The sequence below is a fragment of the Plectropomus leopardus genome, chromosome 16, assembly GCF_026936395.1.
Source record: "Plectropomus leopardus strain MGB_pleo_1.0 chromosome 16, ASM2693639v1, whole genome shotgun sequence".
In the NCBI taxonomy this organism is placed as follows: domain Eukaryota; kingdom Metazoa; phylum Chordata; class Actinopteri; order Perciformes; family Serranidae; genus Plectropomus; species Plectropomus leopardus.
Genome location: NC_142191.1, coordinates 11,647,845 through 12,180,736, shown reverse-complemented (window position 1 = coordinate 12,180,736; position 532,892 = coordinate 11,647,845). Strand labels below are relative to the sequence as shown.

The 532,892-nt window shown below is 38.3% G+C and overlaps 25 protein-coding genes, 3 long non-coding RNA genes, 2 other non-coding genes and 1 pseudogene across 50 annotated transcripts; 15 read left to right on the top strand and 16 right to left on the bottom strand.

Annotated features, from left to right (window-relative positions):
* Positions 1-10,521: 10,521 nt before the first annotated feature.
* On the bottom strand, positions 10,522-27,145 carry prkg3 (protein kinase cGMP-dependent 3). Its single transcript, XM_042504119.2, has 22 exons — positions 26,821-27,145; positions 22,558-22,647; positions 20,865-20,927; positions 20,612-20,738; positions 20,160-20,326; positions 19,904-20,017; positions 19,161-19,266; positions 18,933-18,996; positions 18,585-18,662; positions 18,384-18,472; positions 16,284-16,349; positions 16,053-16,100; positions 15,901-15,942; positions 15,668-15,779; positions 15,094-15,230; positions 14,891-14,980; positions 14,141-14,282; positions 13,075-13,238; positions 12,637-12,753; positions 12,309-12,371; positions 11,986-12,061; positions 10,522-11,341 (listed from the first exon to the last, which is right to left on the bottom strand). The coding sequence occupies exons 2-22, from the start codon at positions 22,643-22,645 to the stop codon at positions 11,255-11,257; spliced, it is 2,040 nt and encodes a 679-aa protein (XP_042360053.1). The 5' UTR covers positions 22,646-22,647; positions 26,821-27,145; the 3' UTR covers positions 10,522-11,254.
* Positions 27,146-29,325: 2,180 nt separating this feature from the next.
* LOC121955810 (phospholipase ABHD3-like) lies at positions 29,326-38,003 on the bottom strand. 2 transcript variants are annotated; one of them, XM_042503895.2, is made up of 9 exons: positions 37,528-38,003; positions 35,800-35,960; positions 35,505-35,687; positions 35,022-35,067; positions 33,403-33,515; positions 33,058-33,231; positions 32,933-32,981; positions 32,659-32,824; positions 29,326-31,969 (listed from the first exon to the last, which is right to left on the bottom strand). In XM_042503895.2, exons 1-9 carry the CDS (start codon positions 37,645-37,647, stop codon positions 31,764-31,766), a joined length of 1,218 nt encoding a protein of 405 aa, XP_042359829.1. In that variant the 5' UTR covers positions 37,648-38,003; the 3' UTR covers positions 29,326-31,763. The 2 variants fall into 2 exon arrangements, with proteins under 2 accessions (XP_042359829.1, XP_042359830.1); XM_042503896.2 differs by having other exon boundaries at positions 37,832-38,003.
* Positions 38,004-39,446: 1,443 nt separating this feature from the next.
* Positions 39,447-43,575, bottom strand: ctsbb (cathepsin Bb). The gene is made up of 10 exons (XM_042503617.2): positions 43,451-43,575; positions 41,877-42,000; positions 41,647-41,732; positions 41,400-41,514; positions 41,156-41,271; positions 40,668-40,753; positions 40,433-40,576; positions 40,220-40,336; positions 39,744-39,872; positions 39,447-39,644 (listed from the first exon to the last, which is right to left on the bottom strand). Exons 2-10 carry the CDS (start codon positions 41,997-41,999, stop codon positions 39,568-39,570), a joined length of 993 nt encoding a protein of 330 aa, XP_042359551.2. The 5' UTR covers position 42,000; positions 43,451-43,575; the 3' UTR covers positions 39,447-39,567.
* Positions 43,576-43,874: 299 nt separating this feature from the next.
* Positions 43,875-53,305, bottom strand: fdft1 (farnesyl-diphosphate farnesyltransferase 1). Of its 2 annotated transcripts, XM_042504073.2 has the most exons (8): positions 53,096-53,305; positions 49,779-49,876; positions 48,489-48,672; positions 47,677-47,805; positions 46,934-47,125; positions 45,891-46,067; positions 45,573-45,725; positions 43,875-45,498 (listed from the first exon to the last, which is right to left on the bottom strand). In XM_042504073.2, the coding sequence occupies exons 1-8, from the start codon at positions 53,192-53,194 to the stop codon at positions 45,271-45,273; spliced, it is 1,260 nt and encodes a 419-aa protein (XP_042360007.1). In that variant the 5' UTR covers positions 53,195-53,305; the 3' UTR covers positions 43,875-45,270. The 2 variants fall into 2 exon arrangements, with proteins under 2 accessions (XP_042360007.1, XP_042360006.1); XM_042504072.2 differs by lacking the exon at positions 53,096-53,305 and having other exon boundaries at positions 49,779-50,916.
* Positions 53,306-57,871: 4,566 nt separating this feature from the next.
* On the top strand, positions 57,872-61,109 carry LOC121955752 (uncharacterized; annotated as a pseudogene). Its single transcript, XR_015779112.1, has 3 exons — positions 57,872-57,916; positions 58,205-58,339; positions 59,953-61,109. The product of XR_015779112.1 is annotated as an uncharacterized LOC121955752 (transcript).
* A 52-nt stretch (positions 61,110-61,161) lies between these two features.
* On the bottom strand, positions 61,162-72,983 carry gata4 (GATA binding protein 4). Of its 2 annotated transcripts, none has more exons than XM_042503824.2 (6): positions 72,249-72,983; positions 65,673-65,839; positions 65,387-65,512; positions 64,473-64,572; positions 64,241-64,377; positions 61,162-63,255 (listed from the first exon to the last, which is right to left on the bottom strand). In XM_042503824.2, the coding sequence occupies exons 1-6, from the start codon at positions 72,766-72,768 to the stop codon at positions 63,130-63,132; spliced, it is 1,176 nt and encodes a 391-aa protein (XP_042359758.1). In that variant the 5' UTR covers positions 72,769-72,983; the 3' UTR covers positions 61,162-63,129. The 2 variants fall into 2 exon arrangements, with proteins under 2 accessions (XP_042359758.1, XP_042359760.1); XM_042503826.2 differs by having other exon boundaries at positions 64,491-64,572; positions 72,249-72,982.
* Positions 72,984-95,022: 22,039 nt separating this feature from the next.
* On the bottom strand, positions 95,023-95,094 carry trnae-cuc (transfer RNA glutamic acid (anticodon CUC)). The gene has a single exon. It is a non-coding gene; the product is annotated as a tRNA-Glu (tRNA).
* Positions 95,095-95,243: 149 nt separating this feature from the next.
* Positions 95,244-117,493, top strand: ncoa7b (nuclear receptor coactivator 7b). Of its 2 annotated transcripts, none has more exons than XM_042503885.2 (17): positions 95,244-95,399; positions 96,355-96,515; positions 103,775-103,929; positions 107,948-108,018; positions 108,157-108,264; positions 108,359-108,460; positions 108,947-109,072; positions 109,194-109,378; positions 110,688-110,809; positions 111,243-111,830; positions 111,962-112,133; positions 112,523-112,670; positions 112,805-112,930; positions 113,591-113,743; positions 114,755-114,850; positions 114,936-115,009; positions 115,761-117,493. In XM_042503885.2, exons 2-17 carry the CDS (start codon positions 96,478-96,480, stop codon positions 115,894-115,896), a joined length of 2,400 nt encoding a protein of 799 aa, XP_042359819.2. In that variant the 5' UTR covers positions 95,244-95,399; positions 96,355-96,477; the 3' UTR covers positions 115,897-117,493. The 2 variants fall into 2 exon arrangements, with proteins under 2 accessions (XP_042359819.2, XP_042359818.2); XM_042503884.2 differs by having other exon boundaries at positions 110,655-110,809.
* Positions 117,494-119,895: 2,402 nt separating this feature from the next.
* Positions 119,896-123,528, top strand: LOC121955584 (adenosine 5'-monophosphoramidase HINT3-like). Its single transcript, XM_042503605.2, has 5 exons — positions 119,896-120,068; positions 120,572-120,689; positions 120,954-121,023; positions 122,088-122,214; positions 122,380-123,528. Exons 1-5 carry the CDS (start codon positions 119,967-119,969, stop codon positions 122,524-122,526), a joined length of 564 nt encoding a protein of 187 aa, XP_042359539.2. The 5' UTR covers positions 119,896-119,966; the 3' UTR covers positions 122,527-123,528.
* Positions 123,529-124,344: 816 nt separating this feature from the next.
* On the top strand, positions 124,345-127,586 carry LOC121955661 (adenosine 5'-monophosphoramidase HINT3-like). Its single transcript, XM_042503707.2, has 5 exons — positions 124,345-124,531; positions 124,634-124,751; positions 125,982-126,048; positions 126,214-126,340; positions 126,881-127,586. Exons 1-5 carry the CDS (start codon positions 124,445-124,447, stop codon positions 126,926-126,928), a joined length of 447 nt encoding a protein of 148 aa, XP_042359641.1. The 5' UTR covers positions 124,345-124,444; the 3' UTR covers positions 126,929-127,586.
* Positions 127,587-130,314: 2,728 nt separating this feature from the next.
* Positions 130,315-173,770, top strand: ppp1r13bb (protein phosphatase 1, regulatory subunit 13Bb). 4 transcript variants are annotated; one of them, XM_088089202.1, is made up of 19 exons: positions 130,315-130,725; positions 130,964-131,136; positions 142,346-142,493; positions 144,523-144,642; positions 146,034-146,104; positions 153,168-153,269; positions 156,195-156,369; positions 156,721-156,920; positions 157,064-157,228; positions 158,256-158,451; positions 159,256-159,384; positions 164,199-164,332; positions 165,035-165,488; positions 166,379-167,157; positions 167,998-168,135; positions 168,222-168,355; positions 168,444-168,610; positions 169,074-169,273; positions 169,830-173,770. In XM_088089202.1, exons 2-19 carry the CDS (start codon positions 131,128-131,130, stop codon positions 169,869-169,871), a joined length of 3,363 nt encoding a protein of 1,120 aa, XP_087945328.1. In that variant the 5' UTR covers positions 130,315-130,725; positions 130,964-131,127; the 3' UTR covers positions 169,872-173,770. The 4 variants fall into 4 exon arrangements, with proteins under 4 accessions (XP_087945328.1, XP_087945326.1, XP_087945325.1 ...); XM_088089200.1 differs by lacking the exons at positions 130,315-130,725; positions 130,964-131,136 and adding an exon at positions 136,084-136,321 and having other exon boundaries at positions 157,064-157,204; XM_088089199.1 differs by lacking the exons at positions 130,315-130,725; positions 130,964-131,136 and adding an exon at positions 136,084-136,321.
* A 1,694-nt stretch (positions 173,771-175,464) lies between these two features.
* daam1b (dishevelled associated activator of morphogenesis 1b) lies at positions 175,465-243,737 on the top strand. Of its 3 annotated transcripts, XM_042503327.2 has the most exons (27): positions 175,491-175,623; positions 196,205-196,371; positions 212,742-213,034; positions 217,798-217,887; positions 224,374-224,445; positions 225,876-225,970; positions 226,422-226,755; positions 226,866-226,976; positions 227,128-227,231; positions 228,392-228,458; positions 228,582-228,699; positions 230,814-230,952; positions 231,144-231,202; positions 231,304-231,491; positions 232,660-232,968; positions 233,074-233,181; positions 234,196-234,225; positions 234,613-234,710; positions 236,304-236,388; positions 237,000-237,106; positions 237,811-237,899; positions 238,967-239,135; positions 239,338-239,445; positions 239,532-239,592; positions 239,715-239,846; positions 241,590-241,760; positions 242,246-243,737. In XM_042503327.2, exons 3-27 carry the CDS (start codon positions 212,846-212,848, stop codon positions 242,456-242,458), a joined length of 3,246 nt encoding a protein of 1,081 aa, XP_042359261.1. In that variant the 5' UTR covers positions 175,491-175,623; positions 196,205-196,371; positions 212,742-212,845; the 3' UTR covers positions 242,459-243,737. The 3 variants fall into 3 exon arrangements, with proteins under 3 accessions (XP_042359259.1, XP_042359262.1, XP_042359261.1); XM_042503325.2 differs by lacking the exon at positions 196,205-196,371 and having other exon boundaries at positions 175,465-175,623; XM_042503328.2 differs by lacking the exons at positions 196,205-196,371; positions 234,196-234,225 and having other exon boundaries at positions 175,465-175,623.
* Positions 243,738-244,104: 367 nt separating this feature from the next.
* l3hypdh (trans-L-3-hydroxyproline dehydratase) lies at positions 244,105-248,740 on the bottom strand. 2 transcript variants are annotated; one of them, XM_042503337.2, is made up of 6 exons: positions 248,542-248,740; positions 245,952-246,431; positions 245,705-245,874; positions 245,141-245,263; positions 244,915-245,052; positions 244,105-244,521 (listed from the first exon to the last, which is right to left on the bottom strand). In XM_042503337.2, exons 1-6 carry the CDS (start codon positions 248,693-248,695, stop codon positions 244,396-244,398), a joined length of 1,191 nt encoding a protein of 396 aa, XP_042359271.2. In that variant the 5' UTR covers positions 248,696-248,740; the 3' UTR covers positions 244,105-244,395. The 2 variants fall into 2 exon arrangements, with proteins under 2 accessions (XP_042359271.2, XP_087945207.1); XM_088089081.1 differs by lacking the exon at positions 248,542-248,740 and adding an exon at positions 246,661-246,770.
* LOC121955397 (uncharacterized) lies at positions 246,974-273,971 on the top strand. Of its 2 annotated transcripts, XR_015779060.1 has the most exons (4): positions 246,974-247,668; positions 257,237-257,338; positions 265,046-265,558; positions 273,719-273,971. It is a non-coding gene; the product is annotated as an uncharacterized LOC121955397 (long non-coding RNA). The 2 variants fall into 2 exon arrangements; XR_015779061.1 differs by lacking the exon at positions 257,237-257,338.
* Positions 248,882-273,824, bottom strand: LOC121955394 (voltage-gated delayed rectifier potassium channel KCNH5-like). Its single transcript, XM_042503336.2, has 12 exons — positions 273,731-273,824; positions 271,768-271,891; positions 270,195-270,301; positions 269,486-269,614; positions 267,432-267,547; positions 266,727-267,119; positions 266,533-266,625; positions 265,104-265,533; positions 259,605-259,804; positions 257,697-257,949; positions 257,225-257,421; positions 248,882-253,589 (listed from the first exon to the last, which is right to left on the bottom strand). Exons 1-12 carry the CDS (start codon positions 273,801-273,803, stop codon positions 252,414-252,416), a joined length of 3,291 nt encoding a protein of 1,096 aa, XP_042359270.2. The 5' UTR covers positions 273,804-273,824; the 3' UTR covers positions 248,882-252,413.
* Positions 273,972-276,824: 2,853 nt separating the features above from the next.
* LOC121955641 (sphingosine-1-phosphate phosphatase 1-like) lies at positions 276,825-288,005 on the top strand. The gene is made up of 3 exons (XM_042503680.2): positions 276,825-277,855; positions 283,312-283,401; positions 284,810-288,005. Exons 1-3 carry the CDS (start codon positions 277,175-277,177, stop codon positions 285,359-285,361), a joined length of 1,323 nt encoding a protein of 440 aa, XP_042359614.1. The 5' UTR covers positions 276,825-277,174; the 3' UTR covers positions 285,362-288,005.
* Positions 288,006-290,864: 2,859 nt separating this feature from the next.
* abcd4 (ATP binding cassette subfamily D member 4) lies at positions 290,865-310,423 on the top strand. The gene is made up of 20 exons (XM_088089271.1): positions 290,865-290,936; positions 291,205-291,262; positions 292,643-292,761; positions 293,096-293,223; positions 296,415-296,554; positions 296,782-296,898; positions 298,673-298,798; positions 301,196-301,246; positions 301,514-301,608; positions 301,705-301,826; positions 305,339-305,430; positions 305,570-305,659; positions 306,059-306,264; positions 306,547-306,638; positions 306,787-306,823; positions 307,181-307,230; positions 307,381-307,433; positions 307,537-307,613; positions 307,735-307,850; positions 308,156-310,423. Exons 2-20 carry the CDS (start codon positions 291,222-291,224, stop codon positions 308,249-308,251), a joined length of 1,848 nt encoding a protein of 615 aa, XP_087945397.1. The 5' UTR covers positions 290,865-290,936; positions 291,205-291,221; the 3' UTR covers positions 308,252-310,423.
* On the bottom strand, positions 308,407-377,665 carry LOC121955150 (acetyl-coenzyme A synthetase 2-like, mitochondrial). Of its 2 annotated transcripts, XM_088089270.1 has the most exons (15): positions 377,379-377,665; positions 373,794-373,964; positions 352,028-352,124; positions 351,490-351,689; positions 350,532-350,707; positions 349,847-349,999; positions 348,492-348,639; positions 347,471-347,608; positions 346,053-346,145; positions 314,253-314,365; positions 313,767-313,893; positions 313,531-313,658; positions 309,188-309,251; positions 308,954-309,075; positions 308,407-308,867 (listed from the first exon to the last, which is right to left on the bottom strand). In XM_088089270.1, coding segments are annotated over exons 2-15 (1,734 nt in total). In that variant the 5' UTR covers positions 373,795-373,964; positions 377,379-377,665; the 3' UTR covers positions 308,407-308,693. The 2 variants fall into 2 exon arrangements, with proteins under 2 accessions (XP_087945396.1, XP_042358908.2); XM_042502974.2 differs by lacking the exons at positions 373,794-373,964; positions 377,379-377,665 and adding an exon at positions 352,435-353,318.
* LOC148186842 (uncharacterized) lies at positions 314,357-326,723 on the top strand. Its single transcript, XR_015779092.1, has 3 exons — positions 314,357-315,273; positions 315,375-315,485; positions 326,385-326,723. It is a non-coding gene; the product is annotated as an uncharacterized LOC148186842 (long non-coding RNA).
* Positions 354,639-363,109, bottom strand: LOC121955832 (visual system homeobox 2-like). Its single transcript, XM_088089600.1, has 5 exons — positions 362,415-363,109; positions 361,753-361,843; positions 360,659-360,782; positions 357,716-357,896; positions 354,639-355,830 (listed from the first exon to the last, which is right to left on the bottom strand). The coding sequence occupies exons 1-5, from the start codon at positions 362,836-362,838 to the stop codon at positions 355,490-355,492; spliced, it is 1,161 nt and encodes a 386-aa protein (XP_087945726.1). The 5' UTR covers positions 362,839-363,109; the 3' UTR covers positions 354,639-355,489.
* A 1,650-nt stretch (positions 377,666-379,315) lies between the features above and the next one.
* LOC148186841 (signal recognition particle RNA) lies at positions 379,316-379,614 on the top strand. Its single transcript, XR_015779321.1, has one exon.
* Positions 379,615-380,894: 1,280 nt separating this feature from the next.
* Positions 380,895-385,789, bottom strand: eif2b2 (eukaryotic translation initiation factor 2B, subunit 2 beta). Its single transcript, XM_042503634.2, has 8 exons — positions 385,518-385,789; positions 384,305-384,425; positions 383,287-383,438; positions 383,033-383,196; positions 382,851-382,946; positions 382,637-382,774; positions 381,219-381,285; positions 380,895-381,088 (listed from the first exon to the last, which is right to left on the bottom strand). Exons 1-8 carry the CDS (start codon positions 385,687-385,689, stop codon positions 380,931-380,933), a joined length of 1,068 nt encoding a protein of 355 aa, XP_042359568.1. The 5' UTR covers positions 385,690-385,789; the 3' UTR covers positions 380,895-380,930.
* Positions 385,790-387,624: 1,835 nt separating this feature from the next.
* On the bottom strand, positions 387,625-397,308 carry tmed10 (transmembrane p24 trafficking protein 10). The gene is made up of 5 exons (XM_042503996.2): positions 397,076-397,308; positions 394,184-394,304; positions 393,542-393,615; positions 389,872-389,998; positions 387,625-389,051 (listed from the first exon to the last, which is right to left on the bottom strand). The coding sequence occupies exons 1-5, from the start codon at positions 397,250-397,252 to the stop codon at positions 388,930-388,932; spliced, it is 621 nt and encodes a 206-aa protein (XP_042359930.1). The 5' UTR covers positions 397,253-397,308; the 3' UTR covers positions 387,625-388,929.
* An 8,746-nt stretch (positions 397,309-406,054) lies between these two features.
* fosab (Fos proto-oncogene, AP-1 transcription factor subunit b) lies at positions 406,055-408,441 on the bottom strand. Its single transcript, XM_042503763.2, has 4 exons — positions 408,169-408,441; positions 407,586-407,810; positions 407,373-407,480; positions 406,055-407,256 (listed from the first exon to the last, which is right to left on the bottom strand). Exons 1-4 carry the CDS (start codon positions 408,289-408,291, stop codon positions 406,579-406,581), a joined length of 1,134 nt encoding a protein of 377 aa, XP_042359697.2. The 5' UTR covers positions 408,292-408,441; the 3' UTR covers positions 406,055-406,578.
* A 6,222-nt stretch (positions 408,442-414,663) lies between these two features.
* LOC121955772 (protein c-Fos) lies at positions 414,664-419,170 on the top strand. Its single transcript, XM_042503849.2, has 4 exons — positions 414,664-415,531; positions 416,011-416,217; positions 416,788-416,895; positions 417,892-419,170. Exons 1-4 carry the CDS (start codon positions 415,403-415,405, stop codon positions 418,609-418,611), a joined length of 1,164 nt encoding a protein of 387 aa, XP_042359783.2. The 5' UTR covers positions 414,664-415,402; the 3' UTR covers positions 418,612-419,170.
* LOC148186840 (uncharacterized) lies at positions 416,095-455,740 on the bottom strand. Its single transcript, XR_015779170.1, has 4 exons — positions 454,587-455,740; positions 454,331-454,518; positions 428,774-428,860; positions 416,095-416,205 (listed from the first exon to the last, which is right to left on the bottom strand). It is a non-coding gene; the product is annotated as an uncharacterized LOC148186840 (long non-coding RNA).
* Positions 435,060-451,769, top strand: LOC121956014 (jun dimerization protein 2-like). Its single transcript, XM_042504120.2, has 5 exons — positions 435,060-435,204; positions 436,938-436,990; positions 448,640-448,857; positions 449,776-449,880; positions 450,642-451,769. Exons 3-5 carry the CDS (start codon positions 448,663-448,665, stop codon positions 450,831-450,833), a joined length of 492 nt encoding a protein of 163 aa, XP_042360054.1. The 5' UTR covers positions 435,060-435,204; positions 436,938-436,990; positions 448,640-448,662; the 3' UTR covers positions 450,834-451,769.
* On the top strand, positions 454,393-459,337 carry LOC121955158 (uncharacterized). 2 transcript variants are annotated; one of them, XM_042502993.2, is made up of 12 exons: positions 454,393-454,531; positions 454,620-454,795; positions 455,392-455,499; positions 455,807-455,900; positions 455,974-456,023; positions 456,144-456,225; positions 456,963-457,048; positions 457,137-457,331; positions 457,430-457,525; positions 457,917-458,045; positions 458,216-458,320; positions 458,489-459,337. In XM_042502993.2, exons 1-12 carry the CDS (start codon positions 454,393-454,395, stop codon positions 458,612-458,614), a joined length of 1,386 nt encoding a protein of 461 aa, XP_042358927.2. In that variant the 3' UTR covers positions 458,615-459,337. The 2 variants fall into 2 exon arrangements, with proteins under 2 accessions (XP_042358927.2, XP_087945661.1); XM_088089535.1 differs by lacking the exon at positions 457,430-457,525 and having other exon boundaries at positions 458,216-458,514.
* A 4,640-nt stretch (positions 459,338-463,977) lies between these two features.
* LOC121955220 (dihydrolipoyllysine-residue succinyltransferase component of 2-oxoglutarate dehydrogenase complex, mitochondrial-like) lies at positions 463,978-474,694 on the bottom strand. The gene is made up of 15 exons (XM_042503070.2): positions 474,596-474,694; positions 471,105-471,138; positions 470,773-470,815; positions 470,426-470,490; positions 470,262-470,336; positions 470,080-470,135; positions 469,072-469,180; positions 468,598-468,744; positions 468,401-468,474; positions 468,210-468,307; positions 467,854-467,984; positions 467,645-467,718; positions 467,462-467,545; positions 467,152-467,319; positions 463,978-466,337 (listed from the first exon to the last, which is right to left on the bottom strand). The coding sequence occupies exons 1-15, from the start codon at positions 474,656-474,658 to the stop codon at positions 466,203-466,205; spliced, it is 1,356 nt and encodes a 451-aa protein (XP_042359004.1). The 5' UTR covers positions 474,659-474,694; the 3' UTR covers positions 463,978-466,202.
* ylpm1 (YLP motif containing 1) lies at positions 474,675-511,161 on the bottom strand. 7 transcript variants are annotated; one of them, XM_088089528.1, is made up of 23 exons: positions 510,239-511,159; positions 507,727-507,948; positions 507,146-507,184; positions 506,247-506,435; positions 505,493-506,001; positions 502,701-505,277; positions 502,423-502,546; positions 501,212-501,353; positions 501,029-501,118; positions 500,769-500,943; positions 500,643-500,666; positions 500,358-500,545; positions 499,846-500,000; positions 499,689-499,751; positions 499,383-499,502; positions 498,287-498,463; positions 498,117-498,200; positions 497,931-498,014; positions 497,769-497,843; positions 489,372-489,423; positions 487,696-487,817; positions 487,301-487,479; positions 486,511-486,822 (listed from the first exon to the last, which is right to left on the bottom strand). In XM_088089528.1, the coding sequence occupies exons 1-22, from the start codon at positions 510,818-510,820 to the stop codon at positions 487,333-487,335; spliced, it is 5,940 nt and encodes a 1,979-aa protein (XP_087945654.1). In that variant the 5' UTR covers positions 510,821-511,159; the 3' UTR covers positions 486,511-486,822; positions 487,301-487,332. The 7 variants fall into 7 exon arrangements, 6 of the variants coding, with proteins under 6 accessions (XP_087945659.1, XP_087945654.1, XP_087945655.1 ...); XM_088089529.1 differs by having other exon boundaries at positions 499,846-499,997; XM_088089530.1 differs by lacking the exon at positions 500,643-500,666.
* Positions 477,136-484,364, top strand: LOC121955219 (prospero homeobox protein 2-like). The gene is made up of 4 exons (XM_042503069.2): positions 477,136-478,701; positions 479,492-479,593; positions 480,753-480,947; positions 483,727-484,364. The coding sequence occupies exons 1-4, from the start codon at positions 477,418-477,420 to the stop codon at positions 483,892-483,894; spliced, it is 1,749 nt and encodes a 582-aa protein (XP_042359003.2). The 5' UTR covers positions 477,136-477,417; the 3' UTR covers positions 483,895-484,364.
* Positions 511,162-532,892: the final 21,731 nt, after the last annotated feature.

The window sequence follows — 532,892 nt, the reverse complement described above, 5'->3', positions numbered from 1 at the left end:
TCTTATAGTATCCTAAAAAATTAGCTGAATTAGCATGAGGTGATTGCACTGCATGCAACACATTCACATCCCAACACATCATGTTGATGAACTTCGGCCTCTACATATTATGCTCTAGGAATACATCTGTGTCCGCTGTTTGTGTTCCAGGATGCCACTACCATGATGTCAACAAATGCATAAGGTGGGATGACATGGCACATGGTTATGTTTAAAGTTTGGGTAAATTGAATTCAGAGATTTGTTTCAAAACACATTCTAAATGTTGGAAACTGATTGTTGGAAAAGGGTTACAAAGACCCTTTACTATATAGTACTGAACTGTGGAGTTAGATGGTTCACTGTTTTTTCACCATTTTCCTGTTTTATGATTTTTTGGGTGGGCCTAAAACCATAGCTTGGTGATGCAATGGAGCTACACTCAGCATAACCCCGCCCCTGACAGTGTAGCAGTATAAAAACAAGAAGCATCATTAACATAGTCCCGCGATTTGGCGTGGACTTTCCTTCTGCAGAGAATACTGTGCATTTTTTTCATGATTTTGAGACCTTCTTTTACATACTTTATATACCTTTTTTGGTCATTCAAATTTGGTCAAGTGTTTAATAACACATCTTTCTGTGATGTGACAAGCTCAGAACACATTTTTATGATCACATTACCCAGACTTTAAACAACACAAGCTCATGGAAACCAGCACCAGACCAACACCAACAAATGCACATGCTGACACTTTATTAGGGGAAGGAGCCACATTTTAAGGTGTAGAAAAACATCACATTCAGATGGGAAGCAAACAGCAGACTCCAGCATTAAAGTCCGTTGTTTGATGCGTCTCTGACAAAGTGGCACTATTTTATGAGTTCAGAATGAGAAATGGCAGGTGAATACCAATTAAGGCCAACTTATACCACCTCTTTTGTTTTCTTTTGCCGGAGCCCAGGAGGAGCAGCAACTTCCCAAGTCTTAGCATTATCTTTCCATGCTACCAACAGAGACGCGGCACAAAAGTGCTGGGCTAATTAACAAGTGTTCATCAAGAATGTGTTACATAGAATACATCTTCTAAACTATAAACTGCTGTTTTGACATTTCCGTTGAAATGTCAAAACAAAAATTAAATTAAATTAAATTAAAATTAAATTAAACAGATGAGATACAATGTATGCCAACTACAGTTCTGGCTTAAGCTTCACACTCAATGCACACACGACAGTGGTATCAGTCTTCTCATCTTGGCAAGAAAGCAAAGAGGCATATTGATTTAAATGTTAAACTTTTCCCTTAAAATTAATAAAGTATCAAAATTAATAAAGTATATCACTGAAATAGTTTTTAAGAGGTTAGATTAGAGTTTTTTTTAATCCCAAAGAAATAGCTACAGTTCAAACAAAAACCCAATCAATTGATGCCTCAAGTTGTATTCAGCTCTACCTCTTCTTCTAAAGAATAAAAAGTAAAAGCTGTATTAAACATGCCCCTTGTGATGATTGACCTTTTCAATCGGATAATAACAAAACACAGTCTCAAAGTCATCTTGATAGCAAACACCAGCTCTTAAATCTGGAGCAGAATGATTTAAACTTTGACCTTTCCCTGAATATAACAGGTTTTTCCTGTAGTGTCCAGGGTGTTGTTGATAGGATATCCTCTCACGCAGAGAGGATGAATGACATCCTGACCTTTACTGCTTCAATACTCCCTGTGGAGCATGAATATATATAGTAAGAGAAGGTGTCCTTGATAAAAAGTCATGACAGCAACCCAATGATATGAATTTGAATATACCTTAAATATCACTTAGTATGTTGCTGATGTACGCTGTTAGATACATAAAAATTGACCTTTTTATGTATCTAACAGCGTACATCAGCTCCAGATGTAGTAAACAAGATAAAGTATTGCCAAAATCTATAATTATAGACTCTTGTCAGGACTTACTGTGAATTTCCAGTCTTACATGAGTATTTCGTTGTTTTCTCATCAAAATTTTGCAGATTTTTTATGAGAGGTTGAAACATCTCTGAGAGGCTGTGGAGCAAGAAGACCTTGCCCAAGACATTAAAGTTGACTTCACAAGCTCAGGTCTGGACAGATTTCTACTCCATTAGACACATTTGTGATTTGACAGCACAGATGTCAGGTTGCTTCTGTGCCCTTGAAATTAGTTGCTATTTCTTTGAAAAGAGTTGAAGGAATAGGTTGTCCCAGTTTTTCCTTCTATAAACAACTCACAAAAGTGCTTTTGAGACATTTTTTTTGTTTTCAGATATTTTGAAAGCTTCTCACCAGGGGTCATACTTGAGACTTGAGACCTCAAAATAAGGGAGGATTTTCGACAACATGCGGAATAAGTATAACAAGTCATTTTACTTATGAACAAGTAAGAACAAAAACAGAATAATTTGTCTCTCTCGGGTGAGCATACAGGGATCTGTGGTGTAAATAAATATGCACTCATTTAGTTTATTCATGTTCATTAAAATCTATCCATTCATTTCACTCAGTGGTCGTTTGCGCTGGCAAGGCATGGGATAGTAGCTCTCTTCCAGGGTCATGTGACGTGCATCGTGTAACCATATAGCTGTCCATGTGGAAACAGTAGACTTTAAGAGTTGAGGGCGTTGAGGGTCTCTAAATTGTGAGAAATAAGAGAGAAACTTGACACCAAGAGGACACGTTGGAGTGGACAGCGAAAAACGTGAGTCTTGCAGAAAAATTGGGAGGGTTGGCAAGTATGCCAGGTATCAGAGGCGAATTGCTTTCATTTTTTCAGTTTGAGGTCCAACAAATTTAGACTAAATTTAGCAGTTTCCAGGCTCAGCAGAGAGCTGTCAAAGCTAATGTGGAGGTCAGTGAGTCACAACAATTGTCACTGGTCATATTTTTTTAAAATCCATTTTGCCTTTCACATCAGCTAACCAAGTTGAACAGATGTCCTTTGAAAGGTGTAGTATTAATGCCTGAGTGCACCTGCAGGTTCGTCTCAGAATAGCTTTAATCTCTCTGTGCCTCTATTTCTGTCACTAGTCTGGATATTTCCTGCTGCATTCTCCTGATGGGTCACAGATGTATCATTTCTCAATTCATACAATGAGGAGAAAAATTTAAATACAATTCATTAAATATGAAAGGGACGACTTCATGATACATCGTACAGCACGAATTGGCCGACTCTATCTGGTACAACTTGGAACATAACTGAAAGGATTTTGACAGTACATCTGTGTATTTGTTAGCAAGTAAAGCATTGCTGTGTCTCAATTTGGAAACTTCAGTTACTATACTTTAATTTAGTACACAGCATACACTTTGTAGCTTAGCCACTTTTAAAAAAGTATGTATTTCTATAGGGTAATGATGTCTCAAATTGAACACGGCTGCTGTGCATTTATGTGCAAAGATGAACCCAACATTTGACTACTTTTTTTTAATGGTTCATTGCTCATTACTACATTTGCACAAAAAACGTCAGCTTTTTTCCTAAAGCAACCGCAACCACTTTCTCCACTGCCATTTTTACAGGTTTACATAAGTACATGACATCATTCGCAGGTCACTAATTTTCCCTATCTGGGAAACATATTTTAAAAAATGGAATTGGAAAGCTAAAATTTGATGTGATGCCATCCATGGATGATCTCTCACTGCTCACATCCCTCCTGTGTTTTACTGTGACAAAGCACTCAATCCTGTTTACAGACTCTCAACTTGTGTCAACTCATGTGTGAGATTTCCTTTGAGATTTCCGTCTCTCTGTTTTTTCCTAACTCACCTCATGTTTCTCTCCCGAGTGTTTGACCTGATGTGGCTGGGAGTACTATTATTTATCTGAAATCTTTTTCCCCACCTGTTGCAGTTGGCCTTAAATAGTTTTACTTTGCTGTGATGTCAGATTTTATATCCTGCTCAACTATTAGCAGTTCACAATCAGTTCACACTGGTAGTGTAGCATTTTTCCAGCTGAAAATAAGTTGTTAAACCCATCTTGATCACTCTCAGTTGTGAAACTGAAAGTTTTCCTTTCAAACAAATATATAGAAATTTAGAGAATAGAAAATAACTGCATGCTGGTATAGCTGCTTCGTTGCCTGTAATTTACAGCTCTTTGTGAAGCTGCTTGTGTATGCACAGTATAATGTTCCCGCAGCATAAATATTTTGTATGCAGGCCTTCAATCCTCAACATGCTTTGCTTTTGTGCCAGTAATCACTGGGCAACAGCAGTTATGAAACTCAGTCCTCAGACTTGAATTAATTTCAGTCTTGAATGAACCTCCACAGTTTTGCTTATGCATCTTTTGCATAAGTGGCTCATTAGGGCTCTCCAGACACAGTATGAGTTGCTCTGAATCAGTGTTTTTTGTGGATTGACTTTATCTCTGACAAAAGTCCCACTCCAGAAACTGGACTGATGTGTGATTGGAATTCAACTCTCATCTCTATGGAAATTTTCTTGGAAATGCACTGAATACATTGAATCTATGCACATATAAAACTCTTGGTGTGTTGTGCTATTGTATGTATAATGACAGCATTTTGCTTCTTTCCCAAGAGGTCAGTGGTTATTTCAAATTTCCCAAAAGGCGAAACCTTTTTGCACACCAATCAAAGTTGCAGGAGTTTGGTTGTGCTTGACTTCTCTGCGTACAAAGATGGATATAAAGCTGCTTCCACATTCACCCTCAGTGATTGGTTTCTCTTGTGCATGAATGCGTTTGAATCCCTCTGGAATGGCTGCACTTATAAGGGCTTACAATGTCTTATTTCTATTCTTAAGCACGAACAAACTGGTACAGGAGCTGCGGAGGTGTAAATTGCTTCGTCTGCGGTACTTACAATTAAATGTACTGTGAAGAAGAAAGTTCAGAAAAGAAAAGGATAGAATAGCTATTTCAATAATGTCAGGCTATAAAGGGCAGCTGGGCATTTCTGAAAATGTGTGTAGAGGTTTCCAGGAACAATACACAGTGTGATAATGAACAGGTCAGCTAATTAATGTAGTTAATTGTAGCTGGGCACACTGCTGTCATTGCCTGCTTGGGCATCAAAACGTAATGGAGCTGTTTTTTAAATTTTTATTTTATTAGTAACACCAGTGCTTTTTACTGGGATCTGTTCCATCTATTTTTGGAGAATATAACTAAAATATAAAGGTGAAATGACTTTTTTCCCTTCCTTTTTTTCTGTGTGTGAGTAACGTACTTTTACACAACAGTTTGTATGTGCTTTTTAAAGGGAGTGGCAGTGGTGTTGTTAGGCCCGAGCTTCTGAGGCTTCAGCCCTAAATGTTTTTTAAAAAGCCCTGAATCTAAGTACTGTATATAGGCTATATATATATTTTTCACAAACAAGAATTATAAAAAAGCCCCAGGTCTAATAAGCTGTCTTCTGATGTACTTGAATAAATATACTTAGTTACATTCCACCATTAGTATAAATTGATACATTTAACTATTTTTCCAACTCTAGTCAATAAATTTTGAATGACAGCACTTGTAAAGTAAACTGTTTTTACTCAATACTACAAGTAATGCTAACAACTAGCACAATTTATAATTCATCTTCAGAGTTAAAAATGCAGTTTTTAGGGGCAAATAAGGCACTGTAGTGCATCATTAAAAAAGGAAAAAAAACATCAAAATTGAGCTTGTTCATCTCAAAGAAAATTTCCTGGGTAAGGATCCCCCAGAAACACCCTTGAGGAGTGACATTTTTGTTGGTGATTTGTCTATTTTTTGGGTTTGGTGTGTGCCTTCAGGTTCATCCAACCCTTTTATATAGTCATGTTTCTCTATTTCCAATTTGAGCAGTATGTGGATTTATTTCTGCATTAAAATGGGGTCGTGTTTACTGCTCACAAGAAGAGTCAATATGAACACTTTGTAGTGGTATCCATAACCTCGCGTGAAGTCACCTACTATTCTCAAAAAGAGCTTAGGTTGAGCATGTTTACCACTGGGACTGGAACAACAATCTTGTGAAGAGAGAGAGAAAAGCTTTGGTTTGATGCACTGGAGGGCTGATGAGCTGATTCCTGGCAGGTGTGTGTAGAGCAGAGAGCAGGAGAGGTGATGAGTGGATTGAAGGCAGGTGTGCTTGTAGGCAGGGTCTAGGTGAGCAGCAAAGGGTAATGAGACACACACGCTTTCACGTAGAGAGGAAAACTGGGGACATGTAGAAACAAGAGGACACTGTGGCTGTGACAGTATGTGGTTCTGCTGCTTCAAGTGGCAAAAAATATGTTGTGTTGTTTCTCTTCTCAAGACTCGAGAAAAAATATATTTTAGTGCTTGTGTCCTCTAGAACGTGAATGCAGATCCAGGCTGTTGATTAAAGTGGTTATAAAAGCAAACCTATGCAACACGAACATGTCTGAAGCCTATATAAAGACACACACACAATATACTGTTGCAGTAACATGCATGTATAGGATACATAAGCTTGCATAATAAACATGCCAGCTCCCTGGCAGTGTCAAGTTAAAAAATCCGCATAAGGGAAACAAACAAGCACTATGATGCTGAGCTGAGTGCTGAGAAGGAAAATCTCAATACTCGACACTACTGCACCAGAGCAAAAAGAGATTTGAAAAGATTGTAGTAAACATGAGTGGGAGTTGGTGTAAAAGGTGTTATGAAGACTGGCACAGAAACACAAAGGTTGGTTATTATTGTTGTCTTCCTTACAAAACTGAAGCAAAAGACAGAAACAGTTGGAAATAAATCAATGCCACTCAGCAGGCTGGCTAATCATTTATAAGGAGTACGCTGCACAGAAACAGATGCCCGCTCAAACCTCTTGGACATTAGAGGCAGAGCAGTGAGCAAACAGCAGAGCGGCACACAGGTGCAACCAATAATTAATCAACATGGGTGTAAACACTGAGTCTAATTAACTCAAGACTGCTCAGCAGAGAAAGCTCAACCAGAGAGAACACCTAGTGACAAAACAAATAGGAAAAAGAAACAGAACGAAGCTCCGCAGTGACGCAAATGATCTGCCGCCCCTGGTGGTTTGAAGCAAAGCTCAGGCTGCGGAAGTCAATCCTCTCACACTGAGCACAGCGGAAACTTCCCACACTGAGTGAGAGAGACTTGAAGATATCCACAGAAGGGAGACACTATTGAACCCCTGAGTGAACTGTTGTTCTGTGAAAATGTTTTATTTTAATACACTCGAGTCGACACTTTCCCTGGTAGGTTGGTTTAATGAACAGGAGGCTTTTACACTGTAACAACAGATAAAAGCTAATATTATAAGTATGAGACAATAGTCTATGATGCAATTTGTGAAACATGCAATGCAACACATCATGATAATGTGAGATAAAATATCACCAGGAGCCCATATTTGGCTTTAGAAGTAAGAGGACACAGTAGGTGGGTTTCCATCCACTTTTTTGTTTGCACACTTTCAAAAGATTGCCCCAGGATTAAATCCTAAAACCCAGAAATGAGTAAGCATTTTAGCACTCCTGGTTCCCTAGTGTTTAGGTCAACGAGATTTTTGAATAAGTTTGTATTTAGATGACTGCAATAACATCTGTGGTTAACACAAGCTGAAGTGACTTTTATGTTCTAAAAGTATATGTCAGTAAATCCTCCACTCTTAATTTTATGGGTTCATTGTGTCTAAAAATAAGGTGGTTGTTAACAAGAGGTTAAATGAGATGTACAGACCATGCCGATAATTAAAATAATTATAAATATAGTTTTCTGGACATTGTTCCTTAGCTTTTTATTTTAAAAATATCTATATATGATATAATTATATATATTATGTTATATATATATTATATAATATTTGTGAAAGGTTTAAATATTTGTGAAAGGCGTTGGCACACAGCACAAGAAAAGTGATGTTGGGACAGGTTTTGAAGGGTTAAAAGACCAAATAAAAGATGGTCTACTTAAAAAGTATGGTCTATATCAACAAAGCCTGATATAACTTATTCCTCTGTGCCATAGAACTAAATTCTTGCACCAGATCTATTAAAAACCATCAATGAGCCACACAGTTACGCTGGCTGACATGTTTCTGCATTATAATGAATCTGGGCACTGTAGTTCAGCTAAAGACAGCCCCACATACACCATGAAAGTCCTGTAGATACTTACAAAATGCACCCACAGCTGAAAATATTCCCCAACAAATACACTTTTTACTCCTGCATGAGTGATCTTTGTTAAAAAACTACAGTGCCCAGATTGGACATAGCTTTGTTTATTTTGAAGTTAGAACCATATACTGTGTCTTGTTCTAAAGATTAAGGTCTTTGGTGGAAACAAACAGGCTTGGGGATAATTGTCATAGAGTAGAGAAGTCAGACAGAATTGTGAAAGAGACACACATTGTTTTTTATGTTTCCATGGGATTTGTTGCAGCCAGATATCTATTTGGGCTACACGGGCTTTATTCTTTGATCCTGTTTCCTCTTTTTCTATATCACATACACTGCAGGTAAGACAAGGCTGTCCTGAAACATATGTTGATCCTACATGCAGGTGAGCTGGAAACCACAATACACCACAGTGGAGGGATCATCATATACTATACTGTACATCCTCTGAGCCGCTGCTGTCATAGCTTCAAATCCTAAACTTCAAGGTGTTTTCTATTTTTCTGTGGGAGGGAAACATCTGGTAGTGTATCTTTCCCCTCTGGAAGATATGATATTTTTTGGGTTTTTTTTCTGATGTGGAAAAAAATTCTCAGTTGGAAATTCACAGGCAGGAAGGGAAAAAGGGACTTCTTCCTCCTGACTTAAAACATGCTTCCATGATGGGCAGCTGTGTCCATCAGGAGCCAAACTATCAGATGCGACCAGTGAGATTAAACTTGTAGATGTTGCACTCTGTCTCTGGTCATTTCCCTCTTTGATAACAACTTTTTTAAGCACAATATTTACAAATACATATTTTTCACTCATTCATTGCTTACTATATGCCATATGTGTGGGATTTAGGCTGAACAGCAAAACAAATAAGCACTTGATATGTGGTTGTGATAAAATTTGTATGTGATACGACACTGCACAAATGCCCATGATTTGTGCTGTTTACAATATTCCAATTAGATGGGGGGCATTTTAAGACCCCAAAATAGTAGAACGTTTAGAGGAGGAGTAAAAAAAAAAAAAGAAAGAAATTCTCTGAGAAACAGTGGCATATGTGGGTCTAAACCTCCATCTTCAGTCTGCAGGAGCACAGTCAACTCATGACAAATGTTAAAGAATTGTGTTACACATGCCTCGAGTCAAATGCAATAACATAGTGCTGTGACAACTTCGCCATGTTTTTAGCCATAACCCAGATTTCTAACAGTGTTTCACCAGACCACTGGAAACGGTTGTCCTGGCAGGGTAGAAAATAGTAGCGAAAGTGAGCAAGTAATGTTAGTGTGACAGCAATGCATCATGTGCAGAGTTGAAATAAAAAAGACAGTCCTGTGCACCCAACCACACAAAAAAATGTTATAGCCTACTAGACTCTTGCACATTTTCATCATCTTTCTGTGTAACATTAGAAATGTAAGTAACTAACTGGAAGACAAGGAAATTTGTAATGACGATCTGTTCACATCAGGCAAGTTGGTTAAGTTGTGTGTGGGGGGGTGTCCCTTTTTTGTTTTGTATGGATTACATCTAACATGAGTTTCAATTTTCTGACAATATCTGCTGCCTTCAGGTTTATCCAATCTTTAAATATAGTCACGTTTCTCTATTTTCAATTTGCGCAGAGTATGGATTTTTTTCTGCATTCAAATGGGGTCGTGTTTACTGCTCACAAGAAGAGTCAATATGAACACCTCGAAGTGGTATCCATAATCTCGCAAGTTTGTATTTTCTGGGAGCTCAGAGTTTCCGAGTTTGCTTTTACTGTGGACTGCGTAAATAATGAATGTAGCTACTGTGACGTCACCCACTGGTTTGTGGGCTGCTATTTTGAAGCCTTGAGTTCTGCAGTTTGTCTTCTTGGAGCAAAAAGTGACCACTTTTGGATGAGATGCCGGTGCTGCGGACGAGTGAGAGGTGGATCTGACTGGAAGCCGAGAACGTCATCAGCAGACAGGCTGTCACTCGAAGCACCCATCCTTAATTATGCCAAACTTTTGGCCTTATTAAAATGTACAGGGGAAGTTATTTAAAAATGCAGGTGTCAGGAATGTTAAAATGAGCAATAGAGACCAAGACCATTTTTTTGTACCAGGTTGTAAGCATGTTTAATTCTGCTGTAAAGTATTGTATTTTAACACAGGTATCTATAGGGATTGACTCTCTTTTGGAGCCAGCCTCAAGTGGCCATTTGATGAATCGCAGTTTTTGGCAATTCCATATTGGCTTTCTCTTACATCCTCAGAAGTTGCCGCTTTGTGTTCACAACTTCCCATATCTTAAACACAAGCTCACAAGTTCCATCTGAATGTAACACATCCCATCTTGCTCTTCATCTGTATTTTGTGCATTATAATAGTCACATGATTGCGCACATGCTATATGAGAAACACAGTGGACATAAGCATGTAAGAGCACTTTATTTACGTCTGTAGAAATTTTTCATCAGGATGTTCTATGATCTTTTTTAGACACAATCAAGGTGCGTGAAAATAATCACACATAAAAGGGGGCAGATGATTTAAAACCAAAGGGAAAACTGCACAATAAGGTGGCAGTTTATGATACAAAAAGTACATATTTAACTATAATAAAACATTTACCAGCTTTGCTAGAAGCAGTTCTAAAACTAACATCCAAAATACCAATAAACATTGGAGTAAAATACATGTTAGACATCAGCATCGATTTTATTGTCAGGCTTGGTTGAATCGGCTTTTTGTACAGATTCTACAACATGACTCAAACCTTTTTGTTCCTCAGCTAACAAGCACATGGACGGGTGTTTTATTCTAATCAGTGCAGAGTGTTATATGGATGATGTTAACACTTTTTCATCAGGCATCAAATCTGCTTGCACTGAATCTGGAAACAGAATGTCCTGACATCTTGTTTCAGCAGCTCCTCATAGTTTGGCTGTTTGCCACATGGATGGTCTCTCTATGGTAACAGAGAAGCTTTTGGAAGAGGTGATTTCCCTGCAATTCCACTCTAATTTTATAATCAGATTAGTTTGAAATGGGTTATGTTTTTACATGATGACGCTCCTACTACCATCATGTCTTGTTCCAAACTGAGGTCATTCTGATTTGGCTCCATGTTTGGGTGTTGCGGGCAGCTCTTTGCTCCTTTTTAACATCAGAAGTCACGATCCCAGCCAGAGAACTCCTCCTCGGCTTTAGTCTGATCTTGAGGGAAACGATCAAAGTTGATGTAGCAGGGGCCCTGAAAGAGGAAAAAACAACAGTTCATTGAAAATGGATGCATTTAATGCAATCATATGCAGTCCTGTCAAACTATGACTTATTAACAGCAGCCTGTTTCTTCAATATAAATAGAAACTTTAAAGTCAAAGGCCCTGAAAACCTGGTTCAAACTTTCACTATGAGTCATGGGGTCCTACACAAACACACATTATCTTTGACATTTCTGCCAAAGTTTGAGTAGTTTGGCTAAATATATTTCTGTAAACCATACTCACATAGTCCTAATAGAGCTCATTAGTTGAGATTCAAAGTGTTTTATTCCTAAAATTCTTAATAAATAATATCTAAGGATGTCTTTTTTTCCCTTAATGTAACTTTGATTGTTACACATTTTGCAAAGCACATTCACAGCCCAGATGGCAGAAAACATGTTGGCATTGTGCCTTTCTGATAACCACATGAATGCTACATTTGCAGGTCATTATGTAGTGAATTCGTTTAAACTTTACGTGTCAATATTTTTAAAAAAATAACTCCACAAAATCCTTTCGGAGGCGAACAAGCTGTGTTCTTTGGTTCTTGTTTCCTCAAACCAAACAAAAGGTGTTAGTCACTTTTCACATAATAGTAAAATAAAACAAAAAAAAACTTGGTTTGACTTGCCTTCCGTATGAGCCGGACTGTGGGGGCGTCAAGCTGACCCACACGCAGTTTGTGCCAGTTCATACTGCTGAACCACCTGAAGGGAAGAGAAGAGGAAGACTGCAGGTCAAACACACTAAGAAAGAAAACAACAAAAAATGAGTCATCTCAAATTGAAGACCTCAGTCAGCAGTGAAGAAACTTCAACTAAGGACAGTGAGATAAGATAATAAAAAACAGGCCAGCTGGTGATAAATTCCTCTGCCTTTTCACTCAAGAATTATGAAGTATTGCACATATTTTACTATTTAACACCCATACATACATAATGTTGCCATGGTTACCTGTGATGCCGGACATCTTTGATTCCGTTCTTGGTGTTTCCTAACCTCTGACCCGGCCGAGGTCTGCAAACAAAAACACAAGACATCGTTCAGACATTTACATCCATTTTAATTTTCATGAGATTCCACTTCACAATCATAAATATGTAAGTGCATAACATAATACAATGTATTACTTTGCAGATATGTTCTATAATCTATGCAATACACCGGGAGTAACTGTATCGTATACTCAAACCTCTTTGATCATCTCATATATATTGCGTTATCCAATTCTATCTCAAGAGAATGTTATTCATTTAGAACATGAAATGTATATTTGTCTCACCTGCACAGTTTGCTGATAATGGACTTGGCTGCCTCACTCATGTAGGGTGGATACTTGAGCACCCCGTCCAAAATCTTAGAATAAATCTTCTGTGGCTCTGAACTTGAAAAGGGAGGGCTGACAAGTTGCAAACAGAGAGGAGTGATGATGTTTTAACCTTCCAACATAAAAATGGCATAAAAATTGACCAGTCATTCACTGCTGGATGACTTGAACCTGTGACTGCGGACGCTGAACTCTGCAGATGTCTGTCATATTTCCCTGCTGCCATCTACTGGTTAACATTAAGACTTGACTTTCTTATGATTCATTCTCACTGCACCACATTTATGAGACTCTCCCGATACAGTTATTTTTCTTAAAAATGAAAAGCTTAGGCTATTGATTTATACGTAAACCATGAACACATTCACATCAGGTCAAGCGCTTTAGTGTTACCTTCCCACCAATAGCTCGTAGATCAGGACACCGAGGGACCAAAAGTCAACTGCAAAGTCGTGACCCTGGTTCTTGATGATCTCTGGGGCCATGTACTCAGGAGTACCCACAAAGGAGTAGGTTTTCTCTCCACGCACCAACTCCTTAGCAAAACCAAAGTCTACCTGCAGACAGACACACACACACAAACATGCACACAGGCACAACTTCATACCAGAGCCGAGGTGCAGCCTCTACATATGAAACACTAAAGAGTACAGAAATGGACACACAGTAGTGATAAGTGAAAATCAATTAGTAAATCTTCTTGAATGACTCTGTCTGTTATGTACCGGGTCGTCAGCCTATCGAACATCCAAGTGTTCATGAATCCCCAACTTTACACACTCGCTCTTACAAACGTAGTGCAACAACGGTGCCGAATGAACGAGCAAGAACCAATGAAATCAGACTCGAGTCAAGACCTCTGCAAGCTGAGGCCAATGGTGCTGATGCTACACAGGAGATTGTTGTATTTTGTAGTGTTTAAACAACAGGTTTATAAGAAAGAGCAAAGCAATAGATCAGGTGAGACATGAACTACAATACAGAACTAATTTTTAAAATTTTTCCGACAACACGTGAACGAGGAGCTACTCAGCAGGGAGCCACACAGCACGGCGTTATGTTTTCCCACTGTGTGAGAGGTAATTGTGACGTCTGCCACTTACCCCTCAAAGATTAACAGATCATTGGTCAGTGACATTATTGCAGCATCATATTGAGCTTAAATAGTTCACCTACATACAAGAGGGATGTTGAATCCATGCATGAAAATGAATATTTTATCTTAAATGTCACCTTTGTCTTCAATAATTCAAACTTATACATGATGACTGGTAATGCATTCAAGAGAAGTTTTGTGGAGCCGGCAGCACGAACTGTCGAATGCGTATGTGCTGTAACTGAATGTGACAGAGAAACTGACACCATTTGGTTTGGTATATTTATATATATCAATTTTGAGCACTAATACTGTGAAAAGAAGCAGTCTGTGCATCACTAACACGTACAGATACATACTCACCAGTTTGACGTAGCCCTTGACGTCCAGCATCAGGTTCTCAGGCTTCAGGTCTCTGTACATGATGTTCTTCTTATGCAGGTAGGCATAGGCCTCCACCACACAGGCAGTGCAGAACACAGCGATGGACTCGTCAAAACGTCCTCTGAAAATCACAGACACATGAAAGGTTCAAATTAAGTGGCCAGTGTATTGACATTATATCAATCTCGTGATATGAGACTAGATGTTGTCTTCAGTTTTGGACATAATAATATCAAGTGTTGTTCCTGGTTTTAATAAAAGGCTGCACAACAGTAAAGTAATATGTTTCCCTGAACTTAACAGTGTTCTAACTTGTTTATTACTTGTCTTTACCCATATTGTCATTATACGCACATCACTAATAAAATATTTTGTGAAAGCACCTATAGTCGACCCTACCATATCGTTACAATATGGATAACTAAGTATGTGGTCAACTTGCTTTAATTTGCTCTCTTACAAATGTATTACCTTCCATAATTTTCTGTCCCTAATGTTTTTATGTCTGGGCACTAATAAGTTTTGAAGAACTAAAGATCATTTAATGTTTGTCACTATAGATTCCTGAATAAGCTATCTCTCTGTATCAGATGCTGATGTGTGATTTGAAGTGTTGATCTCAAGGTGTAAAAAAATAAAATAAAATGTCTCATAACATCTCACCCCTAATTGTATACTCAAACAAACAATAATCTAAAAATTATTAGGAATCAGTCCACGATTCCTCACACTTCTTTGAGTTTGGTCCAGATCTCTCCTCCAACACAGAACTCCATGATCATGTAGATGTATCGTGTGTCTTTGAAAGCTGCATGAAGCCTACAGAGAGAAAATAGAAAAGCAAGATTAAAGACTAGCACCTTCAAATTCTCTTTACATCAGTGTGTCTGTGTGTGCGTGTGTGTGTGTGTGTGTGTGTTAGTCTCAGATACCTGACGATGAAGTCACACTGGATGGCTTTAAGGATCTTCTTCTCAAACAACATGTGCTCCTCCTGTCTCTTGGCAACAATGTGCTTCTTGCTGACTCGCTTCATGGCGTAATATTTCCCATGATTCACTGTGGTCATCTTAAAATGACAACAAAACAATAAATGTCACAGAATGTTGGTGCTCAAAGTCCTGGGTTTGTACACATATATCATGGTTATTTCTTTAATCACAAAACAATATGGGTTTTTGTGACAAACTGGATGTCAGTGTTGGGGGCAGAGATATTCTTTACTGGATGAGATAAACCCCAGACAGCCACATCTCAACTGGTAAAGAGGAAGTTTTGTTAAAACTTTAAAAGTAAAAGATACATTTTTATGATTTTTTTTCCTGAATATGGTATTAATACCTTTAAATGTCGACTTTAGGGACTGCATAACATCGACATTTATGCAGTCACTAAAACAGTGCCAACAATCCCAATATGGTTTTGCATACGAGAACTAATGCATTTTACATCCCAGCAAATACTAAAACAGTGCTCATACAAAGACAAAAACACAAATACACTCACCAGCTCAACACGACCAAACCCTCCGACTCCAAGCGTGACAGGATCCCCCTGAAAGCGACCCTCCTGATACAATACGGGAACCAGGTCCCTAAACCTCAGGGTGGAGCTGGGACTTAAAGGAGACAACAAACTTTTAACTAATGCTAATTTATTGAGAGGGAACCATTTAAGGGGTTCATGATGATTGTGCAACGTCTCACAGCCTGCATCAACTCTTTTTATCTTCAACTCACCTCGACTTTTCTGGTGCTTCTGCCTCCTGCAGCACTTTGGAGCTGCAAGTAAAAACCAAATGAATCAGGACAGTCTACACACATCACACTATTCTCACCAAGAAGATGGGAAAAATGTTTAATGATGTAACAAGGTGTTGTGCTGTACGTACTCGTCAAACAGCTCCAGGTGTTCTATGGGTATCGTCTCTTCAAACACCCTGAAGAAAAGACATTGTTGGACTAACTGTGTCAATCAGCAAAGTACAAAAAGGAAACACAAACAAGGCAACAGAGACAGAGGACAAATACACTGGAGGACTTTTTCAAGGATCTTTCTCTCCGAGAGAAAAAGTGTGACTGAACAGGAATATCTTTCTCAGAATTTATCGAGTCAGACTCACTCCTTGTCAATGGAGAAACAGGTAACAGGGCCGTCAGCACTGCAGGTGGCAGTTCTCAAGACTTCCCTGTAAGAGTAAAAAAAACTGTCAACCTGAGAAAACGGTATGTCATTACTATACATATACATTTGTCAACACCCAGTGTGAAAAACTTGAACTCCGTGTTTTATAAATGTTTTAAAAAACTTGTCATCTGCATCAGTGACATTTTACACTTCTTATTGGGTTACTGTCACCATCTAAATGAATTAACTGTGGAATATTAATGTGCAGGCTTTTCCTGCACATTAATATAATCAGCCCAGTCACCAGAAAAAATGTTGGCATTGTACGTTTCTGCAAGCCACGGATGTGTTGCATTTGAGCGTTTCACATGTATTATATCAGCGTTCCCAAAGTGATGTAGTATATGAGCTGAATTTGTTACTAGGGCACAGGGGTTCAGTAGTAATTAAATAGGAATTCAGCTATCGGATTGGATCAAATCTTAAAAATGGGTTGCTCAAAAGAAAAAAAAAAAGATAGATCAAACTAGATCAAACTTACAATTTCAACTCAAAATTTTTCGGGGAGGCAAAGCAAAATATTGCATCCTATTACTGACATAACTAAAACAGCATTGAATTATCTTAAGACCCTAGAGACCCCAAAGAAAAACATATTATTATGATATATTGTTTCATTGTATGAAGCACTTTGTGAAATAGTTTTGTTTGTATGAACAGTGCTATACAAATAAAGTGTTACTGATTGAATTAAAACTGTTTGTGTGTTTTTTGAGTAATCACTGCATCTTCAAGCGGCTTTAAAGCCACCTGACATGTTTTTCAACAACTGGTTCCTGAGTTTCCTGCCAGAATAAAGAAGCAGTCCCTCAATATTTGGTATTCCTCTGTTTTTCAGTTCATTTCAGCTGGATGTCACATTTCTCCTGAGTTGACTGGAGGATTATTCAGATCACCTGTTGCACAGTGTGTGATCACTGACTCCTAATTAGGAACTGAGAGCAGCTTGGTGCAATGACACCCTTTTTGAGGGCTTAAGAGAGGTGAGGAAACACACACTCAGGACATTCTGATCTCTCCTTAATCGAATGTAGATCTCATGTAGGCAGACACTGTCAGCCAGAAACTTTGCTCTCTACAGGCCCTTTGCGACTTCAGTTCTGTCTTTTGCTGTTTTAGGGGGGGGGGTTGTGTAGTTTAAATCTTCAGTGAGAGGAATATTAAAGAACCTCTTAACTTGAGGTCACCTGTAGTGGGGCTGTTCTTAGTGTTTTCATGCGAGAATTCTGCTTGCAAAACAATAACCCAACACCCACAGGATATATAGCAATTTTAGTTTTTTTTTTAGTTTTTTTCGACTGAATCCCAATATAACCCCTGACCTCCATGTATAAAGACATTTCGTAATTATTAAAAACAATTGTTCATCACTGAATTGACATTTGTTTATCATCGAAGAGGCATTTGTTTATCATTAAGGAGGTATTTTCCATTGTTTCAAGGGAATATATAATTTTTTTATGTGGTTAGGAACATTTATTCTGGTGATTGGATTTTGTATGTGGGTACAGAAAAGTAACTTTTTCAAAAGTAAGGAAGGATTACATGTTCATTTATTAATTGATATTTTTGCTGCACAAATCTGCAGCTCAACCAATAAAGCTGCTGTCCTATGCTCACAATTTAGAGGCAGAGAATAATTTCAATTCTATTTTTATTAAAAAATCAAAAGCCAATATTATCATTACATAATCATGCCAATGAGTCTGTTTGTTCTTGATGCTGTTTTGCAGACCCACAACAACCAGCTACCAGTTTTGCCATAAAAGATTTTAACAGTTAAACAACTTGGCTGATTTGCACATCAACAGCACAGAGTAATTAAGGAGAACTTTTGGGGTTCTGCTTCATTTATTGCAGTGATTTAATTTGGTTTGGTGACTGCAAAATATGTTCATATTTAAAAGATACTCGACAGGTTGTATAACCATAATGCCAGAATTGTCAGCAGCCAAAAAAACGTGCACAGTGCAGTAGATGTAGTACAAGACTCCAACAAAATACCCCGAGGTACGTGTTGTGTTGCCATGGTTACCGTATGAGGGCCTGTTCCCCGAAATGCTCCCCTTTTCCCATCCTTCGAATCTGCTTCTGATGCCCATTCACGTTCTTAGTCACCAGGACCTGAGGGGGAAACACACAGGAGCAGGAGGAGGAGAGAAGGAATGAGTGATTATGTGTATAGTACGCTGAAATATTTAAATATGCGCATAAAAATATGATACCATGAAAGTACCTCGCCTTTGAGGATGATGTAGAATGTGTTTCCTTCTGCTCCCTCTCGAACTATAACGTCTTTGTCCTGGTACTTCACCTGAAGAGGACAAGACAACAAGGGTTAGAACAAAAAGGGAATTTCTATATGAATTTTTGGAAAATAAAGCCAAAAATATTACACCAAAAGCTTTGAAATGCCTTTTCTCCACGCTACTTAGATTTTTTTAAAAATTCAGTGTTCAGGAATTCAAAGAAGCATCCTTGTATTTAAGGTCTATTTGTTTGCTCATCAAAACTGGATCTCTTGTCTGTTTTTACAAGTAACCGTCTCTTGTAAAACTTAAAGTTCACAGAGGAAAGTACACACCTCCTCCATTGAATCAATGATTTTGGACAACTGGACATCATTTAGGTCCTTTAGAGTACGAGACCTGTGACAGAATATAGAAAATACAGCAGCAGAGTTAGAAACAGTTGTTATTTGATCCATTAATCTGAAAAAGCGCTGATACAGCAGTGTGACATGAAAGGGAAACCACCAAATCAAACAGGATATTATTATATTGTCTACTCGCTGCAGATTTTATAAACTCACGTCTTCAGGAAGCCCATGAGTTGCTCTCGTTTCTTCTTGGACTTATTGGCTATGATTGTCCTGTAAGTCTGTCGCTCCATGCACCACAGACGCACTGCTGTCTTTGCTGCAATGTAAGTGAAAGTGATGAAAGTTAATGTCATGACTGTAAAATCTGGCTTCAGTATGAGCAGCCATAATGGACTGAAATCACACAAATACACTAATGGAAATCTCAGAACCAGGGCCGTGCCTGACCTCACTGATGCCCTTACCAAAAACTGAATTTGGGGCGTTTAAAGTATGAGTGTCTGTATGTGGCTCTTCATACAAGCGCTAGAGATATAATTTAATGGTAACACGTTTTTTGTTTTTTTTTTTAAAAAAAGCTATTTAAACCTAATCATCAGTATAAATGTTGGCATTGTACATTTTTTCAAACCACAGATATGTTACATGCGATTAAGTTTAGGCACAAAAACATTTGGCTAGGGTTAGGAAGACTCTCATTAAAATACTCAATTTTGGTGCCACAAATACAACTGAAAATGTCCCAGACTCTCAATAAGTTTTTTCTTGCTTTTGTCGCTACAAATTGACTGTAGTGGACATGACTATCATAGATTGTAATGGAAGAGGAAAGTGCTGTTTGGCTCTGGCTGGTCCAACAGGTGTTGTTTGGTGAGTACAAAAAGTACAAAAGTACAAAAATCAAGATCCAGGAGGTCTTAAATGTTCTTCCAGGAGTCATTACAGGGCCTGACCTTTGACTGTCGCTGTCCGTTTACAGTTGTACAGGATAGCCAGCTCCCCAAACACATCACCAGTGGTTATGCTGCGAAGGTTTCTGCCTGCCTGCGTGACAAGAAGCTCACCAGCTAAAAGGTGGAAGGAAAATAAAGTTTCTTTATAGAGAAATATGTAGAAATTCTGAGCAAGGGTATTTCATATGAAAACAAAAAGCCTTAGAACATACAAATAAACACACATACACACACACACACTCGGGCTTGTCCCCACCTGCTACTATGTACATGCTGTCCCCCTCAGAGCCTTCCTTAATGACTTCATCCCCCTGTTTGAAGCTAAACACAGCCAAGAGATCCACCATCATGGCTGTTTGCTCTTCATCGAGGCGGCTCAGGAAGTCATTCTTCTGGATGGCTTTGACGATCAGATTTGTCTCGCTGATGATCGGAGCAGATTTAAGTCACCATCAGCTGTGTTCATTGAAATCTCAGAGAGCTCTCACAAAATATGTGGACTCATATTACACTGTTTAGTTGTTTGCCGTGCGCAGGATAGGCAAATACATTGCATTTTCCATTTCCATACAGAAATACGGTATTCTTCATGAATTCAATTCAATTCGACATAAATTGGGATGGGTAATTGATATACAAATGCTCATTTTGTGGGTGTAGTGTTCCTTCATAGGGGATACACTGTTTTGAGCGGTACTGATTACCAACCTGGCAGTTTTCTTGACCCTCATGCGTTTAATCTCCAGGTTCTCTGGGATTGGCTCAGGGGCAATGACGGCTGCGCGGCTCTTCCGGACCTCTGGTTCACTCTCATTACCGCTCTGAGAGTGAAAGTCTGAGACAGACAAACAGGAGCAAAAAGGGAGGGTTAACTACTGTAAATGACCTCAGCTTAATGTTGAATCAAAGGTCAACTTGATCGTGTGTGTGTGTGTGTCGGGTGTCCATGATGGGCTCTTACCCAGATCATGATATTGACTGTGCAGCTCCTGCAAAAGTTTTTCTTTCTCCTGCAGTCGTTTTTCTATGAAGAGAAAAGCAGAGCAACAAATTCAGTGTAAAAAACATCGTAAGTATCATGTTGCAAGAGTGCATGAGCAAAATGTTTGTAACAAGCATTTTTTATGACGATCCCTAAAATTTGGTATTGCAAAAAAATGTAATCAAAATGTGCACTGAACAGGACGTTTTACGGTTGATAAATTTATCAGCACTCTCTGGTGTTGTGAAATATCCTTAAATATACTGCATGTTTGGCATGTTTGGGCTGTCTCATTAATTAAGAGCCCTTAAAAAAATGGATAGCTCAAATTTTATTTTATTTTTATTTTAAATGTGATTGGATGCGAGCAGCAGTATAATAACTGTGTACAACAGCAACGATTTCTACTTCTTGAGTATCACTCTGCATGTGAAGGGGGGAAAAGTTAGCCTAACAAACTCATCTAGGAACAGCACTCAGCTTTGAAGCCAATTTTCATAGTGGCCAAAAGTGGAACTACCAATGGCACCACTACGCTACGATGCCATTGGGCCAAAAAATACTTTTTCCATAGACTTACATTGTGAAAGAGATGTCTGGAAATCAGTGGATACATACTTTTGAGCATGAAAATAAACTTGCGAAATGGCTCATTTTACTATCGGGATTTGATCCATTTGGTCCAATAACATCAAGAAAGTCTGGAAGATCGACAAGATTAAAGCATTTTATCTCCAGTATCAGCGCGCTAAACCGGAAGTTGGCACTCAACCGGCTGAAGTTAGCCACTCAGCTGTTGTAAGTCTCTGGTGCACATGCTCCTTAGGCCCTATAATCCCGAAAGATCTGGGTAGTTTCATACCACTGAAATACAGCATTTTAGGCCTTCATGTGCCACTGAGCAGCTTTCACTGGAATTAATGGGGCTGTGCTTCAAATGCTGTATCATGAACAAACTAGTAAGCTAGTTATCAAACTGGAAACATGTAAAGTCAACTTTGAGCGGCGCGATCGCCTAACTATGGAGGACTGGATAAGGCAGTGCACATTTCTGAGGAAAAAATCAATTGTCTGCATTTGAATTCCTACAGCTGTAAACGGGCCTGCCATCCGCTTTCCTCCTGGCAAAATAGTCTACTAGTGAGGAGTGAGGCGGAGGGACAGCAGGGTGATTAAATAAGGACATTGCATACTGACTGCCTTGCACTATCTGCAGGCAGTCAGGAGAGCTTTTTTGTAGGAAGAATGCTTTATTTATGCTTTTAAAACTGTTTAAATGTGTGTCTAATTTTAATATCGCTAGTGTTAACCATTTAGAAAAGCAGTAGCTCACTCTAACTCTTGCTTTAATATACACCATATATGTGCATCATTATTGCAGATTTGTTGTATTGTACAAGCATGTGTTAAAGAGTAACTGTACTTGGTCGCGCAAGGCAAAATTTGCTTCACTTTCTACCTAAACACACCTTCATCCTGCTTACACTGCCAGTTATAGGTGACTTTATCCTGATTATAGTCTACTCAGTTTACTGTGCAGAAGTTATGTGGCGTTGCATCACAACTGGATGTTATCCCAACCCAGTTGGACTACACCCAGCTGTGATGTTGAGTGTGGTCTCATGTAAGGTTACTCTTTAATGTTATATAATTATGATTGTAGACTACTCACCCAGGTCTTTATTTTGCCTCTGCAGCTCCTGGTTGATCATACATTGCTTTTCCAGCTGCTGCTTCAGCTCCTCTATTTGCTTCTCCATGACTACAGAGAGAAAAAAAAACAATGCAAAAAAAAATAAAAATACCTGGCAGGAATTGATCAACTGCAGCACAATCAATGGTAGACAGGTAAATTTAAATTTTGCATCTGAACATAGATGTAAAATAGAGCAGCAAACATGCCGATATGTCATACAAGACCCCAGATATCACATTTCAAATGTATGTGGCAATACTGATGCCTTTTTCACAAAGCACTGAACTCCGCTGGGTGCACACAGCAAGAGCCACGCTGAATAATACAGCTTGATGGACAGTCAACAGGGTGCTCTCTGAATGCTGTCACACTCTGTCAGCTTGTGCTAAACATCCATAACTGTATCTGCGACTGACAACAGCACAGAGCCTGTCAAAATAACAATACAAACCCTTCATTATTAGCTCCCTTACTGCAGACTGTGTGCTTACAGGCATTTTATGTACTCTCTCTGCCTGTGCACTTCTACAATAATGTGTGACATTAATAAGCTCTGCTGTCTTATTAAAGTTTGAGAGCGGAGCAACAACTGTAAGCGCATGCAAACAAATTAAGTGACACAGATTCATTATGCCGTGAGAGAGGTTAACCACGCAACAGATCGAATATCTTTTTTTGTTATGCAGATGATCTGTTTACAAAAGCTGATAACAAAGCTCCCCGAGCATTTTCATTTTGCTGTTACTGGAAGGTGTTTATGCCCCTATTGACAGACCAAATATGCATTGCAAACACAAGTTTAACTGACCAATATCCTAAACACACTTACACTTCAGTAAAGCCAGAGGTGGACGAGCTGTTTGCCTCACTGCAACGTAGTACCTATAATATATTCAAGCATGCATGAGGTCAAACCAAACATGGCCTTATCATCTTGTTGTGGCGGTGACTTAAGTTCATGTGACTGCGGTGTCGTTCGTTTGTAACCTAACATTAGCATTTTACTCCTGGTGATTGCGTTAAAGGCGTTAAAAATCATATAAGTGGCAATTATTTGTGAAGATTGTCTTGATGAACAAAACATCCATTAGAGGTAGTATCCACAAAAGTGTTTTTTTTTCCCTGAGACTAGTGTATTTTTTATTTTCTTGTAATGAATGCTGTATATTCACGCTATGCTACAAAAACCAGCAGCATCTATTCTGCGCTAGGTGCTCTTTTGTGCTGCACGTTTGGCGTTCTTTATCTGGTCGCAGAGAGGTGAAAAAATGTTTACCTCGTCAGTGTCACTTTTTCACCAACTGCAGTTACGGGAGCTGAAAAATTAAAACCAACACAGAAGTGCAAAAAACTGTAGTTCTTTGAAAGGCCACTTGAGGCTAAGGTTGAAACAGGTTGATCCTGCCCCTCGCTCCTCCATCACTCCAAACTCTTGTACAAATATGGTCACTTCTTGCTCACAAAAAAAACAAAAACAAGATGGTGACAGCAGTAATGACAAACTCGAAGCTTCAAAACGAGAGTTCACAAACCAATCAGTAATGTCACAGTAGCTACATCCATTCTTTTTACAGGCTATGCTTTAAGCCAAAGTTGAAATCTTTTTAAACTCTTGGTAACCAGAAACATCAGGCTTCTAGCATTTGTACTATAGTGTAAATACTCCCACCTCAAATTGCAAAGCACATTTTAAAATACGCAACGTTTCAGTTGAGCAACCCCTCATGTCGCTACATAATTTAGCCCTGGAACTGTAATCATGGAAATAAATAACATTTTGCTAAAAAAAAAAAAGTGTCTGTAAATGCATGGAGTAGAATTTGGCCTATTTGTAAGTGCTAATCAATAAACAATCACTATTTTCAGTTATTGTTGCTAAATTACCTGCAGTTAATTAGCCACACATTCACTTTCCACTTTCCACAGCCTCACTGTGCTCATCACGTGACCCCCAGTTACGGCTGCCTCACCCTGAACATTGGACAGCTCTGAGATTAGACATGATGTTAAAGTGAATCATAAAGTCACTGAGCAACAAACTGTGAGAGGAAAATATAAAATGGCTCCTGTTCCACTATTAAAGACTGAAGGCGATACTGACAAGGAGTTGGTAAAGAACTTTGGGCCCTTAGAAACATCCTCACAGCAGCCAGATTGGATACTTTTCCCATTACACTAAAGATTCTCTATTAACAACAATGTGATAATCCAGTCACATTGTTGTTAATAACACAAGGCAGCTGCAGTGCTAATAGGCCTGTTTTACAGGAAGGACAAGGCTTGATGGTCATTAAAATTTTACAGGGAACATAATGGCAATAAAAAAAGAAAATGTAACTATGTGCTAGAAAGTCAAATTTGCCTTGAGGAGATATATTAACCTGTCACACACACACACACACACACACACACACACACACACACACACACACAGAGCTGTGGACAAACACGATTTGTTAGCTTTCTAGGAACTTTCAGCAATAATCACAACTGCGGTGGATTGTCATGATAACCTTTACTGCCTGCTGGTCAACATTTAATGAAGCAAAACCAGTCTCAGTTTAGCTTTTTAAGCCCCGGGGCAACTGAAAACACTGATCCCATGAAAAGCTGCATGCTGCTGTTTGTGTGTTGGCTGTTTTATTCATTTATTTACTGTGGTGAAGGAAATACTCAGATCCTTTACATGAAGAGAAAAGAAAATACCACTGTTTTAAATATACATGAATTTAAGACGTTTACTTGTAAACATCTCTTTTCTCTGGAAATTCAACAACAGTTTTCTTCTGAAACCAGAAAAGGGCTTTATATAACATTACTGTGCAGGGAAAATGAGGTCAACATCGAAATGGTTGATTGTAAACCCGAGGAAACATTTAACTTGTTAATGTAACAGCAAGCAGTCACATGAGAAAAGTAATAAAATGTAAAAAGTTACACTACTTGTCATTCAGATGTAATCTATTACATATAAAAAGTAACATTCTAGTGTAGCCAATTTTAGATACTTTGTTTACCATGGGGTGGATTAGAAGGACAGTATAACATTATATCATGTAGGCGTAGCATCATATATTATATAAAATTAGCTGAACTGTTGTGGAGTATTACGTAGCATAAGATGGAAATACTCAAGTGAACTACAAGTATGTCAGAATTTGGTAATGTACTCAGTGACATCCCACCACTATTTATTTGGTGATGCAATTGCTGCTAAATACTGAGATATTATGTTTTTTTCTGTAAGGCTAATAATAATGACAACAATAACGACAACAACGACAATAACGATGACAATGATGATTAGAATAAATGTATTTATACAGCACTTTTCTAAACAGATATAACAAAGTGCTTCAGAAGACAATAAAAAAATATAAATGAAGCAGAACAAAAACAATATCAGACACTACTAAACAGAACATATCAATAACATTAAAATATTAAAATAGCGTGGTAAAACAGGGTGTTAGAACATATGAATTCATAAATGTGTAATGTAAATATATACATGCATAAACCAAGCCCAAAGCCCCTACAGGAGAAATGATTCCAGACACACATACAAACATAATGCAAATATCAACACAGACAACCGTCAGCAACTAGTCACCACCCAGGTCAACCCTTGAAAGCCAATTCATAGAGGCTGGTTTTTAATTTTTTTTGGAGAAAGTCACAGACTCAGCTGAATGTAAGTGAGGAGGGAGATTTTTCCAAAGTCTGGGTGTAAGGACAGGTTGGTTAAGTTTGACGTATATAGATTTTAACGATCAGCCGACGACATTCACATAAGCAACGTTTTATGCAGTAAATGATTCTGAGAGAGAACGGGAAATTAGCAGACACAACAAAAAAGGGTAAGGTTGTATTTCTGTCTCGTTGGCAGCTGCACAGGAAGAACATGATGCTGGACTAATCACCATTATACTGATGCAGACTGTATACTCCTTACTGTCTCATTACTAATTCATGGCCAAATGTAACTACAGCTGAATGCTCATAAGATGCTCTGAAATAAAAAACCTGGAGAGAGCAGATGTCAAGCCTGGTGGTGTGTTTAAGATGGACTCTTTAACTGCATTTTACAGCATTCTTGAACATGCAGATCATCATGTTTCCACTTAACTGAACTGTGATGGCAAAAAAAGGTGTGTTTGACTGTTTATGAGCCTGTGAAGGTAAGAAACTGTATTTTAAAGATATTAAGACACAATGATATAATTTGTCAGCACTCACCTGCAGGCTATATGTGGATCAGGAGGGAAGATGAATATCTATCCAGCCTATAAAGGCCGCATGGACCATATAGGAGCCAAATAATCACCCGGAACTGACAAGATCCACTTTCAGCTGTAGAAAAGTAATCGCTTTGTCAATTTCTGCAGACCTGCTTGACTCCAGACACACCTGAGCACATACAAACATGCAGTCTGCAGCCTCTCTATCATTACTTCTTCTTCTTCTACTGCCGCTGCACACTTTCTCAGCTTACATTGCCATGTCTGCTCTCCAGCTTTTACTATTTTTACTTCTCTATGTCTCTCTCACTCTCTCTTTCTCACTCCCAATGTCTATCTGTCAATCTCAGCAGCTCTGGTGTTGAATCATTAACGATAACCTGAGGCTCCTCCCACCAGGTAGATGAATACAGGCAGCAGAAGGAGAGACAGCAAAAGTTGGGGTGTACAAATCATACTCAGCTGCTAAAATTCATTTCTTTGTGTCATTTTATTGCATTTTACTGTTGTCTCTCAAAATGTATTTGCATATAGTGATGGGTTTTGCTTAAAAAAGATAACTGCAGCATTGGTTTGTGATTTCAGTGACATTAAGCAGTGATTTATTATTTCCTGCTGACATAAAGGACAGATACCTGCATGTAGGCATGAGCAAACAGTGAGAAAGTCATTGTAAAAGACGGTAGAAGGGGAAGTGAATTAAGACACTTTCTTCCACCTTCCTGTAAACCAATAAAAAAACACCCTGATTTTCAGACACTCTTTACAATAATATAACAACCTTTCCACTGAGAGCCCAAAGTATCCAAGCTGAGGGCAACAAGGACAACTCTTAATTATCTGTCGGAGTTCAAAAGTGCCTACTTCATTAGGTTCCTGTTTTTCCACAGAGTAAATGCCACTGGATATTTTCCAGGCTGCAGCGTCATTAAATGAATCTAAATGAGGCTGAAGGGTTAGCATTGTGACAGAGGGCGTAGGCCTTTATTGTTCGCAGTTAATTATTGATACTCTGTCTGGTTAATGAACGACATTAACGACCCCGGGATCAGAGATAAAAAGGGTCGGATTGCAGCTGTGGAAGCTGAGGGGACGCAGTGACAGGCAGTGCATGTTATGACATTTTTCCATTAACATGGTGATAGGTGTTAATTTAAAAAAACAGCTGAGGCCGAGAGGATAAAACAAATACACCTGTCCGGAAAGGATCCACCTCCATCAGGAGTTATTACTTTGGTCAATTAGAGGCTGTATCTGCTGCCTTCCTCTTTTTGTTTCTTTCTTTGTACAGCAGCAACGATGTGTGCATCCTAAACACATGCACAATCAACATTCAGTACTGTCTCTGAGAATAAAACTGCTCTGCTTTAAATGGAAACCCCCTGACTACTTCTCCTTCCTTACTCACATTAATTAAGTCAAGGCCAGTGTTTACGTGTTGCTGTAGCTACTGATGAGAATGAGTTATCTTCAGTTTACATTTATTTTCTAGCATAGATTTATGAGATTACAAAGGGTACACATCCCCCTCAAAATTAGGAAAATCAGTAGAAAACAGTAGTAGATATAAAGTAGCAAAGGACTTTTGTTTTGACAAAATTAAAGACATCTATGCCATATGCAAAGACACAAATTGTTTCATAAATATAATTTAATTAAATATCATATATGTCAATTAATATAATTTAATATTCAATTTAATAATATAAATATATAATATGATTTTTTTTGATTATATATATTTAAATCAACATTATTATTTATTTAAATTGACTTTGTTGTTGTTGTTATTAGTATTATTATTAAATATGAATGGCTCACATGGAATCAGAGAGACAGTAAACGGCAACCAGGTATTTACTGAGTATTTTATGTTGTAGAACAAAACGTTAAATTCTCTTCAGCTTTTGTTAACCAGACATTATTTCAGTCTTCTAACCAAAAACCCATTCAAAAAAACATTGACTTCAAGATGAGGGAACCAGAGGTCCTGAAACGCTAACTCATATTCGCTAACTCATTCTTGGGGAACTCTATTGCTATTCAAAGTTAAAATATTTTAACTATTTGGCATCTTCCAGAGGGAGTTGACATCCGGATGTTATGTAGCTCCCAAACAAAAGGCAAAAACATGGGGATATGAGCAATTACTTGACTTGACATTACTAGGAAATTACATCAAATAAAAAAGTTTTTTTTAACATTTTTTATTCCATTCTTTGCAAACAATACCGTAGCACCATTGCAACATATTGTCATGCCTATTTCATTTTATCATCCTGCCCTCTGAGTGCCTTTTCATGCCATCCAGATGGTGTTTTCCATCTGCAGTCAACCATCCGCCTGATCCCATGTTGACGCAGCGTAAGTGTTTAGTACTCAAATTTTGTGGCAGAAGACCCCAACACCACTGTTTCCTATGTGTCCCCCATGTTGAAACCAAACCTACGCACTTGACTTTGGTAAACTCAGCATGTCAATAAATCACAAACCGGGATCAGAATTTGTATTATTGTCCTTCTTTAATTCAAGTGTAATTCAATGACCAAATACATAGTTCATAATGCCCAACATTCTTTCAAGTGAATATGCAACTGATATTGCAAACAAAGTGATTGTGGTCACAGCTCGTACAGACTGAAAAGAATGTTTCCTTAAAAAATACACAGCAATTAAAGGCAAGAAAAGAGCTGATGAGCAAATGGACGCAAGAAGATAGCAATTAGCAACAATGTTTTTAGAACCACAGGTTACATTTCAAAACATTTCCCCTTCAAGTAAAACAACTGTATCTTCATGTAAAAATGACATAAATCATAAACTGATAACACCTTTGTACTGGCATTATAGAATTGTGTGTTTGAATCTTCAGTGCACTATTGGTGATACACACAGGATAAAAACCTTCGACGTAGTCTTTACTGATTTTAAAAGTCAGTCTGTACATACTGTCCTGGTCCTTGTAAAACAAAAAAGTCAATGATTTAAGGTTAACTTTGGTATTTTTTGACATGAACTTTATTTTTCCATGGTTTTTGTTTATAAAGTACCAATAGAGACAACAATTTTTATAGAATCGGTACACTATTGAGCGAGAGCACTGCAGCCATGAAACATGCTGTACTGTAACCACTGTGGGCATATGTGCCCACCGTCAGTTGAAGTCCACTAAAAGTGCTTGTGCTCACCAGATGTCATTTAAATATACAGTAAGTTTATCTTTGTAAAATACACTTTGTTTTCCCAAAGTCAACAGAACCAAAATAAAACTCATGAGAAAACATTTCTGGTCGTCTTCACTTGGTTAAAATAAACCCTTATTTCACTCAGTTATATGTGAACATATACTACCTCTATACACGCGAAAATGGTTGTTTAAGTAAATGTCTGTTGGGTTTGGCGACAGCGATTTCAGGGGCTGTTTCTGGTTTAACAAGAAGGATGTTACTATTTAACCAAAAGCTCAATCTCTGTAGGGATCCTTTCCATAATGTTGCCCCTTATAATAGCAATATGAGCCTGTCAGTGGCAAAAACAAGCACTTTTAGTTGACGTACATTGACAGTGCACACATACCCCAAGTGGTTATACTGTAGCCTGTGTCACGGCTGGTGGCTGCAGCCTTCTCACAAAAACTGGATCACTTTCAAACATTGTTGTTCCCAATAGTCACTTAGATGCAAAAACATGGAAAAAAAGGGTCCAGGGTGAAAAATACTGAAGTTATCCTTTAAATTAAAAACAAATGACCTCCTTCAACTACAAACTACACATCAAATCATCATGATGTGGACTGAAAGCCACAATACAAACATGACAGACATTCTTCTATCGCTCATTCCTCAAACAATGTGTGCCAGTGACAAACAAAAGGCAGATTTATGACACACAAATTCAAAACCACTCGCTATTAAATTATTGAAAGCAGGTACAAATACCTTAATTACTTTTTACAGTGTCAGCTCATTTACATCTGATAAACCACATCATTTACATTGCAACCAAGCACACAGCAAAAGCATTTACAAGCATCTAATACTTTGTACATTTAACTGATTTTCAGGTTTTTTTTTGTTGTTTTGAAATCCAAAACTCTGATGATAAACCTCCGAAATTCCACAAGTCTTTTCTTCATGATTAATATGTTTACTCCTGCTGTGTGGATGTTTCAGGTTGAGACTGACAGTTCTAACAACTGAGCTATTAGAAAGATTACCTCAGAGTATGGTATGCATTGAGAAATTGTACGTAAAATATGCATGCAAGGCTAAAACGTGAAAACGTACAATCCATTTAAGGAATGTTGCACACTTCAGGAAAACAAGTGTTGCAAAACCAAAGCAGCTTATGAGGCAAAACAAACTGTACAATATGCATTTCTGTTCTAAATTTCACATTCACTTCTATTTAAATAAAATCTTCAGAATTAACCCAAGCACTCATTTTCTAAAAGGAATTATTGTGCAATTTGTTTTTTAACACACTATAGTGCTCCATGTAAAGCTGGGACGGCATGTGAGAGAAACTATGTGACTAAAAGCAATTTACAGCCTATCAACTTTTTTTGTAAAAATGAATGTATTATCTTTTTGTCTTGGTTCACTATTCTGCATTAGCTTGTCATCTAGCTGCAAGTTTTACTGAATATTTATCAGATGAGTTTGTTACTTTTTTCACTTCATTGATTGCTCATTAAAAGAGAACCTGAGACGATGAGGAGGTAGATTAGCATAGTTGCAATGAGGTCTTATGATTGTACAATACAGTTGGTCATTCTCTGTGCAAACATGGAGGACACCCAACATGTCTGTGGTAACGGCATGCAAAGCTGAGCAATGCATTTTTGTGGATTGCTGTTTTACTGCTGTGATGCCAGTGACTTCATACTCTTCTCAGCTAGTGGTCATTCTGTTTTTCAGTCAGACTCAAAGAACAAGGTGATCAGCTCGCCTGCTCTTCTTTAATGCCACAGGCTTTCATGATGTCCTCAGGGTGTTCAAAGACGGCTTGAACAAACTGACCGAACACGTGCTCCATGTAGCTCTCACCTCGGGGAAACAAACCCTGCAGAAAGGCGATGTGTCCACCGTGGGCCGTCAACAACAGAGCGACATTAGGCAGGCTCTGGACCGTGGTCAAGGGGAAAGCTGTGCAAGCAGAAAGATTTAAGGAGTTAGTCATGTGAAAAGAGAGATACAAAACATATTTTTAAGCAGGGAGACTGAAATATTAGCCCCAGCATAAAGGAAAGCAACTGAGAGCAGCTGCACCAAGTTGAAAACAAGTTGCCTTCACGAGTGTAAAAAATGCATTTATACCCATACACACACCACTTCACCCCCATTTACAGTCATTTTAATGCCAAACATTTGGCATTACAGGAGTGAAACACTTTTCAACTGGGGAAAGGATTTCAACACAGCATGGCTAGTGCAACTGGCAATCCAGAAAACGTAGCTAACCAGTATTGCTGCAGCAACTTCATATGTGTATTTGAAGGGGTTTTATGCACAAATCAGTACAGATTCCAACAGAATAATTCTCACATTTTTATGCAATTTGTGTCCGCCCGGATTTTAAAAAAAAAATCAAATCAAGTCAGAATGTCAGCCACATCAAATTTAAAACATGGCGCTGAAGTGCTCCACCAGTCTTGGGAAATATCTAAGTGTATGATAATAACACGATTTTTTTTTATTTATGAAAAAATGAAAGAAATGAATGTTACCTGATAAATCTAATGACAAAAATACATTGAAAAATCACCACAAGGGAAAATTCGCATCAAAGACTGTAAGCCTAACACAACATCGATCTTCTGCTGTTGTCTACTCACCGTGTTGTGGAGAGAAGGGGTCGTCAGCAGCGTTGAGACACAGGATGGGTACTGCTGTATTATGGAGTTTATTGTCTGGGCTGGCATCGTGGTAATAGTCCGTACAAGATTTATAACCAAACAGCAAAGAGGTGAAGCGTTCGTCAAACTCGCGGATCGTTTGCGCCTTGAAGACAAGGATAAAATAAAAATCATAAAGAAGACAAAAGGCCATCATACATAAAGTGACAGGAGAATCTAGGACAGAAAAGCAAATGTACATAGTGGTCCATACCTTCACAACATAGTCAATGTCCACCACTTTCTCCAGAACCTTCCTGTGTCTGTGAGAAACATTTTTTTAATGAGTAAACAACCCACACTCTGGAATTTATGCAAACTGTATGCAAACTATCTGACCTGGTGACAGCTTGACACAGGCCGTTGGTGAGGTATTTGTTGAAAAGCAGCCAGTTGAGCGGTTCTTCCATTGAAGCGGCAGACTTCAGTGCATTCCAGGGGACGGAGATGGTGAAACCCGCCACCATTCCTGACTCTGTGCGCTTACGGGCCAGGTAATTTAATAATAACATGCTGTACAGAGTGACAGAATAGAGAAAATATAGAAAAAGACAAAGTCAGTTTCACAAAAAGTTAGCAACTAAAGAGAAAGGAAACAAAGATCGGATCACTTTGACCATTAAATAACTTTTTGATAACAGAAATGCGAGCAGTTGGAAACCATAGCACCGTACACCAACTCACCCTCCCAAAGACACACCAGCACCAAACACAGGGGCATGTGGGTAAAGTCCTTTGACATGCTGCACCACACGCTCAAGATCTGAGGTATTGGCTGCACAGTAGGTGACAGGCGTCTGAAGCGAGCAGAGGGACAGAGGAGGAGCGTTACATGCTGTGTTCAAGTGCCGGATTTGGTGTTTGAGCTCCTGCTACGGCTGTGAAATCCAGTGAAAAGACCAAAACCAAGAGTGCTTCAGTTGGTCTCTCAAAACTTTTTAACTATCCTACAAGCCTGTGATCACCTTAGCCATGTGATGCTAACAGTTAGCCCTGTCACTGTGAGTATCCGTCTTTGTCCCAGGTGCAGGGCGACAGAGACAGAGACAGAGAGAGCAAGGCCAGGAGGAGCCGAGCGAATGAATATGCTGTGCTCAGCTCTACAATGAATGGAGATTTTATCCATTTTAAATCGTCAAATATACAGTATGTTGTATACAATATGTTGCAGTGATTGAATAAAATTGCAAGGTCATGCAGAAGACACAGAGATTGGCTGAATTTGTGGTAATTTTTGTGACGGCAACATCCTGGAGGCACTGTTAAGAATAGCTAAAGTTTTATATAATGAGGTAAATGTATGTCAAAGTAACCCCTATGAACACGAACCTCAGGCTTCAGACCATTCTGGATAATCTGTTCCCAATATTTGTTTTTTGTCTACTCTTGAGACAAGGTGACGTCAGCTCGGGACAGACTTCTTCACATGGTCATTTTCTCCTAGTGTTTACAAAACGTGGCCTACACTACTAAATGTAGCCACATGCTAACATCAGGGAAACATGAACTCAAGGTTGCCAGTGTTATTCATTTTCCAATCTTTTCTTTAATAATTCCTGCTGAAACATGTCCGGTTTTGACGATTTTTGGACTATGAGCTTTTATTGGTGAAAAAAAGTGCCAGTAGCCTCCGTTATAGTCATGTCCCGCAGGTAGCCCAGGTGCAGGGGATCTGTAAACGCTGACAGTTTAGAGCAGACTGAGCTTTTTCAGGAGGGAGGCTTGAGGAGACAGGGGTAACAGATGAGGATTTCAGACAGAGTGAACACAGGTATTCAGGCAGACAGTGTAAGGGAAATAAAGTATTTTTTGACCATCAAAACATGTTCTAGTAGAAACACAGTATGAACCTGAAATGAGCATATGTCTGCTTTAAACAACAGAAGTTTTGAGCAAAAGTTACTAAAACTATTGGACAGTGTCGTAGTGTGTTTGTTGAAGGACTATGTCCAACTGCGGATGAATACACATTTGGTGCTCTAGTATCTACAGCAGTAAAAAGGTGCATGTTTGACTAAAAATAAACTACAGTGCTTGTGCTAATCCTTTTGAAGGACCATGTCACCAAATACAACAGTGTGGCCCACTGATGTGTGTGTGTGTGTTTTGTTTTTTAGTTTTAAGACAACAATAGAGATCTATGGCACAGGCATATAAGCCATATACAATATTTTTTTCACGGGACAATAAGACAATGTGAAAATACTTCATATCTAGTCTTATTCTCAAATATTTTCTGGAAATAGTATCAGTGTTAAATTTGACACAACCATAGTTCATTAATAATTAATTATTGCACTCACCAGTAACTCTTCCCCTCCAAGCCCTCTGTTGTTGAAGACCACACATCTACAAAACAAAATGTATATAAAACAGCTGCAGCAGCTGCTGAACATTGCTTACTTTAATTTAAACTTATGATAATATAAAATAAGATAAGATAAGATAATCCTTTATTCGTCCCACAGTAGGGAAATTTGCATTCTTATTGCAGCAAGGTGTGACAAGATAAGCAAGCTAAAAGAACAAGGTGCAAAAGTAAAAAAAACAAGGTGCAAGAGTAAAGAACATAAACTGTAGATATTTCTGACTGTTGAGTTTGCTCCCTGTGTTTTTAACTGCTTGTTTAACTGTTTTTTTACTATTACTCGTTAAAAAATAAGCTCCGTTTTGACTAAACTTCTGAAAAGAAATGCACGAGGTGTTTTAATTTCACTTTTAATTTTGGAAAACAGACACAGAAAGTTATCATTCCATACAGGACACAGGTGAGGAGCATATCTGACCTGTAACCGCGGCGGGTGGACTGGCTAATGGCGTGGAGCACATAGGACTGCTTGCTGTTGCCAGTCAGGCCTGGGAGGATCAGTACTGTGGGGCGGGTGGAGGATTCTGGGTAGGTCGCACTGTCCTGATTGTCCACCCAGTCCAGAGAGATCTGACCACCATCAACAGTACGGATCAGCTCACTGAGAGATGAAGAGAGAATTACTTGAGTCAATAAACTTATTACTACACAAATATAAAGATACTGTGGAAAAGGAGTACAACAGAAAGAAGTAAACTGGAGGTTTATCCTACTTGCGATAAGTGACGTGCGGTCGGGACTTGAGGAAGGCACAGACCAGCGTTTGAAGCCGACCTCCCCAGCACCACGGAGTGGGACTGAAGCGCTCGGCCACCACAGGACAGTGCTTGTGGAGAAATGCACTAAAAGCCTCGCTAGAAACCAGGGCTGGTGTCTGAGGGGAAAAGAGGCAAAATGAAGGGGTAGAACAAAGGGGTCTTGAAATCAGTACTTGACACAGACAACAACATGTATGTAAAACAGGCTGCTTTAGGGGGCAGAGAGTAAGAGAGGTACAGAGCTCCAATGGCAGGGCGTGTTTGTGTGTTTACATGGTGTCGTAAACAACACAGTGTTACACAAAACCTAAAAAACATTTTCTACAATAGAAAACAATCTAAGTACAAACTGTATGAAAAAAACAATGATTATAGACACTGTTTTGCAATGGTAGTTTATAAAGACAGACCTCATGAGTATTATGTGGTTTTAAGCCAACATTCACTCATGAGTAGTCAACAGATAATAAAAGATAATTCAATAAATGTTCAAGTCATTCATCAAGTCACAAAGCCAAAAATGTGCAGGTAGCATTTAAATTACATATATCTGAGTTTTGGTCTGAGGTTATTTGATTGCATTACTTTTGGCTTTAGGAAATTGCTGTAGGCATTTTTCTGTTGTTCTTTTTTCACATTTTGTGGACTAACCAAAAAATGTGTTAACTGCAAAGGTAATCAGCTGATTAATTAATAATGAATATAACTGCTAACACTTTATTTCAACCTCCTTTTGACATCTTTAAGTGTTTATTCATGTATTTGTCAACAATTTAAACTCTCGAAAAAAATCCCTAACTTGCATGAACAAATGAATAAATGGTTTAAAGCTGTCAATAGATGTGTTCAAAGCTAATAAACACATATTATATATTGATTACAACTACATTCAAATAATAATGTTATCAAGCATTGAAGCATTAGTACTTTATTTACAAGTTATAAATGCTTAATATAACGGTCATAGTTAAAATGTCATTAAATCACCTTATGATTATGTTATAGTATGCTAAATACGATCTGTGAGTTTTTCATATGCTGGTTATAAATGCCAAACAGGGGTTATAATAAAGTGTTAGCAAATGACCACTGGTACAAAGTGAAGTCACCTTTAACACACTCAGTTTTATGCTGCCTGATCACCAAAAAAAGAAGAAAACGACAGAAATATAACAGAGAAGACAAAGATAAAATAAAATTTAAAAAATAATAATAATAAGATAACAAATGAAATAAGAAAAAAACTGAAATTAAGTAAAATTAAAATAAATTAATGAAGAACGAAATAAGTAAAATAAAATAGAAGATAAAGCTAAAACATAAACAAGAAAAAAAATACATAAAGTTAAAAAAGAATTGAATTAATTAAGAAAACATAACAGATTAAAAGAAAAAATATAACTAATAGGGTAAAAGAAGTAAAATGAAATGGTCAACTAATGATAAACAAAAATAATAACAATACAATAAAAAAAACATAAAACACAAAAGACTGTGGATATAACGTTATTGCAGTCATAGAGTATAATAAAAATAAAATAGCGTAGTAAAATATTGACTTAATTAATTAATGCAAAAATAATAACGGGTAAAAAAAAAGGGAAAAAAAGTAAAATACAACAAGATAACGTTTATATAACAGTGCAGTCATTATCACCGGTACCCTTTACCGCAGTGACTGACCTGACACTTGCGGCCCCACAGATAGTACAGTGCGGCCGTGAGGGAGCAGATGAACACCGTGTAAGGTCTGGAAACACACTCCCAATATGTTCTCCATAGCTCCAAATGTGATAAAAACATGACTAATGTCTATCTAGTAAGGCTAATTTAACTAACGATATGTAGACGTTAAATCACTCCTTAACCGGCACAAAGGGACAAACAAGAAAGACGTGTAACTTAACGTTAGCTACAGTAATACCGGACAACCTGCCTCCATCACCACCAGCTAACGTTACAGATGTTTTAACGGGAGCTCCTTTACCCGGAGACGTCCCATCACCTCTGACGGTAAAGGTAAAACGCCGGTGTCCCCCTGTAGGCTTTTATTCAGCGGCGTTTTCTCCAGGAGTCGCTGCTTCCTGGTTATCGGATCGTATGTTTAAAGAAACACCTCCAATGTCAAAGTCCGCCTCGTGTTAAGGTCCGCCTTCACCATGTAAGGACATTTACTGAAGGACTACAAACATGGACGTCAACTAAACACGCGTGCGCAGTTCTTCTTCTTCGTTTCCCCTGTCGGTTAGCAACGGACGTATTAGGCGCATTACCGCCACCCTCTGCTGAGATTGAACTTTAACCCTTTAAAACCTGACATCACTACCTTCAGACGCCTTTCACAAGTATTTAAACCTTTGAAACCTGAACACATTGGTGCGATTTATTTTAAAAACATGGGGAATGAGCAGCTTTTAAAGAAATGTTCCACAAATTGAAAGAAATTATTAGAAAATTATTTTTTTTAAAAAACTTGGAGAAAAAAATTCTAGGGAAAAAAACTATTTGTCATCATCATAATTACATATTTAAATTTACTTTACAGAATTAATTTAATTTTAAGCACCTTTCTCCAAGTCTCGTTTGCCTTTTTTGTTTGTTTGTTTTCCATCTTTTCTTTTCTTTTCTTTTCACTAATTTTCAGGTATTTGTAGAATATGATTCTTAGAAAAGCTAGGGGGATTTTTTTCAATGGTTAGTGGGATTGTTGTTTTTTTCGTATTACTTTTCAGCTACATTTTTCGTACTTGTTAATGTTTTCTTTCTTATTTTTGGGCCATTTCTGCTTTCACTGCTCATTGCCTTCTTCCCATGTTTTTGAAAGAAATCAAGCAAATTTGCTCAGTTTTCAAAGGGTTAAAACTTATGTTGGCTGTTACTTTGAAGTAATTTGATTAATAGAAAATTTATTTGGTAAAATTATGTGGTAAATGCACCAATGTGTCTCTTGGACCTATATTTTTAGCCTCTATCTTGTAGGATCACAAGTGTTTTCCCCCTTTTTACTCGTGTCCAATCACCCAGCTGAATGTTGTTGTCCTGATTAGTCCCCTGTGTATATATACCTATGCTCCCTGTTGTCTCCACTGTGTTTGCTGCTGTCTTCTTGTCCCTGAGCTCTTCCTGATGATACAGTTTTTTTTATTTGTACTTGTCTGTTTTGGTTACCTACTTGTTTTTTGCACATTTTCTTTAAATGCTCACTTTTCATTTGTACACCTGTCAGCCCTTTTTTGGTTCTGCATTTGGGTCTTCATCTGAACTCAGACGTGACATTAGGACTCATGTCCGGGGCACTTTATTGTGTTTCCTAGGAACAATAGCAGAATCAGAGCTCAAGCACCGTGCAGTGCCTAGTGCAGGCACATTACAGTGCTGCAATGTTGAAACACACAGGCCATTACACCAAACAACAACATCTCCATATGATAGGCAAAGCATCTAAACTGAAGTTTCAGACAGCCTCACTCATAAAGTTCCACTTTTACCTTTATGGATAATTTGCATTAATTACAGACAATTCAATTCACATGTGAATCTGCATTGTATACTTCATTGGGGCAAAAAAAACTTAAAATAAATATAATGATAGCACAAAGGAGTTATGGTTTCACAAGATGGAATTTATTGTCAGTTGATTACATGAAGTCTCTTACAAAATAGTGTCTTTTTAATCTTTTTTGATTGACTTTGAAGACTGTTTGCAGCCAGGACTCATTTGATCTAGTTGTGAGGGATTCCTGTAACCACCTCTGACTCAATGCCACACTCATCGTTTCCACGCTTGATCTTAAAGAAACCTGAAACGAGAAAACACAGTTTAAGGCCCAATACTTCTTGATCATATCACTCACCACATTTACGTGACATTGAAAAAGCGACCAAGAAACATGTCGTACCTTTATCTCCCCAGTCACTGTTCCAGGAGTTTGCAGCCAGCCAGTAGGGCGTCCCATTCTCTTCTCCCCAGCCGAGGATCTTAATGGCATGACCGCCCAGCATCTCTCCTGTCACATGCTGGTACACTCCTGCAAGAGAGAAAAAATGAGTGCAATAACACAGAGTCAGGACGGATGGTTTTCCACATTTTGTTATAGATTTTCCAGAGGGCAAACTATGCTCTAAGACAGTGGTGGACGAAGTATTCAGATTCTTTTACTGAAGTAAAAGTACTAATTACAACCTGTGAAAATAGTCTGTTACAAGTAAAAGTCCTGCATTGAAAATGTAAATTGTAAGGGGGAAAAATTAGGGAAAAAAACACCCAACAATCTCTAAATTATCAAAAAAAAAAAAAAAAAACCACTTTTTTTTTGCATGCATATACAATTTCAGAGTTGTGGCTTATGCGGCACCAAAGTCAACCCAGCCTCACCGGTCTTGTACAGCAGAAAATCTGCATATACAGAGAAAGCTGCTTCCACAGGCCCGTTCTTGTACAGCTCGGTCATGATCTGCTCCTGTTTGGATGGGACGCTGTATGTGCGTCTACCTGAAGAGGGACAAACAGGAAACTGTAAAAACAAGACGACGTATGACAGAGAAGCTCCTGTTGGAGGAGACTATAGGTCATTTTGGAGGTTTGTACCAAAGTGTTTGTCTTTCGGATAGGATGGTGAGTATCCATTGATGCACTGCTCCACACACTTTGGAGTCTCCTCTTCTCCCTGACACGGAGGACGAGTCCCATTCACGTGATGCTCACAGGGAGCGATGGTGTAGGGTCGGCAGCCTGTCAAACGCACCATCAGCTTCAGCTCAGACTTTTTCTACTTCCTTTTAATGCTTCCTAAAATCTCAGTCTGCACTCAGTATAAGCTTACCGACACTGGAGCCATACAGGCCTCCTGTCACGAGCCCTTTCTTTGCCCAGAACTCCCAAGCAGCGGAGGGATAACCACCAAAACAGCTGAAACCACAGGGCAAAATAATACCACAAATGTTGGTTTTCAATGCACTCTTAAAGGAATACTCCCCAAAATGATCATTTGTATATCAATTACTCTCCCCATGTCACATTGAGCTCGTGAAGAAAAAATCTGTTTTTCCCTAAGTGAAGAATCCAAAATCAAATGAATTTGTCTAAATGAAGAATCCAAAATCAAAGAAAAACTCTTGATGAATTGAAGCCATAGAGGTCCATGTTTACCAACAGCAAAACTATATCAGTTAACTATATCAAGAATTTTCTCAGTTTTGGATTCTTCATTTCTTCCCAAAGTCAGTAACTGAGTAACTGATGCACAGCTGGTCATTTGGCAAGTGAATTATTCCTTTAAAAATCCAGGAATACACTCATTTTGTTGCTCACCCCATGCCACATTCATCGCAGCAGGACAGCAGATCTTCAGCAGAGATCTCCAAAGAGATCTTACCTCCGCTGTGGATACATATCCTGTCAGATATGGCCTCAACTGCCCCAAAGGCCTGCGGGAAAGAATTAAATGGAGAACTAGTTTAAAAATATGTCTCTATAATGCACATGACTTATCTTTAAATGAGTTCCAGCTTGCTCTATCTACTCTGATTTATGTCCTTTTCTTGGTCCGTCTTACCCAGCAGGACCCACAGGATCCCTGGTCTCTGATCTGTTTGATTGTAGGACAGTTGGGCCACTGCTGGCGCGGGTCGAAGCTGTCTGGCAGCTTTATTCCTTCTGTATCGTGAACCCTGAATAGGAGAGGACAACGGTCACTGAGCACTGCAGATAAGATGAATCTGCTGATTGTCACCTGTTTGGGCATGTGACAGACTACACACACAAATCCATGCCCACACACTCTCATACTTAGTTAAACTTACACCTCTGGCAGTTTTGGTCCATTCAGTATGGTCCCACACAGTCCTTTCACATAGCTGATATCAATATTATGGAAGTTCTCCCCAGCCTGGAGCAAAAAAGTGGAGTTAAAATGGGAGATTACAGAAATGAACGCATTCATGACCACAATCTGAGGCAGCGGGATTGCTTATGTGGCCGTATGCTGCAGAGATTATCACAGGACATGCAGGAAATAGACAAATTTACTCACCGTCCAGGTGGTGTTGGCTTTTTTAATAAGGTTTATCATCTCTGAGGAGTCATGAGGGTTGTGAGGCCGAGCCCAGGTGACAGAGACCGTCACAAGCGCACAAATGAGAGCCAGGAAATGCATCCTGCAAAACAGATGACAATCAGACTTCAGCATAATCACCACAACTGCAATATGTTCATTATGTCTCACGAAGAGAGAGATTTGCTGTTTTATAAGACATCACAGCATGAACAACACAAGGAAATGGCAGTAAAATTTAGCTCACACTGGAGCTAAATGTTGCTTGATAAAATAAGGAAATTATTGAATATTTCTGTAATATACACATACACCAGTTCAAAGCAACAACAATAAAGTTGCAGGTTATATATTTATTCATTAGCAACTGCCTCTATATCTCAGACTTATGTATGACATGCAACATCTTCCAGTGCTGAATTTTGAAATCAGGTAGATTTGTGTAAAACTGCCCAGTCAGTTTGTATGGAAACTGATTTTTGCTAAAGCTATGTAAAGCCAAACTGGAACAGGCTTTTTTATTGCAATCTCTTGTTCATAGGTCTTCCAAACAAAACAATCCAAGGATTACAATTTATCCAGAGCTCAGCTGCACAGATTGTAACCAGGACAAAAACATCAGACTGCATGTCGTGTTCTCTGAAACTTTCATTGGTTTCCTGTTGTTTTCAGAATCCAATTCAAAAACCTTTTTTTGCTTTAAAAAGCATCTCCTGGTCTGGCTCCACAGTTAATCTCAGACCTGCTCTCAATTAAACAGACAAGCAGACCTCTCCTACCACAAAGTAGAAATGTCGCTCGTGCAGACGGCACTTTTAAAGTCTGGTGAGATGGCAAAAAAAGGTGTTAAAAAAAGGTGTTATGTGGTATTATGTGTATAAATGCACATTTGCACATTTTGTAATTTTGAATTTTGAAGCACTGAGCTGCTTTTGTATGTGGTGCTGTAGAAATAAACTTCAATTTGAATATTTTTCCAAGCAGTAAGTGATTATTGCTGATAAATCTGTTGCAAATGAGTCACAAAATCAAGTGACTAACAACTTTTATTAAGAAAACTATATAAAAGATTTGAGGTGTATTTTTTGGTGTAACAACATGAATCAAGACAAACTTGCACATTAACCTCTTTGAAAAAAATCAAATATCGTGATATTTTTGACCAAATACCTCAATATCGATATTGCAACAATATTGTGTGGCTGACTTTTGGTGCTTTCAGAAAATATTTTTTTGATGAGAACTTTGATGAATAATAATTAGTAATGTGGATATAATGACTAATAGGCCAAAGGCAAGTAATATAACAGTTAAATTTAGAAAATTACATCACTTTACTGTAATTCTTCTTTTAAAAACAGTAAAGGATATCTCACAGTATTACTATATCCAAAATCTAAGATGATATTTAGTCTCATTTCAAAATATTCATATTTCAAAACAATACTTATATATGAATATGTCATGAATATCAAGTACCATTTAAGATGGAAATTAAAATTATAATAGCAGTAAAGGAAAAACAATCACCTAAATCAAGTCTTAACTTTTACCTGTGCTGCAGTTGTTTCGATAGGCGTTCTTCTGAGCAATTCTTTTTCTCTCACTGAATAAAACACCAGCTGACTCGCTTCTTATTGTCCTTTTTACAAGCAGAAAGTTATGGAAGTCACATGTCTGTGTAATGAGTGCATCGTCAGGAATCATCTCATGTGACTAACAAAAAGTTCTTTCCAAAGGCTGACAGGTGATCTTGAATAAAATGATAATTTAAAACTTTTTTACTTTTTAAAAATCTTTCCATTTTATTATTTGAAAGATTTCTCTGTGTATTCACATTGCAGCCGTATTACTCACATAAACAAAGTGCAGCACATATGAGCCGTGAGATTGTGCTGTAAAATCTAAAAATCTGTAAAATCAACAGGCTGTAAACCAAAGCATGACCGGTTTTATTCGCAATCACCATCCAGACTGTTTAGATTATTTCACCTCTTTATTTGCTCAAATATGTACAAATCAAAATGTCACATTACATAGCAATGTTTGTAGCTCCCCTTTGGTTCTGTACAAGGTTACTATGTGCTAGCCTTTCTACTCACCAAAGCTGTGTTAAGGACACTTTAGCTAGCGGTCTCAATATGCAATTCTTTTATATCAAATGTACCAGAAATTACATTTGTTCTCCATCATTTATTTCAACAGTCCATGTCAAAGCTACCTTGGAATTGCACTGTTTTTTCTGCTATTTCAAAAAGACAGAGTTGAAACAGAAAGAACACAGACATTAAATTGAAATAAAGCTCGACTGTCCCCGTCACCTACGCTAACATACAGTGCATTTACTGCAAAGTGCACTGTTACAACAGTCATTTCATTTAAGTGTTTTTCTTGTAGAAACATAATTGGAATATTGAGCTAGCTTGGATTTGACATGAAAAATTCAAAGACTAGGATTTGACACAAAATTAATCAAAAACTTAAAGGAGTTTTGTAACTGTGTTCCCCAAAATCCTATAATGGGCAGTGTCATAAAGTGCACCCTTCAACAGTTCTGCACACTTAAACACACAATTAAACTCTTAGCTTGAGAACCAGATGAATCTGCAAGCTCATGTTTTCTTTGCTCTATCAGATGCATATGGTCCTTCTTCCGTTCACACAGATTTCCAGCCGCTGCAAGCCAATTGACCAGACTGGAACATATGGGTACTTAACGAAACATCAAGGCCACGACCCTTTTGGGGGGATAGAAAACCGAAGATCCTGCAGATGTCAATGCAATTTGACATGTGTGGATTATAATTTTAAAGTATTTGTTAGCATTTATTCCTTGATATAAAATGTATATTGTTTTGCAACCTTTGCCTGAACCACAGCATTTGTGGTACTTTAATAAATGAAGGTTGATCGATTTATGTCCCCTTAAGTGGATCAATGGCAGTTTCAGGCTACTAATTTCTGTCTTGAAATGTTCTTATTGGTAATAATCTGACTCAATTCAAAGGGTCAAAATGCCAAAAACAAACCAAATGACAACAAAAATTACAACAAACAACAAAACACCCTGAATTGTTTCAATGTGCCATTAATGCTGGTCAATCTAACCACACAACACAAGTGTGTGAATAACTTATCCAGATGCAGGATGGATGACTAGAAATCACAATCAAACAACCTAAAGAGACCAGCCTGCTACCAGAAACCCTCCATCGTCTAAATAAGTCCATGGTCCTGTGGCAGCAATAACAAAGAGGGCAAAATGTGAAGAAGTGCTTCAGATTTCTCCAGTTAGGGGAGATCTGGATGTCCAGAGTTGGCTAAAGAGGCTTTCTAAGTCTGTGAGCCCCGGGAAAGGTGAGGGGAAATGCGTTCACTGTCCCTGCATGTCTCCGGTGCCCTGTGCCTGCGCCGCAGTGGTACTGAGGTACTGCCAGCTGAGAGCGGCGAGCAGCATAGCAGCAGACAGGTACATGGGCGACAGGTGGTGGGTCCTGGAGGGGAGGCTGGACTGTGACAGAGTGGACTTCTCTCTGATTACAGCCAGGATGTGCAGTGTCTTGTCCCGCGACGGGTCCGTGAGGGAGACCTTCTGTAAAATCTGCACAGAGGGAGATTGTGTTAAAGTGTGCCAATGTGGTGGAGGTAGGGGAGTAAATACGAAAACACACCCACCTCCTGGCTGTACTGGGTGATGATGGTCTGCACAGCTCTCATGTTAGTGGCTTCCATCATGAGTGTGACTGCCTGTCCCTTTCTGATCTTCACCACTCCCTGGAACACCATGGGGTTGTTGTAACATGTCGATAGTGTAGCTATTGCCATCACCTGGTCAAAAGAGGATTAACATGGTCAAAATCTCTTCCATCCGTTATCTCAATCTGAACATTTCACTACAGCATCTAAAAACAGAACTACACATGTGCTGTTCAATTATCCCGTCATACAAATCAAATTGAATTATTGATACATCACTAATGAATCAGTGTGTACCTGCGGAATGGCACAGAAATTGAAGACGCTCTGGTTGCGCAGGCGGGACAGATAGGCGATAACATCCGGGACGTGTCGCAGAGCGTCAGTGACCAGCATGTTGAGACAGGAGAGAGCCGAGTCCAGCTTCTCAGGCTGAGCCAAGTCCTCAAGACGACCTGCAAACTGACTCCAAGCCTGCATGGGACCACAAGATATGTCATTTCTTAAATATTCAGCAGATCTCTCTGCAGCATGAGCGATACAGGTGGAGAGAAGTCATGTTGTCATGTCATTTTCTTTTACTCCCTCTGCTTCCTTTTTTTAATAGACACACATCTACATAAGACTGACATGTGGGACAGTGATGCTGCATTATTATTTATTTTATTTTTTACTTTTTACTTTTACTTTTAATCATTATTTACTATTTACATTTAAACATTATTATTTCTTGATACTTTGTATTTTATTTTCCCTTATTTGATGCTCTGTTGTTGTATTCTTTTTTGCTACTGTATTTCTGGAGCAATCTGGCACAAGAATTTCCTTCAGGATTAATAAAGTTCTATCTTATCAAAATATCAGCTGTAAAGAGGGCATCTAAAAATCTATATATTCTGCTGATAAAATGCAAGTTAATATTTAATTTTGAGTTCACTTTCCAGTGCACTCCTGCTGCTTCAACACACACATAATGAACAAAAAGGTGTACCAGAGGTGATAATAACAAACACTGCACAATGAAAGATGTAAATAAAAAAAACAGAAAAGCATTCAGAGGAATTTTCTTTAAAGCCATACTATGCTGGATTGTCAGTTGCTATTTGTAAATATGCTCACCAGCGAAATTGAATTTAAAAGCCAATCCAATATTCACTCTCGTTTGGCATTTCACCTCACTATAGTTGCATTTTTTTCTGTGCTACGTCTCGTGGATGCCTGCTGCTGCACAAACACCTTTTGTATCTTATATGACGCTGAATAACTGTGGATCACATTTATACGCACAGGTAAAACAAACACACTCATAACAGAACAAAAGTACACATTCCCAATCTTACCTCTTGTGGCCAGAAGGCACGTCCCTCTTGCGTGTCCTCCAGATAGTCTCGGATGATGTTGGTCTTCTGGAGGAACAGGCCCATGGAGTTGGCCAGTTCAGTGTCTCGCCCCACCTCAGGGTCCTCCAACTGGGACGCAGAGAACAGCTGAGACAGACCGATACCGACCAGCCCCGCCACGTAGTGACAATACTGCACAGAGGATAAAACAGGAAAACATGACCTTTTTATGGTCAGAGCATGACATGGGTGACGACATACTGGCTTATGACTGTACATACAGAGTTATATCCAAAGGTGCAAATTATTTTTAATAGAACATTGTCATTGACCTAGGTTTTAAAGTAAGTTTTAGGTAGTGTGTGGTAAGACTTGGTAAAAATGAAGCTACCAGACTGTATGAAGCTGCAGAGATACACATCAATATAACATTTTCCTCCCAGCCTAAGACAAAAAATGTATATCTTATTATTAGAGATCTGTTTGTGTTGTTTAAGTCATTTTTGCGTATTGCCATTTCAACACATGTTCTTGTTAGCATCTCTCAAGACGAGGATCCAGGGTTTGATCCCTCTGTTGTCCGCGGGCAACTTCTAGATCACTCTTTAGGCAATCTTGGCTAATCGGTTAACTGTGAAACCTGAAACTACATCACTTTTTAAGTATTATCTTGCTTCTTGTTACTTCTGCAACAGCTCTTACGTTTTCATTGCAATCTTAAATATAACAGTAACACAACTTACCAGGTCCCACTCCTTCATGGATCCCACTTTCTTTTCCAGGAATTCAGCCATTCCCACTCCCATACGGTGGCAGATATCTGAGATGACGTCTCTGTATTCCTGAGCGAGGTTTCTGAATTCCAGTGATATCTGGATGGCACATAAACATAGATATTACAGTTACTGATTTATAGCAGCCTTTAATCTGAGTGACAAAGAATCCACTTTAGATTTTTCTGTCGCATACCATCATAGTTGTTAAACAACCAACTTACAAACTAAACTCTGCAGTTAACATGATATTTTATTCTGTTATTATGTAAGAACTAGAAAAAGAATGCTGCTATCTTGTCAGTAAATCAGTAATTTAAGCATAGACACTGCATCTGTGAATTAAGCCTTGTGAATCTGATGTAACTGCCTATAAAAGTTAAGCCAAATACAAGTATAAAAAAAATGTTGTATCGTCTGAGCTGCATGTCAATATCCATGTGATGAAGAAAAATCTTCATATGAGTAATTGTGTTACATCTTTTAGTCTTGTGATCCAAAATGATACAAGGTACAATCCTGAGGCCGTTTTATAAAAAATATCTATTAAATAATAAAAACTTCTGATCAGTATGACCTGTATGAACATATAAAATAAATCCTGGTTAAAGTTCCACACATTTCCAGTGTAAGCCTCAACTACTTTTAGTCAAAATTCTGCACAATACAAGTACAGATGTGGATAAAAATAACTCATTTGGTTAAACAGATACCAATAATGGTATACTCGTCATCCCTAATGCCTACTGCCCCTCTGCGGTCCACCATGCAGTGCTACTGACCGTGGGGAAATCCGCCAGAACCTGTCGGTCTTTCTCCTGGCTCTCAGTGAAGCACCACTCATCCTGGTACAGGTATGTGTGGAAGTCATTCAGCATGGGAACCTTCTTATTCAGAGGGATGGTCATGTCGTCCTCCACTGTATCCAGCGCTCGCAGAACCAGGTAGAAAATACAAACTGCATGTCTGGATCAGAAAGACATGAGACAGCTTTAAAAACACATCTGAAAAATATTAAAATTGAGTGTTTTCACACACTGACTGAAAAGCTGTCGTGTTATTAATTCACAAGTCAAGATAATCATTTATTTCTCCCACAGTGGGGAAATCTGTACTGCTAAAGCAGGGAATGGGATAGAGCACATTAAGAAGCATCAGCAAGGCACTACAAATAATTTAACAGTAAAAAAGTAAAATATAATAAACAGAAAGACTGACAGAGTGTGGTAAAAATAGCAGGCCTGTCGAGCAGGTCATCACAGGTCAGGCTAGTCTATATGTAGAGGATTCCCTTTGACCTGGGATATATAAAGTGCGCACACACACACACAAAAGATGTGCTTTTACAAACTGTCATGTCTACTGACAACTTTGCCCTGAACAGTGATCATAACAGACATCTAGCAGAATCTGGCCACATTAACTTGTTACTGGTGTTTTAATGTTACTTCTGCTTTTAGATGCATATATTGTCATATATATTGTTGCAGAAGGGCTGCTAACTACAGTGGCAACTGTGAAAACATGAATGACCCTACCTAGAGCCAGTATTTGATTTGTCCTCTCTGGGCTACAGTAGAAACATGGCGGACTCTATGGACAAGAACCCACTCTCATTCTATGGTAACAAAAATACAAAAATTCTGATTTGGGGTGATTATACACTAAAGATAACATACTTATCATACTAGATTCCATTCCTGCCAATATAACATCATCTAAACCCTACACACTGGACCTTCAAGTCATGGATCTGCCATGAACTGCATTGCATTTTGGTTTGCCTGAGGTAGAATGTATTACAAGGAATCTTTACGAAAAATAATTTGTTTTGAGTTCTCTTACAAATGCACCAAAGAACATAATGTTTCCATGTGTGTCTAAACCGCTGATAGCAGTTGCAACGATATGGCCTGCATGATTTTGTTTGTTTTGCACGTACGTTTCACACACATAAAGTGCCAATGAGGAAAGGGGACGTGCTCCAGCCAACGCCCCTGGTTCTGCCCTTCAGGCAAGCAAACATGCCAGCAGACACACCCTTCCTCACCTGGAGCCAGCCTTTTACTCACCGTAACTCCCCGTCCAGCGCCTGGATCACAGCTGCAAAGCTCCTGCTGGTCTGGTTCAGGTACAGATAGCAGGTCCGCAGACTCTCACTCATGGCCTCCTGGCAGGAGAGACAGAAGAAGGTCGTGTGTCGGTAAAAGCCTGCGGGTCTGAAGGCGCTGGAGGGTCGGGCGGCCTCCTGCAGGCCCCGCTCCCCGAGCCTCCAGCCCGGGAGGAGGGACCGAGGAGCGGACCCGCTGCCCCGCGGCGCCACCGAGAGAGAGCGCTTGAACACGGACAGAGAGACCGGACACTTGCAGCATGCTCCGGCCATACGAATAACCTATGAGAAGCACCGAGCCTGCAGCTGTAAAACGACTCTGTCCATGTCGACGCCCCGGCTGCTGGGGAAGTTTGAAACATGTAAAGGACAAGTGAGCAGAGGGGTCGAGCGAGGTGAAAAACGCTCTGGAGGACGTCTGGGAGAGCTAAATCAAGCGCCCCACTGATCTGAACACAGCCTGACCTCAATACGTGAGCCAGCAGGGGTCTGTGCACAGCGTTTGTAGATCTGCTGTTATGATTACGCAGCTCCTCCCACCTCTACCCAAAACAACACGAGCTGTGTGTTTCACAATCTGCGTAGGCTACAGCGAGGAAATGTGGCTGCAAAACCTCCAAAACATGACAGCATGAGAGCAGAAAGTGACATAATGTTGCTTTACATGGAAAACACACAAGCGTTATACAGTAGGTCATACCTGTAACTGCGTCGTATGCAAGTTGCCCTGTGGTGATAAGCTCACACGCACAGAAAAAGTGCAAAAAGTTTTGCTTTGGGACCTTCATGAGGGAGGCACTCGTGAATCATTTTGGTTTCCAGTCATCTGTGATTGTATGCATAACAGAAACTGCAATCTTCTTACTTTCATCTTTTTTTCCAAAACAGTACTGAACACAAGGGCGTAGATTTAACTTTTGAGGTGATGGGGTTGCGGGTGTCAAACACTTCATTTGCTGGATTCTGGTGAATTTTAATGCACCAATTTATGGCAGAAATGTCTTTATCTATGTAAAGGAAAACACAAAATGCAAGTGATAATGCTGTGAGGCTTTTTGGCATTCTATATAGCAATTTGGCTACCTGTACTTAGAAATGAAAAGCCTATTAAACAAAACAACAACAACATCAGCACACTAAAAAAGCACAAAACCAAACTGATTCTGTTAAAAGATCAGTGGAATCATAACATGTGTTACACAATTGTTACACTGAGGTGTGAATTTACCATTTGAACACTAAAACTTTAAATTGAAAAGTTAAATGCGAGATTGGCTATGTTGAAACTGTCCATGCAATTAGAGCAACTCTTAACAATAATCTCATGAGACTTTCTTTTCATATTAGTTTTATGATTGTCACTAAAATGTTTCTTGCATGCTCATGGAGAGCCCCCACCAATCATGCACCTGATGAAATGAGATAAAAGATAGATAGGCTAGAACTATATTAATCAGAAGGGAAATAGCTGTGTAGCAGTTTCAATATGGCTTCAGAGTTGGAAGAATGCAGATACAAACAGTGCAATATACAAAAATAACATCAATGGATGCAAAATATAAAAACAACAAAAAATAGGTGAAAATAAGCCCAAATCCAAAATATACAATATGCCAAAGCCAGGTTAAATAACTGTGTATCAAACTTTCGCATACCCATGTTCATGATGAGGTCGCAAAAAAATGGTGCAACACCAGTTTATCAGCTGGTACGAAAACATCCATGGTTGGTAAGTGAATGCACCTCCCTGTATAACTGCCCTGTTTGTTTTTTGCATTGCTTTAAAGATCCTCCAACCTTTTCTCAAGGTCAAATAAGAAAGATTTTGCACCCAACACTTTATTGAAAAACTATTATGTAATAATATTATTCACAATGCACGGATATATATATATATATATATATATATATATATATATATATATATGGGTCATTTAATAATGCTGCCAACCAAATGAAAGGCCCGATAAGGACTCACTGGTGAAATCATGATGCAGTTTGCAGGCTGTCTGTATCCCTCTCTTACTCTCTTTTTGAGCTTTAATGTCGTCCTTCAGGGAGAAGTTCACTGAACTAGGGGTCGACAGATTATTGGGGCCAATATTTGGCATTTTGCAGATTATCTGTATCTGCATTTTATTTTAATGATCGGCAATAAAAAATAATGAATTAAAAAGTGCAAAGAACGTGTCAGCATGGGAGGAACTTTTACTTTGTAGAACCTCAGGGAGCTTTTTTTATTATTTAAATTTTCACTTGAATTTTTTTTTTTTAAGTTGGTGGGAACTTGCAGTATTAGATGTTGAAAGGTTCAGTTTTTATTAAACACTTGCTAAAGGCATTTAAACAGTGTTTTGTGTTGGAGTTTGTTATATTCAAAATTCTAAATATTACATATCGATTCCAATTATAGGTTATCAATTTACTAATAATCTGTATTGATATTGGCCCTGAAAAAAACAGTATCAGTCGACCCCTGCACTGAACAGATATTTATATTTGTTTTTTTCTTATGATTTAAAAAAAAGACAAAAAAAGATTGACTGCTGAACTTTTCGGTCAAGCTAAGTTGGAAATTAACCTATAGGAAGGAAAAACTGGATAGAGGGCAGAGGTGCGATGCTTTACTTGCCTTCAAGAGTCTAGTTAGAGCTTTAGTACCACAAAAATATAAATATTATGTCAAAATGTGTTGCTTTAATGAACTGACCTTAATTCTTTTTTGGTCTTTCTTGTGACTGTCTTTGTTGTAAACTATTGTAAATCTAGATTTTTGGGGGGATAAATGATAGTTTAACAACGCAATTCTCTCTCTGTATGTCTCTCTCTGTCTCTCTCGCTCTGGGGGTGACATTGGAGTAAAAACATTAGGATTAGCCGTCAAACATGCGCACAGCATCTCTCCCCGCTGCTGAGTCCTCCAAGCTCATTACGTAACGTAAATCCCAAATCAATGGTCATCTCCGCCTGTGTGCATCTCAGCCAACACAGGAGTAAGAGAGCTAATTAGTCCAACTAATTGACTCTGTTTCCATCAGCTCATGCGGGAGCAAAACTGAGCACCTTATATGTCAATCCATTACCGCAGGTTACTAGTTAAGAATAGGCCTAAGTGGGTTTCCGTGTTGCTGCAGAACAGCCGGTCTGAGTTGATGCTGTTCGGGGAACATTAACTGCTTGATCCGAGAGGCAAATCTGCAAATGCAACATGTATCCAGCATGCATGATGTTGCTGTTTTAGTTTATTCTCAGTATTTCTTAAAAAGAGGGTTTACTCACATAATCCAATTTTGGCATGACGGCTCTGCATCCGCCCATTTTGAACTTAAACAGGTTGAATATCTCCTCCGGGTGGCCCAGGGACTTCAGGATATCCATGTTGCTTCTTGTGTTTAGCTGTTACTCTCACAAACTGATGTGTAAACCTGCAGAAATGTTCCCCATCAATGCGACGCGTCGCTGAGATGCAGCAGCACCGAGAAGAGAATGCGTCTCTCAGTCGTGAGCGTCGCCAGATCCACTGACGCCTCTGATTGGTTGGCGAGTCATGGGCATAGTGTGCAGTGTCCAATGAGCGAGCAGAGCGTCTGGTGTGATGCCCCGCCTCAGCGGAATGTCAGTGCAGCGCGGCTTATGATTGGTCCGTCATTTATCCGAGAGGGAATCCTTACCTGCTCAGTGAAATTATGTAAGCCTGGGAGTGATACCTGTTGGTGGTGATCCCCAGTGTTGGGAAAGTTACTTTTGTAAATGTAATAAATTACAAATTACAGGTTACTCTGTAATAACTGATGCAACTATTGATATTTTTAAAAGCAAACTCAGGACCTGCCTTTTTAGTTTGACAAATAAACTTTATTTATTTATTGACTATTTATTTATTACATATTTTAGTTTGTTCTACAGTTTTATTGCTTTCTGTTTCATTTTATTATTTTCATCATATTTATTTATTATTTCTACTTTGTGCTGCTGTGCTTTCATTTACCTCTTATTAACTATTTAAGTATTTTACTTATTTATTATTTATTTATTTGTTTGTTTTATCTTTCTATTTATAGGTTTTATCCTGCCACTGATGTTTCTGCACTTATGGTAGTGTTTCCTCAGTTCTTGGTTTTAATGAGTGCTGCTTTATTACATTTGATTACTTTTTGATTACTTGTCTTACAGATGTTTAAAACAGGGCATTAAAGATGAAAAGACCGAAGAACCTAAGTGCATAATTGTTGCGCTCAGATTTGTCTCAACAGGTTTGCTGGCCCACGTTGTCCAAAAATATGCCAAAAGAAGGTTTTCCTGCCTGGCAAAAAAATGAAATGAATGTATTATTCAACTTATAAAGTTTCACTGAAAATATATTTATTTTCATTTGTAAGACCTTTGTAATCACCAACATTTTGATTAGTTACTATAATTTAATTACAGATTTTTTCCTCAATAACTGTAACGGATTGCAGTTACATTTATTTAGTTTTAATTACTGTAATTAGTTACTCCCAAACACTGGTGATCCCCATGGGTGGATAAACAGAGAGTGGGACCGTGGGCACAGATATCTAGAAGGCCCCACCACCTCTCCTACACAGTAGACACAGATTTCAAGGTGGTTTTGCCCCATTTTTGTATTGTTAAGCATCTTTCTTTGGTTATAATGCACTCTTTTGTGATTTGGACTGTCTTTAAAGTATTTTTCTTTGTGTCTTTTTTGGTCTTTTTATGTCTCTTTTGGGGTATTTTTGCCTGTTTTTGTGGTTATTTTATGTGTGGTGGCAGTTTCCTGCATTTCTTTGTGGTCTTTAGTGCAATTTGGTAATTTGAGTGACACTTAATGGACACATTCAGTAATCCATCCATGGTGATCACCAGTATGTTCACAAACTAACACAGTATGGACATTTCATTTCTTTTTTCTTTTTTTTTAGCTTTGTCTTTTTTTTAATTGGCCAATTAAAATTTGTATATGTTTTTGTATATTCTGGTATATTTTCATTCTTAATTTGCTTTTTTATCTGTCTGTTAGGCAATGTGTGCTTTTGTTTTTACATAGCCATACAAATAAAGGTTGAATAACACTGCACTGTTTTTGATCCCATGACAGAAATTTTTATTTTAATTCAGACTAAATTAAATTTAATTACCTCTCACAGCAGCAAAAGCACAATAATGCATTGTATAGATAACTTAATAAAAATGGAGTGCTAGGCTATATTATAACATCTTGGGACACAAAAATAAACAAAAATAAAAGTTGCTAAATAAGAAATACTAAACTACACTGTATAAATCATGTATTTTGAAAATATTTATAAATAAATACATATAATAATAATATATCATAATAATAATAATATGTCTTAAATAATATATTTAATAAAAGTGATAAATTAAAAAGATAAATTAAAGATTGTATATTACTGTAAAATAGTCACAAATAAGGGGAAGGATACTAGGATTTTATAATTAAAAGACAAGATGACAAAATGAGGCCGCAGTAGGTGTTCCAGCTCATACACAGCTATGTGAAATAAAGCCTGCTGAGTCTGAGTTCAGCTTAGCTGCTTCACTGCAGCCCATCAACAAGTCAGTGGAGGACATCCAAGATCCACCGTCCAAGCATGGAAAGCATACACAGACCACATAGCTCTCTCTCTCATGACTTTCTCTCTAACAGTTTCACACATAGATGCACACATTTGCAGATGGTGATAAAATACTTTAAATATTGACATATGTAAGTGTAGAATAATACAGCTTGTAGCTATCAGTACACACAAACACCTACATAGTAAGAGGGAACAATAGTGAGACAGTGCACATATGTATATAACCAAAGGCCAGTGATTAAGAACTGGCTGAAAATAGCCAAAAAATATTGGGTCATCTTAACAAACAAACTGATAAAATTGAATACACGCATCCTGGTGAGAACCTGGATGCTTTTCCAGATACTTGAAGACTCTTTCATAACAAATATAGAATGAAAACACACAGAAGCACACAATTCAGGGAGGCCTCACAGCACACTTTTGACTTGTCATTGTATGAGCAGCAACACAGGTGCAACTAATCACATTAATGATGGCTTGGTTGCATTAAAGTGTCCTAGTGAGGCATGACAGTGAGCCTGTTTAGACCTGGAATCAACATGCTTTCCAGTTACTGTGAAGAAAACAGTGAAGACACACCGCTGTTTGTGCCTATCATGCATCTCAGGTTGACCCCGTGTTCAGATTGCGTTACCCACACACAGTTATTATGGCCACACTTTTGCTAGCTGCTCAGTAGCATGCTCACTTGTCTCATTAGTTGTTGTGTCAGTGCAGCCGGAGATATCACCATCAACAGAATGCAACACGTCTTCTTCAGTGGGCAAAACAATGGACGGTAAAGCAACAGTTCATCCATTTCAACATAAAATGGGTAAGTCAAAGAGCGTGAGCACACAGTCTCCAAAACAACCACGATGTCCTGCACTGATGATGTAGTCCTTGTCAGGGATGCTCCCAATTACACAAAAAAATGTGTTCAAATGTGTCCCAGACCACCTCAGCAAATGGTTCGTGTGAGCATATGATATGATATGATATGATATGATATGATATGATATGATATGATATGAAAAAAAATGCATACATAGAAGGACAAACAATGATATGTTGTGTGTATATATATATAAATATATATATATATATATATAAATCATATGACCATCAGTTACAGCTGTAAGCAAGATTTAAAAGTCTGATGGCAGAACTGGCTTTGACCTGACTTGTTTGGCCAGATACTGGCATATAGGTTACAATCAGTGCACATATAGTGTACATATGTTATAAAAAAAGATTTGATTTTAATAGCCCACTCTGCATTGTAACATTTAATTTCTGAAACCAACCATGACTTTAACACACCCAGATTATCTAATCTGTCAGAAACCAGCGACTCAGTACCACCCAGATCTTGTCTAACGTGTTACTCCGCATGCTTCTGTGGTTTGTAGCAACAGTTTCCTCATAAGTGCTTGGAGTGCCTTTGTTTTATGGCGGCACCGCCTGTGCATGTTCAAGTCAATCAGAAACCACAAGAAAGCACAAAGGAGATTAGTGTCCTCGCTGTCTGCTATGTTGTAGTTGATGGTGTGCATGTACAAATATGCAAATGCAGAGATAGCCAATGGCGTAAGACCTCCATGGTCTTTTTGATGATGTCTGTATCATCAAAACAATAGATAATAGATTGCTTTCTTTTTACTCTAAATTATACCGTATGCTGTGTGCCTTTGTTTTTTTGTCCCTCAGGCAATGCTGGACAGACAGTATTTTAACTCCAGTTTTATACAACAAACACATCAATGAATGAGCTTTTAAATGATTCACAACTAAAGAATTGCTTCTTGCTTTCTTGTGTATTGCCACTTTTGCCATGTTAAACATGAACACACATTTTTTGGGATCATAGACCGACTGTTTCAGCCATGTGAACCGAGGACTAATTGTGCAATTATGATTTAATTTGTTTTGCTCAAGGGCACGCAGCTCTGAACTGCAGCCAACCTTTGGCACATGTGCCACTTTGAAGTTTTCATTAAACACCTGACAATTAAAAAGAACCACAAGCACCTTTTTTTTTTGTATACATTTTTCTACTACTTTTTTGGCATTGTAAAGCAAAACTTTAAGTCTTACCCTTCAGATGAAAAGTAAACTTTAATCAATATCCTCTGCAAACCTCTGTAAACTTGCCAAGCTGGAAAAAAAGGATAACTGAGGATGCCACAAGACGGTTGATGACACAAACATGCTTCACTGAAAGAGGCAATATATCAACATTGTGCAGGAAAAGTAATATCTATATGGCCGTGAGCATGAAAAGGAGGAGCCCAGTGCTGAAAGACACAAGCTATAAACCAGTCGTCAAAGTAAATATGTTGGGACTCTAACCGTTCGCTTGCGACACTTTGTTTGTCAGAGCTGTTTCTCTTGAATCAGAGGACAACTACGGCATTTTATACATGACTGACCCTACAAGAAAAATAACAGGACACATTTTGATTGAATGATTCCTGAAGTACGGCACAGGAGTCTGGAAGGAACTTCCAATGTAAGTAAACTCAAATCTCTCTATGACTTGAGAGGTAAAAGATTGTCGAACACGTATCTTGATATGTGTTTGACTTTTCTTTGACCTTTTTCTTTGCTGAAGTAGTTGAACCATTGCATAGGTTCTTAGATTCATTTATTCTTCCAGCAAGAACATTAACTAATGCTGTCTTAAGATATCCCACAAAGCTTAGTTGGTTCATTTTTAACAGCCACTTTTCTGTGCGAACACTGCTTCAAATCCTACATGTTAATCAGCTGGTTTTTTTTGTTTTTTTTTTAAATCCAGGTTGAGCCGTAAGCGACCTCTGTTTGATGGATATAAAAAGAAGCCTCAGCTTTGCAAAAAGAAATGTTTGGCCAGTCTGAAAACTCTGCTGGACAGATATGAGAGTGACAGAGACACAAAACATGCCAGACTAAGGTGTGTATGACTGAAGAAGAGATGCAGTATATTTACAGTTGATATGGGTCTTGAAATAATATGTTGCAACAGGAAAAGTCACAGGTTTATTTATGCACTCGGGTTGTTTTAGGACAGAGAGTGTTTCAGGTGTCACATTTTCACTTCCTGTTTGTATTAGTATTGCTGCAAAAGTGTCAGGGTAACATTTTATGTATTATATGCTTCATATGATATATATCAGTGTTTCACAAGTGTATTCTCACACATAACCATGCCTCTGAACTTTTTCTTACACATATTTCCAATATACTTTATATCCCACATTTATTGGCGATTTGTCCTCAAACAAAAGAAACGTTTAAATCAAGGATTGAAGTACCTCCAGAGCAAATCATACACAAGAAAATAAGTTTATGCATTTTATTTAGACCCTTATTCAGTTGAATGCAGTACAAAGACAAGGTATTTAGTGTTCAAACTGATTTTATTTATTTATTTATTTTTTGGTAAATATACTCTAATTCTGAAATTGATGTCTGCAACATGTTTAATAAAAGTTAGGACAGATGCATGTTTACCACTGTGTGAAATCACCTTTTCTTTTAGAAAGTGAGGAAACTGAGGACACTTATTGTTCAAGTTTTGAAAGTAAAATTATTTCCATTTCTTGCTTGATTTATGACTTTAGCTGCTTGTCATGTTTTGCATTTCGTAACACACCACACATTTTCAGTGGGAGACAGATCTGGGTTGCAAGCTGGCCGGTCTAGTACTCGTACATTTTTACTATGAAGCCAGGCTGTTGTAACACTTGCAGAATGCAGCGTGGTATTTCGTTCTTGAAATAAGCAAGGACGCTCCTGAAAAAGGATCTGTTGCTTCAAATTCTGTACATACCTTTCGGCATTAACAAATCTTCACAAATGTGCAAGACATGAATACACCCCATACCATCACAGATATGGTTTTAAACATAGAGTTAGTAACAATCTAGATGTTCCTTTCTGTCTTTAGCTTTGAGGACATGATGTCCAATATTTTCAAAAACAATTTGAATTGTGGACTTGTCAGACCACAGCACACGTTTCCACTTTGTGTTAAAAGTGTCTTAGATGAGCTCTGAGAAGAGAAGTCTGCAGCGTTTCTGGATGTTGTTGTTTTTTGCTTTTGCCTTGCATGGTCCAATTTTTTGCATTTTAACATATGTAGCAGTTGAACAAACAAAACATAAACTTTGAATTTTAAGGTGTTTTGGGTTACTGGTAGGATTAGCTGTAACCCCCATGTTTCCCGTCTTAATGCTAAGCTACGCTAACCAGATGCTGGGTGTAGATTCATGTTAAATGGACAGACATGTTGTGATAGACATGAAAGTGGATTCTTTTTTCTCATCTATCTCTGCAAGAAAGCAAATCAGTGTAAATGTCAAACTATTTGTTAAAAAAGTAATGTGACAACACAATTTTTATCATAGGACAATTTAGACTTATGCATAGAAGTGTCAAAAATAGGAATAAATATAGTTTTAGTTAATATTTACATTTTAGACACCCATTTTCCAGTGACTATGGTGTTTTCACATTACTCAACCAAACTTTTCTGCCTTACCATGAAATATCTTTGTGCTACAGGACGAGCTGTCGTCGCCCCTGCACACCTGTAGCCTGTGTGACCAAACACCTGAATGACACTGATGGTTTCTTTGAACGAATATCGTCCTGGGCTGACACACAATCCTCTGTGAATAAAGTATTGGAGCATCTCAAGTTCAGACAAGCCAATGATGACATTTTACTCAATGACTCAGTCAACAAGAAATTTTTGGAGTTTCACTGTTATGTTACCGAGGAAAGTGGCACAGAAGATAAGCAGCATTCGTGGGCCGTTATTGAGAAACAGGAGGAAATTGTCATGTATGGACCTTATTATCCTAATTACATCAGCAAGGTACACAGCGAGGACTTCATAGTTAAACAAACTCAGGAACTTCTGGAGTCAGAAGCTGCCGCAGAAGACTGGAGGGTGTATGTTTTTACCAGGAACAGCCCCTGTTTGGCGAGAAACACAGATCCATGTATGCTGAACCTTGTTCAAAAAGCTCAGCAGTGGTGGAGCATGTATGGAGTAAAGACTCATATTGGTTATGTGAAATGTTGGGGCTTCAAGGGAACTAAAGAAACTCTGTTTGGGGATATTAACTACAGCCAAGTGGAGTGTGTAGACCAAACTAAGGACTATGAGAGCTATGTGAAAGCGGCCATGAAGACTGATCCTAACCCTTTATGTAAAACTCTGTTCTCTGCTGTTAAAGGCCTCCTGAAGTCTGCAGGTTTTACTTTGATAAATGTTATGCAGGGTCAAGACTGGAAGAGTTACTTTAAAGGCATGCATAATGTTTTTGAAAGCAAGCCAGAAGAGGAGAAAAAAGTCTTCATGCAGGAGGCTAACACAATCATCGAAGCTGCACAAGTTCTGCTTTCAGAAAAAAACGGAAGTTTCGACGAGTATTTAGAAAGAGGACGTGCGTTTGCATTTGATTACATTTTTAACTCACAAGTACCAGATGCCATGCAGGATGAAATAAGACTAACATTTCATGAGTCTTGGAAGGATATGATAAAGGAGAAATATGCCAAATTCATCAGGGAGAAGCTGTCAGAATACTTCAATCAATATACCGTTCAGCTTTTTATCAAAGACATTGTAGCATTCACAAAAGAGTACTTACAAATTGGAAGGATACAGTTTTCAGCAGAGGCTCCTAGATTATGAGGAAGTACATGATTGGCATGCGTTTGAATGATTGACACGCAAGCGTAACATCACACATACTATTTGCATTATGTCAGATTGCTTTGACTTTATTAGTTTCCTCAGCAGAGCTACAGTTGCACACAGAGGACGGGCGTCAGGTAGTGTTAGTGCACACTGAAAAAGTCCACATGTCCACCTCTTGCTGTGTCTTTACTTAACAATATAACACAAATGGTGTATTATAATTATACTGGAGTGGAGTTTTTACATATATGCTCATATATTTGTTGGTAATTATCCCACATTTACACACGTTGTCCCCCCATGCTTGTCACAAGCAAATTAAAGCATTAAGTATCACTAACAAACTGTACATTCTTGATACAATACACATTTCATCATTTATCAAACAACCTTTAGGTGACAGATGATAGTTAGATGATTGTGTAGTTTGGGGTTGTGTCTTTAATAATAAATACTAGCAGGATGAAAGGCACTTTTTAAGTTTTCTTGTAGATGCACATCTGCACTTGTGTCAGCAGAGGGAGCAATGTGCCATTACTTCCATCTGCATTCATCAAATGCAACCTGCTTGCTGCATTAGCAGATTTTCATGTGTTTTTATGTACAGTGTATATATATGTACAGGTGTCAATACTAACATGCATTTTTTACACTTTAAATGAAAAAGCCAGCAGGGAGCTGTTTTATTGCACTGAATGGGAGATCATGTTTACTAAAGGTCATAGTTTCTCTGGTGTTGAGGAGTGATGGATGTCTTAAACGATTCAGTTTATGATAAAAGCTCCTGATTAGCTTGTCTTAGTCAGATTAGATATACTGTGAATTTCCAACTGGGCATTACGATCATAGGTATCATATATAAATGACTGTGATCAGTGAGTGTCAATATTTGGATATCTTTAAAGGGTCAGTTCACCCAAATGAAAAATCATATTCATATTCTTTTACATTTACCCCTACTGGTGATTTGCTTTCCAGATGGTTTTATCATCTAAAGAGACCGAGCCGCACTATTTAAACTAAGATAACTGGATGTTTGAGAAAAACTCAATAGCAAAGTGCTTTACCGCATACTCTGAATAATCCACAGACCTCGTCACCTTTTAACAGTTTGAATTATCCACCAACCTACACCTGTTGTCATTCCCAATTCATGAATTCATGATAAGTGTTGGTATTTGATAATGTGGGAATGAGATCAGGCTGGTACCTCTCTTCAAAATAAATCGATCGATCTAGGAGTGAGAACAGGTTAACCAAACATGCAAAATACTGAAATTTGTCATCTGTGGATTACTAAGTAATTGGCACATTGTTTGCTCTGTAAAGACACAAGGCTTTTGAGTGTTAGAAATATAATTTTCATTTACCTCTGTTGCACTGATATGTGATATCTGCCAGTAGATATCATCATGAGTGTGAAGATATATAGTTGCTGTTTTTCTTATTAATGTGAACTGACCTTTTAAGTACCCTTGCAACTCCTTAATGGTGTTACTTTTGACATTAAGATTTGCTGTTGGGATTCTTTACATGTTATGAGTGTCTATTTTATGGCAAATTGTCCAATAATGTGAAAATTAAGAAAATTATAACTACATTTTTTAAAAAATCAAAGACTTAAAGTCTGACTATTACTGTTATTTGTTACTGGTTCATGTTACAGTATTTGTCACTTAATGCATCTGCACTGGCATGACAGAAAAGATGAATGACAAAAGAAGTTTTTCCACTTGTTGCAGTTTTTCATATTGAGCATTACTGTGTGTGTCTAATCACAGTGCTGCACTTTAACAAACTCCATTCAGTCCTTGATTGCTGTGATTGAATGCACAGTTCTGTTTAAGGTCTCCATTTCTTTGGTGGCTCCCACATACATACAGTATGTGTCCCCTAGTGTTGCACTGAAGGCACTGTATGGTGTGTAGGCTGCAGGAACATCTGCATCCAGAGCAGCAGTCTGCTTTCTGTCTCTAAGGAGAGCTTAACTGCTATAGAAAGTTTCGTCTGAGATGTTGGTTGTAGGTCTTCTAGGCCAGGATTAGGTTGCTCCAAGGCTCAGCTTTGGAGCCAGATGACCCACTGTGGCCCCCAGGGGACATCTTGAGAGGAATGGCCCCACCTTGAGTTGCCATGTAGGCAGGCAGAGATGAAATCTAGAGGAATACAGAAGGTCATGATGAGAAGCCCAATGTGGGAATTTGTTATGTAATCTGTATGGTTGTTCATTTCATTTATGTTGACATCATTAAAATCTTATCTTGTCCTTTTATTTGCAACCCAATCACCAGGCAAAATGTCAGCATTGTATGTCTCTGCAACAACAGATACACTACATTTGCATGTTATTATGTAGCAGGTAGATTTAATGTTTCAACATAATGCTGTGGTTAATGTGTGGTAATATTTAGGCACTAAAACCAGTTGTTTATGGTTTGGAAAATATCATGTTCTGGCTTACAAAAACCCCGTTATTGGGCACAATCCCTGCAGGAAACACTGCAATATCTATAAAAAAAAAACAACCACTTTTTAAAGCACTATCCTTGCCAGAAAAACAGCAGTGGGTTACTAAAAAACAACCAGGTTTGTGGACAGTGGGGAAACAAGCCATGGGCCCCTTAAAAAATCTAAGTTTGATAAGCCATCCACCATCCCTTCCACATTAATATTTATGAAACATGTAAATATAATGTATACTTGGGTTGCAGAAACGTACAATGCCAACATTTTCCTCTGGTGGCTGGGCTAAGTATTTGGCATGTGAAAAAAATATCAATATTATAAGTACAACATAAGAATCCATAGTACAGAATATAATATGGATTAATATGGAATATAATAATCATATCTAAACATTAGTTTAACTGTTGTCTGCTTCTTCAGGTGATTCTAAGTGCTATATCGTATGCAAATGGACTTGCTTGAGTTTCTTGACGTTTCTGATCCAAGAGGCTTCCTCAGTTTTGTCAGACTGGTTAGGAGTCCCGGGCTTTAAACTTTTGGTGGGTAAGGACACTTAAAGGGGATACCATTTTCTGGGCTTTTTATACTGATTTTAATTCACCTGTTTTTTCATCACAACAAAAAACTCATTCTGAATGTAGAACTCTCTGAAAGTCGACTGAAAAGGCATCCAACCTGTGCATGTGCGCTGTGGTGTGTGTACAAGCTGTGAGTGTCCGGCTCTGTCTTTATCTGGCGAGGCTCCTCTGTGGTGGTGGAGGCCCGGGGAGTGCTGCTTGGTGTGACAGGAGTCCCCTCACTGCCAGGGGTCCCTGTGGAGCACCAGAACTGAAGTCATTACACATTCATGGACAGTATGTCACAGAGCCAAGTTAATAAGTCTTTGATAAGCTCCTGCTTAACTTACCAGTCTCACCAGACTCACCAGTTTGGGACTTGTTGAGGTTCTTAGGTTTACGTTTGCGGGTCTGGATGCCCTCTTTCTTCATTGCGAGGGGTCGTGGTACCTGTCAAGACACCAGGACAAAGTAATTGCACTTAGTCAACTAATAGCAGACTGACATATTATAAGTGTAACGTCCGTGGAGGCTTGTCAGAAAATGTTGTTAGCAAGGTGAGGTCAAGACTTGGGTGAAAAGGAAAAAACATATATATGTAGTTTTTCATATTTGTGTCATTGCCTGCCAATCTTTCTTCCCCTCTCCTTTTTCCGCAAAGTAGGTAGTCTCATCTTGGAATTTGTTTGGAGTAAGAAGACCCCTATAGGTTACGATGTCAGATTTTACAGAGGCCCAAGAAATTGGGGAGGAATGACATTACCGAATATTCTAGTTTTACTATTGAGCAACAAATACAAGAAACTTAAATTACTGGCTTCAATATAAGGATATTGAGGCTCTTTCAACATGGTTAGTTATTAAGGCCAGTTCAGCTCATCCAGTAGCACTGAAGGCCTTTCTGTATTTACTTCTTATTTTTTACCTACACAGCGAATGTGATTGTGACCTCCTGCCTTAAAATTTTGGGTTCAATTCATAAACAGTTCATTAACACAATAATAATTGTTTATTGAACAAATGACTATAACTGTTGCTTTGTGATTATGTGGAAAATCAATAAACAAAGTTTGAAATAAAACACAAGAAATGAAGTGTAGAATTATGAAGTTGCATAAAATGGCAATACTCAGTAAAGGACAAATATGTCAAAACTGCCCTTGAGTACTTATGCCAATTAACTTCCACTACTGAACATATGCAAAATTTCAGCAGTGTCAGATGCACTTGCTCTTCCTTCCCGTCTCCCTTCTTTCTCTCTCACCCCGTGGAGTTTCATGTAGAGGCCGCAGGCGTTGCAGACTGGCTCTCCCTCTGCGTTTCGTCGCCACAGGGTGGTGAGGGTGGTGTGACAGTTGGAGCAAGACAGGCCCACCCTCCTCGAGGCAGACTGCAGAATATAAAATACAATATGTCAAGAGAAAATGATTTGTTCATGTTTTAGTTACAAATAGACAAGTATATCTCCACTCTGCTGCAGGCTGAAGCCACTGTGACTGTGTGACTTCACTGTATGATTCAGAGTACAGAGATGCTCTACTTTCACCCACCAGCCGTCTTTGAGGTTTGATAAGAGGTCTGTTGATGCCGTTCATCTTGTGGTACAGTCCGCAGGCATTGCACAGGTAGTGGCCGGTACCATCCCGCCTCCAGAGGGGGGTTGACATCGCCCCACAGTTCACACACTCTCGCCCCTCAACAAAGTCATCAAACAGGTCTGATGGGGAAAAAAGAAATATGATAAGCTAAAACATTTGTTTTTCTTTTCCCAGAAGCCTCATCTGAATCAAACAGTACTTTGTTTCTGTAAAAACTGTTTTTTTAAGGAATACTTAAGCCGTAAAATGATAATATGTACATCAATAACTCACCCTGTTACAATGACTTTGCTTTTCTCACATGCCTCCAGTGAACAAAGAATAAAAACAAATCTTGAACTGAAGAAAAAGGGAACCGCATTTCGCAACAGCAAAACTATATCAAAACATCTGTTTACAAGCTCTCAACTCCTGCACTATAATCCAAGTCTCATTTATCCAGCTGTATTCTCCAACCTGGTTGCACTCACAGGGTCAAAGATGACGGGGCACCATGTAGCATCTGTGTGCAATGCACACAGCTTTCCACCAGCTCCAGTGTAAACTCTGTTCACAGTGGGCAGGAGGGGAGAGCAGTGTTGAGAGCAACGTTTGTTGCACTGAAAGCCAGGTGTATTTAAGCAATATGCTGCTGCCTGTCTGGCTGTGTTTCTCATCAAAGTTAGGTGGCTTTTGGAGACATTAGCAATGTATTTTTTTTGCCTATACCTAACCTCCCACTCCTGCTTGCCACCAACCCTCTCTGGCTCAAGATACAATCCAAAAGTCTGTCTTCTGCATTATTTTAGTAATGCAAGGGGCTTCTGCAAAACACAAATTAACAAATATATATATATATATATATATATATATATACTTGTCCATGCACAAGAGTGGTGCAACTGCTTTAGATATCACAATTTTAGCAAAATTGCTTTTGTTTGGGAAGCACTGAGCATATGAGTGGATAAATAAGAGTTGGAATATACTGCAGGAGTTGTGTGAGATTTTTTGATATGGTTTTGCTGTTGTTAAAGGTGGACACCTATGACTTCAATTCATCAATAACTGTCTCCATATTTGTATTGTTCAGTCACCGTGAAGGCACGTGAAGGTTGTTTTTTTCATGAATTCAGCGTAACATGGGTGAGAAACTGATAAATGAATGGTTAGTTTTGGGGTAAGAATAAATTCTTCAGCACTCAGACTCTGGTGGATTAACAAAAATATGTGTCCTGGACAAAGTGAAGCTACTGCAATTTGTTTGTTTTCTTGTCTTTGTTTTACCAATAGTGTTTTAAGCATAGCCATAGGTTTTGGTAATGGTACTTGTATAATAATAAAAATGATAACAATAACAATAAATTTAATAAATCAATTTTTCTTTTCTTTTAAACTTTTTTACTATTATTTTGCAGATTTTTAGGCCATGTCTTGTTAAGTTGCTTTTTTTTTTTTTTTTAAGAATTTAATTCAACTAGCTCAGGTTTCAAAGGGTTAAACCCTTGCTATGAAATGCAGTAGCATCTCTCCACCAGCAGGAGGCGCAATCTTACAGGACCTCACAACAGCAGCAGCCAGAAATCCCTCCTTATCTCTCAGCTCCCCCTGAGATGAGCATTTGGCTGGAAATAGAGTCAGAATAGAGCTCCATCATGTCCAAACAGAAACTCTCAGTGTGTCAATCACGTCTCTTTCTCCCTCTCCTTCAGTTAGCATCTCATAATCGTCACACTCTCATCTAACAGAGATCCACTCAGACATTCAGGTGAAGGAGGCATCAGTCTGTGATGTGATAGTGACAGCTTATAATAAGAGCTTTGTGAGTTTATGCTGACAATATATTGAGGAGATATGCAAAACACCAACATGTTAACTGTAAAAAAAAAAAAAAATCAGAACGTGGTGCTGTTTTAAACTTCATGCACCACTGTGCATAATTATTTTTCCTCAGATAGTATAAATCTGGCCTCCATCTGCTCCTCCCTCGCTGCAGAGCCCGACTGATACATTTTCAGGCCTCCTCCAAGGCTGAGAGCAAAACAGAGACAGCAGGGCGAGCTAACCTTGAGCCAGGCGGCCATTGTAGCCAACACAGCACACACAAGACAATACACAAAAGAAACACTACAGTGTCCACATCTATATATGTGGAGGTTTATTTTTTCCGCTGTGTAAATGTCAGCGTGTGTCTTTATCTGGAGACACCGACGCCTTAAGGGGACAAAGGTGAACAAGACTGTGACATTATGTGAGGACTGACTGTCTGTGCAAGGTTTAAATGTTTTTTTCATTTGTCACAGTGGTGGCAGTAAATGAGGGAATACAGAGGCAATTAGTGAAAGTAATGAAGTTGAATTACTCAGCTTTATCTGAGTACAATGTACAGTACGTTCATTTTCGTCAATAATTTTTCTGAGACATTGTACTTTAAATTCACAAAGTTTCAGGTGGGAATATTGGAGCTTTTTACTCAGTCTGATTGCTGTGGTCACTAATATGTATTTTTTTAAATAATGTATCTAGTTAATCAACAGATGTTACATGAAATAATGACACAAAAAAGTCTACAGTATATAATGATAATTGAGGGGTCTCTCATAGTAATGGAAAGTGACCTAATGCATTTATTCAAGTACTTTACTTGAAGTACTTTTTCTTAACTTGGGTATTTTCATTTTATGCAACATTACATTTACAAAAATATTAAGTCTTTAACTTCACTACATTTATTTAACAGAGTTTTCTGTTTAAAAATAACCATGATTCTAATGATATTAAATATATCAGTAACATGCACAAGCATGGGTGTATCATGAGATAATGGGCCCCTGGGTACGGGTAAGGACCCCACAAAAAGGCCTCTAGAGGCAAGACACATAGATCTTGTGCTGGTTTTGTTAATTTGTGACTCTTTATAGTTTCATCATTTTGCATTTTTTTTTGTCTCTTTGTGGTTGTGTTAATTTAGCCAGTGGGGCCCCCGACACTTGGGGCCCCTGGGCCTGTGCCCAGTATGTCGGTTCAGTCATTCATCTCTCTGCTCGCAGGAGCCTTTGATAAGTATTTATACTTTCGATACTATGGAATACATACTTTTATTGAAATAATATTTACAGTATGAGAGTTTTACTTATAATGGAGTATTTTTACAGCAGGGTAATGCTACTTGCACTTAATCTTATTGTTCTTTGGATATTGTATGTATTTTACACTCAGCGCTTTTTAGATTTTACTTTACAGTTTTTTTTCAAATTTGTATCCAGTCGAATGTGGAGTAAACTGGAAAAATATTGTGTATTAGTTGCAAACATGAAACAGTGTAAAGAGAGAATATTGAACTGTTTAGGTTATTAGTTGACTTTTTATTTTATATTCCAGGCAGAGGCACAAGCTCCTCATATGTGACAGAGACATGTTTAACTTTCACCAAGGTCCTTTTGTGGTACTATAGATATAATATCTTATAATCTAAAATAGTGATAATATTCCAGAAACATATAATGAAAAAATGGAATGGTGTAGTTGTTTACATAAAATATGTTTTAAAGATCAGTTCACGAAAGAATTACCCTTTCAGGGCAAAATGTGATAAACATCTGATTAGACTCTTGTTTTTCTCTTTTTTTTCTTTGTTTTCTTTTTTTTGCTAAAACAGCTGTAACACATATGTTTATAAGCCATTTATAATAACAAATTGTAAATGAGACACAGGCCTAAATTAAAAAAAAAAAAAAAGATCTGACATATTCCACAAATATTTGAACAAATCCAAGTTCCTTGGTAAAGCAATGCTGACAGTGATCATGAAAATAATTCTCACTGTGATTTATTTCTTCTTTTATTGACTGTAGAGAAAAGTCACTTCACAGCTGAGGGAGTTTCCCTTTTCTGCTTTTCACCAACAGAACAATAGATACTCTTAGAGCTCGACTGAATGCCATTTCATCAAACACTCAGATTTGATTTCATTTGATGTGATTGTAAAACAATGAGGTGAAGCCGCTCACTGAAACACCTGTAAAGAACAGCAGTGAGTAAACAGTCTACTGATTACAATCATGAAGAGGTCAGTGAGGATCAATGTTGTTATCTGTCACACTGTTGTGCAGCTCATCTGCTTCTTTCTTCATCAAACACTTAAAAGAGCCTTATAGATGGGAACATTTGGTCTTTTTATTTTAAGTTAGACAGAAGGAGTAACTGATATTTTTAAATGAGTAAATAATCAGCTGTTAAACTGCTATTAATTTGATAAAACTACCAATAATATACCTACTAAGTGATATGTCTAATGATCATCAGATTGTAAATTACATGATAATGAAATGGGATTGTAGTCATGAATTTATGAATGAATAGATGCCCATCAGCACCTTGCACAAAATGCAGATAATATGATAAAAAAAAAAAAACCCCAAGGGTCAAATAAATACAACTCTGAGTAGTACACAAGGTGCAAGTTGCAGTCATCAAAAATTTGACAACCTAAGCAAAATCGATATGTTGCAATATTTTGGTCCAGAGTGCAACCTGCAGCCTGCAGCTATAGGCCCGATTCACATCAAGCAGCATGGAGACTTAAAGCTGAAGTCAGCTGCTGAGGTTATATATACTCCTAACATTTATTATTATTATTATTATTATTATTATTATTATTATATTTATGGGAAACCTGAGTTCATCTACAGGCCACATAAACACAACTCATAAACCACAATACCCATAAACTGTTATAAATTCAGCTTCAGTTAAATATGAATTTCTTTCACTGCAATAATGTTGACTATGTTTCTATTCATAAAAATAAACAGACATGTTTACAATGTGTTAATTTGTTGACGGTTGATATCTATTAAAAACAGTCAATCTCAGTATTAAATGTAGAGTTGACATGATTAGTTGATTAATTGATCAAAAGAAAAAAATTACCAACTGTCTTTTTGAAAATCGATTAACTGTTTCAGACAATTTTCAAGCACAAATGTCAAACATTTGCTGTTTTTAGCTTATTAAAAGTTAGAATTTGCTGCTTATTTGTCATTTATGATCATAAATAAAGAGTCTTTTGACTGTTAGTTGGACAAAAGAAGTAAATTGAAGATGTCACGTTGTTCTCAGGGAAATTGTGTTAAGCATTGCATGGACTAAAGTATGAAATGATCAATTGTATTTTAAAAAATCAACAGTAAATTTACTGATAATGAAAAAAGTTGTTAGTAGCAGCCTTAATTAAACGTCATTAATTTCTATTAATACTCAGTCTGACCTCGTTTAATTTAACTGATAAAGTAAATCATCATACAATGTGGATTTAAAATCCTTCTCAGATTATTTTTTTTATCAATACAAAATAAACCATAACTTCAATCCAGGACTCTTTATCATTTATACGTATAAAAAGTCACTTGAATATACATGGAACTGTAAATGTGGATTTTAAAAAGTATTATAACTGAACGTGTGTTAACTACAAAAATAATGCAGCGATACAGTGAAGCAGGCAGCAAGTTCAAACGATATGCAGGATTACTGCTGGGACTAAAAGTAGCATAACATAAAAATGAATTGCTCTCCATTATTACATTAGCTGTCGTGAAAATACATTGCCGATATTGTGTAACTTAAAAAAAAACAAACGGACAGATTTTTGAAGGTGACATTCAGCCTTTAATCCTGCAGAAATCAGACTGTCTGCGGTCAATTTATGACCACATCACGGTAATGATTGATCTCACGTAGCAGCCTGTAAAATGCATTGATGTTTTTACTTTCTGCTTTACTCAAATATATAATTACTTAGGCTAAAATAAACCATGCATGTACACTGCTTTGAATTAAATTAAATCAGAGGGTTTCGCCCTGCAGAAATTGGATGAGCGGTGACTGACATTTATTTTCAGGTCTAAAAAGGATGAATAGATTCATAAATAAATAAATAAATGCACATTAAAAACAGTTTAAAGTTGTCCAATAATTCAAGAACGTCTAACTGATTCGTTTACTTATGATTTTTCTGTGTGAAATAAATAATAATATAATTGTTTTAATTTTCTAATTCAAATCAGAATAATCTGTATTTGGTGTGGTCTGTTAACTAAAATCGTTTTAATATAATGGGTTTTACTTAAAGATCATTTTATACGTGCAGACAAAACAGACAATATTTTTTCCTGTTCTGTAAAGAAAGAAAGAAAAAAACAGAGAAAGAAAGAATTGATTTTTCAATCAGGCCTTGCAACCTTTCACCTTGTCCATGTGTGTTTTCATAGCCATTAACTGGGCTATGCTCTTTATTAATCAATGACAAATATGAATAAATAAACGAGACACGCTTCTCTCTTTTCTCAACGATATCTGCACTTATTTTCCTTCTGGTGACTAAGAGGCTGCTAGTTTAACCTTCTCAACATTTCTGTCTGGATGATAAAATTCGAAAAAGTCAGAACACCTTTTATTGTGAAAAAGAAAACGAAAAAGTGCAGCATGACACATAGCCTACAAAATAACTACATTTAAAAAGATGTAGCCTAAATCATTTTTGCTTACCGTTTGGGTGCCGTGTTGTGCCATGAGGAGCGCTGGTTTGGAGACCGTGGAGGACCGGGCTGTCAAAGGGGGACGCCGGCCACGTTCCACCCACGTTCGGGCTCATGTAGGCCGGGTAGGGGCTGTGATAGGACCCGCTGAGGCTCCGGGCGCCGTAGTGCTCCCTCCCGTTGGCAGAGATGTTTAGCGGGCTGCTGTAAGAAGCTGCCGTGTCCCGGGCCGTGGCCACCCCGGAGGACAGAGGCGGGCTGGTGGAGAAGGCGAAGCGCGGAGACACCGGGGAGTGGTTGTACGAGGGCACCGAGTCGGCGCACGGCTGCGCCCAGGCAGAGTGGCTCGACACCGGGCTGCTCTGCTGCGACGCACCGGGCGTCTGGAGGTACGGCAGCGCCGGGATCATGGGAGTGACGACCCGGGTGGTGGGCACATAAACCGGAGAGGTGCCCGTCGAGGCGTTGTGGAGAAATCCGGCCTCATAGGAGGGGGGTCCGTGGTTGGTTGTCATTATGCCCTGATACATATCCTCTCCTTGAAGCTGGACATCCGTGTTGATAGAAGGGATAATGATAGTTTGGATGCACTTACGCACAGGTGTTTAAACGCAAAAACATGCAGTTTATCACAATCCGCGAAGCTTTAACTTCCTTATTAAAATCAGATCTGCTGTTAAGAAGTGGCAATCAGAAAAGGGGAATAAAGAGAGAGACATGAGAGAGGAGGAGGAGGAGTGAGAGACTCTGTGATCAAGATCCAGCTGTTATCATCTCTCTCTCTCTCTCTCTCTCTCTCTCTCTCTCTCTCTCTCTTTGCAAGCCAAAAAATGTAAAGGTATTTAAATACAGGGGCGGAGGTTTAGTTTGAAAGTGGGGGAGGGGGGGTCACAGGGGTCCATCGTCAGAAAATTTTAAGCATCAAACATTTAATTTCCTAATTTTTATGCATCGATATCTGCCTTTTCTGCCTCAAGTTATGGTGGAAATGTCTTTCAGAATAAATCTATTTAGCCTACTACTTTCATTTTTATTGGAGGAGACAAATAAACTACACATCTTTTAAATACTGAGGGAGACGTGCCTCCCATCATATTAATGAAACGTAATAATAAAAACAAGAAAGAAAGAAACTCCGATAACTAAATTATAAACATTTTTTCTAGTTATGACGTGTTTTGGCTTAACAAATGCTAACCAGAAATACAATGTCATTTATTTAAGCCTATTTATATTAGGTTATCTTATTATGTCCTTCCTGCTGAATTCGATAAAATAATTTATTTTGTTGTTATTGTTTTTTAAGTCGTTTTTTCGTCCTGTTCGTGTATTTTGGACTCCATTTTTAATACAAGACACTTACTTTTCATTTTAATTTGTGAATCGAAATAATGCATAAGGACATACGCAGTACCAACTCTCATTTTCATTTGTCAAAATATTTTTTTCGTTAGTCTCAAATGACTTAGGTCTGAATAACAATAGCTTTAAAGACGCTATTGACGCTATTTTTCAAGTTATACTATAACAAGGCCAGTAGTTAGGATCATATAAATGTGCATAATTTTTTTCTGCGCGTGAATATAAAAAGTTTTCTTGTGGTATTGTAGCTATATCAAAATAAACCCACTGGGAAAAAACAGCTTAGCCCATGATGACATTTTTGATGCAGGGTGCCGCTTTACATGCTCAAAATAAAACTGATCATTCTGGTTAGCATCAAGACATTTTTAGATTAATAAGTTAAAATGTGGTGAGCGTTATTATCGACACATAAATTAACTGAGCATCAAACTCATTAATCCATATCCGATCAAATAATTTTGGACGTTTAAGAGAAAAGTTGCAATAAAGAAATATGTAGGAGGGTCTAACAGTTCATTAATTAGTCTCATGACTTCTTGGTTTCCACACATGTGCTGAACTAGCACTTACATGTCTAATAACAATAACATTAAGGCCTACAGGGTTTTTTTTCTTCATGACAAAAATGAAAAATACTTCTGGACGCTTGACGCGCCTTCAGTCGGAAGTCTCCGGCGGTTGTTGTCCTCGTGGGGACAGATTTATACCTGTCATCAACACCAGTGAACATAAACACACGAGGCCATTTCATTGTGCGGCCACTTCCCATACGACAGGCTGCCAATACGGTCCAGTGTGTGTGTGTGTGTGTGTGTGTGCGTGTGTGTGGTGGAGGTTGCAGTTTTGTATTAATGCAAAGCCTTCATAGTGAAAGAAACTGTATGTGATCTTATTAGAAAGCTATCAGAAGACTCTCTGTGATCATTGCTCATCCAGCTGTGACAGAGAGAAACAAAGCAAACCAGCAATGTGTTCACAGGAAATGGGGATTGTTTTGAATATGTTACTGTTTTTATTTTATCTCACATATTAACACAGATTTAGTTTGACTTGACTGTTTTCTGCCACCAAACCTTGATTTTTACCATGCCAGCATGAAAATCACAGAAGTCAAATCACCTAAATTGAATGCAGCCATCATTAATTTAATTAATTACAATTATGGTTTTAGGCTATTAAAGGTTTAAATTTTCTGCAGTGGAAGGTGCCCACTGAAAACTAAATATAAGATATGCATAGTCAAATCAATGCATCTACTCACAACAGACTTCTGCATGGCGATAGTTTGCAGGTGCAGTATGGCACAAAAACCATCTCTAGATTGAAAAACAGCACCAGAGGAAAAATATGTAGATTTATGTTGATTTGGGGGTGAACTGTCCCTTTAATCAAGTTGCTTTAAGAAGAGCATTATTTGAAATGACAAATATCCTTAAAATGTTATTAGAACATTAGATTAAAATGTTTTATTTAAAACATTATTGTAACTTGTAGGTAACATCAGCCTGTGTGGGAACGTTCTGTGCCAGCTGGGATACTACAAAGATCGCAGAATGGTAGAGGCCATATCCGGGATTTTTTTGTTTAATTTTTGTACAGAGAGTGTAAGGGAAGACGCCATCATTCATCTTTACATACAGTCTGTGGTGCTGAATTATGATGTTGGGGTTGGTGAGGTTCCTCTGACTTTACGAGTCGGAAATCTAACTTCAGAGGTCGTTACAGTGAAAATGTTTGACAGGAAATTTGGACATTCTGACCTCCTGGTGCAAATAAAGTGCACCATAACTCCACAGTCTCAAACTTTTTTTTTTTCAAACTTGTAGTCCTTAGCAATAACTGATGCTGACTCAAGTGAAATCAGTTGAGGACATTTATCAGATTTCACACAGCTCAAAAGAAAACAACAAAAGGCATTATGCAATTTGTCACGCATGCAGCAGTAATCCCTGGAAAACTGTAAAATTTTGATGTGTAAAACTGATGAAGTTCCCCTCTAAATAGCCCAAACATTCACTATGTGTCATGAACCTTATACAAATTAATCATGTGCAGTATTCACTGCCCTCCACCCTGTCTTGTAGAAGTCAAGGCAAATAGAGCAATATTGTCTCAATGGAAATGGGGAACTGTCATCAATGTGTAACTGCAGGCTGATAACAGAACCACCAATTGGTGGCTAATAATATCAAGGCGTGGGCCCTCAGCCTGAGAGGGCTTAAAGTAGCAATGCAGTCAGAAATGATTCATGCGTTTATGGTTCCAGTTAACATATAGAATTTCAGTTTGTGTTTCTGTTAGCTTTGCATGTTGTACGAGAAGTTTGTCGGGCAAGATAAGTCACCGTTCGGCAGCAAGGCTGCTCCTATCAGCCCCTACAGTCTAATCAGACACAGTATACTGCAGGGTGAAGAGTTTACTAAAATAAACTAAAATCAGAGTTCATCCTCTTTTCTGTTATTGTACAGTACAGTGTGTGTTTTGATTTGTGTGTTTGCACATGCCAGGCTGTATCACTGACAGTGACAAAGGCCAGAGCCCGTGAAAACTCTGTGCGTTTGTGTGTGTGTGTCTGCGGGTGTGTTTGTGTGTTTATAACCGTCAGTCTGTGCAACTGTGTGTGTTTTCAGTGTGTATGAATGAGGAGGTGTTAGCTGAGGGACTAGATAGAGATGCTGGTATGTGTCGGACAGCAGCAGACTGTTGCTGAGGGAAGTGTATGTGTGTGAGTGTGTGTGTGTGTGTGTGTAAGTGTAGGTGTGTGCGTGTGTGTGTGTGTGTGTTTGCGTGTGCAAGGAAGACGGGTTGAGGGGCCAAAGTAAGTCACCGACCCCACACGATTGAATCTCTGCCCCAGCCAAGACGGGGACAGTTTTCCTGGTGCCTGGCTTGGACACACACACACACACACACACACACACACACACACACACACACACACACACACAGACACTAGTAGACTCCTGGCTCCAGGAAGAAGGCTTCAAATGGAGAAGCAGGAAAACCCAGCAGGCAGAATACCCTGTCAATACAGAGGCCAGGGAAACACACACACACACACACACACACACACACACACACACACACACACACATGTCTCTCAGTCATACTCCTCAGTCGTCTTCATTAGCATGCTGTTTTGCAAAGTAAGTCAAGAGTATTAATTCTTGTCTGTGTCTGTTCCTGCAGACGTCACCATGTTTGTTTTATCTGAGCAGACTGATCGTCATGGATCCGCTCATGTGATACTGATGATGATGAAACCGTGCTGATCAATGCTAACTCATTGTCTGCCAAATGGGCCCATAAAGACCTCTGATCATTTCTGACGACTCCTCAGTTCTCTCGTTTGACAGTTATTTGACTTTCCTGAATGATTGGCTTTTGAGCCAGACATTTAGCAAAAGTTTGCTGTAACAGAGTGAAAAAAATTGAATTTCCCCACAGGTATCAATAAAGTTTATCTTTCTCTTCTGAGCAAAGTAGCATGTGGACCAAAAAAAGGATTATTCCATCAACTTTGGGCTTTTTAAAAATATATATAGTTTGTGTTATCAGTTTTGAATGGGGGTGTCCCCTGAGCATGGCCTCTCGTTGCTTCTCGAAATGGTTTTGTTTCTATTGCTATTTTGGTTCGTTGCTGTGCTTTTTTTGACTGCTATCTGCAAACCAAGTTGGTCCACAGGGACATTGAAGCTCTGCTTTTAACTCTTGCCACAAAACAGCAGCACATTTTATGTCATATGGTGTCCTGTGAGAAGCACTAGCTTGTTATGCATTGGTTTACTTGTAGTGTTTAAGCTTAAGTGATAGTTTTGTGGTTAAAGGGACAGTTCACCCCAAATTCAAAAATACATACATATTTTTCCTCTTACTTCTGGTGCCAGTCAGCAATCTAGATAGTTATGGTGGGAGTAGACGAGGGTTGGAGATATCAGCAAAGCACCCAAAAAATTGAAAAACTCAACAGCAATGTGTCTTTGAAGAAATCATCTCCCAGTTATTCAAGATAATCCTCACACCTTATTGTGAGCAGGCAGCCAGGAAGTGCATCGGGCCCTGAAGTCAATTTCACGTAAGCCATTCTGTCAGGAATTAATGCTCTCGGCCTCCGTAAGTCTCTTGTACGGTTGTTCTGTGGGCCCCACATGCAGAGAATCAGGGTCCCTTCATACCATATAAATCAAGTTTTTTGGCCTCATGCACCACTGAGCAACCTTTATTGGAATAAACAGGGCCCCCCTCCGACGCTATACCCTGTTCACTTAATACATCTATTATTGTGGCCAGTTTCATGTAAAACCTATTTGCTTTCTACCCGCCACCGATATCACTGCACAGAAGGAAGCATGCATCTACTTATGGATGGGTTCATAACAGTGCAAGATGTAAAGTAGTATGTCGTTTTGGAAAGAGACATTGCTGTTGAGTTATTAAAATGTATTTTTTGGCACTTTGAGAACCACAAACCAAGTGTATAGTTCCATTAAATTTTAGTGAAAGCAGACATCTCTACAGACGATATCTACAACACTTGAAAACTCACACCAAAACAATCTAGACTAATAAACAGCAGTACAGGTACGAGTTAAAATATGTATTTTTGACTTTGGGCTGAACTGTCCCTCTGGTTGGTTTTTATACAAAAAGTACACTATTCTACTATTCCTGTGTGTGTGTGTGTGTGTGTGTGTGTGTGTGTGTGTGTGTGTGTCTGCGTTTAAGTGTGAGTGTGTGGATTTGTGTGTTATTCCAAGGTATCTGTATGTTATTCTTGTGGATTAAGTGTATTTGACCAGGTAAGGTCAAGGAGTCATACAAGGGGAGACACAAGTCTGTTCAGCAAGACACCTGGGCTTCAGCAGCACAGATCATCTCTCCCATTCTCAATAACACACACACACATTCACACACACACACACACACACACACACACACACACACACACAACATTAATGAGGACTGTGTGTGTTTGTTTGTTTTTGAATAAATTATTAACTCCTCGGTTGCAGGTTCTCATATGTGACGAGCTCAAGTGCTGAATTGGACTCTTGGTTCACACTATTTGAAGAGCAGCGCAAACACATCGCACAACACTCAATTACAGGTGATAAGAATTCAATTACCAAAACCTCTTTTGTTCTGATGGTCCCCATTATTTGTAAAGCTACTTAACCATCTCGCTCACACAAACGTTTGAATATTTCTCTGACGCTTGTATGCTAATATTTGAAATTCCACTCCTGGGTGTTGCTAACTCAAATGCCAGCTATAAAATTGAAAAAAAATCTCAAGTGAGTTCTATAAGTGACTCATTATAATCTGGCGAGCTATGTGCAGATGTGCAAAACCCACTTCTGACCAATCATGTAAGTTGGATATCTGACTGACAGCTTCATACTGGGGTGCCCCATGATACCCAGAATGTGTGTGCATGTTTGTGTGTGAGCTGTAACAAGTGTATTTTTAGCAGTGAAGACTCAGGGATCCCAGGACCTCTCCCTGCGATAAGCAGTGGCCAAAGTCCGCAGGCTAGTGAAGGCCTGAAGAGCAAATAGGGAACACACACACTCACACACACACATAAATGCATAGACAGTGTTTAATATGCTGATGCATGGGGCTTAGTTGCAGTGATGTGGCGGGTGGAGAAAAACCTATTTGTTTGTACGTGGAGGGGCAAGTTAAGGGTAAGAGTCAGATTAGGTAAAGGTGAGGTGACATCATCAAAACAATGGATTCTGGTGTCTTTGATAGGTTCATGCAGAGTTCATCCTGAGAGGGATGAAAGAGGAATCAGTGTGGATTAAAGGGCGTAAGAAGACGCAAAGGCCCATTGACACTACCTGTTCAAGGCAGAAATATCACAATGTTATGTTGCATCGCCATTCTGTATATAATACCCCTTTTTCACTGAAATGAGTGTAAACCTGCTAAAAATGGGCTATGGACTCATTACCAGTAAACCAGAGCTGTGTACACGGCTCTGCAGCAGACAAGCATGCCTTTCTGTGTGTGTGGGGGGGTTGTTTTTGAGCACCACACTCAACGTTGCTGATGGGCCAGCAAGCAGATAAACAGTGGACAGCAGCATGGAAAGAGGTGTGTGAAAATATATATATTTTATCTCTTGTATTTACTCTCAAAGAACAGTGGCCGAACATGACCACAACTTGGAAAAATAATGACATTCAGGAGCTCTTTACCCTCTGAGCAGAAAACAGGATAAGCTGCCATATAACAAAAGCGGTAAATGATTGTTCTTGTCATGATATTTCATTGTTATTGTTTACAAAAGCCTGCCGACACATATGTTATATGTCATATGACAGGCCAATGCTGTTGTGCTAAACGTCACACCTGTCACACCTCTTTTGGTTCTGCAATGTCAGTATGCTGTCTAAAATTAGACACTGGAGTGGAACAAAGGAGGCATAAAAAAGCACTTAGCAGCGGCCCACTCAACTCAACCACTAAAAATATCGGAAACGGCTTGCATTTAAAACTTTAAGTTGAGATAAATACACTTGCAGACACTTTTTGAGCTTTAAATTCTATGTCATATTAACATAAAATTACTAGTTTGCTGAATGTTTTTGTGTTTATCAAATACAAAAAAAATGCACGAACAACAGTTATATATTATAATCATAAAGTCAAATTAACATATAATTTTACAGTGGTCAAGTAAAACTGAATTCACTCACATTACTCAAAAACTTCTTGGAAACTCACATTCAAAACTTTCTGGTGTAAAGCACGATCTCTGTGTAAAAAGGGCTAGTGCGAATAAGACAATGTAAAAAAATGCGGAGTGAGACGGATTCGGAACAAATGTGAGAACTTTTCATCAGTGTCAAAAACTTTCTTCTGCTGTCAGTCAAAGGCAGGCTCCTCCCGCTCTCAAAACACTGTCAGAGAAAAAAAAAACACCATGAGGAAGCCAGAGGAGAAAAGGTGCCTCAATTCAGGGACGGTCGCAGTGCACATGCCTGATAACAGCAGGAATATTTCAGTTTGGACAAGGAGAGGAGGGGTGGTGGAGGAGAGAAGTTTAACAAATTGTTTGAAAAAAGAAGTGGAGAGAAAAAGAGGGAATGTCAGAGAGGAGGAGAAGCCACCAGACAGATGGAGCAGTGGAAAACAAAAGAGGCTCCACACTCGGCTCTGTCTTATCTGTCTGAGGGTCTTATCCACCACTGGCTCTGTTAGTGTAACCCCATTCCCTCCCTCCCTCCCTGCCGGCCGCTCTCCTTCCACCTCATCCCTCCATCTCCATCTCCATCCACCCCCCCTTCCTCCCCCTCTACTGCAGACTTGCTGTGGACCCCGTTATCAGGCCAGGGCTGACGTCAGGGGGCCCGCTGGTGCTGGGGGGCCGGAGACGGAGGCTGATAGCGTGGCAGAGGCTGCCTCCACACAGGCTGTGGGAACTACGGACCCAGCCCACTTCGACCCAGTGGCCCTGCACGTCCACCACGAAAACACACAGAGGTGAGGATACACGGTTAATTCATGAAAGCACAAACACTTTTTGTGAATTGCAGCAGGGTTTCTATAATTAAAAGCTCACACATTGTGGGTATTTTTTAAGGTGAGAACAGTACTTTAATGTGTTTTTGAATAATTAAATTTAAAAATTCTGTATGTGACATTCAGAGCAGTAATATAGCAGCAAACCATTATTTGCAATGTAAAGTTAAAGGTGAGTAATGATGCCCTCAGACTCCCAGGGCTTCAAAATTGTGTCCCTAACTTCATTATAGTGATGCTGGAAGCAACGTTTAATGCCTGTGTGACACGCACCAGGGTTTCCACTTACTCCAATGTTAACCCGTTCATGACTTTATTATAAGCTCAGGGCATAGTTTAAAATGTGAAAGTCTGCTTAGGGTGGGGCCAGCAAATGCCAGACTTTGACCCAGGACAGCATTGTTCAAAACCAACAAACAACAACATCACTTGTGGCATTTGTGCCACTCAAAGCTGGATGTTATTTAGCGACAAATAGTTTTGCTGCCTAAACCTAATCACTGACCCCTTCTTAACATTGACCATAGACAGAATATAAAGATGGCTAACATGACACTTCCCCCAAAGTGTGAGATTTTTACTCTCTATCACCCCCTTGGTGTCTGTCTGCAGTATAGAGGTCATAAAGCTCGCCCCTCCATGTTAGTGAATGGAACATCGGCTAAACTAAAAGTACACGCCATATAAATTTTTGCTACAAAGATAGTTCTCATCACCCTAATGTTTGATCAAGTGTTTGTTTTTATGATAAGTTGTTAATGAATTATTAAATTATCCAAGATGGGGATTTTCCACCATGACTGACAGTTGTGACAGCCAATCCGTGTGCTCGCATTCGATGGAGCTGCTCGGGATTCGCCGAACGGGTTTCTGATGGTGATGGTTTTGGCGGGACAACCCCCACCATGCTTATCCTCTTCCTGCTCTCAATAACATCACCAATGCAAGATGGCTGCAGCCGCATCTCGGATATTTTAGCCTCACTAAAGCATCGTGGGGTTAAGTTGGGGCACGCCATCCATCTTTATATACAGACTATGATCTCTCCTGTGGCAGAAAGGCTCCCCCGGTATTATTGCTTTTGCCCGAGCAGCAAAATATGATGAGTAAAATATCATGAGCAGGTTGTGATCACTTTGCTGTGTGTGTTTGAGCTTCTCTGTGGTTTGTTGCGCTGCTTTGTACTGTGCTTACACCGCAGTTACTGCTGATATTGAGACACAGTTGCCGTGGTAGCATGGTGCCCACACTTTGGTTCCCCCTGGTTACCGGTACTATATTGTATTGTTTAGTGTGGTCTCTTAAATTTAGGAAGAAATTACAAAAATCATAAATGATGATGAAAAGATGATTGAATCATAACCTGTATGTACCCATCTATAAAAAGGGAAACAAATTCTTATCTGAATGCATACAAAAGTGCATGCTTGTGTACATGTACAAGTATTTTCACATCTTGCTATTATAAGCATCTTCCACTTTCGTAAACTCAGCAGTCTCTTTGACCCTAAAATAAACACAACTATCTCATCCACAGCAGATATAAATTATGCACTTAATGAGCCATTTCTTATCAAAATTCCCAACTGCTCGACATCTCAAAAGGCCGATCTTCTCATCCACTTTTAAAAAATAGTCTTTTTGAATCAAATATGTCCCAAGGTAGCAATATTCTGTACTTTGTTATCTCCCATCATGTTTGTTGCAATATCTCAGCAGTGACTGACTTAAACGGAACAAAAGGTCAGGGAATTACTTTACGTTATAAATTACACGTTTTTAACTTCACTCCTAACAAATCAATTCCCCGGGCACCTTCAGGCTGATAAAACTGTTTGTGACAGATATTATGTCATTTAGGTTGAAGATAAAGCTGAGGTTACTTTCTTTTTGACACTCGTCAGCCCATGTATCTCCATAAAAGACAGCTGCAGTTGACAGATTATGATGTCAGGGTTGGTATTAGTCCACGAGACGTGAATTCACAGGAGGAAAAATCAGGGAATTAATTGCTTGAGACGAGGTTAAGGAGGCACTTAGCCCTGAGTGGTGGAATGGCTATTGTCATGCCAAAAAAAATCATGTGTGAAAGGTGTGTGTGTGTGTGTGTGTGTGTGTGTGTGTGTGTGCTGGTATGGGTCAGCAGGTGCAAGTTTGATCTGAGGGGAGTGAGTGGAGCATAGAGGCCTGCAGCAGATGAGTTTGGCAAGTTTCACATCATTAGTTGCAGGTGCAGCACTCCCAGCATGTGCAAACACACATACTCTCTCACAAACACAACTCATGTCATCTAAACCTTGTTAATTGTCATCCCTTAACATCTGTATACCCACCAAAAACCACCCAACTCAGCTCTGTACTGCTGTTCAACCCTGGTTTGACTCATTTACAGTAATGGGAGTGAATTGAAGCATCAATCTGCCAGTAACAGAGAAATATATTTCCACATCTTCCTACGTGTGTCTCAGATGTTTTCGGAGATGGATCTGTCGGATGGGGAGTGGAGACACACTTATCAGTGTGTTGTCCTCGATAAGGCCGAAGAGATTTGTAACGGTTGCAGTGTGTATGTGTGTGTCTGGTGCTCTCTCACTTACTCTGACCTCTCCTCGGCCGAGCAAGTAGGAGGAAGAAAAGAGTGGCCTTGACAGAGCGAGAGGAGGGGTGAGATGTAAAATAAGAATTGGCGAAAGAAGGAGACCGTTGTTTCTGAGTTGCTTATTTCTTCTCCTCTGCCTCTCGCTGTCATTTTCTCTCAGTCTCTTTGTCAGAGACACACTCCCTAAATTTTACCAGTGTCCTTGGGTGTTAATAATATGAGAAGAGAAAACAAAATGTGAACTCAAGGTGCACTCTAAAATGTTTTAATGCATGAGAAAGGGAAAATGCAACTTCATACAGTTGCAGATTTGATCAAATAAGATTAGATTTCATTTGATTGTCAGAAATAATTCCTAAATTTGTCTTGTGTTCCAGGATGTCAACTGTTTGACATAAATACAAAAATACAAATAACGCTTGACCAAACAACAAAATTATACAACTAACGCTTTAAATCATCACAGACATTAAGAAACATGAATACAGTGCAACATATTACTTATAACCTATTACATTCAGTGTTCAACTCAGGAACACTGAAGCTACTGAGAAGCCATATTCTGATTTAACCCTTTGATGCCTGGAGGGACATCACTTTTCTTGTGCAGCTTTCAGATGCCTTTCACAAGTATTTACGCCTTCAAACCCATAACAAACTGAAGCCATTTCTTTTTTTAATTTCTTTTTTTTTTCATGGGTGAAAAGGCAATGAGCAACTTGGTAAGAAATTATGTAGATTAAGAAAATTATTTTTAAACATTGAGGGAAAATGTCTGAGGGAAAAAAGAAAAAAGCTAGAGAAAAAGTCATTCAAGTGATTTTTCAAGTCATTTTCTTGTTTTTTAACTTTCTTTCTTTCTTTCATTTTTGAAATAATTTTCAGGTAATTTTCTTGTACTTTTTTTTTTTACTTATTTCTTGCTAATTTTGGGGTCGTTTTTTCCTTCATTGCTCATTGCCTTCTTCCCATGTTTTTGAAAGAAATCAGGCCAATTTGTTATATTATGTAACTATATTTCCAAGTTTGACATAAAATACATGTGTCTTATCAGAATTTCATAATATGCCAGTTCATATGCAGGTTTTGGCTCAGTTGTGTAACCCAGACACATTCCCCCCCACCCCCACCCCCCCCTCTGAAAACCTGGGATGTTAGACAAGTCACATGATCAACAGGAAGTAGCATCATTAGAGTTTCCTGGAGGCCATAGGAAGAGTAAGTTCTGTCACTTTATGTTATGTATTTCTGATCATATTTTATATCAATAGATGTCATAGGTTGTCTATAGTTTTATATGATCTCCACTCTATCTTTAAAACTAAGCCTGTCAATGTTATAGCTGCTTTTATTTGTTAGTCAGCTCCTCCTCGCCTTTACCATGGTCAGCTTCACCTGTCATATCTGATGCTTCTTCACACTTTATGACCAGAAATTTGCCCCTTTGCTCCTTTTTTTGTTTTGTCCATACATAATGTTTGTTTGTTTTAAATGGCGTTAATTGCCGGCTGACATTCCTGTCTTTAAGATGCTGTACCAGGCTGAGTTTAAAGTTTTAGAATCATGATATCGGTTTCATCAGAAACTACAAGACCTGAGGAATCCAGTGATACCAGCCATGCCATGCTTCTCAGTAAGGAGGCTAAATAAAGCTCCAAAGGTAGGCTAAATTTTGGCGATGAAAAAAAAAATTAAAAAATGGCACAGCTATTTCACAGGGGTCCCTTGACCTCTGACCTCAAGATACCTGAGTGAGAATGGGCTCTGTGGGTACCCATGAGCCTCCCCTTCACAGACATGTCCACTTTATGTTAGTCCCATCACTTTTTTGCAGTCATTTGATTCCTAATCAAGACAATCTGTTTGACTTTCTTTACCTTTTCAATATGGACTTCAAAACTGTTTTGCAATGCATAATAATAAATCTGAAAACAAGTGATAAAAAAGTGATTAATCATGATTAACTATTGAAAATCTGCGATTCATTGAGATTCAGAAAATAGTTTGACAGCCCAATAAATAGATTTACAGATATATATATATATATAGATAAATCTAATAGATAGATATCCACATAGTATAACAAAATATATCGAAGTTATGAGTGTAATGTAATGAATTAAGTAAACTCAGTTCAGTTTTTCATGAAACTGAAAGAAACAGACATCAATACAGACAATAAATTTCACGTCTTGCTCTCAGTGGCAGTTTCCATATTAAAGCTCAAGGAGGGGTACATTTGGACATATTTGCTTAACTGACAGATCTCTCAATCATTTTTTTTTTGTTTTTTATTGTTCCAAGTCAGATTCACCCAGACTCCACTCTGTATCCCAAATGTGCATTTTTCATCCAAAGACAAGCAACATAGCAGAAAACATTAAACCACGTTACAGATTCTACGTCTTTGTTCTTTATACTATAGTCAAAGGTTTTTTTGTACATAGCCTGCCAGATACTCTCTCTCTCTGTGTGTGTGTGTGTGTGTGTGTGTGTGTGTGTGTGTGTGTGTGTGTGTATGTGTGTGTGTGTGTGCGTGTGTGCATTTGTATGTGTGAGTATGCGTACTTATCGGGAAGCATGTGTTTGAACAGATGATTGATTCATAAAGTAAAAATATAGTGCTTTATTTTTTTGTATTTCATTATCAAGTCATCAATCACAGACAGTAAGCGTCATGTGATCCGCCTCAAACCAACAGCGAATAATCTCCTCCGCCCTCTCAGTGGTCTGCCACACTGCCTGTCTCGATGCCCCCTCTCTGCCCTCTGGGTGACACGATAAGCGCAGGCCTCATTAGTCTTTTTAATTGGTTTAGAACAACTTCAGTGAGCCAGTTTGTGGTCCGGCTGCATGCCAGGCTAAAGTAAACCGACCCGATGAAAACACTGAACAGGCCGATTAACAGATCACAGAGTGCCGTCTGCCAAAGGGGGAATTCATAGTATATAGTTTTCTGCTGAAAGAATTGAAACCATCCATTTCTAAACACATCTACTCCCCTCACTTGACAGTTTGTTGGCCTTGTCTTGTGCCCAGGAGACTTTGACTGCTCTCCATGGTGCCAAATCATTGAAAACATTTGTTCATCAGCTGTTCAAAGAGAATTTTTCTTCCCAATGTGAGTGCAAAACAGATCAACTTCTAAGACTGACCTTTAGCCCCCAGCGGCGTTTGCTTTGTCTCCATGTTCTTTGCTCAAGATATATGGTAGGATGTATTCTTTAATGAATGAAACAGTGTGTAAAAAATTAGGGGGATTTAGTGTGTAGCAATAAAGATTGCAGATTGCAACCAGCTGAAACTCCTAGTTGGGATTCCTTCAGTGTTCATTGTTCAGGAGGTTTTTACCAGGAGCAAAAATTACTTGCACAGGACTCTTCCTCTCCAAACACACCAAGTGATTAACATGTTTTAAAAAATGAATTAAACAGTTTAGTGCACAGTTTAGTACAGTTTCACTGTATATATATCAGTGTTTCTTTGACACTTCAGCATTTTGGAGACGGGCCGCTAGCCAACACATGCTAATATGTGTTTACCGCAGAGGTCCTTTCCTCCTTAAAACTAATGGACACAGTAATATAACCTTTCGAAAACTGAGCAAATTGGCTTACTTCCTTTCAAACAAATGGGAGGCAATAAGCAAGGAAGGAAGAAAGTATTCAAAAAAAGCAGGAAATTAGTAAAAAAAAAAAAAAAAAAAAGGTCCAAGAAAATTACTGGGAAAAAAAGTGCTTTATAAATAATAATAATTTTATAACATCATTTACAATATTTAATTTTGATGATTGAAAATACAGTCGCCCCCACCTCTTTTTTTCCCATAGACATTTACCCTAGCTTTTTAAAAATCATTAAATTAAAAATCATGTTTTAAATCTACTAATTTCTTGCAATTTGTGAAACACTTCATACCATGTTGCTCATTTCCTTTAATCCCATGTTCCTGTTAGAAACTGCACGAGTTTGCTCAGGGTTCAAAGGTTTAAATACTTTATTGGCTTTTATTGGTAATATTTGAATTTTTTTTAAATCTGTCTTTTCTGGCACTCTGCATGTGTGAATTGGTGAGCGTGTGTGTGTGTGTGTGTGTGTGTGTGTGTGTGTGTGTGTGTGTGTGTGCGTGCGCGTGTGCACGCGCACGCACCGTGGCGTCTATAGCTTGCAGGGAATCCATCAAAGCTTATCATTATAAGTAAACATGACAGAGTGGACAAAATGTCTTCTGCGCCGCCAGACCTGCTATCTAACCACAAGCCATATCTGTGATGATGGACTGATGTGGCGCTGGCTTGAACTAACCAGAGTCTGAGTGTGAGAGTGGGAGTCTACACACGAGCACACACACACGAGAACACACACATCAAAAGGCGTACACACGCAAACACTCAGTAAGCACACACTCAAGTTGCCTTTAACATGGCCCTTATATCTTTAGCCCTCTGGAGCACTACCTATACAGTACATGAAAAGTTGACTTATCACACAATCATAAATGAGCAGGCACACTCATAATTCATATAGGGATTTATAGCTGTTATTTATTGGCCAGTGTTTGCTGGGGTTCATAGTTATACCTATGAGTTGAGCTGCTTTTTCTTCTTATAAAGAGATGGTTATTGTACAGGACAAACCTCTTTTTATGGCAGATGAGATCAGAGGAGAGTTAAGGAGTACTGAGGGAGATTTATTAGTAATGTTAGCTAATACTTCATGATCTGTACTCATTATCTTGGCTTCCAAAAGTGTTAGGGCATTGACCTGTTAGCATGGTATGTCAAGTCAGGTTATAAAAAGTCAGAAAATGAAGATATGTCTTTACAATGTTAGATTTTCTTAGCTTTTTTTGTGAGGTTTCTCATGTGCGTTGAGGTCAGTCTGTGTGTTCCTATACTTGTTACAACACTACTGATAAGCAGGGTAAACAACCTTGCACTGTTTGCTCCCCTACCATGGCCATGTGATCAAAAACACTTATGTGTGTGTTTGAGAGGGTGATATATGTCCATCTTTCCTTCAGGTTTCCTATACCATATAATCCTTCCTCGAGGTGTGGCTCCTGCACCGTCTGGACATTTAGCTTCAAGAACAAAAACCCCAACTTTGATAACCTTTCCCCCCCACCGTTCAGTTCCTGGGTCAAAGGTCATGGCTGCAGTGCCTCAGCTGACTTGGCAGATTGACAGTGGGTGTAGTGGCACTGGATGGTATACAGTATGGAGCCATGTCTCCATCACTTTCATTCCCCTCACTTTGTTGGCTGACTGGTGCAAGTGGCCAGTGTGTGTGTGTGTGTGTGTGTGTGTGTGTGTGTGTGTGTGTGTGTGTGTGTGTGTGTGTGTGTGTACACATGTAGGGGGTCATTAACCTCATAGTAACCCTGACGGTGGTCTTTCACTCTCTCTGCACTTTCTAGACCACCAAAGAAGTGATTAATGTGTTTTCATCACACATTTTTTTCAATAGGAGTTCTAATGCTGCATAGTTTGAGTCAGTTTCTTATCGAGAGCTGGATGAAAGTGTCATGATCATGTCTGTATGATAAATGTAAAGCTAATAACAGTTACAATCAGCTGCCAGTTAGTTTAGCTTATGCTTCATGCTATGCTACTTAACTTGGGAAAAAAAACTATCTCTGACTTGTAAGAGTGCAACGGAGCGGACGTTCAAGTCGGGATTCCAAAATCGGAAAGTCGGGCAATATGCACCAGGTGAGGCGTCTTGCCATGCGGTATTTAGGTATTATTATACATCTATGCATAGACTTTGTCGCCACCTCACTTCCTCCTCTGCTCACGTAACAATTACTACGGCCAATTGAGGACGTCACCGTACATTAAAAGTAAGTGTGGGTCATATTCATAAATCCCCACGGTTGACCTATATGGCCGATTCTCAGTGACAGTGGCCTGGCTAGGATCTGGCTCCACTCTGTTATTTGGTCATTTAGCTTTTAGCATGAGCATTTTGTAATCTGATGGGGGCTTTATTGTGTTGTTTTTGTGAAATGTAATTTTAAAAACTGAATCAGAATCAGCTTTACTTGCCAAGTACGCTCACACAAACAAGGAATTTGACTTCAGGTAGCTTTGCTCTTAATGTACAGGAAATTAAATATTACATGTAAAAGGAAAATAAAATAATAAAACAGATAAAAACAGAAAAAATATATAGTTTAAATTTACATATGTACAACATTCATTAACAGCATTTTAATCAAGTTTAATGTCAGCTGTGTCAACCACAACCCACCCTTCACCCTAAATGGTTAATATATAATGATAATAATCATCATCATCATCATCATCATCATCATCATAATTATCATTATCATCATAACTTTATTTCTACAGCACTTATCTCAACAAAGTTACAAAGTGCTTCTCAAAGTGCATAAGAATAAAACAAAGATATACGCAGTTACAATAAATAAAACAATATTAAGAGCTAAGATTAAAGTGTGCACTGGGCTAAAACAGAGCAAAAGGAAATAAAACACAAAATATCCATATCACAAATGTCTAAATCAGTCAATAAAATGAAAAGGTTCCCTGTAAAAAAATTTGTTTTAGGAAATGATTGAAAAACGGGCAATGTGTTAGCGAGTGTAATCTCCTAGACTTGAGGATCTCAGATTACGACCAGGAACATAAGGAGTCACAAGTCCAGTTATATAGCTTAGCTGCTAAATGTTGAGCTGTGAAAGTTATTAAAATGAATCTTAAAATCAACTCTAAAATAAACAGGCAACTGCAGGAGGGAGGTGAGAATTGGGGTTATATGTGACCTACAAAAGCAACCTGACATTAGCTTTTCAGTTGATTAGTTTAACCTGGCCGTTGCTGAGTAAAAATAGTTCCAGATAATCTCTACATTTACACAATTAATAGTTTGTGTTGTGCAACACTTTTTAATTTAGCAATAAAACAAAAAAAGAGAAACACACCATAAAAAGCCAAAAAGAAAAAAGATCAGAAAATTAAGTAGAAAATAGGAATGCACATTTCAAAAAATCTACTTTTCTAACTCTTTCTGTGACTTTCCTTGTGTAAACCTCAATGCAAAAGCTTGTAAATCAGTCACAGTTGCTGGCTGGTTAGATTTGTAAGTGGGACTCTAAATCCTGATGGGAAATAACTCTCTCTCTCTCAAAGGTTTCTCGTCCTAATTGGTTTATTGCACAACAATCTGTCAGCTTTCTAACGTCTTAGTATAAACACGCAGATAAAAACGCTGTCTGATGGAAGATTTTCTTAAATATAGCCACATTTTTTTCACAGGTTTGGCTCATTATAAAGAATTACGACTCCCATAATTCCTATCAATTATCATTTGTGTGACATATCCTTTTCCAGTGTTTAGGTTTTGCAGCTTCTTGCTGCCACAGTGTACTTGAAGTTATCAGTGGTTGTAGTCTAAGCTAGAAGTGTATGACGTCTGGGTAAAATGATTTTAAATCTCTCCAAGGCCTGTGCTGGGTCAGACCTCTGTGACCACAACAGTTTAAAAAGATGTAAGCAAGATATCAAATTATATATGTATTGTATTATATATGTATTTAAAATTACATTACAGAATTATTATAATTTTAAAGCAGTTCAGGTCATTTCAATACTCTTTTTTTTAAAACTTTTCCTTGTTTTGCTTTGTTTATTTGTTTGGTTTGGGGTTTTTTTTGTTTTGCTTTTGGTGTTTTGGGTTTTGTTTTGGGTTTTTTTTGCTGATATTCAGGTAATTTTCTTGTTGTCCATGTTGTCCATATCTATAAGTTTTCAGAAAACTAGACAAATACCAAATAAACACAGAGTACAGGCAGAAGCCTCCATCCGTCTCTGTAACTTTGAGCATAAATGAGTCCTAAGTCCCTTCTTTATGTCGTCTTTGCATTGATGCAAATTTATGCATCATGCCACTCCAGTGTGTGATTATAAACAGCATGCCATCATCGTGGAACCAAAAGAGGCTTAATGGGAGTGACGTTTAATAAAACAGCGTTGGTGTCTGTTGTGACAAATCTTATACTCATCAGCAGTGCTTTATTAACATAACAATGGCATTAATGGCAATAACTATTATTTACTGTCTTTTATATGGTGGCTGATCTCATCCTCTGCTCGGAGAGTAAAGAGTCCCCGAATCTCATTGTTTTCATGTATTGTCAACATGTACGGCCACTGTTCTTTTTCGAGTAGCTGCTAACTGCTATTAGCTGCTTCTTAAATCTCCCATGGTTGGTCTCATGCAGCCCGTACGCATTGTCAAATATTGCTTTGTCAGTGATATGGGTGTAAGATACTGATGGCAAAATCTGCTGTTCGCAGCGGTATGATATGCCACCGGGCAGCATCAGTTTGTAACAGGGTCAGACTGAACCTTTTGAAGTGTTATGACACATCATAAGTTGGTTGGGCGGCACCTGTCACAGTCATATAACATGCAGCCGGTAACGATGTAATATAAGTAGTTGGAAGATTGTTATAGAGTGGATGGAGGGGTGGTGGACAGGTCCAACAAACCTGAACTTTCACCCAGGAGCCCTGTGTTTGCTTCTCGTGTGAATGTAGAGCCAAATCATGATGTGTTTTCCTAAACCAAACCCGAGCTTATTTGCGTAAACCTAATCATGTACTTTTGCTGACGTTGGCCGCAGCATTTCAGGACATTGATAACAGACACAAGAGGTAACCTTAGCCGTTATATGTAAATACAAAAGTCTACTGACAATTTGGCGATATTTGATGACTTGGGATTATCATGAGTCCTGCCTTTGATCACATCGTACTGGATGTCGTTTTTCTACAGACCTTGTTTTGGTGCTGTTACTGCCTCCTGAGGCAACATAACAGTGCAATATTTCCACCTTGGATGGGCAGTGTAAAATAGACCATAGTATCTCTCATTCTCAGTGGCACACATGTCCTAAAAATGTGTTTTATTTTTTCTTTTGTTCCTTTTTCCTTTCTTATTTTCTGCTCATGCTCTGCAACATAAATTCCAGTGTGTGTGCGTGTGTGTGTGTGTATGAATACTCCTGTGTAGTATGAATATTGACCCAAAAAACAGACATTGTAATGCTACCAGCTGTTTGAGGGCCTTGACGAGACAGTACCATAAAAATTCTATTATCAGCAGCTGAAATGAAACTACCTGCATGCTGTTCAGATCTTATATGACAGTGAGACTAAAGACGCTGTAGGTTTGATGGACTTAGACTCTTATTATTGGCCTGTCTGAAGTCACATCTTGAAAACATAACTCAGTAAAGAGTCAAAAGTTTACCAGAGCTCATCCTTGGCTTTTTTTAAGCTTAAAATTCTGCAAAACTGTCTGTCTGAATCTAGTTTTCGTTTTTTTTGTCTTTTACTTTCAGGAAGGAAATGCAGAAAATCAATGATAACTTTGCAATATAAAACTTCAAGAAAAATATTAGAAGAAGAACATTTAAAAGAAAGTGGACACTTGGGAGGCGGCTGTCCTGCTGTTTTGTCACTTTAAGGTTTTGATGGTCTTGACGGGGGACGATGATACCCAGAGCCCCGGGGTCCCTGCCAACACAAACCCTGCTCCCAACCAAACAGTCCCCCACAATCCTTTGCTCTGAGCAGGGCAGGGAGAGGAGGGGGTGGATGAGAGTCTGACCAGGACAGAGGAGGGACACACCGGCGCCATGGCGATCCCTAAGACAACTTATCTCCTCTCTCACAATGATAGCGCCTGTCAAAATAACTGCCAAGATACATAGCCAGCCAGGAAATGGTTAACTCCTGCCTTGTCCAATCAGAGGGCCCGCAGTCTCAGTCTTTCCCCACCTTTGAGGGCTCTCTGGGACCCAAGCGCCACAAACACTCATTATCTCTGTCTCATTGCACCCAAACAGGTTCAGTTCAGCTGAGCTTTATTGGAAGGAGTGACAGGAAACTGAATCTTTGACTTGAAGTTCAAAATGAAGAAATTATACAAAACAAATGTTGAAGTGACTAAATAATCTGTCGCTCACCACAGTCTTCTCCGGGTGAATACTGCAGAGAATATCATACCCTTACTCATACAACAGAGACTATGTTGAATGTTGCTCTTTTTTTAAACTTGTCAGGACAGATAAAATAAGTCATGTATCTTATGGTAGAGTGTTGTATAGCCCCCGATGCATTATGCCCTCCTTGACATCTTCAAACCCCTGCCTCTAGTAGCATTTGTTGCAAACTGTTGCCACCAAGTGGTGTAAATGATAAATATTTCTGGGGATGGTCAGAAGGTGGAAATGCTAAGTGGACTCGGTATTGGTTCTCACTTGGGTTCCCAGCATAGGGGTCAGGATCGTTCAACACGTCACGTGATAATTCTGAGGGGTCTTGAGATGTAATAATAATAATAATGATAATAATAATAATAATAATGGTAATGGTAATAACAATGCATTTATTATTATTATTATTATTATCATCATCATTCTTTTTACTTTTAAATAAAGTAATTTAAAATAAAAAAAATAAAATAAAAGTAATTTTAAATAAATTTTAAAGTGACAAACATTAAAGACAGCAACTTGTTTTAGATGTGAATAAAGAAATCGGTATAATAGGATTACATTACTTTTGTAATGCTTTGGGTAATTAAGGCTTTCTAAACAAGCCACGATTTAGGATGTTATTTAGTTTAAAATAAATAAATTGTTTTGGGTTTTTAAATGTGTGTGTGTGAGTTTGTGTGTGTGTGTGTGTGTGTGTGTGTGTGTGTGTGTGTGTGTGTGTGAGAGAGAGAGAGAGAGAGAAAGAGAGATAAAATAGACACAAGTATGAACGAACTCTGGGTTTTACCAAATTAGTTATATGATAAAGTAGTAAGATTTGCATAAATCGTTTCTGGTAATTTTTTATACATATTCTAGGTTTTATATTATTTTAAGATATGTCTAGATATGTCTTAAGATATGTCGATATCTAGATCTTTATCTAGATATTTTGTAAGTGGTATATGAGGGCATTTTTTTCAGAAATCTTATTTAGGCTTATAAATTTAAAGTTTAGCTAAAATAATGAGCGAATTAATTATATAGCCTACTTTTCAGTCTTGAGGAAATTCATATTTTTGAATATTCTTTGGGTGAGAATTGAGAACTCTTGATATTCTTAAATTCTTTGAGTGAAATTATCAAAATGTCTTTGAAAAAAATGATCCAACTGAAAATTAATCAATCCAGAACATTGTCACAATAGTGTTGCAGTGGGTGCATATGTCACTCATAGCATGAATTTAAACACTGGAGTAAAAATAGGAAAAGATGTTCCCTGACCGGGAATCGAACCCGGGCCGCGGCGGTGAGAGCGCCGAATCCTAACCACTAGACCACCAGGGATGGTTATCACACAGTTGAAACGCAGTGATTTTATTAGTACTTAGTGTACTGTTGTATGTGTATTATTGTGTTATTTTTAGTTATGGTTCGGTATAATCTTGACTGGCGTTCATGTGTTCCAACTATCTAACCTTTACTAACCTAGCATGGCGTTACCGTCATTTAAAAACATTGCTTTAGCTTGCTAATAGTTAAGACAAGCTAGCGGTGAGCTCATGTTTTTACAGTGCACATGACAGCAGAGGGCGTAGTGAAGGGAGGCTTCATTTTGATATTAACATTAGCCGTTGGAGGATGCACGCAAGGTATGTGGGCTGTTTTAGCTACCTCTCTTGATGTCAGATTTAGCATTTAAACGCCTCGTTGTACATCAGGGTTTGGCGTCAGCCTTGGCCCAGATTACATGAACAGAAACAGCTTGTTTTACGATAACAGGCTGACGTTAGCGTCTTTAAAATATCCTTACCATATCCACCAGGTTGCTATTGTCCTGTAAACAAAGTAGCTAGCTAGCACTGTTAGCATCAGCTGTTAAAACAAGAAAGACAGACCCTTGTTTACTTTGTCTGTGTTTGTTTTAGCTGACGGTGGTATATGTTGTTGTAGCATTAGCACACAAGTGGATATCTGTCTTTTGTCACTGCTGCACTTTAAGAAGAGGCTTAAATCTGATCAATGGTAGAGGATTTCCCATTGAGCAAGCTGCTACAGACTGAACAAATGTAGCTAGGTGGGGTAACGTTGCTTCAAATTTCGCCTTTCCCCTGCTGTTAGCCGTTTACCTGTTATATAACCCTTTCAGACAACACATGGGTGAACTGAAGTTGCCTAATTTGTGTTTTTTTAGGGTGGGTGACATGCGTGTAATCAGTTGCTTTCGCTTAATCCTGTTGGTGCAGCTACTGTAGCTTTTAGTGTAGCCATGCACGTTTACATCAACTGGATTCCCAAAACTGGTGATAATAATAGACATACTGTTGTGATTAAGCATAATTACATAACTAAACGCATGTTTACTGTGGCAACATTAACTAGTAGCAGATGTGTATTTCCTCTAGCGCAGAGAGAGAGAGAGAGTGGTGCATTTTTCCATCCTGTTGGTCAGCCGCTGCCAGCTGAGTGGCCTGACATGCTTATTATAGGATGCTTTCATCGCCCTCCACTCAGGCTGATGATGTTATTGGGCTTTTTGCATTGTGTTGTTGAGTGAGGAGGCACCCTGTGAGCCCTGCTAATCCCCTCCGCTTATTCCCCCTGCAGGACAAGGAAGAAGTGTGAGAGCAGCACAGTGTGAGAGGTGATCTTCCCCAAGTCTGCTGGCTTGGTGGGTGTGTAAGGGTGAATGTTTGTATGGACTGCATGCAGATTTAAGACCCTGGCCTGATGGAAAAGAGAGACAGGAAGCCGGGATATTTTGCCAGGTAAGAGACTCTGTGTTTGTTTGTTTTGAATTACTGTCATTTGCATTTATTTAAGGAATTTTTCATGCAGTAAAACTGATGAATTCCAACATATGATAATTATAAAGGGTTTCTGTGGATCCTTAATAAATCTTCAAAGGCATTGAGTTCATTAATCTAAAAATAAGGCCTTAATTGGTATTAAAATGTATTAAATCAGTCTCTCAGAAGTCTAAAAAAATGCAAAAACATGGGAAGTAGGATTGTATGTTTCACTTTTTTTTCAAAGGTTGCATTGTAAAATCAATTTTAAAACAATTAACTGAATCTTCTTAAACATCATGATGGGAATTAAAGTAGTGATATCCTACATACAGAGTAAGAAACACAAAATCGGTAAAAGAAACTCATCAATAAATTTCCAAAATCTTATCAGATCACACCTTTTCACTGGACCAAAGTGTATTGTTTTATTTTACAAAAAACATATGTGCATTAATTATAATAATAAAAAACTTTATTTCATACAAGGGATTCAGCTGAAAGTGCTTCACAAAAAATGCAACACAAAAGCAAAAAGATGGCAGGATTAGACAATCAGAAGACAGTCCATGATAACAACAAAAACAAATAAAATATAAAAGCGAAGGTGAAAAATACAGAGACCAGTAAGAGTAATAATTACAAGATTTTTTTTTTTTTTTCAAAGCCAGACTAAATAATTAAGCTGTCATTTAAAAATGTTCATCAAGCCCACAACTCTTATAGCTTTTGGTATTATTCCATAATTTTGGAGCATAGTTAACAAAAGCTGGGCTGCCTTTTTCTTGTGTGTGTAATTGTGTGTATTTAAAAACCCAGCAGGTGAAGATCTGGGAGCTCGTGAGGGATTTAAGAATGACAGAGTCTGCCATGTCGGCCGCTCCCAAACCATGAACTAAGTGAAACTTAAAATCTGTTCTATAAGATACTCGGAGCCAGTTGAGTGTAGCTGAAACTGGGCTAAAATACTCCCTCTTCCCTGTTTTGGTGAAAAGTCCAGCAGCACAATTCTGGATAAGATGAAGTTTCTCAGTTGACTGCTTCAGAAGGCTAGTAAAAGGAGAATAGCCATAATCTAATATATTTCTGGTGCTTACGACAAATTGCTTTCATCTTAAGGTGGTACAGATCTTGAGATCATCTCAGAAAGACATTTTTCCATGACATTACTGTACACAAATATACTGCATACATTTAGGCCTCAAGAGTCCTTCTGGTGCCAGCAGACACATAGAGACAGAATAGTAATCATAAAAATCACTTTAGTCTCTTTATGTCTCATTTAAAATTTCACAGAAAATCATTCATCTGCACTTAGATCCTATAAAAACATTAAATTCTGTGCTCATGCATGCATGACAATAGCAAAAAACAAAGCTTTTTCAACCCCAGTTTTTCATGATGTATGTAATTTTGTTGATTTTGTGTGGCGGGGCGAGTGGCTGTCACGCATCCATATTCTGATGAAGTTTACACAGCTTGTGTGATGATGCAATTTGTAAGGAAAATTTGCGTTTTGCGTGACAATTCAGCTGTTTCCCCCAAATCATTCACCTACAAAATATATTTGTAGCGCTGGGGAAGAATGAGATTTAAAAAAAAAAAAGAAGAAGAAAAGAAAGAAAATTATATAACCAAAGTCACCCCTCAGCCAGCCCCTATTCTGGCAAATAATCAACAGTCCCATAGGAGAAAAATGTCAATATGGAGAAACAGAATGACAAAATTTGGCATCACAGTTTAAATAATTGTGCAGATTTATTATTGACAAAGGTAACTTATCAGCTGCACAGAAATCATGTCATATTATGTTTTCAGTTATTAATATTGTTTTATTTGTTGTTATGGTTTTAGTCTGTTTGTTCTTTTATGTGAAATTCTTTATGCTGCTGTCTTGGTCAGGACTCCCTTCAAAGAGAGATTTTAAATCCCAGCTAAACTACTCTTGGTTAAAATAAAAGTTAAATAAAAAAGAAATATATAAAGATATGGTGAGTCATTAAACCCAATGTTTGTCCATGTAAATGTCCCAGAGCAGTTACAGTGTCGGGTTTCTCCCAAAATGCACTTTGCAAAATATTAGAATGCGAGCTAAAATGATTGTCGAGCTACCAGACGTCCCATTACCAATAAGTTTCAAGTTTCTTTACCCAAGCATCTGATATAATATATATCTGATGACAGGAAGTGGCTCTGCTGGTATTTGTTTCTGTCTGTGTCTCTCAGCCAGCTATCACATGTTGAAGGGTAAAGTCCAAAATGTTTCTATAAACAGGTTCTACTCAGTGCATCGCTTGTTGAAAGTGACGTTGTAGGTTTTCCATTATGCTGCACAGTTGATTGTACCTTGACAATCAGTTGTAAAGGTGCATTAACTAATTATTTATTCTCACCTTTTCTGAATCGTGGATCGGCACTGTTAAGTCACCTGTCTCTGAGCTATAATCCAAGTCATGCGTCAGAGTATCTTGACCCTCGGGGATGATGACGACTGTAAAATTGGATTTAAGCGCCATTGTGAAACACGATAGCAGGAAGTGTGTGGAAAGCGGCTTCTCACAGCCACAGTGCATAGACTGACAAGGAATCGACAGGTTATGAGCAAAGATCAGGCCTTTCCTTCTGACATCTACAGACACGAGACAAGCACATGATTGATTCATTAATGTTCTTGTAATGTGTTCATTTTAGAGAGCTGAGTGAATAATGGTGTTCTCCTGTGTAATCGGGCTTGAATGTGTCTAAAAATCCTTAAAGCGTAAGTTTGGTAGTTTTCAACCCTGGACCCTATTTTTACATGTTTTTGTGGCAAAGTGACTTATGGGAACAATTTTTAAAATTGGTCCAGTATTAAACGAGAACTCAAGCAGCATGAAACAGGCTGCAATGTAATCACTATGGGCATATTCGCACCGTCAATTTATGTCCGCTAAAAGTGCTTGTTTTTGCCACTGACAGGATCAGATTGTTTTTAAGTGTCTGACAACATACAAAAGGTATCCCTACAGAGATAGAACTTGTTGTTTGAGTAAAATCCTTTATATTTAAGCAGAAAAAGCCCTAAAATCACTCTCGCCAAACACTGTTTTGATAAACAGTAGTTTTATCATTGTAAAACACACTTCATTTAAAATCAATAGATGCAAAATAGAATTCACAAAAAAACATCATTGTTCATCTTTTTTACTGTTTCAATGATCGCCAACTCTGGTTTGGTTAAAATAAACCCTGAATTCACAAAGTTAGATGTGAAAATATGCTGGCTCTTTACACATTCCAAAATCACTGTTTATTTAAATGGAGTTTGGTGAAATTGGCAATTGTGATTTCAGGGCTACTTCTGGGATTATTTCTGGAACAAAGAGATCCATCTCTATAGGGATCCTAACCATAAATTGTCAAACACTTAGAATAATAATCTGAGCCCGTCAGTGGCAAAAACAAGCACTTTTAGTGGACTTTCAGTGATGGTGCACGCAGCCTCTTTCATCACTGCTGGCTGCAGCCCTCTCGCTCAGTACTCAGCCAATTTCAAAAATTATTTTTGTTTCCATTCGTCACATAGAAACAAAAACATGGAAAATATAGTCAGACTATAAAAAACAGAATTTACTCATTAATCCGCACATCTGAAACCAGTTCTCGTTAACATAACATAAACATAATATGCTTGTCTTCTTTATGCCTCAAATCAACATAATCTTGCTCATATGTAAACTAAATCAAAAGTGTCCCCAAAACTGGATAAATAAGTTGATTTATGGAAAAGCAGAAGTCGTCTGGTGAGTGTGCTGTTAATATCAGAGCTATTGAGTGTGGGCTTGACAGAAATGATGTGAGATAATGCAGTGCAGCCTAATGGGCGTTATTCTTTCTTATGTCTCAAGTTACTTGTTCTGGCTCTGCCAACAGCGTGGTACATGCACGCAGCTTGTCTTCCTTTTTGTTGACTTGATTGGCTTGTGTTGAAAATATTCCATTATTATTTTGTAATGGCAGCACATTTCAGTCGTGCACTAATTATTCGGTATGTGGTGCATTAGATCTCAGTGGGATTGCAGGCTTTGAGCTGAGTCAGAGCTGGTGTTTTCCTGGAAGGGCAGAGTGGGTACCTGTGGGAGGGAGCAGCCAAACAACAGTGGAAAGGTCCAGTATGAAAACATCAGACTCATGCAGACCTCTGCAGCACTACTGTAAAGACCAATAAGCAAATTGTGGGAGGAAAGTGGAAAGTATTGGGAGTGAGGAAAAAACTGTTCTTATCTCGAAAAACAGCCACTACTATAACATGTGCCTCTCACGCTAGTTGCACCATATGCTGCCTCGCTTCCTGACTATTTGTGTAGCCCCACAACACATCAGTCTAGATTAATTAGAAACACAAAACAAAATAACCGCATGCAAGTATTCATTCCCTCAATGTGACATGTGATAATATGGCTTATAACACCGTATCTCTGGAAATCACAAAACAAATTAGATTTAAATCATATATATAAATAATAAGTCAGGCTTTATTAGTATAGCACTTTTGATATATATGAACTGTAACACAGTTAGTGCTTCATACAAAAAAAACAAAATCCCACACACCCACAAACACAAGCATGTGAATAAAAACACACAAAAAATGAAAATAAAAATGAATAAATAAATAAGTAAAACACTCAAACTGTCGACCTAAATAAGAGGTAAATAAACAAAAAGTAAAAATAATGAATAAATATGTTAAAAAATGATAAAATGATATAGAAAGTAGTAAAACTGTGAAACAGACTAAAATATAAAAATAAATAGTCAATAGATAAATAAAGTTAAATTAAAAGCCAAACTAATGTTTAATTAAAAGCCAAACTAAAAATGTTAAAAGTTATCTGGAAAGTCCTACCGCCAGTTACTAAACTTCCTGGAAAAGCTACATTTTGAAGAAGAAAATGATACTTGAAATAAAGTTCACTGAAAATTCAAAAGCACTGAATAATTACAATAAGAGCAGGCATGAAAAATAGCTGTAAGTGTAAATTTGGTCAGAACAGGCTGTGCATAAACACTCGAGATTGAGGCCACCAAGAGGTTCATGGCAACTCTGAAGGAGCCACGGAGCTCCACGGCTGAGATAAAGAGACACTGAGCACCAAGTAACGGTTGTCGTGGTGATTTCATTGGTCACAGCTGTTGTGAAAACTCGCACAACATCCTGGCAGGTATTTGCCAGAAGATATGTGGGACACTGTGAAGTAAAGTGAGAAAATGTTCTGTTTTCTGATGAAAACTAAAGCATGCTTTGTTTTGCTGTCCCACTAAACTGTAGTTTAAACGTAAGACTAACATTACTATGATAACACACAATGTTCATCAGGAAGCCTGGTCTTTAGGGATTCCCCTTAGAGGGTAAAAATGAGCGCTGCTTTTCCAGCTAAACAACAGCAAACATGAAGTTAAAGTAAAACAGGTATAGCCTAAATATGGCAACATTATGTCACAGAGCGTCCAAGTTTATTATCTTGTTCTTTTGGGATCCACACTCGTTGTTCCCATGGCAACAGCTACTCTTCCCAGGGTTCTTAAAGGAAACTAAAAGTAAGCGAAGGTCATGAGTCAGTGACAGCGTTTGAGCACATACACCAGCATCATATCTTTGTTGGTTTTAACTTTAACTCAGAAATCCTTCCACCAGATTAAAAATACACATACACAAGAAACTAGACAAATTATAAAGAGGTGGCCATCAGATATGATGGGTTATAGTGTGATTCGCTTTTTCCGCCTCATTGACTCCAACAGAACTGATACCAAAGTCTGGCTCCTCGAACACTGTCATTGACTGTCTCATGACCTTTCCTTGTTTTATATAATTTTCCTAAGGTCCATTACATGGACATAAATAACCAGTTTTTGAGGCTTCTCTTGGTTATGATCATATTTAGGATATGGTCTTTACAAGAACACAGAGAAATCAGCTTATTTGTCTTCCCCATATTCATGGGGTTTTTTTTAATTAATTTATATTCTTAATGTTTACATGTTACTTACAGAATTGGGCTTTCTGTCATAATGGCGGTAATGGATACGCTGTTAACAAGCTTAATGTTAGAGGAGAAAGGAAAATCTTAAGATGAGGGCTTGAGAAATGCCTCAGAGTGAAACAGACGGTGCTGTCGAGACTGTGCAGATTTTTGAGTTCACTTCCAGATGTGCGCTGCATCAGTTAGTGGAAGAGAGACCTGAGGCGATGGAAGAGGCCTGATCTGTGTCTGTCTGCAGCTTTATCGACCCACTCTTGCCTTTCCATTAAGGCACTTGAATGCTTAAAAACGCCTCTCTTTTCACTTTCTTTTTTATTCTTCCTTTGCTCGGGGCTCTGGAGGCAAGCAGTGCTCCCATCACTCAAAGCTTATGATAAATCAATTTAGTGGTATTTTTTCTTAATATGCTCATATCCATACTTGAGGTTTCAGCGGGGCTCATAGAGAGTGCACTATCCTTAAGTGCACCACTAAGCTGTGATTCCACTGCACTGCAGTTTACCCCCCATAATGAACCCCAACAGGGTCTTGAGATGCTGTTACATCATCGCCTCACCTATCAATGATTAAACAGGCTGAAGGACAGAGTGAGTGGAAAATAAAACTGACGCAGCAACGTAAAGAGAGAGAAAAGTTAAAGGGTAACCTGGACTGTATTTTCCCACATTTTTGAGTCTATGTGACTAACGGGAATGACAGTTTTTGAAATTGATCCAGTGTTGAGTCAGACTGCTGCAAAATTGGCTGCTATGTAAGTGCTCGGGGCATTTTTGCACCGTCAGTTTACATCCGCTAAACGTTTTTGTGTTTGCCGCTGAAAGGCTCAGATTGTTATTGTAGTTCTTTTCACAAAAGCGCAGAAACAAGTCATTTTATTCAAATGGGCGTTCACTGGGCATTTCTGTCTCTGAAGCATCTCCTTCTTGTCACGCCGTGAAAACAGTTTTTTAAGAATAAACACAATAGAGAATGCATCAATACACTGTACACAATGCAACATGAAAGGAGAAAAACTACAAAAATGTCAGTTAGTGCAAATAGGGGCAACAAAGTAGGATAAAATACCTCGTAGGCTGCTTGTCATGAAAAGAGTTTCCAAAAGTCCAGGCACTTGTTAAAACAAATGTGATCAAATGGCCATCCAAACTCCTGTGCGTTCTTTATTTTTCATAAATCAAATGTATATTTCTGTCTCCTCTGGCATCCCATCAGGCTGAAGAGGCGGAGACAGCTCAAGCAGAGCCAATCAGACAAGTCTGTGACTGAGCAGAACACGGCAATCATTTCCTGTCCAGACATCCCAAATGACGGCGACCCCAACAAGAAGACGGACTTACAGAGAACAGCAAAGCCACATGCAGGCTCAGGTACGATCTGCATCAAAAACACATACAAAATATGCAGGATGTGATTACTTGGACACCTCCAGAGGTGGGGGTGCTCTGCTTCTGGTAGTGTTTGTTAGTGCTCGAGACAACATGGAGCAGAAAGACTACCTATCTGCCCTTCTCAGCGCAACTGATCAGATTTGCAGTGGCTTACAGTGCTGCAAATAGACAAAACACAAAATCATTCAGAAAACATCAATTTGAAGACACGTGCAACATTTGGAGAACATGCTGCAAATCCCACAAGGCGTTACGAAATGGGCTACAATACATCACAACACAACAGAAGCGTTTCAAAGGTCACTTAATACTGATGCATACAGATTACTTTCATTACTGGCTATTTTACACACTTTATGGTTACTGAAGTCGGCTAAAGAGAGCTAAAATGTAAATGTTTTTTACTGCAGTCGAGCTGCCGCGGCTCCAAAACAGAGGGTCGAACTAGCCACCACATGTAGGAGCAGACTTCACCAAAATAAGAGCTCTGTTCCGGTGAATCACATTCATTCAACAAGTCAGTTTATCATATGTAAATCAGTAAAGAAATACATGCATATATGAATGAATACATAAATAAATAAGCGTTGTGTTATTTGCAGTGCGTTCTCCATATGCTGCTCAGGTGTCTTCAAATTAATGAAAACCACCACACAGATTAGCTCTTCATGATGTAGCTGAGCCGTTCACAGGGCAAACACTCTGTTCACTACCATTCTTACAACTCCGCCAAACTTATGACATTTCCTGAATGCAAGACTCTCATTCCCACAGAAGCACCGCCACTGCGGTGACAGACACTGGGTAAAGCCCATGAGAATTTTGATGAAGTAAAAAATATTCTAGCCGTAGTCTACTATTATGGTCGTTGCAATTAACCTTTGTATAATAGCTTCATTCAAAGCAAGATGACTACCTAATTAGAAAGAAATCTTACACCCAGAAAGACAAAATCATTTATCATCATGTATCCCTGCTGCTACATTAGTAATAGGCTTTTGTTTTTGAGAAAAAAGTTGTTGGTTTTTTTGTTGCGCTCTATAAAAATTCCTATTTCCAGAAAACCAATATGTCAACGAGTGGTATTAGTACAAATGTCACTGTTAACATTATTCCTCTGCTCTGTTATGTGACCGATATACAACAGAAGGGTCGTCTGTGTTGGGAACGACCTCAGCGGTTTTAAACAGGAAGTTGCATAACCTTTATCCTGTTTTACTGTTGATGATGACACTCAAGGCGTTGCATTCACAAAGTTTTGGGGAATTGGTGCTTCTGTGAAATTGCAATAACTATAATGCTTTTCATTTCAACTTAAAAATGACAAAGTTTTGGTTGGGACAGAAGCATCTTTGTCATTATTCTTTCTCTTTTTTTGAAACATGGGCACCAACTGCAAAGTAAATAATCCAAGACCACATTTATTTTTTTTAGGGGTCAACTGATATTGGTTTTTCATGGCTGATACCAATTATTATTAGTTAATGAGACCAATAACCAATATTTGAAACAGATTTGCATTTACAGTAAATACCTTTAGCAAATGCTTAATCAAAACTGAAACGTTCAACATCAAATACAACAAGTTCCCAGCAGCTGTTTTTTATAAAGTGAAAATTTAAATAAAAATGAATGAATAAAAATGGTTCCCAGAAGTTTTACAAAGTAAAAGTTACCCCAATGCTGACCCTTTCTCTGCACTTTTTAATTAATACATTTTGTCAACAATCATTACAGTAAGATGCTGATACAGATAATCGGCATAATACCAAATATCGGCCCCAGTAATCGTCCAGGCCGATAATCTGTTGACCCCTAATTTAAACCCCTAAGAGAAAAAAAGGAAAACAAATGGGTAATAAATAAGGATGAGCACATGACATAAGCACAATAATATAAAATAAAAATATTAAAATATGAAATCAATATAAAAAAATTACCCACCTTTCACTTACACAGATACTGTATGTCTATTATTGATAGTTGCACTTCTTGTCAGAACATATGTATGGCTTTATATTTGCCCAAAATTAAACCTCATCTAACCTGCATTTTGCCGTCAGTGTATGATGCATAATGTACATCATTATGTATGACCTGTAATGTGTTGCTGGGTCCGTCGTATTGACAGTAATAATGGACTCTAGTCAGGCGTGCAGTGTGTAAACTCTGCACTATCTGTTTTAATAAAGCCACAAACATTATTACCTTCAGCCCATTAAATCAAACATGGTGCTCTGCAGTGTACCAGACAAACAAAACATAACTCTTCAGGTTATGTATGAGCTTTTAGCTAAAAGTCCACAGCCTGCAGTGTTTCACAGCATATTACCAGTCACAGCCCAGTATATTAATTCAATGAATAAGCGACAGTGTTCACCGAAGTGACAGGTCGTGTCTTTGATGCTCGTACAGTAAAGAGCAGCTGGAGTCTGGATGTCTTGTGCTTAGTCATTGCCTCTGTTTCCATGGAGGAGGCGGCAGTGTAATTTAGCATTCAGGGAGTGGTGCGTTAATAGCCTCTGTGTTCTTGGCAAAAAGAAAATGCTGACTGTGGCTCTTGTCTACTACAAGGGTCACATTGTGTGTGTGTGTGTGTGTGTGTGTTTATGATAACTGCTTCAGCATGTGTTAGGGCAGTGTTTTAAGGCTGGATAATGATAGGAGACAAACAAGCATAAGTACTCATAAGGCCACAGGATATTTAGAGGTCATCTCTGGTGGGGTATTGCTTTGTACCGCCCTCACTGGATAGTGTTTCATTTTTACTGTTTATTGCAGAAACATAAATATGTTTGTTAGCAACCAAGAGAGTATGAGATTGGCCAACCCAATCTCCAGAATAAATGTTGGCTTTGTACATTTCTGCAAGTCATGGATGCAAATGCACATTTTTTTGGGCACAATTTCTACTGGAAATGCTGATGATGTTGTGTTATAAAACACCCAGTTTGTGGGACGCCCGGTAGCTCACCTTGTAGAGCAGATGCCCCATGTGCAGAGTCCTCGCCGCAGCAGACGCAAACTCGACTCCTTTCTTTCCCCCTTTCACACTTTAACTGTCCTACAAATTAAACAAAAGGCAAAAGCCAAATTAATAATCTTTTTTTTTTGAAAGACACCATCCATTTTGGGTGTCACAGTCACTGCTGTAAATGGCATGAAGTCTCAACAAAAATTAACCAAGTTTTGCTGCCACAACAGCAGCCAGAAATGGAGATGTCTCATTAGAAATATGCAGCTCTTGTAGCACAATCACTGCTTGAAATGATGCTGATGACTCACTTAAAAGCTTCTGCCTTTGGTGGCACAATTGCCTCTGAAAATGGCATGAGGTCTGGGTAAAAACCACACATTTTTGGTGCCGCAATCATTACTGAAAATGCATTGAAGTCTGGCTATAAAGCACCCAGTTTGGGGGCCACAATCACTGCGGTAAATGATGGTGATTACTAGCTAAAAATATGTTTTTGGTGGCAGAATCTTCACTGAAAATGCCGTGATGTCCATCTTTAAGACACCTAGTTCAGGTGCACAATCAGTGCAGGAAATGCTGCTAATGTCTCACAACAAACCAACACCAAAATCATCATAGAAAATGTGCCAATGCCTGGCTAAAAACACACCTAATTTTGGTGCCACAGTTGTCACCAGTAATGCTGCCCATGTCTCTCTCAAAAAAACAGTGTTGCCTCAGTCTCAGGCCCCCCTCTATCTCCCAATGACAAAATCAGCTCATATGCATTTAATCAGAATTATGTCACTTTAGAAATGTTGATATGATACATGTTAAACTTGCAGATGTAACGTGTCTGTGGATTGCAGAAATGCCAACATATTCCTCTGGCAGCAGGGCTGGATAGACTGAATGAGGCCATATACTAATTGCTTACAAGAATAATTGTGTTTTGGGTTTTTTTTTATGTGTAAGATTATTGTCAGGTGTAATTGAACTCAGTCTACAAAGTGCTTTCCTCATTTTCTGTTTCCCCTGTAGATGATGGCTGTAAAAGTAACAATCAAGCAAAGAAGGAGAAGAAGAGACCACCAGGGACGGTGGAGTTCATTGTAAGTTAAACGACAGTGGAAACACCTTTAAAATATCATACTGACTTATTAGCAGTAAGGTTGTAGTTTAAATCATGAGGGGATTAGACCTGTGTGTCTTTCTAAGATGTTCACAGAGGAGTTGATCTCTTGTTACAGGTGGGAGCTGATGATTCCCTCAACAGCATTGCACTCAAGTTCAACATCACCCCAAACAAGCTGGTCCAGCTGAACAAGCTCTTCTCTCGCAGTGTTTACCCCGGTCAGGTGAGAACCTCGACAGCAACACGAACCACTGCTTCACTTCTCGCATTATTCCTCTGACTGACTGACCATCGGCTATCCCTCTTCATTTTTATAGAAGCTGTTTGTCCCCGATGTGAGCCAGTCAGAAGCTGGCCTAAAGTCTCAGAGTTCCTCTGATCCCTCCCTCACAAATGGCTTATCAGAGAAAGCATCTCATGTAAGTAAAAATTGATTTGTTATGTTGCACGGAGGACATTAAAGGACAAAATCGTTAAAAAGGTTGGTAATCGGCATGTCTTCCCAAAGTTCAACCAAAGAAATTCTTGGTCGACTAAAATTCTGCCAATTCCTCAACCAATCGATTCCTCGATGAGGGTTCATTTAAATCAGCAGGTGATGGTCAAACTTGAACTAATTATTTAAACAGGAGTCTTTTTGGTGTGTCTCCAAGCTTTGTCAGAATTTGCTATGCTACACTGGCTCTCTAATTATGTATTATTATGTATGTATTAAAGTAAAGTTATGGCTCTGATGCTGCAAAATGTTTTAATATTCTTTGAAGAATGAAATGAGAAATGGGAAACAGATTAAAAGCAGATTTAAAAAAAATGGTGATCAAAATCTCTGAATCCATGAAGGAAAAAAGTGCACTTCAAAACAAGCTATACTAAACACAACGATCTGTCTTTTTAAATGCCTTCAGGACGGCGTTTCAAACTGCACGTCAGCAAAGTCCCTCCGACGTGAGCTCTCCCCAAACTCAGAGGATGAGAGCCCGGAAACGGTTAAATTCATCAAGATGAGCTGCAAATACTTCACTGATGGCATGGTAAGAAAACATCATAACGGCCGATAATATTTTGAATTAATGCATAACAAAAAATATCCATCATCAGGTACCACTCTTGTATTTTGTTTGTTTTTCTCAATGTGTTATTTTGCTGTGGCAGGGAGTGGTGGGAGGCGTGCTGATTGTGACACCCAACAACATCATGTTTGACCCGCACAAGTCAGACCCCCTGGTGATCGAGCACGGCTGCGAGGAGTACGGCCTGATCTGCCCCATGGAGGAGGTCGTGTCTGTGGCGCTGTATGACGACGTGTCGCGCATGAAGCTCAAAGATGCTCTGCCATCGTAAGAGCTCCGAACCAACTCACTACCCTAATTTCCTTTTTTTGTAACGGTTCTTCCAAATCTCAGCTCTGACTCCTCCTGTCTTATTCTTCTTTACAGTTTCATTTTTCTTGTTTCCTCAGAAATAAAACTGTTTGCATGATTTATAGGACTTTTCACATTAACCACTTTACCATATCCTTATTTTAGGAAGCATCTTTGTTTCCACCGGATCTTGTTTAGTTCAAGTTGTTATGAGTGCAGTTGTTATAGTTTTGTGATTTCATTTTATTTAGTTATATTTGTTCTTCATTGATCTTTTTATTGTGTTATCATTTGCTGTTTATATGGAAACCCAAAAAGGTAGATGAGAAAAAAAAATTCTGGTCATCTGTTTTTTTTAAGTTGACCCTAAATTGCTTTGTCTAGTGTATTCAAGAACAGGTGAAAAAGTTTGTGATGAAATAATCTTTCCCTAGTGCCTTGAAATTGCTGCAAAAAACATTTTGCCAGGAAAAGAAAATTAGGTTTTGCCAGTCTAAATTAGAGATTATTTTATTTCTGTTTTATTTTATTTTATTATTCTTATTTATTTAAAATTGTATTTAATTTTATTTTACATTTAATCTATTTATTCATGTATTTTTTTGTTTGTTTTGTTTTGTGGATTTTTTTCTTTTAGTCCAGAATCTTTTTTTTCTAATTTTCTTCTTTCTTTTTTTTTAATCTGTGAAATTAGGTGAAAAAAAGATTGGCAGGTGGATGACGTTGAATGGAGAAATTGAAACTAACCCAAAAGAAAACATGAATGCTCTTATTTGGAACATGAGGTTGTGGTGCACTTCAGCCTCTTGTGGCTAAAATGAATATTACAACAATTAATACAAAAATGCACCTGACCAAAGAAAATGAATATGCTTTCACAGATTAAAAAAAAGTATCTATTAAAATAAAATAAAATGAAAAGTTAAAATTTGTAAAAAAATAAATAAATAAATAATAATAATAATAATAATAATAATATGTCCTGGCAAAACCTTTTTTTTTTTACCTGTTCCTTAGTCATAAACACGAGAGAAAACAATTTAGATCAGATTCTAAAAATGGATCACCAGAACTTTTTCTCGCAATTGCCTCTCAGGGTTTACATATTCATTCATCACATGTGTTATTTTGTTTTGTATCATTGTGGTCATTCATAATTTCAGTTTGGACCTTTTCTTTTTTTGTTTTTGTTTCCCTTTCATTTTCATCCTGGTTTGCGGTGCGGTATGTGTGATGCCGCGTGACCCCACAGAGACCTACCCCAGGATTTGTGTCCTGTGTACAGGCCGGGCGAGTGGGAGCAACTTCCGTCAGAGCGAGATCTAAACCCCTTCAGCCGCTATGAAGCTCTCGATCCGAAGCGACCAATTGTCTTGGACGACATTGAATCAACCCTCTCAGAAACTGGTACCATTTGAGTTAGACTTTAACTGTTATATGTTTTACTATCCACAAACAGCAACTATTTTTCGGGTGCTTATTTTTTTTATTTTATGTTTTTTTGTTTATAAATTAAGATGGCTTGTTAATTTTTAAATTCAGCTTAGTGCCCAATTATATATTAATTTATTTCTGTATCGTCGACTCTTGAGCACCCAGATTTTTCTTTGGTATAAGTTGGAATTTATTTTTCACATCAGTTTACTGTGAATGAGTATTTGTTTGGATTTCTTTGTTTTCAGTGTAAGCAAACTGAGTAACTTTTTTTTTTACAATTTACCAATACCATACAAACCAGATAATTTACAATAACCCCAAAAAAATGATTGATGAAAAAAATGTCTTGATAAAATTATTTTTAGATGTTTAACAAAAAACTATTAAATCTTCCTAATACCAGCGAGCACAGAGGGCGAGCAGACAGCAAAGTCTCCGTCAGATGAAGGATTCACAGAATTGGAGCCGACTGTCAACGGGAGCACTGAAGAGGCAGAGGGGACGTCCTCCAATACACTCAGCACTGTCAACAGGGACCAACAGGAAGTAGGACCAAGCTGCCCAGGCCAGGGAGACTTACAGGACAAGTCGATTCTTGGTCAAACTAAAGGGAAACTGGATGATGAAGAGGATGAGGGTGTAGCTCAGAACAGCTCTATTGAGGATGGAGAGTCAATACAATCATCTGTAGAGACTGAAAAACGGGTCGATAAACCTACAAACCGAGAGGAAACCAAAGATATAAAACCTAAAGGGACTGAAGAGCTGCTAAACGGTGCACATGATGAGATAATCAGCGCACCATTGGACCAAAACAGGAAATTAAGTCTGAAGGAAGCTTCGGAGGTTTGTGGCAACTCGAGTCCGAAGAGAGGAAGCCCAGATGGATCAGCAGATGGAGCTGAACTCAGTGAGGAGGAGAGACGGAAGAAAAGCTATGACGCTGAAGTGAAGTCATGGCTGCTGGAGAGGATGCAGGCTCCAATAGAAGGTAGGAAACTAGATGTTAAACCCATGGATCCACTCTCAAATATTGTTGCTATTGGACATTTGGTATTGTAAAATTAAGGCGTGTGCTATTAAAGTCATCAAACTCAAATTTTTGTATTTCCCATTTTTTAGACTTGCTTTTCTCATCAGAGGAGAAGAGTAAAATCCCGCCTATGTTCCTGTGCTTCAAAGTGGGGAAGCCAATGAGGAAGTCTTTTGCCACTGGGATGACCTCTAGCCCCGCCCACTCTTTTGGGGCCCGGGGTAAACAGCCGGAGTACTGGTTTGCTGTGCCACAAGAAAGGTGAGATGATGCTGTACTTTTTTACTTTTATCCAATGTCCAATCCAATATCAATCCTTTGTTGACTTTGTATTTGGTTATGTGTATGCACTAAATGGTGAATAAAGGGTTGAATATATATACATGTACAGAACTGATATGCATTGACAAATTGACATTTTTTACAACACTAATAATGTGTACCCTGGTATGAAAGTTGATAGTTATCACACCATGTATGTTTGCTTATCCACAGTATTGCAAAAACATGCAACTAGGTGTAAAATCTTACCTATACGTTTGCAAAAAAAAAAAAGAAAAAAAGGAGGATGATACTTGACCCTTGTCTCAAACTACGATGTGTGTAAGCCACCAATGTGCTTGTAACCAATCTGATTGTGTGTGTTCCAGGGTGGACCATCTGTATGCATTCTTTGTCCAGTGGTCTCCAGACGTGTACGGGAAAGAAGCTCGAGAGCAGGGCTTTGTTGTTGTGGAGAAAGACGAGCTGGACATGATAGACAATTTCTTCAGTGACCCTGCGTCCTGCAGCTGGGAGGTGAGTTCAGTGAAAAAGTAGGCAGACCACTTGCCTTCCTCTATTTACACGCCCCGTTTTACAACAGCAGTGAAGTGTTTTATGTTGATTCCTCTTTAATGTTGACTTGATTATATGTTTTGTTTCACTCCAAGATCATCACCATCGACGAGGCCAAGCGTAGGCAGAGTTTCGGCAGCTGTGACGGAGATTTGTCAGTGGACGCGCTGCCCATACTCAGTGACACCAGTGACCTGCTGCAGGATACACACATTGAGAAGGTAACTTTTATTTCAAACCAGTTACTTGCAGCTGGTCTCAGTTCAGACCACTGAATTTGCTCTCTCCACCTTATTAGTCTAACGTCATGACATGAAACAGCAGTTTTTTGGTTAAAAGCATTCGAAATCAGCACCATGGGAAGGACTAATGCAGTTGTCAAACTGTTGTCAAGTGATAACAACAATAGCGAGCACAAGGGCTGCTGAATAAATTGAAATTTATTAGGTTGTGATGTGACACTAAATATCGAAAGTGTCTTTTCCTGGTTTAAAGGCTGACTGTTCCAGCTCTTCTATTGTTTGCCTTTAATCACGTAGTCATTATATCCACATTACTGCTGATTATTTATCAAAAACTTAATTTTGTGAATATTTTGTGAAAGCCCCAACAGTCATCATTATACTCTCATTGAAATATTTGATCAAAAATATCATAATTGATTTTTGCTATATTGCCCAGCTCAAAAGACCGTTATAGACAAGATAGGCACTGCTGTTGAGGCTGTTTTAAATCAACATGTTTCCCCACAGAAACTGGTCCAGGGACGGTAATGTCAGATAAATTAACAATTCTGTCTAATATCAGGTAAATACCTGGCAGCTAGCCACATAAACTTACCCAATTTTTGACAAGAAAATGCTGGTTCTGATTCCTTCCAGCTTGCCTGTCGCCTGCCAGCCCGTGTGCAGATTTACCCCTGGAGACTGGTCTACAGCACGGTGAAGCATGGGACCAGCCTGAAGACTCTGTACAGGAGCCTGGCAGACGTGGACAGCCCTGTGCTGCTGGTCATCAAAGACATGGACAACCAGGTAGACACTGTCCAGAGGACGATTCTGTATGTAAATGTCTGGGGGTTCACTGGCATACAACACTGAAGGTGAATAACAGTCAAAGGAGACAGGTAGAGAATGTAAGAAGATAGAAAATGTACAAATAACATCATATCTCATGGAATTTGTTAGCAAGCTAGGCGTCCGTGTCCGTCACATCAGGCACTGCCCACATTCAGCACAGATACCGCCACAGCAGGTGATGGTCACTTCCCTGCACTCCCTTATGACCGTGCCCTTATCCATACACTCATAACTCCACAGAATAATACATTGGGTTCTTAGGTTTAGAGTGTTTAGCAATTTGTTTAGTTTATTATGACAGAGTTTTAGGGCCACATTGATATAAAAAAAATTGTATTTATTTTATTTTTTTATTTTTGAGACTTTGAGAATAAAGTCAGAATATTAAGAGATTTTTTTATTTTATTTTACAAGAATAAAGTTGTAATTTTTAAACAAAGGGGATATTTTATAAGGGAAATAAACAAACCGCCAGCAAACTATAAAACAGATAAGAGCACAGGCAGCCTGTGCTCTCATCTGTTTATTTCCTGAATATAATATACCCTTTCTCATAAAAATCCGACTTTATTCTAGTAAAATTACTACTCAATATCTCGTAAAATTACAACTTTATTCTCATAATATAACAACTTTTTTTCATAATATAACAACTTTTTTTCATAATTTTACAACTTTTTTTCATAATATTATGACAAGTTTTATACTCAAAATCTAACTTTTATTTTTCTTTTACATGGCCCTAATCCTCCGTCATAGTTTATGGCCCTGTGTGCATGATTTTTTTTTTTTTTTTTTTTTTTACTTTCTGATTGGCGGCTTCTACTCTGCAGTGCAAACTTATTCTATAAGGTTATTTTCAATTTCCTATAATCAAAAAACTTAACATGAGGGTTTTAAATACTAATTGTAACAGACTTTTTCCTGTTCTTTTGATTATTAAACTGAATCTGACTCTCGTCACAGATATTTGGGGCTTTCTCGACTCATCCCTTCAGAGTGAGTGAACACTGTTACGGCACGGGAGAGACATTCCTCTACAGCTTCTGTCCTGAGATCAAGGTTTGTACTAAGATAGTTTAAGAACTCAGTTTGGGGATTTTAGCTTTTTTATCCAAATATCAGACAGCTTGCTTTTGATTTTCAGGTGTACCGCTGGACAGGAGAGAATTCTTACTTTGTGAAGGGCAATACTGACTCTCTCCAGATGGGAGGAGGAGGGTAAGTGAATCTACCGGCTACATTGTAAACTACAGGCTTGTAGAAGGGACGGTCGACCCCAAAATGGTGCAATGGTGCATAATAATGGTGGAAATGGTGCATAATATTTATAACTATGTTTTAATTAGTTTAAAACCATGTGAAACCAAGAATTGTTGTCTTTACGTTACCTTAGAATGAGCCATTAATGTCTGCATATTGGCCTTGTCTTTTCTACGGTAGACCAGATAAGGGTCAGATAAGCCAAACTGTCTCTAGAGGGACGTTCGTATATTTGCGTTTCTGCATTGGCCACTGTAGCTCAACATACCCGGCACACATGAGAAGTTTCAGATCTGCAACCTCACAGCTACATGCCACTAAATCCTACACACTAGACTTTCAATTTTTACATCTCCTGCTGTCATGAACATGAGCCTCTTGTCCATGAGACACACTTCCTTCTACACCGTGATACAGTTCACACATGTAGTTCAGTAGAAAGATAAATAACATTTTTTTGGTACTTTGAGCACCACAAGCTGAGTGCCATCTATGTTGGAGAGAAGGCAGACATCTCAACAGCCGATATCTCCAACACTGCAACTCACACCAAAACAATCTTTAAGTGATAAATAGCACTACAAGTAAGAGGAAAAATATGCAATTATGACTTTGTGGTTAATTTTCTCTTTAATTTTTTTCAGTAATCCAAATCCTTGTTTGCCATTAAATAAAATCCTTGTGTTTTTTTGGTCCCTCTCCTCTGCAGTGGTCAGCTGGGTCTGTGGCTGGACTCTGAGTTGTACCGTGGCACCACCACCAAATGCGCCACCTTCAACAACCAGCCGCTCTCCGCCCAGCAGGACTTCAACATCCACAGTGTGGAGGTCTGGACCTTCGAGTAGCCTCACCTGCTCTCAGCTACTTCTCCGACATTCACGCTCCGCTCCGAATCTTCAGACACCCCCAAGTCTATTACGCACCACTTGGAGGCGAACCTAGCTCCCCCACAATGACACTTGATGTTGTGTGAGAGAAGCCTGTGCAGTCGTTACGTTGACCTGAAACGTCCGTCTTCTGTAGCGTGTTTCAAGGTGAGTTTGACCCGCAGGTTCCTGGTTCCATGTCTGGTTCCTCTTTCCTCTAAAGGTGGAGAAAATGTTGCTCTCAGTTTATTGGCTGCCTTAGACATCTGTCGACGCCTCCAGCTTTCCCAGCATGCAGACTGCCTTACCACCATAAGCTCACGAGGAGAGAGAAGAGGAAGGCTGCTCATGTTACTGTTGAGGTTATCCTAAAAAGATTTTAAGTGTGTGTATGAAAGAACAAAGTTTCCAAAAATGCTGTAGGTTGATTTGTGCAGAAATAATGGTGTAATTACTTTGGCAATGTACAGGATTATTTGCTGAAGGCATTTTTTGTTGTTTTTTTTTTTAATGACAATGAATTTCAAACTGAAAAGGAAGTGGAAATTGCCGGGGAGAATTTTTTAGGATCCTCCACTGTTAAGTTTCAGAGCTGAAAATGTTGTAATCGTTTACAATGAAAGTGCTGCGCTTCCTCTGAAGGCCATCTCTTATTTTTGAGTTTTAGATGAACTGAATGAGATTGTTCCATTGCATTTCCTCACTAGTACTTGTCATGTTTTACTTCCCCGTACAATCCAAAACATGTGGCAAAGCCAGGTTTGCAATGACCAAATATGTTTTTATTTTAATTTTCACATGTTGTGAGTTCATCATATTTTATAAAATATTTTAGATTTTTTTATTTTTGCAATTTATTTTTACATTCTGTTTTTACAAAGTTGTGTTTGTTTTTTTAAATGGTTGTACTTTTATAGAGAAGTTGTGTAAAATGTTTCTGATTGGACCCAACAAGCACTAGTAGTGTCAGTATTGATTCACGTCGACTGATTTTATCTCTTTGATTTTCATTTGTGGTCATTGTTGTTCAGAGAGCCAGTACAAGTTTAACATGATGTCACTTTGCACTACAGTATTAATTGACAGTCAACGCTGTGTTGCTGTGTAAGTAAGCATTTCTTCAGTGTAAAATTGTTACTGAATGCTGTTTGATCACCACTAGGGGAAGCTTCCTGTCCAAACACAGGTCAGCTCAGCTTTACTTAAAATTGGAAAAAGGGACAGTCTGTTTTTGCACTCTTGATATGCCACTAACTAAAAATTCAGATCTACTAACATGGAAAAGAAACGTTGTTTATATCCCATGTATCTGACACAGGCTTGTAGTGCATGAATATGCAATACTGCAAATGTCCGACACCACTGTTATGATGATATCTGCCATACTATTCACTAATGCCAGTTATCGCTTCATGTGAAAATGAGCTTTGTTGTCTTGTGTTGTAACTGTGAATGCTCCCTGAGTATTATTTCTCGTGAATCCAAAACTGCTGTGATATCACTAAGGATCTATTTATTGTGTTGTTATTGCAACCACATGTAAACCTGAATAAATGTTGAATATATACATATATAATACTGGCTTGTGTTGTTTACATCCTATTTTTTATTTCCACATCTTAATTTCCAGTGTTGCCTTTCATTTGGATTTAGAAGGTAAATTCAGTATTGTATAACCTGGACCCTACTTTCTTGACATGTATAGAGCGTATTTTTACATCTAAATGTGTGAATTAAAGGTTTATTTCAACCAAACCAGAGTTGGTGATAGGTGGAACAGTGGAAAGACGAACCAAGACGGCTTTTTTGAGTTTTATTTTATTTCTGTCAACTTTAAATGATCTGTGCTTTACAATGATAAAATTACTGTTTAAATGAAGTCTGGTGTATTTGGCCAAAGTGATTTTTGGAATGTATCTGGTTAACCCTTGTGTTTCCCTGTGGTCATTATGACCCCAAATGAAATCTTTTTCTGTCAAAATATGTTTTTTATACTTATGTAAACAAGGTCTATTGGCCCAAAATTCCAAAATTAAGGGATAAAATGTGTGGTGGATTGGACTGAAGTAAGAATAAAGGTGTAACACAGAATTGATTAACAATTTATACTATATGCTTTAAATAACAGTCAAACCAGGTGGGGTCATTTTTGACCCCAGAGGACAAAAGGTGTATGGCAATCAGGAGGACATTACAAGGGCGGGATCTTGCTCTTTACCATAAAGGTCTGTACCTGAAGGGATCTTTTCTATAATGTTGTCACACACTTTTAATAACAATCGGAGCCTGTCAGTGGCAAAAACAAGCAACTATGTTTAATATTTTCTATATACTATACTTTAAGACTATGTGCAATCTATTGGTGCGATTTGGTACAATTATTGCTGTTCTGTTCATATGCGGTTTGTTTGACTGTGACTGTGAAGGCATATATGGGCACAGCATCTGAGTCCAAGACAAATTTCCCCAGGGGGGACAATAAAGTAGCCTACATCATATTGTATCGTAATGTATCGCATCGTATCATATCTTAACTTTATGTTGCAGCCTGTTTTGCGTCTCCTGGCTGCAGCACTCTAACTTAACACTGGAATTATTTGAAAAAAATGCTCACATTAGTCACCTAAACACAAAAACATGGGAAAACAGGTTCCAGATGATAAAATACTGAATTTACTGTCTACTGCTCATATTATATTAAGTATAATACATTTTACTGAATACTGCCTCCGGCCTTATTATGTCTTATTGTTGTAGGGCTGGTGGAAAAAGACTATTCATTGTGATCAAATTACGGTAAAGTAGGTTACAACAAGAGGAAGTCGTCACCCACTCAAAGATCCCATATTAAAAAGATGAACCACTCGGTGCTAAAACTCACTTTTAGGTCTAAATTCATTCATTCGAAAGCTAAAAAATAAAAAATAAAGACGCTCATAAACTGCATTGACGATGAGCAAAGATGTTTCACTCCATCTGTTTCGGGCACCGGAAATAACTTTGTTAGACCTTAGATTTATGTCCATAATAACCATGACTCTATAACTTTCTGATATCTATGTCTACATCAAAATCTTACATTATGAAGGCTGTCTTTGTAGAATATATCAGAATTTGTGCAGAGTGCTATCCTTGTGTTTTCGCAAAATCTTGCTACATGAAATTATCTGTGCCAGGTGTATGAGAGAAATTTGCGCAAATTGACCCTCTGATCCATTTTTTGTTACATTTCAGTACATTACATTTTTAATCGATAATGTATTATAAATGTTGTTGCAGCCTATCATCTGCAGAGATGGTGATTGGCTGCCTGCCATCTCTCCATGACCTGTACACCTACCTGGGCCCTGAGGCATGCAGGTAAAATTATGGCCCCTCTCACCCTGGATACAGACTTTTTGAGATCTTCCCCTCTGGCAAGAGGCTGCGGACCATCAGGACCAAAACCTCAAGACTCAAGAACAGTTTTCTGCTGTCACCATCATGATTGTACTCCAGAGTCTGAAAACATTACATTAACGTTAAACTAAATCATTGTTTATGCATCACATTAACGCACAATGCACACTTTAGGTCAACTTAATTATTTAAACTTAAGATATTTGCACTGCATCTCTACTTCTGAAAACTGTACAATCCCTCCATTGCACCTTTTGTACATACTTTTTGTGTCCTTTATATTCTGTTTTGTCATTTTATACATTTAAATTGCGTCCATATTTTATTAATCTTATGTTCTATTCTATTTAAATTCACTAGTTTATTCTTCCTATATGTTAATCGTTTTGCACCAAAACGCAAAGTCACATTCCTTGTATATGTAAATGAACTTGGCAATAAAACTAGATTCTGATTCTGATTTCTATTTGAAAACTCCCCCAAAGTGCCAATTGAGTGTCTGTTTGGTGTGGGGGATTTAGGAAAAATAGACTGAGTAATAGTTCTTCGCAAATATAGATGATCTTCGGGACGTTTACGCCCCCAAGAAACAGAAGTTCAGCGGCGGCGAGTTGAGCAGGATAAACAACATCTCATGCAACAATGAAAATATGGCGAGAAACAGTTCAGATTCAAGTACAGAATCTGATGAAACTTGTATTTTCTGTTTGATAGCCAACGATCGAGACAAAGAAACGGAAATCATTAAAAAGGTAAGAGTCTTTTAAACAAAGGTAGACACTACAGTTCCAAAATTGTAAGTGTAGCTCACATTTCCACTGTGTTTCACCTTTATATAAGCTGTAACATGGGTCCAGTACGTTTTGGTTAAACTTAAGAACTTACTCTATCACACATGCAGACATTCATCCTTTATATTAGCCTAAACTTACATTTATTTCTTGCGTGAACATGTTATTTATAATATTGGAAGTATACCGAGAGCAGATTCTACGAATGTATTTGTCAAAATATATGAATATGAGAGAAAGGATGTATGATCATGAGTGTGAAAAGTTTACGCATGAATGTGTTAAAATATATAAAAATGTTCTTTAAACTTATACAGGGAAGAGGAAGTGTCTTTACGCACAAAACATGGGAATATATCCATTATTTCCTAATAGACATAACTGTCAGCACTAACGATGCTGCATTCATCGGCCTGTAGGTTAATATGTGTGTTTCATCTCCATATTTCCATCCTCTGACACAGAACAAGGAGCTGGTGTGTTTTAAAGACATTTGGCCCGCTGCTCCTCACCATTACCTGGTTGTACCCACTCAGCACATACTCAGCTGCTTCTCATTGCATCGTGGACACATCAGCCTCGGTCAGTTATAGTGTATAGCTTACTAGTACTCATGCTACTAATTGTAAAGTACTTACTTACAGTTGGATATAACTAGAACTTGCAATTCTGCTGCTGAAACTACTTCTACATTTACCAATACACGTCTATATTTACAAAAGCACTTATGTTAGTTTTCCTTCTTCAGCTGCTCCAGTCTAATGTGGTGTTTTTGAGCTACCTCATGCTGCCTATTAGTTTCATCTAGTCGTGTCTTTTCAAAGAAATAAGTCTTTTATCCAACAGTTAAAAGGATGGCTGAAATGGGGAGAGCTGTACTGCATGAACGAGGGATCACAGATATGAATGATATAAGGTAAATGAGCAAATAAACCAACAACTCCTCCAAGCCATATAACTATATAAGTAGTTTGTTTCCATCCTCTGGGTAGGGAACCCTGCTACATACTGTATATACAATTGAGTTGCATAAACAGGAACAACACTAATGAATATGAGGCCTAACATGTCATGTATAAACATACCTTTTTATGATATGTACTAAGCTATTAAAACAATCATTATTGACAGATTCATGTATTTATACATCCTGAATTGATTTGACAAGGATTTGTGTGTAGAAGTTACCCTATCATTAGTGTTTTGTAGTGTTAATTAATGTTTTTTTTTTTTTAATGAATAGGCCAATTTATCTTTGCTAGTTATATGTTGCATCCATCTTAATGTGTATTTTCTGACATATTTTAATTTTTGGAAAAAAAACAACAACAACTTAATAGGTCATATTTGAATATTAGCAGTCACAGTTTCAAAGACGTGGTTAATGTTGTGAAACAGTCGCAGTTGTACCAAAACTGTTTTGTTCGGCTTAGACAACAAAATACTTATTTGGTTTGTAAAAAAAAAAAGAAGTTAAAATGACTCCATGTTGAGTTTTGGTGTCAACAAGAAACTAACAGTGGTCTCTAGGGTCAAAGTCCAGTCTTTTTAGACCCACCTATCCACCCTGACCACATAGCTATGTAAACTTTCTTGCTCTTCTTAACCTGACTTCCTTTTTTGTTTATGTTATAATTACTATAACCAATGGAGGTCACCACCTAACAATAGCAAATATGGGTCATAAGAACCTGCTGGAGGACAGTGTCGAACAAGCATACTTCTATAAATGTCGTACTTTTGTGTTAAGTAATAAAAGAAAAGTTGTTTTGATTGTGTGAGGCACCTTTAAGCTCAAAACTAACGGAAAACTATATATGGTTGTTTCTTATAATTAAATGTGAGGAGGGAATAAACACTCACGCTATCAAAAATCAAAGGTTGTCATTTGCTGAAGTATTTTATTGCTCTGTTAAAATGTCTTAAACTGTATCTTGACTTGTTTGTCAGTGGGCTACTTTCTTGTGTTTTTCTCCTCAGGCTGGGATTTCACCAACCTCCATTTACCTCAGTCGATCACCTCCACCTCCATGTGCTCGCTCCTGCCAGCCAAATCAACAAGTACCTGAAGTTTAAATTCATCCCAAGGACTAATAATTTTGTTACTGTGAGTGTCGAGGATTAGAAATCCCCCTGCCTCTTTTCTTACTGCATATTTCATCAATTGTCTTATAATATTACAGTCATTGCAGTGTTATCCTATAATGCATATAGACTATATATATATAGCTAGATAGTAACTATATCTTAATCAATATTTTTGTTTTTACAGGAAGAACGTCTCCAGAAACGTCTAAAGGATATTGCTCCTCCATTCAAGGAGAGGAGGAGAGCAACAAACACCTCAGAGGAGAACCAGGATGAGCCACATGGACGGAGTGTTTTTTGTGTACCGTGTTGGGACATGACAACACCATAAACTGTCAGCAACATGTGCGGACAATGAGTCAGTGACTGAGATCAGTTTTTAAAGAAAAGCCAAAGAACTGAGAAATCACTGTAGAGAAAATGACTGCACACACTGTTTGTGTGAATGTGTAGCAAACGGTGTGCACTTATAAACAGTTGTATGAACTGTTTGTTGAAGGCTGTGTCTGTATATCTTCACTTCACTTTGTGTATTTTCTTTTTGCACACTTATTTGCACATTTTTTTCTTTTTTATTGCTCTTTTTAATCTTTTTGGCTGTACAATCTTTATTATTATTTTTGTTAATTTATATTATTCTATTCTAATTTGTTCTATGACTTCTAGTGCCTTCCTTTGTATATATATTTGCAATATTTTGCCTTTTTAAGGAATATTTTATTAAGTTGCTGCTCTCTTATTTGCTGCTGTTACAAAACAATTTCCCTCAGGGGATTGATGAAGTATTTCTATTCTATAAATGCTTATTGACAAAGTGTGAAATGAATTACAGTTTGCTGGTGCATAATATGAAAAATCAATGGATTGATTCCATATAACAGCACGGTACTGTAAAGAAGGGTTTGTTTAAGATTTATCTTAAATTATGTATTTTTTGTGTGCATAACTACGCTGTGGCCTTTTGGCATGAAAGAGAATTCCTGTTTATTGCTACAAAAAGATCCAGAAAAGTATGTGACAACATTTTCCACTCTGTTTCTGAGATAAACTAAAAGTCACAGTCATGTGCCCCTTTGAACAACCCAATACCCATATAAGCCCCAGACACAAAGCTGTGTGCCTCCTCCACTGGAGTATTACCTGCCTGAATATTTTTGTGGGTAGTTTGTGATAATTTGATTAAATCCACATTATTTAAAGGAATAGTTTGCTATTTTCAGAATACACTCAAGCATGTACAGTCACTTTCCTAACAAGAGTTGCATGAGAAGCTCAATTGATGTGTATTTGTTTACTTTTATGGATTGAATAAAAAGTTGTTATGTACTTTGTACTTTGGACAGAGTCAGGTCAGCTATTTCCCCCTAATTTAACGGACAAATTATATATACATATATATATATATATATATATGAAATACATTGTTCAATATATATATATATATATATATATATATGTGTGTGTGTGTGTGTGTGTGTGTGTGTGTGTGTGTGTGTGTACAGTTTTTGAACAATGCATTTCATAGACATAGGTCTTAATGGAAAATGCTGTAATACTGATGAAGAGCCTTTTCAAGAAAATAAAAATACATTAAAAAAAGAACAAGACACATACAAAAACACACACAGGTAGGTTATTTAATTAGTTATAAGATTTACTAATTTGCATAAGTGAATAATCTTTTTCATTTTTTATGAGGGAATTTTTTGATGTGATAGTGTTCAAAAGTATTTTTGTGTAAATGTTATGCAAAATGGTAACTTCTGAAATTATTTCATTTTATGGTTGTAAAATTTTGACTAAAATGATAAGCAAATTGTTAAAAAATGTGGTTAATTGTTGCAGAAGTCAGGCTTGTTGAAAATAAGTAACAAATCATGTCGCGTTTATCTTCTAATGTAGCATTAAGGGTCTATGGGAAATCCTGGATCCCAAATTGTATTTACTAATAGTGTTCCTTTAGGCTAATCAACCATTTTTAATCTAAATATATTCACTTGCCAGTTAAAATGAACCACTGAATATAGACAACTGTTTTGGTTGACTCTAATGTCTGACAGCTCATATTTAGCAAGTAGATTATTCGACGTAGGAGTTTACGTGATGTCCGTGAACGCAGCGGCGGACCGACTCGATGAGCTCAGCCAGCAGCTGTTTGTCCTGACTCCTGACTGCAGACACGCCCAGACTTCACCGGTGTGGGGACACAGACGTGTCCTGGCAGCGAAGACACAACTTTAGAAACACAAATGGAGATTCAGGACACCTCTGGAGGTGAAGACTGTCCATTCTGCCAAATAGCGAACAACCAGGCTGACGCAGACATCCTGCTGAGCGTAAATGCCGATTCTTCTTTCATGTTTGACAAGTTAAACTCCGGAAATCTGTGACTCTTCCTCTGACTCTTCCTCTGACTCTTCCTCTGCGTCTCTGTACAGGATGATGAGCTGCTCTGTTTTCGTGACTTGAAGCCTGGGGCCACACATCACTACCTCGTTATTCCCAGGACTCATATCGACAACTGCAAATCTCTCCAGGGGGAACACATACCTCTAGGTGAGGATGAGTCATATACTGTTTCACAGAGTAGATACAGATGAGTCAGCAGCCTTTGACTGATTACAGAAAAATGCCGCCCAGCGCCCATTCTGAAGTCACATTGTTTGATATAGCTGATATAGCCAGATAAACACTGGAGAAATAACCCCTAAAGCAGTGGTTCCCAACTGGTCCAGTCCCTGAGTCCAGATTTCTACTGTCAGTAGTTTATTCTAGTTTATCTAGTTTATTCTCGTATTCAGTTTTATTTCACAAACTGTAAAGAACACATATTAAATTGGAATGAAGTAAAACATTTTTCAAGAGCAAAGTCCAATGTGTTATAATGTCTCCAGGATTTGAGGACATTTGGCGCTCAGCCTGGACCTCTGTAGGAAAAACAATCACCGAAATATTTTAAATAAACGTGCCATCCAAACCTCCAGGTACACAGGTTTGGAATAACTTTTGGAAGAAGACTTTTCCCCCTTTAAACATTGACATGAACTTTATACTTTGCATGGGACTATCCATTTATTATGGATGCATGGTATCCAAGTTTTTATGCCTCTGAACCACTCCAGGGAATCTGTTCTCAAATTTTGCACAGATGTTCACTTGGACTCAACGATGAACTGATAAGATTTTTGTGGTCAAAGGTCTCTGTGACCTTGCATGTGTCTAATTCTTGTGAGTGTGGAATCTCAAATAAACCTTGAGGAAGTTTCCTCAAATTTGCCACAAACATCCACTTTGACTCAAGAATGAATCTCATCAGAATTTGGTGGTCGAACATCACTACCACTTCACAAAACATGTGTTTGGCCATAACTCAAGAATTCATACACGAATTATGACGCAAATGTCCAATAGGATAAAATGATTAAATGCTGACATTTTATATCTAAAAGGTCAAAGGTCAGTTTAACTGTGACATCATAATTTTCTGCAAAAACGCTTTTCTGGCCATTACTCGACAACGTCACAACTCAGTGACAGAAGGGGACATTTGGTGAGGTACTGAACTGGTAAAACTAATTTGGGGTTTCCACCTTGAAACTGTGCTGACTGTATAGATCCCGTTTGCTGCCGGGGAAAAATGTGTGTGAAACATCCATGTTTTCACAAACATGGAGGTAAAACTGTAAATGCAACTTTATTAATTCATGGAGGCGCACAACTGCAAGGAGGTCATTCTAGTTCAGGCCGTATGATGAGACCATATTGATCTGATTTGTATGTTGATAGTGGAGCGGATGGAAGAAATGGGGAGGAGTGTACTGGAGAAGAATAAAGCCAGCCTGGATGATGTCAGGTAAATCAGTCTCCTGAGATGACATCCTCACAGTTATGAAATGTCATCAACTTAAAGAAGAATTTACTGTGTTGCTTTGCTTCAGAGGAATTACCAAGAATTTAAAATTTCTTAGCAAACACTTGCTCATTTGTCTGTTTTCAAACCCACACTGACTCTGTGCAGGATGGGGTTTCATGTGCCTCCGTTCTCATCTGTTCCTCACCTCCACCTCCACACTCTGGCTCCAGCCAGTAAGATGAACTTCAGGTCGCAGCTTCACTACGGACCGCGGTCTTACTGGTTCATCACAGTGAGTGTCTTCAAGGGCTGCATTTATCTACAGAGACTTTAGTGTGCCGATAAAATAATTTTAGACCTTTTTTTTTTTAGCTGTATACCATGATGGATTGAAAAACAAAATAAATGAATTCATAAAATTTGCATTTTGGTAAACTTTACAATTTAAGTGGATTTTTTAATCAGACATGTCAAGATGATTTACTGGTCATTATTGTCAACTTGAATTCTTTCTCTTTGCAGAAAAAGTATCTAATTAGCAGCTTTTTCCCCCCAATCAATTAGTTAGTCAAAGTTGTTATTATTATTAATTAAGTAAATATATTTGACCAAATAAAAAGCAATTATTTTGATGGCACACTCCATACAGTGATGACTTAAATCTACCAAAATCAGAAATGACTTGCATTTGCCCTTTTCATTTTTACATCTTGTATGTTATACTGTGTATGTTTTCATGTATAAATGTAATTTGTAAGCACTTTTAATTATGATTACACTCAACTATAATATTGTGAATACTGTATAACTGCCTTGTTTTGTTCTGTTGCAGGTCGACAAAGTGCTTTCTCAGTTGAAGACTTGTGGCAAGGTCAAATGAAGAAACACAAAGAGTTTGAAGGTGCAATGTTCTTCTTTCATGTTGACAGGTTATTTATTGCCATACTCCTTGACTGAGAATTTTAAATCCATCGTCCATATGGCTTGACATTTTTATGTTAATGATTTTAAAATTATTTATATTCCTTTAATGCGGTTGGGTGATTAAGTTGTTGATAAAAGTGGAAAAAGGGCTTTTTTTTAGGGTGGAGGTGGTAAGAATTGGACCTTTCCAAGGATAATTTTTAAGTCCTACTTAATTTTAAGTAACGTATCCTGGTCCTATTAGATACAATGATGTTGTGCAATAAGGAGAGAATTACAGAATTTAGGATTTGCATTATTTATTTAACTTTAAATCTTTAAGACTATCTTGAAAACTGAAAACATATCTTTTTGCAATTATCTGAAAACTACTTCAGAAAATCATTTAACTATACTTTTTTTTACCATATCAAGTCAGTATTTATAGTGAAGGACAATCATGGTAGTTTGTATGTTTACTTTTCTGTGTTTATGGAGGAGATCAATTGAAATAGCTGCTTATACATTTGATATCTTTGCGTCGTAATGTATCTGATGAACTGGGGTACAAAATGTCTTTTAATCTTTATATAATGTTTTATTTAATTTTAATAAAAGATCTTGAGAAGCTCAAAGTAGTGGGATAATCTCTCACAAAATCTTAAAGGTTTTATTGGTAATAATCGGTCTTATGAAGAGCATGTAGCTCAAAATGTTGCTGTGGTGGTAGTTTTAATATTTATAGATAAATAGTATTCAGTGAAGCTTCGGTCATTTCAATCATAGCAGCTCTTCTCATGAGAAGCAGATAGATTAATGAGCACAGAGTTCAGGAAATCACCTGATGCCGCTCACATTGTTAATGGATATGAGTAAGCATTGATGTGATGATTTGAAAGTCAAAAGATGTCAAAAATGTGGCTGTGAAGAAAAAATGTATTAGATGTCAAGGTTATACATAAAACCATTAAATGTCAGATATCATAGTATAATATAACATGACAGTATTCTATGACTTATCACACTATACCATGAATTATCATACTATCACATCACACTGTGCAATAACACCATAATGTTGTCTGGCATACCATAGTAAACTCAGGACTGTCTTGCAAAGGGGTCACACCAACAATACTGCAAACAAAGGTGGGCCAGGGGCATGAAGTAAAGGGGGCCAGCGGCCTCTTTCCTTCTTCCAGCACCGTTGCTCAGACTACACCGCCTACTGTGATCCCAGCTGTACACCTGTAAGGTTTCATGAAAGCATCTTGCACAGTTGTGATGCTATCACAGTAACAACATCTGTCCACTAAAAGACAGACAGACATATAAACACCTGGCAAAGTACTTAAAACTGTTTTTGTGGTAGTTCCAGGACCAAATTTTACCATGATGACACACACAGACACAATGTGAAAGCAACACCAGGCCTGCTTTTGCAGCTGGTAATAATTATCACAGAAACAGTGGGTCCTAATATATGTCTTTGTTTCTTTGCCAGGACCCACACACACATATCTGGACACTGTTTGATGGAAATACACATAATTATTTAGAACAAAACATTAGACCACCATAAGAATACTAGACATACTAATGGGCCTGAATACAGCAAACAATGATACAAAAGTACCTTAAATTTAATTGTTTACTTGCATTAACGCTTTTAAGATCATGTTATTTGGCAGCTTGTGCCAGTGAGTGCTTAGATATCTGAAGGGTTTGTTGGCAGGTTTTAGTTTAATCTTTAAAAAAATAGCAGTGACTCAAGATGCATCACTGGTTTTCAGTTCTTTTTAAGTGCCACTTGATGTCACTAGTGTAGCTTACAACTCTGATAGTAGTCAATATTTTTTTGTGGGGCATGATAGAAGGCCAACGTGCACCAATGGGCCTCATAAACTGACTCACAGCCTTTTTTTGTTACTTATTTAAATACAATAAAGCAGGAGGCATGATAAATGACATCAGTCTGACATAATTTCGCTGTAACACTGCACATTCATGATCGGTATCTTCTGTACTACACACAGACATACTCATCTGTATTGTCCCGAAGGTTTGACAAAGAATAATTTCTGTTGTCATTTTGTGTCAGTGGTGAGATTGGAAAAGAAAAAAATATTCAAAGACTGGTGTCATCATCAGTTTGCTAAAATGATGAAGGAGGTGCCCAAAACTGCAACAGCTGTCATCAGCACCACATGTCAGAGTCTGAAAGAGGCTGTCAGACAGCATTCAGAGCAAATGACAGAAAATCTCTCAGATCAAATGCTTCTCCATCTCACTTACCAAAGTAATTGTTTGCATATTATCACCATTTGACGTGTTAATATCCCGCATGCTCTGCATTTACTTATTCTGTATTAATATTTGGGCTAGTGGATAAAGAGAAAAGAGACATATATATTCATCTTTTTTTTAAAACAAAATGTAAAGCCCCTTGAGGTCAGATCTCACAGGGATTCTCCTGTTTTAAGACAATTAATTTGTCTGCTTGCACTGGAGGTATTTTACCCACAGCCAAACACTCTGCACTTTATCTATGGATGTAATGAGTGCTGGACATAAATATCCATAAAATTATAGCTCTCTATTGATTCAAGAAGTTTTGCACAAGATGTCTGACACAAAATACAGTACTGAGCATTTGTTAAGTGTACCATTTATGATTGTTGACAAAAGGAAAATGAATACATAGATATATGAATATGTAAGCACAAAATGTAAAAAACAAACAAGTATGAAGAGCGAGGAACTTTCTGTTTACTCAGAGGCCCTCGGGTAATAAAGTAGAGCCTAATATTAAGGCCAAATTCTATCAAAGTCGCAGCCATGGAGTCACATTTGGTGGGACCAAATCTGTCTGATGGTCTGCTTACCCTGAGAAAAAAAAAGAAGACAAGAAAAAGAAAAGAAAAAGAAGAAAAAGAAAAGAACAATTTGAAACAAATAAATATAACATAATAAAAACAATAGTTGAATAAGCTTAAGCCATGTTTTATTCCAGTATAGCAACCCTACAAACCACAGGCAGAACCACAGAATTTACTGGATGCATTTTATGCAAAATTTTGAGATTAATTATTTTGACTTTATTAGAAATAAAAGATGTGTAAGGTAAAAGAGATGTTCTTTGCCAATTAATCCCTTCCAAATGTGAGTTCCAAAAAAACAATCCTGCTTGGGTTGATTTTATTTTTCTTTTGGAGATTTTAAAGACATTCTTAGTTTCATTAATCCTTCCATTAAAGTTCAGTCGCTGTCTAACAAGGATAAATTTTTGGGCATTAACATGTCGATACCATGCTGGTAAACTGGTATCCTGGCCGGTGACGTTACATTCCTGACATTCTACGTTGACGTGACACTCGCGCTGCTGTGGTGTAGCCCCGCCCCTCGCGCCGTCAACAACTGGATCTCAGCTATTTGTATTTTCACTGCTAGCCTGCTAACGATGATTCAATGCGTCCGTAAAAAAACGAGTTTGCCGAAATAGGCGGTCATTTATTCATTTTCGTTTGCTTGAAACACGCTCCATCGACAGCTCGTTTCCGATGTGCGGTCAGTGCAAGCTAAAGGACCGACGAGAGCGGAGAGATCGCCTTGCTTACCGTCCTTTAGCCGCCTCTGAATCCAGCTAACACTGCTAACACCTCAGCGGAGATCTCGCTAGCTGGCTGGCTGACAGCTGCTTCGGTTAGCTGCGTGCCTTCTGCAGTAGCGTAGCTGAGATTCACTCCCAGAAACGATGAATTGTCTCTGACATTGGTGAGTGTAATTAACATATTATGACTTAGTAACATGAAGTTATTACATGTCATTTATTTTGAGTCGCTTCAACGTTGCTTTGCGAGCTAGCTGCCTTGCTAACCATCGGCTTGTTTGTAGCAGCAGCTGCACAGAGCCACGCCTGGGCCATTTAAATTTGTGGCTGCTAACGTGTAAATGTACTTTACAGTGGTCAGTTTTGCAGCACTGAATATAAATCCGTTGTTGTGGTTTACAGAGAGGACTGAGGCCCAGTTGGTTATCACATTGGAGTAACCTGAGCCCAGAACTAGCAGCGGTGGGTCTTGGTTGACTTTACGGTGGTGCCATTGAAGATAACCGGGTGAGCCGTCACTCAACCTGCCGATGCACACCTGGTTTTGACCTGCAAGAGCTGCCAATATGATGCCGGTAAGTGCACACAACCTCTGCTCCGCTGGTATGAAATTTGTAAATGAATGTCCTATTTATTCTACAATTGCTGCTCACGTTTGAACAAAACCTGTGCTTGCTCTCTACATGAGTAGTTTTACTCCTTATCTTGCTCTGGTGGCATTTTGGGGACTACATTCACAATGTGATGGCATGTGGCTGCTCAGCTTAAAGATATAAAAGTACCAGAGTGATATAAGGATGACATTTTGGCTCCCAAACTGTAAGTGTGCACACAAGTTGTAATTTCAAGCATTCTTGGTATCTGTCTGTTCTGCCTCTCCCATCGCCACTAAGCTCTAAGTAAAATCACACATCCTAGAAAGGAAAAGCGTAACTTTATCTGCTGTGACTTCATCTGTTGTACTGTAACTCTGCAGCCTGATTCCATAGCTGCAGGACTTAATTTTTTCATGCTGATGGTTATAATAACATTTGTAAGAGGGAATGTAAACATGGTTTGTCATAACTTGATTGGCAGGGATTGTCATGTATGTAAGTATGTAAGTATGCAAGCATGCCTTTGGCAAAAGGAATAGAACATGTTTCCTTGCAAATATATGTAGTATTGAACAAGTGGAATTACACTTCTATATATCAGAGTAGGGCAGGCTGACTTCACACCCTCTACTCTCTCTATAATAACAGTGATTTTGTGAGTGTGTGTGTGGAAAGAACTTAGTCATTGGATTACTCAAAAACTACTCAGTAAAAGTGGTACATAGTATTTGGGCATGTAGTCTAAGAAGTACCGACTACAGCTGCATCAGTGTCTCGAACTGCTTATGAAATAAATGTTTTTCTACATTAAAGTTAGACAAAAAGGCTTATTTTTTAGCTTATTCAAGAGTTGATAGTAAATGTGTGTGTAGTCTAAGAAGTCCTAAGCCCAAAAGATATAAGGATCATGCATCACTCACAGAAAAAATAAGGGGACTGTGACACTGACTTTCTCAAGAACTACATAGTAAAAGTTGTTCAGATTATATCTGCATGTATTCTAAGAAGCACTAAGTTCAAAAAGATTTGTCTCATGGGCTTTTTATGGAAGAAATGTGTTTTATATTAATACTAACATTATTTATATAGCACCTTTTTAAAAACAGTTTACAAGGTGCTTTAACAAACAAAGCAAAGCCAAGGCTGTAAGCTCACAAAAATGTTTATTCTTCTACCTGGAGGGGACTTTGACATTTGATTTCTCAAAAACGATCTAGTAAAAGTAGTTCATAGTATTTGTGCATGCAGTCTAAGAGGTATTTAGTCCAAAACTATTAGGCTTGTGAACTACCTTTGGAAGAAAAGGATTTTATTTCATATTAAACTAAGATGAAAAGGCTTATTCTTGTTATCCAGAAGGGATTTTGGCTTTGGATTACTCAAAAAAACTACTCAGTAAAAATTAGTTGGTAGTATTTGTACATGTGGTAAAAGAATTACTAAGCTACAAAAATACTAGGCTCATGAGCTATTTAAAAAAGGAAAGGGTTTTATCTCACATTAAAGTTAGACGAAAAGGCTTATACTTGAAGTAGTTGATGGTATATTTGTGTGTCGTCTCAGAAGCACTAAGTCCAAAAATATGAGGCTCATTCACCACTTATGGAAGAAATGGGTTTCATCCCACATTAAAGTTTGTCAAAAAGGCTTGTTATTGTAACCTGAGGGGGACTTTGACACTAGATAATTCAAAAACTACACAGTGAAAGTAGTTTATAGTATTTATATGTAGTGTAAGAAGTAAAAAATAATAGGCTCATATACTACTTATGGAAAAAAGAGGGGACTCTTAACATATAATTACTCAAAAACTACACTCTAAAAAAAGGTTACAGTATTTGTGCATGTAGATTAAGAAGTACCAAGTCCAACAGTATCAGTGTCATAATTTATGAAAGCACTAGTTTTAATACCACATTGAATTTAAGTTTATTTAAAGGATAACCCCTTGAGGTGCATCATCTCATTTTTGAGGGGGTCCTCATTAAAGGTCCACATTAAAGTTGGACAAAAAGACTTGTTATTTGTTTGTTTCTACAGTGCCTCAAGTTCCCCCTCTACTCTCTGTGTGATTCTAATGATTTTGTGTTGAATAAAGTTGAAAGAAAATGATGGCTATATATAAAACATATACAGGAGGCATTGTTAAATCAATTCTCATTCTGTTGTGTTCCCTGGTGTCATTGTTCAAGACACTGTGCTGCAAATAATAGAATACCTGAATGGCAACACTATATGAGTCGTGCTTTGTTGGGACCTCTTTGTTATCTTTAGTGCTGAGAATGCAGTGAAGGATTGTGGGAAACATTATTGCAGCCCTTCTGGCCTTCAGGGAAGGGAACATGAACTCAGATGCAGGATAAGTTTACAGTAAGGTGGTGTCATCATAAATAGAGGTGATTCAGTCTCAGCCAGATATCTGTCTGAATGATTGTGCGTAGGTTGAAAATACAGTATCACAGTAATGTTTAGTTCATCGCCAACGCAACTTCAGGGAGTTTTCAAGAGGTAACAGAGAAGTAACTCCGTGTTCGCCGCAGCCGTTGAGTTCGGAGGATTGACTGCGATGGTAGCCTCTGTAGACGTTTGTACCCTGTGGCACCAACAGGCTATCAGAGTCAAAGAGCCAGTGGAGCAGAGAGGCAGCCCTGCACTTGGGTCTCGCGTGACTCCGGCAGCCAATGAGACCTTCGCAGATCTAGGTCTGTGTGGCTGCGTCGACTAATGCTCTGTTGTTAAGGGGAACTTTTGAGCTGAGTAGATTGTCAAGTGGCATTAATCTCACACGGCAGAGCTGGGTCGAGCATGACTTACAGGAAATGTAAACATTGCATCTTATTGTCGCTTTTACCATTTTTGGAGGTTTGCTGGTCAAAAATGACATCAGCCAACCCATATCATAAAGCACTCGTCATTTAATAGTAAGATGCCATAAGTATAATCTATGACTGTGAATGTTGTACCTTTTTCCTCGAACTCGCTGTAAACAGATGAAAAAAGGTAGATTGATTTATTTAACAACTTCCACTTGTTTAAGACAGCTAGATCTCTTGTCTTATTGGTTGAATATGTACATATTATTAATTAATTTTCTTCCTCTCATCTACATGAGTATGAAGTCCCTAAAATTAAATGGGAAGTAGAAAAAAACATTAGGTGCTGAAAAAAAATCAGATGTTGAAAAAAATGATAATGAAAAAAATGATGGTTAAAAAAATGCTGGTGGAAAAAAATAGATGGTGGGGGAAAAAAAATCTGCGGAGAAAGTTTTGCTTTCTCCCAAGAAAGGTATTTAGGTACCAGTTTTTGTTTAATCTTCTGTTTTTTTCCACCGTCATTTTTTTTCACCATCTATTTTTTTTTATCATTTTTTTCCACCATCAAATTCTTCCCATTCTTCATTCCTATTCCCATGTCCCTTTAGCTCTGTACATTAGTCAGCTTTCAATCAAAGGCACACATCTGCAACACTCGTAGTCACCATCTTTCTAAACTCAGCTTCCTGTTCCACAGTGGAGACTGACCTTTGGTGGCATGTGCTGTACACTGTATTACCTTAATACAAGGGTTGGGTATCTTTTTTTTTTTTTTTTTGTAAAATACCAGTGCCTGAATGGTGCCTGGCCTGATACTTTATTTTTTTTAATTGCAAAGGCAAATTTAAACTTCATATTGTTACAGTATAGTCAACAGCTTAAAGTATGCTTACTTTATAGATATGGATAAATACAAAGCACCATTAACAAATTCAGTTCTGCATTGGGATCTGTAATTGCCTCACTAACTCAGGAGAGACTCAGCAGACAGATATTTCTCTATTATCTGTGTAGGAGTGGCAGAGACTGTCACTACAATTATAACAGCTGGTCCACCTTAACAGTCCACCTTAAGGGAGCCTGGGAGGCTAACTTAACTTGCTAACTTTGGTGACAATACCCTTCACTTCAATCAGCAGGTGACGAGCAAGACACCGGAGCTTAGCTTGGGTCTTAAGGACTTGTAGCATTTATTCACTGACAAACAGCATAGACTACACACACTGCGCTGCCACTTAACCTCATACTCTCTACGCCGGCTGCTACAGCTTCACCATCAACAGCACACACACGCTCGCTCGTTCTATGTGGCATCAAAGTCAGCGTTATAATTCTGTTTGGTAGGTACCAGTTGTTTAGGAACCAGTGCCATGCTGGCATAGAGTGGCAGTATCTAACCCTACTCAATACAGCATTTCCGTATCAGTTTAATAGAATGAGGAGTGTCTGTATTTTTTGTGAGTATTGAAAATCATACAGTTGTTATTTATAAATACCCTGGTATAACATGTTGTGGTGGTACACGCCCAAACATTATTGTCTTAAGTTGATGGCTTTTGTGGAAGTTTCCAGTCAAAGTTTGTGGTCTTGGTCAGCAATAGTCTTCTCGATCTTTCTTCTTCATTGTCGGTACCTCTTTGGGAGTAAATGAGTGACAGGATTTGTGAGAGGAAATGACCATCTGAATCATCCTGCTGCAGATCAGGCCAGCCAGCGAAGCATTCCTCTTTCCCTCTCAGGAGTTAAATGATAAATGCCACAATCTCCAGATGATGCCCACTGTGGCATTATGCATCAGGCAAGATGAGTACTATATGTTTCTCGTCATGTACGGCCCCATACATGACAGTGCTGTGACCCGCTTGCCAGTCATTAGCAGGGAGTCATTGGTGCTGCAGCCACTGGCACAACCAAGGGACGATTTTCCAATAGTAGGACTTGTCAGCACCCTCCTCCACCACCCTGTGACTCCCTCTCTCTCTCTCTCTCTCACTTACTGTTTGTTTCTCTCTCGCTCTCCCTTCCCCCTCCTCCCTCCCCGAATTACACATACAGCAAGTGTTTTTTCCTCCCAAGTCTCCTCTGCAGCACTTCTCAAATGCACGAACCGCCGTCGGTTTCAGAGGTCTGCTCGGAATGGCATAACAATTAAGTCTCATGCCTGCATCAGCGGCAGTGCTATGATGAAGAGGTTTGTGACTCTGGTGTTACGCGGCCTTGTTAGCCTCTCCAAGGAAAATCCCATTTGGGCAAAGGAGCATCACCGGCCACCAAAGAAGGAGATCAGGAGGAAACGGCGGGCAGGCAAAAGAGCCAAGACCATGGGCAGACGCAACTTAGTGAGGGCGGTTGGTATTTCTCCCGTGGTCAGTCGGCTGCATCACTGGGGTTTCTGTTTACTACGCTGTCACTCTCTTAATGTATATTTACACAATTTCTGTTTATGTGAGGGTATATTAGGTTGTTTTCTTGGTGACCAATTTGAATTAGGCCCAAATTTGCACTGTAGTTATGTTGTCTTTGGTTAATTTTGTGTCCTGATTCATTAAAGGGTTGTTCTGACATGCTCTGAAGGATATACAGCATGTAGGTCATATTAAAAATACTGATTTGGTTGTTGGAGTGCAGATATTGATGAAGAGTTTCATATTATTACTGCAGTATTTCATTACAATATTGTAAATGAGATTAAAGATGCACCAGAGCTAATTCAAATAATGGCATCAGTCTTATCTGTATTCAAACTGATGTTGTTGCTGGCCTCACTGGGCTGTTTTGTGTTCACTATTTTTCTTCCTGCACTATGTTGTTTCTTATTATGCAGATGGCAGAACACCAATATCCTTTGGGGGATTAGCAAAGTAATTATCTATCAGTAAAATGTGGACACAACTAGTCTCCAGCTTACTTACAACACTTTTCTTTCATTTTCGCCCTCATTTTTTTCTGTTTCTGGTCCCCAAAATGATATCAGTTAGTAGTCTGTCTGGGATAATTACACTGTGAGAAGCAACATGAAGTCATAGATGGATGGACACAGCGTTGCCTAAGAATAAGTGCCACAGCTCCTGTATTTTTTTTGATGATATGTACTTTCTGAATTTGCCAAAATAAGAGCTGTTACACTCATGATCAGCTGAGTGAAGTCGCAGAGGCAAAAGTGATTACAGTGAGCCTGCTGCAGAAAATGTCAATGAATCACACAGCTGCATTATTACAAAGGGTGAGTCACTTTGTCTCAGAGAAACTCTGGGAGTAATAATCCATAGGGTGGCTCAGACTAAACTTTGATATTACTTGACGTAAGCTGGCAATTTCTGGAGCACTACATATGCACCCTGAGGCCCTCACGTACAGCTGTACATCAATGAAACTTCATCTCTCATTACATTGGAGCACCAACTTGATGACGCGTGTATAAAATTAATTGCAGCTGATACTTTAAAGGGACAGTCCATCCCAAAAACCAAAAATACATAATTTTCCTCTGATCAGTCTAGATCGTTTTGGTGTGAGTTGCCGAGAACTGGAGATATGGGCTGTAGAGATGTCTGCCTTCTCTCGCATATAATGGAACTAGATTGCACTTGGCTGTTGTGCTCTAAGTGCAGAGTTGTGTGAACTGACTCCAATCAGCTTTTCTGAAACAGAAAACTCAGAGTTTTCCATCTCAGATTTCATCAGCTCAGAGTTCAGGGTGAGACTCGGATTTTGATAAACCTGCTTTCTGCAACAGGCCCCCAGTTACTCAAGATAATCCACTCATCTTGTTGTGAGCAGTTTCATGTAGGATCTATTTTCTTTCTACCAAGCTACACCTGCCAACCGTATCATTGCACAGAGGGAAGCGTGCATCTACTGTTAGCTCACCTAGAACCACTGAGCTAGCTAATCTAATGTTACAGCTCAGCCGAGGAGGATGCCATTAATGTTTACATCTTGCTGTCATAAACATGACCTTCTTGTCCTTGTCCTTTTGCGTGGTTAGTAACCGGGTATTTTTTTTGTGTGCTTTGAGCACCACAAGAGTGAAATCTAGTTCCATTATTTTGCAGAGAAGGCCGACATCTCTGGGGTCGATATCTCCTGCACTCAACCACTGACACCAAAACAATGTAGACTGATAAACAGCACTCAAGGCAACAGGAAAAATATATCCTTTTGATTTTGGGCTGAACTGACTCTGTATATATATTCTCCTCAAAGTAAACTGTGTAGTGGTTGTGTTGGAGTTGTCATTGGAAGTTTTGGTGCATTGATTTTGTTTGACATTGTGGACTATGGTTTGACATTGTGAGCCATATGCAAACAAAGTGCTGTTGGTCTAGACGGCAAGAGAAGGATAACAGAGCCCTTTGATTGTGTAAGTAATGTTTCACTTTAAGTCCTGATTACTTGGTTTTCTTTGTGTTGTACTGTTTCTCGTGTCTCAAATTCTCCCTGTCGTGTTCAACCAGTGAGCTGTGAAAGGTGAACAGGTTAAAAGCAAACTACTGATATGTTGAGAATCCGGATTTCCCTTTTCGACTCTGTTTACTGACAGCTACCTGAACTCGCATCTGACTTGCACGAAGGCCACGATAAACTCTCTTTTCAAGCACAGCCATTGTTTTTTTTTTTTATATCATTTTGGACAGCCCTCCAAACTCTCGGCTTTGTTGTGGATGTATTCTTTATTTTGGCTCTCTGCACTTTATCTTGTGATCTCTTCACAGTCCTGTCTCTCTGTTGTGACATGAAAAGTGAGGCCTGTCACATGAAACAGGAAGGCACACCTCAGCCCCCCTGAGTGCTTTGTGCCATGGAAAACATTGAAAATATGGCAGAAAGAAAAACACATGTAGACGTGCTGTAACACTGAATATAGAGACGTTCATATCAATTCTTTTGGCTTGTTCTCATCTCCCAAAAAAATCAATTACAGGAGCAAAGACATTAATGTGGGCTGGTCTAAATAAGGCAGATGAGAAACATTATCATATTAATTAAACTAAATATTTGTTAATAAAACAGTTAGGTTTTGATGGCATAACTTTCCCTCCTCAGTGTTTATAGAGCTTTAGACGACACTGCAGCCACTGCTCCTCTCATCCTGTTTTTTGGCTTTATTCAACGAAGATGTCAGTTGTTTATCCAAAAAATGAGTTTTCAAATTGTGAAAATTAATGTTTCCCCATTTTACATTCTAAAATTAAAGTGGATCAGTGTTTTTTTTAATGCCCTACAGAAGTATTTAACCCAGTGAGTCGATACTTTGCAGTCACTGAATCTTCTTAGATATGTTTTTATCAGCTTGGACCGTCTGGATTTGGGGATTTTATTTTGTTTTTTGCCTTCTTCAGCTTTTTTCCTTTAGGGGTAACATTGGACATGCATGGGAAACTGTGTGTGTGTATTTGAGATTTAATGGTCTGCCTACTATTAGTGTAAAAGAACCTTATTAAATCCAATATGCTTCAGTGTTGTCAAAAAATCCATGAAAGTTGTTCTTATTACCGTAATAATCTTCCTTCTGGCTAGATAAAAGGCACACAGAGCAAATGTGCTCATAAACTGATAGTGGGGGAATTAACTGACATACATGACATGCTAATTATGTTTTTAAGTCTATAAAGAGCCAAAAAAATGGCCATTACAAGTTACCCAAGCCAAATTGAGGATTGATTATGATTTTGCACTCTTTGTGTTGTGCAAAGATACTCTAGAGAGAAGCTCTGCCACTTGTTTTTTTCTTAAGTTTAATCCTGTGTGGACCACCAACTGGATTAGGAGTCTTAATTTATAAAAGATTGCAATTTAAATCCCAATATTAGTCGAAAAATCATAATAAAGTATCTGATTGTTCAGCCCTTGCTGCTTGTTAGATTTCTATCAATAAGCTATGTGATTAATCAGCCTGTGTATTCAAGCACAAACTTCTCAGGGAGTACCATATAGATTAGTCCAAAGGTCAATTATATATATATATATTGCAGACACTTTTCTCTTGTTACTCTACTAGTCGGCTGAAGATGTTTGAACAGGGAGTGTTGTACAGCCTGATAGCTGCAGGTACAAAGGAGCACTTGCAGCCCTCTGAACATTTTCAGGTAATTGCTTTAAGATGCTGCATTAAGGATGAATGAAGTTCATTTAAGTCTTCATCATATCCTCTGTCTTCTGCCTCCAGGCTATTACCTTCAGCCATTTAGTAGCTCACATGTAGCTGGATATATTAGGATAGACCAGAAGGTTCCTTAGACGTCCTTTGGCTCAACATGTTGTGACGGTTTTTTGTTAAGTTTTTCAAAAGAAGTTTGCGATCTCTGCTTTTACTTCTTTACTGTTTTCAGCACATTCAAAATGTGCCTGTTTGGAACTAAACGAATGTTTGACCTACAGTATTGCTGCTTGCTTTTACGAGAATCACTCATCCAAACAACTTCACACTAGACTAGGGCTGGGAATAGAGAACTGGTCCCAGTTTTGAACTGGGTCCAAATAGTCTGATGTATTGGAATCATTTGCCTCTGAGCTCATCAGTTCCTCTTATTGATGTCGGCATGTTTTTCTGACGGTTGTGCATTGCAAAAGAGTGATGTCAAACTCCTGCATCTACGCTGCCTGGACTTTGCTGCAGAGGGAGTCATGGACGAAGTGGTCCAAAGTGCGGCTAACTCAACACTTCCTTGGGTCCTGAGCAATACACCTTCTATGACATAGTTGCCTTCACTACCAGTGCTAAAGTATTTGCATGATTTGCTTACAGCTACCTATTTAGGGTACAACAACAAAAAAAACCATTCTGACAGTTATGTCTTGCTACAATTTAACATCTCCAGTCTCTCTTTTCTTGAATGCACTGGAGCACAAACTGTACCCAGCATGCTGTTCTGCAGTCTATTATTGTTATAGTGTTATTAGGGGTCCTCTCTCAACACATTTAATAGTGTGTAATGATGCACTACCAATAAGCATGTGCTGTAGATCTCAAGAGCTCATACTCAACACTTCTCCTTCTTGGGACCTCAGCAGTACACCTGCCAAGTCAAGGCTCAACAGTAAAAGATGCTCAGGGGAAGTAAAAAGCCACATTGGACCAGTAAATCTAGTCAGTCACTTGACCAGCTGGGCGAGTTGGAAAATAATAAGACTTTTTTTCTGGAGCTAATAATGGAAGTACCTTATTTCGCTGTTTTCTCATCTCTGTTGAGAGTTGCAGATGTGCAGTGCAGATTGGGCACTCGTGAGAAAATGACAGCAGATCAAGTTTATGAACTGAAGTACAATGCATCATTGTCAGTATCTTAGAAACAGGAGTTTTGTTGGGTGTTTAAGAACAAGGTGGAAAAAATGGACCATTTTCAAAGGCACGTCGAGTTGTTATTTTATAACCACTAATAAATGAACCATTTGTACAAAGGAGCGTGAAAATCAACTTTGGGCAAGTAGATTTCTGACCCACGTCCTTAAACTTGATCGAAAGAACAGTGGTTGAGAAAACTGATGCACAAAGAGACAGACACTTCTTCCATTTCAGTTTGATGAGAGTACAGACCGAAGCATGTGGGGGCTTGTATTGCTATGTTTCAACTCCCAGGCTAAACAGTGTATATTCTATGCTCAGGCAGGCTGTAATCATAGTAAACAGAAATGTGGCAGGCACGGGCATGAGTCCACCAGCAGCTCAAACTCACAGTCTGTGCTGGTGGACGGCAAAGTGTCGCCCCAGCAGACAGGGCTAAGAGTGGGCTAAGCTTCGTCCTTAAACCACATCTGACTGGCAGTTACATAATTTCTCATTTCTTGTATATCTCAAATGTCCTCCTTTTTTTTTTTTTTTTTTTAACACAGAACACATTTTCATGCAATACCATCTTGGAACAGAACGAACATTTTAAAAAAAAATCTCTCCCATCCCACATAACAAATCTTTCTTAGTAAAAGGAAAACTTTGACAAACAGTCCATCAGATACAAATAAGCAAGTAGTTATGGGTAAGCGTGATTTAAAAAAAAAAAAAGAATAACAAAAAAGTAAGTAATACCATAATAATGATATTGAAATAATAATGATAATAATAACAATAATAATAATAACAATAATAATAATAATAATAATAACAATAATAATAATAATGATAATAATAATGATAATAATAATAATGATAATAATAACAATAATAATAATAATAATAATAATGATGATGATAAGAAAAATCACAAATGTGCAAAACAGTCATCATCCTATTCTCTCTTCCTATTATTAACCATTTTACTCTAGCTGTAGTATAAGTTACAAGCTGCCTTTGAGTGATTAATAATCAGTTACACAATTTGGCTTGTTTTTTATGTTCTTCTTTCATGATTTTTACATTTTTATTTCTTTTTCAGATGATATTGACGGTGTACCTCAGTGATGGGGAACAGGCTGTGACTGAGGTGCCCATCACCCCTGAGACGACGTGCCGGGATGTCGTCGAGTTCTGCAAAGAGCCCGGCGAGAGCGGCTGCCACCTGGCTGAGGTCTGGAGAGGCAACGGTAAGAGCTGGTTGAAAAAGTGCTGCTCGTTAGGGAGAGTTCAGAGTGGTGAGTGCTTCTTTTATTGTGGGATGCAATACTCACTGCTCTGCATTTTTAAAGTGGGTGTCATCAGCAGTGCACGAATCTGAAACTCATTATCAGTGAGCTTGACACTTCACTTAAATGCACAAGAATTTAATTATATAAAGCAGGAGCCTTTAGCCTTCCTCATTACTGAAGAAACAAGCACTTAATTAACGAAGGTTCAGTTGCCAAGCCGGGCCATGCATGACTACCTGAGTGGAGGAAAATGGTGGATATAGGGCACATTTTTCTTTAAAAAAAAAAGGAGAAAAGCATGTACTAACAAAAGTACAGTAGAAAATATTATTATACTTAAAGCTCACATCTGGAGGTCAAAAAAAGGTTACGTACTGGCACAGTCCGCAGCACTGTCACATCAGATTCCACTCGGTCCAAATGGTTGGCTCCCATCAACACAGTCATGCTGACACACCCGGTGTTATCAGCGTTTTTTGCTGAGGGGCCACTCCCCTGTTGAAAACAGCGACCCAGCCGAGGGCTTTATTAACCCACGTTATGCAATCGTGTTCGGCTGGTGCCCGACAATGCAGTCGTCTGCTCCTTTGTCTCTGTCCCTTGTCGCTCTTTGCCCGCAGAGCACCGTTCTCTTGAAATATGAAAAAAGTTTTGGCTCATGTAGTTGTCCTTCAATCCCAATTTTTATAGGGATATCATCACTTGAGTCTGAAAACTTTATGCTGTTAATTTGCCATGACAATATTAAAGTGACTTATAGGTCACAAGTTTATCCTTTGTTCTGTGATGGTCTTTACTGGATTAGCATTTTAATCATTGTAGTTGTCAGTGCATTAACATCAAATGCACACACTTTCCTTTCATTCACTCCCAAGCCAAGTTTACACTGGCCTGTTGTACATCATCTCTGCAATCCCTGTACGCAGGCTCTATCCAGTTTGATGCAGAAACAACCCCCTCCAAAAACTGAGCAAAACAGTAAGTCCTTAGGGCAGCAGGAAACAGGAAAAATTGCAGCTTTGCCATGCTTACATTTTTATTTTCTATATTTAAAGGTCCAGTGTGTAGGATTTAGGGAGATGCATTGATATATTTTGAATCTAATAAAATAAGTAAGTTTTTGTTAGTGTATAATCACCTGAAAATATGAATCGTTGTGTTTTTGTCACCTTGGAACCAGTTGTTTATATCTACATAAGGAAGCAGGTTCTCATCCATGGAGATCACCATGTTGCACCGCCATGTTTGTTCAGAACAGACAAATCAAACACTGACTCTTACAGCCACAGTGACCACTGCAAAGTAGAATAAAAGTCGTTCACGCTAAAAGCCAGCATAGCTTATTTATTAATGAAGGGTAATCCACCCTAAAAGATGTGCAGACGATGAAAAAAACACGAACCAGAATAAAGCTCACTGAGGTTACTGACACAGGCTGCACTGCAGCAACAAACAGTGGACTCATAAAGGGACAGACATTTCCTCGAGACAGCGAGGACGCCCACAGGATTAAAGGAAGCGCTTGTTAGTTGATTTTAAAATAAATAATAAAAATAGGCTACTTAATTAAAAAAAAAACCCATTAAGGAACAACTTAGATGCAGATATTTTAAAATAACTTTAAAGAAGCCTTTTTAAAATTGTGCACTGTGCAGCTGTATTATCTAGGAAAACAAAATTATTGGATTGGGTAATTCATTTAATTAATTAATTAAATTAAATAAGTAACAGGTAATTTTCTTGTAAATTTTTTACTAATTTCTCACTAATTTTGGGGTAATTTCTTTCTTTGTTGCTCATTGCCTACTTCCCATGTTCATTGAATCAAGCCATTTTGTGCAAGTTTCAAAGGGTTAAATTTTGCTTTTAAGTGGCACACAGAGTTTTGCTTTTCACTTATTGGACATATACAAGAAAACAGAATTAGATCTGTTGTTGTCGACAAGACAAATATGTTAACCAGTCATAACTTTTCTGTCTCTTTTAGAGCGAGCGATCCCCTTCGAACACATGATGTATGAGCATCTGCAGAAATGGGGGCCTCGGAAACAAGAAGTCAAGTTCTTCCTCCGGCATGAAGATTCACCGACTGAGAGCAGTGATCAAGGTGCGCATTGTCGTGGTCTCCTCTGTCTGGAGGTTTATCTGCCGTGTGTATTCTCTACCTGGAGGGTGGAGTCGAAGGTTTGCTGGGGAATTCCTGTCACCTGTTCTGGCTGGCTGCTCAGCTATGGACGCTGGTGTCAGGCAATGCTTTTCTTTCCTGAAGTTTAATTGAGGCTTGCCAGGTGTAAAATGCACCCGAGCTTAAAATCACTGACTGAAACCAGTTCTACACACGCTCACTGAGACACATTCATTCCAATGTTGGGACTTGAACTGAAGTCAGTGTGCATGTGTAGATACAGTATATAAAAGAAGTACACACAAAATTACAAGTCCAAGCCAGTAGTGGAGTGTTACTACGTACATTTACTCAATTACTGTATTTTTGTATGAATTTGATGTACTTGTACTGTAGTTGAGTATTTTCTTTTCATGCCACTTTATACTTTTACTCCTCTGCATTTCAGAGGGAAATATTGTACTTTTAACTCCACGACATTTATCTGACAGCTTTGCTTACATCTTCCTTTACTTTTTTATTGAAATTTGTGCATTAATAAAACATAAGAAGAGTTTATAAAATATGATGTATTGTTCTAAATTAAATGACTAAACAGTTTATACAAGTACAGCTGCAATGATTAGTCGATTAATCTATCAGTCGATTCACAGAGAATTATTTTTCAACTATTTTGATAAATATTTTTTCTTTGTTGTTTCTTTTTTTATAATTTTGAATTTTTTTATTTTCTATCATTTTAAATTTTATAAATTATTTTAAATAATTTGGATTTTAGAGAGGTGTGTGTGTGTGTGTGTGTGTGTGTGTTAAAATCTTTTGTAAAGAGGCTTGATTACACTTATTTACTTTAACTCAAGTACCATTTTCAATCCAGGACTTTTACTTGTAACAGTTTTTTCACATTCTGGTATTAGTACTTTTACATAAGTGAAGAATCTAAATACTTGAAACAAATCTGAGTTATATCCTATAAACATGTGGAACTTGACTAGAAAAGTGCATTTTGTCAGCAGCATTACCATGAAGATATGCAGTAATTTTTAGACAAATAGCAGAAGTGGCTGGTTTTCTATCTCTTCTTGTGGAGCTTTAAATCATTTACTCTCATCTTTCCATCAAGATCAAGCCCCTCTTAAAAAAAAAAGTTTGAGTTACAGGCTTTAGTCAGCAGTGCCTGTCCCAGTTCTTAAATGCCTCTGTCATGAGCAATCATGTCAGTGAAATTTCAAACTATTCCTGACAATGGTTGTTGCCTCTGAATCAAGTGTGTGTGCGTGTGCGTGTGTGTGTAGGTGTGTGTGTGCGTCTGTGCACGCCTGTGTGTCTCTGCCCTGCCTGTGTTTGTGACGGCGACTGTTTGGTTTTTGCAGGGAGTCAGCAGTCTCAGGATCAGACGAGTCGCAGGAGTGGAAACACTGGAGAGAAGCACAATGAGAACGGGGTGAGACTTAATTAGCATTATCTAAATGATGTTAAATTAGAAATGTTCTTTTACGGAACAAACCAGGTCCACAGGCCATTATAAAATCCCTCAATAATATGTAACAGTTACAAAGGTTTATATAAAGAGAGAGACAAAAAGAGAAAACAATATAGATGAGCAGCAGTGTATTGAAATATAGATGCGCTTGAGTATGGCAGTATTTTGTTTTGTGATACTGTGTTTATTGTCAAAGATTTGTTGCAGTGGTTGATTTTGTATTGATAGCAGTTTCGTAATCTTTCCTTAGCCATTTGACTCTTCTACTCCAACGTAACAACATATCGGTAACGTTAACACAAAGAGCACGAGTCTGTGAAACAGGCAGTCATAAAGGGTGCACTGCAAGCATTCAAAATTAGATTTCAAAGATTGCAATATATTGCCTTGCTTGCAGTACTGCAATATATTACAGTATGTTGATATTGTGATTCTTGCTAATTCAGACCAGATTATTACCATAAATTGATATTTCGATTATAATTCAGTCTTCCCCGAATCAGTTTTGCAAAGCTCCATGGTATCTGCAAAGAGTCAGATTTTCAAAGTTGTAAGACGTGTGTCTTTTTACAACATTTATTATTTGAGACTACCCATTAAATTTGTATTTCAATCAGAATGTAGAAGCTTGTAAAACAGACTGACTAACTCTAACTTGGAAGCTCCTGTGGGAAAGCAGAAGTTAATGGCTCCAGTTGTTGACGTGTCAAACGGCCAGACTGTCACTGTCACCTCAGGTGTTTGTATGTTACCTGGGACCTGTACCAATGTTAACTGTTTTTAGTACCCTCCTACAAAGATGTACAAATCAAATTAACCAGCAGACAGATCAAAACAAACAGGGATTATACGATACTGATATCCTAGCAACGATTGCTTTTTAATATTCGTTTGAGTTTATTTTTTTATTTATTTTTTTAAAAAAAGGGCTTAACACCTCTCCAACCAAGTGTTCGTGGCACACATCATTCCTCTTGGTTTTAATATCTTAATCTCTCAAGCAAAACTGAAGTTCAGGACACTGTCATTGTATGTTTACTCTGTGACATAACTCCATATTCCAGTATGAGGTAAAAGTATCTATGGCTACATGATTCTGATATTAAAGGTGATGTTAGAGACCCGGGTGTTACGGAGCTGCTCCATTTCCACACACTGCCAGTATTTCCCTGTCAGGTGAAGCCATTGTTGCATATGCCGAGTTTTAGCTTTAGGACGTGTGTGCTCGGAGATGTGTATGACTCTGATAAGAGCAGCCTCTGGCGCGGCATCCTTTCTCTCTCCGACCATCTGTCCCAGATTTCAATAAAAAGGAAAGTGTTGCGGTCAAGGAATTGTAACTAATTCGACCTTAAGGGTGGGGGGAGGAATCCAGCGCAGCAGGAGATAGAGGGGTTGTTGTTTTTGTTTTCAAAAAGGATTGTAGCACAAGAGCAGCCAGAAGCAATTCCTGTTATTACACTGAAAAACCACAACTTTAGACTTTTGTTGAGGAAGTATCATGAGGTAATATATATTTTTATGGATCTAGAAATTGATTGAACCGCACGCTAAGCAAATCCAGAGTCATGCTACTAACCTGTAAAACCAGCACCATAGCATGACACCTAAAAGCATGCACTGTGTCATCATTATTCGTACATCGTCCATTGCATGGTCGGCTCCGCTTAACCTCCTGGAGTGCCAAGGCTCAGTTGTGTCCGAATTTCTTCCTAATATCTGATTTAGAGGATTATATCAGTCAGCCTGCTGGATGATATAACGGGCCCTAAGAGGATCATTGCTCTGGCTTTTGCATGGACTGCTGCCCAAACCCTGAGGGCTTTCTCTCCAGCGAGCAGAGCTGATCATCCTCTGACAGAAACGCTGCTTCGTAAAGAGCAGAGGTGCCTCAAGGCAACGCTGTGATGATCACACACATTGTCAATATATTTTAGAATCTCAATTTTAACTTCTATAATTGATGATGATGGCTTATTGGCAGTATTGAAACATCTCATTTTGTTGCCGAGAGCTGGAATAATTAGTCATCAAAAAAAGTTAATGCCGCTGCTATTTTGATAATCAATCACATCATTTTGTGATTTTTCAAGCAGAAATACAAAAGACTCTCTGGTTCCAGCAAGAAAATTCCCTGAATATGCCAAAAAGAAGAAAAGTAAGAAAAACATAAATAAGAAGATAACCTGAAAAAAGTTGTTAGAAATTCAATTAAATAACAATTTAATGTAACAAATATAAAAAAAAAAAATATGTTACAGGAAAAAGGAATAAATAAACAAATTATATATATATATAGTATGTATAGTTCTGTAACATAACTTTTAGATTAAAAAAAATTAAAATATAATTTGGCAATATTTCTTTCCCTTTCTTCTTTTTAAGCAAAACTGCACGTTGTCACATTTTACTCATTTCTTGCAGTTTGTGGGACATTTCTTGCAAAGTTCCTCATTGCCTTTTTTCCCGTGTTTTCTAAAGCAATCAAGCAAATTTGTTCAGGTTTCAAAGGTAAAAATGCTTGTGAAAATTGCCTGAAAGCAGCACAAGAAAACCAATGCCGATCCAGGTTTCACGGGGTTAATCTATTTTCATCATTATCACAGTTCTTACAAAATCATTGCTCTTTGGAACATCGTAACATGAGTGAATGTCTTGAATAACAGAGTTCATTTATTCTGAAACATCCTGATGGTCACTTTATCCGTAATCATGGATCGCTCTCCACAAATCTGCACAGTTTTTGGAGCGAGTGATGTGGTCTCCCATCAGCGACGAAGTGGCTGCTCTCCCTCTTCCGCTCTGCTCAGTTGGGTGTTTCTCCAGCTCCCTCTTCATCACTGTCTGAGGGCGTGTGTGTCTGTTTCTCCCTCGGGTGAATTGTCACTGATGCAGTCGTTGCCTGAGTGCATCTGAGCGTGGCTGCATGTGTGTGCCAGTGGCTTCCCCGCTCTCCCCATCTCGGCCTCGGTTGAGTCACCTTGTCCCTCCCCCCTCCGAGTCTTCCTAGACACTCTTAAATCTAAACGCCTGAAAAAATGCCAGGTAGGAAAACAGTGTGTGAGCCACTTGGGCAAAAACCTGCAAATGCAACGACCGCACCGAGTGTCTTCTGAGAGATGAGACGATGCATGACGTGTAACTAAAGTCAAATTATTTCCAAAAAGAGGCATGTTTTATTCAGTCAAGATGAGTCACTGCCTCCTTGAATCGAGTAAGAGCAGCGCGTACAATATTTCTGTTTTTTTGCGTGTCATGTTTATTTCACCTGAACTTTATTATGTCATCTATTTTTCATGTCGTCATCCTTTCTGTGCCTCTTACTATTCTCTTCACGTTTTAAAAGAGTCTTTTAGCGGATCCAGTATTCTACATTTCTCAGTCTGAAAAAAAACCACCATGACATTTCCTGTGTCGTCTCCTCCCTCTTTGAACACACTTCCTAAAGGCAAAGTCTCGGAGCACTTCAGCATTTCAGTACCGCTTGTAGTTTAGAGGACTGTGTTCGCTGCTCACTCACTATGCTGTTTTATCGAAGAGTAGCTCGCCAGTGTGTTGACAGTAGCAACTGCTTCTAGGAAATTCAGAAGTCTGTAGGATGATGGTTTTCGAGAAAAAAACAGATTTAAATCTGATAGCTGCTCTTTATTCTGTGAGCTCTTGAACAACACGAGGCTGCTGATTTCTGGCTGAAGAGGAAGATTTCATTGAAAATGTTTATGGAGGTGAACCTTTTTTTTTCATTTCTAGTAAAGAAGATTTTACTATTACCTTTACTAGCTGATATAAACCTTGTACCTCTGAGGTTTTTTGGTTGTGTAATGTGTTGTTTTTCTTCCTGCAATTTATTCTCTGTTTGGATCCCCGCTGGCTTCCACAAAGGGGTTGCTAGTCTTCCTGGGGTCCACTCAATTACAGCTGAAAGATTAAGTAACCCTTTCAAACCTGGATCGACATAAATTTTCTTGTGCTGCGTTCAGACGCCTTTCACAAGCTGTTTAATGCTTTTAACCCTGAACAAATTAGCTTGATTTCCTCGCATGATATTGAGGGAAAAAAAAGGCAATCAGCAACTTGGGAAGAAATGTCCCACAAATTAGAAGAAAATAGTAAAAAGGGACAGGAAAATTATCTTAAAATAACTTTAAAAAAATGATTTTTTTTTTTAAATGGGGGAAAAATGTTATGAAAAACTATATTTATAATTACAGTGAAATTCTTATACTTTTTTATTATAAATAAAACTGTGTTACAAAAAAAACCCAAATATATTAAATTAATTTTCAGCATATTTTTAGGCATTTTATTTTTTACTTGTTTTCCCCTTATTTTCACATAATTTTCTTTGTTTTACTATTTTTTTTTGCTAAGTTTTGCCATGTCTTATTAAATTGCTCATTGCTCAGGTTTCAAAGGGTTCAACAACAGAAAAGAAAAAAAGGCAACATTTTGAATAATAGATTAATTGTTTAAGTCTTTTTGCCAAGTCAAACTTTCCCTTGTGTATAATTGTTAGGATTTGTGGCCTTTCGTCCTTTTTTGTATTGGTAAACTAAATATTTTTAAAGAGTGTTTTCATACGTCTGTTTGCAGGTGTTGGAGACTGCTACTGGATATGTGAAAAAAAAGTTGTTGAAAGTATTTTGTTGCTCAAATGATATCACTTGAGTCCACGTCGTTTGAGGCTGAAGACTTCAAGTTTGTAAATTATAAAAAAAATCTGGACAAATGGGGTCTGAAAGAAGTCATCCTGACCTCTGTAGCCTCTGCGTTTGAAGCTAAAGGTCTGATGCTTCATTAGCTTTCACTAGCACAAAGCACCCACAGTGCAAACCCCAGCGCAGAGGTTCACTGTCGGCTGGTGGCCAGCAGCACTGCTGGGCCTAACTTGTGTCACAGTGGTAACAGAAAGTTTGCTGATCTGGTGAGGTGTCATTGCGGTCCAGGATCAAACCCTAGCACTGGGAGCTGCTAACTAAAGGTCTGTTTATGAAGTCTTCGCCTGCTCTCGTTCTGACAGTCGTCTCTTGAGTGGCCGGGAGTGAGGCAGAGGGACCACAGTTTGTGCTAGCTAGCTGATTCTTGTCTTATTTTTGGTCTGATATATAGTAAGTTAATCTTATTCAGTAACCCCTATTGCATATTTTCATATCTACTCTAGCTGTCATATTGTGCAGGAGCCGTGTGAGTTCAGTTTTCATGGGAGTGCAGCTGTGGAGACTTAAATTGTGTGGAAAGTAGGTTTGGTATCATCTCAAGCAAGTTAGAAAAATGGTAGAAGCATCAGGGGCTCTCAAAAACTGGGACGCACCCTGGAAAGAAATGCCTGCTTGAGAGGTCAAAAGTCTGATAAGTGAGAAAGAAGCAGATGAAACTGTAAAGAAAAGCAAAAGACTAGCAGATACCAGTAAATCATTTGTTTACAATTTATAAGTTTTATGTTTTAGATGACTTTTTTTTCTTTTTTGCTTCAGTGAATTTTACTCTCTCAAATTAAATATTATTATTATTATTATTATTATTATTAGTAGTAGTAGTAGTAGTAGTAGTAGTAGTAGTAGTAGTATTGTTGTTGTTGTTGTTGTTGTTTGCTCTTTTTTGTGTGCTTATTTTCAGATAATTTAGATTCAGATAACTGTTTTACTATTTTTTTTTTGCTACTGTTGGGCCATCTTTTATTAAGTTGCTCATTGCTCAGGTTACAAAGAATTAATAAACAAAAGAAAAAAAGCAACATTTTGGACAATAGACTTTTTTGCTAGACACTAGTAAATAATTAGTTTTTGTGCTTCAATTAATTTTATTCTCTCTCAAATTAAACATTATTATATTATTATTATTATCATTATTAATTATTGTTGTTGTTATTTTGTTTGATATTTAGGAAGTGTTATTTGATCATATTGACACAAATCTGATTCCATGAAACATTATAGGAGAAAAACGTTAAATCAGTGAAGTACTTTCTAAGTTGTGGACTGTTGGTCGGGCACAACGAGCCATTTAATCAAATCATCCTGGGCTTTGCGAAACAGTGATGGACATTTTTACCATAACTATTCTTTTACTATTTTCTGGAATTTTTAGGCCAAATGATTGATTTATTTAGGAAATAATCATTAGTTGAAGCCTCAATTATTTCATAAAAATCCAACTTCTAACTAAACCACAGAGTAGATTGTGAAGCTACAAATAATAATGGCAGTGGTTGTTTTTGTTTTTTTTTAACATCAATAAATTGCATCATTGTGACACTATCCAGGGACACATTTTCCTCAGAGCCATGAGTCCTCTGCTCACTAACTGAGCCTCGTCACAATTAATGTCCCATCGCAGTGATATTTGGAGCCCGACTCTCACTGCTGCTGAGTCTCCTGCTGTTTGAGCCTCTGGCCGCTGATATCAGACATCTTTTAAAACCATTTCTGCAAATGGGTTTTTGCGTAACTTGTTTCTTTGTTCTTATGTAACATTTTATCTCATGTAACTTCTTGGCAGATGTATTTCTCTGTTTTTATTGTCTTGCGTTTTTGTCTTAAAAGTGCTGTTATATCAGACACTTATTCACCTGGGTATTATTATCGAGTTATCCAAATGACCATTTAGATGTTTTAGGTATTACTGATACTGAAATTGAACTGTTCACCTTTTTAGCTTTAACTCTGAGCTACTAAATGTTGTTATTTGGGCTGGAGGGAGAGTCACGTATTCTTGTTAGTGTGTCATCATATTCAGCAGCTCCCACAGGGCAAAAAAATAAATGTTAGGTCATGCCCTCCTTTGAATCAAACAACCTTTAGTTTTTAGAGCCTAACAGTTTTTGGATTATTGCACATGTTTTTATTTCATCTTAAATTTATGTCTATTACTTTTTCTCCTCATGAATAAAAACTTTCAGTGGTGTTAAAAAGAGGAGACGCTAATGTATCATCAGTCTACATCAGTAACATTTCAATGGCAGTCAACATCAGGACCGCCCAGTTAAGATTTCTGTGCTGACGGATTCTCGTGTTTGTGTGTGTAGGTGGGGAATCAGCGTGTGGAGCTCACGCTGTCAGAGCTGCAGGAGATGGCCACACGGCAGCAGCAGCAAATCGAGGCTCAGCAGCAGATGCTCGTTGCAAAGGTAGCATCTTGTCTCCACTCTAACACCTTCCTTTCTATGAATCGTTCCCCTGAATGTTAGAATGGTCTTTCATTGAAAACATGCGTCTTTCAACGTCTGCACAGAAGGCTCACCACAAACTGCAACATCTTCCTTCCATCCATCCTCTTTTTCAATTTAAATTGTTAAATCTGAAGCACTACCTCGGAATAATGTGAAAATTATGTAAGAAAACTGCCATTCCTTAAACCCTAATGTTGTCCCCAAGCTGGGTCAGAGAAAACAACATTGAGATGGTTATTGTGCCAAACGAGGCAATAGGGAAGGGTATCATTACTCAGTACCTTTTAAGCTATCAACTGAAATAAACTTATACTAAGTGGTATTAAAACTTCTTTCAAACCATCATTTGATCCTTTTTGTTCCTAGATGTAGAAAAAATTAAATATTTGTATGGTTTTGCTGAGAGAGAAGAGAGTTGAGGGAGAGAGTTGCTGCCCCAAGCGAAGGAGTTCAAGTATCTTGGGTGTTGTTCATGAGTGACAGTAAAATGGAGCGTGAGGTGGATTGGTGGTTTGGCACGGTGTCTGCGGTGATGTGGGAACTGCACCAGTCTGTCCTGTTGAGGAGGGAGCTGAGCCAGAAGGCAAAGTTTTCAATTAGCTGGTATGAGGCCCCGGGGCAGACCCAGAACACGCTGGAAGGATTCTGTATGTCATCTGGCCTGGTGACGCCTCGGGGTCCACCAGGAGGAGCTGAAAATTGATTCCAGGGAGAGGGACATCTGGAGTACTTTGATCAGCCTGCTGCCTGTGCGACCTTGCCTCAGATAAGCAGATAAAAATGGATGAATGGTTTTGTTTAGAACCAATCACCACAAGCTTTCTTCAGTTTAATGTGACATGTAATTTACTCATTATGGCGGCAGTCCGTACAGTCTGTGGCACGATGACGAGTATAGTGTATCTTGTATGTAGAGTCGACAATTCAGTATGCCGAGATGCCACCAAAATGTTGTCTGTGCTATCTGGTGGCATTTTATGCAACTGAATACTTTCACTCACATCATGGGTATTGCATGTAGTGAAGTAGTAAAAAAAGATGTTGAATGAAGTACTCAGTTCAGTATCACTGAAAGGGTACAGGTATTGGTAGTGGTGTAGTATTTTTTATGAGCCAATAATTCTGGCAGTAATTTTGCTGAAAGACACTGTAGAGTATTAATTAACGTCTCACCTTACAGAGGTTAAGACACAGGCACAGACCGGTCATTAGTTCAGGGCCATGTAAGTCCAGTACACAGCCTCGAACCTTTCTGTTAGAGAGGAAAATGGACTCCTGTTGCACTGCTCTCATTCAAAGAGTCCCATCATGACCTGATACTGGGGCGAACAGTTATGTAACAAATGAGATGGGGAGGCAGTATGAGTCACTGTGCTAGGATTGTCCAGTTTGTCAGAATTCATAGTTCAGTCTTTATAGAAATTCATGCACAGTCAGACATTTCAGTGTTGACTCATGCATGTAAATAATGCATGATTTTAACTGGAACACTAACGGTACTACCTTTTGTCGCACTAATGATCAAAATTAGATTTCATTATGTAAATGGAAGGAATGAGAACCTCCATGCAACCAGTCGACTTGGCTTTTTCAGTGCACAAAGACTGACCGCCGTGTTTGTGGTGGGCTGATCAGTCAAGATCAGTCATGCAAGATGAAGCCCACTGTAAACCCACGGATAGATCGGTTTATTTATCGCCTTTGTTGTGGTGTCTGAAAAGTAGGCCCACATGAAGCCCTGCAGTCATTTGGAAACCTGGGCCTGTCATTTCCTATTTTAGGACCTTAACTGGAGCAGTTCTCAGTTGGGTGGAAAGATGAAGTCATCTGACCCTTTCTTCAGCCTTCAGACAATCTTGACACAGCGCAGCATTGCATTTAGTGCATACAGTAGAAAGATTTAGCCGTCTTTCAAGGTTTGTCTGCCACTGAGATATTGTTATACTGAACTTACAGCCTGCAGGATAAATCTGGCCCTCATTACGCTGTCAAGTGGCCCCTCAACCATTAATTCACAATAAAAATAAAGTGATTCAAACTGGGAATTGGTTTTGTACTTTTAATGTCCATAAGGCGCCACAGTGCATAAAACAGAATCAAAATAGAGTTGTTTATCAAAAATTTTAAAAAATGTGCCAGTTGAGGATCCCCTGCAGCTCACGACAGAGGTCCTGGTCAAGCTCCTGATGTCCTAAAATCCAAGAAAGGTCCTAAAATCCTGTAAATGAAATCTTAGAAATGTCCTAAAATCCTAAAAGGTCCTAAAATCCTAGGAAGGTCCTTAAATCCTGTAAATAAAATCCTAGAAATCCTAAAAATCCTAAATGTCCTATAATTCTATAAATGTGCTAAAATCCTATAAAGGTCCCAAAATCCTGTAAATGAAATCTCAGAAAAAACTAAAATCCTAAACATCCTACAGCCTTATAAATGTGCTAAAGTTCTAAATAAAGTCCAAAATTCTAAAAATGCTCACAATCCTAGAAACATCCTAAAATCCAAGAAATGTATTAAAATCAGAAACGTCCTACAATCCTAGGAAGGTCCTCAAATCCTACAAATGTGCTAAAATCCTTGAAATGTCCTAAAATCCTAGAAATGCCCCTAAAGTCTAGTCTAGAAATGTCTTAAAATCCTACAACCATCCTAAAGTTTGAGAAATGTCCTAAAATCCTAGCAACATATATGGCCCCTGGCCTCCTGTCATTTTATTAAAATGGCCCCGAAGCAAAGCAGGTAGAGTATCTCTGGTGTAAGTGTTGATGGGGGGCTTCTTGCTGGTCTTAGTGTTGAGACAGTCTTCACTGTTGGATTCAGTTTGGCATCATTTCTTACCTTCCGTTTGCCAGCCTGCCTATAAAACATCAATTTCTGTCTCTGAAGGAGCAACGTTTGCGTTACCTGAAGCAGCAGGAGCGGCGCCAGCAGCAAACCGTTTCAGAGAGCGAGAAGCTGCAGAGGCTGAAGGAGCGCGTGGAGAGCCAGGAGGCGAAGCTCAAGAAGATTCGAGCAATGAGGGGCCAGGTGGACTACAGCAAGGTCATCAATGGCAACCTGTGTATGTATACTTACAATATGTCCATTATCATTATTCCCTTGGTGCCAAATTCTTAATTTTATTGACATTAAGTGGTTACAGGATTCAGTTCCAGCCAGTAGTGTTACATAATTAATAATAATAATAATAATACTTATTATTATTATTGTTATTATAAAACATAGTCAACAAATATTCAGTTTCTTCTTTTTATTTTTTTCATTCGGTCTCCACTGTAAAAATGCTTGTAGGAAGGAAGCCTAATGGCACCCAGAGATGATAAGAAAGATCGAGATAACTCGCTCGTTTTAAAGAAATCACCTTGCACGTAGGTTACAAATGAGCTGATGTTTCTTTATTTCTTCCATCCAGCGGCAGAGATTGAGCAGGTCAGCGGCCTGTTCCAAGAGAAGCAGGCAGAGTTACAATCTGCAGTGCTGAGAGTGGAGCAGCTCAGCCTGCAGCTGGAGGACCTGCGGAGAGGAAAGCTTAATGGCATACAGACCGCCCTGGGTGGCCAAGTAACCGGAGCTGCAGCCTTAGAGCTCCGTAAACTCTACCAGGAACTTCAGGTACTGAGCAGTAGGAATAAGTGCAACATCTAGCGAATTTTTTTATAGGGTCCATTTTGTTTTCTTTACCTCTGATGCAGTCATTTCAGCATCGATTACTTTCTACCTAAACCTGCACGTGTGTTTGCATTTATCACCCACAGATCCGTAACAAGTTGAACCAGGAACAAAACAGCAAGCTGCAGCAACAGAAGGAGCTTCTCAACAAGCGCAACATGGAGGTGACACTCATGGACAAGCGCATCAGCGAGCTGCGGGAACGCCTCTACAAGAAAAAAGCTGAGGCACGTCAAAAAGAAAACCTTCCTGTAAGACTAAGAGCGTTCAACACACCTCCTCTTTAAGACTCTTTCTGTTCAAATGCTACTGACAAAAGTCTCCTGTCCCACTAAGAAGTCAGTTCAGACACGTCACATGCTCAATATAAAGTGAAGAACAAAATTATTGTTAGCTTTTAAAGTCTTAGTGGAAACCTGCGGACACAGGGATTTGTTCATGTCCCCTCAGAGGCTTCATAAATCATCTGCAATGAGGAGAATATTCACTGAAGTAAATTATTTCTAGTGTTTTGTAAACTCCTCTCATTTTTATATATCTCCTCTACATTTTGTTTTTCCCCCCATCACCACATCTTCTCAAATTTGTTTTATGGGATTTCAACAACACACAAGTGTCAAGACAGTTAGTTTTTGAATTTCAATATCGATTAAAGTATAATATACATCAAGAAAAACTGATCATGTTCATAGAAAGCAGATGAAATACATCATGTTGTGAAAAATTACAAAAAAAGAGAATAAATAATAAACATAAATTGATAAGAATAAAAAAATAGATGTGAAAAGATGCAAAACATACACACTTGCCATCCTGTAATATTAAAAAAAATACAAAGTTCACATGATTATAAAGGAGACCTTATAAAGGTACATTAAGGTGGTCATACAAATTCAATTAAAGCAATTAAGTGCAAAAAAAGGTTGCCATGTTTTATTAAATTTAGAACTATTCATTGTACAGCAATTTTTTTTTCAATTCTAAAAAAGTAAAAACTTATTTGATCCATGAGCAGTGAGAGGGGGATTGCATCTCAATAAGGCAACAAATGCTACAAAGTCTGAGTTACATTTTAGAAGCAGTAGAGTTTGGGGCAGGACCCCAAACAATGTCTGTAATTGCTGTTGGATCAAGTTGAATCCCAAAACAATCTGAAATAGTGTTAACGATTTTAAGCCAATATGTGTGTTGGGAAGGTCAAGATGAAAACAAATAGAAATAGGTAGCAGGGGCCCTGTCTCTAATGACTGACTCTTTTCTGGCTCTCCCCTCTTATAGCTGAACAGAGCCAACGGGCCTCCGTCTCCCCAGCCAGCTCCTGGTACTCTGGGACGTGTCGCTGCCGTCGGGCCGTACATCCAGGTCCCTGTACCGGGCCGGCAGGAAGGAGGCTACACCATACCACCTGATCCACTGAAGCCTGCGACTCTGGGCGTCAATAACCAAGCCAACCAGAGCCGCACCACCAAGTCAGGTTGGTGGAAACCCTCAAAATTACAACTGCAGTGCAAGTTTTTTTTAACTAAAATGCAAGACACCATAAAACACAACTGTAGTACTAGATACCTGGAGACACAATATATTTAGGCTGTTTTAGGGCCAGTACAGATGGCGCGTCTTTAACCACCTGGAAAATGCGAGGTCGAAAGCTAGGCGATACTCGTGTCCACTCTGTGCCAACTCTCACAAGCATAGAGGCCGGTTGTCTGAGCACCATACCATTCCCCTCCTACCAGAAATCGTGACTGGCCAAATACACACTGTTAACGAATGCGTGTGTGTCGGCATGGCTTATGACTGTGTCCGCCACGTGTATCCAATTAAAACAATAGAATGGAGATTGCAAAACACGCGGCATGTCTACGGCCCCTTAATTCATGATTTAGGTGTATTCCTTGACTTATTTTGTTCATGAAGAAAGCAGGAACATTGTCATGGTCGGTTAGACAAAGCAGATGAGTAGCTTTGGTACGTGTATTCCCAGAGACTCAGAGACACATTAAACACACCTTGCATGAAAATCTTGTGACTGAAACTCCCCCCTGGGCTCCTGTTACTGCTTCCTCCCTACCTGACTTCTCACTTGATTCTCCGCCTGAACTTGATTCCTGTGATTTCATCTCCTCCCTCTCTAACCTCTGTCTCTTCCTCTTCCTGTGTTGTGTATACTGTGGATCCCGTCCTTCTCTCCTCCTCTCTCATGTGTCTGTGCTTTCCTGTCTTTGTAACGTCTCTGTTTCACTGGGTGCGGGGTGGGGGCGACTCTTCTGGAGGGCAGACGGTGTGCGAAAGCCTCCCGGCCCTTGGAAAGTGTCTGATTTAGACATCGTTGTGGACCCGGTACCCCCGTCCGTTCCAGAATCACACCCGGGCACCGGAGCCTCCACTGGCTCCGACGGCACGTCCCGTGAGTGCACAGCACTGCATCAGCAGAGGGATGGCACTTCCTGAACCTTCTCTCTCGACTGTAGCACGGGATCCTCAGCATGCACTGGAGTTTTTACTCCATAAACACCCTTATCGTTTCAATATCGTAGTTTGATTGACTGCCAAGAATTTAAGATAATCAAAATTGTGTTTTGCCCCGTTACGCCTTGAGCCCCCTACACTCTCGTCACCAACTGATGCTTTTAAGCTCCACAAAACAGATTGACTTTAAAGTAGGGCTGGGTTGAAATAATGGATTCATCCAATTTAAATTGATCTTACACTGTGTGATCTGATATCAGTTCATAAAATCAGAGATCGATCTTTCAATATGCATTTTCCTGTGGATGACCGGAGCTTTAAACTCGTTAATCTCTGTGGTATTCAACGGCCCCGGTGCTACATTATCAAAGGCTGTAGTATTGATACTCTCTGACCCCACCAACCAATTTTATCTGTACCTGATAGCTTACTTTTTAATGTTTGGGTATAATTTATTACTATGCTGCAGCAGCCTCTCCTCCTGCTGTCTGTGTTTTGGGGCTGCTGCTCCACACACACACACACACACACACAAACAGCAGACAGGCTGTGGTGGAGACGGTGAAGTGAAGATTACTCGATTTTGTGACAGCTTGGCTCATTAGCATAAGTGTAAAAAACTCTGTGATGAAAAAGCCAATACTTAAACAATACACCTGTTCAACAAGCATTAACATGTAAACATGTAGAAAGCAATATTTCAGTCTGCTCTGTCCTCAGTCCCTCATCGGCCACCGCCAACAAGCTCTTTTGCACAAGCACTGTACTCTAGCTCAGCTGCTCGCCAATTGTTACTAAAAAAGCTAAAACAACTGTTTTTGTCCAACAGTTTGGCTTAGTTTGCCAAGAATCTTAAAATATACCATCACTAACTTTACCTGCAGGCTGTGACTCTCCTCAGCAGCAGAGGGAGGAGCACAGAGGACAGGAGAATATCTGATGTCTTTGTGTTCATGATTCAGTCTAAAACCTCACTCAGTGTTGTGATGTCAGGAATATTGTTTATTTCATTAACATTTAACTTAGTTTCCAGTGAGATATTGATTTGATTTTTGATTTGATGTACTTATCTCGAACATGTAAAAAAGGAAATGGAAAAATCATTTTACAAAAGCAAAGAAAGTAATATTTAAATATAATGAAAAACAACAAATGAAATGGTCAAACACATGATGACTTCATTTACATCCACAAAAAGTAGAAACTTCCCACCCCTTCTCCTTTAGTTAGTCAATTTTAATTAACCAGCTTCCTTATTCATTTAAACCTATAACTAATTAAATAAACATTGACCCACATACTCAAAATCAAATATCTATGATTTTTCATTATTATTTACAGAAAAAAAGAGGAAGATAAACTAGGAAAAAAAACAAACTAATATAGTAACATTACTGTTTTACTATTACTGTTGCTGCGCTATTTACTTAGAAAATATTTCATTCTAATCCTGTTTCGTATGTATTCTTTATGAAATTAATTCCTTGTATAATTTCCAACATTAGCTCTCACTCAGAATCTCTTTCTCGTTCAAGCCAAATTGGTATTTTAACTGAAATATACTAAATCAAATAGGGAATCAAATCAAATTGGGACCTTGAGTCAAATTGGGACTTTGAGATTCAAAATCCAATTGATTCGGGAAATCAGTGACGATACCCAGCCTTACTTTAAAAGTAACAGAGCTGATTTTCACCAAAGCTTACATGCACAGCTGGGGAATGTGAGGAGGAGATGAGCATCTGTGCCTGGTTAACGTGAACAATGGCTGACTGATGCAAGCACCCTTGTTTGACATCATTAAGCTCTCCTGCCAGTGCAGCACTGAGCCAGTTTTTTTCTGAACTGCAGAGAGCACATGTTGACATTTCATTTGGAGCGTTTCCTCTGTGGATTGGCTAATGACGTCAAAGTGGTGGGGTGCCATCTTGAAACACTTTGCTTCCATCTGCCGAAATTTGACGCTCTTAATCGTAGTTGACATCATACCTCTTGTGAAGACGGTGTCACTGACACAAAGCACTGCTGATCCCCGTGTGTGTTTGCACACTTCTGAGAAGGTTCAATGAGTCGAGTGCCACGTGAATTTACACACGCGAAGCAGTCCAAGATGTTTGTTCTAATTTCATAACATCCCCAGCCTGCCTAACCCCGACCTTCACGCCTCATTCTCACAACAACGGAGCTGTGAGGAACACTTTTAGTTTTCACTTAACATGCACAAGAAAGTCATCTTGTACATGTTCATAACGTCATCGGATTCACTTAGCAGCTGTCACTACTGATAATCTGTGAAGACCCACATCAAGCTGTTTCCTTCTAGACTCTGGTTAGTGTCGGTAGAACTGCTTTATTTTATTTTATTTTATTTTACTGTGTTAAAGTTGGGGTAGGCAGTTTTTATTTTGGGGTCATTGGACAAAAATCCCATAATGAACTTTGAACATACTGTAATTCAAGATTTCTGAGAGAAAACTAGACTTCTGCACCTCCTCTTGGCTCTGTTTTCAGGCTTTAGATAATCTGGCCCGTGACGGGAGACTTTGGCCAATCACAGGTCATTTCAGAATGATGTGATGACCGAATTAGAGCCAGTGCAGCAGCTAACCGAAGCTCCATCTCAAAGCTGCAAAATCTGACAAGTTGATCTTACTTAATGAAATCTTCTAAACCAATTGCCTTGAAAGGAAAGTAAATATAACTATAAATCTTAATTTAGGTTTACTTAATATCTTAGTGTTAGGTTTACTCAAAATTTAGCTGTCTTTACTTGATTTAGTAAAGTCATTTCAACTTAAAAATTACAATTGAAATGATTTTGTTCTTTCTAAGTGTTACCAACTTCAGAAAACCAGGTTAGTCTGATTTAACTTGATCATCACATAGAGGATTTTTGCATTGGAGTTCTGTTTTGTTAACATGTTAAAGAATATACAAATATGATTGACTAGTTTGCAACGAGCAGCATACAGATATATAGTGCAGTATACTTTGTTTCCTGAAGTTGCTAAAACGATGGATTTAATCAAAGTGTCATTTTTAAGTTGAATCAACTTCACACAGTTAAGTAAATGTAACTAAATTTTAAGTAAACTTGAAGTAAACATGAATTAAGACAAATAGTTCTATCTATTTACACTTGTCAAGGCAATCAGTTTACTAGATATTTTTAAGTAAAATCAACTTGTCAGATTTTACAGTGTGGGCCACTGTATGAAAGAGCTGCAGGAGAAATTGTGCTGTTTTTTGTTTGTTTTTTTTGCCTTTTTCACATTTCTGCCTACCCCACCTTTAAACTCTGGTAATGCTTCATTGAAAGAAAATATTGGAAGCTGCTTCTAAAACAGATTTCTCAATCCACCACACTAATATAGATCAATTGTATTATTTGTTTATTTAATGTTATATAGTTACTGAAACGCGAAATGAAAATCTGAATAGCCATTTTCGGCTTTCGAGACTCTGGGTCTGTAACGGTTATAGTCATATAATCAACTCTGAGGAACTTGACTGCAATTTTTGCTGTTTTGTTGTGTCTTCCTTTTCCCATCCTCTTTCTTTTCAACCTACCCCTGCATCCTTTTTTTATCCTGCATATCAGTTTTTTAATCAGTTTAGTGATGGAGACAAACAGTACTGACAGTCCTTCAATCTTCTACTAAATTGCAATTTAGTTACCATTTATCAAATGTAACTAAATTTAAACACTAAATACAAGTACACAGTAGCAAAATACTAATACAGATACATTAATTGCCATTGTTGCTGTTAAGTGAAGGCTCAGGATTTTTGTCCTATTGATCAACAGCCCACTAGTATTTTTGATCAGTTTGACTTTGAAGGATAACTTTGGTATTTTTCAATCCATTAGTCACGCAGACACAAAAACATGGTAAAGTAGGTTTAAAAATATTGAAGTTACTTCATAAGAAGAAAGTACAACAACTTGAAAATCCTTTCTTAAAGAAAGAAATGTTGTGATGAGCCAGATGTGTGAAATCGCTGAAGGACAACCAAAAATTGTGAAAGTGCCTCCCTAAAAAGTCTGCAATTTCTGTCGATTGCAAAAGCAGTGCTAGGAAATTTCCTATCTCAAAGATATTATCAGTGTTAAAAGTAAATGGTTCATTAAGACATTTCTCTTTAAAGCCATTGCCTTTTTTTTTACAGGCAGTTCCATTTAAGTAATGAGAGTTTTGCATAAATTTGTGATTTTCAGTGAAGTGGTTTGACCCCTCCTTAACATGAACAGGGTGCCAAATAAACGTCTATGTCCAGCAGCCAAAAGGCTAGTGAATGTTCAAATTTTAGAGTGCGATTTCTTTACTTTTGTTGTTGATGCAGATCTACTAGCTGCTTTAATACCAGCATTTTGCTAGTTGATTTTGTCCCTTTATATCAAAGATGTTGAATTTTAAAGTCTTTTAATGGTGTCTGGTTAATAGGATATGCTTCTCAAAATCCTGAACCCTCCATTTAACACCAATCCTGGGTCTAAATGGTACAGATACATACATGTCCTATGTGTGCTGTTCTTGAAAAAGCTTAGCTAATATTCTACTTTATATCGTTTGCCATTTCAAATAAGAAAAATAAGAAAATGTTACCATTTAGACCCAGTTCTGGTGGACACGCTGTGTCACTGTGATGAGATGTGAAAGAGGCTTATGCTTCTAATACCATCTCAGTCATTGGGTTTGGTCTTGCCTTTATCTTGTGCAACTCACTCACCATGTCCTGTTTGTGCCCTAGCTAATGATACTGGTTGGCCTACTTTAGGCAAGACCAGCACATCTCTAAAGCCTCCTGAGAGACGAGACTCAGGGACCGATACACAGGGCAAGAGCCCTCCCTCAGGCTCCCCCGTCGCTCCAAGTGCAGAAAAGGTTTGTCCTCCTGTTTTGTGGCTATTAACCTCTTGTTGTAATGTTACATCTATTAGGAACATGTTTTAAGTTTGAGAAACTGTCACTGGGCCTCGTGCAGAAACTTTCCCATAAATTTCTCTTATATTTTTTAAAACTTTTGGGGAAAAGAAAAATTAAGAGCAGTCAACTCCAGATGCACCAACATTCGTAACCATTTAAATTTGCTCTTACTCAGGTGTGCTCAATGATGAATCCCATTTGATCATGAGTCACCTATTAACATAGGTAACATCCCCTATTTAGTGTGCAGTACAGTACAGTACTTGAGTAAATATACTTAGTTGCATTTTACCACTGGTCATCAGAGGGATGCACAATAACTGAAATTACAGTAATTGGGATCAATGCACCAAATAGAATTCCTTCAGCCCTGAAAATGAATCACTCAGTCATTAAGTACTCGTAAAACTTTCTCTTACCTAAGTGAGGAGGAAAAATAAGAACACATTTGTGAATCCCAAAAAATCATTGGTTGCTGACAAAATAAAAGCAAATTGTAGATATGAACAAAACAAAATAAGAAAAAAGTTGTTTTTATATCGTTTCATCCATGGGGCCTATTATTTCTTATTTAAAATTCAAAATGTCTAATTTCTCTGTAAAAAAAAATCAGGTTTTTTATTTAGGGATGTTTGTTTGGGATTTCCTGCTTCTTCACAGGTGCTAGACTCCAAAATGGCTGTGACCTCCCCTGCCATATCCAAGCCACAGCCGCCTCCCTACGGCTCCCACCTCACCTCCGCAAACTCAGCCAGCTCCTTGGAGCGGCGCAAGGATGCACCTCCTCCTCCTCGCCCGCTCCCAAACCCACCAGCTCCTGTTTGGCCCCGCGTCCCCCCGTCCACAGGCTCGTCCTCCCAGCAGATCCAGCAGCGAATCTCGGTGCCGCCAAGTCCCACCTTCCAGCCTAACGCACCGCTTTTCCCTCCTGCACTGAGCGAGCGACTGGATCCCCCGCCAGCTGTGGCAGTACGCCCCTTCATGCCAGACAGAGGATCACGGCCTCAGTCGCCCAGAAAGGGCCCACCCACCATGAACTCCAGCTCCATCTATCACATGTACCTCCAGCAGGCAGCGCCAAAGAGCCAGCCTCTCAAGCCTGCTCTCAAAGCAGGTAAGAGCTGAGTTTGGAGACATGCTCCAAAATGTGTTTTTTTTTTCATGATTGTGTTGCTTGATAGTGTAATGCTTTAAGTCATACTTAATATTCTGTATTCTGACCCAGCACAAAAAACGGTTGTTTTACTTTCGTTGTGCCTGGTGCTCTGCAGTGACGCCGACACACTGGTGACAACAGAATGATCGGCGCTCCGAGAGTGTGTTGCAATGAATAACCACACAGTTTATTTTTTTCAGTAGCACTATAAAATCTATTTGTGGCGGCAGATGCTTTAATTGTTGTGGCCTGCTACATTTAAATGAATGTGTGGGAAACCCTGCTCAGTGTTTTTACAGTTAAATGACATTTTTTTGGTTAAAAAAAAAAGCTGCTGAATGTACACTGTGTACATGAACTTAAGCAGAACAGCTGAATAGACCCGTTTGTGTTGCAAGTATATTTCGACAAAGCCCAGAAACATACACCCGCGTGTAAATAGTATCCGCCAAAAAAATTGCTGCCAGATGACTTAGAGTAACTAAACTCCAAAACCATTTTTTCAGTTGAAAAGCTTATAATATTTAGTGGTGTTGATTTATTCAGGCCCAACTCTTGACATTTGAGTGCAAAGTATTAAAATTCTACATATTATAAATATGAATAGTGACTGCCCTGTAAAGGTTGAAACTTGGCAATTGCAAACACCAGCTGCGCCCTACGTTGCTGCCCTGCCGCTGCCCTCTAGCCAGCTGACTACTTTGTGTGTGTGATTTTTTTGAGACCTGTTCCATATTCCAGGAAGGACGCACTCAAGCCAAAAGCAGGGGGTTTAGTTACTCTTTAATAATGAAAATGATGATGTCATTGCCCGCTAATAAAACACCACGCTCTCTGTTTGTCTGTAGTATACGGGAAGCCTGTCCTTCCCCCCAGCTCGACACCCCCCTCGCCTCTGCCTTTCGTCCAGGCAGGAGGGGCCTTCCCGTTGCTTCAGGGCCATCCCGGTGGTGAGGACACTTTGGACGGAGAGTTTGATGATCACGAGTTCTTCCAGCACCCAGAGCCCTTAGCGCCTCCTCCCAGTGTGGAGAACATCCCACGACCTCTCAGCCCCACGAAGCTAACACCCATGGTACACTCCCCACTGCGCTACCAAAGTGACGCCGATCTTGAGGTGCTCCGTAAAAAACTGGCCAACGCGCCGAGACCGCTGAAGAAGCGGAGCTCCATAACAGAACCAGAGGGCCCCAGCGGACCAAACATCCAGAAACTGCTCTACCAGAGATTCAACACTTTGGCAGGAGGCATAGAGGGAAATGGAGTCAGTGGATCAGGAGGTGGCAACGGTGCAGGTAACGGGACGCCGTTTTATCAGCCCGCTAATCCTCCTGCGTATCTGGGAGGCGACTCTGTGGCCGATACAGACAATGGCAACCTGCCCTCTGAGACACCTCTACCACCACCACCAGGGGCAGAGGAGCTGGGCTCTGAGGTGCCACCGCCATCTACTGACGCCAATGACAACGAGCCACTGCCCTCGCCACCAGAGCTGGATGCCGCTGACGCAGAGGAAGCAGAGGACGACAACAACAACAACGTGGGAGGCTCTGAGGCGTCGTTGCCCAGCCCCGTGCTGGAGGTGACCACTCCAGAAGAGAGCGGCACAGCGGTCTCACAGCCCCTGGTGAGAGACACACATACAGACTCATTATTGCATTTAACCTCTTCCACTTCCTCCTCTATATCATAGATCCATTTTTATCTTTTTTAGGGGGGGGCAGGGGATGTTCAAGTTAAGATAGCAGGTAAAAATTATTGGCCACATTGAAATGGTTAAATCATCTGAAAGCTGGAAATCTGAAGATTAATTTGAGTTCCAGCTCAGTACATTGGGACACAAGACCATCAGAAACACCATAGAATGATCCATCCTATGTATATGTCTAAATTTGCACGGTTTTATGTGTCAGTGAACACAGCACAGGCTGAACTCTTCAGTAGTTCTTTTTCCTCAGCAGCAGTTTGCGGAGTTTGAGCTGCGTGGTGGATAATTTAGATCAATTATGATCCAATCAGAGCTGATCAGATCAGGTCAATAGATCAGAGGAGCAGAACCTGCAGAGGAGAGTGAATGCAAACATTTAGACCTAGTGCACTGAACAAGTTTTACGATTTTTGCCGTTTTACTTTACTGCACCTGGCGTTCAGCTGCAACAAAAACTAGGGACCAAAACGCCCCCAGAAGTTCACTGCACAGTACACTGACGAGCAAAAAAGACATAACAAAAAAAAACAGACTGCTCAACTAGAAGCAATCTCGGTCGACTGAGGCATCTCCGACTGATAATTTGAATCTCCAACTTTCAAGGGGCAGCACTACCAGTTTTTTTACTCTAGCTCTAAAACTCAGCCTGCCACAGCTTCTAAAACACAGTAACTTCTTCTGAGGACAACTGCGAGGTTGACAAGTTACATCTTCAGTAAATTAAATTGTAATGTGAGCTTCCTTCCTGCATTGTTGCAGGAGAAGCGCACCAACCTGAAGAAGCCGAATTCCGAGCGAACTGGCCACGGCTTCAGGGTGAAGTTCAACCCTCTGGCCCTCCTGCTGGACGCCTCACTGGAGGGAGAGTTTGACCTTGTCCAGAGGATCATCTATGAGGTATGCTGTGACTGTGTACATATACTTTTCATTTATTTGTATTTGCATGTCAGAAAAGCATTCATATCTGAGTCTTTCTTTTCCAGGTGGAGAATCCCAGCACTCCCAATGACGAGGGCATCACGCCTCTCCACAACGCAGTGTGTGCAGGACATCACCACATAGTCAAATTCCTGCTGGATTTTGGTGTGAACGTCAACGCAGCAGACAGTGACGGATGGTGAGTGATGGCACACATTTTATAAGAACGGCAAGTTTGATTTTCCTGTTGAATCCATTTACATTTATATGTTTGTTTGCCTGTGCAGGACTCCGCTTCACTGCGCCGCCTCCTGCAACAGCGTTCATCTCTGCAAGTTATTGGTCGAGTCAGGGGCCGCCATCTTTGCCAGTACCATTAGTGATGTGGAGACTGCTGCAGATAAGTGCGAGGAAATGGAGGAGGGTTACATCCAGTGCTCCCAGTTTCTATATGGTGAGAAACAACCCAACAGTCCAGCCCCGTTGCTGAATGAGCCTCAATCGCATCTCACTATTTTATTCTCCTGCGACCGCACATTAGCCAGAGGAAGGCTTGGTAGAGGAACAGCTCTCTGTCCAAATCGGGTCAGCCTTGCCTTGATGGCGGTTCTCCCCATCTCTTTGTCCAGCGCATTCTGTTTCATATCTCCCCTCTGGTCTGACTGGCTGCTCGTTGTATGCCGTCGGTGGGGATCCTCTTGTGGTTCATTCCATTCGGTCCAAACCCCACACAACTTTTTCAAGTGCCTCTCTATCACAGAAAAGTTGTGCCTCAGCAGAAGGGGTCATGGAGTCGAAAAAATTGAAAAATATAGCAAAAGTGTAGCAAGGATTTGATTGTTTTTACAATCTGAGATTTCTTTGTATATAAGATATTGTTGTAATACTGACAGTCTGTTTTGGACTCTCTTGTGCAGGTGTTCAGGAGAAGTTGGGTGTTATGAACAAGGGGACAGTTTACGCTCTGTGGGATTACAAACCTCAGAACCAGGATGAGCTGGCGTTCAGCGAAGGCGACGCCATCACTATCCTACGACGACAGGATGACAGTGAAACAGAGTGGTGGTGGGCACGACTCGAGGACAACGAGGGCTACGTGCCCCGCAACCTGCTGGGGGTAACAACAGAATACATTATTTATCGCATTTGTCTATGAGCTAAACCAGCAGGATTAACTTGTCATGGCATCTTTTTTCCCATGTTCTGCTTTGTTTATCCTCATCAATGACTGTAGAGCTGAAATGATGTTGGATAAATCAATAAGTTGTTGGCCAAAAAAAAAACTTTGAATCCCTTTGTACCAGCTTTTTAAAGAGTAACTTCACCTTTAAAAAAATAATTTAGCAGATTAATCCATGTCCAAAGGTGATATGGAAGCACAGTGTCCCCAAATCTCAGAATTGATCAGTGCATGAAAAAACTTTATTTCATTAGTTGGGGTTCTGACAAATTATCAATTAATGTGAATACATTTTGGTTGGTAAGAGATTGATAGTATTATTAAGTCAATAAATCTAGTCCAGCTCGAATCACCGGGTACACAGGTTTTAGATTAGGCACTGGAACGAAAAACCATAAGCATAGCTGTTCTAATGCAAGAAAAAATAATAATTAAAAGATCACTTTAGTCATATTTAACTATTCTCCTCTTTCTGTGTGTTTTCTGTTTGCAGCTCTATCCTAGGATCAAGCCTCGTCAGCGCTCGCTGGCATAGTGTCTCACTCCACTGACCTCTGGCTAACAGCTGGACTAGTGACAAAACCAAGAGCAGAGAACAAAAGAGCCTGGTGCTCTGTCTCTTCTCCCCGTGGCCATAACCTCCCCCGGCCTTGTGCTTCTCACAAATTCCCTTTTTCTCTGAAGCAGCGGGCACCGAACTCCGACACACATAATTTACACATACACACATAGATGCACACGCAATGAAAAACAAGCACTCCAAATGTGAAAATCTCTTAAACCACTCCACCCTGATCCCTCCCTCCCTCTTCTGTCATTGTCCCAACTTGATTTTACCCGATTCAGTGTCAGCTCTGTATCAGACATCAACTTGAAGAATAAAACACTAACCCTTGTCTCAGTGTTTCTTACAGTGTTCACACTTCTTCAGCCATGACTTCTATGGTGGCACTGGTTTACACAACTCTAAATGGTGGCTGGAAAATCAACTCTAATGGTGAGACGTTGCTTTGCTGTTTGTTTGTTTTTTGGGTTTTTTGGGTTTTTTTTTTTTTTTTTAGTGAAATGTAATTTTAGTTACAAAATGTAATGCAATTTGTAATGCTAATTTGATCCCCATGCAAGAAAAACACTAATGCAGAAAAATGGTCCCTCTGTGTTCGATTTTTCTGTAGTCTAACCACCAAAGAATATAGATTTAATGATTTTAATTCTAATACTCCTTACGGAATAATTGAGGAGTGAGATAATCAGTTGATTTGCTGCTATCATTAATGAATAACAACTCCAAGGAGTTGGTTTAAAGTCTTTCTAGACATTCTGAGAAGGAAAATGGAAAATTATGTGAATCCTCAGTATTAAAGATGCAGGTCAGTCAGAACAAATCCAAAGTATTAAAGCAAAGATGATTAGATAGATTGATGGCTCACAAAAAAAATCATGAATTGCATTTCATGATCATCATCGCAAGACGTATTTTTTCATTCAGTGACCACGTTTACGTGCACAAAATATTCTGGTTTTTACCCTTATTCCGAGAAAAACAATATTCCTACTAAACTGTTTACATGGCTACTGAAAATTAATATTCCACTAATGTTCCTGCTTACATGCAGCTGTGCATACTCCAATGAACATGCCCTAACACACTGGTTCCCAACTGGTTGCCAAAGCTTTACAAGGGATCACAAGGCCCTCTTGTGGTGTAAGAAAACTTCTCAGAGAAATTACAGTAGGCCTGTATCTCAGTATTCAATGAGTTTCTATAGAGAAAACTGAATGAAATTGTCATTTTTAAAGTTTGGATACATATGTTTGAAAAAAATGACAAAATACATAATGCAGGCAGATAACTACATAACCTAACTGCAAATATCAGGAAAGCTTATCTCTGATGCAAAATTCAGAGGAAATAATCTGTTCAGAATGTATCCACATTCTAGTTTCACACAAACGTCCTGCAGTTTTTGCGTTCACTATTCAATTGAACAGTTAATAAGTCTGTTTTGTTTTTGTTATACATTGAATCTAATTTAAAATATCCCTAAAATATGCCACTCCGTCAGGGGCTGTCAGTTTACTCAATAATAGAAATTATGTTCTTCAAGGGAAAAGGTTGGGAACCACTGCCCTAACATGTCATTTGTCATATTAAAATATGGAAAAGTGGAACAGCCGGAACTGCTTTTGTGGCATCAGAGATTATTTTTCTTGTTCTCCATAGATTGAGGACTTGTGTTACTGTGCAAACACAGCCTCCCATTTTCATTCCTACAACCACCTTCTTAAAAAGGTTGCATGCAATCTGTGTGCATATCCAAAAAACACTGTCCAAGTCTTTCATAATGTTTTAAAGTAGGTGTGATTTTTCTATCAACCAGAAATGTGGGCTTTTTCTAGGGGTGCATGCATCCCTTCCCCACAGCCTTGCAAATTATTGACAAATTGGTTTGTAACGAAAAGAGATGACCATAAACAGGCAAGAGGCTGTTTGTGTTTCAAACTTAAGTAAAAACTGCGTTTGTTTGTATGAGGGGGAGTGAGAGAGACACGGAGGAGAATGTGGAAGGTGGACTATTGCACGCGATGCTTCTGTAAGTTATTATTAACTCCAAATACTCCAGGTTCAGCTGCATTACAAGATGCAAAGCAAATCCTTTACATCTCCCAGCTGCAGATAACAATAAGCATTTCTTCACCTGTTCCTTTTTCTTGTCCGACAGCTTATTTAATTGTTCGAAAGTTGTTCGAATTGGGGGTCAATGACACTTAATTCTTCCTTTCAGTTTCTTCCACCAGTTTCCTAATAAAGAAATTAAGTAAAAAGCATACTTTTGGACATTTGCATAGCAAAGATGGAAGGTTCGAAGCATTTGGGTCAGTCCTAATTTTGATGATTGTTCAGGATGTGCTGTATACATGCCCAAATAATGCTTTAGATAATATTGACATATCCCACATCTTAATTGCAAAATGCTTCATTTAAAAAAAAGGCCTAGTTTTGAATATCTAAGTGGAATATGCTGTTTACATGACCCGTATCAAATTTTGAATATTGTCATCCTCTGAATAATAGTGGAATATTGGTGTGCATGTAAACGTAGTCACTGTCGTCTGTTCAGAGTCTGGATGCGGGAGTTTTGTGGATGTTCCGGTTTTTCTGTAATACGAGGTTTCAAGACGTAAACACTGTTTGAATGAAGAATCCAATATATATATCCAGGTAATAATTCTTATTTCATGGGAACAAGATAAATTTAAAAAAAGATCACTTTTTGGGACTTTGGGGGCTCCGAAATAAACAGTATTTGCTTTACCAAAAAAAGTTGCCAAATGAGAAACTGTGTCTGCACATCTGTAGATTGTGTTTAAAGGTAACAAATGTAAAAGATCTCTTAAGGTATTTCAGGAATTAGGAAAAAAAGCTATTTTATAGTTTCAGACTCCACAGTGTTGAGGTGACGAATCAGCTCCACACAGAAAAAGATGTTTTAGATAGTGTTATTGGGTCATGTTTGCTATTTTCAAGTCATTTACAGTTTGAATAATGCTTTCAGGCATTTATAATAAGTTGGTCCTCACTTCTGAGATTCAGTATTTTTCTGAACTCTGGCACCTGTTAAGAGTTTTGTTTCTGTTATAATTTAATGTGGCAAGCAGACCTGCAAGCAGTGTCGACACATGAAAAGAAGAACTTGCAGATTTAATTAAATCCAGCCACTGCACCCCACCCCCCCAAAAAACCCCACTGAAATCAACACTCAAACCATACACTAGCTTTGTTTACCCCACTAGACAAAGTGAACACTTAATATTAATAACCTATTTTTTCTACCAGCTGCTAAGTAGGTCTCTATTCATCTGATGTTGCAGTTATTTTTTGTGGCTGTGACAAACCCCACTTGAAAGACTTCAATCTCAGGACCAACATGGTGCTGCTGACACTGTTCCACCACTAAACTAGTGATCATATTTTCACTCTCAACAGACATCACCTTCATTTGAGCAGCAAACTAAACAAAACAGTCCAAATTTAAAAAAAAAAAAAAAGAAAAGAAATAAAAAATACAGTTGAAGAGAGGTTATTGTGTCTGAAACGTAAATGTTCAGATTTGCCTCTGACAATCCTGAATTTGCCCAGTTCTCTTCTTCCAGCTGCCCCCTTTCAGGTATACACCATTCCAGTAACACTAAAACATGTGTTATCTGTCACATTATAGAGTCCATCATCAACTTGTTCTGAACTGTGAGTGACTGAGTGTTATGCCAAGTGTGCTAGTGGCCCAGGCTTTACCATGGCTTAATCTGTACATAGTGTGAGGAGATGTGTTATATGTCTGTTTGCTGTAAGGACAAGTGGGCTTTCTGTATAAACGCTGTACTCACACATTCAACTCTGTAAATGTGAACAATAAAACAGAAGCTCTGGCATGACCAATGTCTTTTTGTGTTGTATCCGCAAAATATTTTTTTATATTTTATAGGTTTTTCTTTTTATGCGTAGAAAATATAAAATGTAAAAATAAAGTCTAATGTACAACAAATAAGTAAATATAGGTTCATATATATATATATATATATATATATATATATATGTGTGTGTGTGTGTGTGTGTTTACATATATATATATATATATATATATATATATCGATACAGTTTTGATTCAATTTTGATTCAGGGGCCGGCAGTCAATATGAAATGATATCATCTGCCCATTTAACACAATCCGTTACAGAAGAAGCTGGCACCCATTTCTTTTTTTGCTTTTGGCCATAAAATATAAAAAGATCACAAACAATAATAATAACTGTAACCGGATAAGTGTAGTAAAGTTTACTTTAAAGTGACTTTACAAACAGAAATCAAAAAGCATACAGGATTAGTTAACCTTCAACGCTTTCTGTTAAAAAGCTCTTTCTGCAAGAAATGTTTTTGTTTGAACCCAAATTATTATCTTTTTCTTAAAACTTCAGGGCTGTCTGGTTTAAATCCCTGAAGGCAAACCTCTCCAAAAAGCCATAATACATGGAGACCTTTAAACAAAAGTATAAAATTTGTCTCAATGATAACTGTCAAGGTTCTTAGACAAAAGTTTTTTTCTTTTCCTGCCTTGTTTGGCTCACATTACACAGTTCACCTTTGTGTCACTGGAGGGCACCAAATCATTTTCCATATAAAAAGTAGTTTGATTTTCTCACTTCTAAAGATATTTTATCTATTCAGACAGTTTAATGTTAATTTTCCAGGGTGTTTATTGTCACCAAACAGCAAAGCTTTATTTTGTTGTTTTGCCAGCTCAGAGAAGTAATGTGTATTGGATATAGCTTTTAAACCTCTAACAGCTGCAACAAGCACCATGTTGGACTTTTATTTAAAGAAACATTAACCTTTGAAGTTCACAATGTGACCAAAACTTATCATAATCACAAATTTAAGATTAATCTCAATTCAAAGGGGACATGTAATGCTCATTTTAGATTCAATTTCCTCGCTTTTACTGTGGGTTTCTATGAGGACATGTTTACATTATTTAAAATTCAAAAAACAATTTAAGGCAAAACTTACTGTCACAGTTTTTTTTTTTTGTAAAAAAAACTGACACTGATAGAAGAATGACAAGGAAAAACATCAGAATAAAATAAATATTTTTGAAAAATTATTTCTTATCCCATTTTAGTTTTCAGTGGAGGTTTTTTCAGTGCAAGTGTGTCCTCTTTCAGTGTATAGTTTTATTTTGTTTATGTTAGAACTTTCTGTCACTGTTTTGGCATGGCAAAAATTACACTGATAAAGAAATGATAAGAAGAGGAAAAATCAAAAAATTGTCCCTGCTTTATTTTTCAGTGTTTGTTTTTTTTTTTTAATTTTAATTTAGTGCTAGTGTTTTCTTTTGTAATGCCAAATTTCATTTTTCGCTGCCAAAACGTTGTGTTTTTGTTTTGAAAACCTGATTCTAATAAAGGAATGATACAAAGAAAAACATCAGAAGATTGTAATTTGAAAACACACCAGAATACAACCTTGTAAAACCCATCACCCTTGACAAACCCATCGGGATTGCACATGCTATACGTACCTACACTACAACACCCATGAAGCATTGGAGGTTCACGCATGCGCACTAACTGCTGGAGTAAACCGATGACATCACGAGCCTCCCGGACCAACCAGTCGGTTGAACCATCTCCGTGCAGTCTGGACTCTGTGTTTTTCTACCGCCTCACTGCTCTGCTCACCTGATGAAGTTGCAGACACGGTTGCCGAGAACAATGTTCACCGTGACAAGGTAAGGACGATGTCGTTAGGGCAACACTCACATCACAACGGCTGACACAACACCCGCGTGAGGAGCTCACCGGCCGGGCCGTTTGGTTGTCGGTGGTGACCTCCGCACCGGTGCGGCCGGTCAACACAACAGCCGTCGTTAACGTTAGCTGTGTGAGTTTACGGAAGCTCTTTTGTTGAATTCAGCGTCAGTGACCTGAACCTGGTCTAGACGGGAGTCAACAGACAGCAGGCGGGTGGCATTTGCATCTCTTTTGCAAACTGTTTGTGTATTGTTAGTGGGGGAAGCTGACCTGTCCACGCTGAGAACCGCACTAACAACGGCGTCTACAATGGATAAAGCCCCAGTGAAGCTAGCATAAAACTGCTGTCCATGCACGGGGCCCGGGGACCTCCAGGTGCTGAGAGGATCCTACGGGGTCCCTAGCAGAGTGAGGGAAAGTTGGAAAGTCACAACATTTATTAACCTTGATGTGAGGCAAATATTACAGCTAATAAGAATCTGAATGGTAACTCTGGCTAATAATTAGTGTGTGACTCATAGGGCATCATGGGCGTAATATAAAACGATGAGCCCCGGGGCACAGTTATGCAAAAGGCCCCCCTCCCACACACACACACACACACACACACACACACACACACACACATATATTGGTTGGGTGGTTTGGGTGTTTCAGGCAGGTTGAGTCATTAAATGACCAAGTAGCCTTTTTGAGTAAGTTGTCGCAATTTACAAAAACATTGTGTAACTACAGAATGCAGTTTCTGAAGAAAATGTGGGTGTGAATGATCAGTGTTGAGAAGCTTAAGCTATGCCACAATGCTCAATGTTGAAAAGCTGATGCTGGCTAAATATAGTAAGAAGATAAAGTAGTAGGAATAGCTGGAAAAGTGGGAATAAGTTCAATAAGTATGTCAGTGAAATGTTGAATATTACCAATGATGTAAAAATAAGATCTGGTATATGTTAATATGCATATATATATATCTATATATGGGTTGGTCGGCTGGGGTGTTTCGGCCGGGGTGAGTCATAAAATGACAAAGCAGCTGATTAAGTTGTCATAATTTAGAAAAACATTGTGTAATAATCCAGTTTACACCTCCTATTTCTTCTCTGTCACACAAAAAGCAGCTTTCTCGTCAGGGCTGCTGCACTCAGGTTTTGTGATTCTACTTTTGACTAGGGCTCAACCGATAATTTGCCTGGCCAATTATTCGGGCCGACATTTGGCATTTTGGCAATTATCTGTATAAGCATTTATTTTAATGATGAATGATATAATTAAAACAAATTTGCCATCAGTTGAAAACAAAATTGTGTATGTATTCAGAGTTAATCATCACTTTATATGTCCCAGTCCCATTCTCATCTTTGATTGATGAATTTAGGTCACATTTTTGCCCTCATAAAGGGCCCTACCTGCCACATGACCCTTGATAAAAGGACTGGCCGCTTGAGCTCTCAGACACATGATACTTCACCTGTTCTGAGTTCACTTTTATCACTATGCTGAGAAGTTGAATGACTCACTTGTGAAAGCCACAAAGTTACAGGTCAGTCCAAGCGCTCAACACAGAGATTATCACAGCATAATCATTCTAGCAGTAGGCTTATTCCCAGTTAGGTGCTTATCAGAAAAGGCTCGCATTCCCGAGAATTAAAATGGTCTAAATCATTGAGGGGGCCTGTACGTGCTTGTAATGGGCCGCTGCCTTGTGAGAGGGCTTACCGCTGTGGTGTGATCTGCAGACGTGTTTTCACTGTAAACATCGGAGAAGCCTTACGTGATGTACCATGCTGTTATTTTGTCCACAGTGTTAATGCTCAGACAGGGAGTTGGCTGGGTTCAGATCAGCATCAACAGGCCCTGGCATTTGAATTGCATGTGTTGTTTTTCTGAAAAGGTGCACATTGCAGGTGATTAGTGAACATGCTTTCCCAAGAGGTATGTGCTTTAAGCCTTTTTATTACAGCATGACCGATATTTATAGCCACAGGGCAGTATTATTGTCTCACGCTGACTCATCACAGATATAACGCTATTGACACTGACATTGTCGAAGTATTGGCAAATCTGCAGTTGGTTGCCTGTGTAGTCTGACAGTAACCCCATTTGATGCTCTTCATAATATGAAAGCTTGTCCTGACATGTAACAGTAGTCAGGTCAAGTTGGGATATCCCGATCAAATTTTTTTTTGGATTCTGATCCAAGTCATTTGATTTTGAGTATCTGCCAATATCGAGTCCTAATCCGATACTTGTTTTTACCTGCATAATACAGCTGCACAGCGCATAAATCAAGTACTTCAAAGTTATTAAAATCAATCCAGTATGTGCTTGACAGTTTACCAACTCTGCAATTCAATGCAAAATGACTGCATCCAAACAGTTCCTTAAGGGTTTTTAATTTTATTTTTACAAAATAACAAAGTAAACAAACTGAAATATGTCTTTAGATAGCTCTCAGATCCACTCAGTGTAGCATTGTAATTAAAGTACAGAACTTTATAAAAGAGTAATGCAATCACAATTCCACTTCAAAATAGTGTTATAGTTTAACTTGAAAATTCCCAGTCACAACACATAAAAATTGCCACATACATGACCGGGTGCGATACCGATCTTTCTGTTTCGATTTGGACATCTCTACTAGAAACCTGCTATATAAATTCATTCCATTTGCCATTTTTAATGGTGAACCCTCACACCGGCCCACCTTAGGCAGAGAGTGGATTAATACAGCCGTTAGCCTGAAGTCCTTATTTTTGTCTCCTTGTCTGTCAGATTTGTAAAAACACAAAGCGTTGCATGTAGCTTGACAAGCTTGCTGCTCTGTGTTACTTCATCACATTAGTTGCTGATAGCAGCTTTGCCGGTCACCTTCAGCAATCATAAGCACATTAACTGACACATTGTGGCTTTGCTTCCTCGACACAAACGCAGCCTTCAGCTACAGCAACTGCTGCCGTGTTATGTTGGCTGTGGTCGTTTGTTGATGTTTCGCGTCATCCTCTTGTTGTCACAGGCACTGACACTCTGCGCTGCTGTCGGAAACAGAACCAGACACAGACTGTGCTTGGTGACACTGACTGCAGCATTGTGACTGAGTTTCTCTTGGCAGTGCTGCTGGAGGACCGGAGCACTCATCGGTCAATTGTATCTGTTGGGATATGAGCTGCTCTGTCCTTACATTTCCTCAGCGGTCACCACTCTTGACAGCATGCTGAGCTTTAATGATGTTTACCATAGCATGTGCAGGTCCTTAAAAAGTTCATTTTTATTAATATTAGGCCTTAAAAATCCTTAAATAGTCTTGAATTTGTATTTGGGTCAAGCTTTTATGCATAAAAGACCACATTTCTGATGTTCAAAACACCAAACTGCGTGCTGTCTTTTAACTTTATACTTGCAGCTTGCTGGCAAAAGGTAACGTGAATTTTGCCAGTGTGGGCCTAATGAAGTCTCAAAGTCCTATTTTATACTTACCTGCAGTGCTTGATTAAAGTCTTGAATTTTATGCTTTTTAAGCCCTTTTCACGCTAACTTTTATAAAAATTTAAATGCCTGATAGATAGATACCTTGTTTAAGAAACTGAGTAAAATTAGAAGAACAACATAAGATAAATAGCAACTAAAAGCACACTGAGCAGCAACTTAATATGTTATGGCAATAGACTGATTTGGCTTCACATATCAAAGCATCAGCATCAGAGCTGCCACTCCATAAACAGCAGCAGTGTATTGTACCTGCGCTTCTGTCCGCCAGCACACATAAACACTGCTGGAGCTCTCTCAGGAAACTGGGTTAATGAACTGAGTGTTGCGTTTCACAGGACTGGCAGTGCAGCGGGGGGGACCAGCCTCCCTGGTCGGCTCCCATTAAGCACTACAGAGTGAAAGAGTAAACGACAGCACCAACAACAGGGGGGGAGGTATAGACTAATTATTTTTTCAATGGTGGATGTCATTAAGGAGTGGCTGTAACACAGCTGAGCCCCTAAAAGACCTCCATATGTCAGCATGGTTTCTGGATGTTGTGGTGGCAGTAATGTACAGAGGCAGGTGTTGAACCGCAGCTCTGTAATTACTGTTTTCTGAGTGAGAATAATGAAATGTGTATCCTTATTTAAGATTACATCAGCTTTCTTTTCCGAATACTGGGACATATTAGGGATGTAAATAATGTTACTGTGAAGCATGCTTTGTGAAAGCCTGTTTGACCCTTTGATTGACTTGATTTTTTTTTTTTTCAAAAAGTGACCCGGAAATTAGCAAGACAGCAGTAGAAAATAACCACCACCCCCTCAAAAATAAAAAGTTTTGGACATCTTTTGCCAAATTGCTCAGTGCTTGCAGGTTCGCCTATATTTACTTTATATATTTAGATAAATTTGCTTTTCTTAATACTTGTGAAAGGTGTCTGAATGCAGCACAAGAAAAGTGATGTTGATCTAGTTTCTAATGGTTAACTATAACATTCTGTAAACTATAAATTGCCTGGTTTACAGACTGTCAGAAAATAATGAAAATGTGAAAATCCCTAATTTGAGAAGCTGAAACCAGAGAGTTTGGCATTGTTGTATGAAAAAGTGCTTAAATGATGAATTGATCGTCAAAATAGTTGCTGATTGTTTTTCTGTGGATTTACAATTCGATTGTTCTACTTGATACACATAATAAACTCCAAGAGGAGAGTACTCGAAAAAGTCTTATGTTTTGTTATAGACTTCCTGTTTGTTGTTATAGATCCACATCAGATTGTGTCAGTTTCAGCAGCAAATGTATCAGAGCCAGAGAAGCCATTTTAAGTTGGACTAGTCCAGTGATGGTTATAAAGTGATCTAAAAAGTCTTTGAGGTTTTTTTTGGGTAAAGTTTCTCCAGGTCAGTGCTGTTTCTGCTGGTGTCAGAGCTCCATGTTCTTAGATCCTGCTCTCTCTGTGCAATGTGTTGTGGATCCTGTGGGAGAAACTGTGGACCTGCAGCGCTCTGCTGGCCCGCCACAACAATAGGCCTGTATGACTGTTTGAATGTGCCATTCTTTGTGCGGTGTGCTTCACTTGGGCCAAACAATAGCTTCATTTAGCATCCCTTCTCTATCGAGGCCTGCTCCGTCACCATGGCACCCCTGCCATGCCACACCCTGCCCCCAGTCTAGCCCGACTTTGCACTTGTCCTCGCTGTTGGGACAGCTGGGCTCAGACAGCCGTTGTTAGCCACACCCAAGACCCAACCTCACATTTTGAGGATTGTTGCTTTGTGGCTGAGCTCGACAACTTCTCAGTTTTTTGCAGTTTTCACTTGTAAAAAGCTGAATATTATGAAAAGCTCATCTAACCTCTAACCTTGAACTTGGTGGAAAGTTGCTGAAGATATTTTACTTAAGAGAACAACAAGAGTCTTTTTTTTAAAGCATGAGGGCGACCTCACTCAAAACAAGGGACACCTCCTCTCTTCCTTGTCATAAAAAGTGAATTAATTCTGTGTGAAACAAAACATAAAACTTTAAGGAGAAAGAACAGAGTTCCTGTTTCACCATAGACTGCATAAACAGAATAGATGTAGCCATAGGTCTAGATTTCTGAGGGGAGGCGGGAGACATGTCCCCTTGGATATTTAGGACAAGTGCACCCCCCCAAAAAAATACATGAAAGGCAGCACAGGACTTTTATTTTGATGAAATTAAAGACATTTACAACATGAATTAATGGAGTAAATGCAAAAATCAATGCATAAAAATTCATCAGAACAGTTAATTGTTTAATGCTCAAAATTTCCTAGAGGAGGACCCAAACCCCCACTTCCGTATGTCTCCCCACCCCCAATGTTGGAACCTGCGCCCTAGGATGTAGCCACCCATGGGTTTGTGGACTCCCATTTTGAAGCCTCAATGTTGGCATTTTTGAAGCCACAAGTGACCCTAGTTGAACATTTGGTCCATTGAATAACTTGAATGAGCCTAGGTGACCCCTAACTATAGGATGTAGAGAGATCTTCACAGTACAGTAACCATCACAGAAAATACTGCAGTTTCACGGTATTGCATTATTACAGAATTATTAGTACTATTAATACTTATCACTTACAGTAATCCTTATAGAAGAGACAACAGAAAAAAGGTTTTTGTTAACAAGGCTTTATTACTATAATCCAAACTTAGAAAAAAACTTAAAACATTATTAATGGAAGAATGCCTAAAAAAACTTCCCCTTCTAAGAGTAACTAAAAGTTATCTTTTGAGTTGCATTTTTAATACCTTAGATAAGCAAATGTATTTGGTATGATAATAACAGTAAATTTACCAAGGTATGCCTTGAAACTGGTATACAGCTGCAGCCCTACTCCTAACAGACAGCCTGTCAACTACAGAAGCCACACCCTTAATTATGTGTAATGGTAAGCCAGAATAAAATGTAAACAGGTGAGTTACATACAAATTCACTCCTGTTCAGTTGACATGAATGTTGAAATAAGCTATAGAGACCAAAACTGTTTTGTTGTACCAGGCTGTAAACATATTTATGCTGCAGAGGTGGGCATTTTAACATGCAGGCTTATGGGGACTGACTCACTTTTGGAGGCAGGCTCAAGTGGCCAGTCGATGAACTGCAGTTTTTGGCACTTCTGCATAGGCTTCATCATTTAGCTGCAGAGTTTGCTGCTTGTATTTCACAAAGAGAAATCCATCATATTCAGTGTAGTCTTTGCCTAAAATGGGACACAGTGGGATGTATCTCAGAACAGTTTTCCTGAGAAACCCTCAGTCATAGCTGTTGGCGTGACCAACTTTCTGTTAGAACTTTACATCTTGGAAAAAATGCCAAATAACTGACATAATTTGGGATTAAAACTCATGTAGTATATAGCATTCAATATTATTATTAGATTAGCGATTAATTAGTGGATTGAAAAAAAAATTATCACTTTTTTTTTGATTATTGATTAACTGTTTCAGTCTTTTTTCAAGCGAAAATCTCAAACATTTTCTGGTTCTGCTTCTGAAATGTGAGAATTTGATGCTTTTCTTTGTCATTTGTGATAGTAAATGAAGTGTCTTTGGGTTAGAGAGTTTGCATCTGTGAGGATATATTTCACTTTTTCTTTTTTTTTTTACTTCTTACAGACTAAACAGTTTGGGATGCACGATAATATTGGCACAACATTGGTATCGGCAGATACTGGCTTTAACATGCTGATTTCTGATGATATCATAAACTGATATTTTTATCAACTAAATGAATGAATGTTACATTGATTGAGAAGCTTTGCATTTCATGTCTTCATCTGCTGGTGGGCATCATGATAATAATATGCATACTATGATGTTTCTTGCACTACAGAAGAGACTTGATGATTGCTAAAATTAGGCTGCTAAGCTAATTTCTTCAATGTAAAACGCCATAGGCATATGCTAATAACATTAGCATGTTATGTATGTGGGGGAAATGTGACCTACAAAAGACAGTTGCTTTGTCTATGATCCTTGACAGTTATTATTGAGGCTTATACTTTAGCAGCTTTTAGGATTTTGGGAGAAGTTTGTCTTCAAGTCAGACAGACCTGAATGTTTAAGGAAAAAAATAGTTTTAATTAAAGTGAAAACATTGGTTTTCAACAGAATAAGCAAGTTTTAATTATTTCCAATTATGTATATGTTGTTTTTATTTTTATTTTTGGCCAAAAGCAAAGAAAGGGGTGGCAGCTTCTCCTGTAACCGTGTAAAATGAGCATATGTTGACCCATATCGGTTGCACGCCCCTAAATCAAATCGAATCAAAATCGTATCATGGTAGACTTTGTCATATCGGGATATATTGTATCGTTGTCCAAAGTATCAATATAATATTGTAACGTGATGAAACCAGTGATTTACACCCCTACCAAGCTATTAAGCATGAAAATAATCATCAGATTAGTCGATAATGAAAATAATTATTATAGTTGCAGCCCTACTCTGCTCACAGTCTCCAGAATAAGTTAGTGCTACGTGCTTAACTTTAAGTACATCTTTTTACAGTTGGCCATATGACTCAGATAGAAAATACTCAACTCTTTTTTCTTTTTTTTTAACCAGTAAAGGGGAGATAAAAGCACAAAAATCAAAAAATAAACCTTAAACATTTGACGTTGGTTGATGAGTTTAGATACCCACCTAACAATTACACACTGCCTGTCCCCTCCCAAGACCACTGACTCTTGACCTTTCTGATTGTTCAGAGGTTAAAGGGCAGTGCACCCTGTTTCCAGCTCAGCCACTCATGGTGGCACATATTTAATTAATGGGCTTAAGGTTGACAGCTCTCAGACCCTTTGGTGAGTAATTGTTCCTGCACAGCAAGTCATTCACTCTCTCCCCAGTTTTATTAGCAATAAAAAATGCATCAAAGCTTTTAGATGATGTGAAGTGGGTCTATAACAAAGGCTGATGGGAAAAACACTCACAGATACAGATGTTGCACTTCATTCTAATTAATATAATTACCAAATCCGAAGAGACTAATGTTAGAGTTTAGTATGAATCCTAATCTGTTTTCAAAAGTTGGCACATCAGCCTGTGTCCATTAAAATCTGTCAAACAATCAGGTGCGTTGAGGTTTTCCAAAGTCCAGCTCAGTCACAGACTCCACAGAGCGGACTCCCTCCAGAGAAACAAGCCTTGATCTGCAGTGTTATGGTTCTATAACTAGAACTGGGTGACCTCTGAAATGATATTTTAGGCCAATCTGAACTTGTTGCAGTCGTACCCTCGACAGCACGGTACAAGCTGTGCTACTTCTGATGCCTGCAGTGATTCTTTTTTTTTTTAGCTTGTTTAAAGAGGTTAAAGGCTTCATAATCAGAGGTATAATGTTTGAAATGCAGAACCTGGTAGCACAATTTGATCAATAAGACAACTTTAATATTTATAATGGATAATAGGGGTGGAAATCACTCAGCACCACATGAGTTGACTCAGAATCAGATGATGCATTTGTGAAATGATTATCGATGCACCTCGATGCATAAATATTTGATTTCTATGCATGATTTATTTTTTTTAATAACTGTGTGACTGTTTGCTATAGTTTATTTGTAATAATCCATCACTAAATAAACAGATGAATATACTTGAAGTAGAAGTAGCCTAGCTTAAAATGTAAACATGATGCACGTGTTTACATCTGTGATGTTTCATCATCCAATTGGTCCAGCAGTAAGGAACTTAAAGCTCAACCTTACAAAATTGTTAGAGGCTGCCATGTCAAAATTGGATTGTAAATTTCCATTTCCTTTGCATGAAGACATAAGAGAATTGCAATGCATCTAAGAATTGATTTCCTCCAATCCTAATGGATAGTAGCATATCTAACCCCAGAATTAGAAAAATATTACTTTTAAATGTGAGGTAGTGTTAACATATATATATATTACAAATTTTGTATGTTTACTGCTACATCTACATGTATACATTTTCATTTGAAGGACACGTAACTATTGCTACGTGTACCCCTAGCATCTACACCACTTTGGGGTTTTGGAACTGAAAATGCTGCTGATACCATTTTATTTTCAAAAAAGTTTTCTTTTTAATCTGGACAGTTGGAAACAGATTTTTTGGAGAGGATGACACAGACACCCATGTTCACTTCCAAATTCGATCTTATCAGTCACATAGTGTCAAGTCAAAACATTTTAGCTAGGTCTATGCACCTTTTTGTGATTTTATCCTTTTTGTGTGATTGCTCCCTTAGCATTGCGATGACTTCCTCCAGTGATGGCTAATGCTTCCAGTACCACTCTAATATGTTGCTATATTTGCTTTGTAACGACTCCCAACCTGTTTTCCAGCGCCTTGACCACCTCATCCTCATGAGTTTCTTTCACTGACAGTTCCACCTCTTTGTCAGTCCAAACAAAGAAATCTCTGGCCTTAATTTTCACCATCTCTGTAGTATTTTCTGTAACTAAGCAACCACCCCCAGAGTAGACAGTCTACTTTCAGTTTACACAGGCACATGCATGCCTGCTTTATGTTAACGGTGTATCAATATAAGATAATTTATGAAAACTGTGCTAGAACGCGTGTGTGTGGAAGTCATTATCGTATTAGAGTGGATATGGCCTTAGTCTTCAGAGGTCATTCTCATCCACAAATTGAGGAGTTTTTTTTTAACCTATGATGTAAGCAGGAAATGACCAAAGATATCTTTATTATTACTTGTTGTGTTCTGTGGACAGCTCAGCAATAAATCTATTCCATGATGAACGGTTTCCCTTTAACAACACATAGTGCCACATTACAGAATAAATGAGATCTCCTCTAAATATATGTTAAGATGGCAGAGCAGTAAGTGCTTTTGTGCATACTGAGCTGCACCCAAAGCAAAAAAGGTTAAGTTCTCTAATTGCTCCCAGGTCAATGCAGTTATAGTGTACTCTAATAAACATTTCAGTTTAGGGAAATAGTCTTTCCAGGTTGAGTGTTTGTTATTTGGAGTGACATAATTGTCTCAGGCTGTTACAGAGGGTTCCTGCTGATTCTTAAAAGGTCTTTAAAGGTATTGAATTCATTATTCAAAAAATAAGGCCTTAACTGGTATTATGTTGACTTAAACAAATCTTTCAAAAGTCTTTAAAAATGCTTGGGCATGGGAAGTGGGATTTTATGAAAAGTTTTATTCTGACACTGCATCGTAAAATCTCAAAACATTTGTTTTTGGTTAGATAATTTAATAAATGTCTTTTCTTAAACTCCTAATGATGGGAATCCAAGTGGTGGAATCTTACATGCAGATTGAGAAACACAAAATTGTCAGAAAACAGGCCAGAAATGCCAGATATTTCCTACTTCTGTTGATACAACAAATAGATACCTTCATGATAATATAGTGTGCCAATTATTTTCCATGTGTTCCACTCTTAAAAGGGCTCTTGTTCATTTCAACATTTGAGGTGGATAATTTAACCTTCACTTTACAAAAATGTCAAGTTTTACATTACAGTAAACATTTGGGCAAAATAAAATTGTCCTTCTTCAGTTTTGGTTATTAGAAAATTGGTCTTAAACCTAATACTGAGTGGCATTAAAAAAGTCTTGAAAAGTCTTAAATCTACCTTGCTGTGAGCTGTAGGAACCCTATGTCACATTACTGAGGCTATAATTATACATGCTTGGGTTTGTTCCTAACTGAAAGCTTTTAATGTTTTTCAGCTTGCGTAGTTTTTTAATTAATAGTCTTTGCTTTGCCTGCCTGAGAGTGACGTTCAGTTTTAGTTAACAAAGTTAGAAAGTGACTGTTCTCTTGCCAGACTGAAAATTGAGGCAAACCTCAGATTATCATCACAATGAGTATCAAAATTAATCACTTTGTGTGGCTTAAGCCGCAAGATGTGGAAAGAGTGTAGCCATGCTGCGGTTCCAACAAAGGGAGCATGTGGGTCCTGTACGTGTGTGGGGGAGTCCCATAACCGAAATGTTGGTGTGGGAGGACGGGAAGGGAGGGGGTTTTATGGGCCAAGTGGGATTCATGTTTCAATCCTTGCTCGCCTCCATCTCCTTTGTCTAGGTCACATTATTAATGTTAATTCCCAAAGCAGAGATGCTGGAAATGAGATTTTATTTAATGAGTTTGCAGTTTTCTCTGGTTTTTCTGTGGGTTTTTTTTTTATTGCTGGAGAGTTTCCAGCTGGTCGGATGCCAGCATTTTTTGTCCAACAGTGAATTTTATGCAGTCATCAGTTCAGGCTGCTTCTTGCATTTATGGTAATAATAGTTCAATCACTGAAAGCTGACGTGTGTTCAACATATCAAAGTAAACCTTATCTCACTCACTAATGCAGCTTTGTTACTTAGCCCATATAGCAGCATTTTTGAACCGTTAAATACTAAAGTTCAAAACATTTCCTGTATGTTATCAGGGCACATTCACAAAGATTATTAGTCTCAAAAGATGGTGATTGTAGCAGTATCCGGGTGCAGGGTTTTTTTTAAAATCTGATTTGGAGCTTTTAAACAACCAAAATTCAAAGCTTGCTTTGGCGTCTATGACCTAACAGATCACAGTTTTCTTATTTCAAGCCCTAAGGGTACATAATAATGCTGTAAAAACATTTAGTGGACCATTTAAGAAATCACACATGTTTGATTCTTTGACTGTAACAGGTCAGATGCCAACATGTTTCTCCCTCAGACACGAACCAAAGCATGTCTAACGGGCCTTGAAACAGCAGACAGATATCAGATTCTGCAGGAGACTGTGCCAGAGCATGGTATGCTTTATCCTGCTCTTTAAAAGCCACCCCACCCTCCACAAAGCACGTTCAAGTTCTGACAAGTTGTCAAGCGAAAGGGCAAAGACAGAAAATATGTTTAGGCTATATCTTATATGTTTCATTCATCAGCTGATGCAACCTGATCAAATGGAGAGTTCACAACAGGACAACGAATTAAGAGTTGGTAAATTTCTTTGGGACTAATGGTGGATGAAGGTATTATGTCAATAAATGCATGTGTTGGTTTTTCTCTCTTTTTGTTGTTTGCATACTTCCCAAGATGAGATGTTGTTGATAGTTTTAGCATGGGACTGTGATTTACCGTTAACTGAGTTAGTGTCTGTGGTGCCGGTAATGTCAGTCATGCACATTCTTATTGAGTTTGTAGAATTCGTGATTGTTTTAAAAAAAAAAAAGCACCTTTTCTGTCTTTGTTGTTTTTGTTGTTGAGCAAATTTCTCACAAATAACATGCATGAAAGTAATGCATTCCTGCTTGGTTATAGACAGAGGCCCTGTTTAAACATACACAGATATTTTTGTAAACAGATCTTTTGCTACTTCATTTTATAAAATACATTTTTTATAATCTTGCCACAGACGGAGCAGTAGAAGGGCAGGCACAGGTAAAGTGAAACGTTTTTTTTTAAGTTTGTTTTTGTTCGGACTGTTATGTTCCAATGTTAAATATATATATGGTCATGAATGAAACATTCTGTCTGTACTCCGCGTTCGTTTCATCAGTATTTTTTGCATGTTTTCTTAAAGCTTACAAATACAGACATATCAGAGGAGTACCACCAGAAACCATGAGGGCTTTGCAGTGTAGTTCAAGTGAGATACAACCATAGGAGACGACAGAGACATTTAAAAACAGCGGAACGGACCAAATTATTAAAATAGTTGACATAAAACAATGTATTTAATGGTCACATCCCAACATATCCACTTTGGTACATAAAGGGACAAAAAATAAAATACATGTCCATTATATATAAATGAGCATTCATAGATCCGCACAGATTAATATAATTGTGTTTAAAAAAAACCAAAAAGAACTTTAGAAGGCGTTTTAGTGACCTAAAACTCCCTTTTGCGTGTTGACATGAGACCAAAACCTAGAGAAAAATGTTTTTTTAAATTAAAATATCTTAATATGCATAGAGTAGATAGGGCCTGAGACTGCAGTCTTCATTCTTTCTTGATTTGGTATATCGACTGTCAGGAAAAGTTTTCTATTTATCTGACAGATAGTCACCTTGTTCCCTGCAGGAACAGAAGTTGTCCTGGTTATTTTGGGCAGAGGTTTAGGCTGCTGCTGCTACGAAGAGCAGGTTCCCACAGTATAACATATCTGTGCGATAACATTTCTGTAGAAAAGCCGTCAAAACAGCCATGCAGTCAGACGAAACCAGCTGCGTCAACAGCTAAATGTTCCTCGGGAGTGATTGTGTTACAGCTTTTAGTGGCGACCATTGTCCACATCCATATTTCTTTCTTTTCTCGCAGTTATGTAACATGTTATACTTTTACCAGTGTTGTGATTTAGAGGGGATCTTTTGGAATGACAGGTTCACCTGTCAGTGCTTAGAGCAAAATGTCATTGTTTTACAGTTTTATCTGTTTTTAAGAGACTTACAGGGATAGTGTACTGTTAACCCTGAACACAGTGTTTTTTGTGTCCCAGCAGTTTGTTTTGTGCAGCTGATAGCCGAGAGGCTGCAGGGCAGAGGCTGTCAGGTCAATTCTGTTAAACAGCAGGTGTCCTTGTTAATGTCGCCAAACATGCCTTTTTTGCTTTTTGTATTTTGGTTTCATTTTTTACAGCACACTGCCCAGCTCTCGGTTTAGGCTTACCAGCTTTAATATTTCGTTTTGGCTCCTCCGGTCTCAGGTTGTTTTTCTGTGCTGAGATTATGACACACGCCGAGATAAGCAGCTTGTAGCTCAGCCATCCAGCCATGCAAGATGGCCGCGGACTGTATGCCAGCCTGGTTTCACCCTATACTTTGTGTCTGTGTCAGTGAGTCAGTCAGTCATGCGTCCAGCTGGACATAAGCCAGTCTCACATCCATGTTGGCGGTCACACATGAGTCCGAGCCCTCAGACCTTTTCACATGGATTTAGTCTGGTGAGCTAATTCTCAAAGCATCCGTGTGTGTCATTAGCTAATAGCCATACAATGTTTTGAAGCTGTCTTCACCCTCAGAGCAGACTGGATACTGATTGGATTATGCTGGATTAACTATACTCTATTTGATGTGTTTCTTTATATGTTACCTCTCATGTAACAGTGCATTACGCTGCCTCCGCTTTCTTATCTCTGTGCTGAAATTGTTAACCACTGATTTCTCAGCACAGTGAGCTTGGCCTACATCTGGAGGGATCAACAAGTTAAGCCACAGCCTTTTAACCCTCAAATTCTGTCAATCCATTACAAGCACGTTCACTGCAGCTGCAGCCAGTCACTTAATAATAATGTTGCAGCAGTGGCTTCCACTTCTTCTTTTATCCTTGTATGCCTAAATTCTCCATTTTTTTGTCTAAAGAAAGAGGACAGTTTAGTTTAGAAAGTTGTTTAGCTTACTAAAAATGCTGAGTAATTACTTTGCAAGACAATTACATGTGTTATACTGTTTGTTTCAGCACATGTCCACTGTGAGATTAGTGGTTGTTTGAGGGGTGATCATAATTCATTGTTAATATTGTTTTTATTAGATCGCAGCGCAAAGAAACTACTTAAAATATGCTTGGCAGAGCTCAGATATCTAGAGATGACCAGCTTTTTAGTATTTACATTTTATTTACAACCTCATCTACTGAGGAAGATTGTGAAAGAGGTGGATACTCCTGGTAAAGCCAGTTGTTGGACCTTGAATTAAACGGACATTTGACCCCAACATGAAAAATACTTAGTTTTCCTCTTACCTTTAGTGCAGTTTATCAATGTAGATTGTTGTTGCCGAGTGTTGGAGATGTTGGCTGCAGAAATGTCTACCTTCTCTCCAATATAATGGAATTTTGTGTGCGTGCGTATATATTTTGAGGTTTATTTATGTTTTTAGATCTTTTAGCACCACAAGCTAATAGCAATTTATTCCCATTGTATTAGAAAGAAAGCAGACATCTCTATGGCCAATATCTCCAACACTCTGAAACCCACACCAAAACAATCTGAACTCATAATAAGCATTACAGGTATGAGGAAAAATATGCATTTTCAATTTTGGGGTGAACTGTCCCTAAGATTGTTCATTAGAACAAGACTGAACTTTTTCTGTCAATAATCTGACTCATGATCTGTTTAAAAAAAAAAGATATTGGCTAAAAAGCACAGAGATACAAATGTTAAACTTTGGAAAGATGCTTCATGATGTTTCAGTAGCTATTTATATGCTTTTATTGGACTACGGGAAATGGAGTTTCACTGTGAGATAAGAGAAAACATCATGTGGGCACTCCAGCCATGATGTCCCCACCATTAGGTTCATGCTATTATCTCCACCACAAGATAGGGTTTGCCACATCTATCCTCTTTGGAAAACACTTTGCTGTTTTCTTTCACAAACACAGCTTCTTTCATCTAAACGTCTAAAAATGTTTTAACCTTACTGGGACTTCCTTTTTGTGTTTGCTTAGTACTGGATGCAGAAAGTCGTGTGGCCCCTTCTGGGAGAGGGTAATTACAAGCCTTCCAGAGGGTGGGTAGAGACCAGTAGGACCTTTTTCAATCCTGGCATTTAATTTGTGAATGTTAGGGTCTCCTGCAAGGGAAGGGCTGCATGAGTGGAATTTATGGATATAGCCCCACCCTGAATGAAACATATGTACGGTGTGGCCCTGTTCCCCTCCACCACATGATACGAGCCATAATATAACGTTCCCCCTTCACACATTCCTTGGCAGCAGTCTGAGAAACAGTTTTTTATTTAAGGTCTGTCAGTCTTGATTCTGCTGAGAATACACTTATCATTAGCGTGCAGCAACCCTTTCTTTTTTCATTTCTATCCATTCCTGTGTTTATGGCTTTTGACCCCACGTTTCACACTGAAAGCAGAACAATTAACTTTCCTCTTAACTTTTATGAGCAGAGAAACTTGGTCAACAGGCTTGTAGTCACAGGTGAACCCGTCAGGGTCATTTAGAATCTGCAGCCAGTCAGATTTACGTGTTTCCTTGTGTCACTGTTGATGCATTGCAAACTGATTTCCAAGCTTCAGCAGCTCGCAACTTTTAATTTCACTCTTCTGTGTCAAATATGGTGTCCCAGGGGCAATATTTAGAGAGTAGTTGCATCTCTTGGGATTGATTGCTGGTGATTTGGATTCTGTTTTTATGCCTTGTTGTTGTGACCGTTTAACTAGGTCAACACTGACATGACCAGCAGAAAAACATTGTTGCCTGTTGAAAACCAGAAAGAAAGGGGTAAAGTTGAGTTTTGTCTGTGCCTACATGCTTAATAATTAACTGAAACATGTAGCAAAGAGAGAAAAGGTTCACACAGAAACACCTTTTTTTTAGGCTTGAGTTTCTATTTGAGTTCTATGTTTTGCAGCTTCTTCCTTCCTTTAAACATGAAGATGCAAACGACACAACATGGCAGCAGAATGAAGAGGTTGTCATGCATTTGTGTCACTAATGTTAAATTTCTCCTGCTTTAACAGTTCAGTGTGTAGGACTTATGGGGATATACTGGCAGTAATGGAATATGATAAAATAAGTAAATAAATTGAATAATAAATGAGTGTTTTCTTAAGTGTACAATCACCTGTAAGTAGGAACGCTGAACTTTAACTTTCAAAGTTTTGCTGCTCCATCTGTGCCCAAAGTGTGTGCTGCACATTTGTATAACCAATTGCTATGTCAACATCACTCCTAATGAACGGTGCATCTCCAAAAAAAATTTGTGGTGGCAGACGTTTTTATCATTGCGCGCCATCACACATAATGGAATTAGTGGGAAACCCTGGCACCGTTAGATGCAGCTAAATCCTATGAATTTATACAGAGCTCCTTTAGGTGAGTGTCAAATTGAAAATAATATTTAGAGTTAAAACCCATTTTTATTTCCACTAGTGTCCTCATGTTAAATATGCATCTTAAATTGCTACAAACACATTGCAGACAGAAACAGGGTGTTAGACATTACAGTGGACACACTGAGACACAGTAACCTTTTACTTCATAACTTGGAGGAGAGACTTTGATCATTCTCAGTTACTGAAAACAAAACTCAGAATGATCAACTAAAGAGGCAAAAAACATCCCACTGTGAATCCTCCAACACAACACAGAAAGGCACGACAATGCCACTGTCTGTGATAATGTCATTATCCACAGTGTTGCGTACATTTCCTGCTGTATGTACCTGGTGCCCTTGAGGTCACCAAAACATCAGTCCTGGCTTCTATTGACACGGATGATCTGTCCTATCAGAACAGAAGCCCTCCATGAGAACAGGACCTGTGTGTTATTCCAGCTGCATGACATTCTTTACAGAGGCAGCTGCCCAGGAGGACCCAACAGCCTCCGCTGTTATCCTCTCATGACTGCACCGGCGCGGCTCGCCACTGATGTCTGCAGACCTGTAGAGATAAACAAATCCAGTTTCTTGGATCAAACAGTGTAGTCTCAGATATGGTGACTTTAGATCAATGTAGAAAGTTGCAATACTTTAGAAGATTGTATCAGCCGTCATCAACATATGACTGCTTGGAAGTGTTCCAGAAATCATAAAGCCGCAGGCAGCTTTACACGTTGGCAGCGAGAGGCAGTTGTTTAAAAAACTTTGAAGTTTTAATTTCCTGAAATCATGTAAAGCGACCATAATGGTAAAGGAAAGTGTTTGGTTTGTGCTGTTTTAGGGTTTAGACATTTCTACTACTGAGTGCTAACTCACAGCTGTTCAGGAAAAAGTCTGAATTTTGCTTTTAGGTTTGATTTGTGACTTCCTTTTGGCAGTGCAGTGTCCCAGTCCAGAATTTTCTTGGCGAGACATGTAGATCCATAGTCTCAGTGACAGTCTTGGTTACACAGTATTTGATTCTCTTACTTCCACATCTCCTGTTTATGCTGATTGGATATGCAACAAAATATACAACAAAAGCTCCATGACGTCTTGTTACCGTGATAACTGTCGGTAAAGGTTGACTCACTTTTGAAGAAAAAGAAGTTAACAACTTAAAGGGCACATTTATTCTGTCAACACCTGCACAGAAACCTGTAGGGCCTGACTCAGGTTGATGATTTCTGCTGTCTGATGAGGACATGTCTGATATTTACACCTCCTGTATTGACAAGACCAAAGTAGTAATTGGTTTTGTTGTTGTAGCCTACGGCCCTGAGGGTTGAATCAACAACTCGTCTAATGTAGTCTCAACACTTTACGTAACATTTTTAAAGTAGTGATGTCCCGTTCCTGAGTCTTTTCATAATGGGTATTTGCTTTGCCTAAATTTTGATTAAATATGTATTTGACACATTGAAATAGACGCTGTAGCTTTTTAAATTCCACCTAGTTTTTCACAAGCAGTCTGATCCAAATACGATTACAAGACTCAAAACTATGACGTTGATAGGCATGGATTATTGATGTCAAGTCAACTTCCAGGCTTAATTTTGTTTTGCCTTGTACTCGCTCACAAATTTAAGTTTATTAGCAACAGCTGGTAAGACCTACGACTGGTGACCCTCATTTTTTCTTTGCTATTTTTTTAAAATTTTAACATCAAATGTTGACAGTAGGAATAGACTGTATAAAGATGGATAACATGGCAGCGCCCCAAAAGTGAAAGCCAAATTAAGGAAGGTTGCTGTCATGCCGGTGTATGTTCAAGTTTTCAATACAAAATGCACGTTGAAGTCATGATGACTGAAAGCTGTAATTGACAAGTGACACTTGAGCTCCAAATTATGTCACCAGTGCAAGACGGCAACGCCTGAATGTCAGATATTTTGGTGTTTCGTTTTTGTACAACAGCAGGAAGAGAAGACACATTGTCCATCTTTATATAATGTCTTGGAAAAGGAAGAACTGAAAGTCTGTTGAAACTCAGATGAGTTTAACCAGAAGCAGTATAATGGGGTTTTGCTGTTGAGACAGTTTCTTCTTGGGACATCACTAAAATGACTAATACTTATTATTATATAACTTCTCTCTTGTGAAATCTTGCAGCAAAAGGCATTATTTGTACATTTTGAGTGAAATGCTTTTTGTTGATGTGGTCTCATCATTTTCAGACTGTTTGGATGGAATATGCATAGAGTTAACGTTGCATGAGCTGAATGTGTTTTTGTCATACATGGGAGGTGTTTAACCCTTTGAAACCTGGACTGACATTGGTTTCCTGGGGCCGTGTTCAGACATATTACACAAGCATAAAAAGCGTTGAAACCTGAACAAATTGGTGCAATTTCTTTCAAAAACACTGGGGGAAAGGCAATGGTAAGAAATGTTTCATATACTGCAAGGAATTAGAAAATTCTTTTTAAAAGATGCTTGGGAAAAGTGTCTAGGGTAAGAAGAAGAAGCCAGGGAAGAAAAAACTATATTTATAATCAGAATTAGTTACAGAATTATTATATTTTAAGCACCTTTTTCATGTCTTGATTGCCTTGTTATTTTTTACTTTTCCTTTTCTTTCCTTTTTAACTAATTCCCAGGTAATTGTTGTATTTACAGTATTTTGTATTTTTAGCAAGTTTTTGGGTAATTTCTTTGTTTTTGTTTTTGAAAGAAATCAGGGTCTTTTGCTCAGGTTTCAAAGGAATGAGGTAGAGGATGGAAGTAGCTAAACTCCTGTTTTCTTTCTTAATTTATATTTTAATTCTTCAGTAGCCTCCTCTCACTTTCACTGGCTTCCATCTCTCTCCCTCCCACACCCACATTTACACCACACACGTTTTACACCTTGGCTTCGTTTCCCTCCTGCAGCTCTTCAAACAAGCCCTCTCCAAACAAACCCTAAACAAGTTGTCCAGAGCCAGCGTGAGGAGGGGGGTGGAGGGGGAGGGGGTGAGCTGGGCGGCGGCCACGACTCGGCTGCATCCTATTAGGACTGGGAGTGTTGAAAAGGGGTGTGGCCTGGAGCCAGTAACATCTGTGCCTGTCCCCTCTGCCCCCACTGCATTCTGCAGAGAAAGGCAGAGAAGGAGGTTAGGGAGGGAGTGGATACCCAAAGAGAAGTTCTCGCCGGCCAGCTGGCTGTTTGCAAGATCCCAAACAGCGGCTCATGCTATAGGACGAGCTTATCCCCTGTTTGCCCCCCCCCCCCCAAAAGAGAAACCATCTAACTGGGATTTTCCTATTGGGTTTATTTTGACAGCCTCTGGGATTCAAGGTGCTTATTAGGGACGACTTTGAACCTGCGTGGATTACATACCTTGTGCAGGAAATGCTGCATGTTTCTGTCGACAGTGCAGAAAGCTGGATACTGCAGTGAGCAGAGGATATAAAGGGAATGCAACAGAGGCGAGCCCACTCCTGGACAGGGTAAGACGAGCTGCATGAATCTGCCTATTCTACCCTGTAATCAAATGAGTTCAGGAGCCGGCTGCTGATTGGAATGTGTATGTGTGTGTGTGTGTGTGTCTCTGTGTATGTGTGTATGTGTGTGTGTGTGTGTGTGTGGACAAGCAGATAGTCTGAGGCTATCTCTGCGTGGGGAGTCTGGGTTATCACTCCCCAGGATACAGGCTGGATTCCTCCCCAAGACGTAGGTGATTGTGTCATGTCTGTCTCATTAGGAGGTGTTGGTGCGGAAAAACGGTGTTGCCCTAGTAACCGGGGGGAGGGGAGGTTGACAGGGTGCTCCGACCGAGCCCCGGGGGTGATTTGGTGGTGAGAGAGTTGTCCTGTGTATGCAGGGAATGCCCCATAATGACAAGGCTGGTGTTGAGATAGGGTGAGGTGGTGGTAGAAATATGTGCTACCTCCCACCAGCTTCTCATCTGTGGTTTGGTGGACGCAGCCCGTTATCAGTGTCAAGTGTGTGAGAGAAGAGAGGATGGCATACTTTTTTCCAGTGTGTGTGATAATCAGGTCAATGAAAAGGAAAGTCACCTTGAGCAGAGAGGGGTCCGCTCATTTCCTGTCGCTGCCCATCCCCGCTCAGGTTCCACCCTGGAGAGGTTACGAATCCTCTGCATGTAAATACCACACAGACTGATGCATTACAAAGGACTGACAGCTCATCGTTGCAGCTCTGCAGGATTTCACGGTGCCGCCGAGTGACTGCGAGATAGATTTTCCCCCCTGTAATCCTTAATGGACGTGTTATTTGTTTTTGTCTGCTGAATTAGAGAGACAATCCTATTTTCTCCCCCTATAAACATCCAGAGCAGATTAAAAAGGAGGGTAATGTGCGGTGGAAAGGGCTTACATTAAATCACCCACCCACCCAGCTTGCACCGGTCACCCACCGCTCTGGTAACCATAGCAACTGAGGAAGAGGTAGAGATTTTTTTTGAAAGGACATGCTGCAGCTCAGGGTATCCTAGAAGAGATTAGGATGCTCTCTAGCCGACGCCCAATTATTGATGATCTGAGATCTGTTTGACTACTCAGGAATAGATTTGTGACTATTATTAGACTGTGACCAGCTGTGCTGCACATCATAATGTTTACTTATCCTTCTGCCACGCACTGGGAGATCATGGTGATGGCTGTTTATGAGTCGTTCAAAGTCCACAGCTCATATCTGAAGGTTCGTATTTTAGTAGTTGATAAAAGCACAGACGTAAGCGAGATGACACTAATTCGATAATGGTGCTTCTCCTCTCTTCCTTTTTAGCTAATAGTCAGGGAGTTATTGATCTTCAGTGGTATCCAACCTTTTTGTCAAGCCCTATCAGATGAGCCTAAGCATCCCCTTCATCAACATGTTCTAAATTTGAGCTCTTTTTTTGTTTTTTACTAAATATTATTTTTAGCACAAAACTAATTTTTGATGTAGTTTTGGTTAAATTTGCTTTTGTACTACCACCACTTGAAATGGTAGAAGCTTTAAGTTTCCACCATTAATCCATGACTTTAAGTGAACTGTTCCCTTCTTGCATGTTAGTTAGTTTTTACAAACTCTAAATGGTAATACATAGTAGTCAGGTGTAAAAGGACAGATCACCCCAGAATCAAAGACATATATTTCTCTACTTACCTTGCTATTTATCAGTTTAGATTGTTTTAGTGTGATTTTTTAAGTGTTGGAGATATCAACCAAAGAGAAGTTGGTAGAAAGAAAACGTTTTTTTTTTTTTAACATTTTGAAGCCGAGTGCCATCTAGTTTTACTGTATTTGGGAAAAGGTGGACAACTCTACAGCCAATATCTGCAACTTGGCAGCTCAAACCAACACAATCTAGATTGATAAACTGCGCTACAGGTAAGGAAAAAATGTATTTTTGGTTTTGGGGTGAACTGTCCCTTTGAAATGAAGTAGTAATTGCTATCTTTCGAATTGCATGAGCTGCTCAACAGTCTTTAGACTCACCAAATGGCAAGTGCAGAAGTACCTCCTCAGGTGAAAGCACCTCAACTCGAGGATTGCTGTTCTCGTTGAATCTGCTTTAACTGCATATTCATACTCTCTCAGTCGGATTTTCTCCCTCTGACTACCATAGTTTGCTGTCATGGTTATAACATGGTAGATGTGACATGGAATAGTCTAACTGACAGTTAAAACCCCTTCTGATTCTCCAGTCTAAATGATAGTATTAGTATGATAGTATGATAAATGATAATATGAGTATTTTCCGACTATCTGCTCACTCTCTTTGGTTTATTTGATTTATTACATTACAGTACACTCTTTAAGAACTGCACATGCCTAACCTCCAAAACATAGCGGAACAAATCAGAATTGCAAATTAGCACAGCTGAGAAAACAACGTTGTAATTCATAACCCAAACCTTAACCTGCAGGACAAATACAGATCATAAACGTTAAGCTACTGTTGTGAAATAGTGTTTTTGCAGTATAAGCGTCCGTGATTTGTGTTAAACATTGCCCTTTTCAGTCAGATTTTTCACAATTATAAAGCGGCATGATATGGGCGGCTCTTGTGCTATTTTTAAACCAAAGTGTTCTTTTCTCAGTGTTTTGGATCAAAGCCAACAAAGTGAACCCAGATGACTAAGCTGAAACACCAGCAAGGATATCGTTGCGTGTTTGAGAAGTTTCCTTCTTTGCCCCGGGTCTAACCTCCACTTGAGGGGTTGACCCGAGGAAGAATGCTAACATGTTAAAAGAGTGGGGGGTTGGAGAGTCTGTCTGCAGAACGAGTTTGACAACCTTGCCTGTGAAAAGAGCAGCAGTGTTTAACCTGCTTTTTAATCTCTGTCCTCCCTACATTTCAGCCGCACACTCCCTAGTCCTATATGTGCATTTTTTGCTCAGTGCTATTATTCATTCATAGAAGAATTAAAGGGGAATATCACTGAAGTATTTAAGGCGTGTATAATCTAATCGCCTATAAAAAAATGAGTAATTTTTCTATCTAATCTGTCACCATAGGCAATTGGATAACAATGAATTCTCCTTACGCACTCACTTTCGTTTTGTTCATTTTATCTCTACGAATAAAACACATGGTTTCAAGTTCTGTGCAAAACGTGCTACTGTAACAAACAGCTCATTACACTGTTAAAGTTACAACAAACATGTGGAGGCTCTGCCAGTAAATGCACCATCTCTGGGCTTTTAGATCATTGCGGCATCTCTTAAGGAAAAAACTTGTAAAAAGCCAGAGAGTACCACAAATTAGATTCACCAGTGATTGAATCTCTCCCAGGCAACAAAACAACCTAAACTGACAAACATTTGTTCATCAGCACAGGGTTTGCACAACCCAGTGTCCATGAAGTAATGCTGTGGCCTCGGCAGGAGGAATAAACACAGCGAGGTTTGCACTGATCTCAGCCTTAATCTTCTGTTCCTGTTTGGTGATTATTTTTGATCAGATTATTGACATAAACTGTTGAAAACCGGCGTGGCTAAAGATGCAGAAGCCAGAAGTTTTAGCTTATCTGAGTCATCACTGCGACAGTGTCTCTGGATAAAACGTGATGATTACAATTGTGTTTAATGAGGAAGGATGTGGAGAACAGTTAGATTGCCTCTGTGTGACATAGATAATAGAGTTTCCAGTTAGAACAGATGCTGCCGCATCCATGTGTTGGTAACAGAGCACAGAAAAGAATTTAGTAACGATATTGGTTTTTCAGGACCGATACTGATACCGATTATTAGTAGTTCATGAGACAGATAACCGATATTTGGAACAGATATGCATTTACAATTAAAATTAAAATCTTTCTGTCAATGTTTAGAATTTGGAATATAACAAGCTCCAACAAAAAAACAAAAGTTTAATCAAAACTGAAATGTTGAATATCATATATAGCATGTTCAGAGCAACAAGTTAAGTGAAAATTTACATAAACAATGAATAAATGAAAAGAGGTAAAAGTTCTTCCTATGCTGACACTTTCTTGGCACGTTTTTTTTTTTTTTAAGATTTCTTTTTTTTGGGAATTTTTGCCTTCATTAGACAGGACAGAATTAAGCGTGAAAGTGGAAGAGAGAGGGAGAAAACGTCAGCCATTTACATTTTAATGAATATTAAAGTGAATCCTATAGTATTTTCTTTAGGTACAGTCCTTGTGAAGTGACCCATTGAATTGTTTGATGTGTACTAGCCTCCATTATTGCTGTACACCAAGTCGTTGGTGGTCTGTGTACTGTAAAGCATGAGTAGATATGCATCGAAATCCAAATGGCAGCTTGCTTGACCTGTCCTGCTTGGTCCTGTCTGTCTCTGTGCTGTCAGCGCGAGTATAAACAAGGCTTCAGTGTCCTCTTTTCGAGTTGGGATGTAATCAGTTATTAAGTTGTTTTTCATTGTGTGGGAAAATGGAGGTGTGATGTAAAAGCATGTGAGAACTGTTAAATGCTATGTTTCACATTTAAAGCAATAGAGTTTGCAACCCTGCATAACATAGTATGTGTATCAGGTTACGAGCACTGCTGCATGTAAAGCTGAGAATTATGTGGACAGCTCAATACTTTCTTGCAATACCATGCATGCAGTATTTTGGGCCCTGTACAGTTGTGATACTGACCTACAACAGTACACAGCCAGTTTGTTTTGTGCCACTAACATGAACAAAACCAAGAGGGGTTTAATTTAAAATCTGCAAATTTTTGAGAACCTGTAACCAGAATGTTTTACTTTTTCATAGTTAAACGACTTGAATGATTAATCAACTCTTTAAATAGTTGTCTCAGCACTAAAAAGCATCCAAAGTGACTTCAGATGTAATGAAGAAGTTTAGGTATATCTCATTGAAGCTCTTTTGCTCTTATTTATAGTTTTTTTTAATTTCACAAACAGTAATACTGCAGTAAAAACACTGTAGTGATGCCCAGTCATTCAAAATTAAAAAACATATCGATGCGAAACAGACATGAAAACTGGAAAAACTACCACACCAAAGGACTCATATTACATTCCATCAGATAAATGATTTGCACAACAGTCAGAGCTCACAGTAACTTTGTCACAGTCTGTTGTCACAACTTCAAAGTCCTACAAGATGTGAACTTTTTGAACCCGTCGCCATGTAGACAAGAGACTTTTGGTGTAAAATGTATCAGCTGGGGGAAGAAATGCTTCCTTTGTGTGTCTCTGTGCTGTTTTCCCTTTCTCTGCTCGCTCTGTATGTTAATCCTGTAATCTGAGAGCCACTTAAGCACTACTCCCTCAGCCATGTGACATTATAGCTCCAGAGGCAGTGCCTTTGTCATACCTATATGCACAGTCCTGTAATGTAAATGCATATGAGCACACAGGCATTGGGGCTGAACAGCTCTGCTACTGTAACACTGCTGTTTTCACACAGAGGACAGTTTTGATGGCTCTCTGGTGTATGACTGATTGATTTTAATCTCCTGTTAACCTGCCAGTCAGCATTTCTGTCATGGCCCAGTTATTTTCTGATGTGTATCCAAGCCTGTGTGTGTTTACTCATTATGTACTGGGGTGCTGCTAAGCAGAAAGAGCGTTATGTATGCTATCCAGCTGTGCAAGACAAGTGGGCACCACGCTGTTGGTACATTGCTAAACCAGAGAAAATTAGACAATGTGAAACATCATGCTCAACATGAAGTTAACTGCCAAATAGCTGCTGGTTTCCAGAAATAACATGGGTCAGTTTACCTCCATTTAGCAGCTACTAATGTTGAGTTGAGTTTTTTTCCCTTGTGAAAAATCTTCATGAAATGGAGATTGTTTTATTGCTTTTGACTGCTGTTACTATTGAGCATTTTGTGGTTGAGACAACACCGTGTTGAGTTTCACAGGTTAAGCAAAGCGCTCTGTATCTAAACACTGGGTTGCTGATTGATTTTCAGCAGGGCAGCTCAGAGCTGAAAGGACTACCAGCAGCCTTCGCTGTGTGACTCCTGAGCCTTTTGTTTGCAGCTGTCCAAATTGATCCAAAATAAATTACCAAATGTAGCTCACAACAGTTGTGGGGTTTTCCCAAAGTCCATAAACCTCTTGAGTGAAGCACACTGTAATCTCAAAACAATGAACTGTCTCCACTGGCTCTTTATTTAATTAAATATCACTTTTATTTTGTCAGTATGAGAAACAGTGTGATGCAATGAATTGGCACAGTATGAAACGGCACTACTTATGCAACTGTAACTACTTATGAAATGTAACATTTCAACAACACTTGTAGTTAACCCTTTGAAATTTAAGCAAATGGTTGATTGCTTGATTTCTGTCAAAATCATGGGGAGAAGGCAAAGAGCAACAAAAGAAGAAATTACCTGAAATTAGCAAACAAAATAAATAAATAAAAGAAATAGAAAAATGTGATGGAATGTAATGAGTAATTTTGATAATTATATAGTGTTAGCCCTCACCTTTTTCTTGTTTCTCATGACACTTTTTCCTAGCTTTAATTTTTTTTTTTTTTTTTTTTATAAATCTACATATTACTTGTTTATTATTTGTGGAACATTTCTTACCAAGTTGCTCTTTGCCTTTTTTTCCATATTTTTGAAAGAAATTTAACCAGTTTACTCAGGATTCAAAGATTTAAATATTTGTAAAAGGCACCTGAAAGCAGCACAAAAAACACTTACGGTTACGATAAGGAAAGGATCATGTTTTGGCTCTAAAATATCTGGTTTGGTGGCACAATTGCAACTGGAAATGATGCTGATGTCTTGCAAAAATAAATCACTGCTGTTGGTGGTACAACCTCCACTGCAAATGGCATCGACGAGAAATGACCCCAATGTCATGCAAAAAAAAAAAAAAAAAACAACTCAAAAACACAGCTGCTCTTGGTAACAAAATTGTCCCCTGGAAATGACACAGATTTCTTGCTAAAAATCGACATTCCTTGCACTTTTGCTGCTGGAAATGCAATGATGTCTAGCTAAAAGAAAACTCTTGGTGGTAATATCAACAATGGAAATGATGCCGATGTCTTGCCCAAAACCTCGTGTTTATGGTGGCACATAAATCATTTTCTTTGTTTGTTGGTCTCAAACAGTGGTCTAATGCCAGGCAGCGGTCCGCCTAGCTCTCATGCCATCGACTATCTCCTCCACCAAGATAAACTCAGCTCGTATACGTGCAATCAGAACTACGTCACTTTCGAAACGTTGATATGATACATATGAAACATATAAATTTAACGTATCCATGGTTTGCAGAAATGTACTAATGTAATAATGTCTTTGCATTTAAAATACTGTGGTGAGATGATCATCAAATTGCAAGTCTGATCCATCCCAAATCCTAAATCAGAAAAGAAGATTAAACTTCCACGCACCAAATGCTTTTCTGGTCTGCCTATAACACAGCAGCTGCAGCTATACTGCAGCTGCGCAAACAGCACTTACATTTATTTATTTATTTTACAGCTAAACCCAAAATAAGACATGAAATTATTTGGGTTTTATACAGCTGTTGATGTGACCGGATGATTAAAAGCATGAATTAATTTGTGTTGTCTTCTGTGTTGTCTCCATATTTAAGTCTGAAGTATTATTCATATTCAAGTCTCTTTTTTTGGATAAAAAAAATACTTCAATAATTATGAAAATACCAGAGAAGTTGGAAATTATTTTTTTATATCTGTCAACTAATCGAATAGTTGACTGATCACTGCTACTCTACCTAGAGGAATGGCATAATGCAAGGATGATGATAATAGTAACATGATACTGTATTGACTCTGTCTGTGACAAATTTCATTTTAATTTCCACAAAGAGGTCGAAGGTCAGGGTCAGACAGAACAATATCCCTGAGCTGTGTTGTGTCTCACTCAAGGACATATCAAAAAGGTAGTTATTTCCTATTATAGCACCTAAGCCCAAGAGAGATTTATCTGTTTTCAAAACAACTCAAGGTGAAGCAACCCTCCTGCAAAAATTATTGATTTTCATTACTGCTTTAATACTCACATTTGCACTCAAGGTTTCCTTTTGGCTTTACTTGGCTCAATTAGAAACATAGTTTTTCTTTGCTGTGTCGTGTCCCAACTAGCATCGGTGTGGCTGATGATGCAGGCAGCCATAGCAGCTGTAGATATCAGAAATTAAAAGTACATCGCAGTGCCAGAAACTGCTGATAGATGCCAGCTGGTGCAGGAGAAGGTATTTCACACATCTGCTTTCAATACACTACTGTCCACTGTGTTCTCTCTCCAAGGTCGGATTCCTGCTCCAAGTCAGGCGCAGTTTGGCTTATTAGCACCAGCTTTAAGTTAACCTTTTGTATTTATAGATTATACACAGTCACCCATTTATGACAGCTGTTATTTCAGACTATTAGATTGCATGTTTTGATTAAGTTTGATTTGATGTAGAGACTGACTTTTTTGATTGCACAATTTTGCAGATTTCCCTTTATGTTTGGCAGTATTCAAAACTCTGACTTGCTGTTATTATCTGAGTCTTAGTGTTTGCATGCCAGCATCACAGATTTTACTCAGTAAGATCACTCAATTTTGGGGCAAATAAGGCTTTGTACCTTTGGTAGCCAGCTGCAGCACAGCAGCTGGATAATGGCGGTCATGGTAGCATTCCCAGACTGTGCTAAGCTTGTCTGTTAGTCTCAAAAGGCATCATTCAGGTTATTTATTTTTTTTATTTATTTTTTATTGGCCAAATTTTATATTATGTCATAAACTGAGAAGTTTTGGGCCACTCCTAAAAATATACAGATATGTTGTATATACATTATTATACATATTAACAGGTGTGAATTACTTATAGAAATATGTAAAATATTTGTTTTCATATTTAATTCCAATGTATCAATATTCTTAAGACTTAGAAGTTCAATGCTCTTTTAAAGGGAGCAATATTATGTGATTGTATTATTGTCATTATTGGCATAAATAATCTCAAAATGACAATAATATATTACTGTGTCATTGTATATGCAAGTTGTTGAATAAAATTTAGTTATAAGAAATGCCAATAATTTGTTTATCGGCATTATTTCATGGACAATATATTGTCCAACAGAATTATTTCTTGTGATTGGCCTATGTACCATATAGAAATACTGTGGCACTGTTAGATTGACTTTCGTAGTAGCAGCCCAAGTAGGACAAGAGAAATCAAACTTACATTATTTTGAGTTTACTGTCAACATTGATGCCATTCAGAAAATAAAAGATTTTGAAGTAAGTTTGAGAGTGGAGGAGGCTGGAGAGAGGCGTAAAATGGACAGAAAAAATCAGAGAAAAGAAGAAGAGTGAAGACACCTGGTTGAAAACTGTCAGATCATCTTTAAATTCTTACTCTCTGCTCTTCATTCCTCTTTGCACATGTTTGGTAACGTGAGCGTCTCTGTGTTTAGCTTAAGATGCTCCTCTCTGCTTCTGCCTTTTCTCCAGCGGACCTGACACTTGTGCAGGTTCAGCTCAGAGGTCTTGGGCGGACACGATGCGCGGGCTCACACTCACTTTACAAACACTGGGATTCTTTTTACAGTCTGGACTCAGGCCAGATCACCCGCCAAACCACATGGTCACGAAAACAAGAAGGCTATCCAAGGATAGAAATCTCCCACAGACAAAGAGTGGAGTGTTTGTGTGGATATGAGTGGGCGGCTTTAATTATTGGATGTGTATGAATGAAGGAGTACAAGAAGAATCTGCCTCGTGATGTAACCAACAGCCTACTAAAGTCATGTTTCTTCAGTACAGTTCAAGAGTTGATTTAGGTCTGAATAAAAAGCATTCTTCTTAATTATACGGAAAGTGCAGCTGTTTCATGGCATTATCATCAACTTGCAGACTGTTAACATTTCAAACATGCCTACTACAATGATAAATCCTGGAAATAACCATTAATTCTGCTGCTCGGACAGCTACGGGTCAGTTTAACCGAGTGCTTGTTTTGAGATTTGAAGTGTTTCTTCTCAGTTGGAGCAGGTGACAGTGGGAGGTGTTGTTGTAATGGTGTTGTTCAGGGTCACAAAGCTCACCTGGCTATGACAGGAATGTCCTCTTGTTCTAACAGGCCTCTGTTATGTTGGGAACCTTGACCGTCTGACAGACAACCTCCGGGGGCTGATGTCGGGTCTCACAGGTTAACAATTACAGCACAAACACAAAGTCTAAACAGTGTCACAGTCTGCATGTTCAAACCTTAACGGTTATGTCCCAAACACATATTTTTCCTCTCATCTTTGGAGTTAATTAACAATATAGATTGTTTTGGTGTTAGTTGCAGAGTGTTGGAGATAGTGGCCGTAGAGATGTCTACCTTCTCTCCAGTATAATAGAACTCAGCTTGTGGTGTTTAAAGCACCGGAAATATACATTTGAAAAACTCAACAATTGTCTTTTTACAGAAATTATCATCCAGTAACTCAAGATAATCCAAGAACTATTTTCTTTCTGCAAAACGACACCTGCCGATTGAATCACCGTGCAGAAGGAAGCGTGCGTCTACCTAGCAACACTAAACTAGCTTAAGTTTCAGTTCAGCAGAGGAAGATGCCATTAATGTTTACATATCATGCTGACACAATCACAAGCCTCTTATCCATGAGTAGATGCACGCTTCCTCCTGCATGGGCATACTGTTAGCAGGTAAAGTAACCTATTTTGCTATTCCTCATTTTTTGTCAGATATATAATGTTGTGATGCCAGTCATTCATATAAATTTGGCCAAAGTTTCAAATTATGAGATAAACTTATGTGTAAGTAATCCTTGTGAGAAAAAGCCTCAGGTTTCAGTCTGCTCTGTATATGGTCATCCTCTCCAGGCACTCTATTGCAAGGGTTCACATAACAAGCACTGCTACACGAATCTATATGCTAATGTCAGGGAAACATGTAATATTGGCTCCTGATTGTTCATTTTTAAGATTTGGGATCATATTCCTGCTGGAACATATCTGATTGTGTTTAGAAGCTTTTATTGGTGACAGAAAGTGCTACTGCACTCCATTACAGTCATTCCTGGCTACAATGATGGTGCATAGACTCCATGAACGTAGACCATGGATATATAAAGAGATTTACATACAGAGTTTGAAATGGGGTCCTGTTCATGTTTATGAAAGTTGCACAGTGATACATAAAGTCAAAAAGTTCAACTTTCCAGATGTGAAATTAACCAGATCTTCCGCATCCTTGGGCCCATAGAGCAAGCACACTACAGACTTTAATAAGCCGAGCAGGTAAATTCCGGTTTATTCCTCTACTAGACTGAATGTAGATAAAATGATCTTAACTTTCGAAATGTTATCGAATAGACGTAATCCCAAATCACTTGGAGGATGTTGTGATGCTTACAAAAATGTAACTACTAATTTTCAGATGTCTCTTTCCTAATGGAAGGTGACGTCTTTTTTTGGGCCCATTAGCATCACGTTACGGACCTGAATATTGTAATTCCATTGTTTGACCTCTAAGAAAATTAGCTTCAGAGCCCAGCGCACTTCCCTGGAGCCTGACTGAACGAGGAAGACCCGGAAACACTGACTAGTTAGATCAGACTAAGCTTTTTCAGAAGTGCTTAAAGGGACAGGCCTTAAAATGGACTATTTCAGACAGAGTATAAATACCGGTGTTCCACCACAGACAGTGTGATGAAAACAAAGTGTTTTTAGAGCATCAAAGCACACAAATGTGTACTAGTAGAAACCCCAAATACAAGTATGAACCTAAAAATGGACATAAGAGATCCTCTTTAAACTCCTCCTCGTTCTGTGCCCTCCACACATGGCTGAGCTGTGGCACATCCGCAGGTTCCTGCAGCTGGATGGGGACCAGCGCTGTCCCACTCTGGCTCATGGCTTTGTGCAAAGTTTACAGCTCGCTTTAGCTAATGGAAAAGATGGGCGGTTTTGTGGACTAATATGGTAAAAGAGGGCTTTGAAATGCTTCTTCCCTTCATGCTAGAATAGATGGTGAGCGTGAAGCCGAGCAGCTGCTGCTGCCGAGGTCTCTGGTAGTCTATTTGGAAAAGTCAAGGATGTGTCAAAATAAATACACTATTCAGTGTGTTAGTGAGGGTGGGCTGCTGTGTACTTTATCCCACGTGTGGCCTTTTGGCCTCAGGCACCTTTTCTGTGTACACTATACGCTCCGTAGGTGTTTGCTGTCTTTATTTAGAAAAGAGTGGATATTCAAGTGATGGAATAAAGTTGGCTATTGTTAGTTTTGTTTGACAGTTTGCCTGGTTATTACTAGTGTGTTGGCCACCAAAAGACACAGGTTGTAATTTGGATAAATGTCTAGTGTGTCTGATTAAGTGGCCATTGCGGCAAATCATTATCAACACAGTTTACTTTGGAACAAAATATTAGATTGTTAAACTGTGTTTTATCTTTGTGCTTTATAGTGTTTTGATTATATTTCTTTGTGGGATTTGTTTTGTTGTTGGCAACTGCATGTTAAAGAAAACATATCTTAACCTTTTAAAACCTGGATTGTCATCAGTTTTCTTGTGTGGCATTCACCACTTAGGAATATTGGTTTGGTTTTTTTTTTCAAATACTTGGGAAACAGACAAAGAGCAACTTGGAAAGGGATAAAGTGCAAATTGCAAGAAATTGGGGGAAAAAGATAAGAAAATGACCTAAGAATTAGTTTCCTTGTTTGTTTTTTTGTTGAAAATTAATATTCATAAATGGGAAAATATTCAGAAAAAAAATGTAATTTTTAACTTCCAAGTATCTATTCAAAATTATTTCATATTGTTTTTAGCACTTTTTTTAATGTTAATTTCTTTGTTTTTTCATTGTTTTTGTTATTCCAGATTTCAGGATATTTTCTTGTATTTTTTAAGTAATATTTTGCTAATTTGGGGTCATTTCTTGATAAGTTGCTCATTGGGCAATTTCTTGTGAAGTTGAAGAAATCAAGCTATTTTGCTCATGGGTTAAATAAAGATTAAAAAATATTTTAGGATGAAAATAATATGAGAGATTTCAAGGCTTTTGGGTGGTTGGAAAAAGTCTCTGACAGCTTAAGCGGCTGTTCCAAATTTGAAAAGTACAGCTGCAGGATAGAGGAAATGCAGATGAACCAGAAAAGTGACTAAAATGGGACAGTGATGGCATCAAGCTTTATTTAGGTAGACCGCAAAGTGGACTACTTATTGACTCTACTTACAAAGTTGCCACAGGAAATGTCCTCACTTTCCCTTTAGATAACTTTAGCTGTCGCCTGTCGCCTCAGCCCACTGAGCACAGCGATCCGCAACCTTCGATTACAGTGAAGTCTGTGACCTGACCAGGTTAAATTTGGACTGCATCGCACTGCAAATGATGCATTCTGTCTGGGCAAAACCTCCAACTTGTAGGAAAACACTGGGAAAGGTCAGATGAATGTGGTTATGTTCAGCGGGCTGCCGGTCACCAAGAAAAGACATCCAGAAATTCCTGCAGGTCAGCGCAGCCTCTGTGGTTATGATACTTGGCCTCACACAGCTCTGCGCAGCAGGGAGGGAGACTGAAGGGCTGTTTTTGTGACATGCTGACGACGGTGTCCTCGTGGATATTTGGACACCACGTCTCTTGTGCACTTTATTCTGCACTTTTATTCCATTATTGCTTTCTGGAGTTGAGCCAGCTGGTCTGAGAGCACACACTGCAGCCGTCTCCTCCCTTAAGTATGTTTGTGTGAATCAGTAGTTTGTCTCAAATGTTTATGTTTTCAGGAGTGAGAGTTGAGGTCTGTTCTATCTCAAAATGTAATTTTTAACCTAAGTAACACAGTAGACTCCCACTCTTAATGATTGAATAACCAGAGATTCAATTGCTTCACGTACAGTTCATCTGATCTCAGGTCAGCATACCCTCTGCAGATAAGACACAAGTTCTGTAACATTAACAAGACTAATGCTGTGTTTTGATTCAAATATCCCCATTAGTACACTTCCAAGAAGTACACTATGTAGTTGTGTAATGTGCATTTTTACATAGCAGTGCTGTCTCATGTCAAACAAGGCTGTTGTGTACTTACTGGAAATGACAATTGCAACATTTTACCACTTTTTCTTCTTTTTAATGGCAAACTGCAACTGAGCAGAGAACTTTTGTCAACATTTGAACATGATTGTGGCCTGCCAAAATATCTGCTGACTTGTTTGCCTGTTCAAGTTTGGTGATCCCTACTCTTCCGGTACACAGCCAGCTTGGTGACCTTTGAGGGCGAGAAGTGTCCAGTATTCCAAACTAAATTTTTTAATGCTATGTGTACATTATCTGTGTACTCATTGTGCACTGAATCTTTCCATGCTTATTAGTGTGAAGACACTTGTGCATTCAAAATAGTGAGTGTACGTACAAAAAAACTAGATTAAAGACACAGCAAAACAGTCTACAGACATGCTAGCTGTTCTTTTTTTTTTTTTGATCAACAGTTTTTATTGCTTTTACAATTCAAAACAAATACATACAAACAAATACCCCCCGCCAAACCCACCAGTCATCATCACTACATACACAGTTGGTCTTGGTTGTGAATATCAAGAATACTCCATCTTAAGCATTGGACACAAATTAAAATTCTAATAATTATGAAAAATTAAATACATGAATAGATAAAATCCAAAACATATTCCAAAGTCTATGAAGTGCAAAAATAATAATACATATCTTTGTCCATGCTAGCAGCTCTTTTAGGCTGCAGTTTGGCTCTACAATGTTTTGAGTTAAACCCTAAAGCTAGCACTGCAACATGTTCACAACGACAGTGCTAACATGCAGATGTTTAGCAGGTATAAAGTTTTTGTTTGCAATGTTCACATTTGCTATTCAGCACTAAAAACAAGGTCCGGCTGTGGCTGATAGAAATGTTAGAACTGGACAACTGGAAATTCTGACAGATGATGGCACTACATTAAAGTGAATGGATCGCCCAAACTATCAAACCATCCAATAGTTGAAGCTATAAGAAGTTGTTTATCAATTTGAAAAAAAAAAACAACTACAAATGTAGGATACAGACATAATAGTGCTCGTCTGTTAGCAAAATTATGTTTCACAAAGATTAGTATTTAATCTTTTATTAGGCTGTAACTAATCAAAACAGGGCTGTAGTCTAATTTTCAGAAAACAAACAGATTTTCGGAACAAACAGATTTGGACATGTCGGGGCAACTGCTGGTCATTTGTGAGCGTCCTACTTTTTTTAGGACCTCCGTTGACCTTATTTAGACTGGATCAAAGTGTTGGAACAACAGATGCACCATCATTGCCATCTCTTGATTCCCCTGCTCTTAGAACCAGCCCAAAAATTCCCTGAAGATGTTTTTGGACATAGTGCATCTTCACTTGGCAGAACAAATGTTTTCTGTAATGTGCTCAACCCTCCTCGTCAATGCTGCCCATTTATGACTGCTCATCTCGATGTATTTTTATCTATGATATAGAGGCAGGGCAGATGGGGCAACAGGATTACACACATTCCTACATTACTGGTGAAAATGCAGCTGCTGGAGACGAAACCAAGTGTGTGATCATGTCTACGGAGAGCCGGGAAGGGAAAGTCTGGTGCTGATGGTTATCAGGATGACTGAGGCGTTGTATGTTTGAGTTTGACACTGAATCCACATGTCGTACATTTCACCTGTCATGAACAACATGCAGGGTGACTTGCACACCATATAATGACTTGTCTCAGGGTTCACGAGACAGCCTGTTTTTGCGCTTTACCCATGATGACCACAAAAGACCTCACACACCTCTCAACACGGTCATTGTAAACACACCCCTCTAATTATGACTCGTTAGGTCATTAGAGGAAAGCTGATGCTGAATAGGAAGAGAGGGGAGATGAAAAGGCCTGAATACACTAATCCTGGCAAATTATAGTCTCCATTTCAAACATCACACTCTCACGGGGCCCTATTGTGGAAACGATATAATGAAATCTTTCTGTGCCCGCCCTCGCTGATACACTGCATTGTGCTTTTCCTTCAAAAATTATGACCCAGCATCATTAACCATTAGCAGGGGCAGAGGGTGAGGTTGGAAGTGTGGAAAACTCGTAGCCTTGATAGATTTTGTGTCACAAAGTTGCTAATAAGTAACAGTTCTACAAATGTCAATACGTCCAAGCCGGTTTCTCCCTAGAGTGTTTGTGTGGCGCTTCGGATTTAATTGGAAGAAGAACGCAGAAAGAATTCATATTTGTATTTAGTATTAGTATTTAGGGACTGTTTTAATTTCTATTGTTTGCCTATCTCTGAGAAAACTCTACGTTTGTTATTGTTTTTTTTAAATGCTAGTTTAAAAAGCACCAACTTATTTCCGTGAGACCCGATATGTGTTGAGAACTCATCGTGTCCCTTCTCTGTGTCCACAGTACTCTCTGACGGAGGCCAAACTCTGAGGTGGAGGAGGCCGTAACGAGGCCCTGAAGGAGCCTCACACCCTCCCTACCTGACAAGCCGGACACATCGGACAGCCATGGCTCCTCGGAAACGTGGCGGTGGCGGCGGCCGTGGTGGCCTCTCCTTCATCTTCTGCTGTTTTAACAGCAACGATCACCCGGAGATCACCTACAGGCTCAGGGAGGACTTTGCCCTGCAGGCCATGGAGCCGGCACTGCCGATGCCCGGATATGATGAGCTGGATGGCATGTTCTCCGAGTTGGTGGTAAGATTTTATTCTGCTGTTTCTTGTCGAGGAAATTCAGACCAGAGTTATTGGCTTGACTTAAAAAGAAACATTGAATTTATGTTTTAGTAAATTAGTTTTAGTTGTTGATTTAAAGATCTCACATGAGAAGGTTCTCTCACATGAATTTCACACGTTCTGGAGAATCAGGTCGGGACGTTGTATGAAGTTTCCCTTTTAAGAATGTTGCACACAACAGCAGATTATCTGTCAGAAGCATTCTCACCCACTTAAAATGTTAAGATAATTTCAGGTTTGCATTTCATGTTTGAAAGTGGCTACAGTGACTAATAGGGACAACAATTTTTGGATAATTAGAAGCAAAAACAAACACACTTTTAGCGGGCATATGTTAATGTTGCCAAATGCCCTGAGTCGTTATATTGCAGCCTGTTTCACAGCTGCTGGCTTCAATGCTCTTGTTTAATATTGGACCACTTTCAAAAATTGTTCTTCAAATTTGTCATTTAGACATAGAATCACAGAAAGATAGGGTCCAGGTTAAAAAATGCAGAAGTAACACATAATTCCTTTGTGCCCGAGACCTCCATTTTTGTCCAAAAAACTATTTAAAAAAAAAAACCTTCAGTGAGCCACATCAGTGCACTATGTGACCTGTTGTATATTGCAATCAGCAAGACCACTCTACTTTATTTTAAGTTAATCCCACATTAACCATCCTGCTGCTATAAATACTCAGTCAAGCACCAAATGTTTAACTATCCACAGCTGAAAATAATCCCCAGAAAATGCGTTATTCATTCCTGTTTTGGTAATGTTTGCCAAAAACTACAGTGCCTTTTAAAACTATTGTGAGTCGTTTCAAAGGTTAATATTTCAGTTTAGTTGGAAACAAGAGAATTTAAAATATTTGTGTTTTTACAATGCATGTTTAACATCCAGCACAAGAGACACTTAAACATTTTATTAAAGTCAGAAGATGTCTTTAAAATCTAATTTTACCTCATTATGTACTGTCTATTACATCTGAGGACATTCCTTACAAACCGTCACTTCCTCCCCAGTTTACACTGTCTTGTGAGTAACGGGGCCAGGCTGCTATTCTTCCTCTGTCTTATTGTCACTTCTAATTTGTTGTGCTTTCCTCTCTCTCCTGCCCCATTTTCCTCTCCTGTGGTTGCCACAGTAATCTAAGCATGACATTTTTGCACATCAATAGAACTCATTCAGGAACTCTTAATGTCTCGGCCTCCTCCATCTGCTAATTGCTTGTTTTTGTCTCCCGTCCTTTATGAAGACATAATTGAATAAGTTGAGTGTGACAACAAGGAGGCTTTCAGTTGCTCTGTTTACCAAAAGAAAACAGCCACGTGCTTTTCTCGTCGCCCAGTATGAGCCACCATGTGCGTGTATAATCTGAACAGGCTTGCTGGAAAAAAGACTGTCGTGGAATAAGTTAGGGCCATCTGGTCTGTTACGATCAATTAACCCTGACCTCTGAACTAAAGATTCAGTGAGAAAAGTTTTCCAGCAACCTTTAGGTCAAGATGGAGCTTCTTCTCCCATCGTAGGTTCAGGGAGATGCTCAAACAGAAGACAAACAACTGTGGTGCAGCATAAAAACACATTGCCTACTGTAAACTACAAAACTCATAAAATAAAACTACAAACTCACATCTGAAGACTGTGAGTTTTTAGTTGGACAGTATTAAATTTTGAAAACATTTGGAATCTTGCACGGTCACTATTTGCCAACTACAACTAGATTCTTTTTGACATTATTTCCCATCCTGCTCCTGGTGGAAAATACATGCCATACTCCCTTTAAGAAATATAACATATTAACAATTCCTTAAGTGGCTGCAATAATGCATAACTCTAGAAACATAAAATTTGTCATATGCTTTAAGCACTCTCAATCTAGCACCAATATCACCTACAGAGATTAACTGGCAAACTGTTTAAGTAATTAAGATTTTTCACTAAAATAAGTGTAGTTAAGATCAGGACAGCAATACGTTTATTGCATTTTTTATTGCCACGCAGATATTTCGGGCCAGACACTTGTCTTCAGCGCGTGCATTTGGCTATATCACAAAGAAGGCCCACAGGTGGGGTTAATTTTAAGTCCACACATGAAAACACCTGCAGTGCATCCCTGCAGGGGAAGCCGACATTTTTAAGACATAGAATCACAGTAATGTTAAGGAGTGAATAAATAAATTAAGGAATGATGTCCGCTCAGGTCCTTATTGGTAGTGCTTGCTGTTTTTTAAATAGAAAGAATTTTTGTGATCATTTATTAAGGACCTTTTCAATTATTGCAGAATTGTAATTCTTACCCCATCTCTTTTTTCCTGTATAAAATACATTTAGACCAATGGCCAACTGCGGGCATTAGAGAAACAAATGTATAATACCGAAGTACTATGACAGTACACCGGCTGTTGAGCCATTGGCAAGTGCAGTCTTATGTGTTGTACCCTAATAATATGATGCCATATGATGCCGTGACTTAGCACACTTTTTAAAATCCTTCCTGGAGCTCTTCAATGTTTATTGTCTACCAGGTTTGTTACTCACTCTTTAGAGCTGGAGAGAATACACCTGTAAGTTGTTAAACATGTTCACATCATTGATCCTCACTATTATGAGCCAATCCTAATAACTTATATATATTAGCACGTTGGATTTCATCAAAATGTCAAGACAAAACAAAGCCTGACTTAACACAGCTTCGGCTGATTTACGACCACTTTACACTAAACAATCTAGGACATATATAGGACTTATATAGTGCTTTTCTTAGTACTCAAATGCATGAAATGCCAAAAATGTATTAATACACATTAAAGTAGTTTCACACCTTGATAAAACCTCAGTTCTACGGGCAATCAATTCTTCTTCGCTGCTCTAAAACAGTAGCCAACACAGCAAGTTGAAATGTGCAGCCAATGGCAACCGCCGTTTTAGAGCTGCAATATTTTACCCTGGAAAGTCTCACCAGTAAAGACACAATGTGACCAGCATTCATTCTCTCTATGTTATACTGTATGTATTTGTGTATGTTTTTCAAAAGGCTTTAACCTGAGCCATGCCATACAACAATGATAGTAGTACACAGATATTATTAGTAATTATTTTAAATGCATTAGTTTTGGTTGGTTACCTGGTAGTGGCCAATACCCAAGTTCAGATATCAGGATAAAATCGTATTTGAACATTTTCAGTAAAATTACCTGAAAAGTCGTTTGTTGTACGGCAGTTTAGTTGTTTTTTTCCCCATTCAGTGCTTACTTGTGTACTTAATCCCTGAGACGAATCAATAATCCATGCAACTACTTTAGGACATTTGATCACTGCACATATTGATTCACGGGGCTTGATGGCTTCAGCAAAGAACATCCCCAAAGACAATTAAGAGTTGTCGCTATAAAACGTCAGTCTGTAGGCTAAACCACTTTAACTTAATCTCAATGCTGGTTAAATATCAGCTAAGAAAGAATAAAACTGCATTTGTTTACAACACTTACATGGTCCCCTGGAACTAAAATGCTTAAAGGCTTTCTCATGACCCTCACCATCTTTTTCATGTGAAGCTCATTAAGGCATAACGTGCCTTTGGATTTGACCAATGTGGATTTAAACATGAAACAGCACAGACACTTTATTATATCATTATTATTTTTTTTATTTTTAGGTGGGACAATTTTTGGGTGGCTAAAATATGTTTTGCTGCAGGCCCCATCCACAGCAGTACGTAGCTTAGCTTCTGTGCTGGTAGATTTGGTTAATCAAAAACAACACCAAAAAAACACCACATCTTTAAATGATTCACTTCTGGCGAAATAACCAAGTTTGTCTGATTTTACATTTCCCTGCAATTCAAACAAGTTGTCAGTTGTCTACCTGGAAGTGATTGCTGTTATTAGTGTGACTTCACGATGATCTTGCCCACAGCCTTCTAGTTCATTTTCAGCTTGCATAAAATAGGACAATGTTAAAATACATTTCTGGGACAACACAAGGGTTTTTTTAGGATATTTTTTTCTCTTTCTCTTCTATATTCATGTTTCTTTTTCTGTCATTTTTAATGTCTTTTCCATGACTTAAACATTGGTTAACTGTTCTCGAAGTTCTTCAGGACGCATGGAAACCATGTCTTGACATGCAAAGTCTCAAATTATAACTCGCTGAAATGTTTTAATTGCAATTCTACTTTCGCAGAGTGTTCAAATGCTTTCTGGTATTTCCCAGCAGCACCCTTTGTGTGCCTCTGTGAATGATCTGTTATACGTTGTGACGCATGTTGCCTCCAGATGTTTGTTACCACATGTCGAGCGGGCAGACCCCGCCTTATCTCTCCCCTATTACTCACACGTTTAGAGCCTGTGAGACATCTGATTTGATTCAGAGTCACATTGAATTTGGCGATGAGAGCGCCCGGTGATATCCAGCCGATCATGAAGAGATTTAACACAAACCAATCTCAAACTGAGAGCAGGGCTCTGGTGCAACTGCTCCTGGCAGATGATTTTGTTTTGGGGAAAAACAAAATTGATTTATGTGGATATTTCAGAATTTGCATCATGATGGTTTGATGGCTTCTCTGTGAGCAGTGTGTTGAGAATGATGCTCTCCTTCTTGTCATTTAGTATATCTTTCCTGTACAGTCATCAATAAAGGAATGTGAACACATATTTCAAATTTTTTGTCTTTCTTTTAACCCTCCTCACTGACATTTCTTAACTTTTTCTTCTTTTTTTGTTTCTATTTTGCAGGACGAGCTCGACCTTACAGAAAAACACAGGGAAGCCATGTTTGCTCTGCCTGCAGAGAAGAAATGGCAAATCTACTGCAGCAAAAAGAAGGTAAAAGACTTTCACTGTGCACATGTCAAGCTCCACATCAGCCTCCACAAGCTTGCTGCCGAGTGGCTGCATTCACTGAATAATATCTCTAAATATCCTGCCAAGTTTGTGTAATCTCCTCCCGTATTGATTTTTTTTTTGATACCTGAAGCTGTGAGTTTTTTTAAACACAGAACCACAAAACATCGTATCACAGTTTTCCTCTGGCGTGACTGTGTTGTCTGCACAGTGTTTCTGAGGAATGCGTCTTTAAAGGAAATCTTTATCCTCCAAATGTTTTTTTGTATACGAAGCACTCACTTCATGTTAGGTTGAATTTATGAAGAAAACATTGTTGTTGTTTTTTTGCATGCCTCAGGTGAATGAAGAATCCAAAAACAGATAAAATTCTTGACGAATAGGGGTCAACACTGAACAACAACAAAACATTATCAAAACATCTATTTAGAAACACACACACAACTCATGCAGTATAATCCAAGTATAATTATCCAGTCATTTGCTCTGTGCTTCCTCAACAGGCAAAAACAGTAACTTTGCCTCGCTGAAAACAGGAGATGCTGGCCTACCACTTAGTTTGTTTGTGTTATTGTGTGACTTTGGTCAATTCAAACTAACCAAAACACCACAGTCACACAATAACTTAAACAAACTAATTGAACAAGGCAGCAGTAGACCAGCAGCCCCCTTGTTCAGCGAGGTAAAATTAATGTTTTTGTTAGTGGAGTCTGTCTTTAAGGAGAGCATTGATACATTCCACATTTAGTAAGGTTTGTTGTTGGAAAGAGCTTTCTGTATTCTGTATTCAAGTATCGAGTGTACGACTGGGTATATTAGACTTGGATTATACTGTTGTTAAAGGTGGACCCCTATGACTTCAATTCATCAAGAATTTTCTTTGTTTTTGAAATCTTTGTTCCCTGTGGTAGCATACAAGAAAAAAAACAAATTTTCTTCACAAATTCAATATAACATGGGGTAAGTGATTGATTTACAAATAGTCAGTCCAGTGGTGAGGTATTCCTTTAATGTTGGATGTATACTACAAGATTAAACAGCTCAAATTTCACAGCAAACTAAACTTCCTGTGAATTATGTACTGTAATAGAAGACATTAGAAACACATTATAATGACAAGAGAATTACCCAAACATTTCAAGCGCACCATTCAAGTACTGCCAAGAGCACTTTCTAATAACTTTTTTCCCCTAGTCTGTAATGTATCTCCTCAATTACAGTCACTTTCCTCACTACATAATAAGTCTGTGCGGCCTCTTCAAAGCTCCACCATGAATAACTCACCTAAGTGAATGTTACACAAGGTGGTTATAAAAATAGTGATGTGTAGAGGGAGTAACACAAGTGCTAAATCCAGCCTGCTCCATTAGATAATCCACTAACAGAGAAGGCAGTGACAGAAATCATAAAATACTGAAATGTATTGCAAGACTGAATTCAGAAGTATCTTGTTTCTGATGACTCCACACAGTGTTTCCCAGACTATAACGTCAGGGCCTCATTGTCCGACTGTCCTCCCTGATTTAAAGGGAGGATTTTTTAATCATGCGGTTTTTTCCTAAGATAATACACCTGTCCCATCAAAGCATTCGTGTAGCCATAACATACTCTACCACTCTGTGGCTGTGTCGTATTCCATTATGTCTTGTCCTCATGATAAAAGTAGTGTCAGCTGTTCCTCCTTTCCCTGTATATTAATTCCTCTCCTGCATGCAGGAAAATGCAGACGCTAGGTCTAGTTTAGATCAACTCGATTTGAGCTTTCCAGCCACCTCGCATTCTCACAGCAGTGTTTCTCAAGGGTATAGGTATGAGTGCGTAGGATATCCTGTCTGGACTAACATGCAGACTTTTCCTGCGTCCGTTTTCAAACTGGAGGTGAGAAGTGCTGGGATTTAATGTGATGGATGGAGAGTTTGCATGACAGTGTGAAGTACAGGTCCCTCAAAAACACAGTTGCAGAACGGCACGGCATACGTGCAAAAGTGCAAAAATTCATCAAGCATACAGAGTTCTGCACAGAATGTGATGATGCTAATTAGTCATAAGGGTTTATATTTTGTAATGTAGGTTTTAAACTCAAATATGGAATATTTTAAGCTTTTATGTATTTATTTAGTTAGTTAGTTAAAATTGAGTCCAGATAGTTTAAAGGTCCAGTGTGTAGGATTTAGGGGCATCTTTTGGCAGAAATGGTATATACTGTTTGTAATTCTTTTCTTCAGTGCATAACCACCTGAAAACAAGAATCGATGTGTTTTTGTTACCTACAATGAGCCATTTATATCTTCATAGAGAGTGGGTTCTCTACCATGAAGTCTGCCATGTTGTTTCTACAGAAGCCCAAAGGGACAAACCAAACACTGGCTCTAGATAGGGCCATTCACATCTTCGTGTCGGCCACCGCAGTTCTCTTACATGATTGGCACATGGAAGAAGTTTGTAGATCTGAAACCTCACAGCTAGATGTCACTAAATCTCTCACACATTACCTTTAAATATGAATGAGGAAAGTGTCACCTTCTCTCATTGTTGATGGTCTCATTGTGGTCATGATATATAATTTATATTCTTACTGACATTAGGGTTTAAATGTTTTCAGATATTTTGGGCCATCCCAAAAAATTCAGTGTAGATCAAATTAGTAACTGTCAGAGGTGTTGTATCCATTTGCATCCATTTGTATCCAGATTGATTTTGGAAAGTGTGGACTGCAAGAAAACACATGAAATGCAATTTTTTCAAATCAGATCAAAACCTCCTTTAGAGGTTTTTGTTTTAGATGCATTTGCAATCAGATTTCCACGGATGTTTCTCAGTCTAGACTCTCTTGCCACTCATATTGGATTTCCAAGTCTCTTTTGTGTTGATCACAACTTGACACACTGCAATGATGTCAAATCCAGTGACGCAAGTGCTGAGCAGAATCCATGCACATTGTTGTTGAGTTTGTCTGGTGCGATGTAAGAGTTCTGCAGCACGACTTCACAGCAAGATTGTTTGGAGAGCAAAAGGGTGGCCATCCATTTTTAATGCTTCTGCACTGGAAAGTCACCAGCAAAGCTATGTAGTTACAGAACCTCTGAAGGTGGCAAAGCTAACAGGTTAACAAGTTAACAGGTTAAAAGGCTTAACTGTAGCATCATATTTACCTCACAGACTTTAAATGGTGTTGATCTTTTCATTGAACTCACAGGAGGAAAATGAATAAATGCCAAACTGTTCCTTTAAATATCCATACATATGTGCCAATAATATGTATTTATGTCGCTGACTCATTTTTAATGCAGAATTGATACGTTTTTGAATTTTTGAGTCTATGAATGTGATTAAAGGCCTGAGGGGCTACACCACATGCCATGATGAATTATTCCTCTCACTTTTGTTTAAGTATTGATGCATTTATGACCTTGGCTGCACACAGTGTCCACTAGCCAGCAGCAGGAAGGCGAGAGAAGGTAGCTGAAATGGAAACAGCAGCGTGTATGCTCCCATTTTTACTGCGTCCCAGTTAGTGGCCTCATTAGGAGAAGTCTCGGGGCCCAAGTTAGCCTTAAAATAAGCCCCAAATGTTGCTGTGCCTCTGCTCAGATTTCTAGACATCAGGCAGGGTTGGTGTGAAGGTGGAAACAAATCTTAACATGCAGCATCGACCTGCAGACGGGAGGGAGGAAGGAGTGAGGGAAGGGAATCAATAGTGCTGACTTTGCAGCAGGCTCTGGCCCTGACCCAGACAGATACATCTGAGCTCAGAGAGGAAGGGGGTGTGTGTGTGTGTGTGTGTGTGTGTGTGTGTGTGTGTGTGTGTGTGTGTGTGTGTGTGTGTGTGTGTGTGTGTGTGTGTGTGTGTAGAAAAGACGCAAAGGAAGCAGTCAGTGTCCAAGCCAAACAGGAAGGCTTCACTTCCACAGGTGCAGCTCTTGTGTGTCTGACAGGCGGGATGATAAGAAGGAAGGTGGGGTCATTATCAGGGCGCATTGAGCCTGCGAGTGATGAGGACATTTTTTTCGACGGTGGTTTCTTGGCTTCAGAAGTCGGGCCGAGCCAGGAGGAGATAAGTCAGTCGAAGCAGCAAAGCTTTAGCTGTTTGGTTTGGCTGGGCACCTGAGCCGATGAAATAATGCTGCCGAGAATCAATCTCCTTCCTCCTTCTTGTCGGCTCTCTTCAAGGCTCCATCATCTGCCAAGACGCAGATTTACTGATCTGGTTGTTAGCAGAGATTTTGCAGTTGGGTTTCAAATTTCATCCATGAAAAAAAACTTTATTTGTGAGATGGCAGAGCCGTAACTTAAAGGGATAGTCCAGATTTTTTTTAAGTGGGGTTGTATGATATACTTATCCACTGAAAGTATATTACACACAGTAGATGTCAGACAACATGCCTCCAACTTGGAAAAGCAGGAGTCCAACATGGATGCTAAGCAATAACTGCTGTGGAGGAGTCAGCAACACAAGACATATTTTAACCACCTAAAAAATGGCAAGACAGCTTAAGTGCAGAATATCACTTGAAGTGTACACTATATCTTGTGAACGCGTCAAGTTTATCTATCTATCTATATCTATCTATCATATCTCAAGAATGTCTTGTTCAAATTTGACACAAACATTCACAGGAACTTAACGAAGAGCTGTTCAGATTTTGGCGGTCAAAGGTCAAAGGTGAAGTTTACTGTGACCTTGTCAGTCTCACTCTTCTTAAAGCGATATCTCAAGAATCCCTTCCTCAAATTTGGTAACAATTTTCAAGTGGACAAATGGATATACTGATTAGAATTTGGTTGTCAAAGGTCAAGGTCACTGTGACCTTGTATCTGTCTCACTTTTGTGAACGCAATATCTGAAGATGGCCTTAAGGGAGTTTCCTTCAATCTGGCACAAACGTCCACTCGGACTTAAGAATAAACTGATTACAAGCTTGTGGTTTAAGGTCAAAGGTCAAGGTCGCCACATGAAGCATGTTTTTGGCCATAACTCTAGAACTCTGGGTGCACATCTGGAAACTGTGCTGGTTGTATAGATCTTCTTTGTGTGAAACATCCATGTTTTCACAGACATGGATGTAAACGGCAAGTGCAACTTGACTTATGCACGGAGGCATACAACCGCCTAGCAGGTTTTAGGTGGGACTTTTTTTAGGCGGCTGAAATACATTTTGTTGCGTCCCCTCTCCACAGCAGTACATTACTAAGCTTCCATGTCGGACTCCAGCTTGCTTCTCTAAACTGGGGGCATGCTGACTGACATCTACTGTATGTAATATACTGATTTTGGATAAGTACCCCATACAACTCCACTTAAATAAATCTGAAATATCCCTTTAACTTCTCTTTCAAGCAGACTCTAAATAACTGAGATTGATTCCTGTTTCCTGGTGTGCCTTTGATCTTTAGTTTCTCAAATGTGGAAAAAATAAACTCCCAGAAAAACACTCCCCCCTTTTCTCTCTCATCATGACCCTAAATAAACCGGAGACATGTCAGTGTTTGAAGAGCGCTGACTTCCGAGTTGAAAGATGAGCTCTTTAAGATGCAGAATGAAGTGGTCCCACCTCTGCGTCATTATGGACTGAACTTCTTCCAGCAGCTCGGCTGGTCGAGCTGGCACCGGACGCGAGTGGAACAGCAGGATCAGACCTTCCCGTCGCTGCACGATCCCTGCAGACCGGCCAAGGCCCGCAGTTTCTGCCAGAGCGGCCAAGTCTCTGCAGGCCGCTTTATTAACTGACGCCCAATTAGTTTCTTATGGTCACAGCTCGCTTGTGCTTAATGGAGCGAGGGTTAAAATGAAAGCCGGGGGCCCTTTTATGTACAGGCCAGGTCAAGTCATTTTCTCCTCAGTGTTTTTCCTTTGAGTTAGAAAATTAAATCATCTAAGAAATGTCTCGCAGTTGTTGTTTTTTTTCCCACTTGTAATACAAACGTGCCTGTCAGAAAGATTAATCTCAGCGTGAATCAGGGCATGTCCTTAATCCACAGTTTTAACATTCATTTGCTAATCTCAAGATTTTCTCAAGCAGCTGTGCTCTCTTTTCTGCACTTCTCACCGCCTCCTGAAACTCAGCAAAGCGCTTCATGATAAAATGGGCTGGATATCTGTGTCGTCCTACTTTGAGTTCCTGCTCCATTTTTGGCTTTTGGCTATTTATGCAGTGGACCTTCTGTTCCCCGTGTGTTTGTGTGTTTCACATCTCAAAGCCAATTGATCTGAAAAATGATAAAGTCCTCCATCTGGTTTGCAGTTTGACTCAGATGGGTTCAATCATGTGACACGAACTAACTAAAACTCGTCCTCTCGTGCGACTTTGTAAAATAGACCATGTTTTTATGTTTTTTAATCCCAATTGCTCCCAGTTAATATTCATTAACGAAACACATCTTTTTCCAATCAATTTGTATTTTTTTTCACATATCTTAAAGTGCTCACTACACAGTGTTATTCATTCCCTGTTATTCTCTGTTTTTCAGGAACAAGAAGAAAACAAAAGTGCAACTAGTTGGCCAGAATACTACATTGATCAGCTCAATTCAATGGCTGCTGTGAGTAATAACATAAACTGTTTTATTTTTGTATATATAGAAATCATTATGAAAAAGTCCTTGAATAATGACTTAACCTCTGTTCCTCTTTCTGAGGTGTCAGTCAAGTGTCCAAGATTATAAAACCCTCTGAGAAAAATTTGTGATTCTGGGCTGTATAAATAAAACTTGACAACTTTCCATTAAATGAAGCTACAACTGCGATACAAGTAACATAGGCCCTAATTCCTTATGCTTTTTTCTTCTGTTTGTTCTTAAGAAATGTCCTAAGAGAATGTCAGATTCATGAATTGTTCATTGACTACAGATTTGTTCGCACCTGTGTTTCTACAATGATAATCTCATTTTAAATTGAAAGCACATGTCAGTTGATCCTTATTAGCATAGGTAAATGCCTTGCCAATCCCCTTAAAAGGGCATAAGACTGCAAGGCTGTGCACATTCAGAAATCGAAAAAAAAAGTTGAAAGAAGTCAAGAATTCCCGAACGAGTCTAAAGAGGGTGGAGCACCGACTCCAAATGTAAAAAATAATGAAACAGTTCTGAAGCGAAGTAGGGGTATTTCTGCAGAGAGTGAATGCCAAACATGCTGTCATATGTAGTAGTATCAGTATTGGACATAAAATAATAAATAAAAAGATGCATGGGATGCAGTTACATGTTCAGTAAACGCTATATCTGTTGAACGGCACACAACTGATGTAAGCGTCCCAAGAGGCTTTTTTTTCCCTTTTTTTTTTTGGCTTGTAATTTTTTTTAAATACAAAGCGTCTGCTCACAAACTCTCAACACAGTTAGTGACACACTAGTGAGCAGTTCAATGTAAAAGTGATTTTCATTGAAATGTCCTTTAGCAGCCCAAAGAGATAAAACTATCCTGTAGTACAAGAATAAAATGAGACTGTAGTCAAAAAGTAGTTTAACGCTAAAAATGTTGAGTAGCATCATATCGATTGTAGTATTTACAACCCTGATATTCCTCTCAAGACACCTTAGATTCGCCTTTGTGGGGTCCTGACCCACAGCTTTAAAGCTAGGCTACTAATCAAGTGTAATCTAATTTGGGTAGTCCACCTTCAGATTGTTTTTAGATTGTGACAGTTTCCTTTTGCAGCAGTTAGTAAGTTAAGTAAGTATTTCTGAAAATATGTAGTAAATGTCTCACGCTATAGATAATCTGTTAAACATCAACTGAATAAAGTGAAACAGTTGCATTTTTCAATCTCGATGTATAAGCTGTTGAAATGTGGAAAATCCTCTATAAAGAAGATATTTCTTTATAAGAGCAGTTGGTGAATGAAGCCAATACTTTTTCATTTAAATATTAAAGGACTTTTCTTTAATTTTCTGGAAATAAATACATTTAGCTTTATTTTAGCTGTGAATTGTCTCTCAGTTCTTTTCAACATTTTGAATCTTTTGTTGAACAGAGAAAGACGCTCCTCGCTCTGGAGAAAGAAGACGAGGAAGAAAGGAACAAAACCATAGAGAGCTTGAAGACAGCTCTGAGGACGCAACCTATGAGGTGGACAAACTCATCCCTTATCTCACTCTGTCCTGTCTTCTTTTATCTCCTTGTCTTTTACATATAATGTCATCCATTATCACGTCTCCTCTCATTTAACCTCCTTTCACCTCATCTGCCACTCATTTCGGTTGCTCACAACATTATGTAGATGAGTCCTTTAAGAAGTGAACACCCATAAAGGTCACTGCAGCGTTGATTAAATATTTTTCATGGACGTGAATGTGCATTAAAGGCTTTTTATTTTGGGAACGGCAGCTCTTCACTGCACTTTAAAAATCAAATGTCCTGAGTTACTTATTATATTTACTGAAGATGATTTAATTATAGCACAAATACATTTAGCTGTTTGACATGTGACTCTACAGCTTAACTCCAGAACAATTGTGCATTAAAATACAATTTTAAGTAAAACTTCCAAACTAAGATACTTTCTGTGCTCTGCTCTCAGGTTTGTGACCCGTTTCATTGACCTGGACGGCCTTACTTGTATCCTAAACTTCCTGAAGAGCATGGACTACGAGACAACAGAATCGCAGATCCACACGTCTCTGATCGGCTGCATCAAAGCTCTGATGAACAACTCGCAAGGCCGCGCCCACGTCCTGTCTCACTCCGAGAGCATCAACATCATTGCCCAGAGCCTGGCTACAGAGAACATAAAGACTAAGGTGGCGGTGCTGGAGATCATGGGCGCCGTGTGTCTGGTGCCCGGCGGACACAAAAAGATCCTGGAGGCCATGCTGCACTATCAGCGCTTCGCCAGCGAGAGGACAAGATTTCAGGTGGGTGGGAGAAAGTGCACAGTTAAATATTTCACAGATAGATAAAGTCATTAAAAGGCAACATGGTGTGAAGATATTTAATGTACCTGTAATGACCTGTCATCCTGCAGACACTTATTAACGATCTGGACCGGAGTACAGGGCGATACAGAGATGAGGTCAACCTGAAAACAGCCATCATGTCCTTTATAAACGCTGTGCTGAGTCAAGGCGCCGGAGAGGTGAATTATATACATCAGACAGCTTTAATGCTTCTTTTCACACTCGAAGGTCATCATGTCCCTCTGCAATTCATTCAAGAGGCTCTTTAAAACATTGTTTGCATCCCATTTTTCTGCTAATTTATATATTCTTTTTTTTTTTTAAACACAGACAAGTTTGGAGTTCCGTATTCACCTACGATATGAGTTTCTCATGTTGGGGATCCAACCTGTGATCGATAAGCTACGCTCTCATGAAAACTCCACGTTAGACAGGTGAGATTGATCATAAAAAAGGAAGAGTATTCACTCAACTTTTGAAAGAATTAAACTGCTCAGGAGCAGTGCTAGTCAGTTTTTATTTATCACAGCATGTAATCAAAGACAAAATTGGTCTAAGGTTTTGATTAAGAAAGTATTTTATTCCTGACACTCAAATCCATAAATCCTTTTAGTCATGCTTAAGAACAGCTGATTCTTGCCCAGAAAACACAAAACAACCCCATAAACATGTCAGAGATGTAAGTAAGTGTACTCAAATAAAAGTACTAAAATTAAGTACTTAAGGTGAAAAAAATGAATCATTAAAATAACTACTTGAGTCATAGTGCAAAAGTATTTACTTAAAAATAAACTTGAGTAGTGAGCAATATAAGAAATACAAAAAGAAGAAAAAAAACAGCACAGTGTCTTCTGAGTCTTTTATTTGATGTGGATATGACTTCCTAAATAATAAAAGTATTGTGATGAATGTATACAAATGTAAGGGAGCAAAAGTAACATATTTTCTCTAAAAAATATAGTAAGAGTAAAACGTCTGCGGCATTAAAACTACTCCAACAAGTGCAATTTATTCCAAAACTTACTTAAGAACATGAAACTGAGTAAATGTACTACTGTATTGTATTTATTTTACTGTGTGTATCATTACAACTATTTAGTGATTTTTTAGAGCAATTTAGAATACAACAAAAAAGACCAATAGTGAATGCACAGACAACAACAAAAAAAACAAGAACTGTGTAAGCAGAGAAAACTAACCAACAAACAAAAACAAAAGGAAAAAACAAAACAAAAAAATAGCAAATTGTTGGTAACACAGAAAAGAAAAAACATACATTATCACATAAGTTGCAGGTTATTGACATAGGACACTGTGACACAATTAACCCATTAGACCATTAACAACATTCACTTCAATTTTCTAATCAGACTAATGACCATTTGCCACATTTTCTGAAAGAGTTTCTTCATGTATGACAAGGTGAATTTTATCTTCTCCAATGTAATACATTTGCTAATTCCTTCAACCACCTATCAAATTCTCAGATTTACTAAATTGTAGCAGCAATTTGGCTTATGGCCATACCACTCTGAGCACACTTGATCTCATCACAGCAAATTTCTAATCCAAAATTTTTCTCTCACCCTCTCAGGCATTTAGACTACTTCGAGATGCTGCGGAACGAGGATGAGCTGGCTCTGTCAAAACGTTTTGAGTCGGTAAGAAGAAAAAAATATTACTACTATAAAATATTTACTGACATTTTTCTTGCATTATTAATAACTGTAAATCATCTAGCAAGAGATATTCACAGGGTTGTTGTTTTATCTCTTCTCCTCCAGGTACATATAGACACCAAAAGTGCCACCCAAGTTTTTGATCTCATCCGCAAGAAGATGAACCACACTGATGCACACCCGCACTTTATGTCTGTCTTGCATCACTGCCTCCTCATGCCATGTGAGTGCTTCTGTCAATTATTTATTACTGGGCTGCAGAATATAAAATGCGTTCGGACAAATACTGTCAAATAAATATACGGTTCAAATTCTGATGTGCTGTAAAATGTGGTTAAAAGCTTCTGAACTATCCTGAAATATAATGAGGCTCCAAACAAGGTGGTATTATTACTTCCACAGACTACACAGCACATCTGTAGCTCCTGGTTTCTGGCCAGAAAGATAAGGATGTTGACTTTGTGCAGATTAGTCAGTCCAGAAATTGGATAAGCACATTCCCAGCCAAACTCAATACTCACTCAAAGTTGGCCACTGTTGTGGTTTTGTTATCCTATTTTTCTGCACAAAAAAAGAAAGCTTCAAGTCTAATTAATTAGCCAGCTTTCCCACGTTATTTTACTCAAACACAAAACCCACTAGATGGCTTCAGTGGGCTTCTTTCTTTAAAGGAAAATTCACCCTAAAATCAAAAATACATATTTTTCCTCTTACCTGTAGCGCTGTTTTCCAATCTGGATCGTTTTGGTGTGAGTTGCTGAGTGTTTGAGATATTGGCCGTAGAGATGTCTGCCTTCTCTCCATTACAATGGAACTAGAGGACACTCGGCTTGTGGTGCTCAAAACACCAAAAAACTAATTTGACAAACTCAACAGCAATGTCTCTTTCCAGAAATCTTGACCCGGTTACTCAAGATAATCCACAGACCTTGTTGTGAGCATGAGGGAACTACTTTCTTTCTACCAAACTACACCTGCCAGCTGTATCACCGCGCAGAGGAAGACTGCATGGACTGTTAGCTCATCTAACATCTAGCTAATATCACAGTTTTTTGCATGGCATTATTGTATTGGTGCACAGATGCCATGTATTGATTTTTTATGATGGAAATGATCAATATTGCAAATACAAATTTAATTTTGGTACCATATTAGAATAATAAAATCAAATGCTTTTCAGTCCACTTGATACATTACCATGTATTGCAGTGCATCACAATATATGGTATTGCAATACTCAACATGTTGCAAATTGTAATACTGTTGTATCACGATCAAAGTATCATTGTAATATTGTGTTGTGGGGCCTCTGGTGATTCCCACCCCGAGTAACTGGGCCATTGTTTCTGGAAAGAGACATAACTGTTGAGTTTTTGGTACTTAAAGCACCACAATCCGAGTGCCACGTAGTTCCATTTTATTGGAGAGAAGGCAGACATCTCTATGTTTAATATCTCTAACACTCAGCAACTCACACTGAAACAATCTATATTAATGAATAGCACTACAGCTAAGAGTCAAATATGCATTTAAGGGCCAATTGTCCCTTTAAAGCTGTCCTTCCCTTCTAAGTGGCTTTTTAATGAGATCCCCTTTCAGTCACTTTCCTGAGGCATTAAGAGGGTGATTAACACTTCAGCCACAAGTACAAGTATTGCGATTGTACACAAGAGTTGTCAAGTATTGTACATAAGTGCATGTCTGAGATGGCACTGAAATGAAAATTTGAATTAAGATAATATCAGTAAAGATGACGTTGCACACTGAACATGTTATCCTCGTAAAGAGTAATAACAGGAAGCCTTCTAGCAGTGATGTAGTATGTTTGTGCATTTACAAGGTGTTTAGCTAAATAACCACACAAGAGTAAACGTGTCACCTTGTTGTGACTTGAAATAGTATTGCCTTTCTTTGGCTCCACAGTTATGAGCAGTTACAAACTAATTTGCAAAAATCAGTCCTTTGTTTCATCATAATCAAACAGCCGCTGCGGATACCACTTCTGTCTGTAGTGTCCCTAAAGCGATCATTTGCTTTACAGAGAGTAGTCCAACATAAATACATACAATACATTATTCACAACACAGCACATGATCCATGTCTCCCACACTGACACCATTAATCATGACATGACATAAGAGGTTATAATTTGTTTTAACAAGACAATAACCGATGGGGGGGGGGACTGAACCTCCTCCCTGGAACTCTAAAGGATGTTAAGGGTCCAAAACAATAGTCTTTGCCTCTGAGATAGTTTCTGAGACACTAATGGAGACACTAATCCTTATCACTGAGGCCAGCAGGCTAACGGGAAACTTTTCCTCTGTTTCTCCTTAGACAAGAGAAGTGGTAACACGGTGCAGTACTGGCTGTTGTTGGATCGCATCGTCCAGCAGATGGTCCTGCAGAATGACAAAGGTCACGACCCCGATGTCACGCCACTGGAGAACTTTAACGTGAAGAACGTTGTCCGGATGTGAGTGAATTCCTCTGAGGCAGTCTGACTGACGACTGTAACAGATTGAAGAATGTAGAACAATGTTGTGTTTGATAAAAGTGATGAAAGCCACGTGCTCGACAGCTCAAAAATAGCTTCCCTTCATGTTCGGAATAACAATGACTGGATTTGTTCACTGTAGTTAATTATGTGTGTCATCCTCTCTGCAGGCTGGTTAATGAAAATGAGGTCAAACAGTGGAAAGAGCAGGCGGAGAAAATGAGAAAAGGTTTGCGCGACAATAAATGACTCACCTGAAATAGAAAAATCTGTTAATTAATTCATATTTTTAGTAAACTCATGATATGATGATGTGACCTCCCATCACAGAGCAACACGAGCTGCAGCAGAAGTTTGAGAAGAAGGAGCGTGAATGTGATGCAAAGACTCAGGAGAAAGAGGACATGATGCAGACGCTTAACAAGATGAAAGAAAAGCTGGAAAAGGAGAGCAACGAGCACAAGAATGTCAAACAGCAAGTGGCCGAACTCACGACCCGACTGCATGAACTCAGCACCGTACGTCCTCCTTCACACTCACGGGGTCACTTAATAAATAACCTGAACATATAATAACTTTAAGAATGAATACCTGATTGGATATTTTGTTGGATATTAACAACCAGTGATGGTCCAGAGCAATCAATGAGTTCACCCCCAAAAAAAAGTGTAAAATGATCCTACACAGGATAAAAAGCAGAAATGCAAAGAAAGAAACAATGTAAAAAATCAATGTCATTGCATATAAATGTAATAATTTTTGTTCTTATCTGAAATAGTAACTTTTTCACGGTTACCCCCTTATTATTATTATTCTTATTATTATTATCATCATCATCATCATCATTATTATCATTTATTATTATACTTTCTAATTTTATGTAACAAATAATTTGATTGATTGCTCTTCTTCTGTAGTTACCAATCAATGAAAAAGCAGCGACAATTTTATATAATGTTTTGATGCCTGAAATATTTAAGAAAGACATTTAAGTGGAAGAATTTAATGTTAGTTTCAAAAAGAAACTAATTAAAAGAACGAGAAGAGAAATAATGCATTAAAAAATGTGCACGGAAAACATGTATTCTGCACCTAAACATTGATACTCTAGTACAGTGTTTCCCGCCATGTTTAGTTTATGACCCCTTCGTCACCAGTTAGAATTATATTTTTAAGTATTTTTTCATCTTCTGACCCCTCGGGTTTGTAACCACTATCCATGGACATAAAGTATCCAAAGAGATTTGTATGGACACATGAAATATTGAATTATTTTAAAATCTAAAGGATATGGCTGGAGATATTCAGTATGCAGGCAACCAGCCAAAACCATAAGAATGTAATAATAGTAAAAATAAACTTTATTCATTTTTACTTGAACTTTATTCACAAGATTGAATGAGAAGAAAATAAAAAAGGCAGACAGGTTGTTGAGGCAAAGGATCATAAGGGAGTAAAATAAGTTTTTTATTGTTTTTTTCATGTGTTGTAATGTATAAAAAGACCAAACATGAACACTGTAAGTGACTGTTTGATTACTGTAGGTTAATTATTTAAACAGCATTTGTACAGGAATGATTTTGTCAGAAGCTTTTTGATCCACATTAGTTGCACCATAAGCTGTTTCCACTGTATTAGAAACTCTGCAACATGTTAAATCTCTGCTATGTCCTCCTCTCCCTGCAGAGACAGGCAGCTGTTGTTCCTGGAGGCCCTCCCCTCGCCCCCGGTCCACCCGGTGGTCCTCTGCCTCCTCCGCCTGTGCCAGCTTTTGCAGGAATGTGCCCACCTCCCCCGCCGCCTCCTGGGGGCATGATGCCTCCTCCACCTCCCCCACCGCCTCCCCCGGGTGGACCTCCACCTCCTCCTGGACGCCCACCCATCGGAGGCATCCCTCCCCCACCAGGAGCACCCCTGGGACCCTCCCTGAAGAAGAAGAACATCCCCCAGCCATCCAATGCGCTCAAGTCCTTCAACTGGGCCAAGTTAGCTGAGGTGGGAACAGTGGAGACACAAAAACACCAGAATATATAATATATTTAATAAGATATTGATCCTCTGTGTCCGAATAAAACAATTGTCTTATTGTCCTCTGATCAGAATAAACTGGAGGGCACTGTGTGGATGGATGTAGACGACGCCAAGGTCTTTAAAATCCTGGATCTGGAGGACATTGAAAAGACATTCTCCGCCTATCAGAGACAGCAGGTACTGAGGACGACGGAGTTCGTCTCTGCAACTCACCAAATAGTGTCAGAGAGGGGCGGGGTTAGATGGGATGGGTGGCTGGGTTGCATTTTTTGGATTTGGCTTGTGTTAGGGCTTTCTTAAATTTCTCCTGTTTTGCAACTTTTGATTTCTCCAGCAAAGTTGGAGATGGAGAGAGGTCAGATATTTACAAAAAAAGTCAACAGAAGTAGAAGGGAGGAAAAAAACAGCAGATAAAAACAAAACAGCAAAGAACAAAAATGACTATAAGCAGTTTCCGCTGTATTAGAGTGCATCTGTCAAGAGTGCACTGCATCAGGATTAAATCTCTGCATCATGTTAAATATGAGCCAGATATATTTTAAGCTTCTTTAGATGCAAAACTTTCATGCTTGAATCATTTTCAGCTCCTTCTTACATTTGAATTGAATGCCATGTTTTGCCATTTTTGCTTGTGGTTTTGATCATTTTGCCATCTGTGATTGAAAATGCATGACTGAGCTGCTCAGGATTGACTTTTTCTTTCTTATGGCTTCAGTTTGTTGTTCATTAAGTCACTAAATATTCGCAATTAGTTGTGTCTTTATTAGTTGTTCAGAAGAGAATGAGCATGGCTTTCGAAAGTTTAAGATGTCATCAGCCTAACTAGTGCTCAGAAATGACATAAGCATGTTCAACACACATAATAAGATGTGAAAAAGATTGAAAGTGAATTACTTAAAAGCATCTTTCACAAACACAAAGACAGCATTGGCTGAATTTATAATTTCACTGTCGGCCTGATGGGTTTAAACAAAAATACGACAGATTGATTTCTTAATGTGCACAGCATGTGAACTATAAGCACGCATTGATCGACTCACTGCTGCTCACTTCATTACTGATGGATCCATCGTCATCTGAGTGCCGAATGAGCTTTGATTTGTTTGTTTTTATGGGCTGCAATCACATAACTGCTTTACTTATTCTAATAATGAATGCTTACATCTTCCCTGCTTCCTGCCTGCATTTTAGGACTTCTTTATGATCAATAACAGCAAACAGGTGAGTGCACTTACAATAAAGTCACAATACAGTCATGAATTTGTGTCCCTCCTCGTGGATTCAGTCAGAATTTATTCGCCATACGCTATGTCATTATGTGCTTTTCTTCTTACGGATTAATGTGTGTAACAGAATTTAAAACCCGTGAGACTGTTGAGAGTCACCTGCCTTTGTTTGTGTGTCATGTTTGCATGAACTCATGAATGTGATGACCTCCCTGTGTGACTGGTTTCAAAGCCTGTGGAATATGTTTTCAGCTCTTGTTTGGGATTTTGGGGCATGTGTCATCTTGGTGGTTGTTTGTACGTGTGTGACTGTAACTTAAATTAATTTGCGGATGTTTAAATAGCCCATTGCATTCTAAGAAGTTCATTACTTTGCTCACAGAAAGAGGCAGAAGACGACACGCTGAGCTCTAAAAAAGTCAAGGAGCTGTCAGTCATTGATGGCCGGCGAGCTCAAAACTGCAACATCCTCCTCTCGCGGTGAGTTTATATCGGCATAACAAACGCTGCTGACAATATACAAATGTTGGTGGATTATTTTATAGTCTTTCCCATTGTATCTAAATTATTATAATTTTAATAATTAATTTATTTATTTATTTATTATCAGCATCAAAATTTCAGGATAGGCAATCTTGTTTTTAATAAAAGGCAATAAAAAATAAAACAGGTAATACACAAAACTATAATAGCACAAAAACACACACATTATACAGTAATGTAAACACCACACATTTGCAAACAGTGCTTTCTGACAGCTCTATAATAACTTTAATTATGATAATAAAATCATTTTATTTGTATTTTAGTTTCTAAAAATCACCAGAAAAAAATGAACAAACAGTGATTTTATCATTGTAAAACATACTTGATTCAAAGTCGGCAGAAACAAAATAAAACCCACAGAAACTGTCTTGGTTAATCTTTTCACTGGTCTAATAGTTGACGTCAATTCAAAGGCTTTATTTGTACTAAAGTTTACAAAAAACAATTTTGCCAAAGTGTCAGTTCAGTGTAAGATTCTAATCAAATATTTCAGCAATATGCAAAACATCTTGTGCTTAGTATGCTGCAGGTCACTTTCCTAACAGACAATGTTGTTTTAATTGTCATGTAATTTGTTTGTTTGTGAAGTTTGGGATTAACAAATCAAACTTGTTGAAGTATTCCACTCTGATATTATTATATCACCAACTCTGGTTTAGTTGGAAAACAAAACATAATTTACCCAGTTTCATGTGAAAATATGCTGGCTCTATCCATATATATATATATATATATATATATATATATATATATATATATATATATATATATATATATATATATATATATATATATATATATATATATATATGTGGGTCAATTACATAGGGTAGGATTTTTAACAAGCCAAAATGAAACACAAAAATTAAAACATCTATTGCAGTTTTTCAAATATTAAGAATGTTGTGCACACATACATTCATATTAAAATTTTTAAGTAAGGGTTTTTAGCTTGTGTAAATAATGATCTCATATTTTCATGGCAGGACAGTCGCACCACATGATATTTTGACATTTGACATTTTTTGTTTGTTTTTTCTTTAAAGGTAAAAGTGAGTATACATATAGGAGAGGTACTAGATATACATGGTGTCTTTTTATGCATTTAAATCTGTCTTTAATAGTTTAAAATGGAGTTGGAAAGAACATTTAGATGTCATGTCACTGACCCTTATACAGAAAGGATCCTCTTTTGTCACAAATGTCAGTCTCTGTAGGGATCCTTTCCATGATGTTTTTAGACATTTATAATTGCAATTTTAGCTTGTTAGTGGCAAAAACAAACACTTTGGTGGATGTAAATTGAGCGTACGCAATTGCCCCAAGAGGTTACAGTGCAGCCTGTTTCACAGCTGCAGCGCTCTCGTTCAGTACTGGACCAGTTAAAACGTTGTTGTTCCCATTATTCACAAAGACACAAAAACATGGGAGAATGAAGTCCAGGTAGAAAAATACAGAAGTTAACCTTTAAATGTGAAGGATAACTAAAGTCATGCATTTTAAAAATCTCCCTGTTGTGTCCTGCAGGCTGAAGCTTTCAAATGAAGAGATCAAGAGAGCCATTCTAACCATGGACGAACAGGAGGACCTTCCCAAAGACATGCTGGAGCAGGTACGTCATCAATGAATCAAATGTGCTTCCAGTTAGATTGCACTCTGGCTGCTTCCTAAAAATAGCAGCAGAGTGAATCCATAGAAAAAGAGAGAGATGACTGGTTAGTCTGTAGACTATAATCAAATGTAGGTCAAAACTTGTATCGGGCGCTCATGGAAAACAGGAACCAACAGGATAAACAGGGAGGAAATCCAGGCACTCCAAAAATGAGAAAAACATGAAAAATGAGGAGGAATTACATGAAAAGCCTTTATTGTAGTGGCTAAATCTTAAAAAACAACATGTTTCAATGTCAAAACATGTTGGCTTTTTTAATGATTTAGCCACTAAACTAAAGGTTTCTAAATGTAATCCCTCATTGTTGTTTGTGGGTTTGTTTTTTTTTTTGTTTGTTTGGTTTTTTTTTACATTTTAAGAGTGGATCCATAGTTTTTGTCGATTTAATATTTTCTCAATTTTGCAGTGACAGAGACCTTTTAGATGCAGTAGCTTGAGAGCAGAGATTCAGTATCAATATATGACAAATTTCTTAACCAGACAGACAACATGAAACGAGAACAGGTGAATGTTTGAAATATCAGTTAAAGAGTTTTGTCCTGCCTCACCAGCTGCTGAAGTTCGTCCCAGAAAAAAGCGATGTGGATCTTCTGGAGGAGCACAAACACGAGCTCGACCGAATGGCAAAACCCGACCGCTTCCTCTATGAGATGAGCAGGTACGTTACAGTTTGTCTGACTCATGCTACCTTTTTAATAAAACAGATACAGAGCTCAGACCTGATAGCTTCAGGTCAGCGCAGCACTCTGCACGACAAACAAGAACCATTGTTTCGTATCAGTCAGAGCAGATAAGTGAAATGACACATGGTTTCTGCTCAGCAGGGAACAATAGCTTAATGTGTGAATCACTCTTAAGGCTGTTGGTGGATAAATAGAGCCTGTAATGTAATAGCAGTAATGTAATAAGTCCTGTAGGATGAAAGAAACAAAGGAAACGAGTCACAACTGGGCCACCAACTGTGTAAACACAAAAAGATCAGATAAAGTTCCTGCAGTATAGTGACAATAGATGTACATGCCACACAAATTTATGCAGTTTTTGTTTTGCTTTTGGTGATTTACTGCAGTTTGCCAGTTTTTCTGTCATTAGAGTGCTGAGTGGACTGGAGGACGGATGTCACAATGGTATTCATTAGCTGCACAGTCAGTGGTTTATAAGTTGAAACGAAAAACGCTGCCAAAATAAGCTTCATTACCACAACTTTATATGTGCAATTTAGTGAGCGCCAAGGCGTCTTGCTTCATTTTGCTCGATGTCCATGTTTGTGGCTTTTATCTAAAATGGATTTCCCTGTTTATAATTTATTATTTTCGTCTATTTTTCTTCCTCTCTTACACACATTTTCCATCCCCTGTCCAGAATAAACCACTACCAGCAGAGGCTGCAGTCATTATACTTCAAGAAGAAGTTTGCAGAAAGGATAGCTGAGATCAAACCCAAAGTTGAAGGTAGGAAAAGTATCAGTTTCATACACATGTGAAGTTAACTGAAATGTGTTTTTTTATATATAAACAACTGAAATGTTTTTTTTTTTACAATGGAAAACCATCTCTTTGAAAAAAGAAGTATTTCCATAGTCATCCCTGATTGCCTCTTAAATTATGTTTTATATTTTTACCATTTTTTATATGCCAGACAGTTCGACACCTTTAATTACCAAAAACATTTTTTTATGCCTCCATGCTGGCGGCAGCTGTGGCCAGCGGTGTTATGTTTTCGGATTGTCTGTTTCATTCTCATCGACTCAATATCTCAGTAACGCCTTAAGAGATTTTCTTCAAATTAGGCACAAACATCCACTTGGACTCAACGATGAAATGATCAAAATATGGCAGTAAAAGTCCATTGTGACCTCGTGTCTTTCTGATTTTCAGTAATGAGATATCTCTAGAAGGCCATGAGGTCATTCTCTTGTACTTGTCACAAACATCCACTTGGACTCAATGCTGACAACATTTCACACAAATGTCTGATAGGATAAAATGATGAAGTGATGACATTTTATATCTGAAAGGTCAAAGGTCAGTGTCACTGTGACATCATAATGTTCTGCAAAAACACTTTTCTGACCATTACTCAACGTCACAACTCCAGTGCAGAAGAGGAGACACTTGGCCAGATGCTGAATTTGTGACACTAATGGGTGGAAGATGTGCGTGGAGCATCCATGTTTTAGAATCTGTAGCTTCTTTGCAGCATGTTTATATTTGAAGCATTGTCTGCCGTCATGGCTACATATGAGTCTGAGCAGACGTGGATGTAAACTGTAACTGCAACTTGACAGGTTCACAGAAGTATCCAATCGAGGGCCAGTAATTACAGTTTTTATTTTATCTAATTCGTATTTTTGTTATATTTATGCTTTTTTAGCACTTAATCACTTTTCTTCTTTTTTCTTTTACTTCTGATTCTTGGGCTGCTGTAACGTGTGAATGTCCCCAGTGTGGGATTAGAAAGTTTTACTATAATCATAGTTATCTCACTTTAAAACCTGTATTTTCTTTTCTGCTCTCAGCTCTGTCGAGGGCGTCTAAGGAGATTTTACACAGTAAGAACTTGAAGCAGCTGCTGGAGGTGGTGCTGGCCTTCGGAAACTTCATGAACAAGGGTCAGAGAGGGAACGCTTACGGCTTTAAGGTGTCTTCACTCAACAAAATCGCTGATACCAAATCCAGTATCGACAAGTAAGAGCATTTTTCACCTGAGAAGAACGATTCGAATCATGTAAAAGTCACATCTGGAACAGAGAATGTGATGTGGATAAAACTCCATATGGTTATTCATATCTGAACTTATATAATAAAAGCAATATATTGCACGTTTGACACATTTACTGCCTTGGAGGATAGTCCGCCTCACTGTGTGTGTACGTCTCTGTGTTTGCAGAAACATCACTCTCCTGCACTACCTGATTACCATCCTGGAGAAGAAATACCCAAAAGTCCTGATGTTCCAGGAGGACCTGAAGGGTCTCTCAGAGGCAGCCAAAGTCAAGTAGGCGGATAGTTGGAAAACCTGCTGCATGACTCTTTGTTTGCTTTCAATGTTGTATATAACCATCGCTTTTTCTTTTTCTGCAGCATGACCGAGCTGGAAAAAGATATCGGCAACCTGCGCAGCGGCTTGAAAAGCGTGGAGAGTGTGAGTCACAAAGATCTATGACATAACACATGTTATGTATCGGTCATGCTGTTACACAATATTTAGTGCAGGTCCTGTAATTTTAACTCTGATTTCCTCTCCTGGATCACATTCACTTGTAGGAGCTGGAATACCAGAAGAAGCGACCGCAGGAGCTGGGCGACAAGTTTGTGTCAGTGGTGAGTCAGTTCATCACCGTGGCCAGCTTCAGCTTCTCCGATGTGGAGGACTCTCTCGCCGAGGCCAAGGAGCTGGTAAGTTAGGGCGAACAGCACCGCCGTCACTTCTACATGCAGAAAGTCTGCATCTTATTTCCTCTCCGTGCAGCTGTTTCTACACGTGTTGTTGACCTCATCAGTCACCTCTGTGGAGAAGCTCACAGCAGGAGTGAAGTGTTTCAGCTTCCTGCTGCAGCACCTCTGACGCTTTATTGGTCGGCCTGCTTGTTGCCATGTGTGCAGGTCAAGAGAGAAAACCAGGAACAGAGGCAGAGGATATTATTTTACACGATTCTTCTTTTTAAGATTTTTTTTGTGGCTTTTTTTTTTGCCTTTATTTGATGGGACAGACAGGGGGGGTGACCTGCAGCAAAGGGCTGAGGCTGGTATCGATATTACAGCTGCTGCGATGAGGACAAGCCTCTGTATATGCAGCACCTGCTGTACCATCTGAGCTACTGGGCACCCTTTATTTTACATGATTGTGTTCAACCTAACATGTTATTTTGTGAACTTTATTTAATCAAAATTTACATTTTTGTGTGGGTGGCCAAAATGAGAGGCTGAAGGCCAATAAAATGAGCACTTCCTTATAGATTTTGCAGCTATATTAAAGGAACACTCAACCCCACAAATTACCAGTTGTATATCAGGTACTTTAACTCATGTTATGTTGGATTCATGATGAACCCTTTTTTTGTTGCGCATGCTTCCAGTGAAGAAGAATCCAAAAAGTGAGAAAATTCTCAATAAATTTAAGTCACAGTGGTCCGTGTTTAACTACAGCAAATCTTTTTTTTAAATTTTCTCCATTTTTGGATTCTTTATTCACCATGGAGGCATGAAAGGAAAAACAAACTTTTCTCGACATTTTTATTGCATAATGGGGGTTAACTATTTATATACAAATGGTCATTCCTAGTAAGTATTATTTCAAGGGATATGGGCTTTTTACGACCAGAAACCTGAGCATAGTCACCTTTTAGGCAGCGATTGACACCTTGAAGGTAAATTTATGCATCTGTTCACATTTACTGGTGCAGAGTTTTTTAACCCCACAGTGTGTGCAACATCGACCCAAATGCTCAGCTGGTCACATGGCAGCCATTAGCTTCTGTGGATCATTTACGGTGTCCCACAGTTAAATATTTGAGAGTGTTTACAGTGGGCCTCTGTACTTATAATCTGGAACCAGAGACGACGCCGACCCTTTAAACGGCCGCGTGCATCTGGTTTGAGTGAATGAGTCCATAAATACCATGATGTAAAGAAAGCAAGTGACATTTAAAGCATTTTTGTCACAAAAATCAAGTCCCACTGTGTAAAAAAAAAAGAATTTAAAAAAACCTATCACATCTGAATGCGGTGCACAGTTATTAATTTGAGTGATATAATAAGTTAAATCCTTGCCTCACCTGATAGTTTGCGTGTCAAGGGCAGAGAAGCCGTTAACATTCACATCTTAGTAGGTGTATGTTCTCAGCATGATCTCACATCTGGATGTTCTCGTTTTTAACTTACTGTGAAAAACACTCAACAAACAGGTTGCCTTAATTTGGGCTCTGGCTCCAGTCTCTGGCCTCAGCTGTAATCAGTAGCCGGTCACATTTGGGTTAACACGGGCTTCAAAGCTCCACCACTGGTGCCCTGCTCTTGTTTCAAAGAGCTGAGATCTAATGAGTCTCCTGTAAAACAGTCAAAGAAGGAGTAAAACATGGTTTCACTGTGTCCTGCTGTAAATCTGATCCCTGCGTGCCCCTTTTCTCTTTGCTCCCACAGTTCCTGAGGGCAGTAAAGCACTTTGGTGAGGACGCCGGTAAGATGCAGCCAGATGAGTTCTTTGGCATCTTCGACCAGTTCCTGCAGTCATTCACTGAGGCTCAGCAGGAGAACGAGAACATGCGAAAACGTAAAGAGGAAGAGGAGCGCAGGGCCAAAATGGAAGCTCAGGTGTGTATGGTCATGTTCCCATACAACAAAAAGAACCACAGTTATAAAACAGTTACAGTATATACGTACATCATGGAGTTTAATCTGAAATATTATAGAAATTCAGAGTTAAAGACAGACTACGTAACTTTTGAAAGAAGATTAAAACACAAATAAAAAGTTGAACTCATTTTTACCATAGCTGTAGCAGCTTCATAGTCTTTCTTTCAGGAAATAGTTTGTTATTCTGAAATAATATATCAGCTTTCTTTCTTGAGTGTTTGATGAGAATATTGATAAATGATTTTTAAAAAGTCAAGGAAGCCAACTTGGTCATTGCCTTTTATCCCCTATGTTTTTTTGTTTGTTGAAAATCTAACCAATTCTCTGAGGTTGTATTTACCAAAAATGTCAAACTATTCATGTGATGCGATGTTAAATAAATTCAGAGGGAATCTTTTTTTTTTTATCTTTAAATACAATAATTTTTATTTCTTTGTCACCAGTTGAAAGAGCAGAGGGAGAAGGAGCGAAAGGCCCGGAAAGCAAAGGCGAACGGAGAGGACGACGGTGGTGAGTTTGACGACTTGGTGTCGGCGCTGCGATCAGGCGAGGTCTTCGACAAGGACTTGTCCAAGATGAAACGCAACCGCAAACGCATCAACAGCCAGACCACAGACGCAAGCAGAGAGCGGCCGGTCACAAAGCTCAACTTCTAAGAGGAGGCTGAGATCATCGTCCTTGTTTCGCTCGCCCTCCCCGGCTCGTCATTAGTTTCCCTCTGGGTCGAACTGACACGCACATTCCTCTGAACCCTCCTCCGTTCCCACCCAGTTCGGCCTCTCATCATCGCCGCACAGCCACACACAGCACAACACGTTCGGCCCTTTCATCCTCTTAATGTTCAACGGAGCAGAAGCCAAAATTTGTTTTTTACCAGACCAAATTAGATAATGGAGGAGCAGTTTGGGCACACTTTAAGAAGTCGTCGTGCAGGAGCAGGACGTTCCCCCCGCTGGAGAGAAGTTTCCCTCCAGGTGTAAAAGTTGATTGTTTGATAGGAACTGTTCTGTGCTGTTTTTGTACGTCAGAATCTATGCACAGAGTGAAACGTGCAGCTCGCAGACTCCTCCAGGGTTTGACGCTCGACCCAAACAGGAAGACGAATCCATTAAAAACACAAGGGGCCATTTTGTACGGACTGATTTCGTAGATTGAGCGGGGCTGCTTTCACGCCCGAGCTGTCCAAGAGATGACTGAAAAGACTGAACTTCCTCTTGACATTCTCCTGCAGTCAGAACCATTACAGGACTGAGACACTGTGTCGTGAGACAGACAAGACAGACAGACAGACAGACAGACAGACAGACAGACAGACGGACGGATGTGGTTTTGACAGCAGCCGTTTCTTTTCTATTCATCATTATTGACGTGCAGCATTTATATATCTGATCACTGTATGTTTTATTTGAACCTTTTCCTGTTAAGAGCTGGCCTTAACTCTGTCGTTTTCATTGTTGAGTGGGTACTCTCAAAGGCCTGGGCCTGATCTGCAATTTCTCAACAAGTGTGGACACTCATGTCATAGATTACATATATCTATATATAAGGTTGCGTGCTTGTTACACATGCACATATAAATTCATAATTACTATGCTAAATGACATTAAAACAACACCCAGTCGATGCAATACACTCGTTTTCCCCCCTGAAGGGAGCGTCCCCCTCCTTTATGTTTTTATTGAATAGATAAAATATCTTGTCTGGACACTGGCTGGATTTACACTGCAACAAAAAAATAAAAATAAATAATGTGTGTGATCCACCTGTGATGTTTTCAGTCTTGTAGCAAACATCACATGTGGACCTGAAACCTTCTGAATTTGTCCCCTCGGCCGTGTGAATCCATCCAGCGTCAAACGTCTCCATTGGACTTTTATAATTTAAATATTGCCTTCCATTGTACGATGACCTGATGATAATAAATGGGAGAAAACAGTTTTTTTTTTAGTTTTTTTTAATCTAGTTAACAAGCACGTGCACTTGAATGAATTCTTATGCAGCATTTAGGGTCAAAAAGTTATTTCTAAGCACCAGACTTTGAACAGGAGGAAGTGGACTTAAAAAAAGGATGAAAGAATGGCTCCATCTAGTGGTCAGGGACTTTACTGAACAGAATATTTCACTTGAACCTTCAAAAAAAACCAGATTCGCCCTCATTCGGCCCCTGGGTCTGTGCCTATTGGGGCTGTGCAGTTATCATCCATGGGTAAAAGTGTTCACTCTCCTTGAAATTCTACCTATTTTGTTGTGTTACAATATGTAATTTAAACAGATTTTTTTGTAATGGACCCACACAAACTGGTTATTAAGTCAGAGCAGAGGATGGATTTTATTTTTCATCATTTTTAAATACAAGTTGTTGGTTTTTTTCATTTCACTTCACCAGTTTTGACTATTTTGTGCCTGTGCATTACAAAAAAATAAAAATAAAAATCACTTAAAAATTCAGGTTGTAATGAAATAAAATAGGAAAAATGCCAGGGGGGGGTTTATAGAAAAATCCTGCATAGTGTATCTAAGTTACAAAAGTACCTTAGGACCATATTTAACATTTTTCATGTATGACCATATTTAATAACTTGTCATTTGAGTCTCATTTCAGCAGAAAACCATGCGTCAGCTTGTCATCTGGCTCCTGCACAAAGCGAGAAACCCCGGTGTAAAAAGCTCTGCCGGCAACTTCCACCACCACGGCCTTAAAGTCGCCACACCTGGTTTCCTAAACAGAAGCACAAAAGAGAATCACAGACATGCAGCAGATAACACACATTATTTGGTACAATAATAGAACCACAATTACAAAAGTCCACATACTTAAAAAAGGTTCTTGTTAACTCAGAGAAAAGTATAATGTCATTTCCAGCGATGACAGTGAAACTGGTATTGTTTTCACCTTGTGAGTCTGTGTTTGTGTGTGTGTGTGTGTGTGCCAACATGTCAAAATGTGGTCCTGTGACACCAGTTGTAGCGGTAATTAACTGATGATAGTTGCCCTAAGTGGTTACATTGCAGCTGGTTTCACAGCTGTTGGACCATTTTCACAGTGGTGTGTCCACAAATTACTTAAGACACAAAAATGCCAGAAAACAGTAAACAAAATAAACTCTGGTACCTCGACAGCTTTCCCTGTGAACTGGGATCCGGTGGCTCCACTCTGAAACGTCCTGCTCTGGTTGAGCTGGATGAGACCTTTGTGATACTGAAGAGCCACGCGGGCTGTTACACCAGAACCAGTGGGGCTCCGGTCAACCTGAGAACACATTTATAAACCAGTTAAAGAAGCCAGATTTCAGAAAGCTCTCCTCAAAGTGTCAGATGACCAGGTGTCAGTAAAATACCTGAGCTTCAGCGAACACACAGATATTAGCAGTGGGATCAGACGAATAATTATCTTTGCCGTCGGTGAGGATGGTGCCATAAAGGAAAGCCAGATCATCACTGGTTGGGTGGTGCAACTTCACCTAGGAGAGAGTGAAAAAAAATTTAAATACTGTCAAATATACTGTAAAAACAACATACACAGTGTGGCCAAATGTATGTGGACAACCCCTTTGCCCCTAAGACAAATGCATATTTGACAAGTAAGAAACAGTTGACTGACTAATTAAAGCTGCACCACACAAAATTTTCTGTGTTCCTTTGATTACCCAAAACTGTAAATATAGGGTTGTCCAACTCTATATAATACTGCATAAATAACAAAGAAAGCCATATTCTTCATTCTGCTTTCTTCAAATTTTGTTTCTTCCATAAAATGAAAACATTGGATGTTATTATATTGAGGCATATTGTGTATTTTGTATTAAAAAAGAAGTCCCTGCAGCTGCACTGAGAATGCTGTGCGAATGAATTTAACTGAGTATTTCTTTTTTCCTGTCAGTTGTACAATCTGAACTTCTCACCTGAGATTTGACAGCGTTGGTCACCGCTGTAGCTGCGTCCACCAGATCTCGGGTCCTGGACTTGGTCACATCGAGGCCAAACCTCTGGGCGTCTACAAAGGCGTAGAAGGCTCCTCCATAGCTGAAGTCAACCGTCACATCACCAAACTTCTCCACTGTCACCGTCACATCTGGGGAAAAGTCATTCAGTGAGTCCTGCTGAATATAAAAACACCTGAAAACAGTTTCTTCAGGATGAATGCCCTACCTGTAGCAAAGGCGAACGCCGGCACACTGAGAAACCTCACACCTCCTGTTTTACCCTCAGAGTACTCGACAAACGCCTTCACCAGCCCACAGGGACAGTGTATGTTCACCTGAGTCTCAGGTGACTTTGGTTCTTTCACCAGTTTGTAGTCCACGGCGAAGCGTCCCAGTGCGATGACGGCATGTCCACACATGGTGCTGTACCCCTCATTGTGCATGAACAGAACCCCCAGATCAGCCTCAGGGAGCTCGCTCTCCACGATCAGGGCTCCGTACATGTCATAGTGTCCCCGGGGCTCGAACATCAGCACCCTCCTGAGGTGATCCAGATGTTCTCGGACATAGCGGCGTTTGGACAGCACGCTGTCACCTTTGACCTCTGGGTAGCCACTGTGGATGATCCGTAAAGGCTCTCCACCTGTGTGCATGTCGACCACTGAGAGCTCGTCTCCCTCATGAGGTGGAAGCTGCATTTCCATCTCTATATGGATTAAAAACAAATAAATAAAAATAGTACGGAGAAAATTGTTTTTTTCTTTCAAAAACATAATAAGCAACTTTGCAAAAAATGCCTGATAAAAAATGTGAAATATTACTAAAACATGGAGGGGGATCACTTTTTTTTTTTCTTTTTTTTTTTTACAAATTTCTTGATATTTTGGGGCGATTTCATGTTAAGTTGGATAATACTTTAGACTTTGTGTAAATACCATGTTGTTGAAGTGCCTCGCATGTCAAATAAATCTATTGTAGTAGAAAGTACAGTATTTCCCACTGAATTAAAGTAGTCCAATTGAATTATCCAAGTAAAGCTACCTCAAATTATAACTAACAAAGTAGATTACCTGAGTAAATATTGACCGTGGTTAGCCCTACTAGAATATATATGTCTCTTTATGCTAATTTGAATGTGCCATCCCCCGTGTTTGATTGGCTAACTACCTTCGAGGAGGAGTCAATCAAACACGGGGGATGGCACATTCAAATTAGCATAAAGAGATACTTAAATGGTAGTAGGTGACCGGTAATTACTATTATTACAATAGCTTTATGTGAAATTAATGTGGTCACTTTTCATGGAGACAGAACTCGGCAAATTTCTAAAAGGGAGTGCAGTCAGATAAACTAAAGTTAACCAACGGCACTGTAGCTAACAAGAAGTTTCCCTGCTTATATCTAATGATAGCTAACAAAAAATAAATTGTTCACTGTTAATTTCTCCACCTTTGTTATTGTAATGCTGCTTCACACTGTGAGTAATAAACTCTCTTTCCATTTCTTCAAGAAAATAATCTAACTCTGCAGAGTCACACTTCTGAACGGGAATGATGCAGACAGATCATAAACTGTATGTAAAGACACAAATATTATATACAGTCTATGAGACGATAAACTGAAAAAAAAAAAACTACTACACGCTGCTGTGATTGGTTGATTCCGCTGTGAGCATTTGATGACGTGCGGCGGAGATCCCGCCCACCTCCCTCCGGACAATCCATTCTAGCGTCAACCGGAACAAAACAGCTAGCTGCTAGCTTAGCTTGTCAGTAACAACGCTTTTTTTGTGTATTCGCGTAGCACAGACTTGCTGGATCTCAAGCATCTATCTGAACGGATTACCAAACACAGACGCAGCAGAACAACGTGCCAAAACAAAAGTATCCGGACTGACAGCGCATTTAAACGGGGAATCGAGCCGCTGATGAGTAGGCTAACAGGTAAGTGATCAGTCACCTGTCCCCACCTCTGCTGCCCCACTATTTTGTCCACATAAAACGCCACTGGATACGATAAATATTTGTTTTACATTGTATAATTGTTTAACACAAACAGCACATTTCAAAACATATTATATTATTAGTTAATCCTATAAACTTGAGAAAATTGAATTGATTTCTTAACAAAAAAAACAAAACAAAAAAAAAAATTGAGTAAATATGCATCAAGAAGAAAGGACTTAAACTGACCAAAACTTAAAAAGAAAAATTATCAAAAATAAAGAAGAAAAGAAAAGAAAAGAGTTAAAAACAGCCTTAAAATAATAATAAATATGCAACATCATCTTGAGTATACAATTATGAATATAGCTTTCTGAACATTTTCCCCTAACATTTTAAAAATATTTTTCTGATTTTACTAATTTCTTGCAATTCTTGCAAAGTTGCTCATTACCTGTTTCCTATGTTCTCCAAAGAAATCAAAGCACTTCGCTCAGGATTTTAAAGGTTAACATTTTCTAGCCTAATGTTTCTCTTTCCTGCATGGGGATAATGCCAAATAATAACAAATGGTTTCTGGATTACATAATCTACAGTCAGCGCACATGAAAGAAGAAAGAAAACTGTACTCTAATTTTAATGAAACGTCCCACACTTTATTTTCAGGAAAAATGTTTATTGCAAACTGCTTGCATCCATGCATTCTCAGAACCAATTATCATAAAACAAAGATTGTTTTTAAAAGTCATGTCGGCTTTAATAGCAGTAGATGAGAATCGGACCTAAAACTCATATAACGGAAGCTCATTGTGACCATAGTCTCAAGTAAACTGTTAAGTAAATAAATATTTCTTCCAAAACAATAATATTTACCTGCTGTAGATCTTCTCTGTACTTTGAGCTCAAACTTTTGCAGCCTCCATGTGTTTGTTGGCTTTCCGTTTGCAAAGACACTAAAATCAGACTTTAGCGCCTCCTTCTGTTTTGGAGGGCTGCACACATGAGACAGTCGATATACTGTGAACATTATTTTGAGTCCAAGCCATTTTTGCTGATTTTCGTTGCTGTCGTTGCCTTGACATTTAAAAATATATAAATAATGTATAAGTTATTATTACAATGTCAGCACTGATGATATGAAAAACAGTAAGTGAAAGGGAATTACTTTTTTATTTTATTTTGTAAATGTGAAAATATCTGCGAATGCCAAAAGTGACTATAATTCTATGTCTGGCACCTTTGTCATTCCCTGTGTCCTGTCCCATGTTTCCTTTCCATCTCTACTGTCAACTATTAATATTTAATATAGTAATATTTTAAAAACAATCATATAAAACAACTATATAAAAATATGTTTTAACCCTTTGAAACCTGGAGAGACATCACTTCTTTTGCTTCTTTTAGATGCCTTTCAAAGGTATTAGAACCATGGGCACATTGCTGTGATTTCTGTCAAAATATGGGGGAAAAAAAGGCAATGAACGACTTGGTAGAAATGTTCCACAAATTGCAAGAAATCATTAGATTTAGAAAATTATTTTTTATAAATCTAGGGAAAAATGTCTAGGGAAAAAGAAAAAAGCTAGGGGAAAGGTGCATTTTTAAATACCAATTACATATTTAAAATCATGTTACAAAATCAATATAATATTTAAAGCAGCTTCTACAGTAATTTCCTTTTTTTGTTTAACTTTCTCAGACTTTTTTGGGGGTGGGTAACTACTTTTCAGGTCTTTTTTTTTTATTATTCTTATTTTTAGGATCATGTTTTTTCTTTCAGTGCTCAATGCCTTCTTTTTATGTTTTGAAAGAAACCAGGCTTCAAAGGGTTAACTCACCTAGATCAACAAAAAAAATACATGTGGAACATTAAAACAATCTACATGTTGAAATTTTCAATGCATTTACGTAGACTGACGTGTGTGTTACATAACAAAGGAGACGAAACAACAGATGGTGAGCAGGCGTCGGTTTTCATTATTCATTTCACTGTCGACAGGTTCTCTGGATGCATGCAACCTCATTTATACATCTAATATAAAATAGATGTTCTGAATCAACTAACAGACACATGCTTACAGCACAGTTCATACTGAGATGATTCGCAGTCACGCAGAAGTTAGAAAACATCACTGAAACCATGCTGTTTTTTCATTTACTTAAGTGTTATAATTTTTATCCAAACAGAATAAATAAATGCAAATGTTTGCATCACCAAACAGTTCATATTTGCATAGTGGTGTGTAGTAACTCTTTATGTGCGTTAGTATCTAATCTTATGAGCAGATTAAGATAAAATCACTCATACTGAAATAAATATTGAAATTCACTATCAGAGCAAATATACCTGAGCAAGAGTACATGAAGGAATGTACAGTGAGTTTGTTGCAGTAACCAGTTTTAAATATTCACATCTTGTCAAGGAAAATAAGTATTTCACAAGAAAATTGAGATAATGATAATTAACAATAAAAATCTATTATTAAACCACCATTATTGCATTCCTATTCCTATCTCACATGCATGGGAATTAAGATATAACACAATTATAAACATGTCTAAAGAGTTGATAAAATGAATGCATAGTACAGTGACGGAGTCAAATGGGAAAATATTCCATTATCCTCCAAAAAGGGGTTAACAGGCCGACATTTATATTATAAAAGATGTGCTCAAAACCACAAAGAGTTGATTGTTTTATCAAAACAACTCTAAATGAGGCTTTATCATTATAAGGCACATGTTATTTATTACCTGACAATTAAAAGAATACTTCACCCGCGAAATCCTCATTTTTATATCCCTTACTCAGCCCATGTTAAATCGAAGTTGTGAAGAAAACTTTTTCTTAGTGTCTTAACGAAGAATCCTATAATAGATTAATTCGTGATCACCGGAGTAACAGGCGGCCACGTTTCACAGCAGGAAAACTAAATAAAAATCCAGTTTTAGTTTCACACAACTCATGCAGCGTAATCCAAGCATCATTTTGCAGCCGTATACTTCTCAAACGCATGCATTACTGCTAAAACCTCACTATTTAAAACACTTTTGCATACAAGTAGCAATCGTGGACAAGCGCATGCCTTTTAACTCTCCTCGTGCTTTCCATTGATCAGCAAATGCACGTGCTCGCAAGCTACTCGTTCATGCACTGGACTGATTAAGCATGAAATCTATTGGATTCTTTGTTGGTCCGGCAATATGAGAAAAATAAAGTTTTCATCACGTATTCCACATAACACAGAGTGAGAAGTTGATGTACAAATGGTCATTATGTGAGAAGTATTCCTTTAATACTCTAAAGTTAGTAGCCACTAAAGACAACAAAAACAGAGTCTTGACCCAAAAGACAAATGCTGCGTCCTCTCTACTAGAGACACAGCAGCCGGCTACAAGTCATTTTTAATGGAAGCGTCAAACTGACCCCCGACACTTGGCACTGTCGACAGGTGTGAACAAAAGTTGAGCTCACCTCAACTTTTCTCAACGCTGCAGTGAAGCATCAACCAACCATATGTTTTTGTTTCAAACTGTGGTGCTGTGTTATTTAATTTACTTTACTGATACTGTGCTTGATTAGTCTTTTCAAAGTCATACAACTCAGAGCTGCTCCTGCTCTCTGGGTCAGTGTACTTTTTGTTCTTTGCACTTTTCTTTCAGAAAAAAAAGTGAAAAAATTAATAGTGATTTGATTTGCATTTCAAAATCCAAAAATTAATAATGGGGTCAAAAATGGAATATGCAGAATAAAAATGCTGCTTAATTTTCCTTTTCTCCTATCAAAAAAAAATCAAAAGAAAAAAAAGAAACATTCAAAAGAACATTCTTTTTTTCATTTTCTGAAACTGCAAGTTGTCCTAGGTTAAAAAAAACATTGTTCAGTGCATTGGGCATCAAAATATTTTGTGAATTTATGGTTAAAATCAATTATAACTAGCACTGCGATGGCTTTGGGACTATATTCTGACATGATTTTGTAGTTGTCAAAACAAGTTCTACAATCATCTCTGTGTGTTTGTCAGGAAATTTTGTTTTTTCATTTTTTTACACAGGACAGCTTTTGGTTCCAGAAAAAAAACAATTGGTTTTTTGTCTGTGTTTTCATGTTATTTGATTTGATTTCTTTTTTCTTTTGATTGGAGAAAAAAAAACAGAATTTCTATTCTATATATTTCATGTCTGACTCGAAAACTAAAACTTTTTCATATTTGGATTTTGAAATAATTTTTGTTTGTTTTTTTTCATTTCTGTTACTGAAAAAAAAATCCAAAGACCAAAAAGTACATTGACTTTTCTGTAACATATGAGCAGCTTTACGCAAAGACTCAAAATATGTTTTAAAAACTGTGATTTGACTTCAGCTCCTTTGAGGCTCAGATCTTTCAACAAAAGCCTCTGTTAAAAGTATCGGACGATAAGAGGGCAAACAGAACTCTGTGTTGTTTGTAATGCTTTTAAAATGATCTTATTTCCTACCAACAACAGCACAAAAGGTGTTTTACTGTTTGTTCACTAATTGTTCCTGTTTCTCTTTGTAATTCTCCATTATAGTATACACCAGACAATAAAAGACAATAAAAAACATCCCTGGGTTTTTGTAGTAATAAGGAAACATGAAAGGGATTTCTGCATGCAGTTTTGTGCTTTAATGCCAGAAATGTCTTTGGCGGGTTAGAGTCCAGCAGGACATGCAAACTGGTATTTATATAAATCAGTTTTTTTAAGAAATCCAGGTTGTAAGTTCAAAAAGGCCCTTCATCTGCTTTCGGTGTGACTGGCATACAGGCAGCCACTGAGTCTTGATTTTTCACTCTGGCCTTCGGGGAAGAAGTCGGTGGTAGTGAGAGTCTCCTTTTTATGGACAGCAGCCGGAGGATTTCGCTCACCTGAGACTCGAGCACCGACAGGCGGCCGCTCAGTTTCTGAATGTCTCCCTTCAGCTCCAGCTTGGCCTCCTGCAGGGTGGCTTGAAGCAGCGCCTGCTCAGACACCGGCTGAACAAAAGAGTGTTTGAGGGACTCGACCCCGAGACTGTGCTCAAATGGGTTTCTCTCCATCGGGCTCTTTTCCAGCGGGCTTCTTTCAAAGGAGCTTCTTGAATCTCCGGCTCGGTCGATGCGTAGATCACTCTTTGTGATGCCACTGTCACAGGAGTCAGTTTTGTGCAGGGCGCTTATCTCTTCACCTGCCTCTCCTGCACTGTTGCCTCCCTCTGTGCTCCGTATCTCTCCACCTTCCTCCGTGTCCTGGTTCTTGTTGGCGGCTGCTAACTGTTCGGAGGACTGGGATCCTTTTGGCCACTCTTTTGCTTTTGGTGGCTTCTTTTCTGGCTCGGCAGCAGGAGGCGGTGGAGCAGGTGGAGCAGTTGGAGCAGCTGAAGCAGCGTTTCTAAACTTTGCCCAGCCTCGAGCACCTCTGCTGCCAGTGACACCACCTCCAGCTGCTTCTCCACCTGCGCTGCTGCTCCGTGCAGGGCTGTTGACCTTCTGACACAGCTGGCTCTCAGCACAGAGCCTCGCTATGGCCTCCCCAGCCTCTTGTGTGCTGCTTCGCTCCGACGTCTCAGTGTGGACCAGCGTTTTCGAAGGTGCAGCCACCTCGCAGCCGTTGCCTGCATTCCCCCCTGCTGTGCAGGGTGCATTATTCTGCACCATGGAGCTGTACTCCTGCTGCTGAGGAGACGCAGACGGACACTGCGTGTAAGAGTTTGGGTCCGTGCGATGGTGGTGCTGCGGCTCCACCTGCACACAGTTATGATCAAAGTAAGAGTTAGACTCTCCCGGTATTTGTGAATCTCTCTGCTGCCTGAACCTCTGGAAGAGTTTGCGGACCGGGTGGTCATCAGGGATGGAGAGAGCCACCTGGTTCCTCTGGTGCTCCTGCTCCCGCTTCACATCAGCAATCTTTCTGAAGATTATCTGCAGGAGGGAGAATCTGTATGAGGACGGTGATGTGGGATATGCACACTGAGGCCACATTTAAATTACAATGGCAGCGCTCTACTCGGATGAAACAAACATACATATATAATGCAGATGTAAAGCAAGGATAACCATGCTATGCTGTGCTCAGACCTGCTGTGTGTGTTGAAATATTAAAGACCTGAAAGCTTCAGTGCACGAGGGAAACAGTTAATGGAACAATAATGAAATAATGGAGCGATATCTTGGCCCCGAGAGTTTCTGGTATCCATTAGAAGACACTGAAAGAATTATAACTTCTTAGCATCTCACTTAAACTTTGCAAACACTTTTAATCTTTGTTGTTGAAGACACACAGGTAGTAAATATAAATAGGATAAACTTTGGTGTACATTAGCAATTCTAAACCCTCAAATTACGGATGCACAATATTGGATTTTTTCTGCCAATAACCGATATTGATTAATTTACTTTTTTCCCCACCGAATTTTAGTGATCATCAAGTCTCCTCTGGAGTGGAATCAACATCATATTTTGCATACTCTTATCATGATGGCCCACCAGCAGATGGAGATATAAAATACAGTGCTTTTTAATCTATGTAAAATTCACAATAAGAAAAATACTTCAACTTAGGGTTGATATTTTGTACATGTCACTTTGTCAATAAAAATAATAATAATAATGGTTTGTGGTATCGGCCAAAATCAGCACGTTGGCTGATTCTGATATTTCATTTTAAAGCCAATGTCTGCCGATGACTTGCTGATATTATCGTACATACCTAGTTTAAATTATTTTCACATGTAAAACACCATCTTTCCCCCCAAAAAGTGCTACTGCAGTGCTTTTGATATCAGTTCACCCCTGAATAAAAAAAAAAATCTTTCCTCTTGTGCTATTTATCAGTCATTTGCTGTGGAGTTTTTTAAATGTGATTCGGTGCTTTGCGCATCATAAGCAGATTACTATTTAGTTTCATTATTTTTGAGAGAAAGCAGACATCTTTATGGCGGTTATCTTGGCAACTTGCATCGTAACAATCTAAATTGATAAATAGCACTACAAGTAAGATGAAAAATACATATTTGTGTGTTAAACTTTCCCTTTAACTTATCTGTAGGTTCATTTGAAATTAATTGATTTAGATTTGATTTATATTTATATATTAATCTTGGCCTAAGTTTCTTGGCTTAATCTTGATGCAGTTGCTGATAGCATAAAGTATCCATGCCTACAAGCTCTTTTATGGTCAAAAACAAATGCGTTATTATCAGCCGCACAAAATCCACCAAAACACACGAAAAAGATTAAAAAGGTTGCTTTATAACTTGCACATGATCAAAAATAAAGCAAATATATTTGAGTAAATGCATTCAAATACAGAATGCTTGTGTTCATGTGATGTTCAGAAGCACATTCATGCAGTTTAAGTGAGTTCATAACAGTAACGTGGGCAGAGAATAAATCTTAAACCTATGCAGGCACAACAGTTCATAAAGCTGCTCAAATGAATAATAGATGGCTTTGTTTTCACTGAATTCATTTTACATACAAGGCATAAATCTTTCAACATGCTGCCAATTTGCCTCAAAATTGTTTAGATTTAAAGCTGCTTCACTGTTTGAGTTCAGTATTTATGATTACATAAGACCTCTTATAATAAAGCTGCAACCAACTAGAAAAGTCAGAGAGGAAATTTTAAGTATAAAGTTACTTTAAATATCATGAAATCATGATGAACGTGCATGTTTCTGTATGGTGTGACTGTTTGCATTAACTTCTGTTGCACAGTGCTATTCCTGAATTTTTCTAGATAAATAGATTATATAAGTAATTTTTAGATGGTTTTATTACTTCATTAAAATGCATATTGTAATTTATAACATCTACTTTACCTCAGAAGTATTGATATTTGATATAAGCCAGTCCCGAACAAAGAGCACAAGGGACCACATGTACCAGATTGACTTTACAGGGAATATTCATTAACAATTTATGCGATGTTCATCCCATGAGATGACATTACTGCCATATGAGCAACTTACTGCCATGACTGGAAAAAATATATCTCAATGCCTTAATGGCATTAATATGTGAACCTTGGAGAATCTTTATGAAATATTAATTAGAGTCGTAGTTTTGACTCCCAGAATAGCTATAACTCATAGGCTTCTGAAGTGTGAATGTTATCATTGGAAATGGTGTACATGTGTAGAATTATTTAAGTAAAGTGGGTGCTGGGTTTTTACATTTTTTATTATGTTAGGACTGAATGATTAAATGATCTCCATTGAGATCCATTTTTTCAAGCCACTAGCCAGAATAAATGCTAGCATTGTACGTTTCTGCAAACGTTGGATATGTTTAATATGTACGTTTCATATGTAGTGGATATGTTGAAACTTTATGCATTATTACTGATCAGTTTTTAATGTTAAGTTGTGACAAAGCTGTGGTTAACGTGGTTGTTAAAAATACCTGGTCTTGGTACACTAACATGACCGGAAATGTCTCAACATCTTCTTAAAATACTCAGTTTTTTCATGACTAACATGGCTGGAAATGTCTCAGTGTTTTGTCAAAAATTGGTTTTGTTACCAAAAACGCAGCTGGAAATGTTCTTTCGTGTTGTTATGAAATATTGTTTGGTCGTTGCAAACACTGCTGGGAATGTCTCAATGTTTCTTTAAAAATACCTAATCAGTGTGATCACCAAGAACAGGTTCTGTGTGTCTGAGCAAACATGGGTTTGTAAGGGCTGACCCACTAGGCGAGTTTCCATTTACAGATTTGCGCAAAAATCAAGCAGTATTTTCGAAATGTCAATAAAAAACAATTGCAAGGTGACTGCGTTTCTATTGAGTGATGTTATGCAAATTCTCCTCTTAAGATAACATCCCAAGCATGGCAATGATGTTCATAACACCAGCAGGTTTATTTCTATTGCAACAACCAAGCTAACCGTCATTATTTCCAGTCGAAGGCGACATAGGCGTGTTGTACGAGCGATAATGGAAAGGCAAGCCTCCTATACGTGGAAGCAGCCACATGATTTCACAAAGGAATTGTGGATTCAAAACTTCTCTATGATCCCCTCAACTTTTGAAGAGTTATGCGATGCAGTAACACCTCTTGTAGCACCTGCTGCGTCACGCCGGAAGGATCCAGTTCTGAAAAAAGTGTTTTTATTGCAGTTTTGCGAAATATGGCTTTTTCAAACTGCCTGAAATTTGACCTCATGCGAGCATAAAAACGTATTTGCGATAAATGGGAGTTTTTTTCAAAAATGATGCGTTTCCATTAGGCGTATTTTATATTTGCAATTTCAGTTTGCACAATTTTAGGAATAATGGAAACCTGCCTACTTGTTACAGTTTAACTGCAGGGCATCTTGGCTGTGCTTTGGTTTAATGTGCTGCTCATGTAACTGCAACAGGGCCGACTGTTTCCTGTTACACCTTTACTGTCTATAAAGGCATAAAATGCCCAAATACTTACAAAAAACTTTTCTCTGGTTTATTTGTTTTAACCTTGTTGCAACCAATTTTAGACTAAACTAACTGAAAAGAAACAAATATATTTTACTCTAAGAGATTTGTTTTATTTTGTTTTATTTTTTTATTTCTTACCCTTTTTCGTAGATTGCAGGTGAGGATGAGGTTGCGGGAGAACGTGTTGGCAAATGCGGTGTAAAACTCCAGCACCCTCATGAGAGCGTCTCTCCTGATGACGTGCAGATCGCAGTAAGTCAAAGCTCGGACATTTGCACAGGCGCGGGCCATCGTGGTCTCTTTCCAGAACACGTCTCCAAACACATCACCTTTACCTGGATGGATCAGACATGATTACTGTGTTTATAACAGGCAGAAAGTGTTGACTGGGAACACAGTGACATAAAAGTAAACAGGACTTGTTGAAGTACAGCACAAAGAGAGCTTTCAATGAATGAGAAAATATTCCCAAAATAGGTTAAGGAAAACATTCAGGGCTGGATCACAGATGCATCTATGAACTGAGACAACCTTTGCTCTTGTTTTATCTATATCAACCAGCCCAGATAAAACTTGACCGGGTCTCTTTCATAATGTTGCGTTAGATTACCTAGTATTGCTATGACCTCATCATCCTGGATGACTTCTAGCGAACCGGAGACTACAAAGCAGAGGGTGTCGACACTCTCTCCAATATGAAAGATGAGGTCTCCAGGTGCACAGTGTGTGGTCTGAAACTCCACAGCTAGAGAGCGCAGGCAGCCGTCGCTGGCCAGACGAAACGCCGGGTGGTCGTTGAACACCTGCCTGTTGAGGTGGACGCAGATGTCTGCCCGCATGTCTTTAGGACAAATTGAGAGAACCTGAGAGAGATCAGAGCAGTTAATATTCACTAAAGGAATATCTCACCCCACAAAAGACAATTTTAATATTGAATACTCGTCCCATGTTATTTTATGAAGAAAGCTTTGTATATTCTTGTATGCCTCAGATGAACGAAGAATCCAAAAACAGAAATTCTTCATGAACTGAAGTCATATGGGTCAACAGCAGAGTATGTCAAATCACTTGTTTACAAACTCTTACACAGCTCATGCAGTATAGTCTCATTCATCCGGTCTTATACTCAGCATTTTCCAAACAGACAGCACTTTTCGACAGGGAACTAAACTAAAAGGGAAAGTTATCCATGCTGTCTTCAAAGAATGACAAAAAAAGCAGTCATTTTACCTTACTGAACACAGGAGCTGCTGGTTTACCACTGCCTCAATCAGGTAGTCTGTTTGTTATTGTGTTATTTAGTCTAACCAGAACTAACCCTTAAAAAACACCAAAGTCATACAATAACTTAAACAAAATTGGTGATCGAGGCAGTGGTAGTCCAGCAGCTCCTGTATTCAGTGAAGTGAAATGACTGTTTTTGTTAATGTAGTCTGGCTGTAGAGAGCGCATAGATGAGTTTTACTTTTAGTGCAGTTCCACTTCCCAGTCACAAAGGGCTGCTGTTTGGGAAGTACTGAGCATACGACTGGATAAATGAGACTTAGACTACACTCAGCGAGTTGTGTGGGAGTTTGTAAACCGATGTTTTGATGTGGTTTTAGTGTTGTTAAATTCGGACCCCTGTGACTTCAATTCGTCAAGAATTTTGTCTGTTTTTGGATTCTTCTTTCACCTAAGTTATGCAAAAAACATTTTTCTCATGAATTAAATGTAACTAGGGGTGAGTAACTGATAGGGAACATGCATTTGCTATGCATCAGATATACTTGTTTGTGGTTAACATTTTCCCAGCAGTCCAAACAGAAGTAATAATTTTCAAAAAGGTAAAAAAATATGCCCTTATCCATGGGTAGGATGTGACATAAAAACATCCAATCTGGCACTTGAGACTGAAGTCTCAAGCTGAGGGTTAAAAACAACAAGCTTTTAATAAATGTGGGCTCGTAGGTTATAAAATTACACCAACACAGACTTGCCTTCTTCAAGGTGTTTTTCATTTCTTTTTAAAATGACTTATAAGATTATTAAACTGTCAATCTGCTGTTGTTTGGCCGTAGCTCAGCAAAATATCACTAATGCTCTATGGTTATGAATAGTCTTGCATCCCTTTTCAAACGTGCATGAGGTCCAGCAGTTGCATTGAACTCTAAGTGTCAATGAGTGCACTTAATGATCTGCTGTAATCTTTTGTCCAAACCTGTCGACCCTGCCCTTACATTTTTTATGATCATGGTTAAAATGATAGCAGTTTTTCTGTTTTACAGCCATTGTCAGAGAGATGCATCAGTTTATCTTTGGACTTAAAGCACAAACGTGCACGACTGCGCTCTATCCAATCAGTACAATGAGATAACTGAATAGGAATACACTATTTCCATTAAATAAGAATTTAATTATAATACATATTCAGTGCACTATGAATTGAAGGTGTTGTGGTAAGAACGAGAGGTTTTTGTTCTTTACTAAGGCAGGACATTTCATAAACTCCTACCACTAACAATAACAATAATGATACCTTATCTGTGTCAATGCCCTTAGACATGGCCCAGGTGGAGACGATAAAGTCCATGACCCTTTCACTTAGACCTTTAGGAACCTGATAGAGCTTCAGGAAGTCGCGCACGTTGTTGAGCATCTCGTGGTAGCGGTTTGTATTGGTGTACATCTGCTGGAAGATGGTGGTAACATTTCCAAAGATGGTTGCATAAAGCAGCGCTGAAATAAAAGATGAAGAGCAAAGTCAGGCACAAAGCAGCCGTACATACACTGACGGACATGCAGGACTGATTTATTCAACAGCACGACAAGGGAAGATGTTTTATCCTAGGAAATCATTTGGGATCTTCAGGAGTTTGGTTCACATGAAGGTCAAAGAAGTCAAAGAATGTTTGCTATTGATAGGATTTGTATTCCAAACTATATTCCAGTATTTAACCTTCAAGTTTGGGAGAAATTATTAGGTAAATTATTAGATTTCACACGTTTAAACGTAAATTAAGGGATTAAAATCGCCCATGTTGCCCATGGTTTCGCTTCACCAGTACTGCACATTGCATATGCTGCGCATGACGTCATACTACTGCTAGATCAGTAAAAACATGTTGTCGCAGTCAGCAGTGTGGGCTTCAGGATAGACTTTATGTTCTATGAAAGCGTGTTTTTTTTTAGCACCAAAGTCTACTATCTATCTGCATTTGTCAGTGTTTTATCTGCAGCCTAAGCAGCTGTAGGCTTTTGGTTGTATAAAAGCTTTTTTATATTTTTATTGAGTGATATAATTTACTGTTACTCTGATTTGACAGATTGTCAGAGCATTTCATTTGAAAAAAATAAAATAAAAAAAGGATGTTTTTGAACACATTTAAGGCTTTTTTCACTCCCTAATCCACTAAAATATCCTATCTTTTTTTTTTTAACATCAATTAACCTCCATGAAAATCAGATCAAAAATACCTTAATATGTAACAGTCCCCTGATTTATTCATTTGTCTCCCTGACTGAACTAATATCTTTTTCATAAAGTTTATGTTAAGGGTTGCGCAATTCTAAGGATTTGTTACTTTAAAAAAATGAAATTTATTATTTATTTATTTTCTCATCAAAATCACATCAAATTTGCCTTCATTTGAGTCATTGTTAATGAGTTCATCAATACAACTGTAGCCCTACAAAGCCTGACACATGCAATTCTTATAAAATTCATAAAGTATTTTGAACGCTGTGGCAGAAAAAAAACGAGATTATGCAACTTCAATTTGCATATATGATTTTCTGTTTGTAACATTGAGCAGTGGATTGAACGTTTATAATGTAATTCATAATGTGCATTTCCTCAGGAGGAGTTCTGTGCTGCAGTGACCTCAAAGAGTCAGTCAGTATCTCTTATTGTGAGGTTTTACCCACTCAAGAGGAAAGACTCGTCTCCAGTTGCCACAGCAGGATCACAGAGGTTAAGATACATATCCAACGTGATGGCTCATTGTCTTTTTACTACACTCAAGCCTTCAGGCAAACTTTCCCTTTCTTATTCTCCTCTCGCATAATTACTGTATCTGTAGCAGGAGATTTATCGGCCGTAATTGAACCCGACACCGCAGTGTGACTGAGTGATCTTTGCGCTGGAAACACCACCAGAGTAATGGGTGTTTAGTTTTGGAAGTGCAGACCTTGAAGCGTGGCTGTCAGTTCGTGTCTCCCTCACTGTTTTTTATTGCATCACTTTACATGCTGTTTTAGAGGAGCGGGCCAAAGGTTAGAGGAGGAAGGCGAGTCATGACGGAGGAACTGTAAGCAAAGGCTGACAGTGGATGCAGTGACACTGAAGGTGAAGCTATTACTGTAACTGCAGCGGTTGATAAGAATTATTCAGACACCTGTGTAAAAATAGATTTCTATTTTTATGAAGAGGTGCATGAGGTGAAAATCCAGTTGGTTTGACTTATTAATTTTGAAAGAATACTTAACAGAAGACGTTTTGGCTAAATGAGATTAGGTGAATTTAACATTGACCACCTGCTTAATTAATGTAAAGTCAGAAATGTGACACTGAAAAAACTACCAAGGCAGTGCAGATAGTTTAGAAGCCAGTATTACAATAATATTAGTATATACAATAATGTCTAAAACTCTGCATCACTTGTGAGTTCATGTTACACAACTTTCTACATTATAAGCTTGATCAGATTTACAGTTCTTGTACAAAACTGCAAATTGAAACTATAAAAAAAACACAGAATATAAAAAATACAGTGTTGTGTTTGTTGAGATAATGGATTTTTATCAAGACCAACTTAATAAGTTTACCGTATTAAAATAGTTGTGTCCCCAGTATTTTTGCAATAAGCATCAGTGACAGAGACAACATTTATTCCTTCAGTTTTTGGATAAGGCTGTATTTTCAAAATGAAAGCACAGTTGATAACTGGGGATGTAGCGATAAACCTATCTGGATCAGTATATCAATTTACTAATATACAATCCAACATTTTTGATGCAGAGTGAACAAATCAATACATATAGTAATCTTTAAGATGCACCTTTATTTTGAAATCCCCATGGCGTTCTGTGACACCATTTCTGTCCAAGCACACCTTCCTAAACATTCAAACAGAGCTAGCGGCCTAGCACCAGGTAGACCATGCTAGGCAGCCAAGTAATATAATAAGTATATATACTGATATCGTTTCACATCGATCATCGACCCCTTAATGGAATTGAATCAAAACTGGCTTTATGATATCAGCAAATATTGTATTGTTTTCCAGAAAAAAATTATTGTATCATGCTGAAACTTGGGATGTACATCCATAAAGGTAACAGGTTTACCAATAAGGCTATATTGTCAAAATAACAGCCACTGGATAGTAATATTAGTTTACCAGGGTGGCTAACAATGCTGAATTTTCAAAATAAAGGGCCCCTAGTCGTTAATATAATCACATAAAAAGCTTCATATTTTAAATACTTGTCACGAATAGAAAAACATTCATTAAATCTTCAATCTGCTCCACGTTGAATTTCTACTTTTGTCCATTTTATCCACAGAATTGATGTAAGCTTTGAACAGGTCACAAAGTAATTATATTTCTCCCATACATGTTTTCAGTCGGCAAGTACCACTACATACTTTCAGCTATTGAATGTATTTAACTTCTATTTTCTACAGTTTATGCTTTTTAAGGTACAAAGCATTTCTACTTTCAGCCTTTTACGTAATTAATTTTAGCTTCCACCTTTGACAATATTACAGTTCAGCTTCCATCTTTTTTCGTAAGTATTTCAGCTTAGCTGCTTTATGTAATGAGGTTCAGCTTTCAACTCTGCCAGTTTTACAATTAATTTTCCAGGTTTTTAAGCAGTGCAGTCCAGTGTATTTGCACTGTAGGTTCTTGTATTTTTAGCAATACTTTCCAATTTCAGCTGTCAGCATTCATACGCATTTTCTGCAGGAAATGCATTTTCTATTTTAAAGCAGGGAAAAGGGCCTGAATAATTTCAGTATGAGTGAATTAACACATAGACAATGCTTTTCTGATTATCAACCTTCAGACAGACCCCCATAGAGCAGGCTGTGATGAGCGCTGAACATGTCACCTTTTATTATCAACAAAGCCGAGTCCTAAACTCTCCCCAGTGATTCACGCACTGAGGCTGCATCCTAATGTGTTTTACACGACCAGAGTCAAGTGAGCCTGTAAACGGCTTAATACTGCTGAGTGTAGAGAATCATTTATGTATTCAAAAGTAACTGAAATTAGATACAAAATAAGAGTAAAAATGACACATGTGAGTGCATGTGTCTATATGAGAGTTACATGCTGTTTTGTGTTGCTGCCTTTTGATTGTGATAAATGATGAAGACTACACATCATAAACAATTAAACTGGCATACAACCGTGTCGATCTCTGCTACACCACAAACTTATCCATAAGAAGCGGCTCTATGGTGATCATAGTGAGCTTGAATTTTGCTTTGCATCTGTGCAGAAACCTGCACATCCCCACCATATGTTTCTTTACTGGCAGCTGGCAGACAACCAGCCGGATTGTGGAGCACATTATCATGTCTAGCACGCAAGTAAATGCATCCAGATTGTTTCTGCTCCTGCAAGGTTGTACTGGCGTATTATGAACGGATGAACGCGTGAATGGAATGGTAACGACTTCAAAGGGCGTACATATGTCTGCTGTAGAGGGATTGGCAGATTTTAAAGTAGCTAATGCTGTACAGCTGTTGTTTTACTGGCATATCAGTTCCCACCTCCAGATGCTTATATCACTATAACAAGTGGCGGATAACCATGTTGTAAAGGCAGCCGTCATTATTACAGTAATCACTTTGTTTAGCTAGTTAGCTTGCTAGGTTATCCATTGCTAAACATTAGCCCATGACATTATAAAACTCTGTTTCATGTTCATTTTAAATTATTTGAATTAAGTTTATATTTGGCATATTACAGTTGCTACCATGTTAAATGTACAACAAGCAACTGGCTTGAACATCGACTTAAAGGGGCAGTTCACACATAGATCAAAAATATAGATTTTCCCTCTTACCTGTAGTGCTGTTTATCAATTTAGATTATTTTGGTGTGAGTTGCTGAGAGTGGGAGATCTTGGTTGCAGAGATTTCGGCCTTCTCTCAAAAAAATAGAGCTAAATAGCATTCAGCTTGTGGTGCTCAAAGCTCCCAAAAATTAATGTGAATCAAATGTCACTGTGTTATTTTTTTGGCACTTTGGGCACCACAAGCTGAGTGCCATCTTCTTTCATCATGTTGGAGAGAAGGCAGACATCTGAACAGCCGATATCTCCAACACTTAGCAACTCACACCAAAACAATGTAGCTTGATAAAAAGCACTACAGTTTTGGTTGATTTTTGGGTGAACTGTCCTTTTAAATGCAAAGCGCAGCTAAAATACCAATGTCCAAATCGGTGTATGTCATGGGAAAGTTGTATCTGTCAGTGAAACATGAGTGATTTGCCATTTTTCTAGCCTTGTCTTGTTTTAATCTCAAGTGTTTCAGCGCATGTTGCCCACATACTGTTTCCTCCTGTAACAACAGTGGAGCTGCTGTTCTTTTGTCCTCTGCTCAGATTTATTCGTACTGTCAAGGTTGTACTATATGTCCATTGAAGAAGAAAAAAAAACGGTCACTTTGATTTAAGCTGTTTTGAAAAGCTTCACTTGGATTTCACTTGACAAACTGACCACTGGCAATTGATAAATTTAGTTTCATCAGAGTTTTGGAAGAACACAGGAAATATTGGAGGCCTTAAAGTGTTTAAGCCATTTAAACGTGTGTAAACACGTGATAAAAGAGCTGTGTGTATTTGTATTAGACGGCTTTGTGACTCCATTTACTGCCCCATTAACCACCACTCATACCAAGAACAGTAATCATAGAGTGATGTTATTTGTTATGTAATATTTAACTTGTTTTCTGGTTTGTAGATTTTCTGAAATGTTTGGATCACAGTGCTCAATTTTTGGAAAGTGATCGAGTACTTACAGCCCACCATCATCATAGCCACGGAGAAAATCTTCTCGCCATCTGTAGCCGGAGCGATGTTTCCAAATCCGATGGTGGTGAGACTTGTCATGGTGAAGTAGAGAGAAGAAATGTACAGCGTGTCCTTGTTGGGACCTCCCTCCCACTTTCCTGTACCACTGGCGTTATAGCGGTAAGGTGTTCCAATGCTCAGCGCCAACTGGTAGAGCCAACTGTCAGTCTTAATGGTGTTGGTGGTCTCGTCGATGACCTCATAGTCCCCGATGCTGTACCAGATGCAGGCCAGCCAGTGGGCCACCAGACCAAAGACACACACCAGCAGAACCAGAACAGCTGCTCCGTACTCCAGGTAGTGGTCCAACTTCCGGGCTACTCGGCCCAGTCGGAGCAGACGAATGACCTTCAGGGAGCTGAACAAGCTGCTGAGACCCTGCAGTGAGTGATGGGAGGAAGATGTGAGTCAAACAGCAAATATTTTGATTATTTACGCATTTAAGATTTTCATATTTTAATATATTATGGGTTTTGTAATCTTCTATGATTATAAAACTGAATATATTTTGGTTTTAAATTGTTGGCCACACAAAACAAGCTATTTTAATATTTTGACTTGAGTTTTTGGAACTTGTGATTATGGACCACACGCTTATTTCATATTCATTGATAATGAAAATAACCACAAGTGTAGCCATTGGTTGAAGACTTTTCGTGTGTTGAGATGCAACTTTTTGGCCAACGTGACACAAAAATGCAAAAATACTCACATATGAATATTTCACATCACACCATTCAGCGGCAGTAATGCAAATTTGTGACAACTACAGGGATCCTGTTGATCTACTGCAGTCTGTCTGAACTAAGCTGTTGTGTAGCCAAAGCTACTGTGAGCTTCAGTGAAATGCTCTGAGTAAATACCCTCTGATGAATGGTTTTGCATTGTATAGGTTTAAGTCTTTTATTGTGAAGGGTGAGAACGGAGGGCTGACTTTGTCTGAAAGGAGTTTGCTGTTTTGATTCGGACCACGAAACTTCTGTGTTGTTGTTGTTTTATAAGAATAGGTGCAACGTGAGTGGTTGATGCCTTTATTTGTGTTGTGAAAACTCCACAAAATCAACCTTGTTTAGAAACCAAAAAATTACTTATGAAAGTACTAAAAACGCTCACAAAACATTTTTCCCGCAGTGAGTAACACAGTTACAGTTAAATTTAAACACTAGTACCTGTATTTCTGATCTTTTTTTTCATATTTAGGACTCGCTTATTTTGTCTGTCTGTGGTTTGGTGCTGAACGGGTGATAGTTCTTTGTGGATTCATCTTTACAACATAATTTAACATTAAATCTAGTTTAAATTTAGTCATCTATTGTTGGTATAGAAAACTATTGCTTGTAGCAGCTTTAAAAGAAAAAAAGGCATGCATTTCCTTACTGGGAGTACAGAGTCTTCTGTTCGTGTGGTATTCCTGTGGAAAACTGAAGAGTCACGGAGATGACTCGCTCGAGAAGCAGATGTGATGACATCCTTCACAGAAACAGTTGATCAGAAAAACTTTATTTATTTATATACAGTGTTTACTACCAACATGTTTGGCATCTTGGCATAAAGAAGTAAAGTTCACTCACCTCGTCTACATGTTCAAAGGCGTTGATGATGTCATACGGCAGACAGGACAGCAGGTCGATGACGAACCACGTCTTCAGGTAATTCATTCGTATGAGCTTGGCGTCTGAAATGACCTCTCCAGCAGGACCCACAAAGGTAGTGTGAAAGTTGAGCACAATGTCGACCAGAAAGATGACGTCTACAACACTGTCCAGCACCAGCCAGGCCAAATTGTTCTGCTTTGTCTTAAAGGAGACGTTGTAGGGCACCATGATGGCGGTGTAGAAGGTGAGGATGAGGATGACCCAGTCCCAGGTGGTCTTGAAGGTGCAGTAGTGGAGGATGATGTGTGGAGGGGTCTTGGGGGCCTCCTGTTTGTACTGAGGGAGGATGTCTGATCCCAGCTGGAGAGCCTTTTGTTAAGAGGGAACATTTACCATTGTGAGCACAGAATTACATGTAGAGTGCAACAAGAAACAGTCTCATCACAAATCCTTCCAGATGTGGCAGTGTATCTTTTGAAATTTACTTAAAAATACTAAACAATTTCAGGATAGATTTCTCCTTTAAACTGTGAACTATACGAATTTCTTGATTGGAAAATGATTTTACAGACTCTAGATCTTCTGTCTTTAAGGCACATTGTTGATTTAACTTGAAATATTTTTAAGTAGATACCTAGCATTGAAAAAAAAAACCTCTTTTTAGACCTGGATGCTGCTCACCTCAGCCAGTCTGGAGGGCTTATGGCTGACCTCAGTCTTGCTCAGCGGTGCTATCTGCTGCACCAGGTTGCGATTGTTGGTCAATGCCCTCGTCAGTCTGGCAAACTTCGGCCATCCTTCTCAAAGACAAAAAGACAGACAATGTTACGCAGGCATGCAGCATAAATACTAATTTTCATACAAAATTACCCACATTTTAAGGAATACTTCACCCACAAAGTGATCCTTTGTATATTAACACTGTGTTGCGTTGAATTTGTGAAGAAAACTTTTTTCTCGCAGGCTTTCACAGTGGATAGAGAATCCAAACTCAGAGAAAATTCTTGATGAATTGGAGTAAAAGGGTGCCGCATTCAACAACAGCAAAACTATATCTAAACATCTGTTTACAAACTCTCACACAACTCATGCAGTATAATCCAAGTCTCATTTATCCAATCATATCACAGATATGCTCAGTACTTCCCAAGCATTCAGCTCTGTCTGATGTGGAACTGAACTGAAAGTAAAACTTATCTACGCTCTTCCAAAACATGTGCATTTCTGCTTATTATTCAAAACACATGCATTTGAGCTCTGCTTATGCATTCTGTTGGGAATACTTCAAACACATGTGCTGGCCAGAAGTACTACTTGTCTGTGCATGAAAATGTCCGATCAAGGCTGATCAGATTGATCGATGAGAGAAGAAGCAGAGTGCGGAGTGAGTGAATGCAAACTTTTAGACACAGCACAATGAATGGCTAAGTATCACTTTCACTGCACGTGGCGTTATGCAGCTCCGTCTGTGACAACAGTACGACCTAGATTATACTGCATGAGCTGTGTGAGAGTTTGTAAACAGATGTTTTGATATAGTTTTGCTAGTTTCTGTTTTTGGATTCTTAGATCACCATAGAGACATGCAAGAAAAATGTTTTCTCCACAAATTCAATGTAAAACGGGGTGGGTAATTGATATACAAGTATACCTTTAAATTTCTTTTGCAAAGAATTTTTTCTGTGACAGTGGACAATGCAGAACAGTAACTTTTTAATATCACCGATAGCAGTATAATGTTAATTCTCTTTGTGAAGAAAATACTTTAGGACTACATTATATAAATTTAAATAAAGAGTTTCCTACTTGTTGGAAAATTCTTTGTTTCCTCCAGCATTTAATGTTGAGGCTGGAGGGAAGAGTCAAGTTTATAAGATACCTTCAGTTTAGGAAGAATGTCATTTTTCCAGTTGATGCAATTGTGCATGAATGCATCATCCTGGCAAACTAACTACATTTGTATGCAGAAAAAAAAAGAAAAAAGCTACAAAATGTATTCTAGTAATATGCCTTAATACTGTCAGTATTTTGTGTTTAGTATCTGTTTAGTATTTTAGATCACCCAAATACATTCTATACATGTATGTTACTGAACCTAAACTAATGAAACTAATCTGTTATTAAAAATATAATATGATTCAGCAACCCAAATATAATGATAATATGATAGCACATGTACGGTATGCTGAGCAGGACTTGGTAGTGTTTAAATCTTCAGTGTAAAAAAAAGTCTAATTTTGTCAGCTGGCAATGTTTGTGTTAAAAGGGACTGATTTTTTTTCATTTCCTCTGTTTATAGTTAGTATTTTCATACATTTACCATCCCCATGTGTCTTTTGTTTCTGCTTGATGTATGTAACCATCTTAGTGGCACACTTAATCCCCTGGGACATGGCACCCACAGAGACCACTGTTCACTGACCCGCACACACAACACCTGGACAGTTGTATGTAACATACCAGGAAACAAACGTCTGCTAAGTCACAGCCACTCATGTGTGTTAAAGACATTGGCTGCCCTGCTGCACCCTCGGTTAAAATTGAGCTTTGACAACAAAAGCTGGACCTTTAAGAGGCATTCACTCAATAGTCATTTAGTCTGAAATTGTAAATGTTCTAACCCTTTTACTGTGAGGGGAAAAAAACATTAAAATGGAACTTAGTTTACAATGAAATACTGAATGCAGTCAGCTTGAAACCATTTGGTCTAGATCCACAAACAGGCACCGTCTCACCTTTAGTTGCTTCATCTTCAATCGGCTGTTTGAAGAGGGTAATGTCTCTGAAGGTACAGAGGAAAAGCACCACCTTGTTGTTCTCATTTCTGATTGGAGCTACCTGCATGTAGAGCCATATCGGTGTTCCTGCGGGAAACAATTGAAATGATAGTTGTGAGAGAGCACAAATGGGAAATGGCACCTAAACATTTGGGATAAATTAGTGAATGTCATCATGATAACTTCAACCCGTTGTTTGTGCTACAGAAAAGGTCAGAGGATCACCAAAGTCACTTATAATTATCCTCAGGGCACCATAGATATCTGTACAAAAAATGTTTGCACATCTGTACATACATATTTATTTACATTCTTGCTATGCATATACACTTTACTGCCATATGTTACTGTTTAGATTCTGCATGTTGATGCAGCTGCTGATTTATGTCATTTTATTTAAGATTTTATTCACATTTTTTAATTCTTAATAACCTTATATCTTAGAATCTCTTTTTACTTCTTCATGTGAGATATTTTAATTACATTTTTTTTAGACATATTGAAATTGCATTGTTGGGCAGAGTGTGAGTTTTGCTATAGTAACAACTGCTCTTGTAATTGCACATTTCACAATAAATGACTGTGAACTTTGAACTCAATGTGAGTAAAATCATAGAGCTTGATAGTGAGTGATAGTGAGTAGATTGAGCTTAATGGTGATACTTACTGTTCTTTGTGTAGAGCAGCACCTCATAGAAATTGGACTCATAGTTTTCAAAGGTCTGTCTGATTTTTTCTATTGTCTTCTTATCAGTCAGGTCACCATACATGAAACTGCAAAAGAGTGAGTGTATCGTTAGCTAATCATATGAAAAAAAGGCAGAGGATTGAAACTAAAACAAGTTTTTAAAAATATATATATTGTAGTTGCTGCACATCAGTAGATATTCTTTCTACAGGATTGGATTATATATATGAAGATCGGATCAGATTTTAGGGTGCCTTATAACATCTGGTGAGGGACAACAGATGAAAAACAGCCATGGTGTCAACATCTGGTTTGTTTACAGTTTTTTTTTCTTCTATTTTTGCATCTGCACTAACAATAGCCATGGCCCGAGGCGTTACATTCTCGGTTTGTCCATCCATCCATTCTTTTGTCATGAACACAACGCCCTGAGGGAAGTTCCTCAAATTTGGCCTGGCCTCAAATGATGTACTGATTAGATCTTGGTGATCAAAAGTCAAGGTCACTGTGACCTTACAAAACATGTTTCTGGCCATAACTCAAGAATTCATTCACTAATTATGACAAAATTTCACACAAATGGATTTAATGATAAAGAAATAGTGTTTTTCATCCAAAAGTTCAAAAGGTCAACACCGTTATGGTTACAACGTTATGCAAAACACTTTTCTGGCCCTTATTCAATGCCATAATTCAGGAACAGACGGGAGGACATTTGGTCAGATGCTGAATTGGTGACGCTGATCTTGAAACTCTGCTGAGATCCTCTGTGCTGCCGGGGGGGAGATGTGTGTCAAGCATCCACGTTTTCACAGACATGGATGTAAACTCTAAGTGTAACGTGACTGGTTCACAGAGGCATAAAACCGCGAGGCGGTTTTTCTAGTTTTTCCGCTGTTGATCAATGATCAATGAGCCTGTCAAATAAACCAATATGATTAATAAATCATCGCTCACCGAATAAACACTCAAATTCAATTAGGGTTGCAACGGTATGACATTTTCGTGGTACAATAACTGTCTCAGAAAATATTCCGGTATTATGTTATTATGGAATTATTATTATTATCAGTCAGAATGACCCTTAAAGGAATGAAAATAGAAGGGTTAGTTTTGGTTGAACAAATATTTTGTCACCATGATTAAGACTTGAAACTATGTATTTCTAATGGAAAAGTCTCCCTTTTGAAAATAACAAAAAATAAAGGTGAGATTCTCCTATTCTTCTAGTTACATTTTTCCCAATACCGTAGATAAGTGTGCATGGTATGAAAATCGATAACTTTTATATCACGGTATACCTTAAAACCAGTATACTGCTGCAACCTACGTAAAAAATAAAAAGCATCTGCTTAATGCAATTTGCGCAATACTCACTAATGGAGGCTTTTATGGTCAGAGACGTTCAAGTATCAACATGAAAGACATGAGCAAAACACCTGTGCCATTAGACGACATAAAGCCAACTTATATATATTTCTTAAAATATAAACCACCCCGATCTATTTTCACATTCAGGCTGTTACACAACAGCACATAAAAAGCATCTTACTTGCACGAACTGCTCCTGTGCATAACTTCAGCTCTGTGGTATCCAGACAGTTTGCAGAATCCATCGTTGCTGTAAACGACCGGCCACTCCAAGATCTGTGCATTTCCCAACAGGAAACTGGTTTCTGCAGCAAAACAGAAGAATACAGCAGTCTGAAACAAAACTGGTCATCAATAACAACACACCTGCAAACTAGAGTGCACCTGTTGGTTAACTTTTCAGGTGCTTTGTCAGCTGAGGCATCATTACTTTCAGCAGCATGTACAGTACATGAATTTGTACTTAAAATATTGCAGGTAATCCAATAAAGCAACTTTTCCACTACTGACACTCTTTAAATAAATGTATATAATGGAAACAAGATCATCACTATTTCAAGCAGCGGTTAACAGTCCTAATCAGACAAGTCACTGGGCAGAAATAGTTGTTGATAAAATGTTTATGTTCTACCCTTAATGTGGATTAAATATGGATGAGGGAGCTGCAAAGTTCTCCATGGTTTGGGAGCTGCAGTCTCCAGAGAAAAGACTAGAGAACATTTTCTACATTTTACAGCCGATGTTAAAGCGGTCCGACTTAAAGCACTTGCATGTTTATCACTTGAATATCAGATGAGTTCAACTTAAAACAAATGCATCCATTGTATTTTTTAAATTATTGTCTATTGACTAAATTTGTCTCAATATACCACAGAGGTGACACGTTTAATCCGTGTTGCACTATCTTTCTTTATACTACAGTTTGACATTGTGCACTTAATCTTTACTAATAATGAAAACTGTCAATCTCCCACACAAACACTCAGCTCTCACTATCATGGGGAAGCTATTAGCTGCCCTGCAGACTGTGGATCCAAAAATTAATTTTTAATAATAGTATTATCTTCGTGGAAAAAACCCAACAAACACTAACAAATATTACTGCAAAACAATACACAAATGAGCCTTAGGACCTACAACAAATAAAATGCAATATGAGTGTCCATAAACACAATACATATTAAACATCATACACTAAAGGAAAATTAAAAAGGTTTTTATACAAAAAAATGCATGTTTGAATATTTACTCTCTCACTGTTTATGTTCATATAAATGAATTTTTTTTTTTTTTAATTTTTTTTAATTTTTTTTTTTTTTTTAAATCATGTCCTTCAAAGCAGAAGAACGCAGACATGTCATTAGAAAGAATGGCCCCTAACTCATGATGTAAACATTTATTTATTAAACCTTTTATTTGACCCAGAAAAAAAACTCTTTCTAGGAGTGCCCTGGACAAAACACGCAGCAACATTAGTTACAGACAGACAACATATAACAAAAAAATAACAAAAAAAAAAAATATATATATATATATATAGAACTAAACAATGTGAAACCCAAAAAGAACACAGAATCAAGTTACTACAAGAAAGGACTAACTAGTATGTATATATATGCTGTAAGAGTACCATAGAAATAAGAAAAAATAAAACAACAGCTAAGATACCCTGACACTGATGACGTACAAAAGTCCTGCAACAGTGCTTTGAAATAGAGGAACCAATGAGTGCAGCTTTAAGCTTTTCTGCAGAAGATTCCTTAAATAAATACAACATGAAATGGACAACATGTTTTAATCTCATCTAAATCACTTAACTGTCTTTTTTTCCTCAGAGGAGTAAACCTGTTTCTGTAGCTAATGATAATGATAAATATATAAGGACATTTAAAAGTCATTACAATAGACTATATTAGTGATTTTACCTTGGGGAAATTAGGACAAGACTTATTGCATAATTCATGTTGTATTGTTTGTTGTAAAAATGTGTAGATTGTAAGAAACTTAATGCTATTTTCCATTAAATGACACTGAAACAACAAATCTTCACTTCAGCATCCCATGCAGCCCTTGTGTGGTGCCTTGATTGACATGCCAAATTAACATCCCTTAATTCTTGTTTTCCCTTTCAGAGTAAAACTCACCGCTGGAGCGCCGGACTATATTTTCCAGAAAAGTGTTCTGCGGAGCCACCAGTCCTCTCTTGCCCCCATGCATTATGAGGGTTCAGGACAGAGACTCGGAGCCGCTCGGTGGTCCTGCTGATGTTAAATACCCGCTTCAGCTTTGTGCTGGACCGGAGCGCGGACCACAAGAGTCAAGGTCAACAGAGTTATGAGTTACTTCCGGATTGAGAGTTTAAAAAATAAAAGCCTCGTCACCGAATCAGGCTTGTTTTTTTCAATGAAAAATAGAAAATGAAGACTGTTTGCTGTGCAATTTAGGGTAGATTGTGATTATTATCTACCAAAATCTCATTTTTATGTAACATTTACTGCCTTGTTGGTTTACACTCAAGGAGTCACAGCAGACACTCAGTCACAGTACTTTACATGTAGCTGGTGATTAGATGGATTTCAACATGCTAACTGAAGATCTGGCTCAAGGTTTATCTTTTGCAAATATTAGATCTACGTCAGAGTAACACCAGCCTTCATTTTTAAATGAGAAAAACGTATATTTAATTTAATGATTTTATTTTGAAGGACGATCCGTAGATTTCCGGTCTTATTTGTTATTATTATCTCTGGCTTCTCAGACCTGCATACACGCACTGACCTGCAATTTCTATTATATTTTTAGATATATATTTAGATGAACTTAAAATCTGTTTATGCTTTTTGATACGGGTTGATGATTTGGAGATTTATTTTTATGTATTAAATATATTGTGGTAATGTCACCATCCATAACTAATAATGTGTCAAAAAAGTCTTAAAAAATGTAACTGGAACATATTTGTAATTATGTTAGGGAATATGCATGTCTTAATATAGCTTCAATCTATAGTATTTTTGAATTTCTATGTTGTAATTCACTATTTCATAACATAGCTAGGGATATTTACAAGTTTTGAGGTTTTAGTACTTTTCTTGATTATTTCCATTTTATACTTTATAATTAACTCTTTTCTTAACTCACATTTCAGTAATAAATACTGTTCTTTTTTTATTCCACACATTTATGTCACACCCTTAGTGACTACTTTGTGGATGAAGATGTTACAAAGGATACTAAATATATGATTAGTTCATGAAATTTATCTTTCAATTTGATAAGATTTAATTTCACAGAAATCCATCTTTAAAAAAAATATTGTTATTGATTAAGACAGGAATTATATTTTTATGGTGAATTAAATGGTGAAAACAGGCTATTCCCTGTTTTTGTCTGGGACCTCCAGGTACTTTCTCAAGGACCCCTGGGGGTCCCTGAACCCCTGGTAGATTAAACTACCCAACAGTATACAGCAACTGCATGGAGAGAAATAACTAAGGCTATAATGCTACAATTCTGATTAAATACAAGATAAATTGACTGGGGAACTTACAGTAATGTTTATGACAATACACCTCCGCAAGCTTGGAGGATGACGTGTGGCTTGCACATTCCTTTATTGTTATCTTCTCTTTGCAGCAACAATCCTCTATTTTTAACATTGGGAACAAAAGTTGTTTGTCAGAAAATATTTGGCAAACAGTGTGGCTAAACACCATTGTCAGGACATTACTCAGAAAAATATCAAAATGCCAAAATATACTGGATGGGGGCTGTAAATTATCTCCACCTTGACGAGTGGTAATATTAAATAGCTTGCATCTTTAAATAAATAGCTTGTTTTAGGTGGTTGAAGATGGTCTTAAATGGTCCTGACCCAGTTCTTGTTTGTCTTTGATGGTTTAGCTGGGAAGGCCACCAGCCGGACATACTGGTGTGACCAGCCTGTCAAGCTGCGCACGTTTGTCAGTATGCATATACCATGACAGGAGACTTGACTGATTTATGCTTTTGGCTTTCCATACTTCTCCCTCATGACACTGTTATTTTTCCATACTCAGGGATATCGATTTTCAGTTTTTCAGGAACTTCAATGGATAAACCATCTAGAGAGCCCATCACAAGCTGGTATGACCAGCAAAAACATACCTTAAGCTGGCCAAACAAGCTGGTCAAGTTGGGTTTTTTCAGCAGGGACGCTTCAATACTTTTGGATGCAGGACTGTTACTTGTAATTCTACAATTCTACAATTCTACAATTTCATTTAGCAGACGCTTTTATCCAAAGCGACGTACAACACAAGCAAGAATTTAGACTTAAGGAAAAAACCCTTAGTAAGTGCAAAAAGTGCTTCAGGTGTGATTGGTCACAGGTATTGCCATCTAGTGGCAGAAGAAGTGCCACTAGACGGCACTTCTTCTGCCAAAGTAAGTTTGGAAACCAAAGTAATAACCAGTAGCGATCTCAGCATCTGAGATTCAACAATTTCAGTATCACTACTTACGATGACAACACCGACTTTGTCAGTGCTAGATAATCATTAAGTGCTGGGTTTTGGACCATCTGACTTACTCTACCCCAAAGGGCAAAGCGGAGAAGAGTCAGGTTAAGTGCCTAGGTGTTCTCGGAACAATTGAGTTTTCAATTGTCTCTTAAAAGTAAAAAGGGACTCAGCAGATCGCGCAGAGTTTGGAAGTTTGTTCCACCATTTGGGAACAACAGAAGAGAAGAGTCTGGCTAGAGATTTAGAGCCGTGCTGGGCTGGAAGCACCAGGCGTCTTTCGCATGCAGAGCGTAGTGGGCGAGAAGGAGAGCAGACCTGGATCAGGGATTCCAGGTAGGCTGGAGCAGTTCTTGTGATTGTTTTGTAAGCCAAGAGAAGTGCGTTGAATTTGATTCTGGCTGCCACTGGAAGCCAGTGAAGAGAAATTAGCAGCGGGGTGACATGTGCTCTTTTGGGCTGGTTGAAGACCAGACGTGCTGCTGCATTCTGGATCATCTGAAGAGGTTTGAATGAGCATGCAGGGAGGCCTGCCAGGAGAGAGTTGCAACATTGTAGTATTTTTATTTAAGTATAGCTCCTAAATACTTAATCGACTACGGGCCATCATCTATCTTGTATAAATACTTATGAGGCGATATTGGCTATTTTTAATATTTGTAGTTCATCAGTACTCCAGCAGGGGGTGGTACTTTAACATTTTGGATATTGACCGACTGACATTGAGTCAAACGAAGAAGAACTGGAAGCGAAGAAGAAGAGAGTGAAACGGGAATAACGGCCTGACGCAGTTAGTTGGTGTGTGTATGAATTAGGATAAACCGTGAAGTAATGGTTAACTGTAACGGACTTTGGATGCTGCCGTCCACGCCGGTGTACAAGGTCTGTGTTTTGAATGCTGATTCGAGTATCTGTCAGTAGTGAAGTGTCGCCGCTGCGCGCTGTTAGCTAAAAATCACTGTGATTTTATTTCGTTAAATGCAACGGCCACCGCGCGCCACTTCTCCATAAGCTCCCCCGACGAACATGAGCTCCGTTTTTACCACCAAACCGTGTTGTGCATTTTAATCTAACTGTTGAGTTAAAATCATGGCGAACGACTTTGTAAAGAATTTTGTACAGATGTGTAATTATCTCCAGGACCCGCGCCATGTAGCGAGGTTTCAAAATGTTTGCGGCGTTAAAGGGACATTTCCGGTTAAAGCGACGGACAGCGGAGAGTCGGAGCCGGACTGTCCCGGACTGAGGAAGAGGGGGCAGCAAGGGGGACCGAGCTCGGACGTCAGTGTCGGGAATGGATCCGCCGGAGATGCGCAGGTTAACGGGATGCAGGGTGACATTACCGCCGGGCCTGATGGTCCATCAGCAGCTGCTGACGACGACTCAGACCCCGTCAGAGCGAAACCCCTCCGGAGGAACTCCCTGACTGGAGATGTGGGTCAGGAGTTCCTGATCCACAACAAGTTTCTCTTCTACCTGTTCACGTTTGGGACTGAGCTGGGCAACGAGATGTTCTTCATCGTCTTCTTCCCCTTCCTCTTCTGGAACATCGACGCCCTGGTGAGCCGGAGACTGATCGTGGTCTGGGCCTGGAACCTGTTCGTGGGACAGTCCACTAAGGACATGGTCCGCTGGTCCCGACCGGCCTCCCCTCCTGTGGTGAAGGTGGAGGTCTTCTACAACTCCGAGTACAGCATGCCGTCCACACACGCCATGACGGGGACAGCCATACCCTTCTGTCTCTTCATGCTGACATATGGACGCTGGCAGGTGAGCACTTTTGTTTTTTAGCACTGTGTCCAAAATACAAGTGAAGGTAAAGTATTTCAGTGCAGTTGCTGCAGACAAGATGTGCAAAGTATGTAGAAAGTGCAGAGGTAGACATGCCAAGGCTGGATAACAAATGTCCAAAGGGACCAGCTGCCCCCCAGGAGCCCCAGTCACAATCAGAACCTGTTTATTTCTGAGGAGGTTTGCACATACAATAAATCTAACTTGCTGATTTGATACATAAAAGCAACAACAGCGCAAAATGATTAAGCCATAACGTGAAATAAAAGATTACAAAATGCACAAGAGTATATGAAAAGTATATACAAAAATACAAGAATATGTGAAGATATATATCTGTATATATCCTAATAAGACTCCAAGTTAACGAGTAGTTTGTTTTAATGTGATTAAATGGAAAGTGATTTGTAAAGGTTTGTTTTTGAGTTAAAATGATTACTTTATTAATTGATTTCACGATTTACAGCAACAGTTTTTAGAATCTGTAACTCAAAACCAATTACTTAATTATTAAAATTGTTGCATTTAAATTCTGATTTTCTATGAGTTCTACAATATGAAACTAAATTTTGGGCTTTTGGATTCCTGCTTGGACAAAACAAGCAATTTAAATTAGGGGGTAGACAGATTGTCGGGCTGTCCAAATATTGGGGCCAGTATTTGGCTTCTTCTTTTTTTTTTTCTACAATCACAGGTAAAATTAATTAATGAAAAAGTGTGCATATTGCACTCAGCAACAACACCAGGGGATGCAGTCTGCAATACATGCAAAAAAAAACTGTCAGCATGGGAGAACCTTTTACTTTGTAAAACCTGAGGGAGCTATTTTTATTATTATTATTATTGTTATTACTGAGTTAAATAACAAAAACTGTTGCACTGGTTTCTGCTTTTCTTGGTCTACTGTGATATGAAACTAAATATCTGGGCTTTGGATTCCTGCTTAGACAAAATAGGCAATTTAAATATGTTAATTTGGGATTTAAGGAATTACAAATAATCTTTAGTTGCAGCCTTAGTTAGCTTGGTAACTTTTGTCTCTTCATGCTGACCTATGAACGGTAGCAGGTGATCACCTTTTTTAAAAAGCAGAGCCCAAAGTTTTAAACACGAGTGGAAACAAAGTATTTCAGTGCAGGTGCTGCAGATAGAAGATGACAGTTTATGTAGAAATGTGCAGCTTTAGTGCAGAGGAAGACATGCCAAGGCTGGATTACAAACAAGGCAAAGGAGTCAACTGCCTCAGTGCCCCTTCAGGGGCCTCAGAGGCTTCAGGTTCAGTTTGTAAGGAAATTATTTGCTTAGAGCTGAAACTATTGTTTGATTAATTGGTTTGTCAGTTTACATAAAGTTGTGATAACCAGTGATACATTTAAAGGAAAACATCACTCACAAAATGACCACGTGTGAATCAAGTAGTCATACTTTGTTATCATGAATTCACAAAGCAAACTTTGTTTTTCTCACATGCCTTTACAGAAAACAGCTGACATATGGATTTATTGATTGATTGGGGGCTGTGTTTTAGGTCAAAACATGCATTTACAAACTCTCAAACAAATCATGCAGTATAATCCAAGTCTCATTTATCCAGTCGTGTGCTCAGTAATTCCCATCATATGCATTTCCCTCATACTGGAGTCTGACTTTGAAGAGAGCATAGATGAGGTTCACTTTCAGTTCGTTTTTAAAAAGTATGTTTTAGCAAAAAAAAAAAAAAAAAAAAAAGCATGGGTTTGGGAAGTTCTGTGGAGATGACTGGATAAATGTGACTTGGATTATACCACACGAGTTGTGTAAAAGTTTGTAAACAGATGTTTTGACATAGTTTTGCTTTTGTTAAAAATCATCCCCAATCAATAAATGAAAATGTGTGCCATTTTTCACGGAGGCATGCAGGAAACACAATGTTTTCTTCACGTTTTCAAGGTAACATGGCATAACTAATTAATATGAAAATAGTCATTTTGTTGAGTAAGTCTATCTTTAACTAATTTTAAAGTGAAAATATCCCAAATTAATCTTGATTATTTTTGGGCAGAAACCAATTAGATTTTGGTTTTCTAGATCTGCTGTGATATGACACTAAATATCTTTGAATTTTGGACTCCTTCTTGGACAAAACAAGCTATTTGAATTTGTCAAGTTGTGATTTAAAATATTGTGTTGTTGCGAATAATCTTAAAGTGCAGCCTTGGTTACGCTAAAGTACTGAAACACAATATAAATGACAGGATTTCCCCCAGGAAATTTTTAAGCCAAGGTGGTGAGCCACCCAGTTCCTTTTTCACCTCGTATCCTATAAAATACAACTGCCCTAACAAAAATCACACTCGTAAACTACACGGTGAAATAGCACTCATGCTCTTTTTCTCTGAAGAATAGTGTTTTTATTTCCTAAAATGTGAAAATATTTCAGTTTTAGTATGATAGTGCTATGTGGAAGCCCATTTGTGCTTCATGTCCTGTTTTCCTCAGTTCATTTTATGCTCACAGGGTTTATATTTGAGTTTAATCACACAAACTAACCAACGCTCGCACATCAGGGGAGTATTCCAGCTGAGCTAATCTAATGGGTACTTAAATGCCACAGGATGTATACATTATGCACAAAGAGTGGGAGGAAGGGGGGATTAAATAGGGCCCACAGCTCTGTGAGGAACTGGACATGTTATTATGGACAACCAGGCAGCGGCCTTATCCATTCTTTACTTTCAGTGTGATGAAATGAGTTTTTTGAGTCACGGGCCAAGCATGTTTTTATTTTTTTTGTTACATGTACATTAGTTTCAGTACATTTAGGTACAAATGACACCAAAATGCAGTAGAAAATCTCAGCATAGCTTTTTTTTTTGCATGACTATTTTTGGTTGAAACATTTAGCCGCCAATGTGGTAGATAGCCCATCCAGATTGACCCGACAAACGTAAAATCTACCTGCATGTGGCACTTGGTGGGTGGTAATTTCTAGGGGTCGACAGATTATTGGCCTGACTGATTATCGAGCCAATATTTGGCATTTTGCCGATAATCTGTATCTGCATTTATTGTAGTGCTCACCAATAAATTTAATTAATTAGAAGTGCAAAGAAATTGTCAACATGGGAGGAACTTTTACTTTGTAAAACCCCAGGGAACTATCTTTATTTATTTATTTTTAATTAAAATTTACCTTGTAAATTTTTTTAAAAAAAGTAGAAAGTATAAAAAAAGTTTCTGGGAGCTTGCTGTATTTGATGTTGAAAGTCTCAGTTTTGATTAAACATTTTCTAACAGCGGTTAAACAAAGTTTTGTGCTGGAGTTCATTATATTCCAAATATTAAATATTGACAGAAATATTTCCAATTTTATCGTAAATGCATATCGGTTCCAAATATTAGTAATTTGTCTCATTAACTACAATCAGTATTGTTATGGCCCTGAGAAAACAATATCAGTCGACCCCTATTAATGTCCTTGTTTTCGTAACATTATAATTCAGAGTCCCAGCCTTGATTCACAAGCAGGCGTTCAAGGGCTAAAATTTGCAATATCTTAACACATCCTTTACCTTTCAGTGTATGTTTGTTTGTGTAAAATCAGTGAAAAATTTGAGTCCAAGAAACACACAACGCACCTGTCTTGACCTAGTAAAATACCATAATCTCCACATGACACTTTTTCGCCCACATCCCCCCACTGCCAAGGACAGTCAGAGGTCAAAGGAACAAAAAAAAGCACAAACTGCCTTTTAATCACTGTTAATCTTTGTTGCACAGCCTCACATGGAGACAAGAAACATTCCTTTGTTCAGGCGGGCTGTTAAAACATGACTGGGTGTGTCAGAGAAGTCCAGGTGAAGAGTGAAAAGAGGTAGCTTTGATTTTTAGATAAAGACACCACTGTTCTACAGTCGAACACAGACAGAAAGAGAGAGGGGGGGACTAGTCATTGCATCATACTGAAAGTATCCAATTAAGTGTCAGTAAAGATTTTGATCTAAAGCGTTAATGGACAGCAATTCAAACGAACAAAGTAAGACAGTCGGGGATGAGGGAACACAGATGTTCCTGTTTTTTCTGGTTAGGATGGAGGACGAGGGTAGGGAGGGTTACTTCAGTGCTGTGAAAGAGAGAAAAGAGTTACTGTAGTTCAAGATCAGCCAGGTCAGAGCTCAAAGCCATGAAAGTTTTCCACCTACTGATAGGGCTGTCGCTAATTATTATTAATTCTATGAGTAACTTAGTAACTTAAGTTATGCTATTAAACACCAAGCATAAGTGCAAGCCTTTGTGCACTTTGAGAGGGAATGCATTAACGACTTACGTTTCTGCTCTTTGATAGGCCCCGGGAGCATCCTGTATTTCAAAATTCTTTCGTAATCTCTTAAATCAGCTTGTCCCTGCATATTGTGAGAGCTTTGTATGCGCTTTTTTGTATGCACTTGCTTATGGCCTAGAACTGACCGCAGCCAGTTGGCTGACCTAGGGGTCGACTGTTTTTTTTTCCAACTTTTTTAAGGTTTTTTTTTTCCAGGGCTGATGCGATACAGATTATTTTTACTCTATGAGACAGATAACCAATATTTTAAACTGATATGCAGGGCGACCGCTAGCTCGCTGGGTAGAGCTTTCCTGTCTCTCTTAAACTGTCCTATAAATAAAGGGAAAATGTCCCCAAAAAATAATCTTAAAAAAAAAAAAGATATGCGACATAAAGGAAAATATTTCTGTAACATGTAAATGTGAATGAATAAATAAAAATAGCTCCCTGAGGTTTTACAAAGTAAAAGTTCCTCTTATGCCGACACTTCCTTTGCACTTTTTAATAGATACATTTTATCGGCAACCATTAAAATGAAACGCTGATAGAAAAAATCGGCAAATGCCCTTTAATGGTATAAAAAGCTCTATTTTTTTAGCTTTGTTAGCAGTTAACCTCTTTGGTCAAGACTCAAGTATCTCATCAATAACTATATGGATTGCCATGACATTTGCTCCAGACATCCACGTTTCCGTCATGATGAACTGAAATTACTCTTTGCTGTAATCACAAAGCAGCACCTCTCTTTCTGCACAGCCTCGCAGATCTGTGGGTATAGATATAGATTATTGTTTTTTCAAAGTGACATTTTCATCCATTCTCTTAAAGATATATAAGCTAAATGTATTCTAGACAACCATACACTATGATTTTGAAAGCTAGTATTTCCATTAAAGTGAACTGGCCAGGAGACTTAATGTAAATTCAGCATATTGCCATTAATACCCTGGTAGTGACAGTTTTAGTGTAGTTTCTTCTAATGTATGTCTTGTCAAAGTCACAAAAATGTTAAGAAGAATGTAATCCTGCAAAATGGGTTCATGAGCCCACTGAAGAAGCTGTTTGTATCATAAAACTATGATCTGGATCACCAATGTAATTTTTTTAATGCCATGTATTGTCTCTCTCCCAGTACCCTTTCCTCTTTGGCTTTTGCGTGGCTCTCAGCTGGAGTGTCCTCGTCTGTGTCAGCAGAGTCTACATGGGGATGCATTCTATTCTGGTAAGTACATTAAATAAATGATACGAAATCAATTATCCCTCACTGAAATATGAATTTACTTGAGAGTATAGAGTAATACTGCCTCAGCTGAACACTTTGCCTCACTGACACCTATAATTCCAGCTCAGAATAGTAACTAAGCTGAGGTTGACCAAAATATTCTCTGTTCAAATCACTGGTGAATATTTTGCATATCTGTAGGTGTACAGGTTATTTATTTTTTTTTAGTTATTTTAACATAAATGCAGAACCTTAACCCTTTGAATCCTGAGCAAATTCAATTCAGTTTCTCTATAAAGCCCATTATCATGAATCACAGTTTGCCTCAGAGGGCTTTACGGCACACAACATTCCTCTGTCCTTGGACTCTCATAACAACTAAGGAAGAACTCCGCCTCCAAAAAAAACATACCCTTGACTTCTTTCAAAAACAGGGGAAAAGGGCAATGAGCATTGAAAGAAGAAATGACCCACAAATTAGGAAAACATTAAATAAAGGTAGACTATAAGATAATTAGATGAATATTAGTTAAAAAAAAAAGAAAAACGAAGTTGAAAAATAACAAACATGGAAATTACATGGAAAATGTGCTTAAAATTCGAATTATTTTTTGACATAATTTTTAAATATGTAATAATGATGTTTTTTTTTCCGCTTTTTCCCCCCTAGACATTTTTCCACGCATTTTTTCTAAATCTACAGATTTTTGCAATTTGTGGAACATTTCATGGTTTTTGAGAGAAACTGCACCAATTTGCTCACAGTTTCAAAGTTTAAATATTGTAAAAGGTGTCTGAAATCAGATGAAGAATAAAGATATGGTTTCAAACAGGGTTAATATGCATGACATGTATTCATGCCCGATTTTTCAAGTTAATAACATACGCATGAATTCAAGATTTATGGTTGTGGGACTATTAAACAAAGCCAATAAACAAATTAAAGCCAGTAGATAACGTTAGATTAGATTGGGTGGCCAGGCAGCTGATAGATATTGTTTATGTTCTGCAGTACAACAACAGCAACACCTGTCGTCAAGGTAAAAAAAAGAAAAACATCTTATTAATCTGTCGATAAGAAAAGAATTAGCTTAACAGTAACACCTGCTTATCAGTCAGCTGTTAACCAGAATTTTTTTTGTGTGTTTAATGAACAAACTGATGCTAAAAAAGCTTTGGCTTTTTGTCCATTACTCGCAGTATGTTGGTATTAATGTAAAGAATGCCAGAATGTATTTTGATATTGGTTTCTAAGGTTAAATCTGACATAAAAAGACATATTCATAAACAAGCTTTAAAAATCTTGCGGTATAAAGTTAGTTTCTTTAACATTTCAAATATGAGTTAAAAAATTGTCTTTCATGGTGTATACGCCTTGCTTACAGTGAATTATGTCCTTGTGTTGCAGGAGGTAATCACTGGCTTCCTGTACAGCCTTCTTATACTAGCATTTTTCCATCCAATTTTGGACAAGATCGACAGCTTCTACATGATGGACCACTTTGCTCCACTTGTGATTATCGTGTCACATGTGAGCCTCGGACTCGTGGCTTTCTCTCTGGATTCATGGAGCACCTCTCGGGGTGACACAGCTCAGGCTCTGGGCACTGGGGTAGGAGCTGCTATCGCTACCCATGTGAACTATCAGCTGGGGCTGCTGCTGGATCCGCCGCTGTCCTCACTTCCTCTAACTTTACCACCAATGAGCATTGGTTTGGTGGTTCGCTCCCTGCTGCGCTTCGCCATCGGAGTCGCTGTCATCCTTGTCACGAGAATGGGCATGAAGGCAGTAACTATCCCGTTCTTATGTCGACTGTTCGGGCTGCCTTCAGATGATGTAAGGCAGGCGAGGCAGCACATGAAAGTAGAGCTGCCGTACCGTTACATTGTCTACAGTGTTGTTGGCTTTAGTTGTGTCTGTGTGGTGCCTGTCCTCTTTAGGATCTTAAACCTTGCCTGAGTGTTGTGTGCAATCTGTCATTTACTGCTGACATGTTCACCTGCATGGTGACGGCAAAGAGCACTTGGAAACATGCTGCTTGTTTTGAAGGTTCTGTTTCTTCACAACAGAAACTCATTTAAAGGATATATGTGGTGGTGTTCTGTATGTTTTGTATTGGCAATATTCCCTCTGTGCCATAGAGCTCCATTTTTGTCCAAATAATATTTAAAAGACATCAGTGAGACACAGTGTTGTACTGGGTGACATGTTCCTTCATTGTGATGAACATGGGCTTTGTAGTTTATGCTCAGTTGATCCCATATACGCCATTCTCACACTGTAAATGCACTGTATGTGTATCAGTCTGCAGCTGGAAAAGTTAATTTAGTCTTTTTTTTAATGATTTTTCTGGCGTTTTTGCCTTTGTTTTATTAATAGGACAGCTGATAGACAGGATTTGTTGGTCCTTTTCAGAAAAGAAAGTATATAGTTGTGACCCATTTTTGAGAATTTACGTCTTCAGTAGGAACCTGGAGACACAGGCTGGAGGAGGGAAAGTATTTAGAAACACAAAAAAACAGTGGTTCTCAAACTTTTTACACCATGTAGCGCCTTAGAAAATATTAGGCTCTCCAAGAACAACTACTATGACCGACGTTAAAATACAGTAATGTAGGCATGCACTATTCGGTCATGGAGAGTTCACAATGGAGGCAGCTTAATTCCTGATCATTGTTGACTGTCAGCTGCAATCATGCTGTGCAAAGGGAACTTGCACTTCAACTCTTCCTCAAATCTTGACAAGGAAACATTCAATCTCTCATACTTAATGCAGGTTTCCCCGTGCAGCAAATCGATATTGTCCCATTCTGTAGAGGGCATTATATTGTTATATCGAAAAACCCATTTCTACAGCATGGTTTTCCATTCTCTCCTCGAATCCATAAAGTTAGTGAGTGTCAGATTTGCACAGAAAGGCTTAAACTATGAAGAGAACATTTATTTCTATAAAGGTTGTTCAGTGGTATCATACTCAAAAAAAAGTTTTACTTCGCAGGCATAAAATTATCTGGATCTTTTGCATCCATAATGCAACTCCATCAGAGACTTCCCGTGCACACTCCGTTACCTCGAATGGGTATAAAATGAGTCAGTCGTGCAGCTCAGATCTGAGAAATGTTGTTGTATCAATTGGGTCATTTTGCAGCATTGTGACATAAAAAAAACTATCCACTGATTTACAGACTTCCTTTCCCAATGTACATCTATGAGATGTACATTTTTTTTTTTTTTGCCAAAGGTGTCACATGATGCACCCGGAAGTTGTAATTCCACGGTTTGGCCACTGTGTCAAATTGGCTTCAAAGCCCAGTGCTGTTTGTGGGGGCTTGGCAAAAATCCACCTGCACAAGACCCCTGCTAAGGGGTGTGCCTGATGGTGTGATGTCACTTTAGCCATTTGGACATTTGCGTCCCTTTTTGGTCGTCAAGCATAAATTAAGCTTTAAGTAGCCACTAACACTTGTGCTTGGTAGATTGTTATCCGCTTCAGTTCTCTTTCGGATCAGGGTTTTCACGGATCCTCTAAGTCTTAAAAGGCATTCAGTTAATTCATCTAAAAATACAGCCTTAATTTACCATTAAAATTTCTTAAGTCTAACTTTCAAATATGAAGGATGTAGGATATTGTTAATAATTTTTCTGACATTGCATTGTATAATCTCAAAATATTTGTCAACATCTATTTTTTAAAAATAATTTACAGATTTTACAGATTTTAAATAATTTATCGCAATAGAAGAGGAAAGTTTTTCCAAAAAAAATAACATTTGAACGAGATCCTCTGACTGTTTAACTTGATCAAAATGGTCATGCATTATGTTACTATAAACATTTGGGTAAAATTTTCCCTAACCCTGAGTAATTTATGTCAGTTTATGTTATTCCTTTAGTTTTGTAAAATTGGTCTTAAGTTTAATTCCGATTGGCCTTAAAAAAAAAAAACATCTTAAAAAGTTTTAAGTCTAGCTTGCTTTAAGCTGTAGGGACCCTGTGGAGCTGCAGTGTTTTTCATTTACCTCTGATTACTATCTTGACATCAAAGTTTTACTAATCATTGACTTGCGCTACGTTCATGAACGTGACAGTTTAGCAGGCTAATATCCAAACAAAAATATTACAAGAAAGGCAAAACATATTTTAACTACATTTCAGGGATCTCATAGGCTAAGTATTTGAAGTATTAGAAATATAGTATTTTCATAGCATAATATATATTTAAATTTATTTATTTAAATTTTTGAAAATATTTTGGAGATTCTCTTGCATACCACTGAAGGGAGCTCAAGTATCCCCAGTGGTACATATCCATTAAGTTTGAGAATCAGTGCATGAAAGCGTTGTTGGTTATGGCATTTTCCTTGGGATTTGTTGACAATTACACCAGTATAGAACATCACCAGCCTTATCCTTTAAAATCCACCTGTGGTCGACACATCTAAGTGTTAACTGGAACTTTGCGTATCTTTCAGATGTACTGTAATGATGCTTGTATTCATTAACGAGGAATCTATTGTACATTTCTATCATAAATCGAAATATATAACAGTATGTTATTGAAAAATTCCATGCTCTAAGAATAAACCAAACCATGAATCAGTAATGTGTGAAGTCACCTCACTCCTCATTTGTTGCCATAATCAAATCAGCCTGGAAGCAGTCAAATACTGAAAGTGTTTAAGCTCCGGATATCGGAGTAGTTACACAATCTCTATTTAAGTGTGTAAGACGTCATTATCTGAGAGTATCATAGCATTTTCTTCTCACCTCCTTTTTGTACATTTTTGTGCTTATATCAAAAACATTTGTAATTTTGGTCCAAGTGTAAGTTAAGTGCTCTGAATAATAATTTGAAAGCAAGCAATTAAAGTAAATATTTTTGATAAAGTATTTTGCCATTCTAACTAATTTGAGCTGAATTGTTACACTTGAAAGTAAAATCAATAAATATTATTCATACTTGATTTCTAAGAATTATGTTGAGGTGTTTCAGTGGGCATTCCTTAAACTATGGTATATAAAAACACTGACCCCATCACTTGTCTGAATGTTTTATTTGTTTGTTATCTGCTGTTGTAATGTTACAGTAATGGTTTGCTTTAATTTTCATGTCAGAATATTAATACCTAAGCATTTATACTTATAAGTATTCATGGAATATGTATTAGTCCATTATTATCATCCATTCTCACATCTTTTTTCTGTTGTGCAAGGAAAAAAACATGGAAACAAGGAAAATAAAATATTCCAAAAAAAGAGAAAAAAAACCCCACGTTGAATGCATTTTGTTTTCAGGATTTCTTTAAGTGAAACTTTCTTGCCAAGATTTTTTTGTGTGTGAGTGCCAAATAATCAGTGCATCTGGAATTGCAGACTGTTCTGCCTGTAAGAACTGTGATTATAGGTGTTATATATCCATGTTATCTCATTTCATTGACAGCAGTCAGCAAGAAATTAATAATTATAAATAAATATAACAGGAAAACTTCTTGAACTGTTTAAAATTAGGTCTGTTAACTAGGTGACAATAAATGAAATCAAGTACTTGTAATTTTTATTATTGTTCTAGCAAGACGATTCAGCAAAGAAAGGGAGATTGAAAACTTGAATCTTAATTTAGTTTCATACAGATAGTGCACTGATAGTTTTAAACCACTGATTGGTGTATCATTTTGAGTTGTGTGTGTGTGTGTGTGTGTGTGTGTGTAAGTGTGTTGTGTGCGTGTGTGTGTGTGTGTGTGTATGTATATAGTACTGCACAAATCCAGTCTAACTGCTTTTTGTTTTGTCAACAGTTAGGGAAGGCATGCAGCGTAAGCAAGTGAGTTCGTGTGTTTTACTCCCCGCTGCACATTGGGTTCATGCTTAACCTTTGAGCGACATAGATAAGGTTTTAGGTCATTATCAGGTTTGTAACCCACGCATACATCCAGACCAATCAGTGGTCTTCTCTATGCTGATCTTAAAACTTGAACTTTGGGTGATGACTGCTGTTGGCATCTAAAGAATTCACAGAGGGCAGCACATGGCCCGACTCTCCTTGAGCAGTCTCTTACCATTATAGATTTATCAGCTACTGGCAGATTTAAGCTGTTAATGTAAGTATTTCAAGCAGAGATATTCAGACCCCCCCAAAAACCAAAAAAAACAAGCTTGACTGGTGAGAACACATTTTGCCATGATGGAAACTTTTTTTTTATGTAAATATTTTATAATGAGGTATTATTCAAGCACTATTTCCAAGCTTTTCAAGTGGCTCTCCGAGCTGAGCCACTCCCAAGTACCCACAGCCATTAATAGCTTCCTTTTATATTCCCATGCCCACTTCTTTTTGGTTTTTAACACTGCGGTTATCCTGATGTGGTTCCTGTTACCTTAGAAATAGTAGCTGTGAGACACAGGAACAGACTAACAACTCTTGATATACTATAATAATTCCTTTATGTTTGGTAACAGTAGGTTCTATGAGGGATAGTATTTCTGCAGCTTTTAAAGCATAAATCTTCTATATGTCACTAATGTTCTTTTAATAAACCTGTGAAAGCTTTTGTCAGGAAATGAGTTTATATTTAAGTTAAGACATGCAATTTTATGAAAACTGTGAAGTTTGGGGCTCCAACTTTTATGGGAAAAAAGAGGCAGTTTAAAACAATCAATATTGTTATTATTGGCTGGAGACACTAATTCGGGAGTACTTGTCAGAAAGAAGTCAAATCAACTCAAATTATTTTAAAAAACTGTTATTATAGAAGTCTTTTGTTGAACTATAGTAATTTTCTCATGACTGTTCATGTCAGGTAACAAATCTTGGACTTTTTTGTTTTTAGGAGTAGAAATGCTGCCCTCATCTTGGTAAATGTGTTCATTTGAAAAACACAAACGTTTTGGGTAAAATATAATGATTTGTGTATGTCCACAAGTGCCATATTCACTAATGTTCTGCACTAAACTAGTGCACTGTCCCTTTAAGTGACATTACTAAGAGGAAATGACGTAGTAAGTGTTTGCGAAAGACAAATTCAAAACTGCTCATATTTATCATATGAGAAAAGTTCGGCTTACCTGGATTCAAATCATAGACTGCAAATAAAGATCTTTATAATATAAAGGCTATGATTCAAACCTGTGAATCCGCCCAATTTTGACTTATATCAGGCCAAGGATCGTTTGAAATTACTTTGAATCTTTCCAAGGCTTCACATGCTGATATCTGCCAGATATTATCTGGATAGAATTGGTTAAAAAAAAAAAAAAAAATAGCGCCCAAACTAGCAAAATATGTTTCTTTTTTAGGACTAACATACTCTCCGTGCTATGGCATACAATGTGCTACATTTGTTTATGATAAAAACAATCCCAGAATGAAATGATCCATTTGCCAAAGTAATATTTTTGAATTCTTTCTGCAAAAGCTATGGGGACTTTTATTTTGAAACGGCCGCTTATACTATACCGGATGTCCGGACTTTTAATTTACGTACCAAAACAAACGCTCAACTCCGGTGCACAGCAGAGCAGCAAGCTAGAAAGAAAGGTTAGACTATAATAAAGATATAAGATAATTTATTCGGTCGGGATACGCGATAAAGTAGGGGGAAGTTAGTTTTAATTGTTTCGTCGAAGTTTGTTCCCTTTTTCCCCCGTTAACCGTTCTAACTGTTAGCTAACGTTAACCGGTTTCCTATTTGGCTGCTTCAGACTCGTTTAAAGTTAGCTTGACCTGCTAACGTAGTTAAAAGTCACTCAACGTAACATCGAGACCGTAAAACAAATGTTGGTTGTAAGTTAGTTTTGTCTTGTAGATCTGATTCAGCCCCCCATGCCTCGTTTGGAGAAGTCAAACGGCGGAGGTAAAAAAAGGTAAGACTACACTTCCAGTGAAACTGATGTATAGATGGTGGGGATGTATTGTTAAAACTTAACTAACCCTGGTATTTTCTCTGATGTATATATTATGAATAATTAATCACATCGCAAACAAATTATAGTAAAACCTTATTTAAGTAATTATACGTGCATGACAGTGCTAATAGCTAGTCAGTTTCCAGCTACTAGTTGCTTTACGTTGCTTTGCATTTTCAGCTAATAGCTGCTTTGAATTGTACGCAGTGTTGGGGAGTAACTAGTTACATCTAACTAGCTTTACATGTAATTAAATCTGCATTTCTAAGATTTTTCTCTCACACTTCAGACTGTAGCAATTCTTTAAAATGTTTTGCCTTCATTAATTTTTTGATTCATGATTTTTTAAAATCATTTTATGACTTGTAGCACTTAATTTTATTATTTTATTTTTTTTTTATTTTTAACTGTTTTTAAATGCCCCTTTATGCCAAATATCCTTGCTGACCTGAATTTTTTAATGTAAAGCACTCTGTGCTGCATTTCTCAGCTACATCTACTGAGAAAAATATTTAATTAAATCACAGTTAATAATCAAAATGTTGGTGTTACAAAGGGGTTACCTGCAGGGAAAAAATCAGTAAAAAGTTTATGTTGAATACAAAATTCATGCTGTTTCTTTACATCTTTTTGCCATGCGGGAATGCCTTCTTATGGCATATTTTTGGACACTGCAGGTTAGCAGAGCCAATTAGACAGATTTGAGTGCAACATTTATGCATTTATGTTATTAGGTCTTTTGAGCTTTATTGTCCTACTTAAAACATTTGTTATAAAAGTAATCAAACTATATAGGTTACACTTGGGGAAGTTATTAAAATAGTTCTAATAGTAATAGTTAAAAAAGTAACCCTCTCAACAATGTGTGCAAGTGTAAGAAAAAAATGGTGTAAGTGAGGGATGCAAAGGAATGCAATAATTTACTCTAAACAAAACTTCTTATTGCATGAATTGTATTCACATGTATGCTGCACATATTTGCTGTATTGCAAACTTTTGCACACATGTGATTAATATTTATGCACATCCTGCTAAAAACTGCAAAGCTCTCTTATTCTGACACAAATAAATTGTAGATATTTGTTATGTTATAGTACTTTTTTAAAGCATCTTTGTCACATTTTATTGGAACTTTTCTATTTTGTCTGTGATTATTGCTGTTCTTTGCCTTATTTTATCTATTTTACCTTACTTTATGTTTAATGTATGCACAAAAAAACAAAAGAAAAGTCCTTCTCAGTGGAAAAACTATGTAGTAATGCATCTAATTTTGATGTGGTCACTGGATTTAAGTTCTGACAAATACAGTGTTGTGTCTCTTGTTGTTCATAACCTCAGACCAAAATTAGACTGGAAGTTTGTCCAGAGGTTCTGCGGCATCCAGAAGGTCCTTTTCCCGTCATGGAGCAGTCAAAGTGTTCTGATGTTTGGGACGCTACTTGCTGTCACTCTGACAGGTATCTGCTGAAGCTATTTTTGCAGGAGTCATATGACAGGCAAAAGGGGGATATATTATCAAATCACATCAAGCTAGCTATCAAATAAGTGAATGAAATGAAATGTCTCTCATGTGAAGTCTCATCATGAGACACATTTAATGTCTGTTTGACAATGCTGATTGTGACATTGTAAAACTACTCTTAGATAACACTGAACTGCATACTGTGTTATTGTGCTGCTGACCTTAAGCTCAAAGGTCAGCTCAAAGGATTCCTAATTCCCCTGCGTTTTTTTGCAAGTCTCTTCTGCTGTCCCAGCAGTACGTTAACGCATCCTTTTTTCTGTCACCAGAGCAGCTGATCATTTACCAAGTCGGCATCCTCCCGAGTCACTTCTACAATGTTCTGGCAGACAAAGATTACTCCGGCTTCAGGAGTCTGGTGAGCACAGCTGTGGTGCTCATCTTACTAAACTCCACAGTAAGTGAAAGAAGCTGTGGGTTTTTTTGTCTTGCTGTCACTTTACTTGCATCTTTTTGTGTGTCTTTTGCTTTTGTTATATTGCTTTTTATTGTGCATTGTCTTTCTAAAAAATTAATAGTTTTCAATACGTAGAATCAATAGGATGATAAAAAAAATGGGTAATAAAAAAATGTTTGCAAAAAGGGAGAAAAATAAAATAAATAATATGAAATAATAAGATTCAAAGACGAAGATGATAAGACAAACAACACTAACATACACTGTGGTTACAAAGTCACATTTACACTGATTTGACAAAGGACGATTACATTTATAACTGGTTTACAGAGCATGTGATGAAAGGCTTTGGTCTTTTAACAGTTTTTACTCTCTTATCAGTCTCCTTTGTGTTCAGCTCTGCTTCTGATTGGTCTGCAGATTGAAGGCACTGATAAAAGGTGTCAGTACATTTATTTACTTTTTAGTTAATGTGTCATCACATAGATTTTTACTCAATAACTAAAGAGATTATTGTTAAAAAGGTTTATTCTTTATCAAGCCATTTTCTTTAGAAATCTCAATTTGCCGTAGGTGCTTGTTTGACTTTAATCTGTTATAAATAGTAACGTTAAAAATATATATATATGTATACATGAGCGTAGTTTTATTGATCAGCTGAATATTACACCATATTCAAGACACTTTAAAAAGAAAGAGGGGTCACTGTGTAGTGCATAAATGCACATTGATGTCAATCTCATTTTCTCCTTCAAACTGTTAATGATAGTTATTAATATTCAGAGGGGCTAACATTAGGCAGCTCTTATGAAATGTTTCCTGTTATTGTACTTGTTCGTCAGTGCTAGCATTAGCACTTTGTTAAGCCGACTTTAACGGCAGTTTCTCTTTTGTGACATCCCAAATTAATTTGGAGATAAAAACTTTAAAGTTAGTAAGAAATATCCCTAATGAAGCTGTAAAAGAAACAGACAGGGTTGGTAAGTGAAAGCTAACATAACAGCCTCTCTAGCTTAATTGTTGTTATGACAACATGTTTGTTTTTTGATAATATAGACTAGATGAGCAGTAATAGTACCACATATGACGTGAGTTTTTAGTTTTATTTTGTGAAATAATTTTTCAGTATAAACATTTTGGCTGAAACTAAAAAACAATCAGGCGATTGTTTTCTATATTTGATTGAATGACATCATGTTTGGTTTTGAATTGCTGTTCGACCATGGCCACTTTACAAGGTCAGGTCAGTCTGACATGCTCATTTTTACAGCCTTCACTCACCTGATCATGCCTGGATTTTGAACCTAAGAAACTGCAAACACATCATTCATATATATATATATATATATATATATATATATATATATATATATAATTTTAATGCCTGGCTAAAATAAAGGTATATTTGTTTGGACACTTACAAATATAACAACAAAAATAGCTCATGAGAGTTTAATTTAAGAACTAAGAACTATTCATTTTCCATGGTTTTCTTGATAATAACCAAAATTACTTAAATTCTTACATCAATAGCTATGGCATTGTACCGCCAAAAACACTACTTTTAAGCATTCCATGTTTTCTTTTCTGTTTGCTTTAAACACATGATACACACAAGAGTTAATGCTGAGTTAATTGCATAACCATTGTTTTTGATGACTGCAGCCATGCGTCTTGGCATGCTCTCCACCAGCTTCTGACATTGTTCTGCTGTCACAGCAGCCCATTCCTGTTGGACAAATTCAAACAAATTTTCTTTGTTTTTGGGCTTGTGGTTCTCCATTTTGAGTTTGATGATTTTCCACAGGTTTTCAATTGGATTAAGATCTGGTGATTGAGCAGGCCAAGGCATGGTGCGAATGTTGTGGTTCTCCATCCAGGCTTTAACTGACCTTGCCGTGTGGCAAGGGGCATTGTCTTGTTGGAAAATCCAGTCATTCAAGGCAGGAAAGAGTTTTCCAGCTGATGGAAGAAGACTGTTTTCAAGGGTAGTCCTGTACATGACCTGGTTCATTCGGCCTTCACACAATTGCATTTGCCCTGTTCCACTCAGACTGAAACAACCCCAGATCATGACTGATCCACCCCCATGTTTTACTGTAGGGGCAAGACAGTCTGGGTTGTAAGCTTCTCCAGGCTTCCTCCTAACCAGTAAGTTGGCTGGAGTGGGCATCAATTCAAAATTGGATTCATCACTGAAGAGAACCTTAGCCCAATCATCAACAGTCCAATCCTTGTGGTCTCGAGCAAAGAGTAACAGGGCCTTCCTCTGCCTTTCATTGATGAAGGGCTTCTTGCGTGCTCTGTGTGACTTCAAACCAGCTTCAACAAGTCGGTTTCGAACTGTCCTTGCCGAACAAGTCACATTTCTCGACAGTGCCCACTCATTTTTAAGGTCCCTGGAGGTCTGACGACGATTCCTGACACAGGAACGGATGAGTGCACGGTCATCTCGTGGGGTAGAAAGACATTTCCTGCCACGGCCAGGTAGCAATTTGGTAGTGCCATGTTCAGCTTGGTTTTTTTTTGTTGTAATGAACGGCTGTCTTGGAGATCTTCAGTTTTTTTGCTACCTGTCTCTCACTCATGCCAATATCCAGCAGTGCCAAGATGGCTGCCTTTGTGGCTTCACATAATTCTTTTGTTTTAGGCATTATGTGAGAGCTGACAACTTCTGAGTTGTGCTACGGCTTGAATGTAAGCAGGAAACCACTCTAGGCCTTTGCATGTGCAGTGCTGCTTGTGACATGAAATGGCCTCTTATATACCCTGGGAATCAATTAAGCTTAAGAATGTCAAATAGGACATAAAGTATTATGTGACCAGCTGCATTTTTGTTGTGTTCATGTGTATATATACGTTTAGTGGTACAGGATATAAGAATGAACAAGAAATTGAAGAAAACAAGGGTGGTCTAATAATTTTTTCCATGACTGTATATATATATATATATATATGGAGAGAGAGAGAGAGAGAGAGTTTACGGAGGGAACTGATTACAGTGTATTTGATCACATTGCTTTTTAAATGAACAGCTTCAGAAGGCCTTTTTCTGAAATATGAGAAATCATATAGCATTTACTCTTGTTAGTCTCAAAGAGTTCATGGTATTGTTACTATTTATTGTCTGTGTTACTTAACTCTCTAATAAACATTTTCTTTCTCTCCGTGTTTCTCTCTCCCTCTCCCAGCTGAAAAGTATCGACCAGTACATTTGCAATCAGATGTATGTTAGCTGGAGGAGGACGCTAACTGAGAGCCTCCACACATCCTACTTCCAGGGCCGAGTCTATTACACACTCAATGTGCTCAGAGAGGATATAGACAACCCGTAAGCTTTAGTGTTTTTGCTCTTTGTTGTCCTACCTTTTTTAAAGATTGTAAAGACAAATGCAATTTCAATTCATTAAATGTATCAGCAAATCCATCATTAATGCTTTTCTGTTAAAAATTATTTGGCAGAGAATATATTTGATAATAGAATATTGGACATAATCAAAGGTGGAGTGATTCAGTTGATATGTTTTTTTTCTGTGTTTCCGTCTGTGTAACTTACAGAGACCAGCGAATCAGTCAGGATGCAGAGAGGTTGTGTAAGCAGATGAGTACCATGGCGAGTCGTTTGATTATATCACCGTTCACACTGGCTTACTACACCTACCAATGCTTTCAGAGGTGAGTTTGTTGAGTATGGCGGCGACTGTAGTATATCACACTCTTTAACACGTCTAACGCCCTCTCTGCAGTTAAAACATCATCAGAGACATACATCCTGCTCTGGTATGGTATCACAATCTGTTACAGTCACAGTTGCTAATATGTGCTTTAGAGAGTTTTCCTGATATCAGACAGAGTAGACTCGTAGTGTAACGAGATGACGATTCTGTTTGGTATCAGGCAACCTCTCAAGCACATAAAAACATGGGAGTCAAGTCAAAGTCGGTTCAATGGGCAGATTCAGAGGTTTGGACAAAGGCAACGAGAGAAACACTTTTTTTTAAAGAATATTCATTTTTTATTTATTTAATATATTTTGCCTTAACTGGAGATTAGACAGTTTAAGCATGAAAGGGGTAGAGAGAGGGGATGACATCCGGCAAAAGGTTGAGGCCAGAAGTGATCCCGCGGTGGCTGCGGCGAGGATGCAGCCTCTGTACATGGGGCGCCAGCTCTACCAACTGGGCTACTGGATTCCCCATAAGAGAGGAAAATTTAAATAATAAGTTTTTAGAAATTATTATTTCTAGTTTTTAAAAATCAAGACTTACTTTTTGCATGTGCCTGTCTGTGGTTTGTTAAACAGTCATTTCTGTATTTTTCAATCCTGGATCCTATTTTCTCACGTTTTTGTGTCTAAGTGACTAATGGGAGCAACAATTTTTAAAACTGGTCCAGTGCTGAACGAGACAGCTGCAGCCCTGAAACAGACTGTAATGTAACCACTTTGGGCACATGCACCATCAATGTCCGTCCGCTAAAAGTGCATCTGTTTGCCACTGACAGGTTCAGATTATTATTTTGACAAAGATCCATGCAGAGACAGACCTTTTTGCTATAGAATGAGATTCTTTTTGTTTAACCCCTTACAGCCCTGAAATCACAATTGCCAAACCTAACGGACTCCATAAAAAAAAAAACCAACGTAATTTTAGCATGGATAGATCCAGCATATTTTTATATCCAACTGGAAAAATTATAGATTTATCAACCAAACTAGAATTGGTGATTGTTAGAACTGTAGACAAACAAACCAAGAGGGTTTGAATGAATTTTGTTTTACAACGGTAAATGATGAAGTGGTGTTTAAGGATAAAATTACTGTTAATTTAAATGGAGTCTCGTGAGTTTGGCAAATGTTTTTGGGGCTGTTTGGTGAAACAAAAGGGATCTTACTCTTCAATAAAAAGGGATTGTTTTCATGTTTTAGATGAGCCTCTCAGTGGCAAAAACAGGCACTTGTAGTGGAAGGACATTGACAATGCAAACATGTCCATAGCTCAATACGGGATCAGTTTCAAAAACTGTTGTTCCCATTAGTCACATGAAGACAAAAACATTGGAAAATAGCCAAAGTTATCCTTTAAGACACAAGAAAGTCTCCATATAATCAGTGATTCTTAACAGATGGCACTTGTTTTATATGTATCTGTTCCAGCTGTAAAGGTCTGCTAAAACTCTTAACTAAAAAAATCGCCATTGCTTTTCGATAAATGTGAGGCTCAGTTTTTCTACTGTAACTGCAGCAAAATGACACTGTGACTTTTGTTTCTTTTAGTATTGTCTTTTGTATACTGAGTATTTAATTTAATTTTCCTTACTTGTGTTCTGTTTTAATGCATTTTCCTTCTCATTGTCTTTGTCGTGTTGTTTTAATGTCTTATGGAAAGCACTCTCAGTTTCCCCTGTGTTTTGAAAAGGGGTGTATACACAAAGTTTCCTTGCTTTGCAGCACCGGTTGGATCGGTCCTGTGAGTATCTTTGGCTACTTTGTGATTGGGACCATTGCCAATAAAATCCTCATGGGGCCAATTGTATCAACTCTGTTTGAGCAAGAAAAATTGGAGGGAGACTTCAGGTATGTCAATGGTGGTTTATCAAGAATCAAACACACAGAAGTACCTGTTTCAGTAAGATTCTGTGCTGACAGACAAGCAGAACAGGACTGACTTAAAAGTGCACTTCCGTAGAGTAGTTGGGTAATTTCCCAGCTTTATTTGATGCAGTGTTTATTTGTAAGGAAATAAGTTCTTTGTTAAGAGGAAGTATCTGTAGACTTTGGCCTGGTGCCCTTTGCCTCTTAGGAAATAACAGGATGTGCGCTAGTTGTGAAAGAGGAATTGTTATTTAAGTTAACTGTCACAAGTTTAAGTGGACCAACGCCCAATTTTCAAAATTCATGCATGATTCTATGGGCTGAGACAGTCAAAAAAAATGTAAAGAGTCAACATGCACAACTCTCTCCCAAATCCAAAACCTAGAGTATAAAACTCATATTTGTGATATCATCAAGTATAAGGACTGGAGCTGCTCCATAGACAATTAATGGAAAAAGTAAAATATTCAAATATTCTGCATAATACTGATATGTTTTCTGTTCCAGAACTGAGAACACTACAATAGAATAAAGCTCATCTGGAAATTAAAATAAAAAAGGAAAATAAACATTCGGTGGGCCCACAAAATCAGGCTCTCATTCATTGTCTAAGGAGCAGTTCCAGACTTTACACTTAATAACATCTCAAATTTGAGACTTTTTGCTGCAATCCATTGTACCTGGATCTTGGTAAAAAATTATTTCCAACAACAGAAAAATGCAATGAAACAATTGCAGAATTGACTTTTGGTCTACACTGAACAATATTTTCTTTTTTTGTTTTGTTGAACTTTTTATTTTCGATTTTCACAAAAAGGAATATTCCCTGACATCGGACTTTATATGAAATTATGATGATAATAATAAAAATAAATAGATGATTATAATTAATTAAATAATAACCCTTTAAGGTAAAAAAAACAACATACATACAAAATAACAACAGTATAAAATAATAACTAAATGAATAAATAAGAATAATTATTGAAATGTAAAAAAAAAATATATGTAAAAATTATATTAAATTATAAAAAAAATAAATACAAAAAACACTTTTGTTTTTGTTCCCATATCTCACAGGTTAAAGTTAAAGATTTGAGATTTGGGTGTACTGTGATGCTCACATAGAAATGAGGAAATGTTACAAAACTTCACAAACTCTGCATATATGTTCCACTACAGCAGAACTGTAGAATAGGCATTTTTCAGCAGCTGTTCTGTAGAGAAACACGTCTGCATCTACATCCATGATCTGCATCACCTGCTGCCAGGTCGATAATGTCACCATATGATTATATGACAGCTTCTGAAAGAGTTCTGCACTGATGACAGCCACCACTGATGCTTTTGTCTCACTGATCAATGCAGCTATGTTTCACTGAGCTTCAGTGTAAAAAAAACGTTACTCTGCAGAGGCAACAGACTGCATAGGCCCAGATAACTATAATAATATTAACCAAACATGGAGCTGGTGCTGCAGCTGCTGAGTGCACCGAACCAGCAGCAGCGTTGTGTCTGAGAGGGCCCTCACTGAGAGACTTAATGGAATACTTAAGATTACGATTGTTGATGATGATATTAGGCTGTTATGGTGCGCCCTCCGGTACTGGTGCCAAACGCGCAGCGCGTAATGGCGCGCGCCTAGCGGTGGCGCTGCAGCTGACCACAACTGGATCAGCTGTCAGTCGCCTTTCGAGAAGCGAGGAAATGAAAAAATAAGAGACTTGGGATCCGGCCTTGGTGGCTTGCGGGGGAGCCTCGTTTCCCGGTGCGCACCGATACTACAACATGTCACATGCATAAAGTGTGCGGCAGCGCGCGGTCAATAACAGGGTTACTGCGAAAACACATTCTACTAAAACCCGCCAGTAACATTTCCCCTCTCTCTGCTGCTGTCTGTGGTTCACACAATTATGCTTGGCACCTGTTAATACAATTTTGACTGTTGAACTTTATATGAAACAGCAATGAAGAGCAAGACACTTATTTTATACACGGCATTGTGGTTATATTGATGTAGGTCCTCTGTAGATGTTTATGAAGCTAAGAAACTGGACATACAGATGACTTTAGTGCAGGCCTCCATGTTTTCTGGAGCAGATGCACTGAGACACATTTAGACATGAAGACTAATAACCATGCAGAATTATAGACTTTGAACTTTCAATGGATCACAAGGTTGCTTCTCTGGTTTCTGGCTTTGAGAGAGAATAGCTTATGTTCACAAATAATGATGGAACTTTCAGAGGCCATGGAAATAACAATTAAAGTCTTAAGTTAAAACAATTCGATTTTGTGTTGAAATGAATGGTGTTAAAGTTCAAATGTTTGCTTTAAATGAAAATGATTTATTTAAAAAATATGTTTTTGTGTCTTCAGATTCAAACACATGCAGATTCGTGTCAATGCAGAGTCTGCAGCTTTTTACAGGTGAGGCGCAAACACAATTCATATACCAGGGTTGACCTTTTCTGATTCAGTTTACTATGTCTTGTGCATGATTCATGCCTTCAGAAATTCCTAAAATGTAAATATAGTTTCAAGAAAGTTTGGACGGTCATAACAGGAGAACATACATAGAAACTGCACTTGATGTACTTTACTGTAATTAGAAAAAAACATTAGTGTCTAGCACTATCTGAATCGTTTTCACAGAGTTAAAGCAGGTTAAAAAACTGTTGCTGCCTGTGTTTTTAGAGCCGGTAAAGTCGAGCACATGAGGACTGACCGCAGACTTCAGGCTCTGCTACAAACTCAGAGGAGTCTAATAAACAAAGAGCTCTGGCTTTATAGTAAGGACATCCTACATTACACACCACACTCACTGACTTTATGGTTCACTGATTGTTTTGAATAAATTTGTTATTCTTTGACTTTTCCTCTCTCAGTCGGGGTGAACACCTTTGACTACCTTGGAGGTTTCCTCAGCTACATTATCATTGCCATTCCTATCTTCACTGGTGTCTACGATGGTCTCACTCCTGGTGAGCTCAGTGCGCTCATCAGTAGGGTAAGCTTGTGTTTTTTTTCTGTTCCTACTTCTCAGAATTTGTTGTTCTTAAGAATTGCAACAAGAACCTTAAAAATGTCACTGAAGAGGTAAAACAGTCGTTATTTTTAACAGTCAGTATAGATGGGAATGCTGCTCCCAATTTCAATCAATCATTGATTGTCCTCAACAACACATAAACTTTTATAAACTCCAAGGACACTTGGAAAACACAGACCTCTGCCAAGGCCAATAGTCCAGTCCTCTATGATATGCAAACAGCAAGCACAACCACGATATACGTATGTCTGGACAAATTCCTAAAAATATCAGTTATGTCAGAATATGGTTGTGCCTAGGTGAAGCCATATCATTTCAATTTTGCATTTATTATGTTCAACATTTTAAATATTTCACATACCTAACACATTTGTAAAAAACATAAAATGCAGTTTTATCATGAACATCTGTTCAAATATCAGATAAGTAGACTGAAAAAACATCCCTGAGTGCTTCATAACGACTGTTTTCCGAATGATGTTTAAGGAACTACATGTGCAAGTGACTCCACAGGATTACACTTAATCATAAATGTTGACAGTGATATGGAGTCATCATAATTGTACAGTTGACTATGTTTTGTCACTGCTGAACTTAACTATCATCAACTGGATTTTAAGGCATTTATTCTGTCAAGGTCAAATGCACTATCTTGAAATGTTAACGAAAGTGAACTAGAGGTGTTGGGATATACAGGTGTTTACAATAACTATGATATCTAAAAGTGAAGTATTGATATCATGTTAATAATACACATATCTGTATTAATCCAATGCCTCTGAAATAATTTCTTTCCATTCTCACTTTGTCTCCCTCCTTCAGCACTATCTGGTTGCATTTTACTATCTTTTAAGTGTTATTGACCTTGTTATCTGCTTTGGTACAGTTATGATTACAGACTCTCTCCGCCTCCCTGCACTCGTATCTGTATCTTGAGTGTAATTATTTTGTTAAAAATAAAAGTAATAAAATGCACAATAAACAAAGTTAAAGATTAATTTGACTGATAGCTTTATTATTGTATCAGTAGTACCATTTTCTATAGATGGCCCAATAATATTGTGATTGTTAGGTCTTTTGGCCATGATAATCATGATATTATGATGATATTATGCCAGTCCTAGTGAAAAAATATTTGTATGTCTGCCCTGTGACTTGGATCAGCTTCAAAGTTTAATTGGTACTTCCTTTAATCCTGCTACACCCTTCCACAAAACTTCATTAAAATCAGGCCTGAAGTTTCTCCGACATCCTGCCGACAGACAAAAAATCATCAATTAAAAACACAGCCTGCTTGGTGGAGATAATCAAAAGTAGATATGAGTGAAAATAGATAACATAATTTAAAATAAGTTAAATTAAAAAAGAAAATCTGAAATCATAAAAAGCGTGACCCTGAATGGATATACAATGTGTGCTTATATGTTTAGCTTAGAAGGCAGAGAGTTTGGAAGGTTTGCGATCACAAAACAGCTTATTAATGTGTATGTTGCTCTTTTGACCACAGGGTGGCAGCAAAAGCTTTCTCTACCGATGAAATATTCACACTGAGTTTGAAAGCCTGCAGATCTTACTAATTAATTTGTTTGGTATTATATCACTTGAAAACTGCCTCAATCACAGGACACAAGCACATGAATGTATTATGATAATTAGGGCCCGACGAAAATCAACATCTGAACTTGTGCATTTTCGTCAGAAAAAGACATTTCAGATTTCTGGATTTTTTTTTTTTTTTGCCCCTCTTATTCTGAAAATAATATTATGTTTGAGTTATAGTGGGACCATAGAGTGAAACATTACCCAAAATATCAGGAAGCACCACAGCTACAGAACAGTCTCTTAAGTAGATGCGTCTGTCGAAATTAAGGAACATCAGCCGGACTCATACATCAGTCGAGTTGATGATCGGCGTGAGCCACATAATATGTGTAGCTAATATTATCAGTTAAATATTTGACAGACTTCACTGCTATTTCTGAAATAAATAATATCGTTTGCCCTAAAAACGTGTCTGATGGTTTGGCTTAATGGGTTAAATAGGTGGTGAGGATGCAGTAGATCGGCGGTTCGAATCTTGTTTGGGATTTTGTTTTTTTTAATGTATAAAAAATCATTTGGTGGTAGATTCATACGGTTTAGACACTTGTTGTGATGTTGCTGAACAAATTAGCCATGTGAAGTTGAGTAATATGTGGTTTTTGCCAATAAATGAGGTGACATGGTCCCGAAACAGGTAAAAGCAGTAATTTTGCCTTGAAAAAATCTTAGTTGACTATAGGATCAATTCATCTGTCAAGTTTTTGCCAGATGTCACCACTGTAAAATTACAAAAGTCTTAATCTGTATTTGTCTGGAGGTTTAGGTTATAATGCTAGTTATTTGGCTTGAATATATAAGATTGCTGGTTCAAAACCTACTGGAAATATTTTTCTTTATGCCGTAAAATGTAATTTGGCGGTAGATTCATACAATTTAGACACTTGTGTTATGGTCAAACAAACTTAGCCACATAAAGTTGAGTAATACGTAATTTTTGCCAATAAATGAGGTAAAGTGGTCCTGAAAGGGGTAAAAGCAGTATTGGCAGTGACTTATGTCGAAATCAAGGAATATCGGCCGGATTTATATATTAGTCGACTTTCGACAGACGTCACTGCCGATACTGAATTTTGCCCTGAAAAATTTTAGTTGATTATCGGCTCAACTCATCTATCGGTCGTTTTCGCCAGGTGTCACCACTGTAAGCTAGCAAAAGACAGGGCTTACCTGAAGACTGGAGGTTTGGCTCATCAGACCAGTCACTTGGCTGAAACGCAAAAATACACCAGTTCCAGACTACCTGGAAATATTTTTTATGCAGTTAAATTTAATTTTGTGGTAGATTCATACAGTTTAGATACTTGTTGTGATATCGCCCGAAAAAATTAGGCATGTAAAGTTAAGTGATATGTCGTTTTTACCAATAAATGAGGTGAAGTGGTTCCGAAACAGGTAAATTTTACCCTGAAAAAATCTTAGTTGATCAGTCAGCTTTTTGGCAGATGTCACCACTATAAATGAGCAACAGAGGAGTATTTATTCTGATTGGAGATTTAGCTCTACAGACTAGCTTTTTGGCTGGAATACGAGAGATTGCTGGTTCGAATCTCCGCAAAAATCTATTGTTTTATTTATGCTGTAAAATTGAATTCGGCATAGATTCATACAGTTTTGTCACTTGTGATATTGCCGAACAAATTTTAAAAAAGCAATATCAGTGTTCTTGTGAAATATCTCACCTCAGGGTCCAAACTCTGCCAGCATTATCCAACTTTCACAGAAATGTAATTTCTCGTGACATTTCACTCTGTCGTCCGATCTGCGTGGTTGTTACCGACTTTTCTTCTGTGTTTAAACACTCTTCTTTTAGTAGTGGTGTTGTCTCCTATTTACTCTCTGCTCTGGTTCTCTCTCTCCTTGTTCATATTCAGAATGCCTTTGTGTGCATCTACTTGATAAATGGCTTCACGCAGCTAATAGACCTGTCAACCACTCTGTCAGATGTGGCTGGATACACCCACAGGTATCACACTGCATACTGAAATACAGATGACAGCAGCGTTTGTGCATGCCATCTTCCTTTCTATCACTGTGTGTGTGTGTGTGTATGTGTGTGTGTGTGGTGTGGTGTGTGTGTGTGTGTGTGTTTGTGCTGTGGTTAGAATTGGGGAGCTCATGGAGGTGATGGATGACATCCTACGCAAGCAGTGCGACTATGACCCAGCATCAGGCGAAAGTTACGACTTTGACAGGTTTGTGAGAACATTTTTACATTCATTTCTGCTGCAAAAAAAGTACAGTTAAAGTGAAAAGCAACAGGCCGCATGTCATGAGTGCACTTAGGTAAACTAATATCAAAAAAAGAAAGCAAACAAGATGACAAAGAGGAATAAAGTAATAATGCTACAGTATAATCCCAGTATAATCCAGAGCTCTGTAACTGCTCATTGCTTGCTTGAAAAGATTCACTAAAAGGTTTGAATTCAAAATTCTAAATTCTGTGTGGACATTCAGTTATTTACTGTTTATTGAGTTACTTTTAAGAATTCTGAACATAGTACTCACCCTGGGAGGGTGAGAGTTTTTTCTACTTGCAGCAACCAAGAGAAAAACTCCTTCACTAATATAACTTATTTTATTTATCCACACAGTGACTTCAACATCAACGCAGGCCCTGCAGACACTGCCTTCATCCTGGATCATCTTTCGTACCAATCTCCTTTTTCAGATGAGCTGCTGGTGGAGGATCTAAGTCTGAAAATCAAAGAGGGAACACATCTGTTGGTGGTGGGGAACACAGGCACTGGCAAGACGTCACTACTGAGGGTCCTCAACCGACTCTGGGAGGCACACAGCGGTGAGAGAGCAGCGCGTCTGTCATTCATATTTTTACAATAATATTTACATTTGAGATAACGCCCAATTGCTGTAGAGCGCTGCATTAAGTTACTGCTAATGAATAAAGCATTTTCTACTGTCGCAACTTCCCTTTTAAAGCTAAACAAGTCAACAGTTGTTTTCAGCGCCAGCGGATAAGTTTGAAATATTGCAGAGAGCAAAAGAACAAGAAAGAGCCACAGGAGACAAAGCGCTGCTGAGAAAAGCCTAATTAGTTTCCTCACACCAACTGTCCCCTCAGGTTTTGTCCAGATGACGACATGTTTCGGTCCCAGAGGAACCCTCTTCCTGCCACAGAAACCTTACCTGACTGATGGGACACTGCGTGAACAGGTCACCTTCTGCTTTGTGTTGTTTTTCTTTTCTCTATAGTCTGTAACTCATTACACAATACATTTTCAAGTGCTTGTTGGAAGTTCAGGAAAGTGTGGAAATCTACCATAATCAAGTAACTTTATTGGTAAACTCTCATCTCCAACAGGTGATCTACCCGCTGAAGGACATTTATCCTGCATCAGGTATCAGACTTCACTCTGACTAAACTGTTTAACAGTGCTTCATTTAAATGCAATAGATGTTAGTGCATTTAATCACAGTTAATGAAAATGTAGAAACGTACAAATAAATATTAATCAGAAGCACAGTGGGCATGAAGGTAAATATGTTGTGTGTCATTTGGACATTAAAAAAAACAAAACGTCATAAAAACAGTACATCAGTGTTGCAAGAATGTGACCGTATATAGTACGACATGTATATTTCTATCAATCTAAACTTGACCAAATTTTTGGTTTTAATTTATAACTTTGTGTCACTGCTGCCTCTTACATTATTCATGAAGAGCTGGTGATAACTGTTAGTGTCCTTTTCTTCAGGGTCAGTGGACGATGACAGAATTATACAGTTCCTTGAACTTGCTGGAGTGGTGAGTGACATTATCCTGCAAAATATTCCTTTGAACTGAAATCTGAAATCTGAAATGAATTTTATTTTGCTCAATTACTTATTCAGCTTGAATATGTCACAACATTATTTTGATTTTGAATACTGAATTAAACTGCTATCTGTGATCCAGTCCAGTCTCCTGAAGCGGACGGGCGGGTTGGATGAAAAGGTGGACTGGAACTGGTAAGCGAAAATACCACAACAACGATGGCAAAGTAAAACAATAAATGTTTGTCTTGCTTGTGCCACAAATCAATGCAGACCCTGAATTAGTTGTTCTCTGCAGGTATGATGTTCTGTCTCCGGGGGAAATGCAGCGTCTCTGCTTTGCTCGGCTCTTCTACCTGCAACCAAAATATGCAGGTGTGTTATCCTGAATTTCTGTAATGTATTCATGAATGATTCATCAGATGAAACAAGATGTGTTAGAGGTGACCTGAGCTTTACCATGCCAGTGTTTTTACATTATCTTTTGTCTTTACAGTGCTGGATGAAGCCACCAGTGCTCTGACGGAGGAGGCAGAAGCACAGCTGTACAGAACCTGTAAACAGCTCGGCATGACTTTGGTCAGTCTGGGACACCGCAGCAGCCTGGAGAAGGTAGACCAAACACACAAGTGTATTCCTGTGTATTTACCTTTGCTGACAGCCATCCTGACCAACTTGCAGTCACCACTTGTAACTCAGCAGCTCCCACCAAACCCTGGTGCTCAGTGCATTAAACTGAAGAGAAGCAAAATTAACCTATAGACTCACATGTTTGACCAGTCAAAAATGTTGGTTAACAGTTGACATCCCTTGTTGGAAACCGTGGGTTTAAATCATCAGGTTTCTTTTTTCAATTTAACACCTACCTCCTCTTGCTTTGTTCCCAAATATGAACTCTGTGTTTCTGTTTCTCACAGTACCACGATGTCCAGTTGAAGTTGTGTGGAGGAGGCCAGTGGGAGTTAACCAAGCTGAAAGGAGGCAGCGGGAGTCTCAGAGAAGACGCAACGTGACAGCAGAGTCATCTCGTTGAAATCTTGGACATGCGGTGTACTCCTCTGGTCTGTATGTGTTTATGTAACTCTGAGGCAGAGCTCAACCAAAATGTTCTGGATCCAAAGAAGAGTAAATTAACCCATGATGATAACAAATCAGGGGAGAAGAAGGATTAAGTTTTGTGTGCCTTTACTTGTATTTAATGTATAATGTTTACAATCGCTACATTGGTATATGTGTATAAACACACAATGTTCTCGGCTCTTTGTAACTTCGATCAAGAGCAGAGTACTTCTGTGGTTTATACATTAAGTTTCAAAAAGTTGTTTACCTGATTTCACTAAATGTCTTGAAAACTAAACAAAAAAATATTGGCCTTTAAAATCATTTTTGATATAATGGTTAAGTGAAACAGTGAGCAACCACTTTCACACTCCTCTTAAGATGGGAATGCATTAGTCATGGTTGTTGTATTAGACAGAGCTCACGGTGACCTTGAATTATCTCTTGAACTGCTGCAGGATCATCCAGAGTGCTTAGGTCACCCAACCCGTTCGTATCTCGCTCCACCACTTTCCGCAGCACCCGGCGCATTATCTTACCCGAGCGCGTCTTCGGCAGCCGCTGGACGAACTGTGAAAATGACATGACGATGCGACCTTAATACAAGTTAGTCTTAAATGTTTGTTTGCACTTTACAGTCAGTAAGACAGAGTTACCTGGATGAAGTCTGGACAGGCGTACTTTGCAATCTTTTTGGATACCATGTCGTTAAGAAGCCGGGAGAGGTCCGCCTCTTGAACATCCACATCCTTTTTTAGCACCACAAAGGCGTACACACCTGACAACAAAGATGATGGACATTCTCCGCTAATATTGATTCTTTTTTTTTTTTGACATACAGTACGGACATTTTTTAACCGAAAAACATTTACAACACATCACTTGCTCACCTTGTCCTTTGATGTTATGCGAGTATCCTATGACAGCAGACTCAGCCACCGCAGAGCATTGATTCTGTTACAGAAATCACAATCAGGATCATCTGCACATTTGAACTGCTAAAAAAATAGAATTTCACTTTAGTTTAACATTGTATAAAGGACACAGCAAAAGGAACTTTTAAAGGTACAGGTCACTATTTATCAGTCTCAGTTTTGGTGTGAATTGCAGAGTTTTGGGGATATTGGCTGTACAGATGTCTGCCTCTCTCCAGTATAATGGAACTAGATGGAACTTATGCTCAGCTTATGGTGCTCAGAGCATCAAAAAAAAAAAAGAAAATTCTCAAGCCTCTCCTTGAATACCACTTGTCGTGCATGTTTTAGATCTCACTAATGCTACACGACTGATTCAAATGATCAGCTCATTATGAGCTCCTGAAGCAGCTTGAGGACAGGCTGAACCTTTGAATCAGCTGTGCTGCAGATGGGAGAGATCTCAAACATGGAGAACTAGTGGTCCTTAAGGAGAAGTTTGAGAAACACTGCTCTACTGCAATCTCTCTTTCCAGAAATCATGATCTGGTTACTCAAGATAACCCACAGACTTTCCCGAAAAGAGGGAAGGGTGCATCTAGCTTTCGAGCTAGCTAATGTTACAGCTCAGCTGTGAAGTAGAAGCACACTTCCTTCTAACACTGATGTGTAGGGTGTAGATTGGTAGACAGAAAATAGTTCCTAAATAAATTATTCCTACATGAAACTGCTCATAACAAAGGCTGTGGAATATCTTTAGTGACTGTGTCATGATTTTTGGAAAGAAACTTTGCTGTAGAGTTTTTAAACTGTATTTTTTTAGTCGCTTCGTGCACTACATGCTAAGCGCCATTTAGTTCCCTTATATCGGAGAGAAAGTCGACATCTCCAACACTGGGCAACTTACACCAAAACGATCTAGATTATACATAACACTACAGGTAAGAGCGAAGAATATATATTTTTGATGTTGGGGTGTAATGTCCCTCTAATGAACCTGAAATTTTGAGCTTTCCTAAACCAGACCTTCCCCACTTCGTCACAAACTTTTCTCTCTTTAGCAGAAAGAGGAACTATTACTTTTAACTTTTTGTAACTACACTATAGCTAACTGCTCTAACTCCCATTTTATGTCCTTCATACAGATTATTACTTTAATTATCTCTGTACTGTACCTACATTTTTTTAAATAAAATTTGCTCCAAAACTTAATTGGTGGCATTTTTCTTTTTTCTTTCTATTTCATTTATTGCTCCATTTATAAGCTGCTTGGTTTTTGCAGCTGTCCTTGTAAATATACAACACTTAAAAATCAAATTAACATTAACATTAACATTAACATTAACGTCTACTGTTTTCTAGCCCTCGTGTTGTCCTTGGGGTCAATCTGACCCCAAATGAAATCTTTTGCTATCAAAATATATTTTTTATACTTACGTAAACAAGGTCTGTTGGCCCTAAATTCCAAAACGAAGGGAAACGTGTGGCAATGGGTTGGACTGAAGTAAGACTAAAGGTGTAACACAGAACCAATTGACTATTTATACAATATGCTTTAAATGACAGAATGACCCCAAAGGACAAAAGGTGTATAGTAAATGGGAGGACATTACAAGGGCTAGAGACTAGCGAAGGTAACATTTTAGGGTTGAAAATTGTAAGCACTTTCCATAATTGATTATTGGTAAAAATAGTTTGTTGTGTTTTAAAAAGAGCATTACAACTACCTATACCAAATAATACCAAATGCCTTTTTTCCTCATTTAAAGCTCACAGCAACATATTCTATTATACTTTTGACATCATTGCATAACTATCAACTGATCTATCAAATATCACACGTTTGATCAAATTCTTAATGACCTATTAATCAATCACTGAATAATCTTTAACATCCCCAGAGCATTTGATCCTAAATACAATGCAACCCTTAAAGCCAGAGATAGTTGCTCTTAACTACACATACGCATGCAGTTTGGCGCACCCTCAAAAAACAAAAACAAAACACACGATGTGAACGCAAGATGCAGTATTTATATAAAACAGCAGGAGCCGTGTAGGGGCAGAGTGTCAGTGATAAAGTAATCAGCATGAGTGACACGTACTCCCCTATGTCCTGATGGGCTCCATTCAGAGGCCTTACGTATCACCAATGTCGCCGCTGTCACCTTTTCTGCCTTGATCTAAGCGTTAACGTGATAGTAGCCTCCTTTAGTGTTGCCAGTTGTTTATGGCCTGAGCTCTCGTGTGCCCTCTAGACGTATTCTCCATTAGCATGTGTCGTGTATAGGCACCCCTCCCTGAGCTACCACCTTATTGTGGTGGAGGGGTTTGCGTGTCCCAATGATCCTAGGAGCCCAGTTGTCGGGGGCTTTATGCCTCTGGTGGGGTCTCCCATGGCAAACAGGTCCTAGGGGAGGGACCAGACAAAGTGTAGCTCACCAGACCCCTTATGATGAAAGACATAAATGGTCCAAAGTTTCCCTTGCCCAGACGTGGGTCACCGGGGCCCCTCCCTGAAGCCAGGCCTGGGGGTGGGGCTCGATGGCGAGCGCCTGGCGGCCGGGCCTTTACCCATGGGGCCCAGCTGGGCACAGCCCCAAGAGGCAACATGGGACGTCCTTCCCGTGGGCTCATCATGCCCCGCTGGCTCAGTGCCTGTATGTTGGAGTTTACCCCGTTGGACGAGAGGGTAGCCTCCCTCTGCCCTCAGGTGGGGGGACGCATCCTGACTGTTGTTTGTGCCTGTGGTCCAAACAGCAGCTCAGAGTTTCCACCCTTTTTGAAATACTTAGAGGGGGTGCTGGAGAGTGCTCTTCCTGGGGATTCCCTCATTCTGCTGGGGGACTTCAATGCTCACGTTGACAGTGACATTGAGACCTGCTGGGGCATGATCGGGAGTCGGGCTCGGGGGTGGGCTCTCCCATCTCTAGGGCTGAGGTTGCCAAGGTGGTCAAAAAGCTCCTCGGTGGCAGGGCCCCGGGGGTGGATGAGATCAGCCCAGAGTTCCTTAAGGCCCTGGATGTTGTGGAGCTGTCATGATTGACACGTCTCTGCAGCATTGTGTGGACATTGGGGACAGTGCCTTAGGACTAGAAGACTGAGGTGGTGGTCCCTCTTTTTAAGAAGGGGGACCGGAGGGTGTGTTCCAACTACAGGGGGATCACACTCCTCAGCCTCCCTGGTAAGGTCTATTCAGGGGCACTGGAGAGGAGGGTCTGACGGATAGTCGAACCTTGGATCCAGGAGGAGCAATGCGGTTTTTGTCCTGGTTGTGGAACTGTGGACCAGCTCTGGACCCTTGGCAGAATCCTTAAGGGTGCAAGGGAGTTTGCCCAACCAGTCCACATGTGCTTTGTGGACTTGGAGAAGGTATTCGACCATATCCCTTGGGGAATCCTGTGGAGGGTCCTCCAGGAGTATGGGGTATCGGACCCCCTGATACGGCCCGTCTGTTCCCTGTACGACCGGTGCCAGAGCTTGGTCCGCATTGCCGGCAGTAAGTCGGACTTGGTTCCAGTGAGGGTTTGACTCTGCCAGGGCTGCTCTTTGTCACCGATCCTGCTCTTAACTTTTATGGACAGAATTTCTAGGAGCAGCCAGGGCACTGAGGGGTCTGGTTTGCTGACATCAGGACTGGATCGCTGCTTTTTGCAGATGATGTGGTCCTGTTGGCTTCATCAGACTGTGACTTTCAGCTCTCACTGGATCGGTTCGCAGCCAAGTGTGAAGCAGCCGGGATGAGAATCAGCACCTCCAAATCCAAGGCCATGGTTCTCAGCCGGAAAAGGGTGGAGTGCCCTCTCCAGATCGGGGAGGAGATCCTGCCCTAAGTGGAGGAGTTTAAGTACCTCGGGGTCTTGTTCACGAGTGAGGGAAGGATGGAGCGGGAGATCGACAGGCGGATCATGCAGCGTCTGCATTAATGCGGACTCTGCACCGATCTGTCGTGGGGAAGAGGGAGCTGAGCCGAAAGGCAAAGCTTCCGATTTACCGGTCGATCTTTGTTCTTACCCTCACCTATGGTCACAAGCTTTGGGCAGTGACCGAAAGAACAAGATTGGGGGTACAAGCAGCCGAAATGAGCTTTTTCCGGGTGGCTGGGCTCTCCCTTAGAGATAGGGTGAGAGGCTCGGTCATCTGGGAGGAAAGGAGTAATTCCTTTCATATCCAACAATATTTGTCATGTTATAATTTTTACTAGAGTGCTAAAACTCACACTTGATGTTGTCAAGTGTTGTCAGTATATTAATGTTTATAAATGTAGCAGCAATGCTCAAAAACATTTAGAATTTGTGTTAATTATTAATCGACCTTACCACTACATCCTCTATCTCGGCTGTCCCAATCCTGTGACCGCTCACATTGATGACATCATCGAGGCGGCCAGTGATTTGATAATACCCCTCCTTAGAGCGATAGGCGCCATCGCCAGTAAAAAAAAAACCTATTGGCACAAATATAGAGATGAAGAGAATTTTTTTCTTCACCAAAAACTTGACAAATTGAGAATAACTATAGAAATAGACTTTATCTTGAACACATCGTACTGTACCAGGATACGGCATGCAGTAGGTCTCGATGAATCTCTGGTGGTTATTATGAATAGTTCGGGCCATACCAGGCCAAGGCCGCGCTACACACAGAGCTCCTGCTGTGGGGTTAGAAGTCAGCACTTTTCCCTGAAGAAAATTTTAAAAACAGTGATTAATGTTAACACAAGAAACAAGAACAAGGGCTGAGTAAAGCTCTTAAAATGCTGTTTGTAGAGGGAGGGGTAGAGCTCAGAGACACCACTCCAACTGTCTGCATAATCTGTGCATTTCAAAAGCCACTGGGATAGCCGCAAAGTAGTATGACAGATTTTTAATAGGGAGTTTGGCACGCACAGAGTGGGACTAACGGGTGGGAGCAGGGTGGGTATCAAAAGTGACACAGCTGGTGACTATTTTATAATCCTAATCTGACCCTCCCTTGTGGGCTGTTCCCAGCCAGCCAACATTTTTAGGGACACAGACACACACTGAGATGAGCCACACACCTCGGTGTCCATAAGCACGGGCTTTATGCCAAAGAAAGGTCTCATCGCCATTCCCGGGACAATCTCTGCATCTGGGTCTGATGGCCTTGGGGTGATGCAGATGCCACCTGTCTCTGAGAACACAGAGCAAAACAAGACCGATTATAAAGCTGCAGATACACACACACACACACACACACACACACACATATATATACTGCAAATCACTGTGAAAAGAAAGGGACAGTAAGAGAATACAAATTATCAACAGCTTGTAAATGTAGCATAAACCCATCCCATTTCTACATATATAGGTTGTAGAATTAATGCATGAACAAAAACAGGGACCCATGATAAAGTAGGACACAAAAATTGATCCCACAATCGCATTAGATATTGGCACCCAAATAAACAGTATTTCTGAGAACTCTGGACTAAAATCCCCCTCCCTCCGACATAAAATGCTATGGCTTTCTTAATACTATTTTTGACGACATACTGTACTATGACTTTTATGATACTTTGGACGACTTACTATAGTATGACTTTTTATGGTATTTTTGACAACTACTATAGTATGACTTAGTAGTTATAGTATGACCATTTTGGACCACATGCTATATAGTATGACTTTTTGGGCGATTTTAGACCACATGCTATTGTATGACTTTTCTATGTGGTTTTGGACCACGTGCTATAGTATGCATTTTTTGTGTGATTTTGGACCACATGCTATAGTGTGACTTTTTCACGCAATTTATACCACATTCCATAGTTGTTGGGATCTGCGGCCCTTGTCTTTCTCCCCTTGCTTCTCCAGTGTTTCCCCTCCCTTCTTGTTGAATGTTTCTCCCCAGTTTGTTTCCCTTGTCTGTTTGTCTTAGGCTGGGTTTGGCTGACCTACATTCTGCTCGAGCTGAACTCCCCACTCACTCGCAACTCATCGCACACCTGCTACTCATCCACTGTGATTGCAAGCAACGTGATATGAACCCGGCTCTCCTCACCATTCTTCACCAGTTCGTTGTGAAACCTCTCTGTGGTAACACCTTGGCCTCTGATCAGTCCATTCTTTGTGAAGACTGTAGAGATTTTTGACTTATATTTCGGAAACCTGCTGAATCTAATTTTTCTTTGTCTCAGGATTTGTAAGACCAGCATACCTTGTCCAGTGTCGCATCTTGTCTCTGAAAAGACTCTACCCTGCTATTCTCCCCCCACCCACATTCTCTGGACTCTGCACTCATAAAAATAGTATGACTTTTTTGTGCGATTTTTGACCATATCCTATAGTATGACTTTTTTATGCGATTTTGGAACACATGCTATATTATTACTTTTTCATGCAATTTGGACCACATGCCATAGTATGACTTTTTCAGGTGATTTTAGACCACATGCTATAGATTTACTTTTTTATCCGATTGTGGGTAACATGAATTTTTTATGTGATTTTGGACCAGATGGAAAATGTGATCATTTTTTTGAAATAGCATAAAATGTTGCAAAAACTGCCGAAAACACCAGAATTTAGCATGTCGAAAAAATGACCAAAGAAGCAAGGCTATAGTATGGCAAAAATGTCAAAATATGTCATGTCCCCAAAATAGCTGAAACACCTCAAAAAAGCATAAAATAGCATGCTGAGATACGCCATAGCATTAAATGTTGCAAAAACCGCTAAAATTAGCATAATTTAGCACGTCGAAAAAATGACAAAAGAAGCAAGGCTATAGTATGGCAAAAATGTCAAAATATGACATGTCCCAAAAATAGATGAAAACACCTCAAAACAGCATAAAATAGCGTGCTGAGACACGCCATAGCACAGAATACTGCAAAAACCGCTAAAATTAGCATAATTTAGCAAGTCGAAAAAATGACCAAAGAAGCAAGGCTATAGTATGGCAAAAATGTCAAAATATGTCATGTCCCCAAAATAGCTGAAACACCTCAAAAAAGCATAAAATAGCATGCTGAGATACGCCATAGCATTAAATGTTGCAAAAACCGCTAAAATTAGCATAATTTAGCACGTCGAAAAAATGACAAAAGAAGCAAGGCTATAGTATGGCAAAAATGTCAAAATATGACATGTCCCAAAAATAGATGAAAACACCTCAAAACAGCATAAAATAGCGTGCTGAGACACGCCATAGCACAGAATACTGCAAAAACCGCTAAAATTAGCATAATTTAGCAAGTCGAAAAAATGACCAAAGAAGCAAGGCTATAGTATGGCAAAAATGTCAAAATATGACATGTCCCAAAAATAGCTGAAAACACCTCAGAACAGCATAAAATAGCATGCTGAGACACGCCATAGCATTAAATATTGCAAAAACCGCCAAAAACACCAGAATTTAGCACGTCGAAAAAATGACCAAAGAAGCAAGGCTATAGTATGGCAAAAATGTCAAAATATGACATGTCCCAAAAATAGCTGAAAACACCTCAAAACAGCATAAAATAGCGTGCTGAGACACGCCATAGCATTAAATATTGCAAAACCCGCCAAAAACACCAGAATTTAGCACGTTGAAAAAATGACCAAAGAAGCAAGGCTATAGTATGGCAAAAATGTCAAAACATGACATATCCCAAAACTAACTGAAAACACCTCAAAACAGCATAAAATAGCGTGCTGAGACACGCCATAGCATTAAATGTTGCAAGAACCGCTAAAATTAGCATAATTTAGCACGTCGAAAAAATGACAAAAGAAGCAAGGCTATAGTATGGCAAAAATGTCAAAATATGACATGTCCCAAAAATAGCTGAAAACACCTGACAACAGCATTAAATAGCGTGCTGAGACACGCCATAGCACAGAATACTGCAAAAATCGCTAAAAAACAGCATAATTTAGCACGTCGAAAAAATGACCAAAGAAGCAAGGCTATAGTATGGCAAAAATGTCAAAATATGACATATCCCAAAAATAGCTGAAAAAACCTCAAAACAGCATAAAATAGCGTGCTGAGACACGCCATAGCATTAAATATTGCAAAAACCGCCAAAAACACCAGAATTTAGCACGTTGAAAAAATGACCAAAGAAGCAAGGCTATAGTATGGCAAAAATGTCAAAATATGACATATCCCAAAACTACCTTAAAACACCTAAAAAAAGCATAAAATTGTGTGCTGGGACATGCCATAGCATTAAATATTGCAAAAACCGCCAAAAACATCAGAATTTAGCACGTCGAAAAAATGACCAAAGAAGCAAGGCTATAGTATGGCAAAAATGTCAAAATATGACATATCCCAAAACTAGCTGAAAACACCTCAAAACAGCATAAAATAGCGTGCTGAGACACGCCATAGCATTAAATATTGCAAAAACCGCCAAAAACACCAGAATTTAGCACGTCGAAAAAATGACCAAAGAAGCAAGGCTATAGTATGGCAAAAATGTCAAAATATGACATGTCCCAAAACTAACTGAAAACACCTCAAAACAGCATAAAATAGCGTGCTGAGACACGCCATAGCATTAAATGTTGCAAAAACCGCTAAAAACGACATAATTTAGCACGTCGAAAAAATGACCAAAGAAGCAAGGCTATAGTATGGCAAAAATGTCAAAATATGACATATCCCAAAACTACCTTAAAACACCTAAAAAAAGCATAAAATTGTGTGCTGAGACACGCCATAGCATTAAATATTGCAAAACCGCCAAAACACCAGAATTTAGCACGTCGAAAAAATGACCAAAGAAGCAAGGCTATAGTATGGCAAAATGTCAAAATATGACATGTCCCAAAAATAGCTGAAAACACCTGAAAACAGCATTAAATAGCGTGCTGAGACACGCCATAGCACAGAATACTGCAAAACCGCTAAAATTAGCATAATTTAGCACGTCGAAAAAAATGACAAAATAAGCAAGGCTATAGTATGGCAAAAATGTCAAAAAATGACATATCCCAAAACGAGCTGAAAACACCTCAAAACAGCATAAAATAGCGTGCTGAGACACGCCATAGCATTAAATGTTGCAAAAACTGCTAAAATTAGCATAATTTAGGACGTCGAAAAAATGACAAAAGAAGCAAGGCTATAGTATGGCAAAATGTCAAAAAATGACATATCCCAAAACGAGCTGAAAACACCTGAAAACAGCATAAAATTGTGTGCTAAGACAGGCCATAGCATTAAATATTGCAAAAACTGCCAAAAACACCAGAATTTAGCACGTCGAAAAAATGACCAAAGAAGCAAGGCTATAGTATGGCAAAAATGTCAAAATATGACATGTCCCAAAAATAGCTGAAAACACCTCAAAACAGCATAAAATAGCGTGCTGAGACACGCCATAGCATAAAATATTGCAAAAATCGCCAAAAACGACATAATTTAGCACGTCGAAAAAATGACCAAAGAAGCAAGGCTATAGTATGGCAAAAATGTCAAAATATGACATATCCCAAAAATACCTAAAAACACCTCAAAACAGCATAAAATAGCGTGCTGAGACACGCCATAGCATTAAATGTTGCAAAAATCGCTAAAAAAAAGCATAATTTAGCACGTCGAAAAAATGACCAAAGAAGCAAGGCTATAGTATGGCAAAAATGTCAAAATATGACATGTCCCAAAAATAGCTGAAAACACCTCAAAACAGCATTAAATAGCGTGCTGAGACACGCCATAGCGTTAAATGTTGCAAGAACCGCTAAAATTAGCATAATTTAGCACGTCGAAAAAATGACAAAAGAAGTAAGGCTATAGTATGGCAAAAATGTCAAAATATGACATGTCCCAAAAATAGCTGAAAACACCTGACAACAGCATAAAATAGCGTGCTGAGACACGCCATAGCATTAAATATTGCAAAAACCGCCAAAAACACCAGAATTTAGCACGTTGAAAAAATGACCAAAGAAGCAAGGCTATAGTATGGCAAAAATGTCAAAATATGACATATCCCAAAACTACCTTAAAACACCTAAAAAAAGCATAAAATTGTGTGCTGAGACATGCCATAGCATTAAATATTGCAAAAACCGCCAAAAACATCAGAATTTAGCACGTCGAAAAAATGACCAAAGAAGCAAGGCTATAGTATGGCAAAAATGTCAAAATATGACATATCCCAAAACTAGCTGAAAACACCTCAAAACAGCATAAAATAGCGTGCTGAGACACGCCATAGCATTAAATATTGCAAAAACCGCCAAAAACACCAGAATTTAGCACGTCGAAAAAATGACCAAAGAAGCAAGGCTATAGTATGGCAAAAATGTCAAAATATGACATATCCCAAAACTAACTGAAAACACCTCAAAACAGCATAAAATAGCGTGCTGAGACACGCCATAGCATTAAATGTTGCAAAAACCGCTAAAAACGACATAATTTAGCACGTCGAAAAAATGACCAAAGAAGCAAGGCTATAGTATGGCAAAAATGTCAAAATATGACATATCCCAAAACTACCTTAAAACACCTAAAAAAAGCATAAAATTGTGTGCTGAGACACGCCATAGCATTAAATATTGCAAAAACCGCCAAAAACACCAGAATTTAGCACGTCGAAAAAATGACCAAAGAAGCAAGGCTATAGTATGGCAAAAATGTCAAAATATGACATGTCCCAAAAATAGCTGAAAACACCTCAAAACAGCATTAAATAGCGTGCTGAGACACGCCATAGCATTAAATGTTGCAAAAATCGCCCAAAAAAGCATAATTTAGCACGTTGAAAAAATGACCAAAGAAGCAAGGTTAAGTATGTCAAAAATGTCAAAATATGACATGTCCCAAAAATAGCTGAAAACACCTGAAAACAGCATTAAATAGCGTGCTGAGACACGCCATAGCACAGAATACTGCAAAAACCGCTAAAATTAGCATAATTTAGCACGTCGAAAAAATGACAAAAGAAGCAAGGCTATAGTATGGCAAAAATGTCAAAAAATGACATATCCCAAAACGAGCTGAAAACACCTCAAAACAGCATAAAATAGCGTGCTGAGACACGCCATAGCATTAAATGTTGCAAAAACTGCTAAAATTAGCATAATTTAGGACGTCGAAAAAATGACAAAAGAAGCAAGGCTATAGTATGGCAAAATGTCAAAAAATGACATATCCCAAAACGAGCTGAAAACACCTGAAAACAGCATAAAATTGTGTGCTAAGACAGGCCATAGCATTAAATATTGCAAAAACTGCCAAAAACACCAGAATTTAGCACGTCGAAAAAATGACCAAAGAAGCAAGGCTATAGTATGGCAAAAATGTCAAAATATGACATGTCCCAAAAATAGCTGAAAACACCTCAAAACAGCATAAAATAGCGTGCTGAGACACGCCATAGCATTAAATATTGCAAAACCCACCAAAAACACCAGAATTTAGCACGTCGAAAAAATGACCAAAGAAGCAAGGCTATAGTATGGCAAAAATGTCAAAATATGACATATCCCAAAACTACCTTAAAACACCTCAAAACAGCATAAAATAGCGTGCTGAGACACGCCATAGCATTAAATGTTGCAAAAATCTCTAAAAAAAAGCATAATTTAGCACGTCGAAAAAATGCCAAAAGAAGCAAGGCTATAGTATGGCAAAAATGTCAAAATATGACATGTCCCAAAAATAGCTGAAAACACCTGACAACAGCATTAAATAGCGTGCTGAGACACGCCATAGCACAGAATATTGCAAAACCCGCCAAAAACACCAGAATTTAGCATGTCGAAAAAATGACCAAAGAAGCAAGGCTATAGTATGGCAAAAATGTCAAAATATGACATATCCCAAAACTACCTTAAAACACCTAAAAAAAGCATAAAATTGTGTGCTGAGACATGCCATAGCATTAAATATTGCAAAAACCGCCAAAAACACCAGAATTTAGCACGTCGAAAAAATGACCAAAGAAGCAAGGCTATAGTATGGCAAAAATGTCAAAATATGACATATCCCAAAACTAGCTGAAAACACCTCAAAACAGCATAAAATAGCGTGCTGAGACACGCCATAGCATTAAATATTGCAAAAACCGCCAAAAACATCAGAATTTAGCACGTCGAAAAAATGACCAAAGAAGCAAGGCTATAGTATGGCAAAAATGTCAAAATATGACATATCCCAAAAATAGCTGAAAACACCTCAAAACAGCATTAAATAGCGTGCTGAGACACGCCATAGCACAGAATACTGCAAAAACCGCTAAAATTAGCATAATTTAGCACGTCGAAAAAATGACAAAAGAAGCAAGGCTATAGTATGCCAAAAATGTCAAAAAATGACATATCCCAAAACGAGCTGAAAACACCTCAAAACAGCATAAAATAGCGTGCTGAGACACGCCATTGCATAGAATATTGCAAAAACCGCCAAAAAAGACATAATTTAGCACGTCGAAAAAATGACCAAAGAAGCAAGGCTATAGTATGGCAAAAATGTCAAAACATGACATATCCCAAAACTAACTGAAAACACCTCAAAACAGCATAAAATAGCGTGCTGAGACACGCCATAGCATTAAATGTTGCAAAAACTGCTAAAATTAGCATAATTTAGCACGTCGAAAAAATGACAAAAGAAGCAAGGCTATAGTATGCCAAAAATGTCAAAATATGACATCCCAAAACGAGCTGAAAACACCTGAAAACAGCATAAAATAGCGTGCTGAGACACGCCATAGCATTAAATATTGCAAAAACCGCCAAAAACACCAGAATTTAGCACGTCGAAAAAATGACCAAAGAAGCAAGGCTATAGTATGGCAAAAATGTCAAAATATGACATATCCCAAAAATACCTAAAAACACCTCAAAACAGCATAAAATAGCGTGCTGAGACATGCCATAGCATTAAATGTTGCAAAAATCGCTAAAAAAAGCATAATTTAGCACGTCGAAAAAATGACCAAAGAAGCAAGGCTATAGTATGGCAAAAATGTCAAAATATGACATATCCCAAAACTAGCTGAAAACACCTGAAAACAGCATTAAATAGCGTGCTGAGACACGCCATAGCATTAAATGTTGCAAGAACCGCTAAAATTAGCATAATTTAGCACGTCAAAAAAATGACAAAAGAAGCAAGGCTATAGTATGGCAAAAATGTCAAAATATGACATGTCCCAAAAATAGCTGAAAACACCTGACAACAGCATTAAATAGCGTGCTGAGACACGCCATAGCATTAAATATTGCAAAAACCGCCAAAAACATCAGAATTTAGCACGTCGAAAAAATGACCAAAGAAGCAAGGCTATAGTATGGCAAAAATGTCAAAATATGACATATCCCAAAAATAGCTGAAAACACCTCAAAACAGCATTAAATAGCGTGCTGAGACACGCCATAGCACAGAATACTGCAAAAACCGCTAAAATTAGCATAATTTAGCACGTCGAAAAAATGACAAAAGAAGCAAGGCTATAGTATGCCAAAAATGTCAAAAAATGACATATCCCAAAACGAGCTGAAAACACCTCAAAACAGCATAAAATAGCGTGCTGAGACACGCCATTGCATAGAATATTGCAAAAACCGCCAAAAACGACATAATTTAGCACGTCGAAAAAATGACCAAAGAAGCAAGGCTATAGTATGGCAAAAATGTCAAAACATGACATATCCCAAAACTAACTGAAAACACCTCAAAACAGCATAAAATAGCGTGCTGAGACACGCCATAGCATTAAATGTTGCAAAAACTGCTAAAATTAGCATAATTTAGCACGTCGAAAAAATGACCAAAGAAGCAAGGCTATAGTATGGCAAAAATGTCAAAATATGACATGTCCCAAAAATAGCTGAAAACACCTCAAAACAGCATAAAATAGCGTGCTGAGACACGCCATAGCATAGAATATTGCAAAAACCGCCAAAAACGACATAATTTAGCACGTCGAAAAAATGACCAAAGAAGCAAGGCTATAGTATGGCAAAAATGTCAAAATATGACATGTCCCAAAAATAGCTGAAAACACCTGAAAACAGCATTAAATAGCGTGCTGAGACACGCCATAGCACAGAATACTGCAAAAACCGCTAAAATTAGCATAATTTAGCACGTTGAAAAAATGACCAAAGAAGCAAGGCTATAGTATGGCAAAAATGTCAAAATATGACATATCCCAAAACTAGCTGAAAACACCTGAAAACAGCATTAAATAGCGTGCTGAGACACGCCATAGCATTAAATGTTGCAAGAACCGCTAAAATTAGCATAATTTAGCACGTCGAAAAAATGACAAAAGAAGCAAGGCTATAGTATGGCAAAAATGTCAAAATATGACATGTCCCAAAAATAGCTGAAAACACCTGACAACAGCATTAAATAGCGTGCTGAGACACGCCATAGCATTAAATATTGCAAAAACCGCCAAAAACATCAGAATTTAGCACGTCGAAAAAATGACCAAAGAAGCAAGGCTATAGTATGGCAAAAATGTCAAAATATGACATATCCCAAAAATAGCTGAAAACACCTCAAAACAGCATTAAATAGCGTGCTGAGACACGCCATAGCACAGAATACTGCAAAAACCGCTAAAATTAGCATAATTTAGCACGTCGAAAAAATGACAAAAGAAGCAAGGCTATAGTATGCCAAAAATGTCAAAAAATGACATATCCCAAAACGAGCTGAAAACACCTCAAAACAGCATAAAATAGCGTGCTGAGACACGCCATTGCATAGAATATTGCAAAAACCGCCAAAAACGACATAATTTAGCACGTCGAAAAAATGACCAAAGAAGCAAGGCTATAGTATGGCAAAAATGTCAAAACATGACATATCCCAAAACTAACTGAAAACACCTCAAAACAGCATAAAATAGCGTGCTGAGACATGCCATAGCATTAAATGTTGCAAAAACTGCTAAAATTAGCATAATTTAGCACGTCGAAAAAATGACCAAAGAAGCAAGGCTATAGTATGGCAAAAATGTCAAAATATGACATGTCCCAAAAATAGCTGAAAACACCTCAAAACAGCATAAAATAGCGTGCTGAGACACGCCATAGCATAGAATATTGCAAAAACCGCCAAAAACGACATAATTTAGCACGTCGAAAAAATGACCAAAGAAGCAAGGCTATAGTATGGCAAAAATGTCAAAATATGACATGTCCCAAAAATAGCTGAAAACACCTCAAAACAGCATAAAATAGCGTGCTGAGACACGCCATAGCATTAAATATTGCAAAAACCGCCAAAAACACCAGAATTTAGCACGTCGAAAAAATGACCAAAGAAGCAAGGCTATAGTATGGCAAAAATGTCAAAATATGACATGTCCCAAAAATAGCTGAAAACACCTCAAAACAGCATAAAATAGCGTGCTGAGACACGCCATAGCATTAAATATTGCAAAAACCGCCAAAAACACCAGAATTTAGCACGTCGAAAAAATGACCAAAGAAGCAAGGCTATAGTATGGCAAAAATGTCAAAATATGACATATCCCAAAAATACCTAAAAACACCTCAAAACAGCATAAAATAGCGTGCTGAGACACGCCATTGCATAGAATATTGCAAAAACCGCCAAAAACGACATAATTTAGCATGTCGAAAAAATGACCAAAGAAGCAAGGCTATAATATGGAAAAATGTCAAAATATGACATGTCCCAAAACTAACTGAAAACACCTCAAAACAGCATAAAATAGCGTGCTGAGACACGCCATAGCATTAAATGTTGCAAAAACCGCTAAAATTAGCATAATTTAGCACGTCGAAAAAATGACAAAAGAAGCAAGGCTATAGTATGGCAAAAATGTCAAAATATGACATGTCCCAAAAATAGATGAAAACACCTCAAAACGGCATAAAATAGCGTGCTGAGACACGCCATAGCATTAAATGTTGCAAAAAACAGCTTATAGTATGGCAAAATGTCAAAATATGACATGTCCCAAAATAGATGAAAACACCTCATAAAATAGCTGATATAGCATTAAATGTTGCAAAAAACGCTAAAATTAGCATAATTTAGCACGTTGAAAAAATGACAAAAGAAGCAAGGCTATAGTATGGCAAAAATGTCAAAATATGACATGTCCCAAAAATAGATGAAAACACCTCAAAACAGCATAAAATTGCATGCTGAGAAACGCCATAGCATTAAATGTTGCAAAAACCGCTAAAATTAGCATAATTTAGCATGTCGAAAAAATGACCAAAGAAGCAAGGCTATAGTATGGCAAAAATGTCAAAAAATGACATGTCCCAAAACTAGCTGAAAACACCTGAAAACAGCTTTAAATAGCGTGCTGAGACGCACCATAGCACAGAATACTGCTAAAACCGCTAAAATTAGCATAATTTAGCACGTCGAAAAAATGACCAACGAAGCAAGGCTATAGTATGGCAAAAATGTCAAAATATGACATATCCCAAAACTAACTGAAAACACCTCAAAACAGCATAAAATAGCGTGCTGAGACACGCCACAGCATTAAATGTTGCAAAAACTGCTAAAATTAGCATAATTTAGCAAGTCGAAAAAATGACCAAAGAAGCAAGGCTATAGTATGGCAAAAATGTCAAAATATGACATATCCCAAAACTAACTGAAAACACCTCAAAACAGCATAAAATAGCGTGCTGAGACACGCCATAGCATTAAATGTTGCAAAAACTGCTAAAATTAGCATAATTTAGCAAGTCGAAAAAATGACCAAAGAAGCAAGGCTATAGTATGGCAAAAATGTCAAAATATGACATGTCCCCAAAATAGCTGAAAACACCTCAAAACAGCATAAAATAGCGTGCTGAGACACGCCATAGCATTAAATATTGCAAAACCATAAAAACACCAGAATTTAGCACGTCGAAAAAATGACCAAAGAAGCAAGGCTATAGTATGGCAAAAATGTCAAAATATGACATGTCCCAAAAATAGCTGAAAACACCTGAAAACAGCATAAAATAGCGTGCTGAGACACGCCATAGCATTAAAACATGCAAATATGGCCAAAAACATCAGAACATAGCATTATTAAGCTTCTTAGATTGTTAAACTGTATGTTTTAACTAATTTTAGTTAACATTTTTAGTTAAAGATTTTTTTCATCCTATTCTCAATTTATTTACCTTTTAGTTTAAACTACTATATTGTTTATTTACTGTGTTTTTAGTTTTTTTACTCCAGTTCTGGTGTTTCCTCACAGAGGGCCCTTTGTACCAGGAGCCGTGATGGGCTCTGGCTGTGGAGGAATCGTCGTGGGGGTTGCCCTGTTTCGGCTGGATGGGGGGGTCCTGTCCACAGCTTCATGGTTTTAACGTGGACTCTCCCGTCTGTTTGGGGCGGGGTGATTTCTAATCCAAAGCCATTCTGTTCTGTGTTTTGAAATGTCTTTCTGTTTGTGTTCAGGGGGGTGGGGGCTAGGAGGGCCTTAGAAGGAGGGGTTGGTTTATATGTTTAAATGTTTTTTATATTTTTAACTTGTGAAACACTTTGTACTACATTAAATGTATGGAAAGGGCACTATAAATGAAGTTTGATTTGATTTGATGTGATGTGATGTCGAAAAATTACCACAAAAGCAAGGCTATAGTATGGCAAAAATGTCAAAATATGACATGTCCCAAAAATAGATGAAAACACCTCAAAACAGCATAAAATAGCGTGCGGAGACACGCCATAGCATAGAATATTGCAAAAACCGCCAAAAACGACATAATGTAGCACATTGAAAAAATGACCAAAGAAGCAAGGCTATAGTATGGCAAAAATGTCAAAATATGACATATCCCAAAACGAGCTGAAAACACCTCAAAACAGCATAAAATAGCGTGCTGAGACACGCCATAGCATTAAATGTTGCAAAAACCGCTAAAAACGACATTATTTAGCACGTCGAAAAAATGACCAAAGAAGCAAGGCTATAGTATGGCAAAAATGTCAAAATATGAAATGTCCCAAAAATAGCTGAAAACACCTCAAAACAACATAAAATAGCGTGCTGAGACACGCCATAGCATTAAATGTTGCAAAAACAGCCAAAAACGACATAATTTAGCACGTCGAAAAAATGACCAAAGAAGCAAGGCTATAGTATGGCAAAAATGTCAAAATATGACATGTCCCAAAAATGGATGAAAACACCTCAAAACAGCATAAAATAGCGTGCTGAGACACACCATAGCATTAAATGTTGCAAAAACCGCTAAAAACGACATAATTTAGCACGTCGAAAAAATGACCAAAGAAGCAAGGCTATAGTATGGCAAAAATGTCAAAATATGACATGTCCCAAAAATAGATGAAAACACCTCAAAACAGCATAAAATAGCGTGCTGAGACACGCCATAGCATTAAATGTTGCAAGAACCGCTAAAATTAGCATAATTTAGCACGTTGAAAAAATGACCAAAGAAGCAAGGCTATAGTATGGCAAAAATGTCAAAATATGACATATCCCAAAACGAGCTGAAAACACCTGAAAACAGCATAAAATAGCGTGCTGAGACACGCCATAGCATAGAATATTGCAAAAACCGCCAAAAACGACATAATTTAGCACGTCGAAAAAATGACCAAAGAAGCAAGGCTATAGTATGGCAAAAATGTCAAAATATGACATGTCCCAAAAATAGCTGAAAACACCTCAAAACAGCATGAAATAGCGTGCTGAGACACGCCATAGCATAAAATGTTGCAAAAACCGCTAAAATTAGCATAATTTAGCACGTCGAAAAAATGCCAAAAGAAGCAAGGCTATAGTATGGCAAAAATGTCAAAATATGACATGTCCCAAAAATAGCTGAAAACACCTGAAAACAACATTAAATAGCGTGCTGAGACACGCTATAGCATTAAATGTTGCAAAACCGCTAAATTAGCATAATTTAGCACGTTGAAAAAATGACCAAAGAAGCAAGGCTATAGTATGGCAAAAATGTCAAAATATGACATGTCCCAAAAATAGCTGAAAACACCTCAAAACAGCATAAAATAGCGTGCTGAGACACGCCATAGCATTAAATGTTGCAAGAACCGCTAAAATTAGCATAATTTAGCACGTTGAAAAAATGACCAAAGAAGCAAGGCTATAGTATGGCAAAAATGTCAAAATATGACATATCCCAAAAATAGCTGAAAACACCTGAAAACAGCATAAAATAGCGTGCTGAGACACGCCATAGCATTAAATGTTGCAAAAATCGCTAAAAAACAGCATAATTTAGCACGTTGAAAAAATGACCAAAGGAGCAAGGCTATAGTATGGCAAAAATGTCAAAATATGAATGTCCTAAATATACCTGAAAACACCTCAAAACAGCATAAAATAGCGTGCTGAGACACGCCATAGCATAGAATACTGCAAAAACCGCTAAAATTAGCATAATTTAGCACGTCGAAAAAATGACCAAAGAAGCAAAGCTATAGTATGGCAAAAATGTCAAAATATGACATATCCCAAAACTAGCTGAAAACACCTCAAAACAGCATAAAATAGCGTGCTGAGACACGCCATTGCATAGAATATTGCAAAAACCGCCAAAAACGCCAGAATTTAGCACGTCGAAAAAATGACCAAAGAAGCAAGGCTATAGTATGGCAAAAATGTCAAAACATGACATATCCCAAAACTAACTGAAAACACCTCAAAACAGCATAAAATAGCGTGCTGAGACACGCCATAGCATTAAATGTTGCAAAAACTGCTAAAATTAGCATAATTTAGCACGTCGAAAAAATGACAAAAGAAGCAAGGCTATAGTATGGCAAAAATGTCAAAATATGACATATCCCAAAACGAGCTGAAAACACCTGAAAACAGCATAAAATAGCGTGCTGAGACACGCCATAGCATTAAATATTGCAAAAACCGCCAAAAACACCAGAATTTAGCACGTCGAAAAAATGACCAAAGAAGCAAGGCTATAGTATGGCAAAATGTCAAAATATGACATGTCCCAAAAATAGCTGAAAACACCTCAAAATAGCATAAAATAGCGTGCTAAGACACACGATAGCATAGAATACTGCAAAACCGCTAAAACACCAGAATTTAGCACGTCGAAAAAATGACCAAAGAAGCAAGGCTATAGTATGGAAAAATGTCAAAATATGACATGTCCCAAAAATAGCTGAAAACACCTCAAAACAGCATAAAATAGCGTGCTGAGACACGCCATAGCATTAAATATTGCAAAAACCGCCAAAAACACCAGAATTTAGCACGTCGAAAAAATGACCAAAGAAGCAAGGCTATAGTATGGAAAAATGTCAAAATATGACATGTCCCAAAACTAACTGAAAACACCTCAAAACAGCATAAAATAGCGTGCGGAGACACGCCATAGCATTAAATGTTGCAAAAACCGCTAAAATTAGCATAATTTAGCACGTCGAAAAAATGACAAAAGAAGCAAGGCTATAGTATGGCAAAAATGTCAAAATATGACATGTCCCAAAAATAGATGAAAACACCTCAAAACAGCATAAAATAGCATGCTGAGACACGCCATAGCATTAAATGTTGCAAAAAACGCTAAAATTAGCATAATTTAGCACGTTGAAAAAATGACAAAAGAAGCAAGGCTATAGTAAGGCAAAAATGTCAAAATATGACATGTCCCAAAAACAGCTGAAAACACCTTAAAACAGCATAAAATAGCGTGCCGAAATACGAAATAGCATAGAATACTGCAAAAACTGCCAAAAACACCAGAATTTAGCACGTCGAAAAAATGACCAAAGAAGCAAGGCTATAGTATGGAAAAAATGTCAAAATATGACATATCCCAAAAACAGATGAAAACACCTCAAAACAGCATAAAATAGCGTGCTGAGACACGCCATAGCATTAAATATTGCAAAAACCGCCAAAAACACCAGAATTTAGCACGTCGAAAAAATGACCAAAGAAGCAAGGCTATAGTATGGCAAAAATGTCAAAATATGACATATCCCAAAACTAACTGAAAACACCTCAAAACAGCATAAAATAGCGTGCTGAGACACGCCATAGCATTAAATATTGCAAAACCCGCCAAAAACACCAGAATTTAGCACGTTGAAAAAATGACCAAAGAAGCAAGGCTACAGTATGGAAAATTGTCAAAATTTGACATATCCCAAAAATAGCTGAAAACACCTCAAAACAGCCTAAAATAGCGTGCTGAGAGACGCCATAGCATTAAATATTGCAAAACCGCTAAAAACACCAGAATTTAGCAAGTCGAAAAAATGACCAAAGAAGCAAGGCTATAGTATGGAAAAAATGTCAAAATATGACATATCCCAAAAACAGATGAAAACACCTCAAAACAGCATAAAATTGCGTGCTGAGACACGCCATAGCATTAAGTATTGCAAAAACAGCTAAAAACGACATAATTTAGCACGTCGAAAAAATGACCAAAGAAGCAAGGCTATAGTATGGCAAAAATGTCAAAATATGACATGTCCCAAAAATAGCTGAAAACACCTCAAAACAGCATAAAATTGCGTGCTGAGACACGCCATAGCATTAAGTATTGCAAAAACAGCTAAAAACGACATAATTTAGCACGTCGAAAAAATGACCAAAGAAGCAAGGCTATAGTATGGCAAAATGTCAAAATATGACATGTCCCAAAATTGCTGAAAACACCTCAAAACAGCATAAAATAGCGTGCTGAGACACGCCATAGCATTAAACATTGCAAAAACCGCCAAAAACACCATAATTTAGCACGTCGAAAAAATGACCAAAGAAGCAAGGCTATAGTATGGCAAAAATGTCAAAATATGACATGTCCCAAAAATAGATGAAAACACCTCAAAACAGCATAAAATAGCATGCTGAGATATGCCATAGCATTAAGTATTGCAAAAACAGCTAAAAACGACATAATTTAGCACGTCGAAAAAATGACCAAAGAAGCAAGGCTATAGTATGGCAAAAATGTCAAAATATGACATGTCCCAAAAATAGCTGAAAACACCTCAAAACAGCATAAAATAGCGTGCTAAGACACGCCATAGCATTAAATATTGCAAAAACCGCCAAAAACGACATAATGTAGCACGTCGAAAAAATGACCCAAGAAGCAAGGCTATAGTATGGCAAAAATATCAAAAAATGACATATCCCAAAACGAGCTGAAAACACCTCAAAACAGCATAAAATAGCGTGCTGAGACACGCCATAGCATTAAATGTTGCAAAAACTGCCAAAAACACCAGAATTTAGCACGTCGAAAAAATGACCAAAGAAGCAAGGCTATAGTATGGCAAAAATGTCAAAATATGACATGTCCCAAAAATAGCTGAAAACACCTCAAAACAGCATAAAATAGCGTGCTGAGACACGCCATAGCATTAAATATTGCAAAACCGCTAAAAAGCGACATAATTTAGCACGTCGAAAAAATGACCAAAGAAGCAAGGCTATAGTATGGCAAAAATGTCAAAATATGACATGTCCCAAAAATAGCTGAAAACACCTCAAAACAGCATAAAATAGCGTACTGAGACACGCCATAGCATTAAATGTTGCAAAACCGCTAAAATTAGCATAATTTAGCACGTCGAAAAAATGACCAAAGAAGCAAGGCTATAGTATGGCAAAAATGTCAAAATATGACATGTCCCAAAAATAGCTGAAAACACCTCAAAACAGCATAAAATAGCGTGCTGAGACACGCCATAGCATTAAATGTTGCAAAAACCGCTAAAAACACCAGAATTTAGCACGTCGAAAAAATGACCAAAGAAGCAAGGCTATAGTATGGCAAAAATGTCAAAATATGACATGTCCCAAAAATAACTGAAAACACCTCAAAACAGCATAAAATAGCGTGCTGAGACACGCCATAGCATTAAATGTTGCAAAAACCGCTAAAATTAGCATAATTTAGCACGTCGAAAAAATGACCAAAGAAGCAAGGCTATAGTATGGCAAAAATGTCAAAATATGACATGTCCCAAAAATAGCTGAAAACACCTCAAAACAGCATAAAATAGCGTGCTGAGACACGCCATAGCATTAAATGTTGCAAAAACCGCTAATAACGACATAATTTAGCACGTCGAAAAAATGACCAAAGAAGCAAGGCTATAGTATGGCAAAAATGTCAAAATATGACATGTCCCAAAAATAGCTGAAAACACCTCAAAACAGCATAAAATTGCATGCTGAGAAACGCCATAGCATTAAATGTTGCAAAAACCGCTAAAATTAGCATAATTTAGCATGTCGAAAAAATGACCAAAGAAGCAAGGCTATAGTATGGCAAAAATGTCAAAATATGACATGTCCCAAATATAGCTGAAAACACCTCAAAACAGCATAAAATAGCGTGCTGAGACACGCCATAGCATTAAATGTTGCAAAAACTGCTAAAAACGACATAATTTAGCATGTCAAAAAAATGACCAAAGAAGCAAGGCTATAGTATGGCAAAAATGTCAAAATATGACATGTCCCAAAAATAGCTGAAAACACCTCAAAACAGCATAAAATAGCGTGCTGAGACATGCCATAGCATTAAATGTTGCAAAACCGCTAAAATTAGTGTAATTTAGCACGTCGAAAAAATGACCAAAGAAGCAAGGCTATAGTATGGCAAAAATGTCAAAATATGACATGTCCCAAAAATAGCTGAAAACACCTCAAAACAGCATAAAATAGCGTGCTGAGACACGCCATAGCATTAAATGTTGCAAAAACCGCTAAAAACACCAGAATTTAGCACGTCGAAAAAATGACCAAAGAAGCAAGGCTATAGTATGGCAAAAATGTCAAAATATGACATGTCCCAAAAATAGCTGAAAACACCTCAAAACAGCATAAAATTGCATGCTGAGAAACGCCATAGCATTAAATGTTGCAAAAACCGCTAAAATTAGCATAATTTAGCATGTCGAAAAAATGACCAAAGAAGCAAGGCTATAGTATGGCAAAAATGTCAAAATATGACATGTCCCAAAAATAGCTGAAAACACCTCAAAACAGCATAAAATAGCGTGCTGAGACACGCCATAGCATAGAATGTTGCAAAAACCGCTAATAACGACATAATTTAGCACGTCGAAAAAATGACCAAAGAAGCAAGGCTATAGTATGGCAAAAATGTCAAAATATGACATGTCCCAAAAATAGCTGAAAACACCTCAAAACAGCATAAAATAGCGTGCTGAGACACGCCATAGCATAGAATATTGCAAAAACCACCAACAACGACATAATTTAGTACGTCGAAAAAATGACCAAAGAAGCAAGGCTATAGTATGGCAAAAATGTCAAAATATGACATGTCCCAAAAATAGATGAAAACACCTCAAAACAGCATAAAATAGCGTGCTTAGACACGCCATAGCATTAAATATTGCAAAAACCGCCAAAAACTACATAATTTAGCACGTCGAAAAAATGACCAAAGAAGCAAGGCTATAGTATGGCAAAAATGTCAAAATATGACATGTCCCAAAAATAGCTGAAAACACCTCAAACCAGCATAAAATAGCCTGCTGAGATATGCCATAGCATTAAATATTGCAAAAACCGCCAAAAACACCAGAATTTAGCACGTCGAAAAAATGACCAAAGAAGCAAGGCTATAGTATGGCAAAAATGTCAAAATATGACATATCCCAAAAATAGATGAAAACACCTTTAAACAGCATAAAATAGCGTGCTGAGACACGCCATAGCATAGAATATTGCAAAAAACACAAAAAACGACATAATTTAGCACGTCGAAAAAATGACCAAAGAAGCAAGGCTATAGTATGGCAAAAATGTCAAAATATGACATGTCCCAAAAATAGCTGAAAACACCTCAAAACAGCATAAAATTGCGTGCTGAGACACGCCATAGCATTAAATATTGCAAAAACCGCCAAAAACACCAGAATTTAGCACGTCGAAAAAATGACCAAAGAAGCAAGGCTATAGTATGGCAAAAATGTCAAAATATGACATGTCCCACAAATTGCTGAAAACACCTGAAAACAGCATTAAATAGCGTGCTGAGACACGCCATAGCACAGAATACTGAAAAAAACGCTAAAATTAGCATAATTTAGCACGTCGAAAAAATGACCAAAGAAGCAAGGCTATAGTATGGCAAAAATGTCAAAAAATGACATATCCCAAAACGAGCTGAAAACACCTCTAAACAGCATAAAATTGAGTGCTGAGACACGCCATAGCATTAAATGTTGCAAAAACCACTAAAAACGACATAATTTAGCATGTCGAAAAAATGACCAAAGAAGCAAGGCTATAGTATGGCAAAAATGTCAAAATATGACATATCCCAAAAATTGCTGAAAACACCTCAAAACAGCATAAAATAGCGTGCTGAGACACGCCATAGCATTAAACATTGCAAAAACCGCCAAAAACACCATAATTTAGCATGTCGAAAAAATGACCAAAGAAGCAAGGCAATAGTATGGCAAAAATGTCAAAAAATGACATGTCCCAAAAAAGATGAAAACACCTCAAAACAGCATAAAATAGCGTGCTGAGACACGCCATAGCATTAAATATTGCAAAAACCGCCAAAAACACCAGAATTTAGCATGTCGAAAAAATGACCAAAGAAGCAAGGCTATAGTATGGCAAAAATGTCAAAATATGACATATCCCAAAAATAGATGAAAACACCTCAAAACAGCATAAAATAGCGTGCTGAGATAAGCCTTAGCATTAAATATTGCAAAAACCGCCAAAAATACCAGAATTTAGCACGTCGAAAAAATGACCAAAGAAGCAAGGCTATAGTATGGCAAAAATGTCAAAATATGACATATCCCAAAAATAGATGAAAACACCTCAAAACAGCATAAAATTGCGTGCTGAGACACGCCATAGCATTAAATGTTGCAAAAACCGCCAAAAACACCAGAATTTATCACGTCGAAAAAATGACCAAAGAAGCAAGGCTATAGTATGGCAAAAATGTCAAAATATGACATGTCCCAAAAATAGATGAAAACACCTCAAAACAGCATAAAATAGCGTGCTGAGACACGCCATAGCATTAAATATTGCAAAAACCGCCAAAAACACCAGAATTTAGCATGTCGAAAAATGACCAAAGAAGCAAAGCTATAGTATGGCAAAAATGTCAAAATATGACATATCCCAAAAATAGCTGAAAACACCTCAAAACCGCATAAAATAGCGTGCTGAGACACGCCATAGGATTAAATATTGTAAAAACCGCCAAAAACGACATAATTTCGCACGTCGAAAAAATGACCAAAGAAGCAAGGCTATAGTATGGCAAAAATGTCAAAATATGACATGTCCCAAAAATAGCTGAAAACACCTCAAAACAGCATTAAATAGCGTGCTGAGACACGCCATAGCACAGAATACTGAAAAAAACGCTAAAATTAGCATAATTTAGCACGTCGAAAAAATGACCAAAGAAGCAAGGCTATAGTATGGCAAAAATGTCAAAAAATGACATATCCCAAAACGAGCTGAAAACACCTCTAAACAGCATAAAATTGAGTGCTGAGACACGCCATAGCATTAAATGTTGCAAAAACCACTAAAAACGACATAATTTAGCATGTCGAAAAAATGACCAAAGAAGCAAGGCTATAGTATGGCAAAAATGTCAAAATATGACATATCCCAAAAATTGCTGAAAACACCTCAAAACAGCATAAAATAGCGTGCTGAGACACGCCATAGCATTAAACATTGCAAAAACCGCCAAAAACACCATAATTTAGCACGTCGAAAAAATGACCAAAGAAGCAAGGCTATAGTATGGCAAAAATGTCAAAATATGACATGTCCCAAAAATAGATGAAAACACCTCAAAACAGCATAAAATAGCATGCTGAGATATGCCATAGCATTAAATATTGCAAAAACCGCCAAAAACACCAGAATTTGTCACGTCGAAAAAATGACCAAAGAAGCAAGGCTATAGTATGGCAAAAATGTCAAAATATGACATGTCCCAAAAAAAGATGAAAACACCTCAAAACAGCATAAAATAGCGTGCTGAGACACGCCATAGCATTAAATATTGCAAAAACCGCCAAAAACACCAGAATTTAGCATGTCGAAAAAATGACCAAAGAAGCAAGGCTATAGTATGGCAAAAATGTCAAAATATGACATATCCCAAAAATAGATGAAAACACCTCAAAACAGCATAAAATAGCGTGCTGAGATAAGCCTTAGCATTAAATATTGCAAAAACCGCCAAAAATACCAGAATTTAGCAAGTCGAAAAAATGACCAAAGAAGCAAGGCTATAGTATGGCAAAAATGTCAAAATATGACATATCCCAAAAATAGATGAAAACACCTCAAAACAGCATAAAATTGCGTGCTGAGACACGCCATAGCATTAAATGTTGCAAAAACCGCCAAAAACACCAGAATTTATCACGTCGAAAAAATGACCAAAGAAGCAAGGCTATAGTATGGCAAAAATGTCAAAATATGACATGTCCCAAAAATAGATGAAAACACCTCAAAACAGCATAAAATAGCGTGCTGAGACACGCCATAGCATTAAATATTGCAAAAACCGCCAAAAACACCAGAATTTAGCATGTCGAAAAAATGACCAAAGAAGCAAGGCTATAGTATGGCAAAAATGTCAAAATATGACATATCCCAAAAATAGCTGAAAACACCTCAAAACCGCATAAAATAGCGTGCTGAGACACGCCATAGGATTAAATATTGCAAACACCGCCAAAAACGACATAATTTCGCACGTCGAAAAAATGACCAAAGAAGCAAGGCTATAGTATGGCAAAAATGTCAAAATATGACATGTCCCAAAAATAGCTGAAAACACCTCAAAACAGCATTAAATAGCGTGCTGAGACACGCCATAGCACAGAATACTGCGAAAACCGCTAAAATTAGCATAATTTAGCACGTTGAAAAAATGACCAAAGAAGCAAGGCTATAGTATGGCAAAAATGTCAAAATATGACATGTCCCAAAAATAGCTGAAAACACCTCAAAAAAGCATAAAATAGCGTGCTGAGACACGCCATAGCATTAAATATTGCAAAAACCGCCAAAAACGACATAATTTAGCATGTCGAAAAAATGACCAAAGAAGCAAGGCTATAGTATGGCAAAAATGTCAAAATATGACATATCCCAAAAATAGATGAAAACACCTCAAAACAGCATAAAATAGCGTGCTGAGACACACCATAGCATTAAATATTGCAAAAACCGCCAAAAACACCAGAATTTATCACGTCGAAAAAATGACCAAAGAAGCAAGGCTATAGTATGGCAAAAATGTCAAAATATGACATGTCCCAAAAAAAGATGAAAACACCTCAAAACAGCATAAAATAGCGTGCTGAGACACGCCATAGCATTAAATGTTGCAAAAACCGCTAATAACGACATAATTTAGCACGTCGAAAAAATGACCAAAGAAGCAAGGCTATAGTATGGCAAAAATGTCAAAATATGACATGTCCCAAAAATAGCTGAAAACACCTCAAAACAGCATAAAATTGCATGCTGAGAAACGCCATAGCATTAAATGTTGCAAAAACCGCTAAAATTAGCATAATTTAGCATGTCGAAAAAATGACCAAAGAAGCAAGGCTATAGTATGGCAAAAATGTCAAAATATGACATGTCCCAAATATAGCTGAAAACACCTCAAAACAGCATAAAATAGCGTGCTGAGACACGCCATAGCATTAAATGTTGCAAAAACTGCTAAAAACGACATAATTTAGCATGTCAAAAAAATGACCAAAGAAGCAAGGCTATAGTATGGCAAAAATGTCAAAATATGACATGTCCCAAAAATAGCTGAAAACACCTCAAAACAGCATAAAATAGCGTGCTGAGACATGCCATAGCATTAAATGTTGCAAAACCGCTAAAATTAGTGTAATTTAGCACGTCGAAAAAATGACCAAAGAAGCAAGGCTATAGTATGGCAAAAATGTCAAAATATGACATGTCCCAAAAATAGCTGAAAACACCTCAAAACAGCATAAAATAGCGTGCTGAGACACGCCATAGCATTAAATGTTGCAAAAACCGCTAAAAACACCAGAATTTAGCACGTCGAAAAAATGACCAAAGAAGCAAGGCTATAGTATGGCAAAAATGTCAAAATATGACATGTCCCAAAAATAGCTGAAAACACCTCAAAACAGCATAAAATTGCATGCTGAGAAACGCCATAGCATTAAATGTTGCAAAAACCGCTAAAATTAGCATAATTTAGCATGTCGAAAAAATGACCAAAGAAGCAAGGCTATAGTATGGCAAAAATGTCAAAATATGACATGTCCCAAAAATAGATGAAAACACCTCAAAACAGCATAAAATAGCGTGCTTAGACACGCCATAGCATTAAATATTGCAAAAACCGCCAAAAACGACATAATTTAGCACGTCGAAAAAATGACCAAAGAAGCAAGGCTATAGTATGGCAAAAATGTCAAAATATGACATGTCCCAAAAATAGCTGAAAACACCTCAAAACAGCATAAAATAGCATGCTGAGATATGCCATAGCATTAAATATTGCAAAAACCGCCAAAAACACCAGAATTTAGCACGTCGAAAAAATGACCAAAGAAGCAAGGCTATAGTATGGCAAAAATGTCAAAATATGACATATCCCAAAAATAGATGAAAACACCTTTAAATAGCATAAAATAGCGTGCTGAGACACGCCATAGCATAGAATATTGCAAAAAACACAAAAAACGACATAATTTAGCACGTCGAAAAAATGACCAAAGAAGCAAGGCTATAGTATGGCAAAAATGTCAAAATATGACATGTCCCAAAAATAGCTGAAAACACCTCAAAACAGCATAAAATTGCGTGCTGAGACACGCCATAGCATTAAATATTGCAAAAACCGCCAAAAACACCAGAATTTAGCACGTCGAAAAAATGACCAAAGAAGCAAGGCTATAGTATGGCAAAAATGTCAAAATATGACATGTCCCACAAATTGCTGAAAACACCTGAAAACAGCATTAAATAGCGTGCTGAGACACGCCATAGCACAGAATACTGAAAAAACCGCTAAAATTAGCATAATTTAGCACGTCGAAAAAATGACCAAAGAAGCAAGGCTATAGTATGGCAAAAATGTCAAAAAATGACATATCCCAAAACGAGCTGAAAACACCTCTAAACAGCATAAAATTGAGTGCTGAGACACGCCATAGCATTAAATGTTGCAAAAACCACTAAAAACGACATAATTTAGCATGTCGAAAAAATGACCAAAGAAGCAAGGCTATAGTATGGCAAAAATGTCAAAATATGACATATCCCAAAAATTGCTGAAAACACCTCAAAACAGCATAAAATAGCGTGCTGAGACACGCCATAGCATTAAACATTGCAAAAACCGCCAAAAACACCATAATTTAGCACGTCGAAAAAATGACCAAAGAAGCAAGGCTATAGTATGGCAAAAATGTCAAAATATGACATGTCCCAAAAATAGATGAAAACACCTCAAAACAGCATAAAATAGTGTGCTGAGACACGCCATAGCATTAAATATTGCAAAAACCGCCAAAAATACCAGAATTTAGCATGTCGAAAAAATGACCAAAGAAGCAAGGCTATAGTATGGCAAAAATGTCAAAATATGACATATCCCAAAAATAGATGAAAACACCTCAAAACAGCATAAAATAGCGTGCTGAGATAAGCCTTAGCATTAAATATTGCAAAAACCGCCAAAAATACCAGAATTTAGCACGTCGAAAAAATGACCAAAGAAGCAAGGCTATAGTATGGCAAAAATGTCAAAATATGACATATCCCAAAAATAGATGAAAACACCTCAAAACAGCATAAAATTGCGTGCTGAGACACGCCATAGCATTAAATGTTGCAAAAACCGCCAAAAACACCAGAATTTATCACGTCGAAAAAATGACCAAAGAAGCAAGGCTATAGTATGGCAAAAATGTCAAAATATGACATATCCCAAAAATAGCTGAAAACACCTCAAAACCGCATAAAATAGCGTGCTGAGACACGCCATAGGATTAAATATTGTAAAAACCGCCAAAAACGACATAATTTAGCACGTCGAAAAAATGACCAAAGAAGCAAGGCTATAGTATGGCAAAAATGTCAAAATATGACATGTCCCAAAAATAGCTGAAAACACCTCAAAACAGCATAAAATAGCGTGCTGAGACACGCCATAGGATTAAATATTGTAAAACCGCCAAAAGCGACATAATTTATACGTCGAAAAAATGACCAAAGAAGCAAGGCTATAGTATGGCAAAAATGTCAAAATATGACATGTCCCAAAAATAGCTGAAAACACCTCAAAACAGCATTAAATAGCGTGCTGAGACACGCCATAGCACAGAATACTGCGAAAACCGCTAAAATTAGCATAATTTAGCACGTTGAAAAAATGACCAAAGAAGCAAGGCTATAGTATGGCAAAAATGTCAAAAAATGACATGTCCCAAAAATAGCTGAAAACACCTCAAAACTGCATTAAATAGCGTGCTGAGACACGCCATAGGATTAAATATTGCAAAAACCGCCAAAAACACCAGAATTTAGCATGTCGAAAAAATGACCAAAGAAGCAAGGCTATAGTATGGCAAAAATGTCAAAATATGACATGTCCCAAAAATAGCTGAAAACACCTCAAAACAGCATAAAATAGCGTGCTGAGACACGCCATAGCATTAAATATTGCAAAAACCGCCAAAAACGACATAATTTAGCACGTCGAAAAAATGACCAAAGAAGCAAGGCTATAGTATGGCAAAAATGTCAAAATATGACATATCCCAAAAATAGATGAAAACACCTCAAAACAGCATAAAATAGCGTGCTGAGACACACCATAGCATTAAATATTGCAAAAACCGCCAAAAACACCAGAATTTATCACGTCGAAAAAATGACCAAAGAAGCAAGGCTATAGTATGGCAAAAATGTCAAAATATGACATGTCCCAAAAATAGCTGAAAACACCTCAAAACAGCATAAAATAGCGTGCTGAGACACGCCATAGCATTAAATATTGCAAAAACCACCAAAAACATCAGAATTTAGCATGTTGAAAAAATGACCAAAGAAGCAAGGCTATAGTATGGCAAAAATGTCAAAATATGACATATCCCAAAAATAGATGAAAACACCTCAAAACAGCATAAAATAGCGTGCTGAGATAAGCCTTAGCATTAAATATTGCAAAAACCGCCAAAAATACCAGAATTTAGCACGTCGAAAAAATGACCAAAGAAGCAAGGCTATAGTATGGCAAAAATGTCAAAAAATGACATGTCCCAAAACTAGCTGAAAACACCTCAAAACAGCATAAAATAACGTGCTGAGACACGCCATAGCATTAAATGTTGCAAAAACCACTAAAAACGACATAATTTAGCATGTCGAAAAAATGACCAAAGAAGCAAGGCTATAGTATGGCAAAAATGTCAAAATATGACATATCCCAAAAATTGCTGAAAACACCTCAAAACAGCATAAAATAGCGTGCTGAGACACGCCATAGCATTAAACATTGCAAAAACCACCAAAAACATCAGAATTTAGCATGTTGAAAAAATGACCAAAGAAGCAAGGCTATAGTATGGCAAAAATGTCAAAATATGACATGTCCCAAAAATAGCTGAAAACACCTCAAAACAGCATTAAATAGCGTGCTGAGACACGCCATAGCACAGAATACTGCGAAAACCGCTAAAATTAGCATAATTTAGCACGTTGAAAAAATGACCAAAGAAGCAAGGCTATAGTATGGCAAAAATGTCAAAAAATGACATGTCCCAAAAATAGCTGAAAACACCTCAAAACAGCATAAAATAGCGTGCTGAGACACACCATAGCATTAAATATTGCAAAAACCGCCAAAAACACCAGAATTTATCACGTCGAAAAAATGACCAAAGAAGCAAGGCTATAGTATGGCAAAAATGTCAAAATATGACATGTCCCAAAAAAAGATGAAAACACCTCAAAACAGCATAAAATAGCGTGCTGAGACACGCCATAGCATTAAATATTGCAAAAACCACCAAAAACACCAGAATTTAGCATGTCGAAAAAATGACCAAAGAAGCAAGGCTATAGTATGGCAAAAATGTCAAAATATGACATATCCCAAAAATAGATGAAAACACCTCAAAACAGCATAAAATAGCGTGCTGAGATAAGCCTTAGCATTAAATATTGCAAAAACCGCCAAAAATACCAGAATTTAGCACGTCGAAAAAATGACCAAAGAAGCAAGGCTATAGTATGGCAAAAATGTCAAAAAATGACATGTCCCAAAACTAGCTGAAAACACCTCAAAACAGCATAAAATAACGTGCTGAGACACGCCATAGCATTAAATGTTGGAAAATCCGGCAAAAACACCACAATTTAGCATGTCGAAAAAATGACCAAAGAAACAAGGCTATAGTATGGCAAAATTGTCACAAAATGACATATCCCAAAACTAGCTAAAAACACCTCAAAACAGCATAAAATTGCGTGCTGAGACACGGCATAGCATTAAATGTTGCAAAAACCGCTAAAAACACTAGAATTTAGCACGTCGAAAAAGATGACAAGGAAAGCAAGGCTATAGTATGGCAAAAATGTCAAAATATGACATATCCCAAAAATAGATGAAAACACCTCAAAACAGCATAAAATAGCGTGCTGAGACACACCATAGCATTAAATATTGCAAAAACCGCCAAAAACACCAGAATTTAGCACGTCGAAAAAGATGACAAGGAAAGCAAGGCTATAGTATGGCAAAAATGTCAAAATATGACATATCCCAAAAATAGATGAAAACACCTCAAAACAGCATAAAATAGCGTGCTGAGACACACCATAGCATTAAATATTGCAAAAACCGCCAAAAACACCAGAATTTAGCACGTCGAAAAAATGACCAAAGAAGCAAGGCTATAGTATGGCAAAAATGTCAAAATATGACATATCCCAAAAATAGATGAAAACACCTCAAAACAGCATAAAATAGCGTGCTGAGACACACCATAGCATTAAATATTGCAAAAACCGCCAAAAACACCAGAATTTAGCACGTCGAAAAAATGACCAAAGAAGCAAGGCTATAGTATGGCAAAATTGTCACAAAATGACATATCCCAAAACTAGCTTAAAACACAGCAAAACAGCATAAAATAGCGTGCTGAGACACGCCATAGCAAACAATATTGCAAAAACCGCTAAAAACAGCATAATTTAGCACGTCGAAAAAATGACCAAAAAAGCAAGGCTATAGTATGGCAAAAATGTCAAAATATGACATATCCCAAAAATAGATGAAAACACCTCAAAACAGCATAAAATAGCGTGCTGAGACACGCCATAGCAAAGAATATTGCAAAAAACGCTAAAAACAGCATAATTTAGCACGTCGAAAAAATGACCAAAGAAGCAAGGCTATAGTATGGCAAAAATGTCAAAATATGACATATCCCAAAACTAGATTAAAACACCACAAAACAGCAAAAACTACCCTGTTGAGACACGCCATAGCATTAAATGTTGCAAAAACTGCCAAAAACACCAGAATTTACCATGTCGAAAAAATGACCAAAGAAGCAAGGCTATAGTATGGCAAAAATGTCAAAATATGACATGTCCCAAAAATAGCTGAAAACACCTCAAAACAGCATAAAATAGCGTGCTGAGACACGCCATAGCATAAAATGTTGCAAAAACCGTCCCAAACACCGAATTTGTGTAAAAAAATGACGATAAAAAGCAAGGCTATAGTATGGCAAAAAAGTCAAAATTTGACATTGTTAAGACGGTAATAAAAAGCTACTGTGATGCCATAAAAGTCATATACTTAAGTTTGCCTCAAAAAGTTGTAAAACAATATTCCAAAAAACAAATCCAGATATAGTTTCCTTTAAAGATGTTATGTCCCTATGTATCCCCCCACCTCTAGTAGCCAGTATTAGCCAACATGGAGGCCGTATGCCAATAGTGGATAAAAATCTAATTTTCTCTCTAAACAGGCTACTTGCTCTAAGATCAACCAAATGGCATTTATGAATAATGCCACTTACTCCTAATTGAAAACACTGGACCAGGAAAATAACATAATATAATCCTTTTTACTGAAGTAGGGTATTTAGGTCATATCTGTGTCTGTAATTCTCAAGCTCATGATGCTCTGATGTTCAATTATCACCCATTAATTATGGATTTTTGCCATTTGTATGGTAATTAATGCAGCTTTGGTCCATTTGGTCATCACTCAATCTAATTTGGAGGGATTGAGGATGAAACACAGTGTCAGTTGGGTCCTGTGTTCATCCACTAAATTAATTTTCTTAGCGAAAACAGCTGATTTCAAACATGTTGTCATTATATCCCAACATAAGCTACTTTAGTAGAGAAATAGTTGTATTATGCAGTGACATCAGAGGTTACTATTGATTAAGGACAAGTATGTTGTGTCACACCTAGTGCAATTACTGTAATTATACTGTCACCGTGTTGTACTCTGCTACAATTTAGATTGTGTACAGTTTATAGTTTCTATTTTTATTCTCTTTTTATTGTAACAAGGAATTAATATCCATCAAATACTTTATCTTCTCATATATATCTTCTTTCATTTAAAATAAAACTAAATAAACAAACAAAAAATAATTAAAAACATAAAAATAATCCCAAATCATCATAAAATTCACTACTACAGATAAAAAGAAAATAAACTGAAAGGACTGACCATGATCATATTTATGCTTCTCTCCCTATTTGCCCTCTTACATACAGTCATTTAAATAAAATAAGAGAGATTATTTTTAAAATAAATCAAAATAAAATAAACAAAAAGAATCACAAGAAAATTATACATATAAGTATATAGATTATATTTCACTCCATTGCATTGTACTATAATCATCGAGACAGGTAGGTATTATCAAGATGACTAAATAATGTTTGACTTCATAATTTTTCAAACATTGTATTTTTTTACAAACTATTTTATTTTCTATTTACATGTGTTCAATATAGAGACAAACTGAAGACTGAATTTATACTCGTCATGCGTTTAGGCAGAGGTCAGGTACAGGCAGGTACAAACTGCACTACAGAGACTCATTTGATGATGGGAAGTGCACCGACTATAGCTTTACAGATGAACGTGACCCAGTTTGCAATATGGCTCTTTTAGCAGCTACAGTCATAGCATCTGCATTCATTTTGACATAAAATAAAAACAAAAAATTTTTAAAAAGGGTTGAAATTATTTCCAGTTGCATCTTGTCAGTGGTGTTAAAGTTGACTTACTATTATTCATTATTAAGAGAAAAAAAGGTGAAGTTTAGATTTAGTACATGCCTCTACTCCTAAAAAACAGATGTTCGACTGAGAGAAAAACATCTGGTTTGGAGCCAAGAGGGAATGGAAACTTTCCCTCGCCTTATGCATGTGTGTTTGTGTGTGTGTGTGTGTGTGTGTGTGTGTGTGTGTACACCCACATACTGTAATGTAACAGTGTTACTGTTGGAGGGACAGAGTAGACTGCCCTCCCCTTTAAGACGTGGCTGTGCTCGAGGAAGAGTTCATGAACTTTACTGCCCTAAAAAGCTATGGAACACATCCTACCACATCAGACAAAACCAAATTCAATGTAAGCATGATAAATTTAAATTGACAGAATTATTAACACAATTAACACAATTTGCACTCAACAAATTATCCAACTTATTTTAAAAATTGTCATTAATGAATGTTCATCTTTTGATCAAAAAACTTCTTCCATTGCTGTTGAGACTGTTACACAAAGAAATCTTTGTCTGTGGGGTTTAAATATGTTCCTGTTGACATGCAATACTTTAATGTATTTTCAGTTACCTGTTTGCCACCAGGTGTCCACCACAGGGCAGCGTCCATCCCCGACCACTCTGTGGTACCACTCCCACGCTTCAGTGTTGATGGGCTCGCCCACTGCACACAGACAAGGACAAATTAAACCAGATAATTACTGAATGATATATTGCACGCTTATTTCAGTCCAAGGCATTTTCGATACATCTTTTGCAAGAAAATGTGCATTCATGCACTGAAGAAAAAAGTGTAATAAAGCTGTCTGTTTGTCTGTTAGATAGGAGGATCTGCATTCTTTATGTTAAGCTTTGGTTTTAATGTGTCATGATTAAAGGGAACAGGTGTGTGTGTGTGTGTGTGTGTGTGTGTGTGTGTGTGTGTGTGTGTGTGTGTGTGTGTGTGTGTGTGTGTGTATGTGTGTGTATGTGTGTGTGTTGTATGTGATCTTCTAGTATCTTGGGATTTACTATGGCATTCTGACATACCAGCCAGTCTCGACTTTCTATGCACTTTGAATATGTCACTCGTGCGCACTCATAGGTAAGGGATATTTGTGTTGTAAGTACACGACATAAAAACTGACCATCAGAGTGACGCCCCCCGACTTTGCACTCTGTGTGTGTACATACCGTGTGAATAAGTGCCGGCAAGTTTACATGACAGGTTGGACAAATTAAGTCAATTCATGCTAACCCTTCAAAGTAAAAAGGGACAATTTATGTTAAACAGTCACTACAAAGTAGGACTACAGCTGTGATAGTGAGCGGGATGTAATTACATCTCAGCCTTACGTATATTAACCATCAGATCCCAAAAACAACACAATGTACTATGAGGAATGCAGCACGGGAAACCCTTTGTTACATCGGCTTTTAGGATTTTTTTCATTTTCAAGTTCAAATAATTAGCACATGCATTGAAACATCCAGTAAACTTCCAGAGAAAAAAAATCTTTAAAAGTTCTGTTTGTGGCCATAATATTGGTTATCGTAATTTTTTTCTTGTTAAAATCCATCTCAACACAATTATGTCAACCAAATGATTTTCAAGTAAGAGTCAGATTGGTCCATTTCATACCCTACATGCTATTTAAAAGCAATGTTTATGCAAACATGAGTTGGGTATGATAGGTCGAAATAAAACTGGGAAGTACTTCTACAGATTATATGTTGTGCAGATTTTTACAACGGATAGTTTGGGAAATAATTTTAAAATTCACATTTGCTTTAACAGCAAAATCAATGCATATTATTTGGTTGAATTACCTGATCGCTTGTGTTAGTTGTTGGACTTTTATTCTCTTAATGTTGCTGTAAAATGTTTACTAAAAAGCAGAGATGGCCATCACGGCACAAAATTGAAAACCCAACTCCAAAAAAACTAAGTTTCCCTTTATATTAAGCCCTTGTGTCCATGATAGCATTTCTGTGTCATATTTGGCATACCAGAGCCGAGAGTTTTGAGGGAGGAGCGGTCGTATTTGTGCACCCACTGGTCTCCGTATTTGAGCAGCAGGCGGATCGCTGTGGGGGCCCCATAAAACTGGTTTATTTTAAGTCTCTGAACCATCTCCCAGTACCTTCCTGTAAACAACAAAACATGGCTACGTTAGCAAAGTCCAAAAAGACATTGTGTCAAGAAGATGCTGAAATAAAGAAAGAGAAAATAGAGATGAGGATAAAGCAGCAGCCACAGAACTAAAACTACAAAACACATGTAATCCTTATAGAGTTCTTGTTTCTCCTTGACAATAACAAGGTGTGTGTGCTGACACACAACACGACTGTGCCCTGACTGGTGTGTATACAGGAGTCCTAATTTTAGTGTGGAAGGTATGGCCAAGTTCAAGTTCAACTGTAAACAGTTATTCATAGACAAAGACATGGGCATGCAGAGCCCTTGGCAGTGGACACAAACACTCAGAGGAAGTCTGCCAACACTCTTTACACGGACACATAAAATTTAAGATTATCATCCTCCTAAAAATGTCTTTAAAGAGCTAACAAAAATACTCTTGGGCGTTTATATGATTAACTGGAAGAAAGATTTCTTTTTATCATGAGATTAACGACCGATTAGGAAGTGGTTACAACCTGATGCTCCAGCGTCAGAAGATTTCTTGCTGAATTGCCACCTCTACGGGACTACCAAGACGTTGTGTTGTAGGTGGATCCTTATGGATAAATAAGTGAGTGTGACATCTTTGTTCATTTGTTAAGATGTTCACAGTTTCTTTATAGTAAAATAAAAAGGGAGAGCAACAAACAGAAGAAAAGCTTTGTTGAGACATGAATTGGGACACTCAACTGAGTGGTGTTTGTATCATTGTGTGTTCATAATTTATTTTTATGTGAAGTGATTTATGCAGTTATCTTTTGAATCCTGAACTATGCATGACCTCCCTGATAAAAATCAAATTTAATTAATGACCAGTTTGATACATTCATAATCTGCTGACTTTCATACCTGGGTCGGGGTAAAGGGGAGTGCTCTCAAACAGGACGGTGGTTCCTCCATTGGCCAGAGGCCCATAGACACTGTAACTGTGTCCTGTTATCCACCCAATATCTGCCACACAGCCGAACACATCTCCGTCATGGTAGCTGAAGACATACTGGTGATGGGAGGAAGGATTGATGGGACAATCAAGTAAAAAAACAGGAGATATGGTGTTCTGTTTCCTTTTATACTCCTAAATATCACATTTAAGATATGAGCAGTTATTAATACTTCTTAAACATTTACACAAATTAACAACTTTAGAAAAATACCTCATACTAAAACTAGAACACCATACTGTGATCAGGCTGAGATCGCTTCTAAAATCTGCCAGACGCTAAATCATAGATCACATTTAGGCCTAATGATGGGAAAAAATGAACATGAAAATGAAAAATGAAGTCAGCCTGTGGAACGTCTAAGTGCTCAAGAATCCCTGATATATCCCAATGTAGTGCAGCAACGGCACTAAATAAACGAGCAGGGACCTAAATGGGACGAGTGTAGAGCTCCGCAAACCTGTAAGTTGAAATGTGGAAACAATATGGATATGCTACGAGGAAGATGTGATGTATTTTATTACTTGGTGCGTTTAAACAATATGTTAATAACATAAGACTATGATAAATAATGTACGTAGCTTCCGTGACGTCACCCATTGCTTTGTGGACTCTTGTTTTAATGCCTAGAATTTGACATTTTAGCAGTCAGCATCTTAAATTTTTGGAGCAAAAAGTGACCATATTTGGATGAGACACTGGAGCTGTTGAGGAGTGATTGGAGGAGCCAAGGACACACTTGACACTCAAGCAGCCTGCCCCTTAAAATTGCATAATTTTAGCCTTAATAAAATTTAAATGAGTGAGTTTAAAAAATAAAATCACCCCATGTACAGCTGAAATTAACGGTGGAATTCTGAAATTAGCAAGAGAAATATAAACTGTTTTTTTGTACCAGGCTGCAAACATGTTCAGTTACGCTGTAAAGGCATTTTAACATGGGATACGATGGGAATTTACTCTGTTTTTTTGAGCCAGCCTCTTTATCTTTAATGGTGTCAACTTTAACATGATTACCTAAAACTTATCAAAGAACAGTTTTTGAAGCGGGCAGCACCAGCTGTATAAAATCTATGTACTATAGCAGAGTGTCACAGAGAAACTGACACTATATTCTGCAAAAAGTGTGAAAACTCGAATGGCTGGATACTTTTACATGTATCAACTCGAAGGATACTGTGAAAAAAATTGGTCCAAGGTCATGATAATAAAATAACATTTCTCGCTTACACGTGTGATAAAGCAGCTGTGGTTGATGTTTACCCTGTGTGTGAGTGCAGCAAACAGCAGGTATCCGGCCTGAGTGTGGACGAGTCCTTTGGGCTTCCCTGTGCTGCCTGATGTATAAAGCAGGAACAAGACGTCCTCACTGTGCATGGCAGCTGGCTCACACACCACGTCCTCCTTCAGCATCTCCTGCATGACACAATTAATAAAGACAGGGCTTAACACTAACTTTTAAAAGTGGTTGACATACTGAGGCACATGTGCATTTTTTCCCCCAATTAAGCAGTAGAGGACTTTTTTTCTACAAAAATTAAGACATTTACGCCATAAAATTATGCAGAAAACTCACAAACTGATGCATAATGATTCACCAGAATGCAGGTGTGTAATGCACAAAATTTCCTGGCGAATGGCTCAAAAAGCCCCGTTTCATATGCTTCTCTCCCAAAGTTTAAACAAAATCTACATCCTTTCAACTGTTACTGTCAAGCCCTGATTATTCTTAAAAGTCACACATTTTAACTGCAGCAGAGTAAAAGGACTGAAATAGAGGAAACTTCATAAATGTTGAAACATGGTAAAAAGTAAAATGCATTTTTGCTCATAATAAATATTTTTAAATCTTTATTTATGCAGGGAAAGGTGACAGAGTGCAGCTACAGCCCTTTGCTGTTGGCATTAATATCTTAATCAAGTCCTAATCAGCTCTGTGCTCCCTCACCTCCTCCATGGCTACGTCCTTGGCTGTCATAGCGACTGGATTCTCTGTTCTCATGGCAACAAACACCTGCTGTACTGTCGGGCAGCTCTGAACGGCCGTGTCCACTGTCTTCTTCAGTTCGGTGACCTTACCGCCCCTGACGCCCTGGTTCACCGTGATGACGATGCTGGACTGGGCTGAAAATGTGATGAATATGAGAATCAGATTGCTTATTTTTTATATTTTTTTAGTTTTATTGTTATTGCCAGTTTTACTTCCTACTTTTTAATTTAATTTAAGACTTAATTATAGAATGCTTTCACTAAGGAAATACTAGAGGCAAAAATATCTTATTTAACAAACTGTATTTCTGAGAGATAAATGTTTACGTCAAACATCACCAACAACGAGCCTCTCGTTCCTGAGTAGATGCAGTGACTCCTGCAGTGACAGTTTACTGCATCCTTTGCTCTTCTTGAATTCACTTTCATTCACTTGTTTTTCTTGTCTTTTCAATGCAACCACAAGAAGACTGAAAATCTAAAAAAAGGACTGCCATATGTACAAAATGTGTCAAACTGTTCAGCTTATTTTGTTCTATGGAAGAATACACAAATGGACTACATTGAACTACAGTGGGCTGAGCAGGGACAACTGGTTAACCCTTTGAAACCTGAATAAATTGGCGTGATTTCTCTCAAAGGCAGAGAGGAGAGGAAAAAGGTAATGAGCAACTTAAAAAAATGGTCCAAAAATTAGCAAGACATTTACAAAAAATTACAAGAAAACTACCTGAAAATAAGCAGCAAAAAAAGAAAAGTAAAAAAACAAAACACAAATACTAACATAAAAATACCTTAAAAAAGTGCTAAAAAAATACATTAAATAACTCTAAATATATAATGATTCCATTTACAAATGAAATTTTCAAGACACTTTTCCCTATTTTTTTGATAATGTCATATCAGGTCACTCTCACCATCTCTGATTCGCTCTGCGAGGGCTTCGGCACTGAACCCTGCAAACACCACGTTGTGTGCTGCACCGATACGGGCACAGGCCAACATGGACGCCACGGCCAGAGGGCAGGGAGGCATGTAGATGGTCACACAATCCCCTCTCCTCACACCATGCCGCCTTAACAGGTTGCCCAGGCGACACGTCATCTCCAGTAACTGTCTGTAAAGAGTCAGTGTCAGTGGTAAACGGTAGGGATGCACAATATTGGTGCTGTTGATGGGTCACTCAGGTATGGATTTATCACTGTTTAAAGTCAAAAGGGTCATACTTTATGATGCTAGTTTTAATAAACTAATTGAAATTGTTTAAAAGAATGTAAAAATCAAGGAAATTTCTCTGCCATTTGTTATTTTATCCTGTACTGAAAACGTACCGAACCGTGATACCATTGTACCATATCGAACCCTGACCCGCTCCGGCTCCTGAGCCACAGCTGCAACAGTGAACTAAACTGTGTGAGGCAACAACAGGAAAACACACACACATTAACTGCTGACCTGTAGGTGATCTTGACCTCTGACCCCGGTTCATCTTTCTCCCAGATCAGGGCAACCCTCTCAGGACAGGTGTGCACATGGCGGTCCAGGCAGTTCACTGAATAAAGAAACCAGACGCACACACACACACACACACACACACCATGCTGTGTTTAAGGTATTTTTGACTTTAACTGGCGGAGACCGTTTGCAAGATGATGGCGTCACTGTCTCTGGATGCTCTTTATTTAGAAGTGATCCTCAAAAAGCAGCATGAAAAACTATCGGGAGGAAACCCAGTCACAGTCTGCTGCCTCCGAGCATGACCTGACTGCATCACTTTACTCTAACGACCAAATCTAATTATAGGAATCGAGATGTCCAAGAATTAATGGGTGTACTATAGATAAATTTGCAGATAATGTTACCGGACACATTGAGCAGTCCTCCCTCAAACCACTTGATTTCCCCCCGGCTCAGATCGCAGTCCTGGACGGTGTGAAAAGGACTCATCCAGCTCAGTCTGTGACGCGCCGCAGCGGCCCAGAAGCGCTCACTGTTGGAGACGGAGAACTCCTGCAGCGCTGCGCGGTCTTTCACGCCTTCAAACCCCGCAGCCTCCGGCATAAACGCCGTTATGTTGCTTCTCCATCGACCCAAAACGTGGAAATAAGATCTGAAAACCCGACGACCGAAGCACGCGAGGACGTACTTGGAAGTGCATCGAAAAGGCAGCCACATTATAAGAATGAAAGTGTTCTCCGCTGTCAGAAATTATGTTTGCACACCATTTACGTCTCAGATTAACAGGTTTTATGCAGTTTTGGAAGTTGCACCGCTCTGCAGAAAAACTTGGAAAGTCCGGAGAGGAAGGGCTGGAGGAGTGATGCGTTAAAGGGCTGTACAAAATCCATGTGCCGACACTTTTCTCTGTTCCTGGAAAACAAAACAGGCCGCAGCCATCGTTAGGGAGGTACATGCTCAGGTGAAGTGTAAGTGAAAATACATTAAGTACAACACTAAATCACAAATTTGAGGTGCTTGTAGGCAACTTTACTTATTAATCTCGTGCCACCTCCTACTTCAACTCCACTATATCTGACAACTTCAGTTATGAGCAGGGGCGTTTCTAGGATTTGAGTACATTGGGGGCTGGACCTCTGTAGAGGGGAAACCTTTTTTTTAATGAACAAGCTATATTTTTATGTTTTTTATGCACTCTGGCATCTTATTTACCCTAAAATGTTTTTTTTTTTTCAACGTTCCAGATTAAAATGTTAATTTTAAGTAATTAGTATTGTGTACAGAGTACAGAGTTGCGTACATGATCACACAAAACTCACTGCCTGAGTGCTACAGAGGACCCAAAACCTGTGTTTTTAATCAACAATATCATTACTTTTGAGGGCTTTAATGCATAGTCGGAATTGCAATTTATTAAATGCAGGCTTTTAAAAAAATCATTATATGGCCAATTATTATTTTTTAAATATATTGCATAATTATTTAAATATGGGGTTATAAATAAGAGATCAAGGCTTCAATGCTACAACCATGCAAAATCAAACAATTGCAGCTGAAATGATTAGTTGATTGATTAATTGGCAACTGTTTCGATAATCTTTTAAGTAAGTTTATATGTAAAAACATTTCATGGTTTCAGCTTATCAAATCGAACTTTCTGCTTTTCCCTTTAATTATTCAAATTACTTTGATACTCCAGCAAATTATGTAAATTGTAAAATTAAAATGTCTGTGATTACAAAGAGGTTACAGCTTGGTTTTCCCTTTAGTTAAAAAAAAGTAAGAAAGAAAAAAGTTTATTAGTCAATTGAAACATTTTTTTGCTGCATTTTTTCTCTGCATCTTTTCACTGTGAAGTAACACCATCTTTTTAGTATAGCCTATTTCTAGATATTTTTCAGCTTTAATGGCCAGTTTAAATTTTTTGTTAGGAAAGTAATAAAATGTAAAAAGTTACATCAATTATCAATTATGTGATGAAAACAGTCACTAGTAATCTGTAGCCTGTTATGTTTCAAAAGTAACCTTTCAGACACAGTCTGCCTACAGTTGCATTTCAGCATCAGTTGCAAAAGGAAAGATTGTTTTTATTACAACATGCAGGATTTTGTCACTCAAAAATCCCCTCCTGACATGTTTTAATGCATTACACACACACACTTATATACACATATATATATATATATATATATATATATATATATATATATATATATATATATATATATATATATATATATATATATATATATATATATATATATATATATATATATATATTTGAATAATAATTTGCCTGATATGTTTTTTTTGAATACCTTTTAAAACATTTTAAATAAGCCTACAACTATGTCTTATCCCGCATTTAAAAATCTAAAATTCTCAAATATGCAGATATTTTTCTTTTTAAAAGTTTAACCAGTGGTCACAAGATGAGTTTCTGAAATAGCTGTGATGTCATACAAGTCTTAAACTGAGATTTACAGAAAGCTCACATAAAGATTTTCCCTTCAGCAGACAATTGTGAAACAGTCTCTTAGCGTCAAACTGACCTCACTCTGCACACTGAAGCTCAAACACCAAGTGACGCAACATAAGCCAAACACAATTTTTGAGCAGAGGGAGCTTTAAATATCAGTATTTTTTAATTACAGTAAGCTACAGTTACATTTTTACAGAGACAAACACAGATAATTAACTGTACGGGACAGTACAGCGTTAACTATTGGACAATTTTTTCAGTATTTACATAAAAAATGTGGCAACAGCTCAAAGAAAACAAAGTTTTAATCTTGTATTATAATCTTTTTGCAGGACTTGATACCAGCTGTGTGCTTTTCAGTCATCAGACTGAAATCAGTCATCACAGGGAGGTCAGAGATCAAACTCATCTCCTTCATTAGCACCTCTGGAGCAGGTAGAGTCAATTTAATCTTGACAGTGCTCGTTGAAAGGAGTCTTGCTTCGAAAAACATCCAAACTGTTGCATAAAAGTAGCTGCCATTTTACAGAACTGTTAATGTTGAGAATATATTTTAAAGAAAATAAATATATTCTTTTAGCGCAGCTCCACATCAAACCATCTGCAGTAAATGTTGTGGAAAAATTGGCGTGGTTAAACGTGGTTAAACGTGGTTAAATGTCCTTCAGTCTCCTACAGAGGGTGACATGAGAGGGTGTTGAGTAGTTTGGAGGTTAATATTTCTAGGAGCAGCAAGGAAGAAATTATTTCATTGCTTGAGATAAGAAACCTCAATCGTTGGAACCGTAGAAACTTCAGAGCAGACGTGACCTCGAATAACTTCTCATGGATTCATCTCTGTAGGTCAGCAGGTTTGATCGACAGTATGATGTGCCAAAGTTCAATCCAACCAATAAGTCATGACTCCATCTGTATCAAATGTTTGCAGACTCCGGCCTGCAGGTATTTCACCATCAGACTGTTTCCTGCAGTTTTTTTCAGTCACTCTTCTCCACATCTGCCATCTCCTGCTCCGTCACTTTGTCCTCCGCTTCCTCTTTATGCGTCACGCGGCCGTTCGTTCTGTCCGAAGCTGTCCCGAGCACCTTGGCACTGTGCTCCTGCGCTTTCGCTCGCAGTGCAGCGATACTGTTCTCCCTCAATTCCTCTTTAGAAATTGGTGCATTAGCTGTGTCTTTCATCCGTTTCTCTGTTTCTTCCTCAATCACTTTGACCGCTGGTTTCTCCTGCGTTGGTGTTGTTGTTGTTGTGGTTGGTGTCAGGCTGCAGGGTTTTCCAGGAGTGGTTTGTGTGTTTTCAACTGACTTCTTGTGCATACCTGAAAGAAGAGGACATTAATTTCTGTCAGACTTTGCAGAAGAGGGTTAGATGGCATCACTTTAAGGACTTTAAAGGGACATTTCACCACAAAATCAAAAATACTTATTTTTCCTCTTACCTGTAGTGCTATTTATCAATCTGAATTGTTTTGGTGTGAGTTGCAGGGTGTTGGAGATATTGGCCTGTAGAGATGTCGGCCTTCTCTCCAATATAATGGAACTAGATGGAACGCAGCTTGTGATGCTCAAAGCACAAAAAAAACTACATTTGAAAAACTCAACTGAAATGTCCCTTTTTAGAATTCATGACCCAGTTACTGAAGATAATCCACAGACCTTGTTTAAGCATTTAATGTAGGAACTATTTTCTTTCCACCAAACTACACCCGCCAAGCATTACTACGCAAGAGGAAGCGTGTGGCTACTCATGGACGAGAGGCTTGTTCTCCTGAACTGAGCTGTAACTTTAGCTAGCTCAGTAGGTTAGCTCGCGGTAGATGCACATTTCCTTCTGCATGCTAATACGGTTGGCAGGATGTGGTTTGGTAGAGAGAAAATAGCTCCTGCATTAAACTGGTCACAACAAGGCGTGTGAATTATCTTGAATAACCAGGTAAAGATTTCTGTACAGAGACATAGCTGTTTAGTTGTTGCTTTTTTAATGTATTTTTTTGGCATCTGAGCACCACAAGCCGAGTGCCATCTAGAGACATTATTTTCTATAGAAAGCAGAAATGTATACGCCTAATATTTCCAACACTCTGCAACTCATACCAAAACAATCCAGAATGATAAACAGCACTACAGGTAAGAATAAAATATGTGTTTTTGAATTGGGGTGAACTGTTCCTTTAAATGTTGTCTTGTAAACATCCTCATCTCAGTGTTTCCTGGTGTTGATGCATTTAGGTGATTTCAAATCTATAATAGAAAAGATATCTAATAAATTGCAGTGGTTTTCCTAACAGTCATGATGTTTTATATCTAAAGAGGTGTTTGACATTGAAATAAAGTGTGAAAGAGAATGGGGATAGATGAGTGGATAGAAGCTCTTATTCAATTAGAGTCAGCTAATTGATTAAAACTAATCAATTGACAAGAGGTGTGAAAGGACACTTGGTCTAATCTGTCCTGATTAAGTGGGATTATCGCTGTATCGACCTTTTATTGACACTCTGACACTTTTATTGGCTTCTAACATGAGCCCGGCTTAGCTCCCACTTCCTGTTGAAGACATCTTAATCCCTGTTTTTAAACACACTACTGCAAGAAATTTAATTTACCGTAAAACTTCAGATAAAAGCCTAGTCCCAATTAGACGCTCAGTCCCTTCTATTAGCCCGGTGTGGCGACACATTTTGACAAATAAAGGCCTGTCTCAAATAGAAACCTGTTCTGTTCGCCATGCAGTTCATTTTTATAGGAGTTATTTGGCTGTATAAAACCGGCTTGTTTGCTACCTGCTGGAGTTAACGTTAGTTAGCTGCTTGGATCACACACACAAACATGTATATATGTTTAAACTTTTGTCAATATGGACATACAACTCACAATGTTAGCCTGATAAGATTTTCCACAGTTCAATCATTAAGTTAATTTTACTGACAACATGAGCACTAAAGAAGACACCGGCATAGTAAATGAGATGCAATAAAAAGGGATTAGTAGATGCAGAAGACTATTATTTAAAAAGCTAAGGAAAAATGTCCAGTGAATTATATTCACAATTATATATTTTAAATTATTTTACAGAATTCTTATAATTTTTAAGATTTTTTGTCAGGTCATTTTTCACTTTGTTTTGTTTTCTTACTTTCTTATTTATTTATTTATTTTTAAAAGTTTTTTGGCAAATTTTCCGGTAATTTTCTTGCAGCCATTTACCTAGTAACCATGGAGCGTAAGAGTCTGTGACACCCTCCTTTGCTGACTTGAGGATGGACTCAGGCAGTGGGATAGAGTGACGGACCATGGCTCCATACAAGCCGTACTCTGCCATCACGCTGCTGCGACCCCAGCACTTCTCCCTCTTCCTCCACTTGGCCCTGCGGTTCTGAAACCAAACCTGCAGAGATGAAGGAAGGTAAAAGATTAAGTGTACCAGTCAGGGCCAATAATCCATCAATTTATGCACATTTATAGTTATGACTACTCATGTCAAAAAGGCATTTTACTCATCATTACTTCACCAGGATGAGGGATTTTTTTGGTAATAAACACATTTTGATTTTGATTGATTGATTTTTCTCATAAGGATGTGTAATTTTTGTATTGAGGAAATTAATTGGCCTTCATACTGAGCATGTTTCATGCTGAGAGGTCCCTGCCTGTCTGCAGGTTTAGATATTGAACTTGTTGATGATCCCGAGTAATACACAGAAAGGAAGGAAGACGGAAAGAAGTAAAAGCAAATTAAAGTATTTTTAAATATATAATTAAGATAATTATAAATAAATGTAGTTTTTTTAGACATTTTTCCCTACATTTTTTAAGAATTTCTAGCAGTTTTCTTGTAATTTGCTGAACACTTCTTGTCAAGTTGCTTATTGCCTCTTTTTACCTGTTTTCAAATTAAAGCAAGCCAATTTTCTCAGGGCTCAAAGGGCTCCAAAAGTAGCAAAAGAAAAGTCATATCGATTTCAAAGAGTTAAAATGAGATTGAGAAGTTTTTCCAAATCTAGTCGCCAGCAAAAACAGAGTCGCAACAGAACGACAAAAAGTAAGCGCAAAATTGTATTTTATTTTGCATTTACATGTCTGTTTGACAGCATCACAAAGAAACTGTATCTTCTGCAATTTGGCTGTGGGCATCCAAGTATGCTCAAAATCCCAAATTGCTTCACATGACCTTCAGTGTACAGAGTCATGTGTGTGCAATGTTTGAAATGAGAAGTCTATTTTAAAATGTATCTGCTTTAGTGCGACTTAAAATCTCAGTTTAGGATGTGACAAAAAAACTCCAGTGCACACACACTGAAAATGTACTTTTCAGTGAAATAGGATACAATTTCTATTTTGAAATTAACAAAATTAGTATATTCTGGCTCTGATGCACAAATTCTGGATGAGGAAGAAAATGCATGAAAATACATGGCATTTTATACTGCTAATTGAACTTTTTTGTGGAAAACAACAAGTTATTATTTAAAACAAAGTGTTTTTAAATGTCTTAAAACATGTTTGGAGGGGGTCATAAAGGTCCTGTATGTAGAATTTAGTGGCATCTAGTGGTGATGTTGCAGATTGCAACCAACTGAGTCTTCTCCTGTGTGTCGTGTGTAGAACTACAGAAGCTGATGCAAAAACGCGAACGGCCCTATCTAGAGCCAGTGTTTAGTTTGTCTGTTCTTGGCTTCTGTAGAAACATGACAGTGCAACATGGTGGACTCTGTGGAGGAGAATCCACTCCCTATGTAGATATAAACGGCTCATTGTAAGGGAAAGAACACACAATTATTCTTATTTCACGGTGATTGTACACTAAAGAGAGTATAATTATGAATATTACAAACCATCTCTGTCCCCAAGTCCTACACACAGGACCTTTAAAAATATTTTACCGCCCTTATGACAGATCACAGCCTCCTTCGTTGTGGCACAATGCTTAAACAATGTGAAGTCACTGCTGTATCAAAGCAAAAAATCTTTGTGGACCGAGAGATAAAAATCAGAACGATGAAATCTGCTGAAGGCTTGAACAAAATAAAGGGGTTTGATAAAAGAAGACTGATTTATGAAAACAGGTTTGTGACATAAGTCCTGAAATTCAGTGTTTAATGTTTAATTTCTTGCCTCTTTACAACATATTTATACAATATGTTGTAGTTTGTCAAATGTGTGTGCATGTGTGCGCGCTTGTGCATTATTCTCTTTCTGGCTCCTCAAGTGTCTAAATTGATTTCCACCCAGCCGAGCCGCAATAGCCTCAGCAAGCTTGTGAATATGGATGAGGAAAACAGGAAAAAAATGAGCATCCTAAAATGGCCGAGGAGGGAGGATGAGATGGTGTGTGTGCAGTGTGTGTAGTGTGTGTGTGTGTGTGTGTGTGTGTGTGTGTGTGTGTGTGTGTGTGTGTTTTGCAGACCTGGAATTAAAAACGATCAAAGCCGAGCCAGAAAAGCTATTCAGGTAGATCTGATGATAACCTCCATCTCATAAAAAGATGGGCCTCAGATGAGCAATCATGCTCTCTGACAGCATCAGTGTGCGTGTGTGCGCGTGTGTGTGCTCAAGTGCTTCCTGAGAGAGGTGACCCCGGGGGCGAAGAGGCTGATTGAAAAATAAGTTAATTTCCAGGCCCGATCGATGGGAGACAGGCGCTCAAATATCACGGGAAATTAAAATGCTCATAGCAGCCGGGCCGAGCCCTCCGCTCTGCCGCTGACCCGTGCTAATTAATTTCTATGTAGTTATCATTTCATTTCAGGGCTGCGGCCCGTCTCTCACAGGCAGAGAGGTGATAAGTTCTCCTCAATTAACTAATTACACTGAGAGGGTGAATTGGCTGTTAATGTGAAAGCAGAGGATGATGAGGATGGTGATGCAGCAGCCGTCTGGTGTCACCACCTGAATATTGCCTTCAGTGTGAGAAATCTTCATCACTTTGTAACCTGAATTTGTTTCACTCACTATTTTTTTTAGTTAATGTGAAAGAAGCTTTTGTTGCAAGACATATAATATTTTTTTTTTACTGAATACACACTTATATTGAATTTTTTGTTGTCTTACCACAGCACTTTAAAAAAAACGAGAAATGCATGTTTAGTTTTTGATATTTAAGATTAACATCCCACATATTTCTACACACATTAACACACACTCAGACACCTGTATTCTGTCCTCTGGGAGCTCCGTCTTCATGGAGAGCATCTCTCGGGCATACACGTCCGGATAGTGAGCTTCGTTAAAAGCTTTCTCCAGCTCCTCCAGCTGATAGGAAGTGAAAATGGTTCTGCAGACAATACAGAAAGAGAATAATTACCAATTCATAATTTTAATGTTTTCATAATTTCTTCATAATTAATTTCTAATTTTCCCATTTGTTTATTTTTTTAAAAAAATAATTTAAAGTTTTAAATCAGTATTCTACTGAAATAGAAAAATAAACAGAATTTGAAATTAAATCAACAGCTATTTCTCCTATTTTGGAAATAGCAAATAAGAATAGTTAATTATTCATGTTTAATATAAAATGTACGGGATAGGATTTGATAAATATTCACTTCTTCCTTTCAAGACATGAAATACTTGTTTTGTTTACTGTATGTTTGTTGGGTATTCTTGGTTTTTTTTACTTACTTTGATTTTTTTTAAGTCTTTCTATTTAATTAATTCAAATAATTAGTCATTAAATTAATAATATGCCCCAATTAGTAAGCTAATTAATCTAATTTACTTATTGTTGCATGTTAAAAATAAAGTCTTATCTTATCGGAATGAAATGACAATCACTAAGCCTGTTCTTTTTTTTTTTTGCCAAAGACAGAAAAAAAGACATCAACACACCATGTGATTATTTATCCTCAAAGTAAACTTACTTGTTATATTTCTTTTCATTAGAAATGAACATAGCAACAATGCATTTTTAAAAGACTAGAGGATACCACAATGATTACATGTAAGATACTTTGATAAGAAAATTTAGGTTAATAACGTATTAAATAAAAAATCACCACGCCCATTTAATTCCTGTAACACGTTTGTGTGTGTGTGTGTGATGCTCATATGGTATTGTATGGTGTTCTTAACACGGAACGGTGTTCAGCGACATGTAGCCTACATTCATGTGTAGACCTCATCTGTGCAACACCAGAACATCATCCGTTTCAATCAAATAAACTGTGCATCATTCGATAATTTTGTTTTTCTTTTTTTGTTCATTTCTTCGTTTTATTTTTTTTTTTTTTTTTTTTTTTTTTTACCTGTGTCGTCTTTTCTTTCGTTTCTTGCTTTGACTCATTGATGATTTAGAGAACTTCTGATCGCCGGATGATAGACTCATGTCATCGGAATCTGTGAGGAAACACATCAGAATTAAAAACTAGCTAGGCTATAATAGGCCTAATAAAATAAATACCAATACACTAATAATAATAATAATATATGCATTGTATAATACATTGAAGATTATACACAATAGCAATGGTGGTCTTATAACAAGAAAAAATCGCTTCCTTGCTGTAAAATGGTTATTTCTGCATATTATGTCTTCAGCGCGGATTTGTCCCAAATGATAGAAAATAGGCTATAATAAAAAGAATATATTTCTAAAATATACAAAATTAAGTTTAAATAATTAATTTTAGCAAGGCATCTAAACATCTTTTACAACACCGCCCCCAAAAAATAAAAGCATATTTTTTCTAATTGAAATTAACTTTCAGTCTCTCTCCATCCTTATCATTCAATCACAGAACGCGAGCACATTGATGCTTTCGCTCTTTCTGGACAAGAAATGTCTCTTATCCTCTTTCTAGCTAATTCACATTAACTACATAAAACAAAGCATGCAAAGATAATCTCCTCTCTGTATAAAACACACACACGTTGCAGAGTAAACGGGCCTTCAGTAGTTGACACTCACCGGAGCTCGCGGAGTGTTGCGCATCCATCTGTGTGTCCATGTGCGTTGCGCGGTGCAGCGGCTGCAGGTGCACATTTTGCGCCTCTGCTAGTACCTCCAGAAACGCCGGCTGACTGTAAAACGAGTGTATTCCCTCCGGTCCCAGCAAACCCATACCGAGGCCCCCGTGTCCGAGGGCCGACCTGGCGGCCAGGACGTGCGCGCTGTGCGGCAGAGCCTCCAGCGGCCGCCTCGGCGCCGCCGGCGGCTCTTTGTTGAGGCCGAGCAGCTCCTGGATCCCGAAGCCGGTGCGCCGGTGCACCGTGGGGGCCATCTTCCAGACTGGAGGCGGCTGCTGGGGTCCCCCGTGGTTCACGCTGGTTTGTGAGGCGGATTTTTGTTTATTCTCTGTGTCTGAGAGCACAACTCCCTCCTTCCCCGTCATGGCAGTGAGATTCCACTTTTTGTTTTCCCTCCCTCCAAAAAGAAAAAGAGTCCCTAAAGCAATCAGCTCTGAGATGTTCCCTCTTTATCCGCGTGCCCTCCTCTCTGCTGCGCTTTTTATCCAACAGGCAACAGGCTGCAGCCAATCACGAGAGGAGGAGACTGCTCTCTGAAGTTTGCACGAGCCCCACGACGCTTTTTTTAAGGTAGATAATGCAATTTCTGGCAATTAAATCATCGGACAAAATAACTCCCACATTTGCCTTTTTGGGCTATAAATTGCTAAAATTTATTTTTTTTTATTACTTTTGACAAATAAAAAAAATGTTATTTCTACCAGCTGCTGCACAATATTTAGGCCCATTTCAGAAAAGCATGCTTTTGCTATAGATCTCGAAAATTCGTATTTGTCACATCCATGAGAAAAAACATGGAAACACACGAGCTTTATGGGCGGTTTTCTTGATCAATTTGGTGTTTTTTTCCCTGAGACTTACAATAGTGGTTTTTTTCTCGTGAAAATGAGTAACATACAAATCATCATTCAGAGAAAGACTAGATACTGTTACTTTCACTCTGATCATCTGAGTCAGCGACTCCTCACACAGATCCAATCAGCCGGATAAATCCATCAAGTCGAGGAAAATCAGCTTGAGGTACAGCACGATTTGTCCTCACTCACACAGAGGGGAGCAAAAAAACAACTTAAAAAAAAAACCTAACAAATGAAAAAAAAAACAACTTAAAAAAACCCGAACAAATGAAAAAAAAAACAACAACAACGAACAAATTAAAAATCAATAAATAAAAAACATACTTTATCTAAAAAAAATCTGCTTTGCCAAATAAACACATTATATTAGTCCTGTAAGACTAATAGGCTACTTAATGCCAGCCTATGTAGGTAAAGCTATTTTGATATTATAGATACAAATCCTTAATGAATTTATTCAATTAATTTTCATGAAGTCTCATTAATGATTTCTTCCCTTAAAAATTAAAGCCAGATATTCACCAAAATGTCTCTATGATGACACACCAGACTGAATTATGCAACTTTGATGAGTAACCTGATTTACGCCTCAGAAGTGCCACCTTTCTCATAACTCAGCTTTAGGCTATTTTAATCACAGTGTCTATGAGAATCAGACACTTAAATTTAATGTCTTTAAAGACCTTTTTGAAATAAAATTTAAGACTGAATATGGACAAATAATCTTTTTCTTATTCAAGTATTAAGGGTAAAGGTAAGTATCAAAGGGTGAGAACAAGAGAGGCGTAAGTGACATTTGACCAACTTTTACAGACAGCCAAAACAAAAGATGACCATAACTGTCATGACTTTGTTTACTGATAATATTTTAGATAATGTAACATATACATGCAATATATACACATAACATCTGATAATAAATATTTGCCCTTTTTGGCCCCAAATAGTTCAGTGTTTTCAGTGTTATATTTTTGTTTATTTGTTTTTGTTGTATCCTTTTGCCAGTAGAAAAAGCTTATCAGGAGCTTTCATTTGAGATATATAAATGCCATTTTTGCCTAAAATGTCACTTGTCACTTGCCGCTCTGGTTATCACCCCCCGATATGTAATCCTGTGCAGAGGGAAATTTTATGTAGGTGTAAGGTTACTAGTGAGAGTTAGGTTCATTTTGCAAACAGGTGTAATGTAAAAAGGGCATGATTAGTTTTTCAGTGGTGGGATTAAAGATTTGTAACATCACAAATGTAGACTCTCACTCAGAAGATCTTGATTCATTTTGAGAGACATTAACAGATGGATAAATACCATTATATAAAATGTGACGATTAAAACCTCACAAACTCAATTTCAAGACTACTAAAGCCTAATATTAATGAAAATTTAAGACTTTATAAGGAACTGCAGGCACCCTGTTAATACTTCTGAAAAACACAACACACACACACACACAAAACAGAGCAAGTCTAATCTGTTACAAAATAAACCACAATACAATGCCATTAAGCACAGGTCATGGATCCAGAGCACAGGGGAAAAATGACTTATGTTCTTTTCCTTTTTTTTTTTTTTTTTTGTTTTAAGGTTTTGTATGTAACTCGTTTTTACCAAAATATCACTTATGCCCATCTAGTTCTCACCCCTCAATATGTCCTATGCAGAGTAAATTAGGCTAATCTGCATTTTGGTTCAGGTTCAGTGCAAATATAGTGAGCATTTTCCCACAGAAGAGCTGAACATTTTGACAAAAAGAAATTAGAAGATAGATAAATTAGCCTAAATAAGAAAACCCTCACAAATACAAATTTAAGACTTTCATTTTAAGGCTAAATATTTATAAAATTAAATATAAGACACTAAGATATTTTAAAAGGACCTGCCCTGTTGATACTTTCCAATCAATATGTAACAAGACTAATAATAATAACAGTAATGACAATAATAATAATAATAATAACAACAACAATAATAATAATAAATAAATAAGCAATAATTCTCATTAATCACAGGTAAAAAAAAACAGATTCTCAAAGGTCAAATTCAAACAAACGCTCATAAACTCATTAGCCAATTTCTCTATTAGTTAATTAATCAATTCAGCCTGTTATTAGGAGACTCTGATTGATCCGTTAGACTGCAGCTCCCTCCCCAGCGTCCCACATAACCCGCACTGTCATTTGCATATTCTAATTAGGTTTGCGCACCAAACGTTTTGTCTTTGGTGGCAGTCTGCGCATCTGTTGATAGGTTATTAAGCGTTTTTTTTTTAATTCTCTGACGGGTCACATGATAAAGAACACAATATCCCGGTTCAGGGTATTTAGGGCACACCAGGGTGGCAATTAAATATGAGACAAACAAAGGAGGAAATGCCAGAGCGCGACGCAACAACAGATTTATTTACCTTTTTGTGTGTTTGAGGTCTGATGTCAAACACGAACTGAGAAGAAGAAAATGTTTAAGCGCACAAATCTGACATTGTGGGACGTCAAGGGAAATCAGCTCCTCGCACTCATTTCTCACAGTGTTTAAACCCGCAGCTCGAATTCAAACCCGCTGAAATGTGAAATGAAGTGAAAATACTCTCTCTGTTTCACACAAACCTAATCCCCTCTAATCAGCTGTTATTCAATTATTGCGCAGTCTCAATCGCTCGGAGATAATGTGCGGCACACTTTTGGACATCTGGACGGATAATTACGCAGAGAGGAGAGTTTATGGAGATGAGAGGACGCGCGCGATGGAAGCGCAGATAACAGTCGTGTCAATGGGACATGTGGTGGGGAATAAATAAATAAATAGGTGGTTCCGGCGGGACTGTTTGGCAGCCGTGCGTCAGGCTGTCAGTGACGGTCAAACCCACAATAGATTTAGTGCTGGTTTGTAATCTGAGATGTGATCAAGAGATGCGGCTTCACCCGGTCAAGTCAATTAGGAAGCTGCTTGTTGCTTTGTGTATCAATGCGCTGCGTCCCCCTGCAGGAAGAGAGACCAGGGGCCGAAATTTAAGTAGGTTTCAATACATATTACAATTCAATTAGGAGGCTGCTTGTGTGGGGAAATCTAGTCCTGTTTAGGGGTCTTCAAATTTTGAACATCAAACAATTAATTTCCAAATAAGGCCGCGACCTGCAAAAAAGTGCTCCTGAGAAAGGTCTCAAGAGCCATCCTCAGTGGTACAACACTGCCACTATCCCGAGAGGAAATGCAGCAATGTTTCCGCAAAAAAACAACTGCTTTTTGTGGCACTATCCTTGCTGGAAAAACAGCGACAGGTTGCTAAAAAAACACCAACATTTGGTGCATGAAAAGCCACTGGAAACACCACAATGACTCCCTATCACAACTGATTTTGGTATTAATTGGCTTTGACGAGTGGATTGCACTTTGGCAGGCACCTTGTCAAGGTGTCACACCATCCAGCATGCTCTCTACCTCCAGATTACAAATTCAGCTTGTAACATCATTGTATAGAAACACTGATATGACTCATATGAAACATGCAAATGTAACATTTTTGTGCTTTGCAGAAACATACAACAGCAACATTTTCTTCTGGCAACTAGGCAGCCTAAACTCTGAGCTCCTCTGCTGTGCAAATGACTGACTGCACACACATGCTGCAGGACCCACAATACAATTTTTAAAAAAGGAAGCTAAAGTTGACACCAGCTGATGAGCCAAATTACTAAGTGGGGCACATAGGACTTTTGACTTTATGGATATCCCAGCTGCAATAGAGTCTTTAGCCACAATTACTGTCTATTAAATAGTGTTGTCCTCAAGATCATACTATCCGAGACCAACACTCGCCTGAGACCGGAGTGTGCCAAGACTGAGACAAGACCAAAGCAGGACGCAAACTACAAATGACTAACGTGATTGGCTGAATTTAAAGAAAGATGTCTAATGTCCAATCACAGTAACAAATAAATATGTTGTGGTCTTGACCACTCTTGATTAAAAATCCTGAGTCCACTATGTCCAAGACCCAGACAAGACCAAGAACTGCATTCGATTTTGAGACAAGACCCTCTAAAAGTGGTCTCGAGACCAGTCTCAAGTACTACAACACTATTAATAAATGTATAAATACTTTACTGCAAAAAATATCACTGATTAAATTCCGTCCTCTATGGCTCTTCAACAAAATAAAATAAATTTGGTTAATACCAGTCTGGGTCAGCGATGAGTTTCTGAAGCAGCTCTTTCTGTCTGATGTATCTTTGTCTTTGTTTGGGGCTGCAGAAATGGCTCCTCTAATCTAGCTAATTGCCGTTTCCCAGAGCTCGGCATTTAAGATGAAGAGCTGGGTCACCAAACAGCCGTTGATCAAAACATCCTATTAGGGTGCAGAAACAAAAGGCTCTCACAATCCTAACAATGTGCCGCTGGTGATTCAACAGTTTGCTCTGTGGGCACAAAGCATTAATTAGGGCAATAACTTCATGCTACTGCCGTTCTATAGTCTCCATTTCTGTATGAGTGCATCTATTTATGCTCTGAAGTTTGTCGGGGACTCTGACTTGCCGAGTGTGCCGCATTCCCCCGTCCCATGTGCAGATGTGTTATTGGCGTAATGAGGAAAATACTTTGGGAAACGTGGGAGAGAGGCCCCCCGAACCCCAAAACTTTCCTGACAAAATAATATTCCTCATTGTGGTTACCCGTAACGAGAATTGACATAATTACTCGGGCCCATTTCTTGTCTAATTAGCACACTTCCACGTCGGACAGGGACGAGCAGTTAGGCAGGAGAAGGGGATCGGACAGGCATGGCAGTAGCAACACAAAAAGGGGCCTCTGGTTTCAGCGTAATTAGGTGAGACAATGCCCCTGACTGTTTTGAGCCATGGCAGCGGTTCAGAACTGGGGCTGAGCAGGCGAGCGGACGCCCCGCGAGGTACGTCTCCCCGAGACCCTAATAAGCCCCTAATTGTCTTTTTTTGATTCACATGGGCAGCACCAGCAGACATGAAGACAGCCAACTCTTGGTCTCCTGCAGAGAGCGTTTCCCTCGTCCTGGAGGACCCGAGAGATTTGAGTCAACTCACTCGGGACCTCAAACTCCAGACAACTTGTGTTAACGTCCTGTGACAGCGTCCGAACATGGAGGGCTGCCAACATGTTGAAGGCAGAGACGCCGGGGCAGCCACGTTTATTTACAGCCACGCAGTCGCCACAAGAAAAAATGCTGGCATTGTACATTTCTGCACACCGTGAATATGTTACATTTGTGTGTTTCATACGTATCATATGAACGTTTCTTAAGTAACTTAGTATATGAGCTGACTTTGTCATAGGCAGGTGGTGGATGGAGAGCTTTGCCAAGCTGCAGACCACTGCATACTACTGTTTTTAGACCAACAAACAACAAAAACAGGTGTTTTCAGTGACCTCTTGCTGTTTTTCCAGCTGGGATAGCGCCACCACAACTGTGTATCTTACGCCAAAACATGATCATTACCTCAGTGACGGATCTTCCTATAAGGAACCCCAGTAATGAATCCTAAAACCTGGAAATCTGTTAGCATGTCAGCACCTCCAGTTCCCTTGTCTAAAAGTCTATGTTTCTTTTTCACATAGAACTTAATTTTTCAATTTATACAAGAGACTTTACAACTGTACATGTAAAACACAATTGTGTTAGACAAACAACAATCTCTCAACAATATCTTCTCCGCAACTGTGACAAGTGTAAATTCAAACTATTCTTAATGATGATAATAAATAATTATTATTATAATAAAGTCAAGTTAGAAACCTGAAATAAGGTCAATGACTTTCATGTTTTGTTCTACGACATAAAACACATCAGTGAATTCCTCACTGTGAGCTTCGATGCTTTTATGCGTCTTAATAAAGGCGGTTTCTAACAAGTGGCTAAATGAGACTACAGGTCGTCATCTCGCCAGACCTCACCAAACACGGTTTTACGGCCTTGTAGTGGTGGTGACGCGACCATAGTGTAGTTAATTTATAGCTTAGCATAAGTATTTTACTACTGGATATTCCATTTATGCTTCAAAAATCCTGAAAGTGGCGTTCATTAGTGAAGATAATCTTGCCGAACATCTGAGTATCAAAACGTTCATTTACTACAGAGCTTATCTGCTGCAATAATCCAAAATCCAACAGAAAAATCCCATAGGCTTTTTGACAAGGGAACCAGGATAAACTCAAATAACCTTTGGTATGGGTCCTTTTCTCCTTTTTTTTCCTACTGTGGATAGTGCTTCACAGTTTAGGCAGGACTCTCAGCTGATCACCACAGCGACGCTGCGTGAAACTGTCGTGCAATCATCTTCAATGACACACTCACTGAATCCTTTCATCGGCAGCTGAGCAGAGAAATGTCTGCACTTTAACATGGCTTAGCTTTGTTGTCCGCCATTTTTAAAAATCTGGGTCGAGTGAATTAAAAAAGATGCGATCGCTATTGACAGGAGCTTGGCTATTTGAAAATGATGGTTTAGTGCACAGCACAAAAAACAACCACCTAAAAAAACGCAAAAACACTCTGGGGAGCCGAGGAAAACGGTGGAGCTGGGTGATTATTTGTGGGGGGTTTTATAAGAGCAACTTTTCTAGTCGAACAAACTTCATTTTACTACTACTTAAACTAAAAGATTTAAGTACAACTGAATATAATTTGAGTTTGACTAGGATAGTTTTTGCTTTGAATTGTTACAAAATTACCTCAACTCTCAAATTCAGTCAACTTAAAATCTTCAGGCAGCTAAGACACTGATTTCTTTTTAAATTGAAAACAAACAGTTTAATTTTTACATTCTACAGACCACAGCTTTAAGTGTCTACTGGCTGCCATCATTATGATTTATTAGACATTAAACTTTTTTTATAATTAATTTGAATATTTCTTTTCTTTTCAAATAGAACGGAACTTCTAATAATTATAATAATAGTAATTTATTATTGTTGTTGTTATTATTTACTATCATTGTTATTATTATTGTCATTGTCATTATCATCATCATCTGTATTTTTTGCAGCTTCGGAAAACTTAGACCCACAGGCAGCTGGACTCTGCAGGCTGCATTTCAACACTGATCCTGTTTAACCAAACACACACACGAACACACACACACACACACACACAGACTGGTCCATATGTTTGAGGCCACCTCTAATGGCAGGTGGTACCCAGAAGACTCAATATTTCATAACTCCCTCTCTCTAACATCCCCTGCAGTCACGGCCTCTGTGCTCGGAGGAACGTCAATCCGATGTGCCCTCACTCCTTTAATTAGCTGTCAATTAGTGCAAATGAATCAACTCTTCGCCTAATTAAGCAATGCCACCAGGCAGCTCCCATATACAGGCCATTGTGTGAGCAGCATGAGAAAACCACAGCTAGCAAACTCGCTTTGGATCACGAGTGCAACCTAACGATCACACTGACACACAGTGTTCAGGGAGCCCTGTGTGTGTGTGTGTGTGTGTGTGTGTGTGTGTGTGTGTGTGTGTGTGTGTGTGTGTGTGTGTGTGTGTGTGTGTGTGTGTGTGTGTGTGTGTGTGTGTGTGTGTGTGTAAGGGAGGGTGAAGTTACACTTTATGCTACAGTGATCAGGCATATATAATTTCCCTAGTCATATTTTTTGTTATTTTTTTGCACCATTTAGTGCAAAACAAGTAGACACTGGCCCAGTTGCCTCATTTCCTATTTTAAATTCAGTGTCACATTTTATAAAGACGCACAAATAAAAACATACTCTGACACAAGCACTTAACTCTCCATTTAGGCCTTAAAAATGTTTCTAATCTTCTAATCCCACAAATGTCTCTTAGCTTCATGGGTGCTTTGTGGATTTAACTGCAGTTTACTGTTACTTTCACCATGTCACTACATGCTCTGCCGCATGATTTAAAAACCCTGCGAGTAATTGGTGATACATTTTAAAATGGTGAGATCATTTGAACTGTTGTTGATTTGATTTCTAGGTTGTCGTTTTTCCAATTCAAGTGTCATTTACTTACACTAACTCAAACCAAACAACAATCAAATTGTAAAAGGCAAGACGACATACCGGAGCCCTGTGTTCTCCTTAGTATTCATCTTTGGGATTAAATTTGAACAAGTTGTTTTTATTGCGCTCAGGCTTGATAACCTGCGAGGATGTTACTTTTTCAAATTCTTTAACTTGGACCCCCCGATCTCAATTTATCCAACTGATTATTTGCCTCCGTACACAAATAATCAAAAAACTTTAGCTACTTTTTTCGCTGTGACCTTCCTCCGGTCAGCCAACTTTTTAATCAACATGAAATATTATTTTTGACTCTGAACAGAGATTTGATTCAGTTTCCTGTTTTTTATGATTTCTCTGGGATTAATAACCTCTGTGTGTTTTCTTCCCACTTGCAGCCTCAGACTCCAAAAAACGACGTTGTCATGCCGTACACACACTTAATTTACAGTCGGAGTGGAAATGTAATCTCTACAAACATCTGTTCACTTCTGACTCTCAAGACAAGAGCCTGTTTTTTTTTTATTCTTAAGAGCGACTTTTTTCAGTTGACTGCATAAAGTATTGGCGTCGCCTTTGATTTAAGTCAGGTCGACATCAGCACTTTGTTTGCAAATGAGTTCAGAGGACACTGAATTTAGCTTCTACATTTTGACTTTTAGAGGGATTCTTCAACAGTGTTTTATTACTGAAAACACACTTTGTGACCACAAACTAAGATCTCAAATACTATTTCACACTCACCCAACATAGGTGAATATTTTATATACATCCATAAACTTTGCACTTGTTTACTCTTTTATTAGCATTTAACCTGTTTTATATGTGATCATCCCCTTAATTAGCGTTTTACCTGCTGACATGCATAGTCATTTCTTACACTTTTTTTTAATCTGTTCATATGAGCTTCACTCTTTTATCCACATTTTTACTAAATTATTTATGAATTTGTATTTTTGAACTTGCATCCTCATATGTTCTTGTGCACAGTGCTATTTTATTATTTGTGCTTTAATGTTTTTAATGTTCTTAATTTTGGTTATGTCATAAGGGGGCAGGAGAGGAGCAACATGGGTTTCAATGACGTATATTAAGAATTAATTTTTTAATGTGATGCAAAAGGTCAAGTGGGCTGCTGACTAAACATTTAAGTTAAGTTTCAATCTGAGCCTCATTGTTGCTCTTTCTTTGCATGAAGCCGCAAATGCGACCTGTTAGCACAGTCAAGAACCAATTGGTAAAACATTAGAAGTAAAAATAAAAACGTTTATCTTATGATTGCTGCAGAGCCGTAGCCAGCATGTTATAAATACTATTTTCTATAAATAGAAAGTGTTTACCCTCTCAATGTCAGTGAAATACGTCTTTAAGGGTTAATATTTGAGAGTTTAAAATTACTCTAAAAAAACACCTCAGTGATCGTGCGAACGCGAGTAAGAACTCATTTAGCATTCGAACACAGCATAGTGTTACTAACACTGCGGGACGTCTTTCCTTTGTCTGAAGTTACCGTTTACTTGTGCATCAAACTAGTTCCCCTTCTGGGAATTAATAAAGTTGTCTAATCTACACAATTTTAAAAGCCGTTTTAAAGTTCTTACAACACTGCCACAAATAACAGTCCACTATCAGCTTTTCAAAAGCATTTAAACCTCTAAAATGTGAACTGATTGGTTTGATTTCTTTCAAAGGCATTGGGGAAAAAGGCACTCAGGAATTTAGCAAGAAATGTTGGACAAAATGCAAGAAATTTGTAAAATAAGAAAATTATTACAAGCTAGTGGAAAATGTCCATAAAACTACAGTTCTAATTACTATAATTTTATATTTAAAGTTAAAGAATATTTATTTTATTTTACTTTTGTTTTATTTTATTTTTCCAGCTCCATTTTCTTATTTGTTTATATTTTTTTACTTTGAGCATTTTAAAGTTGCTCACGGCCTTTTTCATGTTTTTTTTGTTTGTTTTTTTAAACTAAAAAAGGGTTATTTGACCTAAAAGCGGTCGAAATCAAGTACATGAGTGTATCGAGTCTAAATAACACTTAAATCAGCCTAAAAATGATCCACCCTGTGTAAGTTTGTAAATGTAGAACAAACATAATTTTACTCACGGTTTTCAAACCCCCAGATTTGCCCCCAAAAAACACAAACTTTGAGCACTGTGATGTAAGGACGCTTTGTGTCATGAAGAAGCAAAACTCATTTTCAGGCACATGAGCAGCCGTGTTGCCTCCCTCCCTCCAGCAGCCACTCTGAGCCATTACAGGCTGTAATTGTTATTTAATGGATTAAACATTCATCCTTCCTGTGCATACCCCCAGAGGGCACGATGACAGCCTCACCATGTTCACACAGCTAAACATCCCCCCATCACACACACACACACACACACACACACACACACACACACACACACACACACACGTCCACGCTCATTTGACGGTAGTGTTTGTGCTTAAAATTCAATTACCCACTTATTGATAGCTCTCTGGGGGCGCTGAAGAAGTGGACATGGTGCCGCTGGTGGAGGTGTGGATGATTTCCCAGGAGGCCTCAGGCTCCTCCGCACATCTCCAGCTGGATCTATTTCATGGCTTTACTCATCAGCAGCAGGCGCAGATGGAGCAGAAGCAGCCGTCATACACCTGCACACACCAGCGCACGCAGACACAGACAGACAGGGGGTGCATCATACACACACACACACACACACACACACACACACACACACACACACACACACACGTAATTTATTAGTGTACATTCTAACAGTGTGAGAGTAACAAGATGTTTGCTGAGCTTTATCTGATGGTCAAAACATTGCAGTTGGAATAAATAAAAATAGCCTACAGATTTAGAGAAATATGGAATTTCATCGTCTCAAGATTTTATTTATTTATTTTAATTTAACCTTTATTTAACCGGAAAAAAACTATTGAGACTTAAAATCTCTTTTACAAGAATCCTGGCCAAGACAGGCAGCAACAAAAGTTAGAGACAGACAACATGGAACAACAATACAAATGCAGCATGAAACACAAATAAAGCTACCACAAGGAAGGACTAAAATTCATATATGCTATAAATAAACCATAAAAACAAGGCAAGTAAAACACCAGCTTAGATACACCCTGACATCAGCATGTAGAAGATGACCAGCAAAAGTCGTGCAACTGACGATTACTTTCATTATTGACTACTATATCAATTGTTGAGCTTTATCGGTTGAGAATCTGATTAATTTTATGTTAAAATTTGAATGTCAATATTATGAATGAAGCTCAAAGTTACAAACTAATATGTACCGTAAATAAAAATTACCTAAAAATGAGCAAAAACAAAAGAGGATTTAAAAAAAACATACACAAAATGAAAAGTGCTCAAAAATTTAAAAAAAATAAAATAAAATAGATATAAGTAGAAAAATAGATAAATTCTTTAACATAATTTTAAATATAGAATTATAGATTATAGGAGATTTTTTCCTAGTTTGTTCCATTTTGAAATAAAAAAAAATCAGGTATTTTTCTTTTAACTGCTTGCAATTTTGGGGACCTTTCTTGCCAAGTTGCTCACTGCTCTTCTCCTCATGTTTTTAAAACAAATCAGACTGATTTGCTCAGGCTTTTAAAGGTTAAACAGCTTGTAAAAAAAATTCTCTCCCTGCTCTGCTCTGTAGTGTAAAGTTTAAAAAAAAAAAAATTAACATTCACCTCTATTCTGTCTCCAAACATTTATGAGGTAAAACATGTTGGTTTTGTCGCTTTAGGTGCAAAAAAAAAAAAGAAAAAAATCAGCCCTTGACTCTGCACTCAAAGCCACAGGTAGCCCTACAGGTTAGCCACGCGCCTGAAAGTCCCCTGAGGCCTCCAGGGGCCCCGTGGGAACACTCGGCTTGCCGCTGGCCTCGTTCCCCGCTAATTACAGCACTCATCTCTGCTCTCCCGCGAGACGCCACCGCTCTGATGACAAGACGCTGCACAGTTTGGAGCTCTGCATCAGCGGGCAACAGCTGGGGCTGCCGGCTGCACGTCAATACCCGGGGGAGGGAGGAGGGGGCGGTGTGTGTGTGTGTGTGTGTGTGTGTGTGTGTGTGTGTGTGTGTGTGTGTGTGTGTGTGTGTTTGGGGGGGTGGCATGATGTGTTCATTCACACACATGCAGGAGAGGTTTTGTTGCTATTTTGCAGATGACTTCCAAACTCTGATCTTGTCATTTCAATCTGTTGAATTTCAGCTTTCTAAAAACACAAAAACACGTGAGCTCAGACAGACAGCGCCGCGTAATCTGTAATCCAACACGAGCTCTGATTAGAAAATAAAGATGAATCTTGTTGTCCTTTCACATGACAGGGTCAGACTACAGCGTACACGTCCCTAAGGATGACGCCGGATCGATGAGCTCTGTACATACTGTATTCCTCTCCGTGTGATTGCACTGGCTGTTCATTAGCAGGAACGCTGAGCTTTAACGGCCTGCACACTTCTGGCGGCCGTAAATCTCCCCGACTCCACCCAGGTTTGCTCCCCTGTCTCATCAAAGGGAAGGGCTGTGAGGAATGAAGTCAGCATGATGAAAAAGAGAATGAGATTTATCTGCCTCCCTCTTTCTCCTCCTCCTCCTCCTCCTCTTCTACGCAGCTCATGAGTGCAGAAAAATGACAAGTGATCTCGCCAAGACACACCCGAAAATGTGATGATGGCTCTGGATGTGTGTGAGATGCTGATGAGCACGCTGGCCAAAGACGGCAACATCAGAGTGTCTTTATGTCACATTTAAAGGTGGTTTGAGTGAGTAAGGATACGACTCAAAAGGAGAAACTCAAAAGCAGAGTGAGACAGATAAAAGTGAGGTTTACTTGGTTGGTTTAGGCCAAAAAGAAGCGAGACAGGCAGCTGACGAGGAAAAAAAAAACACCAAAAAAAGGACGAGACAGATGAGACAAAGGTGGAGTATGAAGCTACACTGACAGGCAGCTAACTATATTTTGTTGAAGATTTTTGGAGTATTGCGTGCTGCTATTTTCCTTTTTATATTAAGTATACATGGATTATTTTCTAAGTATTTCTTTATTCTTATTTGAAATAAAGAAATGCTTATCTTTATTTAAAATAGTAAGTATGAAATCTATATTCATTGTTCGGGTTTAACCAGGAGACTAATTTGTTTTTGGTTGGTTTTTTTTGCAGTTAGAGGCAGAATCCTTTATAAATAACTCTATTTAATGTCTGATCTGACATCAGGCGAGATGCCAAGGATGACAGTGTTGGATTTGGATCAGACTGAGTCTCTCTTTGGAAGTTTTTACAATAACCAGGCAGCTGCAGCCAAAAACTATTCAACACAAGCCAGATGAATCATTATGGTTATCTATTATAAACTGAGACCCGATATGTGACACTGCTGTTTACAGTTTGAGGCCTTCATCTTCTCAGAGGGGCTAATTGTCAGAAAATGTTGTTTGACAGTTGGATGATGTCATGGTCTGACCAGCGAGTGTGAGGCAGCGGAGAGTGAAGACATGTTGCTGCGTCCCATTCATGCTGACCTTTATTCTGCAGTTCCAGGTCAAGAAATTTGGGTCAGAGAACAATACACTCTCTCTGTTAGACCGTAGCGGGGTGCCAGAGCCCCTCTCATGCTCCCCTCTGACCCTCATCCCAAGCCTCCACATCCAACCACTCAACACAACATCACAGTCCACAGAAACACCAAAACTCCCTGCAGACTTTAGCTGGGAGAGCTGTTGCTTTAAAAAAAAAAAAAAAAGCAGGATGGGGAGTCACCTTGTGGTTTGATATTATAATTACACTTCAATCTATCTATTAGTTCTTATCTTCTGTGGGATTTCTGCAGTCGGTTTCTGTGTTTTTTGGGTGTTTGGAAGGCGAGTGTCCGACAGTAAATAACAAGTAAACACTTTAGCATGTGCGCACAAAAAATACCCTAAATATTTCTCACAGCAGCAGAGCGTCAAACATCACCAAGGCAAACAACACGGACATGCATCAACAACAACAACCCTAAAAACAATCACAATTAGCGTGTTTTTGTACTCACACGTCTGAACAGCATTTAGTGAGCTTCAGGCACCATGAAGTCCTCCCCAGTCTGCTGCAGGAGCTGTCAACACGGCCACTCTTTCCCAGTATAACCAGTTCATTCGGCCGCTCTGTCCCACCGTCTCTAACTTTTCAAACATTTTAGAGTCTCTTTCGTCACGTCGGGGATTTTTGTCACACACGCAGAAAGTCCTCACTGAAGGTAAAAAGTCCTCAGCGGACACATGAATCACCTGGAGGATGTGGACGTTAGCACCATGGATGTATTTTGGTTAGCACCTAGCGTGTAGCCACACCCAGAATGCACCTGTCGCCCTCTTCTTCTTCTTCTGTTGGTTGGCGTCCATAAAGTGGCATTACCGCCACCTACTGGAGTCTCCACTAACCAAGGATAAACAACAATACTTATAATAGTAATAACAATAATCACAATACCCATTACTATCCCGCTCCCTCTCTACTTCTCGTCTAAAAGCGTCGCGTTGCTATACATCTAACATCCAGAAACCTCATTGCCGCATTAATAATGACCTCTATTTTCTCATCAAATGCTCATAGCAGAATCAACCAATCACAGCAGCGTGTAGTTTCTGACATTTTTTTTTTTAGTTTATCGTCTCATAGACTGGTTATAGTATTTGTGTCTTTATTTTCTTAAAGAAGTGGAGGAAGAGTTTATCACTCATTACAATGACAAAGGTGGAGAAATTAACAGTGAACAATTGATTTCTTGCTAGCTAAAGTTAGATATAAGCAAGGAAACTTCACATTAGCTAAAGTGTTGTTGGTTAACTTTAGTTTATCTGACTTAACTCCCTTTCAGAAATTTGATAACTACCGAGTTAAATCTCCATGGAAAGTGACTGCATCAATGTTAAACAAATCTATTGTAGCAGAAAGTACAATATTTCCCACTGAATTAAAGCAGTCCAACGGAATTACCCAACTAAAGCTACCTGAGGATTACCTGAGTAAATATCGACCGTGGTTAGCCCTACTAGAATCTAAATGTCTCTTTATGCTAATTACAATGTACCATCCCCCATGTTTGATTGACTCCTCCTTGGACGGTGTAGTCAGCCATACTAATTTATAAGGCTCTCTTTATGCTAATTAGAATGTGCTAACCCCTGTGTTTGATTGGCTGACTACACCTTCGAGGAGGAGCCAATCAAACACGGGGGTTGGCACATTCTAATTAGCATAAAGAGAGCCTTATAAATTAGTATGGCTGACCAGGGGCGTCATAGTGGTGGGAAAAGTGGGACTGACTACCCAGGGCCCAAGTGGGGAGGGGGCCCTTATTGGGCCTGAAATAAAAATTATTTTTTTATTTTCATTTTTTACTCTTTAAGTAGTGACTGCAATAAGTTAACTAAAATTGTCTGAGTTAATGAACAAACATTCAGAATTCCTTTCTAGAAAAAATGTGGAGTCTCTCTCAGAGGCCCCTCTCACATTTTTCAGGAGTGTAAAACAAAGTTATAGTTGTTTATTGCTTTTAATGGGTCATCGGGTAATGCAGGTGTGGTTATAACAATTGTACAGGGTTGGCTTGGGCCGTAGTGATGGGGCCCAATGAGATATGTTTTCATGGGGCCCAGAATTCCTGGCGACGCCCCTGTGGCTGACTATACCGTCCGAGGAGGAGCCAATCAAACACGGAGGATGGTACATTGTAATTAGCATAAAGAGACATTTAGATTCTCGTGGGGCTGATTGTAGTCGGTATATACTCAGGTATACAGAAAACTAATCAAATTTAGCACATCAATAATCGTTATTAAATTTTACAGTAAGAGTTATTAAGAGCAGTCTTCATCTCTGCAGCTGCAGTTTTATTTCCCGCCGCTAGAAGCCGCTGCAGCGTACGCTCACGCCGCGATGACGTCACTTTAGTCAAATTCAAAAACACTATGAGCACAGCATTCTGTCGCCGGGTGCGGTGGCGCGCGCCTGTAATCCAAGCTACTGGGAGGCTGAGGCTGGCGGACCGTTTGAGCTCAGGAGCTCTGAGCTGCAGCGGACTATGCCGATCGGGTGTCCGCACTAAGTTCGGTATCGATATGGTGCTCCGGGGGGAGCCCTGGACCACCAGGTCGCCTAAGGAGGGGTGCACCGGCCCAGGTCGGAAACGGAGCAGGTCAAAGCCCCCGTGCCGCTCAGTAGTGGGATCGCGCCTGTGAATAGACGCTGTAGTGCAGCCTGAGTAATACAGCGGGACCCAGTCTTTTTCTACCACCACTAAACTGCTCTTTATACACACACTCAAACCTGACACATTTACAGCACACAGCAGCTTCATCACTGACTCTTCATCCTCTCATTCTCAACAACAGAGCAGCTCATCTGCAGCTCCTACACCGCCTCCACCTGGAGGACTCCTCACACTACATCTAACTCACGCGATACTTCTTATATGGCACAATCGGGTATAATGGAGGTTTAATTCATCTTGTTGAGGATTGAACTTCTTTTACCTTGTATATCACTTTCAGGTTATTCTGCATACAGACTGTATCAGTGATGATGTCTAATATTTCACACTGACTGCGTTTACATATGCATTTGTATCCTGGTTCATCTACTAGTTGTATCTTTGTTTTGAGCATATTTGTGATTGGTGCTGCAACTAATAATTATAAATTCACCTCCGGTTTTTTTTACGATTAATTGATTATCTTGTAGTTCATGAAATGTTATCAAAAATTTAAACCTGGTTACTGATAGACCTGCATACAGTGGTAGAGTGTATGCTTATATTTTCTCAAGATTTCAAGTTAATTATGACGTTATTTTGGAAAACAGTTTTGTTATCTTGAGATCTTGAGAAAATTTCCCTGTTATCTCAGGAAAACAGGAAAAAAAACAAAAAAACGCCAATGTATGGCCTCTTTGGGCTTCCGTAAAATAGTGTACTTTCTACCCCACTACATTGACGTCAACTTTAGTTACTAGTTACCTTTTGGATTATAATTTTTCATACACATCACGTCAACCATGTGTCTACAATTGAGATTTTTTCTGACAAAGGATTAAGTGTTCCTTTACTTATTTTCAGACACATTTTAATTCTTCAAAAGAAAAAAACAAACAAAAAAACTTACCTCTTTTCCAGCAGTAACTTCGAGGATGCTCAAGGACCCCTGTTGAAGAACCAGGTCTTAAGATAAATAAGCTATTTAAAAAAAACAACAAAATAACCCTTATGAAATGTTTAAAATAATATTGTACATTACAGGAAAAATAAACAAATATTTGACTCCATGTTACACTCTACCTTCATCACTGTCACAGGAAGTTGCTGACATTTTAACAATCAATTACGCCATCATCACGCCGTATGTTGCTGAGGACCCGAAACATGAATCAAAAAATTATTTTGCTACAACAAAACCTGAAATTAATACAGAAAGAAAGTCTCACACCTGTACAGTTTTGGGAACACTCCTCGCAGAACTGCTTCAGTGCAGCAAACATTACCACATCAAAAGACACGCATGACATGACGGGATCAATCATCACTTAATTTATTAATTCATTACACTGGTTAAAGCTCGTGGTCTTCAGGGTGGTAAAGTTCGCTCATGAGTCGGTAGATGTAGGACGGTGCGTGTCCTCCGATGTTGGAGATGAACAGTGTGATGAGCTCAGGTGGGACGTAGTCAAACACCGGACAGTGTACGTTCACCTTTGAGAGAATCTCACCTGAAATACAAATTATGAACCGAGAATTCATCAGAAAAAAGAACCAGATGAGGAACATTTATTGTAAAATCTTGAAGGCTGATGCCAAAAAGATGTTGAAAAAGATTTTTTGGAGGAATGTCAGAGTTACCTTCAGTGAAGGGAAGCACCTCGTGCGGAGAGACAAACTTATGGAAGGTGTCTTCTTCATTTGGGAACTACGGACACAAAGAGTTTCATCACTGTCTGCACCCAAAAAGACCCAAAAAACCTCCTCAGACCTGCCTTCCCCATTTAAACCACCATCGCCCCCATGTTTATTCCCAAGTGGACTCTATTCAGTTTTAATCTTCACTTTATTAACTACATTAACCCATAAGGACCATTTGCTGCATTTTATGTGCTCATGCATGTCTGTGTTCATGCATATGGTATAACGTTTGGCAATGTTGTGCATTTTTGTTTAATCCTGGAATTTTCAGCTCAGCTCCAACAATAAGTCTAAAATACGCCTGGAAACAAAATTCTTACATTCACATCGTTAAAACATTCAAATTGCAATTTTTTATTCCACCACCATTGAAGCATAACAGCATGCATATTCCTGGGTGTCATTCTCAATTTTTGTCTTAAAATTTATAATTTTTACTATTTTCCACTCGATGATGTTACCTCTTTCCATAATTGACATGTGGAGAAAATAAATTCTATTTCCACTAGGTGCACTGTCAACATCAATGTTGCAGCAAATCATTGAAATATCTCAGGCTGTGATAATTTTAAAAAAACTACTCTACATGTAGTATATTAAAAATAATTCATTTTCTGTGTTGTTGTTTTTTTCATCTAAAACTTAAAAATAAAAAAATAAAATCAATTAAAGTAAAAATGTATACAGATGTATAATATTTTCTATAGCCTGATTTTGAAAAACAGTCAGTGTCGCAGGTAATCACTGACATATACCTGGCTGTGATAATCAAAAAATAATAATCTACTTAGCATGTGGTATACTGAAAATAATTCATTTTTTGTGTTTTTTCATTTAAAACACTGTGTTATCATGACAAAAACCTGGCTTTTAAAGGTTTAAAATTCTGAATATTTAGGACTGGCATTGGTTCCAAAATAAACTCAACGAAAGTAAAAATACTATTAATGTATAATATTTTTTAAAGCTTGATTTTTGAAAAGTACATTACGAGCAATTTGAGTGTGTGTGTGTGTAATATTAAAGTGGGCCCTAAAGATTAGGATTATCCCTAAAATAAGAGTTTACTGGGATTTTTTTTCATCTTATGTATTTATACCTCCTATGTAAAACATCTTTGAGGACTCTGAAAGGCGTTATATAAATCGGATTTATTATTATTATTGAAATTATTATTATTAAAATTATTATTATTATTATTATTATTATTATTATTATTATTATTATTATTAAAATTATTATTATTATTAGTATTGTTGTTATTATTATTATTATTATTATTATTATTATTATTATTATTATTATCATTTTGCCGGCAGCAGAAATTAAAGAAATCTGACGGACTAAATTCTTCTTACCTGAGGCGAGAGCTTGAACATGGGAGCACAAATGATCAGCGGCGTTGAGTGGTGCTTCGCTGCAAGAGCCAGAGTGTGCGTCCCATTTACGGCCCTCAGACCTCCGTTCGCCAGAACTGTCTGCGTACCGATGATGACCTGAACAGAGATCACCACAGGTTTACTCAGGTGCTCTGACGTGACCGTTTCAAAGGTCTTCTGTGCTGTTAAATACCTTATTAACACGAGACATGACTGCGAATATGGCAGCGTCTGTGATCACGGTTGTTTCGATGCCGGCTTTCGAGAGGCTGGTTGCCATCTCGTGTCCCTAAAGGAGGGTGAACAAACGAGATAAAATTACAACAATCTTTAATCTCACTTTCCTACATGTTTCTTGTGTTGCTTTTTTCTTACCTGGCAGAAGGGGGCGCACTCTGCAACGATGACATGGAACTTGCGTTTGCGTGCGGCGTCTTTGAGGAAGGCCTCGACGGTGCGAGAGCGGCCGATAGTCATGATGACCTCATTAGAGTGAATGTGCTCCAAAGCCTGCATCGCGATGTTGTCAGTCGTTCCCTCTGAAATAAAAAAAATGATGACGGGAGAAGAATAAATATGGACTCTATTTCAGTTTAGTTCTGAAACCAGCTGATGGATAAACGACTCACCCAGCTCGGTCAGTAACTCATTGATGGCCTCGATGACGTTTGCTTTGAGGGCGGCAAAATGCTGTCTGAAGTTCTCCTCGCTGAGTCCACCGGAGGTCAGCAGCTTGTGGAGAGATTCCTGCTGGTCCGTCTCTTCACTGCTGCCTCGAGATCTGCGAGAAAACAACAGAGCAAAGTTTAGACATTTCCCCCTGTAATTAGTATCATATTACAGAATTATTTCCAGGATATTTCCAATAAAACGGGACACAGAGCTGTAATGTGAACCAAACTGCTTTCATATTATCTGAAGAAAATAAATTGCATATATTGTTGAGTTTGCTTTTTAAAAAATGTAAAAACAGGGATTCACTTTGTTAAATGTACTATTACGAAAAAAAATCTCTTTACTAACACTACTGCTACCACACCTACAACTACAAAAAGTAATAATAGTTATTATTTATTTGTTTATTATAAGGATCCCTATTAGCTGACACATAGGTGAAAAACTAGTCTTCCTGTTATTATCTTTCTTTATATAGTAAATTAATACATAGTATATATAATAAATAAATAAATTATAAATTATATAGTAAATAAATAACATAATATGTCACAAAACAAAGATGAAATCACCAAAAAGCAACTTTTAAACAGAAAGTTTTAAATTACAAATGTTAAGATTTGTTCATGGCATAGTCACCGAGACCAAACAACACGTGTAAAGTGAAATAAAATAAAAATAAAAAAGGATGTAACCACAACAGAAGCACAAATATCTGAAAATAATTGGCAAAGAAATTATGAACAAGGCTTTGATTATATAACTTAGCAGCTTCTGCTCAAATGACTTTTCAGTATACATGCTGTTTGCTATTAATCAAGATCAGAATTCAAAATATTCATGTGCCACGTGTGTGTGTGTGTGTGTGTGTGTGTGTGTGTGTGTGTGTGTTTGTGTACAGTCCATAACTTTCATCTATAATGTTTCGGGTGCAGCGTCTCGTTTAGACCGTTTGCTCTGTTCGGTCCTCACCTGGCATATTCCTCTCTGATGATCTTCAGCACCCGTCTGATCATGTTTCCGACAGTGGCCTCAGACGGCTGAGCGGCCGTCATTCTCCTCCCCTCTTTACGGATTATTTCCATCAGATCGCCTGAAACAGAGAAACAGTTTAGGAGAAATCAGATTTGTGTACGTTTGTGACAAAGTAAACCTGTGTTTAATCCTCTGTTGTTACCTCCTGTTACTGAAAAGCACAGCCACGCTTACACACTGCTGTTTAGTCTTTTTCATTCATACTTAACATAAATGGAGACATAAACACACAGCAGCACAGGTGAGCCATTAAGTGCAGTTTATGTTTTGGTTTTAATTAGTAATAAAGAAACATTAATGGTCCTCTATATTTATTCACAAGCATCGCGGTCAGTTAGCAGTTTTACTTTGCACCTCCATTTCTTTTACATGTATATTTCTTTTACCTCTGAATATATTTTATTCTATCATGCATGCACATATAGTATAGATGCATTTTACCATGTTCAACAGTATATTGGGCACAAATTTATCTTTGGGCCAAATATTTTTCTGATTGTATTTGAGTGACCTCATGTAGAAAACAAAATTAAGTCTGATTTCTCTCTCATTAGTTAACTTTGTTTGTTGTCATTAACAACACCTCCTTCATCTGTAAAATTCATGAATAGTCAGGGACTGTTCTTTATTTATGAGAGGAGGGGAGTGGCTGGGGAGTGACTTTGCTTGTTTTTATTATTATTATTATTTTAAAATTGGGATAGTCCCCAAAGCTACAAATACTTGCCACAGCATGTGGAGATGTGAAAATATGATGATTTCTATTTTTGCACTTTCTGGCTATTATAAATGGTGTAATTCTGACAAAAAAATAAATTAATAAAATAGGTGGAACTTAACACAAATACAACCATTTCATTTCGTTCGCCTGTCCCCAAAGCCCAAATATAAAACACTTAAACATTTGCGTTATTTAAAAAAAAAATAAATAAATAAAAAATTACACGCCTCCGCCTTTTGGCAACATCATAAATAACGAACAGTCCCTTAGTTTAAACCATAGACTATTACCAAACTTTTAACAAGCGTTACATCAGGTTTGACAGAGTCCCACATTGTTCAGCCACGCTGACAGCTTTCACAGCAGCTCCCTGCTCCACAGTAATGTTTGTTACAGTCTGCAAACTAACACACAGAGCAGCTAACAAACCTGCGCTGCTCCACCGGGCCTGGGCTGTGATCCTCCGGAGCAGGGCTGTCGTCTCCCGGGCTGTCTCCGCCGAGCCCCGCAGCGGCCCCGTCCCGCTGCCCCCGCGCTTCAGGTCGGACAGAAACGCTTCGATTCTCTCCGTCAGGTCTGTCTCTTTGTCTGGTCCCGGCATGGCTGTTATAAAGACGATTTTCTGTCAAAATAAAGTCTGGATAACTGTGTTTCCACCATGCAGATGTTTTGCCGTGAAGGGGAAGTACTACAGAAGTACATCCGGGTGGTTGTGACAGCGCGCTCGTGTGATTGGTGGATCGGGTCACGTGATATTGCATCAATTTTTTTGTGTTTGGACTTCCTTATAATCAATACATCCATGGTTTGGGTTAATGTTTGTATGTGATCTACTGAAATCAAACGGACATCTATACTCCTATGAGGACTTCACCACAAAATATAATATTGTTATTCCAAGAAGAGAATATGAAAAAATTTGCAAAGCAATTCCTACTCCTTTAATTCAACTGATACACAATAGTATGCAGTTTTCTTCAGTTACACCCTTTCTGCCCACTCTAAAGATTGGAAATGTCAATTTGTTGGATGGAAAATGTAACAGTAAATTGATAAGTCTGATTTTTAAACAAACAATTTTTGGTGACTTTAATTCATCCTCAATTCAAGACAATATAGAGATCTCCTTAAAGAGACAGGCCCTCTCCTTCTATATATCTTGCCCTGTTGCTCCCAAAGTAAAGGAAACTCACTTTAAAATAGTGTCAAGGATATACCCTGCCGGTGATTTTCTGCACAGAAGATTTAAAATTGCTGTTGATCCATGTGTCTTTTGCTCTTCTGAGGCTGAAACTATTGTTCATCTATTTTTTGAATGTCCCCGTGTCACTATGTTCTGGTCCGAAGTCCATATTTGGTTATCCTTGAAAATAGACAACATACCCCCATTTACTTACAACGATATTATTTATTTTATGGATAATCTGGACGTGAACATTTCTGACATTGTTAATCTTGTGATTATTATGGGTAAATATCATATTCATACTTGTAAATGGAATGGAAGCCTTCCCTCTCTCACAGTGTTCTTATGTAACTTTGCCAATTACTTTAAGTCTCTAAAAGTGATGAAAAGAAAGACTCATAAGACTGACAAAATATATACATTTATCTCTCGATCCTTGCTCTTCTAATACCTAATACCTTGCTCCTTTGTGTCTCTTTTTGTTTATTTTACTTTTGCCTTTGTTCTTTTTATTCTTATCTGATTTTCAATATGACTCCTCCTTTGTTTTCATGATTATATTTGGTTGCTAATTTCCACCATTGATTGATTATTTCCTAGCCAAGTTTTGTATAACTATCCCTATCTTGTTATGTAAATTTCTAAATAAAGGAAGAAAAAAAAAAAAAGAAAAAAAAAATACATCCATGGTTTGGTTTCAAAGCAACTGCGATTTGGCTGTTTTTTTTATGAGCTTTTTATATGTCCCTTTGTCTTCTATACTTTTGTTGGATCAGTATGAAGCATGTGTCCTCGTGAGTTTAGTTTGTATGGTGTTTTTCCCAAAATGTTTAACGAGGGAAGAACAGACACCTGACCGAAAATCGTCTCGAAATGATCTTTTTTAAAAAATAACGCATGAGTTATTAATTGTTTTAAGTTTATAATTATTACTATTATAAATGTTATTATTATTAATATGTGTTAAAACTAAATCCTTACTTAAATTATAATTTAAGTTATGACGGAAGGGATATGCATTGATTTTAGAAATTTAAAAAAAGCTTTGTTTTTTTTATTTTTAACGAGATAAGTTGTCTTGGGAAAATGATAGTTGCTCTGTTGTGAATTAACAGGATCTAGTTAACTAAGAAAAACAAGTAATGATTTTAGATTTTTTTTTTCCTGAAAGAAATGTGAGAACAAGTGGCCTTGTAAACCTAAGGTGTACAAATTTAGATTTCATTTCTTTCTGTTATTATTATTATTACAGGAGGGTATTGTAGGTGATATACAAAAGCAGTCTGATTGATTGATGTATTAATATAATAGTATCATAAGTGGGAAATACATGTTAGACTACACCATCGCTAATGTAAATCCATCCAATATTTTATTGAATAAAAGCCCAACACAAATTTACAAAATTTATCAGTCAACATAAAAATCATTGATTGCGCACAGTGCGCATGTTCATTGTTAAAAATGTACCCATGACAGATGCCTCAATTAATCCCAGTCAAAAACAATCGAAATATTTGCAACCACCCACATTCTCATGTAACCCAAAGCCTCAGAAGCATTTAGAAAGAAAAGAAGCACGCTGGATGGATCTGCACTGTAACTGGGAGGTGATATTTTGAAAATTGCAAAAGAATAATTTAATAACCAGTGTTTGAAGAAAAGGGGCGCGTGACTGAGAGGAAATTTCATAAAGTGTTTGTATAGCCTATTTTACATTTGTTGTCAAAATCTCAACCCACCGCACTCTGACATTATAAACTCGCTCTGTGTGAATATTGTATCTTAGTTGTCAGCTGGTTAAATGACTGGTAGCCATAAATACACAATATAATGTTGCAGGGTTTTTGGTTTCTGGCTGCTTTTGATCTGTGACAAATTAATGTTTCGGGTGTTACAAAAACAAAACGTGCAAGAGCTCATAGAAGTGACCTAATTTATAACCAAGAGATTACTACTCCGACAACTTACAACCCCCCAAAAATATACCTGTAGAAGCAACTAAGTAGCATTTACAATATGAAAACAAACTAAAGACACGGTTAAATTTAGCTACCAAACATGTATGCAAATTAATTGACATAACACAGACGTTCAGTGGTTGCAGATTTTCTCATGAAAGTAACAACAAACCACTTTTTCAAAGAGCCTTCACTTGATAAAAGGGCACCAAGGATCTAGTTTGCTTGGCATGGCAAAGAATGTGAACATCAACAGAAGGGCAAAAGACATTCGCTCATGGCACATCCATTCAAACCGAGCTCAAAATCAAACATCACTGTTCAAACTGGTTGAAGGAACAAGGTCTTATTCAGTGAGCCGCAACATTCAAAACAGTGCAGACAGAAGCGTGAAGTACCATGAGACAGACATATCGCACTAATGCAGTGACATACGCCTCCCATGTCTCACAGTGCATCTCTCCCTACAGCGCTTTTCATGTTTCAAACCACTAAATAAGCAGGTGAATCTTTTTTCTTTTTTTTTTTCAGAGGACGACCTTGGTACTCTTTCTCTTACAGCCGTGAAAACTAGAATTTGAGCCGCTCGACCCCACTTGCTGTTGTTTGCTGAAGCTAGTCCAAGGAGGGTGGATGTTGGGATGTGTTGGCTGACAGAGGCAGCGTCCCCCGAGGTAAGGAGCCAGGGGCCGCTCTACTCGATCAGCTTCTTTGCCTTGAAGAAGCGCCGCAAGTAGAAGACCTGCCATGTGGCCAGCCCGATGAGACAGCACATGGAGAATATGCTGAAGTACAGCACGCGTGTGTTGGTGGACTCTGCAGAGCGATGACAAAAAATAGAGCGGTTGTGTTATTGGTTAGTGACAAATGCTATTTTTAAAAATTTCTTACAATGAATTATAATAATGACAGAGTTGCAGCAGTGTTCAAACATTAACCAATTTAAAAATATGTACAAGGATATGATTTTCATGAGGTACATGGGGGAAGAAGGGGTTTGACATTCATCAAGTGTTTACTGGGATTATTGTATAATTATTATAATTTTATTCTTTTATATAATTATTATAATTTTGTACTATTTTGTGGTATTATTTCCTTTTTTCTATCTGTTCTTCTTTTTCTGTAAATACGTTTACATATAGTTTGTATATAGTTATATATGGTTGAAGAAAATCTAGCAGGTCAATGATTTTTCAATAACTGATGGAGAGGAGGCAAAACTGGATAAGCTTTTTCAGATATGTATGTATGTTTGTGTACATTTAAATGTTCATTTTTTCCCGATCTTTTATTTTTACATGTTTGAAATAAATTTCAATTCAATTCACTTAACCAGCGAAAAACTGACAACTTTGCTCTCTTGCAACACAGCTGACCAGAATTTCTGAATGAAATAAATCCATCTGATTTACCGTTTGTTAACTAATGAGATGTTGTGAATCCCCCTTAAACTGCACGTTAAACAACAATGACTCAAAAACATTTGGCCTGATTCTAAAACCAGTTGTGGGTGACAAGTACGGCGTTAAAATGGGATACTAGTCTGCCCGGATCCAGAGAACAATGAAGCGAGGACATGAAGTCATTCAGATGTTTTGGCAAAATGACAAACATCCTTGTGTCATTTTCCTACCATTGGTATCCCTCATCTCCTCCTCTCTCTTCTTCATGTAAGCAAAGTCATTGACGATGGACTCTGACAGGTCCTCCAGTCGCCTCAGCTCGACCTCGAGAGGCTTCAGCTTCTCCACCTTGGCGATCTGCCGAGACAAAGTGAAAGTGATGTCTGAACAGCTGATTGTAGGGAGAATACAACAGCAGTGTCATTAAAGATTTTATCCAGCAGGTGTCACACTTGGGCTGTGCAAGTTGAGTCAACTTTACTTGTAAGTTAATATCATTTATCACAAATTTGCCTGAAGGAGGTGAACACACCTTTAGTGTTTGAACAAACTGTGGTTAGACATTTACTCCCCCTCATTCAGGCTGCTGAGAAGCTGCCATTTGAACTCTGGTGTGAACTGAACAGCTGCACCGCCTGAGAAGGTGGAGCGCAAAATGGACCAACTGCAGGATAATGTGATATGGGTGTGTGACGTGTACAAATTTAACTGTTAAAGTGAATTAACGAGGTGTTTCTGACGATTATAGCAAATATTTTCCCTCATGTTGTGGTGCATGAGACTTTATGTAGCCGTCTGTTGTTATTTTATTTACACTAAGAGTCCTGTTGAAGTCTCAGCTGAAAATGCTCAAAACTATCTCTGCATATCCTCTTCTAGCATGTGTCGCTGTCAGCCACATGAATGAACATGTCGTCTGTGTAACATTTATGATGCAGGACAGGTCATCAAACCCGCCCGGTGAATAAGTTACCTGTCAGTCCATGTGACCTATGTTTAAGACTTTTGAACTTTTAGTTATTTTGCAGTATCTCTGCATGAATGTGGTGTCGGAGTAATAAGAAAACTGAGTTCTCGGCTGGAAAAACTTATGTGAACACCCACTCAAGTCATAACAACAACTTGGAAAGTTGGCAAAAATTTTGGTACACCAGCTGCCGCATTGACGTCAAATATGTAAGAACACAACAGACAAAAGTAAATGTCTGGTTGCTGATAATAAACTTTATTAATTCACATACTGCATGTAAAATTCTTGTGCATATATAATTTATATTATGCTATTAGGTTTTAGAGGCCATGCAATACTGGGTCTTTGGGCCTGTGCTGATACTGATATTGGAAAGTAAAAATTCCGATATTGATTTATGGGCCAATTTTAAATAAATATGCAATTATGCAATGCAAGTATCCCTAAGATTAGGTTATCATATACTTGTCACAAAGATATGTAATGGAACCAGGACATTTTCAAGTTTAAAAATAAAATTTATTATAAAAGTGACACCAGTGCACTGAAACAGTTTAATTAATTGGGAATTTAATAATTATAAATCACTCCAAGTATCTTTTTATTTTGCCAAAAATGTATTTTTCGTATCGATCAGTGATATCGGACAACATATAAGCAGATACCGATATATCTATGATGGGCCAATAACGGCTGATGTATCAGTTAGGCTTTATTAGGTTGTAAGCATTAGTTGCTGTCCACATAGAGTGATCTTGATTACTTAGAAGAGTTATTTATCAGCATTTGTCAGTTAAAGCAATATTTTAGTAGTTTTAGGGGATTTACAGGTGCAGCAAGAAGTCTGGGACAAAATCCATTCGTAATATAAAGCCACGTTAAGACTTAAAGCTCATAAACACACCAAAGTTGTAAGAACGACCTCCCAGCTCAGGAAATGGGACCCTTTGAGGAGCACCTGAATGCAACATAAGTCTGTTTGAACCCTAAATGGACAAAAACTAAACAGCAACAATGCCTCTATCTTTCTCTTCAATCTGGACCAATGAACCAAACGTATAGCCTTAAATTGTGCAGCAGCCTCAGACATGGACATTTGCCTCATTAGGAAGTTGCACAAGAAAATCTGCCTGAGCTGCTACTTAAATACGCAGGTTATAAAGAAACGCTGGATACTGCAGCTTGCATCTTCCAAGTACACATTTTCAACTATTGTGTAACAGCCGGGGACTCCGTCCAGCATAAATACCAACACATCATGTACTGAACAGCTTGCAAATTTGCTCAAAGTATCACACCCATCTACGTAGGTGAATACTATTTCAGCTCCGCCCTCCTGCCTACATACAGGCAAGCCCACTCGAGCTCTTCCTGAGTATCGACCTACACACGCTCCTTCAGCAGAAGAGAACGTCATGTTCGTGCACCATGTGTGGGAAGAGGGGGAGATTCTCAGCTCACACGGCTTTTGTCACTTCTGTAATCTGTACTTCTTATAAAGTGTTGCCTGAGGCAGCCACAATGCCAAGTGCGATCCGTTCAAGTGATGATGCACAACGATGTGTCCCTATTTAGCAGATTATTGAACAGTGTGGAGGCAAAGAACCTCCCCCACCAGTTTCCCTATTTCTGCACCAATACACCTTGACGTCATTTTCGTGATTTGACAATGGGCACTTGGCAATGTGGATGATACACCACGAGGCCTCTACAGTGCTGCCATTATGAACAAGTATTTAATCTGGCATTTATGCACACAAGGTACTGGAGCAGGAAATTCTTGTTTCAACAGCTCTGAATGATTTGGTAATCTCATTAAGTCATCGCTTATTTTGATGCTGGGCAACACTTACAGGTGTTTCTGCATTTTTGGTCCCTCTGTTGAGGTACCTAGCACACAGTGGTGGTACTAAAAGGTGCAGCAACAAACACTGCGATCTGTGGATTGGTCACTAGAGAACCATCACTCCTGCTCAGGGTTGAGCTGTGGCTGGTTTTAACCACCATTCATACCTTTACAAACTTTTCACACATCAGTAAACTCTAAATATAAAATGAAAGGATGTCTGCAGCCTTTAGCACAGCTGTAGACTGAAGAATAAAATTTACTCAATTCACTGGGCTGACCGCTGGGAAGTCTAAAGGTTGAACGTTTACTTGCAATGTTACTCAATGCATGAGTTGATGACGTGAACCAATCAGCACACCTGAGTTTCAATATGACAACTTTGACCTCTCCATCTGTTTCTATTGTCTCTTTTGAATGACATTCACTTTTAGTAATGAGTGGACCCTCAAGCAGTTTTTTAAAAATAAATATAATACTTTTGACTGGATTCTATGAATTGCGTATATTCTAATCCTCACCCGGAGATAAAAAAAAAAAAAAATAGACATAGCATCGCTCCTGTGCACTCTGGCAGCTCTAAACCTCTGCTGCTGCCTGAGGAGGAGTCAATCCATAAACTCGTTTTTTAAAATATCCAGTCGAGAACGACTCACTCTAGCCTGCTCTTTTTTGTTGTAAAAAAAAAAAAAACATTCTGTGGACGATAAACAAGGTGCAGACTTCCCTCTGTATCACTGGTGAAGAGGAAACACGGATGGATGGAGCTGTGAGTTACAAAAACCCCGCCCACATGTAAAAGTACTGTCTGCGGTACGAACACTGAACGGATCTGTGGTCTAGATACACATCTGTAAGTGTTACTTTTAGTTCTGAAGGTGCTATACTGAAGGTTTTGGTGGAAACAAGTCCTTCAATTGATCTGTAACTTACTAGTTTCTCAAGACTGGAATGGTGAATACATGCAGTAAAACCTCTGCTGCAAGACCAGTGACCCACATCCACTGACCTAGACTAAAGCTGCAGACAGACTGTCTTCATCCGCAGTGTCTGTATCATTCTACAAAAGCAATAAAACAGTTACCTCTTCATAGTTTTTGGCCTCCACTCCATGCTTCATGTCCAGATTGACCAGCTGGTCAGGCACTCTTCCAGTCCCTGATTAACAAGAGCAGAGATTTTTTGCATAATAAGCAAAAGGAAAATGTTAAATTGTGTTCACTCACTGTGCAATGTGAAGCTCCAGAATTGCAAAAATCTTCATTTACATACAAACTACAAAACTTTTCACTGTTATCTTATTTATCTTTTTTTTTTGTATGAATCAGATTTTTTTCCAACTCATCCCTTCTACATAATTACTTAACAAGAATGCAAAGTTTTTTTGCATTTTCTTAATGATTATTGCATGAGTGATAATCATTACATAAAACATCACGCATGGTTCATTTCCATAAATTCACATCTCTAACATGTTTTAAATATTTTTTGCACATTTTATTTCTAAAAAAAGTGGAGAAAAAGTTAATCATAAGATCTGACAATCAAATATTTGTTAGTGGTCAATGATAAAGACAAAATAATTGTATTTGTGTAGATAACAGCTTTAACGTACACTTTTTTATGAATCTGTAAGTAAAAGGAAAATAATGACATTGACTTTGGTGGGTGATAATTCAATTTAAATGTTGTGCCTATGTCTGGTTTTGGGGGTTAACTCACTTACCCATGGGTGACTTGCTCTCAAAGCACACCTCAAACATGTCATAGTCCTCTGTGGTAAATGCAAACTTTCCTTTTGTTGCATCTTCCTTGGAGTAAAGAGTGTGGCTGGAGGAATCTGTGATCTACAAAGTTTAAAAAAAAACAATAAAATAAATTGTACTGCTTCATCTGTTAAGTGACTGACTGTAAATCATTGGTTCCAGACTGTCAAAGGTCTGCATTTTCTGCTTTTCTACTTTTTAAAGGCATCTAGTGGCGGCCGCAGATTGTAACCAACTGAAACTTCTCCTGGTTAGGATTCCTTCAGTGTTCCTTGTTCAGGAGGTTTTTACCGGGAGCCAAATTGTACACAGGGGTGTCTTCCTCTCAAAAACTAGTGGACGCTGTGATTTAATCCGGTAAAAATACTGAATAAACCAGTTTCATGTTGAAAATCTATGCTTTTCCGACGCTGCTTCTCTATTAAGGCCAACGCGAAAACGTGTAAGGCCCAATCTAGAGCCTCTGCTTGGTGTGCCCATTCTGAGCTACAGTACAAACATGGCTACAGCTACAGTAGAAACATGGCAATGACAACATGGCAATCTACATGGAGGACAACCAACTCCATATGTAGACATTAAAACATGATGATTCTTGCTGTCAGGTGATTACACGCTAAAGAAAACATACTATATTACATTCCCTTTTTACCAATGTATCCCCCTAAATCCTACACACTTGACCTTTAAATATGTGATATGATGAAGTTGGTTACTTAACATACGCATTTTAAGTATGGGCTCTGGGAAACTCAAAGACACAGAAGCTAAGCAATGCACTGCTGTGGATGGGGTCAGCAACAAAACTTATTTTAGCCAAATAAAAAAGACACACCTAAAAAAATAATAATATCAGTTTAGGTGTACACTGTATAGAGTATTTTCAGTGCTTTGTCTTTCCATCAAATAGTCCATTCCCACGGGAAAGCCATGACGGCTTCAGGTCCCCATCTATGCTTTGATAAAAGTCACCAGACTCTATTGAGAAAAACATGAATTTAAGCTAAGTGAACATGAGAGCTGCTGGTCTACCACTGCTTCAACCAGTCAGTTTGTGTTATTGTGTGACTTTGGTAAATCCAAACTTACCAAGGCAATGGTAGACCAACAGCTCCTGTGTTCAGCAATGTTAAACCACTGTTTTTCTCAATGGAGTCTGGCTTTGAAGAGAGCAATATGACTGCTTAATTTTCCTGTCTGAAATTTATGTCTGACAGTAAGGTAAAGCAGTGAAAATACTCTCAATATAGTGTACACCTTACTTCACTGCTTTTTTTGTGGCTGAAATACATTTTGTTACTGGCTCCTCTACAGCAGTACACTGCTTAGCTTCACTGTTGGACTCCAGCCTGCTTCTCCAAACTGGGGGCGTGCTAACTGACATCTTCTGTATGTTATATACTGTCTATCAACGAGTACGTCATACTACCCCCACTTCTAAACTGAACTATTCCTTTAAATTATTCATTGAATAAACACTCAAGATACTGAACGATATAATAAAGCCATATGTGCTTCCAACCCCTATTGACTACATTCAAATTTGTGTAATACATTCATCAAGACAAATATTAACCTCATTAATACCAGCAAACCAGTAACGCTGGCTTTTTTTGGTAGCTGTTAGAAGATGGAGACTGTTTCACAGAACATTGTTAGTAGGGGTGTGGCGAAAAATTGATACAGCACAGTGTTGCGATAACTTGGCGGCAATTTTGTATAGATTCATGGCAAGACAAGGCAAGGCCAATTCATTTATATAGCACATTTCATACCCAAAGGCAATGCAAAGTACTTCACACTTTAGTCAACTCAAAGTTCACTGTAGTACAAAAATAAGGCATGCCCCAAAAGGTAGCAGCAGATAACGAATTGCCCCCTAAAAAACACTTTAACAGGGGGGAAAAAGAGCAGAAACTTGGGAAAGATCCCTCATGGATGCTTCACATCCAGATGATTAATATTGCAAATATAAATTAAACTTATGGTAGCCTACTAGAATAAAAAAAGTCAACTGCTTTTCAGTCCAACAGATACATGTTGCTGCAATAACAATGACTTAAGATGAATATTCTATCTTTTTACATAAAAACAACTGTTGACAAAGTTTTGCTTTATTTTACAGTTGAAAGGGGGAATTATAACAATAAATAAGAGGTAATAAGTCGCAAAAGATCACAATTTATATGATCAAAATACTCAGTATATCGTAAAACATTTAAAATTGCAAAAATAATGAATTGTGACCAAAGTATAGTGATATCGTATCGTGGGGTCTTTGGTGCATCTTATCAATACTTATGATGAGTCTTGCATGATGTACAAAGGAAACCTGAAAATCTAAATTAATTAAACAACAGTGTACATAAGCTAACGCTGACATGTAGCTTAGGTGGCTAACGTCGCTAGCTTGTGACTGTTAGCTTGAATGGCCGGTAAGACTGACGTGTAACAGCAGCAGAGCCAGGCAGTGACGGGATTACTCCACATGATATAACAGACAACATCCGTGACATGAACACCCCTAATATGTGATAACATTAACGTTTAACAGCGTTAGACTAATTTTAATTTTATGTCTGTATGAATTCTTAACGATAATATTAGCGAGCACTGATGTTAGCGAGCTAATTAGCAACTAAAACCAGGAAGACGTGTTTTTCGGGGCCTAGGTTAGCTACGATGCTAACAACAGCTGTCATATATTTTAGTTACGTTAAAGCGACAGGTGAGACTATTTTAGCACCAGCTGTGAATTTCAAATGTAACGACTGATGATATTTAACAGACTGAAGCCATTTCCACCTTAGCTGGTGACGGTTAGCAGCAGCTAGCCGCAGGTCTGAGCTCACCTTCAGATTAGTTTTGGTGTTCGCCTGTTCGGTTATTTCATACTCTCCCGTCACCAGGACGTCTTTGTGGATCTCCTCTCGTAAACACTTTCTTGAGTTGACCGGTAAAAAGAAGGAAATAGAAAATACTGATTCAATAAGAACCGGTAACAACAGTAGCGCAGCGAGTCGAGCCATGGCTACCCTCTCAACCAACCGACCAACCAGCCCGTGCCAGCCAACCAGCTTAACACCGAGTTCCAGCTCACACAACCGGCCTGACGCAGCCCTCCAGCGCCGCCGCTGACCTGGAGGGAGAAGTACGCCCCAAACACCGACTCCTCTTCCGCGAGGTTACAGTGAGTTCAGCACGGTTCAACCTGTGTGTGCATGGACGGATTTAATCATTTGGGGCCCCTGGATGTTTGGACCCCCCTTGGTGAAGATTTCGGCGGGGCTCCTTCTCCTCAGTAACTCAATACTCAGTATTTAACATGTGCAATAAAAACATTAAGGTAGAACATAACTGTTATTTTAAGACAATTTAAGACATGTAGCCTACATCATAAATTAATGTAAAAAAACAACAACAAACAAACAAAAAATTGCAAAATTTGGTGCCCCAAAAATTCCCCAGAATGCAGTGTTAGAGGTTTTTGTAGTTAGTAGGCTATTTTTTTAAAAAAATAAATGTTTTTCACAATTATGTGGTTATACATTTAAACACACAATGCTATGTACAAACAACAGAACTTTCCCTCCAAATTAGCTTTGCTAGCTCGAATAGTGGTCTACAAAAATTTAATCTTGTGGCTCTTTTAGACTTTCCAAATGTTATTGACCTGGATGGCGAAATAGTGAATGAGTGAGTTGTTTTGTGGGGGTTTTGACGCTCACAAAAAAATTATCCACTGATTTAGAGACATTTCTTTCCAGATGTAAGTCAATGGGGAAAAGTCTTTTTGAGCTCGTGGGCATCACATGACGGCCTCGGACGGTTTAATTCCTCTTTTGGCCACTATGTAAAATTCGCATCAGAGCCTGACGGACATCCTGGCAGCTTGAGTAAGTACAGGTACCACACAGCCATGTCTACACGAGGGGCACATTCATGAATCCAATCTGATACACTATAATAAAATGAGAGTGCTGTTGTTTGTAGAACTTATTTACTTTTTTTTTGTGAAGCACTTTGTGACTGGTGTCTGTGAAAGGTGCTATAGAAATGAACTTTGCTTGCTTGCTTGTTCGTAGAAAGAGTACTCTGAACATGACTTAACGAACGGTTAAATTAATCACACATTCACTCTGTTTGACACTCTATTCCTCCATCTCCTCAAACAGATGTCCCAAAATGCTCTCTGCTGCTCTGAGAACGTGGTGCTCTGGATAACTGTAGACTCCCCAAGTGCTCCGATATTACAATCTGTCCAGATGTGCTAAAGTGCACTCTGGCACTCAGAGTGAGTATTTCAAAACGCACCCAGGTGTGTTTCTAGTTGCAAACTTCAGATAGGGACATCCTGACCTCATATTTACCGGAAGAGGACAGTACAAGAGAAACAATAGACAGTACACTATAAATAGCCTAACATCCTTCATATTTACAAATATGCTCCATCACCATGTGCAGTCAAGCAGCACAGCACATAGTACAAAAGGCCCAATGGTGCAACGCATCACAATATAATGGTGGGCTTACTAATTAGAGTGAATATAAATGGGATGTGTCGTAAGCTTTGTGCAGAACGGACACGCTTCCTGATCATGCTTAACTGTAGGCTGGGATCCTGCAGGGCCCCAATAGCCAGTGTGTCAATACATTACAGACTCTGTAACAGACAGGAGCCCCAATTAGAAAACAACAACAACAACAGAAAAACTACAAACACAGGACTCATTGAGACGATGACAGGTTCTGGTATTGAGATGGACCACTGGTTCCCAACCACCCGGGGGTCCTGACCCTCATTATGGGTTGCAAGGCCTTCTTGATTTTAAGAGGTGCATACAAAACTTCACAGAAATATTAAGTATCTCAGCATTTCATGAATTGTTCAATTATATTGTTAACGTTTAGATTATTGTTATAGCTATAAACTAAAAAAAAAATCTCACAGGATGAGGGCCCGATTAAGATCTAAATGCAAGCTGTATTCAGAGTCTTCACTTTCTGCTAAACAGCCTCGACCTGCATTAAGTATGCTATTAAAACAACCAAAAACTAATAAAACAATGGCCAAGTGTCGGGGAGAAGAAAACACTGAATTTGTCAAGAAAGAAGCCTATTAAGACTGTTGAAAATTGAAAAAATACATAATTCTGACAGATAGTTGTATAAAGAGTTGGCAAAAATATCAGGGAAATTTTTCTCTGATGCAATATTGACACTCCAAAGTCATCCAATTTACACAAACTTCCTGCAGTTAATGTGTTTACTGTGTGGGTTATATTTAAGGTTTATTTGTTCTGCACTCAATTTATATGATATAATCATAAAATGTGTCATTTAGTCAGGGGTCGTCAGTTTACTCAATGATAGAAAAGGGCTCCCTCAAGAAAAAAGGCTGGCATTTCAGATTATCAAACTGATAACATCCTGAACTGATTCCCTGGTGAATTTGACCAAAACTTATAACAATTTCTTCTGATGTATTTTTATTTTATTGTACTAATCTATTTTCTGTGGCAGCACATGTTGTCATGATTTATAATTAGTGTGTTTGTTTGCTGAACTGTGACAAGTTCAGTTTTTCTTCTTTCTAGCAATTTATGATTCAATCTTGAATTAACATTTTATTCAAAAATGAAAAGAAAAAAAGGTTGGAAACCATCAAGAGAGACTAGACAGTTTTAACCTGGGTCCCCCTAGTGGGTCAAAATGGCCATATTCCTGACACTTTATGATGAGAGTGGAGAGACACGAACTGACACGTGTAAGTTCTCATAGTGCAGGAAAAAAACAGCAGATTGATCTGGGCTGGATTGATCTTATACGGGAGTTTGTGACACTAAACATTTTTTTAAAGGACATTAATGGACAAATACCTCTTTGCAGGTGCTGGACAGCAGTCAGGGTCTGCTGTGGTAGTTCTTGCTGTTGTTCTTGGTGTCCAAGCTGGTTTCTGTAATGAGAATAAAAGCGTCACCCTGTTTCATATCACATAAACTCTGTTTGACAATAGAAACATGTTTTTTTCAGGTGAGCTAAGATTGTTATATTTCTGTCGCTGTCTTTTAACCCTTCTTGTGCTGCATTTAGATGCCTTTCAGATTCTATTTAACCCTTTGAAACCTCAACAAATTGGTTTCATTTCTTTTCTTTGAAAAACATGGGGAGGGGGGTTGCCCAACTTGGCAAGAAAAGTCCCACAGATTTTGAGATATATTTCAAAATTAGTTGAAAAAAAGAAAAAAGGGTAGGGAGATTAAAATGTCCCAAAATATAACGCTCCTAACCCTAACCCCAACCCTAATATACATTATCATTTTGATAATATTATATTTCAAATTATGTTACAAAAAATAATTACATTTTTTTTGCATAATTTTCTTGTTTTCTTGTCATTTCTTTTTTTTTTTTTTCTTTTTTTCGGCTTATTTTCTTGTAACTTTTTTACTAATGTCCTGCTAATTTGGCACCATGTTTTGGTAAGTTGCTCCTTGCCTTCTCCCCATGTTTTTGAAAGAAATAAAACCAATTTGCTCAGGTCTCAAAGGGTTAACATTGATTCCATAGACGGATATTAATCCTGCAGTTATAAGATAAGAAACAGTCTCTTTTCATTTTGCTGTGCAAGTCCTTTAAATGTGCACCGTTGTCTTATTGATAATTATAGATTATCATGCAAAAAATGTCTTTGATATTACAGTAATTGCATAACAGTCCATCCAGTATATGTAATAATGGTAAGGCCTGGTTACGAAACAGACATATCATGCACAGTGTTGGCTGGGGTATTTTCAAAATCCCAAAAGCTATTATTTTTCTGTCAGCAGCTCAGGGATTACCCAATTACATATGATAGAGCTGTCCAGTTTCCAGGGAAACATCCTTGTTACGGATCCCACGAGACGAGACGAGGACACGCTGCTGTGTGGGGAGTCTGGCACTAAGTGAACAGTAATTATTGGATAGAGAAATCCCTCCAGCATTGTAGCTTAGTGCGTCAAATAACTGCTAAGAATAGCAAGTCGTACACTCCTCCATGATACAGAGCTTTTGGGCTAGAAATGAAATTCACAAAACATCTATATACCTGTGACTTATCTACATTTTTACACATTTTAACTATACTGCAAAGTGACTGTAACACCTGCTCTTAAAACCTTGTAAGCCACATGGAAATATGCCTCCATAACCTTACTACTGATTTACTAACCTTTTTATGACCTCGGCACTGATTCAGCATTGCAGTCATTGTGAAAGCCCTAATTTACAGAGTGGAATACTTCCTTTAATCAGCATGCATGCTGACGCAAGTGTCTAAACACACCCTCTAATTGATAACCTCTACATACTGAAAATACAAACAATAATCAGACCACACGCTGATAAGAGACTGAGTTCAAACATAAATTTGATTTGTCACACTGCAAGTCACAGCAGTTTCATAGGAACACACTGACCATAGAAACTCAATCTAATGCATTGCAGATATTTCCGAATATTAACTCACTCTGCTAACAGTAAAAACAGAGGCGTCCCCAAAGGGGGAGGCAAGTGGGGGCCATGGCCACCATACAATAGCATCTTTGCATATGACATCATACATCAGTGCACTGTCCAGATGAAGGGCAGGTAACTTGGACACAGACCAGGCTACTAGTGTTGACCCACAGCCCATGGGTCCCCTGATCTGTCACACAACATGTTTCACTGTTCGTTAAACATGTTTATGTCTCTCTGGTCATAATACCTCGTAAAAATATTTCCATCTGCAAATATGTAGGCCTAGCACTGTGTTCTTAGAGCAGGAAAGCGCCTCTCTGTCCACACTGACTCTGTTAAACATGCACATCTGTAACGTCTTAAAAGCAAACCACTGTACCAATCAGCTGTATGCTTATGTAAACAAACCACATAGGTTATCAGCTGTGCACTCAAGATCATAGGCTTAAGACATGAGTACTTAATGTGTTTCTGTCATTAGAACAGAAAACACAATAATTCTAACTCTGGTCTACACGTTTGATATTTTTAATGTTTTAATAACAAAATTGCAAATCACTTAGTCATTAATTTTACTTTTATATCTTCTCTCTTTAATCTTTTATTGTAAAACTATACCCTGACGTGGGGGGTTTACTGTAAATAAATATTGTAATACCTGTATTAATCCATGCAAATCAGATAATTAGTAATATTACCTGTAAAATAAGAAACCAGAGTAAATCTTTATGTCACGCCTTGACTCTCATATTGATATAGTTTTCAACAAGCCTATGTACTTCAACAGCATAATTAAATCCCTGAAATTCAGGTATGGCTTTTGGTTTTGCTGTGCCAGCCCAAAGATTTTCAGTCGCCCCATCTGAGCACCCCTATGAAAAATTTCTGGGGGCGCCGCTGCTGTAAAACAAAGAAACAAATGTCATTTGCTTCAGTTAGAGTATAAATTGGTATTGTTGTAAATGACCTACTAAGTAAGTGTATCACTCTGTCACTCAAGCAGACTTTCAGCCACAAGGGGAGACACTGAAGTATTCATGGTTCTGTAAAGCTTTCATAATCTCTCTCGACAAAAGAAAGGTATCAGGGGATGGGTTTCCGAGCCAAACTTGGCTCTTGTCGTCGTGGCACGGAGGCGAACTCGTTTCATCATTGCTGTGCTCACAGTTACACCCAGGCAGGGATCTCTGTCTGCCTCCCTCCCTGCTATCCTCATATACTCATCATTTTTCTTCTGTCCTCCTCCCCTCTGCTTGCTCTTACTTTCCTCCTCTCTTTCTATCAGGCTTACGCTGCCTGATTCCTCCCCTGGGTTGCAGCACCGACGCAGGTTGGCGTCATAGTGGTCTAATTTTACTGCTGTTGATGCTGATGTTAAAAGAAGCAATAGGCACCTGCTATTTCTGCTGCTACCCCGTCTCCCTGGGGCCGGCAAAGAGGTATTAATAGACAGTTATTAGGTGCTGCATGGTCGCACATAGAGGCTCTGCTTAAGTGCAAAGGAAAACAGATAGGTACTCAGAATTCAGCTGTTACACAACACCACAGAGCCAAGAAAACAAGAGACTTCGTGATAACACAGTTTCAAGCCGAGTAAGGGCTCTGCAGGCAGGAAGCAAGGAGGTAGAATTGTACCTCTTGTACCTGTAACTTGAGTTCTCTAAACTACATCAAATTATTTTTCATTTGTTTAGTGTTGCACTTAATAGCAGTAGGCTTGTATCCATACAGGAAGCAGAGGTACGGCTGCAGATATCTTGGCCGTATTGCACAAAACGGGTGTGTCTACACTGGAAGGGCACCAACGTCAGAGTAAGTTAGTTATTGTGCGACAGTAGTCTTCCACCCAGCATGATCCAGCGCACACAGACAACGCATTTCCTGTGCAAAGCCATTAAGCAATACGCCTTCCAATGATTCTTTACATGACGAAATATTGATAAAACATGAAAGTGAGGTGGAAGAATGAAAAAAATATGGGAGCGGTAGGAGAGGCACAATGACAAACTGCATAATAATAGAATGAAATCAGCGGATATCATTATGGCAAAACTTCATCAGGAAGCTTGATAAAGTCAGCAGCAAAGTGGCACAAGACAGTACTATGATTACTCCTATCGATCACGCCTAGTTTCATTTGAAATAACACTTGCTGACTATTGTGTTAGTAATGAGTTTGCCATCTTAAATTTGGCCTTCTGAATAAATTTCTGCTCGGGAAAGATGGATTGCATTAGTGGATAAAGGCCAGACAGATGCATTTAACTCCCAACTGATCATAAGTGGACCTGGAAAATGAAGCTATGATGCTACATAAAGCACCCAAATGTTCAAGAATAAAAAAAAAACTGTGGAAATATTAAGAATAATTCACCACAGAATCAAAAATACATATTTTTCATCTTACCTATAGTGCTCTTTAACAATCTTGATTGTTTTGGTGTGAGTTGCCGAGTTTTGCAGATATCAGCCGTAGGGCCAATCAATCAATCAATAAGTCAATAAACTGAAAAAAACTCAACAGCAATTATGAAATTATGACCTGCTGGCTCAAGATAATGCTCAGACCTTGTTGTGAGCAGTTTCATGTAGGGACTATTTTCTTTCTACAGAGCAGCATCCACCATTTGTATCACAGCGCAGAAGGACGCGTGCATCAACTGCTATAGCTGTAACTCACCTAGCATCTCAAAGTTAGCTAATGTTACAGCCCTGCTGAGGAGGCCGCTATAAATGTTACATTTTAAGCTATTGCAAGTACAAACCTCTTGACCATGGGAAAATGCAAACCTCCTTCTTCCTACCAAAGTACAGATGCCAACCATATTGCTGTGCAGAAGGAAATGTGCATCTACTCATGAACGAGAGGCTTGATTGTAAACATTAATGGTGTCTTCCTCGGCTGAGCTGTAATGTTAGCTAGCTCAGTGGTCAGTTCGCAGAAGATGCACGCTTCCTACTGTGTAGTGATAAAGTTGAGGGCTGTAAACTTAGCTCAGTAGAAAGAAAATAGTTCCTGCATAAAAAAAAAAAAATTGAAAAAAAAAAAAAATTCACAACAAGGTCTGTGGATGATCTTGAGTTACCGGGTCATGATTTCTGGAAAGAGGCATCACTGTTGAGTTTATTTATTTTTAATGTATTTTGGTTGTGCCATTGCCATATTGTTCCATTATATTAAAGTGAAGGCAGACATCTCTATAGCCAATATCTCCACCACTGAAACCCACACCAAAACAATCGGGACTGACAAATAGCATTAGGGATAAGAGGAAAAATATGATGTTCTTTTCAATAGTGGGGTGAACTGAAAGGTTCTGGGTAAAAGTACATCTACAGTCAGCAGTTCTGCTGTTTGTCTATATTTCACAATGGTATTACATAAACAACCAATGAGGATAAAGTTAATATGCTAGACTATTCGTGAGTTAAATTTCAGATCACCATCTTCCAAATTAGGTATTTGCATGTTTCCTGATCATCATTAATGGCACATCCGTGTTAATTTTGGCCCAGCTGTGCATAAAGAGTTTGAACAGGCCGCTTTAAAACACTTTGCAGACAGTCGCTTTTCACTTCATGTCCAGCTGTCTGCATACTCGCCCATTTGCGAAGTACTCAGTCAAAGTAGTACAAACTGCTGTCTGCGCCTTTATGAATTATGAAGAGGACTCTTTTCTTACATTGTGCTGTAACTCACATGTGCGTCTTTCACTGTAGGAGGTGAAATTTTAGCGACCTTCCGAGAGAACCGAATAAATTAAACCAACGCACATCGTGGTTAAAACGTTGCTTTCGGATCCTGTTTGTCTTGTATAACCGTATGTGTGCGGCGGTTGTCTCGCAACGCCCGAAACATTTAGATTAGGAAAGCAATACATCACGTTTTTTTTCCTATTTCTTATATTCCAATAATCAAATCAGATTTCTCTGTGGAGAAACACGAGTCAGACACTTCGCTGAGTGTTTTAGCGGAAAAAGCCCGTCTGCATTGAGCTGGCAAACAGCAGCAGCGAGTCCTCGCAGCGTCCTATATTTGGGCACGGAAGTAGGCTACGACGTCATCGCGCTATGCTTGCAGATTTAAAAAAATGGAAAGAACGCACTGACGTAGAAGCCCTGACGTATAGTTAACCTTGGCAACAGACGGAACAATAAATAGAGCCAGTGGAGGTGCAGGAAAAATACTGCCATCCCATATGGAGGCTAATTTTAGACTTAATTTTAATTGTGCGTTGAATAAAACTGGAGCTGCTGCCATGTCTCATCCCGGGAAAAATGTTTATGTGTGTTTTCTACAGATAATAAAAAAAGTGCAAGACAGATAATTCAATTTAAATATCACTATCGTTTATTTACATATCTTACAAACAACATTCATTTTTACTCTCTCTGTAAAAAAATAAATTTCATAAATTAAAACCACTAATGTTTTCACAGAAAACTTCAAAATAGACCACTCAGACCATCATGGTTAAGACAAAGCACATCATTTTAAGTTTTTTTTTTTTCTTTCACAAATGGTTCACAATTACTCTCCATCAACCAGAAAACAAACTGGATCAATAATAACTATTGCTCTGAACACACATCAACACTACAACAAGTTTTGTTATCTAGCACCATAAAATCATATATTAACTCATAAAACGACTAGGTGGTATTAGTTGAAACATGCGTTTTGTAACTTGCTACATTGGTGTAATAGGCAAGTATAGATAAAGGCGAATAAAATTATAAATAATTTGCTTCCTGGTTAAAGTCCATTCCATAGCCCTGTGATCTGCACATCTGCCTCATACACATAAGAAAATGTGCTTGATAGGAAGTATTATTGTTATTTTGGAAGTCTTTAAAGGGCCAGCAGGGTCGGGGAGCTGAGAGAATCAGACGACTGGTCGTTGCTGCTGCTTCCTCTCCTGTGGGCGATGCCACAGGTGGGGAAGGTCTCTGCCTCTGGGAAGCTGAACACAAATGAAGACGTGTAGGTGGTGCAGGCCGGTGTGCAGGTCACTACAGGTGTGCACAGGGGCTCAAAGTCACCGTTATTGGCTGTGGCGTGAAGGGGCTCCCAGTCCTGATTTGTGTAAAGGGAGTTGGACAGGTCAACCTCTGGCACTGACCGCGCCGATTCCATTTCCGTCTTTGCCAGCAGATCCAGAGACTCCTCCAGGACAGAGGACTCCAGGTCTGTCATCTTGACGGTGCTGCTGGAGATGGTGGCGGTGGAGAGGACGGAGCTGCTGCTGCAGGAGAAGATGGAGTTGGAGGTTGAAGTAAAGGTTGGCTGGCTGGAAGCGATAGTGGTTGTGTTCGGGATGGTGGTCTCTGCCTGGGAGGACACAGCAGTGGCGAGGCAGGGGTGAACAGGAGATATGGAGACCACGGTGAAGTCACTGTCCAGCTCTGAGGGGATTTTGCAGATGGGCTGATGAGCAGCCAGAATGAACTCAAGCCTTTCTTTCTCCTTCAGAAGATTAGCAATATCATTCTGCAGGTTGGACTTCTCATCCTCAAGCTGATCAGTTTCCTGCAAGGGAGAGAGAAATAGAGGAAGCTGTTTAGTTTAACTGTTGGATAACACTTCTGGCAGCTTTGGCGGGAAATACATTTTGATGAATTATGTTAAAGCTGTCGAATACTTACAGCTTGCAGTGTGTCTGTAAGCTCTCTCCTCCTGTTGCGGCATTTTGCAGCTGCCTGCTTATTTCTCTCTCTGCGAATTCTTCTCTTCTCCTCCTCCTCAGGTGTCACCTGAACAAAACAAGAAAAAGTTAATTCTCTAGCACTATGATTAGTACACTGTCACATAGAAGATGCATGTTATGTAACACTTGAAGTGCATGGTCAGATAGTTACCTGCTCCACTCTGCCTCTCTTGTTAGAGTTATGAGGCTTGGATGCAGACCTCATGCCTGGTCTGGAGTACGCGGGGCTGGGGCTTGAGCTGTAGGGGTGAGCCCTGTGAGAGGGGGCCACCGAGGAGATCAAAGGCTGCACCATCCACTGCAGATCCGGGCTTGTTGAAATGGCTGTGACAGTGGGGATGAAGGAGGCACTTGATGCTGTCAGGTCAGTGAAATCCTGTGGGGAATGAAGCAAGAGGATCATAAGTACATTTGATTTCAGGAAGAGGGGGGATGCAGCATTGCAGGATGGTCTATAAAAAGCCGGGTGGTTTAAAAATATCCATATGATGTCAACTATGACGTTACACTCCCTCTATGGGGTTTCCAGGTGGATGAATGAATCGCGCCTTGCACTGTGTGCAGCAGGTCAATGTGCTATTTCAAGCACAACTTGGCTATTACTATGTCAGTCAGCTTATATTTATCATTTGGCTTTATGAGAATTATTTATTTATTTTTAGAAGTTGCATGCAAACAACTACATGTACACATCATACACATTGTCATAAAAGTTTGATAATGTTTGGACGTACCTGAGACTGGGGAGATCCCATGCTGGAGTAAGATCCTGCTGGGGACGGAAAGTAGTCCCCAGACGGTGAAGCGGTGCTGCAGCGGGAGGAATCGCACTCCGTGTTGAAAGAGGTAAACATCATTGTTTCCCAAAAACCAAGCAGGAAAATCCAAACAAATGTAAACTTGAGATGAGGAAATCCTTCTGGAGGTTTGTGAGAAACTCTTGAGTTGTCGCTCCCGATATGATCGTTCTTGTCGCTGTCTTGCTACTGAAAATTTAAATGCCAACTGTGAAAGCTCGGAGCCTTTTTATAGCCTGAGAAGGGCTGGACTAATGACGTGTGCAAAGGGGAGCGCTCTTCACCCGACACCGCGAGGAAAAAAACACCAAAACAGTCACATAACAACGCCGCGACAACGCAAACAATCGCTTGTATATTCTTTAATTACACTAAAACGCGAATATACAATCATAATGTGCGCTGTTTAAAGACAAAAAGTAACATTTAGATGTATTTTATTAATTCACCCTCGAGAAATGGAAGATTCCGAGAACGGGATCCCCGATACGTCATTTTCCAAATATGGTGCATCCTGTAAAAGGGGAGGACCTTGATGGGAAACACACCGTCTGAGATTGGCCGACAGCGGCATGACGTTATGTAAGACAACAAACACAGCGGCTGTTGTGAAAACTGAAGAACTGGGATAATGGTCAGCTAAAGTACATCCTACACAGCAAAGGACATCAAAGATTAATGCGAACATGCGCAATTGTCTGTTCAGAGGTGAGAATGCCAAACAAACGCACTGAAACAGGCACTGCTGGGGTGTTTTAAACACTGGATAATTCATTAAAATGTTATTATATATATCAGCATATTAACATATTTTACCTATTTTGCCAAGATGGCTTTTAATGCTTTTTTTAAAACTTAAAGAATATTCACAGTTTAACAAGTTGTAGTTTGAACTAATACAGCACAGTGAAAATACTCTGTTAAAAGTAAAAGCTCTGCATTAAAAATGTATGTTAAGTAAAAGTGAGTAATCTGGAAAATGTACTTTAAGTATGAAAAGCAAAAGTACCGACACAGCAAAGAAAAGAAACATCCCCCAAATTCATCTTCATTTTCTGTTGATTAGCTAATTGTTTACGTATTATGTGTATGTATTTTTTTCAACATATCATTTCAGCTGTACATGTATAAACTATTGGGTATTCGATTATAACACAGCATCCTATTTTATAGCCTACACTATTCTCATGTTTTTTTTTGCAAAAAGCCTTAATTTGTAAAGTAACTTAAGCTCTCAGATAAAAGTAGTTAAGTAATAAGTTCAATATCTCCCTCTGAAATGTAGTGAAGAAAAAATGCTTAGTGGGATGAAAAGAAAAAAATAAAATAAAGTACAAGTAATATGGTACTTGAGTAAATTTACACTCCACCACTTGGTTTGAAAAACTGTTGCAGCATCAGTGTATTGCGTTAGATGACTCTCAGCATCAAAATTCAAGTGGTTTTACTTGGAGCACAATAAAGGCTTGTTACTGACACGTTTTCTCTCCTCCACCAGCCTGTTTGACAATGATCCATCCTATCAGAGTACTCTAACTATCAGGCAGAGCTCCACAAACTCCTCCACTCCACCTGCTCTCACCATGCAACTTCCCAGTGTCATCACTTTAGACATCACAGCTGAGCACATCGGCTCGTAGGAACTACTCATCCAGACTCCTACTGTTTCCCTAACATCTCATCTTCTAGCCTGAACAAGTGGTGAGCCAGGAATAGGTGCCAGCATGTTGTAGCATATCAGAGTCAGAAAAAAAAAAACATTATTGATTTCTAGTGGGAAATTGTGATTTGTTACAGTTGCTCCAATGTTAAGTATAGGGAATTACAAGAAAGTAAAAATAAGAGTATGAAACGAAGTATGTGAGTATAAAAATAACTTACAATAAAAATAAAATATGCACAGTGCTATGTTTAACACTAGTATGTAAAACATTAAGAATGGAAACATTAAAAGTGTGTAAAATATAGAAATATGTGCATGCTTCATTACAAATTAGTGTGCAAAGTTTCAGAACAATAACAATATGTATTATGCTACAGTGTTCAACACAAAAGGAAGAAAATACTTGCATATAGATGATCAAAGTAAGGAGGGTTAACAAAAATGCTACCAGTTTGTCACATGAATAACTATAACAAATGTCCTCATTTATCACAGTCTCCATGTCACAATGACAGGCTGTAGCACACGATTAAAGCCTCATACATAATATAGTTCCACGAACAATTTCTGACTGCAGGATTTCATCTGCCATCTCCTGTAAAACAAGGTCAGAAATCCCAGAATGCGAAGCTGACAGAGCAGATTGAATCTCTGGGAAAAGACAACTAAATCTCTGCAAAGCAAGTTTCAAAACTTTAAAGACACACATTCATAACACTGAAAACACTGTGATTAATGTTTTAATAGAGCAGTCATTTCAGATGTTTGAATTAAGATGTTTTATCCTATTTTTCCGTTTCAAACCCATATTATTTTAATATTTTGTTATTTGATGATAATGCAAGCCCATAGAGGATATGCTGTTTAAACTGCTGTGCAAAACTAATTATGTTAGTAAACCTGAGAAAACTCACTTTCTAGCTCACCCAAGGTGCAAATAAATTAGTTCAGAGTAATGGGATAAAACAAATGTGCGTAATCTGTATAAAACCAAACCAGAAACACCATAAAAACACGTCAGAGCAGAGGTGATTGCATGTGTGTCTTCTGCCCGCAGGGGATGCCTGTACCTTTTGTGTGCAATCCAAGCAAGGGCGTGTTCAGGTACAAAGCGCACCGATAACAGGTTTGCTGTGTGTACTTTTCCACACTAGTGGTTTGGTTTTCTTAGGGATGTCGAGGCTTGAGCATTATGGTCTTCCCCTGATAGAGGGAATCCTCATGGTTTACATAAGGAGCAACATGAGTCACTGAGATGTAGCTTTGACACTAAGCCAACATTCTGACTTTCTACTGCTCTTCAAATTAAGTTATTAAAGTAACTATATTGCTTTACAACATATTTTAATACCTATAAAGTTCTGTTAAGTAGATCTTAAGAGAGAAGTGGCACAATATCTCACAAGTCCAAGAAAACAGAACAGTTTTACTAGTGTCAGCAGTATTTTGCTGGTCTTTTTATTCTGATTTTGCAATAATTTAAAAAGTAATACATGGGTAGAAAACATAAACTCACAATAGTTATTCATGTATTGACAACATTTGGGTTAACTAGACGTTTATGATCTTAGTAGAAAAATAGGACTATAGCAAACAAGTCCAAGAACCCAGTATTAGTAGTTTGTTTTTGTTTTTTTTAGCATTTATACAAAATTATAAGCAGGCAGAGAGAATTTGTTCTGGCCACAATAGTTATTCACAATAGCTTGGTTAAGTTTTCCCTTTGAATTTAACAGCCCCCCTGTACAGTGTACAGACTACAAGCTGGGCTGTGGTTAAAAATAGAGTTGGTATTATATGTGTTAACATGACTATAAGAAAATTATAGTGTTGATTATACATGATATAATATCATAATATCGTTTCTGTGTCAAAGTGCATCAATGTAGGTTAAAGGAGTTCTGTTTTGTTTCGCGCGCTCATGTTTTGTTCAACATTCCACGTCGTCATAGCAACACCCCACCCCTTCGCGTCAGTGACGTCCTCACTTTGCATAGCAACAACGATCGTTTGTGATATGGAGACGAATCACTCGACACAGAAAAACAAAAACCGGCTCTTCGGCATCGCGTGCGGAGATGCCATTTACGTAACGTAATGACGTCTCTGGTTCCAGGAAACCGTGTCAGAGTGAGATGTCTGTCTGTGTCTGAGCTCTCAGACAGCAGCGGGATGAAACAGGACACCGAACAACCCCTCTAGCCCGAGGATTGTTTGAATAGTATAGTTTTTTTGACCTGTTGGCAAGAACAACAGCTTCTAGAGCAGAAATGCTGACCTAGACTGTTTGTTTATAGACAAACAGTGTTGTTTTGTTATTTGGATATGAATAGACATAATACTGCAATAATAATACCACAATGTTAAAAATTAAATATAAAATATTCCGTTACAAGTAAAATTCCTGCATTGGAAATGTTTCTTATATAGGCTTATATAGACTTACAAGTAAGTACAATCAGGAATGTTAAGTAGGCATATTAAACATAAAAGTACCCATTTACGAAAATAAATTAATAAACTGTTTAGGTTGTACTTGTGTTAATCACTGGGTAGTTTATAACAAAATATCATTTTAAAATATTTTTGTCATGACTTTCATGTAAATGTATTAATTTGTGCGGTAACTAAAGCTCTCACAAAATGTAGTTAAGTGAATTATTTCCCTCTAGAATGTAGTGGAGTAGAAGTATAAAGCAACATGAAAAGGACAGACTCAAGTAAAGTACAAATACCTCAAATTCATACCTAAGTCCAGAACTTGACTAAATGTACTTAGAACATTCCACCACTGGGAACAAGTTTTCACATTAACACATGAGATTATTTGTACAAATCAAACATTTTGGGGAAAACATTTTGAAAACTTATTACAAACCTTTTTTTAAATTTTTATTTTAATTTTTATTAATTGAAGGACTGTTCTTTATTTATCAGGGGTGTAATGATTTATTTATTTATTATTATTATTATTTTTTTTACCCTCACTGGAGCTACAAATATTTTTCCTTGTGCCACCCTGACTGACTTGGGAAATTGCATGACCCTCTCAATCCCCTCAATCAATTACTTATTAGAAATGTACCCCAAAGTTAAAGTTACATTTTGAATACGAGATCCCAGACTTGAAAAAAAAACTTGTTTTTTTTTTTACTCTTGTCATACATACTGGTTAGTTTATTCATTTATTTTATATTTGACATGCCTCTCCTATTTAGCACCACCGCTCCCTCCTTAAAAATAACAGTCCCTTGGTTTGAACTATTGCCACACATAGCCTATAAAAGGTGTTGTAGAGGTTACAAAAGGTAAGACGAAGTCCACACTTTTCAGCCACACTCACAGCCTTTAAGCAGCCACCTGCACTGCTGTTACTGGTTTAAACTGTAAAAAAAATATTTTACATACAAACCCAGCTTTTTTTGCACCACCCTGTCAATCCTCAAACATAGCTAACAGTCCCTTATTTATTATTATCTCGCAGGACTTTTAAAAAAAAATCAACCTCTGCCATTTAATTTTAGTCACAGTGTCCTTACATTGCAGCAGTGGAGATCACAGTCAGTTGTCTATTTGCCTTATTTACATGAACTTTGAACGGTGATGTCACTGCGTCTAAAAATAAACTCCGCCACTCTGTGAGCGCTCACGCTCAACTTGCTTTGAAGAAAACAAGTCTTTGAGCTGTATTAAGGGGTGTCTGCGGTTTTGTACGACCTTTGAACCCTCCTGCTCCTGAACCGCCGTCGGCTGAATGGGCTCAAGCCGACCACCTAATGATGTGCCGGTAAATACGGCCAAAGGGGGCTGAGACTGCCGGGAAGCAGCCGGGAGCGCAGCCCCACTGAGAGGGGAGAGGCCCCCTCTCTGTTCACCAAACTATCCCTTTCACTCCAGTGGATCTGTGAGGTCATGTGAAACCTAAATATAGCATATCCAGCATATATAATCCCCTTTCTTATGGGAGCTGAATTAGGATGTGCGGGAACAACGTTTACATAATTGATAATAAATTGCATTTAGTCTGATTTAGGGGAAATGAGCACAGGAAAACAACCCACTGAGCAAATTAACTTCGAAAAGACTTGATAAATGGCTATTAGACGTATATCTGCCTTTAAATTTTTAGATTTCGGTTAGCCTATGATTGAAAAAAACACTGCATATGACAAAAAAGACAGGTATGCAAGCTACTTTTGTTAATTATTTGAAGGTTTTTATGTATTTTATATTTGATGATTATTGGTCTAAACCTGCTATAAATCCTGGTCTATAACAGGGCTAAAGATTAAGGACGATATTAAAATGTCTATGTCTATTGCTCAATGGTAGCCCAATCAAAGAATACTTTTGGAAAAGAGGACTAACGTTTGTAATTGCCTACAATGAATCATTGGTGTGATATAAGTATGATTTATCAGCGCATTTGCAAATCAATATCTGCGTAAAGACGTGGTCTTATCCAGAGGTGGGTCAAGTGCAAGGCTTCCTTCTTCTCCTAAAAGTAGCTGGATGACGCCGTTATCAGGTACAATGCATGACGATCCTCTCAGCGCACTTTCTTTTGTGACTGTGAGTGAGTGGGCCACACACAGCCACACGTCCGTCCGTCTGCGCGCTCCAGCCCCCCGTGCGCCACAGCGCGCCCCCTGCTCGCCGGAAACTCCATATATGGCTTGGTCGGTCCATTCGGCGATTGGCTGCTTTACTACAGCGACAATTCTGTTGCTGGAGCCTCTATTCATATGCAGAGACAGGTGAAAAAAGGCGGTGTGATATATGGGTGACACTTCATTTAGCAGCTCATAAATAACGAGGAGGTGTGCTGGAAGCTGCTTTCATTAAATCACTGGGTTTCAACAATACTGGTTAAAATGATAGGTTTTGGGCAGATGTTTTATTGTATAGAGCACTGTTGTGATCTAGGCTGTTCGGAGGGGACACTGTTTTAAACTGCATATGAATATATTGCACCACCTCCCTTCACTTACAAGAACATTTCTATTAATGCGCCAATACGTCTCGTGAACATATGTGCACGTATAGGGGACATAATGTATATGATGCAGATGCTGCATACATGATATGACGTAGTTCATTCATGGCAATGGGCACCTCACGCAGGCGGGGGTGTTACTTAATATGTGCTTGCTACGTTTGTATATATGAGTGAATTAAATGAGTTAAAAAATAAAAAAACGCTGATCATATTAATGTTCAGACGATCCATTGATTTAATTCATAAAGTGGAAAACATCTGCTGGCTTTTTTCTCTCCCTCACCTCTCCCTCTGCGCGATGGTTCGGTCTCACCACACAGATTTCATTCATAAAATTCCAGCTCACTATAAAAGGCGGGCCTCACCACTATCTGCACAGTTACCATTTATGAACCCGGCAAATGGAATATAAATTGTGTGGTGTTTAGGCGTTTACTAAGATTAGATAGACTATTTTATCTTTTTTTTTCTTTTTTAAATATATGCAGTGATTTTTGAAAGAGGAGAACATGCATCCAGACTACAGCAGTGAGTTCGACTCATCGTCCAGCTGTAGCACAGCATCGCCTGGCGGGGACACCCCTGGGTGCAGCCAGCATCCTCCTGACTCGCTTTCATCATCAGTGGACAGCGCCAAGGTAGATCTGATCATCCAACGAAATAATAATCCTCGCCAAAAAATGTTTCTATGATTTTTGCAGGATAATTCATGCATTATTTAGGTTGCAAAAAGGCGACTGTGGGTACATAATGTTCACACATATCCAAGAACATTTCATAGACAGCATGTTCTTTAAGTGGCTGCAGATGAATGTGCAAACATGCATGCATCTGAAGGAAATCAGCGCAAAAAAATTCTTTTAGGGAGATTGTGATGCACTTTAGACATGCCTTGGTCGTGACCTTTCATTTTGATGCAAATGACTGATAAGGACGTGTTGATAATGCATCTGATTTTCATGGATTCTATTGCATTTTTCCCCCATCCTTCAGCCAAATGATTGATGTAGCATTTATCTAAAGGTCAGACACTAACAGAGCTCCCTCACTCATCAGATAAGACAAATTACGTGTCTGACTGCATGCATATGCATGTCTGTGATGTGGGTTTTTCCAGGATACTGAGCCCGGTGCAGCAGACTCCTTTGTTCCGACTGTGACTGCAATCTCAACCTCGCCGGATCTGAGGTGGATGGTGCAGCCGACAGTCATCACATCTGTGTCTCCGTCGGCAAAGACCAAAAGTCACGTCTCGAGCCAGTCGTCTTCCCCGACAGGTGCAAACAAGGCGAAGCCCTCCAACAGGAAAGGGCTGAAAGACAAGGTATGCAAGAAAATAGCGCGTGGAGGGGGGGATCAAATGTCAGTCAATCAATCAATGATTGTTCCTCAATAACATCCTCACATCCCCCGCCACGACCCATTTCCACTAATAGAGGTATAAAAAAATGTAGTTATCGCGATATTTCATCAAAACGAGAAGTAGGTTTCAATTGGGTTTTTTACTGTTAAGGGAAAATTAACGTAGCGCGCAGTGCAAATAAATGTCTGCAGGGAATCGCACACCAGGTGATTGGATCACAACTAATTGGTGCAGCGAGTAATTACTTTGAGGAGTAACGAGCGCATCACTGTTTATGAATGGAAACGGGAAATTGCATCGCAAGCGCGCGTTCACGTGGTCGACCAGACCGTGCCAGTGGTGCAGCATTTTAACGCCTGAACTGAAAACACAGTCTGCACCGAGCAGATCAGTATTCCCAGCATACACTGCAATGATTTTTTTCTCTCCTTTTTTTGGCACGTGAAATGGTGCTCAAGAGCCAACTGCTGATATGGCGAAACTCAGCAGGATGCGCATTTAAATGGGCTATTTCTGATTGATTTTTTTCAGCCTTCCAAAGAGGAGGAGGAGAGGAGGAGGATCAGGAGGGAGAGGAACAAGATTGCTGCAGCAAAGTGTCGCAACAGACGAAGGGAGCTGATAGACACCCTGCAAGCTGTAAGTAGCCTATGCTATAGAGAAATGGTTCCCAGCTGGTCCAGCCACTGGGTCCTGATTTCTCTTTGGTCATTAGTTCAAGGTTCACACATAAGACAAATTATCACATATTCAGTTTTATCTGACAAAATGTAAAAAAAACCAAACAAACAAACAAAAAAACATGTGGGCTTAAAACACTATGAAATAAAAGTTATAGAATAAAGTGTTATTACTTAAAACCATGGGAGTTTCTTGGATTTGAGGACACTGGGGACTGGGGGCAATTTTGAGTGACTTTTTTTCCTGTAAAAATGTGGGTAATTTGGGTAACTTTGGCGATTTTTTGTCTTGAAAATTTTTTGGCTCTGTGTTTTCTTTATTTTTTGGCAATTTGTAATTTATGCCTTCCAGTTTTTGTTTTTTCCCTTTAAAATTATGGGTAATTTTCAAAAACTTTTGGCAATTTTTTATTTTCTTTTAAAGAAAAATTGATTTTATTTCTTTAAATTTTGGGGGGATTTAAAAAAAAAAAATAGCAATTGTTTTTCACTTTCTAACAACTCTTGAATACTTTCAGGCCTGCCAAAATAAAATTCCCCAAAAGACACAGCCAGAACTGTTTACTGTTGGATTTTCAAATTTCCTACAGTCCTTGAACACATCATGTGGGATGCACACCAAGCATTTTCCCTGAGTCACTCAGGAAGGCACAAGGAAAAATATTTGTAGCTTTGGGGAGTGGTAGTGTCAAAAAAAAAGAAAAATGCCGTCCAGTTTTTCCCAAACTTCACATGGTCGTAAGTCTCTTGCGGCCCATTCAGAATGGACCCGCAACCTACTTTTGGACTGCACTAGTTGGGAACCACTGCACATTCACACAGCACATGCACTGTAAGACATGTCACTATCATTAAAGATCACAGGAGCACAGTGTGGATGTTGCAGAGTACCACGGGGCAGCAGTGTTTTCATGCCTCCCTGAATCCTCTCTGATTTTCTCCCTTCTCTTCTAAGGAAACGGACAAGCTTGAAGATGAGAAGTCTGCCCTCCAGACGGACATAGCCGAACTGCTGAAGGAGAAAGAAAGACTGGAGCAGGTCTTGGTCGCCCACAAACCATCCTGCAAACTCCCTGTGAGTGACGACAATGATGATGATGATGATGATGAGAAGGAGGATGATAATGAAGATGATGTTAACACAATGCTGCAAGATCCTCCGGCCTCCCCACAGCTGCTATCCATCTTAGACAGTGGAAAAACCCCAGAGGGCAACACAACCATCGGAGAAGCCCCCATAGGTCAAGACATGGACAGTGTCCCTTGCATCCCTGCTGCAGCCATTCTGGGGAACTCCAACATCCTCCTGTGCTCGAGTGCAGAGGAGGAGACCCTGGAGGACTTGAAAGGAGATGACCTGGATGACTTGGTGCCCAGCCTGGAGATGGCAGTGACTCCAGACATGGCTGCATCCGTCCCTGACATAGACCTGAGCGGCCCCTTCTGCCTCTCAGACTGGGAAACGCTGTACAAGTCTGTGGCAAACGACCTTGAATCCTTGAGCACACCAGTCATGTCTTCCAGTCCCACTTGTAGCAATTACCGCACAGTGTTTTCCTTTAATTACTCCGAGATTGATTCCTTGGCTGAGGGCTTCGAGAGCCTCAAAGGCAGCCTCGTTGCGTCTGAGTTAATGAAAGATAGTCTTAACTCTCCAACACTTCTGGCCTTGTGAATGCAAAGTTATGCAATGATACTGTAATCGTATTCTAACCAGCCAGCAAGCTATGATCTCTCTCAAAAACAATGTTTTGTAGTGTGAGTTTTGATGTTGTGTAAACCGAAACATCAAAGGTTGTGTACATGACATGTTTTCTGTGGCTGTAACAGGGTTGACTTCTTCCATACTGCCGGTGCTGTTCTTTGCGCCGTTGACAAAAGTGCATGCAAATACGAGTCATCCGTAATCCAAGAAGAGGTGGTAACTTGTGTTTTTTAAATGTGATGTGAAGCTAGATCAATAGCCTTATGTATGTGTAATACTGTTGACAAAGTTGTGTTGTATAACAAGTGAAAATAGCAGGGTTACTAACGTGTAGTGTATAGGTGTCACATCTTGCTGTAAGGTGTCCCCTAACATGACATTTACTTTAAAGTTTTTCCATAAAAAAATTATCATGTCATGTATTTTATCAAGATGTATTTTATGACATAGTTTATTTTTTTACTTATCAAAAATGATCAGATGCAAAAATTGTATAATGCTGGGAATAAAATAAAACAACCACGAACAATGTCTCCTCGCTCACTCCATCAGAAATATTATTTTGAATAAAAAGTCAGAACATTAACTTAAGTACTGAACTTAGAGGACAACTTTGGAATTTTTCAACCTAGATCCTGTTTTCCATGTTTATGTGTCTAAATATGTGAATAACAGTGTTTGAAATTGTTGGAGTAACCACAGCAGGCCAGTGTGCACCATCACTGGCTCTAAATGTTATGTCTAAAGTGTCTCTTTACCTATCTGGTCTGTTTGTTGTTGTGTCTCACTTAAGGAGAAAACACTTTCAAAATCTCATGAGATGTGACTTGTTGCAGGAGGACAAAGCTCATTGTTAAATTTTACAGGTTGATTTTACCTTTAAAAAATCTAGGAAACCGATTGCCTGAAAAATTGAAAGTAAATAAATCAATTAGTCTTTATGTGTTTACTTTATATCTAATTGTTACGTTGTTGCAACTTAAAGATGACAAATTTAATTAAATTAATCTTTCTAAATTTTAGCAACTTCAGTAAATCAAGTTTACTGTGCTATATTAAGATAATATATATCTGTATTCTGCTGGTTGCAAACTAGTCAGTCATATTTGTATGATCTCAAACATGCTAACAAAACAGAACTCACAGATCTCCTAACTTCATTTATGGCAAAGTCCTATTTGTCATGATCCAGTTAAGTCAGACTAGCTGACTAAGTTGCAACAGCTTCACAGAATTAAGTACACACAGCTAAATTTTGGGCAAACTTAACAATTAGATATAAAGTTAAAATGAACTAAGATTAAAAGCAGCAGCAGCAGGGGGTTTGAATCCGGCTTCGGCCCTTTGCTGCAGCCCCCCCCTTCCCTTTCACGCTCACACTGTCCTGTCAATTAAATGCAATGAAAGCCCCAGGTTATAAGGTTATATTTACTTTTTCAAGGCAATTGGTTTCCAAGATTATTTTAAGCAAGCTCAACTTGTCAGATTTTACAGTGCTGGAAATGCAAGCCAGGGTTGGAGGAAAGAGTGCCGCAATAATGTGTTTTGTTGGAGCACAGAAAACACAGTTTAAGTGTCATCTTAAAGGATTAAAATAGGAAAAAAAATAGTGGTTTGTGTTTGTGCATTTACGAATTCGGCCAACAAAATGTTGTGCAATAATTCGCAAAGCAACATACAGACCAGATAAAGTGAAAGGTAAACAGATCCTTAATTCAGATACTCATGATAACAGTACTTGCGTGTCTGTGCCAAAAATAAACTTTTAATGGATGTACAATGACGGTGCACAAATGCCCCATCTGGTTACATTGCAGGCATTGCACAGCTGCAGCAGCCCCTCTCATTACTGGACCAATTTCAAAAATGTTACCCTTTAAGTACAGCTCACATTTTCCCAGTACTTTTACTCAAGTAAAAATCTAACTGAAACACTTTCACTTGCACTGGAGTAATATTTAACCAGTATGCTTGCAAGTAATTGAGTTATATACTTTGTCCAACACTGCCTACTAAAGTGTTCATTTAGTAATTGTTCTGGAGCTTTCTATCATATAACATGGTTTTCATCAGCAGAAAATGTTTGCTCAGTACTTACAGAATTGTAGATGTTCAAATTTACTTTACTACTACTTTACTTAATTTACTTTACTTTTCTGAGCACTTCAGGTCTTTAAAATGTCACTGATCACCAATTTGTCTCTTCATCTGCTGAAAAAAAAATATTACCACAAAGGTGCCTTAGTGATATGATAATCATGTTCTCATTTGCAAAAAGAGAAAAATAAATAAATAAACAAATACATAATTTAAAATAAATTACGTTCATATTTTACAAGATTACAAAGGACAATAATAACCAAGAGGCCCTGAGACAGGCCAACGTTTGTACTTATTACTCATTAGTTAGGGAAAATTTATATTTATAATGATCATGATTACATACTTAAAATTATGTTTCAAAATTCTTATAATGTTTTAAGCATTTTTCCAGGTCTTCTGCTCTATTTGACCTTCTTTTTTCTTTTCTTTTAAAGACATACTTTGAATGTGTTGAACTAAGAATTTGTTCAGGTTTCGCAGGATTAGATGATGAAGAGGAGGATTTCTTCCACTTTAACAGGACAGGGGAAAACGAAATTTGAACCTCAGTCTTTAAGCCAACATACACAAGAAAACCTCCAATGCTCAGAAAAAAAAAATCTTCATCTGACAAAAAAGATTATGTAATATGATAGCTCTAGACAATTTAGCCTACTATGCAGTATCAAGAAAAGGGTCAAAATTAATATTTTGCGCTGAGTATGCGTCCATAGAGATGACAGTGAGCCTATTTTTGGGTTCTGGATTACATAAAGTCCAACCACCGGGGACTGAGCCGTGTTTAAAATGAGTGGGAACAGCAGAAACAGCAGGTTAATTATTTATTCATAGCTCGTTCTCAGCTCCACTATTGTCACGGTCAACCCGACTATACAGCAGCGCAGTGCGTGCGTGCTGCGCGTGACGTCAACGCGCGATTGCCGTATACGTTTCACTTCCGTTGACCATGTTTGGGTCACTGCAGTTGTTTTGTTACCATGGCGACGGGTGTCATATTTCGGGGGCCGGGAGGATGTTACCGGAAAAAGTCGAAGCAAGAGCGAGCAGAGGGGATGAAACTTTCTCATCGAGCACAGCGCGGGCATCACGTGCATGATGATATGTGGCCTAATTAGTAATTTAACGGTGCCAGAGCATTTCTGGGAACAGCAAACAAGGCATTTAATGACCGCAGCTTGTTTGGTTTCTGTCCTCAGCGAGCAAATAGGGTGAAGTCAGGTCATCTGAGACACCAAAATGGGACAAATAAAGTTTTACATCTTGGGTTCTTTAAATATTAGCAGCAAGTCACCAAACATGTTACAGAGTTGTTGCTACAAATGTGCCTTTCACGAAAGAATCCCTTTTACTGGTTTGAGATTATGGGCAGGGTAAAGAGTTAAAAACTGACTGGTCCCACAACTTAACAGGAAAGCCATGTGGCATGCTAGTTTTCACTCTTTGGTAACAAGAGTCCTGCACCTAAAACCAGGGTTCATGTGGATCCTTAAAAAGTCTTAAAAGGCATTGAATTTAAATCTAAAAGTAAGGCCTTAACTGGTACTAAAATGACTTAAATTAATCTTTCAAAAGTCTTAAAAATGCTCCCACATGGGATATTGGATTTTTATAAATAGTTATTTTCAAATGTTGCATTGTAAAATGTAAAAAATAATCGGTAACATTTTTTTTTTTTTTTTTGTTAAATAATGTAATAAATTCCTCTTCCTGAACTCATCATGATGGGAATCCAAGCAGTTCAATCTCATATACAGAGTGAAAAACACAAAATCACCAGGAAAACCAGACAGAAGTGCTAGATATTTACCACTTCTGTTGGTAAACCAAACAGATACTTTTATGATAATATAATATATTCATTGTCTTCCATGTGTTTCACTCATAATAGGTTGTTGTTGTTTTGTCAACATTTGACGAAAATAATCAAACTTTTTCACTGGACCAAAGACATTTCATGTTTTATGTCATACTAAACATTTGGGCAAAATAAAATTGTCCTTCAATTTTAGTTATTAGAAAATTAGTCTTAAAATTTATTCCAAGTGGCATTAAAAAGTCTTAAATCTAATTTGCCTTAAGCTGCAGGAACCCTGTAAACAATTAGGATATATCAACAAAAATGGTTGTAGGGTGTCGGTTTTTATTAACTATTTGACTTATAATCAAAATATTTTTTAATAACACTCTTCACTTTTTTATGGTTAAAGGTACTGAATGTGTACATAATGTATTCAGGTAAAATGGATAAAACCAGTATGTTTTTTGTGTAGCAGATGCCTTAAAATGATGACTTGTACTTTTGCGGGCCATTCACATTTCAGACATTTTTGGCGCTTTTTTTCCCTAGACATGTGCACGTCCATTGTAGACAATATGGCACCAAGCAAACAAAATAATGGGGAAAAGATGGCGGACGAGTTGGGCAATCTTTTAATGAATAATTAGGTTACATGAATGATTAAATAAATCAATCACTGAACTGATAGATAGATTTAATAATTTTAAAAACAAACAACTATCCCATTTTACCTGCACATGTTATCAGTGAGGTCTTGATGTGTTTCAGGTCCAAAAATTTCTTAATTATTTTACTTGGCAACATAGTTTCTTTATAGAAACATTGCAGAAAACCATAACAACTTCTAAAAGTAACACTTAAAGGTAGTCTTTAGAGTTTTTAAAATGTGTCTTTAAAGTCTGTCACTGATCACCTATTTGTCTCTTCATCTGCTGAATTATTACTTACAAATTTATTATTTTGGTGGTTTTCGTGGAAATCTACGAAAAAGTGCCCCACATTACCTAACGTCACCCTAATGACTGCAGCTTGTTTGGTTTCTGTCCTCCATGAGGGAATATTTCACAGCAGCAGTAACACCACAGTCGATGCTTGTAACCACATTGAGCCAAAATGAGCACATTTTATTCATGAACGCATGCCAGAGAGCCTTTGCTGAAGGTTTAAACATGTTTCCATGCTGATAGTATGTGAGAAGTGTAGTCTTTCTTTTTAATCAGTAGGGGGAGCTACAGCGCGAGCAGTGTGCAGCAAACCACTGAGCCTGTCTTCATCTTATCAGCAGCATGTGTGCATGATGTCCTGGTGCCCGGCTATTTTAGAGTGATGATGGATGAGCCTGTCAACAGCTCTGATATCTACTGACTCACTCTTTGTCCACTTGTTCCATTAAACTGTGTGACCTGCAGTGTGAAGACCTCCACAACCTGTTTCCGAGTTGTAAAATGTCACATTGATAGAGCTGTTAACAGCCAAACATCAAGCAGCGCAACCAGCCGTTTAACAAGTGAGCAAAGGGGGTTTTTATTTTGAGGTTAGGACTGCTGTTACTCTCAGTGGAGGAGGAAGTATTTCTTTCTCTTACTTTGACAATAAAAAGCATGTAAAAAAAAAAAGGCGTTATTTTAAAGTGAAGTAATACCACATTTAAAAGAGCACAGGTATTATCAGTAAAATCTAGGGCATTCAAAAGGTATCAAAAGTAAAAGTATGGGAGACTGGGGATAGTTTTGAAAGTTTTGTCTGCATATTGGAGCTCTTTAGGAGGAACAGTGTGTAAGATTTGGGGAGATTTAGTGCTGTCTAATGTGGAGGATTGCAGATTGCAACCAGCTGAAACTTCTCTCGATTAGAATTCCCTCAGTATTTATTGTTCGGGAGGTTGTTACGAGGAGCCAAATTATCAGCAGAGGTCTCTTCCTCTCCAAACCACAGGGAACAAACACCGGTAAAAACACAGAATAAAGCAGCTGCACTTAAGGAAAATCTGTGTTTTTTTTATGTTTTTTTTTGTTCAGGGGTCCCTAACTACGATGGTTGACACGAAACATGAATGGTTCTATCTAGAGCCAGTGTTTGGTTTGTCCATTCTGGGCTACTGTAGAAACAATCTGGTGATCTCCGTGGATGAAGACCTGCTCCTTATGTATATATAAATGGCTTATTCTAAGGTAACAAAAACATAACAATTCTTATTTCCAGGTGATTATTATATATTCCATTTTGACAATATATTCTCATAAATGCTACACAATGGACCGTTAAGCCGGTGCCGATGGCTGTTGTCTCTGTTAACACAAACAGAAAATGTATGGTTTGGTCTAAAGAGTAAAATGTTATAATTCATCCCATAGTCTTAATTGCCAGTCTACCCTCACGCAAAACAATTATAAAATTTGAATAAATGTCAGGTTTAAAAATTACACAAATTAAAAATCTGAGTTTTAAGTAAGGTGCACTATGCCTTGTGCAAATATACCAATAAATATTAACTCTTTTCTATTCAAGTGTCCAAGTACATCATGGCAGAGTGACAGTATGCATGTGTGCACAATACCCTGAAACTGAAGAAGCTAAAATGAATTCAGCCACCATTATTTTATTATTTTAACCTGTGCTTTTCTGACATGTCACATTGTCTCTCATAAAAAAGCTCTGTTAATTACATTTTACTCGTCACTGGAGCTGGTTTTATATTTGATCTGAACTGCTCTTAGAACTAGAAATAGCCTATAATGGTTTATTAATTAAAAGTCATTAAAAAAAATCTTTACTTATTGCACATTAATAAATATGAACTGACTGCACAAATGTAAGCTTGTTAGTTGTTTCCATTTGGTTGAGCTCCATACTTTTTGTTTTGTGTACTGTGGCAGTCTGCAGTTTATATTGTTGCTTATTTGTACGTATGTTTGTGCTTTTTTTTGTGTATAGCACCCTGAAGAAATGTAAATTGTGCATTCTGAAACAATGTGTTGCCCAGACAGATTAACAAGATATAAAACGTTTGCTTACTGCAGTGGTGTTTCTCAGTGACATTACCCCCAGCAACATCAGCACTCCGTAATATGTCTCACATCGCCTGGTGACAGATCCCTATCTCTCTATTATTTGTTGTGCGCTCACTGTTTCCACCTCTGTTATCTCATCCTCATACACCTCCTGACCACTCGGTTTCCTGCTTGCTGTGATATTCCCGAGGAAGTGCTAAATTTACAGGAATAAATCAATGTCATACGGGTTTGGGAGGACTGGGTCAGCTGACATGAGTAACGCTGTGATGGAGCAACGCTGTAACAGTGCCAGAGATGGTGTTGATATGAACATGAAGTCAAACAGTGTTGTATTGTTTCACTAGAGATGGCATCTTTAGTGATATAAAAGGAAGAAAAAGACCTTGCGCAGATTTGGTTCTGTATTTTGAAGTGACTCGCATGTTTGTCAGAACTAGTTTAATACAGAGTACAGTGGGTTATCGAGCCATGGTGGCATGGGATTCATTATCATGTTTTTTGAATCCTGAAAGTAAAACAATATGTTTTCCACGAAAAGTTATGATTGTATTTATTTACACAAGGAATAATGTAGAACACTATATATGATATACACTTTTGGTGGTCTTGAAGATATGACATGGATTTTGAGCTAGCCATCTAGTTTTTCTTGTGATTTAATCGATATGTTTCCAGGCACTTTATTGTCTCTATCCGCTTTGCCCAAAGCCCCTCCCACCAGATGACCACAGGCATATGCGCGCGCTTCATACAGTAACCCAGTGTTTCCCAAACATTGATTCATTTAATCATATTTCACTGTAGAGCTGTCTCTCCGTTTATCAGAAGACAAAGGACACATGAATTAGCTAAAGGGTTCCTGCAGCTTCAGGCAAGGTCAACTGAAGACTTTCTATGACTTTTTTTTAATGCCACTTGGAATTAAGTTAAAGACCAATTTTCTAATAACCAAAACTGAAGGACAGTTTTATTTTATTTTGCCCAAATGTTTATTGTCCTGTAAAAATGTTAGATTATCTTCATGAAATGTTGAAAAAAAACAAACCTTTTTAGAGTAAAACATACTCTACATACTGTACTGACAATGAAGATACTACATTATCATAAAAGTATTTATTTAGTTAACAAACAGAAGTGGGAAATATCTGGCAATTTTTTGTGTTTTTTTTTTTTATTCTGCATGTGAGATTCTACTGCTTGGATTCCCATCATAATAAGTTAAAGACTTATTTACTAAATTATTTAACAAAAGAAATAGAAGTTACCAAATATTTAGAGATTTCACTATGCAATGTCAGAGAAAAACTATTCATAACAATCCAATTTCCAGCGTCTGAGCATTTTTAAGACTTTTGAAAGATTAATCTACATCAATTTAATACCAATTAAGGCCTTATTTTTAGATTGAGCCTTTTAAGACTTTTTAAGGATCCACCAGAACCCTGAGCTAGCTAGCAGCTCAACTGTCCCTCTGTCTTGCTCCCCGCCGCTGTGTATTGCTTATGGAAGGAGAGCTGGCAGCAGCTCAGGTGAAGGTGCTTTGGGTGGCGGCTGTAGCAGCTTGAATTTGGCCAGAGCATACCCAGCAGTGTCAGGCGTCACAGCGGGTGACCACTGGCAGTGCTGGGTCTAACTTGTGTACGTACAGCAACAGAAAGTTTGCTGATCTGTCAGCGAGTCTAGGCTGTCTGGTCCCCTTGAGCTAAGGTTTTCACTGTCTCAATTCAAGTTGCTGTGGCCGCTAACGGGAGATTCGTCCCCAGAGCTGCTGCCAGCTCTTTTCTCAGCGAGGTGATCTGTAGCAGCGGAGAGTGACACCTCTTCCTAACTGTAAGCGAGCAGGTGAACTTTGATACGATAAAGCGTCCAGATATACTACGAGCAACAACAGCATTCAGAGAGCCTATTTAGCCTAGAGCGTGCCTAATTGCTTGCTGCTGATCTAAAAAAAAGGTTAATTAGTACATAAAGTTTCACCCAAAACAGAACTAGGGTGAGTGTGTTTTCAAAGACGTGACACATCGCTTTGTCTGTTCACTGACGCACGGAGCAGGTTGGGACATCTTCATTGTGAATTACCGAAACAATCTGATGTTTGGTTGCTTGCATGTTCACATCACATCCAGTTAGGATGAAGTGTGAGAGGCAGGATACACTTGGTAAAAGCTATTGATGTGTTTTGTCTCTTGTCAGGCTCTGTTTTAGTCTCTTTTTTTGATAAGTACGTCTTCCTTTTTTGGGTTGTTTTGCAGTGTAGGCAGTTGTTGCCAATGCTGGAATAGTAACTTTCTCTCCCGGATTCCGAGCCATCGAATCGAGCTTTAACCGAAGGGACGTGCACATATATCTGTATTTGTAGAACAGTCAATGGGAACTCTCTCTCTGAAATGACCTGCGATTGGGTTAGATTTTCTAAAAACGGAGCAGTTCACTTTTACTGAATTAAAATATGCTCAAAGGTTTAAAATGAGATTTTTGCCCAGTGACTTCTAAATTGAACTGCCTACCCCTGCTTCAGGGAGGACATATCTTTATGTGTACCTGGGTGTTCAAGACTCAAGAATGTCATGTTCATGTATATTATTGGAAAGGAGAATGTTTCATGTTAAATATACATGTTTCAAGTCAGACACGTTGCAAGATTTTTTACGTTCATTCAATAAACTATGACAAAATCTGATCCGCTCCGCTTGTCAGAAAAAGGGGAAATATCTTTTGGTAGTATTCCATTTCCACATTTGAGTCTCAAAATGTAGGACATCTGTCGTACAGTATCAAATAACATCCATCTTTGCACGTTCCTAGACATATTTTGACGTCCTCTACAAGTGTCTGAGCTTATTTTAAAAGAAAAAAAAGGAAGGAAGGAAGGAAGAAAATTCAATGGAGCGAGGGTATAAATAAAGCTTGTCCGTACTGTCTGCACAGTGGCCGACAATGAGTCAGGATTGTGTCTGGAGGTGTCTGGTTTTGTGGGTATTTCCCAAAGATGTGGTATTGGATAATATTACGACAAAACACTTGAAGTACAGATTTCAATCAGGAAAATAGAAAATATGAATGACTTGTTTACATCTTTTCAACAAAGGTGGAAACTATGACAAAGAAGCTGGTGTTTTAGTATCAAATATGATTACAAATGCATGTGTAAATGTCTAATAATGAATAAAGATACAGAAAAGCTTGGTTGTGCAAGAAGCGGTTTCATTGTTTTTACCTTGACTCCTGACGCCCACACAGCAAGAAGTTTGGCAAAGCTGCAAAACCACAAACTGCTCTCTTTCTCCATTCATCATTTGGGCAGCTGATGGAAAGAGCACAGAAGAATAAGTTTTAATGCAAAGACTCTCTGGATGCTTGGAACAGACAAAAATAAAGATTTTGATATGTATGATGAGATATGATTCTGAACTTTTGACAAGGCCAAAGAAACAGCAAGTTTCAAACATAGCAGCGATTCTAGTCATTTCTTTATATTCACAGCTTGTTTCTTTAAATATAATATTAAAAAAACTTCTTGTTGAACAAATTAACATACTCTGCATTCTTGGTCTGCATATCCAGATCTTTTCACAGTGTCATTATCACAGCTTATTGTTCTTGGCAGGGACATTCCCTTTTATAGGCTTTAAGTGCTGAACAGTTGTTTGTCCCTTTTTTGCAGTCGTTTTGCACCATTTTGTGTCTCTTTGTGCTTATTTTACCCCTTGTTGTAGTTGTTTTGCATCCCTTTGTTGGTGTTTAGTGTTTCAGTAGTCGTTTTGTGTCTGTCAGTGGTCGCTTTTTGTCTCTTTGTGTGGTTATTTTAAGTCTTTTTGTAGATGCTTTTTGTCTCTCTGTGGTTATTTTAAGCCTTTTTGTAGATGCTTTTTGTCTATCTGTGGTTATTTTAAGCATTTTTGTAGATGCTTTTTGTCTCTTTGAAGTCAGTTTTTGTCGGCCTGTGCTAGATGTTTTGTAGTTGTTATGATCTCTTAAGTCATTATCCAACTCTCAGTGGTAATTTTGTCTCTTTGTGGTCGTTTTGTGTTTCTCTGTGCTTGTACCCCCTTTTTGCTGTTATTTTTGCATATTTTTGCTGTTTTTTAATTTCTTTGGTCTAATTTTGTGTCTGTTAGTGGTCATTTTTCTGTGGTCTTATGTGGTACTTATGTCTCTTTGTATTAATTTATTGTCTCTTTATGGACATTTTGTTTGTCTATTTGCTTGTTTAAATCCTTTTTGTCATTGATTTGCAACTCCTTGTAGTTGTTTATTGTGTCTTTGTGCTCATTTGGAGTATCTTTGTAATAAATTTGAGTCTCTGTAGATATTTTGTGTCTATTTGCGTTCATTTTGTGTCTTTTTGTGGTTGACTCTGAACTCTACTCATGGTAGAACATGGTAGGGGAATTACGAACTTATAACATAACAGTAGAGCTTTTGGTCATTTCTGTGTTCGTACACATTCACAACTATAACATAATCTAAAAAAAAAAAAAAAAGCTGAACAAATTAACATACTCTGCATACTTGGTCTGCATATCCAGACTAGTATATTTTTCAGAGTGTCATTATCAAAGCTTATTGTTCTTGGCAGGGACAATTCCTTCTTAAAGGCTTAAAGTGCCAAATGGGCCCGTACCATGTGTGCTCATGTACTGAGTGACATCTCTGGCTGCCTTCCTGCAGGCGCAGAGGAATTCAGCTGAAAGTCTACACCTGCGGAGGGAAAAACCTCTGAGATGTCCAGGACCCTCCTGTTTTATGAAATCTGTCTGCATGTTGGCTCAGTTCTGCTTTATTAACCCCGAATGCCTCCCCTTAAAATTTGTCATCTGTGTTCAGAGCGACTGTGACGCACAGTCCCCTCCGACCTCCCCTCAGATGCGAGACATAAATCACAGCAGAACCAAATTAGAATCTAAAAAAAGGAACAGAGTGGGGTATTTTGGTGAGCCTCTAATAACTCAGCTGCTTGTTCTAGGTGGAACAGTTGAGATGGCATCGTGTAAAACCCAACTGAGCCTCAGATAATGGTATAAAAACCTGAGATATAATAAAAAGTGCACAGAAGAATTATTTATTAAAATCATACTAAATCCCTGGGTGTATTAAGTGACAAAGGGGCCCTGGGCACAGACATGCAGAAGGCCACACATAGGAGCAAGACAGACAGGCTGTTTAGTTGTTACTTTGTAGTCGTTACATATCTCTATGCAATTTAGTGACTCTTTTTGGTCATGTTTTTGTATCTTTGTAGTTATTTTGTGTCTTTTTGTAGTCATTTTGTTGGTGGTAGTTTTGCCCTTTCATGAAGTCCTTGTGAGTCTGTAGTAGCTGTTCAGTAACTTTGTAGTCCTTTTTCATGTCTCTGTCATCTCTCATGTCATTTTGTGCCTCTTTGTAAATGCTTTGTGTCGGTTTTTTACAGTTGTTTAATGTCTCTTTGTGATCAACTTTAACATATTTGAACCCATTTTGTGTCTCAATTCTTTGTAGTAGTAGTTTTATGTCTCTTTGTAGCAATTTTGTGTCTGTGGTTGTTTTGTCCTTTTTTGTAGTTGTTTAGTGTCTCTTTAATCATTTTGAGCCTCTTCATAGATGCTTTGCAGCTTTTTGTTGTCATTTTGTGTCTCTGGGTTTATTTTAGATGCTTTGCATCTCTGTGTTTTTTATGTGTCTGTAGTTGTTTTGCTGTTTTTTCAGTGTCTCTTTGTGGCCATTTCAATTATCGCCAATAATTTTGAATTTCCTGGTAGTAATTTTAAAACTCTTTGTAGATGCTTTGAATATCTCTGTGTCTCTTTGTGGTTGTTTTGCCCCTTTTTATAGTTGAGTCTTTGTGTGTCTCTTTGCAGTTGTTACGTAACTCTTTGTATTAGTTTTTTTGTTGTGGTCATTTGTAATCTCTACCAGTTATGTGCATGTTAATTAGAGACATTTTGTAGGTGAGGTCCAGGTGAGGCCCTGACACTTTGGGGCCCTTGGCCTGTGCCAAGCAGGCCTGTTCAGGAATAGATCCATGACTAAAAAACACCATTTTAGTGCTATTTGAAGATAACAAATCCCTTTTTTTATTTCTAAGATAAGATATTGCAGCTCATTTGTGACTTTGGTATTGATATTTGTGACGTTATCAGGAGATAGAGCTGGTTAAGATTTTGGCAACATACATCAAAGATACATCATAGTCATGCACAATGTTAAAAATAATTTAGCATTACATCGCCATGGTTCGTTTTCTGTCCTTGAAGAGTATAACTTCATGTCCCCGTAATATGATTTAAACTGGCCTGTTTTTATTTTTAAGAGTGGGATGTAGTTGCACCTGTCCACACTAGAGGGAAGCAGCAGGAGGAGACATTCAGTTTCTCTGGAACTTTCTGGAACCTTCATCAGAAATACTTAGACATTATTATGTTCATGTGTGTTTTAGTTTAGTTTGAGGTATTATGTGTTATGAATCAAGTAACAGCTTTATTAAGGAGAGATTAAATAAAATAAAACTGGATTTCACAGCAGCTAAAGCTACATGTGCAAATACCCTGAAAGATTTACAGCATTACTTAGGCATTAAACTTCCTCCTCCACCTGAAATAATAAGATTTTAGCTCTCTGAGAATTCGTCTGAGAAAAAGTGATGGTGGGTGGCTGCTTCAGTCTTATAATATGGTTAATAATACGCACACTTGGAATAAATCTGTGCAAACATCTGAATGTAACTTTGGGAGCCAAGGGACTTTAAGGTACAGGATGAAAAACAAGGTGAAATAAGCCTAGAAATGTGTCATAAAAGGTTGTTTTTTGAGTTCTGCAGTTTAATTTTTGCCTTTACATGAATAATAAAACTTACACTCTGTCTTACCAGTTAAAAGATAAATAGCCTAAAGATTAAAAAGGAAGTGCATGACTTCACTCTTTGTTGGAAAATAAGATCACAGCTTCTCTCCAGATAAACATTTACACCCTGTTTGATCTCCAACTATTCAGTAGGCGTTAACTTAGTTTGTTTTTGTCACTCGTAGGCTGCATTTTTTTTTTTTTTAGGATTTTCAGTGCACTGTAAAATCTGACAAATTAATCTTACTGAAAAAAATCTTGGAAACCTGTTGCCTTTAAAAAAGGTTATTAAGTATAACTACTCTTTTAATATGTTTACTTTATACCTATTTTTTAGATTTACTTAAAATGTTGTTTTTACTTGAAGTCAACTTAAAAAGTGATAGCAACTTCATCAAACCAAGATATTCTGACTTTACTGAAAAGCTGTGTTTACTCGGTAAAGTAAGCACAGCAAAGAACTATTAGTTTGCAGAATTATTGTCATTTTAATAAAATGCTATTCTTAACATCTTGAGACAAGACCAGTGTTTGCAGAAACACACAAAATTATACAATCAAAACAAACTTTTAAGTCTCATAAAAAAATCTTTTTTTAAAAAAAGAAGAAATATTCAGAATAAGTCATTCTCTTTCACATTCCTTAATATTTCATCAGGGCTCCATGTCATGCCATTTTTTTCCCCACAAATTTACTTATCTTTGCCATGGCAATCAGTTTCCTAGATTTTTAAAAGTAAGATCAGCTTGTGAGTTCACGGTGTACGTAAAAGGGTCATTTCATGTCAGAAACCATCGTGGGATGTTAACAAACAAAATTCCCTGTAAGAGCATAAAAAGCCAATTTCCTCATTCTTGTGTTTCGCTGTTATTAAATACGTTAAACATGTTCTGAAAGCTTACAGGCTCAAATCCACATCCTTCCTCATACTAAAGAAAAAGTAGCAGTGTGTTTTAATGCATTTAAATGCCCTTTAATGCTGGGAAAGACAATTAATAACAGCATGTGCTATAAGGTAGGGTGTCCCTGTGTCAGTTCTCCAGAGGTTCCCAACCTAGGGGATCTGGACCCCCCAAGAGATCATGAGATTAATTTGAGGGGTCACAATAAGATTAAAGCTATATAAAAAAAAGAAAAATATTTCTGATACACAAAATTTATTTTTTCTCTCCTGACTTTTCTCTCATTGTTTTACTCATTTTCTGTAAAATATCCAATATACTGCTACAATCCTGCAAAATTAAACAACATGAAAGGGTAAAATAACTGTAACCATAACTTGTGAGGAGGGGTCACAAATTAATTTCTTTAAAGTGTAACGAGTCAAAAGGTTTGGAGCAGTGCCACACTATAAGTCTGCCAAATGTATTCAAATTTCTTGCACCAAGTAATATTATTACATTTACTTGATACTGTATTATTGTCAGTGGTGGAAATGAACATTTAAGTACTGTGCTTAAAGGTGCAGTGTAAAGGATTTAGGAGCATCTATAGGCAGAATAGAATATAATATTTATAACTATGTTTTCATTGGTTTAAACATCAGAAATTAAGATTCTTAATGTTTGTGTTGCATTAGAATGAGCTGTTAATATTTACATAAGGAGCAGGACCTCTTCCACTGAGTCTGCCATGCTTTTCTACAGCCGCCCAAAATGGACAAATCTAACACCAGCTTTAGGGCCATTTGCATTTCTGAGTTTTGTGCTGGCAATCGTATTTTTTTTTTCTACAAGCCTGCCAGTAGATGCCACTAAATTCTTCACACTAGACCTTTTTAGTAAAAGTTTGCAGTACTGCAACCTTACTTGAGTATTTTCTTTTTACATTATTTTTTTTTTTTTTAACTTAGTTTACTACCTTTTCTGTAATATTTAACTTTTTTCTTAAAAATTACCCTATATGACTGCTATAAATGTCAACTACTTTTCAGGTTTAGATTTTACAAACAAAACACACAATGAACTTCTAAAATATGGTGCTCTGCTTTACTAATAAACTCATCAGTAGTGTTTTAAGTTTCTAAAATTGGCTGCACATTGACAACATACGATGTTAAGCAATCCAATCTGACAATCAGATAATTGATTAATGAACTACTCATCTTAGCTGTACTTGTAATTTATAACATAACATCATATTTTATAAGCTTTTTTTTAGTTTTCATGCTTAAATCTTGATCTGTAAAATAACTTAAGTTGTAAATACATCAAAGTAAAAAGCACAATATTTCCCTCTGAACCGTAGTGGAGTAAAAGTGTTAAGTGGCATGAAAAGAAAATACTAAAGGAAAGTACAATTATCCCAAATATGTACTTAAATACAATACTTGAGTAAAGTGAAATTCCACCACTGGCTATAAATAAGTTACCAATTGGACTGATATATACTTATAAAGCATTTAGTTGTTGGCAAGAGCTCAATTTAATCACTTCCACGCCCTGTTAAATAATAAAACACCTGCGGCTAAGTCAAGTGTATGTGTGTTTATAGCCACAACTGTATTTACTGACTCGTTTATGACCGTAAGCGTGTATTTATCTCTCTCTATCTTTTCCCTCAGCTGAAACTTTCCTCTCCTCCAGCAGTCTGTGTGTGTTATTTGGTTGCTAGGGGTGGAGCAAACAAACCTCTGTGTCTTCAGCCCTCCTCTTATTATTTTCATCCATGCTTACGTCTGGGACAGCAGTTCCGCATTCCTGAGCCCTCACAGACAAGATCAGTACTTAAACGGGCTGATGCAACGGCTTCAGTTAGTCCCAAAACCTACATCCGACTCTCCCGCTCCGGCCCATTATTACTGCGGATTTTTGGACGCACAACAGGTAAGACTGCGCGAGAGCCGTCGACCTATGCTACTACTGATTTATCCTATTTGTGCTAGTTTGTAGCTAAATGTTGGTACTGGCTTCGCATATTTGCATATGTTTTGCACTTTTTCACCACGTTGTAGAGACTCACGTTGGATTTTTTTTGTTACATTATATAGCCTTTATATATGTATATTTTAAAAATATTTATTAATAATAATATATGGGGATGTATTTTAACTAATTTCTTTTCTTTTGTGAGTCTTCTGTTTTAATAAAGTTTTCCGTGCTCTTACCGCAGGAGTCAATTTGTTGGCACAACCGTTCAAAACGATGTTGTTACAACTGTTGTGGCAACTGTCGCCTCGCAGCTCGTTTTATTTACAGAGCCGTTAGTTAAATTACACAGCAGCTTGTGTCGGACTGGAGGTATTTTCATCTCGGGACTCTTAATTTCAGTGTTGCTAAACAGGAGAAGTGTCGGTTAGCCCTGTGAAGACATTATGTAACGCTACACACGCCTCACACAGTGGGGTTTCCACGGAACTGCAAGCTAAGCTAGGCTGCTACACCAAACTGCACTGGGTCTGCGAGGATTTATACTTTAACATTAAATAAACGTGTCATTTTAACTTTTTTATCGCTGTAAAGTCATGTCATTTGTTTAGACTGTTGTAATATAGAAATCGGCTACCTCGCACTGTTCATCTACCCTTGTTCAACTCTTTTCTCGAGACTTTGCATAACAACACACATAACAAGCTAATAACACCAGATTTGTAAAGATGACTTAAGATATCAGTGTGCCTCTGTTGGTATAGATGGAGAGATAACTATTAGGGCTGCAACTAATGAGTTTTTCTATTATCAATTAATCTATCAAACAATTATTTTGTGATTAATCAATTAATTGACCTGTCCATAAACTAAAAAGTACCCATTGCAATTTTTCAGAGCCCAAGGTAATATCTTTAAATAGTTTGTTTTGTCTGATTGACCACAAAGATATACACTTTTAAAGAAAGTCTTCACATTTGACAAACAGGAACCACAGAACCATTTTGGGTGGAGGAAAAAGTATTGCAATATATTTACGTGACAATATCAGATGCCAAGTATTGATTTTTTAAAATTAGATCAATCATTAATATTTCAAATACAAATTAAACATTGGTTAGCCTACTAGAATATTAAAACCAATTGCTTTTTCAGTACACTAGATACATTTTGCTGCAATAAAAATTATTGAAGTCAGAAAAAGAGAGTTAGAGAGAATTTTGTTTTTCTTAAGGGACAAAATTTGCAGTTGAAAAACTGTAATAATCTGCAGTATGTCACAACATATGTCATACCAATATTTTGCATATTATAGAATGTTTAAAATCTCAATAATATTGTACTGTAAGTATCCTGATAATATTGTGTCATGACCCCCCCCCCCAAAAAAAATAAAACCATTTGAGTAGCAGAGGATTTACATTTTGACAAAGACATGTACACCATAAATTGATGCAGAAAAGGCACAAACTGATGCATTAAAAATTCACCAGAATGCAGGAAATTGTGTTTTTAAGGTTAAAAAAAAATTGTGGAGGACCCCTAAACCCATCATTTTAGGTCCCCCCCAACATTGTAATGAAACTTAAGCCCCTGCAGAGAATGTGTGGTACTTTCGCTCAGCTGCGATTGTTAAAATTGTTCGTTTCAGCCCTACAAACAGTAATAAAAATCCTATTATCTCTCTACAGCGTCCAAACACAGTTGCATCATTGACAGAAGACGACTGACAAGTTTTCTCTGAGTAAGTATCGTCCAATTAAAACTGTTTTAGATTGAATTATTCAAGGATGCTCTCTTAAGTATTTCCTTCTGCTGCACGAAAAAAACCCCTTTTTTTTGGCATAGCCGCTTCACCTTGAAACATAAGTGATGTAAATGAAGTGTGAAGTTTATTTGGCAGCGTGCGAGTACAGCAAAGAATGTGCGCTCAGATTTGTAATCTTTGCTTTGGCCCATCACGGTGCACATGCTCTGTAACTGCTCAGGATAAAGGAAACTCTGTGTGTGTCTGTGAGTGCAGGCCTCACATGTGCATTTGCATACTAAAATCAGACGCCAGTATTAAACTTCATCCTGATCACCACAGGGACTCTTTGATATCTCTGTGCTGTTGTGATGAGCCGGTAAATATCTTCTTTTGTCTGAATCAGAGTCTTTGAAAAGATAAACTGAGTAATAGTAACTATGTAGGTGAGAGGTAGCTCCAGTTATCTGCCCTTGTTGGCCTGAAGGTTAAAGGCCAATCATGGCATGGGAAATATGATGGGTAGGGGTGAATCATGTGCATGTGTGTGGGCTTGTGACTTGCAAGTTCATAGGTTCAGTGTTTTCCTACATTGTGAGTGCGTGCTCTTCAGCTGGTGCTCATACAACTACATGCCATGCAGGGGAAACTATTTGTGTGTTCCTTCTATATGTGTTTCCTTTGTGTCTCTATCTGTGTTTGCGTGTGTCTAAGTGAACGAGCGTGTGTTGTGGAGGGTTTAAATGCCCCAGCGCCTGCCTGGGCACATCCGTAGGATGGTTTCTGCATAAATGGAACGCTGCAGTGGATTAATGGGGAAGGGCTGGCGAGCCGACAAGCAGCGCAGGGCCGACAGGGCTGAGAGGCTGGACGTGGGCGCACAGGGTTTATTTTAAGTAGAAATGCCTTCCAGTGCGTCTCTGGAGAGCTGGAATTGCCAAGCTGCACCCCAGTACACTGAATAGACAGCAGACGCATTGCAGGCGAGCGAGCCAACTATGCAACAGCTAGGCTCAATGATACTAATACTAATGCTGGGGGAGCAGCTATTCACTGCTGTGTGTATCACATTATCAGTATCACATTGTAGTCTCCATAAGCCTTTCCACATGGTTTGTAAAAACAGTGTGTCAGGACGGAGTAGATGTGCACTGTGGAGGCAAACACCCAAATGTCCAAAGGTGTAACAGAGAGAAGAGACATTAAACCCAGTGGGTTTTTTAAAGAAAAGAACTCAGTAAAAGCTCATTTACATGGTTATGATTTCCAGATTTCCTGAATTTCTTTTGGACTTGAAGACAGTTTTCTCTGTTTGCACAAAAAACAGTCTTGTCACTAAACGTCGACCTTAAAACTGACGCTGAGCTCACAGCATTCGAGATGAACAAAAGGATTTGAGGCACAGCAAATTGCAGGCACTGCAAGGGGCTTGTTTAGTCAGAGCAAGTGTGTGCTTGACGTGGGGCAGATGAGGAAATATCAGAGGACAAAGTATGAAACGCCATTAAAGTGACAACCACATATTACATAACAGTGATTGCTTCAACAGGCAGCATTAAATCTGATTTTCTGGACTTGGTTGGCCAATATCTTATTGTCAGGGATTGCACATAACTTGCCTTGGATTTGTCACAGATGTGATGTCCATACATTTGAAATGGCTTTTGTCTGCATTTTGTATTTTTGATTTATTTAATCCATGCCTGAGCCAAGCCAAAGCTCAGTGCCATGCAAAGTCTAATCCTGACTTACAACGCAGAGAGAAATAGTAACAATATAATAATTCAACCAGGACCACCCAGATGCAGAATATAGATGAGTGACTGTTTGAATGGCATGAAACGGGGCCAAGCAGGAATCCAGCCAATGATCACACAGTAATGTTTGAATGAAGGCAGCCACAGTCCACATGCCTTGTGCATATCTGCAGGTGCTTAGTGTTTCAATTTGCCTGAAAAAAAATCAATCTTGGCCTGAAGTCTACAATAAAATGCAATAGTTAAAGGAGCAGTATGTAGGATTCAGTGGCATCTAGTGGCGAGGACTGCAGATTGCAACTAGCAAAAACTTCAAGTCAGTTCAAAGTCAAAGCACCAGCTAGCACAGCAGCAGCAGCTGACATCTGACACTGTGCGGTACAACGGTCCCAACATCTGACACTTCAACATCTCGACTCTGATGTTAAATCCGTTAATAAACATTATGTAAAGTTAGCCGTGTAATGCTAACAGTTAGCCCTATCACTGTGTGAGTGCGTGCAGGCTAACTCTCACCGACTGTTCCCAGGTGTGGAGCTCACACTCCTGCAGCATTAGTCTCGTGATAAACGGTGAGAGTGACAGCATAAAATGTTACACATTTGAAATCGTAAAAAAAAAAATTGTAAAAATCGTGTTCACATGTGGAAGGGGCGGCAGCAAGTACTCTATACGTTGAACGAATACTGACATCCAAATGAGCACTCCGTAATACTAATTATGTTATACTCCATTTCTGCCAATATATCCCCCTACATCCTACACACTGGACCTTTAAAACTACCTGCTCTCTCATGTAATTTCATTGATAACCTTTGCATGCTCTGTACTCCAGATTGCTCTCTGCTGAGGCATCCAAACTGTAATTGTGAGGGGGAAATTAAGCCAGCTCATTACCGCTGCAGCTGAGGGTCTCATCATCATTGACAATATTGCAAGGTTAAATGTTCATAATTGCGTGGAATTGCTTTGGGAAGGTTTAGTCATCTTTGCAAGAGCGATTCTGCAAGGTTCCCTGTATCTGCGGCAGCTGTTTAGCCTATAGCCAAAAGAGAAATGAAAGCTGAAATGAAAAGAGATCCTATTTTCTGTTGTGATAATCACTTCCACTCCCACACACTATCACCCCTGAGTTTAATGGCCAGAGATGACCGCAGCATGATCACAACAACAGACATTATAAGGGAGTCTCTTCCCCTCTCATGCCTGTGTCTTGTCCCTCCAATGAAAATATAATGAGGGGTTGGAGGAATGTTTATACTGTATATTTGGACTGTTCTGTCCTCGAGAAAAAGTCGGTGCCAAATTCCCTGGTTTCCTCAGAGGATTGCGAAAGGCTGTAACTCAACACACACAGCCTGACTTGAGTGCAGACGGTAATGATGATCGCCGAGACCTTGGCCAGCGATTGAGAGAGCATGCCTTGGCCCAAGCCTTTGCGCTCATTGTTCATTTTTCAGCGCTCGTGTGGAGTTAGAGCTTTGAAGGATAGAGAGTTTTGCAAGATGCTGGTGTGTGGGCCTCGTGTGCAATGCCTTATTAGTACAAAATCAGACTTTTAATAAAGTATGCTGACAAAAAGTGGTCAAATAGCATCTTGGAAAGCTGCATGTCTTTCCCGTAAGGCAGTGGTGGACAAAGTACACAACTCTATTACTTGAGCCAAAGTAGAGATACTCCTGGTCCAATATTACTTCAATACAGGTGAAAGTTGCTGAGTCAAATCATTACTGAAGTTAAAGTACTTAAGTTCTTGCTTTTAAAAAAATTAAGTATTCACAGTGCATTTATTTATTTCTTTTTAAATCTCAATGCCTTGCTGTATATTGTCACAATGCTACTACAACAAAACCTAATAACTAAAACAGTGGTTACCAACTGGTGGGTCATGGTCCAGAAGTGGGTCACGGTCTATTATTTTTGGAACCTCCCAAAACCTACAAATATGTTTCCTTGAGCCTCCCTGAGGGACTTGGGTAAGATGCTTTACATGTCTGTCCCACAAGATGTGTTCAAGGACCGTCAGCAATTTGAAAATCCGATGATAATTTCTGTTTTTAAAATTTCTGGCTATGATAAATGATGGCTTTTTGGCGGGCCTGCGGTTTCCAAGGTATGTTTTTTTTTTAAAAATGTCTTTGCAACAGTGGCGACTATGGCTGCACTTGACTCAGAATCATGCCTGTCAAATTGGATTTGGCTGTTCAAAATGAATAGTCAATGATTCGTTTTGTTTTCCATACAAAATTTTAAAGTTTGAATGGGGCTCAGCAGGACGTTCCGTGTAACAGTGGCATTCACATGATATAGTAAACAAGCTAATGGCACTAACAATGGATCATAAATGTGCGATAACATTTTTTGCCAACACTAGACACCAACAAAAGCCAGAGACTGCATCGTATTAACTCGCTGTAAGTTGTTATTTCACCACTTCTTCACCTTACAGTGCAGTTTCTCTCTCACCCCGTGCCGCTGAAGCGTATCCGCAGCTGCAAAGAGAAGTGAAAGTCAAGAGCGCTCACTCCACAGCAAAATCTGACGATCAAATGTCCTCAGAAGTACACTGGATGGGAAAAAAACAGACATCTCAGTCGACTGATGGGTCTACAACTGCCGATTCGAGCCTTAAGCTTTGAAGGGGCAGGCCTAGCGGCGTCAACAATAATACCACATGGAAATGCTAGGTGGGGGTAGAATTGAAAAGTTGAAAATTTAACGCTTTCCACTTAAACTTAAGTCCTTTAGTAAATGTACTTTGTTGCTGTCCACTACTGACTATTGCCACAATCTAGTAATTTACAGTCGATTAGTCTGGCAGCACAAAGATGTCTCAGGCAGACAAAAAATTAGCAAGCACATACTTTTGACTCCTGCTTTCAGTCACCAAAATGATTGCACTGGGGCTCCTTTTTTAAAAAGCAGCAGTATATAAAGTTTGCCTTTGAAAAACCCCTGTGCCCCCCCAACCCTCTCCTCCACCATCTCTATAGGGGATGAGGATAATAGGGCCTCCAGTCGTGCTGCTGGCTATTGGTAAGGGGCTGAATTCCTCCGCACTGCTAATTGCTCTCAGGAATGACTCAGGAAATGGACACATTTGGTCGAGCTGAAGACAGATAGAGTGTGTGAGCAAAGAAACCAACGGATTGTAGATATATATAGGACATGCCGACTGCCTGCACATTACATATAGGAATCCTCACACACACCTCCAGCTATCTGCAGCTTGCATGCAGCTAGATTAGTTTTGGGCTGAAGCCAGAACCAGCATTGAGTATGGTCCTATATATTTCATAACTAATACATGACATTTCCGCTCCCCGCCCTTGGCTTCAGCTTGTCTGCTCTCAGTTCGCCGTGAGAGGCGGCGGTGCAGGCTATGTAGGTGTCTTTGTTTGAGGCCAGTGTGGGCCTAAAAGCTGTGGCACTGGCTTTTCTGCTCGACTGCAAAAGCACAGTGACGGCGTTGCATCATCAAACGCTGACCACTAATCCTCGGCTGCAGGCTGCTGCCGACAGAAAAAAAAAGCCGAAAAAAAACCCCTCTTTTGAAAAATGTAAAAATCACTTTGACTCATGCTTTTTTGGTATAATTACGCAGTGTGAGGCATGCATCAGCAAACTTTCCCTGTGCTGTACAGATGAGACTTCTTTAGGGTTTCATGTCTCGAGGCTTGACGGGCTGGTTAATTTGTGAGGGGGATTTCACAACACTTGTGTGTGGCAGGTTGAAAGAGACAAAACAGCTTAAACTTAAACTTTCTACTCAACTTAAAAGTGCAACTCAAAAGGGAGGCACGTCAAGAGTCGTCGGTGTGTTTGAGTTTACAAGAGCACTATAAATTGTCTGGTGTGGTGTGTAACTCACTTTCATGTCTCATAATTGAAGGCGTCTTGCTTCACACATCACCTTTGTTTTTGAAGCCTGCTGGCAAAACTACCTCTGTGGGTTCTTTTGATTTGTCTGATGTCATGCAGACAAATATGAGGTTTATGTATGTTTATATACTAAAGTATTTCTACGTGTGAGTGTGTCTGGTCTCAGCTGCATGCTTGTACAAGCCCTAGCATGCAATGGGGGCTTTCCTTGCAATACGTCTGACTGAGCAGACTTGCATTACAGTGTATTGAGCATGAGCCTGTCTGATAGACATAAAATATGATTATTCCTGAACTGACTCATTTTTTTAGTGTCAATTTCCACTGAAAAAATGTGTTTGTCCAGGAGGGAGCTTAATCTGAGTCTGTAAACCGGTCCTGAGTGTCTGGCCAACTTGGAAATTGGACTCCGTTTTGGCTTTCAAAGCGATTTGTTCAGTCATTCCTAACGGGTGTTTCAGATCCTGTGGCTGTTCTCACAGCCCAGGGGTTAGTTTGCATTGCATCTTTTGAATTCCAGCAGTTATTGGTCATCAATGAGTAATGTAAGAAAAAAAACATGACATATTCATTTGTCATAAGTCATCAGATCTGATGTAAAACTTGGACTTTACAGGGTTCCCTCACATTTTCATGGACAAAAGTTCAAACCTTTTCCAAGGCTTTTCAAGAATACGTAATAAAAAATGAAATGTCACGGCCAACTTGCCCAACACTTTTTCAGCATGTCTATTCAAACATAATTTAAGCTAGCTAGCATACATGAACAGAGAGAGGGAACGTGGGGAGAAAATGAATAAACATGGTGGTGAACAGAGCATTGTCTCTAGCAGTGGGCGATGGCGATATGGCCGTAAAATAATATCACAATATTTAAGGGCATTTTTTTCAATAACTATTTTCTTGATGATATGAAACATATAATAAAACATTTCAAATTAAGTGTTATAGATTTATATGTCAACGTAAGCGTAGCAATTTGACCTAAAATATTCTGTAAAAAAATAAAAATAAAAAAAATATATTAAAACATATTAAGTCAGAGTGAAAGTCAGATTATGTAGAAAATAGCATAGAAAAATAGAAATAATTCAACAAAAGAAAATAAATCACAAATTACACATCTAAAAAATCTAATAAAATAAAAAAAAACAAACAATAAAACTACCTCCTATAAATAGTACATATATATATGGCATGTCCCTCACCTGAGCATCAGACCCAGCTGCGCACACACACACTAACACCACAATTTATTTATTGGTTTCAACAGGCTGTTATGCTATGATGACTACATCTATACAGTTTTTTTGTGAAGCCGTTGTGTCATAGGGGAACATTTTCACTACAACAGCCTCATAACAAAATACCTAACGACACAGATTCCTGCATGCTCACAGCGAAAAAGGAGAGAGATGCTGACTGAGTTTATTCTGAGCAGTAAGAATCTGAAAAGTCAAGGGATGTAAATAATCATATAAATAATCACTGACGACACCACTGGTTCTACAACACTGAAGTCACTCAGAAGTGAACTCCTCAGAAGACCCAAGAAGCAATTTAGCTTGTTGCTGTGTGTAAATCCATGATGTCATTATTTCAACAAAAGAAAATATTGCCATCGTCACAATATGAATGTTTCTTATATCTTATATCCGAATTATACCGATAAACTTGTGAACGATTTGATATGGCACGCGCCCAGTGTTCACACACCAATGCACATTCAAGCTATAGTATGTCAACAGCTACAGAAAATACATTTGCTTTTAACAATTTCACAACAAATAACAAAATTCCCTGACTTCTCAGATGATTTTTCTAACTCCACGACTTTTCCACAGCTGGAAAATGCAATTTTGAAATTCCATGACTTTTCCAGGTTTTCCATGACCGTGGTAACCTGGACTTTATAGTTAACGCCGAGGTTCAGTCACTTCAGCCCAGTGATTTATTGTCTGGCTATTGTTTAAGAGCTCTCTGTCATTCACCCCTGCATAAGCTGCCATATGGTTTGCCTTGTTCTTCGACAGCTTCTCTGCAGACAGAGAGGGCCTTGGCACCTTCCAGTCCTCCACCTCTCCTGGGAGTTTGAGAGGGGGAATTTTGTCTGAGAGAGATTTTTACCAGGGCTGTCTTGTTCTTTTACTCTCCAGCAAAAACAACAGGCTGCTGCCAAGTGCAGTGTAAATGGGAGTATACATACAGCGGGAGAGAAGGAGGGAGAGGAGGGAGAGAAAGAGGGAGGGGGGGGCAGTCGGGATTTAAATAATAAAATGCCTCATTGGACACTGGCTCCACACACCAACTTGTCCTTGGAGCGAATAAATCATGCAGACTGGAGGTGGTAAGGAACAGGTCAAAAGTAGTGTGGAGATGTGACAGACTTGATAATCCATTTACTGTAATACGTTCAGAGTGGCCGCAGATCCTTAAAAAGTGATAAATTGTCTTAAATTCAGATTGGAAGAGTCTTAAATGTTTTTTAATCACATCACCGCAAGCATTTCTGTGTTTGCATCACAGGAAACATAATTGTACTAGGAGATAAACACTATTTGATGTGGAAATAGACTCTGACAAAACACCTGTATGTGTGAAATGCTGCTATTTTGGCCCACTCTGTGTATTTAGATCAAGTGATGGGTCGACATCGGTAGACACCTTGCTAGCAAACCTGCTTGTTCGATAACTTTTTGTGTTAAAGCATATAGAGAAGCATATCATCAGTGTCATTTGACCTTAATGTTAATTCTGAAATGACATCAAATGTGGGCTTTTTTTTATTGTGTGGATGGGGGAGTGGGGCTGTATGAGGTACTTATCCATAGACAGTGTATGACATACAGTAGATGTCACTCGTTACGCACCCAGTTTGGAGAAGCAGGCTGGTAACCAACACTGAAGCTAATCAATCCGCTGTGGAGGGGTCAGTCCAAAAAACGATTTTCGCCACCAAGAAAAGTCCCACCTAAAAAAATCCATATCACTTTAAGTGTAGGCTACATTAAGAGGATTTACAATGTTTTACTTTAATGTCAGACTGTGATTTCCAATGGGAAATGTTTATATTGCTCTCTTCAAAGCCAGACTCAGTGATTTAACACTGCTGAACACAGGAGCTGCTGGTCTACCACTGCCTCGATCAGTTAATTTATGTATTAATATGTGACTTTGGTGTTTGGAAGGGTTAACTGAGATTAACCAAAATCACACAATAACACAAAATTACTGACTCACCGAGGCAGCAGGAAACCAGCAGTTCTCGTGTTCAGTGAGCTAAAACTACTGTTTTTGTCAATGGAGTCTGATGGCTTTTACAAAAGCATAGATCGGGAATGAAGCCGCTGACGATCTCACCATCGAAACTGGCTGTCTGACTGATGGAAAAAGTAAAGCAGTAAAAATACTCTCAATACAGCATACACCTAAACAGATATTGCTTTTCTAGGTTGGACTTTTTTTACATGGCTGTTTTTTTTTTCTGACCCCATCCACAGCAGTGCATTGCTTAGCCTCCACATCGGACTTTGGTCTGCTTCTCCAAACTAGGGATGCACCTTCTACTGTATGTCATACACTGAATATGGATAAGTACCCCATACAACCCTACTTCCAATAATTTAAACTTTCCCTTTAAATTTTATTTATAATTGTATTAAAAGGTCTTTAAAAGCCATAAGTTGAATTTGTTTTTACTTGATGACACCCTGTACTTAAATAATATATGAATTTTAGATGCTACATGCAGTTATTTTCTCCTCAAATACCCCAAACCTATTGACTGTTTAACCTATAAGTTTGACAGTATGAAAACTAAATTTGAAGCGTTATGTAACAAATAGATCTCAAATCATGTAGCACAGAAGTGACAATACTGAGCTTCACAAAAAGTGGGCTGATTTGGTCTCAACCATGCTCGACAGTAAACTCCCGTCCGACTGTAAAAACACTTTGAGACCAGCCCATAAGCAGGGTGGAGTACATTAGAATAGAGTTACATAACCTTGTTTTTTTTCTATTACCTCCTCTATGACTTTTGTAATAGAGCAAGTCTTTCAGTCTTACTAAAAAAAGAAAGAAAAACTTGGTTTAATTTACAATACAGTCAGCCTGTCAGCTAGTCACCCACCAGCAAAGTCAGCTGTTTCCGTAGCGCCTCACAATACTCGTCTTTGTTGGTTCCATATGAGAGGGGCTTTGTTCGGTTTGTGCCCAACCTGTAGAGGTTCAGCTTCGGCCCAATGCTCAGGAGGCAAGCGTGAGTTTTTGCAGAAGTCACACCAATTTCAATCTTTAAAAACTCCTTAGCTTTGTTTTTATCCTTGTGGTTATTTTATCAGCTTGCCAAAGTTATTGAAGCATCAGTCATGCAGGAGTTTTGTCAGAAGCTAAATTTGATCCACAGTTTGTGTCTTGTCATTGTAACATTTCATCAGTAGAAAAGCTAAAGGTTTGCTTTATTATTTTTCTTACTGGACATGATTTATTTATATTTCTACATAAACACTGAACAGTAAGAGAAATAATTTCTTTTTCGTCAGACTTCCTCTGGTCTCGCTCTGCCTCTCCTCGGAGATTGCAGGGATGGGCAGGGTACAGTCGGCTCATGTTTCACTGTTCCCATCTGTAACATTTGTTTTTTATTTGGCCATCAGAAGTTTTCCAACTCTCGGTCTTACAGTAATTAGAGAGACGTCTTAATTCTCCAGCCACTTCCTTTAGGCCTGCACAAGTTCTCCTTTTTCTCCCCTCTGTCCCTCATTCCTCGCTGATTACATTAAAAAGTGCTGCGGTCAACCCCTCCAAACGACCCAAAATTGTTGAAAGAGGGTGGCAGTGGAATGCACAACCCGCTCTGTTTTGACATGAGTGCTTTTGATATCCTTTGAATCCTCTTTACGGAAACAAAGCGAACATTCAAGATGAAAACCACTGTAAATTATTAGAAGCACGCATGTAAGAGATAAGTTTTGGTTTATGTGATCAGGCCGGAGGGGTTTCATGGCTTCCCTTTGCATGTGAAACTACAAAGTTGAGTGTGTAGCTGCTGACAGTGTGAAGTTTGTTTTTTCACCGGCTGCTGACTAAGAAGATAACACAGCTGTCAAAGCTGTCAACGTCTGAATGCATTCTTGGAAACAGCACCCCGTATTTAGAAAGATGCTCGATGACAAGGACAGAAGACGGCAAATTAATCTTTGTGTGGATGGAATGCCAACGCTATATGATCACAACAAGGATAAAAGATACTGTCATTTGGCTGCAATAATGGAAGGATATAAAAATATGTTACGACCAGAGAGAAGAATTAAAAGTAATTCTACACAAAAATCCTCCCAAAATACCCAAAACAATCTATACATAGAACTATACGCAATAAAACTAGAATATTTAACCCTCTGAAACCTGGATAACATCAGTTTTCTTGTTCTGCGTTCAGACACCTTTCACAAACTATTAATTGATTTGAATTCTTTAGAAAATAGAGGGAAAAGGCAAGTGACCAATTTGGCAAGAAATGTTCCTCAAATTGCAAAAAAAATAGTAAAAGGTGACAAGAAAATGACCTAAAAATTAATTTTTAAAAGGGGGATGGAGGGATTAATAGAAAATGATCCCATAAATTAGGGTAAAACTGTCTAGAAAACTATACTTGAAATTACAAAAAACAAATCAAATTAATGTGACAGAAAAAAGCATATTTTTTAGCACTTTTAAAAGTAACTTTCTTGTACATTTTCTCCTCATTATTTTCCTTTTACTTTTCTAATATATTTGATCATTTTTGGGTCATATCATGTTAAGTTGATGTTGCCTTCTCACCATGTTTTTGAAAGAAATCAAACCAATTTGCTCAGGTTTAAGGGGTTAAAAGCCGTGTGAACATTTTGCTTTGCAATGCATGTGCTTAATAGTTGGGTTCAATTCTCACTGTCAGCGAGTTCTTTTTAGGTTTGATCCTCTCATCCTAATCATTCGCTTCCTCTTTTCTCTCTCCCCACAGCGGCGGTGGTGGCCGGGTCGGACATGATGCCGGGACAGATACCTGACCCTTCGCTGGCGGCGGGCTCCCTGCCCTGCCTGGGCCCGCTGGCGGGCATCTCGGCCACCACACTCACTGACCAGCTCAAGCTGGCTGACTTCCGCCAGCTGGGTACCATGCTTTCCCCGCTGCATTTCCTGGGGAGGCTGGGGAAGAGGCCGCTGGCCATCAAGACAGAGGTGAGGAGGAAGAGAAAAGAGGAAATAGTGCTGAAGGAGGGTGTGAGAAAGACTGCATTGAGTCGGGGGGTAGAAAGAAGGAGGTGGCTGGATTCAGTATGTTCTAAAGCTTTCCATCGAGGGCCGGGTGATTTAGAGAAAATCTAATATCACAATATTTTTGACTGAATATCAACATTAATACTTGATGATTTTGTGGGGTTGACTGATTAGTGCTTTCACTTAGTATTTACACGGTGAGATTTTTGATAAATAGTCATCAGTAATGTGGATATAATCACTAAGTAGCTAATCAAACAGTTTGAACAGTCTGGTAAATTCAGAAAATTACATCACTTAACTATAAAGCAGCCTTTAAAACCAGGAAAAGACAACCCTTGCGATATGACGTATCCAAAATAAAAGCCAAAAATCTCGTATCACATTATCAATATATTGTCCAGCCCTACCTCTATAAAGGCAAGTTTTTATAATTTCCCTAAAAAATGACATCACTAATGCCAACATTTGTCAGTAAAAATTCTGTATTACACCCCAGCCGTCATTTATGTTCCTGATCTGAGGTGATGGAAATTATTACGAAAGAGAGATGTTTTTAATGACTGAAGTTATTTTATACTCTGCTGCCAGATGTTCAGAAGTAAAGTTTTTACGATACAATTAAATGATTTCCACGTAAAAAGTGACGAGTCTTCATGTATATAGTTTGATAATCTGTATGATGGTGATTATACAGTGTGAAACTTCAGCACATTTATTTTGTATGTTGAATTGTGTAGAGGTTGCACAACATATCTAAGTGATCCCCCCTGTGATTTGTAGAATTAGGTAATTTAAAAAGTATTCATCTGATTTTTTCAGGTATAACACAGTCATGTAATGCCTGTTTCTCATATGAACACTACGTTGTGTTTGCAGATGGATGAAGACGAGGAGAGGAGGAAACGGAGACGAGAGAAAAACAAGGTAGCAGCAGCGCGATGCCGAAACAAAAAAAAGGAACGAACTGACTTCCTTCAAAGGGTGAGTTCATGACACAGCACTGCATACTGATGAGCAGAGGCAGAGCAGCTCAGAGCGAGAGCCAAGAAAAGGCTGACTTCAGTTAAACTGAACAGCACACTAAGGGTTAACATGATGAGAGCAAAAGCTCAAGATTACTACACCTGCACAACTTAAAGTCAGAGTTTTCAAAAATAATAAAAACGGACAGGTATAATACTAATAACTTCAAAGTGGGGCTGGGCGATATGGCCCTAAAATCACAACATTTTGGGCAATTTTTGTGATGCTGATATAAAAAAGTACTGAAAAATATTTTACTATTTATTTCAAAAACAAAAATAACAGCAAAATTAGTGTTACGGTTTTATATGTCCATATAGATGTAAGTTTGTCTACAAATGTTCACTAAGAACTAAAATTATCTCTAATTTCTTGAGTTCGTAAACAACAGCAGAAACTCAGGTTCTGTATAAAATATAAACAGTGCAACAAAATAAAATGTTGTTTGTTTGTTTGTTTTATTCTGAATTGGGTACTTTTACTTTTCATAATTCGAGTACATTTCATAATTATACTTACTTACTTTTACTTAAGTCCCATTTTTAATGCAGGACATTTACTTTATTGTATTGTATTTTCACAGTGTGGTATTAGTACTTTTACTTAAGTAAAGGAATTGAATACTTCCTCCTCCACTGGATATGGCACACCCCTACTTTAAAGTACTTTGAACAATGTTCTTGTCCAGTACTATGTAATGATTCAACATCCCTGTCCAGGAGTCGGAGCGTCTAGAGATGGTGAACTCCGACCTGAAGGCCCAGATCGAGGAGCTCCGCCTGGAGAGGCAGCAGCTAATGGTGATGCTCAATCTCCACCGGCCCACCTGCATCGTGAGGACCGACAGCGTCAAAACACCCGAGAGCGAGGCCAACCCACTGCTGGAGCAGCTGTCCGCCGACGCCAAGTGAAACCAGGAAAAACCGGGGACGCGGAGTCCCCCAGCGCCCAAACTAGCACCACCATGGCAGCCATTTAAGTGAAAACAACAAAACTGCCAATACATTTCTAAACAAGCACTTGAGCTCCAAGCTGAAGACTTTTGGAGACTCTGCCCACAGACCCGAGGCTGTAGGGCTTCTTTAGTACTGCAACATGAGCTGGCTCTGTCCATTGGAAGACTGGAAATACCCAGTTTCATCTCCGCATTAAGTGTTGTTGTTGACACCCGCTGTGCCTAGTTGTTACTTCAACCATCTCTACATAAAGGGACCAATGGGAAGAGTAGAGTACGACTGGAAACAACGCTGAGGAAACACACTAATATCGATATGGTGCTCTGTTACAAAAGCCCTGAGTAGACTGTGTGGCATTGTTACAACACAGAGGCCCACAAAGGCTTAGTGTTCGTCAGTTTTCCTTTGTATGCTAGCTGAAATATACAGGTGTAGAGTTTTTAGGATACAATACTCAATACAAGTACACCAGACGGAGTAGAGGTTTTTTTTTTGTTTGTTTGTTTTTGTAATGTTGATTTCTATACCCTGCCTCGACGATGGCAGTTACCGGTTGATCCGATTTGTGGTGACGCTGGCGTCATGAAAAGCACATATACACAAAATGTTTACACCCTCGTTTTTGGACTCATTGTTTGTCCATTATTGTACTTGTTTTATACTGCTTTGTATACATAAACATATATGAAATGCTTGTTAATCACTTGATGTGATTTGTCTTTTCAGTCTTTCCAGTCTGTGTCTGTCATGTTGCGCTGTCAAACAGCTGTGAAAACGAGCAGAAATCTTTTTCAGCTGAGCAGTATTTCAACGTCTGTTCTGGACCTGTATCTGCTATGTATGACTCTGTTACTCTGAATAGATTAAATTTTATTTTCTAACTACAAGAAAGACCATGGCTTGTTTTTCCGTTACTCCAGGAGATGTGCAATATCTCAAGTGTTTCCCAGTTCCTCCCAGCCATTTCTACAAACTATCAAGTGAAGAGAATTGTGCAATCATGTTCTCTTCAGCTGAGGCATATTGCATAAAGAAGGGCTTTGCTTTCATTTTTGAAAACTCAAAAAAGCTTGTTCATACTGATTGTGGTTTTTACAGCTTCCTTTGTTTAGGGTCCAGTGAGAGAAATGTCTACGCAAACCTGACGACACAACAACTTCAGCTGTAGTTACCCTTCAGTGGTTTCAAAAATTTTAAATTATCCTAAAACTTTGTTACTGTATTCAAAGATGCCCTAGGGTACCATGACTGTAAGGTAATTTTGCATTATAATTTCAATTAGTTTTTAATTATATTTCTTTAACTCCTTCAGATTTAGTTGCATCTTGCTGTTAGCTTGCAGCATTACAAAAGAATCATCATTTTTTGTCCAGCCACTAAATAGATTACTAATGTTTTTGTTTGTTTGTGTGGTTGTTTGGTTTTGCTCATGAGTTCAGCAAATCGAGCAGCCACCTGCATATTTTACCAGCATCTGGCTGGGGCAAATTTCCAACACTGATTGCAACCAAACTTCTACCATTTTCAAAATGTGTAGAAGAATGGCGACCGTATTAAAAACGCTGAATGGTCCTATCTAAAGCCAATATTTTATTCATCCGATCTGGACTATTAACCTATAGAACAACACGGCAGAATCAGAGGAAGAGCTCCCTTTGTAGATATATAAAGCTTTTTCTCAAGCTAACAAAAATGTTATTAAGGTGATTATACACTACAGAAAATAATCTAATAATATTTATCAGTATTAAAGTACATTCTTGTTAACATATCCTTCTGAATCCTACACACTGAACATTATATATATTATATATTATTATTATATTATTATATATATTTTAATGAAGTACGTAAAGTTTAGAGAGCCCTTAATAGCAATGTTTTTAGTTCTCTGTGATATAATAATGGTCATTACTGCAAAACTTCCAATAAAAGCCTGGTCACAATTAGACCTAGTCCCTTTTACTAGCCCAGTGTGGCGACACATTTTGACAAATAAAGGCCAGTCTCAATTAGAAGCCTGGATTGGTTGTCATGCAGTTAATTTTATAGAAGTTATTTGGATGTACAAAACTGGGTTGTTGGCTACCTGCTGGAGTTAGTTAGCTGCTTAGATCATGCACACAAATATATATGTTTTAAACTTTTGTCAATGTGGACATGCTACACACATCATTGTCTTGGTATGATTCTCTACAATTCAAATATTAAGTTAATTTTACTAAAACTGTGAGCGTCAAAAAAGACAGTATTATATGCAAAACAAGAAAGATGCAAAAGAGATAAGTAGATGTATAAGACTATTTTTCATTCATTTTTCATTTTACATTTCTTCTACTTTCCAGAGAAATCTTGCTAACTTCTGCATTAATTCTTTTTTTGTTGCTCATTACCTTCTTCCTGTTTTTCATGTCTCAAAAGGTTAAATATATAAATAAAATAAATAATTTGACTGTGTTTCCATCCCAACAGTTTTGTCTGAAATTAATCAAAAGCCTGTCTCATATAGGCACCTGTCCCAAACATAAGCCTGTTGACTTCAGTGCTTTAAGCAAATAATTGCCCGGGCTATAAATTGAAGTTTTACGTTATTACTATTGTTATGCAACTACAAAACTAGTCAAATTGCAAAAGTCAATAGTTGCTGAAGGAGGAACCAACTCCTGACTTGTCATTTTATTTTGGATTACAGCAAAAGGTCACCATGTCCTGATAGTTATAAACATTTGTAATTTCTCATATTCACACTTGGAGATTAAAGACGCATTAGACGCATTAAAGACGTCTTGGACCATGAAGTAAATTGTGTAGATATTGTTGTAAATGGTGTTTCACTGAACTGTATTAGATGTATGAGTCGGCTCAGGCTGCGGTCAACAGCTCCATCTAGTGGCACGTTTGGTGAACTGTGATCTGCAGTAGATTTGATATGTCAATACGACTTTAAAATACTGATTGATATGTGGTCAGCTACCGAAAATAAACGTAATGAATATTTTGGAGATATATTTATTTTCCTTTTCTTTCCTTTGTCTTTTTCAAAGCAGTTTTCTCTTGTGAATTTCCGAGCAACGGCCGTTGGTTTTAGCCGTTTAACGTTATTATTTTTAAAAACGCGTTACACTTAAGTGACAAAAACTAGCTCAGGTAGGCTGTTTTCGCTATTTACACGTATGTTTATCAGAAAAGCAAATATTTGTTTTGAATATTGCTGTTTTTTAAGTTTCATTTTGACCTTAGACACGTTGGTCTGCCCTAACAAGTCGCCTGAGTAAAAAACAAAATTGTCCGAAAAATAAGCTAACGTTAGCTAGCACAAACAGTTACTCGCTATTACGAGGCCTTAGCAAAGTCATGTGAACCTCTAAACTCGACAAATGTCCATAACGTATTTTAACACAGTTTAGGCTTACATTGCCACAGAAAAAAAGTTAGGTAAAAGCTAAACTCACCTGTCTCCTCCTGGGTGGTTGTGCAGGTGTGTTGCAGACACAGGTGAGGCTCTCGTGGTGTGATGGATCAGTGTGAGGAGGTCAAAGAGGAGCAGCTGTCTGATCAGTCAAACCAGCATCCAGTGGAGGACAAGGAGAAGCCGACCCGGGGTCAAGAGGGCGACAGTGGTGATCAGTGGGACACTGACCTGGAAACAGAGGGTATGTTAAAGTAAACATACAGTTCAGTAATAATGCATGTGTAGTCCTCACTCACCTCCTTGCTTTTTCTCCGTTTTGTTCCTTTCAGATGCCAAAAATCAGACACACAGTTTGTCCTTTGCAGAGCGTTACCTGCAGGCCTGTCAGAGGATAGGGACCTTTCCAGTTTCTTCCTTCCTCCGTCACTTGGATGAAGCCAATGTCATCCTGAACCATTATGTTATGGGCCCCCTAGGGGCCAAAGCTGTGGCCGTAGTTCTGCAAGTAAGGGGCCTTCAGTTCCTTCATCAAGGCCAGTGGTTCCCAACTGTCCCAGCCACTGGGTCCAGATTTCTCTTTAGTTACTAGTTTAAGGTCCAAGGAGACATTACAAGATATTCAGTTTTATTTGACACTGTGTAAATAACACATGGGCTTAAAATGCAATGAAATAAACATAATGCAAGAATAAAATGCAATTAGTGAAAACCAGGGGTGCCTCTATGATCTGAGGACACTGGGGGCTTAGCTCAGAACATTTTTTCTTTTACATTTTTGGCGAGTTTTTTTTCCCCCTTTGAAATATCTGGTGATTTAAAAAAAGAGGATTTTTCCCCCTTTAAAAATATTGGCAATTTTTTACCTTTAAATTTTTTTTGTGATTTTTCATTAGTTTTGGCATTTTTTATTGTATTTTTTAAATTATATTTTATTTTAAAAAAAAAATAAAAAAAAAAATGGCAATTTTAACTTTTTTGGTGATTTAAAAAAAAAACTTTTCTGTAATATTTTTCTTTTCTTTAAATTTATTTTTGGTAAACAAATTCCTTTTTTGCAGCGCTATCCTTTTTCTCTAAAAGATTTTGTTTTTCGTGTTTTAGAATGACAATACCATCTCCAATCTTGAGCTTGAGGACAATGCTCTCAAAGCAGAGGGGACACGCTATCTGATGGAGATGCTTCAAACTAACATCAGCATCCAGAGTCTGGTAACTATTCTAAAACCAAGAAGTTGAATACATCAGTTCTGAAAAATCTGTCTGGTATTTACTAGACATGGGACAATATGAAAATGTCATGATTATCATTGCCGAATCACAATATTGTCCCGTTTATCATCAACATATGGAATCACCTTAACTTAAATTTTGTCTTAACAAGCTGGGCTTTTCAACTATTTGACAGCATATCTTACAATATGCCAATGCATGATTAAGATCTTTTGCATTTTGAGGTATAAAGCCTGCTTTTGCAGAGTCTCTTTCATTGTTGGTTGGCTAAATGTTGTAATTTCAGAATCTTTCCAACAACCAGCTGCACCTTGAGGGAGCGGACATGGTCTCCAAAATGCTGAAAGACAATTACAACATTAAATCCATCAAACTCTCAGGTGATTGGTTAAGTCTTAAAATGACAAGTGTTAACTCTTTCTTAAATTATCAGCTGATTTATTTTCCCCTTAGGAAATGACTTTGATGATTCTGCTGCCAAATACTTTGCTGATGCTTTAAAGGTGAGTGTAAAGTGTTGTCTGTTGAATCCACGTGGCAACACTTGAGCTCCTACACATTTCTCATGTCAATCCAGAAACTGCCTCATCTGAATTTGCATTCAGCATTTTCTTTCTTCTCAGGGCGACTTTGTGCTCAAAGAGCTGGACCTCAGTCACAACAACTTCTGTGATACAGGAGGGGAACACCTGGGGCAAATATTAGGTACAGTGCTTCTTTTCTGACTGTATGAGGAAAATGTCACTGCTGATGCCAAATCTTTGGAATAAATAAACAAAGAATTTAACTTTCAAATTTGTAGCTAGTGTAAGCAAAACCCCCTCACGGATACGACAGAAGTATAAGTCCAACTGAAATTTAAATCCCTTTCACTTTTTCTGTAAGAAACTATACATACAATATATATAAAACTAAAAAAATAGCACAGCTTTATGTGTAAGCCACAGCTAACAAAACAAGCAGCCCTGCTGGTTAACCGTCTGGCAGTAATGGGATTCAAGTAATTTAACAAGTTTTTTTTTCAATAGTATTGAGCCATTTTCGCGCCATCGATTTTGGTCCACTAAAAGTGTTTGTTTTTGCCACTTACAGGTTCAGAATATTATTCTGTGTCTGATATTATTGAAAGGATCCCTACAGAGATGAAGTAGTTTAACCAGAAACAGCCCCGAAATCACCACTGCAAACCCAATAGACTTTTAAAATAAAGTAATTGAAGCATGTATAGAGACAACATATTTTCACCTCTAACTGGGTGAATAGAGGGTTTATTTCAACCAATACAGAGATGATGATTGTTGTTGAAGTGGAAAGTCAACCAAAGATGGTTTTTGTGCGTTTCACTTTCATTTCAATATCTATTTAAAGACTTGATGTATAATTTATCGGTTAAAGTTCAAAACATATTGTGACCTTTTGAATTTGTTTCCTCTTTATCAAAGCCACAAATTTAGGTATTGAAGTCTTAAATCTGAGCTGGAATCAACTTCGTATGAGTGGTGCAGTGGCTTTGAGTGCTGGGCTGAAGGTGACAAACACAACAGATACGCTTTCAGTGTGTTTAACCATTTGTCTCCTGTCTTAACAGTTTGTCACCCGCACTTTTCTTTCCTCAGGTGAACTCGACTCTAAAGCAGCTTGAGCTGTCGCGGAATGGTTTTGGACAAATCGAGGCAGAGTCACTGGGTTTAGCCCTGAAACAAAATAACGCTCTAGTGCTGCTGGACCTCAGCTTTAACCATATCAGCGACCAGGCTGTGAGGGGGCTCTGCCAGGGCCTGGCCACCAACGACACCCTCAGGGTCCTGAAGGTGAGCTGACAAGCACCGGTACAGTATCACGGCACTCTAAGAAACTGTAGATTCATTTATGTTAAATGTAAGATTTGGTTTGTGTATATTTTGTTCAGCTCTCCAATAACCCTCTGACAAATACTGGAGCTCTGACTCTGCTCCAGACAGTTAAGAACAACACGAAATCAGCAGTGCAGGAGATCGATATTTCTGTAAGTGCAGAAAAAACTATTAACTTAAACAGAACACCACCTAAATTAAAAATTCCTATATGTTATTTTCATGGTCCAAGAAAGTTCAATCAATATTTGTGAACATATGCTGCCTCTCTCAAAGTAAGTGCAGGTAGAAATTCATTGTCTTTAGGGTAGCTCCAGATTTTGTACTTGATGACATCACAAAATTTTAGCTTTGACACTCTTGGTTTTGGATTTTGTTGAGAGTTGTTCATATTAATTTATATTCCTGGTTTAAGACCACAGGAATAACATGTATGAAGTCCCCCTTTAAGTATTAATATGAATCTTGTCTGAATGTGAATATGTGATGACCTGCTACTTCAGTGCTACCAACATCCCCGTGTGTGTGCATTTGTGAGTTCAGACCGTGTTTGTGTATGAAGCCTTTATGGAGCTGTTGGAAGAAACCCATAAGAGGCGTCCTTCTCTGGTTGTTGAGTACAGCATCATGCTCTCCGTCATCAGGAACTTATCTGCCCTCCAAATCTTTCAGGTCAGTGATCAGGGAGGCAGAGAAATCTGGTGACAGAGAGGTTTATGACTAGATATTAAAAAAGATGTAAAAATTTACACTCATGGCCTTATAAAAAGTACCCCAAGCATCCTAAAGAGATCATTTCTACGCATGTGTACTCTTGAAACACAATCTGGATTCTTTCTTAGAAATTCCTTGAAGAGAGAAACGAGAGCATTGTAGATTTCTTCCAAGCTCTGGATAAAGAAGGAACCATGAAAGTCTCCAACTCGGCCTTCAGGACGGCTGTAAAGGTCATGCTAATAATGTCTCACACCGCACTGAAAACGTCATATATTAGTACATTACATTATTAAAGAAAACAAATCTTTCATACAATAGGACATAATTGACCTTAAGTATTGAGATATTCACTATTGTATGACTGAGCATTTAATAAAATGATAAATTCATACACGCAGGAAGCTAACGTACCTCTGAATCAGCGGCAGCTTGAGTGGTTGATCAGGAAGTTTGACAAGAACTGCGCAGCCACCATCACCTACAGGTTAGTCTGTGAACTGGTGGATGTAGGATCATTAGAGTAATTCTGTCATCTAATGTTCACCATGCAGAAAAAGTTATTTTTTTCCAAGTCGAGAAGAAACACAAACATCAGTAATGTTTTCATAAATTTACTTTTTACAAAAAGAAAAACAGGTTTTTGGAGGACCAAAATTGTTAGTTTGAGGGCTCGAGGGGTGTGCAACGAAGCAATTTGGACAGAGTCAGGTTTTCTTTGACCTAGCTGGTCGACAAAACCTAAAACCCCAGTCACAGATAACCATGTTACCTGGTTGCTGGTGAGAGGAATGCTGGCAGAAACCTACGAATTGTTTAAACTCTTAGGCTAACATGTATACATTTATAAATCTATTTTCAGCTGCACTTCTGCTGCTCTGACACTTTAAACTTGATGCAGCAGATTTATAGTAAACCTGGCACTCAAGAACTGCATTTAGGTCTGACACTGTCGTTTAACGACAGAGACATGAAAATTACTTTAGTTTTGGCCAAATGAAAATATAACTATTTTACCAGTTAAATATAATTTGTGACTAAACCATTTAATCATGTTACATTAGCTGTAATATACCAACACTGTAAAACAGGCTACAGCAAATCATAAACAATTAGTCTGCATTTCACATGCAAGTAAATTGGTTAATAATACAGTGAACTATTAATCTATAATGCTAGCTGTGATGTTATAGAAGGCTTAACAACAAACACATTTATAGTTCAGTAAGAGCAAAAACAAAATTACAAACAAAATTGTTTGCTCAGATTTTGTGCATCACTAAGATACTGTGGGTTCCTGTGACAAACAAAAAGTAACTGCTACTTTAACTGCACAGATTCATTCGATGGTATTACTAATGTAACGTTATTACAACTCAACAAGTTTGCATATATAACGTAAACTATTGTCTCGCTCATAGATTGACTACTGACTAAACAATGATCTTTTTTGCATATGAGATGTGAAAGGCACCTTGGAAAATAGTGCAAAAAAGTCTTAACTCAAGCTTCTCCTCAACAAGGAACAGAAAAAGATATTTTTTTTGTGAAATGACCCTTTAAGTTTGAATGAAGTGATCCTTGACTGTTGAGGTTTGTCAACACATTGTTTTTTGTTGCAGTCAGTTTGCTGAGCTGTCATAGCTGCAGAGCCGTACAGCACCACTGATGTGAAGTTTAGGGAGAACAGAGATGTCTTCAAATAAAGGTTAACAGAGTCTGTTATTTGATTTTGTTCTGTATTGGCTACAAATGTGACTTTAAATAGGTCTTCCATTGGTGTCATACAAATAAACAATGTCATATATCTGCTAAATACAGAGCTACTTATAAGGAGGTGGAACTGACATCACCAGCCCAATGGTATTGTGCACCACTAACAGGCGTATACTAATAACTCCCCTCTCCTTCCACTGCTGTCCTTAGCTCAACCCAATTCTGTCCAGTGAATACTTGAACCTCTGACACCAACCAGCTGCACCTACCTGAGCGCTGCCAGCTGTGTCTGCGGCTGGGCCACCGGGTCCTCTGCCTCATTCTCTTCATCCCAAAATAATCTTCTGGTATGACAACAGAACAAGAGGAGGAAGAAAAAGAGAGCTGGCGTCCATATCAAAGGACTGAGAGGAGGGAAAGAATAGGGCCAGATGTAAGCTAGTTGTTTCGCCACATTGGTTAGCTTTGAATGAAACAGCCTGTAAAGGAAACAGCACACTTATGAATATGCATGTGCAGCATTACTTATGCAGAGTAGGATTATTAAAGGTGAATTGTCTCAAGGTGTTATATCCAACAGTACAATTCATTTCTGTCTGGTGGCTCCAGTGGTAACCACAGAGACAATGACTGCACACACCATCTCACCCACACCTCCTTATAAAGTCACGTGTAAACAGTAGTGATGCGAGGGTCAGACTTATTAAAAACGACCCAAACTGCTCAACCCAAACACATATGTACTAATCAATGATCGGAACCTGAACCAAAACCGCAACCCAGAACTGAAAGTTTCTGGTAATGACCTACTTGCTGTTAGTTATTTTTTGTGTAATTTCCAGTAAATGTCATAATATAAAATGATTGTTTTTTGCTTAAAAAGTAGAATGACAAAATAATAATAGTACAAAGACAGCAAGCACTAACCAATCTTTTAAGTGGTTAGGTCTTAAACCTATGAGCTCAGGTGCACTGCTGATAACCTATATGGTTTGTTTACATGAACGCATAGCCGACAAGTACAGGGTTTTGTTAACATGATCTTACAGAGCTGTTTATTTACCAGATTCCCTGTGGACAGAGATGCACTTTCTTGCTGTAATGACATGGTTTAGGAATAGGCTACACATCTGCACAGGGAAGTATTTTAACAGGACATTAAGACCTGAGAGATTTAAATAAGTCAGACCTCGACAGATTTTCTTGGTCAAAAGCTGAATCAGAAAGCCTGAGCACATGCAGTGCTGATGAGAAAACTTTGTTGTGGATTATTGCACATGTTTCAGTAATAATAACAACTTACTTAGAATACTGCTTTGTCACTTTATTTGTCACCTGAACCGCCCAAAACCCGTGATATTTACCAACAAGCTAATCCTAACCGCCCGATCAGTGGGTCAATGTGTGGTACCCACACATCACTTTCCCCCTCGATCCTCCAGACAGTCTCTTCTTGAACATGGTGGTTGACATCTGTATGTCAGCTCAACCTGTCAATCTCACTTTTTGAGGAGCTGTAGTAGTTGTCAGAAGTGCAAACTCTTCCAACTCACCTCTTCTTCATTACCTTATTCCTTACTGGACCTTCTCCTGGATCCTCCAGACAGCACACTGGAGTCAAAGTCATGTGATACCTGATGATCCAGGCCCTGCAAGATTCAATGAAATAACTGTCACCATAACCATTCACATAAGTATGCTGGAAATCTAAGCTTCCAGTGGTTTCCTTTTCGAGATTTTGTCTCTTTTTGTTACATGTACGTGTCAAATGATTAAACAATTTCTTACCCTGATGTGAGCATGGCCTGTCTCCTTGTTCCTGCATCTTAACAAGATAAAATAAATTAATTAACTTAAACAAATATTTCACTCCCCAAATGACAATCTGTATATTGATTACTCACCCTGTGTTACGTAGAATTCAGAAAACTGTTTTCACAAGCCTCCGCTAAATTCCATGATGAAGTAAAAGGCAACAGCGTTTAATAACAGCAAAACTACATCAAAACATTCGCATACAAACTTTCACACAACTCAATGCAGTATAATCAAAGTCACCATCTAAACCATGAAGGAAGCTTTTGTTTTTTTTTGTTTTTTTTTATCAATAAGGCCTGGCATACTTCAACAACCAATACCATTTTGAGGATGTGAAGTATACCTATGGCTTTAACATCACTAGTAAGCAAAACATTTACACTGTGACAGTGTTTCAATACTCCAACAAATTATTTTAATACTTTAACTTATCCAGAAAATATACAACTATCAAGGCATATGAACTTACCTTAATTGGATGAGCCTCTTGTGGAAAGTATTAAGTAAATTTCAGTCACACTGTTTTTACTATAATGTGCATCCCTCTCTTAACCTTTAGTGATAAATGAAATATGAGTCATGGTTGGGAAAAATTTACTTAACTTCATTATGCTAGAACTAATGAAGCCATTTCATGTTTTTGTCAATATCTGATTAGAGTCCAGATAAAAATAAAATCATACAACTAATGCAGTGGGGTTTTTTTTAAACTATCTAAAATGATGAATGTGACTGAAATTAATGTGGGACGCATACAGAATTATCTATTCTGTATGTGTATATTATGTATTACAAAGAAAACCTCAAAAGGATGTTAGGTAGAATTCGTTTGTACATGCATACAAGGGTAATTCATTTGACAAAATGTGTTAATGTGTTCCACTAAATAGAGGGTACTTGAAAGCTTTTTCATACTCTAATAAAACTTAACAGGCTGTACTTAATAACTTACAAGTAGAAGTGTTGGAAGATACAAATAAAAACAGACAATTTTGCTTGGTAGTATTAGTATCACTTTGAACTCAAAACACATTTTTTCAATCAGACTAAAATATGATTCTTTATATAATGACATTGATATAATTGGCTATTTAAAAGACGGACAAAAATAACAGAATAATTTAGGTAAATTATCTCTCTGATGTGGCCTAATGAAAACAAACAGCTAGCTGCCAATTTCTAATGGGCCATCTTTCATCTGAATGGACACAAAGACTTAAAGCCCACATCTTATTGAGCAGTCCAATTGGAAATTCACAGATTTGGCCAAATTTTGAAGACGAAACAATAAACCTGCCAACAAACCCTTCAGATATCTATGCACCCACTGGCACACGGCGCCAATTAACATGATCTCAAAAGCGCTAATGGAATCTTGAGCGGTAATAAAAGTAAATAATTAAATTAAAGGAACCCTTGTATCATTGTTTGCTGTATTCAGGCCCATTAGGACCTCCAGTATTCTCATGGTAATCTAATGTTTGGGGTTTTTTGTGTTGTCATAATGAATTCTGTGTTTTTCCTCCAAACAGTGTTGTTCAGACATTTGTGTAGGTGCTGGCAGAGAAACAAAGACGTACATTAGGACCCATTGTCCCCCGTGATTATTAAAGTAAACAGAAATACTGAAGGGGCATCATACACAGCTGCACACACTCGAGCCTGCGTTTGTGAAGTGGGAGAAAGGGCCAAGCAACCCTTAAGACTTTGTCAGAGATGATCCCATTATTTGGAGATTCTCAAGAGCCGAGCGGTGGGCTGGCTAATGAGGCTTTGAAGATCAGAATTCATCCGCAGCAGAGAATTCGGCAGCAGAATCGATTTGGCACAAGATAAAATGCTCCAGCCAAGATTGGAAATTAAGATGTTCCCTGCCTCAACCTCGTGCTTTTATTTTGCCGTCGTAACACTCCTAGTCCTGGTCCTTCGCGAAAAGACAAGTCTGTTCTCAGATGCTGAAACTTGAAACACGTAGTCAACAGTTTGTCTGGTACAGTGTGTGCTTGACATTGTTTGGTATCTACAACTTCTAAAAACAGTTAAAAATGCCCATCAAAACTTCTCAGAGCTGGATATGGCATCTTCAACTATTCTTGTTTTGTGCAAACAACAATTCAACATCCAAAGAGATTCCATTTACAATCATATAAGACAAGCTAAAACAGAAAAATGTCATATTTGAGAGGCTGAAACATGAAGACACAAGTCATGTTGCTAATTAATGCATCAAAAAAGTTTGACGTAAACTGAAAGAAAATGAAAGTATTAATTTTTCCAGCTCTTTTTAAATCACTTTTAGACTACTGGTGACACAGCAAGTCTGTACACAGTTTCTGAAGTAAATGCGCAAGACAGATTTACATAAAACTCTTGAGATGTTTAATGTTTAAAATTGTTTCTTTAAATAGATACAAGTACTATATATAGGATAGCGCAATGCAAATCTCGTCCAACATCGGAGTTCAACATAAAAATCTGCTGCCAAATTGTGCGGTTTGAACATTACTCCCAAAATATTGCCCATAAACAATATCAAGTATATAGAGTGCTGCAGGAATGATGTTTTCTTTTAGGGCAGCCCTAAAGATAGTGTCACCCTAGTTCCCTCAACAAAAAGCCCATGGGATTTTTCCACTGGATTTTAGATTATTGCAAGAAATAAGCTCTGTGGCAAACAAGTTTCTGCACAGTTTGTTCAGCAAGATAATCTTACACCATTAAGAATTTACATCGCTGTTATAATTTTTGAAGCCAGGGTTCTCCCACATTCTCATGGACATTTCAAAACTTTTCATGGATAAATAGTAAATTTTCCATCTTAGAAAAGCATGAGCATCACTCTATCTGCTGCATTTGCCAGTTATGGTTCTTTTCTACACAGATACACTCAGGAGAGTCTCACTCTCCATAACAAATGCTGCCACACTAAGTCACAAAAACACGCAACCTGTGTTAAAGGGGAAGGCTTGGCCAGTATTAGTCATAGAAAATGATAACGTGTGAGTTTTATATTTGTAACAAGCAGCAAATTAGTGATTTGACTTAATCTGCTTGACTTGATATCCTTCAATACAACAGTTGTTCATTGCAACGTTGATTTGCAGTAGCTTCTGAAGCGATAAATGATAAATTTATCCTTGCGTTACATTACGTGGAAGGTCATCTCTGTAAGGTTAATGTAAAAATTACCTTCATCACACCCAATAAAATTCCATTGATTTTCCAAAACTTTCGATGATTTTTACTAATCCCATGACTTTTCCAGATCTGTACAACAAGATAATAATTACTTAACTTTTTCAGGTTTTTCATGACTGTGGGAACCCTGTGAAACATAAATGAAATCGCCAAACATAAAAAGCAAATGTGAGGCAATAAACTAACTGCACTACAGATGCATGCCTTTTTAACATCACTGCCCCATGAGCCTGTAAAGCCACGATTGGCACGACGACGTCCTGTAGTCTGATTTAGTCAATTGTTAGTTACCATCTTTTTTTAGACATACAAAAGCTTCAAAATTCCTTAGTGGGGTATTTACTGATGCATTTCTGTTAACCACAGACCTTACTTCAGGCACTTAACACTCACTAACGAGGGACCGAAGTGCAAAAATGCTGATTCATTTCCACATTTTAGGACTCATTCCTGTACCACTCTACATACAGATTAAAAAAACAACTAGTGTTTGGTTCGTGTTTTGTACAGTTTCTGCTAATAAACAGTGAATTCATGTGTCTGTTTTACTAAAAGCTCCAAACAGTTTGATCAGCATGTCTAGACTTTGATGCTTAAAAACAAAATTAAAAATGATACAGGACATGGATGACTGTGCGAAGCAGGAACATAACCAGAGTTACCTCCAAACATGGCGCCGGTATACACATGTTCCATACAAAAACCTGCTTTACCGGTTGCTGATTCCTTTTTCCAGGCTATAGCTACTAACAATGACTAGCAGCAAACGAAGGAATCCTGTGTTTACATTAAAAACATCTTGAACTACTTTATGAGCTCTACTTGGCCCTGTTGTGGAAAAAAAGTGGCTCAGGAGGAGCATCAACTAACAAGCAGGGGAGATAGTCATGCAGCCAACTGTTGCCTGGAAAAGCCATTTTGTTTCATAATTACACAAATGTGATAGGAGTGTTTATCTGCTACTTCATGTGTCAATCTGAAGAGCACATGGGTATAATCACACACCTGTCTTTGAGTTCTCCACATCATTTTATGCCTGTGTGTATACCTTTTTTTTCTTAAGACTTGTACAGTAAATGTGTGTTTGTCTCTTTGTGAAATTCAAATGTTCATTAACAGACAGAAGATGGCAAGCAATTTTTTTACTTTGTTGATCTAGCCAAAGCCCATTTTTTTAGCATATTTTCTAAAGATAATACCACGTATTTAAGCTCTATGTGAGAGTTGGAACACAACCCCAGTATCTCCCCCGCAGTCCAGTCAGACTGTTAAAAAGACAACAGTAGTTGTGTAGGCGACTTTGTATGACTTGTGCGTGTTTGGTGACATGGAGTTCATTTAAAGATGCATACTTTAAATAAGAGTAATGTGTTTGTAGAAACATCACATATCCAGAAGCAGCACTCGTGGATCTTCCACCACCGCTTTGATCTTGCGTAAGAAAGTTACCGCTTCTCTGCCGTCAACGAGTCGGTGGTCATACGTCAGCGCCACATACATCATGGGCCGGATCTCAACCTGCCAATGCAGAGAGCAGTTTTATTGTTTACTCTTGTAAACATGTGTGCCAGATTTGGAAAATCAGTAGAACCATGTTAATATGTAGCTCAGGTCTGACCAGCTTCATCCTCTTTGTTGTACAGATTTTGTTTTTGTTCATCTTAATTTACTGTACTGTTTAATTATTATTATTAAACCCTTTGAAACCTGGATCGACATCACTTTTCTTGTGCAAACACCTTCACTAGTATTTAAACATTCAACATCTTGGGGGGGGGGGTCAACCTGGCTAGAAGCTGTATTATAATTATCATAATTATATATTTTTAATTATTTTACAGAATTATTATTATTGCACCTTTTTCTTGCCTTTTTCATTCTTTGTTTTTTTCTTCATTTTTTTGTTTAATTTTTTAAAATCTTTATTTATCTTTTTTAAAATCAGACCTAACCTTTTTTTCTAATTTTCATGTAAGTTTTCTTGGACTTTTCAATTTTTTTTTTTGTTAATTTTTGGGTAATTTCTTCTGAAGTTGCTCATTGCTCTCTACCTAAGTTTTTGAAAGACTTTTCAAATGTCAGAAATTCACCCTAACATCAGCTCGCCATTATCGATCCTCGCTCTCCCCTGCACACTGCACGAGAAAAACGGTAAAATGGCTTGTGCGACTTAAAAATTGTGTCAGAAATGGGATCAAATCACACAGTGTATTCCAAGCTAAAAATCACTCTTCACCGTTTTATTAGTAATACTATTATAATTTGTGTAATTGTTTCTTTTGAAATGCACAAACAATTTTGACACCTGTGTCTACAGACGCTCAACTCTCACCTTGCCATTGATGGCCATAGGTCGGTCGAAGATGCCGTGCATGCCCAGGATGGCAGATTGGGGGGGGTTGATGATGGGCGTACCGAACATGGAGCCAAACACGCCACCGTTGCTGATGGTGAAGGTGCCTCCATCCATGTCCTCAACAGCAAGCTCATTGTTACGAGCCTGAGGCGACACAGCACAAATTATTGTCACATTTCCATGATTAATTAAATAAATATTGATTTTTATATAAAACTTACATAGCAATCAAGAAAAAAAAGAAAAATGTTAAACACCTATTAAACAAAGTTTGTTTTTTTTTTACCTTTAACCCCAGTGCATTAATGGTTTTCTCAATGTCAGCAAAGTTCATGGTCTCAACGTTACGGATCACAGGTACAACAAGCCCCTAAACAAATACATTTTATTTAGGTGTATTAGATGTGACACAGCATTTAAAAGCAACAGTTTTAATATATATTTAGTTTTCTAGAACCAAAAGTCATACCTTTGGAGTTGCCACAGCGACGCTAATGTCTATGTAGTCCCTGTAGACAATCTCTTTGGTTGTATCATCAATAACTGTAGTGAAAACATTTTTTTGGCAAATAAAATCGGTCAAAATTTATGACAGCTGACTATGCTCACTGCAAAACAGGAAGTGAATCTCCTTTAGGGAAAGTTTGACTCAGTAGAGTTGAGTCAGCGTTGTCTTACCAGCATTGACGGCAGGTTGTTCAGTCAGAGCGTGTGCTGCAGCCTTCACAAACGCTGACATAAATCCCAGTTTGATGTTGTGCTTCTTCAAGAAAGCATCCTTGTGAATGTTCCTCATGTCCTGAATGTTACTGGAGCAAAATTGAGGAAATATTAGATAATCTGTTTAGTGAGGAGACATCTTTAAAAAAAAAAGAAGAAGGAAGTCCCCTGAATCAAATATATCCCATGATTGAAATATGATATATATAAGAACCAGGTTCTTCTGTATTGAGGCTTATAGTCCTAATTGGCCAGGGTTTAGACCAATGTAAATATTATAAACAAAGTAAAGCATAATCTTTGCAGTGGTTCACCTCATGTCCACCTCGTTGAAGGTGGTCAACATTGCGCAGGTGTTCTGAGCCTCCTTTAGCCTCTGAGCGATCCTCAACCTCATACGGTTCATCTTCACCTGAACACAAGCAGAACAAACTTCATTATTTCTAGTATTGTTGTAATAAAACAAAACATATCCATGAAACAAGTGTGTGTGCATGTGTGTTACCCTGTTTTCTCCTCTGCCTGCTGCTGCAGGAGGAGCTGGTGCTGGAGCTGCAGCTGTCGGCTTGATGGCAGAAACTTTATGAAGAGTAACAGATAGACATTAAAACATTGCTGGTGGCCTGCTAAGATATACACTGCACAATAATAGTTAATACTTTTTGCACCATATAGATTCATATTCTAAAGAAGGAGGCATACCAGGTTTGGCTTGGACAGGCTGTGGTGGCACTGGGGGCACTGGAGGCATGGCAGTGGGGGTTGGAGCTGGAGGAGGTGGTGGTGGAGGTGGAGGGGCTGCAGCTGGTGCCTCTGCAGCTGGGGAGGGAGCAGCTTTGGCAGCAACAGCTGAGGAGACAGAAGTAAAGAAGTGTCGAAGCTAAGATAATTGAATACATTCTAAAATATTGTCTCTGCAGTACAAAACATAAAAAATCAAATCATTCCCCAATTTAAAAATATCCTGATAATTTTCTACTTTATATTATTAAGGGAAAGTTAGGGGTTTTGTGTCAAGACAAAACTGCCTTTCTACTCAACACAGTAAAGTATCAAGAAAGTACTATTTTGGTACTGAAACTGAGTTATCACACTGCCACCAACATGCACAAAACTATGCCTACAAGTTTGTTTGCTTCAGTGTTAAAAATATATCTGATGGTAAACTTTTCTCACCTCCTTTCCGGAGTTTGAAGAGAGGCGTCCCTCCTTCTACCCTCCCTCCATCAGGCACCAGCAGTTCCTCAATTACACCGGCTGCCGGAGCGGGGACTTGTACTGAGGTCTGGAAGTTCAAAATAGACATTTGTTTTGTTCAGACCGGTGATTTTCTCACAATCTTCTTAAAGGGGACCTATTGTGCCCATTTTTAGGTTCATGCTTGTATATTTTCTACTTGAACATGTTTACACGCTTTAATCAGTGTTAGAAATTAGCACCCGCCACCAGCAAAATGCTGGTAAAATATGCAAGTGGCTGCTAGATTTACTTCATTTACCAGCCACAAAATCAATGGTAATCTATTGAGTGGCTGGTAAATTTTGGAATCCACTAGCCATAGTGGCAGGTTGACAGAATTTCCAACCTTGGCTTTAATGATCAAAAACACTTCATTTTCTTATACTGATTGGTCAGCATTTTTGGTGTCCCTCATCTCAGTGTCTTTCAGGCCCCTGGAAACACAGCCTTGCTTCATATTTTTTTTAGTGGCCACTTTCCACAGTGGAAAAAAGTGCCCAGTGGCCCAAAAGATATTATTACAGTGTAAGTCTATGAGCAGAGTGGGAACACTACTGTGCATATTTGGTGGCCTGTATACTGCAGAAGTAAAACTGGAATCTACAAAACAATTTGGGCTTTTGCTCTAGACAAGCAATTAAATTGAATATAAAGGCTGTCATCTTGGGGTGCGGTATCTACGGCATCTCTGCACCATCATTGTAGAAACCTGTATCATATGTTTCCCTGATGTTAGCATGTAGCTACATGTAGCAGTGTAGGTTATGTAATGGAAACACTTGCAATAGCAAGTCTGGTACAGATGACGGTATCAAAAAAAAGATAGCCCTTATCATTTTAACATCATATAGGAAATAAAATCATAACGTATAATAGGACCCCTTTAAGGAAAAATAGATAAAAATCAGAGATTATCTTACAGTTGAGGCTCCTTCTTGTTCATACCTTGTCAGTCTCAATTTCGCACACCACCTCATCTTCTGTCACTGAGTCGCCCACAGCTAAACACAAACAAAGAAAGAGAGTATACTTTTATGTGCAGAGATATGATTACTACACAATATGGAACACTGGCACCTGTGAAATACTGACAACATTTTACCAAAAATATGATAACTTATACTAACCTTTCTCCCACCTCACATCCCCCTCTGAAACAGACTCTGCGAACGCAGGAGTTTTGACTGTGACAACCTCATCCCCTGCACAAAAACCAAAACAGCTGCTGTTGAGTTAAACACTGAACAAAGTTATCTTCACACATAATGTTGAGAATTATTGAAAAGCATACTGTGAACAGAAGACGTCTTGAAGTATCTGATGTGGAGGACATTCGCTGATGATGGAAATTCACATCTAAATGTCAAGCAAAAAAAACAAAAAGTATTTTTAGATAAATGCAATAGTACAAACCAAATGATCATGCTCACACAGGCACACATAAAACTGATTAAAACGTGGATGACTTCCTTATCTTTTTTACCTTTATTCCACACAACATAAAGCCCCTTTAAAATAAGGTTTGCTGCAGAGGTTTGCAGCTGGTGGATGAATAAAATAGACAGATCTTGATAATGCTGAAGAGTGGCTACTAAGCGGCATTCAAGGACAGACAACAGAACAAGAAAGAGCACTTACAGCTGAGAATTCCTGTAAACTAGCCGGCTGCAGACAGGGAGGCCTTGAGAGAAAAAAAAAGAAAAGAAAGTAAATCAACAACAGCAGCTTCTCTCGAGGCATTAACATGAGATACGAGTGGAGGTCTCTGAGAGCTGCAATTAACCACTTGTGGGCTCCTGAAGTCATCTCAGTCACTCAACACGCATCACTTATTCTGCTCTGGATGATCTACTCAGAGACTGTTTATTCATGAGCAGCAACATTAAGACTGCGGTTTTAGATGTTGCATTACTGATGAGGTTCTCAAATCCAGCTACAGATGTAGTCTGTTTCACCAGAAGCACACTTACCTGATACACTTTGTCGGACAAGCACATTATTGGCCTGAAAAGACAAAAAGCAAAGCAGTAACAATTAGTTTCATATGCACTTAGTTGTATATATTTATTGTGAGTTTATTCTGGTTTTGACAACCCTTTATTGGCAGCTTTTAAATAAAATTAATGTGAAATTGATTAGTTGCCCTCATCATAATGTAATTAAAACATTGTGTCTGTTGCACTAAAACGCCACCTTCTGTTCTTCTAAATCTAACACAAATGTTTCACTGTTTATGAGCATATTTAATTTGCTAATTGAACAAGTTTATGTGAAGTGTACAGGGTTCTCACACATTGTCATGGACAAAATTTCAAAACTTTTCCATGACTTTTCAAGGACCTCAACTATTTTTTTTTGGAATGCCTTCCACACCTGTTTTCTTTTTTATAAAAAAAGAATTTTTTTAAATTTTTTTTTTTAAAGTTTTCTATAAAACATGCTTTTCTCATGACTTTTCCAGGTTTTCCATGACAGTGGGAAGCCTAAGTGTAAGTCTTCTAAATAAACTGACGAGTAAAATCTGAACCTTTATTGCTTTTCGTTAAACTGCTGGATTTTCCAACTCTGACTGTAAACTGTGCTGCTTTGCTGTGTGTTATGAGTCATGTGAGTAGGTATTTTGAGGGCAAAGCCTCAGTGAGGACGTCTGTTTGGCTCTGGCTGCTTTTACGCTGATGTTTTCTGGTGGAGTCGCTTGTTACCCAAACCTTCAGATGTGGGATGCCAGAGGAGGGTGGTGTTTTGAGAAATGGATCAAATCTTCTGATGTAAATCAAAGCTATGCACACATGCCTCCACCAAGATTCTTGATAGTTTGTAGCTCTGACTCACAAGAACAACTGGTGTTTATTATGTACCACTGAAGACAGCATTACCCTGGCTGATGAACAGCCAACATGTTTTGGTTAATTCTGACTTCAGTCCTCTTGTATGTACTTTTTTAATTCTGTACACAAGTGGTTTCTTTTATCAGAACTCTAAAGATTTTTTAAAATATTTTGTGCTGTTACTGATATGCATTTGGAGGGATGAGTAAAGTAATGCAGTACCATGTAGTAACAAATCCTGCCTTCAATAAATCAGTGCCTGAAACAATTATTTGATCTGTCAATCAAAAGTCCAAAGTCCAAAAGTACTTTATGATAATGAAAGTAATAATTAGTTGCACCCCTTGTTATACACTCAAATGCTTGTTTATTAGGTATACTACATCATATCTACCTTTGCTTATGTCTGTTGTTGCGATGTGAATTAATAATTTTACGCTTTGTTGAACGGTAATTTATTCTGCTTTTATTTTTGCATTTGTCTGTGCCAAACTTTTGTCTGTCTAATAATTGATATGTTTTACATCGTGATTAATGTTCTTGAACTTGTATCATGATTTTAGGTGGCCAAACTACCTGGCCGGGGACTACAAATGAAAACTAGCCTCCTAAGTAATTCTGGCATATTTACTGGAACGTTTATCAATATGCACTGTCCCTGAGAAATAAATACAATAAATATATATTTTTTTTAAAAACAACAAAAACCCTACAAACTTATGATGTCTAATGCATCTGCCCAGCAACAATCCATACAGGTTATAATATTCTGGAGGTGTTGGTTTAACTGTATGACTGTGAAGCATGTAGTTTGTGGTGCTGTTGAACTGTATTGCATTACAATGACGGGTGTTTCTGTTTTTAAGCCTACCCCTATTGCTAAAAATAGGGCGGACAAAATAACAGAAAGTACTTAATACAATACAACTCAACAGCACAATAAACTTCAGCTTCAGAAATGACCAAACTTTAAGATAAGTGTAACTAAAGAAACTGGTAACTAAGTCCATCAACCCCTTCTATTTTAATGAGGGGGGACTAAAATTCAGTTTATCTCAACAGCACCACAAACTACAGCCTCCAAAACAACTGTGAAGTTAAATCAACACCTTATAGGCCCTTAAGACAAACTTAACATTGTGGCCTTCATAAAGGTATGCTTTACTGCAGAGCTTTTGTTTTGGTCTGTATTACTTGCAGCCAAGTGTACCTACAGGGGTCCTACAACTTTAGACAAATTAGATTTAAGACTTTTTAAGACTTTTTTTTTAATGCCTCTCCAGATGAAATTTAAGACCAATTTTACAATAACCAAAAGTGAAGGATAATTTTGCCCGAGTGTTCATTGTAACAGAGGACATGACATTTTTGTCCTGTGAAAACATTAGATTATCTAAACCAAGTGGAACACATGGAAGACATAGAACATATTATTGCATAATTAATCTATTTGGTTTACCAACTGAAGTGGGAATACATTTTCTGACTGGTTTTCTTGGCAATTTTGTGTTTTTCACTCTCCATGTGAGATCCTATGGTCTGGATTCCCACCATGACAATTTAAGAGGAAGAATTTGAGGATTGATTTAACCAAAAGTACATGTTCCCACTTCCCACTGAGATTTTACAATGCAACATCTGAAAACATGGTCCATAAAATCCTACTTGTCATGTCAATTTTAATTTTTTTAAAAGACTTTGATTAATTTAATTCATTTTAATAACAATTAAGGCCCTATTTTTAGATTAATGAATTCAATGCCTTTTATGAATTTTAAGGATCTGCAGGAACCCCAGTGAACTGACAAATGATTTGATGTCTCCTTATCCTTATGCAGGTCATATTCAATTCGAAACACTTAAATTAGTCACCTTGAAGTATAAATAGACCCTGACAAGAAACAAAACTTAATGCTGTCATGATCTTTCACAGTAGCTGGTGATTTTAATCAACTCATCCTTCAACTCCAAGCATGTAGCAGGATCAAGGACAAATTTTATTTTCTTTAAACTAAGTTTAGAAAAAAAAAACTAGTAAATCTCCCTTCTACTTTCTTCTAACTTACCTTCTATTATGTTTCAGCCTCAGCAGCGCTTAAAGCACTAAAGAGAAAGCTGAAGCTTGTGAGGGCAGAGTCATGTTATCCCCTCACAGACAGCACATACACTGACATCTATTTAACACGGCATGGGCTATTTCTGTCAGGGCAGCTCCACACACCTCAGTCCGACAAACACACGACACCATAACATGTTAACTCTGCCCTGTGTAGACTGCTTCGTGTAGTGACCAGTTTTTAACAGAGAAGCCAATACTATGGGACAGATTATAGTTTCTTAGCTTGTTAGCTAGCTTAGGGAGTTTGTTAGGTCTTGCACGCTAAAGCTAACTTCACATGTGGTTTTTAATCTTGAAATAAAGCCCACTTTTAATAGTGAAATACTCAAATGTGATACTGTTCAGCTGAGCTCCTTGTCTGCCTCTGAAGCTGTCACAGTCTGTCCTTGTAGGCGAGGCCCTGCTTCACAAGCTAACGGCTGCTAGCCAACAGCTAACTGTGTCTTGTTTGAATCAGTCCCGACCGTTTCAGAGTTAAAACACAGGCTCAGTTCACTGTTTTCCTCCAACCTACCTGGCTCACCGCCGACAGAGAGCGACCAAGCGTCCGGTATGCACATCTGGACCGTGATAACATAGCGCTGGCTGACGGTTGTGTGTCTACTTTGACAGCAGTTGGAGGAGCGGGCCGGAAGTTCGCTGCTTCAGGGCGCGAGGGCGGTCCGAGTGGGAAGAACCACTGCGGCTGGATGGGCGGGGGGAGCCGGAGTCCCCGACGGCGGGAGATGGAGCTGGATAAAAAAAAATAATACTGGACATCATGAATTAAAACCTGAGAAACATCGTGAGTAGGTCAAATAAAAGTTATTATTTCCAGATTTTAAAATATTAACATTCATTTACATGTAACTGGAGTGTACCATTGCACATTACGGTCCAGATGTGCATACCGGACGCCTAAAACATTTTTATAGGAAAGCTTTTTATTTTAATGACCGATTTGCATATTTATAATATGTAAATTTTGTGTTTATGTCCTCTGCACTTTAATCTTAGCTCCTAACATTGTTTTGTTTATTGTATTTTTATATTTCTTTGTATATTCTTTGCACTTTGTGAAGCACTTTGTAATGTTGTTTAGATAAGTGCTATACAAATAAAGCTTATTATTATTAGCAGTATTATTGCCTGCATTCAGTAGTAATCGGTACTAATCATAGACTGTATATAAACATCTAACCTAAAAAATAAAATTTAAGAAAAAAATAAAAATATAAAACTAAAAAAAGATAAAATAATAAATAAAATAAAAATAATACAAAACAAAAAATATAATATAAAAATTATAAAATATAATGAATCTATACAGTCTATAGTACTAATGCATACTTTCTAATTGTTCATTGGTACAGATACTTTTATTAACTTGTGAGAATGGAGGGGGTGTTGGTTAAAGTTGAAGCCTTCATTTGAATTAATGATAGCGATAACAAAGGGAAATTTTTATCATGTTTGGCTATATTTTTTTTATTATATAAATGTGGAAATAGGTTCCTATAACATGCTAGGGTAGGAAGACTCATATATTTATTTTATTTTACCTTTTTGTAATTGACAATGATATGCTTTGTTATGTTATGTTTGGGATATGTATGTTGTTGCTGTTGTTTGGTTGTTGTTTTTTGTGTGTTTTTTTAAAGATGGTTTTATTTTTCATATTTAAGGGTGGATTTTTTTCTTCATATGATGTTTAATTAATCCAAAGACTTCAATAAAGTTGACAATTTGAAAAGAAGAAGGTAAGGGGTAGTGAGGCATGTCAAATATTTTTGTGCATTGGGGAGGGACTTGAGTGTCTTATTTTGGTATTTTGGCCAACTTTAAATGGCCATATTTTATTTTACTGCCTTTTTTTTTTTTTTTTTTTTTAAATGCCCCTGAATGCATACCGCCAAAACTACACCATTTATCATAGTCAGAAACTTTAAAACAGAAACATTCATTGAATTTTAAAATTTCTGATGGCCCTTGAACACGTTATGTGGGACAAACGCTTCTGTCAGAAAAAAAACATAATAAATCTGAGTTTAAAGTAGTGATATTTCATCAATATACCTTTATTCTACATGTCTTGTTTAAATTTTCCCCAAAAATAAAGTGTTGGCACTACCTAACCAGTATGCATGACAAAAATGAAAAATCTGAGCCTTTTTTCAACTCCAGGATTTCGTCTTCAACTTTTAAATTTCAATCATCAAAGGGTATGGTTTTAAAATATAACAACTAATTTATAGTGGAGGGAGGGTCATGCATTTTCCCCAAGTCACTCAGGGAGGCACAAGAAAAAAATATTCCTAGCTTTAGGGAGGGTTCTGATAAATAAAGAACAGTCCCTAATTCTTCACTTTTCAGCATAAAAAATTATAAAAAATATAGATCTAATTGAATAGTATTCCTTATATGGTCCATTGACAGTGGTTTGCCCAATTTAGATAACATATTTAATGTTATTATGTGCGGGTAAGGATTGGATAGGTTGGCATATTTGACCACACCTCCTGTTTCTCAGAGGGGCTCTCAGCTGGACCACGACAAGAACCCGACTCACTCCTCCTGCTGCAAGCTCCAGACCTGCAGCCTCATCGGGTCCTTTTCAACAGGCAACAGGTGGGTTTTATAACACTGCATGTAAATGTGTATTTTATGAGCTACATGTTTTAGTTTTACTCTGTCATATGTAACTGAAATGCAAGTTGTTCATCTCAACCTTTGAATCAAGTCTCAAATTTAAATATAGCACCACTAATAAATAAATAAATTTAAAAATTACTTCCAGAGAAAACAATTTAAATATTTGAAAAATGTTCTCTCTGCTAGTTTTAAAAACAAACAAACAAAAAAAATTGATGTACCAAATATAGTTTGGTTTTCATGTGAAACACTGTGCTTACAATGCCCTTATTGTAAAGTACTTTGTACTGCATTTTTTAAAGGTGCTATATAAATAACATTTATTATCATTATTATTATTATTATTATTATTATTATTATTATTATTATTATTATTATTATTATTATTGTTGTTGTTGTTGTTATTATAATTATTAGAAATACTTTTATTTCAGGTCACTTGAATAAAATAATTAGCCAGAAAAATACTGAATATTATTCTGATTTTATTTGCAAGGCAATTCAGATCCACATTTGTGCAAATAAACAAAGTTTTTGTTTGTTACTGTGACTTCTCTAAGAATTCCAAGAATTTGATCTTAGATTTCTTAGATTTCTTAGATTTGATCTTAGAACACCCGCATTATATAATTAATGCTGATGTTTTTTTGTTTTTTGTTTTTTTCTTTTCAGCTTCCAACTCCGTCTTGTGTTTCCAACTAAAGTATGAATCCACATGTTTGGAGCAAAGGTATGTATTCCTCCAGCAGCATTCACCTTGACGGCTGTACTGAAGATCATCTCTCCTCTGTTCAACCAGACCCCATGCTGTCAAATTCAGATGTGTCAGGTGTTTCTGTGTCTTCACACAAAGACAGACGAGACATAAAAATACTACCAGATAGTTCTTACTACAGCAGCAGTGATGCTGGTTCAAGTTTGACCTCTTCCAGCCAGCTGGAGCTCAGTCCGTCCAGAAACAGCTTCACTGGACATCTACCCACGAGAAAGCACTCGTCTCCTGCATCCAGTTCTTGCAGTCACCATGAATGGAGCTTAAACAGCGGCCATCAAGCAAAGCGTGCCAGAGTAGAAAACATCATCAAAGGCATGACCAGCTATCCTGGTATGCACTGCACAGATGTGAGGATGAATCAGGAGTCAGACGGCATGCAGGAGAGTGAAAAGATTCAAGATCAGGAGCTCATGGTGACAAGGAAGCAGCTTGAGGTGCAACATCACCTTAGACAACTCAGTACTGGAGTAACCAACACAACAGACAGCAGTAAGGACGAGAAATATCCCACCCAGAACGATTCTTCTGAAACATCTCCATTTACAGATTCATTAAGTGAGTCTGAAGGCAGATCAAGAAAATATCAAGGATGGAAGAAGGTGAAGCTGATGAACTACTTCCAATCCAAACCTGAGCGGATAAAGCTGATGGCAGATGTTTTGAAGTACGAACTGTCCAGAGCTGTCAGTAGGAGTGTTGACTCTATTTTCAAAAGCATGCCGATCCTACACACATCGCCAAATGACGAGGGAAACATAGAGACTGGTTCACCTCCTAACTCATCAGCTGGTAAAGATGATAAATTATCCTGTTGTGTGAATGCAGAAATGCAAGTCCCAGATGTTCAGACAGAAGCTCTGTCTCTGGTGGTGCAAAAGCCCCGACTGGAAAGAGCTGACAAGTTGATCTTCCAGTCCAGATCAAGAGCTCGTCCCAAACTTCCGGTCCCCTTCGGCTGTGACTCCGCTCTGCGTGAAGATCAAACGTCTGAGAGGAATCACAACACTGCCCGTCATCATGCCCTCAGATGCTTACATGTTGAATGCTCTGAGGTTGCAAAGTTCGACACACGTTGGAATTCGGTCAAGGTGAGATCGAAGGTCAACTCCAGATCCACTGTGTCGGTGGATCCCATCCTGTTGGAGAGCCTGTGTCTCCCTCATGTCAAGATTGAATCAGATTGCCTGGTTAAAAACAAGCTGTACATGATGAACGTATCCTTTACAAGCTTCTGTGCAGATGTAGTCTTCGATTCAATTCTATTCAATCTTTTGTTATGTTTTCTTGTGGCTTTAAGAAGTAATCAGCAGTGACAGAAAATATCTTTCCTCATTGTTGCTTCTCAAACAGCTGCCTTTACATACCTGAAATTAGTCTTCTTTTGGCTTTCAGGGATCCAAATAACCACCCAGACTGTGTCAATAACGTTATCACAATACTTGTCTTTCTCTTTAAACCCTTTGAAAACTCACCTTTCACAGACATTTAAAACTTCTGAAACCTGAGCAAATTGGTTTGATTTCTCTTAAAATAATGCAAAAAAATGCAAAAAGCAACTTGGCAGATTGCAAGAATTAGAAGATGGTTGCAAGAGATATTACCTGCAAAAGAAAAGGAAGAGAGAAATGATCAAAAGAGAAAGGGCAAATGTCCAGAAAATTGCAATTATAACTATTACAGTCATGTATTTAAAATTATTGTATGTAACTTGTATCACTTTTTCGGGTTTTTTAAATTTTTGGAAAGTTGCTAATTGCCTTTTACTTTTGTTCTTGACAGAAATCAGACGAGGGATCTGACCAGATACTTCAAATGGTTAAAAAGGCTACATCTTTGCATTTTACAGACTCAAACAAGACTCAAAAAATTATTAGATTTCTTTTTTAAAGGGAAAAATGTCTAGAAAACTACGTTGATAAAGAAAATTGTAGTCTCTGTATTTGTCCGAGTTGTAATAATTTGTCTAGTATTTAGTGTGTTTACCTTTAACGCTGGTGCATTTAGGAGGGTCTGACCACTAACCATCTGAAGAAAGCGAAGCTTATGTTTTTCTACACTCGCTACCCGAGCTCGCTGGTGCTGAAGATGTGTTTCCACGAGGTTCAGGTGAGAAAATACATGCAATACATGTTGAGCATGGGTGCAATTCTTTTACACATTTGTGTCAGTCTAATGTGTTATATTTACAAAACATGACTTAATTTTACTGTAAAAATACAGGTGGATAGCATTCACCACTATTTTGGAGTTTATGTATTTTGAATTAAATCATAGATTTTTTTTTTGTGCTTTCTTATGGGAAATCTATGGAGGACAAAAGCTGCCAAATAAAAATTAATTTGCCACTGAATAGGCCTTTTTAAAAAAAACAAAACTTTCATGCAGATTATGACAGTATTGAGCCCCACGTTAGAGTTGAACCTAATAAAAATTCAAATTGTCAATTAATCTATTGATTGTTTTCCAGATTAAACAACTACTTATTTGGTCAATAAAACGTCAGAAAATGGCAGAAAATGTTGACCAGTGTTTCCAAAAGCCCAAAATGGTGTCCTAACATCTTGTTTTGTCCACAGCCCAAAGCTAATTAGTTTACTGTCACAGGAGTAAAGAAACCAACGAATATTCACATTTAGGTGAGACCATATATTTACACATTCGCATCATTTTTATAGGTTATATTTTTTTTTTCCAAAAAGTTGCATTATTTTAATGTGAAAAAAATTAGATGTGCTGCATTCAGTACAATCTTGGAAAAGTTGCAGCAATTTTCATTATTGCTGTTTCTGAGAGAAAATATTTAGATGTCAGCTGCCAAAAAAAAAAAAAAAAAAAATCCATACATAAATAACTCAATTAATGAATGACTTTTGCATAAATGTACCAAAATATTCTTTTACAAATCTTCCACCTAAATCAATTTATCAGTCTAAAAACATATATGGTTTAATGTATGGCCTGATCTCAAACCAGTCCTATGAAAAGAATCCATTAGACAAGTTAATAGTTTTTGCTTTTTATTTGTCAACAGATCAGATCCAGATTAACAACTTTAAATCACTATTGAATTTCTGTTTGAAATGCAAATCATGTAAAAATGGTGACAAATAAAAATACATTTTATTCGCATTTTATTTGCTTCATATTTTTAATACTGTAAAATATGTTTTGGAGCCTTACTCTTACAATCAGACAAATCAATTACAGTATGTTAACGCGCCTACTTTGATCGTCTCACTAACCTGTTGCTGCGTTTCGTCCTCAGTTCACACGCTGCATCACCTCTCAGCTCATCAAGTGGTTCAGTAACTTCAGGGAGTTTTACTACATCCAGATGGAGAAGTTTGCCCGGCACGCTCTCGCAGAGGGAGTGGTGGACGTCAGAGGTCTGACTGTGGGGAGAGAATCAGAACTTTTCAGAGCTCTCAACATGCACTACAACAAAGCCAACGACTTCCAGGTAAACTGACACCACACTGTCATCCTTATTGTGCTCTCAACGGACAAAATTCTGCTGATTTCTGACTGAGATCAAACAGAATTTTTCATTATGTGCAGTCCAAAACCATTCACTGTTGTGAGATGTGATTGTGTGTGTGTGTGTGTGTGTGTGTGTGTGTGTGTGTTGCACTTCATATTTCTCTGTAGTCTCAAAGCTTAATTCATTTCACTGCTTCTCATTATAACTGGTATAGATTATAGTGGCTTTACAAGACTATACATGTGAACTGCTTAAGTACAGACGCTAAAAAACAAACATAATAGTTTAAAGGCATGCTTCGATTTAGGCAAAGTTCCTGCATCTTGTGTCTACTATTGGCAACATTAGATGCATTAATGCATGCAGATGATTCAAACATGATGCATAAACCACAGAAATTAATTGGGTTGCTAGGTGGCTAATTTTTTAAAATGTATCCAACTTATTAAAATTGGTATTTATATTCAGTTTTAACATTTAATTATTCTTACAAAACACCCACTTTTGAAATTAAATCCACTATATGGAAATTAAACAGTGACCTTATTTCTAATGTTGACTTGGAGATGACCCAGGAGCTTGTAAATTTTAACTTATTATTACAAATACATATGGTATGGCATGTATTTTACACTCCAACAGGCAAAACTTATCACACATATTGAAAGGATTCACTTTGACACTGACTCAAGTGTTTGAACAAGTTTTCCGCAGGTACACTAGGTTAAATTTAAAACTTTAAAAGGCATTTTTAATACCACACAGAATGCTGTTTAAAACCTGTTTTATCATTATACTGAAAAAAGTACAAAAGGATGACAGAAAATTAGTAGTGATGATATGGCCTACTCATTAGGGAACTAAAATAGTTCCCAGCAGCTTATAGCAATAGTTCCTAATGACACAGACAGAATTAATTAATTATGTTTTAATTAAATTGGACCTGGATATGAAAAAAACCCACAGATGAATGGAGTAATATTTTAAATATATACAAGTTCTTTTGCTAAAATCAACAATTTATCAGTCACTGAGCACCACAAAAGGACGAAATATCCCCCTTAGGAGTTTAAATCTTTTAGTTTGTTTGTGAATAACATCTCCAGACAGCCTGCAATTAGATTGAAAACATTCTATCAGTAAATTTTACAAAATTCTAAATTCTATTTGACTCATTTTATCAGACTGCCTGCAGCGGCAAAGTGAAAATATTTAAGACTTTATAAATGAAATATAAAACTTTCAATACTTTATAGGGCTTTTAAGAGACTTTTTGGAGACGTGCAATTTTGGATAGGATTCAAAATGTAGTAAAAATGACAATTATGTGATTATACTCTGGGTGAAGCACCAAAAATTCCAGAACACCAAAGAGAGTAAACTCCTTTTTACTTTAGTTCATGTCTCAGGTTCAACTCAGGATTATCACTGTCAATTTCAAACTGTTTAATAGATAGCACACATGAACACACCCAGCAGTGGTTTTGCGTGTGGGAGCTGAATTCAAACATGCAGAGAGTGCAAACACTAGCTGTCCTCTTTGTTTCAAACAGGTCTTCACACAACTTAAACAGTAAAAGCTAATTTGAGAGTTGGAATGAAAGTCTGTTGTTTCCATGTATGATGCTGTGGCCACAGCTCTTTCAGACAGTCAAAAGCTGTTGTTCCAAAATGAGGCCCAGGTTAAAAATACTCCATTATCCATTTAAAGGTTGGTGGAGGTGCTCAAAATTAAAAAAAATTGTCTTGAGGTGGGAGATAAGGCCTCAGCAAACTGTAGAATATTTGCCAAATTCTGTCATAACCTGTGTCCAAAACTGAGCACATCAAATATCGAACATAGAAAGGGTCCATCCTCTGGGGAGCACAAATGTGTGCTCAAGATTTAATAAATGACTCATTAGAGTCTGATATTTATAAATGCCACAGGGTCATTATAGTCCATCCATCCAAGTTATAGTCTTAACTTTAAAATAGCTAATACTAATTTAATACTTAAAGAGGTGCAATGTATTCACTTGAGATTATTTTTTTTTAGTTTTTCTGAATTAGCTAAACTATTATGGTATGTGTGTGTGTGTGTGTGTGTATATATATATATATATATATATATATATATATATATATATGCCATTGTTGTATTTTTTTTAAATATTGGCCTTAAAAACCAAGTCAGGCTCTAGTTTTCAGTAAGGATCGTAATTTCATGGGTAGGGATATTTGAAGAATTTGGTGCTAAATAAGATTAATTTAAAAACAGTTTGATTGCAGCTGAGTTGTACCTTTCTGTGAAGGTTTAAATAATAGAAAGATGAGAATTATGTAACATTACTGCACCACACTGACGCAGTGTCTCCTGTGCTTGAGGGTATTTGTGAAGCTGACTGTACATTTGAGAGCAAGTTTTAACCTGGAGACACAATGCTGTTGACACAACCACCTCCTGTACTGCTTGAAATAAAAAATATAATAGTTACAAGATACATCTGTATAGATATCAAAGTACATGAAAACAGAAAAGACCCACTGAAGGTTCACATTAAATAAAAATAAAAGCAGAGTCAGGTGTAGGCTGCTGCTGTGAGTACTGTAGTTCTTTTGTTAATAATTTCAACTAGTTAAATATTGTTCTTTAATAATTGTACTGCCTTTACTAAAAAATTGTCTTGTTACTTACCTTCATTTTCTGAGCCTGATTCTGATTAAGTAACATAAACATGATGTTTGTAAAGGGTCTTAATGTTTCTAATCTTCACAGGTTCCTGACAGATTCCTGGAAGTTGCTGAGATTACACTGAGAGAGTTTTACATTTCTGTTTCAATGGGAAAGGATCGAGATCCATCATGGAAGAAAGCGATCTACAAGGTGATCTGTAAACTGGACAGTGACGTACCAGCTGAATTTAAAAGCCAACGCTCTGGATGAGAACCAACCAGGAGACATCAGGTGCCACAGTGGTCATTGTCACAATGTGGACTTACTCGTGCCTTGATTAGCAAACTATTAGATTTAAATGAAGAGCATGCTATAATATCAAATAGATCAGTGACGTACATGGCTGCACATCTCCAGTAGGGCAGACTGATGTCTGAGTTTATCAAAGGCATCTGTTATTGTTGCATGGTGAGGTAGTTTGACACAATATTATTCTGCTATATTAACCATATTATATAGCAATAACACATATTTTTTTGATTGTGAGTCAGTTTTATCCGTGAAATACAGAAATACAGAAAACATCTTTTAGAACAAAACAATGTCCACACCACATAAGAAAAGAAAGTTTAATATTCAGCATATGTTCATTATTATCAGTCTGTATGTATGTACAAGAGATATACTGTACAATAGAAATTACATGAATTCTGACATGAATCAGTAAATGATGTTTCTCTGTTGTTAAAAATAGCAGCGTTTCTGTGTCTCGTCCATACTTACCATGAGGATCCATCCATCCACTGTGGCTGGCTGTCGAAGGACAAATCAAACAGGTCTTCATCAGTGCTTCTGTGTGTTTGGTCTTCATTGATCCTTGTTTTGTCTTCAGTTACTCCCGTAAAGGCATCGATAATCCATCAGAAAATTCCTCATGGGTGAAAATTTTGGACCCTTTATTTCACACGTGCAAAGGTTGTAAATATAAAATTCATATTAAAAACTGAACACACCTGCTGACATTTTAGCCCTGACTGTCAGCATGACTTAAATTACTGAAAAAACTCAAAAGCAATGCAAAAAAACTACATATGCACTATTTTGTTTTTAATGAACTTGCTGTCAACGGTGAGTCAGAAAAAAAGTCAAACAGGCAAGTTCTAGAATATTAAAGCAACATCATGCAACCTTGTTAACATTAAAATAATGGCTTAAAAATAATTTTGTTAGTATACAGATGTGTTAAAGGGAGCATGGCGCCTTTTTCTTTTTTTTAAGAATCGTTGTCAAAAAAATCTAAACCCCAAACACTGCGAAGAATACATGAAATACATGTTGTAATTGAGAGTAATTGAGAAGTAGAGCTGCAAACTGTCCTCCTAACATAAGCAGCAGTGATCTGCCTCCCGACAAACAGGCAAACAACCACAGTCTGACAGTAAAGTGTACATCTCTGCTAATATCCAGCATTACCCATTCATTTACTTAGTTTGGGGAGTTTCCACAGTATCAACATTTACCAGCATATTGATTATTTTTTTAAATAACTGAAAATGTATAAAATTGAATTGTACAGCTGCGAGCAACGCATCCATCAGTCCCTTCTTCACTTCATTTGGACTGTTCTTCCTCAGTTAAATTAATGTAATGGTTAATTTCAGGCTTTGGTAATGTGCAGATCACGTAAACTAATAATCAGCTGAATGTGGTACAGGTTAATTTTTGTATCTACTTTGAAAGTAAAAATGCTTCAAAACAATGGCAAGATTTTTTTTAAAAAAGAAAGAAGATAAAACTAAACACATCATTTTTGTCATGAAAAGCCACCGTAGGCTTGACTTAACCAGGATGTATTCACTTGAGCCCCGATGTCCCCAGTATCGCTCACTTTACTTCCCTTTCATTCACCATGACAACCTCGCATCTTTCAGAGTTCTTGACAAACCCTTGAAGCTACCAAACCTGCGTGTGATAAACACGGAGTACAGTGGTTCATTTCAGCCCTACAATCATGAACTTCTATAACATTTCATTTTCTGACACTCAAACCCATTCAGCCCCCCCCCCCAAAAAAACACATGCATTTTTCTCACAAAAACAGCCTTATTTCAAACTACAAGGGTTCTTAAAATTGGCACCTTGTTCTCGAGTGCAATTTTCTCACAATATTGTATATTTCACATTATTTAATTGACAAAAAACTAAGATAAGGACAAAATGTGCCACCATCAAGGGACTGGGGGCCACAGAGGTGTAAAACTGGGGGTTCAGATGCCATAAATTAAAGAACGTTTTAAACTAAAATTTGTGTAAGTGCAGTGAGTCATGTAAATTTTCTTCATGAAAATGCTCCACGACACACATTTCACATCAGCATTTACTCTCTTTCTTTCATTCTCCTCATTTAACCATTCACAGTGTTAAACCTGTTAACAGTCCTCCTTAAAGGGCAAGTTTTATATTTTTCAACCTTATTTAGTGCCTAGACGCCTAGTGGGTTTTTGGTTTAACAGTAAGGTCTATCTTTCCAGGGATCCTTTCCATAATGTTCTCAGATACTTAGAATAATAATATGAGCCTGTCTGGCAAAACAAGCACTTTTGATGGACGTACACTGACGATGTAGCTACTTTGCAGCCTGCCAGAACTGTTGCTAAAAATTTGACCAATTTCAAAAAACATTGTTCTTGATAGTCACCTACACACAAAAACATAGGAAAATTGGCTCCATGATAAAAAAAATACACAACCTACCCTTTAAAAAATGTCACATTGGCTTAAAAAAGCTTCACTGATTTATTTCTAGCACATTCCTCTTAACTGTTGTGCAGGCAAACACACTTCAGGCTGTAAGCCTGAATGCAAGAAAGACTCCCCAGCTTACTGTAATTTTGTGAAATATTTTATTGTGTTTAATGCATGGGCACAGAAACAGTGCTACAGGTAAACAGTACAGAAGCATAAAGAGTAGAAAACAGCGGGAGACATGACTGAAAACAGAATGCATGACCAGAAAAAGCACAAATTTATAAACTACAAACTGGTCAGTGAATAACCATAGGGCCTGTTTAAAAATAATAAGAAACAAAACATATACTGCATCCTTATCAATGAAATAACAAAGAATTTTATAACTATCGGTCGATGAGCCTCTTATTTCACCACAAGTAAGCTTCAGTGTTTTCACAGTCTGGAAACCTGCAGAAAGAAAAAAAATGTTATTGATCCTTTGGCCGAAGACATATTTGTTTGTGATCAAGGTAAATTTTAATCTGCCATGAAAATTCTTTCCCAATGAATTCAGGTATATTCAGACATCATGATAGCAATCCCTTTATACTGTATTTGTGTCATTACAGAAGTCATTACAGGCGTTTTTTAAAATGTGATCACAATCAAACTTAGCATTTTGAAAAAACATTTTATTCACTATTTATTGCACTTAAGCGCGGATATTAAAAAGACAAGCCATTTAGAAGAAATGGCTTGCTGAACAAGGGTGAGCTCGCATTCAAGAAAAACATCAAATGATTAAAAGTGTATTAGTATGAAAATATTTCAAATGTGACACTAGTCACCAATTTTATTTAAAACACAGATCTGATCAGTAACTGCTGACAGCCAACAGTAACACCTACACTAATCCTAACGTACAGAAGAAGAGGAGCATACATACCTTTACATGAAGGAAAAAAAGGAGTTATCTTCTTAAAAATACTTGGTACGGTTAAGAGCTCTTTGTGCCAGCTGTCCGCTCTCGTCTGTTATTCTCTCCCAGTCCGTTTGACCCACCACAAAGCCAATAGCGCGTTTTCGATCTGCTTCCTTCTGCTCTTCGAGATCAGCCCATCGAACCTTGACAAAAAAAAAAAAAAAGGGTGTTGCGTCATGACCAGCAAGTGGGAAAAAAAGTACATCACTTAATCAGTTACATTATTTAATATTATGCAAATGGTGTGTTTCAAAACTAACGTGGAGTACCTGGTTTTGCAGTATTTAGTATTCAATACAGTATTTTTTTTTTTAAATACAACCGAAGCAAAAGCTCTGTGGTACAGTGTAGTAATTTACCCTTTTCTTTCCTGGTTCCGACATGCGTGTGGCATAGTCGTCTGGTAACTGAAGGTAGTCCTCCAGGTCTCCCATGTCCTCACGTTTCCTCTTTCCGCCGCTCCCCAGACCGTCCAACTTGTCTGTAGAAATGGAAGATCGCTGCTGTGGTCAGTCCCATGAAAACTTTAACCTCATCATCCTGACATTAATTTATCAGTGAAAAGTCATCTAGTCAAACAGCATTATCTGTTTAAGCGACGTCCTGTTTCACACAGTCACGTTCACGAACATCTGACAATCACATCAACACTACAGGTTTTCTTATTCACTTCCCTTCCTCATTTGCCCAGCGTGTAGAAATTACCGTTGACTGTGGTAAAGATCCATCAAGTTTTTCAATGATCAATGACACAATATCATCAGTGCAAAGTGAGAACATCAATCCATAAATGTATATCAGATATACCTTTATTTTGAAATTCCAATGGCATGACAAGCAGCCAGGAACAAGATGATATATACTCCCCTCTCGGGAATAAATCAGTAGTGTGGAAATATTTTTAATTTCGGAGAAAATGTGTGAAAAATGCCACTGAGATAAAACACTCAGGAAACACAACAAACCTGCCCATACTTCCCACTCTAGATTGCAAAACTGTTGCTTTCATTACGGCAACATTCGCTGAAACATGCGGTTCTGTCAAAAGATGCAGTGACTTAAACCAACAGTGAGTACGAAAAAGTATAAATAATACACGTAATGTGTTAAGCAATGAGCCGAGGATGCGTCCGTAGCCGCTAAGCTAATTTATGAAATGTAAATAGGCTTAAGCTAATGACAGTGACTAGCGAAAAAACAGCTTGACAATTATTGAAATTGATTCAATACATTGTTAAATGTTCTTGTTGTCAAGCCATGTTTTATGTATGTTAGTAATATGGTTATTTCCAAGTGCTTATGTGTTGGTTTATATTTATTTTTGTTCAAAAGTAAAAAGAAAGGGGCAGCTTTTTCTCTAACTGATTATGTAAATATATTTTTGTGATATTTTATGAAACTTTCACTATGTCCTGACCATGGACTGTATACAAAGACGGACAACATGACAGTTCCCCCAAAGTATATCTTTTCAATCTTGAATGCCCCCTAGTGTCCATCTGCAGTATAGATCATAAAGTCTGCCCCTTCATGTTAGTGAATGGGACACAGGCCAAACGAAAAACAAGCACACTTTTCCCAAAGATGATTTCTGTCACTGAAGGAAGTTCTCATCACCTTAATGTTTGTTCAGTGATAGTTTTCATGATAAGATCGATTAGCAAATATTGTATCGTTGTCCAAAGAATCAATATATTGTATCGATATGAAACCAGTGATAACCACACCCAACAGTTACATGGATACTGAGTTCACAAATAACTATATGGAAAAGCAGGCACACTTTTGACCTAGTGTGCAGAGCCTCATCTTTTTTTCTCATTTTTCTTCAAATAAATATGAAAGACAGCATCTGTAAATCACAACATGAGTGATTTAGCTTGTCATGCTGTGTGTAGAGATACGGAGATAAACGCACAAACACAACTTTAAAGTACCATTAACATCATGAATCAAACAAACATCGTCAGCCTTACAAAGGTAAAAGATTGGGTAGTCAGTCATAAAATAACAAACAATAAAAAGGAATACCTACCAAGTTTTGCCTCGGATGTGTCCATCTCCCATTTGCTTTTTGGGATGTAGCCCTATATTATATAAAGAAACACTGCAATGGTTAAACATTTGGATGACACAGGGAGAGGGAGAGACACAGCAGGGGTGGCTGAAAGAGAGCAGACTGGTTTATCAAAAGACAACAAAGACAACTGAAGGATGAGGACGTGTCGAGTTAGCAAGACATAATGGGACAGTGGCATGCAAATATTTTGACCTTGCAAGTTGGGAGAAACTAAATTGTTCAGAAAAAAATGATCTTGTTCGTTCTGGGCTACATGTAGAAGGAACAGGAGGCCTGGAGCACACTGCTTATGAGAGCAGCGAGTGAGCGACGCGAAACCTGTTGGGTTTATTTTGGCATCCATGTTAACAGGTCAGAACGGCCAAACTGCTGGTCAGGCACATCTCAGCTGCTTTTCCGCCGTGGTACATCTAGAGAACAGTGGCTTACTGATTTTTTTGCGCTTGTCTTCTCGGCTGTCAGCAGAAATAGACGGTGAAAATGGCGTTTTGATAGCACCGCCTTTAATTACAGTTTTAATGTCTTTATCTGTCACAGACATAAGGAAATACAACTGTCTGCTTTACGCAATTTTTCCTTCCCTTTTAAAAATAAAAGCCCTCTGACAACGCCTCTGTTGACAGAAACCCATCAGTTGTTGACACAAGGCATTTTATTGGGCAACATTTGCAAGACCTTGTTGTTGACAACACAGGAGCTCGCACAACTTCATTAGAGAGTAGAAATATGTGCTGATAATTGTGGAAATACTGAACTCATAGCAGCTGAAAGCCTCGCAGAAGTGTCACAGCAACAACGCAGCCAGTGTGAACGCCGCGAGCGTGCAGCACGCTGCAGTTCGGTGAGGTTGCCATCACGTGCTGCTCATGAATGCAGTGTGTTCCAGGCGTAAGAAAGGAAAACAGCTGTGCTCTTCTTGGAGAACACAACGTCTGCTCCAACATGCCAGTCCCTCCAGGATCTTCGTAACGCTGTGATCACAACAATTCATGCAAATTCATCTAATCCCGATGGATTCTGCATGACCTTACTATTTTGTCCAATCACCAACATTACCGCAAATTTGACTATTTAAACGGGTAAAAGCTCTTTTCAGTAGAGCTGCCTGCAGCGCATTGATATGCTCAGCATCTTGCCTCTCTGTGCGTTTATCATGAGATTATTGTAGCGCCTGCTGCAGAGTCTCACACACTTATAACATTTAGTAACAGGTTTACTGAGCAGTACCGTAACGCAAACACGTGGAGCGCTCCCATAGCTAATCCCGAGCTGAGCCCAGGGCAGGTGAATTTCAGCATCTTTCATGGTGAGGACAATTATCATTTCAAATGCACCATGAAAATTCACTGATACGTCTTCCTCATCTGCAATGTAGCCTATTCCACCTATCATCACTGTGTTTACGATCAGATAGGCCTGTTTCATCCTCATGGATCCTGCTGTTGCCTTCTAAAACTTCTTGATTGGCTCTGACGTATTTAACAAAGAAAACTTTGGACCGGCAAGGATTTAAAAAAAAAAATATCTGTTTTACTTTACATCAATATTTTCTCTAAAAATGCATCATAACTTTTAAAAATACTTGATAAAAAAAAAATGCCTTCAAATTTTGCAACAGTCACAAAAACAGGCCGTGACGTCCTGGAGGGACTGACAAGCATTTCAATCTTCTGTTGTGTAGTTTGCATGTGTGAACATATGATAGTGTGATCAGCACATTTGAAATTACAGAGAACAATGCCCCTGTGTCCCTTTCTGCCGTCCTGCTACACTTTAAAACTAATGTCAGTGTCGATAACTGAACATGAAAATGTTCCTAGTCAAAAGCACACTGTGTGCTTCTCCAACAGCATCCCTAACCAATACTCAGCCGTCAAATGACACTGATGTAATTTGTAATATGATGCTATTTGGTTGGCTAGCTAACAGCAAACTGCTGATGGTTTGCTATCAGCAATAGCCAGTTCCTCAGTAAGGAAACAGCTGGATGGAAAATAACAGAGGTAAGATATCAACTGCACCAAATTCTTTCTTGGGCACTCATTAGATATTAAGTGCAATAAACCCTGCAGGGTAGTTTGCTAATCTTGAAGGAAGTTATCTTGGATAACTACATGCTTCAGTTTTGAGAGCAAAATAACACAAGAGTCAAAATCATGACCAGCATGTCAAGTAGTGTTGTGAAATGTATCAGTTTATCAATATATATTAATTATCAATATCTGAAACAATTTCAGTACTCATTTCCTGCAGCGTCAGTACACCAGAACAAGCTGCATTTTGTTGTTCTCTCTTATCGTTAATGTTTCCAACAGTCATCACTGTCATGTTACAGCCTTGTTTTACAAATCTTTTAACAGACTGTTGTACATTTTATATCTTCAACTTACATTTTTACCAGTGGTATGGAAAATGGTATTGAATGTCAATATTTTTCAAGGTATTGTACTGAAGTTAGAAATTTCAGCTCTTATGCAAACACTTAATTAAAATTCAAAATTAACTTTAGAGCCCTGCTAAAAACCACTGCCCTGAGCAGTAAGAGCCTCTGCGACGAGTCATGAAATAAATATATAAAACTGGTAACAGTTGTATCTGTTGCCCATCTCTGTCAAAATGTTATGATTTATGTTATGATCATGTTTGCTGGTGTCATTGGTCGAGAAACTACATATTTAGGTCAGTTTATGTCCCTTTGTTGATTGTTTTATTGACATTTTTGTTCCTTTTTTTGTTTGCTTTTTTCACTCTTGATGTTTTTCTTTGTTAAGAGTATGTGGAGGAGTCTTGTCTTTTTTATAACTTTCTATTTCTTATTACAACAACATTAATCTACCTGTCTCTCTAATAAAAGGAACACTTAATCTGAAAATATTTACACTGCAGTATTATTTAATTCCACGAGACGTATTCTAAAATATAAGTATGCATTCATTTTGCTTGTTTGTTTGTATTTCTGACATTTTTGCTGTTTTTGCAGTATTTTTATTATTTGTTTTTCTTTATTTTTTACTTTAATTTACTTTTTTTTTAACCCCCTTGCATTTTTGTGCAAAAAGTTTGAGGCATGAGTTTATTCTTTTCTGATTCGACCTCTGCTTAGGTTTAAGATGGGCGGCAGTTTGCTGAGACGTTCGGCGTCACAGAGAGAAAACTCACAGACACCCACTCAAACCTGACAGGAGGTCTAATCAGGCACAGGAAGTGAAAACTCCCACGTTGGTGGACGTTGGATGTAAGGGATCTTTAAAGAAGTTGATATTTTTGTTCAGTATATTTAAGGCTCCTTTTGTAAGTGTTTTTTTCTGTAGTATTTAAGCTGAATATAACAGTTCTGATCCGTTGAGTTGTTGAGTATGCACATGTGGAAGAACAAATAAAAACAAAACAAGAATAATAAAGATGCGCTGCTGGAAATTCATCTTCCAGCAGCATCTGCTCAGGATTAATTTAAGATTAGATGCACAGAATTGCAGATTTCAACACAAACCAAAGCTTTATGATATAAAGCTGAGGACAAAAGGAATCCAGTTGCTTTACAAGACAACAGACTAAAAGTCTGTTTGGATTACTCATAAATATATTACAAACGTAGAGATGTAACGGTTACCGGTTATAATGATAATCACAGTAAAATTCCCAGATGATTAGTCAACCATTCAAATTTTAATTGTCATGACAACGTATTTGTTTACTCCGCTGTGAAATATTGTTATATTACAGTAAATATTGTCCGACTGTAATGCTTCAACCAAAGTTACAAGCAACAATCTACTACAGATGCAGCAACGTTGAACATTCAGCCCGTCCCTTCTTCTTTTGAAACATGCCAACATGAATCTGAAAGCATGGCAGAGGGCAGCACTAGTGAGAGTAATGTTCTTACATGCACATTGCTTTGTTTATATGGGTTTTGTGCTTATATTGTAAGCACATTCGCTTGGGTGATATTGTGCTCATTTAGACCTTTTCAATGCTTTTATGACGTCCTCTGGCCGAGCAAGACCAGCGCTGCAAAATTTTAAAAAAAGACTACTTGAGCATGTGTGAAGAAATGTCCTTGTGTTTGCAGTTTTCCTTTACCTGTAATGTGCACAAAGTGCAGTTTCCTCTCATGTACATTTAACGTGGTTTTCATGTTGCCGTTTTTTTACATAACTATTATTATTTTATTTTTTATGCAAAAAAGTGCAAAGTGCTGATACTTGATGCTTGTGATGATGATTATGTTTGTGTTTAATACAAAATTAGGTGAAATGATTTCAGAGTGTGTATCAGTACTTTTTCAACATTTTCCAGCACATAACAGTATAAAGATAATATTGATAACTGTGATCATTTTGGTCACAATAATTGTGATATGAAAATTTCAAACCGTTACATCTTTTTACACACACAGAAGACAAACTGCCTCTTTAAAGACTTTCAATGAAATAATCAAATATAAGTAGCTGTAAACAGCATTCAGAGCATATCTATTATATATAACGCCTAAACCATGATTGTTGCACATGGCTCTCGAGAACTGGAGGGTGAGCATTACGTTTCTGTGACAACCCCGTGACTTCACTGAAGGCAAGGACTGTGCTATCAGCAGTAATTGACGTATGACTGCAGTGCATAGTGGCGTAATTAGCAAGTGGGACATTCACACAGGGACTTGCATGCACTCAAGTGCATGCACGGCCAGAGCATCTCACTTAATAAACAGAGAGGGTCTGTTTAAAACACACACAGAGATCGCGTGACTTCATTCTCTGCTCAGGACATCATAACTTCACTATAACTTTACATATTAAATAGTGATTTGCTGCTAATTTGATGCTCTGCATGCTGCATACGGAACCTTTAAAAAACACTACAAACATACTGGATATTTAGCTTGTACTGCCAAGTAGCAGCGGCTACATGCTCTGTCCACACACTGAGCAGTAAAGCACTGCACAGCACGCTCCTGAGCCACGCCACATCATCGCTGGATGTGGCCGCGACTGCAACAAACTGACCACATCCAACTGTGATGCCGGGTGTGGTAAATTCAAATTGTGAAAATATACTGATTATTAACAGTGGACTGATGATGCTAAAGCAGAGTGTCAGCACCACAGACAAACATTTTAAATTCTTGGTTTTAAAAAAACAACAACATAATATTCATCTAATTCATGATTAAACATGTTTCCATTGGTTACATACTGCACATGCTGAAGTATTATATTAAGCTTTATTAAATGTACTTTAAACCATCATATAGTGGCTTGTATGAAGTACTTCCCATACAGAAGTATATCCCAGGGACATGATGCACTACATTAACGACCCCCCCGCCCTTATGGGCACAGGTGGCCGTTAGATAAAGTGTTTCTTGCCTCTGCACATAGTTGTGAAGATGTAAGCAAAGCTTTTACTGGAAACATTGATTTTCCTATTTTGAGTCAAATGAGCCATTCTTTGATGACTCGATTTTGCTCATCTAAAGCATCAATATAAATGTAAGCTTTTTACAAACATGAAACATTGAAATTGTATTTACACATTTGTATAATTGTGTCCACTGAGGGACCAGAAAACCAGGTTTAGGAAAGCTTGATGTAAGCTTCAGTACAAAGACACTTACTGTGAAATTTGTGGACTTTGTTATAGGTATGATGTCTGTAACTGTGGTAATGTTTCTTGATTTCAGGAACGATGTACAACAAAAAAGAAAATTTTAAGTTTTTATACAATTTAAAACAAGCCATTATCACCAAGTAAGATATATCATGTAATTGGTTTTAAAAACTTGTGTAACTTATAACAAGATCGCTGCATTTTGCGTTGCCTCCACTGTGCACTGTTGTGTTCATTTTGGGAGTTCAAACACTGGAGGTGCTAGAAACCCTCATAAGGGCTTTGGAGGTATCAGTGTAATTACCATTATTTCTTAAAAGTATCTAGATACAAGAAACTAATTCCATGTTGGGAGACAACATGCGTGCGCTGTGTGGAACTGCAGGTCTTAACTGGCTGATTGTAATGATGATCAAAGCAGCTTTACTATTTAGTCTAAGGTAATACAGAGTTTACTGCACACATCTTGAACCACTTCCATCACTTTTTTGGATACTTCAAAGAATAGTCAACAACTGACTATGTCTCTGAAACATCAAAAATTTAAAACTGCATGAGTGCACTTAATGCTAAAACCGAGGGGTACTACACATTTTTAAAAAAAAATGTAAAAAATCACAGTGACTTTAGTTTTTGTAAACAAAATTGTATCAAAGTCTTTTATAAATATCAAGATATGCTATAAACATGACAGACAGAACCTGCACAGTCTGTGCAGAGCTGGTCTAACAAAGCAATCTCGCATGTTAGTGGAGCATTTTAATGTGCCGGTGGATACTGCGCTAGTGCTGTATCATATTATGATATGACAGATGTTAAAATGATCATCCATTGACAGGATGAATCCTTTTGGGTTCGGCTGGTGTAAAAATGTTCATGTTTCGATATTAACATCAGACAGATGTGCCAAAATGAAGTAGCTGCTCCCGAGTGAAACATGATGAGGCTGAGAGAACACATGAATGAGAGCGAAGGGACTACAGTCCACCTGGTGGTGATAATAAGTCTGCCATGTGTCGTCTCAGCAACCCCCCCCCAACATAAATTAACAAATCTTTTTCATCTCCTTTATGTTGCCGTGCTCACCTCACGACCTGTCAGACACTAAAAGCTCATTAGTCTGTTATAAAGCAAACATAATGAAGCCAGGGTGCTGATGTAGGCTACTTTCTAAGTTTCCAGAGTATGTCATAATGACAAATGCTGGTTCAGGCAATTTGCATAAAAACAAACTACTTTGAGCTACTAGAACAGAAAACCCGACAGGCAAAACAGTAAACTGATCAAACTCTAAAATCTCGCCCGTCCTATCTTTTCTTCTTCTCTGACTCTACCAACACCTGAAATAAATATTTGGCTCTTGAGCTGCTCAGTTTACCAGAAGGTCACCAGCTGTTGTAGGTGTACAGACTGCTGTGAGAGAGGTGAGAGAACTAAGACAGGAAAGTTGTGGGCTTGACATCTTAACAATGAGCTGAAACTCAATGTTAAGCTCTGTGAAGCCGATGGGAGCTACAGATTCTGTTGATCACTGCCAGCGACTCATTCACATGGTTTTTCATTGTCATTTCATACATTATTATGAAATATCTATCATAAGTGCTTTAATGTAAAAATGATTTTTTTGTGTGAATATTATGCAGTTGTACAAATGGAGCCCACTGTAAACTTTTTTAAAATTTCTGCTATTTTTTTCTTTTTTGTTCTTATAAAAATGACTTTTTGTGATCACAATTTCATGGAAATTATTCCTCAGTCCAGCTTGGTCCTGAGCTTTGTAAACTGTGTGTGGGGACAATGCCCCCGTGTGAAGTACCAAAGCGAAACATGAAATTTTGAAACTTCAAACATCTGTTACTAAATTCTTAGTGCCACAGCTTTTATGATTTCATCAAAATGTCGACACAACTCAGTTTTTTTTTTTTTGTTTTTTTTTACTTTTTACTGACATTAGAAAGTCCATCTCTATGATTTTATCAACACCAGTGCAGGTAAATCATTTTTTACCTTTTTTTCCTCAAAGTTTGTTAAAATTTTACCAGAACAGTTGTAAAACATCTTTAGAACTGGATAAATAATTATATTATTAGCTTTGTCAACTGTATTATAACTGGAGCCCAAAAACACTGTTTGCTGCTGTCAGCATTTAAATTCATGTCAGATGAAATGTTTAGCTCATTTTTGTAAATTTCATTCGGCAGACAAATTAATGTCATTCATTTATTCCGTTTAAAATGTCAGCATTTTGAACCTTTTGGTGATTTCATAATAAAAATTAATGACACACTGATTACTCATAAGAACCTTTTCCACTTAAAAACAGATTAGACAGGTCCCCCCCCTTATTTTTATTATTGTGGTTGATATTCAGTCTCTTTCTTTTGATCTTTTTTTTTTTTTTTTTTTTTTTACCTTTTGAACTTAAAAGTGATTTTTCACTCTTGGTGTGAAGATGACAACTACTTCAAATTTAACTCATCATGAAATCTAGGTAAATCCTCAAGAATAAGTAAATAAAGGAAAACAGGAAGCCTTGCAACTGCTCCTTTATTGGAACTGATTATTGAATCTATCATTTTAGGACTGATTCAGTTTCACTGTTCTGTTCTGCTCATTCTTGTAAACGATATTTTCTGCATAATAAATTAAATTACTGGATGTTATGTGATAGATGGGAATACAAATAAGTGGAAATGATTCTGAAAACTAAGTGGCTAAAAATTTAAGCTTTTCGTGTCCTACCAGATCACCCTCTTCTTCCTCCTCTCTCTTCGGCTCCTGGGGCTCGTCATCAGGATTGAAGTCTTCCATTTCAACCTAATAACAGAAGTACACGTTAGTTTATCTCAGTTTATTGGAGAAAGGGCTTTAACCACAATTATGAGAACCGACAGAAGAACTCACCTCCTCTATAGCAGCATCCTGAAGCAGGGAGCGGACATCCAAGCGCACCATGTGACGTGGCGAAGGCTCCCAGTTGTTGGACATCTGTGTAGAGAGAGCTCCATTAAGATATGTGCTCTATAGGAGCTTCAGCAGACACTACTCGTATCATAAACGTATCTGAGACACTTGTTTGATATTACAGACCCTCATTATATCCTTTAGTGTGCGCCCATGGACGTTTCTCTTCGCACAAGTCTGAGTGTCTGCAGTGATCTCAGCAAGATACACCTTGAAATCAGAAAAACAAAACCTCTTTAGCACAGGGCAGACAGGAATAACAGTCTTTTTTTAACTCATTCATGAGAAAAACTCACCTCAAAACCTTTTGTTTTCGCTGCGCTCCAGAACTGATCAAAATGTTTAACCCTGTCGTTTATAGTGTCCAAAATGATAAAGGGGAAAAAGCCGTCATCCAGAGTTTTCTTGAATGTTTTCAGCATGCTGTTACGGTAGGTATCCTCCATCTCTGGCTCATACTCGTACTCAAGAACCTGCAAGACACATTTGCTTTTGCATTACATTGTTTACAGTGTTCACAGTAACAATTGTTATACATCTGCCAGATGATATTATGGCTACACGATTATTGCCAAAATGATAATCGCACTTATTCTGATCAACATTTACTAATCATGACTATTTACTGAATTTAGGAACAAAGTAGGAGTACCGTTTTTTTTTTGCACTTTCATATTTAAATTAACAGAACACTGCTTTCACCTCCATGTTGTGCTACATTCCTGCAAATCTTTGCATCAAAATAAGATGTCCTTATTCTCATTTATTGGCAGCGCAGACTCAATTATCATGTACAACAGCTCTTTATAAGTGGAAGCAGGCTTTTAGTTTAGGAAGCACTTGCTTTGGTATGCAGTGGAGTTTTCTCTGAGCGGTGTCAGGTTGTAAAAATAATGCCAGTTAGCCAATTAGATTTGGCTGTTAATTTTTATTTTTATTGTAAACAACAGTGCTAATGATGGAACAGAAATGTTTGGCATTTTTTACAAACACTAGATATTAAACAAATGCCAGAGACTGCACTGCACTATGTTCCTGTGAGCTGTAAATTCACCACTTCAATGCAGAACACTGCGTAACACTGCACAGCACACTGACTAGCAAAAAAAAAAAAGACAGAACAACAAAAAACCCATAACTGCTCAACTTTAAGCAATCTCAGTCGACTGAGGAGTCTTTAATGGATTATTTAAATTTCAAACTTTCACGGGTCAGCCCTAGGGCAGAGCACGCATTTTAAGTGTCAATATAGCAAACAATCATGTTCATTTACCTGTGCTAAGTCAAAATCATGATTGTGATTAATATTTGATTATCTGTCCAGCCCTAGTTGATACTGCTCACTGATGGTGAATTTGATTTCCAGCTGCACACTTTTATTGTTGCACCCACCTTGGTTTTGACTCTTCTCCCCGTGTCCGGATCTTTCTCAGTTTTCTCAACCTCCGTCATGAAATAGTCATCCAAAACAAGAACTCTTGGAGGTGCGCCGCCACAATCAACTTCCTTATCCTGAACACCAACAAGATTGAAAAGCAAAGTTCTCATGTTTCTGCTTGCTTTCTTAATGAGACAATAATATTTATATTAAAAAAAAAGAAAGTAAAGACCTGGCTCTGTGAGTATTGCTGCTCTGTATTTTTTTAAAGTTCAGTTACATTACATCGCACTATGATTTGCTGATATGACTCCACTCACCCGTATGAGCTTTGCAACATGGCTTTTTCCACTTCCTGGAAGCCCCCTCATGATGATGACAATCTGTTAAAATATGTCACTGAAATGAGTACTCATTATTTAAGGACTTATTATGTGATATTGTAACATCAGGAAGCATCGCAGTGGTAATTAGTACCCTTTCAGGTCGAGATGATCTGCCAGGTGGTTTGAGGATATCGTCAATATTTTTTATTTCTGGCTTCTTCTCGACTCGTGGGGGAGGCTGTGGTGGAGGTGGGAGGGGTGGTGCAGTGGGAGGCCCTCGGTCGTCTGGATAACTTCTTCTGTCTACTGTAAAATATTCATTGCAGTTCAAGTATTTTTCTAAATGGCATTTTTGCCCATTCTAGATCTACTTTCAGTAATTAAGAAATAAAAAGGGATTTAAGCTCAGTACAGACTAACGTTTTGCGAGACGTTAGCTGAAACTTGCGACTACTTGAGATGATCTGGAGCGTTCTGAGATGGTGTCTCCATTTCAACAACTATATGTGCTTCAGTTTTGATTTCTATAGCTTTTCTCCCCAGTGTTTTAAACCAGTTTCATCTCGTCACAAACCTGTGGTTTGAACTGGGATTAAGAGTAAAATGAATTACTATCAAACACAGCTGTAGTTTGTGAGCAGACGTCGCAGAAAACAAAAATACCGTAAGGTGAGGAGCCGTGGCCGTAACGCTCAGGCAGACTGCGGTCAAGGGAGGTGCGCTCGTATGGATGTCGCTCGTAGCCAGGCCTTCCATAATCGTCTCGGTCCCGACTGTCACTTCGGTCCCTCTCTCGAAGATCCCGCTCTCTCTCCCTGTATCCTGACCGTGAATGAGGTGCCAGTGGAGATCTACACAGAGGAGAAGTTTCGTCAACAGAATTTCCTGCTTCAAACTGGCACACACTGACGACTAATCACAATGTAGAGACACAATGTGATATAGTACCTTTCTTCAATCATGGACTGTGTGCTTGGATCAAAAACAGACAAATAAAAAAAAGAATATTACATATGTATGGAAGCAACGCACTTCCCCACAGTTTGGGAAAAGGCCGCAGGGGAAACATGTTACCTGTCATCTCTCTCTCGTGGGGGATAGCGCTCCCTCTCATATCTCTCTCTTTCATATTCAGGCTTTTCTCTGTACGGTTCCCTCTCTCTGCTGTAATCCCGTCGTTCCATGTATGGGTCTGATCGTCTATCGTAATATGGGTCTCGGCTATAAGGATCTCTGTGACCAAGAGGTTCTAGGACAAAAATTAATCAATGAACAACAGTTAGAAAATTGCAAACTGTGTAGAAAAAGAAAATCTTTATAGGAGAGAAACTCACCTTTTTCATAGCCCCTGTCTGATGGCACTGGGTCAGGTCTCAACACTATTCTCTCACCATAAGAGATCCGCTCAACGGTGGTTCCAGGCTCTGAAACATTGAGCGTTAATGTCACCAATATCATCCTTAAACTGTTTCTCATCTGTTAAAATGGTCAAATATGTTCATCTTTGCTGCTCATACCATGCCCATGCCCATAATCCACTGTCTTTGGAATAAATGAAGTTGTTGATGCAGAGAGAGATGACTGGTAATCTGTGGCAGGAGGCGCAGTATCCCAAGACACTGGATCGGTTACAGCTGTCTTTGCCGCTGCAGACATGCCCTAAAGATTTAATATGATACCGATCAAAAATTAATAAATGCAATGTAATAAGACCGACAAGCAATATACTAATTATATGCAATGTATCGTGACTATATGTAATAAACATCAGGCCACCAGCACAAACATCATACATCGCATGCACTCCCCCTGCCCATCTGGCCACGCACTCATGGGCGATAGCGTGTGAGCCGGCGAGGTGTGTGTTTTTCTACTTACAGGGCTCAATACCGCAATCATTTTGCCACATTTTTTGACTTTTTTTTTTTGCCACCATGGAGCACCAGAGGGTCTTGCAAATACTGATATACGAACTGGAGGCCTCTTAGTATTCAAGCTCACACTGAATAAATCCTCACGTTAACAAGAGAGGTTTAACTTTCTACTAACAGTTAACAGCTAACTGTTTACTGGAAGCTTCAAGTTAACCCAAGACGAGTCAGGTGTTTCAGAATAAAAGCACCAGTGGTTCCACTTTGGTTCATTTCATCTAGGTCTGTGAGCATTAACGTGTTAATAGCTATTTTTTTTAAACGCCAACATTACTGTCTTTAAGATGCTTTACGTGGCTGCGTTTTAAAGCTAAAGAGTAGAGTATAACTGCATTCCTTAACTTTACAAAAGTACTTTATTAAACATAATTATAACAGGGGGATAATTTACCTTACTTTATTATAACAGATATTTATTTAATTTTATAAAAGTAATTTAACTTAATTATAACAGAACTTTATTTCACTGAAGTTTGGCACCAGTTTATTCAGTACTTCAGTAGTTTACAGGAGATTTCAAAATTGAGATACATATTGTGTATTGGGATTTAGTGATTTTAATATAATTATATAAATAACAATAATTTAAAAAATCTAGAAAAATATAACTGAGAAAAGGAATTTGTATAATTGTTTGGAACATAAATGCTAAAAAAAAGTCTGCCAACTATCCTCTAGTGGCCATGTTGACAACATGTTTTGAACTGACACGCATAACCACTGATGATGCCATTGTTAAAGCAATGTGCTCCCACAAATTGGGCTAAAATAGTTAGGAGTTAGTGAAAATAAATTACCTTCAGGACATTCCTGATGTCTTGTGGGATCTCCAGACCAAGAAGCCCAGCAGGAAGCTCAGACAGGATGTCAGGTGGTGCAGGCTGAGGTTCAGTGCCAGCTGTCTTCCCCTCCTGCATTTCCCTTTAGACAAAAGAATGAAAGTTAAGTTTAAGCTAAGTTTAAGTTCCCCAAGTTCATTAGACCATAATGTAAAGTATGTAATATACTAGCAGAATGTACTTTGTGAAAACCTAGCTTATGATTTATGTATTAATGATGAAAGTCTAGAAGTTACCTTATAAGTTTAAGCTCTTGAGCAGCTTTCAAGATGATCTCGTGCTGACGCTGGGAGAGAGCAAGTACATTTGCTCCACTTGTTCCTTGCAATGTCGGATCAACTGTGCTCCCTGGTGCACTCGTGACAGGTGCAGCAGTTGGTAGAGATGAACGTATATCCAAAGGAGGCTCATCTTTGCGCTCTTCATATCGAGCTCTGTGATCCTCATAGTCAGCAGGATACCCTCTCTCTGGCCTATCCCATTCTGACGTTGGTGCTGGTGGTGGGTATGGTGGTTCTTCCTGCCGGTACGGTGTCTCATCTCTATACTCACGAATTCTAAGTTCTCCTCTTCCCCTGTCATGCTCATCATAAGGATATGGGCGACCTCTTTCTCTTTCCTCTGGCCAATGGCCATCTCTGTAGGGCTCAGGTGGCGGCATACGGGGAGGATAGTCCCTCTCAGGAGGAGGACGCTCACTGTCCCATTCTGACTCATAGTACTTTGCCTCATGTCGATAGTCATCAGGAGGATAGTCCCTTGGTGGCCGCCAGCGATACCCTTCTTCGCCATGACCATAATCCTCTACAAAACCCTCGTTATGTCTTTCTTCATATTCCTCATGTGTTGGACCTGGCCGCCACATGCCTCTTGCCATCCCTCGACCCATAGGTCTCCGCCTCATTCCTCCCGCATCCATCATCTCATGTGGAGGCAAAGGACGGCCTCTGCCATGTGGCGGTTGCCACTCTGATTCTCTCTCCATACCCTCATCGTACTCCTCCATGGCATCCATCATTTCGTGAGACGGTGGGGGTACACGACGCCTGCCTCTTCCTGCATCAGGATGCATCGGATGGCCATGAGGGTCATGTCCATGGTACCCTTCTGGATCCATTTCGCTATCATCCATGTCCATTCCATGACCTAATGACTCGTGATCCATCGGCCCATGTGCTGGGTGAGGGGGGCGTCCTCGTCCTGGGTGCATGAAACCAGGATGACCAGGAGGAGGACGACCCCGACCAGGTGGAAATGGGGGTCTCATGCCTCTCATTGGAGGTCTCCTTTCTGCCCAGTAAGGATCCCCTTCTTCTGAGTACTCCTCTGACTCTTCTTCCCAGTGTCTGTCCATTGGCTCTCCTCTACCCATGGGATGTCCACCTCTACCCATAGGTGGCCCTCCTCTACCCATAGGGGGGCCTCCTCTTCCCATTGGGGGTCCTCCCCTACCCATAGGGGGTCCCCCTCTTCCCATGGGAGGTCCCCCTCTTCCCATGGGAGGTCCCCCTCTACCCATGGGAGGTCCTCCTCTACCCATAGGTGGACCCCCTCTACCCATAGGTGGTCCGCCTCTAACCATAGGTGGCCCTCCTCTCCCCATAGGGGGTCCGCCTCTACCCATAGGTAAACCTCTTCCCATAGGAGGACCACCTCTACCCATAGGTGGTCCTCCTCTTCCCATAAAGTGCCCTCCTCTCATCATATGTGGCCCTCCTCTCATAGGGGGTCCTCCCATTGGCTCTTCATAATACTCTTCCTCTGCTGAATAGTGATGTCCGTCTGGCATCCATATGTCTTCGGATGGCAACTCCGATTCCTCACCACCACACTCCTCGTATGAAGGATCTTGCCAGTGATACTCTTCCTGCTCTTCTGGCATCTCCATGTTCTCTTCAGACGGCATGTAGTCGTAAGACATTTCTCCCATATCCTCCCCATGGGGCATGGTTTTTGGTCCCCTGAAATCTTCACAGCCCCTCTGCCCACGCCCTCGTCCAAGCATTTGGACAGGTACTGGGGGCTGGCCTCGCCCCCTCCCTGGGGGAAGCCTTGGAGGATCTAGTCTTGACTGTAAACGGTCTGACTCTTGTGGTTCCTGTTGGATTCCAGTCGGCTTTGGAAGAACTGGGGGTTTGTTGTTTGTCAATGGTCCATCTGGTTTGATGGGAGTTTGTGGAGCACTATTTTTTGATACCACAGTAGAGGAAGCAGTTACGGAAGGCTTGCCATTTGCAGGTTTTGGCTTTTCACTACCTTTAGAAGCATTCTTGCTATCTGATTCTTCAGACTTTGTGCTTGTTTGTGATGTCTGAGGAATGGGGTCATCTGGGACAAAAAAGCCCTCAGCTCCAAGCAAGTTGTCATCTGTCATGTCATCAGCATTGGCCTTATTGCGTGGTTCTGATTCACTTTTTTCATTTACAGACTGTGGCTGCCCGGCTAACTTTCCAGGAGTCTTTGAATCCATACTGGCTGGTTGTTTAGGAGCTGGTTGTGGCTTAGGTTGGGGAGCTTGCTGTTGTTTTTGCTGGGGCACAGGTGGGCGTTCAAGAAGAGGTTGGGGGGCAGTGACTCTTGGGGTCTGTTCAAACCTGGGCTGCCCCCCAAATCGAGGTTGATCAAATCTGGGGGGACCATCAAAGCGCTGCCGTGGTTGGTCAAATCTGGGAGGACCATCAAACCGTTGCCTTGGCTGGTCAAATCGAGAGGGGCCATCAAAACGCTGCTGTGGTTGGTTAAACCTTGAGGGTCCATCAAAGCGCTGCTGTGGCTGGTCAAATCTAGCGTTGTTTCCGCTGGGACCAGCAGGACTACAGGAATTGTAAGAAAAAATATTATTAGTAAAGCTTTCTTTTAGGAATTGCACAACAATATAAAACAAAACATATTTGTAGTAAACATGAGGTGTTGAATGAATTCAAATAGTGATTTTATGAAAATGTTTCCTTTTGAAAATCCTTCCTCAAATTTATCAATTTTAATTACAAAAAAAGGCATCACAGCAGTACAAACAATCCAGACTGACCGTGGACCTCTGACATTGTTGATGCTTGGTGGCTGAATGGTTGGGGGACCTGGGGGTCTGACTCCAATGCCAGCAGGGCCGGGTCCTCTCAAAAGGGGAGCAGCAGTTGGTTCTGAAGCTGGCCCAAAGCCAGTGGGCCGTGGACCTTGAGAATTGGGACCAACAGCAATTGGGGAATTCTGCATACCCGGGTTTGCTGACTGCTGCTGCATGTCTTGTCCTGGGTACTGGCCATACTGTCCCATCATTCCACTACTATACTGGTTTGTGGGGAATGGTGCCATGGCAGTGAGAGTGGCCACTCTCTCTTGAAGGTGGGCATTGGTGGCATTCATCTGCTCCTGCCACTGCTTCCACTGGCGCTCATAGTCCTGCAGTTGGTCTTTGTGGGGATAGGTCTGGAACTGCTCATGCCACAGGGCGAAGGTGCGATTCCAGTCCGTGAATAAAGGGGTGAACTGCTGCTGTTGCATTTCATAGTGCCTCAGTTGCATGTCAGTAGACATTGCCTGTAGCAAAGGACATTTGGTTCATGTAGTATCTTTCATGTAGATGTGGAACAAAGAAGTCACTGAGACATGACATGTAAAAATTACAAACTTATGGGCTTCCAGGATGCTACTAGGTTTACGGATCAGAGTTGTTCCAGTCTTTTGGTTCCTCAAAATATACGTTGCTTGATTTTCACCTGCCATTTTCTGTAAACAACAGGTAATTTTTGGAGCAGGGTATATAACCAGTACCATTCACTTACCTGTAGGTTTGCAGGTTGCTGAATCAGCTGTTGGTACTGTTCCAGGACCTGCTGAAGCTTTTCGTGCTGTTGCATAAGAGCTTGGTATTGTAAGCCTGCTCTCTGCTGTTGTACCTTTTGCCACTGCGCTGCTGCAGCCTGTAGCTGTTGGAGTCGGGCAGCCTCCTCTGGGTCTTTTGGGACCTCAGGCTTTAAACAGAAATAAGCAATATTGGAGCAGAGCATATTTTTGTAACTCACAAGGAATCTTTTTAACATAACAGGTGGTTGTTTAGGGGGTGACATTAGAACATATTACACAGGATTCAATCGAAATGTAAACAGCAAAATCCATATAACCCTATTTATCCAATGCACTTTACAAGGTTTTTGCCGCTCATTCATCTATTCATGCACACACTCACAGACTGATAGCAGGGGGCTACCATGATCAGGCCAAAAACCCTGTGTGCAGCCCTGACTCGCTCTACCGCCTGAGCCACAGCTGCCCCTTTTTTGGCTAGAACTGGGATTGATCCAAGCCAGTATTGGCACTGAGTTCCGAAACTGACGTAACTCCGTCATTTCGGACTGGCATCACCGATCCAGGTACTAATCCAGATTCCACAGTCTGATTTTGGCTACCATGCATAAAGCACCTGGTGTTTGCTCACATATAACAAGAGGTGGGTAAAAGTATGGATACAAGCGCATTACTATCACTTCTGTTACTTAAACTGGACAGGTGGGAAGGTCAATGGGGATTAATTATCACTATTACAAGGGGAAAGATGAATGAATGTGCTTGAGTCCCATGAATTTCACACATTCATGACATGACAGTAATCACATAACCACGTTATCAAATATGGTTAAATATCTGTGGACATGATAACGGGAGAGTGATTAGTGGGACTTACTGTGTCCGTAAATGTAGGTGATTTTCCTACATTGTCACTCTGTAAATTCATGCAAACAGCAAAAACAATGTTTAGATCCACTGATGATCTTACATCTTCTCTGCCATTCTTAGTTTAAAACTGGATTTGGCATGTTCTTGAATGCAACACTTACAAAAGCACTTGTGGTTGAGTAAAAGAATTGTGCGCAGCTCTATAATGAAATAAATAACAGTGTTTAACTTATGAATTGCACATTTTGCAATTTTATTTATTTATTGCCTTTTCCAGATTTCTGCCATCTTCAACAGTTTTTGTTGACAATCTTAGTACCAGCTAAATTAAGCAACGAGGACAAGTCCAATAAACTCACTTCTTTCTAAATCTGTGCGCCCAGATTACTTTTTTTCAAACTTGTAATCTTCAGCCCCAACCCATGATGACTCAAGTGAGGGGCCCCCTCTAAAGCTACAAAGGGCTTTGTAGAACATATTTTGTATGTCCTCTACAACTCACATTGACCTTTGTAAAACTGGTGGGGTTCACCTTTACCTAAGATAATTCTGACATTCACACCTCTACAACATTGTAGTCATGCTCACCTTTGCATCTTCAGGAGGAGGAGGTGGTACTGGCGGTTCGTCTTTTGGAGGGGGTGGAGGAGGTGCCCCTTTTGACTGTTCTGATGAAGGAGGATGAGTTCCTTGGCCCTTGGCTGGTGGCGGCACAGGACCATCACCACTCTTCTGATTCTGTTTGGCTCTCTCTTGCTTTAACTTCTGTAGATTTTTAAGATGTTGTTTGTACCAAAGTTGCTGTTGCTCCTGTGTGAATCAATAACGGAAATATTCGTCAGACAAGGCACTCTGGGAACCTCGTACTTACAACTTACAACAAATGTTTGTGCAATCTTGCGTTTCTTGTTTTTGAAAAACATAGTAAATTAACAGGGGCAGTATTCATTTCACACACAAATATTGCTCAGCTATAAAATTAACAGGCTTGACATTGCACATCACAGAGCTCTACTCTAAATTCATAATGACCACATTAGAAATGCATACAATACCAGGCTATACTGCTAAATTAAATTATTATTTCCTCAAACTAATGCTCTGCATAGCTCGTTCTTTATTAACAGATGGGTAAAAAAAAATCAACAAGGAAAAATCAACATGTGCCTTTGCGTGGTGTCAGGCCACCATGACCTTTAAGAACAACTTCAGTGCTCATTGCCAAGTCTGTGGAACTCTACTGGAGGGATTAACACCACAAAATATTACCTAATTAAAATATACAGTGGCCATTAAATCAGCTAATCTCATTGAGATCAAGTTCTCTATAGCGAGTGAAGCAGATAGAAAGAAAAGTAAACATAGCCAGACATAACAAAAGGACCTACAGCATCAGAGACAATCAAAGTCATTACTTAATCAATTTGAAGATGAACGTTTAGATCATTTGCTCCGGTGGGGAGCATCGTTTTACATGTTGGTTAAAAATTCTCCATAGATGTTAAAATGCACTGAAATCTGTTGACTGTAAAGGCTATTGAATTTTGTTCAAATTAACTTAATAATTGCGGAACCATTCAGTAAGAACTGGTGCATGGAAGCATCTGAATTAAATATTTTTCATTACTGTTTTATTCAAGTTTTTTACTGAATTTGTCCCTGTCTGTATGTTCTTTAATTAATCTTGTTTTAATTCCACACAAAAATAGTGAAGCATTTTTAAATCAAATAAAGTGTATTGCCAAGTAATAGAGACATGATCAGGCCATTTTGTCATTCATAATGCAACATCAGGCTGTGCATAGGCTGTATGTATGACAACCCAAAATGTAGACTGGCTCATCCTGTTTCTTGTATGATTGTCAATCAAGGAGCAACTCTTAAAATGTGTTGTGGGATCTAAAATATCCACATTTTTTATCCAACCAAAGACATTCAAGTACTTTATTGATTGTTAATTAAGTAATTTGTTATCATCCGCCCTTTGATTCTGAAATAATCTACTGGTAGTCTTTAATCTGAAGTATCAAAACTTGTTTGAAATCCCATCAATAATTTTATATTGAATGTATTGAACAGTACACCCAGTTCATGCTTTACCCATACCCATACTCTGATCAACGTTCTGTGTACATAAGCAAGACTTCCCTCCTCACTGCCAGTGATGAGATTGAGTCTCAGTGCATGAGTTATGGTGGTTCTGAATACAAAAAATATTAGTTGTACTGGTTCAGTGTGCATGAGATGAACACAACAAAACATTGATCTTTCGAGTCATACCCTTAATTGCCTTTGTCAGTTATTTGATTTTCAATATACTTTGTTTTCCTCACTTTGCCGCAACATTTTATATGGACAGTATGATGCTTGCATTATGCATTTGTGTGCACAAGGATTACATAGTAGGGGTTGACCGATATTGGTTTTTCAAGGTCAATACCAATACCAATTATTAGTACTTAATGAGACCGATAACCAATATTTGGAAACAATATGCACATAAAAATGAAAATATTTCTGTCAAAATGTTGATGGTGGAATAAAACAAACTCCAAAACAAAACTGTTTAAATGCATTCAGCAAATGTCTAATCAAAACTTTCAACATCATATACAGCAAGTTCACTGCAACTTTGTTAACAAAGTTCAGTGCACATTTAAGTAAGGAAATGAATGAATAAAAATAGCTACCTAAGGTTTTACAAAGTAAAAGTTCCTCCAATGCAGACACTTGGATCGTGTATTGCAGACTGCCTTTCCTGGTGTTGGTTGAGTGTAATACAAACAACATCAAACCTTGATACAGATAATTAGCAAAATGCCAGATTTCAGCCCTAATAATCAGCCAAGCTGATAATCTGTCTTTTACATACCCTGCCGTCAAAACCGGACTGAGACAAAGCAGAGTGTAAACACTCTTGATAGTTAAAGCTAAATAAATGACATAAAATAATATGAACACCTGTACAGGTGGGTAATTTCTAGTAAACAAAAACAATGGCTGAGGTGTTCTTTGAATTCAAGTTCTCGCTTCCGGTTGTGATCAATGTGTTGGGATTTGGCACAAAAACATGTCAACACAAGAAGATAAAGACCATTACCTGCAGAGGTAAGGAGCTGTCCTCCTCTGCCGTGGACGACTCTTTCTTGACGGCCTCTTTGGGTTTGGGAGCACTGTTGTTCTCCGCTGGTTTGGTTGCAGGGGGCTCTGGAGGAGGAGGAACCGGCTGAGAGTCGTTGGGCTTGGGTGGCGGTGGGACGGGAGGAGGCTGAGGCTGACCCGCCAGAGGAGCAGGAGGACCTCTGTTCGGTGGTGCAGGTGTCTCCTCTTGCATATAATACGACTGAGGTGTACCCCCTCCTCCTTCTGAGTGCCACGATGACCCCGAATATCCACCTGAGTGTCCGCCACCGTACGTGTTATCATTGCTGCCGTGATGTAACACAGACTGGAGCTGTTTCTGGTGCAGCATCTGCAGCTGCTGCATCTGCTGGAGGTGTTGCTCCTGGAGACTGGAGAACATGGAGCCACCGGAGGAAGAGGAGGAGGAGGAGGAGGAGGCCTCGAAGCCACCGAACACCGGTGTCGTCCCGGTAAGGCCACCACCAGGTGGTTTACGGGGCCCACTCCCTCCATAGTTTTGCGACTGGGGTGCCCCATAACTTCCCCAGGAGGGATACATTGTTAAAAAGCAGAATCAAGTCTCTGATTTCTACTGTTGATGAAAAAAGTGAAGGTGTGCGCGCGGCCTTTGTGCTCACATTCAGCCGGGCGGAGAGGCTAACACAGCTAACAGCTAACGCTAACCTACTCAACGTTACATTTTCATTTCCCGACTGAGCCAGAGCGCGTTACAGTACGAGTATAAACGCCAACCCTGTACCAGCTACCCGTTATCCGTTAGAGAAAGAAATGTGCACGTCTAGCCTTGTGAAAATAACATTTAGAAAAGGTGATACCTTCGTGAGCCTGATGCTACAGAGACGCACTCGCTCAGCCACTGATGACGGAAGCGCGTCACAAGTCGTCAAGTGACAACTTCCGGTAGAGCTCAAACATTTTGTGATTATGGATTTTCAGACATATGGATCGATATGGATACAACTTGTGTCTTGTGTGTGGACGACATCGAAAATATTTGTCATGTAATTTATGAATGCCTCTGCGTTAAATTATTTTTGATGAAAATGGAACATTTCTTTAAAACACTGACTAGTTCAAGGGTTGAAACAGAAAAAAAGACATATAATATTTTTGTATGATAAAAATGGACTTGCTAGTTGGAAAAAATAAAATAAAATTAGATTTTTTTTTCTTTTTTTTCACGGGAAATATTACATTCAGAAATGTAAATGGGCTCCAGAAATCCAAACATAACATGAAATGAAAGACAGCAAAACTGAGAAAACACTGGGCATTTGTAATTCGTCAAACATTTTTGTTTGATATTTTGGTTGATACCCAATGTGTATATGTATATATAATTTTTTATGTATTTAGAATAATATTAATAAAATATTATTATTATTATTATTATTATTATTATTATTATTATTAGTATTATTATTATTATCAGCCTTAAGTGAATGGAAACAAGTTTTTTTGATTGAACAAACACAGAATGGAATGGACCCAAATTAAACTACCAGTAGCAGCAGTATAATTTTGCTTAGATATTTTTATACTGCAAAACATTGATCATACTTGTTAATACAGTTTTTGTGGATTCATTGTCTGATAATGCACTACAAAAGAAAGGTCTTGGGTCAGATATTTACTTTACCAATAATAATAATGTAATGTGTTATGATAATAACCTTTATTTACACTGAACATTGGACAGAAAAAAATGGAAAATGTATTTTTTTTTTAAAAAAATAAAATTTTTATTAATAACAAAATAAAGGGATTTAAATAAAAAAAACAACTTTTCCTTTCTGGGGGGGTCAAAACATGTTCGGAGTGAATTAAAGCTTCACAGTTGCTATAGTGATTATGATACCAAGCAGCTGCACCTAGACCTAGACCTAGCTTTTGCCACAAGAGGGAGACATTTACAAAAACATTTCTGTAAGCAAAGAACATTTGACTGTGAGGAAAAAAAGATCTGTGATGATCTTCAACTCATAAGAAACAACAACAAAATAATTTATTGATAACAATAATAACAATTAGAATTATTAATTCCAATAAATGTTAAGCTCTAAAAATATTTCATGTACGTGAAAATATGTCAGGCTGCTGACTGAAGTAAAATCATGATTTAAATGAACAACAGTCATATATGTAACTACTCTGATTACAATAGATTGCATATGAAACAATGAATGAAAATAGCCTGAAAAATCTTCGTAGAGAGGCCTACAGCATGCATGTAACATACGATCTGCAGTTTGTTGTCAGAGACCAACTGTGTGAGTTCAGACTGTGTTTAGAAACAGAGAGGGCAGGGTGGGAGGGAGAGCAGTGGGAGGTAAAAGACCAGTGACTTTAGGTTGCCCTTGAGGTCTGATACACATAAGAGTATTTTTTTCTTAAGATCACCAGTAAATCTGTATTAATTTTGACCAGAACCACTTAAAAAGAATCGTTAAAGCGGATTAATCAAGCCCGTCCTGTTTAATGTCTCCCGTTAATTAGTTTGTCAGCAGTGTTTTAATATCGCCTAATGACTTCATATTTCACTGATGACATTAAAGGGGTGTTAAAAGAGGGGAAATGGCCCATTCAGGATTCAGTTCTTTCGCTTAAGACGCCCTCGATGAATAAGACAAGGTCACGGAGGCCTCGCCTTTAGGGAGAGATACATTATCAGGGGATGGGGCTGGGAGAAATCCCATAGAGGAAGCTCTCTCCCCTCTAAAACAGCATGACGGGCACAATGTGATACAGTTCTGTCTTAGAACAATACACTGCACAGGGAATTCATGATACAGCTTAGGACAGCCACGCTGTATAGGATGGCAGGAGAGCCCCACAGTGTACAATAATACTGATATAATGCCTGGGAGGAGACACTGTTCATTTGTGTAGTGTATTAATAACAATACCATTTGAAGTGTGCATTAGAAGTTAGCCCTTTTCAATCTTCATCAGCACTTTCTGAAGCTTTCTAAGCAAAGAACAAAGAAATCAGAAATCGTAAAGTTGTAGCTCACAGTATTGAGGACACTGCATTTTCTCTGTGATGAAAATCCTATGTTAAACAAAATGCTCAATGGAGGCTAATGGATCCTGAACAAGTCCATGCGCTGCTTCCAAAATGCTTTGTTTGACAAATCAATTTTCCCATAACCCGGTGAGGAGAAAAGTGATGCGGATTGATCGCCCCCCCTGACTTTGTTTCCAGAATATTGTTTGATGGCTGGATAGATTAATTGGTATGACATTTGAAAGCCTTCTCTTGACTGTCAGCATCCAAGCCTCTACACGCCAATCGAACCCCGGTCTAATTGTCTCCTCTATAATACCTCACTTCACAAATTAGAGATGGTGCCTCCATAAACTATTCCCAATGTAAGACCCAAACAACATCACGCTGCTCAATCAGACGCCGGTTTGAATAGGGGTGATGGTGGGCTGATAAGACAGAGTGCATTAAAGGGCATCACCCCAAACCGCTGCGCCAGCACATCTTCCTCTCAGCACGGTCTGAAATATACAAATCAAATCCAAGCAGCTGCTCTGAGTAAATCTAGACTCATTAATACACTGTGGTTCATACTGTTTGAATCTCAGTTATGAGCCTTTTATGCATTAGGACAGCTACAGTAAGATAAAATTTAAAAATGACCTTGAATTTGCTGGTATGTTATGTCAAACATTTAGTTATCTGATCTGGTATTTAAATCTGTTTTTGTATGTTACATTTTGTAAATATTGTTGCTTGAAACATAATCAACAGTCCTTCGCAGAATCCATCTTGATATGTCACATAAAAAAGCACAGGTGTGAAAAGGAAATAAAAAAGATGGCTGAATACCATTTAGCTGCTCCAGTTTCAGGGTGCTGGTATTGTGCATGCTGGCTCACTGTCACACTGTCATGCATTACTAGGACACTTAAATAGAGCAGAGGATTGTTAATGTTATAAATCTTTTCCACAATGAGTCAAAATCTTTCAGCTGTGAAAAAAGTAAGACTGTTTTGTTTGATACATTGATACTTAACTTATGATTATGTGTCGGGTGGCCAACTAAATATTTTCTAATTCACAAGGAAAATAAATTTATTCACACAGGGAACACTTTTCACACGTTTTTTGTGCTTTGAATGTAAATAATGCGTCTTCTCCTTTTCTGAAGTATATCGATTTAAAGGCATAAAAAAACCCTTCATAAAAACAAGGTGCCAGGGGAGAATCTCCCAGACCCTGCCCCCCTGTGTATACCTGATCTGTGTGTTGCTGCTATGACTGGATTTGGACAAAGATGAGTGAGGACAGCAAAAAGGTTACAGTCAGACAATTTAAAAAATGAAGAGATGAAATTTGTCAGTTGTTATCTGTTCATGTATTTTAAACACAGTCAGACATTTCTACATTAAATCCAATCTAAAAACAGCATACTGTTGTACCACCATTGTCCCAACACTGAATGCAGATTAGTTTGGGGGTGAAAGACGATGGACACATTCTGGTCTAAAATACTAAAACAGTCAATAATTTACAGGCTTTACAGTCTCATCATTTTTTACATAAAAAGGAAGAAATTTCAGTAAATCAAATCAGACTGCAGTTATCTGCCCCCCACAATTCATCACCATTTATTTATCATTCACAATGACTAATTGCCTGACTTGACTTCAATTTTGTGGGCTGGGTCCTCACAGAGCAAGCTGCTCGGCTGCCCACCTCCCTTCACTCGCCGCGCCTCCCTATCACCCCAACACACCCACTTGCCTTTGAAAAACTGTAATTGAATGAGTTTATGTCGTCAAATTGATTAATCATATTAATTTGTACTTATTAGTGGGATGGTTGAAAGCGATGACAATTAGATTAATGAAATTAGTTAATTCTTCCTACCCACACCATACTCCTAACTATAACGAACCTAAAAGAAAAGGAAAAAAAAGAGCGTAGAAAGGGAGACTGTTATGACAAAATTGGCAATCAAGATTTGGCTGCTAATTGAATGTCTGCTTTTATTAATGATGAGGTTTATAAAAAGACCTTGAGAAAGGAATATTAATTGATTAATCAAAGTGCTCCAAATTAAAGGGGGAGTATACAGAGCGGAGGTCTGAAAATTTCTCTCACATTTGATTGTGAAAAATGCTCTTTCACAAGATGCAAACATACCTGACTGATAAACTGTTTACTGATGTCTGACTATATACCTCAAATATCCTTATTGACTGAAATATTTGAAATGGGTTTTGGTGTAAGTTTTTTGCTGTAAAAATTAAAGGTCCAGTGTGAAGGATAGAGGGGGATATAATAGCAGAAAAGGAATATAATATAATAAGTATGTTTTCTTCAGTGCATAATCACCTGAAAATACTTTAGTTTTCATTGTTCATGAGGTTTTAAATCAGCAGGTGTCTTTCTCTCCAGAAGAAACGGACCAGGTGATTTAAACCGATAAAAACACAAAATAAAGCAGTTTTATGTTACAAATCAATGTTTTTACAATACTGCTCATCACAGATGGGCTAATTTGGTGGCCAACATGAAAACGTATATGGACCTATCGAGAGCTGGTGTTTAGTTTGTCCAACAAATTCTCATCCCAACTTGTTAAAAATATTGCCACTTGGTCAGTGTGGTTCAGGTCTACATATGACGCGCTATGTAGCCTCCTACGTCTTTTGTTGTCGTTCCAGGACATTATGTCAATTTATGTCTGTTAAATGCATTTTTTCTTTTCAAAATACACTTCCATTTTCACAGGAAATGTACAGTGTTAGCTCATTAGATGCATACATCACTTGTATAATACTGCCACAAAAGATTCTGTCCAGCTGCGTCATAAATTGATGCTGCTCAGCGGCGTATCATACAGCCATGAAAGGTAGTTTTTTTGATCAGTGTCTGACGTCGAAATCATCGAACGTGCGGCAGTATTTGAGGAGGTTGGAGAGTAAATGAGCTGGTTTGTCCGCTCTGGGCTACTGTAGAGACATAATGGTGCAGCATGGCAAGCTCCATAAACAAGGACCCACTCCCTATGTAGATATGAATCACGAAAACAGTGATTATATACTAAAGAAAATAAAATTTTGATATTATATTCAATATCTGTCGATATATCCCCCTAAATCGTACACACTGAACCTTAAAAGTTATCAGAGGAAAAAAGTGTGCCAGCATTAGAAGGTGTTTCATTAGTGGTCCTTCTGCAAAATGCCAAACAGTGTAAGAGAAACAGAGATTTGCAATATAAAACTGCTTTATTTAGAGTTTTTACCCATTTAGATCTCTGGGTCTGTTTGTTTTGGAGAGGAAGAGACAGCTGTGGATAATTCGGCTGCTGGTAAAAACCTCCTAAAAAATGAACACTGAAGGAATCCTCACTGGTGGTTCATGCTTTGCACATAGCTGGTTGCAATCTCTAGTTCTCACCACGAAATGCCACCAAATCCTACACACTGGTCCTTTAAATACAATAGAATTTCCACATAATTTTCCTTCAGTTTGTGATTAATACCATTGCAAAAATGGTGCAATAATGTCAGCCTCACATTAGTGTGACAAAAAGAGTCTTTGTTTGTCAGTACAACATGTTGACATGATGAAGAGGCTCCACAAAATAAAATAGATCGAGCCTCTCCAGACTTTACAGTAAAGCTGGAAGTTGCCTGACCACAGATCAGTTCTGCAGGGAGCCATATGTCCCAGTGGGACCGCAGCCATACATTCATCATGCCTGTTTGCCTGTTGTGGAGGAACAAAATCCACATAAATATATGTAAATATAAGTAAACAGAGCGAGAGATCCCTGGAGCCGATAGACTGCTTTGAATTTCATTACGCAACAACGTGTCCGGTGGTTATAAACGACGCTCATGAGGAAGAGGTGATTGTTCGATATGATAAAGATGAAATGTAATAGTTTATGCCACCATGAATCTGATTGTAACGTCCACACTATTAGAAAGGCAGATAAGAGCATTTATGACTATTTGCTTTGTGTCATAAAGGGAAGTGGGCTGTTTGATTAATACAAGCAGCTGGCTGGCTGCAGGTTCAACAGATTGTGCTGTTGCATATAACTTACAGAGGCGGTAATGGGCTGGTTTATACACTAAAATGTGGGCTGTCACACGTGTGAGATAAGCAGAATTATGACTAACGTACTATGCATTTACAAAGTATAAGCCTGGATATGCATGCTGTGTAAATGGAGGTGAGTAATGTTTTTGTTTTTGCTGAAGAAATATTCACTCAGATGGCGAGATGCTATCTCCTCAACCTATTTTACACTTTTGTATAGATACAGAAGTGTAAAATAGGTAGGTTTCCACATTCACAAAACATATAAATCTTGATCATAGTTATGCTGCAGGAATGGATTACACCTCGACTTCATCCATTCAATCCATGTTTTGGGTCAGCATTTTTTTTTTAAACATGAATGTAGCTTACATTATTTTTAGCCTGTTCCTTCATATACAGGGGATTCTTACCAACCAAACAAAAGGGGAACTCCACCTTTTTTCCACATTAAAGTCTGTTTACAACTTGTTTAATTACCTTGAGAGATGTCACCTGAGTCAACGTTGGTTGGGCCTAAAGACTATAAGTTTGAAAATTGAAATTGAAAATCTGGAGTTGAGGCGTTAGAAAGAAGTGAGTTTTCTAACTCTGCAGCCCAGTCCTATTCTCTGCCTGAAGGTAGCAGCTTTAGGCTACAATAGCTGCAACTAGCACAACACACCTGAATATTTGACCAAACTGTCAGAGTTCAAGTTGCATTGTGGGTAATGTAGTTGCCAAGCACTGACAGACAAAAAAAAAATGGAATAAATAAAACGATATCTCTGAGGCTCCTGCAATTTTGATACCTTTTTTTGTCAAAACTGTCCATCTGAGTCCAAATATGTTACAAGAATGAAATGCTAAATTAGTGGAGAACACTTTAAGTTAAACCCAAAACTCTTCTTTTTAACCTCTTATTTTGATACTCAAATGGGCAAAAAAATACTCAAACGGGTTCGGCTGCTGTCTGCTGCTCAGCAGCTGTCTCACCTAGGCGCCACTCAGCTCACATACATGTAATCTGAACTATGTCATATGTTTGTGTGACCCTACAAATGTAACATATCTGTGTTTGCAAAAATGTGCAATGCCAATATTTTTTTCTTGTGACTAGGATGTTCTTTTAAACATAGGACAAGTAAAATATTTTAGAACAGTTTTAATATTTTAAAAGAGTTTTGGTCCAGCAGTTTTTAAATATGAGTCGGATGGATTTGCTGTCATTTGGCTGCTTGTTAGCAGATAAAATGAAATAAAGACAATGCCCTGCTGTACTTTTCCTGTTGTTAAGATATCACAAAGTTCTTAACCAAGAAACCTGTTCTTAACCTCCAAAATGTGTCCGTTTGGAAGTCCAGTTTCCGACTTCTCAGTACCAGTTCACAAATGCACCTGGAGTTTAGAGGCTGTTTGGCCCAGTAACTGTTAACAGTCATACACAACATGGTCCATTAAAATGCTGCAAAGAGGAATACTGTGAAAAGCTGATGCCCCAAGGTATGGTAATGCAAGTCTTCAAAGATGCAGTAAAATGTTTTATTTAGAATAAATCACTTTTGAAAAAGCATGCCATCCAGGTTTTATTTGGGGATTTCCAACCTGATGCATAATATTATTGTGGAAAATGGAAACAACTCTTTTAGTTTCCATGAAAAATTGTGTGCACACATATAATGCTCATATGTGAAAAACAGTCACAGCCAAAAAGTCATTCGTAAAGACGTCCTCACCAATTACCAATCATACTGACTAATATACCTATTAAAACCAATAATCTGAATCTTAACTGGAACGGACAACTAAGCTGCTGCTACAGCTTAGTTTGACATGAAAGACAATTATACATTTAAGCTTTTAAGTCATCTATCAAATTATTTGATTAAATGTTCTTTATTTCCTTTATTATCTCCTCCATTATTCTTTTAATCCTTTTGTCAATTTCAGGTGTAAACAGGTCAAAGATTTACAGTTTAAATTGGTATAAAGCCAGGTAGAGTGGAAAATCCTCATAATTAGGAAGCTGGAGTTAAGAAATATTCAGTATTTCTCCTTGATAAGTTACACAAAAGAGGTGCAGATTAATTTTCTGTCAATCAGCTAATAGATAAATTGACTTGACTGTTATGCTAGCTGAGATTGATGTTACCTTATCTTAATAGTAAGAAATATATTAACAGGATATATGTGTGTTTTAGCTGCTCTGAAGTGAACAAGGTGAATCTGCACACTGGACACTGACAGGATGCTGTTATTGGATGTCCATTTGCCGATACCTGACTCCAGATCCCTAATGGCCCCCAGTTTATCCTGAACTGACTGACCACTCATCTTTGGACCCAAACCCAACACATTTCACAGTCCTGATGTCCCAGTGACAGGGCCCAAACCTCTCTGTTGCCAGATGTATTGACAGCCACCAATGTTAGACTTGATCAAATGCTACTGCACCAGTCAGAGGCCATCAGTGGTCAAGGTATCCTCATCGGCAGGATCTATCGTCTCTGTTTACACAGTCCATCCTCTTTAAACTGTGCTATTGATCTTGGCCTAGGTCATGGAGGTTTGGCATAGAGGTAGGGGAGAGGTGGAGGGGTGGTGGATGGGAGAGAGGACGGAGGCGGAGGGGAATAAGGACACAGAGGAGGAGGAGGTTTCCCCCTGGGTCTCTGTAGTGCCAGGTTCTTCTTATTTAGCATTTGACCCTGCGCTTGGCTTTACTGCTCAATGCAGTCGCCTTATTTTCAGCACATAGTCAATGGCTGCCAATATTTTGAATGAAGACTTGTCACTACTCTTCAACAAAAGCTTAAAAATACTCTAAACAAACAGACTTGATCCTTCTGAGGTCAAAGGTTTCATTTCTTTCCCCTCCAAATTCCCTTTCTTGATTATTGTAAGGTCAACATTTGAGTGAAAGACGATATCAAACAGTCGTCTTGCTTTTCACAATGTGTGCTCTCCATACCTTTCACACTTGCAGCTCAATTATGGGCATTTCCCGTGGTCGCCTGTTGCTGTCGTTATTTTACAGCTCCACGCTCCAGTCCATTAGCAACACCACTGCCAGAGCAGAGCCGATAAACCATCTGGCCAGGCTCCTGAAACAGATAGCAGCCTCTTAATGGAGTGAAAAAGTAAAAGCAATTAATGTCACATTAGCACATCACTAATAAGGCCTGCCCTCCAGCATGCTGTGGCGAGAATAATCGGTTGGTACAGACTGAGATGCATCCCAACAAGCCGTCACTGTGAGCACTGATACTGAGTCATGAACAAGGCCTTGTTAGGAGAGGTAATTTCCTCAGAAAAATGAAACACTTTGAGGTGAAATGATCACTCAAGTGGAATGTAAAGTCAAAGTCAACTTGGTTAAAAATGATCATTTTAACCTGTAATGACTGATTTTTTTGGCCACTTGGGGGCAGCACAACAAGCTGTTATAAAACTGACATATTGTTACTTCATGAAACTGCAACATTAACATTCATTTGCACTTCTAACACATGGACTGTATAAAAATAATGGACGTAACTACCATGGTGCCACCTGTTGGTGGAGTTTGCCATTTTGGCTTTCACCATCTAGGATTTTTGGAGCCCAATCTCATTTCCAGGGTGTCAGATACTACTGCTTTATCTTTAAGTGCCTTGAGATTCACACTGGAAATTCATCCAGGGGACCACAGTTCCTGTCTTTTATGAGCCGACAGTCAATTTTGTTTTAAAACTAATGTTAAGCACCTTATGTATGGTTGTTGTGTTTTGTTGCTTGCCTTCTTTAAAAAACATAACAAAGAAAGCAATGAGCAAATGGGCAAAGAAATGCCCCAAAATTACCTAAAAAAAGTGCCTAAAAATAATTATTCTGTAACACAATTGCAATGAAAAATGTGACTGAAGAAGAACATGTAGCTCTAAACATCACTTTTGTGAGTAGCTCAATAATAAAGCTGCAAGAAAAGCTGAAGTGTGCAGACCTGCCTCTGTTCTATATCTGTAACACAATTTGAAATATATAATTATGATAATCATAAATATAGTTTTCTGGACATTCTTGCCTAGCTTTTTAAAATACTTTGTATATAATTGTCTACACTTCTTGCCAAGTTGCTCATTGCCTTTTAACCACATTTGTAAAAGACCTCAAATCAAAGGGTCCAAAGGTTTGAATACTTGTAAAAGGCATCTGAACGCAGCACAAAAACAGTGATATCAATCCAGGTTTCAAAGGGTTAAACAAGAATAGATGTGGTTTGCTTTTTGTTGCAGTGGAAGCAATATGCCACCGTATGGAACATTAATCTGTGCTAAAAATTTGTTCCAAGTTCAATCATAAGATTCGAGCCCTCATGTTTTCTCCTAAGCATCAAAAGGCAGAAATGCAGCTGTGATATTCATATTATATGTCATTTAATCCTCTATAACAAACACGACACATACTGTACAATGACTGAATCCCCCACATTGTTTTCATGACCTCCCTCACTTTCAGCTCTTGTCTTTGAACTGTAATTCAAACTTCACACAACAGCAGCTCCGTCTCGAGAGCTTTCCCCAAAACAATACCCGTCCTCTCTGGCTTGAATGAGACTGGGGTTTAAAGATCTGGCTTAATTGTTGTCTTTTCGCTGTGTTTAATTATAAAAAGACCAAAGCACTGTCATTGCTGCTGTCTAATTCCACCATGTTCCGCTAATTATGTTGTGTTAATGGAGCTTTTTCTGTTACGGCGTCACACTCATTAACTGAGTGGTGACACTGCCCTTAATTGGATAAGAGGCCATTAAGTCACTTTTCTCTGATTAAAATTATTGCTTCCTTATAAACATATCCCTGGTTCAAAGCACATGAAACAACACAAGACACAGCTTTCACCATGGTGCGTGTATATAAAAAACAGGATTAAAAGATCATAGCAAGATGTAAAAGTTGCTTTCTATCAAAGTTTTAAATAATCACAAATTTAGAAAGTCTTCTAATCACAGCTGCACATGCCAACACAAAGAAAAATGTGCCCAGTACACAACGGCTCCTTCAATATGAGGCAGAGATGTGTCATTTGCTGCTGCATACTCTGGTTGCAGCTCTATAGGTTTAATAAGGGTCAGTCTAGAAAAGAAGCTCTACAAACCTCCAAAATGTCAGACACTGCAGTATCATCACTCACAGCAAATGGGCTTCTTTTTCCCAGAGTCTCCCTTTTTTGTTGGGATCCTCCTGGGTCCATGGCATGGTAGTGATGCTATGAAGTGATATAAATGTGATTATTTAAAGCAGCTTGTAAAATACAAACTTTCAGGTCAACTGATGGAGCAGCAAACTAATGTCTCAGTGATTTGATTTAATTCATGTAAAATTCAAGCTATATAGCGCCTTTTGTGCAAAATTGCAATACAGGGTGCTTAACAATAGGATTTGGGATTTTGCAGACTTTTTAGGCAAGGTGAGGCAGCTTTATTTATAAAGCACAGAGTACAGAGAGTAGTTGTTATAGAGGTGATACACTGTCTCGTCTAGTCCCTTTGGTGTGAACCAGCAGATTTTTAGAGCGCTGCAATCTGGCTCATTGCAAGTAGTTGCATGTTTCAACTTGTCTTGTCACAAATATTTGGTCTAAAGAAGGCTTGAAAGGTCAAGTGTGTAGGATTTTGTGGCATCTAGCACTGAGCAGAGCTGAAATTTCTCATGTGTGCAAAGCTTTAAATGGAACTATGATAGCTGCATGAAATGCTAGTTTTCCTCCAAAGAGCCAGTGTTTGGTTTGTCCATTTTGGGCTACTGTAGAAACAACATGGTGGACTCCATAGGATGGGACTCACTCTCTAAGTATATGTAAAAAGTTTTTTAAGGTAAGAAAACACAACAATTCTTATTTTTAGGTGATTATAAATAAATAAAAACATAATTATGAATATTATATATCATTTCAATCAATAGATAGCCCTAAATCCTACACACTGAACCTTAAATATTTGTTTTAAAGGTATAATATAATGCACTTCTCCATTTAAAATAAAGCACAATACAGAGAAAAACCAGACTAACACCGATGCTGCTTTCCAATCCCCAGCACCCCTGTTCCCATACCCACACATGCCCTCAATTACCCTATGAGCACCACATGTGCAACATCATTAATAAGATCCACTAATAATGGTGGCGAGCTCCATTGGCCGTGAGTGAGATTTGACTAATTACTGTAATTGTATTGGAGTCATGCTCATTAAATATGAAAATTGTGTTCTGTGAAATGAATGGGTTTTCATGATCACTCTTGTATGGACAGGCGAGAAATAAATTAGAGAACAGTTTCTCGTTGTGCAATTAACTACAGCACACACAGCTACCTGCCACACCCCGCGGTCTGGTAATATAATGTGTGTGTGTGTGTGTGTGTGTGTGTGTGTGTGTGTGTGTGTGTGTGTGTGTGTGTGTGTGTGTGTGTGTGTGCCTGCATGTAGGGGTGTGTGTGTGGGTGTATTTTTTGGGATGTTTGCCAACTTGCCATTACTTGTTGCTTCTGATTCTCTTTACACATACTGTATGCATGACCTGCTTGCCCATGAAACGTGGAAATGTTAATATTGCACAGAGCATATAATTGCAATTGTAATGATTTTTTTCTTTATCTTTTATTGAGAAGTTTTTCAGCAACATTTAATTTTTTTATTCATTTGATTAAATATCACTTGTAGCTTACATCACGAGTGTTCTCTTCTTCTGGTGTGGTTGTACTGTATTAATGAAGATCGAACATGACAAATATTTACAGAGACTAAAATTCCTTTCATGTATTTTTTTTAATTATCATTATTTTTGACCCATTTATGTGAACCTGGAACTGTTGAATGTGTTTTTTTTTATGATTCTGAAACCATAACCCAGCCCCTCAAGGATGCTGTGATGTTGCGATGTTGCGATCGCAATGCAAAATCAACAAATCCCTGTGAATTCTGTGTGACCTTTTGGTCATTCACTGCAACCTTTTACAAATTTGACCAATCAAATACATTTTCCACAAGCTGCCAAACTGACTTTTTGTTTGAATGCCTCATGTCAACCAACAAAATTTACTGTTTAAAACCATGCAAGGAAGTGATTTGATGTTCTGCACAAGAGTGGGAGTAAACAGTTTTGTACCATGTGCAATATTGTGGTAGCACATTAATAAAATTCATCCACTGATAAACACTTTTAACCCCAAAACACACCTGGAGGATGGTTGAAAGACAGGCAAGACAAATCACCATGACAGAGGCTGTTGCATCCAGATCTAATGCAGGTGCATTAAGGACCAAGATGAGTTAGATTAAATAAGCAGGGTTAGTGGTAATGTTAAAGTAGTTTAAATTGCAAAGTGACAGAGGTGCACTTGTGTGTTTGCATGTCAGATCAAATTGTGTGTATGTGTGTGTGTGTGTGTGTGTGTGTGTGTGTGTGTGTGTGAGATAAAGAAAGTAGTTTAGAAATGATAAAAAGATTAAAAGTGGTGTAAGAGCTTTGTTTAGCCTTTTTGGTAAAGTTACTATGTTACAATGCTTTTTAATGTTCACTTTTATAGGATTGCTAATTTCATTGCAAAAAACCCTAAAAACATTGCAACATGCTGCACAACGTTTTAGAAAAGCTGCAGTGAAATCATAATTTTGTGTGATTGCTATCAGGGATGCCCTGATTGTTATCAGTCAATACTAATTGCTAATGGAGGTTACATTAAGTTACATTATGATAGATTCAGGCTCTATTCAGTAAAAATTAGTATTGTGTGACGATAAATGATGATATTAATGTGATGTGTTCAAATGAAATTTAGTAAATTTAGTTTTTGGTGAGAAACTGAAATAAATTGTTGTTTGGAGGAGCAACTTAATGTTTTCACAGCAATATGTAACAGACATTAGAGAGGGAGTTATGATTATATTATACGTATTTAAAAAAGTCTTTTGGAGCAGTTATTTTAAAAAATGTTTTTCATGTTAAAGAATGTTGATGGTAATAGTTTCATAAATATGTATGACTGAATTTTTGCTCATTCAAAGATAGTGTAATAAAGGGCCGAATGACTTTAAACATTTACTACAATTACTTTATATAATGAAGATTTTTGTTTCTCTGGCACAAAAGTGGGAATAAATAACAACAAAAACAATATTAACAACAACAACAAAAACATAAGTATCAGTATCCGTATCAGTATTGGTACTGGCTATCAGCTGTTATTTTAAACATCAGTATCATCCAGAATTTCAAAATCGGTGAATGCCCAAACACTATCATAGGTGAAGAAAAGCACTGTTCATTCAGCTAAAATCCCTTTTATATAAAGCATTCATGATATTTCTTGCCATAAGCAATTAGTGGTGAAAAAACTTCCTATCCAAACACAACAGGATGTGCCCGTGACTCTTTACTGTAACTTTTGTTCATACTTCTTTCGATCATCTCGGGGGATTTAAGCAGCTGTCAGGACTCCAGAGCAAAGACGACAGCGTCTGGGAGTGGCTACGTCCCCGAGGAGCAGAGCATCTTTTTTTTCCCCCTTCCCTTGTTTCTGCATGCTCAAGTTGTTTGAGAAATCTTGCAATGCAAATGTGGTACTTACCTTTACCGCCCAGTAACAAAACTGTGTCACACTCACAGGCTCCTGTGAAAGCCCTGATTTTGTCTGAGGAGATATAGAGGTGAGGAGAGGCAGGTAAACAAAGCATAATGTGGAGGTCAAATGCTAATGAGCGCTCCATTTGTTACGTCTGGCTCCCTCCAAAGGCAAAGTAACGGCGTCAGAGGCGCCCAGACATAATAAATCATCCCAATAAATAATAAACTTTAAGATTCAGAGAGTTCATTGTGCCACCTCCAATGAATTTACAACCTGATTTCTCTCATGTGGCCTTATTTAAATTAGCCCATTTTAAGCAGCATGCTTGAGACAGCAAGATGCTTGCAAGTCCATTTTCAGGCCTAATACTCTGCCATATAATTTCCATCTGCTCACTGGTTAATAGGGTAAGACCAGAGAGAACCCCACTATGAACTGTAATGTAACTTGCTTTAGTTGAGATACAGGCCGTAATGCTGCAAGACTTGAACAGATGCAATGCCATGCCGGGTTTGCAGCTGTTGCGAGGCCTTAGAAAACCCACAGCTGTCCCCTCTCTGTCTGAGTCCCAAGTAAAAGGAGACCGAAACACCGACGTGACTGATGAGGTGATGAAAAACCCAAAGAGGCAGGTGGGTGCGGACTATCACAGGTAGTCAAGTGCATATCTGAATCTTTGCTGCACTCCAGAGGCACCGTCACTCAGTCACCGTGGCGGCCCATAGATGGCGCTCAATTCATTTTGAAATGCACCGGCCTTTCTCAGGGCTGTCCATCACAAAGTGCCACAGCAGTGGGGATGAGCTGCGGAGAAAGGCACCCTTACCTGTCCTTGAGCCAGGCGACAGAGGGAGAAAAAAAAAGAGTAGATTCAGCATGTATGTGCGCTGTAGCCGGGAGCCATAAATCATGACCTTCTTCAATTTACACAGGGAGCATATTGATGGTTTCCTATCTCCTTCACTCACTTTCACCTAGTTACATTGTCTAAGACAACACCACTCCGGGTAACCATGACTGACACTTTACAGCCTATTCTCAGCAGACTCTCACCTCAGCCGCTGAATAGTCCTCACAGGAGGAAAAGGAAGGCAGTGGTGACAGTACAAGGTTGCATTAACAGCGTGATCATAGATTTCCTCAAAGAGGTAGGCAACAAGGTTGCCTGATTAACAGACCGCAGTGTGACGGTGTCAATGTCCAGAGAGCAGGCCTGATGTCTGGTGATGATTTAAGGAGAATAAAATGTGGTTTACAGGAAGGAAAGTCACTCTGAGGACAGTGGGTCATGCCCTAATTCTCTTTGACAAGGCTGAAAACAGAGGAAAAAAAAATACTCTCAATCATATGAGAGAAAAGCTGCAATAATAAGTTCAAGTGATTATGTTTATTCTTGTACTTTCCTTGCAAGCTTTCTTCCTTCATATTATTTCTAAAAACTACTTTAACGGATACCTTGCCAATATTCTTTGTATCATCGTCTTTTATTTATTTAAATGTATTTGACCAGTTTGTGTTCTTGCGCCTTGCATTATTTTCCCCTTGTTTTAATTTTATCCGAGCTATTTTAGGATCAAACTGTAAAACTAAGCAGTGCTGATTTAATATAAACCAAGATTCTGTTACTGTATTGCCTACTTCTCACCTCGATTGTCTTCAGAAATATATTTAGTGCACTGTTTGGCTGTAAAATGAGAATTTGTGAACAAGAAGTGGGTGCTGTATGGCTTCCTGTTTGGAAAAAAAAGGAGGCTAAAAAAAACTGAGATCAAACGTGAAACTAAGCAGCGCTGATAAAATATGAACAAAGATTCTGTTACTGTGTTGCCTATTTCTCAGATGTTTTTAGAAATAAATATTAGTCCACTGTTTAACTGTGAGAGATTCTTTCTTACCATTCAGCGGCCATATTGTTCTCTTGTGGATGAACAGCCGACCTCGCATGTTGTCACTCACCAGCATTGCATTCTGGTTGTGGTAGTTTTTCTACCTCTAGAGCAAAAGCGAATGCCATAGTCCTTTGTCTTTGTTTTCTCTGGCCAAGCAGCAGCAATTTCAGCAGTATTTTCATCCCTCTAGTCATAATCAGCAAAGTTTTACAAAAAGACCATCTTTCTAGCAGTGAATTACTTATTTGAGTGTCAATGGATGATACAGTTGATACACTAACATAAGGTAGCACTGATGTACTGTGCAGAACAATCCACAAGTTAATACCCAGTTGTTATTTCCAGCAATAATACGGAGTGGCGGGCGTAGCCGTGCCAAGTGAATAAATAAAAAATGAAACTGTGACAAGCCCATTTATTTGTTTAATTCAATCTTCTGTTGGGAGATCTTTTCACTGGACATCATAGTTGATTTTGTTTAAGGGAATGCTTTGTGGCAGGCTGATTAAACACAGACTCACCCCCCCACCACCCCACCCAACCCCCATATTGGCTGAAGTTGAAAGCCCAGTAAATGAAATGACTTCCACAGGATTGCACCACAAAGGAAGAGAGTGTGTCAGATGTGCATTCAGCCAGTGTTGTAGCCAACACAAGGTCAAACGGGACACTGTGTAGACAGCTAACCAACTGACAGTCGGGGCAGGAGGATGCCGTAACACCCCGAGGCACCGTCTTGCAAAAAGTACAAGTGCACATAGACAGATGCACTCGCACATGATTAGTCATGCTGGGCGCCGTTTAGCTGTGCGTTTCATAAGCTGAGATCCGGACGAGGCTGCACTGTTGATACAGTTGTGTCTAATGAAGGCATGATGTTAGCTTTCACTAATATTTTGTTGACACTCATTGAATGAGTGATGTAGAGTAGCCAAAAACAACAGCACATTACAGCAAATGATTAAAAAGTTACTTTATATTACAAACAGGTGGACAAAGGAACTAACAGCCTGTTCAGCTTTGGAGAAAATTATGGAACTTTTACCTTATATAGATATTTAATGATTTTAAAACTAACCTGACAACAATTTTCTTAAAGGTGTGTATGTCTCATTGAAAAAGTCATTTTAATTTTTTCCTTCACCTACTGTACATAATGTTAAAACTCTGTATATTTTCAATGTGCATGGGGGAAATGATAATAAAATATATTTAATCTAATGTAATTATCATTGTAGGGTGAAAACATTGTATCTTGCAATTTTATCTTTGTGTTAAAAACAAAAACTAGTTGATGCTAAATATGCTGTATGGGCTCAAGGATACAGTTTTGTTGAGGGTATCCATGGAGGCAATCACCAAGAGGTGCATGCATCTAGACATCTTTGTAGGCTCTGGGTGACAATCTGCACAAAAAAGCAGAAGAAAAATATGATTGATCTGATACAGACCATGTATTGTCATGTTCAGGTAGAATAAAAAGATATCAGTGTATTTTCCTTTCTTTAAATGTGAATGCAATCCTGAAAAGTGGTAATATATTAAGGGTAACTGATACTTTTCAAGCTGGATCCTATTTTCCAATGTTTTTGTGTCTAAGTGACCGATAGGAACAAACATTTTTGAAATTGGTCTATTTTTGAGCAATAGGGCTGCAGCTGACACCAGCCAATCCAGCTGCAACGCTCTCACTAAATACTGGACACATTTCAGAAATTGTTTCTCCCATTAGTCACTTACAAAAAAAAAAAAAAACATGGGGAAATAGGGTCCAGGTTAACTTAAAATGACCCTTTAATTTAACATTAGCATTAAATATGGAGGCATTTTCACCCATTGTTAGCTGGTTTGAAGATACTGAAAGAAATCATTTGCAGTGAATACATAAACCATGTGATTTTATTGTCACTGTACATTCAGTGCACTGTTAGATCTGACTCACTCCAAAAAAAGCATATATTTACACATGGGTACATTAGGCATGAACACAACAAACAAAACACAAGAAAAATGCCACACAATACTGTCCAGTGAAACCCAGCTGTGGTTGGCTTTTTGCTTCCTCATCCCAACATTTTCACATTTATTTCCCCGTCTTTGTCTCCCCAGAACTGTGTGTGCATAGTTACCCTGTCCTTTACCAAGCATGGGGTAAGTTTATAATTAAAATGAACCAAAGCTCCCTTTTAACTTGATTCATACATCACGATTGCTAACATATTGCTTTTGAGGGGAGTAAACCTCTTGGGTAATCACATGTCTATGGTACATACACCTAGCAGGGTCCTTTATACACCGCGGACCACAACGGCCAGGGAGGTTCCTCCATGTTTTATGTAAATCTCGTCATCTCAGAGTGCATGGAGATAAGATAAGTCCGCAAATGGAACAGCGAATAAGCAGCTTTCTCCTCCGAGGAATGTGCTCCCCAATTGCAGCAGGTTCATCTACATTTTTTTTAATACCCAGTCAGTGATGTCACTTTATTTCTGTGCCACTGATTCCCAGGAGGGACCCATGGCCCGTTTCCAAACCCAGTGTAATTTTCAAAATATGAATTGAGGTATAGGGTCTAGACTACTTCACTCGCTATACGTCCCGCTGTGCTGATAACCAAAATCGATGACAACACAGAGTGTGTGTTTCAGCAGTGAGAGACACAAAGACACAGAAAAGAAGAAGATATCCCACCGTAGACCAAACACATGACTTCATACAGTGATTTATATCATACAGCTACTCAGGTGGGCTCTAAGTGTGTGTGTTGCTGATACATCATGAGAAATTCATTAAATTAAACAATCATAGCTACATCAATGCACAGCAGCTACAGTATAGTATGGTGAAATATACATTTGCAGCGTACAACACTGTACAGTTTGTCCACGTTGTAAACAAAAGCACAACTAAATGTCAGTCTGAAGCTCCACGACACAACGAACATAGGTGGCCATATTCGCCTTGCATAGCCCAGTGATCGCTCTTGTTATGAAACTATTACAGACACCCGTGAAATCGCCTCTGTAAAGGTTTAGACAAACCCTCCCCGCCGTCAACCGAAATAAAACGTCTCTCGTCCCTAAGGTAGAGCCAAAGCAGAAATTTAATTGCTCCATTTCTATTGAGAATTTCAGCTTAGGAGACAATTAGAATTAATTGGATGTAGTACAACCGTTTTAGAACTCTGAAAATAAATTAAGCATTTTTCTTTTATTTTCTTATATTAATTTGGGAAGAAGGGAAAAGTTGGGAAACAATTATCTGCCATCAGTCTTCAAAGTGCACAGAGGAGAAGGTCAGTTTGCCTGTTTTGGCCAAAACGTGTTCATCAACACTCTTTTAAAGGTCCAGTGTTTAGGATTTAGGGGGATATATTGGCAGAAATGTAATTATAATATGTTTTTTTAAGTGTATTATTACCTAAAAAATTACCTTAGAACAAGGCGTTTATATCTACATAGGGAGCTGGTCTTCATCATGGATGTATTGAGAGACCTGGAGACAGCATCCGATTCCTATGAATATTACCCAGTGGTGCATGACACCCAAAAGGTCAATTTATGTGGTATGAACATTATGGAGCCCGTGGAGCGAATGCACTGGAGAATTGCAGCAGCCAAGCGTGGCCGAGCGGCTAACTTCCACCGTCTCAATGGCTTACTTCTGGTTTAGCCCTTTGCTAACTTGAATGGGGATAAAATGATATAATCTTGCATTTCTTCTAGACTTTAGAAATGTTATCAGGCCGATTTAATCGAATCCTGATAGGAACACAAGTAATTTTTCAGGGGTTTTTACGCTCAAAAATATGTATCCACTGATTTACAGACTCTTTTTCACAGTTAAGTCCATGGGAAAAAGTCTTTTTAGGCACCATGACATCACGCAATGGATCCAGATAATGTAATTCCACTTTTTCACCACTATGTAAAATTGGGCTCAAAGCATGGCGCTACCCTAGGACACTGGTCCTTCGCCACAGAACCACCTTGTTGCACAGCCATGTTTCTGCAGTACCCCAGAATAGACAAGAGGCATACCTGTTTTAACGTTTTTGCGTGGGCCACCACAGTTAGCAGCCCCTCTGCGATGAGGAGCATTGGAAAAACACTGATTAAGCTGTAGGCCTGTCTGTTGGCCTGTCTCCGACAGCTGTGAAAAAAACAAACAAAAAAACCCAACTGATTTGTGACATGAGACGCCTTTGTTCAGTTTTTAATGATTATTTTTTTAATTTCGGTTTAAATCACTGGGTCTCTTTGTTTTGGAGAGGACAAGAACTCTGCAGATCGTTTGGCTGCTGGTACAAACCTCCTGAATGTCTGAATCTAAAGTTATTAGAGAAAAAAGGCGAGCACACAGTAGCAGGCGCTGGGCCGGCGGACCATCTCAGTTTAGAGAGGAAGAGACCTTTGCAGTTAATTCAGCCCCTGTTAAAAACCTTCTGAACATCTGTGAAGTTATCTGACAAAAAAAAGAAACATCTGACCAATGAACACTAGAGGAATTCTAAATTCGAGAAGTTTCAGCTGTTTTCAAGCTGCAAGCCTCACCACAAGATGCCAATAAATCCTCCTAAATCTTACACACTGCTCCTTTATACAACAGTAATATGAAACACATCACTTTTTTATGGCAGACTGCCCACAGCATCTCATATTGACAAAAATGCTTAATCAATGCACAAATTGGCTGAACAAAAAGAAAGAAAGTTTTCATTTTGTTTAGCTGTTTGCACCATGGTAGGTTCAGAAGATGCTCACAATGAATGGATGCACAGCTGGACGATTAGCAGGATGAAGGTACAACCTTTAATGCTGTCAATAACAGCCATGTTGACTGGTTGGCTCAAAATGCAGTTTTTTCCATTATTTGAAGACTTTGGTTTGCTTCTGTACAGTGATGACACATCCCTCATTGGGGATGGATTAGCTGGCTACATATTTGGAAAAGAGCATCATGGGAACTGTTTTATCTACTGTCTTGGGTTATAATTATCTATGCATTACATTACAGTGAATCAATAGTGTCTGTTCCTGTGGGGATCATTTCAAGTGTAGAAACTG

What these genes read in the sequence shown, in the direction of transcription:
- ppp1r13bb (XM_088089199.1), top strand. Translation starts at nt 136,154, where the DNA reads ATGATGAAGAGGTTTGTGACTCTGGTGTTACGCGGCCTTGTTAGCCTC. An exon ending in AGCAGATGCTCGTTGCAAAG is followed by an intron (nt 153,270 to 156,194) that starts GTAGCATCTTGT and finishes CTGTCTCTGAAG; the next exon opens with GAGCAACGTTTGCGTTACCT. An exon ending in GTGCTCCCAGTTTCTATATG is followed by an intron (nt 168,611 to 169,073) that starts GTGAGAAACAAC and finishes TCTCTTGTGCAG; the next exon opens with GTGTTCAGGAGAAGTTGGGT.
- prkg3 (XM_042504119.2), bottom strand. Translation starts at nt 22,645, where the DNA reads ATGGAGAAGCAAATAGAGGAGCTGAAGCAGCAGCTGGAAAAGCAATGT. An exon ending in CACCTGGAGCTGTTTGACGA is followed by an intron (nt 15,943 to 16,052) that starts GTACGTACAGCA and finishes TTTTACTTGCAG; the next exon opens with CTCCAAAGTGCTGCAGGAGG. An exon ending in GAAGCACCAGAAAAGTCGAG is followed by an intron (nt 15,780 to 15,900) that starts GTGAGTTGAAGA and finishes GTCTCCTTTAAG; the next exon opens with TCCCAGCTCCACCCTGAGGT.
- eif2b2 (XM_042503634.2), bottom strand. Translation starts at nt 385,689, where the DNA reads ATGCCGGGACCAGACAAAGAGACAGACCTGACGGAGAGAATCGAAGCG. An exon ending in ATCAGAGAGGAATATGCCAG is followed by an intron (nt 383,439 to 384,304) that starts GTGAGGACCGAA and finishes GTTTTCTCGCAG; the next exon opens with ATCTCGAGGCAGCAGTGAAG. An exon ending in GGTGCTTCCCTTCACTGAAG is followed by an intron (nt 381,089 to 381,218) that starts GTAACTCTGACA and finishes TTTGTATTTCAG; the next exon opens with GTGAGATTCTCTCAAAGGTG.
- l3hypdh (XM_042503337.2), bottom strand. Translation starts at nt 248,695, where the DNA reads ATGTTCACAGTATATCGACTGTCTCATGTGTGCAGCCCTCCAAAACAG. An exon ending in ACAGAGAAGATCTACAGCAG is followed by an intron (nt 246,432 to 248,541) that starts GTAAATATTATT and finishes TAATCCATATAG; the next exon opens with AGATGGAAATGCAGCTTCCA. An exon ending in CCAACGCTGTCAAATCTCAG is followed by an intron (nt 245,264 to 245,704) that starts GTGAGAAGTTCA and finishes ACTCTCTCCTAG; the next exon opens with GTGAAGTTGCACCACCCAAC.
- LOC121955810 (XM_042503895.2), bottom strand. Translation starts at nt 37,647, where the DNA reads ATGTTTTTATCACATTTGGAGCTATGGAGAACATATTGGGAGTGTGTT. An exon ending in TCCACCCGCCGCGGTTACAG is followed by an intron (nt 35,068 to 35,504) that starts GTCAGATATGCT and finishes TTTGTTTTGTAG; the next exon opens with ATGTGTGGTCTTCAACAACA. An exon ending in GCTGGTGTGTCTTTGGGAGG is followed by an intron (nt 33,232 to 33,402) that starts GTGAGTTGGTGT and finishes CACTCTGTACAG; the next exon opens with CATGTTATTATTAAATTACC.
- fosab (XM_042503763.2), bottom strand. Translation starts at nt 408,291, where the DNA reads ATGATGTTTACCTCTTTCAACACGGAGTGCGATTCCTCCCGCTGCAGC. An exon ending in TGGGATCTCCCCAGTCTCAG is followed by an intron (nt 407,811 to 408,168) that starts GTACGTCCAAAC and finishes CATTCCCCACAG; the next exon opens with GATTTCACTGACCTGACAGC. An exon ending in AGAGAGGCAGAGTGGAGCAG is followed by an intron (nt 407,481 to 407,585) that starts GTAACTATCTGA and finishes TGTTTTGTTCAG; the next exon opens with GTGACACCTGAGGAGGAGGA.
- LOC121955394 (XM_042503336.2), bottom strand. Translation starts at nt 273,803, where the DNA reads ATGCATGGGGGCAAGAGAGGACTGGTGGCTCCGCAGAACACTTTTCTG. An exon ending in TATAGTCCGGCGCTCCAGCG is followed by an intron (nt 271,892 to 273,730) that starts GTGAGTTTTACT and finishes GTTTTGCTGCAG; the next exon opens with AAACCAGTTTCCTGTTGGGA. An exon ending in AGCCCTCCAGACTGGCTGAG is followed by an intron (nt 267,120 to 267,431) that starts GTGAGCAGCATC and finishes TCTTAACAAAAG; the next exon opens with GCTCTCCAGCTGGGATCAGA.
- ylpm1 (XM_088089528.1), bottom strand. Translation starts at nt 510,820, where the DNA reads ATGTATCCCTCCTGGGGAAGTTATGGGGCACCCCAGTCGCAAAACTAT. An exon ending in CACCTACATTTACGGACACA is followed by an intron (nt 506,436 to 507,145) that starts GTAAGTCCCACT and finishes TTCTGTTTAAAG; the next exon opens with CCTGAGGTCCCAAAAGACCC. An exon ending in CACTAAAGGATATAATGAGG is followed by an intron (nt 498,015 to 498,116) that starts GTCTGTAATATC and finishes CTCTCTACACAG; the next exon opens with ATGTCCAACAACTGGGAGCC.
- abcd4 (XM_088089271.1), top strand. Translation starts at nt 291,222, where the DNA reads ATGCCTCGTTTGGAGAAGTCAAACGGCGGAGGTAAAAAAAG. An exon ending in AGAGAGGATATAGACAACCC is followed by an intron (nt 296,555 to 296,781) that starts GTAAGCTTTAGT and finishes TGTAACTTACAG; the next exon opens with AGACCAGCGAATCAGTCAGG. An exon ending in GAAAGTTACGACTTTGACAG is followed by an intron (nt 305,660 to 306,058) that starts GTTTGTGAGAAC and finishes TTATCCACACAG; the next exon opens with TGACTTCAACATCAACGCAG.
- LOC121955661 (XM_042503707.2), top strand. Translation starts at nt 124,445, where the DNA reads ATGGAGATTCAGGACACCTCTGGAGGTGAAGACTGTCCATTCTGCCAA. An exon ending in GGGGGAACACATACCTCTAG is followed by an intron (nt 124,752 to 125,981) that starts GTGAGGATGAGT and finishes GTATGTTGATAG; the next exon opens with TGGAGCGGATGGAAGAAATG. An exon ending in GCCAGCCTGGATGATGTCAG is followed by an intron (nt 126,049 to 126,213) that starts GTAAATCAGTCT and finishes GACTCTGTGCAG; the next exon opens with GATGGGGTTTCATGTGCCTC.
- LOC121955832 (XM_088089600.1), bottom strand. Translation starts at nt 362,838, where the DNA reads ATGACGGGGAAGGAGGGAGTTGTGCTCTCAGACACAGAGAATAAACAA. An exon ending in CGAAAGAAAAGACGACACAG is followed by an intron (nt 360,783 to 361,752) that starts GTAAAAAAAAAA and finishes TATTGTCTGCAG; the next exon opens with AACCATTTTCACTTCCTATC. An exon ending in TTACGCTCCATGGTTACTAG is followed by an intron (nt 355,831 to 357,715) that starts GTAAATGGCTGC and finishes CTCTTCTTTCAG; the next exon opens with GTATGCACAAGAAGTCAGTT.
- LOC121955641 (XM_042503680.2), top strand. Translation starts at nt 277,175, where the DNA reads ATGGCGAACGACTTTGTAAAGAATTTTGTACAGATGTGTAATTATCTC. An exon ending in TGACATATGGACGCTGGCAG is followed by an intron (nt 277,856 to 283,311) that starts GTGAGCACTTTT and finishes TCTCTCTCCCAG; the next exon opens with TACCCTTTCCTCTTTGGCTT. An exon ending in TGGGGATGCATTCTATTCTG is followed by an intron (nt 283,402 to 284,809) that starts GTAAGTACATTA and finishes CTTGTGTTGCAG; the next exon opens with GAGGTAATCACTGGCTTCCT.
- gata4 (XM_042503824.2), bottom strand. Translation starts at nt 72,768, where the DNA reads ATGTATCAGGGCATAATGACAACCAACCACGGACCCCCCTCCTATGAG. An exon ending in CACAACACGGCACCCAAACG is followed by an intron (nt 65,840 to 72,248) that starts GTAAGCAAAAAT and finishes TTTCCCCATCAG; the next exon opens with ACCTGTTTGATGACTTTGTT. An exon ending in ACCACAGCGCACATGCACAG is followed by an intron (nt 63,256 to 64,240) that starts GTTGGATGCCTT and finishes GTATTCCTCTAG; the next exon opens with ATTTCATCTCTGCCTGCCTA.
- ctsbb (XM_042503617.2), bottom strand. Translation starts at nt 41,999, where the DNA reads ATGCATTTCCTGGCTCTCATTTGTGCGCTTGTGACGGTCTCTGTCACC. An exon ending in AAGCCAACACCACCTGGACG is followed by an intron (nt 41,733 to 41,876) that starts GTGAGTAAATTT and finishes TTTTTGCTCCAG; the next exon opens with GCTGGGGAGAACTTCCATAA. An exon ending in GATCCTGTGGGTCCTGCTGG is followed by an intron (nt 41,272 to 41,399) that starts GTAAGACGGACC and finishes TCTTTCCCGCAG; the next exon opens with GCCTTTGGGGCAGTTGAGGC.
- daam1b (XM_042503325.2), top strand. Translation starts at nt 212,846, where the DNA reads ATGGCTCCTCGGAAACGTGGCGGTGGCGGCGGCCGTGGTGGCCTCTCC. An exon ending in GGCGGAGAAAATGAGAAAAG is followed by an intron (nt 231,203 to 231,303) that starts GTTTGCGCGACA and finishes CTCCCATCACAG; the next exon opens with AGCAACACGAGCTGCAGCAG. An exon ending in TCAGAGGCAGCCAAAGTCAA is followed by an intron (nt 239,446 to 239,531) that starts GTAGGCGGATAG and finishes CTTTTTCTGCAG; the next exon opens with CATGACCGAGCTGGAAAAAG.
- LOC121955158 (XM_042502993.2), top strand. Translation starts at nt 454,393, where the DNA reads ATGGATCAGTGTGAGGAGGTCAAAGAGGAGCAGCTGTCTGATCAGTCA. An exon ending in ACACCTGGGGCAAATATTAG is followed by an intron (nt 456,226 to 456,962) that starts GTACAGTGCTTC and finishes TCTTTATCAAAG; the next exon opens with CCACAAATTTAGGTATTGAA. An exon ending in CTTTGAGTGCTGGGCTGAAG is followed by an intron (nt 457,049 to 457,136) that starts GTGACAAACACA and finishes TTCTTTCCTCAG; the next exon opens with GTGAACTCGACTCTAAAGCA.
- fdft1 (XM_042504072.2), bottom strand. Translation starts at nt 50,089, where the DNA reads ATGGCCGGAGCATGCTGCAAGTGTCCGGTCTCTCTGTCCGTGTTCAAG. An exon ending in GTGCCTTCTGGCCACAAGAG is followed by an intron (nt 46,068 to 46,933) that starts GTAAGATTGGGA and finishes GGTCCCATGCAG; the next exon opens with GCTTGGAGTCAGTTTGCAGG. An exon ending in TCACCCAGTACAGCCAGGAG is followed by an intron (nt 45,499 to 45,572) that starts GTGGGTGTGTTT and finishes CCCTCTGTGCAG; the next exon opens with ATTTTACAGAAGGTCTCCCT.
- LOC121955220 (XM_042503070.2), bottom strand. Translation starts at nt 474,658, where the DNA reads ATGTTATCACGGTCCAGATGTGCATACCGGACGCTTGGTCGCTCTCTG. An exon ending in CAGGCAGAGGAGAAAACAGG is followed by an intron (nt 468,308 to 468,400) that starts GTAACACACATG and finishes GCTTGTGTTCAG; the next exon opens with GTGAAGATGAACCGTATGAG. An exon ending in CTATGGCCATCAATGGCAAG is followed by an intron (nt 466,338 to 467,151) that starts GTGAGAGTTGAG and finishes CTGCATTGGCAG; the next exon opens with GTTGAGATCCGGCCCATGAT.
- LOC121955584 (XM_042503605.2), top strand. Translation starts at nt 119,967, where the DNA reads ATGGCGAGAAACAGTTCAGATTCAAGTACAGAATCTGATGAAACTTGT. An exon ending in AAACGGAAATCATTAAAAAG is followed by an intron (nt 120,069 to 120,571) that starts GTAAGAGTCTTT and finishes CCTCTGACACAG; the next exon opens with AACAAGGAGCTGGTGTGTTT. An exon ending in ACAGATATGAATGATATAAG is followed by an intron (nt 121,024 to 122,087) that starts GTAAATGAGCAA and finishes TTTTCTCCTCAG; the next exon opens with GCTGGGATTTCACCAACCTC.
- ncoa7b (XM_042503884.2), top strand. Translation starts at nt 96,478, where the DNA reads ATGGAAAAGAGAGACAGGAAGCCGGGATATTTTGCCAG. An exon ending in AAAGCCACATGCAGGCTCAG is followed by an intron (nt 103,930 to 107,947) that starts GTACGATCTGCA and finishes TTTCCCCTGTAG; the next exon opens with ATGATGGCTGTAAAAGTAAC. An exon ending in CAGGGACGGTGGAGTTCATT is followed by an intron (nt 108,019 to 108,156) that starts GTAAGTTAAACG and finishes CTCTTGTTACAG; the next exon opens with GTGGGAGCTGATGATTCCCT.
- LOC121955150 (XM_042502974.2), bottom strand. Translation starts at nt 352,747, where the DNA reads ATGTGGCTGCCTTTTCGATGCACTTCCAAGTACGTCCTCGCGTGCTTC. An exon ending in CCGAGATAGAGGATGTAGTG is followed by an intron (nt 309,252 to 313,530) that starts GTAAGGTCGATT and finishes TTTCTGTAACAG; the next exon opens with AATCAATGCTCTGCGGTGGC. An exon ending in GCATAACATCAAAGGACAAG is followed by an intron (nt 309,076 to 309,187) that starts GTGAGCAAGTGA and finishes CTTTGTTGTCAG; the next exon opens with GTGTGTACGCCTTTGTGGTG.
- LOC121956014 (XM_042504120.2), top strand. Translation starts at nt 448,663, where the DNA reads ATGATGCCGGGACAGATACCTGACCCTTCGCTGGCGGCGGGCTCCCTG. An exon ending in CGCTGGCCATCAAGACAGAG is followed by an intron (nt 448,858 to 449,775) that starts GTGAGGAGGAAG and finishes TTGTGTTTGCAG; the next exon opens with ATGGATGAAGACGAGGAGAG. An exon ending in GAACTGACTTCCTTCAAAGG is followed by an intron (nt 449,881 to 450,641) that starts GTGAGTTCATGA and finishes ATCCCTGTCCAG; the next exon opens with GAGTCGGAGCGTCTAGAGAT.
- LOC121955772 (XM_042503849.2), top strand. Translation starts at nt 415,403, where the DNA reads ATGCATCCAGACTACAGCAGTGAGTTCGACTCATCGTCCAGCTGTAGC. An exon ending in CATCAGTGGACAGCGCCAAG is followed by an intron (nt 415,532 to 416,010) that starts GTAGATCTGATC and finishes GGGTTTTTCCAG; the next exon opens with GATACTGAGCCCGGTGCAGC. An exon ending in TGATAGACACCCTGCAAGCT is followed by an intron (nt 416,896 to 417,891) that starts GTAAGTAGCCTA and finishes TTCTCTTCTAAG; the next exon opens with GAAACGGACAAGCTTGAAGA.
- LOC121955219 (XM_042503069.2), top strand. Translation starts at nt 477,418, where the DNA reads ATGAATCCACATGTTTGGAGCAAAGGTATGTATTCCTCCAGCAGCATT. An exon ending in TGTGTTTCCACGAGGTTCAG is followed by an intron (nt 479,594 to 480,752) that starts GTGAGAAAATAC and finishes TTTCGTCCTCAG; the next exon opens with TTCACACGCTGCATCACCTC. An exon ending in ACAAAGCCAACGACTTCCAG is followed by an intron (nt 480,948 to 483,726) that starts GTAAACTGACAC and finishes TAATCTTCACAG; the next exon opens with GTTCCTGACAGATTCCTGGA.
- tmed10 (XM_042503996.2), bottom strand. Translation starts at nt 397,252, where the DNA reads ATGGCTCGACTCGCTGCGCTACTGTTGTTACCGGTTCTTATTGAATCA. An exon ending in TGAGAGCAAGTCACCCATGG is followed by an intron (nt 393,616 to 394,183) that starts GTAAGTGAGTTA and finishes CTTGTTAATCAG; the next exon opens with GGACTGGAAGAGTGCCTGAC. An exon ending in GGAGATGAGGGATACCAATG is followed by an intron (nt 389,052 to 389,871) that starts GTAGGAAAATGA and finishes ATCGCTCTGCAG; the next exon opens with AGTCCACCAACACACGCGTG.